Genomic DNA, 576716 nt, shown 5'->3' with positions numbered 1-576716 from the left:
AGGGCATGCCTGTGCGCCACATGGCACTTTGAATTTTTTTTTAAAATGCATTTTTGAAGGAATTCACAAAATACCATCTACTTGAAGTATGTGGTATTTTGCTATTCCTTATGCAAAATTGCAATTTTTAAAGCACCCCTACACAGCATTTAAGGAATCGCAAAATTGCGATTCCTTAAATGCTATAAGCAAAATAAGGAATCGCAATTTTTGCGATTCCTTATTTTTCTAAGTGGCACCTACATATCAAAACGCCGTTTGCGATTAGCAAACGCCGAAATTCGCTGAATTTCGGCGTCTGCGAATCGCAAGCGGCTACCTACATATGCCCCTATGACCAGTTCTTAGATGTATCTGAGGTTGCAAGCTAATTGAGTCCTATGTGGTCCAAAACAGTGTAAACTCAACATTTCCAAAACAGAACTATGTGTCCTAGGCCCGCCTACTCAAACACAGGAACTCAGTGTGTTCCTGACCACCTTCTTTGGAGACACCATCTCCAAAGAAGCCATGTATCAACCCAGGTGTAAAGCGGGGCGCGGACCTCAGGCTCAACTCCCAGACGGTCAGTCAACCAACCGAAGCCCTTCACAAGGATCCTGCCTTTCCTTCATCAAGTGTGCTGAGTGTAGCAGCGCTGTGATTTATCCCGACTGACCCGCGGACTTAAGCTGATTGATTGGGCAAACGCTGGGCCATAATTAAAATGCTCCCCATGGACTTCTTTTCATGCTGAATATACACTCGCATGCAAGCTCTCTTATCAGTCCTCTACTTGTGTTATGAGGTCTTGTGATTTGTTCAATACATTTTTAACGTACTGTACCTGCCGTTCAAAATTTGAATGGTCTGCTTTTAACACTGTTACTGAAAACGCTCAAACCACTGTCTGTCCTGATGATGACCGCATAGTCAACCAGCGGTCGAAACGCCGTCGACGCACTCTGTGGCCACAAATTGTGAAGGACACATTATATTTGTTTTTGTTGTTCTTTTTGTACATGTATTGTTTGTATGTTAGCCACGTGTTTGGTAATATGAATTGATTGTCCTAGTTTTGCCAACGCTTTTTTATGAGCGTTTATTTGACTTGTAATGTGTTTTATTTGAAATTATATGTTTAATAAATTATGAGTATTTTTTGTAATTGGTTTTGAAGTATAGGCTTCTTTCTTTCTTTCCTTCTTTACCTAAATGAATTTTCCAGTATGAATTTGTAGTTTCTATTGAATCTGTGTACCTGAACCTTTTGTTAGGTGTTACTTTTCCTTCATCCAGAGCATCACTCCGCTACACACCAAGGCCCAGATTGGCTAAACTTTCATGCAACGCAGCCAGGGAACTTGCTGAACTGTGTCGCGTGAAGGGGAGTGCCTCTCACTGAAGAGCTGAGGGGGCCCCCTTCATTTACTGAAGAGAGTGGGCCCCCCCCCGCACCGCAGGGGCTGCGGGGGTGTTTGTTACGCCCCTGGGGAGAGAGAGGAACTGCACCATATTGACTAAGATATGGAGCAATCCTGCCCTCTCCTTTCACTGGGTCACTTATGGCAGCCCAGAGCCAGTGCAGGTACACTTGTGTCATGCTGCAAAGGGGCCTGCATGGTGGTCCGAACAGCTGTGTGCAGAAAAGTATACCTTACTGCACAAAAACTATCCTTTGAGGCGTCTTCCTCTATGCAAGTGTGCTGCAGAATACACCACACGTGCAAAGAGGAAGCAAGGAGGGGAAATAAAGATATTTCTCCTTGTTACACCAAGCTTGGGTAGGCGCACTATTTTTGCACAAACCCAGGTATACTGACTCTAGTAAATCTGGATTTGAGGAAACATGCATTGGGGGATGCACAGGAACACTAATGCTCCACGCCTCTACGACACAGAGTAACGCAAGGCAGTGCAAGGCGCTGAATTGTGCTAGTTTGCGTGTGAAAAGGGACGCAAGCATGTGCAAGTATAGTCACGTGGTTCTGTAACTTGCGTTGACTCGGGATTATTCCAACTTGTTGTTCCCCGTTTCAGGCTGTCCAGATGGGGAGCTAGGGCCTTCTCTGTTGTTGCCCCTCAGCTCTGGAACGCTATTCCAATTGAGATCAAAACCTTACCCTCAATGGATTTGTTTAAAAAGGCTTTAAAAACGTGGTGCTTCGCCAGAGCTTATTAATGATGGACTGTTTCGCCAAGGATATATGCTGGTTTTTATGAAGTAGGCGCCTTGACGCCCATTGGGCTTAGTTCGCGCATGATAAGACCCCCTTTCATTCATTCATTCAACAACGCAAGTCCTTAGTAAAATTAGCCCTAAATGACTCAAAACAGGCAGAGCGGTGGGGTTACACTAAAGAAAGCACTAGGCAGTCATCCCCCAACAAAGACACTGTCCCTGGCCAAAGCCTGAACTCAGTTCAAGATTCAGTGCTACACTGACTAGTAGTGCCTGGAAGTCTCTGCACATCAGCCAGGACAAGATGGAGTGTCCCCAGGACTCACGCACATTCTATTCCAAACAAGCACTTATTCTGTCTACTGGTGCACGCGCAGAGCGGACAGGCCCTTCCCTGCCTCTGGCCACTCCTGAATTATGGAAAATGCCTTTGACCCTATGCATACATGCCAACATTTTAGGACAGGGACGTGGGAGATGTAAAATTAAAAATTGGGAGAATCAAAATTCCCCATTGACTTCTATTGTAGAAAATGCAATTTCAGGCGGGAGACAGCTAAAATAAAGCAATGTTTGACTTGAAAAATCGGTAGTCACCCGCCTGAATCGCCTCTATTGGCATGTCTGTGCCTTTTGCAACAAAGGTAAAGGAGCCCCGTGATTGGACTGGCTCCAAGCTTAGATCTTGGCATGCCCCCCTGCCAGAGACACGAGGCGCCGATTATAGCGCTACGAGTGGGGTGGCCGAATTTTACAGCCAAAAACCGGGACATTTCACAAAAATAGGACGATATTATTGCTTCAACCGAGGGCACAGAATGGCAGTGCTCCTTAGCAGAGAATTACAGAAGAGGAGGATGTAAGAACATAAATAAAATGCAAATTTAGCAGTTTTTAAAAGAGGAAGAGGGTTCCATGTTAGAGACTTTTGATGTTTTTAAGAATTCCAGTTCTGGATTGCTGTTTGCTTCGAAGATTCTTTAAGGGCTGCTGACAGGAGTGGCATAATGAAAGATTATGTATAATGTTAGCCTCCGGTCTTGTAATGAAATTACAGAAGAGGACGTGTTAAAGCCAGTAGCATGACTGTTAATTGCTTTCTTATAATAGCTGCTGACTACCCCTGCTTTGGAAAGCATAAAAAGGCATCTCCCGCCGTTTTCAGTCGCCGCTCTCTAAAAACCGGGACATTTCCCGAAATCTGCCGGGACAGCTGGTGAAAAATCGGGCCGCCTGGTCACCCTCGTTGGAAGGCCCCTCGCAGCACCTAGGCCGCCCACGTCATCCTTCTGGTCATCATGACGCGCGGATTGGCAGACACACACAGTGGGCATGAAACACTCAAAGCAGAGCTATGTGCTGACCTGAATGTAATGAGTCCTGGTGGGGCTGCGTCAAACTCTCATTCTGCAGAGGTCGCTAAACTGAGTACTATTACGTCGAGCAATAGTAAAGCCTGCTACTTCGAGTGCTTAGAAATGGCAGAAGCGTAGTATGCAGCACTATGTAAAGACAAGTTAATATACCCTCAGGGCTGTATGCGCCTAGAGGCTGTTGGTTTGAGAGGCGCGCTATAGAACAGTCCCACCGCTGGGGTCATAGAAGACATACGTTCGGAAGTGTGCCCTGGGCGGGGGTCGCTGGAGTCTGCTGTAGGAATGAGGGAGGGGGGTGTAACGGCGGGTGGGGGTCCCCGTGCACATTTACTACAGGAACAAGCACAGGTGCATGGGGTGTGGGGAGGGCACATTCTTGAAAGACCCCCTCCTCAGCCCCCACCTCAATCCCAGCTAATGAGCTGGTGTGCTGTACCTGGGGGGGCCCGGGTGTAGGATGCAGGGGGGCTGATGCAGCGGGGGCAGGGAGAGGTCAGAGGCATGCCCTCTCCATCCACCCCCTGAGGGGGGCATTCTTATGCTGAACACCCCGCGCCTGCATGACACAGAGCCTGCCATCAGAGAGCCTCGGCCTGACTAATGAGGGTGGGGGTCCCGCGGTGAGGGCCGCATATGCACATCTGGAAGAGCAGGACTGCCCGGCCCTGGGGGCTGGGAGGCAGAAATACCCTAATGTCCCAATGCAAATCTATGGCTCATGGTGCACCTTAGAAAACACGGGTAATTGTGCAGGGGGCTGACATATTACTAGCAACCAATCGTGCAACAAAGCGCACAGAAACCGACGGGCCTCTTGGCACTTTAATCATAAAACGTTGTTTTCTAATTCAAAAGCATCCAATCATACAATAAAGCGCACAGAAACAGACACGCCCTGGACGCTTTAATCATGATCTTTATTGCCTAATTCAACAGCAACCAATCATACAATAAAGCGCACATAAACAGGCCTCTGGGCGCTTTAATCATAAAACTATGCTTTCTAATTCAAAAGCATCCAATCATACAATAAATCGCACAGAAACAGGCCTCTGGGCGCTTTAATCATAAAACTATGCTTTCTAATTCAAAAGCATCCAATCATACAATAAAGCGCACATAAACAGGCCTCTGGGCGCTTTAATCATAAAACTATGCTTTCTAATTCAAAAGCATCCAATCATACAATAAAGCGCACAGAAACAGACGGGTCTCTGGGCGCTTCAATCATAAAACGTTGCTTTCTAATTCAAAAGCATCCAATCATACAATAAAGCGCACAGAAACAGACACGCCCTGGACGCTTTAATCATGATCTTTATTGCCTAATTCAACAGCAGCCAATCATACAATAAAGCGCACAGAAGCAGACAGGTCACCGAGTTCTTTAAAAGGGAGCTGTATTGCACAGTTCAACAGCACCCGTTTTATCGACCACTTAAGAATGAAAGGCAGATTGCGGTTTAAGCAGATTTCCGCAGCAGGTGCTCATACGGACTGACATGCCTTCTCGGATATAATCCCTCTCTTTCTTCAGTTTGCACTAAAGTGCTCCGATACTTACGGGCAGGCCCGGCGCCAGGAATTTTTATTTGGTTGGGCCAAGGGTGCATTTTGGTTGGGCCTCTGTGGGCCCAATTTGTGGCTTCTTGTGGTAGCTTTCAAGCACTAGATTATATCATACTTGTAAACAGTTCCCATGATACAGGCGATAGATTCTGTGTGTATACAGGGCACGTGGAGAGTTATATGAAAGTAAGAGCAAACCCTCAGATTCCAACAGGCCAGGCTTCAACACAAGTACTTCCAGGCCCGAGTATCCGCTTTTCTACCTCCCCTCTCCTGGGCACCTTATCTCACAGCTGGACTTGGGCCCCAGCCCCATATCAGCCGCCACCCAGCTCCACGTTCATTATTCCAGTAAAAAATATTAGTAATATCACCTTCAAACTTAAAACATTGAATATAGTAGTAAATATATTTAGCACGCACTTTTAAATATGTTCCACAATTGCCCTAATTACCTAACTGCTAACTAAATAAAAAACCGAAAAGCCATGACACGGCAGGATTTAGAGCTAGTGCGAAAGTCTTTTTTGGCTCCCCACCAATGACCTCTTTCTCCGCAGATACCATTACTATCACCCTCCACCAGTGCCCCATCTCTCCGTAGCCCCCCCCATGACCTCCTCCTTGGATTCCCTCACTGCCACCCTCCACCAGTGCCCCTCATCTCTCATTAGCCCCCCATGACCTCCTCCTTGGATTCCCTCACTGCCACCCTCCACCAGTGCCCCTCATCTCTCATTAGCCCCCCATGACCTCATCCTTGGATTCCCTCACTGCCACCCCTCAACAGTGCCCCTCATCTCTCCGTAGCCCCCCCATGACCTCATCCTTGGATTCCCTCACTGCCACCCTCCACCAGTGCCCCCCATGTCTGCATAGCCCCCCATGACCTCATCCGTGGATTCCCTCACTGCCACCCTCCACCAGTGCCCCTCATCTCTCATTAGCCCCCCATGACCTCCTCCTTGGATTCCCTAACTTCCACCCTCCACCAGTGCCCCTCATCGCTCCGTAGCCCCCCATGACCTCATCCTTGGATTCCCTCACTGCCACCCTCCACCAGTGCCCCCCATGTCTGCATAGCCCCCCATGACCTCATCCTTGGATTCCCTCACTGCCACCCCTCAACAGTGCCCCTCATCTCTCCGTAGCCCCCCCATGACCTCATCCTTGGATTCCCTCACTGCCACCCTCCACCAGTGCCCCCCATGTCTGCATAGCCCCCATGACCTCATCCGTGGATTCCCTCACTGCCACCCTCCACCAGTGCCCCCCATGTCTGCATAGCCCCCCATGACCTCATCCTTGGATTCCCTCACTGCCACCCCTCAACAGTGCCCCTCATCGCTCCGTAGCCCCCCATGACCTCATCCTTGGATTCCCTCACTGCCACCCTCCACCAGTGCCCCCCATGTCTGCATAGCTCCCCATGACCTCATCCTTGGATTCCCTCACTGCCACCCCTCAACAGTGCCCCTCATCTCTCCGTAGCCCCCCCATGACCTCATCCTTGGATTCCCTCACTGCCACCCTCCACCAGTGCCCCCCATGTCTGCATAGCCCCCCATGACCTCATCCGTGGATTCCCTCACTGCCACCCCTCAACAGTGCCCCTCATCGCTCCGTAGCCCCCCATGACCTCATCCTTGGATTCCCTCACTGCCACCACTCAACAGTGCCCCTCATCTCTCCGTAGCCCCCCCATGACCTCATCCTTGGATTCCCTCACTGCCACCCTCCACCAGTGCCCCCCATGTCTGCATAGCCCCCCATGACCTCATCCGTGGATTCCCTCACTGCCACCCCCCACCAGTGCCCCTCATCGCTCTGTAGCCCCCCATGACCTCATCCTTGGATTCCCTCACTGCCACCCTCCACCAGTGCGCCTCATATCTCATTAGCCCCCCCATGACCTCATCCTTGGATTCCCTCACTGCCACCCTCCACCAGTGCCCCCCATGTCTGCATAGCCCCCCATGACCTCATCCGTGGATTCCCTCACTGCCACCCCCCACCAGTGCCCCTCATCGCTCCGTAGCCCCCCATGACCTCATCCTTGGATTCCCTCACTGCCACCCTCCACCAGTGCCCCCCATGTCTGCATAGCCCCCCATGACCTCATCCGTGGATTCCCTCACTGCCACCCCCCACCAGTGCCCCTCATCGCTCCGTAGCCCCCCATGACCTCATCCTTGGATTCCCTCACTGCCACCCCTCAACAGTGCCCCTCATCTCTCCGTAGCCCCCCCATGACCTCATCCTTGGATTCCCTCACTGCCACCCCCCACCAGTGCCCCTCATCTCTCCGTAGCCCCTCTCTCATATACATTTCATTTGTTGTATAGCGCTACTCATATCAGTGTAGGGTGTCACAGTACATTACATCACGCATACATTATACAGAGACAATCCATCATGCAAGTACGTAAATCAGTCTACAGGGAATGTCACATAAGCCACTGAGGATTACAAGGTGTAGGAATCACACGTCATCCATACTGCTGGGCACTGCAGTATATTTTAAGGGTTTGGGCTGGGGAAGCACAAGCTCAGGATTTAAAGCATATCCCAGTGGTTAGGGGTTGGCTTTACTAATAAAACATACATCGGTTCAAACTCTTTTTTAGCAAAATTAAAATAATGAAAGATTGGGGAAGTTCTAACTATACCATTCATGTTTGTATGCAGCTCTTTGATGACAGTTCATAGGTCACTGTTCTATGTTAGGAGTATAACCTCTGAACTGCAACTGACACAAGAATCTCTGTGACAAAGGCAGTAACCCACTGAGCAATCCACATAAAATACAGTTATCTGCATTTCAAAACTACCAACAAAGGATTCCTATCCAGCAGGATCATTAATCACCAGTTATTTGGACATTTTTATTGTTGTCTTGCATCCCTGATACAAAAAAGATGTGAATGAAGCATACACAGGATGTGCCTTGCTGGGCCTGTGCAGATTTTAAAAATAAGACCAAATAGTAGCACATTCTCCTACCTAGTCAGATAGTCAAACCTTGTGTCACAGCCTGATCTGATGAGTAGCTGCGGGGTCAGGAAAGGTGCAACAAAATAAACAAACTTCTTTTCTCTAGTGTTGAAATAGAAAAGGAAATATTCAGGCAGCAGGATGGTAGGCAAAAGTTAATCTGTGCCAAATAAATAATTTTTCCCCTTGCCACGCCCCTATTGTGCCTGCAGGACACAGCCCACCTTTCTACAAGGGGTTGCATGATTTTGTCTGGGCTTTTTCTCACAGCCATCCCCAATCAAGCAACTCCCAGAACAGGGAGACAAACAATGTTTGGAGGAACGATTTAAATTATACTTCCCATTTTCTATTGTCCTTCATGTCCTCACCGTGAGGGCCAAGGCTCATGTTTGAGTGGGCCTGGCCCACCCGCTAGAACCGGGCCTGCTTGCGGGTCTTCTACGCGCTATATGAATACGCAAATAAAGAGAATGTTTGAATTCCTCAGCCTCTGGTATTGTATCAGAATTGCATATATCAGATTTACAGCGCCCGTCTCAAACCCTTCAGAAGATGGCCTCTGACTCTGGACACGTACAATACAATACATACATGGGATCTCCAGAACTGGACACAACATTCCGGAAGTGACCTCCAAGCCTGGACACAATACATACATGGGATCTCCAGAACTGGACACAACATTCCGGAAGTGACCTCCGAGACTGGACACAATACATACATGTGATCTCACGTACTGGACACCACATTCCGGAAGTGACCCCCAGGACTGGACACAATACACTACATGTGATCTCGGGAACAGGACACAACATTCCAGAAGTGACCTCCAGGACTGGACACAATACATACATGTGATCTCCGGAACTGGGCACAACATTCCGGAAGTGACCTCCAGGACTGGACTCAATACATACATGTGATCTCCGGAACTGGGCACAACATTCCAGAAGTGACCTGCAGGACTGGACACAATACATACATGTGATCTCTGGAACTGGACACAACATTCCAGAAGTGACCTCCAGGACTGGACTCAATACATACATGTGATCTCCGGAACTGGGCACAACATTCCAGAAGTGACCTGCAGGACTGGACACAATACATACATGTGATCTCACGTACTGGACACCACATTCCGGAAGTGACCCCCAGGACTGGACACAATACACTACCTGTGATCTCGGGAACAGGACACAACATTCCAGAAGTGACCTCCAGGACTGGACACAATACATACATGTGATCTCCGGAACTGGGCACAACATTCCGGAAGTGACCTCCAGGACTGGACTCAATACATACATGTGATCTCCGGAACTGGGCACAACATTCCAGAAGTGACCTGCAGGACTGGACACAATACATACATGTGATCTCTGGAACTGGACACAACATTCCAGAAGTGACCTCCAGGACTGGACTCAATACATACATGTGATCTCCGGAACTGGGCACAACATTCCAGAAGTGACCTCCAGGACTGGACTCAATACATACATGTGATCTCCGGAACTGGACACAACATTCCAGAAGTGACCTCCAGGACTGGACTCAATACATACATGTGATCTCCGGAACTGGGCACAACATTCCAGAAGTGACCTGCAGGACTGGACTCAATACATACATGTGATCTCCGGAACTGGACACAACATTCCGGAAGTGACCTCCAGGACTGGACTCAATACATACATGTGATCTCCGGAACTGGGCACAACATTCCAGAAGTGACCTCCAGGACTGGACTCAATACATACATGTGATCTCCGGAACTGGACACAACATTCCGGAAGTGACCTCCAGGACTGGACTCAATACATACATGTGATCTTGTAAAAAGGTTAGGCTACCAATCAGAATAAAAGATCCTTAAGTATTGCCCGGCGGTGTCGCCTCTTAAACCCACAAGATATTAACCAATGAAGAGGCAGGCGCTGGAGACTGGAAGGCAGGAAACAAGGGTTTATTCTCTCCGGAGGAGAACACATCAGTTCGGACAGCAAGTATCGTCACGAGGTGCTCTAACCGCATCTCTGAGGCCTGGCCTCTTATACACAGTTTTATGATCTTTATTGCAGGTAACACATTCTTGCAATGCTTTGAAGTATGAAAGGACATCCTCGGAATCTCCCCTTCAGGCCCGTTCCCACACACATTTACAGTTGAAGTCCCCACCCCGGTCACAATAGGTGATGATTATCGCGCAGCTGGACATTCCGCCGATTCACGGAATGTGTGGGGTTGATCGGATATCATAGGGTGGGGGCTTTGATCAATTCGAGGGTTCTTTAATGGGGGGAGCTTCCTACTGTACGGGGGGGCAATAAAAAGTATCCGCAGTGCCAGGTGGCGGCCTGGGAACGAGGAAGACAAACGGGCACACAGGAAAAGGGGGTTTGTATCAAAGGGTCTGGGACCATGAAAGGAACGAAGGGAGGTGTCGCGCTGGGAACAGGATGGGGTTCTGAGGCAGAGCTGCGCTGAAGAGGGGTTTATGACTCAAGGCATGTGAGAGCGGGGGGGGGGTTGTCAGCGCGCGGGGGGATGCCTGCGAGGTTGAGAGAGAGAGAGAGACGCGCTGGCTATCAGCGAGGGGCAGGGAGGCCATGGTGCTCAAAATGGCTGCCGCTTACGTGCACGAATGGGTTCAAGGAGAGCAAGATGGCGCCGATAATGTTGACGTTTGCAGCCTAACTTTTAACAGTCCTCCCTTTTCAACATATCTAGCCAACTTGCCTACTCAATGTCAATCTTCATCAAATTCCTAACCTCGGCATCATATAATGCTCCCATGCGTTCGTTTCCAAAGTCCACAGTCTTAGGGCAAATACAATTTGCACATAATGAACACAGAGGTGGCAGACATTGAATTCCTAAGCATAGACCGCATATTACAACTACAGGAATCAGGATAATGGTGAACAGTCTCCAGCCCCAGTTCTTAACGGTGTTCCAGAACCAACCACCAACCGACCATTCTTCCTGATCCTGGTGGACTTCTGAAGAGAGTCTGTGAAGATGTTCGATGGCTTTGTACACTGAGGGTGAGTTGTCCGGTATGTATGTACAGCAGCTGGACCCAATAATGCGGCATGCTCCACCACGGTCCGCAAGAACCACATCTAGGACAAGGCGGTTCTGGAGGGCCACCAAGCGGACCGCTTGAAGCTCGGCGGTGTTGTTAGCAAAGATACCAGCTGTGATGTTCATTGTTGTCTCAACTGCCTGAGTCAGATGTCGGATGGCACGGCTGTTTGCCATCGGGCCCCAGAGGGGAACAAGTCCCTTCATAGCATCGAGGAACTGCGCTCCTGTTGAGTCGGCTTGCTCAATGTCCTTGGCTTGTTTTTGTCTATGATGATTCGCTGGGGCCACATAAGTCGGAGGAAGGATGAAGGAGATGAAACAAGTGCCCCCCCAGCCTTTGGGGAGCCAGGTGTAGGCCTTTGTGCCGCAGACGAAATACATGTTTGGGGACGACACAAAGGAAGGTGGATCCGTGGAGTCCAAAGTTCTGGTAAAACGGCAAGCACTGCGGCCCACCAGCTGTGTCCCATGTCCTTCTATGCACATGTGGCCTGTGACGTTGATGACTGACAGGGCCACAGTCAGAGTGGCAGCCGTTCGTTTCCGCAGGTAGGAGAAGGTGGGTCTGGTTGGATTGTTGAACACCTGCATTTCAATTCGTTCTTTAGCAGGGATGTCCATGTGGATTGAGTCGTTGGAGGTCTGCGGGCAGAAGTGTGCCTTTGTTTTGTTTCGCCAGACCCCGTGGAAGAAATGCTCTATGGTTTTGCTGGAGGTGGCATTGTCCTTATAGCTTTCTTGCAGGAGGATCAGCCAAGCAAGGCAGGAGCCATGAACTGAGAAGGGTGAAGGGATGAATGGTATCGAGTGTCCAGTGGCGTGGGGTAGCAACCCACAGATCCAACAGTTGGTGGCATTGGTGGCGAGATTGTGCTGGTGAAGGAGCTGTACGAAAGAGTTATTCCAAAACTCCTTTCGCCTCTCTCTGAGTTGAGGAGAGAGCGAAATCAGATAATGTTCCTTCATGGTGGTAGGCTGAGTAGTGGTCAGGAATGTTTCGTGAGCAGGTGCATTTTCTTCCACAATCCAGAGTGTGGTCATGAGGAGAAAGCAGAAAAGGATTGTGATGAAGAGTGCAATTGTCTTTGAGCTGTGGAGTCTGTCTGTTCTTGGGTTTCTGTAGTGGGTATTTCCTGTTGCCTCCATCATCTTCTTATTTGGCGCTTCCATCATCTTCTTATCTGGCGCTTCCATCATCTTCATCTTCAAGGTGCTCGGTAGTGGGCAGAACCACAGACTTAGTTTAGCTTCTCTCCAGGTAACCCTTGGTTGCTTTGGGCCACCGTTCTGAGATTTAACTTAGTTCGTGGTCTACTTAGCCGAAGCTCCCTCCTTTCGACGCAGGAAATACCCTTCTCTGGATGGCACAGTGGGATCAGAGAATTTTGAAAGTTCAAGTGCTTCGGTATCAGGATAGCAGGTTAGCGACGGTCGGTCCTTGTTCAGGAGCTCTTCTTGGTTGTCGATGTTTTCTGTCGTGGCCAGGGTCGAGGAGACCTTCTTACAGTGGTGTGCGTGCAGCCAGTGCCGTTTCCCCTCCACACGAAGAGCCGTCCGGGTGGTGATTAACACTTGCCAGGGGCCCGTCCACCGGGGTTCCAAACTCTTCGACCGCTGAAAGTTTCGGATCAGCACGAAATCTCCAGGTTGGATGGCGTGACCCGGACCCCTGGAAGCATCGGGGATGGCCTGCTGCACCTGCTGATGAATGACAGACAGAGTTTCAGTCAATTTATACAGATAATCAGACATTAGGACGTCCGGGACGTCATGAATGGAAGTTGGTTTCGGTGCAGACCAGACACTCATGGGTCGACCGAAAACAACTTCATAAGGTGTTAAGTGATGTCTGGTGGGGGTGAAACGCATCAATAGCAATGCCAGTGGGAGGGCGTCTGGCCATTTCAGACCCGTGGTAGCCACTATCTTGGCCAGTTTAAGCTTTAGTGTGGCATTGTGTCGCTCAACAAGTCCAGCAGACTGGGGGTGGAAGACTGCGTGGAATTTCTGCTTGATGCCCAACCCCTTTAAGATGAACTGGATGACTTCGGCTATGAAGTGGGGGCCATTATCGCTCCATAAAATACGACAAAGGCCGTAACGGGGGAAAAACTCCTTTAACAGTACTTTTGCAGTGGCCATAGCAGTGTTGTCACGGGTTGGGTATGCTTCCACCCATTTGCTAAATGCGCACACCACGACAAGTACATATTTCAGGCCTTGGCACCTGTCTAGCTGGATGTAGTCCATCTGCAGGACTTCAAATGGGTGATTTGGGACCCCAAATCCTCCCCGGGGTACTACAGTCCCTTTCCCGGGGTTGTGTTGCAGGCATATCAAGCATTGTTGGACCAGACGTTTGGCGGAGTCTGTGATTTTATCATTGTGCCAAACTCTGGAGACAAGTTCAATCATGGGGGCTGATCCTATGTGGGCAGGGGAGTGTGCCATAGCCAGTATGGGAATCAGGTACGAGTCAGGTAGCAACCATTTGTTTGTGTCTCTTGTCCGCCAGCAGCCTTCGTCATCTTTTAATCCCACCCGTGTCCATTCAGTCAGCTCGTGTTGTGTGCTAGCCGTTTGAATGTCTCTAATAGTGTCCCTAGCGTCAGTCCATTTTTCTGCTTGTGACCTGGTCACGTACATATGTGTTGTCGTCCTATTTTCAGCTGTCGTTCGGGCCGTGATGTCGGCTAGCGCATTTCCCTGCCCAATGATGTCTGTCACCTTTTTGTGTGCTTGGCATTTGACGACTGCAAGCTTTTTGGGGAGAAGGACAGCTTCGATCAAGGCGGAGACTAGATCCCCGTGCAAAATGGGGGTGCCGTGTGAGGTCAAGAATCCCCTTTCCCTCCAAAGGAGCCCAAAATGGTGAACCACCCCGAAGGCATACTGGCTGTCTGTGAAAATGTTCGCTGTGGTTCCTGCTGCCAGAATGCAGGCTCGTGTCAGGGCAATCAGATCCGCTGCCTGGGCAGATCGTTGCGAGATGCGGGCTGTCTCGACTACAGTTCGAGCCGTGGTGACTGCATAGGCAGCGGAAGTGGTGCCATCGGGGAGTTTGATGCAAGAACCGTCTACCCACAGCTCCCCGTCAGGGTCAGGGAAAGCCGTGTCTCTGAGGTCAACCCTACTTCTAGTTTGTTCGTCCGTGAGAGTCACGCAATCATGTACAGGGTGCACATTGGAATCGTTCTCTGGTAAGGGTAACAGAGTTGCCGGGTTCAGTGTGGTGCATCTTTTCAGGGCGATATGGGGTGCAAGCAAAGTCAGTTCGTATCCAGTCAGTCGTGCACTCGTCAGGTGTTGTGTCTTGGTTTGGTTCAGGAGGGTGTCAACTGCATGGGGTACCAGTACCGTGAGGGAACTCGAGAGTACGATCCCCTCACTCTGTCGGATAGAGATTGCAGCAGCAGCTACAGCTCGAAGGCAGGCAGGCAAGGCTCTGGCTACAGGGTCAAGAGTGGCAGAGAAGTAAGCGCACGGTCGTTGCTTTGGGCCAATGGCCTGGGTCAGGACAGATAAAGCGCACCCCTCCCTTTCGTGAGTGTAAAGGGAGAAGGGCTTTTTGTAATCAGGGGTACCTAGGACAGGGGCCGAACAAAGGGCATCTCGTAGTTCCGTGAAGGAGGTTTGACACTCAGGGGTCCACAGGAGTGGGAAGGGGACGTCTTTACCTAGCAGAGAAAGCAGCGGTTTCACAATGAGGCTAAAGTTTGGTAACCACTGTCGGCAGAAGGAGGTGAGGCCTAGTAGGGAGCGAACCTGTTTCTGGGTCTTAGGGACAGGAGTTTCGAGAATGGTTTGGATCCGGTCAGGAGTGAGTTTCCTTCCTTCTTTGGACAAAAGGTGGCCTAGGTAAGTGACCTGGGGTTGGCAGAATTGCAACTTCTTCTTGGAGACCTTGTGGCCATTTTCCGCAAGGAAGTGCAGGAGTTGAATGGTGGCTGTAACTGCTAATGGAGTGGTGTCGGCTGCCAAAAGGATGTCATCGACATATTGCACTAACACCACTCCATCGGGTAACTGGACTTGATCCAGTTGTCTCTTGAGGGCCTGGCTGTAGATGCTAGGGCTTTCTGTGTAGCCCTGGGGTGCTCGGCAGAACCTATATGAGCGGGCTTTTAGGGTGAAGCCGAAGAGATATCGGCTGTCTGGGTGGATGGGGATGGAAAAGAATGCGTTTTTGAGGTCAATGACAGTGAAGGTGGTGGCAGTAGAAGGAATCAAAGTCAGGATGGTGGTGATGTCTGAGACCACAGGGTACTGGGGTACCACCACTTTGTTGATCTCTCGAAGGTCAATGATAAAACGGTATGCTTTCTCATCTCCCTCTCCCTGTTTCTTGATGATGGGCAAGATAGGGCTGTTGCAAACGTTGCTAACCACTTCCTCTACCACTCCTGCGTCTATCAATGACTGAATAATCTTTACCAATGCCTTCTCGCCCTCGGGCGATATCCGATATTGTGGAAGTTTTGGGAGTGTTGCGTCTGGTCGGACAGTAATGTGCACTGGGTCAATCAACAAGCGCCCTACGTCCGAATCCGCCTTGGCCCACAGATACGGAGGCAGAGTGTCAAGCAGGGATGTGTCAGCGTCGGTGATGGAAAACATGCGTCGGGGAGGGCAATGTCTAAGCAGAACGGGGTTGTCGTAAAGGAAAACTCGAACTCCGTCTTGAGAACATCTGATCGTCGCTCGGAAGTGTTTCAATAAGTCAAGTCCCATAATGGCGTCAGGGCTATTGGAGGAAAGCAAAAACGTGGTGTCAGTGGTGTTGTTTTCTACGTCAAAGAGGATTGGGGCGGACAAAGGGTTAGTGGAGGGCGTTCCATCGAAACCTGTCGATGTTATAAGTGAGCCAGACAAGGGTGCCCTTGGAATCAGTCGTTTAGATAACGCACTACGTGTTGCGCCAGTGTCTACCAGGAATGGAGACTTGGTACCCAGGACCTTAGCAGTGACGTAAGGGCCTTGCTGGTCAACATAGAGCTCGACTGGATCCCTCCCTTGCCCTTGGCAGTCCTATGCAAAGTTGTGGGCGTCATCGTAGTCAGATTGCTGGTATTGGTTCTGTCTGGGTCGATCAAATGTATTTGGTCTGCCTGATCTGTCGTTAGTCGTGTCATTTGGGGGCCCTCGCTGTTGTCCCTTATTTCTCGGTCCACTTGCTATGTCCTTGGGGTCTTTGTTTCTGATTATTTCCAGAAGAACTGGGCACTGGGATTTCCAGTGGCCAGTTCCTTTGCAGAAAGCGCACTGGTCCTCTCTAAGGTCTGTACGTCCACTGTGGGGAGTCAAAGTGCGGTCCTGGGGAAATGCAGCCTTAGGGACGTTCGTCTGATAGTTTCCCCGGTATCGGTCTCGTTCTATAGTCACCCCTTGCAGTTGGGCAATCATCACCCTCTCTTTCAAGTCCTTCTTCTTTTTCTCTGTTGCCCTATCGTTTTCATTTTTCTGATGTTCATATTATTGGGCCATCTGGAGGATAGCCGTAGGTTTGGAGGCTGCCCAACTACTCTCGCTAGCCTGCAGTTTCTGGGAGACCTCCGATGACAGACCCTTAACATAATTCTGGACAAACAGATGGTGTCCGGTTGCAGTGGTCATGTCCTGGCCGCTGTAATCGGAGAACACCGTTTCAAACCGGGAGAAGTATTCCGATACATCCTCCTGGGGTTTCTGGCGACAGGCCGTTACTATCGACCAGTCCACTTTCTTTTCTGGAATCAGGGTTTTTAATTTCTGTACGATTTTATCTGGAAGGTCTAGAATGGATTTCAAAGGCTTTTGTCCAGGTCCTCGTTGTTTATCAATGTTATCGAGTTGTGACCAGGTATGTCCAAACAGCTCAAGTTGGTCGACTTTCCGGATTTGCTTCCACACATCAGCTGGTAGACATAACCCGAAAAACAAGTCGATGTCAGCCAGGGTCATAATCGTTGAACCTAGGGCTGTACCCAATTCAGTATAGAAGGCAGTGGGGTTTTTACGTAGGTCAGGCAGAGATTTCCGGAATGTCAGAATCTCTTGCCGGTCCCATGGCTGGTAGACCCAGTTGTACACTACCCTTCCTTTTGCATCTTGGTGGTTTGCATCATCGTTAGTCCCTGCACCTCGTGGAGGAACCCAGTAAGGGGCAGCCTCTCGTATCGGCATCATGGTGTTAGATTGCTCAGTTTGTGGTTCGGTCGCTACGGATGTCGTGGGTTTAGTTCCCGATTCTCGTTCAGTGAGGTGGCGGAAAACCTCAAGCGTACGCGTAAGGAGGTCCGTCACATCACACTCGCCCTCATCCCCGATATCGACCTTCCGGTACAGAGTCGTTAGGCTCTCGGGACCTTTGTCTCGATATCGGTCCTCGTATGCGTTCAAGACATGGTAACACAGTCGTACGGTAAAATGTCGTCTGTGACTCCCTGTATACGAGTTAAACATATCCGTGATGTACTCTTCATCTTCCTTCCTTTCTACCAGTGTCCTTGCTATCTTGTCGATCCCTGTTCGCTCATCTTTGCTTAGTCTGTTTGTTCTTGCAGAACCAGCCCTTCGGGTCTCAGGGTCGCCTAACGTTGTTGTTTGCGTAGTATTTAATACAAGGGGTTCGGCCGGCACCGAGGCCATGGGGGCCGAAGCTGTGGCGCTACCTTCGTTTGTACCTGGGGGTGGTGGGTGCTGTGCTAAGGGTTGGGAAGGGGCATATGGAGGGGGCATGTAGATGATCGGAGGACCTAACAGCAGATCATCGTTGGCTCGTTGTTTCGAGGGTAAATCAGGGTAGAGCATGGAGGACGTTCTAACCGGACACTGGCTTGATGTTTCCATTTCTAGTTTCTGTTTGGCTTTCTCTCTTTCCTTTATCTCTCCTTCTAGTTTCTGAGCAGCTAGATGGGCTGCTTTTCGCAGCTCTTTTCCCAACCTACTCTCAGTTTTCTTTTTACGTTGTTCAGTTTCTTTGCGCCACATGCCGAAACTATCAAGCATAGTGGGCGTTGTCTTGTTTTTACCAAGGGCTGCTTCTAGCGCGTTTATTTTGTCATCATCAAAGGATCCTATCAGTGGCCACTGACTTTCTCGATCCTTTTTCGTATATTTATGCCACAGCTTGTTATAGGCTATAGCGATCAATCCATGCTTCATGAACATGTCCTTATTAGGGGTGCCTTCCAGTGGAGCCGGATGGTTCATCTCTAATAAGCGGTCTGGGCTAAACAGGCTACCAATCAGTGGGGAGAAGACAGACATGACGGATCACAACGGGGACAAAAGTCAGCACTGCCTATCTTATCACTGCGTGCAAAGACTAGACAGAATATTCCTATTCTACGTTGTTTGCAGGCAGTGAATACCTCATGAACCAATATCAAATAGTCAACGTTCGGTCAATCAAAACAATTCAGTGGGGAGAATAAGTAGGCCCGCAAAGGTCTGCGTTACCTACCCTTTCACTATCTGTAAAAAGGGGGGGGGGGCTCTTTCCTGTTTGCAGACAGAGAATCTCCAGAAAACAGTCTGTGAACAATAATTCAGGTTCAAATAATTAATCAGTGGGGGAGAAAGATAGGCACGACGGCTGCATTACCTATCCTCCACTGCTTGCAAAGAGAGAGCCTGTTGTTTCTCCGTTTGCAGACAGCGAATCTCCAAATAAATTAACAAAGAGTAATACTAGTATTTTCTAAACAATTAAACAATCATTTCGCAATTCGTCGTGTTTACACGACCTTACCCGGACCGCATGGACAGTTTCTTGTCTTCCGAATCCAGCGCCCGATCGTCCTCTTTTCTTCGTAATCCTCGCGGCACTCCTGATGGTTCCCAGTCAGGACCGTAGATCACTCGAGAGAGGTCTGTTCGGAACCAGTGAAGTTCGGATGATCGGCTGTCAGACGAGGGTCTATCGGACAGGTGCACTCCCGATCGTTGCAGTCATTCACTCTGTCGTCAGGACCTCTCCGACTGGATCCACAAGTCACTGATGGGCCCCACGTTTGGGACGCCAATTGTAAAAAGGTTAGGCTACCAATCAGAATAAAAGATCCTTAAGTATTGCCCGGCGGTGTCGCCTCTTAAACCCACAAGATATTAACCAATGAAGAGGCAGGCGCTGGAGACTGGAAGGCAGGAAACAAGGGTTTATTCTCTCCGGAGGAGAACACATCAGTTCGGACAGCAAGTATCGTCACGAGGTGCTCTAACCGCATCTCTGAGGCCTGGCCTCTTATACACAGTTTTATGATCTTTATTGCAGGTAACACATTCTTGCAATGCTTTGAAGTATGAAAGGACATCCTCGGAATCTCCCCTTCAAGCCCGTTCCCACACACATTTACAGTTGAAGTCCCCACCCCGGTCACAATAGGTGATGATTATCGCGCAGCTGGACATTCCGCCGATTCACGGAATGTGTGGGGTTGATCGGATATCATAGGGTGGGGGCTTTGATCAATTCGAGGGTTCTTTAATGGGGGGAGCTTCCTACTGTACGGGGGGGCAATAAACAGTATCCGCAGGGCCAGGTGGCGGCCTGGGAACGAGGAAGACAAACGGGCACACAGGAAAAGGGGGTTTGTATCAAAGGGTCTGGGACCATGAAAGGAACGAAGGGAGGTGTCGCGTTGGGAACAGGATGGGGTTCTGAGGCAGAGCTGCGCTGAAGAGGGGTTTATGACTCAAGGCATGTGAGAGCGGGGGGGGGTTGTCAGCGCGCGGGGGGATGCCTGCGAGGTTGAGAGAGAGAGAGAGACGCGCTGGCTATCAGCGAGGGGCAGGGAGGCCATGGTGCTCAAAATGGCTGCCGCTTACGTGCACGAATGGGTTCAAGGAGAGCAAGATGGCGCCGATAATGTTGACGTTTGCAGCCTAACTTTTAACAATCTCCGGAACTGGGCACAACATTCCAGAAGTGACCTGCAGGACTGGACACAATACATACATGTGATCACTGGAACTGGGCACAACATTCCAGAAGTGACCTCCAGGACTGGACTCAATACATACATGTGATCTCCGGAACTGGGCACAACATTCCAGAAGTGACCTCCAGGACTGGACTCAATACATACATGCGATCTCCGGAACTGGACACAACATTCCGGAAGTGACCTCCAGGACTGGACTCAATACATACATGTGATCTCCGGAACTGGGCACAACATTCCAGAAGTGACCTCCAGGACTGGACTCAATACATACACGTGATCTCCGGAACTGGGCACAACATTCCAGAAGTGACCTCCAGGACTGGACTCAATACATACATGTGATCTCCGGAACTGGGCACAACATTCCAGAAGTGACCTGCAGGACTGGACACAATACATACATGTGATCTCTGGAACTGGGCACAACATTCCAGAAGTGACCTGCAGGACTGGACACAATACATACATGTGATCTCCGGAACTGGGCACAACATTCCAGAAGTGACCTCCAGGACTGGACACAATACACCACATGTTGTATCCAGACCTGGACACAACATTCCAGAAGTGGCCTGCAGGACTGGACACAATACATATATGTGATCTCTGGAACTGGGCACAACATTCCAGAAGTGACCTCCAGGACTGGACACAATACACCACATGTTGTATCCAGACCTGGACACAACATTCCGGAAGTGACCTCCAGGACTGGACACAATACACCACAAGTTGTATCCAGACCTGGACACAACATTCCGGAAGTGACCCCCAGGACTGGACACAATAAACTACATGTTGTATCCAGACCTGGACACAACATTCCGAGAGTGACCCCCAGGACTGGACACAATAAACTACATGTTGTATCCAGAACTAGACACAACATTCTGGAAGTGACCTCCAGGACCGGACACAATCAATACATGTGATCTCTGGAACTGGGCACAACATTCCAGAAGTGACCTCCAGGACAGGACACAGAACATACATGTGATCTCATGAACTGGACACCGCGTTCTGGAAGTGACCTCCAGGACTGGACACAATACATACATGGGATCTCGTGAACTGGGCACTGCGTTCAGGAAGTGACCTTCAGGACTGGATACAATACATATATGTGATCTCTGGAACTGGGCACAACATTCCAGAAGTGACCAGAAAATACATGTTGTATCCAGAACTCAGCGCCAAGACGCCCGAGGGCATTTGTGCGCTCTATAAATTTATAAATCAGAACTGGACAGAATATCTCACATGCGGCCTCCAACCCTGGACTCATGACCCCATATGAAGCCACCGGAGGTGTACACAGCACTCTGGATGTGGTCTCTAGACCTGGACACAATACTGCACGCGTCTGCTTCAGGCGAAGGAATAGTCCGGACTCAGACTGAGAACTTGGCACAATCACAGGTTGGGCCTTCAGATGTACATATATAATCCATATGAGGCCTCAAGAACTGAACTGAGTGCTCCTGGTACAGGTGCGGCCTTCAGAGATTAAAACAATAATCCTGAAGGGACGTACAGCCAGGTCCACTGGAATTATGTGGCAGTGGAAAGCCAAAGTATGTGGCAGCGTTGACTAAATTACGTGGTAAGAAAAGGCAAATAATGCACGTAACGCGGCACATTTTGTGATAATATTGCCTCATTGTTTCGTAATTTTTTTCACATAGTAACACTAGGGTAAGATTTCACCTTATTAGTACCAGTTAAATAACCAAATACTGCAAAAAGCTATTGAAACACACCTAGTCCATCTTTGCAAAGGGTCTTCCACTGTGCGGGAACACTTGTTGCCTTTTTAAAAAATGCATTTTGATCTGTTGAGCTAGAAACATGTTTTTTAATCTGCAGATTATGCAGCAGGTGATGGGCCAAGTGGCTAATGCAACACAATAATAATTATATGGCAAACGCTGCAGGCGCAGAATCTCGTAGTCCCAGTGGCGCTGCCTATAGCACTGGACACAACTCTAGAAATGAGACCTCCAGAACTGGACACAATCCTCAGGATAGGACCTCTAGAACTGGACACAATACTCAGGATGGGGCCCAAGGACTAAACCCAATACCCAGGATGGGGGCCCAGAACTGCATTAAAGACTCAGGATAGGGTCTCCAGACGTGGACACGATCCTCAGGATGGGGACTCCAGAACTGGACACAGTAGCCAGGATGGGGACCCCAGAACTGGACTCGATCCTTACGATGAGGACTCCAGAACTGAACACGATCCTCGGGATGGGAACTCCAGAACTGGACCCGATCCTCAGGATGGGGACTCCAGAACTGGACACGATCCTCAGGATGGGGACTCCAGAACTGGACACGATACTCAGGATGGGACTCCAGAACTGGACACAATCCGGACACGATCCTCAGGATGGGGAATCCAGAACTGGAACAATCCGGACACGATCCTCAGGATGGGGAATCCAGAAATGGACACGATCCTTACGATGAGGACTCCAGAACTGGACACGATCCTCAGGATGGGGACTCCAGAACTGGACACGATCCTCAGGATGAGGACTCCAGAACTGGACACGATCCTCAGGATGGGGACTCCAGAACTGGACACGATCCTCAGGATGGGGACTCCAGAACTGGACACGATCCTCAGGATGGGAACCCAGAACTGGAACAATCCGGACACGATCCTCAGGATGGGGAATCCAGAACTGGAACAATCCGGGCACGATCCTCAGGATGGGGAATCCAGAACTGGAACAATCCGGACACGATCCTCAGGATGGGGAATCCAGAACTGGACACGATCCTCGGGAAGGGGACTCCAGAACTGGACACAATCCTCGGGAAGGGGACTCCAGAACTGAACACAATCCTCAGGATGAAGAGTCCAGAACTGGACACAGTAGCCAGGATGGGGACCCCAGAACTGGAACAATCCGGACACGATCCTCAGGATGGGGACCCCAGAACTGGACACGATCCCTATGATGAGGACTCCAGAATTGGACACAATCCTCAGGATGGGGACTCCAGTACTGGACACGATACTCAGGATGGGAACCCAGAACTGGAACAATCCGGACACGATCCTCAGGATGGGGACCCCAGAACTGGACACGATCCTCAGGATGGGGAATCCAGAACTGGACACGATCCTCAGGATGGGGAATCCAGAACTGGACACGATCCTCAGGATGGGACCTCCAGCACTAAACACAATACTCAAGATGGGGACTCCAGGACCGGACGCAACACTCCACATGAGATCTGACCCGTCATGTGATGGTTGGTAATTTGACAACCTTTCCCTGCAGTTTGCACCCTCTTGGTGCATCTCTGAAGGCCGCCCTGGGCCAGTTTGTCCACTGCTCACAGCCTTCCCCAACTCAAGCGTTCACACTTGTGTCTAGAGAGTGCACAACCTGGGGACTAGAGATGGTTAGTGGTGCGTCGTCCAGAGAGCGCAACAGCCTGGTGGACTAGTGAAAGTTAGTGGTGAGCAGTCTAGAGAGCACCAAAGCCTGGGGACTAGAGAAGGTTAGTGGTGATTGAGAGCTTCCACAGCCTGGTAACTAGCAAAGGTTAGTGGTGAGCTGTCTAGAGTGCGCCACATCCTGATGACTAGACAAGGTTAGTGGTGATAAAAAGCTCCGCAGCCTGGTGACTAGTGAAGGTTAGCGGTGAGCCGTCTAGAGAACACCACAGCCTGGGGGCTAGAGAAGGTTAGTGGTGATAAAAAGCTCCGCAGCCTGGTGACTAGTGAAGGTTAGCGGTGAGCCGTCTAGAGAACACCACAGCCTGGGGGCTAGAGAAGGTTAGTGGTGAGCCGTCTAGAGAGCGCTACAGCCTGGTGACTAGAGAAGGTTAGTGGTGAGCCTTCTAGAGAGTGCTACAGCCTGGTGACTAGAGAAGGTTAGTGGTGAGCCTTCTAGAGAGTGCTACAGCCAGGTGACTAGAGAAGGTTAGTGGTGAGCCATTTAGAGAGCGCCACAGTCTGGTGACTAGAGAGAGTTAGTGGTGAGCTGTCTAGAGAGCGCACAGCCCGGTGACTAGAAAAGGTTAGTGGTGAGCAGTCTAGAGAGCGCACAGCCTGGTGACTAGAGAAAGTTAGTGGTGAGCAGTCTAAAGAGCGCACAGCCTGGTGACTAGAAACGGTTAGTGGTGAGCTGTCTAGAGAGAGCACAGCCTGGTGACTAGAGTAGGTTAGTGGGGAGCTGTCTAGAGAGAGCACAGCCTGGTGACTAGAGAAGGTTAGTGGGGAGCTGTCTAGAGAGAGCACAGCCTGGTTACTAGAGTAGGTTAGTGGGGAGCTGTCTAGAGAGAGCACAGCCTGGTGACTAGAGAAGGTTAGTGGTGAGCAATCTAGGGAGAGCATAGCCTGGTGACTAGAGAAGGTTAGTGGTGATTGAGAGCTTCCACAGCCTGGTGACTAGAAAAGGTTAGTGGTGAGCTGTCTAGAGAGAGCACAGCCTGGTGACTAGAGAAGGTTAGTGGTGATAGAGATCTGCCACAGCCTGGTGACTAGAGAAGGTTAGTGGTGAGCAGTCTAGAGAGTGCCACAGCCTAATGACTAGAGAAGGTTAGTGGTGAGCAGTCTAGAGAGTGCAACAGCCTGGGGACTAGAAAATGTTATTGGTGGTAGAGTTGCCACAGCCTGGTGACTAGAGAAGGTAGGTGGTGATAGAGAGCTGCCACAGCCTGGTGAGTAGAGAAGGTTAGTGGTGAGCTGTCTAGAGAGAGCACAGCTGCCACAGCCTGGGGACTAGAGATGGTTAGTGGTGCATCGTCCAGAGAGCGCAACAGCCTGGTGGACTAGAGAAAGTTAGTGATGAGTAGTCTAGAGAGCGCCACAGCCTGGGGACTATGGAAGGTTAGTGGTGAGCTGTCTAGAGCATGCCACATCCTGATGACTAGACAAATTTAGTGGTGATAGAAAGCTCCACAGCCTGGTGACTAGTGAAGGTTAGCGGTGAGCCGTCTAGATAACACCACAGCCTGGGGGCTAGAGAAGGTTAGTGGTGAGCCTTCTAGAGAGTGCTACAGCTTAGTGACTAGAGAGGGTTAGTGGTGAGCCTTCTAGAGAGCGCCACAGCCTGGTGACTAGAGAGAGTTAGTGGTGAGCAGTCTAAAGAGAGAGCTCAGCCTGGTGACTAGAAAACATTAGTGGTGAGCTGTCTAGAGAACACCACAGTCTGGGGGCTAGAGAAGGTTAGTGGTGAGCCGTCTAGAGAACACCACAGCCTGGGGGCTAGAGAAGGTTAGTGGTGAGCCGTCTAGAGAGCGCTACAGCTTGCTGACTCAAGAAGGTTAGTGGTGAGCCTTCTAGAGAGCGCCACAGTCTGGTGACTAGAGAGAGTTAGTGGTGAGCTGTCTAGAGAGCGCACAGCCTGGTGACTAGAGAAGGTTAGTTGGGAGCCTCATAGAGATAACCACAGCCTGGTGACTAGAGAAGATTAGTGGTGAGCATTCTAGAGAGCGCACAGCCCGGTGACTAGAAAAGGTTAGTGGTGAGCAGTCTAAAGAGCGCACAGCCCGGTGACTAGAGAAAGTTAGTGGTGAGCTGTCTAGAGAGAGCTCAGCCTGGTGACTACAAAAGGTTAGTGGTGAGCTGTCTAGAGAGAGCACAGCCTGGTGACTAGAGTAGGTTAGTGGGGAGCTGTCTAGAGAGAGCACAGCCTGGTGACTAGGAAAGGTTAGTGGTGAGCTGTCTAGAGAGAGCACAGCCTGGTGACTAGAGAAGGTTAGTGGTGATTGAGAGCTGCCACAGCCTGGTGAGTAGAGAAGGTTAGTGGTGAGCTGTCTAGAGAGAGCACAGCCTGGTGACTAGAGAAGATTAGTGGTGATAGAGAGCTGCCACAGCCTGGTGACTAGAGAAGGTTAGTGGTGATAGAGAGCTGCCACAGCCTGGTGACTAGAGAAGGTTAGTGGTCAGCCGTCTAGAGAGCGCCACAGCCTAATGACTAGAGAAGGTTAGTGGTGAGCCATCAACAGAGCACCATAGCCTGGTGACTAGAGAAGGTTAGTGGTGAGCAGTCTAGAGAGCGCCACAGCCTAATGACTAGAGAAGGTTAGTGGTGAGCAGTCTAGAGAGCGCCACAGCCTAATGACTAGAGAAGGTTAGTGGTGATAGAGAGCTGCCACAGCCTGGTGACTAGAGAAGGTTAGTGGTGATAGAGAGCTGCCACAGCCTGGGGACTAGAGAAGGTTAGTGGTCAGCCGTCTAGAGAGCTCACAGCCTGGTGTCCCTGGCACCTCCTAAAGGTAGTACAGATGGTCTTCCCAGCTAATATTGTAGACAGCTATGCCATCCAGGCAGGCAGCACTGAAGGACTCTATCAATGCCAGGACCCTGTGTACTAACCTCTGGAAGATGGCATCATCCTGAATCAGAAGTATCCCTCTGTGGTAGAGAATGCTGACCCCTCTGTTGCCCCCTCTGTCAGCATACTCTGCCAGCACCCTGATGTAAGATCAAAAGTACTCAGGATCTCATCAGCTCCCAGCCTATCAATGACCTCATCGGTTCAGGGGATGAGGTGCGCATCAGTGTTGGTGGCGGAGTTGCGCCCCGTGTAATCCATGCAGAACCTGATTTCTGGGGTGGACCCGATGAGGCGGCTTTAGGTACCAGCACTTCTGAGCAGGACCAGTGAGTACTGGAGGGCTCAACCAACCCCGATGCAAACATTTTGGAGACTTCCTTCTGAATGCTGGCCCTCACCTTGTCTAACAACCTGAAAATATTATTTTTTCGTAGGCATACTGTCTCAAGTACCAATTTCTACTCCATGGGTACGTAAGTGTGTGAGCCCAAAGGTGAGAGAGACCTGAGAAGAAAACTGCTCCAACAGCTAGCAACTGTTCTTCTGTTGCTCTGGGGTTAGGGTAGAGGAGAGATTTGCACCCTCCACGGACCCATCTTGCTCCTTGGAGGATAGGAGGTCTGGAGAGGTTCACTTTCCTCTTCCACCCCATCATCTTTCACCAGGAGCATGGTTACATAAGATCTCTCAGTATGGTTTGAGCGATTTACATAGAGTACCCTTAAGGGGCTTGTGGGGATCTTGAGGTCCACCAGGTAGGTGACCTCCACTTCCTCACCTTCACTTCATAAGGCCCAAGCCAACAGTCTTGAATGACCCTGGGCTCCTGGGCTCCTCTTGCCCCATCAACCACACTTTCTGGCCCGGCTGAAACTCTACCAGAGTGGCCTTCTGGTTGTACCTGAGCTCCATTACTTCCTGTCTGGCTTCTACATTCTCAGAAGCCTTTTTCCAGAACCTTTGCACCTGGTTCCAGAGAGCCAGCATGTAGCTGACTACATAATGGGTGGGGCTTTCACCGACCCCTCCTTCACCAAACTGAGGCGCACAACGTAGTGTTTTTTCATAGGAGAAGGACTGTGAGTAGCAGGAAGGAGAGCAGCCAGGCACAGAAGGAGGCAGCCACGCAGGTAAGTGCCTTCTTTTAAAATTAATTTGGGAGGTTAGAGGGAGCGTAGCGTATTTCCACAGAGTTTTTCCAAACTCCGTGGAAATACGCATAGCAGCACTACGCCTGCTATGCCCAGGATTACTCCGCTGGCGCCCCATCAAACTGGACCACAGGAGTTTTAGGGGCTGTATTCCAATGCCCACCCTTCCTTTCTTGGCATCTGCTTGGGACATTTTCGATGCTTCTTTAACTCTCCTCCAGGACAGCCATGAGGTCATGTGGCCAGGCACACACTAACATCTCCAAACGAGATCTAGGGTCCACTTCTTTCCAGATACTGTGCTCCAGGTCATCGCAAACAGACACTCTACCAGCATGGCAGACCTCACAGCTACCTTTAGAGAACCTGAGACCCCCCTCACTTAAAGAGAACCAGAGCCATTGGGTAGTGACTCTCCCGATTGTTTGCCACTACAACATAGTGGAACGTATTGGGTATTACCTGCTCTGAGGATACCAGATGGTGCCTTACAGTAGTCATACTGGCTCCTGTAGCCCCCAAGGCCTCTACCCTATGACCATTGATGTCAGCCCACTGCCTGTACTTGGAAGTATTAGAAGGTATGCTCCCTTTGTCACCCAGGGAGACTAGGGTAATCCATGCGCTCTCCCCACACAAACTGGGGCAATCTCCTCCCCAAGCACTACACTGGCCAACCCTTGTGTCTGGCCGCCAATGGGGGGCTGTGCCCTCTTGGGACACTTGCCATCCCTGTTCACGTGCACATATTTGTAGCACTCCTGGGACCTGGGTACAAACTTGCCTGTCTTCTAATCAAAGAATCCATTGTTCTTTTGGTCAGAGCGTGGCTGGGTTCCCGTCCTCTGTCAACTATTTTGGGGGCCTTGAGGGAACTTCTTGTTTTTATTTTGCTGTCCCCCCTCTTCTGGTGGTAACTCTGACCCCCCTTTTGGGAATTCCCCAGGTGTCTTTTTGGACACACTGGACTGACCCAGAGGTCCGCCTCCCTGGCAAGCGCCTTGTGGTCTGTGAGCTTACTATCAATCAGGTGTTGGCACATCTCTGTAAAACAGATATTGAGCATGTGCTCTCCCAAAAATCAGACTGCACAGCCCCGTAAAATCTTCACCTTGCTGCCCCTCCCCCAAACACTCAGTACCTTGCTGTAGTAATCCAACAAATCTACCCAAGACTGGTTTGGCAGTTTCTGACTCTCCATAAAATGCATGCAGTACCTTTCTGGGGTGAGCCCAAATTAGCAGACAAAAATGGCCTTCCTAGGGAGCATACTTCATTTGATACTAGTGTAAGAAGGGTGTCCCTCTCCACTGTGGGCATGAGCTAGGCCCCAAATCCTCCTCTGGGACCCTGTGCATCCTCAGGGCTACCTCATAGACATAAACCACTCGTCTCTGTCATCCCTCACCACATAGCTAGGCACCAGGTATTGTGGTGTGCGGACTCTCACCTCTCGAGTGGACACTGAATGTACGCTGTCACCATCGCATCCAGAACGCCTCAGCACGACTGATCCTCACCATCCCTCGCCGCAGCCACATCACACCCCACCTGAAAGACCTGCACTGGCTCCCCGTCAACAAGAGGATCACCTTCAAGCTCCTCGCCCACGCACACAAGGCACTCCACAACACCGAACATACTCCAGAAACCCCGGTCGCGGTAACAACACATCAAATACAAGGCTCCAAGCACGTTTCCGAACAAACACCGGCATCTGCCAAAGTCCTTGGACTGCCGTTATTAATTTTGCAAATGTAACAAACAAGCAAATAGACAGAGGCTCGATGTACTGTTCCTCCCGTGCATCATAGACACGGAACACTACAGCAGATTAGATCCACACAGAAACCCTTTTCTGACAGACATAGACCCCTGACCATCTTTCCTCTCGATGGCTCCACGTACTTGAAAAACAAAGAGCACCAGTATTGTACCCTAAGCTAGCGATCCAGTAAAAGCTACAAACTCCGGCCATTTTAAATAAAATTACGCCCAGCCTGTCCACATTATAGAATATTGTTTCATGCCCTCAAAAATTTTTAATAGTATCCACCATATTGTTGTATATATATCTGTCCCTGGCCCTGAGGAAGGTGACACTCACCGAAACGTACGTTGGCCTAACATCCACAGTCTTGGATACGAACTGGTTATCTCCATCTTAACTAGCTGAATGTTACCATCCACATCACTACAAGTATCCCAATAAGTACACCTCTAAGTCGCCACTTGCACTAGATTGATGTTTTGTGTAAATTTTGTTGTTGTGTTTATATTGTCTAGCATGTTTTCCTCCCCTTTTTAAAAAAAATTAGTAAGATGAGTATGAAAGGTAGTATGAAAGGTTGTATGCTTGATTAGCAGGACTAACTGTTATTTACTGTCAATAGAAGGGCATTCCTTGAAACATGGACAATGCTATGTATAATTGTACAAATGTATCTTAAAAAACTCTTAGAAAAAACGATAAAAATATTTAAATAAACTTACATGTTTGAAAAATAATCTAAAAATTTGTTTCTTTCTGGCATCCTTTTCTTGAATAGTTTGGATTTACTCTATGTAAAAAGAAATATAGGTCCAAACTGAGGTTTACTTCTTATACTCCACAACACCGTACCAGCCAACCTCAACAGAAGACTCAGCTTCTACACCCCCGCCCACCAGCTCCACTCCGCCGACCTCGCACTCGCCACAGTCCCCCGCTTCCGAAGAGCGACCTCCAGCGGCAGATCGTTCTCCCACCTCGCCGCCAAGACCTGGAACACCCTCCCCCTCCCCCTAGGGCAAACCCAGGACCTGCTGACCTTCAGAAGACTCCTCAAGACCTGGCTATTCGAGCAGTAGCAGCATTCCCCCCTCCCATCGCCTTGAGACCCTCACGGGTAAGTAGTGCGCTCTACAAATGGGTTGATTGATTGCTGCTGGACTCTGCCTGCTTGCCTCTGAGGTCTAGCTCCTTAAGATGCATCTTATGAGCCATTCTCCTTTCTGCCGTGGGCAACTTCTTTACCTGAAGGACGCGAGCAGCGTCCTCTGCCACCCTCTTGGCAGCAGCCTCCTCCTTGCCTGTCTCCAACTTTAATTTAGCCAGCTGCAATCTGAACTCTCATCATATTGGTCTGACTGCAGAGGCCAAGTGTCAAAACCTCTTCCTTCAATCTCTCCAGCTGGTCGCAAATGGCAGAGGACTGTTGTTTCAGTTGCATGCCCAGTGTATTATAGCTGTCACTGGGGAATACCCAGCACATAAAAAGTTTAGTGCACAGGATGTCTACTTTCGAGTAGTAATAATAATCACACAAAAGGGGGTCGAGGGAATATTTAAAGACCAACAATGCTACAGCCCCAAACCATACAGAAAAACCGACTAAATGGTAGCACAGGGTCAAGACCTCACAAAAGGGAATGAATGGTGTGTGTGACCTAACAGCGAAATCCTCCACCGGGCACTCTCAGTGTAATTGAGGTATTCCCATCAGAATTCCAACCTGTACCGCCCTACATCATATGGGAGTCTGGCAGATAGTACACGGGGAGTGACCCAATGTACGATTTGGCACAATCATACCTTTCTGTCTTCTACATCCCAATGTGTCTAGGTGTATATTAGGTATCAGGTGGTATCTGATAAGCAGTGCTAAATAGTGAATAATACAGTGTATCTAAAGAAAGGAAAGTGTAGATTAAATTGGGTACAGGAAGGAAAAAAGAATTTAATTGAGACCTTCCATTCCCAATACTAAAACCAGTGCAAAAGGCAGTGTCAACAAATAACTACCTTGACAAGCGTAATGGTCATGGTCGACATGTTTCTGCAGTTTTACCTTGGGCCCATAGGTCACCTACTGCTTCATCAGGACCTTCTCTGCTACTGCTTAATTAAGTGAATAAACATAAATGGGAAGTGAAGTTATACTTATCACCTTTAATTCTCCTAGTGACGAGATCCCCGGATATCACAGTGTGACACACACCAATATATAAAGGAAAAGAAAAAGAACTAATTAGCTCATTTCTCACATGCAGCAAAAGGTAATAAATCGTATCATACTTTGGCTGCTCATTTATTCATGACAATCACAAGTTTGTGAGACAGTACATCATGTTCTCTAACTATGAGTAACATGAGAGCGAAGTTACCTTTTTGTAAGTTACACTCACCCAATGATCTGGAGAATGTTGCCCCACCTCACCCGGCTTCAGCGCAGGTATGACGGAGCCCCGCTCTAAGTGGGCAAAACATAAGCAAAAGGAGGTCAGGGGAAGCACTACTGGACTAAGTAGAGCCATTGTTTAATGATATTGCTTACATAAGCAAGAAAAAAGTTAATCGTAACCACCGCCTCGCAATGTTGTAATTTAATAATCACTCCTGCTCTAAAACTTAGGTGCTGAGATGATGTACGCTAAATCGTGCAGTTACCTTTATCAGATCGAATACATCTTGCACCTAATTGTTTGTTGATGCAGGCTATTATGAGCATGGGGCGTGTGCATCTAGCTCTTATAAGTTAGTAATCACTAGTGCTGAGATGTTATGCGCTAGAACGCGCTGTTTCCTCCATTCCGTTGAATGCATAAAGCACCCAAATGTTAATTAAAGCAAGCTATTACGAGCGCAGGGTGTGTAGAACTAGCTGCACTCGTCTCAGTTCTACATGCAAATGCACGCATTATTAACGGCGTCTTCCTGGAGGGCCGCGACTAAAATATATGGTCACCTCATGCCAAATGACTCACCTGTCCGTCGGTACTCCGGACGTCCCTCTGGGCTGTCTGTGGGAGGTACCGACGGCACAGGTAGGCATGCTTTTACTGTTTCCGGTTGCGCTCGAGTGCAATGGGCGCGGCACAATGACGTCATGGCGCCGTAACGTGCTTCTGGGTAATGTAGTTATCACGCTGTTTGGACTTCCCTGGTCAGCGACAAACATGTACTGTCTCATGTAAATTAAGAAATATCATTCACCATCCCCATCCATTGTCTCGATGGATGATAGAGACGTTCTACATAGCTTTTGGGATATTAACAGGTAAACAGGATATTATTTTCACCTCTCGATACTCGAGAAAAGTGGGCGTGGCGCAGTGACGTCATAGCGCCGCGCAGGAGCTTATGGGCAATGTAGTAGTTATCCTGCTCGGCCATACAGTACCGGAAAAGGTCCTGTTCTGTTTATTATTATGAATAGTGTTTTGCTGTTGTTCTCCATAGCCTTGGTCTCAGGCACAGGTAATTACGGTCTATTTTGTGTTGAATGTAAATGGATGTCATCTGGACCCCCAGGATGATACTGTAAAGTGCAAACGACATCATAAAGACATCCATGGAATGTCTTCATTCAGTCGTTGTTTGTCCGTCTGGAGTTTATACACCCATTTCTGTTCGCGCCTAAATAAAAAACTTTTTGTGTCTGCTATATGCGAAGGTATGAGTGGCTGCTCTAGTACAGTCCAGTGTAGATCAGTAGGAGTATGTTTGGCTTGCAAAAAATGATTTGTAAGTCTGGTGGACTGTCTAGAGCACCGGATGGAGCTCTTATGTTCAGTAATGCGTGTCTTAACCTTTCGGGTAGTCATTCCCACATACCTTTTATTACATGGGCACGTGATAAGATATATCAAATTGGAGCTGTTGCAATTAGTGAATCTGCGCTGCTCCCAAGGTCGACCCATGCCGATGTCTATCGTATGTAATCTGTCCGTGTTAGGACAAGCTGCACAATTGCCACAGGGATGGTGTCCGGTGGCTGCTGGCATGTCCCACAATGTCCCCAAAGCTCGGGGTATCTCACAATTTGTCCTTCAGGTTTTGTCCCCTTTTAAAAGCAAATAGCGGAGCCTGTATGGAGTCAGTTCCTGTGTTCAGAATGCTCCAGTGCTTTTTCACTATTTTCTGAATCTGGTTGGACTGCATAGTAAACGTGCTCACAAAAGTTATCCGATCCAGTTTAGGTTTGGGCGGCAACATTTCCAAAAGGCCCTCTCGGTTATTATTAGAGGCTCGTTTTTTAGATGTGCAAACTAGATGTTTTGGGTACTCCTTTTGTAGGAGGTCCTTTACCAGACCTCTCGCATGGTGTTCAAACTTATCTCTTGTAGAGCAATTCCTCTGAATGCGCAAAAATTGCCCATAGGGTAAGTTGTCTCGAAGAGACTTTGGGTGACAGCTGTGGTAGCTCAATAGAGAGTTTCGCGCCATCGGCTTGCGGAACAATTCAGAGGCAAGGCCCGTAGACGTAATTGTAATGAGAAGATCAAGGAAGGCTAACTGTGATCTACTATGTTCCATTGTGAACTTCAGAAAGCGATTCCTTTCATTCAGCCACTCATGAAACATCTTAAGATCAACCTCACTCCCCCTCCATATCACCAGGATATCATCAATATATCGCTTCCACAGACGTAAATTGTCTGTGAAAGGATTGGTGTCAGAGAAAATGTGATCTGCCTCGAATCTGTGTACATACAGATTCGCGAGGGACGGAGCAAAAATACTGCCCATACTTGTCCCACTCACTTGTAAGTAAAGGGAGTCCTCATACTGGAAAAAATTCTCAGTCATTGCTATATTTGCCAGAGTCATTATGAGTCTCACTGGAATGATCGAGTTTATGTCTCTCTCTGTTAAAAGCGCCTCCACTACTTCCAGTGTCTCTAGTTGTGGAATAGAGGTGTACAAACTCTCCACATCAAATGATACCAGTAAGTCTCTTTTCCTATCGTAATTGATATCAGGAAGAAGTCTCAGTACATCTTTGGTATCTTTGAGGTAGGTGGGCATTTCGCTCACCATAGGTTTCAAAAAAGCATCAACAAAGGTTGAAAGCGGCTCTAAAAGGGAGCCGATCCCTGAGATGATTGGGCGACCCGGGGGCGGGCGTTGGGGTTTGTGTATTTTCGGTAGTTGATAAAAATAAGGAATCCTGGGATTCAATGTGCACAAATATTGCCCTTCTTTCGCTGTTATCCAGCCTTTACTGAGGGCTTCCTCCACGATCTGGCTGATTTCTCTGGTCAGTCTGTCAGTGGGGTCTATGGTTAATTTTCGATATGCCCTGGTGTCATTTAGTTGGCGAAGACACTCTCGCCGGTAGGCATCTGAGTCAAGCAACACAATCGCCCCACCTTTATCCGCCGGTTTAATAACCACGGCTTGATTGTTCCCCAGAGTGGTGACTGCTTCTTGTTCTCTACGCGAGAGGTTGTTGAAAGGTCTATGATCTTGCCGGAACAATTCTTTTAAATCATGGTCCACAGCTTCTTCAAAAGTAAGTACTTTAGCCGGGAGTCCCACTGTAGTGGGATTAAACATGGAAGGTCTTTTAAGACCAGTGTTGTCATCTTTGGTTGCAATCTCACCAGGAGATTGTTGTTTGTGGGCAAATAAGTAATGAAGTCTTACTTTCCTGAAAAACTTTCCTACTTCTATCTGAGTGACAAAGGGGTCGCTTCTGTTAGTGGCGACAAACCCGTAGCCTTTATTGAGAACCTGTTCTTCTATCTCGGTGAGATGGTAGGCACTGAGATTGATCACGATATTGGTCCTGTCGATGTCTCTGCTTGATCCTGTCCGATCACTCTCCCGCTCCTCAGACCCATCGTCTGGGGGGGTAAGTTCCAGCGTACCTGGCCTTGTTGTGCCGTCCGTTGGCGGCCTCGTGCCCTAAAAAAGGCTGCTGATTGTAGGCTTGGAAAGATTGATGTGGGTCATATTGCCCCATCATAGGAGGGTATGTTGGAGGTCCCCATGGGGAGGGTTGCCACCAGGGGGGAGGAATGGGTGGTGGCCCAAACTGTTGGCCATAACCTCTCCAATTCCTCCAGTTGTTACCTCTACCTCTCTGTTTCATCGGAGTACTCCCTTGATTAGATGTTTCAGAGTCACTTGAGCCACCATCTGAGCTCGAGGTACCGTAGTTGGAGCCTCCTTTTTGACTATTTTTATTGTATACAGGTGGAGAATAATCATCACTTGTGTAAGGGTAGATCCTTGTTAGGCTAAAGTCCGCCAAGTCTTTTTTAAACTTCTCTAACTTTGTGAACAAGATGGAATCCCGGAATTCCTTGCTAGTCTTGTTCCCTTCATCTTGCTTTTTAGAGAATACTTTGCTAGAAGTAATCGTTGTCTTAATCTGACCTTCTAGGGTTTGGATCTCAACAAGAATCTTATCAGCTGTTCTCTTCGCTGTCTTTATGATCAACACCAACCAATCGCGTGTACACCTCCACCTACTTTCGAGTAGTAACATTTTTGTGCACCTTACAACAAAGCCACCTTTGTCACTGGCAAGGGGTTGTCACTGCAAATCCATTGATAGGAGCCATCATGAGGCTGCTCCGCTGCTATCCACTATTGCATTCTGAAGTGATTTCAACCATTTCCCCATGTTAGCCTATGGGGAGAGCAAACCACATAGGTAGTGAAAACACACATGGGTATTCCTCACTACCTGGGAAGGGAACACCCATGTGGGCCTGATTTGCCTTTCACCTTCCACTCCCTTCACCCCTTAAGACGTACCCGCAGGGTACGCGGGTGGAAATGAAAGGTCCTCAGGATGGTAGTGACTTTAACAGGCCAGTCAGAGTAAATACGCAATTGCGCGCATCAGCCTGCAAAGGCAGGCTGGACACTTTTTTAAGAGCACCATTGGTGCAAAGCACACACCAGCCTGCAATGGCAGGTCAGACGCGTACTAAGGAGCACCATTGGTGCAAAGCGTGTACCAGCTTGCAATAGCAGGCTAGAGATTTCTTTAAGAGCACCAGTGGTGCCAAGCACACAGAATTCTGCAAAGCCAGGCTGGACACGCACTTAGGAGCACCATCGGTACAAACCGCATACCAGATTACAATGGCAGGCCGGACACGTTTTTAAGAGCACCATTAGTGCGAGTGCGCACACAAGCCTGCACTGGCAGGCTGGACCCAAGTCTTAAACTATATGTGTGAGTTGGCAACCCCCCTCCACCCTCCCTCCCTCGGCTGGCCATGGCAGACCTGACCCACGTTTTGGAAACCTCAGGTGCCTGCCACTTCCTAACATGTGTTGGAAGGGCACGTGCACTTTCACACTGTACTTACAATGGGAATGTGATCCAGGCCCCAAGGCCTTAACCAGAGAAATGGCCACACCCAGGAAGTGTCCCATTAGGGGTGCCAACCCCCTAGATAGGGAAACCCCACATGGGGGCTCCTCCCTACCCCGGCAGTGGACATGCAGATGTAGCTATCCAACGACTCACCTACCCCAATTTGGTGGTAGAGAATGGCCCCATCAGGGCTGGCTATGGAGTGAGACCGGCCAACCTGAATATGAGGCATTTTTAGCAGGCTATTCATGTGGTTGACACAATCAGTGTGGCAACCCACTATTAGCCAGTGTAGCACCTGCCCTATGTGTTTTTTTTGTTTTTTACGGAGCACTCACAGATACAACACCTAACCCAATCTAGTAAGCACCCTATCTTGACATGGCATGAAAGGCTCGCTCACTTTCCCGCTGCAGTACAGTGGGAAAGTACCCAGAGTCCTAAGATCAGGAAAAGAGAGATGCCAAAAACTAAGAGGACAAAAAACAAAACGTTTTAGGGAAATTTCTCTAAGAAGGGCCATGTCCAACAAAGAGTATTTAGCAATTCAGCCTATTTAAAACTCAAACTTCCAAGCCATCCCTGCAGAGGTGACCTGCAGTAGCCAAAAATGTTACACTTCTTTAAGAGTGATGGTTAGCGGGTAACACTGGCACTGCCATTCAGCAGAGGTGACAGGAGCAGCGGGTGGTGTGGGCTGCAGTGGAATAGATGGAGACCTGACACTTTCATTTTTGCACATTAAACACTACAAATAACCTAAACATGCATTCATGAAACCTTGAACAGGACCCCTAGATAGTAGAACAAGATCTACAATACAATCTGAATCCAACAGAATCGTCATCCAAGTGGTGGACATCAGGGGGAAAGAGACCCCAGGAGACAAAGAGATGCCAAAGGACCAGGGGCAAGCACCATGGGGAAGAACCCCAAGAGACCAGCAAACACTGACTATTTACAAGGGAAAGTGAACACACTAGAGATAGAAACATTCTGCATAAAGTGAAGACTGGCCTAGGTGTGCAATGACATGAGAGCAAGAATAGATCGCTCTCACTTTTTGGGATCAGATGGCAATGACACACACGCCATTCATTTTTTTGGCTCAATTCAATTTCTTTATTATGTTATGGAACTCCGAGGAGATCCACATAAAAACCATACATGATACAAGACCCATTCAATGCAATAAAGACGTCTACAATGTTTACAAAAATATAGAATAAACAGATTCTCTATCTACAAAAGCCATCAATAAATAGCTAAAAAACATTTAAAAAAGTTAAAAATTTTAAAACAAAAAATGTCATTTGGGGGATTATACAATGCAAGTAAAAAAGAGTTAGCATTTAAAATACCTAATTGCAAACATACATATCTTAACCACTTACGCCGAAATGGGCGCAATACAGGGCATATGAAGAGAACGTGCAAGCAATCCTGGGTGGACAAGTTGCAAAAATTACAGATTGCAGGAGTACCATACCACTTTGCCAATAGATTGTTTAATGGCAACAAATCCTGTCTTAAAAGAAACCAAAATCGCCGAATGCCATGTGGTAGATTCCAGGCGACATAAGGTTGCATAGCTTTCCTAACATACGAGTTAGTAAGATGGTTAGCTCCTTTCTTAAGATAAATAGCCTCCTTGTCCATTTTAAAGCTAAGGTCCCAAGATGCCGCTTTCAAGAGTGACTTTAACTGTGCAGCGGAAACAGTAAATAGTGTGCTCTCTTCCAATTGGAGAAGGGCGGCCGCCTTTCTGAAATTTTTAACAATTTGCGAGTACTCTTTTAAGCTGCCCAACAGTTCAACCTTCATAAGATTTCTTAATGAACCCATTTCTCCTCTAGCCAAACTGGCAACCCACCGTACAACAGCTGCTAGGCCCTGCACCCACGTACTGCGAAGGCCATATTCAAGTCTGCAGGCAGCTGCTGAACAAGCGGTATTAAGCGAGGATATGGATCTTAACACTTTCCCTTCTACAGAATGTAAAAAATCCCATTGCCTTAAATCAACCAATTCCATTCCATACAAAAGGGAAGAGGGGATTTTTGCCCTAAAAACTTCCAGTAGGTAATTGAAGTGTCTTCTCCCCGTGGCTGAGTATAATGCACTCAAGCCTTTTCCCTGAGACAGAGCTTTGCGGGTGTTGTTATCGGTATGGGGCTTATCACTCAAATTATTGGAAATGATTTTTCCTAAAAAGACATAAGTCTTTACCACCTCCAATTTATGGCCACCAACTGTCCAAACAAAGTTCTTATACTTTAATTTCTTTCTCCCTGCAATACACATAATTTTACTTTTTGTTGCATTTATCCTCAAGTAGTGGGCTTCGGCAAAGAGATGTAATGCACAAAGACGATTGGCCAACCCTTTAGGTGTCAGATCCAGTAATATAATATCATCTGCGTATAACAAGCAGGAAATAGGGGTTCCCCCTACAACCGGGGCTATACCATCACTTGAGGAGATAAAAGCAGGAAGATCCGCAATATACAGTGAAAAAAGCAATGGGGCAAGAAGACAACCTTGTTTTAATCCATTAATTGATGGAATGACACGTGATAACCCCCTTTCTCCACCTTGCAGAACACGACATCATGTATCAGTATGTAACACCTGCACCAGATCTAGCAAGTGGGGGGGCATGCCCATGGCAGATAGCTTTCTCCACAGCAGGGGGCGATCCACTTTATCGAATGCTGTGGAGAAGTCTATAAATGCCATGTACACATATCCCCCACGAACCCTTACATATTTATCAGAGATGATCTGAAGTGCGGTAAGGTTGTCTAAGGTGCCGTGCCCTTTGCGGAAGCCAGTCTGTTCTAGGGGTAAAATATGGTTCGCATCAACCCAATCATTAATTAAGGATAACAAACATTTGGTGAAAACTTTTCCAATTGCGTCAAGGAGGGCTATTTGACGATAGTTCTTCGGTATATCCCTATCGCCCTTTTTAAACAGTGGCACCAGTATGCTCACTTTCCAAGAGGAGGGGAGAATTTTCTTAATGAAGCAAAATCTGAAAACAGGAAACAGTATTTTGCTCCATAACACTGGTTCCTGTTTCAAGACAGATATTGGGAGTTCATCGGGCCCCATGGCTCCTGAGGTACGCATATCCATAATCGCCTGTTCAATAATTCTTTCTGAAGGGGACTCTATTGAGGAATCAAGCTCAGTACTAAGGCCCCTAGGCTCCACCAACTGCCCATTCATAGCGTATAAAGTGGAGATATAATTGATCCATAACGATTCAGAAATAGGAATTGGGAGGGGACCCACTCTTGCACCACAACCCTCCCCTATAAGAGACCAAAACTGTCTAGCTTTGTCATGAACCACTGCCTCCCGTAGATTTATCCATAGGGAATCCTCTTTTTCTTTTTTTATCTTTTTCTTAATCCTACACCTCCTTCTTTTTAAACAATCAATTTTCTGGAGTCTTTCAGTAGATCTGCACAGGTATTGCTCCCGCACTAACTTATTTATTTCCTTATTGAGGAGAATAATCGATCTTGGGAGGGAGATCTTTTTTGGCGCCAAATTAGATTTTTTACCAACCAAGATGATCTTCTTCATGAAATCCTCAAAATAGATTAATTCAGACCCTTTCCAATTATTTAATTCCAATATAGTTTTATTAAGGATACATCCCAGACCCTTTTTGGCTTTAAAGTCCCAAAAACATCTTCCCGACTTCTTATAAAAATTGACCACATCACCGTTGAGTGACCAAGGGTCAGATTTAGGTGAGTGTATTGAAAGGGTTAAAGTTATCAACCTATGATCACTAAATATATTCTCTGAGACCGCCATATCCCTCAGTAAAGAGAAGGAGCGGTGGTCTGTGATTACATAGTCCAAAATGGACTCACTTGTGCTGGCTTTATGGGTATTTTTTGCTGGGACATCAGAAGGGAGCCTACCATTCACTATTAGCCCCTCCATAAGAAGCAATTCTTCCAGCAGTATTTTCCCTCTTTTATTAGTTTTGATTTTATCGGGAAAAAGGGCTTGAGGAATCAAAAAAGCATCCTCTTTAGATTTATTTCTAAAAAGCTCTAAGCTATAATTAGAGACTCTGCAATTGAAATCCCCCACTAACAACACCTGATGAGTAAGTATTGTCTCCTTTATCTTTTTAATAAAATTAAAAACCTTCTTTAATACACTATTGTAATGTTCCTCAGGGGGGATATAAGCATTTATTATAACCAGTGAGTTTTTATTTTCCCCGCTACCAAAACTACTAAGGGTGACCGCCTGAAAAAGATTACTCTGATCCACATAATGGGAGAATTTCCACTTTATTCTATTAGAGAGAAGGCACGCAATTCTTCCTTTTGCATGCCCTCTCTTCGAAGGGGAGGCTGCGACCTCAAGAACAAAGTAGTCCCTCCCCACGCCTATTCTGTCTATACACCAGGTCTCTTGAATACAGATCACGCCGGGGTTCAACGAGAGAAGATACTGTAATTTTTCAGGACTATTGTTGATCCCCGCAGCATTCCAAGAGAGAATTTTTAAGCTACTGCTAAAGATTGGGAAATAGCTTTGGGTTATCTTTTGATTTGCTTAGCAAAGCCCCAGGAAGCCAATTCCATTGTTGATTATCCTCTCTTGAGGTGCTGTAATTATTTTGCGGGCAGGAATTACATGGGACACTAGCAGTTTAGTTTTTAATACACATATTTTTAATTCCTCAAAGAAGGGAGGGTAACCTGCTTGACCCCTGTTCCGTTGAATAGGTCTATTTTCACAGAATCTATCTCCACAATTCGCCAAAACAGGTATCACATCGATTCCTCGACTTTGAAAAATGTCAGCTTGCTTCAAAATGAGGTTCACTATTAGCTTGGAATAGAACGTTACCCTAGTATGGGATGTATTGTCGGTTCTTGAAATAAAAACCAAATCAATATCATTTGATTGAATTAATTTTAGACTCTCTATATCTCTATGGTCAAACAACGGAAGAAAATCAAGAATCAATGTATCAACAGGATCTTCCATAATTTTTCTAGGTGGTTCTAGCGAACAGGCAGTACCTTCAACTAGGGGATGAAAAATAGGAGCAGCGGGATTAAGAACACCTGAGACAGAAGGTGCTAGCTTTGTCACTTCTATTTTTGGAAGGAGAGTCGTAGATCTCCCCCCCTCAGGGGGAGGTCCTCCTATAGATAAAATAGAGCCATTAGGGAAAGCTTTATTGCAATCAGCAAAGGGTACTTGGATATCGGGAATACAAGAATTTGAATCCTGCTTCAAGAGCCCCTTATATTGCTCTTCCGTACTAGGCAAGTCATTTGACTGATCTTGAGAATCCTCAAATATTATTTGTCTCACCCTTTTTTTCCTATGTCTACGAATTGGTTTTCTCTTTTTTCCTCTACACCTTTTGCACTTCCCTATTATTTCTTTTCCTTCTTTCTCAGTCCCCTTGGATTCTGGCATGAAGATTGGGAAGAGCGCTTTATCAAGTTTACAATCTGCGGAAATCCCATCTTCTTCTATAATTTCAAGATCAGAATCCCTTATACAATTATAAGCTGAAGATTTAGGGACTGGAAAAGGCTCATTTCTAGCTGGGACCCCTGAAGTAATTAAATCAGGATTATAAGGCATGCACATAGGATTATTTCCGGTAGGAGGAGCACCAGGGGACACCAGGTCTTGCAAACCCACTCTAGGATCTGGTTCCAATGTCTTCTCTGGGAGTCTAAGTAATAAAGCCTTTAATATCTGAGTGACAGATTCCAAAACACAGTCAGAGCTCCCCACGAATTTACTTAATAACCGTAATATCGAAGACAACAAATGTTCCAAAGCAATCAATGACTCCGAAATAGGCTTTTCATGACTATCCAAGCCTGGTGGTAAAGTAGGATCTGTACCTGAAATATTGAGCACAGGACTTTTTGAAAGGTTGAACTGCATAGATGAATATTGAGATTTAAGGGAGGGGGTGCTACTATAAAGCTGCAAGCCAGAAGGTGTGGTGCCAATCGGGGTTTTAGTGGCTTCATATAATTTCAGTGAACCATCTGCTAAGTAACGACCACACAACTCCAAGTCAATATCTAACCCTTGAGAGTCGCCATTACATATCTCCATTGGCTGGGTACTTCTTACTAAATCGTTAGTCAAACACATGTCAGGTTTTGAGAGGGCATTATTTTGATGCACGTTCTCTATTCTAGAAGCGAACAAATTAACACTGACGGAGCTTTCTACGGGGATTAAATTATGCCCCTCACAAGATTGTAAGTCAGGAATCGAATTTTCTACCACAACTGACCCCTTCTTTACTGACGCAGCATCTACACCAAGCGAAGGAGTTACCCTTATGTTCTTGTTTATAGTCATTTATTCTGGGACAGCCTCCTTCACCAAGTCCTTATCCATAGTCTTTTCCCATAAATGAAATAACTGGCATTGTCCTTTTAGTTGGAGATTTTTTGATTCCTTGTTACGTAGGGGGTTAGATCTTGTCTTAACACAAGACCTTCCCCCAAGAGTCTCCCAGAACGTAACTTTTTTGTGGTCATCTTTAGACTTGTATCCAAGACGAAGGTAAAACGCAATACCAATATGAGGAACAATAATTAACAGTTTAAAATAGATAAAATAGGGCGATTGGAGAATGCGAGTCTGAGTTCCAATACTAGTAAACAAGTCAAAGTCTTTGTAAGCATGAATGGATAATACAATCTATCAAACAAATCTAAAAAGAAACGAAAGAATCAAATATATAAAATAACAATAAGTGGGCCCAGCCTACTTAAGCCACTGAGGGCCACAGAGGGCCCGCCCTTTGTCCGGGCTTAGTCCGGCGCGTCCCGCGCACGTCCTCGCGGGACGAGGGAGCTGCCGGTGCTTTATGGGCCTCCTGGCGCGCTGGTTACTGGCGTCGTCGCTTCCCCCCAAGGGATGCTGGGGATTGGAGTCCGACCGGCGGAGCCAAGCCCGGCCGGTCGGTTTCTGCAACGAAGGGTGTGGCGGAGCCAAGCCTGGCCGCTTGAACTGTGAGGCGAGACAGCGAGTCTGGCAGCAGGGGTAAAAAGATGAGGAATAGGGAACTCGGCCCCTGCCGGTGCTTTATGCGCCTCCTGGCGCGCTGGTTACTGACGTCGTCGCTTCCCCCCAAGGGATGCTGGGGATTGGAGTCCGACCGGCGGAGCCAAGCCCGGCCGGTCGGTTTCTGCAATGAAGGGTGTGGCGGAGCCAAGCCCGGCCGTTTGAACTGTGAGGCGAGACAGCGAGTCTGGCAGTAGGGGTAAAAAGATGAGGAATAGGGAACTCGGCCCCTGCCGGTGCTTTATGCGCCTCCTGGCGCGCTGGTTACTGGCGTCGTCGCTTCCCCCCAAGGGATGCTGGGGATTGGAGTCCAACCGGCGGAGCCAAGCCCGGCCGGTCGGTTTCTGCAATGAAGGGTGTGGCGGAGCCAAGCCCGGCCGCTTGAACTGTGAGGCGAGACAGCGAGTCTGGCAGCAGGGGTAAAAAGATGAGGAATCACGCCATTAAACCCCTGATATAATGAAAGTTGCATACCCCGACTTAACGTATAGCAATACAACTCATCCACCAAACAGGTGGTCATTGGTAGGCCTGGGCCGAAATGGCCAAAAAACTTCGCCGCATGGCGTTACGCAAGCGGTGGAGTGCGGTATGTTGTGCCATTTACGCAGATTTTTAGCACCGAGTATTTATCCCGTGCTGTAAAATCATCACGAACTGCACCATGTGCAGTGCAAGAGGGCACTGCTTCTTTGTGCTGCTCGATAAGATGTTATCCTCGAGAGGCAGCTTCCTCAACGTGAACAGAAGGTTTATCAACGCGAGTGGTAGCGACCATCCGCGACTGCCCGTGTTCCGAAATTTCGCTGGGAAGTGGTCTGGAGTAAGATTTTCTTAGCTCCCCAACATACTGTTAGCAAGCACGAGCAAGGTAAAAACTCTGCTCAGCTGTGTTTTTCGGAACTCTGCACGTAGCGTAGCACAGAACGTGGAAAACTCTGCAAACTCTACGAGCGGAGCGGAATTTCAAACACAGGCCTAGTTATGAGCCAAGAGAGACACCTGCAGCTTCAACCTATGGACCCTTCCATAGTGATAACACTCAACCATCCCAGAGGAGGTCACGGGGATAGGCGGCACGTGGACACTGGGTGAAGAAAGACACCAACCCGTGACAGGTCACCAGCACTAATCAGCTCAGATTCTTAGCTTTAAAGAACAGGATCAGACAGCTGGGGTCTTTAAAACCAGAGCTCCAGTACCAACAACGAGCTGAGACACAGCAGCACATTTGGGGCAGCAGTAACTGTACCATGTGAATAGTAGGGGACATTTCATGTTGTGGGCACAGTCAATGACCACAAAGATATAGGGCCATATGTAGGTAGCTTAATATCGGTCGGTAACGGCTGAAAATCTTCAAATTTGCAGTTACCGACCGGTATTAAGCTTTTTCTAATGTAGGTGGCTTGATTTTAGGATTCTGTAATTTACCGAATCGGTAAAATTCGGTATTTAAAAATCGGTAAATAGTGATTACCTACATATGGCCCATAGTTCCATTCATAAATAATGCAAAAAAATGGGGAAGAAGAAGGGTGGGGGTGGTGTTGAGGACACTAAAAGGAAGCCTGATCTTACCGAGGAGGCTGGGGGAGAGAGGTGGGGGGGCTAAATAGTACAACTAGGATGGGTAAACTACACATGACTGTCCTTCCCTTCATGTCGGCTGTTTTCTCAGGAGCGGTGGACTAGACCAAGGACCGGTAGGTCAGGGAATCAAAGGTCATTGAAAGGTCAGACCCATAGGGCGAGGAAGAATCAGAAGTCCAATCAGTCCAGGATTTGGCATCAAGGACAGTGACGAAGCAATGGGACAATGGACAACCAGAATTTCCACTGTCCATAAAGGGGGGGGCTGTAGTTCTGATGGGAGTGGGGTCAGACCCAGGTGGATGTGGAGGTCGATGGAGGTGGGGAGACGCGGGACAATATGTAGTAATGTATATTGTAGTTAGTTTTGGGAGGTGATGGAGTCAGGTGGGCTAGTAATCTTCTGGAGTCTCTTGTCACAAGCGTTATTATCCTACTTGATTGATTGATTTATTGATTTATTGATTGATTGATTGAAGCCCCCTAAGATGTTGAAGACTTCTGAAGGCCTGCTGCTGGATCAGAGGAGAGGAGGCAACTTCCTGGCTGGGGTATAATGTGGAGCAGATTTCGGAGGAAGCGGGGACTTTGCCCTTGCAGGCTTGGTGCATAATGCAGACTTTTAAATGCAATCTTATGCTCTACTGGAAGTCAGTGGAGGCCCCCAGAGCCGGCCCCCCATGGACACATCATAACGCAATCCCACTCCAGCCTCTTGATTCCACCCTCTACACAACCAGTGGAAGGCATGCTTTTTAAGGTTGTCACGCATTGTGGTGCAACAGTCCAGACATGGCACCAACAGGTCTTGAGTCAGCTCCATTCAGTGCTTAGTTTGGGAAAGACCATGGATGATCCAAAGAAGGGAAGTTGTATGTTGACTTCCATGACTATGATGCTGATCTGCAGGATTGAGGTGAGGTTTGCTACAAAGACGACTTCCAGGGGTCTGACCTGATGTGTGGAGGTAGGAGGAGGAAACAGGCACACAGGAAACTTCAAAATGGGCGACCCGGCACTCCCCACTAGACAGTGTTAGACTTACCCAAATGGGCAGTGCCAGTGTGCAGGATGGGAATTCACAGGCACTTGCCGCCTCAGGCATGAAGTCTTTCACTCAATCAATCAGGGCATTGTAAGCAAGGTACTCACCCGAGAGGGTCTCAAGGCGCTCGGGGGGGGTGGGGGGGGGGGGGGGGGGGTCAGCAGTTCCGCTCATCCGAACAGCCAGGTCTTGAGGGCCTTCCTGAAGGTATTGAGGGGGGGCACGTCTGAGGTCGATCGGGAGCTCGTTCCAGGTCTTGGCCGAGATGTAGGAGAAGGCTCTTCCCCCTGCTTTGGGTCTATGGTTGCGTCTTTGACACAAGGGCCACAGCCTGGGGCTTTTTCCCAATTTCAGGAAAAGGAGGAGCAGGCAGGTAGAGTGCCCACATGCATTTAGAAAGAAATCCATTCCTCTGGGGGGGGGGGGTGCACTGCTCTGTTCAGAGATTAACACTCATCTTCCAACAACAATTGGGAGCTATTTGAAAATGAGTCGCTTATTGCTGAAATGTACTTATAGGGTAATTTAGACCCCGGTGGGCTATACCCTGTTCCGCCAGGGCAGTGGTGAGAGGTGCTCCCCTGCCCGGTGAACACACAGCACGTCATAGTTACTCTACCCCAGGCCAGATCTTTACTCCTTCAGAAAAGTACCCAGAACAGCGACACCTCTGTTGGCGTGATGAGTTTGCTGAGCAGCCTCTATGTTTAAACTTTCAAAGCTGGAGTTTGCTTTTGTAAAACAAAAAACGAAGGACCTAGAAACCATGGAAGCTTTCTCCGAGGATGTAGGAGTCATTTCTTTTACTGTTCTGGACCTCCAGGTAGTAAATAGAAAACAAAGCACATCAGAATGTCTGCACTAAATTCAACGGATAGTTGAGGTTCATACACTGACAGCCAAAGTCCATTGCACAGAACCACAGCGGGCACCACCCACAGAAACATGGATTCCACAACACTCTACGTTTGTGGCGAGGTTGAATGACAGAACCACGCATGCGATTAAATTGATGCCTTAACAACACGGTCTTTACTACAACAGCATCTTAAACCACGCATGCATTCACCATGCATGCCTTTACAATGAATTGCGTTGTAAAGACATGCATGGTTAAGCCATGTGTGGGGTAAAGATTACACCCCAGTCCACTACCCTGAGCCCTAAAACTGGGTCCCAGCCCCGCATATGACCCCTGCCCCAGCCCTAAAAGCGACCCCGACCACCCCCGTCCTGAGCCCTAAAACTCAGCCCTACTTACCAAGCCGCGTCCCAATCCTTTCTGTTCCTTCCATTCTCTCCGCCCATCCACTCTGACTCTAGAGCGCGGACTGTCTTTCCACACATATATGTGTAAAGGCACATGCGTGGTAAGGGCAAGCATGGTGATGCTTGCACGGTAACGGAACGAGTTTTGGATTGGAGTGGGGCAGATTGTTTTGGATTGGAGTGGGGCAGATTGTTTTGGATTGGAGTGGGGCAGATTGTTTTGGATTGGAGTGGGGCAGATTATTTTGGATTGGAGAGGGGCAGATTGTTTTGGATTGGACTGGGGCAGGTTGTTTTGGATTGGACTGGGGCAGATTATTTTGGATTGGAGTGTGGCAGGTTGTTTTGGATTGGAGTGGGGCAGATTGTTTTGGATTGGAGAGGGGCAGAATATTTTGGATTGGAGAGGGGCAGATTGTTTTGGATTGGAGTGGGGCAGATTATTTTGGATTGGAGAGGGGCAGATTGTTTTGGATTGGAGAGGGGCAGATTGTTTTGGATTGGACTGGGGCAGATTGTTTTGGATTGGAGTGGGGCAGAATATTTTGGATTGGAGAGGGGTAGATTGTTTTAGATTGGAGTGGGGCAGATTGTTTTGGATTGGACTGGGGCAGATTATTTTGGATTGGAGTGGGGCAGATTGTTTTGGATTTGAGAGGGGCAGATTGTTTTGGATTTGAGAGGGGCAGATTGTTTTCCCTTGTGACGGAATCCTCTGCCTCTGCAGGAGGCCCTACGTCTACTTGAAGATCAACAATGAAGCTTAAAAAAACATTTATTTACTATAGGAGACCAGTATATTTCCTTCCTAGTGTATGGAGAATCCTGCAAATGAAAGTTTACCATCTTCAGCCTGGTTCTGGAGACCCCATGCATTCACAATCGTTGAATATAAGTGTCCGTCTTGCAGGCTTGGCACCCATGCCTGCACGTCTACACGCTGCCAGTCTGCCCTTCTCGCGGGCGCTGCAGCAGCGCAAGCTCCCAGGTGGCACACCTGCACATTGTGGGACCAGGTGTACGTGGTGGAAATACCCTGTGCACGTTTACACAAGCACAGCTGCGCCCATCACACACAGTGCTCAGCCAAGTGACTAATGCGATAAAGCCGGCTTGTTTCCTTAAGGCCGTGGGGGTGTGCCGGGGGATGGGGAGGCTTCGAGAGCCGGTCCCCTCTAGTGTAAGCCAAGGCACGGGGAGTCACATTACAAGGTGCCTGGGTGCTAATCCCCATGATAAATTATATATAAGACTCCCGGTTTTATGGCATTTATTTTTTAGACATTTCTGTCTGCATTTATCCATATTTATTTTTTGGTCATTTTATCTGTATTAATCCATATTAATTTTGTGCTTTGTGTAAAAAAATGAAGCTGGAATGGGTATATTTCCACATTTATTTGACCGACAAATGTTTGCTCGTGTTGTGCAATGGGTTTTTAGCCATTTACAGTACAATACAGTAATTGGAAACATTTTCAGCTCAGAACAGCCTCAACAGCTGCACTGCTGCTGTTAATTCATACTCATAGGAAATATTTTTACTTTGTCTAACTCCCCTTAACATCAATCTGTACAGCTATTGCCTCTCACTCGCGACTGACAGTAGAGAATCATCCAGAAGAAAACCTATTTTCTGTATGTTTACATTAAAAAAAAGGGAAATAGTTGGTTTTCTGTCTGTATTTATCTGGAATATCAGTAAAAATGGAAAACTAGGAGCCTTAAATATATATAATGCACCCCCAAGGCTTGGGGGTCACCCACCAGCTGCATGGAGTAAAGGAGTGGAACAAGTGCCTCAGTCCTGCCCTGTTCCTAAAATAACACCCCTTCTTTTTCGCAGAGAGTCCCCACGTATAACTGGAGACATTAAGGCTCACTCATTCCGAGTGAGGCTCTGAGGTATCCGGGGCCTCATTTATGAGGCCTTGCGTGAATTTTTTGCATCCGATGCGTCACTTTTTGTGACGCATCGGCGGCGTAAAACATGCTTCCTGATGCGCACTATTTACAAAGTGACGCATCTAAGCAGATGCGTCACTTTGTAAACCCCTGCGCTACATTATACCTGCATCAGGTATAATGTATGCAGAGTGGGCGTTCACCCGCAAAAAGCCTCGTACAAGTGACGCAGTGAAATCTATGAGATTTCACTGCGTCACTTTTAGGACTCTGTTGCGTCGAAATCTTGCGCCTGCCTCACAGCAGGCGTAAGACTGACGCAAGCACTTTCACATGGGGCTTTCCCCATGTGAAAGGAAGCATTGCTGGAGTGGTGTCACTTTTGTGACACACTCCAGCAATGCGTCACTTTTGCGCCTACAGATACGTCAGAAATACTGACGTATCTGTAACTCCTTGCGACATGATGCGTCATATTATAAATATGACGCATCAATCATGTCGCAGGGAGAGCGCAGTGAAAAGTGATGCATCGCTGTTTTCACGCAGCGATGCGTCACTTTTCATAAATGAGGCCCTTGGAATTTGGTTGACCCTTCACTCACATCAGCCTGAATATCAGTCCTGCCAAGCAGGGCTTAGCCAGACCCAAACATGAGCTCTGTCAGAGATCTGCTTCCTACAAAAGTAGATGCCTGCAAGCTTGGCACCACTGACTGGAGATTATGTAATATTACTCATATTAAATCTGAACATCAGCATATATTATCCATTACTTGCACTATAGGGCAGGAGGAGCCAATCACAAAGGCGTTGGTGTTATTTTTAGGGCTTACCTACAATTTAAAAAGGTGGCTTGAGGGCCATGCCAACAACGACAGTGGTATTAGAGCCCGCCCATTGCTTACTATTGGCTGCATTTCTCGTAACTCTCATTTGCTTGCTTCTTATTGAATGGATTGCCTTCCTCCATTTAGGTTCGAGCCTACGAGACACTCTTGCATCTAAAAAGGGCTTGGAGACTGCCTGTTGCTCATTGGCTTGCATGGCATTCTTCTTTACGGCCTCATAACTGGTCACTGCAGGACTAACATCATTTCCGTTCCTCTCTGTGGAGCAGGGACCAAGTACCGATTGATTCAACTTAATCAGTGCCTGTACGCTGCTCCGACGTGATTGAGGTACTATTTTGTTTTTTTTAACTTCAAGTGCTATGCAAACAGAAGGTGTGTGACTGGCAAAAACGTGTCTAGAAGAACAAACACAATTGCAAAGTTTAATTTTCTATAGTTAACCTACTTTTTATTTTGCCAGCTTTTCTTTTCTCACTTTGCACACTGTTTTCTTTTGATTTAGCTGGTTGGCGCTGTTCGCAAAAGATGAGGATTATTTTATTGCAAAGTAAAATAGTTTCTTATGAGTAATTTCGGAAATGATACTTTGACACATAATCATGCAGTACACTCCAATCCTCCCCACTCTAATATGCCCCACTCAACCCAATCCACCCCAGACCAATACAATCCACCCCACTCCAATGCGAACCACTCACCCCAAGCCAATCCACCACACTGCAATCCTTCCAACCCATACCAATCCGCCCCACTCACTCCAATCCACCCCAGACCAATACAATCCACGCCACTCCAATGCAAACCACTCACCCCAAGCCAATCCAGCACACTGCAATCCTTCCAACCCATACCAATCCGCCCCACTCACTCCAATCCACCCCAGACCAATACAATCCACGCCACTCCAATGCAAACCACTCACCCCAAGCCAATCCAGCACACTGCAATCCTTCCAACCCATACCAATCCGCCCCACTCACTCCAATCCACCCCAGACCAATACAATCCACGCCACTCCAATGCAAACCACTCACCCCAAGCCAATCCAGCACACTGCAATCCTTCCAACCCATACCAATCCGCCCCACTCACTCCAATCCACCCCAGACCAATACAATCCACCCCACTCCAATGCAAACCACTCACCCCAAGCCAATCCAGCACACTGCAATCCTGTCAACCCATACCAATCCGCCCCACTCAATCCAACCAACCCCAGACCAATACAATCCACCCCACTCCAATGCAAACCACTCACCCCAAGCCAATCCACCACACTGCAATCCTTCCAACCCATACCAATCCGCCCCACTCAATCCAACCAACCCCAGACCAATACAATCCACGCCACTCCAATGCAAACCACTCACCCCAAGCCAATCCAGCACACTGCAATCCTTCCAACCCATACCAATCCGCCCCACTCAATCCAACCAACCCCAGACCAATACAATCCACGCCACTCCAATGCAAACCACTCACCCCAAGCCAATCCAGCACACTGCAATCCTTCCAACCCATACCAATCCGCCCCACTCAATCCAACCAACCCCAGACCAATACAATCCAAATCCCTGACCCCAATCCCATCCACCCCAGTTCACGAGTACGTGTTTACTTACCCTCCACCTGGCGTGCTTTTTCACCATTGAAACTCTCTCTCCAGCCAGTGATCGACCTGCTGCTTCTCCCTCCCACCCCCTCCTAGCTCCTCTGCTGCTTTTCCTGGAACTTTTTCAATCTTTTTCCAAGTCATTTATTGCTACCACATCACTGCTGCCTGCCTCTGTCACTCCACCAAGCCCTCTCTCCACCAACCTCCCTATCTCATGTTTTACCATTCAAAAATGGGTGTCAGCTATCTCTGAACACTGAATACATTTTTTTTTTTAATGGCCGGCGAATCGTGACACACTCGCCCCCCCCCCCCCCCACATACACACACACCCGCATGATGAAACGATGGCAGCTATGTATAATGACGTATGTATGAGTGCCATTTTTTTTCAATGCTGTACTCCATCAGCAATAACAATGTTTTTGCCAATGCTGAATGGCAACGGCAAAAAAGGCATTGGCAAAACCAATTGGTCTTCTAAGGTGCAACCTATTGGCACAGTCAGTAATTGTTTATCTTGATTCGAATATCATCACTTCCTGTGATGGCATCAAATATGCTAATTAGGACTCACTCCAAAGAATAATGGAAACTCGACTGCTCCAATAAGAATAACACTCACGCATTGGCACCCGCGTGCTGTTACATGACGTCGCTGCACTCCCACCAAGCATGGCAGAGGTAGGACTCCTATGCATGGGACACTCAAGGGGTCGCACTGCTTCGTACCTCGGACTGCGGGCCTGGCACGACCTCCCACTGCACATCAGAGCTGCCGCCTCAGACCTGGGATTCGGCAATAAACTGACGACATGGAGGTTTACCTAGGCCTCATCAGTGGTGTAACATTAGCCACTGCAGCCCCCTTGGTGCGGGGGAGGGGCTCCAGGGGGCCCCCTCTAGCACCGTGCATGGGCCCCTGGTCTGAGAGCTCCTGACTGGGTCCCGAGCAGGGGGGAGGGGGGCTCCATGTACTTTGCAAGGGGGCCCGCCATGTTTTGTTACGCCACTGGGTCTCAGACTTCGTCAGCTAAGTTCCCTAGACGCCAAGACGCCGCGGCATTCGAGCGCTTTATAAGTACTTCAGTCAGTCAGTCAGTCCTTCTTACCTGGCACTCGGATACCGCCCGGGTGGGATGTGCGCTCTACAAATAGTCATAACATAACATTTAGAGTTTCGCAGACACAATGGATATCCCCTCCCCCAGTAATGCACCAGTATTAAGGCGGATGGATATCGTCACTTTAGGGACAAAGCAGCCACCTGACAAATTCTAAATCAGGCTCTCTGTTCCCTATTTTCAAATCTTGATTACAAGCCAGAAGCGGGGCGTGACCTTAGACCAACCAGGGTCCGCTCTTTCACTGCTTCTCACAGAGCTCAAGCCTGGTTGGCTCTTTCAAACGAGTTTGGTTAGCTCCACCCGCCAATGAGTTCCTTCTTACCTATTGTGTAAAGAGAGCTATGCCTAGGCTGCTTCTGTGCAGTCCAAGTTTTGGCAAATATGGTGCCTGAGGCACAGCTGGAAGTAATATCTCAAAGATCACACAGCGTGATAAAGTGGAGCGCTGGGAGTGAAGTCAGATCTCGTAGCTACGCTGCCTGCTATGTTTGCCTTCCGTTGATAAGGTACTCTTGGCCACAAAGATGATCACGTGGCACGGCTGAAAGAGCGCCGCTTGCTAGGTGAGGGAAGACCAGCCTTTGGTGAGTCACATCTTGAGTAGATCAGTGCTTTAAATGGTCAGGTACTATCGGGTACTGAGTACCTGCACTTCTTTAATTTGAAAGGGAGTGTACCGGCACTTCTCAGTACTGTTGCAAATCATTTAATGGGAGAATACCAGCACTGCTCAGGAGCAAACAGATACTCTAAAGAGTGAGTACCTGCACTTCTCAGGAGCAAACAGATAATCTAAAGAGTGAGTACCTGCACTTATCAGGAGCAAACAGATACTCTAAAGAGTGAGTACCTGCACTTCTCAGGAGCAAACAGATACTCTAAAGAGTGAGTACCTGCACTTCTCAGGAGCAAACAGATACTCTAAAGAGTGAGTACCTGCACTTCTCAGGAGCAAACAGATGCTTTAAAGAGTGAGTACCTGCACTTCTCAGGAGCAAACAGATACTCTAAAGAGTGACTACCTGCACTTCTATTTTTCCATTTGAAGTACTGGCGTAGATGCTAGTCCAACACAGAGGAAACAATCTAGTTTTATGGAGGTTTCGAGGCCCCCAGAATGTAGTAGCTAAAACAACAATGGGATAAAGGAAACCAAAACACCACGAGATGGACAGAAAGCCATGCGGCCCTCACAGGGCGCTCTGGGGCAGAGACCGCTTCTGCCAGTGACATCGAAGGCTCATTGAGCCTGTTTTCTACAGCCATCCAGGGAGGGCATGTCCACATAAAAGCAGAGCATGTCACAGGCACCAGATAAGCTTATTACAGGTGAGGGCTCGCCTGAAGTATGAGCAGAGCCCACTTGCTCTGTCACTTCCAAAGACAAGCAATGCTCCACCGGGGAGAACATGCCCACCGTACAAGCAACGGGCAAGCCCCATGCACACACAATGTTTGCATGGCACTGTATGCCCAGGTAGAGGCAGCACAAACCGGGAGGGTGTGCCCAGTATACACAGTGGTCATGTCACAGAGTATGTCCAGGTGACTTTGCATTGCTTAGTAAATCCCACTTAAGGGCTTGCGTTTCCTTGTGTCGTCATGCGTGAAGCAAAAGCAACGCAAGCCCTTAGTTAACCTACCCCTTGTTATGTGGCTGCTGAGCCAACAGCTCTCTCCCAATCAGGAGTGATCCAGGGCTCAATGTCAGCACAGGCGGCATCAGCCACAAACTGACCTCCTCTTTGGCTGCTCTCTCCTGCTCTGGAAAAGAAGGGTTTGCACTCCAGAGTATCTACATGTGATCATACATGTCTCAGTCATACGAGGAGACATAGGTTGGAAAGGCCTAATTGTGGGAGTCCACTTGAGATTACATGTGCATGGGAGACAGTTCACATATGATTATATGTCACAGGTGTGTTGAACTGCAATCGATTGTATGTGCAGGCTTGAGAGTCCACACATGATTGCATGTCCTAGGTCCACGTGTGACTGTATGGCCAGCCGTGAAAGTCCACACGGAGTCCATTCTACAGCGTAAGAGTCCACGTGTGAATGTATGGCCAGTCATGTCAGTCCACATGGGTTGTATTCCCAGACATGTGAAACAAGAGCAGTTACTTCTCAGCTGTGATTTTCTTCAAATGGGAATAATTTACAAATGGAAAATGACCTAGCGCCACAATGGAGAAGCGTGGCTCAGTGGTTAGAGGCGGCAGACCCGGAAGCTGAGATCGACCGTGGACCAGGGTTTGATTCCCCGCCTCGGCGGGTCTCGGGCTCAAAATTCCACGGACTCGACCATTCTCGCTCCGGTGCCTACTCAACTCACGGGTTCACACTCTGCAACTCTGGGCAATAGCTTGCTTAATCTCCACTACGGCCCCTCGCGGCGGGATGCCTGGCTTTCACCTTGTGGACACCCTGCTGGGGTTTCTCACAGGGGAATACCAGGACGGGTTCCCTAAGCAAGCGCCGGGACGCTTACGGGCAGCTGTGCGCTTTACAAGTCCAGCACATTTCATTTATTTACATTTTATTTTACATTTTACAATGCCCCGACGTCCATGTGCGGACTTAACATGAACTTAAAATATAAATATATTTTAAGGCTTGTTAAGGGGGGGAGGTCCTGCAAATACAGGCAAAACCCCACCCCAAAATTCCAATCTAGTACAGGTTTGTACTACACCACCCTCGGTTACCATGTACAGTGACTCTTCACTGGCTCTGCCAAAGCTCCTCACCCCTAACCCGAGAGCAGCTCTTGCTACTTCAGCACCCAGGCCCCCCTCCAATGCACCTCAGACCTGCAAGTGTACACCACCTGTGGTCCAATTTTACAATCGCCATGGCCGTGTCTACTAACCCACTGCTGCTCCAGCTCACACAGACATGGCTCGGCTCCATCAGTGCCCCCTCGATTCTATCAGCCACGTGCTACCCCTACTTCCGGGGGCACAGAGCGCGCAGGTGCTGCCTCCAGCGCCAGGTGAGGATCTAGTGCGTCCGTGCAAATAAAGCAACAGCGCCATCTAGCGGTACTTCGGTCAACGTGCAGCCCACCTCTCGCTGTGATCATTCCATTATCTTTGTTTTGGACCTTCTAAGATGTGGAGGGGCGCTTTGCTGTATTCAAGCACTGATGACCCACACCTCTATTCTGAGCGTCTGAAAGCCATGACCTTCTGCGAGTTTTCAATGCAACACTATTGTGGCCTGGATAATGGCATCTTATTTTATTTATTTTTGCAGTTTTATATAGCCTCAAAAGTTGTATATAGACCTCAAACATCTTCTCTTCCAAAGACACTTTCAGAACTAATACCTTAATTCTCAGACCCCTCTAGGAAGTCCGTTCATCACTGTAAATTTGTAATATTTTCTTATACATTTCCCACCCTTGATTGCTGTTTTTGATATTGTTATTGCCTTCTATGGTTTTACCCTACCTCTCCCGTTTATTTTTGTAACGTTCTATTTTGTGACATTTCTCTCATGTAACGTAACTGGTTCTATTGTACTGCGCTCTAACACCTTTGGGTAAAGTCCGCGCTATATAAAAATGCATTAAATAAATAAATAGCGCTAACTCGACCCTCCCTCTCCACCTCCAACAGACACCAACACTCTCCAAGTTCATGGAGGACCTCAAAACCTGGCTCTTCGATGAATCACCGTGAACTACACGGAGCTGCGACCACCCCCTCTCTCCCCCCTCCCTCCGCACAGCGCCTTGAGACCCTTCGGGTGAGTAGTTGCGCTTCATCAACCCCCGATTGATTGATTGATTGATTGACCTGTGTACATTGGAGCGCTTTTCGTGAGCACCAGTTTACATTACACAAGGTCAGATCCATTTTTAGGCACGAGAAGATTAAGTGATTTGCCCAGAATCACAGGGCTTGAGCCGACGCCGAGACTCAAACCTGAATAACCAGCTCTGGTCGCACCCTCTCCTAATCCCTCTTCTCAGCCACTGCACGACAGTGAGTGGAAGAACCGAGTGTGACCCGGGACCAGGCCCGGCTCCAGGAATTTTTATTTGGGTGGGCCAAGGGCGCATTTGGGTGGGCCACTGCGGGCCCAATTTGTCGCTTCTGGAGGTAGCCTACAAGCCCTGATTACATCATATGTACTTGCAAACAGGCAGCATGATACAACGGATTGCTTTTGTGTGTACACAGAGCATGTTGAGAGTTATTTGAAAGTAAGACCAAGGTTTGGACCTAACTGCAAACCCTCGAATTCCAGCAGGCCAGGCTCAACATAAGTACTTGAATGCTAAGCATATTATAAAGTGTCCAAGATTAAGGAAGTCCCTATTACTAAACGAAAACCTTGACACCAGTGCCCCTCATTGCGCCAAAGCACCTCCCCCTCATGACCTCCTCCTCACATTCCCTCATTGCCTTCCTCCAACACCGCCCTTCCTCTCTCCATAGCCTCTTCCCCTCATGACCTCCTCAGACTCCCTCCCTACCACCCTCCATCAGTTCCCCTCATCGCTCCATAGCCCCTCCCCCCATGATGTCCCCCTCGGATTCCCTCTTTGCCACCCTTCAACAGTGGCCATCATCTCTCCGTAGTCCCTCTCCCGTATGCATTTTTTGTTGTATAGCGCTACTCGTAGTGAAGGGTGTCACAGTACTTTACATCACACACACATTATGCAGATACAATGAATCATACAAGTATGTAAATCAGCCTATAAGGAATCACATAAGCTAATGAGGATTACCTGGTGTAGGAATCACATGTCATCCCTGCTGCTGGGCAGTATGTTTTAAGAGGGTTAGGTCTGGAGAAGCACAAACACAGGATTTAAAGCATACCCCAGTGGTTGGGGGTTGGATTTACTGATTAGAATGCACAAGGCCCAAACAAACTCTTTATTGCAACATTAGAATTATGAAAGACTGGGAAAATGTGACCTAACTAGCAATACAAACAAAAATCTAATTATACCATTCTGGTTTGAATGCAGGCATTTGATGTCAGTCCATAGGTCACTGTCCTATGCTAGGATTGTAACTTCTGAACTGGAAGTAATCAAAGGATCTCTGTGACAAAGGCAGTAACCCACTGAGCTATCCACGTTAATTACAGTTTTTCTGCATTTAAAAACTACAAACAGACAAAAGATTGCGCTCCAGCAGGATCATTAATCTCCAGAGTTATATGGACATTTTAATAATTGTCGTGCCTCCTTGGCAGAACAAGTCATGATAATGATACTAAACAAATGATTTAAATAAAATATACACAGCACACAAAGTATGTCTTGCTCACAGTTGAAAAAACACAATAATAGCCACACATTCTCTTATCTGCTCCTTACAAACTCTGTCAGAGCCCGATCTGATAAGCAGCTCCAGGGTCAGGAAAATGAACCCACATAAACAAACTCCTCTTCACCAGCGCTGAAAATAATGAAATATCCACGCAGCAGGGCCGTACACAAATCAGTGCCAATTAAAGGAGTTGTCCCCTTCGCCGTGCCCCTATTGTACCTGCAAGAGTGGGCGGGGACACAGCCCACCTTTCTAAAAGGCAATGCAGATACGTGGAGAAGTGTGGCTCAGGGGTTAGAGGCAGCAGACCCGGAAGCTGAGATCGGTCCTGGACCATGGTTCAATTCCCCGCCTCGGCGGGTCTTGGGCTAAAAATTCCACGGACTCGATAATTCTCGCCCCGGTGCCTCCTCGACTCACAGGTTCACACTCTGCGACTCTGGGCAATAGCTTGCTTAATCTCCACAACGGCCCCTCGCGGCGGGATGCCTGACTTTCACCTTGTGGATACCCTGCTATCTCACAGGGGAATACCAGGACGGGTTCCCTAAGCAAGCGCCGGGAAACCCACTGCGGGTAGCTGTGCGCATATAAGCTCAACTACATTTACATTTACATTTACATTGGGGGAGCGAGCCCAGGCCCAATCACGCAACTCCGAAAGAAGGAAAACAACGTTCAGAGAACGTTTTAAATTACAGTTGTCATTTTCTGTTGGCCTTGCTAATGTCACTGCCAGTGCCAAGGTTCATGTTTGGGTGGGCCTGGCCCACCAGGCCCACCCTCTAGAACCGGGCCTGCCCGGGACCCTCCCTCCGACCTCCTTACTTGTCTCTAGTTACGTGTAAATTTGAAGGAACATATATTCTGGAATATTCTAGGTTAGATGGTTTATTTATGTGTAAAGGTATTTAAAACCACTGCCAAAAAGATCAATGCAAATAAAACCAAGAAATACAGCTGATATTCATTGAAACACACGTCGCAGTTTGCCAGTAATGTTCTCAATGTATAAACACTTCAGTTTACTATATGATCCATTTTCAAAGGAGCTGAGTGACGTCCTGCTCGGGTCGACCCACTGACAGCAAATCCCCTTCTGAGGAGAGTGAACCGCGGCCGTGGTTACACTCATGGACCGCGCGGGCCTCCGGGATGCAGCCTTTCCTGAGTTTTCCCAAATACCAACCTGAAATTTAAGAGCTGGGCAACAGTGACCTCTGGTGGCTCAAAAGGATATCGCCCTGAACCATAAAAATGTCGAAATGCTCTTAATACAAGTCTACCTAAGATACTTTACACAAGAATAGCCCTGAGTTTTCAAATGACCCACAGACCGGACTGCAGGCATCCAGATTCAGCCACTGGAGCCACAGAGAGGCAATAAGGGGTGGTGCCAAAACCCCCAGTTCATCAAAATGTCTAAATTAGGGCCCATGTACAGTAGGTGTATTTTAATCAATCGATCAAGTGACTTGTAAAGTGCGACTACTCACCAGCGAGGAACTCCAGGCGCTAAGGGGTTTTGAGGAGGTGGTAGACTGCTGATCTGTTGCAGGCGCTGTGGTTTGGTCGAAGAGCCAGGTCGTGAGGTCCTTCCTGAATTTGGGCAGTAACAGTGATTGCCTGAGGTGGAGAGGCATTCCAGGTCTTGGCTGTGAGGTAGAAGGATCTTTCCCAGGTCGTGGTCTTGGGATACGTGGGATGGCGGCCAGGGCCCGTTGGGCGGAGCAGAGGTCTCTGGTGGGTGCATGGAATGCGAGGCGGTAGTTGAGGTATGCAGGTCCAGTGTTGTGTAGTGCTTTGTAGACGTGTGTGAGGATGTTTTAGGTAAACATAGAGCCCACCTTTTGCCAATATAGGGCTGATGTTAACTCCATTGCGATGTACGGCCCACCTGGGGATCATGCAATGGACAGCCCACTTTGGGATGATATGCCAGGATCAAAAAACTTAGCCAAACTGCCCACCGAAGAGGAAAACAAACCAAAAGCACACACAAATGGTGGATGGAATACATAATAAATCAAATATTCACCCCTAGTCACATATGTGGGTTAAATCTATAATTTTTTAATCACCACACCACCCCAGGTTAGAACCAGCCATATGCAAATCAGTCTTGACCCTGCTCCCCACGGGAACAGTCCAGCCCGAACTGCCAGGCCAGGTCCTCCCTGGAATAGAAAACAAGCATTCTCGGACCGGAACAGTGCAGCCCAGACATGGATCACGTGAATATTGTGCCACTGGATTCAAGCTAGGCTGGCTGATTAGGGGTGTTACCCCAAAGCCGGTCCCAGGATGGTTGTTTCCGGTCAAAGGAGGACCTGGCTTGGCAGTTCGGTTTGGACTGTTCCCATGAGGCACAGGGTCAAAACTGATTTGCAGATGGCTGGTCCAAATTGGGTTGGCGTGGTGAACAAAAGAACAATGGATTAAACCCAGATCTGTGACTGGGGTAAATGTTTGATTCATTCAGCATTCCGTCCATCATTTGTTATTTTTGCACCAGAGAGGGTAGGCACTTAATAGAGCCCTCATGGGAAGGCAAGTCACAGGAACAAGCAGAACCCAAATGAGAGGTGGAGGAGGTGGCTTGCACTCCTTGGTGAACAGCTCCCATGTACAAGCAAAGCCCACTTGGGAAAGCATGTCCAAAGTACAGACAGGGCCTATTAGGAAGGTATGAACAAAGTACATGTAGAGTCTGCCTGTAAGGGCGTGTTCTAAGTCCAACAATGTCCACAAGGGAAGGCATACCACCGGGAATGTATGGTCTGTGTACAAGGACAGCTGCCCCGGCATGACATGTACCCATTATAAGCAAAGCCTCCCTGGGTAAGGGTAGGTTCGCCACAGCGGAATCCACCCTGAGGAGCATGTCTAAAGTACAAGCAAAGACTGCCCAAGGGTAGGTTCCAAGCAGAAGCATTTCAGGGAAGGCGTGTACCATGTAGAGTCCACTCTGGTCAGCATGTAGGAAGAACAAGCAGAACCCACCAGAGATGGCATGTGCCAAGGAGAAGGCGAGCCCCTAGGGGACGGACTGTACCAACCAACAGTAGAGTTTACAGGCCTCAGGCACACTTGTAACTTTAATGGCCTATTGAAGTTAATGTGCACTTCAGGTTAATATTAAAAAATATATTGCAATTCAGTCATGAAGCATCAGTGCACGTTAAGGTATACATGAGCAGTGGCATGTCCACAGTAAAGTACTGGCATTAAGGCATGGTAAGAAGTGATTCAGCTGTCTCAGATGAAATATACCAAGAACAAGCAGCTCACCCTTTCTGGGTCCGAAATGCATTGGAATAATAAACTGCTTAAATGGAATCTTGCATCAGTACGTGTTTGTGGTTGAGAGGTTCGGATGGCCCGCCATGACATGAGAACACTTGGAAATTGGCAATCACCTTGCATGATAAAGAGTTTAACAAAAAGGATAAATGATACAAACGATTGCGCAGTGAAACGAACAAGACATGATAAAAAGGATTATTTCAAAAATAATGGTAGCATTGGCATTATAAAAAAGAGGCTGTCGCCACTGTGGTGGGGTCAAAATGACACCCTGCCATCTTTTGTGTTTATGTAGTACACGTGCAGTGTGGGCTTGGCACGAATCAGTGAGCACGCCAAACACTTAAACAAAGGTGAAAAAAGTTTGTGATGAAAATGTTTTTTGAAAAAACGGAGTGCAACCTGTCTCCTTATGTGATTATGTACCAAGTACAAGCAGATCCCACCTGGGATGGCATGTACCAAGTACAAGCAGATCCCACCTGGGATGGCATCTACCAAGTACAAGCAGATCCCACCTGGGATGGCATGTACCAAGTACAAGCAGAGTCCAGCTTGCAGGGCATGTCCACATGCAATCAGATCCCTTCCGGCTTGGGATACCCTGCGCACAGCCCACCAGGCATTGCATGTTCCATGTAGAAGTGGAGCCCAGCTGTAGGACATGTCTCAAGAACAAATAGGTCCTACGTGAGAGTCCAATTCCCAAGCACAACACTTGACTATCTGAACCCTCAGAGAATCCAGCCATGAACGCATAAACCAAAGTGGAGGCGAAACGGATGGCATGTCTAAGCGTGCAGGAAGTGGCAGTCAGAATCCACATGCAGAATCCACAGAACCTCGCAGAGGTTGCGTGGATATAAGGCTACGTCCAGATTCCGAGGCCCATCACCATAATAAGAAATTAAGTCTCCAGCCTTATGAAATGTCAAAACATTCAAGTATCTAAATATTCCACATTTGGACATGGTGTGAAAGAGAGATGCCCCCTGGAACCACTCTAACAGAACCTACATGCTGCAAGTAGAGGCAGGAGAAAATTAGTAAGGGCGTAAGAAACCCAGCCACTGCTTCTCGTGTTCCAGTGCAGGGGTCTTGTGCACTGGAACACGAGAAGCACTGGTAAGCCACACTATATGCAAATATAGTGAAAGCGTTTCATCTTACTTTTTCTTATTGTGGTTAATGTACGGCAGATCTTAATTAAGGCTCCCTGTTTTCCGTTTTTACTGATTTTTACAGATAAATGCAGACAGAATACATTCATCTTCTTGTCTGTATTTATTTTTAAATGTGGCTAAAAACGGAAACTGGGTTGCTTTTTGGGTAATTCTAAATACTGTCTGCCATGACTGCCAGGCCAATAGATATCTGGATTGATAGATAAGGGGGTTAAAAAAAGAAAGGAATTTTAGTAAAGAGGTTTTAACAGCAGTAGATATGTACAAGGGTGATACAGAAATTTGCATATTTTTATATAGGTGCACTGATTTGTCTTATGCGGTTGTTCACAGCACTGAAACCAGGCAGACATTCAAGCATGAGCACATATGTATGGGTTAAAATAAATGTTGAAATATACTGTTTTCAGCTTAATTTTTCCATGAAACTCAAATAAATATGGATAAATAAGGATAAAATTAGTAAAAAATAAATATGGATAAATAAGGATAAAATTAGTAAAAAATAAATATGGATAAATACAGATTGAAAAGGCAAAAAAATAAATACCATAAGACCGGTAGCCCTAATCTTAATGCATAGGACGATCCATTTTTAACTCTGATATAGCCCAAGAAGAGTTAATCATCCACCCAGAACTCTTTTGCACAATCAAGGTAGAACAAAAACGCTCTTTCTGGGCAGAGACAGTGGAGTCGCTCCCCCACTTTGGAGGAATGAGGCGGAGCAAAGAAGGTAGGCAAGGTAACGCTCTGCCCTACATGGAAGGGAGTGAGAACCTTCGAAAAGAAGGAGGCATGTGTCTGGAGAATCAGCTAGCCCGGGAAGAAGATGGTATAAGGAGGGTGCACAGAGAGTACCTGTGATTCACAGACCCTCCTAGCCAATTTTATGGCCACAAAGGTGCACTGGGGTACTGCTCGAAAGTCTTCTGTATCCAGTCTGACGCCTGGAGATATTCAACGGTAAGTTTGTTATGATCTATCATTCGCATGTTAAGCGCTTTAATGCCTTGGGGCCATGTTCACACTATATAAAACTGCAAATAAAGTGCCTCATATACAAAGCCCTTTTAAGATCCCAAACCATGCGATTCACAAAATACAGGGCTTGCAACAGTAAAAGGATTACTTTATGTACAAAATTCCTTTTATGAGTCAGAAAATTCTTTCTGACTTATAAAGGTTTTTTGTGAGACCCTGTCTAAATTGCAAAAATGAGGAAACATGAAAGCAGCCTCCCCCTACCATTTATGAGTTGGAGAGGAATGTGCCAATGGTTTGTTACAACAATTGCAGTTGTAAACCATAGATCAGATACCAAATACCTCACCACATTTTAACCCCTTCCCCAAAAGTGACGCAAATCATCGCCAAATCTTTTTTTCCCTATTTACTTTCTAGTGCTAAACTTGTTTAGTGCTGGAAATAACGGAAAATTAATGTGAAGCAGCGCGTAGCTCTGCTATGCATTACTTTGCGCCAAGGGGGCGTACCAAAGCTGGTGCGTGGGCGTTCCCATGCAAAAACCAAAGGTTTCTCATGTTGAACCCAATTAATTAAATAAAGTAGATTGGGTTTAGCCAAAAAAACTGCAACCTTTTCAAGTAGGATCTTGGAAGGAGAAACGCTTTAATTTCTCCTTCCTTTTCCGACTTTCCATGAGTGCTGCACCGTACAGCACGTATGCAAAGTGGGAAAAACTTTGCATGTGTGTGGGCATCGTTTTTTGTACAGCAAGGGCAGTTCCCTCACGCTAAACCCAAAATACTTTATTTAATTAATTGGGTTCAGCGTGAGAAACCTTGGGGGGTTGCATGGGAACGCTAAGGTGTGTGCGTTGCGCATGGCAGCGCAGCTGCAATCAGCGTCGGCATATGGGAAACGGGAGGAGAGAACCTTAACTCTGAAGCCATGGCGCTCTCCTGCTCTCTCCCTGTCGAGCAACGCAGCGCAGCCTCACGGGGGGCTGCTCTGCGTGTTTTTTTGGTAAATCTCCACCCCCCCCTGAGTGTTCATCAACCATATGACTGTGGCCGTTTACTGGGGAAGGAGGGGGGTCACACATTCCAGCCTGTCTAATGAATAACGATTAGGCAGGTCATTCTGCAACACCCAAAGAGTTATTATTTTCTGACCTGTTAAAATCTAGATTGCGGCATCAACATTTTCGGCGCCACCTTGTTCCTTTTCCAAATTATGTGTGCGCGTAAGCAGCAGCCATTTTGTGTGCCATGGCCTCTCTGCCCACTGCCGATAGCCAGCGCTTCTCTCCCCCTCACTCCCCGGCCTCGCAAGCATCCCCCGCGCCCTGACAGCCCCCGGTCTCTCCTGCTTGGGCCATAAACGCACCTCCAGCGCAACCCTGCCTCCGAGCCACATCCCGTGCTGAACCCCCACACTCTTTCATCTCATTCATAAAACAGGCCCTTTGATAACCTCTTCCTCCTTGCCCGATTGTCCGGCCTGATCCCAGGCCATCACCTAGCCCAACAGATGCAGTTTATTGCCCCCTACAGTAGGACCTCGCCTCACATCAAAGGAGCGGGGATTAATCAATGTCTTCACACCCCTAGATCCGACCGATCGCCCGCATTTCTGTTCCCAGCGGAATGTCCAGCTGCACGATAGCCATCATGCTGAGGTTGGGGTGGGGACTCCTACTGTAGATATGTGTTGGAACGGGCCTGAACCGGGAATTCCAAAGATGCCTTTTCCGTACTTCAAAGCAATACCACGGATGTCACAAATGTAATAAAGCCATAAACCTGTGTATAAGAGGCCAGGCCTCAGAGATGCGGTTAGAGCACCTCGAGAAGATACCCTGTTGTCTGATTTGACGTGTTCTGCTCCGTCGGAATAAACTCCTGTTTCCTGCCTTCCAGTCTCCAGCGCCTGCCTCTTTATTTGGCAACCGTGAGTTGGGTGAGAGGCGGCTAACACCGGGCAAACCTTGAAAAGGGGTAATCGACCTGATCTGCCTGACCCTTTTTCTACAATTGGCATCCCAAGCGTGGGGCCCATCAGCGACACGTGGATCCAGTGGGAGAGGTCCAGACGACAGTGTGAACGACTGCAACGATTGGGAAGAGCTCCTGCCCGATAGACTCTCGTCTGGCAGCCGATCATCCGAACTTCACCGGTTCTGAGCAGACCTCTCTCGAGTGATCTACGGTCCTGACTGGGAACCATCAGGAGTGCCACAGCAATTACGGAGAACGGAGGACGATCAGGCGCTGGAAGCGGAAGACGAGAAACTGTCCATGCGGTCCGGGTAAGGTCGTGTAACACGACGAATTGCGAATTGATTGTTTGATTGTTTGAAAATACTAGTATTACTCATTTGATTGTTTCTGAGAGATTCTCTATCTGCAAACAAGCACAGAGTCGAAATACTCTGTTTAGTCTTTGCAGATAGTGAAGGGTAGGTAACGCAGGCCTTTGCCCCCGTTGTAACCCGTCGTGCCTATTTCCCTCTCCATTTGATTGATTGTTATCCAAGCATTTACTGTTTTGGAATTGGTTCTCTTTGGATCATTCTCTATTTACAAATAAGCCCAGAGTCGCAATACTCTGTTTAGTCCTTGTGAATAGTGAAGGATAGGTAACGCAGGCTTTTGCCCCCGTTGTAATCCGTCGTGCCTATTTTTATCCCTCATTTGATTGATTGTTTGACCGAACATTGATCGTTCGGAATTGGTTCTCTTTGGGTTATTCTCTATTCACAAATAAGCACAGAGTCGCAATACTCTGTTTAGTCTTTGCGGATAGTGAAGGATAGGTAGTGCAGACTTTTGTCCCCTTTGTAACCCGTCATGCCTATTTTTGCCCCGTTTGTTGGTAGTTGGTTCAGCCCGGACCGCTTATTAGAGGTGAACCATCCGGCTCCACTGGAAGGCACCCCTAATAAGGACATGTTTACTAAATATGGACTAGTCGCCGTGGCTTACAGTAAGCTGTGGCATAAATACACGAGAAAGGATCGGGAAAGTCAGTGGCCACTGATAGGATCCTTTGATAACGATAAAATAAACGCGCTGGAAACAGCCCTATATAGCAATAAGACAACACCCACTATGCTCAATAGCTTCGGCATGTGGCGCAAAGAAACAGAACAGCGGAAAAAGAGAAATGAGGTCAGGTTAGAAAAGGAATTACGCAAAGCAGCTCACCTGGCCACTAACAAATTGAAGGAAGAAATAAAAGAAAGAGAGGAAACCAAGCTAAAACAAGATTCCGAATCATCAGGCCAGTGTCCCGTCAGGACACCCTCTACACTTTACCCCGAGCTACCTTCGAAACAGCGAACGAACGATGATTTACTATTAGGTCCCCTGATCATCTACATGCCCCCTCCATACGCCCCTTCCCAACCCTTAGCGCAGCACCCGCAACCCCCAACGACAGGCGAGAGTAGAACCGGAGCCTCGGTCCTCATGGCCTCTGCGCCTACCGAACCCCTCGTACTCAGCGCAACACGAGCAGCGACTTCAGATGATCCCGAAGCTGGGAGGAAAGACCCTGCTAGATCGAATAGATTAAGTAAGGATGAACAAGCTGGGATCGATAAGATTGTAAAGACACTGGTGGTGCGAAAGGAAAGTGAAGATTATATAACGGATATGTACAATACATATGCCAATAGCCACAGACGACACTTTGTCGTACGCCTTTGTTACCATACCCTTAATGCCTATGAAGACCGATACCAAGGAAAAGGCCCTGAAAACCTAACGACTCTGTATAGGAAAGTTGATGTTGGAGATGGAGACGAGTGTGATGTGACGAACCTCTTCACGCGTACGCTTGAAGTTTTTTGCCACCTCACGGAACAGAAACCAGAGACTAACACCACGACTCCTGCAGCGACTGAAGCCAGAGTAGAAAAAATTGACACGATGATGCCCATAAAGGAGGCTGCTCCCTATTGGGTTCCCCCACGAGGGCAGGGAACACACGACGATATTAACCACCAAGATGCGAGAGGGAGGGTAGTTTACAACTGGGTTTACCAACCATGGGATCGGCAAGACATCCTGACTTTCCGAAAGTCCTTGCCTGATCTGCGAAAGAACCCCACAGCCTTCTATACAGAACTAGCCACCGCATTCGGTTCAACGATTATGACCCTAGCGGATATCGATTTGTTTTTCGGGCTATGTCTGCCAGCTGATGTGTGGAAGCAAATCCGGAAAGTCGACCACCTTGAGCTGTTCGGACATACCTGGATACAACTCGGTGATGTTGACAAACAGCGGGAACCGGGACAGAAACCTTTGAAAGCCATTCTAGACCTACCAGATAAGATCGTGCAGAAATTAAAAACCCTAGTCCCAGAAAGGAAGGTGGACTGGTCGATAGTAACGGCCTGCCGCCAGAAACCCCAGGAAGACGTATCAGAATACTTCTCCCGGTTTGAAACAGTGTTCTCCGATTACAGCGGCCAGGACATGACCACTGCAACCGGACATCACTTGTTTGTCCAAAACTATGTGAAAGGCCTGACACCAGAAGTCTCGCAGAAACTACAGACTAGCAAGAGTAGTTGGGCGGCCTCCAAGCCCGCAGCTATCCTTCAGATGGCTCAATACTATGAGCGCCAAAAGAACGAGAACGATCAAGCGACTGAGAAGAAGAAAAAGGACTTGAAAGAGAGGGTGATGATTGCTCAGTTGCAAGGGGTGACTATAGGAAGAGAACAGTATAGAGGAAACTACCAGTCGAATGCTCCTAGAAATCCACCCCCTAGAGACCGCACACCCGCACCCGGCGCTCCACGAACAGACCTCGATGAGGACCAGTGTGCGTTTTGCAAAGGATTTGGCCACTGGAAGTCTCAATGTCCAGTTCTGCAAGAAGCACTCAGAAATAAAGACACGAGAGACGTAGCGGACGGGCCGAGGAATAGAGGACAGGGACGAGGGCACCCAAACGACACCAACAATGACAGGCCTGGTAGACCGAACACATTTGACCGTCCCCGACAGAATCAGTGCCAACAGTCTGACTGCGACCATGCCCACGACTTTGCATAGGACTGCCAAGGGCAAGGAAGGGATCCAGTCGAGCTCTATGTTGACCAGCAAGGCCCTTATGTCACCGCTAAGGTCCTAGGTACGAAGTCTCCATTTCTGGTAGATACTGGTGCAACACGTAGTGTGTTGTCTAAACGATTGATTCCCAGGGCACCCTTGTCTGGCTCACATGTGACATCAATAGGTTTTGATGGAACGCCCTCCACTAACCCCTTGTCCACACCGATCTCTTTTAACTTGGACAATAACACCACCGACACGACGTTTTTGCTCTCCTCCAACACCCCCGACGCCATTATGGGACTTGACTTATTGAAACATTTTCGAGCTACTATTAGGTGTTCACAAGACGGAGTTCGAGTCATTCTGTACGACAACCCAACACTGCTCAGATCTTGTTGCACACAACGCATGTTTTCCATCACTGACGCTGACTTGTCCCTACTTGACACTCTACCTCTGTACCTATGGGCAAAGACTGACTCGGACGTAGGACGCATGATGATAGACCCTGTACACATAACTGTTCGACAGGACGCAGTACTCCCCAAACTCCCGCAGTATCGGATATCGCCCGAAGGCGAGAAGGCGTTGGTAAAAATCATCCAGTCCCTGGTAGATGCACGAGTGGTAGAAGAAGTAGTTAGCAATGTTTGTAACAGCCCTATCCTACCCATTGTGAAGAAGCAGGGTGAGGGAGATGAAAAAGCGTACCGCTTCATCATCGACCTACGAGAAGTCAACAAAGTGGTTGTACCCCAGTACCCTGTAGTCTCAGACATCACCACCATTCTGACCCTGATTCCTTCCACTGCCACCACCTTCACGGTAATCGATCTCAAGAACGCATTCTTCTCCATCCCCATTCACTCAGACAGCCGCTACCTTTTCGGCTTCACTTTACAATCCCGCTCATATAGATTTTGCAGAGCACCCCAGGGCTACACTGAAAGTCCGAGCATCTACAGCCAGGCCCTCAAGAGACAGCTGGATGCAGTCCAGTTGCCGAGTGGAGTGGTGTTGATACAGTACGTCGATGATATCCTTTTGGCGGCCGACACAACTCCACTTGCAGTCACAGCCACCATCCAACTCCTGCACTTCCTCGCGGAAAATGGCCACAAGGTCTCCAAGAAGAAGTTGCAATTCTGCCAACCTCAAGTCACTTACCTAGGCCACCTCTTGTCCAAAGACGGGAGAAAACTCACACCCGACCGAATTCAGGCTATTCTGGAGACCCCTATCCCTAAAACCCCGAAGCAAGTCCGCTCTTTGGTAGGCCTCACCTCCTTCGGTCGACAATGGTTGCCAAATTTCAGCCTCATTGTGAAACCACTACTTTCCCTACTGGCTAAAGATGTCCCCTTCCCGCTCCCTTGGACCCCTGAATGTCAATCCTCCTTCAAGGAACTACGAGACGCCCTTTGTTCAGCACCCGTCCTAGGAACCCCTGATTATACAAAGCCCTTCTCTCTCTACACTCACGAAAGGGAGGGATGCGCTTTGTCTGTCCTGACTCAGACCATTGGCCCCAAACAACGACCATGTGCCTATTTTTCTGCCACTCTTGATCCTGTAGCAAGAGCTTTGCCAGCCTGTCTTCGAGCAGTAGCCGCTGCTGCTGTCTCTATCCGACAAAGTGAGGGAATCGTACTCTCGAATTCCCTCACGGTACTAGTGCCTCATGCTGTTGACACCCTCCTAAACCAGACCAAGACACAACACCTGATCAGCGCACGACTGACTGGGTACAAAATGACACTGCTCGCACCTCACATCACGTTGAAACGATGCACCACGCTGAACCCAGCCACCTTGCTGCCTCTGCCTGAAAACGATCCCGATGTGCCCCCAATACATGACTGTGTGACCCTCACGGACGAACAGACTAGGAGTAGAGTTGACCTCCGAGACACTGCCTTCCCAAACCCTGACGGAGAGCTATGGGTAGACGGCTCTTGTATTAAACTCCCCGACGGCACCACCTCAGCTGCCTATGCAGTTACCACAGCCCGAACTGTAGTTGAAACCGCCCGCATCACGCAACGATCCGCCCAGGCGGCAGAACTGGTTGCCCTCACACGAGCATGTATCCTAGCAAAGGGGACGACAGCAAACATTTACACGGACAGCCAGTATGCCTTCGGGGTGGTTCATCATTTTGGGCTCTTATGGAAGGAGAGGGGATTTCTGACATCTCATGGCACACCCATCCTGCACGGAGATCTAGTCTCCGCTCTGACTGAAGCGGTTCTCCTCCCCAAACGACTTGCCGTAATCAAATGCCAAGCACACAAAAAGGTGACAGACATCATTGGACAGGGAAATGCACTGGCCGACATCACTGCCCGAACCACAGCTGAGAACAGGACGACGACTCGCATGTACGTGACTAGGTCACAAGCAGAAAAATGGACGGACGCTAGGGAAACTATTAGGGACATCCAAATGGCCAGCTCACCACAAGAATTGACTGAATGGGCACGGGTGGGATTAAAGGACGATGAAGGCTGCTGGCGGACAAAAGACACGAACAAATGGTTGCTACCCAACTCCTACCTGATCCCCATACTGACGATGGCCCATTCCCCTGCACACATAGGATCTGCCCCTATGGCCGAACTTGTCTCCCAAGTTTGGCATAACGATAGAATTGCAGACTCAGCCAAACGATTAGTCCAGCAATGTCTAGTCTGCCTGCAACACAACCCTGGGAAAGGAACTGTCGTACCCCGGGGAGGGTTTGGGTTCCCCAACCATCCATTTGAAGTCCTACAGATGGACTATATCCAGTTAGAAAGATGTCAAGGACTGAAGTATGTACTTGTTGTTGTGTGCGCTTTTAGCAAATGGGTGGAAGCCTACCCGACGCGTGACAACACTGCTATTGCCACTGCAAAAGTGCTACTGAAAGAGTTCTTCCCTCGCTACGGCCTTTGCCGTATTTTATGGAGTGACAATGGCCCCCATTTTGTAGCCGAGGTTATCCAGCTCATCCTGAAAGGACTGGGGGTACGACAGAAATTCCACGCAGTTTTCCACCCCCAATCTGCTGGACTGGTCGAGCGGCACAATGCCACATTGAAACTAAAGCTGGCGAAAATAGTGGCTACCACAGGACTAAAATGGCCAGACGCTCTTCCCCTAGCACTGCTATCAATGCGTTCCACCCCCACCAAACACCACTTGACCCCTTACGAGGTCGTTTTTGGCCGACCCATGAGCATCTGGTCTGCGCCCAAACCGACATCTATTCACGACGTCCCGGACGTCCTAATGTCCGACTATCTGTATAACTTGACTAAAACACTGTCTGTTATTCATCATCAGGTGCTGCAGGCCATCCCCGATGCTTCCAGGGGCCCCGGACACTCCATCCAGCCTGGCGACTTCATTCTAGTGAGGAATTTCCAGCGTGCGAAGAGTCTGGAACCCCGCTGGACAGGCCCCTGGCAAGTCTTGATCACCACCCGAACAGCTCTTCGAGTGGAGGGGAAGTGCAACTGGCTGCAGGCACACCATTGCAAGAAGATCTCGCCGAATCTGACAACGACCGAAAACGTGACCACGCAAGAAGAGCTCCTGAACCAAGATCGACCATCTCTGAACTGCTACCCGGAAACAGACACGCTTGAACTGACAACATTTCCCGATCCCACTGTGCCATCCAGAGAAGGGTACAACCTACGACGAAAGGAGGGAGCTTCGGCTAAGTAGACCACTGACTAAGTTTATATTCTCAGAGTGGTGACCTAACACTACTAAGGTTGCCAGGAGAGAAGCCAAACGAAGTCTGTGGTTCTGCCCGCTACCGAGCCCCTTGAAGATGATGAAAGCGCCCGATGCGAAGATGATGGAAGCACCTGACTTGAAGATGATGGAAGCAACCGGATACCCAAAGACCCACTACCGCAACCCAAAGACTGACAAAATGCACAGCTCACAGACTATTGCCTTCTTCATTACCCTTCTCTTCTGTTTCCTCCTCATGACCACCCTCTGGATCTTGGAAGAAGGTTCGCCAGCACATAAGACACTTCTAGCCACTGTACTACCTGTCACTGTGAAAGAACACCACTTGTTCTCTCTTTCACCTCAACTCCGAGAAAGACGTAAGGAGTTCTGGAACAACTCCTTCGTACAACTGTTACACCAACACAACCTTGCCGCCAATGCCACCAATTGCTGGATCTGTGGGTTTGTGGAAAAGTAAATTTTGCCATGTTCTGTGTCCCTACGTGTTCCCCATCTTATGTTATATGTGCATGATTAATATGCATATGCATTCCCCATGATCGATTAAAGACGCAATTATAGTTGTGTCCATCTTTAGTATGCCAGTTTCCAGTTCTCGTGAATACTACGAATGTTAGGCCTATGTAAAGTTACGTTGCCACGTTTCTCAGTGTGCACGTTATTTCATTGTAAAGTCCCCGTTTCTAGGCCTCAAAAGGGCCTGGACACCAGATTCAGCTCCTGTCTCCTGAGCCCTCGCTGAGGAGCGATACAGCCCCCACCTGTGTTCCTGACCCTTCACTTACTTCCTGCCTCACAGTGCCCGGTTCAGCCTGGCTCTGCCTACGAGTCTGCCAAGAGTATGTTATGATTCTAGTTATCAGTCCAGCCCTCCTTCTCTGCATTCCTAAGCTACTGAATCGCATCAATAGTTTCCGTCACAGTCTAGCTTTTACGTCTCCATGTAAGAGAAATACTGTATTAATGGTCATTTAATATTCTTCAACACGCACTACATGTAGAATAATGCATGCACCAGTCTTAGAGTCTGTTAGCCTTTACCCCGATAACTTTTGGATTCTATCAACATGTCCTCTAAACATCAGATACTAGATATTGTTTAGGCACATGTCGCCCTGACTCTCCAGACTTCAGTCTCTGCTCCTAGTGCAGAAGTCATAGCCCCCAGCTTCTCCTAGTAACACGTCATTGTCAGTTTGCGCGCACCATTAGGTTAGAGGTCCCGGCTCCTTAGGTAGCCCCCTCCATGTTTCCGCTCCATTTATGACATATTCTGTTACGTTTACATCACATGTCTATGTATACGCCTCCTGTTACACCTACTTTCACCCTTATCTTTCGCGACTGCTATTGACCACACCCACTGCTCCGCCTATCGTATGTATTGTAATGCAACTGTTTTAGTATATATGCTTGTGCACTATTATTAAATGTTACGCCGATCCTTTTTTCCCTTACGCCAGTCCAATCCTGTCCCAGGCAGCGCTGCCATCCTATTCCTGTGCAGGTTGTCCTGTTCCTGTCCTTATGCTGTATTAAACCTGCCAACTCCTACTACCTCGAATCTTGACTCTTATTTATTGAGCTATCTGTTATTACTATGTCCAGTCAAACCTAGATCCGGTATTATTTATTTATATACCACATAATGGCGCCCGAATAGGGACTTGCCCTTTCCCCACGCGCCGGTGAAGCCACGTATGCCCCCTGATCCTCTGCAGCCGTGACGGAACCATACCGTGCACGTGCAGATATTTCTGCTTCAAGTATCCCTCAGGCCCACGGAGGAGACGGAGGTTGCGGTCCAGCATCCAGACGAGGCGGTGGAGGAACGCGGCGAGTCCCGACCAGAGCCCAAGCCGAGAGTCCAAGGTCCGAGGTATCCGGAGGCCCACCCGTAACAGAAGTCCGAAGTTCGTCCGTCCGGCGTCGAAGCAGTCCAGTCCAGTCCGAGGCCTTCCGTTCTTGCTGCCCGGTGAGTACCGTTGCTGGGGAGTATCTAGACAGGGTCAATCTAATTGTCTCTGGTCCGTGGGGTTTGGTGGTACACAGATCCCAAAACGAAGTGTCCACTCCGGTGGATGCGGGTCCTGACGTGTCTCTTTATGAGACCGGTAAGTTTCGTACTGTTTCAGCAGTGCATCTAGTTTCTGTTCTAGTCAGTTCTGTTCTCGAGAAAATTCATGTATTCTGTTTTCCGTATTCCAGGTAGTATTCTGTCCGAACTGTTATTTTAAATGTTCTTCATGTATTTTAATGTCGTGGTATGAAAGTGGTGTAATTATCGTGTTCATTGTGTATTGTATTGTGTCCAGATTACAGTTCAGTCATGCCGTTATTTTCCAGACTACGTCAGTTAAGAACTAGAAAAGGTCTGTTAGAAGAAGCAGTTCCTGTCCCGCCTAGGGACAGTCCAGGTCATTTTATGTATCAGAAGCATGGCATAAGTGCCATATTATATCTAGATTTATGGGTGGAGTACACCAAACAGTTAGAAGACAAGTATAGATGGCCCGTATCGGGTACATGGGATGCCGAGTGCATCATGCGAGTAGAAGAAGCATTATGGAAAAAGAAAGCCAGACAGTCACAGAAAGATGCCATCGAGTTATGGCGCAAAGAATCTCATAAAAGAACCGAAAAAGAAATCAGAAAGTCAGAATTAAGTAGAGAATCCTTAGAACGAGCCCAAGAAAGGGAATTAATCGAGATAGGTGAACGAGTCAAAACCGAACAGTCAGATAGACAGAGGCATGCCCTTATTAAGGGTATGTATCCTCTTCTTGCCGAGGGCTTGCCAAAAGCGACCCCGGAGGCATCCAGTAATTTTCCGCCACCATTAGTTCCGACCAAGCTACGTCACAAACCGACCGCAGCTGATATTTTCATCTCGTCCTACTTGGACGACACAGTCCCAGAATATGCAAATCCTGTTCCGCCAGTCCCTGTAAATCATGCCATTCCTGCTCCTCCAGACACCGGAGTACCTGCTACGGTACCCCCGGTCCAGCCTACATTACAATTTCCCGCCGCGCCAGTACGAAGAGTATCAGTCGATGATACCAGTTTAGGGGCCGCAGGAGGAGGTCCTCCTGGTACCCCGCCACCACACCAACGTTTAACGTTAGTCGAGTTACATGAATGTGCGTTACAGCGTACGCCCAAATATAAGTCCGTTGCAGATATCCGACGAGCTCTTACTGAATGCCGCTATGATCCAGTCGCAGGTGATGATAGTACGGTTATATATTCCATACGTGTAAGACGGGTGACCGGGTATTTGGACACCCTACCAGATATGAAAGAAGATCTAGACAGAATATATCGTTTCATCCGTACAGGGGATGATCCAGAAAGTATTGGCGAAGCCATGTCTCAAAGGAAAGCTGAGATCCAGCTCATGATATTAAAGTTTCTGATTAATTGTTTAATAAGGGAACAAGATTATCCGTCCAAAGATTCGGCCGAAATGAGAACACTGACAAGGTGGAGTGATAATATAGCCGAGGGTAAGCACAGAACTATCAGTAGTATAGAGAGTATGTACAAGAAAATTCGTAAGGAAATAATAAGGTTACACGAACAACGTAAAGCAGCACAAGTAAGCGAGAAAGAGAATGACTCTCCTACAGAAGAGGTAGAGGACGAGAATCCCGCCAGAATAGCGTATGTAGGAAAATCTAGATTTCCAGACCGCCACTTACGCCTAGAACACAAGTCAGTTTTTCATCATCCAGCACCAGAACAAGGTTCTCTAGAACAAGTATTTCAAGCTACCGATCATATTCTGAAATCACGAATCGGTTATAGTGAGTTAAGTACTATGCATGAACAAGAACTAGTCCGATCAGCAGTCCGATGGATTACTGATTCTACCACTTTTCCAGACGAAATAGTGGCACACATGTTTCTGAAATTGCCCCCAGCCGAGCAACGACTGGTGGGTATGTATATGATCCAGCACCTCATTACATTGTATGAAGGTCAACATTCTGATCCAGGTCCGTTACATGATGTCCTGAACGAGTTACTCCAGTATCGATGGAAAGGTTTAGGTACCGATTTAATTAGTGTCATTCTAGAACAGCGCCATAAATATAGAACGTTCCTGAACCCGCATTTTGTTCATGTCTCACCTCCAGAAAGTAAACCGTTTTACATGGATAGACAGAACCCGCTACGAGAAGTACACCCAGTCAGGACAGCAGGTGGTGAAATGCAAAGAGTATTTGTTTACACCCCGATTACAAAGATGGAACTCTTAGAGATGAAGAAATTAATTCCTTGTCACGACAAAGATCCAGCAGGGTTCCACCGAGAATTAAAAGACATGCTCCGTATGGGAGAATACACTTATCCAGATATTATTAAAATGTTAAAGGTCCTGTTGCCCGCAGGGGTATACGAGAAACTCAAGGAAAAAGAATGGGAGGTGGGAGAGAAAAAGATCGATTGGGCAGTTCTAGAAGCCGAAGATAAGATACGAGTACCAGGTACCGGTCTTGGAGAGAAATGTAGAGAATTACCAGAACTATTAATACAAGTTTTGCCCAGATTATTAGCCACTAAAAAGGAAGACTGGGATGCAATCTCAGCCTGTAAACAGAAACAAGATGAAGACACTAGTGATTTTTATTCTAGGTTCGAGAAATGTTTTATTATAAACAGTGGCTTGAAGACGAGTAGCGAGTCGTACCCTCATCTTTTTGTTACTAAATTAGTCGAGAATTCAAGTCCACAAGTTAAGAATCGAGTTTTGAAAGTCGAAAGTACATGGCAAGCTAGTACCCCGTCCCAGATGTTACAGATGCTCCAGTACCACCAGAATAGAATCAGAGAAGAGCAAGAACACGAGAGAAAACGTATGAAAGACACGAAAATGAAAGTACTAGTTGCACAATCTGTTCCTCAAGACAGTCAGAAGAGGGGTCCGACTCAAGCCAGTCATCCTGCAGCTCCCGTTAAAGGGACATGCAATTATTGTAAACAGCCAGGTCATTTCATAAACGAGTGTGCAGTTCTGAAACACAATATAGCTACCGGTAAGACTAAAGAAAGACCACGTCCGCCTAGACAAGAACAAGTTTCACAGACTTCTCAGCCACAGAATGCACAACAGACAGTTACAGCACCGCAGCCTATTGCTGCAACACAGCATGTTACACAGCAGATGTACCAGTATGCTCAGACAGAGTATCCAGAGTATCAACAGTACTCATGAAACAGCCTAGAGAGGGAGGTAGGCTTGCCTCTCATCGAGATTCCTGTAGATCAAGAAGGTCCCTATGTTCATAGTCAGGTACTAGGGAAAGACAGAAAATTCCTAATTGATACAGGGGCAAGTAGGATGACCATCAGTCACGCCGAAGTTCCAGGGGCTCCACTCTCAGGCTCTAGAAATGTTTCCCTTGGATTTTCATGAAAGCCTATTGTAAATGAGATTTCAAAGCCAGTTACTCTAGAAGTAGGTCCATTGTCCCGCACTACTGATCTATTACTTACGAAGTCATGTCCAGAAAATCTGTTAGGTATTAAGACACTGAAAGAATTAGGTGCAGTTATTTGCTGTTCCCCAGAGGGAATACGATTGTTTTTACGTGACTTCAAGGGTCACTATGTATTACGAGATTTTGATCCGAGATTGTCTAATGTTCCGCAGCATCTATGGGCGCAAGGTCCAACTGATGTAGGTTTCATGCAAATCACACCCCATCGTGTGACTCTCAAACCAGGTGTAGTGTTACCACGAATCAGACAGTACAGATTACCACCTGAGGCTGTAGCAGCCTTATCCAAAATTATTGACGAGCTCATGGCTCAAGGAGTAGTTGTAGAAACTGACTCCAATGTATGTAATTCTCCGATCATTCCCGTCATGAAACGTACTGATCCAAATGCACCCCCAGTATATCGATTAGTGATTGACCTTCGAGAACTCAATAAATGTATTATTCCCCAGTATCCAGTTGTTCCAGATATTTCTTCCCTATTGACAGCCATTGATTCCGAAGCCTCATTTTTTACAGTCATAGACCTCAAGAACGCGTTTTTCAGTGTCCCCATTCATCCAGACAGCCAGTTTCTTTTCGGATTTTGTTTAAATGGAAGGAGCTATATGTTCACACAAGCTCCTCAAGGTTTCACAGAAAGTCCTAGCATTTACAGTCAAGCACTTAAGAGACAACTAGACAACATTCACATGCCAACTGACACTGCCCTGCTCCAGTATGTCGATGATCTACTGATCACAGCCCGTTCTGAACGTGCTTGCGAGCGAGCATCACTTACAGTCTTGTATTTTCTAGCCGAGATGGGGCACAAGGTGTCCCCTTCGAAGCTTCAATTCTGTGTCCAGCAAGTGATCTACTTAGGCCACTTACTGTCCAAGTGGGGTAGGCAGTTGACACCAGACCGTATCCAGTTAATAGCAAGTCTTCCTCAGCCCAAGACCCAGAAGGAGGTACGTGCTTTTATCGGCCTTACTTCTTATTGCAGACAATGGATTCCTCAGTATGCATTTCTAGCTAAACCACTGATACAGTTAACGACACAGGAGGCAGCCCTATCGACTGTCCTCCCTTGGACATCTGAACATACATTTAGTTTCAATGAGTTAAAGAAAGCTTTATGCCAAGCTCCAGTTCTAGCTACACCGAACTACAGTAAGCCTTTTACACTTTTCGTCACAGAACGTGATGGTACAGCCTTATCTGTTCTCACACAAGATCAAGCAGGACAATACAAGCCCTGTGCTTATTTTTCGAGCACATTAGATCCAGTAGCCCAGGCTCTGCCTGCGTGCCTCAAGTCAGTTGCAGCCACAGCACTAGCTATCAGACAAAGTGATTCCATAGTATTAGGACATTCCTTGACAGTACAAGTTCCACACTCCGTGGAAGTTCTTTTAAACCGAACACAGACTCAGCACTTGACAATTGCACGTTTAACAGGTTATGAATTGACACTGTTCCAGCCACACATAGAAATCAGACGCTGCAACGTTCTAAATCCTGCTACACTGTTACCGTCAGTTAATTCAAATCCTGCCACACACGACTGTGTGGAAGTAGTTAACACTATGACTAAGCCAAGACAAGATCTGACAGATATTCCATTACCAGATCCCGACCTGACACTTTATGTGGATGGTTCATGTATGAGAACAAGTACAGGAGAACTAGTAGCCGCGTATGCAGTGACTACTGACACTGAAGTTATAGAAACACACCGTATTGACACCCTGTCTGCTCAAGCAGCAGAGCTAGTTGCTCTGACACAAGCCTGCATACACGCTAAGAACCTGAAAGTTAATGTTTACACAGATTCACGCTACGCATTTGGAGTTGTACACGACTTCGGAGTGCTCTGGCAGGAGAGAGGTTTCATGACTTCTCATGGAACCAAGATTCAGCATGGTCTCCTTATTCAAGCTCTGTTAGATGCCATACATTTACCGACATCTATTGCTATCATGAAGTGCAAAGCACATACGAAAGTTACTGACATTATTTCTCAAGGTAATGATCTAGCAGATCGCACAGCCAAGCTTACAGCACAGACTCCAGACATTTCAGTTAATCCAACACAGACACATACTCCAGATCCGACTACATGCATGACAGTTAAGGACCCTACTCAAGATGTCATAGATATCCAGTTACATGCTACTCCCGATGAAATCAAGAAATGGTCCGAACAAGGAGGGGTCCAGACAGATCAGGGATGGGTAACGAAGGGTAGAGCCACATGGTTTCTCCCCGACTCTATGGTTCAAGTCATTATCAATACCGCACATAGTCCAGCACATTTAGGAGAAAAAGCTATGTTAGACAGTATCCAGAACATTTGGTTCAACAAGCATTTACGAGCTGCAGCTAAGCAGAAAGTCCGTACCTGTATGATATGTTGCCAGTTCAATCCAGGTAAAAGTGTCCCGGTGGAACAAGGTGGATTCCAGCCCCCTGACCACCCTTTTGAAGTCCTCCAGATGGATTATATTCAGATGGAGCGATGTCGAGGTTTCAAGTATGTCCTTGTAGTTGTATGCGCTTTGTCCAGCTGGACAGAGGCATACCCAGTCCCAGATTACACAGCCACGACCACTGCCAAGCAGTTGGTTCGTGAGTTCTTCCCCCGTTATGGACTCCCTAGAGTCGTATATTCTGATAACGGCCAGCCATTCTCATCTGAGCTTATGAAACATGTTTCCCTGTTGTTAGGGTACCAGTGGAAGTTCCATTGTGTACGCCATCCTGAAGCAGCCGGTCTCGTAGAGAGACATAATCAGACCCTGAAAATCCGCATTGCCAAAATATGTCAAGAGAAAGGTGTAGACTGGCTAGTAGCTCTGCCAGTCGCTCTGTTTTACATGCGCATGGTCGCACATTCCAGATCCGGTCTGTCCCCTTATGAGGTCGTTTTCGGCCGCCCCCCTAATATGTGGGGTACACCTAGACCCCGAAGTATTACCGATGTTTCAAGTAATATGCTGACAGATTACCTAGCTTCCTTGATGTCTGCCCTACACTCTTGTCGTTCACAGGTTGCCGCCGCATTTCCAGACAATACCGAGGTGGCACCGCATGAGATCGTTCCCGGAAATCTGGTTCTTGTGAGGAACTTTGATCGTTCAAGTCCGCTGGAGCCTCGCTGGAAGGAGCCAAAACAGGTCCTCCTGGCCACCCGTACTGCCGTCAAGCTGGAAGGCAGGAAGGGCTGGGTCCACCTGTCTCATGTGAAAAAGTTTTATGGATTAAAGACTGTTTCCAATAACATTTCCCAGGATTTGGAAGACTGCCAAAGTACTATTCTTAAGGACTGTCCCGCAAAAGACAATGATACAAATTCCTCCCTGTTAGAGAAAACTCCGCAACAGGAGTATAAGCTAAAATTAAGGTCTAGTAAAATAAGTCAGCCAGTTTGATTGTCTAAGTCCTCCCCTAGGTGAAACGGTTAGACCGGTTTCTGACATGTATAAAATAGACCCCCATAGTGAGAGAGTTAGTCAAAACTCAATCCGATGTATCGTTTTTCTAAGTTTCATATTGTTTTTCAGCCTTATGACTACTTGCACAAGTTATGCATTTTATTTGTGTTTTCCAGTTTCTCATAATAAGTCTTCTAATGTTGCAATAGAGCACACGTTTAGTGATCTGCCTCCTCATGAACTATCTTATCGTCTTGCTATGCGTAACAATTCCTTTATCCGCATGTTACATTATTCACACCAGACCAGCAATGCCACTAATTGTTGGGTGTGTGGTCGACTCCCCCCTTTCCAGACACCGAAGGGAGTTCTGCCACTCTTTCCTTATCCATTTTCACATAATGGTTCATGTGGAGCATGGTCCACGTTAACGTCATCATCAACAGATATGTCTTTTCTTAACAGTACATGTTTTCCAGACAAGCAAGGTCTTTCCCACAGAACAGGGTTAGATTTAGAAAATGAAGTTTATAATTTAGGTAATTATTCTTCGAATTTCATGGTCCTGAATGTTCAGTCTGATACTACTCCAGACTTACCTGCTATGTCAGTACTACCAGTTAAAGGCGAATTATGTATCAGAAAGAATGGTTCCATACATGTAGGACATAGTGATTGTACTACTATTGTCAAGTATGGTGACAGTGGGAAATCTATTTTCAAAGCTTCACGTCATTCTTATTTTGTTTGTGGTCAGACCGCATATGTTCGTCTGCCCCTCGATTGGGAGGGAACCTGTTACATTGCCTTCCTACTGCCACCAGTTTTTCTAGCACCACCTGACTATCATAGGAATTCCCACCTAGTACATACCAGACACAAGAGTGACCTCCCGATTGTCGATTATACTGAAACTGCTCTAGAACAATACATAGATATCAATAAAGGTGTCTTTCCCTACTTAGGTACTGTCGTGAATAGTAAACTGATACGTAGATTAACCAGAACCCTTGAAGCAGTAGTGATTGAGACTACTTCTGCTCTAGGTAACTTAACCGAAGAACAATCCTTTATGAGAATTGTCGTGCTCCAGAATCGTCTCGTCCTTGACGTCATACTGGCCGATAGGGGCGGGGCATGTAGAGTCATCGGATCTAGTTGCTGCATTTTCATTCCAAATAACGCGCCGTCTGTTTATTCAGCTATAACCAGACTCCATAAAATTGCCCATATGTTACACCAAGATCCAGGCACCTGGACATGGTCCGGTTGGTTCTGGAATATAATTTCCGCTTGGGGATGGAAAGTGTTGTCCTTTCTAGGTATTGCAGTAGCGATCATATTTAGTTGCTGCCTCTGTATACAATGTGGCCCTGCGATTTGTGGCATTTGTGCTACCTCTTGTATTCCTAGTCCCAAGTCCCGTTCTAAATCCCGTTCCAAGAAAATTCGAGACGAACAAATGATACTGTATGAAATGATAGATGGTATCATGAATATTGATGTTTCCTGATGGAAACGTAGTGACAAGGAGGGAATGTGGAAAAGTAAATTTTGCCATGTTCTGTGTCCCTACGTGTTCCCCATCTTATGTTATATGTGCATGATTAATATGCATATGCATTCCCCATGATCGATTAAAGACGCAATTATAGTTGTGTCCATCTTTAGTATGCCAGTTTCCAGTTCTCGTGAATACTACGAATGTTAGGCCTATGTAAAGTTACGTTGCCACGTTTCTCAGTGTGCACGTTATTTCATTGTAAAGTCCCCGTTTCTAGGCCTCAAAAGGGCCTGGACACCAGATTCAGCTCCTGTCTCCTGAGCCCTCGCTGAGGAGCGATACAGCCCCCACCTGTGTTCCTGACCCTTCACTTACTTCCTGCCTCACAGTGCCCGGTTCAGCCTGGCTCTGCCTACGAGTCTGCCAAGAGTATGTTATGATTCTAGTTATCAGTCCAGCCCTCCTTCTCTGCATTCCTAAGCTACTGAATCGCATCAATAGTTTCCGTCACAGTCTAGCTTTTACGTCTCCATGTAAGAGAAATACTGTATTAATGGTCATTTAATATTCTTCAACACGCACTACATGTAGAATAATGCATGCACCAGTCTTAGAGTCTGTTAGCCTTTACCCCGATAACTTTTGGATTCTATCAACATGTCCTCTAAACATCAGATACTAGATATTGTTTAGGCACATGTCGCCCTGACTCTCCAGACTTCAGTCTCTGCTCCTAGTGCAGAAGTCATAGCCCCCAGCTTCTCCTAGTAACACGTCATTGTCAGTTTGCGCGCACCATTAGGTTAGAGGTCCCGGCTCCTTAGGTAGCCCCCTCCATGTTTCCGCTCCATTTATGACATATTCTGTTACGTTTACATCACATGTCTATGTATACGCCTCCTGTTACACCTACTTTCACCCTTATCTTTCGCGACTGCTATTGACCACACCCACTGCTCCGCCTATCGTATGTATTGTAATGCAACTGTTTTAGTATATATGCTTGTGCACTATTATTAAATGTTACGCCGATCCTTTTTTCCCTTACGCCAGTCCAATCCTGTCCCAGGCAGCGCTGCCATCCTATTCCTGTGCAGGTTGTCCTGTTCCTGTCCTTATGCTGTATTAAACCTGCCAACTCCTACTACCTCGAATCTTGACTCTTATTTATTGAGCTATCTGTTATTACTATGTCCAGTCAAACCTAGATCCGGTATTATTTATTTATATACCACAGGTTGCTGCCACACGCCACCGGACACTCCATCCCATTCATTCCTTCGCCATTCTCTGTTCACGGCTCCTGTCTCGCCTGGCTGATTCTCCTGCAGGAGAGCTACCGAGATAGAGCAATCTCCAGCGAAACCATGTCTCACTTTTATCAAGGGGTCTGGCTGAACGAAACAAAAAGAGCGGCCGCACCCTTTTGCCCACCGACGTCCAACACCTCTGTTCACTTGGACATCCCAGCCAAAGAGCGTGTCGAAATGCAGGTGTTCAACAACCCGGCCAGACCTACCTTCTCCTACCTCCGGAAACGAACAGCAGCCACCCTGACTGTGGCCCTATCTGTTGTCAATGTCTCGGGCCTTATATGCATCGAAGGCCTTGGGACACAATTTGTAGGTCACAGTGCCTGCAACATCACCAGAACTTTGGACACAACTGACCCACCCTCTTTTGTCACCTCTCCAAACATGTACTTTGTCTGCGGTACGAAAGCCTACACCTGGCTCCCAAAAGGCTGGGAAGGTACCTGCTACATTGCCTTCATCCTTCCTCCGACCTATGTGGCATCTGCAAACCACCACCGACAAAAACGAGAGAGAGACATTGATCAAGCCGACTCTACCTGAGCAAGCATCCCCCGCGCCCTGACAGACCCCGGTCTCTCCTGCTTGGGCCATAAACGCACCTCCACAATAGACCAAAAAGATATGCCAAAACTGATATGAAAATTCAACAATAAATTTTACTCATAAGGTAAAAAACGTATTTAAACCCGAGATGTTTGCTAGTAAATAGCAGTTTATTTATTCAATTTGGAAGTAATTATTTCAACACAAATTATTACATTTTAAATACAATACTACACCATTATTTCATACAGCACTCATTCAATTGGTCATCCATATCACAATCATACAAAATCAGACATCCATATGTACACAAAATTAAAGGATTACCACAAGGGAAAAGAACGTGATAGTAAAGAGAAGAGGACAAAGGCTGCTCAAATAATAAACATCTGTCGTATACCATCTATCTATATACATATATACACTAAGAAATTAATCATAATCCGCTCAAATAATATAACACACTGTATATACACAGATTAGAGAATTCAAATTGACATTTGTTTAGATTATAAATTCAGTGAGAGCAGCACTTTGCGAAGAGGCCTCTTCGCAAAGTGCTGCTCTCACTGAATTTATAATCTAAACAAATGTCAATTTGAATTCTCTAATCTGTGTATATACAGTGTGTTATATTATTTGAGCGGATTATGATTAATTTCTTAGTGTATATATGTATATAGATAGATGGTATACGACAGATGTTTATTATTTGAGCAGCCTTTGTCCTCTTCTCTTTACTATCACGTTCTTTTCCCTTGTGGTAATCCTTTAATTTTGTGTACATATGGATGTCTGATTTTGTATGATTGTGATATGGATGACCAATTGAATGAGTGCTGTATGAAATAATGGTGTAGTATTGTATATAAAATGTAATAATTTGTGTTGAAATAATTACTTCCAAATTGAATAAATAAACTGCTATTTACTAGCAAACATCTCGGGTTTAAATACGTTTTTTACCTTATGAGTAAAATTTATTGTTGAATTTTCATATCAGTTTTGGCATATCTTTTTGGTCTATTGTGTACAAGTGCTCAGCCTAACTGATTAGGAGCCAACTCTTCATTGTTTATATAAACGCACCTCCAGCGCAACCCTGCCTCCGAGCCACATCCCATGCTGAACCCCCACACTCTTTCATCTCATTCATAAAACAGGCCCTTTGATAACCTCTTCCTCCTTGCCCGATTGTCCGGCCTGATCCCAGGCCATCACCTAGCCCAACAGATGCAGTTTATTGCCCCCTACAGTAGGACCTCGCCTCACATCAAAGGAGCGGGGATTAATCAATGCTTTCACACCCCTAGATCCGACCGATCGCCCGCATTTCTGTTCCCAGCGGAATGTCCAGCTGCGCGATAGTCATCATGCTGAGGTTGGGGTAGGGACTCCTACTGTAGATATGTGTGGGAACGGGCCTGAACCGGGGATTCCAAAGATGCCTTTTCCGTACTTGAAAGCAATACCACGGATGTCACAAATGTAATAAAGCCATAAACCTGTGTATAAGAGGCCAGGCCTCAGAGATGCGGTTAGAGCACCTCGAGAAGATACCCTGTTGTCTGATTTGACGTATTCTGCTCCGTCGGAATAAACTCCTGTTTCCTGCCTTCCAGTCCCCAGCGCCTGCCTCTTTATTTGGTAACCGTGAGTTGGGTGAGAGGCGGCTAACGCCGGGCAAACCTTGAAAAGGGGTAATCGACCTGATCTGCCTGACCCTTTTTCTACAGACCGACCTATTTGTACATAGGTCGGTCACAAGTTCAGATTGCATTCTCAAACATTTGGTGGGCAATTTGTAACAACATTTTGCTCACATATCAAATATGTTCAAACACCTCCATCTAGTGGTAGTAACTGGAACAGCACCTATTTTTCAATAAAGGATCAACTTTGAGAGCATCCGTCGTCATGTGTCGCCTTGGCGCCCCTCTACTGCCAACATCCAGAGCAAGCTATTGATAAACACCCATCAAGGGAAGCAAAATCAGACCTGGCAACCATGCTCCGACCAGCCTGATCCCCTGCCCTCCTTCTCTAACTCTTTCACTCCTGTCTATCGGTCCCTCTAGTGTCCTGTCTGTGCTTGCTGCATTAAAACCTTGGCAGCTGGGGAGAGAATGTCAGAGGTGCCAGCCTTGGGGCTAGGCCTTAAAAAAATAGCCTTCAATGGCTCCAGTCCAGCCCCCAATGAGATAGGTCTATGGATCTGCCCCGGCTCTCCTTAACCGACCTAAAATAAATCACCCCCACCCCACCAACCCCCGGCCGATGGGAATCGTAGGACCTCTTGGAGCTCAGGCGGGAGCAGGCAGGAGGGTGATGGGGAATGGTACCCAGGTGCTGGCCTGGTTCTCTCTCCACAGTGTCTCCTGGAGTTATCTTTGTTGAGAACAAGATAATGAATTCACTCTCCTCTTTAAATCCGTGTCCGAGGATAATTATAGCATTTAACCAGGTCTGGCCCCTCAGATTAACCTGCTTTGCAAGCTATGGCTGGTGGAGGACATGGGCCCTCTTTATTTCCTAACAAACACTGGCAAAGGCAATGGGTCTGGTCATAGAGAGCAAGTGCGATTTTGCGTTTAAATTTTAGATGTAATCATATGACACAATATTAATAAGAAAAACAACAAAGTGATGAATGGAATGCTGGAATCAATCGATGCCACTGGCACTCGCGCTGGGCCGCATCCCAGTCCATAATTTGGGACCTGGCCTGGCAGTTTGGGCTGAACTGTTCCTATTAGGAGCAGGGTCAAGACTGATTTGCATATGGCTGGGTCCAAACTAACGAGGCATGGTGGGTGAAAAACAATGGATTAGGATGCAGCCTTAGTGATTGCCAGTGGCTGAGATTAATTCAATCATTCCTTCCATTACCTTGTTGTTTTTGAATTTGACAATAAAAAAAATGCACAAATACAATGTTGCTGCAGCCTAAGCGTGGCAGTTCTGTGCTTGAAATGAAAATGTAAAATTACTAAAATAAATAAAAATTGGATATAATTTTAACAGAACGAGTGCTTCCTAGTAGTCATGTAGAACAACCCTTTTTAGTTTTAATGAACATCACAGGAAAATAGGTTTCTGATTTTCACACACAAAAGGTATCATAAGGACCAAGGAAGGATTAAAAGCAATTAGAAAAGGCTAAAGAGTGGAAAGGAAAAAGCCCATAGACTGGCTTGTCACCCACAGAATGTTAAGCCCCAGCAAACTTGGTTTTTGAAGGTGTCGGTCTGTGATCAGACAAAAAGTCATCCTTCACCGGGCCAGAGAGCCAGTGGTTGAAGTGGGCAGACACACTGCCTCTGCTGTATGTTGTAGTGGGTGAAAGCAAAATGTGGACAAACACAGATAACCCAATGTCTCTCTGTTTTATATACACATGTGTGTGTGTGTATTGTGTACGTACGTGTGTGTGTGTGTGTGTGTGTGTATGTATATATATATATATATATATATATATATATATATATATTTTAATGATTTATTTTTTATTTTTTGTATGAGCCTGGAGAAATAATTAAAATTGTCTCTAGGCCAGACATAAATAAACTAAGATATATCCTTCCCAAATGGCCAATTTGCAGCTGATATTGGTACTACTTTTTCACTTTTCAACAGCTAGATTATATTTTGAATGGTATCCACTTCATTTAAACAGGATCAACAATGTTCACTGATTGCCACATTATCAATTATTTTATATTCCTGAATAAAGAAATTAAAAAAGTCTGCATGTATTATGCTCAAATACCACACTTAATCTGATAAGGCACTGAGATGCTGGTGAGGGGACACAAGGTACATTGACTGCTATGGCTTCTAAAATGCTGAATATGACGAATGATTTGGAAACTTTGATAAAAGTGTGCAGGACTTGAGGTTACAAACCTATTTCAATCATTCAATCAAGGAATTTGTAGAGCGCGCTACTCACCCGTAAGGGTCTCAAGGCGCTGGGGGGGGGAGGTCGCTACTGCTCGAACAGCCAGGTCTTGAGTTGTTTCCTGAAGGCGAGATGGTCCTGGGTCAGCCGGAGGTGGGTGGGGAGGGAGCTCCATGTCTTGGCTGCCAGATAGGAGAAGGATCTTCCTCCGGCGGTGGCTTTGCGAATTCGTGGGATGGTGGCGAGGGCGAGGCTGGCGGAGCGGAGCTGGCGGGTTGGTGTGTAGAGTGCGAGGCGGTTGTTGAGGTAGCTGGGGCCCGCGTCGTGGAGAGCCTTGTGTGCGTGGGTGAGGAGTCGGAATGTAATTCTCTTGCTGACGGGGAGCCAGTGCAGATCTTTTAGATGGGCAGAGATGTGGCTGTGGCGGGGGATGTCCAGGATGAGTCGTGCAGAAGCGTTCTGTTTGCGCTGGAGTCTTTTCTGGAGTTTAGCTGTGGTTCCGGCGTAGAGGGTGTTTCCGTAGTCCAGTCGGCTGGTGACGAGGGCTTGGGTGACCGTCTTCCTGGTTGCGGTGGGGATCCATCTGAAGATTTTTCGGAGCATGCGCAGGGTGTTGCAGTAGGATGCTGACACGGCGTTGACTTGCTTGGTCATCGTGAGGGAGGAGTCCAGGATGAAGCCCAGGTTGCGTGCGTAGTCTGTGGGTTTGGGGGCAGTGCCCAGGGCGGGTGGCCACCAGGAGTCATCCCAGGCAGAGGGGATGGGGTCCCAGGATGAGGACTTTTGTCTTGTCTGAGTTAAGTTTCAGACGGCTGAGCTTCATCCATTCCGCGACGTCTCTCATCCCTTCCTGGAGGCTAGCTCTGGCGGTATTTAATGAAGACGAGAGACTTAAGGGGATGAAACAATACACTGTTAATACCTTTATTATTTTTATTACTCGTAGAAGGCATAGTTTTTGGCCTAGCTACATTTTGCATTGCTCCTTAAGGTTCATAAATCATATATGACAACTTCAGCAAACCCTGATCTTTTTAGAGAGCAGTCGATTAAATATGTAGTCGTTGCATCCTGCTTCCACAATCTGAAGATGCTAAGGAAGAACTTGAAAGGGCTCCTAAGCAACACTAGAAAAACTTTCCCTCACCTTAGTCACCAGCAAGTTGGACTATGTAATCATCAAGCTATGGACTAGAAGACTACAAACCATCCAGAACTCGGCAGCCAGACTCATCCTCAACCTCCCACACATAACTTACACCACATCTCAGAGAGTTCCACTGGCCCCCAATACACAAATAAACTCATTTCAAACTCCTCACATACACATTCAAGGCACTACATAACTTGGGCCCCACCTACCTGAACTGTCACAACTCCTTCCATCAACCACCCAGGCCCCTCTCCAGGACTCCTAGTCACACACATCCCATGTTTACACAGACCCAGATCAGGAGCACCGGCATTCTCTTACATCGCCCCTAAAATGTGGAACGGCCTCCCACGGCACATCACAACCTTCTCCTCCTCTCTTCTTGAAATCTGCAAGAAGCTGTAGACCTGTCTTTTTAGTTAACCAGCCTCCCATCGGCAGGGCCAGGCCAGGGCCAGGATACCCTCGCGGGTGATAGTGCACGCTATAAATACACATGAATGATGAATGAAGAATTTTTAGAGCACTGGAATCACCCACAGAGGGGTATCTCCATACATAATGTATGTTCAGGCTGTCTGTAAACAAAGGGTAATTCTCAATAGAACGGAGCTGGAAAATACTGATACTTTCAAAAAAAGAATTAGTAGGAGGTACAGATGAACAGTTTCAAGGTGGGCTTTAAGACCCTCTGACCCTGCCTCTAAAGTGCACACATCTAAGCAGCATGTTGGAGAAGCTGCTGAGAAGCACACTGATAAACATGTGCTGTTACCAGAGCATGAGGTGCCACTAAAGAAGCCAGCATCCCCTTCGGAACCCTCATAGCTAGTCAACGAGACCTATTCCGTTGGACAAAGGTGCAGGAAAGGCTTGAACTCCTTCGATGCTCATGACGGAACCGTTCCGTCCTGACCACACCCGCGAATGTAATATTCAGCACAGGGGGAGAATCGGCGCCGCAGGCAAGGTGTTAAAGAAGCAGTCAAACTACTCTTACTCAAACCCCTTCAAGACTACTGTCTCTGGCACCTAAAATTCTGTTCAAGGCTAGCCAGTCTTTAGACACAATCACACTGATAATGTGACCGCCATTACCAAGGGCATCTCTGGGTGCACCATTTCCTTTGTCAACGAGGAGTCCTTGGCAAAAAGGACCCTGTAGATGTTGATGAGCCACCAACCAATGACCACCCACCAACAACACCAAGCTGTGATTGTCCAAGCTTGACCATCCACACCCATGGTGTCTTTAGTGTCTTTAGTGTCACGTGCATCAGTAATTTAACCACTACCCTCAATGATGCCATTGCAGTCTCCGATGGTCTCACCAGCACCACTGAAACTGATGGAATTCACTTCATCACGACAAGATGGAGGACAAAGATAACAATCCAGCTTTGAATCAAATGGACGTCTTCTTTGTTTTTTTCTACTATCAAGAGGGAAACCAATAAAAACATATTTGAATGAAAAAAGGAAAACTGTATACATTGCCAAAATATAGACCCAGTTTTATGCACTTAGCATGTTTTCATTTCCTTTAACAAACACTTATTTCTGTACATATTAAAAAAAATATGTTTTTTTTTTTACTTTATGCGTATAGGGATACCCGGTTTAACATAGCTAAAAACGAAGTATATCAAAGTGCAGTCAGACACCAAAGATTTCATTCTATTTTCTGTAAATTATTTGTTTTAAGCATATACTTTAACATGGCTTTTTTTCGAATTAGTCCTCCCTTAGAAGTTGCCTGGTTGTTGAGGTTTTCTCTGCTTTGGGTCTTCATTTTTCCCACGGTTCTCTTCAAGTTTAGTGCTTCGATGCTCCATGGTTTAACAAGCTCCATAAATGAAAACACACTGATACACAGTGGAAGGGACTACAATGCCGCACCACTACCTGTGTTATACAGCATAAGTTGGAAACCTAGTCTCATACAATATGCCCACCTCTAAAGACCAGCCACCGTTGGTGGTCCTAAATACAACATATAAACCCAAAAAGAATGAGAGGCACATATACAAAGACTTATTAAACACAGTCCTTGGGTTAATCAATAGGTCAGAGAAAAATCACGATGTCAGAGGCAAATTATTCTTAGTGTTGTTGTGAATCCTTTTATTAATCATTTGGATAGTAAAAACGAATTGTGAAACACAGCCAACGCGTTTCGCCTATGCGGGCTTCTTCAGGGCAAAATGCAAACCAATAAAGTCGAGTGTATTGACCCGAATAAAAAGAAATTATGCTTAGTTGCAATTCGTGGTTCAAATCTCACAATATCAATGATGGCAACTAAAACGTAGAGTTGTAGGATCAAGAACCAGGGCGCATAACGTGTTGCGCTATACAGCAATAGGCTCATTGCAGCCGGCGAAGTTTCACTTCCGCGTCCCTTTCAAATCAAATGAAGACTGTGTTCAGGAAGTCTTTGTATATGTGCCTCTCTTATTCTTTTTGTGTTTATACGCTCCATAAATGCTACAATTACAGTTCTTCAGTGAGGAAGAGTATATGCCTCAAAGAGCCACCAATACAGTGGATCTGAATATCCTGTATGTGGATTACGGGGAAGAAGGTTGACATGCATCAGCCTCCTGTCCCACATACTCAGCAGCGACAGTGTTTCGTCCTCTACCTCCCCTATTACAACCTGAACCAATAATGCAACGAACAGGCAAACTACTCATTCACTTAAAAAAACACTTCACAAAAAACTTCCAACTGCATCGAAACAGGCCTCTCGTAAGACAGAGACACAGATGGAGATGTATCCAGTACAGAGGACAAAGAACATCACGAAGAAGTTAATTCCTTTCGGTAATGCTCTTTCTGGTAGAGACTCTAGCCAACCACGGTCGGCAGGTAGCACGGACGGCTCTAGGGCAATGTTATTCCGTGCCGGCCATGACGTGCCCGGGTCCATATACCTGCTAAAACAGGAATATAAAGATTTGGTTGAGGGAGGCCTGACCACCAAGATGACATCAGTTACTTGGGAAGGAAGGTCGAAAGCAAGCACTCAATTGTTGCCCCTCAATCTCCAAGCCTGGAGATGTTTAGTGTATAGTTTTGTGCAGAATCATGCCCTGCTGCTGTGAAAGACAATCTTCCCAAAAAGGCAGCCTGATTGAAGGACAGATGCTCATTCCCAGGAGTTTGGGCTACCATTCTCTCCGTGCCCAATTCAGAGCCACTAGGATGATATGTGCCTGGTCGGTCCTGATCTTTTTATGTTTTGAACACGTACAGGACAGGTAGGATGAGGCTGATAACAGCCCACGCATGCTTATACTTCCCTAGGGCTATTCATATCAGCCTGACGTGAAAGGAAGCGCAGCCACTTTTTAATAAATACATTTAAAAGCGTGTCGACTCGTGTGGGAGGTCCAAAGCTCACTAGCATTCAAAGAACTAAGGCAGTCATCAAGATACAGATGGTGGGGCTGTCTAGGACCACCAGATTGAATCTCATCCCACAACAGAGCCTCCAGGCATCCTCTCCTAGCAAGCCTAAGTTTGTGACAGAGGTTTAAGAAAGCTCCTGCTCTGACCACCTGCTGGCCGAGGAGACTAGTTCCAGCCGGATCTGAGTGGCTGAAGACCATCTCGGCTGGCGAAGAGCGAGCTTATATATCTTGGTGGCAAGTTTGTTTAGGAGTTTGCCATCCCTCCCCAATAGAGTTTTGCTGCCACAGGACAGAGATGGAGTAATGTTTGCACAGATTATGCTCAGGAGAGGGAGAAGGTCCCCCCCCCCCCCACAGCAGACTTGACACTTTGGGGTGAGATGGTTGGAGGGCCAGAGCTTTGAGTTCGACTCCCATCCTTTGCCGGACAAAGGTGCACTGTGCATCAGCAATGACCCCCAAGTATTTATATGGCTGCTCCTTCATGATCTTATTGCCATTGAGGTGACAGCAGCCCCCCCTTTTTGTATCCAGGTATATACTGCCACGTGTATAGGTTTTTCAAATTTTCTCAGTAAGAATTTCTAGACTGCATGTCAGGCAAAAGGGTTTTTTGCATGTATTGGTGGGCTTTAAGTTGAACTTTGCTAATTCATAAATGCATAGGTTAGATCCAGGTGAACCGTTGTGTTTTGTTAACGCAGTTCAATAGCCAAGCACGAATGGGGTCGGATGACCCTGACACAGGAAGCACAATGGGGAAAGCCTCCTCCAGCATCAGCATCACTAGTCGGTAAGGGCGCTGGTAGAGGCTTGGCGACATAGTACGAGCATCCAACTGGCATCAAGGGTGAACCCACTGGCAGTATCCTAGAATGGGGGGCTCTCACCTCCCTGGGGCCTGTTGGCACAACGGAAGGAGTCAGAAGGGATCCAAGTAGTCGCAACATGGCCTTGCAGAACTCCTGGATCTGTCTTGGTGTCGCAGAAATCCTTGGAAACTCGGGTTGTGGCGGGTCGAAGTTGCAGGATAGGCTCAGACTTCAGGCGTGAGATCAAGAGGCATGGAAACACACTTGCTTCTTCTCTGGTGTACGAGAGTGGCAGGAAAAAGCAGAGTCCCAGCTTTAATTTTTAAGGGTTTTACTTGGGCTACCAGAGGATTTGGAGTGCTGCGACATCGATCTCAAGACCAACTTCTTGGCTGGGATTAGGACCGAGACCAGTCTTTGGACATGGACTGGTCCTCGAGGTCTTCCAATGGATTGTGACATATAGTGTTGCCCGCGGTTTCGAATGGCCTTCGCATTTATCAATGCACAGTCCCTGCTGGCCTTAAGAGTCGTGTCCCCAACCTAGGTGCACTTGATTGGGATCTGTCACAGACATTTGCTTGCAACAGTCTTTACAAGTTTTAAATCATGTCTTCTTGGGATGCAACATTTCTCCTGCACGCTATCATTTTAGAAGTAAATGGGTCTCGGAGAAACAAAATATTGCTCTTTGGCACACAAAGACAGGAATGGACACCGGTCTGTGGGGGTGGTACTTATATTGGCCCTGCACATTGTTAACAGAACAGTGTCAGTACAGAGACACATGGCACAACCTGGTGCCACCCAGAGGTACTCCTGAAAAGTCTTTGGACCCAGCCTGTCACCTGGGAAACCATTAAAACTGTGAGGAATCTGCAGTTAGAGGTCTCTATCAGAAAACATGTTCTAAACAATTTCTAAAACAAAAGAAGTCAATCAGAGGGTGTGTATAAATAATTCAAGTAGAAAATACACTGATGTGAGAAAATGCATATGAAAATGGTTGCCATTAACCGTGGCATTATTTGGAGTCACCTAAGTTTTTTATGTTGGGGAACTGAAGGGACAGGTAAGTAACTAATTCTTTCTCCAACACTGGATCTTTCATATATTCACATGCTTGAATCAGAATAGTAAGCAGTATAAACCCATCATAACACAAAATAAAAAAGGAAAACAGACTTTATTGAAACAAGTTTCTGGGTACTGCCTATCCCACTGCTAAGTCAACTTCTGTGTCTATGAAATAGTGCTTCATGAACATATGCCTGCTCTTCCAGGAGGCTTCATGGCAGGTGTATCGCAAGGGCACATCAGCAGAGTGCTACTGTTGTGTTTATGATCCTGATTCCTAATGGAATGCACTTTCGCTCTTTCCTGGAATGGATGCTTGGCCTTGGTGTGACAGAAGGCAATGCAGGCTGACAGCCGACATACTACCTCATTTGGACAGGGGACAACCTCTCTCTGGTTGTCCAAAGGACATGAAAAGCAGGTCTTTTGCATGTATTCTCGTCTAATGAATGTAAAACGTGTTCCATATACTTAAATCCAGTGAGTGCATGATCTTTATGCTGACGTAGATGGGTTGGGAAAGAAAGACCATAGAATATCTGGTTCATTCAAGAGAAAGCCAGTCCTAACCCTGGGTATGAACTTGGGATATATTTTTTTTTTGCACATTTTATATAGCGCGAACTCGACCCGAAGGTATTGGAGCGCTTTACATGAGCACCGTATTTACATTGGACATTCAGGCACGGGGAGATTAAGTGATTTGCCCAGGATCACAGGATGTAGACGTCACCTTGAGGCTCGAACCCTGGTTTCCAGCACCAGTGTCGGGCGTTTATGGTGACGGAAGCTTTCATGAAGCAGAGAAAATGTTCCTTGATAGTGAATGTTTGAATTTACCACTCTCTTTGCGGATGTTAGTGCTAAGCGAAGCGCTGTATTATTCTATTCCAGGAGATTAATTTTAAGTGTGCTTTTTAGATTGGTTCTAAGCAGTGGTCTTCAAACAGTTTAATGCCGTGTCCCCATAGGGGTGGGGGACATCATCAGGCCTCCCCCTCAGAATTTAGCACAATGACTATATTAAAATTGGCAAAGTTTAAATATGTCTAGACTTATTTAAGCAAGCTAGTTAAGTTCTGTTACTATTTTAAAAATGCAATCAAATACCGGATTGCCAAACATACTAATTTGGTCCGTCAGGTCTTGCTAATGTGTAAAAGTATCCACAGTGTGATTATTAAAATTGGGGTGGGTGTTTTCAAGCATATTTGGTGTCCTTTCCTATTTGACACATTCTCCTGGCTAGGATATAAATGACATAGGATGGTATTTACTGCTGCTATTTTTTAACCGCTTAAAACAAAGCAGTGTTATCAACATAATGGTTCTTTTGGCAAAGAACCTGGTGCCCCCCTTTAGGATCCCCTGAGCCCCTCTATGGGGGCCCAACCCATAGTTTGAAATCCCTGGTTCAAAGGAAGGTTGCATTAACTGGCTGAGGATAGCGTGGTGCTCCCAAGTAACCGGAGGGCGTCATACACGTACAAAAAGCCCTGAAATGTCCTTTCATAAATTGCTTTATAATCTGTTGGGAGAACAAAGTAGATGACAGCAGTTGTTCCTCTGAATCTTGATACTAAAGCTAGATGGACTCCTACTGAAGGATAATAAAGCCCACTGTTAGACATACCCAACAAGCATAGGAGTATTAGAAGTCGATGAACGTTTTTGCTCTTGCACCAGACACACAAATGGTTTCACTTGACATTGTACGTTTTTTGCGATTGCCGGAGCACATGGCTGTGCTAGGATGTTTCTATAGTCTTGCAATAGATCCAAGTTTCTAAACTCCAAGTGGTCAGGTGCTAATGTGTCAGGTTCCGCGCCTTAGGGTCATAGTGTAGTATCTCTTCATGGTGTCTGGAGAAGAGCCTGAGGTAGAGTTCCAGAGGAATCGATGGACCTGCTGAAAGACGCAGGAGTTTGCGGCACCATTATTGCATTGGCACATCAAAGCAATGAGAATCAGAGTTAAATGCTCCAGCTTCACCTTCTTCAATACCACTAGTGATCTGGGGCCACTGAGGCAAGGCATAAGCAACTAGTTTGGATCAACTGATAGAATGGGCATTGCCTATGGTCCCTGGATGCAAAGATATACTTCCTAAGTCCTGGCATTTCTTTTTGTCCAGTGTGGCTAAGAGATTGAGAATGAGTGGATACCACTGTTGAAATAGATCATCAACTTGGTCCTGGTCCACTACCCACTCACGGTAGTCTGACCATCTGGCGACCTGGAAGGTCTTTCACGGCAATGCCTATCTCATGAGAAACGGCCAAGTCCCATAGTATTTGAGTCTCTTCCCCTTGCGCGGCTATGTAGAACATAAACATCATATTATCTGTCTGTTTGGAACTCCTTGACCTGCTAGTCTCAGGGTGGCCACATGTAGACCCAGAGCTCTACTGAACGGATGTGAAAAAAAATGTCTGAATCTGACCAGAGGCCTTTGGCTAAAGGCTCTTGCACGTGAGCTCACCAGCCACCCATTGACAAGTCTATTTTTCAGTATAACTCTTTGTTATAGGTTAGAAAGAGAGACCTGCGTTTAGATTTTTTGAGATCCTTCACCACAACAGTGCTGGATTTAGTCATCTCATAACTTGGACTAAATCATCCCAAGACCGTCTACTTGTTTCCATAGAGTGAGGTTCTTTTAATTTTGACTCCATCTTACATTTGTCATCAATTTGTGTTGCCTTTACACAGACTGCTCTATTCATGAAGTGTTTCTGCCCTTTGGACTGCAACGTGTAGAAAACCCCCCTCTGTCCTTGCTTTGAAAGCAATATCAGACACTAGCTGGCCTAACTGCATACAGACATGTTCTGCCATTACTGATCGACCTATAAGTGGTGTAATTGATTGACTTATGGGTTGGGCAGAAACACGACGTAAGGGGGACATTCTGGTTACATGATGTTTTTCTATTGGCTAATATTTTGCAGATCTTGTATGTCCACATTAGGAATTTTGTATGCTTGCAGAAGCTAAGACTGCCCCTTTATTTTATGCTGAGTTTGTAAATCCAAAGCATATAAAAGACCTCTGTGTTCTGTATTCTTTGGACTACCTCATTCAGTTGCTACGGCTTCTGTGTGATGTGGCCTCACTTATTAAGTTTAATAAAGATGTCTTTTCATATTTCAGCTTCTGTGCCAAGTTCTTTTGTATTAGTGAGACCCCTGAGAATGAAGATTTCAGTTCTTCAGATGGCGCGGCCAACGCGGGCTTCATCAGAGAAGTGACTTTCTGTGGGAGTGATCTTGTCAGGAGACAGAAAGCTACTGAGGAGGACAAGACAGGATTCTACTAAGAAGGTACTCTGTGCACAGGGATTCTGGGGATTCTTTGTCTCTGCAGCCCAGTGTATTTCTGATCTTCCTGATTTTGATCCTCCACATGATGTCACTCCTGACTGAGAACCTTTTTGGCGTGAGTATTCAAAAAAAGACCGTTAGTTCATGTAGAACTTGGCAGTTAGAATTTGGATAACCTTTTGATTAAGAAGTACAAGTGGGTCGCTCCCACGACTTTGTTTTGTTTCTTGGTTTTGATTTGGTTATTGCAATTACCAAAGCCGAGGGGTTTGGTTTCTTGGTTTTTGATTTGGTTATTACAAATTACCAAAGCCGAGGGGCTCGTATGTTTGCGAGTGTATTGGTAGAGATAACCCCTTGAAGTTTGAAGCAAGATTAGTGAGCTATAAGATGCCTAATCTTAGCAAATTTGGGACTGTCGCTTTGGAACTTTGGAATTTGTGTTGGCCAACTTTTGGATTTGTATAGGTTTGTATATGCAAATTGCAATTTGTGTAGACCGGTAATGAGGAGAATTTTCTCTATTTGGTTTAGTTGAACGGTGCACGTACGAAAAGTACATTAAGCACTAGTTTGATTATAATATTGTATATTTTGCAATATTTTGGGCATGCCTGTTTGAAAGCTCACATAAGAAGAATGTGTTGCTTTATTTGGAAGGTACCATGTTGTGATGTGAAGTAAATTAGCCGGCTTCCCTAGAGGGAATATCTAAATAGGTTTAGATTTACAAACCGATTTCTTCCTTGGTGATATTGTATCCCCAGGGAATTAAAATATGGACATAATACATACAAGGATCCTTTGTTCTGTGCAATTTTATGAATGAAGACATGCAGAGCGATTTTTGGTGTTCTGCTAGTCAAAGCTAGTGAATTGAGTGTATTTTCGCTTCTTGGACATACATCAGTCTGTTGGGCTGTTTTCGCAGTCTTTTGAAACACAATTGAGAAGCGTTTCTTGTAAATATGACTTACAACTAGTATTTACAAATGGTTTGGTTTAAGTACAGTCTGTGGGCGGTCCTTTATTTCTGTCCTGAGTATTGATATGTGTGTTTAAATGTGTGTTTAAATGTCCATGTGGTTTACCCATTAGTGCAATTTCTGTAAGTGAATAGCGATGGCGCTATTCACGAAACGCATGGCTAAAAGCGTGCCGTATTGTGTGTCCTGAGTGTTTGACCCCTTTCTGTTTATGTCTGAAATGAGCTCAAATGTGCGTTTGTGTTTTTTCTTGATGTTTTCAGTCTATTAAGCAAGATGTCTAAATGTTTAAAAACTAAAATGTAATTTCACATTCACTAGGAATAAAAAGCCCCCAAAAACGAAATTGGGTGTTTTGCAAAAAAAATAAATAAACTTACAGCATTTTCCTTAGATACATTGTGTTAGATATTAACAGGCAAACGGATCAGCTGAAGTAAATTCCTGCTGAACTCAAAATAATAGAGAACACGCATCGATATGTTTTAGTTTGAAAAAGACTGCCAGCTGCTCATGTTACAAACACTTAGAGACAAGCTAAATAAACAGGAATATTTATTCAGTCAGGATTTTCCCCTCAGTTGCACAGGTGAAACTTTGCATTTCAGAATGTTGTTTTAAAAAGGTTTCAAAACTAAGGTTCATTATTTTGTATTATAGGAAGACATTTTAATTAAGGGTTTTCCTCTCTTTAAGCATTTCTCTAAGCATATTCTTGGCTCAGTTCCTAAGTAATAATTAACCCATGTAGTGAAGAAACATTTAAAAAGAAAGAAACCGTAACAGATGCTGAAACAAGATAGGGCAAGTGCAAGGAAACTAAAAAGTTAACGATGTCTTGAACATTGATTGGCAATCTCAGATAAAGATCAATCAGGGAAATTGGTTTTGCAGGTCAGTTTCGGGTGAAGAAGTTAGTTTCTTACAGTTTAATCTGGTTAATGTGTACATGACCTGGGGAGGCCAGGCCACTTTGTCCGTCGGCGTACGTGGCACAGAGAAAAAAAAAAAAAAAAGAAAATGAAGTCAGATTCGCGGAATTAGAGCCTTAATATGTGGAATTATCAAAAATGATTGGGTTATAAAATTAAGTGCTACAAAATTCGTTTTTTACTATTCATGAAGCTTAATACTTATACTGTGACCTCCTAGCATTATAATTTAATTTAAGGTATGGTATACTGCATAATGAGGACATTAGCATATAGAATTTCACTTGACTCATTTTTCTCAGGATTTGCAGGAGATATGTCTAATGTCCAATCTCTGCAATTTGTAAAGAACATTCTGAGGATGATTAATGTGTAACATTATTATAGGATATTTATTTTTAAGTGCCCCAAATATCAAAGTCGAATTTGGGTAAAATTTGGGCATTTTTGCCATTTACAATAGCCTTAAAGTGCTTTAGGTTTCAGTAAATGCATACATTTAGGTACAATACAAATTTGCAGGTTGTTCCCATTTGGGTTTCCTTTTAAATAGGCCAGTGAGCCAATGTGCCTGGTGCAGAGGTTTGAGTTTAATATCAGGGTGGAAGGTTTTAACTTTTGCTGGACCTAACTGAGACCTTCATCCATTTAAGGTTGATGAAATGAGTACCATTGCAAACAAGCATTTGTTCTAAAAACTGGTATTAGAGGCTTATAATGTTAAAGGCAAATATAAATGTCCTGATGATGGTCCCATGACTAAGTAGTGGGACCGAAACGCAGTCGACTCATTGTACACCATATAAAAATGCTTGATTTATATGTTATATGTAATGGTGTTTAACTGATATTTCTGTACACCCAATACTTTACAGAAATCGCTGCTTTTGCCTTGAAAAGCCCTGCTCTTTTCCTCTGTTTACCTTTTGTACTGATCTGACTGTGTTTGGGTACAGGCTTGTGCCCCACACTGGTGATTTTTTGAAGGTATTCCTGTGTATGAAAAATTTCAATTGAGTAAAAAATTGAAGACCTCTGTCCGGCTCGACATGTCGCCCCAAATATAGAACGGATTCAGTCTATATTCATTGCTTTGCATATAATTCTTTTGCATGGACCATTGTTGTTTCACAAAACTTGATCAATGAAGAGCACACTATCTGCAGTGCCTGCAGCACAGGAAATATTGGTGCACTGCATTGAGACTTTCAAGTGAGCTGTGAGTGTTTGCCAGGAAGGCACTCCAACGGATACTGAGTAACATCATTTTCATGAAAGGCCTGAATGAAGAGGCCCATGCGGAAGAAAACAACAGAAACAGGATTTGATGGACAATAGAAGCCTGCCAGAAGAGGCTTCGACGGACTCTGAGTATTTCCCGTGCGATTGCATAGAATTGGTGTTTGGAGACTGATTCTTATTGGCATTGTCAATAGTCACTGAAATAAATAATGTTTGCAAAATAATTTTAGGATTTGCCTGTGTATTGGCAAAAGGGGGGTCTGAGGTTCTTTAATTTTGACTCCATCTTACATTTGTCATCAATTTGTGTTGCCTTTACTCAGACTGCTCTATTCATGAAGTGTTTCTGCCCTTTGGACTGCAACGTGTAGAAACCCCCCCTCTATCCTTGCTTTGAAAGCAATCTCAGACACTAACTGGCCTAACTGCATACAGACATGTTCTGCCATTACTGATTGACCTATAAGTGCTGTAATTGATTGACTTATGGGTTGGGCAGAAACACGACGTAAGGGGGACATTCTGGTTACATGATGTTTTATTATTGGCTAATATTTTTCAGATCTTGTATGTCCATTTAGGTATTTTGTATGCTTGCAGAAGCTAGGACTGCCCCTTTCTTTTATGCTGAGTTTGTAAATCCTAAGCATATAAAAGACCTCTTTGTTCTGTATTCTTTGGACTACCTCATTCAGTTGCTACGGCTTTAGTGTGACATGGCCTCACTTATTAAGTTTAATAAAGATGTCTTTTCATATTTCAGCTTCTGTGCAAAGTTCTTTTGTATTAGTGAGACCCCTGAGAATGAAGATTTCAGTTCAAGAGTTCCCAGTTCTTGTTGGACACGTCTCATCCGGAGCCTGCAAAAAAAAAAGGCTGATATCTATATGGAATGGATGACAATAGGCCCAGCAGGGACTTGTACTGTCTTACTGTGAGTGATTGCTTTGCAGACGCTCTTTGCTGTGGCTTTGAGTTTTGTTGCTCTTTCCACATATGGAAACGCCTTTCCCCAAATAGTGGCAAATATTACACTCAGGAACTGGGTTTTCATGTGGGGCTCTAATGATAACTTCTCCTTGTTCAGCGCAAGACCCAAGTTCTGAAAAAGACTGATGCAGGCTGTTGTAGGTTCCCTTGCCTCTTTCTTTGATGGAACTTTGACAGGCCAGTCGTACACTTGGTGACCCTGACACCTGAGAAGGCATCGAAGGTTGAACGGTTCATGGTAAAAATCCAAGCTGCTGATGTGAAGCCAAAAGGGAGCACCTTGAATTGGTAATGTTGCCCTGCCACTGAAAAACGGGTATTTCCTGTGCTTTTGGTAGGAGGGTATAAGGAAGTATTTGCCCTGACGATTCAAATATGCGAATGTCCTGAAGTGTAATCATCCGAAAGGTTTGTGGTTTCAGATACTTGTTAAGCTGCATCAGGTCTGGAATTGGTCTTCATTATCCTATCTTATTGCTTATAAAAAAGAATCTGGTGAAATATCCCTGGTTTCTTTGGGATTTGGGGATCTTTTCTATCGCTCCCTTGAAAAGAAGGATACTCTTGTTGTAGATCCTTCAAATGGAGAAGATGTTCCTTCTGGGTGGGCAGAGCAATGGTCTTCTAATGTATGATATGTGCAAAAAATTTGCCCCACCCATTTTTCCGATGTTATGGACTCCCAAAGTGGGGCAAAATGGGACATTCTTCTCCCATCATCCTTGACTGAGATGGAAGCAGGAGTAAACCTTCCTTATGGGCAAATTTCTCTGCTAAATATTGCCTCAACCACCACTATGGCCCGACCTAGGCCCGTCCACTCAATCAATCAGATCTGCTTCTGGCATTGGCCTTGGCACCAGGACTGATGCCAGGGGAACCCGTTCCAAAGGAGGGCAGGACGCTGAACACGTCAGTGGAGTCAGGTTGAGGAAGGGTACAACTTTGCATGGGGGTCAAGCGGCATAGTCGGCATCTGGGATGACTCCACCGACAGCAACTGGACTGTAGGTCACTTCTGATCTTTGGGGCCTGAATGTGCAAGGCACCATTTTGTATTCATTGGCCAACTTCAGTTAAGTCATCTGTTGCAATGTACATGTCTGTTGGGGAGGGGGGGGTCTGAATTAAGATCAGTGCCGGCACAGACTCCTAGATGGAAACCAGCTCTGTGGCCTAGTGGTGCCTGGTCAGTCACGTGGCAGTGGCGAGATAGGGAGCAGTATTTCATCTTGTCGATCTCTTGAACTTACCCGAGCTGCGTGACTTCGAAGAAGACTGTTTGTACGAGAGACCACAAGAGCGGGACTGAGACCAACTCTCCGCCGGGGACGTAAATCAGGACTGCTTCCTCAACTTCCTGAGTTTGGCTTTGTGTTCTTGGATGGTCTTTTCTTCTTGCAGCGCCTTGATGACCTTGGGCTAAGTTGCGCGGTATAAGACTCCCTTCATTCATTCATTCATTCAGCAGTCACAAGACTGAGTCTTGTTTGGTGCCAAGGCACCAGAGACAATCATTATGAGTGTCAGCTACTGACATATGTCGGTTATAGGACGTACATCATTTAAACCCCGGTGTTTTAGGAATAGACACACTGCACACATTTTCAAATAATTTTGAGGGAAATCTGTAAGAACAGAGCTCCAGATCTGTGTAGGTAGGAACGGAAAGAAAGAATGAAACTGATGTTAGCCTGTGCGGGTGGTGCTATTATAGTGGGGCCGCAGTGTGCAGATGCACGTCGCCACCTGATGAAGGCAAAGTGAATTACTTAGAAGTTTACGGATACAGTGTATCACCTGGGAGAAATTCATAGGTTGCGGAATCTGAAGTCGATCAAAAATTGCAGGTTGAGGAGGCTGATCTTCAGCATTCCGTGGAAGTAATCTTTGGAAAGTTTCCATAATTTGTTGCAAAGTAGACATAAAAACCACAGGTACTCTGACCACCTCTAGCTCTCTACTGCATTAAGGACAAATGTAGGAGTGTGAATTATGACAAAAAGAATTTTGCTAGTAGATAGTGAAGCTCATCCTCATCCATTTCATCCTGAAATTCCAGGACATAGCGTACATCCAATTGTGCTGGTCTGTATGCTGTGCCTGACGTGAGGTCGCTGGCATCCTCTTCCTGTTCTGATGCCAGAATTGGGGAAGGTAGAGATGTTCTCACTTTTAACAGTGAAAATACAGGTGCCATACCTGTTACCATCAACAGTATTGCTATTGATGGTGTTGTTAAAGTCATCGGCAGTGCTGTTGTCTGTGTCAACATCGTAGCAGTCAAAGTCTCCGCCAGCGTTGTAGACGACGTTAGGGGAGAAATACATGATGCTGCCATCAACAGTTTAATTGAGGACGATGCAGCTGCAGATGGTCTTTTTGAAGGTTGCAGTTGGAGGAATGCTTTCTGATAGTTTCTTTTTAGTAGCAGGTTGATCATCTTGTGAATTGCATTTCTGTGCAGTTTTCTACGCAGACTAGAGAATCTTCTTTTCTGAAGTGTTTTGCAGCTCCAGGTTTAACTTGTGAGGATGTGGCTGCAAACGTTGTCCCATATAAGCCCAATTAAGGAAACTGAATAAGTCTCCTTTTCTACACTGCCTTTGAGGAACTGCTTGTGGGGAATATTTCATGGAATTTTCGCCCAAGGAAGGGGCACCCCCTCTGCAGGAGGAAAATTCTCTTTATCCAGCCAATATAGTGCCAACCTCCTCTCTCTGTCCTTCAGTCTTTGAAGATAAGATTTTACATAGTCCATAGCGTAAACTCTTGGAAGTAGTATAAAGGTAATAAATATAATGGGAACGAGGATCATCAGTGTAAATCTTCTGCCCACAGGAGGAGCAGGATTTGAAGAGATTTTTAATTTTGTCCGCCATGTTAACAGTCGAAAGAGGGGTGAATGGTTTCCCTGGCACAGAAAATAGCATAGTTCCCTAAAAAAACACTCAGTATTGTGGTAGACAAAGATATGTCTGGTTTAATCCCAGGGTAGACCGTGAAAATAATTTCCGGTTCAGGGAGCAGGAGAGGAGATATTTCCACCTCATTAGCTGAACTTCAGATTGCTTCAAATGTGGTGGATGTGCTACTAAACACGCACAGTTGTTCATGCCTATGGCCATTTTAAAACGGTCTATTGCTTTTTAAATACACTGGGTATTCCCAGACTGATGATGGGGAATGATTCAAGCATGTGAATATTTGAAAGATCCAATGTTGGAGAAGTGACACTTGCGTACTTAAAGTTATGGGGCCCTACTTTTGGTGCTTGAAAATATTCTAAATAACAGAGTAAAAAGAACCCACACATAAATAAGGAAGTTACAAACCAGTATTTATAGTTCTCCAGTTGCTTGGTTACTGGATTACCAGGACTACTCTGTTCCCAGGACAATAACCGCTGGTGCCTTTTTGATGAGAAGTTATATTGATAAGGAATATCAAAGACCTTCGAACCCCCAGTCTGAAGACCACAGTCATTCAGCAGGGATGTGGAATTCCTATAGCCCGACGCCCAGGACAAATTGTTTGGGGTCAAGGGCAACAAGCTTTAATGTGCATTTTGTCCTTGGGACAAGCAGTCCAACCCCCTGCAACGCAAACCCGTTGGCTGCCAGTTTGCAGTACCACATTAAGGATCAGGAAAGGGCACTGCCTGCAGTTAAGTTAATATTTGTGTGCATATGTTAATGCTGTCCAAACTTGTATTCATGGTTCATTAATTGAGAGCCTTTATTATTAGACTGACCGCTCTCAGTAAATGTAAGTTCTGACTGCACTACTGACAGTGGTTCCAGTATAAAAATGTGGACACACGTTTTCAAAGTTTATGAATATGAGGCTATGCATAATGCTCCCAGAATGCTCTCTGATTAGATGCAAATATTTGCAGAAGCTTTAAAGCAAGAATAATGATTCTTTGCTTTCAATATAAAATGTTCCTAAAAAATGAAAGTAGGAAAACATTTTTTTTGCTAAACTACTGTAAAATTTCAGTTACCGTTTCTTTTCAGCATCATTTTGTAAAATGTGTTGATGTATGCTAGTATTTCCCCAAAATATTCTTATTAGGAATCAATGTAACCAGTTTAAATAAGATTTTGGGAAACAAAAATAAACAAGCATTGGCAAAGCCAGTAGGTCAGCTTTTTAGTTTTGGCAATGGGTGACTTGTTTTGGCATGGTTTTTGTAAAACCTTATTGATGTGAGAGCTGCCGGACCCTCACCAATATAAGAAACATTGGCAAAAGCAAAAATTGTTTTTGGTCTCAAAAAAGCACACACACCCACATTAGTAACTGGCACTGAACTAACTACTTTGTGTGCCGATATGCTCCTTGTGAAGGAGCAGAATGCTGTCACTCACCGTGAAGCGAGCCGATACAGAGAGAGAATTTTAATAAACACAAAAGGTCATGGTTAACGCCAGACCAAATTAGGGGCCCAATTATTAAAGAAAGTCTCAAAAGTGCACCCTTGGTCTATGTCCTTGCATAAGGGGAAGCTAAATGGCTTTCGTGAATTCAAAAGAATTTACAGCAGTAGGGCAAGAAATAGTACTCCTAGAAAATATTTGTGAACTGCATTTTAGCATGAGCAAATGTGCATGTGTAGATTTCCTCATGCGAACACCTGAGTGTTTTCAAGTTTATTTTCCCTCCAACCACTTTTTTCCCAACTCTGGAAGAAGGTTTACAACTGCCATTGTCGGGACTAAATTTCCAACATTTCTCAGTATTAGAAAAGATTAGAGAAGAGTTGTTGAAAACCCTTAAAACATGCAAGTTAGTAGGTTTGCACAGACTCAAAAGGACATTCCAACCCTGGAACTATTGTTTACCACTACCTTCAGTCCCAGTATGTAGATCTGCGGAAACATAGCAACATAAAGAGATTGCTAGTATTCAAACACTACTATGGTATGAGCCCTGGCATAATCACAGAGGCTATATAAGAGCTCTTATATAATGAGATTGCTGCTATAATTTGTCGCCGTACAACATGGCAACAAAGGGACAAGTGGATTTTGTTACAGGATCAGTAGATTTATGAAGCAACCTGCCCCATGGACAAGTAGATATTTTAATAAATTCCACACCCCTGATTCAGTTTCCAGATTCTAAGAGAAAGCAAGCAAATAAATGTTTTCTTAAATGGAAATTAGAAAACAACCTCACAGAAAAGCAGGACACGTCCTAAAAACTACCTCGTCAAAGAAATACAGTATCATGTTCTTCCACTGAAATGTCCTGAATCTCAAAAAGCCTTTTTGTTAAAGTTATTATTACTAGAGGAAAAAGTTACTTTCCATAGGTAATGCTCTTTCTGGAGACTCCATCTAGCCAAAGCATCATCTTTTGAATATTTACCAGGCGTCAGACTAGATCCAGAAACTTTTCCATAGTACTTCTGTGTGCCGGAAGTTGGCACCGTACAACTCCATACTGATGCGCATGCTCCAACAGTAGTGTGTGTGGCCAATGTAGGCACACCGCGTGCTGACAGTTGCTTTCAAAACTGTCTGTATCCTCAGGCAGGGAGCCCAAAAGGTAACTGATAAATTATAGTGCCGATTCCTTCATCTTGAGACCTTAATAATGGGTACAGTTCAATCACAGAATGGGGAGAATAGGAGGGTCAGTGATAAATCTCAGGATAGATGGAGTTCCTACCAGAAAAAACATTGCCATTTCTTCTACAGACTTCTAGCTACCGATTCCACACCTTTCGAATAGATGCCAAAGTAGTACATAATTGGAGGTGGTCTGTGATTGGAATCAAATTAGAAAGTTCTGCAGCACTGAGCAGGCAAAATGCCCATCTGCGAACAGGACAGTCCAGAAAATTGTGCTTTGTGAACATATGGAGGGATGCCCATCTAGCTGCCTAGCAGAGGTCTATGACAAGTACTCTGCGTACTACTGCAGTGGAAACAGCTTTTACAAGATAGAGAACCCATTGGACATCAAAAGGGGAAAGAGTAAACAATTGCTGCAGCCCTTTCAGAAAAATCACAACTAGTGATTTAAATAATGAAGGCTGATCAAGTAAACGCAAGAAGGCCCAAAGGGGTGAAAGATAACCTAACAGTGCCCAAAGCAAGGTCTCTATGGGTGAAAAAGAGACCTTACAATAGAACATCAAACAATTGGGTCTGGAGAGGGTCAATTTTCCATCTGACATACCACAAACGTGTTCTAGTGACATGCGTATACAGTAATTGTCAAGGGATGCCTACCTGGAAAATTACATCCACTACCACCGGAAATAGATCAAAGGCATTCACTCAATCTCCATATATGAAGGTGGAGATTGTGAAGACTAAGGTGGAGAACCAGACCTTTCTGCTGCGGCAGAAGATCCTCCAGGAGAGGTAGCCTGATCGGAGGACAGATGTTCAAGCCCAGGAGTTGTGGATTCTGGAGGAGCCTATTATAATCAACCATTTATCTTATAAAACCATAGTCAACACTCAAGCATAGTGAAGTGCACCAGAAACATTAACCAGAGCACCGCCTCGGACGCTTAATTCGTCAAGACCCCCCCCACACACACACACACACAAAATCCCAAATGGGATCAGTGCAAAGCACGCCTCTTACTTCATCAAGAAAACAAACCTGCGGTATCACATTTTCGGCTCCCTCCGTGGACCGAAATTGCTGTGTTCTGCCATTCTAGAAGCGAATATGAAATCTCCCTGGGTTCCTGTCGTCGTGGGACGTGATTGATCATCCGCATCAGTCATATAATGATGCGACCACAAGCTGTCAAGGGAGTTGTAGTTTATGTCAGCGCACAGGATTTGCACCTATATAGGCCCCACATGTCACTTCCGGAGTGGAATGGCATCAAAGCGGAGCAGCACGGTGCCACCTTCCGGCACACAGAGGTACTATGGAAAATTTTCTGGATGAGAGGTCTGGGGTATATTCAAAAGGTAAATAAACTGTGGCTATAAGTCTATCCAAAGGCCTCCTTGCAGTTCAAAAACTAGATCTTGCATTTAAGCATAGACTCAAAAAGTTAACTCATCAGCTTTTAGAGAGAACACGGAGCTCCATGACACGAGCTGGTTTACAAACTGGCCCTCTTTGATTCATTTCATGGAAGTGTTGAATAATTGGTACCTTAAAGACACCTATGTAAGTAATCTTCTACAGGAAGTGAGGGATAGGTGAATTCTAACAGAGCTACACTGTAAACGAAAATTGCAATATTAAGAACCTGCAGCCCTTTATTTTCGTTATTTATATGTTATCCGGTTTTAGGGCTGGTCACAGCACATAACCTACCTTGCTGGGAGTGACAGACCAGCTAAGACTCCATCTTGATAGAGATGGAACAGCAGCGCTGATTTTACTTGATCTTAGTGCAGCTTTCGACACTATCGCAACAGCTCCTGCTACAAAGACTGGAGGCTATAAGTGTTCAAGACTTGGCCTAGACCTGGCTAGACTCATTTTTACAGGATCAGACTTTTGAGGTATTCTCTACTAACCATAACTCAAGCTTCCATTCTCTTTCTTCAGGTGTACCCAGGGGTTGGCTCCTAGCCCTGTGGTATTCAACATTTATGTGCATCCCCTGGCAGATATTGTAGAAAGTTGTGGTCGCTCTCTTTTCTCTTATGCAGATGATACACGGATCTTTTCCCTTTTACCTACAGAAGATCGCAGTCTGGTCACCATGAACACTTGCCTTTTGAAGGTGGCTGCCTGGAAGAGCAACAGCTCTCTAAAATTGAATGAAGACAAGACAGAGTTTATGTTAGTGGGTAACAACTCTCAGCTTTGGGGACCTCATCACAGGCCAGACATCACTGGTACTCCTCCAGTCCCTGTCTCTGGTTAAGAAGGCAAATGCTACTTACCAGTATGCATCTGTTCTTGGCATGTAGGGCTGCTGACATTCACATCTTAGCATAGATCGCCGCCTAGTGTTGGGTCCGGATGTTTGCACCTTGTTGTATTGGAAGAGTCTTCGAAGTATCACAAGATAGGCGACTCCTCCCCTGGACTAGAGTGCGCTTGGCCATCTTCTCCATCTTCAGATTGTTTTTCGCCATTGTGGCAAAGATGGAGTACAGGAAAGTAAGAGATGACCATGTAAATGTATGTAAGGAAGATAACCATGCAGCTGTGACAGGCATCGGGGAGGAGGGTGGGTATATGAATGTCAGCAGCCCTACATGCCAAGAATAGATGCATACTGGTAAGTAGCATTTGCCGTTCGAGACATGTGGGCTGCTGAATTCATATCTTAGCATAGACTGTATAGCATTTTCTCCTCTAGCGGTGGTCGCCTGTATCAGCTGCAGTGGTTTGAAAAAGAGTTTTAAGGACAACCTGGCCCACCTTGTTGCTTAGCTTGTACGTCAACACAGTAGTGTTTCGTTAAAGTGTGTATGGTAGACCATGTAGCTGCCCTACATATGTCTTCCAAGGAAATATTTCCTAGGAAAGCCATGGATGCCCCCATTTTACGTGTTGAGTGTGCTTTTGGGGGAACTGTTAAAGTGCGCTTTGCCTTTTGATAGCATATTTGAATGCATTTAACTATCCATCTGGATAGTTGTGTGCAGAGATACTCCTTCGGGAGTCGATTCAAGCGCGATGTAAACCCGTAAATAAAAAAAATTAAAATCTGGCTATTCCTGATTTGGAAATGGGATTACCCTTATGTTGTGGTGAAAAAGCGACAAATAGTTGCTTTGTCTTTCTGAATGATTTTGTTCTGTCAACGGAATATAACAGAGCTCTTTTAACGTCTAGTGTGTGAAGAGCTCTTTCAGCCACGGATTGCGGGTTTTGAAAGAAAACTGGCAATTCTATGGACTGATTGATGTGGAAAGTGGATATAACTTTTGGCATACATTTAGGGTTTGTACGAAGCACTACTTTATTGTGGTGTATTTGCATGAAAGGTTCCTGAATGGTTAGTGCCTGTAGCTCACTCATTTGCCTGAGGGAGGTTATAGCAATTAAAAATGCCACCTTCCATGTTAAGAATTGTAGTTCACATGAATGAAGTGGTTCGAAGGGAGGTCCCATGAGTCTGGTAAGTACTATGTGTAAGTTCCAGACTGGAGAAGTGGATGCTTTGGAGAGTTAATTCTTTTAAGTCCCTCCATAAAAGCTTTGATAGGCGGGATTCTGAATAGGGACACATGTTGTCTGTTTTGAAGATATGCTGCTATAGCAGCAAGGTGTAGCCTTATGGATGAGTATGCTAGATTACATCTGTGAAGATGTAGCAGGTAACATTACATTTTGGATGGGGGCATCCAATGGATTGATTTGGTTATTGTTACAATAAATAACAAATCTTTTCCATTTAGCTGCGTAGCATGCTCTGGTAGTGGGACGCCTTGCTTCCTTGATAATGTTCATACAGTCTGGAGGCAAGTTAAGATATCCAAACTCTAAGACCTCAGGAGCCAGATCGCTAGGTTCATCGGATTGGGATCCGGGTGCCTGATTTCTCAATGGTTCTGTGTTAGCAGTTGTGGTGAGAGGCGCAGTCTTTGGTGAGGAACCACTGAGAGTTCTAAGAGCGTTGTGTACCATGGCTGTCTTGCTCATGTGGGAGCAACCAGGATCATTGTGAGTGACTGTTGCCTTAGTTTGTGTGCCACTAATGGAATCATTGGGGTTGGTGGAAAAGCGTACGCAAATCTGCCTGACCAGTTCATCCATATCGCATTGCCTTGTGACAACAGGTGTGGGAACCTGGCGGCGAAGGACAGGCATTTTGAGTTTTCGTTTGTGGCAAACTGATCTATGTCTGGATGTCCCCACTTTTGGAAGAATGGTTGGAGAACTTGAGGATGAATCTCCCATGCGTGTACTTGCTGACTGTGTCGGCTTAGTAGGTCTGCTATCTGGTTGTCTATCCCTGGGAGGTGTTCTGCCAGGAGATAAATGTTTTGTGGAATTGCCCACTTCCATATGCTCTGTGCTAGGTGAGACAGTTGCAGAGAGTGTATCCCCCCTGTTTTTGGATGTAGTACGTGGCTGTCATGTTGTCCATCCGGATTAATACAGCTTTGTTGTAAGTATTTCTGAAAGGCTCTCATTGCTAAGAATACTGCTAGTAACTATAAGTGGTTCATATGTTGTGTCTTTTGTTTGACTGTCCAGAGACCTTGGACTGTATATTGAAGGAGATGAGCTCCCCAACCTGTCAGTGATGCGTCCGCTGTTTGTACTACCTGTGGAACCGGCTCTTGGAACAGTCGCCCCTTGGAAAGGTTTTGTGGGTTCCACCACTGCAGGGAGCGGTAAGTGCGACTGTCTACCAACACTAGGTCTTTTAGTTGTCCTTGAGCTTGGTTCCACTGGCGTGCTAGGCATTCCTGTAAGGGGCGCATTTGAAGCAGAGTATGAGGGACGATGAATATGCAGGAGGCCATCATGCCTATAAGCTGCATGAACACTCGAGCTGGTAGGGAGTGTTGTGGCTGAAATTTTTGATTGAGAGATTGTATGTTGGCTATCCTGGTTGGATTTGGGTATGCCTTTGCTACGGAGGTGTCTATTGTCGCTCCCAGATATTGCTGTAGGTGGGAGGGTTGCAGATGTGATTTTGGGTAATTTATTGAAAATCCTAGACTGTGCAGTAGCTGGATTGTCTGTGAGGTATGGCTGGCACACTGTGCGTATGAGTTGGCTTTTATGAGCCAATCGTCGAGGTAGGGGAACACATGGATGTGTTGCCTTCTGAGGTTTGTTGCTACTACTGCAAGGCATTTTGTAAAAACCCTTGGTGCTGTAGTTACAGCGAAGGGGAGAACTTTGAATTGATAGTGCTGACCCTCTATTGTGAACCTGAGGTATCTCCTGTGAGCTGGATGTATGGGGATGTGAGAGTATGCACCTTGAGGTCTAATGTGGCAAGGAAGTCGCCTTGCTGGAGTAGTGGGAGTACCTGTTGTAGAGTGATCATATGGACATGATCTGAGAGTATGAATTGGTTCAAAGGTCTGAGGTCTAATATTGGTCTGAGTGAGCCGTCTTTTGGGAATGAGGAAGTATAGAGAGTATACCCCTGTCCCTTGATGTTGTAATGGGACTGGCTCTATGGCACCCTTTTCTAGCATGGATAGCACCTCCTGTTGTAACAGCGTGATGTGTTCTTTGGACATTGTACGGTGTTTGGGTGGTATGTTGGGTGGAATAGAAGTGAGTTCCAGGCAGTAACCATACTGGATAATTTGTCTCATCCACCTGTCTGTAGTGATAGTGTTCCAGACTGGTAGGAATTGTGTTATTCTGCCTCCGACTGGTGTTAAGTGGTCTGGAGGGAGTGTGAAAAAGTCACTGTTTAGTGGAGGTGGAGGCTCAGGTGTTATTACTACGTCCTCTGCTTTTGTTATTGTTCCCTCTATAACCTCCTCTATTGGAGCCTCTATTAAAGGTGCATTGTGTAGTGCTCTTGAATGATGAAGAAGTTTGGGATGTGTTGCCTCTGCCTGAGCCTCGAAAGGAGGAGCGACGAAAAGAGCTCTTAGATTGTTGAAATTGAAGTGCACCCATGGACTTAGCAGTGTCAGTATCTTTTTTCATATTTTCTAAGATGGTATCAACCGCAGGGCCAAATAAGAAATCCTGATTAATAGGTTGATTGAGTATGGTAGGTTGCACTTCATTTTTAAATCCTGAAATGCGGAGCCAGGTATGCCGGCGTAGCAATACACTAATGTTGACAGACCTAGCGGCTGCATCAGCTACATCAAGGGCGCATTTTATGGATGTGTTAGTGATGAATTTCCCTTCCTGTATTAGGTAGTTTGCTTTTGCTTTATAGGGTTCTGGTAGGTATTGTAATAATCCCTCCAGTTGGTCATAGTGTGCTCTGTCATAGCGTGCTAGGAGAGCTTGGGTATTGGCAATCCTCCAGGTGTTTGCTGCCTGAGAGGCCACTCTTTTCCCTGATGCTTCCAAAATTTTTGACTCTTTGTCAGGAGGGGGAGCATCACCTGTTTGTGAATTAGCTCTTTTCCTAGCGTTAGATACAACTAGGGAGTCTAATGGTAGCTGAGATCGGATACAAGAGGGGTCTGTAGGTGCCAGTTTTTATTTTTTCTCAATTCTTGGATTGAGGACACACGCTCTGGCTGGGTCTTTAAAGATGTCTGGTGCGTGCTTTAATACTCTTTTTAGCATAGGTAGTACACGTACACTCTTCTCTGATGTTGGCAAGGTGTTAAATAGAAAATCCTCCTCTATAGGGTCAGTGTGCATGTGTACGCCATGATACTGAGCTGCTCTGTCCACTAGATGGTTAAAAGCGACAGGGTCGTCAGTAGGAGATGGCTGTGTGGGGTATGGAGAGGGAACGGGTATGGGTTGTGCATAATCTGTGTCATCAGGATCATTATGGTCACTCCATGTGTCATCCGGGTTTCCTTGATCGTCAGGTTCTATAAAATCATCCTGAGGATCTTCACCCATATTTTCTTCCTCATCATAATCTATAGATGGAGGAGAATATGGAGCATAAGGCATGTTAGGAGTGAAAGGATGAGGTGTGAAACGTCTTGAAGGGGACTGTTATATGTCCTGTATCAGGGTCTATATACAGTCTTTGTTATTCTGGGTACACTGGATCTGGATGAAAAAGCTCTTCTACTGTCAGTGGCTTCGGCGCGGCGGATTTTGGATCCGTCACCTGCTTGTCTTTATTCTTTGTTTTGGGTGTGTTTCGGACTCGAGGACCCTTGGGTGTGGAGCTTTTTTCGGCTGGACGGATCTGTTTGGGTCGAGTGTCTCTTTAGGCTGGACGTCTTTTGTATGATGGGCAGCCTTCTTCGGCTCGGCGGCCTTCTTCGGATCGACGACCTTCTTTGGACGACACTCTTTTCCGGATCGACCACCTTCTTGGGATCAACGGTCTTCTTCGGATCTGCGACCTTCTTAGGATCGACCACCTTCAGATCGACGACCTTCTTGGTGTCGATGGGCGTTTTTGGGTAGACTGCCTTTTTATGGTCGACGACTTTTTGGGGTTGAGCGTCTTTGCTCGATGCGGAGGCCACTTTGGGAACTGTTTTGCTCGTTCCCAGGGTACCGGAAGGCTTGGATGTAGTCTTCGGAGCCGAGTCGGAAGGCGGGGCTTCTGAAGCGGTGTTTCGGTTGCGGCTAAGGCTTTTAGCCGATGCTTTGACCGGAGCCTTGTGTGGAGGTGGAGGCGGGGTAGGGGTTTTGGTACTCACGGTTTGCCCTGGTGTGATCTGGTCATCGGAGTCCGACTGGTCCTCTACAGTGACTAATTCGAGATCATCAGAGCCCTCCGCCTCTGGAGTTCATGTTCGTCGAAAATGTTTTCCGGTTCTGGTGCCTGCCGCTGCATCTCTTGTCAAGCAGCTCTTCAGTTCCGGATAGTTTTCTTTGACCGGAACAGAGCACAAGCTGGACAGTGTTCTTCGTTGTGCTCCGGAGATAGGCACCTGTTGCCTACTCTATGCTCGTCATTGTGTGGAAATTTGGATCCACGCTCTGGGCATTTTTTAACCGGGGTCCTTTCCATTAGCAGGAGGCCCACGTGGCGTCGAGAAGGCCCAACGTCCCGTGTCGACGACCGGATAGAAGTGGAAGTGTTGTCGAGTCGAGGGATACAGAGCGGAAACAATAACGTTGAATGTAGAAGGTTTTGGCCTTAGAAAGTTGGAACACTTCGGTCCCGAAGTTGGAGATGTCGAAGTACATCTGAACCCAATGGCGGAAAAAAAGAAGATGAAGATGCCCATGCGCACTGTAGTCCAGGGGAGGAGTCACCTATCTCGTGATACTTCGAAGACTCTTCCAAGACAACAAGGTGCAAACATCAGAACCCAACACTAGGCGGCGATCTATGCTAAGATATGAATTCAGCAGCCCACATGCCTCGAACCCTGGGTTTGTAGCTTGATGATGAGCTCTTTACGTTTCATCAAATTTCAAAGGTAGCATCCGCCCGTTTCTGTGTTTTTAAGGTGGCATAGAAAAATATTTTTGTTGCTGCCTGTCTCTGCACAACGAACAGTAATTCAGGGCCTGATTCTGTCTAGATTGGACTATGGCAACGCTCTTTACCTTTTTTTTATTACAGAGTTTTATATAGAGCAAACTTGACCCGAATCGGGTAACGGAGCGCTTTACATAGCATCAGTTGCATTACATCAGGAAACATTCATTTTTGTTAGGCGCGGGGAGATTAAGTGGTTTGCCCATGATCACTGGATGTTCAGGGTCATTGCAGAGACTCGAACCCAGCTCCCAATATTCGAGGTCGACCGCCCTAGCCATTAGGCCAACTCCTCTCCCCGCAAGTGGAAACATAATTGAAACAACTTGGGCAGATTGGGCACAGCAAAGAGGGTTTGGCACTTAAAGAAAAGAGGGGAAGATGGAAAAGAGAACATCAAAATATAGTGACGTCCAGTGATAGGAGATGCTGAAAACCCAGAGAGCAGCTTAGAAATAAGTGTAAAGGAGTTGGAAATGGTCACACTGGTCAGGATATAGCAACACTGACATTTTGTAATGGAGGAACACATGTAAGGAGGAAATACAGAGTAAGAGGGGGCAAGCAAAAGGATGGATGATCATGGGAGTGGAGTGAAATGTATGAAAGGAAAACAGAAATGCTAGGAAGATGTTAATAACGACCAGCTGCCCTTCCTTCCTTGGGGCCTCCAATGCCTCACTTAAACGTCTAAAGGTTGCCCAGAATGCTTCAGCTAGATTATACCATCTCCCCAAAAAAATCTTCCACAGGCACTCTTCTTCGATACCTCCACTGGCTTCCGGTGGAAAAGCAAATCAGTTTAAAGCACTGTGCTATATGCACAAAGCTATGTCCAACTAAGGTCCACGGTATCCAAGATGGTTGGTGGCACACTATCGTTCCATCTGTTCTCTCCGATCAAGCAACTTTAATTTCTATGTAGTGCCCAGAATCAGTCTCTTATCTCGGTCCTAAACAGTGGATCGCACTACCGGTTACTATGAGAACACGTCAATCCTTCAATGTTCAGAAAAGACCTGGCTCTTCTAAATCTAATTCTATTATACCGTTCTGGTGCCTTATTACACATGCCTAGTAAAGGAAAACACCTTTGGGCAGTTATGCGCTCTAGAAAACTATTCTAATAATAATTAATAATCATGCTTGTGTGAGATACCTACATACAAAACCTCCACTTCTCAGAGTGGCACAACCTGGGAGAAGGTAAACAAGCATTTTTTAAGACAGTTCCTGATCTAAATGTCTGTAATGATGATTGAATATACTCCAGCAACCCAATTGTTTATAAGCAATACAGCAAGTTCACAGTGAAGCAGAGCTTAACACCTGAAAAGATCCTCAAATTCCATTATGCAGACAAACACAAAAGCGGGTGTGAGACAGAAGGAGACACGACAAAAGGCTGTTTGTTTTGTAATTCAATAGTTTAATATCAGAGTGGCACCCATAGAACACCTTGCCAAGTCTCGGCCTGGAGGCGATGGACCAACTACCAGGAACTCATTAAATCATTGCCTTCCCTCTAGAGCTCCTGCCAGCTGGCATGTCATATCAATGACATTTTGAAATGAGCAAAAACCTGAACACACACCTGCATACACACATGCATTCATGGACACCAATCCGCTCGCTTTCATTGGGCTGACTCCCTACCACACAGGGAAGGAATAACAAAACAATTTCAGTTCGAATTAGCAGCAGCAAACATTTTATTTCTCTTTCTTGTGTTTGTATGTATTTTACTTCTTTGTTTCTTAATAAACGGTAATCCGCGGCAGCAGCAGTACAGTCAAGACTGTTCTGGCATGCTATGGAGGGGAATGTGGCGTCATTGCTCCCCCAACCTCCACGATACCCGAAGGAACAGCACAGTTCGACAATTACACAGCTATTTCTTGTGTTATCTGTGCAGTTCTGGGGAACAAAAACATTTGCATCCCTTTCTACCACTGACACCAACAGCAGCTTCTTCTGACCATTTGTTTTTTAATTTTCCCTTTTAGTTCTCTTAAATACTGTACAATGAAAAATAAATACGATTTTTTTAGTTAATGGTCTTGCTGCATAACCTGCAATCCACCGAAGGAGCCCTGGCTCATCCCATTCCCTTCTGGCCAGATGTCTTCCCTTTGCTCTCACTTCCCCCCTTTGTTTTTTGTAAACGCTGCTCTTCCACAGTGTTGCGTACTCGAAAGAAAACTAACTGTGCATACTGCCTCAACCTAAAATACAGTCTCTGCTCATTCCCAGTGCAAGGGACGGGGGACCCTCCGGGCCCGCCCAAGATATCTGGACCATTTCCACCTCCTAGTTAAGTGGGTTTTCATCCTCTTCTGATTAAGTGGCTCCTCGCCATTCTCAGCCTTTCCCTCTCCTCACTTTTACCAACAGCACCTCTAGTTTCCTGCCCTCTCCTGCCCGTTCCCTTGCTAATCAGTTTCCTTAAGTCGATGAACGTTCCAGCCGGTCGTCTTCTGCCCTTTTGAATACTACTCCAAAATGAAAAATAAAAAAAAATAAGTAACCCCAATGTCTGGGTATACCGTGTCAAGGCACAACAAATTTGTGTTTTTGTACTTTTTTTGTTTATAATCGGCTCTTACTCTTTTTCCCTTCCCTCCCCTTTTCAAACTTTTTTTTTTTTAACAGAGTCAAAAAAACAGATATAGTTAATGTTACTTGTCGAGGACACCTCAAGGTGATTCTCCTGCGACCGGTGCGCCGGGAACCTACTCAAGAGGGTCAGTGCATTGCCAGCTCCGGCTCTCACTATTAACCGCTCAGAGTACAGCATCGTCAATGTCGTCCGGTCATCTCCTATCTTTGGCAAGCTTTTAACAAGCACTAGGTTATTATTCATGGGTTATTTTTTCAGTGTTTCCTTTTTATTTATTTTTTGTTTTTTTCCGGTTTAAAGAGGACGCAAGCAGGGTTGAGATTTTTTCTGAAGGATGAAAATACGATTTTTTTTGCTTCCACGGAGAGAGGGTTCTCACTGGTCGTCTATTTGTTTACGACACTCCGTTGACCAAGGCAGTAGGCTCCTGCGTGCCCTTGGGGCTGACGTGCTTTCCATTCTCAGAAGGTCCATTGGGAACTTTGATGTCACTTTCCTCCTGAGGATGGGCAAAAAGAAAATGTCAATGGGAACACATCAAATTACACAATCTGAATGGTGATAATTATACCAAATCAAAAGATTAAACAAATGACAGTATTAGGAATAACATAACTGTATTTGATTGTTCAAAGGAAAAAAATACCATCACTTGGGCACCACTACAGATTTGGTCTTTGCACCGACAATCAGACAATCCTAAACATACAATTATTAGAGATTAGGGATTGACTCAGTTTGACAAAATATTTTCAAAGGATATTTAATCAAATTCAAAGAGATCTCTATTATGCATGCCTTTTACGTAAAAAAACAAAATTAAATAACTTACAATGTAGCAAACGGAACATAAAAAGTTAGAGTTAGTCTCCATCTAGCACTGTGCAAAACAGCATCACGGTTTTTCGTGACACAGCAGAATGCAATGGAAAATTGGACTAAACTAAAGCCAAAAAAGTACTAGGGTGTGTCTGCTCCGAAAAACAAACAGAAACAAATTCAGAAAATATTGACAGTGGTTATTTTGGAACAAAAAGCATAAATCTGTCAATGAAGACTACTGAACTCTAAATATGATGTTACACATCATGGTGGGTTGATCTTAACTGCGTCATATCCCCACTCTCCCCAAACTCACCATTAAGTCTCGATTTTAACAGAGTGCCTACCAATGATTGAACAGCCCATGGTACCTCCCTTCCTAGAAAATGTTATGTTAAAATATATATATATTTTTAATTTTAAAAATGTCCCTGGAAATAAGATAGGCTCTATTAATAGTTATGGTAAGGTTTAATATTCTCAACTGACATCTCCTTTTGAGACAATAGGCTACTTGCAATACTAGTTCTCAAACAAGGATAACTTCACAATAACCTGGCTTTTGTGAGGACTATAGAACATGCGTTCATAAATATAACTATAATTGAATATGATATCAAACACAACATGCCTAAAGGAGACTTTCTGTAACTGAATTTCCAGCACCATTACACATCTGGCTTAGGAGCCCACTTGAATTTCCCTTTTAAGGAAAAAAGAAGCAAGACACGATCCATACAGGTATTATCTTTTACAATTGAGAATTTGGACATTGTTGCTGAATAAATACCCATTTCAACAATACCCCTGGTTTATCAGAAGAGGGTTATTTATGTATTCAAAGAAAATGGCCATCATGAAGAACTACAATACCAAGCAAGTGTCTTTGCCTTCTCCTTCATGGTTTATTTTTTGGCATTAATAAACATGAGGAGTGAGTGGTTAAGTCATCCATCAACTTCACAGGCCTCACAACTGGGAGAAGAAAGGACAATGGCAAACATCCAGCTATGCAAGTAAGATGTGCAGAGAGGACTGACCCAACAAGATGCTTGCTTTGGAGTCCAAGTTATGTGCTTGTTGTTTATTAAATGTGTGGCCATCACTTGAGCTAGTCCTAATGATGGTTGCTTTCAGTCTTGTGCCATGGGCCCTGCGCTTCCCAGAAATTGGTCCATCAGCCATCCTACAAAATGTCCGATAGGACACTATGCATATGCATTTATATTGAACCTAAGATGACAAACCAGTCCAAGGAGACGTTTATCAGTATGATATATATATATATATATATATATATATATATATATATATATATATATATATATATATATATATATATATATATTTGTTTTTTTTTCACTGAAAAAAAACAAAGGTTACAAGGACACTATAGTTAGCAAATAGAATTTTTTTTTACAAACCTTCGAAATTCACTAAAAAACAAAATTTACATGGACATTCTAGTTAGGGTCAAATTTTACTCATACAAAACCAGAGAAATTCAGCCGTTCTGGTTACTCGAGTTAACTATAACTTGTGCCGCCGCAATGCACTGCTTATGACCTCACATATTACATCACTCATGACATGGCTAGTGACGTCACGGATGACATTATCTACAGCATCTCTGATGAACCAACTCACACTCCTATACAATCTACCCCTACTAGGTTGATATAGTAAGTTTTCTCTTTGACCATAAACCTTGGAACTGTAAATGGCCCATGTGCGCTCCCTATCCATGGCGAAATGCGTGACAAGCGCTTGTACTGGGAGAGCCTGATGCAATGAGGTCCCTTTCATTAGATTTTGTAGTTGGTCCACCATGGAACTGATTGAATCACCGACGAGAGATCCAATTTTTCTCAGCTGTCTGAGTACTGGTCAAAGACTCATATGAAGCCTGGCACGTGGAACCAGGAAAATGCAAGAGAACATCAGCCTCAATAGGGATGATATTTGTTGTGCCATTCGATGAGGAGCCTACAATAGATTGTGACACTTCAGACTGATTGATAGTCTCTCCTCTGAAGGATACACTTTTGTGGACTGGGTATCTGGTATCGCACCAAGGTAGCATATTTTCAGCATTGGATGAACTGTAGGTTTATTGAGGTTCACCTATTTGGTCAGAATGGTGAGGCATATTTGAAAACGTTTCAATCTCTCCTCTCCTTTTGTTAGCCAGTCGACTAGATAAGGGCACATAAGGTGACGACAGCCATACATTTCCAAAAGATTTAAGGAGCTGACTTTAGTCCAAAAGTCAGGTCTCTGTATAGAAATTGTCTGGAGCCTACTATGAACAGGAGACATTTTTGGAGCTTTCTTGCTGAAATACAGAAATAGCCATCTTGAAGGTTTATTGCACACATTCAATCTCCTTGATTTAGCCGAATATGGATTTGGTGTAGTGCAAGCATCCAGGATGCCTCTTATCTGGTGTACTTCTTCAGTACTCAGGTTGAAGATAGGTTTGAACTCCTCTTTTGGTTCTCTTTTCCGAACCAGAAAGTACCAGAAATAAGCTTCAGATGCTTCTTGAAGAAAAGGAACTTCCTATAATGTGCTTTTCTGAAATACGGTATGGACTTCTTTTTGCAACAGACCTTGTTGACATGCTGGTGTTTTTGGCTGGTGGAACAGATGGAGAAAGGAAATAGCCTTTTTGAACAATATTCAAGACCAATTTGTCTGTAGTTATAGAAAGCTACTTTTTAAAGTGTGACTCCCACCCCCCGCCCCCATCCCAACCCCCCTCCCCCTCCCTTCTCCCCAGGAGTTGTTTAATAGGATGCTTTCTTGAGTCCTCAAGCCTACTCTTCCACTACAGGACTTATGAGTGGTACAGCTGCCTCTGCTGTTGATGAGGTCAATAAGGGGCTTGAACCGCCTGAGGATAGTATTACCCGTGGCATGGCCTGGATGATCTTCTATAGTCTTTTTTACCTTTCTAATCCCAATTGCACAACACTTTGTCATCTGCATGAAGGCCAAAAAGTGTATTTCCTAAGAATGGCATGTCCAGGATTCACCGTTGTGCTTCTGGTTGAAGACTGGTTAGTGTAAGTCACAGGCTTCTTCTAAAAAATGTACCATGTCAGTAGCCATGAGCTGCCAGATCTGATGTGTCCACTGCTGCACCAATTATTTGGAGACCTGCATGCAGCCATCAAAGGTCACTTGAAAATCTTGTTTGTCCTCTTTAGGGAGGTTGTCAGTAAATCTTAAAAAAAATCTCAAAAGGATTGATCATATCACCTCAAAAGAGCAGTAGAGCGAACAACCCTCATAGTAGAAGCTGACATCCTTCAGATTTTCCTTCTAAGGGAGTCTATTCTTGAATTTCCTTACACAGTGGTACTGAAAGAGAAGCCACTATACAGGATTTGTTCCCTACAGCTACAATTGCCGAATCCAGTGGAGGATCGGTTCTAAGGTCCTCCATAAAAGGTGGTTTATATTTTGTTAAGACCACTTGGGGGTTTGTCTGCTCCTTTTTTCCACAAGAGGGGCTCTTCACAAAAAGTGAATGCAAGTTTTGACTGGAAAATAAAATACTTTCCTGTCAAGAAAGGAAAATGTTACTTACACTGCAAGCATCTGTTCCAAGCATGTAGTGCTGTACTCCCATGCTGTGCATACTCCTGACATCTAGTGTTGGACCTGGATGTGTGAAAGTTGTTTTTCTTAAAATCATTTTTCTTGAGTCACAAGGTAATGTGAATCCACCTCTTGTCTGTGATGCACATGGTCATCTGCTTCATTGTTAGACTGTATTCCGCACAGGGGTGAGGCTGGAGGTGAAGCAAAGCAATTCAAGATAGAGAAGGAAAGAACCAGGCAAGAGAAGAAAGAACAAATGATAACTGCAACAGCAGGAGGACTCCGGGGAGGAGGGAGGGTGCATGTGAATCTACGGTACTACATGCCACGAACAGATGCTTACATGGTAAGTTACATTTTCTGTTTGAGGGATATGTGGCTGTAGATACACATGCTGTGAATAATAATACTTGTAGATCGCGTAGCTACCTCAAATGAAGTGTCCCAGCGCTGAGGTCCAGACTCCCAAGAGAGAAAGTGAAAAATTACCATTAAGATCAGCCAGACCTGACGCACTACCACTGGAAGAGAGTTCCAAACTTAAGAGGTCGATGTGGTTTGAAAGGCAGTAACAGACAACATTTTTCCATTTGGCAGCATAATATGCACAAGTAGAGGCCTCCTTGCGTCTTTAAGGCTATTCATTCACTCAGGAGGTAGACTGCGGTAACCAAACCTTAATACTTCAGGAGCGGATCACAAAGTTGAGACTCCTGGGGTTGGCGTGCCTGATTTATCCATGGTCCTTTGTCTGGTCTGTTGGGGAGCTTCGCATGCGGAACCCTGAAAGTTGGAAGAGAGTGGTGAACTAAGGCTGTCTGGCCCATGTGGGTGAGGGAGGTTTGCCGAAACCTACAAACAGTAGGAAGGGGAAAGGCAGAAAAGCTTAGGAAAATATCCCTGACCAGTTCATCCAAAGAGCACTGTCCAAGAACTATGGGTGTGGAGATCTGGAGGCGAAGCTTGGGCATGATGTATTTTCTGCTGTGGTGAAGAGGTCCATGGCTGGAAACCCCCCATTGGCAGGAGTGCTATAGGTGGAATCTCGGTGGAGTTTAAACTCATGGACTTTTTTTCCTCCATGCTACTGAGGAGGTCTGCAAAGTTATTTTCCACCCCCGGAAGGTACTCCTCCAGCAGGTGGATCCTGTGGCGGAGAGCCAGGCACCATATGTTATGGGCAATCTGAGAGAGTGAGCGCCTCCCTGCTTCTGTAGGTAATACATGGCTGTCAGGTTATCTGTCCGAACGAAGATCAACTTGCCCACTATGCGGAGAAGAAAGGCCTTGAGTGCTAGATGGACAACTAACAGTTCCAGGTAGTTGATGTGAAGTCCCCTGTGACTGGGAGCCCACTGATCTTAGACAGTCAGGTCTTGTACATGCACCCCACACTGTGAGGGATGAGACCATTGGGATGGTAATCTGCAGAACTGGGGCAAGAAAAGGCCGCCCTTGCAAAAAAATATTGGTGCTCCGCCACTGCAGAGCGTGATGAATGCTGAGGCTGATCAACACTAGATCTTCCCAATGACCCTCCGCCTGAGACCATTGTTGTGTAAGCATACTTGCATCTGGCACACGTGTAACCTTGCATGGTGAAAAATGGTGATGCAGGAAGTCATCATACAGAGAAGTCGCCTGACCGGGCTGAAAAAAAGGAAGCAATGCCTGTATTCTAGCGAGACTGGGATAGACCCTGCCGACCTCTGCATTGAGGACGGCCCCTAAATAGGGTTTGATTTCAATGGGGTTGCAGATGGGACTTTGCAACATTGATGGTGAAGCAGAGTTTGTGAAGCAAGTTTATAGTGGCTTGGGTGTGCACTCGACATGTGTGGTGTTGCACTATCAGCCAATCGTCCTGGTACGGGAATACATGTATGCCTAGTCTTCGCAGGTGTGTGGCCACTACTGCAAGGCATTTTGTAAAAACTCTAGGTCAGTGATGACCTTGAAGGGCAGCACTTTATACTAGTAGTGTTTGCCACTTACCACAAACAGGAGAGAGGAACAATGCACTGGATGAATCGGAATGTGGAAGTAGGTGTTTCTGAGGTCTAGTGCAGCTAGGAAGTCGCTTTGTTGTTGCAGTGGAATGACATCTTGGAGAGTGACCATGTGGAAATGTTCTGACAGGATGCACTCGTTGAGGGCCCTAATGTCCAAATAGCCCTGAGGGACCCGACCTTCGGGGAATGAGGAAGTAAAAGGAAAATAACCTGGAGCTCTGTAGGTATGTTGGCATGGGTTCTATGGCACCTTTGAGCTGGAGCACTTCAAACTCTTCCTGAGGCAGGTGTTGGTGTGCTGGGGAGAGGGTGGGCTTGCAGGGTGGAATGTTGGGTGGTGTGAAAGTGACATCGAGACAGTAACCGTGTTGAATGATATCTATTACCCACTGGTCTGAGGTGACCAGGTGGTGACGAACATCTGAAGTCGTCCCCCGACAGGGGTTATGTGGTGGGGAAGAAGTGGCAAGTCATTGTTGGGCTGCGGCTGCTCCTTTGGGAAAGCCACCTTTGCCTCTACCCTTAGAGCTGTTACCACAATAGGCACCATAGAAGTAGCCTCTTGTGGAGGTCTGCTGAGCTGGCTGAAACTGAAAAGATGTGGAGGCTGTTTTGAAGCCTCCACTATAAGCTGAGCCGTTAAAGACCTGCGAGGGGTGGGTGTTTGTAAGGCACCAGTAGCTTTTGTTGTCAGGCTGTGAAAGAGGACTGGTGGTCGTCTTGCTTCTTCCGCTGCTTGGGTGGTGGTTGTAGCTCCAGGGATTCCTCAAAGATAAGCTGCCACTTTAAAAGTTGAGTGCCTGACGTCGGAGGTGGTGTTAGAATTCGGGCTGTCTGGGGTGGATGACAATATGCTCCTGGCGAGCGACAAATTCGTCCTGCAGTGTTCTGAGGACTGCTTCGAAAGGGCGGATGGGCAATTGATTTGTCGTTATAAAAAGCTTTGGTGTTGATTTGGGTTTTGACTCCAACGTTTTCAGATCCGAAGGTTGTTGCCAAGATGGAGCAGATGGCACCAAATAGCTTGGCTTCAGGATTTTATTTGCAGTTGAGCTGAAGCTGGTCATGGGATCTTAAGTGGATGGTCAGTGCCGACCATGACCCAGAGGCAGTGGTAGCCCAGAAGCCTATCTCTGTGGGTCCAGAGCAACTAAACAGCCTTTATGGGGTGAAAGCTCCGATGGCGAGCAGAGTTCAGGGAGAAGAGAAGCAAGAACTGTACTCGACCGGTTGAGTAGGTGGGAAATCTTTGATCAAGGCCTCTTGATAACCCTGAAACCATGTTTCTGAGACAATGGTTGGCATATTGTTAGGGAGTTACATCCTCTGAGGATCACGGTTGTTACATTAAAGGAGGGTAATCTTTGAAGATCGCTTAATCATTGCTTTGGAAGGTCATGTAGATGGTAGATACAACATTAAATATCATCCTGTATTTTATATTAGTTGGAATTTAAATCAGATCATGGTCTAAATATTATGGCGTCATAAGAGTCTAGCCATCTCAGTTTTCCAGTTGCTGCTGGTGAGCTTGCTTTTTTTCTGCGAATTTATCGCTCCACCAATCTCAAAGTTTTTTTTAGTTGATACAGGGAACAAGTTCGCCAGACAGAGCCTTATCTGTTGAGCTTTTCTGTGGTTTTGTAGATCACAATTGCCATTCTTCCCTGGATCACTACATTAGCTCCACCACCATCACGTTTCTAAGGCAGCTGCGGTCTGACTTCAGGGTGCAATGGGTAGATGTTCCTGGACTTTGCAACTCGTTTTCAGGATTCATCGGTTACTTCAGGCACCTCTTCAGCAGTGAAAAAAGCAGATTTTTTGCTGGGTAAAATTGCATTCAATGCTTCTGTGACTTACAAGGAGCTTTGCCAGGAGTCTCCTGATGTGCAGGACCCCCTTTTATTGACAGGCATAAAGATACACTGGTGCCAATATACCCAAGACCCTACCTGGAGAAGCCATCAATATGGCCATTCACAACTGACCAACTAATAGTTTTGTCAATGCACTCCGCTCTGAACTGCGGGGTGCTGTTCCAGCCATTGTGACATTTAAGGGACAGGCACTCACACATTCACCACTTGGGGTACCTTTGTGATGAATGGCAGATGTTTACTGTTAACCAACTCAGTTTATCAACCTCAGAAGTATGAAGGGCTGAGTGGACTCACCATGGATCCAGCAGAAATCCCTATACACACACACAAACAAGTGCACATGTACACACTTGTGTGTACACACATCCATACTCTCATACACACACCCATATGCACTTATATATCCAAATGCACCCATCCTTGAATGCACGCGCACTAATGTACATACACATGTGCACACATCTACACTGACACACAACATTGAACACGTTTTGCCTACTGTAGCAGGCTCACCTTTTCTGTGAGAGCAGAGCAGCAGCCTCCATCATTCTCCCTTAGTACCACAAGACAGGGATCACGCCCCAACTGCTTTAGAGCAGAGTACACTTGGGGATGCTGAGACCCAACTAAATGTTGAACCAAAGTGCTTAAGGAGGAGCTGAGCTGGAGGGCTGTCTCTGTGAAATATTTTTTTTATGCGATTCAGACAAGAGTAACTGCCTGACTTTAAACTGCTTTATCACGGACGTGACAGAGGACGCCTGACTATGCACATATATCTTGGATGCAACTCAGACCATTGCTCCCTCTAAGTAAAGATTGGGAGGCTGTTCCACCCCACACATCCTCCCTAAAGATAAGCCCCTGGGTGCAAGACACTCAGGACTGGAAAAAAACAAGTTGCTTGCCTGTACACTGTGGTTCTCCAGTATTGATATCTTTTAAAGATTCACATGCTTGAATCTTACCCAACGTCTAGGTGGGAGTCCCACAGTAACATACGAATTAGCAGCAATACAACACACCATAGACTTCCATAGAACAGAAAACTCACTTAAGTAACTTTTCAGCCCCATTTTGAAACATCCAAACTTCAGCCAATCACAGCGGAGAACTCCGAGTTCCCTTCCCCACAGAGCCACCATCCCTCAGATGTCGAGCACAAGTGTATAGGTATACAAAAACTCAGAGGTAATTTGTGAGCCTAATCAGGGAGGAGGTAAGGTCGCATGTGAATCTATAAAAGACATCCATATTGGAGAACCACAGTGTACAGGTACTTTGTTTTTTCTCTCGAGTATTGTAATCTTTTATAGATTTACTTGCTTGAATCGGAGTAGTAAGCAGTAAAAAACACAATAATAGAAAATGAAAGGTGGTGGGAAGGCGAACCATCCCACCATGACGTAAACTTGTAGCATCAGAAACCAAAAAGAGAATAATAAGCATACAAATTTACAAACAGCTTGTAAAGAATACAGAAGGCTAAAAGCAGCCTACCTTAGGCAAAGAGACAGAGTGTAGCTTGTCCAAAAGCGATATCTGCCTTTTTCCAACCATCAAGGCAGTAATGCTTCGTGAATGTGAGCGTTGGCCCACGTTGCCACCCTGCAAATGTCCGGGAGTGATGCTCCCGCAAACAGGGCCAGGGAAGGCGCCACTTTCCTAGTTGATTGAGCTTGTGCTTTAGCATGAAGAGAACAGCCAGCTATTTCATGACAGAAGGAAATCATGGAGGTGACCCAACATGCAATGCTGGCCCGTGTCAAGGTTTGTCCTTTCCTGGGTGCCAAGAAAGATCAGTTGCTTACAGGATTTACGGAAGGTCTCCGTTCTTTGCAGATCAAACCTCGTTTAATGTCCAGACAATGCAACGCCCTTTCCGCTGCGGAGGATGGATTAGGATAGAACATTGGTAAAACAATCGGTTCATTGAGGTGGTAAGTTGAAGGCACCTTCGGTATAAAAGGGTTAGTGCGTAGGATAACTGTCTGGCAAAAACTACAGATACGGTTCCTTTATAGTGAGAGCCTGGATTTCACTGATATGTTTGGCTGACGTAATGGCCAAGAAGAAAGCCACTTTCCAGGAAAGGAACTTTAATTCGCATTTGTGTATGGCTCAAAGAGAGGACGCATCAGTTGTGACAGAACTGTGTTTAATTGCCACAAGACTGTAGGGGCGTTAACAGGCAGAAAAGCTCTAAAAAGTCCCTTCATAAATTCTTTGACAAGTCAGTTAAACCACAGAGAAGATTAATTTGAGAGTCTTGTATACCGAGAAATTGAAGCAATGTGAACTCTTATGGAAGAATGAGAAAGTTCTGATTTTGCTGAGTGCAAGAGATTAGGCAGCACCTGTTCCAGAGATGAAAAGAATGGAAGAGATTCTGTGATTGGTGTAACATTTTAACGTAGACGGAGCTCAAGACTTTTGTAGTTGCTTAGTACACTCCTTGGAAAGCATCAAATACCCAAATTCAGTGTGGTGAGAAGCCAAGCCGACAAATGAAGAGAGGGAATTTGTGGATGAACCACTTGGCCCCGGTTCATCTAGAAAAGATCCTCCTTTGGCGGGAAGATAATCGGAGCACACTGATAGGTGATGCAGCTTGGTGCACCAGAACTATCTTGCCCAACCTGGAGCAATGAGAATGATCCAAAAAGGCTCTTGCTTCATTTTTTGAAGTACTTGAGGAAGGAGTGGAAACGGGGGGAAAAGCATAGGCGAACATCTCCGTTCAAGGAAACTGGAAGGCATCTCCCCATGAATTTTGATGAGAATGTCTGCTTGCAAAAAGAGGACACTTTGTTGATGAACGTAAAAAACAGATCTAATGTTGGGTAACCCCAGGATTGAAAAACCTCTCAAATGCTGGTTGTTGAGTTCCCATTTGTGGCAATGTTTGGAGGCCCTGGTGAGAGAGTCGCCCTTCACGTTGTGAATCCCTGGCAAGGGCTCCACTCGCAAGGAGATGTGGTTGGCAAGTAGCCATTCCCATATCTGCTGAGCAAGAAGGGAAATCGTTCGAGATCTCTTTCCGCCTTGCTTTCGGAGGTAAAAACATTGTCTTAGTGTTGTCCGTCCTGATGAGTGCTGACACACCTTTGATCTGAGGCAGGCAGGTCTTCAGACCTAAAAACACTGCTTTGAGGTCCAGAATGTTTATATGACACTCCGATTTCTGTTTGGACCACTTGCTGTGCACCTGTAATTCTTGAAGGTGAGCCCCCATCCGTCCATCGACGCATCTAAGGTCATCACCAGTTGCCATAGCCCTGCCCAGTGAGTCCGTGGTATCCAGCCCACACTGGATGGAATATCGTGCTGCATCTCGGCCCTCCACAAGGGCTTGGGCGAGTTTAGCCCGGACCACCTCCGGACATTGTGGCAGCACGTCCGCGACCGTGTCCCACAGGGGGTGGGTGTAGCGGCCCAAGAGGCAAGCGGTATTGACAGACTGCAGTCCCAAACTCAGGGACGAGAACACTTTCTTCCCGAATTGTTCATACCTCTTGGATTCCCGATCGGGCGGAGCCGTCGGGAATGCGATCTGGGAAGTGGAGGCCTGGATGACCAGGCTCTCGGGGGTGGGATGGGTGGACAAAAAGCAACGGTCGCCCGGGGCCGGGCCGTAGCGTCTGGCCACGTTCCTATCCACAGGCGGACCTGTGGCGGGCTTGCACCAAGTGCCCACAAGAACGTCACACAAGACCTCATTAAACGGCGGCAGAGGCTCAGTGGAGCTTGCCTGCTGTTTAAGGACCTCAGTGAGGAGGTTAGTCCTCACGGCCGCAACGGGGAGCTCAAGGTGCAAGGCCTTGGCCGCCCTCGTCAACACTACACTGTAAGTAGCCCCATCCTCCGTAGCCACGGTGGGAGGGGAGACAAATCCAGTGTATGGCGAAGTGTCAATTCCACTGTCCTCCCCAAGCTCATATGTCCAGTCCTGTTGAGACTGGCACTCTTGTGCCAGAGGGTCCACAGACCCAATCACCCTCGTCACCCATCTCCTGCAGAGCAGGGTCAACAGACGGGGAGACCCGAAGGTGTGGGGCAGGCGGCGACGCCTGCGACTCCGTCGTAGCCGCGTGGGTGGTGTCACCCGAAACCACGGCCGCATCATGCGAGCGTCGGGGTGGGTCGGAGGAACGATGACGTCTCTCCGACCTCTCATGCCTCTTACCTGAGGACTTGGATCCTGACGACCGATGACCACTCCCGGAGCTGCGAGGACTCTGACCCCGCGACCTGTCCCTCGGCCTCCTGTGGGACCGGGACCTGGAGCGGCGCGGGCTGACTGCCAGAGCTCGAGTCGCTTGCGGGACCGCTCCCGCCTAGCTTTAGACGTCAGGGCCCGGCAGTCGGAGCAGGTGCGGTCGTCGTGGTCGAGGCCTAAACACTTGAGGCACCGGCGATGCGTGTCGGTAACAGACATCAGTCCGTCGCACTTGGAGCAGGGCTTAAACCCGGGCATCCCTACCGGCACCGTCGGAGTCGAAGAGTAGAGAAAAGATCAAAAGATCAAAAGAAGTTTAGTAAAAAAATGACTAAGGGGTAGAGCTTCTCCGGATCTGTGCTAGCTGGCACGGAAAAAAGAAGAACTGACGTCAGCGCGCGTGGGCGCGTCTAAGTACTCCGACTACGTCATTCCGGCGCTAACGACGCAGACGACAGACGCAGAGCCGCGGACGACGCCTGCCGGCGCGCAGGGGTATTGCTACGCAAAATTTTCCGGATCCAGATTTAGATTTGTAGAGTTCCCATTGATTTTGCTACCTCATTGTCCTTTTTCATTTTCTCAAGGGCTGTGTCCACTTGAGGGCCGAAGAAATGTTCCTAATCAAATGGGAGATTTGTTTGTTGTACCTCAGGTTTGAAACCGGATACCGTTATTAGGGCACTGGTATTTATACTGGTATTTATACTTCTAGCAGCATTGACACTGCTGCTAGAAGACACTTAATGACACTTAATGGAATTGTTGGTGATAAGTTGGTCTTTGACAATCTCTTGACCTCTTTTTCTGTGCTCCTCTGGGAGGTGTTGGAGAAGCCCCTCCATTTAATCATAGTGGGCCCTGTCATATCTTGCTAGTAACGCTTGACTATTGGCTATACGCCAATGAATAGCCGCTTGTGCAAAAAGTCTTAACAGACGCAGCCATAAGTTTGGACTCCTTTTCTGGTGGTGGTGCTTCTCCAGTAGTTTGGGAGTTAGCTTTTTTCCTAGCATTGGATACCACTAAAGAGTCGGGGGTAAATTAACCTCTAATAAAAATGGGGTCTGATAGTAGTGGTTTGTATTTCTTATCAATATGAGCAGTACTTATTCTTGCCTTTACAGGTTGTTCAAACATTTCATCTGCATCCAAGTGTCATACCCTTTAGAAGTGGTACATATTGTGCCCCTCTTTGTGCAGTAGACAGCCTCAAAAAGGAAACCCTCATCTAATGAGTCCTCATATAAAGATCCCTGATGTAAGGCGGCTGCTCTAGCTATGAGATCCTGATAAGTTGATGCATTATCTGGTGGTGATGGACGGCTCAGGTATAAATGAGGATCAGTGTCAACATAAGGGTCCATATTATAATCCTCCCAAGGATCACCTGGTTGTGTGTCATCTAGGATGTCCTGATCATCTCTCTATTGCTGACTGAGGACACATGTTACCTGATAATTGTGGTGAGTGAGGTGGTCGAATGGGTGGTGGAGGCATTGATTGTGGTACAGGTGAAGTAGGAATTGGAATGTGCAATGGACTAGTTGCAGCAATCTTCCTCTTCTTTAGGGGTTGAAAAGGAATATTTAAAGCCTCCTCAAAAGTCATCTGCTTCTTAGGAATATGTTGTTTTGGTTGCTGTAACAGACTTTTCTTTGTTCAAAGCTGAATTTGAATTGTGTTCTGTTTCGGATCGAGCTTTTGATGGAATTGCTCGAGGATTGGCTCTGGAGGAGGCTTCGGACCGAAAACAAAGCATTTGGATGGTAGAAAATTTGTCTTTGATGGAGGAAGGTTTGATTCCAAAATAATACGGATTTGTTGGTGTCAAGTTTTCACAGTGAGGTGTTCTGGTCTCAGATGGCAGAGATATAGAGGCCCCTGCAGTAGGCCGAACGTTCACAGCCGAGCCGGAGGGCGAGGCTTGGGAGTCATGTTTTTGGTGTATGCCATGGCTTGCGTGCAGTGGCGGCAAGTGAACAGTTTTTTTGGAGGAAGCCGAAGATTTGTTTTTCAGAGCAGGGGTAGAAGTACTCACGATATGTTGTTTCTGTGCTGACAGAAGAGTGGCCAGGTTTTCTTCTGACTGACACTTAGAAGAGACGTGTATGGAAAGAGATTCCTACTGTGCCGCTGAAGCCTCTTCATCATTTTGTCGACTGAAGATGTCGGAGGCATCGTCCATTTGCCTGCGCTGCATTTCTTGTCTAGCTCTTCGATCTCGAAGAGTCTTTTTAAACAGGAAAGACTTACAGGCCTCGCAGGTGTCTTCTCGATGTTCGGGTACGAGACAAAAGTTGCAAACTTAATGTTGGTCTGTGTGAGGGTGTTTGGAGAGGCACTTCGGACAGACACAGAACAGAGCACGTTCCATTAGCAGGTCATTCTCGTTCTTTTTGGTAATGGAGAAGTGTTGCCTGACCGGGCGTGGCCCATAGGCCAAGAAATGAGTCGAAAACCTGCAACGAAAGTCTAAGTCTGAGGTATATGATACCGATCGAGACAATACTGTTGAGATATATAACGAACCGAAGGAGACTCATACCGGAGCACGAGATACTACATTCAAACCCGCCAACGGAAAAAAACAATCTGAAGATGGCATCGATGACCATGCACAGTATTCCCCAAAGGAGTAGTCACACAGCCTTGTGACTCGAAGGAAACTTCTTGGAACTAAAACAACTTGTAATCATCCACGCTGAACACTAGATGGCAGACTTATATAATTCATGTGTATCTACAGCACACAAGCCTCAAACACTTACTTTTTAGCACCAAAAATTCCCAAAGCAGCACATTAGAATGGGAAGCTGAACTAAACCACGCGAAAACTGAACAGATTTGATCAGTAGGCAAGATCCTCAACTCTCACAGAAAACAAATTATCAGAATAATACTGTTGAACAAACCTTGTGGCTGGTTGTGATTTCGGTGGATTTTTCACTGGGTTCTTTCTGTGCTGGTCGCTGACGGCTCTGTGACTCAGCGCGAGAAATATAATCTGCCACAGTTACTGAAAATAGATAACATTCTGGTCAGAAAGACTTCTTCCAAACCCTCACTTTGCATCACATAGAAGGACAACATACATCTAAATAAATGAAGTTTTCTAGGGGGCACTTAATATAAAGTTAAATCTGTTTCCAAAACACAGTTAATATAGGCAATCTGAAAACATTTTAATACCAATTCAGACAGTAAAAATTGTATTCTGTAAGCTTTTAAGAATTAAAATAATGAACATAATAAATTTGAGAACATTTGTTTCATATCTTACTGCCCTACATTACAATGTATGCAATCTCTAATGGGACGAAACCCAATAAAGTGAGTAGCTATGATAGGGAGGGAATTACTTATCTCGCAGGTGTAGGTCATCTATGCTCTGCTCAGAGGTGTCATACAGCGAAGAAAGGAAGGCCAATCTTTTGGAAGAGGAAGCCTCACCTTCAAATTGTGGCATGCTTCATCATAGGCTACCTCTCCCTACTCTGGTAGGATAGTACCACCAAGGCAGACTCGACCTCCAAAGAAGAAAAGTTAAGGGTAGAGAATGTAGCCTAACGGCTAAGGCGGTCGACCTCAAATCTGGGGAACCGGGTTAGAGTCTAGGCAACGGCGCTCAACATCCTGTGATTCTGGGCAAATCAAATCAAATGAATGTGTCCTCATGCAACACAAATGGTGCTCATGTAAAGAGCTCCGATACCCGATTTTGGGTTATGTTAGCGCTATATAAAAGTTTGGAAAAAAAAAAAAAAAAAGAGGGAGTTCTGAGAAACTATAACAACAAAAGAGGGATTCAGATAACTTAAAAGAACCTAGGGACACCCAGGTACGAGTGGACCAGAGTGTGGCGAGGTTAGTCTAGACTGCCACTGAGGGCACCTGAAGGCACAAGGCCTCAGCGCTCTACGCACCACCATAGCAAAAGAGGCCCCCCTTCTCTGTAGCCACAACAGAAGGGGAGACTAAGCCAGTGTCATGTGAAGTGTATAACCAACTAGTATCCCTCAGATCTTAATTGAATATGCTACTTACCAGTATGCATCTGTTCTTGGCATGTAGGGCTGCTAACATTCATATCTTAGCATTAGATCGCCGCCTAGTGTTGGGCTCGGATGATTGCACATTGTTGTCCTGGAAGAGTCTTCGAAGTATCCTGAGATAGGTGGCTCCTCCCCTGGACTACAGTGCGCATGGGCATCGGCTCCATCCCCAGATTGTTTTTCGCCATTGTGGCAGGAGATGGAGTGAAAGTGTAAAGGATGTCCATGCTAATGAATAAATACAATAGTATATCTGCAGCTGCGACAGGCACCGGGGAGGAGGGCGGGCGATATGAATGTTAGCAGCCCTACATGCCAAGAACAGATGCATACTGGTAAGTAGCATATTCAGTTCGAGGCATGTGGGCTGCTAAATTCATATCTTAGCATAGAATACATAGCAGTCCCTCCATCAGCGGCGGTTGCCCGTGCCAGCTGCAGAAACCTGAAAAAGTGTCTTTAGAACAGCCTGTCCTACAGCTGCTTGCTGCTTGGAATGCACATCAACACAGTAGTGTTTTGTGAAGGTATGTGGTGTGACCCACGTGGCTGCTCTGCAAATATCCTCTAAAGGAATGTTCCCTAGGAAAGCCATGGATGCCCCCAGTTTGCGTGTGGAGTGCGCTCTGGGGGGTATTGTTAAAGTGCGCTTGGCTTTTTGATAACATATCTGGATGCACTTAACAATCCACCTGGCTATTCCAGCTTTGGAAATTGGGTTGCCTTTGTGTTGTGGTGCGAAGGCAACAAAGAGTTGTTTCGTCTTTCTAAAGGGTTGTGTTCTGTCTATGTAGTACATCAACGCCCTCCGTACATCTAAGGTATGGAGCATTCTTTCCGCCACCGTTTGCGGGTTTTGAAAGAATGCTGGCAAGTCAATAGTTTGATTAAGATGAAACTGTGACACCACCTTAGGAAGGAATTTAGGGTTAGTGCGTAGCACCACCCTATTTGGGTGAATTTGAATGAACGGCTCTTGTATGGTGAGCGCTTGCAGCTCACTGACACGCCTCAGAGACGTAATAGCTATCAGAAAGGCCACTTTCCACGTAAGGAATTGGAGCTCACACGAGTGCAGTGGCTCAAATGGTGGCCCCATCAGTCTGGTGAGAACGACGTTGAGGTTCCACACCGGAGCTGGTGGAGTTCTTGGGGGAATGACTCTCTTCAGACCTTCAAGGAAGGCTTTAATGGCGGGCACCCTGAAGACAGAGAGGTGCTGCCTGTTCTGAAGATAAGCCGCTATGGCTGAGAGATGTATCCTAATGGAAGTGTACGCCAGATTGCACTTGTAGAGATGTAACAGATAACAGATGATGTTGGGAATAGATGCATCTAGCGGGTTGATGTCATTGGACGTACAGTAGATGACAAAACGCTTCCACCTAGCAGCATAGCATGCTCTAGTAGTAGGTTTCCTCGCCTCCTTGATGATACTCATGCATTCTGGAGGTAGGTTAAGGTATCCAAACTCTAGGACTTCAGGAGCCAGATCGCCAGGTTGAGCTGTCGTGGATCTGGATGCTGAATGTCTCCATGGTTCTGCGTCAAAAGACTGGGTGTGAGGCGCAGTCTTTGATGCGGCACCACCGAGAGTTCGAGGAACGTGGTGTACCAAGCCTGGCGCGCCCACGTTGGAGCAACCAGGACGAGTGTCATGGAGTGCTGCCTTAGCTTTCTTGCGACCAGCGGTATTAGAGGGGCTGGCGGAAAAGCGTATGCAAATTTGCCTGACCAGTTCATCCATATCGCATTCCCCTGCGACTGTGGGTGAGGGAACCTGGCGGCAAAGAGTCGGCATTTTGCGTTCTCCTTTGTTGCGAACAGGTCTATCTCCGGATGACCCCACTGTTGGAAGAACGGGTGGAGAACAGAAGGGTGTATCTCCCACTCGTGCATCTGATGGCTGTATCTGCTGAGCAGATCCGCCATCTGATTGTCCTTGCCCGGGAGGTGTTCTGCCATGAGGAAGATGTTCCTCTGAATGGCCCACTTCCACATGCTCTGAGCCAGATGAGACAGCTGTGGCGAGTGGGTGCCTCCCTGCTTTTGAATGTAGTACATCGCGGTCATGTTGTCCGTCCGGACTAGCACGACCTTGTTGCTCAGATGTACAATGAAGGACTTGAGCGCCATGAAGATTGCCATCAGTTCCAGATAGTTGATGTGCATCTTCTGTTGCTGCGTCGTCCATAGTCCCTGCACTGTGTAAGTGAGCACATGAGCTCCCCATCCCTGGAGAGACGCGTCCGTTGTCAGGATAATCTGCGGCACAGGCTCTTGGAACAGTCGGCCCTTGCAAAGGTTGTGTGGAGTCCACCAATGCAGAGAGTCGTATGCCCGACTGGTAACCAACACTAGGTCTGTCAATTGCCCACGAGCCTGTGTCCACTGATTCGCTAAGCACTCCTGGAGCGGGCGCATATGCAACCGTGCGTGAGGGACTATGAAGATGCAGGAGGCCATCATGCCTATCAACTGCATGAACACTCTCGCTGGCAGGGAGTGTCGTGGTCTGAATCGTTGGATCAGCGACTGAATGCTGTCGATTCTGACTTGGTTTGGCTGAGCCATGGCTGTCAGGGTGTTGATCGTAGCACCCAGGAACTGCCGGACATGTGCCGGCTGAAGATGCGATTTCGGGTAGTTCAGGGAGAAACCCAGATCGTGAAGCAGGCGAATTGTAGTCGACATGTCTGCGGCGCACTGTTGCTCCGACTTGGCTTGTACGAGCCAGTCGTCTAGGTAGGGGTAGACATGGATATTCTGCCTCCTGAGGTGCGCCGCCACTGTCGCTAGACACTTGGTGAACACCCTCGGGGCTGTTGTGACTCCGAAGGGTAGGACTTTGAACTGGTAGTGCCTGCCTTGAATAGTGAACCTGAGATATTTCCGGTGTGACGGGTGTAGTGGAATATGGAAATAAGCATCCTTGAGATCTAAGGTTGCTAAGAAGTCTCCCTGGTTTAGCAAGGGAAGAATCTGCTGCAGTGTAAGCATGTGGAAATGTTCCGATAGTATGTACAGGTTGAGGGGACGTAGATCGAGAATGGGCCTGAGAGAACCGTCCTTCTTTGGAATAAGGAAGTACAGGGAATATACCCCTGTGCCTTCCTCCCCCACCGGCACGAGCTCGATTGCGCCTTTTTGCAGCATCGCCACTACTTCCTGCTGCAATAAGTGCAAGTGCTCTGCGGACATAGGCCTTTGCCTTGGTGGGATGTTGGGTGGAGTGGATTTCAACTCTAGGCAATAACCATACTGAACTAATTGTCGCACCCACCTGTCTGTGGTGATGTTTCTCCAGACGGGCAGGAACTGCTGCAGTCTCCCCCCGACAGGTGTTAGGTGGTCGGGGGGCAGTGACAGAGAGTCACTGTTTGCTTGGAGTAGAGGTGCGGGAGCTGTTGTTTCCTCTGCCGCGACCTCTGTTGCTGTTGTTCCTATAACCTCCCTTGTTCTGCTTAGTGAACGAGGCTTGCGCCCCACCTTTGGAGAACTGGGATTGTTGACCCATCTGTCCTCTGGTGACTCCACGTGCACCTGAGCGACGAAAATTGCCGCCACGAAACTGTTGGGACTGCAGGGCCCCCATAGATTTAGCAGTTTCCGTGTCCTTCTTTATCTTCTCTAAGGTGGTGTCAACATCCGGACCAAACAGACTATCAGGATTGACTGGCTGATTCAGAATTGTCGTCTGAATATCCTGCTTGAACCCTGAGATGCGGAGCCAGGCTTGTCTTCTCAGCATAACGCTAGTGTTAATAGCCCTAGCAGCTGTGTCCGCAGCGTCAAGTGCACACTTGATGGCTGCGTTTGATATTAGCTTTCCTTCCTCAATAAGCATCTTGGTGCCTTCTTGGAACTGTGGGGGCAGGTGTTGTATAACCTGTTCTAGGGTGTCGTAGTGCGCCCTATCATAACGCGCCAGGAGCGCCTGTGTATTTGCGATGCGCCAAAAGTTTGCCGCCTGTGCAGCCACTCTTTTGCCTCCTGCCTCAAGCACTTTGGACTCCTTGTCCGGGGGAGGAGCTTCACCCGTTGTCTGGGAGTTGGCACGTTTCCTGGCATTGGCAACCACAAGAGAGTCCAGTGGCAACTGTCCCCGGATGTAGACGGGGTCCGCAGGAGCAGGCCTGTACTTCTTTTCAATGCGAGGGTTGACCACTCTAGCCCTCGTAGGCTCCTTAAAAATGTCTCCAGCATGTTTGAGAACACCTTTCAGCATAGGAAGTGTCTTTACTGTCCTCTCAGATATGGCAAAGGTGTCAAAAAGGAAGTCTTCCTCAACCGGGTCGGCATGCATGTCCACATCATGATTGGCCGCCGCCCGTTCAATTAGTGCATGAAATCCTGCTGAGTCCTCAGTCGGGGATGCACGTGCATTAAAGGTTTGCGGGTCTTGGCCCGCACCCTGGGTGTTTTGGTCACCAGAGTCGTCGTATGAATCTGGTTGTACATCAGGGTCATCGATGGGGAAATTGTACTGTTCATCCTCATCATCTTCTTCACCCACAGAGTGTTCTGGGGAGGGAGTAGGGCTCCGTCTAGGAGGAGGCTGAATCGGCTCCGTGAGGCCTAAGGCGTCAAGGGGCACCCTCTTCTTCTTCAACGGGATGACGTAGGGGTCCACCGGCTCCGAAGTGATCTTCCGTTTATAGAGGGTCAGCTTGCCGGTGGCAGCATCGATGAAATGCTCTGAATCGTCCACCGAGTCGAGTACACGACGTGGAAGAGGGTCTGGCAGTGAGGAAACCTGCTTCGGAGCCGATTTCGTCGAAAACGCTTTCGGCGCCTCCTTAGGTGGCAAGAGAAAAAGGAGTTTCCCCGAAGGCTTAGCCGGAGCGTCCTTTTGCGGCTGCGGTGATGGCATCGGAGCCGATGGAGCAAGGGCCTTCTCCCTGATTCTCTGCAGTGACTCCGCAATGGGGGACGGTACACTGCCAGCGGGTTTCGTCGCCGACAAGGATGCTTTGAGCGGTCCCTCGGATCCGACGTCCTCGCGGGCCTTGTGCGGTTTGGGCGCGGAAACCTTCTTCGGGTCCTCCGAATCTTGAGGCCGGGGCGCCGACTTCTTGGGCGTAGCCTCTTTGGAGCCGACCTTGGCGGGCTTGGACGGCGCCGGAGCCGTTGATCCGAGCCGACCATCTTTCTTGGGGGCCCTTTCCTCGGGCGTCGGCTTCGATTTCGGAGCATCGGAATCGACCGACTTCCTCGGCTTCTGCGGACCGGAGGTCGACGGAGCCGACGGGGTGACGGGCACCGACTTCTTCACAGGCACGGCAGCCATTTTAGGAACACTCGAGTCCTTTGGTTTCAGTTTCGATTTCGGGTCGGCCATGTTAGGTGTTGACGACCCCGACGGTTTCAGTTTCGGTTTCGAAACATCGTGCCCAGCAAGTGAGTCCGAAGCCGGGCCCGAAGGCGGGGCTGTGGCTTGCGGCAACGGGTCCAGGGTAAGGCCGACAGGCGATCCCGTGTCCCGGTCGTCCTCGAAACTTTCGGGGCAGAGCTCGTCCGCAGAGCTGTCCGCCGCGGCCCCATAAATTTCATCGTCGTCTCCTACCTCTTCGACGTATTCGAGGACCTGACCCGCGACTCCGTCGTCGTCTCCCGGATCCGCCTCGACCTCCGACCGTGAGGGGGAGATTTGTAGAAGGTGACCCTGGACCTCTTCTTCCGGGTCGCCGAAGATGTTCTCCGGATCCGGGGCCGCTTGCCTAGCTTCCAAGCGCACCGCGCGCCGAAGCTTGAGAGTTTTCTTGGAGCGGAACTGTGCACAGGCCTTGCACTTGCCGTCGTCGTGGTCCGGTGAAAGGCACTTGTTACACACAGGGTGTAGATCGATGTGTGGGTACTTAGACCCACAGAGCGGGCAGTACTTGAACGGGCTCCGCTCCATGTCCGTAAAGGCTTGCTGTCGTGTCGCGATGAGAAGGCCTCAAAGTTTAGAAAGCGAAGAAAACTCCGCTTATTCCGGCTTCAAGAGACGGAAGACTCGAGACCGAGCGCAGACAATACCGACGCAAGAAAATCGAGGCCTTTTGGCCGGTAAAAGATAGTTTTACTTGGTTCCGACAGTAAGACGTCGAAACCACATCCGAACCCAATGGCGGAAAAAAACAATCTGGGGATGGAGCCGATGCCCATGCGCACTGTAGTCCAGGGGAGGAGCCACCTATCTCAGGATACTTCGAAGACTCTTCCAGGACAACAATGTGCAATCATCCGAGCCCAACACTAGGCGGCGATCTAATGCTAAGATATGAATTTAGCAGCCCACATGCCTCGAACACCATGTTTCCTCAGTATCAACCATTCTGTGGGAATTTTCTCAGGGCTGCCATACCACTCCCCATTCGCCCCCTGTACCAGGCCTGTCAAAGACAAAATGCAGTGGCTCCAACCCAGAAGGCATCGTTTCAGAATCAGGATCATGACACCGGTCCTGCTGTGTCAAAGTTGAGGTCGATGTGGGTGGCATCATCGATGGCTGTCGACAGCATTAGTACAGGAGCGGACACCAGAGGAGGTCTCTGTCTCGCTGGCATTGCCGTTCCGTATCCAGCATCAGAACCAATGGGCCTGTCTGGCGCAGAGGGCAGACCTGCCTGCGGGAATCTAGTAGGGGTCCTTCCATCGGGCCATTAGGCACTCCAGAGGTGTCGGGCCACCCTATGAGGTGCATGACTCCTAGAATACTTAGTTGGGCGGTGGTGTCTCCAGGAAAATCAGGAAAGCGCGGAGACGAACCTGGTTATGGCTCTGCAAAGAATCGAGACCTGGAGTCCCAACGATCCCTCATCTTGCCCGAAGATTTGGACTGACACGGGGAAGCAAAAATTCTCTTCAACTTCTTAAGATTTTTTCTTGGGTGACTTACCCAACGACCATCTGGTGCGGCTCTGCTAGCATTTCCGGGACCGTCTATGCAACCGGGTCCTTGCTCATCGCAGGGTTGTCTGACCTCCAGCTGCAAAGAGCTTGAGGGGGGACAAGCTGGTTTCTTGGGGGATATCCTGTCACACCAGGAGAAAGATTCTCAACAAAGCCAAAAAAAACAGTCAAAAAGTGACTGAGTGGTAGCTAATAAGGATCTGCTTTTTCTGGCGTGGAAAAGAAAGAGTGGATGTCAGCGTGCCAAGGTGGTACCTATATACTCACTGCGTACGTCACTTCCAGTACGGGTAAAGCAGACCCGGTGCTGAACGACACCACCTACTGGCATGCAAGGGTGCTGGTCGAAAAACTGCAGATCTAGTCTAACAACTGGAGATAACTGTAAGGAATATGCGGCTAGATGTCTATCAGATACTGTGCTTGGTGAGGCTGCACACCATGGATCATATCTGTAGTATACAAATTCAATTCTTGGACAGATTAAGTCATATCTGTTGTGAGGGAGATACCACTTTCTCATTCCTTTTTATGGTATTAGCGTAAATACGCTGTTCAAAGTATGCAAATAACTGTGGTACCAGAATGATTAAGATTAAATCAGTATGTGACAAGCTAATGCATTTACTGCATCTGTGATGAATTGAAAATAAAATTAAAAAGAAAAAAAACAAATGGACCACCTCCAGTGGCCTTCTGTAGTTGAGTTAGCTGAAAAAAAGGCTTTTTGTTAATTTTTAAGGGCAGGACGGCAAAGCTTTACCAAGCCGTTCCTCCTCAAAGTACATATACCTTCTTCAGAAAAGAAGATGTACTCACAGGCACTAGACTTTCCAGGTGCTTCTAACACATCCTTTGTCCACCAACAGAGTAAGGCAAGGAAAAAAGGAAGAGCCAACATGTATTTCAATTCAGAACATCTCATCTTAAAGGCATAAGAGAACCTCACATCTCTACGTTTGGCCTCTTTCACATTCTCAAACAGTTAGAAGATTAAAATGTCAATACCGCAGGCAGCTAAGCGATAGAAGGCTCTTATAAGAAGATGATACACAGTGTTCTGAAATGAAGATTGTTTGCAAAGCAACATGCCAAGTACATTTTTAGAATAGATGAATGACTGGAAACCAGTGGAATGGCCACAAAGGAGTGAGGAGAATCACTGTAGTTACTCAGTATGTTCAAGGTTCAGAAGCACCTTTGGCAGAGCTAGCATGAAAGGCTTAAAGAAAAAGGTGCCTATCGACTATAAGAGACGCCTAGTTAGAGTTTGTAATTCCCATTTGAAAAGTATTTTGCGTTTGTCATGGTGAAGGGATTCACCTATGTGATACTCCACTGTTTGAAGACTTATGGCAAAACTCCATTATTTACACCACTAGAGATTTCACAAGAGCTTATTGGTTAAGCTGTATATTTTGTAACCTGAACAATGTTTTCTGGGAGTATAAATTTAAGTTCAAAATCAAAATTTAAATGAATACCTATGAAAACTGATTAATTTGGTGAGAAATGCTCCTGGAATCTGTAAAGGATGTTGAAGGGGGGTGGGGGCCAGGGGGACAGTCAAATCGAAAACTGTTCACGCGTTAGTGGTTTAAATTAATCTGCCATGATACGGACAGCTAATTGAAAAAAAAAAAACTAGGGTAAAGAGAGGGCAGGGATGCGGCCAGCCCACTTGAGCCACTGTCTTTGTTTTGACCTAAGCCGACCTGTTCTTGCACTCGTCGCTGCTCTACGATGGATTGAACGACCACTTGAAGTACAAGAAAAAGAGTGGGAGTGGTTGAATACCGAAGGGCAGCGGTGGAGAGAAGAACAGAAATGGCTCTTACCCCAGCACTCGGATGGCCTATGTGGCACAGCATACAAATCAGAAAGCAGCGGTGTTTGCAGTGGCAAACCAGCAACATGCCAAGTCTCGAGGTTAGAACTTGAGCTAGACCGGGGGCTCTGATGACTTTTTGGAGAGAAAATGCTGGAGATAACGTGGATTGTACTATGTGCACAGTGGCATGACCAGCGAGACTGCGTGATCAAGATGGCATTTAGAGAGCACTACTGGTGGGGAAACTTAGCCAAAGGAGTCAGCACATTGACTCCAGGAGGCTTTATAGCAGCATGCAATTGCCAACTGTGCATGGGGCAGCAAAAGTTGACTGGTACCTTCACCATTCGTGAGCAGATCCCAGGGCTCGCCTCTAAGAAAATGCAGCAGTGTGTTTCAAAACAAATCTGAAGGAATCCTGCTTCCCGCTCGGCTGTCTACCTGTGCCGCGGCCAAAAAGGCCTGGGATGTCTGCGGTGCACCTGTCTATAGGCCAGTCCTGTGGAATGACATCTACATTTCCTAAATTGATGGGGAAATTATTTCACTGTTGTTGGAAAACGAGGCAGCATCTGCGAGGCCTGCACAAATAACAGGACTACATGTGCCCTTCACTGGGAACCAAACACCCAATTGTAGTGCCTGACTCTGAGGGTAGCGTTGCAGAGCAGTCTGAGGCCTACTCAGGGGAGGTGGTGTGGGCTAGTAATCGCCATTTGCAGGTGCACAAAAATAACACTCAATAATTGATTGTCCAGTCTATACTTTGCTTTATAAAAGTGAGAGTACATTTATTAAACACCCACACTACTCAATACTATGCACCAATTTACAAATATACATAAGCTGTTGGAATTACTTTATGACATTGCGTAACATGTCCAACCCTCCCGCAGTGGGGGTTGGGTCTAGTACCATCACTCCCATGTATGCACATCATCTTGCCCCCAATGTAGTGAGTTGGCCATAACCCAGAGCGAGGGTCCTGTGCACTGACACCAGCCTAGCGGCGACATCACCCCCCCTCCCCCCCCCCCATTACGTCAACCAGCAATAAAAATGGGTACACTTCCCTTGGTGGCACATAACCCTGACTGAGCATCTCCTACTGACCATAAAGTATGCACCTGTACATCTTAAAGGCTAACAGTCTGGGTTGTTCCTCACCTAACAGCAGCAGCAAGAATACATGTTTAAGCACCTCTGCAACAGATTCCAGAGGTTCAGACAGCACTAACGGCAGATCTGCCATCAGTAACCCAACTGAGAGGACCCTGTGGACCCTTGGGGTTCAAAGTTGTACGAGACGGAGCAAGAGGTTTGGCAAAAATACTCAGCATGCCTGCTTTAAAGTCCTCTATCTGCTGAGGCGTCACCACAACCTGTAAAATTTGGGGCACAGAGTGACCATTTGTGTAATCAGCTCCTCGATCGGAGAGTGGAAGGGAAATCTAATGGTTCCTTGGACCCCTTCACACTACTCTTTGGGTAAAAGGTTGCAGGATATGGTGGAGTCCCGCTTCAAACTCTTATGCTTCTCCTTTGACTTGGAGTTAAAAGATGACCTCAACCGCGAAGGAAACCTGTTGTGAGAGCGTATCTGTGACCTTGACTTGCAGTGGGACTAAGGCGAGGTCTGTGACTTCTTTCAGTGTGCGTTGACACAGCTTCGCTTGACGGTCCTTGATCTCCTTCAAGCACAGGAGGGCATATTCTTCGCACAACTTGGAGTTGTGCCCCAAACACCAAAGACACCTTGTTGTTGTCACAGACATCGGTTTCTGACAGTCATGGCACAAAGAGAACCCTATAATCTTCAGTGGGGAAACTGTTCCCTTGCACACTGGAAAAACTATTTAGAAGAATTTGACAACTAATGAAAAAGGGGGACAGAGCTTCAAATCTGAGTTTGAAGGCATGGAAAGTAAGCAATGAAATCACAGAGCAGGGTTGACCATCATATAAGGCACCACCTAGTAGAGCAAGAAGCACTTCAATTAAAACGTATGGCTCCCGTCTGGCACCTAGGAGATATTCTAAAGGTGAATAATCTGTGGTTAGAAGTATCCATCACAATTATAATATTGAAAACGATACACAAGTAATGAAGTTAAAAATGATACACAAGAGGATTCCAGTCTAAACAAAGTAACCAGGTAGAATCAGATTTGTTAAATCCAAATAAGATTAAAATAGAAGAATAGAACTAAAACCAAAGAACACTCTAAAACACTGTTTTCTAAACTGTGGGTCATGATCCACAAGTGGGTTACAAGCCAGCTATTGGCGAGTCATGACATTTCTAGCAATAAACTCTTTAAAGTGAATTATGCAACAATCTTGCTAGGATAAAGAGATTGTGAATGAAACTGCTGTAGGTTGTCATTTTTCATAACACAACATGTACATACCTGTAAATGAACTGTCGACATTCAGCATGTAGGAAAGCAAAAATTAAGCACATTTCTTTTTTCATTTTGAAACGTGATGAAAGAAAATATTTTAATAGGATCAAAACATATCAAGGCACTTTCCTTTGTGATTCACTAATGATTAATATTCAAATGAATCCAAATTTCACATGTTATCTTTTTGTGAGTAATATAGTTTTATCAGTAAAATCCAAGGTCTGTGCAAATTTAGAGGCCATTTCAATAGATGTCTGTAAATGAAAGTGCGCTGCGACACTATGCTTTAGTTAAATTAAAAAGCAATGTTGCCCATCTCATGGCTATATAAGCTAGGTAGGTCACAAAAGTTTGTCGTTCTAAAAAGTGGGTCGTAGCTCGAAAATGTTTGGTAAGGACTGCTCTAAAAGAAAAAACAACGTTTAGTGGCCAGCCGTAGTCCAGACAAGATAAAACAAGTGACTGAACAGGAAATTTAGAGGCGGAGAAGGGTCTTGATGTTATATAGTTGAAAATTACAGTCGAGCCACGAGGCATTCTTGCTTCTGAGAGGACAATTTAGAGTGAAAGATAATACCCCCTATACAGGTACAAGGGGAAGATACCGAGGGAAAGGAAATAAATGAAGTTAAGAAATAAAAGAAAGGAGGAAAGGTAGAGAAGCTGAAAAGATGAGAATATCAATTAGATTGGCTTACACAAAGGAAATGGGAAGCTGTACAAGAGTTAATAACAGAGAAACCAGCACAGACAGACGAGAATAGAGACAGTAAACATTGAAAAAATAGATTGAAGTGCTATCTCCATAAATATGGACATGAATAACAAATGAAACACAGATGAAAAAGGGATGGCGTAAATGTATAAAGCACAGGACCAAGTACCAATCGCTGCAATACACCAAACTCTGAGTGGCAGTAAGATGCACCATTTCAAGACACTGACAAGACTACTCTCCCTGCGGCAACCCTGAAGTTTTGAAGCTGTGGTCTGTGCTTGCCTGCACAAAGTTACTGAACATACATACTGTTGGACTTGGCCTTTTCCCCCAAAATATTTCGCTTTTGACCCCCTTGTCTAGGATGTCTCCCCCATGGTAATAAACCTGTATAGGCCATGTGTGGTAGGAGTTGCCCTGTGTTAAAATGTAATGTCATGTAATGGTGTGAGCACTTGTAAATTTCCCCCATTTTAGAAATGCACCTGACTAAAATGTTCTGTGTTTAAAATGGATGCCAGGGCCATGGGTTTTGCCACTGGACAGCCATAGGTCAGCGGTCTAGATAATATTACCCAGCCACCCCTAGCTTTTGGAAGAAAGTCTGGCTCCCAGGGTGCTCAACCCCTCCCCTTGAGCCAATTTAGGCCAGCTTTGCCAACATTCTAGAAGGTTCTGGCACTGCCTGGGAGGAGGGTATAAGTAAGGGGGATGTGCCACCAGAGAGTCAGTCAGAGCTGGGACAAGAAAGAGAGGGGACCTGCTGCGAGGTGCTACCGCCACATGGGCCTGTGCGCTGGGCCCTGCACCCCTACAACCCCCCCCCGGGCCCCTGACAAAGGAGGGCCCCTAACCAGGTCACTGACGCTGTTTGGACCGGGTACCACGCCAGCGCTGCATGAAGAAGCACCCTGGAAGTAAGGAGTGTGTCCCTGAGGCTGGCTGTGGAACTGTTCGCCCCCTGTGAGGTGTGCTTGCCAGGTGCTGGGCTGCAATAGAGCTGTTTTGGGGAGGTGGATGCCCCCAAGGAAGCTCTGGCCCCCTGTGGAAGCTCTGACACTGTGAGGCACTGCCTGTGAAGCGCTAGACACTAGAATTTTGCCCTGCATAGCGCTGTGTGTGGGAAGCGCCAAAGTTGTGTGGCCCTAGGAGAGGAGCTAAGCGCCGTGAATAGCGCCACGTGGTTATGCCCTCTCTGGCGGAGGAGAAAGCGCCGCGCGTTGGCGCGCTGATTTGGTGTTCCAAATAATTAAATTAAAGGGAGCCTACCCCTTATTGCCGCCGATATCACCGCCGCAGCCCGAGGAGTGTTGACGCTGCCGTGTGCCGGTAGTAAATTGGCGAAAATCACCGCCGCGGCCCGGCGCTATCCTGCAGACCCCCCCGCTGTGGTGGGCACCGTTGCGGCGGCCCCCGGTGCCAGGAGAGGGCCGCCGAAGTGAAGAGAGGGCCACGCTAGGCCCTGAAGCCTTCCTCACCCCCGTCACGTGACGGGGGCCCGGCCGCGTCATCGTCCCGCCCCGTCAACGCCGCGCACGGATTGGCCTGCGCGGCCGTGCCCCTGGAAGGCCGCGCAGGGATTGGCTGCCGGCCGGCAGCCAGAGAAGAGGAGTCGACCCGAAGCCCTGGGTCCCCGTGAGGTAGAAGGGGGACCCAGGTGAAGTGCCGGAGCGGGGCCCCCGTGGTCGAGGGGGAGCCCCGATTGTGGCCGTGAACCGGAGCGGGTGCCCACCCCGCTGGTGAGTGCCCCCGCAGGAGGAGGCTGACGAAAGCCCCGGGTCCCCGTGTGAAAGGGGAGGGACCCGGGTGAAGCTGAGGAGGCACCGGTGCGGGGCCCCCTGTGCTCTGAAGAGAGCCCCGTTTGTGCCTGAAGACTCACGGAGGCTGCCTTAAAGTCCCGGGCCCCTGTGAGGAAGGAGGGGCCCGGCTGTTAGGGAGGGGGGGGGGCATCGAGGCATGTGGTCGGTGCCTGCCCCCCTCCTTGGAAAAGAGCCCTGCTTCCTATTGCGGAGAGCCCTGGGTCCCCGAGAGAGAGGAGGGACCCGGGGGAGGCCCAAAACCAGTCAGAGGTTTTTTGTGGGGCTCCCGTGGTGGAGAGGGAGCCCCGGTTGTGCAGCATAGGCCTGAGTGAGCCCTTGCGGGCCCCGAGTGACCGGGGCAGGATTAAGGAGAGCCCCGCGACGATAGTGCTGCGCGGCAGGGGCCTCGAGGCACATTGTCGGTGCCTGGCCCCTACTGTAAAGGAGACCTCCCCAGAACCCCGGTAAGTGGGGCCTACATTAGACTGTGTGGAGGGTAGAGTGGGCAACGGGGCACAGGGTCGGTGTCCGCGTCCCCCCCCCCTTATGACTTGCTTGGGATGGTAATCATACCCTGAACTGGGCAACCGCCTGAAGTGTGAACTGGGGTAGACTGGAGGTCAATGCTGTGCCACTGGGTCCCCCCCAAGGAATTATTAAAGCCCCAAGAGCTGGGGCCAGGAATTATGCTAATGCTGGGTTGAGGTTCAGGACGATGGTTTCGCGCCCAGTGTGCTTGTGGCCTAGTGTTAATGTCCCTGTTAGTGGTGGGCATCCCCATGCGTTATGCTGCTGAGGCAGACTGCCCCTCTAGGGAAGTGTTCGTCGCCTGAAGAGATATTTAGGGTTGCCCTAATGAAATGTTTATTCCTGCACAGTGACCAGGTGATAGGAAATGTTTGATGGGTTGTGACCAGTTACTACCGTTACTGATGCCAATGTATTTTGATGTTTCATGCCTGTTAGGTGATCCTACGCTGATTCCAGGCTGTCATACAAATAAGGGTGTGGGCCCCTGCGGATGGTATTTACCTGCCTAAGTGAGCCTAATGTACGCACTGGTGAGGTGCGCAATGTGTTATATGCCCATGGTATTGCTCAGGAATAATGCGCCAGTGTTGATATGCTTATGGTTAAATGCCTAATGTCACAGCGTAATGTGTATGCCTAAGGTTCTATTGCATACAAGGTGCCTACTACCCTGATGAGATGGTCATCTCCCTGGCCTAAGGTGATGAGACCGATATCTAATGTTGATGTGCCCTTTTCCTGCAGGTGTCCTGCCCCTGTGCTGGCCTGACGCGTCATTCCAGGCTCCGGTTTACATCCCATGTTTATGAGAAAACCTGCTGCGTTATTACAGGTGCTCCTGTCTGTTGGGATTTCCTGTGATGCCATGAAGTTTTCCTTTACAGGGGTCGGGTTGGAGTTATACTGCATAGGGTGTCCTGATGCTAAAGTTGTACTTTGTAGTCACAGTCTCCTGCTAAGGATGAGAGCCTGAGTTGGCCCCGCCATTGTGACCCCAGGTTTAATGACAATTTAAACATTCTTCTTTATTTCATCCATGGACTTACGGACTCAGCCCTTACTCCCCCTGTAAATAATCCCCCCCGGATACACTTGGCTCTGGTGCCAGTTGGCGCAGTGTTTATGCATTTTTGCCTTGCAGGTTGGAGGTATACTAAACTACTTACTAATTTTCCAACTCAAACTGGTGTCCTGCCTCTTTTGTGGTGTGCCTGGTGTGTCGTTTGAGGCTACTGCGTGAGTGCTTCACATGTCCTCCGAAGTTTGGCCTGCCCACTTGGTTCCGTGCTACCCCCCTGGAGATTTGGTAACCCCATTTCTTACACATACATACAGAGGTCTTCCAGCCTTTACGAAAACAAAAGCAACAAGTCTGTAAATGTGAAGTGTACTGTGCTCCTGGAATGAGACGGCACAACTGGTGGCACTTATAGATTATGCCCATAAAATTATATTAACTTTCAAGCATAAACTCGAGCTGAAGAGAACTTTATAACAATTAGTCAAATTTGCATCTTTCAGTGACTGATCCAATTTATGCTGCACTGGTCTGAATTCAATTAACTGGTTGGGGTACTTTACTGAGTGGTTTCTTGGTTCAAGTGTTATACTTTGATGCTGTTTGCGCTCCCGTTTGCTCTTGTGAAAGCTTACAGTCTTGTGTCAAATGATTACAAGAGGAAAGACATTGCCCTCTCAGGGTAGGGGCTAGTTTATCGCACTGCCTGGACTTTTCAAAGACAGGCAAGTCTCTGTATATTAGGAAAGGCTCTCTAAAGCAAAAAATAACACCTGATATCAAGTCCTAATGAAACATTAAAGGATCATTATGCCCACACGTGTGTCGTCAGCCTTCTGTGACCTATCACCCTTTCCCTCATCTGATCTCCAATGACTAGTTGCAATCAATCATGTCCTGCAGTGTATGTGCTTTTTAGCGACCCCATGCACCTAGAGATTGAGTTTTTGAGGGACTATTGTGAAGCTCCAGCTCAAGGGCTCACCCAACAAGTATGCAGAAGAACAGTACTGACTTAGGCCATATTCAGGAAGCTGTAGATTAAATGCAAACAACTCAATTATTATGCATCACTCAAAAAAAGACAGAGGTGGAGAAAGAAATGTGAGATTAGCGTGCTAGCCTAACTGGATGGAGAACAGCAGGAAACAGATATGCATAGAACAGGCCAGGGCTAGCTAGTTAAAGGGATGTAAATGCATGTTGGGCAAAGGAGCACAGTGGATTTATGAATGTTTGTTTATTGATTCAATTAAATAAAGTAGTTACAATAAATAAACCAAAGCTAATGGGTAAAAAATAAAATATAGAATTACGTTAGTTTAAAAAATTCAAGCACATGGAATCAATAATTCGAACTTTAGAAATAATCCTGAAATACAGTTTCACCTATTTCACAGAGTAGCACCAGTTAAACAGAATGCAGAACAAAAGTACTGGACAAAACCATTAATAGAAAAACATCTGAAAAACTGGGACTAAAGTTGCAAGAAAAAAATACAGAAAGAATCAGTACCTACCAAGAAAAACGCCAAGGGGCAGAAATAAAACTGAAGCCACTAGGTGGGTGGGTGATATGGGATAGCACAGAAGGCAGGTGACTGTACAAACACTGCTGCGATCACTCAGCTATGGCTCTATGTTGAGGACAGATGCCCGGACGATAAGCACATATGCAAGTATTCTCAGAGCTCTATACCCTCTGGTCTCGTCTCACCTGGCTGGCGATCCCGGCTAATGGAGCCATCTGTTCTGCTGCCGCGGTTACGGCGCCGGCGACTACGATTACGCCTCTGTGGCTTGGCATCACTCTCTTCTATTTGTATGAACAGAAAGTACGGTTTCAAAGGTATTGCAACTTGAATTTAAGCAGCCCGTAAACCCCAAGTATGATTTTACAACAAATACTCTTCCGCAACTCTCAACATACAACCTACCTATGCCGTTCTCATTCACAGAAGTGCTGTCGGACTCTGCAGCTCCGTCCATTATGGTGGCATCCTCATCCGTACGGCGGCGGCGAGACCTCCGCCGACGGTTGGTGGTGGGCTGCGATTCACTGGCATCTGTGTCCACAGCCTGGTCAGTCTCATTGCTATCCAGGAGACTATAAGGGTTGATGTCTGGATCCTTCAGTACTATTGAATGAGAAGAAAAAAATAACATAACCGGATTGCTAAACTTCAAGTGGAAAATCAATGTTCTTGCATCATTCTCAGCCAGAAAAGGTCAAATCTATTGCTACAGTGGCTCTGTAATGCAAATGGCAGATCTACATAAAAACCCTGGTCTCGTATACAAATTCCTATATGGTCACTGCGCACCAGACTTCAGAGTGAAACTCTGCACCACACCAACTGAGCAGACACCTATAGTTAGCCTTTCCAACATTTTACCTACATAAGGCGAGATACAAAAGTTCTTGGGAGAAGAGGTTCATTCATAACCTGGGGTCTTATTTATGGGACACTTTGCCCACGCTCTTCTGCCTTGAAATAGAATTTTCAATCCTACGGGAAATGCAATCAACAATCCATTGGGTTATTCTCTCTTCCAAATGCTTTCTTCTTGCTCCTACCTTGTGCTAAAGTCTACAATCAAGTGTTTACAGTTTTAAGTATTTGTATATCTGAAAAGCTTACCTTGTTTGTCAAGAAACATTGTAAATAGTTAACAAATGGCACATATGAAGACAGCAGCATGTGGTTACATTAACCAAGGTGTCTTCAAGGAAGGAGGCTGGGAGTGAGTTTGGAGCTTTAAAAGCCTTTTTGAAAGCTGGCAAGAGTGCTTTTAATTCCACAGGAGTGAACTCCTGTGCAGCGGTTCAAGAAGGAAGGAAATAAGGCACTCGATTGAGATACACTGCACTGTGGTTCAGGGTGACATTGTCTATCTCAGAGGCAGGAACATAAGCTGTTGGTGTAAATTAAATGCTGATGATGGAAGAGAGTGGGGGGGGGGGGGGGTCTCAGCTTGCACATTTCCTTACAAATTAAATTCACAAATCTGAACAAGTTGCTTGGTGTACATAACAAAATATATTTATGTGGTCACTGAACAGCGCTTGTTTGGCAAAGTTGTTGGTTAGAGCTAGGAGGATAGTAAAATAGTAGAAATCAACTCGCTTAAATGAAAATCAGAGACCATACACTACAACTAGAAAACACTGCACATTTTACCTGAGCTGATGGAAGAGTTGCCATACTTGCTGCCTCCTATACCGCCTCGGCCACGTCCAGGCGGTGGAGGGCCACGCCCTCGCCCAATGCCGCCGCCGCGCTTTCGACTCTCCTCAGCTCGTTGTCGGAGATCTCGCTCATTTGGATGTGGGTGCTCATACTCGTCCCTTTTTTCAGACTCAGTCTCCGATGTGTTGGACATCTCAGAGTTGGTACCTTGGTTTGGAGATGGAAAAGGATGACTTAACTATTCAATTCCCAGCCTAGTCAAATGCGAGAGCTTGCTACCCTATACGTTGCAAATTGTGAAACATGAGACTAAGGATATTCATTTGGTCCCTTGAACACATGGCAGATTGTAAAAGTGAGTCTCTATGTACTGGGTTGACAGTTGCCAAACAAGAATAAATCATTTAGAGAAGGCGTGAATAGCTTGGCTGCAATGGCAGTCATCTGACTAAGGACTGCTGAGCCTCGGACTGTTTAATCTGTATCCTTTAAGACCCAGGAGGGTACCCAGGGCTCGTCACCTCATACCTTGTGGGGCCTGCCTAAAGTACAAGTTTATTTTAGAAAGTGCATAGTTAGTTAAGACAATTACACACAAAAATAACACACTGAAACAAATAAGAAATTGAGCTAAAAGGAGTTTTTTTTATTTAAACTCACCAGGTCGTCAGAGTATTGTAGTATCCCGTTCCTGCATGCATTAAAATAAACACCAAGCTCAATAGTCAGACTAGTCCCTTTTAATGCATGAGTTTCTGAGTTGCTCTCACTACTATAGGCCTTTACTTCCGCCTCCAATAGCTGTACAAATTTGACAAACCGTGTGTTCAGGTGAGTGTTTACTGCATTGGATGAGTGCTGGTCTGCAGGTTCTTATTCTGGCTTGAATAATGGGGCCCCACAGTAATTTTCTCGTTTCGAGGATATGCAGAGCATATTTCAAATTCTGACTGTTTATTTCCTGCCAGATCAGAGCTGATACAAAGTTGTATTTGGTCGAATGAAAACCGTGGCACATCTTAAGAAAGAAATTTTTGGTACATCAGCTATGTTTCATAAGGCCAAACTCTAGTCGCGGCTGAGCCTGTGAGGTATAATTTGGAAGTTTGAATGTTAGCCGGTGGGTCTTAGATTTCAATAGATCTAAGAGTTTTACCATCTTGCCTGCTGTCATTTCAGAGCCATATGCTACTGTGCCCAAGAATTGTGCAGCCATAACTTTTCGTAAGATGCCCAGACTAGGTTTTTGCCAGTGCCAGTAGCCACTGGACTCCTGAGGTTAGGGAGGCAGCCTTCGACTTATTGGTTTCCATGTGCGAGATAAAGGATCCTCTGGAGTCAAACACCACTCCAAGATACTTTTACTGTGAAGAGCATGCACGCCGAAGACCACCAATTGTCCAAGCGCCAGGTGTTCCGATTCTCTTTGTAAATTTTACTACTTTGGTTTTCGTGATGGTTTAATTGTAATTTATTAAGCTGTGTGTATGTAAAGAGATAGTTTAAACCGTGTCAAGCTCAGTAGAATTAAATTGTTGGCATATAAAATGTGTCATTTGAAGACCACTGAGTTTCGCAGGGTGTGCATTTACGCAGTTTAAATCATGTGACATATCTGAAATATGATAATCAAACAGCAGCAGGGTGAGAACACACCCCTGCATCAGTCCTATTGTCATATACATCTTCCTCTAGAGTCTTGTACTGTCTCCAAACTTTACATGGAGCCATGTTTCAGTATACAGAAGTTGGATTGCTCTCATTATGGGTAGTTAGGATCCCAGCGTTTATTAGTTTCTGCCATAATTCACACGGGTCTGTCGACGAAACAGACATAAAACGTGATTTTAGAAGAGAAAAATGTTCTTATGGAGATGAGAAGGGCAACAAGATTTGATAATATGCTCTGCCCTGAGCGAAAGCCCGATTGATTACATGGGATAAGGTTCAAAGAGTTTACCCATGCTGCTACATCTTGAAGGACAAGGTTTGCAAAGTATTCGAAAACAAGGTTAATGGTGCTATCAGTCAATAGTTGCCCTGATGACTCCTATCTCCACCTTTATAAATTGGGTAAATTATGGATCAATGCCATGAGTCAGCGACAAACTGGTTCTCAAGCACTGAATTTCTATAAAATATTGACATTTCTTGCCCAATAGTCAGTGTTGGACCTAAACAGGGCAGCAGGCAGGCCATTAGGACCTGGGGCTCAGTTTTTTAATTATGGTCAGGAATCCCAGATGAGCAGCTGTTTAACACCGTCCCAACATTGGCATCACCTGAAAGCATGGCCTGTCTGCGTGTCAGGCTACGAACTTCCTGTATGAACTTTTCTACCAACAACACTGTTGGCTGTGATGGATTTCCTGGGCTGTTATATAGTTGATTGGCAGGTACTTTTTCGTTGTCCTGAGTGCCATGTGTGATCAAGCAGTGATTCTTCATAAATGTCTGAGTTATAAGTAAAAACTAGGTATTTATTGATTTAATTTAGGATTTTCCAAAAAGCTTTAGGATTCCTCGTTTTATGATTGGAGCACATTGGGCCACAACTTTCCAAAGTGTTCTATTTTGGCTGTCTACACTGCCCACTTGTAATTTTGATGCACTGCTCTTACTTTCTCCAGCTAGGTTATATCGGTAATGCCCTTTTTCAAATTACGGTATTCTCTGTTAATTATTGCTTTGCTCAAATAAGTGGTTTAGTTACCCAGTGTCAGTTTTTCAGTTTGATGATTACTGCATGTGCCGAGATCTTATTCTTACAGAACTGTCTATACAGCATTTCGCAGTATCATTATGTGCTGCGATCAGCTGCTCTTCTAATAGCTCTAAGCAGGCTTGCCCAAGTTCTTCCTGGAGCTACCCATGCCACCTTAGTCTCTTCAGATTGCTTGTGGTGTTATTCGCAATGAAGGTATTTGTGTATGGGTGTACACATGGGCCGAGATTTAGCATTATTATCTGGGTGTTATGGTCTCTATCCTCATGTTCCTCTATATGAAAGCCGCTAATATATTTGAAGAGAGGTAACGAGGCGTCTGACAAGTCTATTATGGCCGCTGGTTTTTGCAAAATGTGCGTCAAAGACAGAGGCCTTTCCTCTATCTACCTTGCGTTCAGGATGCGGAAGACAAGAGCTTGTGAATAAGGACGTGAACTGAGAGCCCAGGACATTCAGCATGATGCCAGTTTTGTCTGTTCTGGAATATTGCAGACTAGATTTTGAGCGGTTATGTTCTTGTCATGTGTCTCCAGTTGAAACACATTTGAGTTAAAGTCTCCTAAAATTATTATGTAAAATATGCTTCATTCTCTGCCACCCATTTGGTTACTGTTTTTTCCAGAAGCTTTTTTGCAATAAACCTTGCTCTGGAATCGGATTGATGTATCTGTTAAGTAGAAAGAAGTTGTTTTGCCCCCTGCACCCAGTTCTCTATTTTAATAGCCTGTAGCCAGTTCTGTGATAGGTGCATTTTCTGACCTTAATTTTGAAGAGAACGGAGATGTATATTGCAAGACCCTCTTAGTATGTGTGGGATACTTGTAAAGCGCACTGTTACTCTACCCGAGTGTCCTGGCGCTGTAGACCGCTGGGGAACCCGTCCTGGTTTTCCCTGTGAGATGGTCCATTTCTGGGTATCTCCAGGGTGAAACCAGGCATCCCCGGCGTCTGTGGGGGGCCGTTGTAGAGATGAGACAAGCTTAATGCCCAGAGTTACCGAGTGTGTTCCCTGGTTAGAGTAGGCACTGAGGCGAGAATTATCGAGTCCGTTGACCCTGGTCCAAGACCCTGCCGCGTCGGGAATTGAACCCTGGTCCCGGGCCGTTCTCTGCTTACAGGTCTGCCGCCTCTAACCAGTGAGCCACACCTCTCCACTATGACCTTTGAGACTTGTTTTCTGCACATATTTAATTCATTCCAAGTACCCTATCAACAGCACCGACTGCTCAGCCTATGTTTCCTGCAAGAGGATGATTTGAAATTTCCCCAAGGGCTGCACAAACTGGATCAGAGGGCTCTTTAGATGAACCGGATACATTCCAGTGCAGTTAGCCCAGCTGTTTCCTCAATGCACCTGTACGGTGCCGCTGGGGGGTGTTGATGAGAGGGGTCAGCAAAGCCAGAGAAGCGGAGGAGGACCTCCCCCCTACAAGTTGAGACTGCTGGGGATCAATGTGCGCCACGTAACACTCTGCCGGCTTTGGCCCCTTGCAACTCCGGACCACCAAGGGCACTGGAGACCGTGTCAGGACGATGGGTCCCCTGGACCTCTCAATAGGGTGCCAATTGTCTCTATGGCTTAAGTCTCCTATCTAGGGGAGTTTGTGGCCTACTCTCCTAGCTTGGGGGAGCCTGAAGGGACCTCTGCTGGGATCTTGTGAGACCCTTGGCCTTGGAATTAAGGGTGGGCAGACAGGTCCTTGAGGACCCGAGTAATTACACACCAGTGGCTTGCCGCCCTCTCAACTTCGGGCTGCTCATGCTGCACTACCTTCAAGAGCTACTCCCATGCAGAGGCGGCTGCAAGCGGGTCCACATAGTCCTCTACTCACTGGTTGGCGGGTCATGATGCAGCCGCCTACCATGGGGTGAACTAAACACACACCCATCCAGTTAAACCACTCCCTGCGCCTCCCCACCCCCTCGGATGGACCAACCTTCCCCCAGGTCCCCCGGTCATGTCTACTGCCTCTGGCAAAATAGATACCATCCTAAATGCGATCAATACTTCCCACATTTCCTTGGCATCCAAGATCGACAATCACAGTAGATATGACCCGATTATGTGATGACACGCAAGCTGTTGGAACCTGGCCTCTTAATGGGAGAAAAAGTGCTCCAGCTCAACACTCAAACTGCCAATCTGTAGGCCCAGATAGGAGATCTCATGAAGAGGGTTCGTTTCCCGGAGGGATGATCGGAGGATCGCTTTTGCGGCAGCAAAATACAGATCTGCCTCTCCCGGAGGGAGACTAGGGCGGGAACATGGGAGGAATTCGTGGAAGTTTGGCTGTGGGAGCTGGTCTCCTCTAAGGAATGTACCCTCTACTTCTCTGAGGAGAGCGCCCAACGAGTACCTTCATCCTGCACCTCGCCGAAGGAACTACTGCCACAGATTATGGCCAAGATTCTTCACTACAAACATCGCAACACCATCCTTAAACGGGCCCGACAACCTGATCCTATTCTTAGGAACAATCACCGCATCCTTTTAATCCCGGTTTACACTTTGACAGTTCAACTGTGAAGGGGCTCCTTTTTGGGAGTTGAATAGAAGCTCACTGACTTGAGAGTTAAATATGCCCTGCTCTTCCTGGTGAACTCCCCTGTAGGTATTGATGCACAAGGCCAAGACTGAACCTGAAGGCTGGTTTACAGTCCTCAAAGCCAGATTAGATGGCCAACACCTCGTATTGGGTTGCAAATACGCCAATACGCCTCCCCAACTCTGACCAAAAAGACATACATGTATGTGTGTGTGTGTATGTATATATATATATATATATATATATATATATATATATATATATATATATATATATATATATACACACATATACACTTGAAGATGAAGGATCACAAGAAAACAACAGCCAGCCAGGGCAAAAATCTGGATCCCAAAGGATACAATGAGTCACAAAGAAATAAAATATCCAAGAAAGAAGTGACTCAAACAGATATATTCACCAAAGAACAAAAATATATTTCCACTACAACGTTTCAGCTTCCGCCTTCCTCAGGTAGTTTCAAGATGGTAAGCTCAGTGGCTGCACAGATGACACAGCTGAATTTTCAAAAAGCATCATGAGTGAAGATTCCATTTGGAATGTGGAATCAATGCAGTCCTGAGAGTTCTTGAGATATGCAGTAATCAGGATGTGTTGTCAGTAATGTTCAGTCCATCTGGATGCAATGATTTTAAATGGTACATCCAGAAGTTTTCCTTGGAGTCCAGTAGTTCTTCCTTTGAGACATGTTCCACGGGGAAAATCTTCAAATCTGATAGTGAATGATCCACAAGGTTAAAATGATTGGCTACAGGCCGGTCAATTTCTTATTAATTATGGCTGATTTGTGGTTCCTGAATCGTGTGCGGAGGTCATTCATTGTTTGGCCTACATATTGTTTTTTACAGCTTTGTCGTTGGCACTGAATCACATAAATAATGCATGTTGAGCGACATGTAAGATGCTGTCTTATTGCATAGGTCCTTCTGGTAACATAACTAGTAACTGATGATGTTTGTAAAAGGTATTCACACGTGATGCACCTTTTAGAGTCACAGCAATGAACCCCTGCATTTGTTACAGCTTGCTTAAGTTCTGCTCTCACAATAAGAGATCGTAAATTTGGAGCTCTGCGGTAAGCAATGACTGGCGGTTTTGGAAAAACCTTTTGCAATTTTTCACAAGTGGACAGTAAGGGAAATGTTTTTGCATTATATTTCTGTAGTTGGGAGCTGATGGATGATAGTCAACTACAAATGGAGTTCTGTCGCTTTTGTTTCTGGCATTGGTATTCCAAATAAGTGCTTCTCTGGGTAACTGCAAAGACTTGGCAATTTGTTGCTGTATGATATGCAGAGGATAGCCTCGCCTTCTAAATAATGTAGCAAGCTCCTGTAGATGATCTTTACAGGTTTCCTCATTGCTGCAGATGCGTCTTATTCTCAGTGCTTGGATGTAGATGATGCTCAGTTTAGTGTGATGAGGGTGACATGAAGTCCAGTTTAGATACAAATGAGCATCTGTAGGCTTGTGGTACAGATCAGTTGTAATTTTGTGTTCATGAATGGTGACTAGCACATCCAGAAAAGGAAGATGATGCTTCTGTTTGGTATTTCTGCTGGTAAATTTGATGGTAGGATGGATATTGTTGATATTAGCTGTAAATTGTTCCAATGTTCTACTTCCTGCATTCCATATTATAGATATGTCATCAATGTATCGTAGCCATACCAGTGGTTTGATGCTAGAAGTAGCAAGTATACTGTTCTCTAGTTTGCCCATGAAGATATTTGCATAGGATGGAGCCATCCGAGTACCCATGGAAGTACCTTGTATCTGCAGATAGTGTTTACCATTGAATGTAAAATTGTTGGATTTAAGGATAACTCTAGCAAAGTTGGTAAGCACATTTGTTGATGGTTTTTTCACAGTTCTTTTACTAAGAGCTTCAGATAACGCTATAAGCCCATCCTCATGTGGTATATTGGTGTATAATGATGCAACATCAAATGTAGCTAGAAGAGTATCATCATCAAATGTGTAGGTTTGGTTTAATTTTTCAATAATTTGAAGGAAGTGACTGGTATCTTTAACAAATGATGGAAGTTCCTGTACAATGGGCTGGAGGTGCAGGTCAACAAATAAAGATAGTCTCTCAGTGGCGGTGTCATTGCCAGAGATGATTGGACGGCCAGGATTGTTCATTTTGTGAATTTTGGGAAGCATATAAAATCTCCCAGGTCTTAGTTGGGGATGAACAAGTATATCTGCTGTTGTTTCATCAATGAGGTTTAAGCACCTGTACCTTACAACCATGTTTTTAATTTCTTTGTTCAAATCTTCAGTGGGATCAGTTTCTAAAGGTTTGTAAGTGTTGGTATCCATCAGTGGTCTCATTCCTTCCTCAATATAATCACTTACTTTCATGGCAACCACTGCACCACCTTTGTCTGCCGGTTTTATAATGACATCCATTCTCTGTTGTAGGAGGTGGAGAGCTTTTCTTTCTTCTTTGCTGAGGTTATCAAAAATCCTTTTAGGTGTTGATTCCTTGATGTGTTTGTTGATGGATAAAATGTATGTATCGAGAACAGGATTTCTACCACATTGAGGAGTCCATGATTTGGGATGGCGGAACTTCTTAAATGGATCTGGAAGGTAGCTTGGCAGACCAACATTAGAATTATTGTAAAAATATTCTGCCAGCCTGCATCTTCTCTCGAAGGTTTTTAGGTCTCTCATCATGTTGGCCCTATTATGGTCCTTCGGTACAGGACAGAAATAGAGACCTTTGCTCAAGAGGTTCAATTCACCTGGTTATAGGAGCCCTCCAGTCAGGTCAATAACTGAGTCAGATGTCTGGAAGGGTTGAAGCTGGCTGATGCTATGCTGTCTTTTTTGTCTTATAAATCTTCTGTTCTTTTTATGCTGTTTATTCACAGGGCTTACACTGACAAGAAAATCTCCAAAAACAGAATGATTTACGAAGTGGTTAGTTGGAAGAGGAGGTATATGAAATCTTAACATATCCCTTTTTAGTTTTTCAGATTTAATTTTAATAGAATTCCTGGCAGTCATCTTTTTTACTACTGCAATCCTCTGTAGTATGTTTGCCACTTCAGAGTCACTTTTTGTGTTCTTTAAAAGTTCCAGTTCTTTTTGTAGCTTGGCTTTAAGCATCTGCATTTTTTGAATGGTTACTTTAATAGATACCAATAGTAGGGTCATTGAGGAGTTATGCAGTAAAATATTCCATGTAGCGGACCATTCACAACTAGTTAGTTTAAAAGGTGGCTTAGACTTAATCTCCAACCCCATAGGATAGATGTTAAGTTTTTTATAGATTTGTAAATGTGCTATTGTAAATTGGCACTTACTGATTTTCTCCTGGATGAACAGTGCATATCTAGGATGTAGATTTGTTCTTGACATGGTGGTTGCTTCTGGCTTGAGTGTCGGATCCAGGGAGGATCCAGGTTTGTAATCCCAAAAATAGTATACTTGAAGATGAAGGATCACAAGAAAACAACAGCCAGCCAGGGTTATATATATATATATATATATATATATATATATATATATATATATATATAAATATATATATATATATATATATATAAAATATATATATAAAATATATATATAAAATATATAATATATATAAATATATATATATATATATATATATATATATATATATATATATATATATATTACCTACTGGCGGTCGCCAGTAGGTATATATAGTTAGGATTTTTTCTCTATGGGTTTTTTGAAAATTCTATGTCTAATAACTTTGCCGTTTGTGGACGGAATTGGCTGAAATTGTCAGGAAAATGGCACATTTTGTTTCTGAGCAGCCTTTGAAAATTTGGGGGGGGTTCGTCAAGGGGGGGCCGAGAAAAAAGGGGGGTCCCAAAACGCGTTTTTCCCATGTTAATTTCCATAGGGCGGTTGGCCTCACTTTTAGCCCGAACGGCTGAATGGATTTGCACGAAACTTGGCAAAATTGTAGGGACTGGTAGCCCGATGTGCCTTTTGTAGGTCTCAATATATGTGCTCCAGTGGATTTGGAGAAATTAACGTTTAAAAAAAGATATATATCTGTAACAGCGGACCGGTTAGCGCTCTGGTTCGCGGACTTTTCGCGCAACGGAGCTTTGTGAAGCGAAGCTGATTGGTTCTCCGGCGTCTGTCAACATTCCAAACAGTCCGTAGCGGCCGCCATCTTGTCTCTCGGTAGGATCGAGAGACAAGAGGAGGTCAAAACAAAGGGGGAAATAACTATAAGGGGGCATAGTAGATCCTCGCTGACCCCCTAGGTTTGATGTGGAGGTTTTAAAAGGGCCCCGCGGGGCAAAAAAAAATAATAAAAATAATAATTGAACGGCTGAATGGATTTGCACGAAACTTGGCAAAATATTAGGGACTGGTAGCCCGATGTGCCTTTGCTAGGTCTCAATATATGTGCTCCAGTGGATTTTGAGAAATTAACGTTCAAAAAAAGATATATATCTGTAACAGCGCTCCGCTTCGCGTAACGGAGGTTTGCGAAGCTGATTGGTCATTCTGTCACTGGGCTATAGTTGGGCTACATCTGGCTGATATTTGGGCTACATTTGTTTTTTTGTGTGTCTGGCGGCCATCTTTGGGCTACATTGGGCTACATTGGGCTTCATTGGGCTACATTCGGCTAATTAGCAAATAGCTCATCGCAAACTAGGAATGGTAAAGAATCGCTATTTATTCCTTAAAGTTCGCTATTTAGGAAATGCAAATAACTTTGATGATACATATGGCGGTTCATCTCTAACAAGATAAGAAGCATAGGGATAGATTTATGATGACTGGCGCATCACCAGGGATGTGTTAGTCATTCTGTGCCGCTGTTCCGTCACCTATGGTGTGCTGCATTTACAATGCGGCGCATCACGGGGCAAAAACAGCACAGATGCGTGATGTATCTGTGCCGTAAAGGTGGCGCATTGCTGGAGTTGTATCGCAAGTGTGATGAAGGTCCAGCAAGGGTCGGGGGTGCCCCTGTCGCAGGGTTTCTGTTCTCACACAGAACTGTGGACAGAGGATTGGAACCTCGGCGAATTAGGGTGTCCCAAAACTCACGTTAGTAATCAAAAACTATTTAGCAAGCTAGGTACAGTGTCACATTGGATATAACAAACTCTCAATGTTTAGACAATCCAGAATATGAACTTATAGTACCTCAGGATACGTGGAACTCATGAACAGTCGGTCGTTATATATTTCTTAGAAACCAGAACATGGAGTTAAGAAGAACACATGTGTATTTGAAATGTTTATTTACTAATGCCGTCTTCTCAGGCGTAGTACCTTAGATAATAAAAGTACACATATTATCAGTAGCAAAATTACCAGCATAGTTACTAGTACATAAAAAGTGAATGGTGATAGTATGTTAACATGCTGTAAATGAATAAGAGTTAGCAACACTTATAAGCAGCCGCGGGCCGTGGAGGGAGTTACGGTGAGGCAGGGAGGCGGGGAGGGGGAGAAGCAGGGTGGAGAATACAAGTACACATATTATCAGTAGCAAAATTACCAGCATAGTTACTAGTACATAAAAAGCGAATGGTGACAGTATGTTAACATGCTGTAAATGAATAAGAGTTAGCAACACTTATAAGCAGCCGCGGGCCGTGGAGGGAGTTACGGTGGGGCAGGGAGGCGGGGAGGGGGAGGGGCAAGGTAGAGAGGGCTCCACCCTGCTTCTCCCCCTCCCCGCCTCCCTGCCTCACCGTAACTCCCTCCACGGCCCGCGGCTGCTTATATCTCACCCTCCCTAATACACATATTATATTATTTGCTAAGAAGGTCTCTTTGTGTTGGTTTAGGGCGTGCCCATACTTTAGTGTCTTAGATTTGAAGGAATCACATCAGCATACACCAGCTCTCTCTTCATGTGAACCGCATCAACTGTTGTGTATGTGTGTTCGGCAAAGCAATATAAAACCCGCCTCATGCCCAGAATTGGCAGAAGGTGCACTTATGTTATGAGTATGAAGTCGTGGAGATCAGACCTCATAACAATTCTGTATCGTGTTGTTCTTGAAACTTTAGCACTCGCTGTACAGATATAGTTTAACAAGTAAAGCAGATAGTAGACCAATAACATATTATTCTCATGTAAACCACGATGAACTACTAGGTGGAAAGCTAAAGCAACAACTAAATGTCGTGTGCAGAAGTTGCAAAAAAGGAAAAATGGCGTTTAAACCGGTAATGAGCCCATGCTAACTTAACACGGTGTAAAGATATCCAGGACCTAGATGACACCTCCTCATGATCCGGAAACGAACTGAATAAGATAATAGAAGTGCCATCTCATGAGAGCAGATTGCAAGTTTATATGTGGACGGTCCGCAAGGTAAAGCATTAAAAACTAGGAAAATTCAATGCTAAAGAAAAATAAAACAGCCAAGTACTTTATCGAGTCTTAAGCCAATAGGCAAGGTAAATAATAAAAACTTGACAATTAAGTCAATGAATTGTCAATGAAATGCTAGTACTCAGCATATGAAACATGAAAAAGGTCTATGACATAACTGTGTATGCAAAATAAGCTGCAACAGCCTCCAACAGGAAGTCACCGTCTTCATCCGAAAACAGTTCAGCCATCCAATTTAAAAGCGGAAAAGAACATACGTGCTCTCCCAGCACCGGATCCTCTATCACCATCAGAGGACAGCTCGGTGGGTTTTCAAGAAAGCTGTGTTCCAAGAAAGACTGTGCTGCCGCCAGTAAATTCCAGGGACCAAGTAGTCCATGCATCAATGCCACAGCCATAATCCTTTCGCCAGGACAAATCAACTCGTGAGTAATGATAGGAGTCATCAGCTGATTAAAGTCGACGTCAGGAGAAACCGGTCCGCAGAGACACAAATCAATGGCCCAATCGAAATCACAGGTCAGGCAGTGAAATACAGGCTGGACACAGGTGAAGTAGGAGAACCGAAAAGATAATCCATATGCCGTGCTTAATATCGCCAACGGCATTGTGCCATAATATTCTAGCATGCGATTGCGGAACAGTGTCAGCAGCTGCAGGGTCGGAGGTTGCATAGGAGGGACATCCATATTTAAAAATGTAAAAAAGCACAAGAGCGTCCGCTGGTAATGCAAGTAAAAATGCAATCCACGAACCAGAGTGGAGAAAATGGAATGAAAGGGAGCAGGGATGACTCCAAAGATTTTCTCAAATGAAGTCACGAGACCACTGGTAACAACTTTAAAAAAGTGTGCCAGGGATTTTGTGGAGGATGCGTTAAAGATAGTCGGAAACATGTTGCTGAAATTGAAAGGCAAACCTGTGTACGGGTGTTCGCTATGTGAAGTACGAAAGTTTCACGGGCCGAACTCAAGGCCACCTCTCTCTGAGACAAAAGAGCTCTTATTCTTGTCATGCCGTTGAAACGTGTCCCAAGGTTGGTATTTGTGGCCAGATTGAAAACTCCCTATGTTCATGTGTGGGAGGAAATAGAACATTTCTGCAGCAAATAACCCGTTCACTTACTGTTACGATAAAAGGAATACTTTTAATTAACTCAGAACAATCTTCATTATTGAGCATCAAATAACTACCATTTTCCAACAACTTGAACGTGGGGATGATAGCAGGAACTGGCGTGCCTTGCAACACGCAAGCCATATTTGGTCGGTGTTTGTTGCATGAATCGTGTAACTGTATGTGCCTACACATTAGTGAATGATCTGGCGTCTCAGTGCATTCCTCTCCATTCAGATAAACTTCTTGATCATCTTTGAAACATCTGTATGTGTATGGAAGCGACCAGACCTCATGAACAAAAGCACTACCTAAAGGTTCATAAAGACCTATTGGTATATATTTCATACAATTTGAAAACTTATATAAAGCAAAAGGCAGCGTTATTAAACCGTGGATAAGGCATGTTGCCAAAAAACCCGCAATCCTCTGCTGATGATGTCACTGAGCATGTCATGAATGATGTAATATGTGACATCATCAGTAGTGGATTATGGGTAATAGTATCTCTAGTTTACTCCCCTATAGCTGTCTTTCTTTTAACATAAGTGTGTGTTTCCTTCCCTTATACTTACTGTTTTTGGTTCGCTTCCAGTTCGCGTACCAGCGAGCGAACTAGGAAGCGAACTAAGAGAAATAGAGGTTGGCACAGTTCCAAATATTGTACCAATTTTTTAATAACGGGGAGGTAGTTCTGAAAAGAACTTTTTTTTTTATTTTTCTGAACATTTTTTTAATGTTTTTGAATTTTTCGGAACAGTTTTATATTTTTTTGGGTTTTTCTTGGAGGGGGCAATGAAAACGATTCATTGTAAAGGGCTCAACAGGAGCAACAAAACAAAAAAAAGAAGTATTTATTATTTTGGGCGTTTCGGACAAACTTGCATATGATAGTCAATAGCTCTGTTGATCAGAGTGATGCTTCTTTCTCCGTAGGAAATGAATCCATCGCAAAATACGCAGGTGTGTTTTACTTCACCAAATCTCATTTGTATATTTGGCACCATCTCCCTGCCCTCTGGTCCCGTTACTTCCGGTACAACAGATCTTCTGGCCATAATAGGGAGATTATCTAGGTCGTTCCGAAACTGTGCAGCACTGTAGTGGTTAGGATGCCACCTAGTCATATGGCGATGCATTGTGTAGTTTCCGAAACTGTATTTTTTGTCGGTCCCTCTGGACAGTCTATCTTGACATATAAGGCAAGTAACGTATCTTGCATTTACTTTTTTCTGACCTTTGGGAATTTTAAAAAATTGCCAAATGAAGTTTTCTTTCCGGTGAGACGTCTTGGGCTGCTCAGGCAAAAACTGCCTCTCTTCGTGCTCGTCCTCCTGTTCCTCTTCTTCTTCTTCTTGTTGAATTACAACTTGAGCAGGTGGTCCACTCTTCCTTGGATGTGGTGGAGGTGGTGGGGAAGCACCAGCTGAAGCTACTAAAGAAGCCATTGCTCAGTGATCACAAAGGGTCTTTCTCTCACAATGATGAAAGTCAGAGTGAGGAAAGAAGGAGGGATTTTCATCATTTGGGAAAAACAAGAGTTCTCAACCAATCAAAAGTGTTCATTTTAGATTATATGACCTAGTCTTACATCATTAGGAAACCAAAAGTGAAATGAACCAATGAAAAGTGTTATTACCAAGTCACATGACTTGCTGTGTTTACGTTAAGCGCTTTGCAGGGCCTCCCGGTTTGCTTCCAGAAACCTGCGCTTTGGCACTCGCTTCGCGTACCAGTTCGCTAACGTAGCACGTCATATGACGTATCACGCGACAACGTGGAACGTCATGCGGACGGGAGGCGTCACGATGTTGTTTTCTAACGCGGCACTTGCGGTAAAGAAACGTTTACCGGCTCGCGGTCTATTTCGCGGCATCAAGGTCAGCTAACGGGAAGCTTCCCGATTCGCGAAGCGGGAACGAAGAAAAAAAAATATTTTAAAAAAAAATTATTCATAAACATATAAAATATATTTTTGGATTTAAAGAAGAATACATTTTACAGCTACAGATATTAGCTGTTAAAAAAACAATGAAATTCACAGAAAAAACCATAGGTTATAGACCATATATAGTTAGGAATTAGCATTTACAAAACCTTGAAAATTCACTGAAAAAACCATAGGTTATAGACCATATATAGTTAGGAATTAGCATTTAGAAAACCTTATTTTACTCACACAAAACCATTGAAATTCCATATATAGTTAGTTGCACTAACTATATATCGCGCACCCGCAATCCACTGCTGATGATGTCACATATTACATCATTCATGACATGGTCAGTGACATCACTGATGACAACATCCAGTGATTATGTGTTTCTGTAAAGTTTAAATATGTTTTACATATTGAAGAATGAGTGGATGTATAAGTGTCTGAATGAAGGTTTTAGTAGGTGCGTGATTGACTGTATGAGTGAGTGATTAAATGCGTCTTACTGAATGCACGGGTTAGTGACTAAACTGTCTTAATTTGTGCATCATTATGTCTGTTGTGATGTAAACTGCTGCATGTGTTGATCATTAGCTATACGAGAGGCTATATGTGTTATTAATTGGTTGCCCAAGTATTTCTATGGGAGATTGAGTTTGTGTGGGGGTGGCTGGAAGGTGTGTGACTCTGTGCATAGATGTGTGAGCAGTTTATTCACTAGGTGTATGAGTTCAAGAGTGCATGTGGAAACAGCTACATGGGCAGTTGACTGTGTGCATGAGTGTATTGATGAGTGAATGGATATCTCAATGCTACATGTCATAGTAAGTACATATGTCAAACACAGTACATGTGAGAGTTGGCATATATAAATAACTGTGCATGAGAGCCACTGAGTGAGTGGTTGTATCGATCATTGTGAACTTGTATCAGGGATTGTATAAGAGAGTAAATATGTGTTAGTATATGTTTCAATAAGTAAGGTGTGTATAACTGTATAGTTGAAGAAATGGAGGTGAGATTGTTTCTTTGCATGACTGACTGGGTGTGTGAGTAACTCCATGGATGAGTGGCAGTGTGTGAGTGTCTGTATACACTGAGTGTATCTAAGGTTATATTAGAGTCTGAAGAAGTTTATCGTATTAGCACAAGAATGATGCCAAATGAGACGTCATCAGTGATGTCATCAGTGATGTCATTTGAGATGTCATCAGTGATGTCATCAGTGATGTCACTGACCATGTCATGAATGATGTAATATGTGACATCATCAGCAGTGGATTGCGGGTGCGCGATATATAGTTAGTGCAACTAACTATATATGGAATTTCAATGGTTTTGTGTGAGTAAAATAAGGTTTTCTAAATGCTAATTCCTAACTATATATGGTCTATAACCTATGGTTTTTTCAGTGAATATATATATATATAATGACATATGTGCATTGCATTTCTTTCAATAAACCATACATATATCCCAGACTATCATTTCTATTAGAAAAGTAGTGAATTTCAGGTTGAGATAAAAAAAAAAAAACCTTTAATGAAGTAAAAAAAACTGCAAGGGAAAAGGATAGGTATTGTTAGCCAATAGGCTGCATTGAAAGCATACAATAGAAAAAAAGAAACTGCCACGTGCCTTTACGGTAACCATGACCTTCTGTATCCCATCATGCCTCAAGGGTGACAGGTAGGTCAGTTACATTTTTAGAGTGATCTGAAGAGCAGCACATATAGGAACGAACTGCTGCATGAGGATTTGTCTGGAGAGGAGGGGGGTTGCTTTTGACTTTGATAAGGATACCCCAGGAACAGAACTAGGATTACAGGCAAGTAACTTATTCTTCTCTTCCAGGAGATCCTCATCAATAGCCATAAGCACTGAATCAAGTAGAAAGAAAATACCGTACCTCTGAGGACAAATGAAGAGGAAACCTAAGCAGGTGTTCTCAGCCTAGAAACAAATTCCTCAAAGTGGCGTGGCTTACTTGGGTGTCTGCACTAGTGGCTGAATCGAGACAGTAATGCATTGTAAATGTATGTACCGATCTCCAAGTGGATGACTTGCAGATCTCAGGGATGGGAACATTATAAAGAAGGGCCATAGTGGACGCTTTTCCCCTTGTGGAGTGGGCTTTGGCCAGGTACGAAGGTGTTTGTTGGCCAACTGGTAAGAAACCTTGATACAGAAAACAATCCCTCTCGAGATGGATTGCTTGTAGGAAGCAGAACCTCCTCTGAGACCATAATTAACAAATAAATGGTCGGATTACCTAACAGATTTAGTTTTGTCCAAGTAAAATCTTAAGATCCTTTTGAGATCTAGCGAGTGCAAATACCTCATCTGATATGGAAGGGTTAGGAAAGAACATGGGTAGAGAAATGGTCTGATTGATGTGAAAATCAGACACCACTTTTGGTTGAAAACTGGGATGAGTCCTCATCACTACTCTGGTGCTATGGAAAACTGTCTCCTTAACACAGAGGCACTGTATTTCACTCAACCTGAGAGCTGAAGTTATCGCTACTAAGAAAGCAGCTTTACATGTAAGATGTTGTAAGGTCGTCCTGTGTATAGGTTCAAATGGGGGACCCATGGGCTTAGAGAACAAGATTGAGTTTCCAAGGAGGGCCTGGAGAATGAACAGGTGGTAACATCTTTTTCAAACCCTGCTAGAAGTCCTCCACTACCGGAAGCTGAAAAAAATTGTTTGGGAAAGAGACTTTCTATAGGCCATAATGGCTGCAATGGGAACTGTAATAGAAGGACACAGTAAACCTCAATTGTCTAAGTGTTGAAGACACAGCATTATCACTTTTTACCCTTGAATAGGATGAAAAGTATTCTGAATACACCATATGTAGAGTATTTTCCTCTGAAAGGCGGAGCGTAGGTGGCTGGTCTCTCTGATTCTATTAGTATGTCCATGTACTACTGTGAGAGTCCTAAACGCCCATATTGGAGGAATTCAGGAGCTATGCTGTCAAGCTCAGCGAGCGAAGATTGGGGTGGAAGATCTTCCTGTCTCGTTTGGAGAGGAGATCCGGCCTGCATGGAAGCCTCCTTTGTGGTTGTTTGGACAGGTGAAGTAGATCTGGATCCCACCAGTGGTGTGGCCAGTCTCGAGCAATCAGGATCATACTGGTCCTGGAACGGTATAGCTTGGTGATGACCTTCAGGATGAGTGGAATGGGTAGGAAAGCATACAGAAATGTGCCGGACCAATCTATCAAAAGGGCATCCCCCTTTGTCACTGGCCTGTACTACCTTGATGCAAAGTCTTGGCATTTTCTGTTGCTTTCATACGCAAAGAGGTCTATTTGCAGATAATCCATTCCCGGAAAGGACTCTTACATCGTCATTGTGAGGAACCCAGCCTTGTTGCTCTGTGAATTGATGGCTTAGGGAGTCTGTTTGCATGTTCTGGACTCCTGCTAGGTAAATCACTGAAATTGTGAGGTCCCTGGCTAGGAGCCAATGACACATTGCTTCAGCTTTCAGGGATAGAGGACGTGAGCACATTCCTTCCTGTTTTTTCAAATAGTACTTTGTGGTTGGGATGTCTGTTTGGACCAGGAGAGAGCTGCACTGAATAGATGGGTAAAATGCCTTGAAGGCCAGATGTACTGCCCGTACCTCCAACATGTTGATGTGATACGCCTGTTCCTTGGTCGATCACAGTACCTGTGTTTGATGGGTATCCAGGTGTGTGCCCCATCCCTGGAGAGACGCGTCCGCTATCAGCATCTGTGTTGGAAGATTCTGATCAAATGGGAGGCCCATCAACAGATTTTTCAGATGAGACCACCACACTCTTGATACCTAAGAGCGTAATCCTATCTTTCCGGCTAGCTGTGATTTGATATATTGGTCTTCGAGATTCTGCTGTGAAGGTCTAATCTGCAAACTGGTGTTGGGAACCAGAAAAATACAAGATGCCATCGACCCTAGGAGAGAAGCAACTTGCCTGGCTGAAGGTTGTAAGGTGAGAAGAGGACTGTTGCACTTCAGAACTATTGATCACAGTCTCTCCTGCGAAGGATAAACGTTTTCAACTTTGGTGTCCAGTGTCACCCCAAGGTAGTGTATTCTTTGGGTCGGAATGTGCACAGACTTAGCGATGTTGATGTGAAGACCTAGCAAATGAAGAGTTTTAACGCATGTCTGGTAATGGACTCACCTGTTGAGGAAGCATCGCCATCGTCCACCAGAACACCATCCGCATCACGAGCGCAGCCGCCGACACCTTCACCGCCGCCGAACACCTCCACTTCCAGATTCACACCGACCCAAAGACGACCCTCAGAGGCACCCTCATCTACAGACCCCCGGGACCACGCACACAATTCAGCGAAGACATCACGGACTTCATCAGCCCTCACGCCCTCCCCTCCGCCGACTACATCCTCCTAGGGGACCTCAACTTCCACCTGGAGAACATCAAGGACCGCAACACCGCCGACCTGCTGGACAACCTCGCCAACCTCGGACTCAAGCAACTGGTCAACACCCCCACCCACTACGCCGGCCACACGCTTGACCCCATCTTCTCAGCCAGCAAGCACATCGCCTTCAGCCACTCCACCGGACTTCACTGGACCGACCACAGCTGCGTCCACTTCAGCTTCAGAAAAACCACTACCCACCACCACCCGCAACAGGTTCCTCACAGAAGTTGGAGCAAGATCACCGCCGACCAGCTCACCACCTCCCTCAGCCGGAACCCACCTGCCAGCACACCGGACCCCAACGAAGCAGCCCGCAACTTCACACAGTGGCTGACCGCCTGCGCCGACGACCTCGCACCACTGAAGAACCCTCCCAGCAGACCCAGAAGCAAGAAGGCCCCCTGGTTCACCGACGAACTCAAGGACTCCAAGAACACCTGCCGCACCCTCGAGAAAGCCTGGCTCCTCGACCGGACCACTGACAACATGACCGCCCTCAAACACGCAACCCGCAAGCACCACCAGCTCATCCGCACCACCAAGAAGAAATCACTGAAGGATCGACTGGACAACAACGCCCACGACAGCAAGGAACTCTTCAGCATCGTCAACGAGTTCTCCAACCCCAGCACCGGCAACAACAACATCACTCCGTCACAAGATCTCTGCGACTCCCTCGCCTCTTTTTTCCACCGCAAGATTGCCGACATCCACAACAGCTTCGGCGCACCTCCCTCGCACCCAACCGCTGAACCAACGCACCCCACCGCCAACCTCTGCAACTGGACCACAGTGACCACCAAAGACACAGCCCGCACGATGAACACCATCCACTCCGGATCTCCGACTGACCCCTGCCCCCACCACATCTTCAACAAGGCCGACTCCACCATCGCACCCCAACTCCGAGACGTCATCAACACCTCCTTTGACACCGCCACCTTCCCGGAGAACTGGAAGCATGCCGAACTCCGCGCCCTGCTGAAGAAACCCACAGCAGACCCCACCGACCTCAAAAACTTCCGCCCCATCTCGCTCCTCCCTTTTCCTGCCAAAGTCATTGAGAAGATCGCCAACAGACAGCTTGCCGCCTTCCTCGAGACGAATGGATCCCTCGACCCCTCGCAGTCTGGCTTCAGAGCCAACCACAGCACCGAGACCGCCCTCATCGCAGCCACCGACGACATCCGAGCCCTTCTCGACAACGGGGAAACAGCGGCACTCATCCTCCTGGACCTCTCCGCCGCGTTTGACACGGTCTGCCACCGCACCCTAGTCCAACACCTCAGCAACACCGGCATCCAAGAGAAAGCATTGAAGTGGATCATCTCGTTCCTCGCTGGAAGAACACAAAGAGTCCGCCTCCCCCCGTTTCGTTCCGAGGCCACCGAAGTCATCTGCGGCGTCCCGCAAGGATCATCACTCAGCCCCACCCTCTTCAATGTCTACATGAGACCTCTCGCAGCCATCGCACGCTAACACAACCTCAACATCATCTCCTACGCCGACGACACCCAGCTGATCCTCTCCCTCACCAGAGACCCCGACACCGCCAGGGCCAGCCTCCACGAAGGGATGAAAAACGTCGCCGAGTGGATGAAGAACAGCCGCTTGAAACTGAACTCAGACAAGACGGAAGTCCTTAGCCTTGGACCATCACCCTCTGCCTGGGACGACTCCTGGTGGCCCCCAGCCCTGGGCACCACCCCCAAACTGACAGACCACGCACGCAACCTGGGCTTCATCCTGGACTCCTCCCTCTCAATGACCAGACAAGTCAACGCCGTCTCCTCCTCATGCTTTCACACCCTCCGCATGCTCCGCAAGATCTTCCGATGGATCCCGATCGAAACCAGGAAGACGGTCACCCAAGCCCTCGTCACCAGCCGGATGGACTACGGAAACACCCTCTACGCCGGAACCACAGCCAAGCTACAGAAAAGACTACAACGCATCCAGAACGCCTCCGCCCGACTCATCCTGAACATCCCTCGACGCAGCCACATCTCCGGCCACCTGAGGAACTTGCACTGGCTCCCCGTCAACAAGAGGATCACGTTCAGGCTCCTCACCCACGCACACAAGTCTCTCCACGACCTGGGCCCCAAGTACCTCAACGACCGCCTGACCTTCCACACGCCCACCCGCCCAGCTACGGTCCGCCAGCCTCGCCCTCGCCGCCGTACCACACATCCGAAGAGCCACCGCCGGAGGCAGATCCTTCTCCTACCTGGCAGCCAAGACATGGAACTCCCTCCCCATCCACCTTCGGATGACCCAGGACCACCTCGCCTTCAGGAGACAACTCAAGACCTGGCTGTTCGAGCAGTAGCGGCCCCCTTCCCCCAAGCGCCTTGAGACCCTTCCGGGTGAGTAGCGCGCTATACAAGTGTTATGATTGATTGAGGCAAGAAGCTCTTTAGTAGCCAATGCTCTAAGTATGGATAGACGAAAATCCGTTTGTTTCGTAAGCCTTCCGCTACCCTGGCCATGCACTTGATAAATTCTCCAGGAGCAGACGGGTAAAATCTTATACTAATAATGCTTGGTCCCCTCCATGAAGCGCAGCACATTTAGATGTTTTGTGTTTATTGGCACATGAAAGTATGCATCCTGCAGTTCGATGGAACACATCCAATCCCCTTGAAGGAGGTGGGTATATATCGGATAGAGCGCCAACATCCACAATTTTTCCTTTTTCCTTGCGAATGGAGTTGTTGAGTAGAAGTAGGTCCAAGCTCTTAATTCTGCTGTTGGACTTTCTTCTTCATAAGGAAATATCGGGAGTACACCTCTTTTCCATGTTGTGAGAGAGGTACTTCTTCTATAGCAGCCTTTTGAAGGAGATTGGACACCTCTTGCTGCAGTAGATGTAACTGGTGACAAATGACTTTCACCAGTGGAGCAGTTGGGGGAGGGTAATGAAAACGTTGAGAATACCTATTTTGCAGTGTATCTAAGACCTACTGATCTCTTATAATGTTGCGCCACTCTTGAAGATGACTGGAAATACTTCCCTCCACTGGAGTGGTGATTGGCAACAGAGGAAGCGGCTTCTCATTGTTTCGCTTGGGTTTTAGAAGAGGCCGGAATTTGGCATGCTGCCCCTTGGCCACATGTTCAATGACAATGCCGATAGTGCACTCTGGATTGATGCAGTTGCTGAGACTATTGAGGAGTTTAAAACCTCTGTAGTGACGACAAAATTCTGTCTTCCTTTCCAGACCTACTGCTTTGTGTGTAGGGATTCGGATTTAATGTTTGCCATTTCATCACCTGTATGGGTACCAAACAAGAAGTTACATGTAAAAGGCCGGTCCATGATCCGCTATTGTGCCTCTGGTTTAAGCGATGTGAGGCATAGCCAAGATGAGCATCTAGTGCATACTCCATGAGCTTACACATGCACTGCTAGGTCCGCACCACCCACAGCAGCACTAATCAATTGATTCAACACCAGACACCCTTTCTGCAGAACCTCCTCAAAATCCTGACGATCTTCATTTGGAAGCTTGTCCTTGAATCTGGATAATGAATCCCATAATGACCTATCATAATGCCCCAGCAAAGCTGCTGCACTGGACACTTAAGAAGGAAGCCGATGTGCCACGTACCATCTTTCCCCAGGAGTCTACAAATTTACTTTCCTTGCCCGATGGGAAGGAGGGTGGGGGAGGTCTGCCCTCAAAAACAACAGATCTTGATCAGGAGATTTGTATTTTTTGAGGATCCTCGCTGGAGCTGAAAGAAGAAAGGCGGGAGTAAGGAAGATGTCCATCACTGGTTGAAGGAGCCCAGGCTCTAAAGGCAGTAAGGGCCTCAAAGCACACCTATGGTGTAAAGTCTCAAAAATAAGAGTTGACTTTATGGGAGTTGCAGGCATGTCCATGGTTAGCTTATTAGACCCTCTTGTCAATACCTCATGAAAGGTATTAAGGTCATCCACTGGGGATAACCGCAAAAGTGGGGTATCGGTGAGTGATGGAGAGTAGTTCCTTTTGGAGGAGTGCGTGTAGGTGGATCACACAGGAGATCAATGCGGTCTGCGCAATTGTGAGAAGTTGGCCTGATGTGCAGTGCTCACTATTCTAGTGATCACTATATATCAGTCCAAACAACCCTTATTGATGATTGGTTGTAAGTCAACCTTATAGACCAGCTATCCTAGTAGCATGGATACGAGCAGTCTAAGGCTAAGACTCTAGAGGGCGTGTTAAGCCAGCTGTTTTACCATCACATTACCCCTTGAACACCCAGTGAAAGGACACCACACAAGTTGTTATGAAAATAAACAGTGTATTTATTTATAACAAGACTACCCTGGCTCTTTATGAGACAGGGAGCTAAGCACACAACAAAACTCTTACGAAAATACTTTTAAGTTAGCACGTTACACAAATGCCCGAGGGGCACGAAAAACCATATACGCTAAAAGTGGAATGCGAATTACTAGCAGGTAAGTAACAGTTCTAATAGGCTTTGGAATCGCTAGGACTGGACTAGGGAATCGTTAGATTACTACTAGGAGGCCCAGGGGACTCGGGTGCAGAGTGTGCACTCTCACGCGGGATGCGGGACAAAGTCTATGGAAGCTAGAATTCACAAAGTTAGTGTTCACGGGCGAACCCGACCTGGTAGGGAGAAAACGACAGTGGATCCTGACCCTTGGATAGTGAGGCTATGCTGGGGCACCGGAGTGCCGAAGTTACCTAGCCCAGGGGCTGCAGCTGCATAGGTCTGAAAAGACGTCGGGGATCTCGTTGCCGGACCAGGAGCCTGGAAGGAAGAAGTTGCTGGCAGGCGACCAGTGAAGAAAAGTTCGATGGATCCAAGCCTGGATCAAGGAAGAAGGAACCTGAAAGCAGAGGGGACCAAGTTCTTGAATCACTAGCCAGTGATTAAGTGGGCACCAGGATGGCACCGGGCGAAGTCACCGCAGTCAGGTGAGTGGGCGCTGCTGGGCTCTGCAGTCTCTCGGACCAGGAGGCGTTGTCGGCGACCAGGATGGAGGTGCGAGCTGTCCCACGATGGATGAAGTCGTTGGCGTCGAAGTTACCCAGGATTGGGCAACAAGCCTTGGCTAATTCAAGCCCACGCGGTGGACTCAAAATGGCGTCTTGAGTGGACCAGGAGGGTCCGGGGTGCTCCTCTTCTGGAAGGGAGCAAGGGCCAGTCTGGAGCAACCAGACCAGCAGCAGAAATGTCGTCGGGCGTCGTCAGGAAGGCCACAAGCCAACGGGCTAGTAGCCAAACAACGCGGTGAGCAGCGGAAAGCAGAAGGGCCCCACGCAGATCGTGGAGATGCTGGGGGGCTGCACTTCGGTGCTGGAGCTGCTCAGGGTGGGGGCTTCTCGGACCCCAAAGCACTCACCAGGAATTCACTCGGCGGGCTTGCTGGAAAGAAGTCGTGCAGTCTTGCAGATGGCCGGTCCCTTGAGGTCTCGTCGCACCCACGGTTCTCAGCTGGGCTGTAGAGGTGGGTAGAGGTCAGAGGCGCCAGGGAAGCCGGTTCTCGTCGAGCTGGGCAGTCGGATTCCGGAGGAAGGACTTGCAGCAGACCGCAGTGTTCTTAGATGGTGCCTGCGGATGCAGGGTGACTACTCCTTAGTCACAAGGGAGAAATCTTAGGAAGAAGTCTTGAGTTCCTTTCGCAGAAAGTAGTTTCAGGATTCAAAGATGATCTGATTTGGAAGGGGGCCAGTCTCTACCTTTATCCTGTAAAAGGGGGCTGGCACGCGACTAGGTCCTGCCCTAGGGGTGGGACCAGGAGGGGGGTGGTTACACCCACTTCCTTGGCGGGCTTTTCCCCAGCACAGGGTCTGGAGTGACCCTGGAACTGGTTCCAGCCAGCCTATGCACAGTGAGCACCGGGGTGCCACGTGCAGTCACCTTCCTCTAAAGCCCTGCCTACCTACAATACACAAAACCCTGTCTGGGACGGTGCTGGCACCGCCCCTGGCAGGAAACCCTTTGTCCTTATCTCCTGCTCTGGGAGGACTCCCAGCAGCAGGAGGGCAGACTTGTGTCTCGGTGGCAGCATCCATTTTGTGGATGCTAAGGCTCTGTCTGACTTTTAACCGGGTTATAGGTTACAGGCATGTCGTGTCCCTCTAGAAGGGTGGAATGCTAACCCCGTCGCCAGAATTGGCGAGGGGTTAGTATTCCAATTCGTATGACACCTTACTCGACATGTTTTGATAAAGCGATACCAGAGTTGGCACATAACCGCGAGGATTATAATGCACTTAAGAGTATATGGTATGCGATATCATGGAAACGGCTAAGGGATGGATCCCGAAAGCCGCAGACAGGCTCAGCTCATGCTAGAGCACCATCTCACACGATTCCAAGCACTCTGCCTTCAGGATTGTTAAGGCCTGCTATAGGAGTGACTGATAGGAGATCTGTGTGTCCATTTTTAGGGTTAGATATAGGTATACTATATCTAAAGCAAAGGGTGAGTACACCACCTTGCCCCAGCTGTCGTGCAGCCAGTTGTGTCAGTTTTAGTTAGTCAATCCAGAGGTGGCATAATACATGCTTCAGCCCCTGGGAGACTTCTGGGTGCACCTCAGCCCTGGGTACAGGGACTTGGAGAGGGCCCAGTGCCAATTCAGTACCTGAGTACAATTTGGATAGAGAGAACAGCTAGGCTGTGGGTCTGATTAGCAGGCCCACAGCCAGGGAAAGTCGTAAACCAGTGCAGCAAAAAGCAAAAATCTGGGTGATCATAGGATTGCAGACCCTACTCTCCTACAGCAATGGAGATGAATGATGCCTGCTTGAAGAAGTGGCAGATCTTGGCCTGATAGTAAGACGACTACTACTCGAGATGTGTCTTGTGTCGAGGAGGAGAGTCCGTAGGCTATCTATGAAAAGGAGATAAGGAAGCAGCCTAGCCAATCGAGCTAGCAGTAAACGATGGTCTGGACTTGAAGAGGTGTGAGGTGACAGCAATACCCGCCAGACACTTTAGCTCCTCCTAACTGGCCCTGGCCACCGTCCCAGTTCCACAAGACCAGAGTCAGAGGAAGATCATTCTCTTGACTCACCGCCAAGACCTGGAATACCCTGCCTCTCCACCTTATTCAATCCCTGTCGCCAACCCAATTAAGGAAGGTTTCAAGATCTGGCTCTTTGACTGAACTCAAGCGCCAAAATGGATCAGCAGCCCCCTCCCCCCTCAGCGCTTTGAGACCCTCATGGGTGGGTAGCAGCGCTCTATAACCCCCAGATTGATTGATGGAGAACACACAGGTATTTTCTTACTTCTTGAAATAGACCTGGTTCTCCTTTTCTCACACCTGGTAAGTGATCTTCCTCTGGATTCAGTGGAAGTCTTACCACAAGACTTTACAGATGGAGTCTCTCTCTGTGTTTCAGAGTTCACCTGGATAGATTGTTACAATGGTGGCCAGACTCTGACAAATGTGTCTCGGGGAGACAGAGTATGCTGACAAAATGAGGGTCTGTTATGGCCTTATTTTTGCCACAGGCAGGGCATCTAGCAAAAAAAGGAAGGCATTTTATGACAAGAAAAAAAGAAAAGTCCTGTCGGGAAGCAATTGTTCTTCACTACAGGAGGTAAAAGACAGAGTGAAGTAGAAAGAAAAATAATTCAGAAGGAAATTGACATTTTTTTAACAAAAAAAAAAAAAAAACTAGGAGCCCTATACTCCAAGATCCTTACTGAAGGAGCAGGAAAAAAACTGAACTGTCACCCTGGAGGTATGATGGGATACAGAGGGTCATGATTGCCTTAAAGGCACAGTGCCAGTTTTCTTTTATTGTATGCTTTCAATGCACATACAATATCCACAAATGGACTTAGATAGTGTACCCTGCTATAAGGCCTGCTAGAGGGGTGACAAATATACCTTCGGCAGCGTTAGTTGGCAAGGCAGACAGGCGGTGCGCCATGTCAACTTTGTTTTGTCTGCACCAGGCCAGGCATGCTGCAGTGGCAGCCTGCTTGTCCTAGGCAAGGGGACACCAGGGCACCCAACCAGATATATAGATGCCCTATATTCAAAACCACATCAATTTCCAGGCAAAAAGTGAGGGTTAACCATGTCAAAAGAGGCACTTTGTCACATAAGTTTTTAGGGTTGACGTTCGCAAGGAAGGGCAGTTTTATAGTAGAATACAACATTGTTTGCCAAAAGCTAGCCTTGGCTGCTGTAGCAATCAGATTACAATAAAACACTTTAATCCAGTATATATCAATAGCAAAGTAAAAAACACAGGTGAGCCTCATGTTGTGCAAGGTGCTTCCGAATTGAAGTAGCTCATACACACTGCCTCACCCTCCCCACTTTGTGTATGCTACTACTTAGGAACAACAAAGATGTTGAGAACATAGTAACTCTGGAGCTATACTCTACCACTCCTACTGTCTGACCCTCTCCACCCCAGGTTTACTGGTGCAGATTGCAAATAGCTATTTTACCATATCCAGAGTTGGGGACCTTGCGACCACGGCCCCGCCCTCCGTAGGTGCGGGTGGTGTGCAGTGAAGACGTACTGTCATCAGTCATGTAGCCACGCTCTTTGTCTGTGCGGCTGGAGAGCGGTCGGAAGCCAACACCAATCTGTCGCAGCTGCTCGTCAATCTGTAAGCGCTCTAAACGTAACTGCTCCACTTCCTGTCAGTTAAAGAAAAAAAATCAATATAAAGGGCGTGGGGTCCAAAATGACATGTAAACTCAAAGATAAATCAAGTGCAAAAGGACCTAAACATGACACTTTGATCAGACAAAGGAAGAGAAACAGCAGGAAGGGAATATAAGAACCTGAAATTTTCAGATTGACTAGCACCTGCTCATGAACTAAAAATGTAATACCTACAATATGTCCTGAAGGAAGGGAATGGACAAAAACAAATTTTCAACCATGAATACTGAATTCAGGGATCAAGAGAGTGGAAGACGTTCTGCATGGGGTGACTGTTAACGAAGAGTTGTAGGAAGCTGGCTCTGTATATACTATACCAAACTGAGTTCAGTGGAATCTCAAAGGTAGGCAGAGGTAAAAGTAGATAGCACCTTCCTCTCTATTTGTGGTAGTGTGGTCGAGCAGTAAGACTATCAGAGGGTAGTGTTAAGAATTTGTTGTACACAATCAGAAAAAGATATCACACACTCAAAGACTGAACTTCACACCAATTAGTTTTGTATAAAAATATTATTTTAGTTATTTTATTTCCTAGAACCAAGCAAGCCTGGCACAGGTAGGTGATAAGTACGTTGCAGTAATAGCACAGTTTGGAATTGTAGTTGTAATACACTTTGAATTGCAATTGTATACATACTTTGGATTTGATTACAGTAGAGCTACTGGTAATGCAATGCTTTAAAATACTGTACATATACTTTGTATTGGCTTTTTAGTAGAATGTCAAGTAGATTACTTCACAGATTACTTTTCTTACACAGTGCAGTATACCTGGATACATTTACTGTAAACAGGTAAGTAAAAGCTTTTTTGTTATTTATTTACAGTTTTAAAGGGTTTCATAGATTTTCCAACTCCACACTTCGAAACTTTTCACAGAAAATCAGTCAATGTTATCCTATGGAGGAAAGGAAAATGCTACTTACCCAGTATGCATCTGTTCTTGGCATGTAGAGCTGTAGATTCACATGCTTTGCATAAGTCTGCCATCTAGTGCTGGGTATGGATGTCTGCACTTTGTTTTTGTTCGAAGAAGTATTTTTTAAGTCATGAGATAGGTTACTCCTCCTTTCGGTGATAGTGCGCATGGGCGTCGACTCCACTGTTAGATTGTTTTCCCGCAGAGGGTGAGAATGGAGTTAGTAAGACTAGAATAGAGATGTCCATGTGTATATATCTAAGATAGTACTGGAACAGGTACAGGTACCTGGGGAGGTGGGAGGGCGCATGTGAATCTACAGCTCTACATGCCGGGAACAGATGCATACTGGGTAAGTAGCATATTCCGTTGGAGGCATGTGAGCTGTAGTTCACATGCTTTGCATAGACTATACAGCAGTAATCTCCCAAAGCAGTAGCTAACCTGAGGCCGTTGCAGTTGTTTGAAAAAGTGTACGTAGAACTGCCTGGCCTACATCAGCTTGTTGTCTAGCTAACACATCTACACAATAGTGTTTTGTAAATGTGTGTGATGTAGACCATGTTGCAGCTTTACATATGTCAGCTATGGGTATGTTTCCTAAGAAAGCCATAGAAGCTCCTCGTTTGCAGGTGGAATGTACCCTAAGGGGAATTGGCAAAATTCTCTTTGCCTTTGCATAGCAAGTTTGAATGCATTTAACTATCCATCGTGCAATACCGGATTTAGAAATGGGATTGCCTTTGTGTGGTGGACCAAAAGCGTCAACGAGTGGTTTAGTTTTACAAAAAAGTTTTGTCCTTTCTATGTAATAGAGTAATGCTCTTAACATCCAAGGTGTGTAGAGCAAGTTCTGCCACAGAATCTGGTTGAGGAAAGAACACAGGCAACTCAACAGATTGGTTGATGTAGAAGGCAGAAACAACATTAGGTAGAAATTTAGGGTTAGTGCAAAGAACCACTTTGTTTTGGTTCACTCGTAAAAATTGTTCTTCTATGGTTAATGCCTGAACCTCACCCACTCTACTCAGTGATGTAATAGCAATGAGGAAAGCAACTTTCCAAGGGAGAAATTGCAGTTCACATTTATGCAACGGCTCGAAGGGTGGACCCATTAGTCTGGTAAGGACAATATTAAGATTCCACACTGGGGCAGGTGGAAGTGTGGGAGGAATAACTCTTAAGTCCTTCCATGAAAGCTTTAATAACATGCACTCTGAAAATGGACAGATGTCTATTTTGAAGATAAGCGGCAATTATAGCGATGTAAGTGTATAGATGTGAACGCTAATTGTGAGTGTTGAAAATGTAGTCAATAGCAAAAGATATTTTGAACAGAAGCATCAAGCGGGTAGATACGTTTATTACAATAAATAACAAACCGCTTCCATTTTGCTGCATAGCAAGCTCTTGTAGGAGGTCTTATGGCCTCCTTATTGATATTATTTCAGTCTGTTGGAAGATTCAGTAACCATACTCTCTGACCTCAGGTGCCAGATCACAAGGTTGAGAGGTTTGGGATATGGATGTCTTATCTCTTCATGGTTCTGCATGAGCAGACTGGATGTGAGATGTAGTTTTTGATGAGGAACTACTGAGAGTTCCAAAAGAGTAGTGAACCAGGGCGGACGGGCCCAAGTAGGAGCTACCAGGATTAGTGTGAGGGATGTTTGCCTGAGCTTACAAACCACTAGTGGAATGCGTGAGAGAGGCAGAAAAGTGTAGGCAAATATCCCTGACCAGTTCATCCATAGAGCACTGCCTTAGGAAAGTGAGTATGGATACCTGGAGGCGAAGTTTGGGCATTTTGCGTTTTGGTGTGTGGCGAACAGATCTATGTCTGGGAAGCCCCACATCTGAAAGAACGGGAGGAGAACTTGAGGGTTAAGTTCCCACTCATGGATCTGTTGCCTCGGTCTGCTGAGCAGATCTGCAATCTGATTGTTTACTCCTGGGAGATGTTCCACTAGGAGATACATTTTTTGATGAATGGCTCACATTCAAATGGCTTGTGCAAGGTGTGACAGTTGGAGAGTGTCCCCCTACCTGTTTCTGTATGTAATAAATGGCTGTCATGTTGTCTGTGCGTATTAGAACAGCTTTGCCTACAAGGTGAGTTTGAAAGGCTTTGAGCGCTAGAAAAACTGCTAGCAGCTCTAAATGATTTATGTGGAGTTGCTTTTCCTTTTGACTCCACAATCCCTGAATTGTGAGAGTTTGGGGATGGGCTCCCCATCCATTGAGTGATGAGTCTGTTAGCACAGTCTGTGGAACTGGGTCGATGAAAGGCCGCCCTTTGGAAAGGTTCTGTGGATTCCACCACTGTAGAGAGCGAGGAGTGAGGCCGTTCACCAACCCCGTTAGGGGTGAACGAGCACTTTACAAATACATACAGAACTATCATGATGCCATCATACCTAGTAGCTGCATGAATACCAGAGCTGGTAAAGAATGGCTGGGTTGAAATTTGGAAAGGAGAACCTGAATATTGTGGATTCTGGCTGGATTGGGACAACCTAGGGCTTTTTGTGTATCTAGACTGGCCCCCAAGTACATTTGCGTCTTGGATGGTTGAAGATGGGACTTCAACAGATTTACTGTGAAACTGAGGTCGCGCAGTAAGTGTAGTGTTCTGTGAGTGTGCTGGCTTTGATGAGCCAGTCGTCTAGATACGGGAAGACGTGAACATGTCGTCTTCGCAGATATGAAGCGACTACTGCCAGGCAATTGGTGAATACTCTGGGAGCAGGGGTGACTCCGAATGGGAGCACTTTGAATTGGTAATGTTGTCCCGCTACCACAAAACTGAGGTATTTGCGACTAGAGGGATGTATTGGAATATGAAAGCACACATCTTTTTAAGTCCATAGTGGACATAGAGTTGTCTTGTTGTAACAGAGGAAGTACCTGTTGGAGAGTGACCAAATGGAAGTGATGGATTAGTTACTTACCTGTAATCCTAGTTCTCTTCCAGGGGTATCCTCATCAAAGTCATAAGCATTAGAATATTCCCGCCCATGCGCGGGACCCCGGAAACAATATATTATATGTGCCCCACATATACATATATATATATATATATATATATATATATATATATATATATAAAAATAAGCAATTGCAGCCAAATAAAACAATAGAGCTGGAATATGCCGTGAAGAATTTCCACCATACAGTGTATTTTGCATTAGAAACATGAGAAACAACACCAATGCTTGTTTAGAAACTGTTTTAATGCTTAGAAAACAGTAAAAAATCTCTACACACTGTAAGCATATACAGCTCCCAGGCTGCATTGCAAATCCCCAGTCTAAAAAGACTGAAAAGCTAACCTGTAGCTGAATGTACTAAAACTGACGCTGTGCCTTTAAGGCACCTCAGCCCCTAGCTTCCCATCATGCCTCAGGGGTTACAGTTAGGTCAGTTGTTCTTTTCGGAGACTGAAAACCAAACCATGGTAATAACAGGTTAAAAAACATCTCCTATGTAATAAACAAAGTCCTTTGCCCGGGGAGGCGGGAGGGTTGCTTATGACTTTGATGAGGATACCCCTGGAAGAGAACTAGGATTACAGGTAAGTAACTAATCCTTCTCTTCCAGGGGATCCTCATCAATAGTCATAAGCATTAGAATAGAGTAGCGAGCCTCACCTCACCCCTGCGGGCAAAGGAATCAACAGATAACATTCATATCCGTAGGCCCAAGAATAGGCCTTATTCTACCCAAATAGGTTTCTCAAGGAGGCTTGCCCTACTTGAGAATCCGCTCTGGAATCAGACTCTAGGCAATAATGCCTTGTAAAGGTATGGACTGATTTCCATGTCGCAGCCTTGCATATTTCTGACATAGGAATGTCATGCAAAAAAGCTATTGTGGCTGCTTTCCCTCTAGTGGAATGAGCTTTGGGTGATTGCAACAAAGGTTTGCCAGCCAGCTGGTATGCTAGTTTGATACAAGAGACAATCCATCTGGAGATGGATCTTTTGGCTGCTGCAAACCCGGTCCTCATTGCAACATAATTGACAAAGAGTTGGTCTGTCTTTCTGGTGTCCTTCGTTCTTTCTAGGTAAAACTTTAGCACCCGTTTAAGATCTAACGAGTGCAACGACCTCTCAGCTGGGGTCGATGGGTTAGGAAAGAACGAAGGAAGGGTAATCGTTTGATTTATATGAAAAACCGATACCACCTTTGGAAGAAAAGATGGGTGAGCCCTCATTACCACTCTGTTGTGGTGAAACACAGTGTAAGGTTCCTTGGTGTAGAGTGCTTGTATCTCGCTAACCCTGCGCGCAGAGGTTATTGCCACCAAGAAGGCCGCCTTCCAAGTGAGATGCTGCAAGGAGGCCTTGTGTATAGGCTCAAACGGTGTAGACATCAGTCTGGAGAGAACCAGGTTCAACTCCCAGGGAGGAGAAGGATTTCTCACAGGGGGATAGACCTTCTTTAATCCCTGAAGGAAATCCTTCACCACTGGGACCTGAAAAAACGATGTTTGTGTAGGTGATTTTCTGTACGCTACTATGGCGGATAGATGAACCCTAATAGAAGCGTATTTCAACCCTGATGTCGCTAAGTATAGGAGGTATGGCAGGACTACCTCTTCTTGTCCTTTGATGGGATCAAAGCCATGGTCCTTACACCAAATGAAAAATCTTTTCCACTTGAACGCATAAGACGCCCTTGTGGAAGGTCTCTTTGCCTCTCTTAAAATATTCATACATTCCGGAGGCAGATTTAAGTGTCCATATTGCAAGACCTCAGGAGCCATGCAGTCAGGTTCAGCGACAGGAGGTTGGGATGCAGGATCCTCCCGTCCATTTTGCTCAGCAGGTCTGGCCTGCACGGCAGACGTCTGTGTGGACACAGCGACAGATGTAACAGGTCTGGATACCACCATTGTCGCGGCCAATCCGGAGCAATTAGGATCATGTCCATGCTCGATCTGATGAGCTTGGCCACCACCTTCGGAATCAGTGCCAGAGGGGGCAAAGCATAAGCGAACATTCCTGTCCACTCCAGCAGGAGAGCGTTCCCTTGCGTCCCTGGCCGGTGGAACCTGGACACGAAGGCGTGGCATTTGGCGTTTTCGTCGTCCGCAAATAATTCTATGTCTGGACGACCCCAGCATCCGAAGAGTTCTTCGACTACTTCGTCGTTTAGCACCCAGTCTGGCTGATCTTCGAAGTGCCTGCTGAGTGCGTCCGCTTTTGTGTTTAGCTCGCCTGGAAGGTGTACTGCCACCACCGACAGTCCCCGAGCCAGAAGCCAGTGCCAGATTGTCTGGGCCTCCAGAGACAGAGGGCGAGATCGAGTTCCTCCCTGCTTGTTCAGATAGAACATAGTTGTAGTGTTGTCCGTCTGAACCAGGATTTTGTCCGTTGTTATTGCTGGAAAGAACGCTTTGAGCGCCAGATGAACTGCTCGAAGCTCCAGCATGTTGACGTGGTATGTCTGAAGGTTGGTCGACCAGCGACCCTGAATCTGAAGATGACCCATGTGAGCACCCCAGCCTTCTAGAGATGCGTCCGTTACCACAGACAGCGAAGGAAGAGGTTGCTGAAAAGGGACTCCCTGCAGGACATTCCGAGGGCGAGTCCACCACTGTATTGAGGTCAGTGCTGCTTGAGACAGGATGATTCGATCCTCCCAATCTCCAGTCGCTTGGTCCCACTGATCCTCCACAGACTCTTGTAGAGGCCGCATCCTCAACCTGGCGTTCGGTATTAGGAAGATGCAGGACGCCATGGAGCCCAATAGAGACGCTACTTCTCGCACCTTTGGACGAGGAACCTGAAGTAACTTTTTGCATTTTTGCCCCATGGAAGATAGTCTCTCCTGCGAAGGAAACGCTCTTCCTAACTTTGTGTCTAGAACTGCTCCCAGATAGTGGATAGTTTGAGTGGGCTGCAGGATCGATTTTTCTGAGTTCACGTGGAGGCCGAGCCTGTGTAGTTGTTGGAGACACAGGTGACAGTCTTTGGTGGCTTGACGAGGTGACAGACTCTTCAGGAGCCAGTCGTCTAGATATGGGTACACAAAGAGACCTTTTTTGTGTAGACACGCCGCTACCACTGCCATACACTTGGTGAAGACCCTTGGTGCGGATTTGAGTCCGAAAGGAAGCACTTTGTACTGGTAATGCTTGGTCCCTACCAGGAACCTCAAGTACTTTCGATGACCTGGTGTAATAGGAATGTGGAAGTACGCGTCTTGTAAATCCACCGAACACATCCAATCTCCGATTTGTAGATGAGGACATATTTGGTGGAGTGCCAACATGCGAAACTTCTCTTTGACCACCACTTTGTTGAGGAGTCGAAGATCCAAAATCGGTCTGAATTTGCCTTTTTGATCTTTTTTGGGGACAAGGAAATATCTTGAGTACACTCCTTTCCCCCTTTGGGATAGGGGTACCTCTTCGATTGCGTTTTTCTTTAAGAGGACGCTCACTTCCCTTTTGAGGAGCTCTAGTTGGTACGAGCGAGACTTTTTTGGAGGAATCGGTTGTGGTTTCTTCCGGAAACGTAGCGCATATCCATTGCGCAGTATATTCAGCACCCACCGATCTTTTGTGATGCTGACCCACTCTGCCAGGTGATGTGCAGCACTTCCTCCCACTGGAGTGGGTAACGGCGCCAGAGGAAGCCACTGCTCAGGCCTTGCCTCCTCTAGGCGTGGTAGAGGACTGATGATGTCCGCCTCTGCCTCTGCCCGACCTTCCTCCTTTGTATTGCGGCTTTCCTTGTGGCTTGTATTGAGACCATTGAGGGGTTTGAACCCTCTGTTGGCCTCCCCGGTTCTTGTTGGTCTTGAAGCGTCGTTTGAACGGCCCTTTCTGTTTTTCCAGACCAACTGCCTTCACTGTGTCTAACTCAGTCTTCATACGGGTCATTTCCTGATCGGCATGTTCCCCGAAGAGTGAAGATCCGGAAAAAGGTAGATTGAGGATGCGCTGTTGGGCATCTGGTTTGAGTCCAGTTAAACGTAGCCAAGAGGATCTCCTCGCACATATCCCATGTGAGTAGGCATGTCCTGCTAGAAGGGCGTTATCTGCTGATGAACTAATCATTTGGTTTGCCACCAAACAGCCCTCCGTCACTGTCTCCTCAAAGTCCTTCTGGTCCTCCTTGGGCAATTTCCCTTTGAATCGTTCCATGGAGTCCCATAGGGCTCTATCGTACCTTCCCAGAAGGGCTGATGCACTAGAGACTTTCAGGGATGAAGCTGCTGTGCTGCATACCCTGCGTCCCCAAGAATCTTGCGTCTTGCTGTCTTTGTCAGGAGGAACTGACGAAGAAGGAGCGACTGTGTGAATTCTTCTTAGCTGAGGCTACTATAACTGAGTCCGCCGCAGGCTCTCCTTTAACAAAGATAGGATCTGAGTCGGCCGGCCTATATTTCTTCTGGATACGTGCCGGTACTGCCCTGATCGTTGCTGGCGTGAGGAAAACCTCTTTGATTGGGTCCATTATCCCTGGAACCAATGAGAGCAAAGGTCGTGTATATGATTTGTGATGAAGGGTCTCAAAAATCACAGTAGTGGACACCTCTGGAATAGCCATCTCTATATTAAGTTTGTGAGCACCCCTTTGCAAGACGTCCAGATACGTGTTGACGTCGTCAAGCGGGGAAGCTCTTGAGCGAGGGCTGTCTGCCAGCGTTGGAGAGTAATCCCCTTTAGAAGATCTAGATGAAGATTAAGAGGAGGATGATGGAGTTCTTCTTCTCCTGTGGTGAGAATTCTCCTTCCTCACTGGTGATCTCCTAGGTCGATCCTCCCTTCGAGGAGAACGTGATTCCCTCTGATGCACTGGAGATCTCGATCTCTCAGTCCGTACCTCCTTTCTCGGTGTTCGAGATCTGGGTTGTTCCCTCCTTGGTGATCGGGAGACCCTGGGGGTATGCGACCTGTCCGCTCTTCTCTCTCGTGAGCGTGATCGGTGAATGGTAGGACTCTGTCCATCTGCCTCTTCTGCCAGCTGCTGAAGAGGGGACCTGTGTACTGGACTCAAGTACCTTCGTAGTCTCTCCGTTGCTCCAGAATCCTTCCAGTTACTCAACGGAGCATACCATCTTGGCGAGAGTCTTGTGATGTACCACCGCTGGGGACTCTTTTGCACAGGACTCCTACTCCTAGAAGAGGACCATGAACCAGAGGCACTTAAGGAGGAATGGTGCGAAGCAGATTGTGTCACTAGGACTGTCGAAGGCACTGAAGGAGATCTCCGTCTCACCGGTGTTGGAGGACGTCTCAAAAGCCTTTCCCTCGACGTCGAACGCCTCTGCGGCGTCGACGGAGTGATAACCTTCGACGTTGAATGCTTCGACGTTGACCAGTGGTCCCTCGACGTCGATCGGCGATGATGAGCCGACGACGGAGTCTTCTCCCTTGACGTCGAACGGCGTCGTTCTGCCTTCGACGGAGGTCTCGACGTCGAACGGCGTTGCCCTGCCGTCGACGGAGGTCTCGACGTCGACCGACCTTGGTCTGTCGGCGACGGAGATGTCAATCGACGTTGTCCTGTCGTCGACGATGCCCTCGACGTTGACCTGACATGTGGCGACGGCGGAGGATCGGACATCCTCGACGTCGAGCGCCGACGTGCCGTCGATGACGATCCCTTCCTCGACGGCGAGCGTCCGCGGGGGCTCTTACTCCTCAACGCCGAGCGCCTCCGTGGAGACGTCGGCGGAGGTGTCACACTCTTAGAAGCCTGTCGACGTTGAGACGACGGCGGGTGTGATCTGTGCCTCGACGCCGATCGTCGCCTGGTTGACGACGGCGGAGGTGATTCAAATCTTGACGTCGATCTTCTCGTCGACGGCGATCTCGTGGCTTCTCTCGACGCCTAGTTGACGACGGCGGAGCTTTCTTCGTCGTCGGTAAACTTTTCGACGACGACTTCCTCATCGACGCCGGTCCCGACGTCGACGGAGCTTTTTCTCTCGAACTGTCCATCAGATGCCGTTTTTTCAGCGCCGAGCCCGGTGCTGAGGTTGATGGACGCTCTGACTTGCCTTTGGAGGGAGTTCTGGGTCTCTTTGAACTCTTCCTCTCTGTAGATCTTCCTCTCATGGATCTCTGGGCCAGACCACAGAGCCTGTTCCTCTCTCGGTCTTTAAGAGTCCTGTCAGACAGATTTTTACAATGTGAACAGTCTTTAGGATCATGATCCTCTGGCAAACATAAAATGCAGACCTCATGAGAGTCTGTTTTTGCCTTCTTGTGGCCACAAGCAGGGCAATCATCAAATAATGAGGGCATCCTGACAGGAAAACCTCACAAAAAATCAACTGCTAAGCAGCTATTTACTTGACCCTGATGTTAAAAGTCAAAGTAAATCAAAAAATTGTTCTATAGAAGATTTTCTGACTGAAAAAGGCAGAAAAGTGTGGAGCTGTGTATCCAGGGTCCTTCCTGAAGGAGCCGGAAAGAACAACTGACCTAACTGTAACCCCTGAGGCATGATGGGAAGCTAGGGGCAGAGGTGCCTTAAAGGCACAGCGTCAGTTTTAGTACATTCAGCTACAGGTTAGCGTTTCAGTCTTTTTAGACTGGGGATTTGCAATGCAGCCTGGGAGCTGTATATGCTTAGTGTGTTATGAGAATTTCTACTGTTTTCTAAGCATTAAAACAGTTTCTAAACAAGCATTGGTGTTGTTTCTCATGTTTCTAATGCAAAATACACTGTATGGTGGAAATTCTTCACGGCATATTCCAGCTCTATTGTTTTATTTGGCTGCAATTGCTTATTTATATATATATATATATATATATATATATATATATTTATATATATATGTCTATATATATGTGTGGCACATATAATATATTGTTTCCGGGGTCCCACGCATGGGCGGGAATATTCTAATGCTTATGACTATTGATGAGGATCCCCTGGAAGAGAACTGAATGAATGTATAGGTTTAATTCTCAGAGGTCTAATATAGGTCTGGGAGAACCATCCTTTTTGGGAATTATTAAGTAAAGAGTATACACCTGTCCATTGATATTGTAATTGGATGGGCTCTATAGCTCCCTTTTCCAGAAGAGATTGGACCTCTTGTTTGAGTAGGTGTATATGTTGTGGGGATAGTTTGTGTTTTTGTGGTGGAATGTTTGGAGGATTGTTGCTAAGCTCCAGGCAATAACCATATCAGATAATTTGTAAAACCCATTTTTCTGATGTGATGGTATTCCAGACTGGGAGAAATGGAGTGAGACGTCCCCTGACAGGTGTTGAATGATCGGGGGTGAAGGGGAGACAAGTCAGTGTTTAGTTGTGGCTGGGGAAGTATGGGTTGTATTACCTTACCCTCTTCCTTTGCCATTATTTCCCTGTGGAGTGAATGCAGCTGGAGTAGGTGCGGGCGCCCGTGCATGCACATTTGTGGGGAAGAAGTAGGCAATAAAGCAGGAAGAGGGAGCCCCGGGACGCCGCAGCTCATGTACGTCATTTTAATTACTTTTAAAACGATTTTAAAGATTGTAAGGGAATTTAAAAGAGGGCGGGAGGGTGGCGGGCAACTCCGCTCTGCCGTGGGTTGTGCGTAGCCTGCCTACTACGCCTACTTCGCAGACCTTGAAGTAGGCAACACTCCGCGGGAGGCGCAGAGCACTACGCCCACGGTTAGTACAGGGCCTCTAAGGGTGGCACAATAAGTGCTGCAGCCCTTAGAGGTCTTCCCTAGTCACAGTGCCCTGGGTACCTGTGGTACTATTTACAAGGGACTGACATGTGGCCAGAGCGGAGTCTATTGTGTGCACAAGGTACATTTTTGGGAAAGAACACATGCCATGGGAACCTGATTGGCAGGGACCCAGGGCACATCAATTCAAAGTGCTATGAGACCTATCGGTGATATACACGCTATACAAATTCAAAATACATACATACATCAGTAGTCTGGCAAAAGGTGTGTGGGGGAGTAACTGCAAAATAAACCCAGCTTTGCTACACTTACTAGCAAATCAAAAATGCCAATCATGGACAACCAATCATAATTACAATTCACACAGAGAGCACTTGCACTTTAGCACTGATCAGCAGTGATAAAGTGGCCAAAGTTCTAAAACCAACAAAAACTTAATGCAGCACAGTCAAAAACTGGCGGTCAGAAGCAACCCACCCCCCCCCCCCCCCCCAAAAAGGGAAGCACACCAAAGATGGCGTGTCTAAAACACACAAACCTCCTACTTCCATCTGACTAAAAAGTGGTATTTCACAAATCCAGTGAAATTATTCACAAAGCAGGCCTAGAATATTGTGAGAAGAATTGGATATTGAAAACATAGGGGGGGAATGATGAGCTATCTTTTTTAATGTGGAAAGTAAATGGTCTCAGGTCTAATTGAAGGCAGGGATCGGCTAGGAGGTACCTAGAAGGGAGTCAGGCTCACATTTTCTTTTTGGAAGAAACCCACCTAATAGCCTTTGAGAGTAGAGCCCTTCTTTCTAATGCAGATGGGTGGGAAGCTATGTAGTTTCATAACAAGTAGAGCATTGAAATGGAGTGGCTATCCTGAGGGGACCTGGGGTTGAGGTAAAAACTTAAAAAGCTGACAGCTCAGAAAGATTGGTTATGGCAACCTTGAGGTATGAAGAATTTGAGTTTGTTTGTGCTGGATTCTATGGTCCGAATGTAGATGATACCCGGCATCTATTCACTCTGGAGCAGAATTTAGTGGAGGTTACATCTCCGATGATTATCAGAGGGGAGTTCAATACCCTCCTCAATCCTATTTTGGATAGATCCCACGTGACACAAGCCCTTAAAAACATGCTTCATGACATAGGGCTGGTAGATGCATGGAGACAAATGGTTCCAGGAGGGGCTACACGTTCAACAGCAAAAAACATGGTAATTTCTCTAGATTGGACTATATTTTTGTGGACAGAACTTTGGTGGAAAATATAAAGGCAGTCCATATTCTACGAGGTCATGTTTTGGATAATGCTGCACTTAATATGTCCTTAAAGTGCTGCGTCGGCCGACCAAATGTAAGGTGGACATTAAAAAAGGCCTTCCTTCTAGACCCCAAGCTAACTGGTACCCTGAAACAAGCAAGTGAGGGCTTCTTTCTCGATAACGCAGGCTCAGCCTTCCTTGATGTTATCTGGGATGCTTTTAAAGCGTACATTAGATGGGTGTTGTATAGTCAGGTTCATTTTATAAACAAAGCTCAGAGAATTGACCTCAAAAGATTAGAAGATAGAGTGGAGACACTAGAGGGCGAGCTCCAGCAGCAAGGTATCGGGTCGAATGAAGATAGGAAGGGACCACTAAGGCAACTGGAAGAGGTGAGGCTAAATTATAGGATTAAACTGGACATGAAGTGTAGAGAGCAATGGCAAACGGTGTATGATAAATTTTGAGTATAGAGAGAGCTGGGGCTCTACTAGCATGGATCAAGAAACAGAATTGGTAATTAACCCACCGGTCGATGTTTCGCATAAGGTAGAGGAAATGCAGACCTGTCATAAATATCCCTACTTGCTGAGTTATGCACAGAGGAGGTTCAACCTGATCAAGAGGCTTAGAGCTTGGCTGGAAAGTGCGCAACTGCCAGGACCTACAACAGTGGGCAGAGAATGCTTGGTATGTATGTTCCACAATTGTAAATGGTATTACAATTGTGGTACTTTTCTTTAATTCTCTTCAATTTTTTTTAATCTTTTTTCTTTGTATGACATGAAGGAATGATGTACGGATTATGCTTTATTAAATGTGCCATTTGTCTTTGAAATTAAGTAACTAAAAAGTTATAAAAACAATACATGTGCACAACATTGCCTTAATAGCACAGATATAGTAAGGCCTTCAGAATGTTATATTTCCAGAAGACGAGAAAATGTGCTTACCCGTCAAAATACGAAACATTAAATTATGATCTTCAGTGTCAGAAAGTTATACGCTTCCATACAGATGAAATAACAGTTCAAACGACAGATATAATTAATAAATTCAAGCACCTTTGATATCATGTTGTATGGAGTTCTTGTTGAAGTCTGGGCAAGGTTTTGGAAGTCTATTTATGATTCCACTTGGTAAATCATTTGAGGGAAAAGTTGTGCTAATGATGCCATTTGGATATGAGAACGACAGGAAGGTGGGGTGGGTCAGCTGCTCCGACACAGTTGACTACAACTGAAGACCAACTCTGGAAGAGAGCATCAGAACAAAGGATCCCCTCTCTCCGATCCACCTGGAACCTTACTGTGTGCTATCCAGAGAGGAACAGAAGTTACTTTCCTGTAAAATGTGGTTCTCCAGTATTGGTATCTTTCATAGATTCACTTGCTTGAATATTCCCCGTTGTCAAAGTGGGAGTCCCACGGTAAATAACATAGCAATGTAGCCATAGCACAAGCAAATATACATAGAGAAAGCAAAAACCATAGAGTTTTCCTAGATAGACAACAAATCACTTCTATGATATGTCTTAGTCATTATGTTTTGGTCCAAATTCCAGCCAATCAGGCGTCAGCAACCTCTTAGAATGTTCTCCTCAGAGGCTCAGGCCCTAAGATTTTGTAGCACAGAGTAATATAGAGTCAGGAGACAAAGAGAGCGAGAGCCTCGGAGGGGAGGGTGGGTCGCATGTGAATCTATGAAAGACACCAATACTGGAGAACCACAGTTTACAGGTAAGTAACTTCTGTTCTTCTCCAGTATTGGGGTGTCTTTCATAGATTCAAATGCTTGAATAAGAGTAGTGAGCAGTAAAATTAGAATAATACAAGGTACTGATCAATCATCTTAATAATGATGCTGTAATGATAATCAATCATGCACAGTACAAAAAATGTAAGTATATAACAGAAGAAGAAGAAAGTACCTTGTATATAGGAGGAGGGAAGCAGCAGAGGTCACCTTATTTAAAAAGATTTCGAAGTACTGCTTGTCCCACAGCTGAATCAGCGTTGTCCGCAGCATCTAGACAGTAGTGCTTCGTAAAAGTGTGCCTGCTGGACCTGTGATGTAGAGGTACACCAGCAAAAAGCGCCGTAGACGTGGAAACTTTTCTAGTAGAATGCGCTCTGACAGATGCAGAAAGTGGCTTTCCTGCTTGTTGATGGCAAAAGGCAATAGCAGAAGAAATCCAGCGTGCAATTGTCTGTTTGGTGACTGGATGTCCTTTCCGCATCATCCCATAGGCCACAAAAAGCTGGTCCGATTTACGTATGGTCGCGGTCTTTTGATGATAGAATTTTAGACACCTTTTAATGTCCAAGGAGTGGAGTGCTCTTTCTGCTGATGTCTGAGGATTAGGAAAAAATGACTTTAAAACAACTGGTTCGTTGAGGTGGAAGTCTGACGGCACCTTAGGGATGAAAACTGGATTGGTGCGTAATAAGACTGAGTCCTTAGTAAACTGCAGAAAAGGTGGTTTAGTAGTAAACGCCTGAATGTCACTGATTCGACGTGAAGAAGTGAGAGCCAGCAGTAGAGAAGTTTTCCAGGTAATGTATTGAAGATCAGCTTTATGAATTGGCTCAAAAGGGTGTCTCAGTTGTGCCAAGACAATGTTTAGATGCCAAGGAGGAGATGGTCTACGAATTGGTGAGAACATCCGAAAAAGACCTTTAAAAAGTTGCTGAATGACTCTGGAAGAGTAAAGAGAGTTAGAGCCATCCTGACGGAATTGTGAGATTGCTGCTAGAAAAACCTTTAAGGTGGCGAACGAGAGGCCTGACTTTGCCAATTGCAAAAATAAAGGCAAAAGTTGCTCTGGAGTGGAATGTATAGGGTGTACCTGGGCCCCACTGCACCATAGACAGAATATTTTCCATTTGAGTTTGTATGTCTTCACAGTTGAAGGTGCTCTTGCTTTTGCTAGGACCTCTCTACAATCCTGAGGAATGTCCAAATTCAGAAATTCATAGTGCTCAGGTTCCAGAAGCTGGGTCGGGATGGCAAACTTGGCCCTGCTCCATGGTTAGGAGATTCGGAAGAGGGCGAAGGATGATCGGATCGCACTGGGACAGAAGCAGGAGTTCCGTGAACCATACTTGTATCGGCCATCTGGGAGCAATTAGAATAATGTGATAGGGTTCTTTCCTCATTTTGCGAAGAACTATGGGAACCAGAGGTATTGGTGGAAAAGCGTAGGCATATATTGTCGACCAATTCATCAAAAAGGCATTTCCGAATGACTCTGGTTGGGGAAGCCAACTTGCGTAGGACAGGCATTGGGGTTCAGATGTGTTGCAATAGATCTAGATTCGGGTGACCCCATACCCGAAAAATTTGATCTAGTGTGGGATGATGCAACTCCCATTCGTGGTCGGTCGTAGAAGACCTGCGCAGAGTATCCGCAAGATCGTTTGATGTTCCCGGAACATGCACTGCTGAAAGGACGACCTGATGCTGAATAGCCCACTCCCACATCTGTTGAGCTTGACGGGATAGTAGGATGGATCTTGTGCCTCCCTGCTTGTTTATGTAGTGCATGCACGTTGTGTTGTCCGTTCGAAGCAACACCGATGCTCCCTGTATGATGGGACAGAACGCCTTTCTTGCCAAGAAAATGGCCAGTAACTCCAATAGATTGATGTGCCAGGACTTTTGCTGAAAGTTCCACTTTCCTTTTACTCTTAATCCTTGAAGATGAGAAACCCAGCCCTCTAGAGAGGTATCTGTTGTGAGAGTGTACCTTGGGGTGTCCACTAGGAATGGACAGCCTGACGAGATGTTCCTTTCAAGAGTCCACCACTTGAGACTTTTTTCATTCAAGGCGTGATGCTGACTAGATCGTTGAAGGTTCCCGAAACTTGAGCCCATTGTTTGTCCAACTCCTTCTGAATAGGTCTAATTTTTAGCCGGCAGTGAGGGACAAGAGGGATGCAAGAGGATAACATCCCTAAGAAAGATTTCAACTGTCGGACAGAAGCTGACTTTTTTTTAACAGGAGGGAGGATTCTAGTTTTTGGAGACGCAGACGTCTTTCTTGCGACACAAAGGCTTTGGCTAGCTTGGTGTTCAGAATGGCTCCCAATAATATTCTGTTATGAGCAGGGAGAAATTGAGATTTTTCCATGTTGAATGTGAGGCCCAGTGACTGAAAGAGGAACTTGCAGATTTGAGTGTGTTTGGAAGCCTGCTCGAATGATCGTGCCTTTAGCAGACAGTCGTCTAGGTACGGAAAAATGTGTACTCCTTGCAGGCGAAGGTAAGCTGCCACCGGTGCAAGAACCTTGGTGAACACACGGGGAGCAGAACGAAGCCCAAACGGGAGAACTTTGAATTGAAAGTCTTTCCCGGGCTACCCTGAATCTGAGAAATTTTCTGTGCCTTTGAAGAATTGGAAGATGAAAGTAAGCATCTTGGAGATCCAATGTTGTCATATATTCTTCTTGAGAGAGTAACGGGAGTACCTCCTGCAGGGACAACATGCGAAACGTTTGCTTTTTGATGTATTTGTTTAAGGCACGTAGATCCAGAATAGGACGCCATTCTCCCGATTTTTTCTGAATGAGGAAAAACCTCGAATAAAAACCTCTGCCTCTCTGGAGTTTTGGTACCATTTCGATTGCACCTTTTCTTAGTAGAACTGAGAGTTGGTTTAAAAGTTCTTTGAGATGAGCAGGAGGAGGACATCTTGGTGGAGAATTGGGAGGAATCTTTAGGAATTCTAATGCATGTCCCCTGCGTACAATATCCAAGACCCACTGGTCTGTTATAATTTGTGACCATGTTGAGTAACAGTGAGAGATTCGACCTCCAACCCGTGGACACTTGGGTGGGGCTAGAAAAGGTTGAAGATGGAAGTCATGGTTTCTTGGAAGAATCCTACCCTCTGTAAGAGGATTTTCCTCTGTACTGCCTGTAGGATGAAGAGTGTTGTTACCTGTACGATTGTTGAGTCTGGGAGGAGTATCGCTGTTGACCTTGTTTGTATTGATTGGAAGAGCCTCGAAAAGAGGACGAGGAACCACGACCCTTTACGCCTCGAAATGTTTGCCTTTTAAATTGGAGAGTTCCAAGAGCACGGGCCGTGTCGGTGTCCTTTATTGTTTAGAGGGCATCATCTATATGTTGGCCAAACAAAGATTCCCCGTCATAAGGCATATCTAATATTTGTTTGAACCTCCTGACGGAAAGATGTTGCTTTGAGCCAGCCATGCCTTCCGAGAACCGCAGCACCAGCCAAAAGGCATAAGCCAGTGGAAGAGATATTGATGCAACAGTCAATCATCTCAGAATAAATCTTTTCTCCTTCATGCAGAATCTTTCATGCCTCTGCTTTAGAAGACTCCGATATTAATTGCACTAAAGCAGAAATGTCCGACCACATTTGTCGGTCGTACCTGGCAAGTATGGCCATTGAGTTGGCTGCACGAACTGTTGTTGCTACCATCGTTGAGAATTTCTTGCCTATGGCATTGAGGCGCCTACCTTCACGGTCAGGTGGTGAGGATATTGGAGACAAAGGGTTTCTTGATCGTCATTGTGCCGCCTGTGTAATTATGGAATCAGGTTTAGTCTGAGAAATCAGACATGCAGTGGTATTCTCAGGTGCCTTATACTTCTTATCCAGTCTCGGTAGGACGGCTGGAATAGAATTAGGATTTTGCATAATTTGTAATCCTTCTTGCCAAATAAAATCAATAATTGGAATGGAGCGGACTTGTTTTTGGGGCTGCTCTTTAAAGTCATATAAGAAGCACTCTTCTTTGCTTACTGTCATGGGAAGTTGAAATCTTTTAGCTGCTCTGCCAATGTGAACTGGCGGGAATCTATAGAAGTTGGAGTAGGGGATGGCGTTTGAATTTGATAGTTGTCCCATTCTGAAAGTATGGATCTATCATCCAGCTCACCCTCCTCTCTCTCGCCATCATCATCATTGTCATTATCGGTCTTCAATTAACCCCTTCCATGCTCATGACGGAACGGTTCCGTCATCAGCGTCGGTGCTCCGGTGCTGATGACGGAACATTTCCGTCATGAGCCAATACGCTTTTAAACCCTTCAGGACTGCAGCGAAATTCGCGCAGCACTGAAGAGGTTAAAGCTTGAGGGGTCTGTTGTTGAGACATCGTTGCCGAATCAGAAGGTGCCACCAATGGTTCCTTGGCAGCTTGACTAGGAGGTTGAGGTGCTGGAGAGGCCTCTACCGATCTCGGAAAACGGCGATTATAATCATCCAGCATATACTGTAGATTAGAGATAAGAGTCAGGGGAATCTGTGTCATGGGAGGTTCATGCTCAGGGTGTTTCCCACAAGTATAGTGATCTGCAGCCTCTTCCTCTTGGTATTCTTCATCTGAGTCCTGACATTTTATCAGTAATTCCGAAGGACTTCGAGCCGCCCTGAATCGACCATCAATCAGAAGCTTCATCATCTGAAGAAAATAATACTGCTGGAGGCTGAGAAGGTGTTTGAATCGGCACTAAATCTTCTAAAGATGAATGGCGCTGTTGAAGAAAACTTGATGACTTCAGAGGAACTAAAGCCACCGCCGACCAAGCCACCGCCGACGGCGAAGCCGACGACAAAGTAAGCGTCGAAGGAGCCTTTGTGGTCTTCTGCTTGGATGGTATCGTCAACTATGTTAAATGTATAGTCGACGAGATAGGCCTCACCTTTACTGATACCACCGTCGACGGCGAAGATGCCGACGACAGGATCAAGGCCGTCCTCATAGATGATAATGATGTCGTCGACGTAGACTCGACGACGGCAGCGCTCGTCAACGGGGGAAGAGATGATGTAGTCGTCGACGAGGAGAGCAGCTTCTGAGGTAAAAACTGCGTAGATGGAGTCTTAGACGCCTGAGAGTCAGATCTCGAGGGCATAACAGGAGTAGGAAGACTATGAGGGGGAGAACTCACCCCTTTAGAAGTGGAAGGCTGGTCCTTATGATGTTTCTTCACCATTTTAGGTTTAGGAGAGGTCTTCTGAAGTTCACTGGCTCTCTTCAAAGATGAATAAGTTTTGATGGAAGACACACTCTCCACATCAGAGACAGGATTCTCTGAAGTCTTCAACTTCTGGAGCCACAGAAGGAGACAGCCTTCTCTATCCTTCAAGGTCTTCTGTGAGAAGGTTCTACATATTTTGCAATCCTTAACTTGGTGTTCAGGATACAGACAATAAATACATTTTTTATGAGGGTCTTCAGAATGCAGTCTCTGCTTTCCACAGGTACCACAAGGCCTGAAGAGGGACTTCTTGGTGGTAGAAACTCCAAAAAGTAAGTTCCTGAGAGATTTGAGAAGAAAAACTGAGCAGAGCTCAGTGAGACTCCCTTCACACGACGTGCAGTGGAAAATCTGAGGGCCTGAGCCTCTGAGGAGAACATTCTAAGAGGGTGCTGATGCCGGATTGGCTGGAATTTGGACCAAAACATAATGACTAAGACATATCATAGAAGTGATATGTTGTCTATCTAGGAAAACTATGGTTTTTGCTTTCTCTGTGTATATATGCTTGTGCTATGGCTACATTGCTATGTTATTTACCGTGGGACTCCCACTTAGACGACAGGGAATATTCAAGCATGTGAATCTATAAAAGACACCCCAATACTGGAGCATTGGTGATTACCCATTCAACTATAATTGCTCAAAAGATATCAGATTTATTGTAAAACTCAGTCCAGAACGGATTTTCTAACTCTGGTACAAAGTGCATGAAAGGAATAAAGGTGGAAACGTATATGGTCTGAAACAATTATCACATCAACCTTCCACTAGAAATTATGTGGTAGAAGATTTGTTTTATTGTTCTATCCGCAGATGCACTCACAATGGAAATTATGAACATACATTTTTCATACAAAAAAGTTACAAATTTGCTTTACAAGTAAATTTAATATAGAAAAAGGCTTTGATATAGATAATAGATCTCGCACCCATTGGACCAATTGTTTTTTTTACAGCTATTTGCAAATTCTGCTCAGAACCTTTATAGAGTGGTATGAAACTGCTTAGAAAGGTAATTAATGCACAAGTTACTTACCTTCGGTAACCATATATCTGTAAGAAACAGTAGTTAGTGTTAGATTCCTTACCTTAGAATATCCCCAGATGTCAAACTGGATCCAGAAAGTTTTGCTTAGTAGTACCCATGCGCGTCGGTAGGCATCGTCTGCGGCTCTGCGTCCATCGTCGTGGTCGCCGGGATGACGTCGGAGTACTTAGACGCCGCCCTCGCGCGCTGTCAGTTCTTGTACATAGCTTTCCACGCCAGGAACACAGAGCAATGCCAGAGACCGACACTGGTGCCATGAAACTAGGGCCCTGAAAGGGATGTCCTTAACCCTAGATATCGGTTCGCAGAACGGGGAGGATGGGTGGGGCGATAAGGAATCTAATACTAACTAATACTAACTACTGTTTCTTACAGATATATCGTTACCGAAGGCAAGTAACTTGTGCATCTGAAAGAAACAGGTTAGATTCCTTACCTTAGAATAGATACCCCAGCAATACCAACCCCGGAGTGGATCACACCAGAAAGTCCTGGAGAACGGAACGGCCAAACAAACCAGCCCTCCGGACTTGGCTGTCCAGGCAGTAGTGTCTTGCAAACGTGTGCAGCGAGGCCCACGTAGCTGCCTGACCGATATCCTGCAAGGGGACTCCCCGAACCAGGGCAGTAGTAGCCGCCATGGCCTGAGTGGAATGGGCCCTTGGCCCAACATGGGGCTCCTTTTTAGCCAAGGAGTAACACTACCTTGATGCACAACACGACCCACTGAGAGATGGTCCGTTTGTGCACCGACCGTCCCTTCTTCACGCCCACGTAAGCAACAAAGAGCTGGTCGTCCACCCGAAACTGGCGTGTGCAATCAAGGTAGAAGGAGAGTGCACGTTTTGGGTCCAGACGGTGGAGCGCCTCTTCCTCTTTCGAGGGATGCGGAGGCGGAAAGAAGGTGGGCAAGGTGATGGACTGCCCGATGTGAAAGGCAGTAACCACCTTGGGCAGGAAAAAAGGACGTATTCTTAAAACAACTTTGTCCGGATGGACAGAAAGGAAAGGAGGCTTAGAAGATAGAGCCTGGAGCTCACTCACCCTCCTGGCAGAGGTGATGGCAACCAGGAATGCAGTCTTTAGAGTTAGAAGACGAAGTGGGCAATTGTGAAGTGGCTCGAAAGGAGCGCACATCAGATAGGTTAGAACAAGGTTGAAGTCCCACTGAGGCATCACGAATGGAACAGGAGAAAACATGTGCGTGATGCCCTTCAAGAATATATTTACAACAGGGGACTTGAAAAGAGAAGGCTGATCAGGAAGCCTCAAGAAGGCAGAAATGGCAGAGAGGTAGCCCTTGAGAGTGCCCAGAGCAGAGCCCTGCTGGGCAAGAGAAAGGAGAAAGAGGAGAACCTCTGAAAGGGGGGCAGAGAGAGGATCCACAGCCTTTGCTGTGCACCATGCCACAAATTTGTTCCACCTGCAGGCGTATACCTACTTTGTGGAGGGACGCCTGGCTGCCAGAACCACATCACAGACTTCAGGAGGCAAGTCAAATGGCCTCAACTGCCGCCGCTCAATCTCCACGCATGGAGATGGAGGCTGGACAGGTTTGGGTGGAGGACCGTCCCCTGCTGCTGCGACAGAAGGTCCTCCTGAAGAGGCAGACGGATTGGGGGATCGAATGACATGCTGAGTAGCTCGGGATACCAAAACCTTCGTGCCCAGTCCAAAGCCACAAGGATGACTTGGGACTGGTCGCGCCTGATCTTCTTCAGCACTCTGGGCAGAAGTGGTATAGGCGGAAAGGCGTACAACAGACCACAGCTCCCCTCGCGACGAAAAGGGTCTCCGAGCTGGTGCCGCCTTGGAAATTCCAACGCGCAGAACTGATGACATTGTGCATTCTCTTCGGTGGCGAATAGATCTAACCAACGCTCTCCCCACTGCTGAAAGAGGCCTTGCCCCACGTCAGAGTTCAGACGCCATTTGTGATCCATCAAGCACCGGCGGCTGAGTTTGTCCGCCCTGGCGTTCATGGAACCTGTCAGGTGTTGAACCACCAGGGTGATGCCCTGGCGCTCCAGCCATGTCCAGAGGCACAGAGCCTCCTGACGAAGGGTCCACGACCCCACCTCGACTTGCTTGTTGCAGTACCACATGGCGGTGGTGTTGTCCGTGAACACCTGCACTACACTTTCCCGGACAAAGGGAAGGAATGCCTTCAGTGCAAGTCGGATCGCCCGCAGCTCCAGAAGGTTGATGTGGAGCCGGGACTCCGCCGGAGACCAGAGGCCTCTGATCTCCCTCTCCCCCATTTGGCCCCCCCATTCCAGGAGGGACGCATCCGTCACCACTACATGCTCCGGTTGGGGTAGGGAGAGAGATCGGACATGGTCGGACGGATTGCCCTGATGCTGTGCCTACTGAAACTTCAGGTCCCCCTGCAGAGCCCGCATTCGCCACCTGGCGTGATGCACCAGCAGGATGCAGGAGGCCATCTGCCCCAGGAGCCGCAGCGTCAATCTGACCGAGACTCGGGACAAAGGCTGAAAGATCGGAATCAGAGCCTGAATATCCCGAACCCGCTGTTCGGGGGATAAACCGCTCCGATGAAAAGGAGCTTTTGAGAGGGGCACAGGTGTGACTTCGGCACGTTGATGGAGAACCCCAGCGAGTGCAGGAGGTCCGCCGTAGACTGGAGGTGTGAGACAACTGTCTGGGGCGAGCCAGTCTTCAACAACCAGTCGTCGAGTTAGGGAAAGACTGAAACCCCTAATCTGCGCAGATGAGCTGCGACCACCGCCATCACTTTCGTGAACACCCGTTGGGCGCTGGTAAGGCCGAAGGGGAGCACGGTAAACTGAAAGTGCTCATTGCCTACCGTAAACCGCAGGTAACGCCGGTGGGCCGGCAGGACGGGGCTGTGGAAATATGCGTCCTGCAAGTCCAACGCTACCATCCAGTCTTCTGGGTCCAGGGCAGGTAGCACCTGAGCCAAAGTCAGCATCTTGAACCTCTCCTTCCAGAGGAAGCCGTTGACGCTCCGGAGGTCCAAGATAGGGCGTAGGCCTCCCTTGCCCTTCTTGGGTACCAGAAAGTAGTGGGAATAGCAACCACGTCCTACTTCTGGCCCAGGAACGCGCTCTATGGCCTCCTTGGCCAAGACGGCCGTAACTTCCTCCTGGAGAAGTCGCAAGTGATCTCCCGACATGTGGTGGTACTGCGGTGGCAAGGCTGGAGGGGTCGCCTTGAAGGGGAGGGAGTAGCCCCTTCGGACGATTTGCAGCACCCAGCTGTCTGATGTGATGGAAAGCCAGTGAAGGAGGTGATGACCCAGCTCTCCACTGGCATCGAATGGGTCTGAAAATTCGGACCAGAAGGATTTTGAGGCAGATGCTGCGGGGGCGTGTGTGGCCTGACCTTGCCGGTGTCCCCCGGAACCGCCACGGCAGTTACCACGTCCATGACCGCGTTGAGGTTGGTTCTGCGGCCTGTGGCTAGCTGGACGTGAGAGGGCGCCCCTTCCTTGGCCACGAAAGGCGGAAGTTTGCTGGCGTTGGCCGAGGTCCAAGGACTTGGCCGTAGCCCTGGAGTCCTTGAAACGCTCCAGCGCACTGTCCGCCAAAGAGGCAACGACCATCAAAGGGTATGTCCATAAGGGAGGCTTGGACATCACCCGAAAAGTTGGCGGACCTCAGCCAGGCGTGGCGGCGAACCGCCACTGTCGTTGCAATCGCCCTGCCTAGCTAACCCGTGGTATCCAGTCCACTCCGAATGGAATAGCGTGCTGCATCCCTTCCCGCTGGAAGGGCTTGGGTAAGCTTTGCCTGGACCTCAGACGGGTACTGCGCCAGCACTTCCGCAACCGTATAACGGCCCAAAAGGCAGGCGGTGTTGACAGACAGCAACCCCAAACTCAGTGAAGAACAGTTTCTTGCCGAACTGATCGTACCTTGATCACCAGGCTCTCAGGGGTGGGGTGAACGGGCAGGAAACTGGGGTAGCCCGGAGCTGGGCGGTGGCGTCATGCCACATTCCGATCCACAGGGAGGCCTGCAGAGGGCTTGGACCAGGTGCCCAACAGAACGTCAGAGGGCCTCGTTGAACGGCAGGAGAGGCTGCGAGGAGCTTGCCTGCAGTTTGAGCACCTCAGTGAGGAGGTTGGTCCTCACGGCCACGACCAGGAGCTCAAGAGCCAAGGCCTTGCCTGCCCTAGTCAACACCACACTGTAAGCAGCCCCCTCCTCTGAAGTCACGGTAGGAGGGGAGACAAATCCAGTGTCTGGCGAAGTGTCCAGTGTCTGGCAAAGTGTCCAGACCACTGGCCTCCCCCAGTTAGTCTGCCCAGTCCTGGCTCAACAGGCACTGCAGTGCCAGAGGGCCCTTAGACACTCCCAATCCTCCTCGTCATCCATCTCCTGAAAGTCAGGAATAAAGGATGGAGCCGGGTTATCGGTGAAGGGCTCACCAATCGGCGAAGACGGCGCTGGTCCGACTCCGGATCCGGACCGGGGTGGGGACGCCGCCGTCTGGGGACGGCGTCGGGGGTGCCACCCTTGGTGACGGCGCCGGTGGAAGGGTCGTGAGGTCGACCGGCGTCGTCACGGATCCAGGCCTGGATCCTGAGGAACCCTGCGGCGTCGGGACCAGAGTCGTCGATGGCGCCAAAGCACCCGACGGGGGCAGAGCCGCTGGCCCGCTTGGGCTCCCGGACGGACCAGCGGGGCCCGATGGCGCCTCAGCGGGACCCGACGGAGGGAAGCGCGACCTCATGGCTGTGAGGAAGGCACTGATCTCCTCCGGCGGCGCGTGCAGCCGAGGGACCGGCAGGTGTGGAGCTGGACGCGGCTCTGGCAGAGCAGCGTGGGCGGTGTCGCCCGAACCCCCCACAGCCACGTCGCGTGAGCGTCGGGGGAGACAGAAGAGCAATATCGCTTCTTCGACTTCTTGTGCCTCGACTTACCTGAGGAGTTTGAGCCCGACGAGTGGTGTCCACTCGCCAAGCTGCGAGGACTGCGGCCCCGCGACCGGTCCCTCGACCTCCTCCTGGACCGGGACATCGAGCGGCGCGTGGCCGACTGCCGGATCTCGAGGCGCTTACGGGACCGCTCCTGCCTAGCCTTCGACGTCAAGGCCCGGCAGTCGGGGCATGACTTGTCATCGTGGTCAGCCCCAAGGCAGTAAAGGCACCGACGGTGGGTGTCGGTAAACGACATCATGCGGTTACAGTCATCGCAGGGTTTGAACCCGGGCATCCCTATCGGCACCGGAGTCGAGAATCGACTCGAGATGATCCAAAAGAGATCAAAAAAGTTGGTAAAAAATTGACTAGGAGTACTGCCCTTCCCGGATCTGCGCTTGCAGGCCCTGATAAAAGAACTGACGTCAGCGCGCGAGGGCGGCGACAATGTACTCCGACGACGTCATCCCGGCGACTACGACGCTGATGACAGACGCGGAGCCGTAGACGACGCCTCCCGACGCGCAGGGGTACTGCTACGGAAAACTTTCCGGATCCAGTCTGACGCTTGGGGATATTCTCAGGTAAGGAATCTAATACTAACCTGTTTCTTTCAGATCCACACCCCACTGACAAGTCCCAAAGAGGTCTGGGGTTGCTGGTTTTTCCAGTTCAGAGTTGACCCGGTCTACTGGAGCAGGGCAAAGGCTGATTTTCACCCACTCATCTAAAAAACTCAAGACTAAACGCACACCTGCCAGCCTTCTGTAGGTACTTGACTTAAGCTAACTTTTCACAACGCACATGCACGTTTCTTCTCCATAACAGGAGCCATTATACTATGTATTGTTTCATCAGGTTACTGTTGGAGCAACCGCTGCCCATGTGGCCTGGTCCACGCTATATAAATGTCATTAATAACGTTGAAGAACAGATGTTTGCTTAATGAATGTCCAAGATAAAAAAAAACACTTGTATGTACTCCAATCATTCCGAGAGGCACTAGTCCTACCTGTAAGTATGCTAGGTGATATTCCAACAGAGCCTGGGCATTGCTGATGTTCTCTCTGGTGCCAACAAAGATAAAAGGAACCATTCCCTGAAAGGGAGGAAGAAAAAGAAAAATAACTTGCGTATGTTTAAAAGGAGAACACAGATTAAGCTAGAGAACACATAAGGAAAGAAAAAATGCAAGGCAGTCAGAGGAGCACTTTGGGCACAATTAAGGCATGAGGACTAGGCTACAATCAGAGTGTGGGCGCGCAGGAAAGGGCAAACAAAGCAACAAATTTGATAACAGAGCAATAAGTGACCTCAGGAACATAGCATAGGGCTCCAGGATCATGCGCTGCTGAGGAAAAAAGGAGTACATACGACGTAGGCCAGTTTGGGGTACCCCACAAGCCCAAAGCTGGTACAAATGCTACTGCAGCCATTTAACTTCAATGGGGTGGTCAGGCAAATTTTCTGATCCAACGTGCAAGGCCGATTTCAGCACTTCCTACCTCCTCCTTGGTGTGGTTCTTTGTTGTTGTAGAAGGAGTATAGGAGATTTCTTCACTTCCTACCTCCTCCTGGCTGTGGCTCTTTGCAGGTGTGGAAGGAGAATACGAGATTTCACCAGTTCCTACCTCCTCCCGCGGGTGGTTCTTTTCGCTGTCACCTTCTACACGGACCCGCACTACTCCAGATTTATCCACTATCTCTTGGATCACCTTTCCATTCTTCCCAATCACTTTCCCTGTAAGCAAAACGGGAAACAGATGGTATCAATTTTATGTAATAATATGCAGCTTAAAGGGTTTTGCCCTGTGCTAAATACCAATCACAGGGACCTTTGACAGGTTATCTTTCCATGCTCTCTTGGAGACTAGGATAATTTGTTTTCGGTTGTCAGAGCTAGGGGAGACTAACAATTTATGGATAAGCATTGATTTTGATATTTCCTGGTACATGAGAAATGAAAGGACCATCTTTTATGTCCTTCGTGCCATGATTCTAATGACAAAATGTACCCATCCCATCGCCACCATGATTGAATAGGAAAAGACAGTGTACCATTCACGTTCCTCAATAATGACACAGAAAATTCTTCTCCTACCAGGACAATATGGACACTGATATGACATGCTCACGTTCACTTTAAGACAAACAATCCGCATTTACCCATATCAATTCTGCCTTGAAGGAAAAACTTCACCTGCAAGAGTTGACACTGATCTCCAAGAAAAGATGTGGAATTCACAGACAATTGTTAACTCCACTGAGAACCCCAAGGTGAAAGAGTGTAGAGTGAAGGTTCCAGAGTAATGTATACAAACAGTAATGCAACAGTTGTAAAACAGAAGTGTAAAAACTAAAGTATAAAGATTAAAACTGGCACCAATGTGCCGTCATCCAAAAGGCAAACTACTCATTTGGATAGGTAGACTAACTACATTATAAATGTTGGCTATTACTAGTCAGTGAAAGAAAGAACTAAGCACTCTGCAAGCAAGATTGCATTGCACAACCACTTTTAAGAGTACAACAGTTCTTTCATTTAATGTGAACAGGTGCTACTGAGCAACAGAGGTTAGTAAAAAAAACAATATTTATGCTTACAGCCAGAAGGTGCTTTCAAAATCCCTATGCCAAGTCAAGGCCATGTAGCCAAGATCCCTCTTAGACTTTCAGGTTAACCACCAACTAGGTAGAGTTCACTTTTCAGTCCAATTTGTGTCAATTTCGCTCAGAGGATAATTCCTACATGCTTTAGCCACCATGTATTTATATAGGAATTTTGTAAAGTGGTGTGTGTCCTTTCAGTTACTCCAGAGGTTTAATTCTGGTTAATGACAGAAAGGGTAAAGTTAGAGTTCAATTTGGTGCACTGTGTAACTTTGCCAGATAGTCTTCAGTAGCAGCCCCTTTTATGACCCGAGTTCTGTTGAAAGCAGGACCAGTATTCTTCCATTGAGGCCATAATCCATGCAGAGTTTACTCAACAACATGGTTTTTATTCCATTCTTATTTTCTCAAACTTTCCAACATTTACCACATCTTCAGAAAAACAAAATATTCCAAGGAAGAACTGTAATTTAATTTAATTTCATACATCTTTATTCTAATTCCGAGAATTCATAAAAGCACATCCGCAAATTTACAATGGTGTTATAAAAGTCCCTATTAAAACTTGATAAATCATAATAGGCACCAGACACATTTTACAATTTACTAAACAAAAGGAAAGTCGAGGATTGTCCATCATTTTGCGAGCTCTGGTGGCAATTCTCAAGAAGATGCTGGTGCGGAAAACTATTTCTTCATTGTCCAAAGGAAGCAACCTCTGATAAGATTCCCCCAGGGAAAGCGGTCTGTGTTTTTAAAAAAAGGGAGTTAAAAAACATTTTACATATTTTAAATAATATTTACAAAAGAAGAAAAAGTGCAAATCAGTTTGTACGCTCACTCCGTCGCAGGGGCATCATATGTTTTCTTTCTTCTTTTTTAAATGTTTTTATTGGTACTTACAGATTACACGGTACAAATACTGACATACATATATATTGAACTGCTTGTATACTTTCGTGTCAATGTTCAAAACAAAAGGTACATGTAACATATAACACGACATATAACATAGGTCCCAAGGCGTCTTGTTCGAGGTAGGTGTGGACAGAAACTGCGGCTCTGTTCTGTGGTTAGGCTGCTTTTGAACTTCTTATGATCTAGTATTGGTGTGCAGACCTATGAGCTCATGGTGGTTTGAAGGTGTGCATGTGATTGTCTAGTTTGACCCACATCTCTCTGTTTCGGTGTCTGCCATGCGTGTTTCGGAGGGGGGTCGTGTCGGCTCCTCTAAGGAAGATCACCCAATTGAGCCAGCTCTTGTATGTGGCCTTGGAGATGTCCTTCCAGTTTGACAGAATTGTTTTTGTAGCCGACGGGAGGAGAAAGTCTAGTAGGTTTTTATCTTCTTGGGTCTTCATTTCCTGGGATATCTGTGCTGTGACTATTGTGGTAAATGAGTCCTTGAGGGTGCAGCTGAGCGTTTTGTTGGTGAATTCTAGTACTTGTTTCCAGAACTTTTTGACCTTGGGGCAGCTGAAGATGAGGTGTTCTAGGTCTCCTTTATCTGATCTGCAGTTCCAGCAGGTGTCATTGTCCGTTATTCCCACTGAAGCCAGGCGTGCTGGCGTCCAGTAGGCTCTGTGGAGTATCCAGAATTTTGTTTGTGCGAGCACTGGAGAGATCATGTTCTTGGATGGGGACTCCCAGAGTTTGTTTTTCTTGTTCAGTTAGTTTGGTCTCAATTAAGCTTTCCCAGTGGGCCATCTTCTTGTCATTGAGCTTAGACGTGATCGGTCGGAGTATTTGTGGTGTCTGCTATGTGTTTACCTTCCAGTATTTTTATGTCCTTTTCCAGTTTGTTCAACTGTGAGTTTGCTTCTCGGTCTCTCCTGGCCTTGATTTTGATCAGGTTCCCTCTTATGGTCGCTTTCAGGGCCTCCCAGAGGATTTTCGGGTTTGTTTCAATCGTGTCGTTTTCTGCTATGTAGTTTTTGATTGCGTTTTCTATTGTTTCTCGGTCTTCTTTCTTCGCTAGCGTTATGTTGTTTAAACGCCATTTGCGGGTAGTTTGGTCATTGTGTCTACCCGACATGTGGAGGCTGATGCATGAGTGGTCTGAAATCGTTCTTGCTGCTATGTCTGTGTGTTCTGACAGGTGTGTGTGTGTGTGTCTTAGAGATGAGGATGTAGTCTATTCTGCTGTAGGTGTTGTGCGGGGTGGAGTAGAAGGTATAGTCTCTGGTGTCTGGGTGTTGTAGTCTCCATGGGTCTTGTAGCTGGAGTCTGTTGCATAGGTTTTTTAGGATATTGTGGGTGGTGTGTGATCTTGTCTTAGATTGTGTCTGCCTGTCTAATGTATGATCTAGGACTAGGTTGAAGTCGCCTGCGACTATGTTTAGGCTGTTTGTGTGGTACTTTTCTAGTTTCCTTGTTGCCCCCTTCCAGAACTCTGTGTCATCTGTGTTCGGCGCATAGATGTTGGTTACCGATATTATTTCTTGCCCTCTTTTCAGTCTTGTATGTAGGAGTCTGCCATCATCGTCGTGTTCTATTTCCTCGATTGTTATTTTTGACTTGGCGCTTATTAGGGTGAATACTCCCCTTTTTTCCCTATTGCTGGTGAGTTGGCTGTCTGGCCTATCCATCGCGCTTTTATTTTGTTCGCCTCTTCCCCTGATACTTTGGTTTCCTGTAGGAGGATGATGTCACCTCTCATTTTTGCTAAGTAGTCTAGGATCTTCTTTCTTTTCACTGGGTGGTTCAGACCTTTAACGTTTAGTGATATGACCCTGAGGTCGGAGTGCAGTGTCGCTTTATTGTCCATTGCTTTGATGTGAGAATCGCCACATTGATTGGACTGTGATGTTTGGAGAGAGTATGCTGTGTGCGCCCTTGTTGGAAGGTGTTAGGTCAATAACTGTTAAGGGTGGTCTTGGTTTCTGTCTTCGGTAGTGCTTAGGATGTAAGAAAGACTCACATGACTTACAGGTCGATACTGACTGACAAAACATAACACAGACATAACATGACTGACAGTTTCCCCTTTCCACCCCTATCTTTCCCTCCCCTCCCTCCCTCCTCCCCTGTTCTTCTTCGTTTTGGAAGCGTGCGACAGCAATGTCCTTGCTCCCGCCTTCCCGGGACTACGGTTGTTGTCTTACTTGATAGGGAAGAAAAAGAGACTATATATGTATATTTGTATATTTCAAAGGATATGTTGTTTTATGTCTGCATTCATTTCCGCTTTGTGTCTTGTTCGGGGTTCTGTTCTACTGTCGGCTGTTTTTCGTCTGGTATAGTTCTCTTTTTCTTCCGTTGAGGTAGATTCGAGACATGGTCTTCTTCGTGCTTAGTAGTCTAGCTAAGTCTCTTTTTATGAGGTAGAAATGTTTGCTGGTTCGTGATTGTTAGGGCTCGTCTTTCTTTGCTTGGGCTAGTAACACCCGTTGCATTGTTGTCTGCTCGTTTTGTACTTTAGTGCCTTCTTGTGAGCCTTTGGTAGAGTTTTGTATGAGGTAGGATTGTTGGTTTTTGGTTGCAAATCTGAGTTTTCCTGTTATTCGGCTTCGTTGTCTTGCGACGCTCTTCTTTTTGACGATGTTGTTGCCAGTTCCATTACCTGTGGTATGGGCCCTCATGTATCTTGATAGCTCTGTCGGGTCTTCAAAGACTAGATTTTTGCCATTGATTGATATTCTGAACCTTGCGGGTCCTATGAAGGAGTAGGTGATGTTCTTCCTTCTTAGTTCTTCTCTTTGTGCCAGGAAGCCTTTTCTTATGTCTACTGTGTTTTTGGAGTAGTCTTGCGATAGGATGATTTTATTGCCTCGCCGGGTTAGGTTTGCAGTCTCTCGCTACTCCAAATATTGCTTCTGTGTGGTGCGATCGCAACGGCTTACATATTATCGGTCTCGGTGTTTGTCTGTTGCTCTGTTTTTGCGCTGGGATTCTGTATGCCTTGTCTAGCTCGAAGGGGTTGTCGAACTTTAGATTCGTTAGCTTCGGGATGAGATCTTGCAGCATGGCCACACAGCTGCCCGCTTTATCCTCTTCTCCTTCAGGCATACCAAGGATCCTTATGTTCCCTTTCCTTTGTCGGTCTTCGAAGTCTGCCACTTGTTTCTGTAGATCTGTTGTTGCTTTGGAAATATGCCCCATTGTCCTGCTGGCCAATTGTGATTTTTCCTCGATGTCGCTCACTCTGTTCGACTGTAGATAGTCTGTTATTGGCCGTGTGGATGTCTGCTCTGCATGCCGCGAGTTCCAGTTGAATGGCGTCGGTGGTCTCCTTTGTTGATTTAGCCAGATCGAGGACCTCGGCTAGTTTTTTAAGGATACTCTCTAGTGTGGCATTGATGTCCCCCTTTAGCTTGAAGAGTGAATCTGGGGTGGTGTCAGCCTTTGGTTTCTTCTGTTGTTGGGGTCCTCTCCCGTCGCTTCCTGCCATATTGCGCAGTCCTCTTTTGGTCTGCACGGGCACAAACCTTTTTTTGTTGCTACTATTGGTCTTAAGTGCTGGGCTTTTGGTTGAGTCGCCTTCACTAGTTGTTTTTATTGTCTTTTTGTACGCTGTGGTTACTGGCGCTTTGTTTGTTCTTAGGACACTCGTTTTGACGGCTGCTTCCTGAGGCTGTACCCTGCGCCCTCTTTCTTGTTCCGCAAGTTCGGTCGTGTGCTTGGGTTACTTGATGTTGGGCCTGTTTATTGGGGTGGCCTGTTCTTTAGATCTCTTTTTTCCCTTGCTGGCACGGGTTGTGTACCTCCGACATAATCATCCGCTCGAGAGTTCTGATTAGGGCTATTGCAGTTTTGCTTGTGGTGCAGGTTGCGATTGATCTCCTGTGTGAGCCTCGGACTATCTAATGTCCGCTGTCACATTGGTTGCTGTCGTTCTGCACAAGGCTGTTGGTCCCTTGAAATTAGTACGATGTTTGGCATTTGTGCTGTTTGTTCGTTGTTTCCTTGATGTTGCTATTCTGCCACCCCTAAGATGGCCGCCATCTGAATATTTTGTTTCCGTTGTCTTATTGTTCTGCCCAACTTAAGATGGCTGACTGTTTTCTCTGTGGCTGGCTCGTTGTCTATCTCTTTGTGGTGTCGATCGGTCTGCCTCCGTCTGTTGTACTCCTGACTGACTTTGGCGTGGTATCTGTCTGAGAGACTGAGGGGATTCGCTTTGTGTGGGCTCGTTCTTGTGCGTGTTGTTGTTTCTCTGTGGCTGCCTCGCTGTTGATGTTTTGCCCAACTTAAGATGGCCGCCGCGTGGGTTGTCTCTGTGTTGCTGCTTTTCCCTGCTTAGGGTGGGCGCCGTTTGCAGATATTGTGCACGCTATCTTTGTTTTTAACGAGCGGTCTTGTGCCTGCGGGGACTTCCTTTGTGGACTTTTCCCTGTATAGCTCTTATTGCCGCCTTGCTGACTGCACTCTGCTTTTTTAAGATGGCCGCCCCCTGTGTCACACGCTTTCACTTTCGTTGCTGTTAGGAGTTGTTGTGCGAGTGACCTTTTGTTACGGGCCGGTGGGGGGCCAGCGGGGGTTGCGTCTGCTGGCCGGATTATGCGCTGCACTGACCTTGTGGTTCGTACGATGTCTGCCCTCTCGGCTGGTCTTTGGCGTCCCCCGGCAGCTCTCGTTAGTTTCTCGTGTACGCCATCTTCCTGGAATAGGTGTCCTTCGTTTCGTTGTCTTCTTTCGGATTTTGCTTCCTTTAGGGTGGTCCGTTCGGAGCGGACTCCTAACCGTTCTGTGCCTGGCGGTTTCTCGCAGCGTTGTCTATGTATTAGCAACTTAAGCATTTCGGTCTAAGCACTTGTTTTCTTGGCTATGTCCCGGGTTACTGAGGAGCTTCGGACTTACTCGCCTCCTCTCATTGCTGTCCAAGCCACGCCCCTTTCTTCGCCTCCTCTCATTGCTGTCCAAGCCACGCCCCCTGGGCATCATATGTTTTCTATGTTTGGCCGATAGCCTAGAGGAAACGTAACAGAAATCTCACAGTTCCCGTCCTTAATCGAAATAAAAGGCCTCTTTCCCAGTTTACCATTGGCAGGGTAAGATCTATTAATAAAGGGTACCTATACAATTCCCAGCCCATGTAACTAGAAACTGTGGGCTTCTTAGATTCTTCCCTGACCCTTTCTGAGTTATAAAGTGCATAAAGTGCTTTTTTCAAGTCATTCTTATGGAATGAATCGGCTCTGATTGGGTCTAGGAAGAGGCTACCTTTATCAATAATACATAGACTCTGGTAGACCCCCGAGAGCCAGGGAATATCCATTTCTCTCTCGCACTTGAGGCAGTCAGTTATAATTTCTTGCGTTAAAGTAGCAGATTTGTTCTTCCAAACTGAATGCCAAAATAACGCAGGTCGGGCGTTAATAAAATCGCAGATAAAATACAAGTTAAGTTCCTTATGGCAGATATACTGAGAAGTAGAAATCGGTGCACCGATTCTTCGCCAAACTCCATATCTCTGCCCCATATGTGGCTACTGGGACACATTGCAATTTAAAAATCCTTAAAATTGCTTCAATAGCACCTGTTTTCTTCGGGCGGGGGAGGCTTAAAATTGAGTTGATGGCCTTTGAGAACTTGCTCGCGGAGTGGGCCAAATGCCCAATCCACGAGCTGTTCGCAGCAAAGACCATCCCCAAATATGGAAAAGTACGGGTGGAAATTAATCTGTCATTCCCTACCATTATAGAGTTGAGCTGGCGTTTACCTGGTCCGCATGACATGATAAACGATTTTTTTAAATTCACACGTAAGTCGAGTCCGTCCATGTACTCTACAAATCTTTTAACCAAAATAAGCAGAGAATTTGGAGTGCGGCCCATAAGGACTGCATCATCTGCGTAGAGAAGTACAGGTAACAGGTTGCCGTTAATTATGGGGACGTCTGGAGTTGACTGTTTCAGGGAATTGCTCAGCCCATTAATATAAATAATAAAAAGCAGGGGTGCTAAAACGCACCCCTGTTTGACTCCCTTTCCTACACTAATTGCACCCAACACCTCCCCACCCATGCCAATCCTGACTTGTGCCTTGAGATCAGAATGTAAAAATGCCAAGAAATGTACCAGGGATTCATTCAATCCATAACCCAGCAAAATAGACCAGAGTTTAGACCTATTAACTAAATCAAAAGCGGATGATAAATCCATAAACCCTAAATAAACAGGGGAAGATCGGGCAGTGTTATATTTACTAATTACCAAATTAAGGTTCAAACACGGTTCTATTGTGCCGACCCTACTAAAACCCAGTGGACATGGGTCTAATATACCGCTTTCCTCCTACCAATCTAAAATCCTATTGTATATAACTCGACCCAAGATCTTTAATGTATTGCCAAGCAAGGGAATTGGCCTGTCGTTAATTGGTTCTGATCTATCCCCCTTTTTATAAATTGGAACAATAATGCTTGTAGCCCAGGTAACCGGCATGGGGGCTTGAGGTATACTATTAAAAACATTCAAAAGAACTGGGGCCCAAAAATCTGGTTTCCACTTTATTATATCTATGGGCAGCCCATCTGGGCCTGGAGCCTTATTACCTAGGCTCTGTGCGATCGCCTCTTCTACATCCGACAACGTTATCTGTAGGCAGCATAGGTGACCCTGCACATAGTGATCTAAGCCATGTAGCGGAGTAGCATACATTTTAGTGAAGTGATTCTCCCATGAATTACTGGAAATGGTGCAGCTGACTGGTGTTAATTGTTGGCCCATATTGCGCAAGTCCCTGACTGCAGACCAGAATAAGTTGCCATTCTTTCCCCCAGCTGACTCCGATAGTACTTCCCAGCGTTCACCCAGGAGAATGCACTTCCGCTCGCTTATTGCAATTTTGTACATCTTCCAGGCTGCCCTTACGTCTGCCCTACACCTAGGTTTAGAGGTTAAAGCCTTGCGTAGGTTCCTATTGGCCTCCAAACAATTGTGATCGAACCATCTTGGTTCTTTATCGTCCTGACAAAGAGGCACCGACAGAAGTGATCTAATCACAGAACAGAGTTTAGTGAAATCTTCAATTACCCTTGAGGGAGGGTCTCTGGTTGATGGACATGAGGAAATGAAGTTTGAGTGCCCTAACAGAGTCAACTATTTTACCGCTATCAACCCCCCCCCACTTCAATCTTAATTTGTCTGTTGAAGGGGTTACACCCCTAGCCCCTTGAAGGATTGCATACACAGGGCAGGATGCTAGTCTTAGTACCACTGTCAGGGGATTATGATCCCCAAAATCTGTTATATAAACCTCGGCGGCCAGTAGGCGATCTGCGAGGCAGGGAGAAACAAAAATAAAATTAATAATTGAGAAACTATCCCTCCCTCTAAACGTCGGTGCCTGCTGATTTGTGGATGATAAACCCAAATCCATTACATTAATAAGGATATGTTCACCAAGAAAGGTGTCTAGTTCCAAGCCCCTATGCACAGCTGGGTCTGCATATAATGTATCCATACCCTGGGAGTCAATTGGGACTTTAGCATTAAAGCCCCCCCCCCCCCACCCCCCCTCCCCACGCACTCATCTGAGCCTCGGTATTTATCTAATTTTGAAATAGTTTTAAAAAGCTCAATAAAGTTTCTATTTGAGATAGAATAGAAATCATTATTGTAAAAATGTATTAAATAAAAAGGGACCCTTCGTTTATACTCCTGTATTTGTATATTGGGACTATTGGTGTGTATCACCTTAATACTTCCTCCCGATGCTACACTAATCCCAATAAATAAACCCCCAGATGCACGGCCAAAGTCGGGCTTAGGTGCTGTTAAACTAAAGCAATGGAACCCTTCTATATACAAATCATGTGTGGCCCTTGTTTCCTGAAATATGATTATATCTTGACCAGATATTGTACGCAGCCAATCTATGTCAGCTAACCTTGACTCAAGGCCTGCAACATTCCAGCTCAGGATTTTAAGATCAAAATCACTTTTACTTCTCATGGGGTGATAGGGGGTCTCAGGTATTCCACCACTAACAGTTAGCACGTATCCTGCATCGCCCACTACCTGTAGGTGATGGTCGGCTAGAACTGCTGGCTGGGTATTTCTTAATTCCGGGACTTCTTGTTCCTTTGTCATGATAATTGGTCATGGAACTGACGTGTCCCTTGACAGATTTCTCTCGCTTTCATTGGCATTGGGCGACCTATCTGATTGTCAGTCCTATGTGTCCAGGTCTGAAAAAGCCTTATCAAATCGATTATAGGTCGCACGTTATACTCATACACCCCCTGGGTATGAGCATTAGCCGGGAGATCGCATCTATATACCGGTAAAGGGGAAAGATTGCGGTAAAAGAAGCCCAGTGGTAGGATGTGAATCCCTGCCCTGCCCGTTTGCCTTGTGCCTGCTCTTTCTAGAATTGTTTTTACTAGATCAGGGGACCTAAAATTCAAAACTATGCAATCACCCCTGCTGGTTTTATTCGATTTCCCTATCCAGGGAACCTTGCGAATCATTTTAAAATCCTGGAACAATTGGCTGCCCAGCCCAGTTTTGTTGTCCAACAAGTGAAGTGCCCTATTTCTTAATGTAGACCAGTGCTACTCAAAATTAGATACTATTGGTGGAACATTTGAGAGCACACCAGTGTAGGGCGTAGATTCAGGGGGTAAATTGAGGTGTCCCTTACCATAGACAGTAGCTGGACCACTCCTATTCAGACCCTTAGGATTTTCCCCAGTTATTACTCCTCCACGGCCGGGATTGGGTTGTATTAAGTGCGCGTTAGCAGTGTTTGGTACAAGGGCCTGTGTTCCTATTTTAGCAGTCATATCACTGGCTATTAAGGGCTGGTTTAAATCAGAAGCCAAACATGTACCTTGTCTCCCCTGAACTATTATGCTTCCATTTGATTGCTGACTAGTTGGAGGAAGGAGTTTTTGCTCAATATTGCTCAGTCGAGTGTCAATGTCTGCAAGTTTGCGTAGCAGAGATTTTAGCATTGCCGTTAGCTTTCCCTCTAATTTGGCCAATACACCATCTTCCAAAACAGTTTGTGGGTGCTTACAAAGGCATTGACTTCTAAGAACACTTGGGCTAGTGGGGCTAATAACAGCTACCTCTACAGGGGGGCCTTTCTTACCTCGAGCGGAACCTTTTGTTTTAGGCACTTTACTAGTTTGTTGAGTGGTAAGAGGTAAACCCCCCGCCTTTCTTTTCCTTGCAATAACTGGAGCCGTGCCCCCCCCTGGCCTTTGACTGAGATTGTCGTGTCAATCAAGTCACGATCGGAGGTGGAGATAATGATATAACAGTTGGTTCAATATCTACGGTTGGCGAATCTTTAAGGATTGCTATCAAAGGTTCAGGAACCGATTGGGGTATGCTATCAGAGTTGCACTCAACCGGGCTGACTGGGTTAGGGAGGGGCCCACATGTGGGAGCTTCTAATGAAGCTCAGCGTGTATCCAAGGAGAGTCGTCTTTGCGTAAGTTCAATTTCATGAATTAAAACTGACTCCGCCCTAATAAGGAAGGCGTCAAGAGTGCCCACAACCCTTGGCCCCCTATCCCTTTGCGGGTACCCTTGCTCATACTCATGCTTAGAATAACCACTGCAATCAAAGGCTAAAGCAAAATATCATACAGTCAGCAATATTTAAAAGGTTCAAAGTCACTGACCAAGTTCGCAAAATGCAGAGAGCGAGTGTTCAAATGAAAAGGGAATGGCCCTGCCCTGGCTTCTCCTGGCTTAGACTGGCCCGCGCATGCCCGTGCGCGTCCCGCGCTGCGTGATGGCCGGGCCGACGTTGAATGCCTCCGGCGCCCTCTGATGGCAAGATCCACAAGCGCCTGCAGTTAATACTAGTTAGTACTTGCTACTCTCCCCTGAGGCGGAAAGCCGGGGGCTCTATTCTCTTTTCTGGAAGGTGACAAAGCGATCTTTTAAACATTGTTATATATTTTAATAGGTTGCATTTTTAAATCGCTCTGCGTGTAGTAGCGATATTTCTTAAAAACTTGTATATATTTTAGCGGAAGCGTTCTTATCCGCTTTGCATTAGCGTGCTCTCGTGTGCAAGATTTTCGTTGCACCGAGACCCATTCCCTCACCTTTCTCCTCCCAGCGTGGCCGATCAAGGGCTCACAACGCGGGGGAAGGCGCCATCTTGGAGGGAGGAAGGGTTGGCGGTCTAGTGGCAGGACGCCTCCCGCCCTCCAGGTTATTTAAGTCAGGATAATTATTTCCCCTGTGTACTTGCTACTCTCCCCTGAGGCGGAAAGCCGGGGGCTCTATTCTCTTTTCTGGAAGGTGACAAAGCGATCTTTTAAACATTGTTATATATTTTAATAGGTTGCATTTTTAAATCGCTCTGCGTGTAGTAGCGATATTTCTTAAAAACTTGTATATATTTTAGCGGAAGCGTTCTTATCCGCTTTGCATTAGCGTGCTCTCGTGTGCAAGATTTTCGTTGCACCGAGACCCATTCCCTCACCTTTCTCCTCCCAGCGTGGCCGATCAAGGGCTCACAACGCGGGGGAAGGCGCCATCTTGGAGGGAGGAAGGGTTGGCGGTCTAGTGGCAGGACGCCTCCCGCCCTCCAGGTTATTTAAGTCAGGATAATTATTTCCCCTGTGTACTTGCTACTCTCCCCTGAGGCGGAAAGCCGGGGGCTCTATTCTCTTTTCTGGAAGGTGACAAAGCGATCTTTTAAACATTGTTATATATTTTAATAGGTTGCATTTTTAAATCGCTCTGCGTGTAGTAGCGATATTTCTTAAAAACTTGTATATATTTTAGCGGAAGCGTTCTTATCCGCTTTGCATTAGCGTGCTCTCGTGTGCAAGATTTTCGTTGCACCGAGACCCATTCCCTCACCTTTCTCCTCCCAGCGTGGCCGATCAAGGGCTCACAACGCGGGGGAAGGCGCCATCTTGGAGGGAGGAAGGGTTGGCGGTCTAGTGGCAGGACGCCTCCCACCCTCCTCTACACAGTATAAAATGATGAGGCCATTTCGTCCGCGCAGCGGGCGGGCGCAGCGGGCGCGCCGGCGGCGCGCCGAAGGCGCGCCAAAGGCGGGCCCGTCTGCGCCCGTCCGCGCCAGACACGGGCCTAGGGCCACCCCCCCTGGCCAGAATCTCCGCGCAAGCTACACATCTTATTCACGCTCTGCGCTGACAGATCTCCGCCCTCAAGCTAAAGAAAAATGCATAAGGTATGGCCCCGACTCTATATCATCAATAACTGCGCTGGATTGTAAACACTGTCAAGTGTCCATTCCCCTATTAAATAAAAGAGCAAGTAGTGAAAACCTCAACCAAGCAAATCAAGTGTTTACAATTGCCCTCATTAATGTGCGGTCATTAGCCAAACACAGACAAGAGGTAGCCGATGTAATCATCGACAGGAACATAGATATAATGTTCCTGACGGAAACTTGGCTGGATAAAGCATCCGACCCTGACCTAGTAATAGCTGTTCCACAAGGTTTTAAGTCATACAGACTAGACAGAATTGGTAAAAGAGGCGGGGGGATTGCTATAATCGCCCGCGACTCTTTTAAAATTCGAACCACTGCCATTCCTTCAACAGCATATGAAGCGCTCCAATTTGATATCCACCTCTCCCCGTCACATAATTTTAAAGGTGTATTACTATACAGAAGACCAGAGTCGCGGTCGGAATTTCTTACAGAAATACTCACTATCCTAGAAACCACAGCCATTGATAAATCTGTGACTCTGTTAGGTGATTTTAACTTTCACTTGGAATGTAACGAAGACAAGGATACTACTTCTTTGCTATCCGAAATGGAGGTTTTTGGACTATCCCAGCTGGTGAAAGGACCTACTCATAATGCAGGCCATACCTTAGATGGTATTTTCACCAACCTTGAAAATATCTCAGTGACTGAAGTCTTACCAATGACTTGGTCCGACCACTATATGGTACTGGCCACAATACAAACTGATAAAACATCTGTCGCCACTTTACTTCCCCCCAAACCAGAAGCGTTCAAGGTCTGGAAAGACGTTAATATTCCCAATTTCAGGGAGGCGTTACAGAATTCCATACCGAAATGGGCTACAGATCCAGACACCGCTACTGAACAATATCACACGTGGGTAGGCCAGACAGCTAATAAACTGGTACCTGAAAAAAGAATGTCAAGGAACAGAAGCTCCCCCTCAGCACCATGGTACACCGAGGAGCTTAAAAAATTAAAACAGCAATGTAGAAATAAAGAGAGAATCTGGAGGAAAAAGTATGAAAGTGAAGATAGAACAGTATACAAGGAATTGTTAACCCAATATAAACACCTAATCACAGAGACAAAAAAGAAGTTTTATACTGAACAAATTGAAAGCGCCAAAAACTCAACTAAAACGCTCTTTGAAATAACTAAACATCTTGCTGGATGCGCCCCAGACCTTAGCCCTCCCTGCTCCCAAGATTTCTGTGACTCTTTGGCATCCTTCTTCTTCACCAAAGTGAATGACATATTTTCAGCTTTTAATCTAGATGACACCCAACTCCATGGAAAGATAGATACTTCTTCTTCAGGTAATAACTTATCCGGTTTTAAAGAGGTTACGGAAGTTCAAGTTCGGGACATTATAAAAACAATTAAATCTGGATCAGCTCTGGATCCCTGTCCTCTGAAAACCCTTCGTGTAATAATGGATACTCTTATCCCTGTTATCACCCAAATAATCAACCTCATGTTCCGTACAGGCAGCTTCCCAAACCAATTAAAAAAAACCCTAATTAAACCCCTCCTGAAAAAACCCGGCTTGGACAAAGCAGAACTTAAAAACTACAGGCCCATAGCAAATCTACCCTTCCTGGCTAAAATAGCTGAAAAAGCCATGAATAATCAACTCACGGAATTCATCGAGCAACACCATCTGCTCGACGAAACACAATTCGGATTCCGCAAATTTCATGGCACGGAAACAGCGCTCATTAAAGCAGCGGATGACATCCGACTAATCAGAGACCAAGGTGGCACAGCACTACTGGTGCTCTTAGATTTATCGGCCGCTTTTGACACGGTTGACCATAAGATCCTGGTCAACCGTGTCGAAAAGATGGGCGTGCAAGGTCTGGCAAAAGATCTGCTGGCATCTTTTTTAGCAGAGAGAACCCAGGCAGTCATACTGGGCCAGTTTGAATCCGCTGAGCTATCACTGCCATGTGGGGTACCTCAAGGTTCATCCCTGAGTCCGACACTATTTAATATATACGTGTCGGACCTTGCCAACACCATCAAAGCGCACGGGATGAACCTTACCTCATATGCGGATGATACACAGCTGATACTGGCTGTCAGAAATGATGGGGAAACAGTGGCAGAAAATTTCAAGACAGGAATGCTGGCCATTGGAAAATGGATGTCAGCAAACTGTCTGAAATTAAATTCCGACAAAACCGAGGTGGTCACTTTTGGCCACCTCAGCCCTAGCTGGTCCCCAACCTGGTGGCCATCATCTTTTGGAGTAGCGCCCAAACCAGTCACGAAAGTGAGAAATTTAGGAGTCATATTTGATGACAACCTTAATTTCATGGCCCACGCCAATCAGACAGCCTCCACGGCTTTTTACAAGCTACGCCTGGTGAGGAAGATTCTCCCTTTTCTTCCAACAAATGTGGGAAAGACACTGATTAGCGCTTTGGTCCTATCAGCACTGGACTACTGCAATGGACTGTTTGCAAACGCCCAAGTTAGGATAATTAAGAAAATGCAAACAGTCCAAAATGCAGCAGCCAGACTTCTCCTTAACATTCCTAAATTCAAACCTATAGCAGAGTCATTGAGGAGTCTTCACTGGCTTCCGGTCAGGAACCGAATTAAATTCAAGACTTTATGTCTCGTCTATAAGGCACTTCACCGTCAAGCGCCGCAATTTCTGTGTGATCACCTGGTTCCATATACCCCCTCTCGAACGCTACGATCTGCAGGACAGAATGACCTAGTAGTGCCCCGGACTAGGCTGGTCAACTGGGGAGACAGACGTTTCCTAGTTGCCGCCCCAAGATTGTGGAATACTCTTCCACAACCGATAAGATCAAGTCCAAACCTAATGTGTTTTAGGAAGAAATTGAAAACCTGGCTTTTCAACCTCTGAAAACTTTTCCAAGCTCCTATAGGAGGGTAACACAGTATAGCGCCGAGACGCCTGCGGGTAATTGTTGCGCTCAATAAATGCTAAAAAATAAAATAAATAAATTAATAAGTGTAACCCTGAGTGAGACAACCAAATCTGATGTAGATATAACCCAATGTAATGTGTTCCCAAGCCTTGCCGTACACCCTGCGGTCGACCCCACTCCAACCCAAGGCCTAGTAAATGGTTCCCAAATGTTTCCCTGAATGTGTACCTGAGCATTCATTTTATAGATGATATGCTCACATTCCACCATTCCTGCCCGTTGGAACCACTGTAGTCCTCCAATGCCACAGGATGTACAATTTTGCTGTCACAAGGGTATTAGTTACCCATCTTTTAATGAGATTAGAGCGGACTTTACAACCCACCATATCGTGAAGTAGAGCCAATCAAATAGAAGGAATTAAGACTATCTCATCATGTGATCCCAGTGTCTCCCATACTTCTGACCAAAAAGAAAGTATCTTGGGTCAGCTCCACAATATATGCAGTATCACATCCATCCATATTACATCACTAACAGTTTGAGTTTGGTAAGAGCTAGACCGTAACAAGTTTTAATGGTGACAAGAACATTACCAATTGTGCAGGAGCAAGAGGTAGAAAAATGTAGGTGTGCTTCTCTAATAGGTGGGTCAGGTGTACTTAAGTGTTTCACCCATCCCTTGGGCATGGTTGCGTGGCCCAGGATAATTTCCCCAAAAATGTTAGTTGACTCTAAGGGGGCATTTGAGAACGTCTTCTTAATGGGGATAGTATATAAATCCGTTAAGAAGCCCCTAGCCACAGTTCTATCCTTTAGATAATCAATGACTGGTGATTTGGTAAGTGTGCCTGGCTGTGTGCCCAAACTATCTTTAAGGAAGTTATGGAGTTCTTTATGCTGCCATCTATACCCCATACGCAGACACAATTCTAGATGTAACACAGTAAACAAATTAAGGCCATTATCTTCTGAAAAGAACTGGCCTATCTTCAAGATACCGTCTCTGGTGATAAAGAGTCAACATCACAATTATCGATATCCAGGTAGCCTGGAAAGATTGAGAACTCCTCAGTACAAAGATGCTTGGTCCTCTTTCTAGGGATGAGTTGAGGGGATTGGGCGAGTTGGGCAGGGTGTACACTGGTAGGGCGATGGATTGCCCAACATGGAAATTACTTACAGTTTTAGGCAAGAAAGCTACCCAAGTCCACAGTACCAGTTTATCCTAGAAAAGGTGGTATAGGGCAGCTGCACAGAGTGCAACGACCAGCTATACACAAGCTCAAAGTGAGCACACATGAGAAATTCAAAGACCATATTAAGGTCTCACTGTATCATCACAAAAGTCTGGAAGGATATGTGCGTCAAATCCTTCATAAACCTCATAACATCACAACAGGTGATTTAAACATTGACGGGTAATCTGGCAAAAGTAGAAAGGCTGGACAAATAACCTATCAAGGCACTTCCAACTGTTAACACAAAATTAACAATACAAAATCCAACAGCTTGGCTTGACAAGAGTCTAATTTGTCAAGCCAGGCTGTTGGATTTGTTACCACAGCGGAAACAAATTTGTCCTAGCATAAAGTGATTTTGTGGAAGGGTACCAGGGGAAGAAATAAATAATAAGGCATTTTGTAAAGCACTTCGTTACGTCCCAAGACATGTCCCAGCGTTGTCGTTCCCTTCCTCTGTGTTCATCTACCAAATCTAGAGGGCCCGGCTAAATGGATTTAAAATGCCCGGTAGTGAGTTCCACATTTTTGCTGCTAGGAAACTAAACGAACATCCGCCTATGCAAGTTTTTTTTTTATTCTAGTGAGGATTTCTAGCAAGCTGTTCACCAATCTCAGATCTTTTAGGGAAGAACGATGAGATCATAGGGTGGAGGTACATGGGACCATTGCCTTAAGAATTCCTTGGCAGAAGGGTCTTGAAGGCGATTAATTCTTTCGGAGGGGAGCCAGTGCAGTTTGGCTAAGGCTGGTGCTGAGGGGATTGCCTGGACAGGTTCAAAAGTAAGTGCTGCCATGTTCTGTACTCGGAGTATTATAACACGTGCCTGCGAGTCTCTCATATATAGCACATTGCAGCAGTCCAGGTTAGGTGCAATAAGAGACTGGATGACTGTTTTTCTGGCTTCCACTGGCAGAAATGCTAAAAAAAAAAAGGGATTTCAAAATCCCAAAACACTGCCCTGCTAGTCTGATTTGGCTTTTGAATGACATTTTAGAATCGAAGCATACGCCTATATTTTTTTACTTTGGATGTAGGAAGAGGTCCCAACGTGTCAGGCCACCATCCCTTGTACCAAATGGATGGTTGTTTCCCGAGAATAAGGATCTTAGTTTTATCCAGAATCAAATAAAGACAGCTGAAGCTCATCCAACCAGCTACCTCTGTCCGGCATGCATGCAGACATGCTGCAGATTCTGCAGAGTTTTGGGACAAAGTCACGATTAGCTGTCTCTCAGTGTACAACACAATAGTGCATTCATATCACTCTAGATGAGCATATTGGGGGAAGGGCAAGTACAAGTTAAACAGTGTCAGACCCCGGGAAGAGCCCTGTGGCATTCCCTGCTACAATGGGAAGGTCTTTGAGATGAAAGGTCTGCGTACCACCCAGAAGGTTCGGTGTTGCAAAAATGGCAATCGTGAATGGAGGAGTAGATTGCACAGATTTGGTTGAGGGACTGTGCCCTGCTGCTGAAACAGAAGACCCCCCCCCCCATGAAGTAGTAGCCTGAACGGAGAACAGATGCTTATGCCCAGACTGGAAAATTATGTGGTTTTGATTGCAGTGCATGTAGTGCAGAGGGTCCTTGCCAACCAGGTTGACTGTGTCAGTGCTTCTTACCTAAAACTGTACCACTGTTGGTAACTTCAGCCCCCTTGTAAATCCCTACTGCAATGTTCCTAAATTTAGTATTTAGATGGCTCACCTAGACCCTGAGATCAGATTTCGATGACCTATGAGGAAGAGCTGTGCAGCAGCGAAGACTGAAGACACAAACTGAATTGGCCACAGCCCTACCGGCCTGTCTACAGCCCTCAAAGACCCTGCTGAAGAGCGACTCACCCCACAGATCAGCGACTTCCAGAACCCTGGGAGGGCTGCATGTCTTCCAAAAAGACTCCTAATCTCTCGTGGATAGCAGCCTAAAACACTGCCCTGAGGAACCGGGAGATTGCCTCCGGACCCACCTCTGCACCCGCGCCAACGATCCGCGTCCAAGTGGCCCACCAGTCCTGCAAAGGTTCCACAGCACTTCTGAGCCAGAGTCCACTGTGGGCTCACCCTGCCGGACGACTCCTTGATGCATGCAGCAGCAACTTAAAGACTCTCCTCTGACCGCAACCTGCCAGGTAAGCCTTTTTCACAATGCCAAAGGACATCCCTGCACCCAAAGCAAATGTGCCTTGGGGAGCTTGACCAACAGTGTCCCTACGTCCCCCTAGCATCTCTACTTAGCTGGGCAGCTGTAGGTTTTTTTGTACTTGACTCCTGGCCTGAGCTTGCAGCCTTTGATCAAAACCGTTCTCCTCCATTAAATAGCATAGGGCATCCGATGCTATGTTGGCACTCTGCACCTGGCCACCCCTATGCTGTTGTAGATGTAGGTTTGGTGCTGCCTTATGGCCCCCCCCATACTTACCTTGAGTCCAGGAGATCGACCCCTGACACCGCTTTACTCACCTGTCAGCAATGCATCTTCAATCACCCCCGGTCTCCATTGGTTAACATTGGCCGTTGAAACTAGACTGTGACCTCTGCACCCGGCCGCCCCTGTGCAGCTGTTGGTGCACCTTTGGTCCCAACTTGAACCTTGCCCGGTGCGGACCTTATACCCCGAAGACTGGATTTGCAAGTCATGTACTTGCCTGTGAAATTGCATTCTTGTTTTCCTCCCATAGGTTAACATTGCAATGCCTGAAAATTGCACTGTGTCCACTTTTTGAAATCTAGAAGTATTTATCCTGAAAAATGTACTTACCTTTTTGCGAACATCTTGGTGTTAAAATAAATCTTGAAAGAAGCTGTTTTTTCTAAAATTGGATTGGATCTCCTTTTTGCGTTTTCATTTATTAATCAATGTGCGCATAACAAATGTCATGCACTCCTCTGTTAGGCTCCTCGCCCACGCTACCAAAAACAAGAGCACTTTTGGGTTTACCGGAGCCCTGTACACTCATGGGGGAATCTCTGGAAACTGTGCACGGTATAACCACCTGGTGGTATACCATAAACAGCCAGCTTCCTACAAAGACATAAAAGAATCTGGAACAGAAGCTAAGATTAATAAGATTTCAGTGCCTTCTCTGTTGCTCTTTTCAGTAGTAGAATGTCATGTTGCAGTTACCACTGGTGCAGATGGTGCGCTTTCCTGGGTGGATGATTGGGAGGTCATTCATGGAATCTGTTCTGTATTGTGTGTTAGATGGTTTGTGTATTGTGTAATAGGAACAGATCATGCAGGACAGCTAAGGTTGTCTGTACCACCACATCCATACTTCAGGTGGCAAATCGCCTGCACACAGACTGCAAACATTTTGACATCAGCATTATAATTTGAAAAATAAAGAGTATTCACGGCTGCAGCACCCTCCAGTGTGACCTTTAATCTTTGCAGGGGCACTTACCAACAAGACTGCGTGGCACTGAAGTGGAATCTTCTGAAAACTCCAGGTAGCCGCGGGCTTGCTTCACAGCTTCTGGACTCTGATAGGAAGGCAAATTAGAAAATCACTCAGCATCTTCTCACTTGACAGAGAGTGTTACGTTGCTTACCAACTATACAGCAATAAAGAGCATTGCTTTCCCTGTGTGTAGTCCCCTGTGGCATTTATAATAAAATTTAGGACAAACCTCTGATCATACGTGGCTATGAATAAGTGGGGAGGCGAAGCCAATAACTATTCAAAAATGTCCATCTTTTTCTCTCTTCCAATAACTGAGAGGATAACAGGAGAGAAGAGAATCTATGACTAGGAATAATAGAATAATTATTAAGATAACGTTACTCTATTCCTAGGTACTGGTGCTCTTCAATGAGTAGTTTCATAACATACAGATAATAAAAGAACAAGAGGCATTGGGCAGTTTAGGACAAACATACTGGATCAAAATTACTCTCTAGTCAATTGCTTTGGTAGAAAGCCTCAAAAGCAAACCACCTGCAGAATATGTCTGGCCACGGTCACCATACATACATCTCGATCAGGTAAATGTCTGGGAAATATCACTGAAGGTCTAACTCTAATGAAGCATTGTCTCTGCAGGGTGGAGGGTCTACGCCATGCAGGAAATAGTGTTAGATGAAGGATGTAAACCAAGTGGCAAATGTGATTTTAAACACCATATGGCCAGGATAACTATCGCCAAAGTCTTAAAGTATTAATCTGTCGAATGCCGAACCCCGGTTCTACCCACATACACTTCAGCCGTGCACAATGTCAGACTAGAGCAGCATTTCCTCAGTAAAGGCGGCATGTGGTGAAAGAAAAGGTAAAGCTAGGAAAACTTTCACCAACTTGAAGACAAAAGAAAAAGGGTGGGTGGTTATTTACTTAACCACATTGGTGCTAAGGCAATTACCGCTGGGTGCTGAAATTCAAATTTTCCATTGTTCATGACAAGGTCAGCTCATCATTAGCACAGCTCCAGTGTGCCTCATGACGAGCTGACCTTGTCATGAGCATGGAAGGGGTTAATCATTCATACCATGCCACACACATACACGGTACACACCCGTAATAACCTCTCTTAAATCCAGGCGAATGGAAATGAATAGGTCTAGGGTCAAGTGGGGACCCATGATGACTGAGTGATTAATGGGGTACCAGACGTCCACTAAATAAGTGAACCCTCTTCTAAGAAAGGTTATTGTGAAATACTTCACTGTTCAAATTCATTATATTCAGGATACAGGCGGCTAACCAGAGAGATTCGAGGTAAGGATGAGTCACTTGTCCGCACTTTTTGTGGAGTAATCCTGGGACTGGTTTGCGTTGCATGTATCACTTTTCTGACATCAGGGGAAGCTATGTGCACCAGAATTGTCTCAGCCACAGAGAATTTATCAGAATAATCTTGAACGGCTCTGGTTTCATCTTGTTTGGTGTTCATGGGATTAAAGGTACTGGTGGAAAGGCGTACGCTAATATGCTGCCCAAGACATCTGAAGAGCTTTTCCCCATAATCCCTTGTGAGGGAGCATGTGCGCGCAGTGTAGACACTTTCTGTTCGCCAGAGTAGCAAACAGATCCAGAGAAGGTGTTACCCATTTGCTGAAGATATTTCTGAGTTGAGTGTCTGACAATTCCCACTCGCGGCAGTTCTTTCATGGACCAGCTTAACTCATCCACCCACTGGTGTTCCTTGTGCCCTGAACATGTTCTGCTGTCATGTAAATTGTGTTTTGGAGACACCAGCTCCATATGTCCTGCAGTAATCTGGCTAGAGGGCGTGATCTAGTTCCACCTTGCTTGTTTAAATAAAACATTCTGGTAGTGCTTGTATCAAGGCTTGCAAACTCTGTACTTTCTGTAGGTAAGCTCTGAGCCCCAAGGCTGCTGCCTTCAGTACTAGGAGACTAAGTTTCTTCTTTTCTTCGTTTGACTATTTCAGTTTACTTCCAGATCTTGGAGGTGTGCTCCCCATCCTTCCATCAAGGCATCCGTTGTCATGATGTAACCTGAAGTCTTGACTAGGAATGCTGACCCTACTGCAATGTTTTCTTCCTTCATCCACCAGTGCATCGCGCTCTCTATTTCTGCTGTTATAAGGACAACATCGCGGAATGACCTGGTGATCTGCGTCCTTGCCAGTCGAGTTGTTCCTGTAGTGGTCTCATGCACAAACTGCAGTTCAGGATGAGAGGAATGCATGATATTTCCAGAAACAATTTGAATTGCCTTACTGAAGTGTTCTTTTTTTCTTGACAGGATAGACCCCCAATGTCATTATTTTTGCCACCCTCTCGCTTGTTGGGTATACTTTGCAGATCGTTGTGTTCATTAGTGCCCCCAGAAAAGTGATAGTTGTGTCTGGAGTTATACTAGATTTATCTTTGTTTATGTGGAGGCCCAGGTTGTCGAAGAGTAGAAGGCATGTCAATGTAGCACCCATTGCAGCTTTGTGAGAATTTGCTTTTATCATCAAAACGTCCAGGTAAGAAAATGGTTGTTTCTTCTCAGGTAGGCGGCTCTCTGGGACATGCATTTGGTAAAAATTCGAGCTGACTTTAGGTCAAATGGTAGAACCCTGAATCAGTAGTGACTTCTGACCACCTCGAATCGGAGATATCTCCTGTGCTTTACATGTATGGGGATATAGAACCGGGCATCTAGATGTCATGTGGGCTTTTTTATTCAGCAACTGAGTGATGTGCAGGTAATCATTCTGAATGATTCTTTTTTGAGGTACTTGTTGAGCTGCGTCAAGACCAAAACCTGTTTTCTATTCTTTTTTTTTTTTTTTTGCAGAAAGATGTTGGAGTAAAAACCTCAATGTCTGCAGTTTTGTGGGACTTCTACTGATCTCTTCAAAATCAGAGAGCTAATTTCCGCTCTTAACAGTTGAAGATGCTGGTGTGTCCTTACAGGTGGATGGTATGGAGGTTTCTGCATACATTTTAGGGTGTCCATACTTTATGATGTCCAAGACCCACCTGTTGGAAGAGCTGGATTTTCAATTGTCAACTGTCGAGAGCATCTCTGAAATCCATGGGAGGTGGAGGTACTGAGGTGTCACGGTCTTCTGGAAGACTCCTGACCTTTTCCTGCTGCTGCAACTCTTTTACCTGGCTGTCTGGAGAAAGTTGTGGTATGTGAATGTCTATACTCTTGCAGACGATATTCCTGTGGCTGCTGATACGGCTGGTATCTATTTGGTTAGTATCCTCCACAAAATAAATATTGTCCTATGCCTCTATCATCTATAAAGGATACAAACCTCTGTGTAAGCCTAAATGGATGGATTGTAAGGCATCGTCTTTGTAGGACATGTCCAGAATTTTTTACACTTTCAGCCTGAAAGATCTTGCCTGAAGCCATCTTTCCCGTCTCAAAGGCTGCAGCTCCAGCCATCTGTCTGAAGACGGTAAGGGCTACATCAATCGCTGTGTCTATCATCTCAGAGGATGTCCGTTCCTAGTCTGGAAGGATAGCTCTAGCTTCCGGTCTTACCATCTGGTAAGGGGTCTCAAACTTGAGCAAGGTTTGACCACATCTGGCAGTCATATCTGCACAATATGGCTAGGGCAGTGGATGCTCTTATAGTGATCGCCACCATGGCAGATAAACACTTCCCTATATTGTCAAATCTCCTACCCTCCTTATACAGAGGAGCTGAACTGGATTATTGGATCTTTTTTGAGCTGCCTGCACCACAAGTCAGGTTTTGGATGACCGATCAAGCAGGCTGGCGAGATCTCAAGAGCCTTGTATTGTTTATGTTTTTTAACCAAGCCTCTGCGGTATTACAGTGACCACGGTAGCTGGGATTTCCGGGACTTTCAGTCCTTCGGTCTAAATGTGTTCAACAACTGGCACAGATCTTATTTTTTTTCTTTTTACTCTTTAAAATATTTCAAGAAGCACTCAGCATGTTGGACAGAGATCGGGAGATAAAATTGCTTGGCCGCTGTATCCAGAAGCATATGGAATCCTCCAAAATCGTCATGAGGAGAGCGGGCACCTGGGTGTGTTGGAGGTGCAGAAATAGGGATTACATAATCATCACATACACTACCAGTGGCAGTTGCCTGATCCTGCTGTACTTCGCCCTCTTCGGGCTGGTCATCTTCATTCTCTTAACCAACGCAGTCATCGTGTATGGCGATACTGTAAATTGTCTTGGCTGGGGAAGGTCCATGCTGAAACAGCAAGGTTGTCTGATGTAGTAACGGTTCAGTTTGTGGCACACCAGCTTTCACCTGTTTTGAGGGTATTGCTTCCTTACTGGGAAGCCTAACAGCTGTGCAACATTAAGATTAGATCTGTCACTAAAGTTATAGGGACATGCATCATAGGTTATGTGATGATTGTACATCTATGGTGTCATCATAGGGATAAAATGTGAGAGATTCCTTGTACATTCTCCCTCCGCCTTGCAGTCTTTCCTTAAACGAAAAGTCACCTTGCAGATATTTAGACTGTTGTTCACCCTCATCATCCGATTCTTGGCATTTGACATGCAGTTGCGATGGACGTGTGGAGTCTCCAAAAAGTCCTTCATCTTCTCCTATGTCCCCCATTTTCCAGAAGGCGGCCTGGTGGCAATGGTGAAACCTTGCTAGGCGAGTTTAGCTCTGGCCTTAGAACAGAATCGGCAATGCCCGACGATGGGGACACAGATGAGGAAAACAGGTTTTGGCAGTGTCACCTTTCGTGGGAGTGGTGTAAACGCTAACAAGGGGGCCAACGTCGAGAACCTAGCCATCGACTAAGACCTCATTGATACTACTACTACCACTGACATAGCCGTAGGCACCGTAAGTGTAGCTGTCGTCAGCACAACCATCTTTGCCATCAATGGGGCTTTCATCAGTCTCGCTGACTGTTTAGTTAGCGACTTGCTTGATTTTTCTGAGGCAGATTTCCTGTTGTCAGCGTACGCCAAAGCCCTCTCAAAAGGTGTTGAAGGCTTGGATTCTTATATCTTTTGACTTGTTATTTCCCGAGGAACTGGGGAAGTGACCTTTACCAATGCTGGCTTCTGTTTATTCCCTGTTTTCTATGTCTTTTTAGGCCGGTCAGGTAAGTCCTTACCAGATCGCTCTTTTTAATTACTTCTTCATCTTAGGGCGGGACCCTTTATCGCCAGAGTCCAGAGTTTCAGATACATTTCGCTTTTGAATCCTTAACAGTCTTGCCTCTCGATCTTTGAGAATTTTCACTGAAATTGTTTTGCAATATTTACAGTCCTTGGGTTTGCGGTGCAGATAGTACAGGCACTCCATATGAGGTCTTCAGAGAAGAGCCTCATCTTCCCACAATTCTTACATGGGAGAACAAACCCTTTTTTTAACTCTGACATGCTGGCCATATTTTTCAGAGCAATTACGACAGTTCTGAATAAAATAAAGTTCACCTGGAGGTCTCAAGTTGATTAAGACAAGCTCTGAAAGGAAGAAACTGGGCATAGGTCAGGGAGACTACCTACTCACAACATGCTGAGAGAAATCTAATCTACGAGGCCACTCAGCAGAAGGAATGGGGTGCAAGCTCCCCTCTGATTGACTGAACTTTGGTTGTGCTCAAAACGATGTGGCTTGCTACATAACCTTTTGGGAAATGTAATTACAGTCCACGTCTATGTAATTTCTTACTATTAGTTTAATTCCCATGGGACTCCCACCTCAACAATGGGGAAGAATCAAGCTTGTGAATCTATGAAAGACTCAATACTGGAGAACATTTCTTTCTTCTGCCAACATCGTCAAAACAGATGTGATAAGCAAGCAATAAATGCCGGGTCTGGTGGCTCAGTGGACTAATGCGTCCAGTACAGGGGCATGTGCTCGACATCATGGTCACAGGTTCAAATCCCGATAGGTCCACTCAGTACCATTGAGTTGGGTAACAATAAACATCTGTTATTCAGCGCCAAGACACCTCTGGGTGAACGTGTGCTTTACAAATACACAGTATGTTAAATGACCTACTTAGTAATTAAATTAATACAAACATCTTTGGATCCCTTCAACAGACTGAATGTTGCAGTGGCCTTATGCATTCTATGTACGGTATTTTTTACATTTTTTATAATAACAGACCCACATTAAATTGGTATGATGACAGGGGTGGGGAGTAGATGAAGCAATGCGCCAGATTCCTTTGGAATAGCCAATGGGGCGTAGCAATGAGGATCAGACACAATTTATAGACAGCAACTTTACATGTACAGGACTCCATGTAAGGTGCAGACAGACACCCAAAACCAATTTTTCCTCTCTGAATGGAGCACCATTGTGGGGTGATGTTAAGGTTAACATCTAATCACAATAAGTGCTTGTGCTTGGCCCTTAACCCCTTCGATGCTCATGACGGAACGGTTCCGTCATGAGCTACGGTTGAGCTGTGCTCATGACGGAACCGTTCCGTCATGACAACGCCCGTTTTTATTAGGGCCCAGCACCGGAGGGGGAATCGCGGTCGCGCTGAAAAGGTTAAGAATAGTTGGTCAACCTAATGAGTGAAAAGTGGGTCCTGGAGAAATGCAGTCTCAATCATAGTCTTTAATTTTTCTTCATCTTGTGAGGAGAATGTAAACACATTCATCCAGAGTCTATCTTGAGGATCACAATTTGATGGAGGCACCTAGATACCTATGCATAACTAACTAGACCAGAGCTTCTTAACTTGTGGCCCGCAGACCCTTGGGGGTCTGCAGCACTTGCTCTGCGTGTCTGTGAACAATCTCAACTCCTTCACGTTTTTATCGTCCCCCCCTAAGCTCAGGCACTATGCTATGAAAGAAGCATGCTTAAGAATAGAGGGTTTGGTTCTCTTTTTTCAAGGCACGATATTCTGTGTGACCCAGCCCGACACACCTGCACAGACTCGTAGAACAAGGGAAACAGACAGTTCCCAGTCCTAAATAGAGGCCCTGGTTGATGTGCTCAGATATTCGAGGTACTATGTTATGTTATTTTGTGGCTTTTATAGCGCACGGCTACTCAAAAGAGTGTCCCGGCGCTTTATTAACATCCTGGAGAACAAACACAACACAATAAAGAAAGAAGGGATCGAAGAAAATAAAATCTAAGCGGCAAAAAGCCAGGTTTTCAAGCCCTTCCTAAAAGATAGCAGGTTTGAATTGCTACGTAACGAGAAGGGGAGAGAGTTCCAAAGCTGAGGGGCCCGGAGCATAAAAGAGCGGCCTCCCAAGCGGGCCCTCCTCACACGAGGAACAATGGCGAGAAACTTCGACTCTGATCTCAGAGATCGAGAAGGACGGTATGGCATAAGCCTCCTCTGCAGGTATTTGGCCCCAGTGGAATAGAAGGCCTTATGCGCAAGGGTCAAAGTTTTAAAAGCTATCCGCTGTCGAATAGGCAGCCAGTGAAGCGACTGCAGCAGGCCGGAAACATGAACTCGCCTGTGGGGACCAAAGATGGCGCGCGCCGCCGCATTCTGGACCACCTGCATCCGTTGCAGGAGGTATTCGGGCAGGCCAAGATATAAGATGTTAGCATAGTCCAATCTTGAACCGATCAGGGCCTGCACCGTAATCCTCCTGCGATCCTCAGAAAGAAACGGAAAAAACTTCCGAAGCATACGGAGAAGTCCAAAGCAGGTGCCCGTAAGGGCAAGGATCTGAGATCTTACGGTCAGACCGTTGTCAATTTTAACCCCCAAATTCTTCGCTAGCTGAGATGACTGCCTTGGAGGAGACATATCCGCAGGCCACCACACCTGCCAGTCCGGGTCGGATTGACAGCCGAAGAAGAGTACCTCCGATTTATCTGAGTTGCACTTGAGGCTGTTCAGTTGGAGCCATTTGAAAACAGCCCCAAGGCACTCACGGATACTCTCTCCATCAAAATCCTCCCCTTTCCGGCAGGTGAAGAGCAGCTGGGTGTCATCCGCGTAGGATACGATCTGGGCTCCGAAAGACTCAGCCAGAGCCGCCAGAGGGGTCATAAAGATGTTAAAAAGAGTCGGGCTCAATACAGAGCCCTGCGGGACTCCGACTCCCAGTGGCGGCATCTCAGCGGAAGCTAAGGAGGCCCAGACCGTCTGTCGGCGACCAGCTAAAAAAGATGTAAACCAGCTGAACACCGTCCCCCTCAGACCGATCTCATGAAGTCTGATGAGCAAGCCCTCATGGGGAACGGTGTCAAAGGCCGCCGGCAGATCGAGCATGATCAACATAGCTCTCCCACCCAAGTCTAGCGTTTCCTTGATGGCCTAAGACACCTCCAGCAGCGCCGTCTCCGTGCTCAGATTAGGGCGGAAGCCCGACTGAGTGGAATGGAGCAGATCGTTAGCTTCAAAAAAATTGGAGAGCACGCTGTGCACGTGCTTCTCCAGGGTCTTGGCCAAAGCAGGAAGAAGAGATATGGGCCTGTAATTGGCCAAGACCTCAGGAGCCAGACCGGGCTTCTTAATAAGGGGAATGACCATGGCTTGCTTCCACGCCAGAGGGACCTCGCCTTGGCTCAAAGAGAGATTCAGGAGAGGGTTGACCAGCGGGTTAACTACCTCCGCCATCTTCGCCAAAAATTTGGCCGGGCATGGATCTAGCGGCGATCCAGATTTGAGATTGGCCAAAAGTGTCAAAGACAAGGCAGTTGAGATAGGCGGAAAGTCTGACAGGACAGGCCCCGAGGGGACCGATGGAACAAGACCAACATCAGAGCCGGACAAGGCAGCCGCCGGCCGCGGTGGAAAAGACTCCTGTATCAACTTGATTTTAGCCGTAAAGAAGCATGCCAGATCCGATACCAACTTCTGGGCGGGAACAGACTGGGCCGCATTCGACCACAGGGCGATATATTCCCTGACGATCGTAAAGATCTCTTTACAGGAGTTCGAGGCATCCTCGATCCTCCTGGCAAAATAGCTTTTCTTCTCAAGAAGAATAGCTCGGTGATAGGCTTTGACCCTAGTTCTATATTCGAGTCTGGCCTCTGGGTTGTACTCGGCTCGCCAATTCCTCTCCGCCACCTTACACTGCCTGCGAGAAGCAAGCAGCGCACCAGTAAACCACGGGGCAGAAACCCGTTTAGGTAATGATCGAGGAGGCCGCATATTATTGCAATAAAGCTCATATGAGCAACATTAGGACTGAATTAGATCTGGGTTCATTAAAGAGAGGCATTTTCTGTCGCCATACTTAAAATAGGTGACACATAGTGCTGAGGCAGAAGAATTAAAACATTCCAATCGCTCTTTGGCTGTATTTTGGAATTTCAGTTTGGTTGTGCGCATGCCCCTTTCAACCTTCCCCGGCTCGCAGCATTGCTACCAACTGTACTGTGCAGAGGAGCTGTCCTGTGTTGACACTCGTCCCCTAATGAGCACATGTGCTGGCCTACCAAAGGTTCGCCTTTGAAGGCTGCACTGAAGTTTCTTGAAGTAAGCAGCAGCCTCATTTGAACTAACATTACATTTCCTTCAAATTAGCTTTTTTCCTCCAAACGCTACTTAGCTGCATAAACGAGAGGTGATTATTCTGTTTGTCAAGCTTAGTTATTATTAATTACCCTTTCTCATTTATTCAGTGATGCAGTTTGTCCAAAAATATTCGATTCTGTGTGTAGCAGAGTAATCAGTCTACATGCTGATGCTAATGTTGCATGTTAATGGTGCTGCCAAACAGACATAGCTATGGGCTTAAATCCGAAAACATCTCTCCATGCTCATTATAGGCCCAGTGACTAGGTGCTCTTCTAGACGGGCAGAGTTAAAGTCTACGAGCTCACCTCCATTCTCCCAAGTCCGTTCATGGACAGTAAGGCCCTCACCAATGCAGTATCAATTTTCCAAGTCACCTACTTTAAATCAAACATTTGTTTAACTAAATAGATTGCTTTATGTGCCCTGCTTTATTATGGGCCCAGGTGGAACTCACGGTCGCCTGCAGGCTATATACAGACTGTATAGAAGGTTTCAACCCACTGAGGCATTTCGACAAGGTGACTATTTCATTGTACAAATTTATATCAATAAATTAAAGTATTGAGGGTTAAAAAAAGGCATGTCATGAACATATCTTACAAAACATAATTGGGGGAAAATCACTGGCACAGCACCCTAGATAGCTCAGTTGCTTTAACCATCACTGCCTTTTGTGGCAACCAGGCCATGGCCTGGAGCCCCCACAAGACTCTTCTATGCTTCCAAATTGGCTTAGTGGACTACCATAAATTTGGAGAATGTAAGGCCTGTCAGGAACAGAACAAAAAACTGCTAAAGCATGGTATGAGGTACTAGGATATTATTCATCAAAAAGTTGATACTGATTTTTGGTATTTAATTTTTCAATGTTTTAAACGTCCATGAGCATGTGACCTGTGCTTTGCTGCAGACCCTGTTCAGCTTGTTGGTGCTTCCACTGATATAGTTCAAGTTGAATAAAAGGCTTAGGGGGTCCCCGGCTTCCAATACTGATTCAGTGGGAGTCCTCAGAAGTAAAAAGATTAGGAACCGCAGATCTAGTCTTACATGAACCTCTTCACAAAATGCCCCTAAACCTTCAACATATGAGGATTCAACTCTTTCTTATAATACTCAGGTAATTAACTCATGTTCTACTGTTCTGCTCAACCATTGAGATGAAACACCAATGCAATAACATCCAGTCACCACTTTTCTGTTATTTTTTAGACCATTTCCACCCCCTCCACACACACACACACACACAGCCACCTCTCCATAGATCCTGAACGTGCAGGTCTCTTCATCCAGCTCAATGGCCGTCACTCCGGGCACCTTCCGTGCCTGTTGGATGTTCACACCATGTGTTCCGATGGCAAGCCCCATTAGGTCCTCTCGTACCGTGAACTCTTCTTGGAACGCTGCAGCAAGCTGTTTACTGGTCTGGAGGAAAAAAGAAAAATCAAGCAATGTGACAAAACCAGGCAACCAAGCAGTAATTCACAAAAGACCAAACTATTTTAGTGCATGATTAGGAAAATGTCCAGATGTGCTACAGTTACCAGAAGAGTTGGAGATTAACACTAAATTCTGGATTGAATATGCTACTTACCAGTATGCATCTGTTCTTGGCATGTAGGGCTGCTAACATTCATATCTGATGCATAGATCGCCGCCTAGTGTTGGGTCCGGATGATTGCACATTGTTGTCCTGGAAGAGTCTTCGAAGTATCACGAGATAGGTGGCTCCTCCCCTGGACTACAGTGCGCATGGGCATCGACTCCATCCCCAGATTGTTTTTAGCCATTGTGGCAGAGATGGAGTGAAACAGTGTAAAGGATGTCCATGCTAATGATGAATATAGAGAGAGTATCTGCAGCCGCTACGGGCACCGGGGAGGAGGGCGGGCGATATGAATGTTAGCAGCCCTACATGCCAAGAACAGATGCATACTGGTAAGTAGCATATTCAGTTCGAGGCATGTGGGCTGCTAAATTCATATCTGATGCATAGAATACATAGCAGTCCCTCCATTAACGGCGGTTGCCCGTGCCAGCTGCATAAGCTTGAAAAAGTGTCTTGAGAACAGCCTGTCCTACAGCTGCTTGCTGTTTTGAATGCACATCCACACAGTAGACCATGTGGCTGCTCTACAAATGTCTTCTAAGGGAATGTTCCCCAGGAAAGCCATGGAGGCCCCCAATTTGCGTGTGGAGTGTGCCCTGGGGGGTATTGTTAAAGTGCGTTTAGCCCTTTGATAACAGATTTGAATGCACTTAACAATCCATCTGGCTATTCCTGCTTTGGAAATGGGGTTGCCTTTGTGCTGTGCTGAGAAGGCAACAAAAAGTTGTTGTGTTTTTCTAAAGTGTTGTGTTCTGTCAATGTAGTACATTAGCGCCCTCCTAACGTCTAATGTATGAAGCATTCTTTCTGCTACTGTTTGTGGGTTTTGGAAGAATGCAGGCAGGTCAATAGTTTGGTTGAGATGAAACTGTGACACCACTTTAGGAAGGAATTTGGGGTTAGTGCGGAGCACTACCCTGTTGGAATGTATTTGTATGAAGGGCTCTTGGATTGTGAGCGCTTGCAGTTCACTAACACGTCTGAGCGAAGTAATAGCAATGAGAAAAGCCACTTTTCATGTGAGAAACTGAATCTCGCAGGAATGCAGCGGCTCAAAAGGTGGGCCCATCAGCCTAGTGAGGACCACATTGAGGTTCCACACTGGAGCTGGTGGTGTTCTTGGAGGAATGACTCGCTTCAGTCCTTCTAGGAAGGCTTTAATGGCAGGCACCCTGAAAACAGAGAGGTGTTGCCTATTCTGGAGATAAGCCGCTATGGCGGATAAATGTATCCGAATGGAAGCGTACGCTAGATTGCATTTGTAAAGATGTAACAAATAGCAGATGATGTTAGGAATGGATGCATCCAGCAGGTTGATCTTGTTGTCTGCACAGTACATGACAAACCGCTTCCATTTAGCTGCATAGCAAGCTCGGGTAGTGGGCTTACGTGCCTCCCGGATGATGCCCATGCATTCCGGAGGCAGGTTGAGGTAGCCAAATTCTAAGACTTCAGGAGCCAGATCGCCAGATTGAGCTGTCGCGGATCTGGGTGCTGAATGTCGCCATGGTTCTACGTCAAGAGCCGGGATGTGAGATGCAGCCTTTGATGCGGTACCACGGAAAGTTCTAGAAACGTGGTGTACCATGGTTGGCGTGCCCATGTCCCATGTTGGAGCAACCAGGATGAGAGTCATCGAGTGTTGCTTTAGCTTTCTTGCCACCAGCGGAATGAGAGGCGCTGGGGGAAAAGTGTACGCAAATTTGCCTGACCAGTTCATCCATATCGCATTCCCTTGCGATTCTGGGTGAGGGAACCTGGCGGCAAAGCTTTGGCATTTTGCGTTTTCCCTTGTGGCAAACAGGTCTATCTGTGGATGACCCCACTGCTGGAAGTACGGGTGGAGTACTGATGGATGTATCTCCCACTCGTGCATTTGATGGCTGTATCTGCTCAGCAGATCCACCATCTGATTGTCCTTGCCCGGGAGGTGTTCCGCCATGAGGAAGATGTTCCTCTGAATGGCCCACTTCCACATGCTCTGAGCCAGACGAGACAGCTGTGGAGAGTGCGTACCTCCCTGCTTTTGGATGTAGTACATGGCTGTCATGTTGTCCGTCCGGATCAACACGACTTTGTTGCACAGATGTACTTTGAAGGACTTCAGCGCCATGAAGATTGCCATCAATTCCAGGTAGTTGATGTGCAACGTCTGCTGCTGGGTGGACCACAGTCCCTGCACAGTGTAGTGGAGCACATGGGCTCCCCACCCTTGGAGAGATGCGTCCGTTGTTAGGATTATCTGTGGCACTGGCTCTTGGAACGGTCGGCCCTTGCAAAGGTTGTGTGGATTCCACCAATGCAGAGAGTTGTATGCCCGACCGGTCACCAACACCAGGTCTGTTAGCTGTCCCTGAGCCTGTGTCCACTGATTTGCCAAGCATTCTTGGAGCGGGCGCATGTGCAACCTCGCGTGCGGGACTATGAAGATGCAGGAGGCCATCATGCCTATCAACTGCATGAACACTCTCGCTGGGAGGGAGTGTTGTGGTCTGAATTTTCGACACAGCGACTGAATGCTGTCGATTCTGACTGGGTTTGGCTGAGCCATAGCAGTCAGGGCGTTTATTGTCACGCCCAGATACTGCCGCACATGGGCTGGTTGAAGGTGCGACTTCGGGTAGTTTAGCGAGAACCCCAGGCTGTGAAGGAGTTGAATAGTGTGGGACATGTCCGCGGCGCACTGTTGTTCCGACTTTGCTCGAACAAGCCAGTCGTCTAGGTACGGGTAGACATGTATGTTCTGTCTCCTGAGGTGCGCCGCCACTGTCGCCAGACACTTTGTAAACACTCTGGGGGCAGTAGTTACCCCGAAGGGTAGGACTTTGAACTGATAGTGCCTGTTTAGAATGGTAAACCTGAGGTATTTTCAGTGGGATGGGTGGAGTGGTATGTGGAAATAAGCATCCTTGAGGTCCAAGGTTGCCAGGAAGTCCCCTTGATCGAGCAGGGGAAGGATTTGTTGCAGTGTCAGCATGTGAAAGTGTTCTGACAGTATGTACATGTTGAGGGGGCGTAGATCCAGAATAGGTCTGAGGGATCCGTCCTTCTTTGGGATGAGGAAGTACAGGGAATAGACCCCCGTGCCTTCCTCTTCCACTGGCACGAGCTCTATTGCGCCTTTTTGCAGCATCACTAGTACTTCCTGCTGCAATAAGTGCAAGTGCTCTGCTGAAATAGGACGGTGTCTTGGGGGAATGTTGGGAGGAGTGGATGTCAACTCCAAACAGTAACCGTACTGGATAAGTTTTCTCACCCACCTGTCCGTGGTGATGGACGTCCAGACTGGCAGGAACTGCTGGAGTCTCCCCCCGACCGGTGTTGTATGGTCGGGGGGCAGTGACAGAGAGTCACTGTTTGTTGGCGGCAGAGGAGCGGGAGTTGTTGTTTCCTCTGCCTCTGCCCTCGGCACTGTTACCTCTGTAACCCCCCTCTACCCTGCTTGGGGTACGAGGATTGTGCACCGCCCCTCGCGTATTGTGTTTGTTGACCCAATTGTCCTCTGGTAACACCACGTGCTCCTGAGCGACGAAAAGTGTTTCCCCTGAATTGTTGAGACTGAAGCGCCCCCATGGACTTAGCAGTCTCATTGTCCTTTTTAATTTTTTCAAGGGTGGTGTCTACATCTGGACCAAACAGGGTGTCAGGATTGACGGGCTGGTTGAGGATTGTAGTTTGGATGTCAGGCTTAAATCCAGATATGCGAAGCCAAGCTTGTCGCCTCAACATGACGCTAGTGTTAATCCCCCTAGCCGCTGTATCTGCCACATCAAGTGCACACTTTATTGCAGCGTTGGAGATAAGCTTTCCCTCTGGTATGAGTGTTTCGGCTGCTTCTTTAAACTCATCAGGTAGGTGTTGAAGGAGCTGTTCTAGGGTGTCGTAATGCGCCCTATCGTATCGTGCCAACAGTGCCTGCGTGTTTGCGATACGCCATACATTGGCAGCCTGCGCTGCCACCCTCTTGCCCGATGCCTCAAGCACTTTCGACTCCTTGTCTGGGGGAGGAGCTTCACCCGTTGTTTGGGAGTTTGCCCTTTTGCGGGCATTTGCGACCACCAACGAGTCTAGGGGCAACTGTCCTCGAATATATGCAGGATCTCCAGGTGCCGGCCTGTATTTTTTCTCGATACGTGGGTTCACCACCCTCGCCCTGGTAGGTTCCTTAAAGATCTCAGGGGCATGTTTAAGGACACCTTTACGCATAGGAAGTATTTTAACCGTTCTCTCTGAGACGGAGAAAGTGTCAAATAAAAAGTCTTCCTCTACCGGGTCAGCATGCATGTCCACATTATGATTTGCTGCTGCCGTTCGAGTAAAGCATTAAATGCAGCAGAATCCCCTGTTGGAGATGTACGTGCCCCAAAGCCTTGTGGATCTTGTACCACCTGATGTCCACTTTGGTCCCCAGTGTCGCTATGAGTCCTGCTGAACATTAGGGTCATTGTTAACTGGGAAATTGTATTGGTCCTGTTGGTCATCATCATCCCCTCCTGATTGGTTGGGGGAAGGCGATGGACTCCTCCTCGGTGGTGGCAGAATAGGCTCAACAAGTAAAGGAATGTCTTGTGCCGGCCTCTTCTTCTTCAGTGGAATAACATACGATTCCATTGGTGGGGAAGTGATTTTCCTTTTATAAAGGGTCAATTTCCCTGTGTGGGCATCGATGCAATGCTCAGATTGCTCCTCAGAGGCAAGATATGGTTCCGAGAGGCCTTTTGGTGTGGACGGATCCGACGGTTTTGGCACCGACGTGGTTGCGAAGGCCTTTGGGGCCACCTTCGGTGGCAGAGTGTAAAGAAGCGTGCTTGAGGACTTATGAGGTGTGTCCACCGATTTCGGAGCCGATGGCGCGGAAGCCGTGGACGACAAAGTCTTTTCCTTTATACGTTTAAGGGAGTCAGTAACCTGCTTTGTAAAGGCGTTAGAGGGTTTCGGAACCGACTGCCGATCTTCGGTGGCGTCGGGGTTGCGTGGTGTCGACGGTATTGGCGTCGACGAATCTTCGGCCGCAATGCTTCGGGGCTCCGTTGAAGGCTTTGGCGCCGATGCTGCAGATCCCGCATCCTTGTGCCGATGCGTTGAGCCAGCGGCCTTTGGGTCGTGGCCTTTAGTCGACTTCGGGTCTGTCGTGCGTTTACCGGACGGCGCCGTAGCAGCGCCCGAAGGCGTCTCAAGAGGTTTAGGTGTCCGCGCCGGAGCAACCGTGGTCGACGGCTGATGGACGGCCTTCTTGGAGGTGGGTTCTTTGTGCACCTTCTGCGGCGCTGTCGACTCAACAGCCTTCTTCGACTTTTGTGGGCCGGAGGGCAACGGAGTCGATGAAGGAGCAGGCTTCGTTATTTTTTGTAGGACGTCGGCCATCTTATGTTCTGTCGAGTCTGTAGGTTTCGGGTTCGTTTTCGACTGAACGTCGGCCATCTTGTGTCCCGTAGGAGCCGAAGGTTTCGGTTTCGATACGGGCAATGGCGGCTCCGCTTGAGTGTCCGCGGCCGGGCCAGAAGGCGGGGCCGGGGATAGCGGTGCATGGTCGTGGGTAAGGCCGCGTGGCGATCCCGTGACCTGAGCCTCAATAACGTAGACTACGGGGCACAGCTCCTCCTCTGAGCTATCTTCCACGGCCCCATAAACTTCTTCGTCGTCCCCTACCTCCTCGACGTATTCAAGGTCTGGGGCCTGTCCTCCGATGTATTCCTCCGGATCGGCCAGGACCTCCGTCGACGGTGGCGAAATCTGGAGATGATGGCTATCGCCTTCCTCCTCGGGGTCGTCTAATATGTTGTCGGGTGCCGGGGTCGCTCGCTGGGCCTCAAGGCGCACCGCGCGCCGAAGCTTGAGCGTCTTCTTGGACCTGAACTTGGAGCAGGCCATGCAGTTTTCTTCGTTGTGGTCCGGCGAAAGGCATTTATTACAGACCGGATGCACATCGATGTGTGGATATTTGGATCCGCAGACGGGGCAGAACTTGAACGGGCTCCGCTCCATGTTAAGTCCGTCGGGTCTTGCTGTGACGAGAAGGCCTCGATGTCCGAGGAATTACTCGACTCCGGAGATATCCGGCTTAGAGAGTCGGACGACGCTCTAGACCGTACGCAAACAATACCGACGCAGGTAACGAAGGCCTTTTGGCCTTAAGATGAAAGTTTATCGGTTCCGACACGGAGACGTCGAAACCACATCCGAACTCAATGGCGGAAAAAAAACAATCTGGGGATGGAGTCGATGCCCATGCGCAGTGTAGTCCAGGGGAGGAGCCACCTATCTCGTGATACTTCGAAGACTCTTCCAGGACAACAATGTGCAATCATCCGGACCCAACACTAGGCGGCGATCTATGCATCAGATATGAATTTAGCAGCCCACATGCCTCGAACACTATGTCTCAGTTCAGACCGTAGGACCGAAGTGATTACGTTACGCTAGGCAAAGTGAATAGTTCTGGCAACAGTGCCCACATTTACAGACACCACAGTCAAGGCGCTATGCTAGCTGGATTGTGTGCCCCACACCTTATACGATCCCCAGGTAAGTAAATTAACTGCAAGGGATTTCAAGTTACAAATGCTTAGCATGATTTCCCACACACAGTGCAAGAACAATGAACAAACAAGCCACAGCTAGCACTGATGCATGACATTTCGTAGCCTCAAAAGACTGGGACAAAATAGAAAAGCAAGTCAAAGTGGAGGTTAAGTAAGGAAAATCTGTAGAACCACCCATATTCAAAAGAAATAATTTAGATTTTATTTTCACTAAAACTAAAACTGGTAGGTTTACCAAGTAATGCAAGCCCAGTCTTAGCTGCCTTTTGTGCCTGCTTCAAAAGAGCAAAACAATTAAAAGGTCAGCACTTTGTTCAACCTTTGAAAAAGTTGCAGGGATTACATTTTGTTACTCGAGGTGGCAGAAATCACCAACTGCCAAAGGTTCCCCGAACAAGTACAGAGACCTGCTAAATATCATCTCAGCTGTAAAGGCATATTGAAAGCCAGAGTGTGTCACTCCCATTCTTCTTCTTCCTGCCATCTTACTCACCTCTAAGTGCTTTGTTGCCTCCTCATTCCGCGACATAAGCATGAGTTTCGTTCGAATACTCCTGAAGTGCATGTCACCAAGCAGCGATGCTCTTTTTATGATGGATTCATTCGTTGACTGTGGCATGAAAAAGCAGAAAAGCATTAGAGGATGCACTTTTTCAAAAACTTTAGATATGAAAAACAAGTTACCTTCAGAAAAGCTTTTTCTGGTGGATACTTTACCAAACTGTTGATTCCTCACGTTGTGAATATCCTTAGGTGCCAAACTGGATCCAGATATTTTCCTAAGCAATTCCCATGAGCAATGGCAGGTGACGTCGTGCAGCTATGCACCGACTCCATCCTGGAAATGACTCCAGACCCACACAACTGTAACCAGTACACTGATTTCAGTTTGTTTCGACTGTCCATGCAAACACAAATCAAAATGAACAGTCAGCAGATCTCCAAGTTGGGATCATGGATAGGTGAGTGAGGAATCTGCATTTAGAGTATCCACGAGAAAGAATTATTGAAGGTAAGTAACTTCTGATGGATATTTCTACCTGCAGATTCTCCACTTTAACAGGTACCAATGCAATACATTCCCAAAAGGTAGGTCTCTGGAATGGCTCAGACTAGAAGTACTACCGTACGTAACAGGCAAAGTATCCCTCCCACTGGATGTGGCTATCAATGCAGTCTTGCTTTGTAAATGTGTGCACTGATGACTATGTAGCAGCCCGTCAGACGTTCAAGTCAGGCATTTCTCGCGCCAATGCTGTGATGGCAGAGTTGTTCCCACTGGAATTAGCCCACTGAAAGCTGTTTCTTAGCCAGTGCACAGTAGATCTTTATGCAGAGGACATCCCATCTAGAGATCATTCTTTTCATCACTACTTTAGCAGTCTGTGCTCCTTCAAACCTCCCAAGGAGCTGATCATACCAAAGAACACCTCACGGATGATCAACATAGACGCTTAAGGGTCTTTTGGGATCCACGCGATGTGGCCACTCTCTCTTTGGATGCATGAGGTCGAGCAAAGAACGCCGGAAGTATGATAGTTTGTCCGATGAGAAACTGCGTCATGACTTTTGGTAAGAACGTCACCCTGGTCCTAAGCACTAGTTTGTCTAGGAAGAAGGTGATATATGGTTGCTGGACAGACAGTTGCACTTCACTCATGCGACAAGCTGATTTTACAGCTATGAGGGAAACTCTTTGGTTTAAAAGGTACATAGAGCAGGTAGGCATCAGCTCAATAGGGGGCTAGGACAAAATTAAGGCCCCACTGTGATTTCACTAAGGTCTTGGGTGGAAACATGTAGGTTAGTCCGTCAAAAAACAGGACCACAACAGGTGATCTGAATAACTATGGTTGATCAGCTAACTCCAGAAAGAGCAAAAGGGGGGGAAATAACCTTTAATAGTAGTCAATTCCTTGCTGTGGCAAGAGAGAACTCATCCACATCACTTAACTGGGCCTGCAAAGGTTGGAGACACTGAGAAGTACACCAAGGGACAAACTTTGAGGCTTTTGTGGATGGATGCCTTGTTGTCAAAATGACCTCTACGACTTTGGGAGGGAGATCTAACACAGTCAAATGCTGTTGCTTGATCTCCACCCATGGAGGTGAAGGTTGTTCAGGCCTGGATGCAGTACCCTGCCCTTTTGTGATAAAACAGAAGATCCTCCCAAAGTGGCAACAAGATCTGAGAATATATTCTCATGGGCAGATGTTCTAGGAACCACACTCTCCCAGCACAGTCTAGGGCTGCTAATCTAACTTGGGCCTGGTCCTTCCTAATCTTCTTCAGAACTATCTGCAGTAGAGGTAGAGGCAGGAAGGTGTACAGGAGTGTCAAGCTTCAGGACAGTTAAGAAGGTATATCTGATGGTGAACAACCTTGGGAACTACAATGAACAAGATTTTGGACACTGCACATTCTTGCAAGTGGTGAATAGATTGCGGCAGGGATATAGCCACTGCTAGGAGACAATCCGGTAACCTTTACCAGTTAGGATCAGCCGACTACCTTCATCAGCCCTGGTGTTCAAATATCCTGCCAGGTAGTGTATGACAAGTTAAATGCGCTGACAACTCAGTCAGTTCCAGAGAATATAAAGCCTCTTGTAATCGGGACCACAATCCCAAACTATCCTGCTTCTTGCTGTACCACATGCGGGCGTGTTGTTCGTGGAGTCTGCATCCACACCACCATGGATGGGAGGAAGGCTTTTAGTACAAAATGGATCACCGATAACTCCAGCAGATTGATGTGGAGCTGGATCTTCACCACAGACAGGAGTCTTCCAAACAGCACCTCTCCGAAGTCACCTCCCCCGCCCAGTAACAATGCGTCAATCTCAACCGTCCACTCAGAGGCAGGTAGAGAAGACGGTCACTGGTCCAGTTGCGGTATAGCATACGCCAATGCAGATATTTTGCAGTCCCCCCCTGACAAGTGGATGGAATCCAACTGGTTCCCTAGGTGCTGAGCACACAGACTTCTGATGCCACTGCAGAGCTCGCACGTGCCATCTGGAGTCATCCACTAGCAAGATGCAGGAGGCCAAAAATTCACCAAGTCATTCTCATGGAGGCCCAGGCCGAACGTTGAAACATCTGGATCATAGCCTCGTGCGTTATTCCAGAGGAACTGGATGTAGTTGGCTGGATCCCTGACCTTTACCTCAAAAGGATTAAGGGGCCTTTATTGCCTAGGTGGGCTTGGTGTTGCCTCAGCTGGATGTTCCTTCCGAAGTCTCGAAAAGTGTGGTACTGTTGGGGATACTGCCTCATGAGCGTTAAAAAGCCAAGATAGCACACTGTGGCTCTGCTATCTTTGAAGGACTCCAGGCCAAATCAGTTTTGTCCCCCGAAGAGACAGTTGCCATCAATTGGACTGTCATCAGTGACCTTGGAGATCACCGGAGAAGCACTACGCTGGTACAGATTGCCATACCCAAGCAATCGGTTGTGTGCAACCCAGCTGCACCTTGCCCATCTTGCATGATCTGAGCCAAATTGGTGCAAAATTCACTGGGGAACAGGTAAGATTTCGTTCACCATGTACTATAATGACTGAGTAACATCCTAAGAGGAAACTGGAGTTGACTAATCTGAGGGGTAGGCTGGCAGATGAGAACCTTCTCTTGCCAAATGCCTCCATATATTTTGACTCCCTTTCTGGGAACGTAATAGGGAAAGAGTTAAGGTTCAACCTACTTGTGGAAGTTTGTACCACAAACTCTCGGGGGTAGGGTGCTGGAGGAGGAAAGGTGGATCTACCAGAGCACGTCTGTGCCATCTGGCAATTTGCCTATCCACAGGAGGGCAAGATTCAGGTTTGGGTTAGCTGCCATAAGGTATCTGTAAGGAGCTCATTGAACGGGAGGAGCAGTTCTAAAGAAGTCTACAGAGGTGGCAGAACTTCGGTGAAAACAGTTTTTCCTCTGCTGATGTCAGGAGGGGAGGGGGGTTCGGGTGGATGTCAAGGACTTCTGCAGCACTCCTGATGACCATGCCTTCAAGCCCATCCTGTTGCAATCATCACAAGGGAAAGTCATGTGAGGAACCAAGACAACAGAGACATTCCTGGAGGGAGCCCGTCACCAACCTCTGCATATGCCAGTCCTTCCAGGGTTTGAAGCCAGTAGTTTTGGGAGGAGACAGGTCTCTTGCACGGTAAATATTGACAATAATAACTTTTGTTAAAAGACCAAAAACGAGTGAGCTTCGTATCAATATTGGAAGGTGCTGAAAGAATCTACATGGAGCCGAGCGACGTTGCCTATCTGTGCACATGGGAATTGCCAAGAAAAAATTCCAGATCCAGTCTAGCGACTAGGGATATTCTGCTGTTCGAAGTATCCATCAGAATGAACAGATATTTACCTGTAATCCTAGTACTCCTCCTTTACAGAAATCTTCATTATAACCTTAAGCACTGAACCATCCTGCTCAGAGAAAGGATCTAGGAGCACTTAAAAAAATTGTGTATGTGTTACCTACCTGTTCAGCATTACTTCGTAGCATACAGTGCTATGGATTCACTTCTGCATATGTAGGAAGCTGGCTCTGTATATACACTATACAAAAGTGAGGTATAGCGTGCACAGAGTCCAGTGGAACGCCAAAGGTTAGCAGAGGTAAAGTTAGCAAGCACCTCACTATCTTTTTGTGGTAATGTGGTCGAGCAGCAAGGCAGTATCAGAGGACAGTGTTAAGCATTTGTTGTACACACTCAGTCAGCAAATTAATTCACACACTCAAAGACTGCACTTCAGACCAGGACCCAACCACTAGATGGCGGAATAATGCACAGCATAGTGAATCCAGAATGATTCACGCTGCAAAAATTCTTTAACTTATTTTATTTTCCAGAACTAAGCAAGCCTGGCACAGGTAAGTGATAAGTACCTTGCAGTAAATATACTATTGTAATACAGTTTGGTTTGTAATTGTATATGCACTTTGTTTTGACTTACAGTATGGTTTCAGAGAAATGCAATACTTTGTAAATACAGTACATAGACTTGAATGGGTTTTTTAGTAAAATTAGAAGATTACGGAGATTACTTTTCTTACTCAGAGTATTAAACCTGGATGCTACTCTGGTACATTTCCTGTAAACAGATAAGTAAAATCGTTTTTGTTAGTTAGTGCAATTTTAAAGAATTTCCTTAGGTTTTAAAACTCCAGACTCAGGTGTCCCCCAGGGTCAAGGATGCACTCATTACACCCTCAGCGGCGCTAGGCCGGCCGGGTGCAGAGTGCTAAGGCCCAATATTATCCAATGGCGGATAGGGGGCATCTGGTTGGTGGCTGCTGAGGAGCAGGTGTGAGAAAGTGCCCTCTTCTTGCATGGTTGCCCCCACGTTTTCGCTGAATTGCTAATATACTATGACTGAGTGTGCCCTGGTACACAGGTACCACTTTGACCAGAGAAGGCCTCTAAGAGCAGCAGCCCTTATTGTGCCCTTAGAGGTCACGTACCACTACACACACACTGCCTTTGCAGGCTGCGTGTTTTGGTGCAGAATAAACTGAAGAGTCGACATGGCACACATCGCTGCCATGCCTACAACCCGGAGGGAGGGGGGGGAGGCGGAGGGGCCTCAACCAACCAGGGACAGGCTTGAGGGCCTCAACCAACCAGGGACAGGCTCAGGCCCCTCTCCCATTGGAGGGTGGCATAGTAGGGGGTGTACCCGCCCCAGGGTAAGAACACATTGGTCCCTGCCTTTTACCTACCTGTAACACCTAAATACTAGATTTAGGGGCACTCCTGAATCTTGCTTCCTCAGACAAGAAGAAACTACAAGAAGAATCGAACCTGCTCCTGCGAAATCCCGGTTTCCTGCAGCCAGCAAACTCAAACATTTAGCTCAATGTTAGATTTTGTTTAGAACTGTGTTGCCTACTGCAACTACTGTACCTATTGTGTCTACAAAGTTCATTGCATCTCTGCAAAGTAATTACCTGCAAGTACTCATCTTGAGAAAAGTACATTGTTATACTTGTTGGTTCTAAAAATAAAACAACTATATCTTTTGATATAAAAACAATTAGCCTAGAGTTCAGTTCTTGAGTGTGTGAAAGCTTTGCTGAGTGTGTACAACAAATGCTTTACACTGCCCTCTGATACTGCCTTACTGCTCGACCAAGCTACCACTTTTGAGAGTAAGGTCAGACCTGACTTTAACCTCTGTTATACCTCTGGGGTTTGTGGACTCTATACACACTGTACCTTACTTTGGTCCAGTATATATAGAGCCACTTTCTCCCACAGGCTTGCTAGGTTCTAGAAAATAAATTCACTAAAAGAATATTTTTATACAAAAACAATTGGTGTGAAGTTCAGTCCGAGTGTGTGAATTCATCTGCTGACAGTGTGTACAACAAATGCTTAACACTGTCCTCCGATACTGCCTTACTGCTCGTTCACACTACCACAAATAGAGTAAGATTCTAGCTAACTTTTACCTCTGCCTACCTTTGGGGTTCCACTGGACTGTGCACACTATACCTCAGCCAGCTTCTTACATCGTAACAAACCTCTGCTTCTAAATTCTCAAGTAAAATATATAGAAAAATCACTGCTGCAGTCTCCACCCCCCAAATTCTGCAGCATCAACCAAAGCTTGGTTCTGTTGACACAATCAAAGGCGGTTGACAGATCCATAAAGGCAGGTTTGCCAATAATCAAGCTTAAGCACAATTCCATTTTAACCAGAACCTAGCGAAATCCAAATTGATAAGGACACAAAATATTATTGCTACTAGCCCACAATTTTAAATGAATAAGTATCACCTATCCAAAGACCTTAACCATACTGTGTATGAGAAAAATGGGGCAACAACATTTAGGTGACTTACGGTCCCATTTTTTAGAAATAGGGACTATTGCAGAAAGTGCCCAAGATATTGTGATCTTGTTGCAGAATGAGTTATTGAAGACATTCATTATCAGGGGCCTCCATAAACTGATGTTACACTTAACTAAGTCCATAAGGACCCCATCCGGTCCCTGAGCTTTGCCTTTCGGGCTTTGCAGAATGGCAAGAGTGACGTTCTGTAGGGTAAATTACATGACTGGAGAGTCAGACAATTTTACTACAAAAATGTGTAACCCATTAGAGGCCTGGGACATTGCAGCTTAAAAGGGAGTTAATTGGCATTGCCCTTTGTTTACCATTTTCCAAAATCGTACTGTTCTTGGGGAGCAACACACTTTCCAAGAGTACCCAATCCCCGTTATTCATAGCCTTCGTCCTTAACCACAGGGTATGTTTATAGACTTTGAGGGCTTCTCTCACCACAAATAGGGTCTTTGTGGGTTGCAGAGAGGGATGTAGCGAGGGCCTTCCTTAGCCTAAGGTTGAATATGGAGCAGTGACAATCAAACCAATAAAGAGTGGCCTGTCCACACCTAATCAGCTGCAGCAGTAACTGTCTGATGCTCAGGTTTAAAAAGTGTAAAAATGGGCAATTATTCCACCCCCCTGCACATCGGACAGACATGACAAAATGTCCTAAGATGAGACTTGCAGCGTTGTAAGAAGTCTTGTGGGCGCCCCGACCAGTGTTCTGTAGCAGGTGTGAGGGCAGGTGTGTGATGGATGAGGGGGGGGGGGGCTCTGGAGAAGAGGCAAGTTAAGTTTTGGTGGTGGCTGCAGCTCCTTTTTGGAACCACCTTTACCTCTGCCTTTAAAGATGCTGCCCACTAGCATCCTCTAAAATCACCCCTGGGAGAGTACCTGGGTGCTCTGTTAGGACCTGAAAGCTTTAGATAAGATGTGAATTCATCCAAAGGGGAGGGATGGGCAGGGTACAGGACAGGGGCTGTGTTCCCTGTTAAGTCTGCATCATAGGAGTCCCATGGGTCATCCTTAGGAGGGGTGCCAAATGCGGCGTCACCTCCCCAATGACCACCTGTGTCAGTGCGAGGAGATCCTCTGAGGAGTGATGTTAAAGAGGTCTCCCTGGAGAAGCAGGCAAGGAGGTTGAAGACTGAGAAGCAGGGTGAAGTGATGGTTGTGCATGTGTAAGGAGCCGATAGCATTATCTGCTTCCTTGCACTGCCTTGGAATCAGAATGTCAAAGGCTTCCTCGAAGGGCTAAAAAAAAGGTGGAGTTTCAATCGGTGAAACAGCAGGAGATCCTGTAGGGCAGGCACGGATCCGGCCTGTATGGGGGTGAATGACCACGTGTGTCTGCATTGAGTCAAACTCCTCCTTCAGTCTGTGGAGAATCTGTTAGACTGCGTTGGTCTTGCTGGTTGACACCAAAGTCAACATTTTAGAGGGTGGCTTTGGTTTTGGCACCGAGGTCTTGGTAGGTGCTGAGGGTCGGCTTGCTACGGACGTCGGAGTAGCCGGTGCCGAAGAAGCTGGTCTCAAAGGCTTCTTCGGTGCAGAGCTTGAGCTGGCCCAAAGTGGTTTGTTGGTGCCGACCATGGCCGGAAGGCAGTGGTGATCTGAAAGCGTGTCTCTGGTGGTAAAGAGTGGCTGTGTGGCCTTTGACAGAAGGTTGCTCGCATTGGGAGCGTTATCGAGGGACAGAAGGTGCCGTACTCATGGACTGCTGAGCTGGCAAAAGCTCCTCGATATCCAGATCAGAGCACTTTCCAGGGAAAAAAGCCTCTATCTGCAGCCGACAGTTGTAGATTATTTTCCCCCTTGATGTCCTTTGGACCAAAGAGTTCTGGGGTGTCCTTGCTGCTTCTACACCACATCTCAAGTTGACTTGCCAGATGGTTGCTGGGAACCAGTGCGGTTTAGTAAGAGCAAATTTTATTGAATCGTATTTCCTTAAATTCAATAACATTCTGGCAGCAGCATTTGTACCAGTGGACGTTTGTGACTTCAGTACTCTTAGTTTAAAAAAGCAAGACTTTACTTTTGCATTTACAAGGTGTTCCACTGTCAGATGTTGACCAAATTTAATGCCTAGATTTTTAACAGTATGCGCATGTCACAGGAGGTCAAAAAGGAAAATTCCTTACTGTAGATTGATGAAAGGAGGAAACGATATTGGTTTTCACTCTAAGTTATTAACCCATGAGGATTCATTACAGGAGACTTGCACAGCCCTGTAAATGACCTGCAGCACACCTTTTGCTACTCTTGCAGTAGAAGCCACCTCCCTGCTCTGCCCCTGCATCTCAAACGAAATATGCACACCCCTAGTAACTCTAGTACTGGAGCACAAACAATCAGACACACCAACCTCAGCCAACATACCACAATAAAGAGTATGCTAGTGACCCACCACCCCCCCCCTCACCCAGACTGGAAATATATTGTCCAGCAACACTCCATACACTACTCTAGCAGAAGAAAATACACAGTTCAGGAAATGCACCAGCATTCTGACCTGTCACAGCACCTTCTATCATGGGATCCATACACGGCTCACAAAAATGAAAATCCTCACCAACAGCATCCTTGCAAGTCCACTTTATGCACCACCAACTCCTGCCAACCTCACTCGTAGCCAGATTAAGTCCCCCTGGTATGTACACAAAGACCTCTATTAAAGTAATTCAACCGGTTAAGGCTGGCAGCGTTGCTTACCAGGATGACAAGTTCATTACTTGTGCTACTGAGGAAAATGCACTTTGCACCAACAGCCTTCTTGAATTCTTTATGTACTTCTTCATTTGAGCAGCTGGTCAAGAGAAAAAGGAGGAATGAAGAGAGAAAAAGAGATGAAGGGCAGTCCAAGAGCAAAACAAACAACAAATATATCACTGTTCCCCTACCTAATTTTTGTGTTCCACTTAGGTTGGGGTGGTGCTTAGAGGAGGGCAAATGTCTCACCTTTACTCAATGAAACATACTTCTTTTGAATGTGGATTCTATTACATCTCATGCTTTCATAAATGCTACAAATGAAATGATGCATTACAGTGTAGACATATACATGTTCTCTGAAATAAATGACAAAAAACTTCACTCCACCTTTCAGACCTCTGTTGCTAGAAATCAGCATGAATATACCCACCGAGGTACAGTAAAAATCCCCTCTCCTAAAACCATCTCAAATATTAAGTGATATGTAACAACCACACCCCATCCAAAACCCACCATCCTATGCCTGGATGCCCTTTGTCTTGTCTTTTCAGCTGCTTTCAAGTGGTAAAACTGAAACAGTATAAACTGGCCAATGCCAATGACCTTGAAAGTCCCATGTGAAGCTAAAAGTTTCCAAAATACTTGACTTTAACATGCTACTTTGACTGTTTACTTATTCGAACAGAATGTAGCTTGATTACCAAAATCCCCGAATACTTATACTATGTTTCTGGGTTAATCACATTTCACAACCCTCTAGTCTGGGCCCCACCTCTTGGATTATTTAGGTCCGCCCTCGAGGAAAGCAACTCTATCTTGTCGTCTGTAACGAGGCATGGCGCAGCATGGTATTAGTAGACTTTGCCCCATCTCAAATGTAACCCCACTAAACCCTTGGACAGTACTTACGCTTCCTTGAGATCGTCCGGCACAGGGATTGTGTATTTGTAGAAGGAGGTCTTTGTAGCTACTTTGTTAGGGTTGACGGGCCGCAGCCGCTCAAGAGTTACAATTTCATTGTAAGTGGCGTCACAGGCTGCATATTCTATCACGTAAAACTGCAATAAGAAAATGGTAAAGTTACCTCAAGAATGACACTGTTTAAGCGCTCTTAATTCCAGATGGTACGCACTTCTAAATGCATACTGTTGCGGGTGGCCTAGTGGTCTGTCCAGAAACTGTCTTTTAAAGCAATGGACGACTATAGGATGAGTGAAAATGTTTCTGGCAATAAATGCCTTTGAGGAAGCCTTTGAATTCAAAAGAGCCATACTTGATTTGTTCATAGAATTCTTTTTAAGTGGTATTGTTACGATAAACAACAAAGAGGACATGGTAAAAAGATAGTGAGAAAACTCACCTTGCTCAAATGGAATTCGAACATTAAGTTGCAAACAAGATACCTGAGCTTCTGTGACATAGTTCAGATATGCATAGGGCTTACGGTTCACTAACATATCTCACACAAATACCGCTAAAAAGGAATGCAGTTTTTCAAGAAAAATACTTCAGGTCATGAGGCCATTAATTTGAATGGCTTATGACTGAGAAACAAAAGCCCAAGGATTAGAACTTATCTTGATTTAGGATTTATTACCGGAAGGAACAAGTGCAACAGGCTAATCAGATGACCTATGTTAGCCATGTCTTGCTCCAGTAGATATCAATGCCCGCCTGTCAGGTTGTGCTAATTTCTCCTCCTGATTTAACTGGGTACCTAGAGAATGACACTTCATTGTTCACAAAGCAGTAACAGAGCAGATAGCTAATCGGAAATCTTTAGCACCTGTTCTTCCATTGAAAGCTTGTGGTGATTCAAGGCTGCCGCCAGACGATCCAGAACATTGAAAGAAATACCTACATGAGCTAGGGCTAGTTCTTCTGGAATCAGGCTCTCAAACTGAGATCGGAGAAACAGGGAATACTACTTTTGTCCATCTCTGGGTGGCCTTGCCATTAGGTTTAAGAGCCAATGCAAAATCTCCTTATGATGTGCAGGACATTTGAAAACAAGATATGGAAGGGCCAAGCTGGACCCGATGATAATAGAGCACCAAAGGCTAACCGTGATCTTTTGCAAGACTGCCAGAACAAGCAGGGTCTAAACCCAAGGGTGGAAGGTATGGGAGAGCAGATGATAAGTGGCCCTACAGCTTGTCTTGCCACAAAACAGGGGCAAAAGGTACTACTCCCATTGCTTCCTGGTGAAGGAGGGGGGCCGGTTCCACTATCATATCATATTTGTACAAGCATAATGGTTATTTGTTCTCGAAGTTCAAAATGCTGACTTTGAGGTTTTGGCAGCAGTACTTCTGCTCTTTCGGTTGTCAGATTTCAGGGCCTTCTCGAAGTACATGGCCATGGCTGCAGCTTTACTTCACAACAAAGATTGGGTTGTCTTTCTTTAAACAACTGGCTCCTCAAAGCTGGCTATCTCTGCAACGTTCTTTGGCGCTTAAACATGCCTTTTTGTAGGGCTTTAGCATTGATGCCTACTCAGGCAAACCAACTGCCTACTGCTTTAATACCTAGAGTTGGTGATAGATGCAAAGAATACAACAGTGTCTCCTTCACAGATCAGGTTGCTTGCATTTGGCACAAGTGTCACCTACACACTGTTAGACTTGGCATCATTGGCGTGGTTCCCGCCTTTTGCTTTCAACTCTCCTGTTATACGGACTTCGTTTTTCCTTGCTTTACAACTCTGCACACTTTACCAATGCTAATCAGTGTTAACCCCTTCCATGCGGTGTGAATTTCACCGCGGTGCAGCGATTTGATTAGGGGCGTAACCCCTTGCATGCTAAAGACAGCCCCCAGCCATCCTGCGTCACTCTGGGCATGTGCGCAGTACAGCCGGGGGGGCGCCCGAACTCCGCCCACTAATTAATTCTCCAGCTCAGGTGCGGAATTCGCACCGCGCTGGGGAATCTGCGGCGTTTGGATGGCCCCCAGCCGTCCTGAGCACACGCCCAGCGTGACGGAGGACGGCCGGGTGCCGTCCTGAGCACGCAAGTGGTTAAAGTGCTTGTGCTCACTCGTTAAATCATGGTAAAATTGGTTTACATCCAATTGGCCGATTTCATTTACTTATAAGTCTCTAAAAACGTGGTAATACATGTGCCCAGGGCCTGTAAATGAAATGCTACTAGCTAGCATGCAACACTGATTGTGCTATCCCCCTTAAGTAACCCTTTAAACATGTCTCAGGCATGCCATTACAGCTGGCATGTGATGTTTTAACCTGCCATTTTGACCTTGCAAAAAAAAAAAAAAACTTTCCCAGGTTTAAACCTTCCCTTTTAGGTCTCTCCTAGGCAGCGTGAATGCGCTTCTCTAGGAGATAACCTTTTGGAATCGGTCGGCTCTTTTGAGCAGCTCCTGGATGGCAGGCATCCACCTTGCGGTAGCGAGCAGCGGCGCACAGAGTGCCATCTGTTGCACTTTCACTTTCGCGGACGCGCTTGTTGGTTTTAGGCAGTGCACCAACGAAGAGTTTCTGCCCATTGTTTTAAAATCTTGTCACTATGTGTTACCTCAAATCGGAACTACCTTTAATGTGAAAAATACATGCAACTTTATAATTGGTAAACAACATTTTCACATGACTATTTATGATAAAGTCAAACGTAATTGTTTTTGTATACCACACAATAAAAAGGCATCTTCGGAGCTCTAATAAAAATAGAACATTGGTCACAAAGTTCAGAGTTCCCGGGTGGAAGCTGTACTAATGCCCTGCGGTGCGCACACATGACTGCACCACTGATGCTTGCATTTGACTTGATGATTCGTGAATGCTATTCATTTGGATAGATCGATCTGTAAATAACGATAGCATCAGAGAGCAGACGTTGGTTAAAACAATCTTTGCATTTCTCATTCTCTGTTATTTTGCATGGCAGGTATAAACCGGCTGAATTTTTATACATACACACATAAGCTCATACCACACCTTTAACGTCCGTGCTGGTTTGCAGAGGCAGACAAGAAAACTGACTGCCATGAATATGTACTTGATATATGAACACGTGCATTACTACTACACATGCCTGAATAATACATATTTATTGACATTTGTACCTCCGCTGTGAGGGGAATATAAGAGGTGTGAGTAAACACTCTCCCTGTGATCAGTGCTCGTTTCCTACTGTGTCAGTTCAAGGTAAAGTTGGTTTTGATGCAATGAAAAATGAATACATTTGTGGTTTACGGGTCTTGTTCTGGTGAAGCGTAGTCGTTGTTGGGTCTTTTGAATTGAAAATAGTGTCCATGGGTCAGGGCAACCTGCGTTCCATCGAGACATCTGGCCTCAATGTACCACATTTCACCTGGCATGTCCCTCGCCGATAACTTTGTAAACTTCGCTCCCATGTATGTAATGTGCTCTTTGAGCAAGTGACTACCACACTGAACGTTGGAAAACTTAATGATTTGAGCAAATGCTATTAAGTAGGAACATATGCAAGCATAATTTTCTCTTTTTATGAGATGAGACATGCAGGTCTACAAGCATTGCCTCTCAAAAGAAGCTTATACAAAAATATTGTACTTTGAAATATAAAAGTATTAAAACAAACACATAAGCATTGTCTATTCTGTAGAAAAAACTCAAAAAGTGGAAACCTAAAATAAATGGTTAATTATTAAAAAGAAAACAGAATGTGCCATCACAAACACTCTCCCCCAACTCAACATATGTTCTAAAAACAAATCTGCTGATTTGCGCTCTGACTTCTACAGAAAGATACAACCGAAAATCCTGCCAAAAATGTTCAGGTTTATTTTTTAGTGTTTAGTTGAAAGCAACGTAGTTTGTATATCATTTTAGAACTGATTGAATATTTTTTGCAATTTTAATTTTTATGTTAATTTAGTGAGTTGGGCTATGGCATTCTTCTCCCCAAGTTCCTAGTATCCTATCAAATTCAATGTTTTTGGGCTGTTTTAATAATACTGATGTGTTTTTGACTTGTTTAAGATATATTTTTACTCAAGCATCCGCCGGAAAGCATTACTGTCAGACTCTGTGCATGCATGCGCTGTATGTCATGTACTAGTCGTGCCTGTAAGTCCACAGTGTTCTAGAACTTCCGATGAGTGAGCATCACTTGTGGCAGAACAAGCATTGGCATAGCCAATAGGTCTCACCTTTGAGGCCTTATAAGTATTTAGTTATGCAGCACAATATCCTTGGTGCAACAACAACAAGTGTTGCATGGATAAACACTTATAAGGTCCCAAAAGCGAGACCTATTGGCTATGCCAATGCTTGTGAATACGTTCATCACCCCTAGGGTAGGCCCTGAACAGCCCAGTGGGCGTAGTGCAGTGTATTTAAAACACAGGACGTGTACTTTTCAGTGTTATATGTACTGGTTTCACTACTGCACGGCCTACCACTCCCATAAGATAACATTGGGTTAGCTTATTACATTTAATCAGTGATAACTTCAAATTGGGATCAGGTTGACAGATAGTCTGGTGTCTAAAGAATTGCAATCAATAGCCCTCTTTAATAGTAAAGTCCGATCTTTAGTCACATTTCTAAATATTTCACTTTTAGAAATGTGCCATTTTATTGTACTAACCATTTGGTGCCTACAGCTTGTTCCTCTGTATCATGTCTGGGTAGGTGTAGCTGTCTTTGTGTCTTGCTCCCACACAGTAAGACAAAGGGAAGCTAGGTATTGGCAGGATGGTCCACTTGGAGTTGATGAGGGGCAGGTGTTGTCATCTACCACACTTGTACATCACAAAGGCTCTGAGAACCTATTGGTCTTTTGTGACTCCAGACAAGCTGGGGCCAGAATAGGGAGGAAGGGTATGCTTGACACTTCAGGAGGGTGAAATCATTCAGAAGCTTCCTCTACTTCAAAGTGGGCACCAAGTGTAAATATGGGACCATCAGAACCAACTGTTCAGTACACTTTTGGACCTGTGGAAGATTCGGCCAGGAAGAAGTAATACTGTGCCGCTGAAAGGACCCCACTTGCCTGGGTTAAAAGCACTGGACCTACAACTCTAAACCCAAGACCCTCAGAGTAACTCCAAGGGCTAGTTGGCTGGCCTCCTGATCAGAAGCATCGGGAACAGAACAGGCTTCCAACAAGCATGAACGCCCAAGCACCTGGACTCTGTCATCTGCGAGTCTTGCCCTCCCAAGTGATGCCACCCCAGTCAGACTTTGCAAGCACGCCATCGAACTCTGGGGCACCATCACCACCGCCAGCTAGAGGCTTGGCTCAAAGACTACTCAGCTCCCGGCCTAGCCACCGCCACTCCAACTGGTTACAAAACGACCCACAGAGACCAACCAGGCAGACACAGAGGAGGAATTGCCATCATCCAAAAGGACACCATCAAGCTCACTACGTCCAACAACCCGCATCTCACCAGACATGGAACACCTCAACTTCCAACTCCAGTCAACAGTCAGAGGTACCCTCACCTGCAGACCACCAGGACCCGGTCCCCTTTTTGAAACACCCTTTCTGAGATAATCGGACCTCGCCTTGGAATCCAAACAGTACTGCTTCCTCAGCGACCTCAATTTCCACATCGAAGACCCCTCAGACACCAACTCAGCCTCCCTGCTCGACTCCATAGACAACCTGTGCCTCAAACAGATACCCACGCCCATTGACGAACACACCCTCGACCCTATCTTTAAGTCCAGCTAAAAGGTCGGATTCAGCCACACAATGAGCTCACCAGGACGGAGGACCACAGCATCGTCCATTTCACCATCGCTGTCACCCGACAGGCCAACTTTACCCCACCGCCGGCCGCAGCTGGAACACAAGCACTGAATCCCAATGGAAGACCACCCTCAACACAACCACCCTCCACACACCCAACGTCAATCAAGCAGCTGCACCCCTAGCCGAATGGATAACCACTAGTGCAGACTCATTGTACCAGTCTAAATTGTCAAAAACAATAGAACCAACAAGCACACCATCTTGGTGCACCATCGAACTCAAAGCAGAAACACACAAATGCAAACCTCTGGAGAGATGCTGGTGCACCAGCTGAGAACCAGCCGACCACATAACCTTCAAAAGGGCCCTCAAATCCTACCACCACACCATCAGAGAAGCTAAGAAAACAGCACTCGCCACCCGCATTCAATCCACCAACGGCACCAAGGAACTATTTTACTTTGTCAGAGATTTCTCCTCCCCAGACACCATCTTACACACCAACCAGCCCTCCCAGTCCCTCTGCAACTTCTTCCACACCAAGATCACCAACATCTACAAAAGTGTTAAACCCCAACCCCCAGAGTCCTCCCACCAACCTCCGCCCCATTTCCTTACCGATTGGACACCTCTGTGCACCGAAACTACAACATGCATCATGTCATCCCATCCACTCGGGAGCTCCCACCGACACTTGCACCCAGCACGCCTTCAACCTCAGACACAAAGAAATCAGACCCCCGCTCACCAGCATCATCAACGCAGCATTCAGCTCCACTATCTTCTCGGAAATCCTGGAAGCAAGCCGAAGTAATACCACTTCAGAAGAAGCCCACAGCTGACCCTCTGGACCACAAGAACAACTGCCCCATTTTGCTCCTCTCTTTCCCTACCAAGGTACCGGAGAAAGCAGTCAACCACAACACACAGACCAACTGGAATCCAACCATCTGCTCGACCTCTCCCAATCAGTTTTCCGCTCAAACCATAGCAGAGAAACCACCCTTATTTCAGCTGCCCGGAGACGTAAGAGCCATCCTTGACAGCGGAGAGTCAGCATCCCTGATCATCCTCGACCTGTCAGTGGCCTTCGACACAGTCTCCCACCACCTCCTCATCCAGAGATCTCCACCACATTGGCATCTACAACACCTTCAAGCTACTATCTTTTCTAACCAGATGCACACAGAACCTGCCTCCCGCCGTACACCTCCGACTCCATAAGCATCATCTGCGCCCTACCCCAAGGCTCCTCACTCAGCCCCACACTGTTCACCAGCTTCGTGACTTCGCTGGCACCAATCACTAGAAGCCACGGTCTCAACAGCATCTCCTATGCCAACAGCCTGCTGATACTCCCAGAAGACACGGACACCACCAGAGCGAACTTCCAGAACACAATGACAGACGCCGCCGACTGGATGAGAGCCAACTTCCTCGAACTCAACACCCAAAAAAAAAAAAATTCTCCTCTCAGGAAGAGCCCTCACTGTGGGATAACAACTGGTAGCACTTCGCCCTTCGGACCAGCTCCCAGCCCCACTGCAACCTCTGAGTCATCCTCAACAATAAGCTATAAGACTCCAGATCATCTCAGTTGCCTTCACTTGTTTAAACTCCCCAAGAATTCTCCAGAATGTCTTCAGATGGATCTTAACCGACACCAGAAAAACATCAATCATGCCCTCATCACCCGTCGACTTAACAGAACCACCACCCTCCTCCTCAAGCACATCCAAACAATCCAGAACGCAGCAGCAAGGATCATCCTTGAATTGCCCAGACAAGTCCCCCCCCCACTTTTGTAGCCTGCACTGACTCCCTGTCAAGAAGAGATGCCACTTCAAGCTGCTTATGCACACCTACAAAGCCCTCCACAACTCAGGACCAAAATACCTGAACAACCGCCTGGCCTTCCACCAGACACCTGTGGTCGGCCGCCCTGGCCCTTACCACCGTCCCCCAAATCCTTTGTACCCGTAGCGGAGGACGTTCCTTCTCACAGCCAAAGTATGGAACGACCGCCCTAACCACCTCCGAACATTTACCCCCCACACTGATTTCAGGAGCAGACTCAAAACCTGGCTGTTCAAGTAGCTCAACATCACGCTAGCACCTGTATACCCCTTGGGTGGTTAGTGTGCTCTACAAATTTTGATTGATTGGAAGCAGGCTTGAGGGAGCAGAACCAACGCATTGCTTCTACAGTGCATTTCCCACAGAACGAGCGCATTGCCTTCGTTTCTCAAAGCATCGCCTCTACCGCATTGACTTTCCTGACACAAGGATTCTGTAGCGCCTACAAACGGCAGGTCACTGGAACCGCCGCTCCGTGTTGCATTTACACGCAAGGACATTGCCATGTCCAACACAGCCCCCCAGAACTGCCGCTGTGCAAAGCATCTCTTCAACCAGATCTCACATTACCTCTGCTGCGCGACACATCCTCAACACGGGATGGTGCATCTCTTCACAACCAGGATTACGGTACTGCTTTCAGCGGACTTAAGCGAGTTCCTGTAGTTGGCCGGCGCTCGTTGCAGTCAACCCGAACGTGTGGCTTTGTCCCGGTGCAATATGACCAAATAGCCACAGTTGGCGCTTTGTGTTTTTTGCCACTGTTTTCACTGAAATCTGTAAACTTGCATATCTCCGGCACTAATGACTGGATTTGTAATTCTGGTCTTCATTAATTTATTAAAGCTTTATTTTTTTCTAAATTGGTGCGGATTTTTCATGTTTTTTGTTTTCACTGTTACGGTTTGAATTGCTGCATAAATACTTTACACACTGCCTCTAGGTTAAGCCTAACTGCTTTGTGCCAAACTACCAGAGGGTTGAGCACAGGTTAATTTGGGGTTTGCTTGTGACCTCACCCTTACAAGGATTGTAGATGCTGTATGAGTAGGGTTTAACCCCCCTCATACAGTAACCCGATTTCTCCCACAGACAATATAACATTCAATAGACATGATGCATTTGCACTCCTTGCAGTAGAAGAGAAGATTTGATCAACCAAACCACCAGCATACTATACTTCTCCCTTTCAGTTCATTCTTGAGATCTAAACATAGGTGAATTTGCAACTTCAGATCTTTTGATTAGGGAGGAAGTTATGGTTGTAGATGTTCTTGATATTTTGCAAACATTTTTAGGCTTTTTTGTTGCAGGATGTTCCCTTAGGTAAAATTTCTATAATGAAAATGGTTATACTCCCTAGGTTTCTGTTCCTTTTTACAAGTATCCCAATTGTACTTCCTGGTGTGTTTTTCAAGCGGCTCATCACTATTTTGGTAAAACTAACATGGGCGGTCAAACAACCGAGGGTTAAATGGTAAATTCTCACATTACCATACCACATGGGGGGTCTAGGGGTGCTCAATTTTGATCTTTATTATAGAGCGGTGCAGTGCACACATGCTTCCTTATGAATGCACGGCTCGCCAGACATCCCTCATTTTCGCATAGAAAGGGAGGTTGCTTCCCCGGCCCCTTGCCTACGCTGTTTTTCACCCGCTGACCTTAGGACTGGAATTCTAGATTCGATCAATGCGACCACCCATGCCTGGCATCACCTCAAAGATGCAGGCTGGGGCCAAACTGCATTCACCTCTCGCTTCGTTGGAGTGGTGTCATTGGTTGCTGCAGTGCAGGGACGGGGTGTTGTGTGTGTGCACTCGCTTCCATTAAGATCAATACAGCGAGGGATTTATTTTAGGGAGGCACAGCAAAAACTTGGGACACCGTAACAGTTCGCGTGGAAACACCCACTCTTCTAACCAAGTTTCAATTTCATAGGACCAGATATACATTACTTAAGCTTTTGTGGACTGACTTAACGGAACCGCCAGAACAGACTGCCCTTTCATTAGTTATAAAAACTGATTTACTGACGAGACTAGTTTCTAAAATGTATAAACACACTGTCCTATAAGGAGAATTATTTTACAAAGGCTCGCTGGGCATGGCAAAGGGACCTTAATACGGAGATTGATGACACAATGTGGTCATACTGTTGCACTAACACGAAAAGAGTATCCCTCAACGATAGACACCGACTAATACACTTCAAATACCTCAACAGAGTTTACTACATCCCGGAGAGACTTAGCAGGTATGGTCTGAGGGAAGACTCGAGGTGTGAGCGTTGCAATGAGCAGGTGGCTGACTTCATGCATTTGACATGGTTCAGTCCGGGTGTTGCGAAATTTTGGGATAGTGTATTCTCAAAATGGCTGCGATTACAGGGCGGGCGCTTGAGCCAGAGACAGCCCTGGTGCTGCTGGGCTATTCCAAACCTTTGCCTCCAGGGATGCGTAGGTTAGTGGACATGGGGCTACTGATAGCCAAGCGCAGAGTGGCAATCTGTTGGTCAAAAGGGCCGCTGCCTACGAAGACCCAATGGGCATCTGATATGCTGTATTGTTGTACTCAAACAAAGTACTTTAGCGAACTCCTCCCTCCAATAGGCCCAAGAACTTCTGGGCGCTGAATAGTGCATATAGAGCTGCTAAGGAAGGCGACAAGGAGGCTGCTGAGGGTGAGTGATATTCTTTGAGTGTATACTATCATGTAGTATAGTCACCCTGTAGTGCACCTTGACATGCAAGATCGCCCCATGGGGTTCCCGTTCGAAGTGTGGTGATGTGCGAAAGACGGTTATTTATGGTGATAATTTGTGGTTGGGGTACAATATTGGTTAAACATTATGATGGGGAGAGAACACGATATGATATAATAGACATGATGCATTGTACTATTTGACTTCTGTAAAGTACTACCTTGGAAGGTAAGACCGTCAGTAATTTCTGCAAATGTAATGCCATGAAAATATGAAAGTGTCCTTTGTTTACAGTGTTGTTAAGACACGTTGGTTTGAAATTAAGAAAATAAATAAAAAAATGTAAATATGGTTTGGAGACAAGATGGCGATCTGACTCAGATCGCAGTGCTCGTGCATCAGCGTTCCTGACCAGTCATGCGGGGGAGAGCTCTGGTCACGCTTTCATGATCGGATGAAACAAATGTAAAAGTAATGAAGAATCCGTGACCAAGCCAGTCACTACCTGGAATACCCTATCCATGGGGGCGATCGACGACTGGACGATGTAGCCCTGAGTAATACACAAGAAATAGCGCAGGTTGGTGATCGCAACTGAGCACAGCTGAATGGATCTGAATTCACCCAAGCGCTGCGCTATCTGGGCTTGCTATTCGTATATTGGCTGGGCAGTCACAAATTACATTGCTCAAGGCTCACTGTCATCTATATCTACACCTAAAACTGACTGTTGCTTCTGCCAGACTTACCGCACAGCGACCGCAGAGATCCACAAGGTCGGAATGCAGACTTCAGCTGCGATGGCTCCAAAAGTTGCTGCTCAACCTCCCCTTTCGGCAGCCGCTCGTGCGAGGGCGGCGAGGCAGGCTGAGCGTGAGGCCGCAGAGCGCCGTGGTACAGAGAGACTGCCCGAGGCACAGGATAAAGCTGAGAAGGCAGACGCATCTGTGCAGCACCGGAGGAATGAAGCAGCTCCCACAGCACCCGATACTCCAAAGCCGGCCGGAGCAGCCTGGAGGAAAGACATGAGGAAGGACGCCACGGGACCGACTGTAGTGGAGCTCATGCGGAGAGGCTCCAATACGCTTCCGGGTCAGGAGAGGCAGCGTCAGGCATCACACGCCTGCAGTCCAAACAACCCTAATAATCCCACACCCACCCTCTCAACTACCCCAATCTCACCGACGACGATAACGGGTAACAAAACTGCTGAAGGAGATGGCTCTGAAGACACCACTATGGCAGTAGGCTCCTCAATCTCATCATCAGCAGCCCCCGAGGTGAGCGCAACCACAAATCTAAGCATGAATAGTAACATTGTGACAATTTTTGACTATGAGATGCCCCATACAATAGAAGGAGACCTTGGTCTGAGTGAGAGCAGTCATTTGGGGGCAGGCAAGAGGATAGGTCCAGCCAAGGATCAAACACTGCAGCAGACTGGCACTGGCGGGCATGACATTTTCAAACAATCAATTTCAATAACCACAAACCCTAGCCAGGACTCCAACAATGACCAGGGTTTGATTAATGCTGAGGGATGTGCATCAGCTAACGCCAGGAGTAATCATGAAAAAATCAGCACTATACATAATGATCCAGAAAAGGAAGCCAGCGATTTCTTTTCCTTTTCAGATGAAGTTGAAGCTGAGTGGGGCGACTCGTCAGCTTCCAACTTAACAGATGAATCTGATAGTATGTCCGATGGTGGAATGGAACCCTTGACTGTCAAGGCAAAACAAAAATCGGCTAACAAGCGGGGCAAGAAGTCTCATGGGGCAGGTTTAGACTGGGACCATACTCACACCGAACAATTGACCCCAGTGATTCCAGCAGCTCCTGTAATTCCAGCACCTGCATCTATCGACGCAGTCCTACAGGCGATAGCTCCGCATCGCGAAGAGACCTCACAGGATGGGCGCAGGGCCCAAGCAGCACTCCGCAAGGTACAAGGTGTAGTGCGAAAGCTGGTCAAACGTGCAGTTCTTTCGGGGACCGTCTGACGGAGGTTGAGGCCAGAACCCTCGCTAACGAGACAGAAGTGGTTGCCATGCAAGAGCGGGTTGAGGCAAATAAAGCACAGATAGGGGACATCAGATCGAAACTGGAGGATTTTGAAAACCGCCAGCGCAGAAACAACTTGCGCATTTTGGGGGTTCCTGAAAAAAGCGAGGGAGAAGACACTCGTACCTTTATGGTAAACCTCTTTCGGGACTCCCTCCCAGAACTTTCCGACTGGAACTGGGACGCCGAAGTCCAGCGGGCCCATCGTATGCCTCTACACCTAAAAACTCCTGCCAAATCCGGAGCATACCCGAGGACTATCCTAGTATACTTTGGCAATTTTTTGCTCAGACAGGCAGTGTTCGAGAAGGCCAGACCCGAAGCAAAGCGTACCTCCAAAGGCATCACATACTTTTCACGTCCCGATTTCTGTCACACCACCGTCGAGCGAAGGTGGAGGCTGCGCCAACTTATAAAACCTTTCCAGGACAAAAAAGCAACCGTGTATGTCAACAATCCTGCACGCCTCAAAGTTATTTACGAGGGCCAGACAGAGTTTTTTGTCTGAGATTGTGGCACAAGAATATCTTGACAGCCTGAAATAATCCTATTAACGATTGCAGAGGAATAATATTCTTTTTCTAAATTTATGATCAGTGGAAAGGGTTTAACTTCAGCCTGACGACTAGTTGATACCAAATGCTCTGAAAGCTGTCCGCCAGTATTAATGTTGGCATTTTGTGGGGGGGGGGCGGGTCACTAATTGTATAGTATCACACGAGGTGTTGGTCACATATATAGTATTAGCCAGGATAAGCACTCTGAATGATAGCGCGTATATTATTTATCATAGTCTACGATATTAACTCAACGCCCTGGCACTCACTATTAATATAACCTGTACTACCAGAAAACCATTTATCTGGACGTTTGATAGAAAATTATTGGTCAATAGTGACTATATTAATTTTATCAGAAATTGGGCTCAGGGCTACTTCGATATAAATCGGTATAGCGATCCCAGAAATATCGTATGGGATTGTTTTAAAGCAGCTCTTAGGGGGAGACTCTAAGCTATGTAGCAAGAATTAAGAAGCAACAGACCTCTGAATATACCAAGAAAATAGGGGAACTAGCCAGATTAGAAGCTGCTCACACAACTCTAATTGCACAAAGAATAGATGGGTCAAGCCTACTTCGCCAGATATTAATTCTTAAAACCGATTTAAACAAGGGATTAACTCAGAAGTCCGCCAAAACTTTTAGAACACATCAAAAAAATCTCTACGAAAATGGTGAAAAAGTTGGTAAACAACTAGCTTTACGAACAAGACAAAGGGCCTCCTATAATGCAATCTCATCTATAAAAGAGAATTATCAAGAATATATTCAAACAGAAGATATAGTAGAGGTGTTTCAACGCTATTATCAACATTTATATCAAAATGATATTGCTCTCACTAGTGAAGATACAAAGAAATATCTGAATGATTTTTTAACCTGTACAGATAATAGTCTAGATAATACTACTAAGCAAGATCTTGAAAAGGAGATCACACTAGCAGAGATTGAACTTGCATTGGGAGAATTGGCCCCGGGGAAAGCAGCAGGCCCAGACAAAATACCGCTGGAGCTATACAAGATTTTAGGCAAATTTATACTACCTCTGCGACTTGATTTATTTCTAGGGATACAATGGAGCGGAAGTACTCCCGTATCTTGGAAAGATACCAATATTATTATTTTTGCCAAAAAGGGAAAACCCACAGATTCCCCTTCATCCTACCGCCCAATCTCACTGATTAACTCTGATTCGAAATTATATGCAAAAATTTTGGCCAACCGGCTAAGGGGGGTCATTGCGCATCTGGTCAGCCCGTGGCAACATGGCTTTATCCCAGGGAAGGGTACCACTGATCATATCCGCAGAACAATCTCATTATTTGATATTATGTCGGCAACGGGCGGCCAGATGTCAATGATTCTCCTCGACGCCGAGAAGGCATTTGACAGAGTTTCGTGGGATTTCATGTGGGCTATTTTAGAACACTATAACTTTGGGTATCGCTTTATTAAATCACTTAAAGCTATGTATGCCGACCCGAAGGCTAAACTTCAAATCATGGGGTACGAATCGGGCACCATTAACATATCAAGAGGAACTAGGCAGGGCTGCCCGTGTTCACCGATATTGTTTGCCCTCTACATCAACCCCCTGATACTAAAACTACTATATAATACCAGAATTAAACCAGTGGTGACTGGATTATATGAAACTAAAGTTCTAGCCTACGCCGACGACGTCGCAGTTCTAACACCTAACCCCGGGGTGGCCATTGCTGAGATTGAGGCGATTACGCATTTGTTTGGATCCTTCTCAGGATATTCCCTCAACAAAAGCAAAACGGTCATATTATGTACAGGAAATATACAATGTATGGACATCAGAAGAACTGAAACAGCTACTTATTTAGTGGTTTGCCTAACCACTGAGGTTAAAAATATTACGAAACTCAATTATGAACCTCTAATTAACTCAATCAGACAGGACTTAACAAGAGTAAATAGTCTTCATCTATCTATTATAGGGAGGGGGAACTATATTAAAATGACAGTTTTTCCTAAGATATTGTATCTATTTCGTGCGATCCCTCTATTAGTTGAAGACAATTTTATTTAAGTCCTGGACTCCCAGATTTCTAAATTTGTCTGGCAATATGGTAAGATTAGGAGGTCGCTAAAATTTGTATCCTTACCATATGACAGAGGGGGACTTGCAATTCCGCAATTACTCTTATACTTTTGGGCAGCCTTTCTTCAAAAACTCGCTCCAATGATTAATCCAGCATCCAATTTGGACGAGTTAGACATACCCTCAGTATATGAACTAGCCCTTGGTCACAGAGCCAGAGGATTACTCTTAAGACAACTCGAGCCCAGCTATTTTAAAAAAGTTAAATTTAAAATTATCACTGGTGCATGGAAAGTCTGGTCAAAAATTGTAAAGCATACGCAAATCCCTAAATTAAACCGCTATACCCCACTCTGGCGCTCATCTCTGCTTCCACACAATGTGAACAATATGAAATCTATTAGCTGGGAAAGCAAGGGATTAATCTCCCTTCTAGATTTTTTAGGCACAGATATGAAGTCTAGCTTTTATACCCTTCAGAATCAGTTTAATATACCTGTGACGGACTATCTAAAATTCTACCAAGTAAGAGCTGCCGTAAATTCTAAAATGTCTACTATAAGCTGGGGCAGAGTACCTCTTATTGAGAACATCCTCAGGCCTTCCACCAGAATTGGCACAATATACTCCTTCCTTCATGAAAAAATGCCTGACGATTTAGACCACACTGAAACTCTATGGACAAGTAAACTTGATAATCCAGACGTTGACATCGATAAGGTCTTAGCATTGACATCCCAATTGCTACTCCCCACGAGTCTAAAAGCACAACTTTATAAAACAATATACAATCTTTACTATACCCCAGAGAAATTGTACTTGTGGGGTAAAAGATCTAATGACCACTGCCCAAGCTGTAATTATGGACCGGCCACGCATCTGCATATGTTTTATGATTGTAATAAGCTTACACGATTTAAGAAAATGATATGGGAATTTTGGGGGGAGGTTTTCGGACGAGAACTTCCTGAATCACCCACTATTTGCATGCTTGGGTATGATAGCACGTTAAAGTTAAATCCGAATGAGGAGGCTATTCTTTTTATTGGAACTGTGGTATACAGAATTATACTTGCTGCACGATGGAAAGATAGTGATTCTCCGAGTTTCCAAATGTGGCTAACTCGTTTCCTATGTGTACATAATCAGGAGACAGCAATATATGCCACCAGGGGCTTGAAATCCAAAAGACGAGGCGAAAAAATCTGGTCCCCAATCACCGCTTGGAGCGATGCAGTAATCTCAATTTGAATGTCCTAAAATCTTATGTCTGACATTATTTGATGCCCGCATTATTTTTAATTTTTTCTCTTTGTTTTTTTCATTTTTTTTCTTTCTTGCTTGTTACCTAGGCTTAAGACATTATTTTATTACAAATGTTTTTTGCATTTATTTTTATGCTCTCTCTTTTACTTTCTGTTATTCCGGTGCGTAACGTATATCTTTTGCTGTATTGGAGTTGTTTTCAATTAAAAAATAAAATAAAAAAACAATTAAAAAAAATGTAAATATGGTTGTCGATCATAAACCAACCTTTTCATTTGTTAATTAGGGAGCATACAGTATTTGCTGAAGAGTGGAGGCAGAATGATCAAGTGACTGGGGTTTTTCCAGTGGCACCTGAAGGCTACTTACTGTCTGATGCTTCATTTGATGATTTTTTGCCGCCTGAGTTATTGTTGGGGCTGTACATGCACCTCTATTGGGAAGGATAACACGCTGGAATCCCATAGCACATCCCTTGTATTGGAACTCCTGAAATCCCTTCTCTGTAATCAAAGATGTGAGAGTTTCCACTTCACGTTTAATCTTTCAAATCCCTCCATTTCTGTGAAAGCCAAAAAGATGAAGCTCAGAGATGTTGGACCTGGCAGGTTCATGATGCATAAAGTATCTTGGTAGTGTGAATGACTGACATGCCGTCGCCGAATTTCATCAAAGATGGCTTCAGCTGTGTCTTTCTCTGCCAATGATTGCTGACCTTTTGTACTGGAAGACATTACAAGAACGAAACCTTTGGAGTATCTGAACATGCCGTAACATCTCATGAGAACAATTTGCTGGAGTTGACTTGCTGCTTCATTTTAAAAGTAAAGTCCACCAGGTCAGCTTCTGTGCAACCTCTGGTTTAATCAGATGCATTTCGTGTAGAGTTGGACAGCGCACAGCAGCAAGATGAATTGTCATCTACATCTTCTCGGGGATGTAGGTGCAGGCATATGTTAAAGGAATTTTCACAATGATATCCGCCTAACAGACTCTCACAAGAACAATTCTTTCTGTAGAGATGCTCTTTTCTGTATGGTCTGAATTTGCTCTCCTGTGGAGCGGTTCAGGGAAAAAGGTACTGGCACAGTTTGAGATGTTGGATGTCTAAAGAAGAGGAGCCTTTTAACCCCTTCGACGCTCATGACGAGCTGGGCTCGTCATGGCGTAGCCTCCTCGCACGCTCATGACGAGCCCAGCTCGTCACGTAAAGTGCGATTTTAAAAAACCCAGCGTACGGGCGGAATTCCGCCCGCACGCATGCGGTTAAGTACAGCTGTTTATTATTGGTGTATTGATGAATCTTGATGTTGTTAGTAGTTGTGAGTAGACCACTAAACATGTACCTGAAAAAGGTTAAGATGACCAATATGGAATCCTGGGAGACTCCATAGGTAACAGGGATTTTTTCGGACTTGGAGGTGCTCATGTGAACAAACTTATGCTGGTTGGAAAGTGAGCGGGAAACCAATGAAGGACATTTGAGACTCCAGGTGCGCAGTGGGGTGGTGTTGAAGGCAGCTGACAGGTTGAGCAGTATTAGGAGGTAAAAGTAATCTTCATATGCTGTAAGGCTCTTCTGTTTCCATTAGTAAAGAAACCAAATGCTAATCCAAATATCTTAAGCAATTGCAAACCAATCTCACTTTTCCCAGCCATGGCAAAAATGTTGGAGAAATTAGTTAATAAACAACTAGCCTAGTTCTTAGAATATAATCATCTCTTGCATGAATCTCAATCTGGGTTTCGTTCAGGTTTTAGTACCATATTCATTTTTTTAGAAGTCACACAGTGTATTAAAGATAATCTTGACCAGAATTCCTCAGCGATGGTGATCCTACTCGACCCATCATCAGCATTTAGACAGGGTCGCTTATTCCATTCTATTAAATAGGCTTAGGAATATTAGACTCCAAAGTTGCGCCTTCACTTGGCTGAAATAATTTCTTGAAGACAGAACGCAGGCTGTTTATCTCCCGCCTCATATATCTACTTTAAAATCTCTTGGATAAGGGATCCCACAGGGATCCACACGGAGTCCCCCTCTTTTTAATATACATATGTAGCCGATTCGCTAAACTATTTGAATCTTGGGACTGGAGTGATTCCATACGCGGATGACACTCACCTTCTGTCTTTTCGTGACAATAATGCAGAGGCGCTGATTTAGTTTAAACAGAACCCTTCAGATGCTATTTTCAAAAAGAAACTTAAGATTTTTCTATTTATTTAACTCTCCTCGCTTTGGTTTATTCATTTTGTTTTACTGGACATTTTAATTTCCGCTAGCGACGGTGTTTTTTCAGAAGCAGCTGTGTGCTTTACAAACTGTATCGTATTGTAAAGAAGGAGTCATCTATGATGTTTAAGTTAGTGGTCTCCATGCTGCAAGGTAATCTGAAGCCAAGTTAGTAATCATGGAGGAGATGGTTGACACTGGTGTGATCTTGGGAGCTGATCGTAGACTGCTTTTTCATTGATTTTGCTGTTGAAGTTTAGGCGAGTGAAGGGCCTGGACATCGAGGCACAGGAAGTTCAACAGCTTACCCTACTGCACAGCAGCGTTAGAGTACCTTAGGTACTGCTCTTTCCAGTAGAGACTATATAGCTGCAGATTCTTTGCCATTTGAATACACCCCACACATCAGGCTCAATCTCTAAAAGCTTCTGCAGTGCCTCTGCGTGTCGGAACGTACTGCTGTGCGGCTCCGCACTTATGTCATTCCGTTTCAGAAAGGACAAGTGGGGCCTATATTGGTGCCACTCCCGGGTGCTGAAGTGAGATGTTTTCAAGACTGTTCACATCTCCAGATGCAGAGTCCCTAAGCAAATTGCTAGACAGTGCAAATTCCTAGACTTGAGATCTTATTAATGGGTAGAGTCCAATCACAGAAAGAGGAGGGAGGAGTCAAGTTAAGAATCTGCTACTAGTTAGAAATTCTACCAGAAAGAGCGCTACCAATCGTAAGTAACTTGCTCTTCTGACAGACTTCTAGCTGCAGATTACTCACCTTTTTAATAGATACCAAAGTATTCGGAGGTTGACCTGGACTCAAACCAGAAAGTCTTGGCCAAGCAGGCAAAATGCCCCTTTCAGCTAACTTGACTGTCCAGTCAATAGTGCTCTGTGACTGTATGGAGGGATGCCTACATATCCACCAGGCAAATGTCTAGCACAGTGCCTCAGAGTGCCAATGCAGTGTTCGCAGCTTTGGCCCTGGCGGAATGAGCACGCATTTCTACCGGAGGTTGCTTTTTCGCCAGCACGTACCAGATCTTAATGCTGAGCATGATCCAGCAGGAGATGGTTCTCTTCTACACTCCTTTGCCTTCTTTTGCTCCATAGAACCCCACAAAGAGTTGATTGCCCACCAGGTGGTCTTTGGTATGTTCTATGTAGAAGCCCAGCACTGTTTTGGGGTCCAAGCGATGGATTCCCTCCTCAGATGGGAGAGGTGGAGTATAGAACGCTGGCAGGATGTTTTGACAGACGTCGAAAGGAGTCATAACTTTTGCAGGTAGGAGGCTAGAGTCCGCATAACCAATTTGTCTGGGAGGAAGGGAGTGTACGGCTGATTGAGACAGTGTGAAGCGTACTCAAACACTGTACTGAGATGATGGCAATGAGGAATACAGTCTTGATTATAAGGAGCCGTAAATGACAGCTATGTAGATGCTCGAACGGAGTGCACATTAGATAACTTAGGCCTAGATTAAGGTCCCACTGAGGCATGACGAAGGGAAAAGGGGGAAATGTGTTGCAGCCCTTTCAAAAACGGCATCATAACCAGTAACTTAAAACACCAAAGGCTGAACTGGCGGCACCCGTAAGACTGCAAAAAGGTTGAAAAAGAACCTTTAACTCTGCCCAAAGGGAAGCCTTGCTGGGCAAGTGACAGAAAAATAACAGAACGTCAGATAACTTGTGTGTGTGTGTGGGGGGAGGGGGGGGGGGGTGGCCTGTGCTGCACAAAGCTACAACAGTGTCTCAACAACAGGTGCATACAGTTTTTGTTGAGGGACTTCTGGCTGCTATGAGGATATCACTCACCTCCTAAGGAAGGTCGAAGGTGTTCAGCTGTCGCAGTGCGACCTTCAAGCCTGAAGGTGTAGAGTGCAAAGCCCTGGGTGTAGAACCCTGCCCTTTTGTTGTGACAGCACGTTCTTTCAGAGAGACAGCCTGATTGGAGGACATATGCTCAAGCCGAGGAGTTCGGGATACCATACTATCTGTGCCTATGCATGAGATACTCAGATGGCTTGGGTCCAGTAGTCCTGATCTTGAGAACTCAGGGAAGGGGTGTGATTAGTGGAAAGGCATACAGGAGTCCTGAGTTCCACTCGAGGCGGAACACGTCTGAGTGGGAGATGACTTGGAAGCTTCCATGCGCAGAAAATATGACTTGCGCACTTTCGTGGTGGCGAAAAGATCTCACCACGGTTCTGCCCATTCACAGAAGAGACCTTGCACCACCGCCGGGTGTAACTACCAATTGTGATCCGCTAACCCTCGACTGCTGAGCTTGTTCACCGTGACATTCAATGACACTGCCATGTGGTTCAACACCAGGACATTTCCTTGGCTGTGCAGCCACTTCCAGAGGTGTATGGCCTTCTGGAACAGGGTCTGAGACCCCACACCACCCAGGTTGATGCAGTAGTACATGGCAATAGTGGTGTCCAGGAGCACCTGTACCAGCCTCACTTTGGTGGATGGAAGGAAGGCTTTCAAAGCCAAGTTGATGAACGTCAGCTTCAGGAGATTTATGTGCAGCCAGGACGCCACCGGAGACCAGAGTCCCCTGAACTCCACCTCTCGCAGATGACCACCCCAACTCAGAAGCGACACCGGTCACCACTGTCAGTTCTTGGTGGGTAAGGGCGAGGGTCTACCAGTGACCCAATCGCAGTCCAGCAAGTACCACTGCAGGTATTTTGCAGTCTCCTTCAAAATTAGAAAATTGTCGAAGAGAACATCTTGCTGCAGGGCCTACTGGGGTATCAGATCCCACTGCAGAGCCCACAAATGCCACCTGGCATGTTCGACCAGCAGGATGGAGGAGGCCATCAGTCCCAGCAGTCGGGACTGAGGTTGAAAGATAGGTTTCATAGGCTGAATGTCCTGGACTCTCTTTCAAGGAGGGGGTCACAAAAAGCAAACTTGTATCTAGAATGGCTCTGACAAAGGGGGGCATCTGAGAAGGAGCCAGATGTGACTGGCATGTTGACAGTGGACCTCAAAGACGACAGGAGGTTCATCATAGTCTGGAGGTGTTTGAGGACTATAATCAACAAACAATTATTCTAGGGTTCAAGGGAATGTTTAAAGACCTGGGCACAGTTATACCCCCCACACAAGTATTTAAGAACGACAAATAACTGTGGGTCTAATAGTGAACTCAAAACATGCTATGTGTTGCTGGCTATGTGTCTGCTACTACTATAGAGATAGAAGACAGACTGGACAGTTAACCACTGTGAAAAATGTCCATCAGTTACGCGTTTTTGGGCACCCAGTACATCATTTGGTCTACTCCACAGTAGTTTGGCCACCACTCTATCCCCATAGATATATATTGGAGATACGTAGTGATGGATGGATGTCTGGTAGATTTAGTTTGTTTGTAACTGAGAGCAGTGCATAAAAAGTGAGTGTAAGAAAAAATTATAAGTGTAAGATTGGATGGTGCATACAATTATTACTTTATTCTGGGGTCATGCACCTCCAATATTAAAAACAATAGTGCAAAAAAGTCAGGTGGTTCAAACAAATACCTTCTGACTGGGCTATCTGGTCGACATGTTTCTGCGGGTGCTGGTCAATTACTATACCATCCGCTTCCTCAGGACCCATAAACTTAATTGCTACTGCTTGCGTAGTGATATGTGAAAAAACAGGACATTTGTGAACGGAAAAAAGTGTCACCTGTACACTTCCATTTTTCTCCTGTGAGAGTCCGTGTATGATACAGCCAGCAAATCCACATGTAATGAAACATAAACAATAATAACACTTTCGTTAGTTCAGGCTATACAAACGACATTGCTAAAATTATTCCAATACTGCAACTGGGTCAGATGACCCTAGTGTGTATAACATTGTCAGCGTAATCAATGTCTCACCTTAATTTGTAAGGGAAATCGCCTCACCTCACCTGGCAAACAGCTCAGGAAAATGAAGCACCGCTCTAGAGTGCAGAGAAATATATACTAAAGTCAGTATTAAAAACCAGTGTCTGGTCGGTACAGAGTCACCACCTATGGGATGCCTAACAGCAAACCAATAGGGGTCAATTGTCTCATCATTCTTCATGATTTTGGCACATTTAATTCATCAGGCATGCAATGTAAAGATGGTCTATTCAATCGCCATTAGGTGTCTATTACTATCATAACCTGGTGCTTCTGCTCCAGAACCAACAGCTTGGCAGTTAGCACTAAGCGCATTCAAGCACTAATTGTTTAAAGCTACAATCGATAATACTCAGCCACAGACAAATACTATCTGTCTACCACAGTGCAATCGCGCTGAATCTTAAAGCGCCTTCCATATATTTACACATGCAGCGTCTATCATGCACTGCATATCATGTAAGGAGTTAATGAGTTAAACATACCCCCTCCCGCACCCTTACCTCTCCGTCGGTACTTCAGACAGCCAGCCGGGCTGTTTGGGGAGGTGCCGCGGGGGGAGACGTGCACTTCCTTATTGTTTCTGAGCCAGCGCGATAGGTCGCACGCGCGGCTCCTGGAACTACCAGTGCTTCTGGGAAATGTGGTCCCGCACGCGCTGGACAGGCGTCCTCTGGCGCGTGTCAGATGAAAACTACACCTGCCTCTGGGAAATGTAGTTTAAGACGCGTCCCACGGTCGCGCTGCGTTTAGACTGCCTCTGTTCATGGAGGTATCGATTTACAGCACAATAGCTACATAAATCGATGTGTCAATGCTGTAATAACAGTCCTGCAACCATAGAACTCATTATAGAGAGTACTGGGAATAGGTGTGGACGCTATCACTGGGTGGCTTATGAGTGTGTTGATTAAACAGATGTCGCCAAATTCTGGGCATGGTTACAAGGCAGACATCTTCGTGGCTATTTGGCCTAAATATAAGTGGTGGAAATATACTCAGTAAAGGTGATCATATGTTCCTTAACTCATTAGATAGGACAGCCCTCCTGTAGTGCCTCAGGATAATAGCAGGTGGCCAGTCAGACAAGCCTCTCGATGTACATGCAATCATCTGATGATGCTCCTACAGTGTCATCCATGGGATGTCTTCGTTGAGCCCGCCTTTATCACAGTTGAGCTTGTACACCCATTTTTGCTCGATTTTAAACAGATGTCTAGATATATCCGTGATGTGAGTTGGAATGTTGGGTTGCTCTAACACAGTCCACTCGAACTCCGTTGGTCTGTGCCCCACTTGGATATAGTGATTCGTCAATCTTGTTGCTTGCTTTCTGCACCTTATTGTGCTCTTGTGTTCTGAGATTCTCGTTCTGATCTTGCGAGTAGTCATACCGACATACCTCAGTGCGCACGGGCAGGTGATAAGATAGATCAGGTTGCTGCTGTTGCAATTTGTGAACCTCTTTTGTTCCCACGGACGATTCGTTCCTATATCGATAGAGGTGGTGTTTCTGGTCTGTGGACACGCAGCGCAATTACCACACGGATGGTGCCCTGTCACAGGTGGCATGTTCCATATAGTCCTAACTTGATGAATTTCCTTAGGCGGAGGTCTGGTGTGTACCAGCTTGTCTCTCAGACTAGTTGCTCTTTTGAAAGCAAATAGTGGTTGTGGCAAGGAGTCTTCACCGGTGTTCAATATCCTCCAATGCTTTCGGACTATCCGCTGAATAGCGTTGGATCTGGTGCTGAACGTATTCACGAATGTAAGCCTATCATTCTTAGTCTTCGGAACGGGTGGTTCCAGTAAGGCTTCCCTGTTGTTGTTCGCTGCTCTCTTCATTGAGCGCCTAATCAGTTTCTTCGGGTAGCTCCGTTCAGCAAGTTTTAATGCCAAGTCATCAGAGTGCTTGATAGAATCTTCTTTGATGGTACAATTCCGCTGCACACGCAAAAACTGTCCATACGGTAGATTATCGCGTAACGATTTAGGATGACAGCTGGTGTATTGCAGCAAGGAATTGCGAGCCATAGGCTTTCTGTATAGCTCAGACTTCAGACCCTGTGGTGTTACAGTAATCAGCAGGTCTAAGAATGCCAAGGAATGTCGGCTATTCTCCAATGTGAAGCGTAGGTATCTATTCTGGTCATTGAGCCAACTGTGGAACGCGCGGAGAGCGGGTTCATCTCCACGCCAAATCACCAGGATATCATCGATATACCTCTTCCATGAGCATATCGATCTTAGAAACGGATTCTCATTGTTTAGAACACAATCTTGTTCGAACTTGTGCATGTACAGGTTCGCCAGGGACGGAGCAAAAAACGCTGCCCATGCTTGTCCCAGACGTCTGCAGGTAGAACTGGCCCTCAAATTCAAAAAAGTTCTCCTTCATAGCTATCGTAGCCAGATTCATGATCAGTGGAATAGGTGTTATTGACTCCCAAGTTTGTTCGCCCAGCAGAGATTCAATTGCCTCTAATGTTTCGTTCTGGGGGATGGAGGTATAAAGTGACTCCACGTCAAAGGATACCAGGTGATCTGTCAGGATATTGAAATCCAGATCTGGTAGCAATCTGAGTAGGTCCTTTGTGTCCTGAAGGTAGGTGGGCATCAATTTCACCATTGGTCTCAGGAAGACGTCAACAAATGTAGACAGGGGTTCTAGTATTGACCCAATCCCTGAGATAATAGGTCTTCCTGGTGGTGGTCTCCTTGCCTTGTGGATCTTTGGCAGGACATAGAAGTATGGTGTGACCGGATGTTGAGTAGTCAGGTAGGCTGCTTCTTTGGTCGTTATCCAGCCTTCTGCCAGTGCCTCTTCCACAATGTGCCCAATAGTTATTTTCAATCTTGGCGTAGGGTCGGCTGTTAGTAGCTGGTAAGAGCGTGTGTCTCCCAATTGGCGTAGACACTCCTCTCTGTAGGTGGATGTATCCAGTAGGACTGTTGCACCCCCCTTGTCGGCTGATTTGATAGTGATGGAACGATCATTAGCCAGATCTTTAAGGGCTTCCTGTTCAAGTTTTGAGATATTCACAAAAGGATTGTGCGATTGTCTGAAGAGTTCTTGTACATCATGCTGTACGGCTTCTTCAAAAGTAACTACCTTCGCAGGAACCATAGCAGTTGGGGGACTGAAAGTAGATGGTTTTTTGAGTCCTGTATTCTCAGGGTAAGTATCAGTTGGTTCTGCCTTCGAGAAATAGAAGTGTAGTCTCACTTTACGGAAGAATTTCGACATCTCAATCTGTGTCAAAAAGGGGTCGCCTGCATTGGTGCTCACAAAACCTAGGCCTCGGTTCAGTACCTTCTCTTCCAGTGGTGTAAGATTGCGCGAACTGAGATTCACTACGAGGCTGGTCCCGTGCTCTGGCCCGCTTGATCCTGAGGGATCTGCTTGCCGCTCCGGAGTCCCATTGCCTGTTGGGGGACACTCCATTGTACTTGCCCTTGTCCTTGTGCGGTCCGGCGTCGTCCGCGCGACCTCCCTCGGCCATACCCTAAAAAAGGCATGTTTGGACCTGGATAGTACGGTCCGGGTCCGAAGGGTCCCATCTGTTGCGGGACCTGGGGTGGCCCTTGCATCCATGGATTGGGTGGCCACCAAGGATTAAATTGGCCCCGATTGTAATTCTGTCCTCCTCTTTGTTTCCACTGACCTCTTCCTCTAGGTTTCGTTGTTTGATTACTTTGATTTGAGGAGTCAGAGTCAGTCGAATTGTCAGATGAGGATGTCCCATACGTAGAGCCTCCTGTTCTCCCATTGCGATTGAATGGCGTCGGAACATAGTTGGCGCTGGTGTAAGGATAAATTTTCTCCTTAGAGAACTTTTCTAAGTTCTTTTTGCATTTTTCTAGTTTGGAGAATAAAATGTTATCTTTGAAATCCTTGTTAGACTTGTTGTTTTCATCCTGTTGTTTAGTGAATAGTTTGCCAGTTATATGGCATCCCATAGGTGGTGACTCTGTACCGACCAGACACTGGTTTTTAATACTGACTTTAGTATATATTTCTCTGCACTCTAGAGCGGTGCTTCATTTTCCTGAGCTGTTTGCCAGGTGAGGTGAGGCGATTTCCCTTACAAATTAAGGTGAGACATTGATTACGCTGACAATGTTATACACACTAGGGTCATCTGACCCAGTTGCAGTATTGGAATAATTTTAGCAATGTCGTTTGTATAGCCTGAACTAACGAAAGTGTTATTATTGTTTATGTTTCATTACATGTGGATTTGCTGGCTGTATCATACACGGACTCTCACAGGAGAAAAATGGAAGTGTACAGGTGACACTTTTTTCCGTTCACAAATGTCCTGTTTTTTCACATATCACTACGCAAGCAGTAGCAATTAAGTTTATGGGTCCTGAGGAAGCGGATGGTATAGTAATTGACCAGCACCCGCAGAAACATGTCGACCAGATAGCCCAGTCAGAAGGTATTTGTTTGAACCACCTGACTTTTTTGCACTATTGTTTTTAATATTGGAGGTGCATGACCCCAGAATAAAGTAATAATTGTATGCACCATCCAATCTTACACTTATAATTTTTTCTTACACTCACTTTTTATGCACTGCTCTCAGTTACAAACAAACTAAATCTACCAGACATCCATCCATCACTACGTATCTCCAATATATATCTATGGGGATAGAGTGGTGGCCAAACTACTGTGGAGTAGACCAAATGATGTACGGTGTTTGAGGACTGCCTGGGGTGAGCCTGCCTTCAATAACCAATCATTGGCGTAGAGGAAGACTGGAACCCTGAACCTCAAAAGGTGTGCTGCCATGAAGCCATCACTTTTGCCAATACCTGAGGGGCACCAGTGAGACCAAAGGGGAGCTGAGACCAAAGGGGAGCACAGCCAACTGAAAATGGTCTTGTCCCACCACAGACCGCATATAGCACTAATGAGTCAACAGAACTGTTATATGGAAATGGGCGTACTGCAGGTCCAACCTAAACATCCAGCCATCCACTCTCCTTGGTCAAAGGCATACAAGACCTGGGCCAGGGTGACCATTTTGAATTTCTCCTTCCAGAGGAATGTGTTGAGAGGGTGCATGTCTAGAATAGGTCAAAGACCTCCATCCTTCCTGGGTAACAGAAAGCAGCAAGTATTACAACTACGTCCTACTTCTGGCACCTTCCAGACAGCCCATTTGGCCAAAAGGACTTGCACTTCCTGCCACAAATGGAGTGATGGTCTTCCGTTGAGTGGAGTGGAAGGTGGAAAGGAGAGATGGTCCTCTCACAGACGCTGGGAGGGGGTGTAAGGTGTGGCATGGAAAAAAGAGGGGGGTAAGGTGTTTCCCCTGTGAACAATTTACAGGACCCACCTGCCCAACATGATCACTTGTGGAGTGGTGTGGCTCACTGGTTAGAGGCGGCAGACCTGGAAGCAGAGGACAGCCCGGGACCAGAGTTCAATTCCCGACGCGGCAGGGTCGTGGACCAGGGTCAGCGGACTCGATAATTCTCGCTTCGTGGCTACTCTAACCAGGGATCACACTCGGCAACTCTGGGCATTAGCTTGCCTCATCTCCGGTACACTGGGGATGCCTGGTTTCACCTTGGAGATACCCAGCAGGGATCATCTCACAGGGAAAGCCAGGATGGGTTCCCCAGTGGTCTACAGCGCTGGGACGCCCCATTGCTGGGGTAGCCATGCGCTTTACAAGACAACCTAACATAACTTGCCACCAGACCATCAGTGGCTACTACCTGCCACTAGGTGGCTATGTTTCTGAAAGAGGTTTTGCAGGTGGGGTTGCAGGGGCGTAAAGCTAGGTGGCAAAATAACCTTGGCAGTGGGCACCACAGCCTCTACAGCAATATTCTGCCAAAGCCACAAAAGGAACAATGGAACCACTGTGATTGGCGAGGTGGGGCAGAAAAGGCACAGATAGCGATGGGTGGCTCTGTTCCACTTAAAAAGCTCAAAAGCAGAAACAGCTTTTTTCCTTGAAAAGGTGAGTCCCATCAATGGGCATGTCCATTAGGGAAGGCAAGGTATCACCAGGGAACCCAGTCAATCACAGCCACACATGGCTGCGAAATGCAACGCTGGTGCCTATGGCCCGCCCAATGGAATTAGTGCTGTCTAAGCCACAACGCATTATGAACTTGGCAGCATCACAACCATCCTGAACTGCCCGAGAGGGCACAGGGCGGAGGGCATCCAGCAAGCCAGGGAGAACTTGTGCCAACTAATCCCAAAGGGCCTGTGAGTAGTGTCTCAACAAACAGCTGGTGTTAACAGCGTGGAGGTCCAAGTTGGTAGAAAAATAAGACACTTACCAAATGTTTTCCCTCGCTTAGATTTGCTATCAAAGAGACCGGTGAGAAATCTGTTGGGATTACAGCGGCTAGTGGAAGTGTAGGCTTTCTGGTGAGGGGTGCTGCAAAAAAAAAAAAAAAAGACAGGCTGTCTGAAGCAAGGCAATGGTGCCTAGCAATTTGTCGACAGACTGGTAGGCCAGAGCTCGGTATGGCCTAATCCCTCAATAGGGTATCCATCAACGCTTCATTGAAAGGAATAAGGGGCTCCAAAGATGCAGATGATTGACAGGCACCAACTGAGTCTGGGAGAGGAGAATCTGGGCTGACTCCTCAGGTGGCAATGTTAGCATTCACGTTGATGTGCTTGGGCAGGTATAGGTCGTAGCATCAGAGGTGGGTTCGGAACAAGTTAGGCTCGGAGGGCCTTGCTAGTGCTGAGGGCGAATCCGCCGGCAGTATTCCAGGTAGAAGGCTTCTTGGAGCCAAAGGTGTACCAGAGGGAGTCTGTAGTGATCCAAAGAGCTGGAGCATTGCTGTAGTGGCGTGGCTGAAGCCCAGGAAACTCTGTTACACCAGAACCTGCAGAGTGATTGAGTCTGAAGTCTGTGCTTGCTCAGGCGAGGAGCGCGAGTAAGAAGAATCCTGCTTCGATTTTTTGTGTTTCCTATGCTTACCTGAGGATTCCGAGCATGATGACGGCCAACCTCTGGAGCGGTTCAGTAGACTCCTGGAACTGGACCGAGATCAAGCCTAGGACGCAGAACGTGACTTGGAACGGTCCTAGTGAGGAGTCTTCTTACGCTTGGCAATGTAAAGTTTTGCCTCGTGTTCACAAATGGCTTGTGGTTTGTGCTCGACCCCAAGCACACCTGGTGAGGATTCGTCATAGACACTTGTTTGCGACAGTCCCTACAGGACTTAGAACCTGTTGTTTTAGGCAGTGACATACCTTGCACACACAAGAAAATTTGTGGAAAATATTGATTTAAGTGTCTCTGAGAGACGAGAAGGGAGCTCCGGATATGCATAGGATTGTGTAGTGGAAAGAAAGGTACTGACATCAGCACGCTGGAGTGGTGCGTATACAGAGCCCCCAAACACTGAAAGACCTGTCGAAATAAGCAGCCATGGTCACAGAAAAAATATAGAAGTACAACAAACTACTTACAGATATAAAATCTACCCTACATACAGCAAAAAGGTTTAAATAACCAACACAAGTCCTTAGACATTGAATAAATGCAAAACTCCAGAGAAAGAAATAACAGATCTGGATTCTTGCCCAGTGAGTGGAAAAATAAACCTTGATGGGCTTGATCAGTGTGGGCAGCTTCCAGAGCTTGCTTGGTGTCGATTGGCCAATATTTTTAAGTTCTAGTGTGAGAGCAGATTCCACATTTTTCTTTCTCTTAAAATGTACTGTTACAAATGTGCTTTTAGTTAACTAGATATAATATAACTAATTGAGAAGACTGCCTGTATTTAAAAAATAGAAAAAAACAATGTTGCCTCTTAGGGACTGGTTTTCATGTTCCATTTCAAAATATTTTGTAAAAGAAAATACATGGTTACGCACATGTGGAAACATTCTACCTTTAGTGTAAGATAACATGACGAAGAACTGTGTTTTTTTATATAATGCAGGTGTCTGCCCTAGACTCACTATGCAGTGAAGACTTGGTGTGTTAACAGAGGCTGCCAAGGGGGCATAGGTGCCCTTTTCACTCTACAAGAGCTGTACAATTTACTATACAAGGTCAAAACGAGAGAAGAAACCATAAACAAGGCTAGGGAAAGGGTGCCGATCAAATGACAAAGATAAGCAGGATACAAACTCAATTTAAAATAATGGAAAATGTGTTAGGAGTCATTATGCGTACCAGGCAAGGAAAAGGCACAGTGGCATTCTGAATGTGTATTCATGCAGGATACCTGCAGCAAATTATATTATTATTTACAACACTGAGTAACAGTTTTTGGTACCGCCGCCAAGTCGTAGTCTACCCAAAGTCTGGGATTAGGATATAGCTTGGCTGTATTAGTATGATTTGTAGCAGAGAAACAGGACAGGGTCAAGTCACACTAGTCTACTAGTGAGAAACTAAATGCCCCTACCTTGGCCCACAAGCTCTTTCCATGGTACAAGAAGGTAATTTATTTCCAGTAACCCAAACTGAAAGAGCTCCACAAAATAAAGAGAAAGCTGAGACATCTATCAGCAAAGTCTCCCAACCTCACATTACTTTCCCTCGTACTGCACTAGTACATACATCGCCTTTCATCATCCGGACCCTCGCCAGCCACCAGCCGCATGGTTCGTGCTCGTTGGCTCTGGAGTAAACCTGCAAAGAAATACAAACAAGATCAAGAAGGCGTGAAATGGAACATACACTTTGTAACAGTAGATCAACACTTTTTGCCAACTGACAGCTCCAAGCATCAGAATGTTGTATGTCAAAAAAGAGATTGTGTGTAATCTTCATTTATAAATACTTTCTTAATGTTTGCAAACCAAGATTTTCTGTTTACTGCTAACGACCCTTCTAAACTAACCTGCAAAGGTCAATTGACACTGGCGCACTGGCACTGCTGATGAAGAGCTGGTATAAGAAATGCGTTACTTACCTGTAACAGCAGTTATCCAGTATTGGTGTCTTTCAGAGATTCACATGCCTGAATCATTCCCCGTCGTCGAGACGGGAGCCTCCGGTACATAGAAAAGTAATGTCCTATAGACATACATAGAGAAAAATAGGCCTAAGGGCCTCACCTTAGTAGCCTATCCTTGTCCTTATGTAAAAAGGACCAAACTCTTAGAGCCAGCCAATCAGCTATCACCTCCCTCTAGAACCTTCCTGACAGGAGCCTCAGTCTCTCAGATTTTCGTACGCACCAAGCTAGGTAGGCGTAATATGGTTCGAGAGAACGTGACTCCTTCCAGGGGAAGCGGGAGGGTTGCATGTGAATCTAGGAAAGACACCAATACTGGATAACTGCTGTTACAGGTAAGTAACGCATTTCTTATCCAGTATTAGGGGTGTCTTTCATAGATTCACATGCCTGAATCAGAGTAGTCAGCAATATATTATGCACATTTCCGATGTAATCATGCTATACAGTCATTTTAGATAATACACCTATTATCCTGCGACTTTGAAACATTAGCATACATCAATATATCATAACAGCAAGAGATGTGCATACCAGGATGGTGGGATGTTGGAAGGCTCACCTCACTGGAATAGATGGCGAAGCACCACCTGGCCCACTGCTGCATCCTGCATAAGTTCAGCATCCAGGCAGTAGTGTCTGGAGAAGGTGTGCGGTGACTTCCACGTCGCCGCTCTACATATGTCCAAAATCGGCACTCCAGCGAACAGCGCTGCTGATGTGGACATTGCTCTGGTGGAATGCGCTTGAACATTAGCACTCAAAGGCCGTCCGGCCCTGTCATGGCAGAATGCTATCGCTGAGGAGATCCACCTGGAGATGCTCTGTTTCGTTAGAGGCATACCCATCCTTGGCCTACTGTAGGCCACAAATAGCTGTGATGACTTCCTGAAGCTCTTTGTCTTGTCTATGTAAAACTTTCTACACCTTTTGAGGTCCAAGGAGTGCAGCGTTCTTTCAGCTGCGCTGGTAGGGTTTGCAAAGAAGGAACGTAGAACCACCGGTTCATTAAGGTGAAAGTCTGAAGGCACTTTCGGTATGAACTTGGGGTTTGTCCTCAGTACCACCCTGTCCTGTTTGAACTGCATGAAGGGTTCCTGAATGGATAGAGCCTGTAGCTCGCTGACTCTCCTGGCAGATGTTAGAGCGAGCAGCAGAGCCGTCTTCCATGAGATGTACTTGATGGGTGCTCAATGAATGGGCTCAAAGGGGTGCTTCATGAGTTGGGTGAGGACTAAATTGAGGTGCCATGTCGGTGGGACCCTTCTAGGTCTTGGGAAGGATCTATATAGTCCCTTTAGGAACTGCTTGATAAGTCTACTGGACCAAAGAGACGGTCCCTTGTAAGTTCTGGTGAATCGTGAAATGGCTGCCAAATGCACTTTTATAGATGCGTGCGCCAATCCTGACTGTGCCAAGTGCAGTAGATATGGCAATATCTGTTCGGGTGTGATATGTAGTGGTCTCAGGCCTTTCTCTAAACACCATATGCAGAATCGCTTCCATTTGAGAGAGTACGTCTTGTTGGTACTGTCCGCTCTTGCTTTTGCCAGCACGTCCCTGCATTCCTGCGGGATGTTTAGATGACAGAACTCTCTGTGCTCAGGAGCCAGGCCGATAACCTGAGCGATTGCAGGTTCGGGTGTTGCATCTGCCCGTTGGACATTGTTAGCAGGTTCGGGTGCTGCTTTAGACGAATCGGTGTCCTGATGGAGAGGCGATGAAGATCCGAGAACCAGTGCTGCCTCGGCCAGAACGGGGCAATTAGGATCAGGGTACAAGGCTCCGCCTTCATCTTCCTGAGAACCCTGGGAATCATCGGAAATGGTGGAAAAGCGTACGCAAATACGCTGAACCAACCGATGGAAAGAGCATTTCCGAGTGACCTTGGTTGGGGACGCCAGCTTGCATAGTTTGGGCATTTGGCGTTCTCCTTGGTGGCAAACAGGTCTATTCCTGGGACTCCCCATTCTGAGAATATGTGATCCAGCGTATTCTCGTCGAGCTCCCATTCGTGGGAGAGGGATTTCTGTCTGCTTAGGGCGTCCGCAATGGTGTTGTCCTTGCCCGGGACATAGTCCGCTTTGAGCGTGATCCCATGGAGTACAAGCCAGTTCCAGATCTTTTGCGACTCGCGTGATAAAGTGAGCGAACGCGTTCCTCCCTGTTTGTTGAGATAGTGCATCGTCGTGGTGTTGTCCGTTCTGACGAGCACCTGGGAGTTCTGGATGCGTGGTAAAAAGGCTTGCAGTGCCAGATACACAGCCCTCAGTTCTAGAAGATTTATATGGAGTTGCTTCTCCTGATTTGTCCATTTGCCGCTTATTTGGAGGTCCTGGAGAACGGCTCCCCAGCCTTCCAAGGATGCATCCGTGGTGATCACCAGAGGTGCTGCTGGAAGTAGGAATGGCAGTCCTATGGACAGATTCTTGTGATTTTTCCACCATCCCAGGCTCTTGGACATTTGTGGTGTTATCTTCACTATGTCTTCGAAAGAACCTGTACTCTGTGTCCATTGGTTTGTGAGGGCTTCTTGCAATGGGCGCATCCTGAGTCTGCAGTGCGGGATGAGGAGTATACAAGAAGACCTCATTCCTAGGAGTGATTTGTAAGTTCGAACTCTTAGGGACTTCCTTGATGCCACAGCCGTGGCCAGAGATATCTTGTTTTTCCTTTCCCTTGAAGGAAATGCTCTTGCGCATTCTGTATTCAAGGTCGCCCCAAGGAAGGTGATGTTCCTTGTTGGGATCCTGCAGGATTTCTCGTGATTGAGAGTCAATCCTAGGTGCTGAAAAAGATTGGTGCAGGCGTTGGAGGATTCGGTCGCGCCTGCAGTTGAAGGTGCTTTTACCAGCCAGTCGTCGAGGTAGGGGAAGACCTGGTGACCCATTTGACGCAGAAAAGCTGCCACCGGTGAAAGGCACTTGGTGAAAATCCGCGGTGCGGATTAGAGGCCAAATGGTAGGACTTTGAATTGGTAGTGCTGTCCTGCTACTTCGAACCTCAGGAATTTTCTGTGCCCCTTGAGTATCGGGATGTGGTAGTAGGCATCCTGGAGATCCAAAGAGGTCATAAAATCTCCTTTTTCTAGTATGCCTAGTATTTCCTGGATCGTCACCATCCTGAACGACTGACTCTTCAGGAAAGAGTTGAGTGCTCTGAGGTCTAATATGGGCCTCCACTTTCTCTCCTTCTTGCTTATAAGAAAGAAGCGGGAATAGAATCCCCTTCCTCTTTGAGACGAGGGAACTCTCTCGATCGCTCCTTTCTTCAACATCGCAGATATTTCCTGGAGTAGCAGTCGTAGATGTTTGTGCGGAAGTCTGCGGGGAGGTGTTGCAGGTGGGATGGTGGTGAATTCCAGGGAATGGCCGAATCTTATTAACTGGAGTACCCACCGATCTGTGGTGATGAGATGCCAATTGTTTAGGAAATGGGTCAATTTTCCTCCAATATTTAATGAGGGATATAGTTGCTGGAGTAATTGGTCACTGGCGTCCGCCAGTGCCCCTCCTCTGGTTTTTGCCTTTAAAGTTTGATCTCCCGTAAGAAGTCTGACGACCTTGTTGCTGCTTCTGTTGGTCCTGGGATTTATTCTGATAGGAATACGAGGACCTATTTTGATAGGATCCCCTGTAGGAGGACTGGCCCCTGTATTTGTAACCTCGAAAGGACTGGTTCCTTGCCTGCAAAGTACCAAGTGCTCTAGCAGTATCAGTGTCTTTTTTGATTGTTTGGAGTGCTTCGTCAATTTTGTCTCCGAAAAGGTGTTTGCCGTCGAAGGGCATGTCCAGCACCTTCGTCTGCACCTCTTGTCTGAACGATGTTGCCTTAAGCCATCCCTGACGGCGCAGGACTGCTGCCCCAGCTAGTTGTCGAAAGCCCGTCATGGCTGCATCTATGGCACAATCAATGATCTCAGCTGCCGAGGTTTGACCCTCCGTAAGCAGTGCCTTGACCTCCTCCTGAACTGAATCTGGTAGTTCCGCTATATATGGAACTATATCTTCCCAAAGCTGGCGGTTATAACGCCCCAACAGGGCTATGGAGTTGGCCACCTTGATGGTCATTGCCGATGTCGTAGTAAACCTCTTACCGATTGTGTCCAACTTCCTGCCTTCCTTGTCCGGTGGGGCTGACAGAGGAGAGGAAGTGTTGCGAGAATTCTTTTGGGCCGCCTGGGTTACAACCGAATCCGGTTTCGGGTGCCCATTAAGGCAAGCTGCCGCTGTGGTTGGAGCCTTGTATTTTTTATCCAGGCGTGGATCCACCGCCGGTACAGAGGCCGGCGTCATCATCAGTTTCTTTCCCTGGTCCCAGACAAAGTCTATTATTGGGATAGACTTCGTTATCTTCTTTGTTTGCTCCTTAAAGTCATATAAGAAGCACGCGGTCTCAGTTGATTCCATCTCCATATGAAATCGCTTCGCTGCTCTTTCCACTATTCTATGGAAACCGCCAATGTCCACTGGCGGTGAATCTGCCTGGCGCGGTTGGGGTGAAGCTGGGGAAGATGCCACATACTCTTCGTCCTCTTCGTGATCCGTCTGATCCTCTTGGACTTCCCCCTCTTCCATTTCCTCAACCTCCTCATCTGATGATACTATCGCCTGAGGTGGCACTTTCTCATGAGTAGTTGGCCGTGTCTGTCTTGGGGCCGCCGCTGGTGTATTTGTAGCAGGCGTCGGGCCCCCTGTCTCAGTTGCCGGAGTTTCCGGGAAACGCTGTTTGTAGTCCTGGATAAGGTATTTAAGGTCATTCACAATTGCAGCGGGAAGGTATACCATCGGGGTGACCTCTGTACGAACATGAGCTTGGAAAGAGTGTTCCTGATAGCTCATCTCATCCTGTTCTTCGTCCGTGCTCAGACATTTCACGTGAAGGTCTGAAATGGAAGTAGCCTGATCCAGGATTTCTTCTTCAGATTCTTCACTCTGGAGAATCTCCGTGGGCAAATGACTTTGTACCTTACTTGGTGACGTTGTTTCTGGTGTAATCTGCTTCTTGGTCAGTTTGCCAGACATAGGACCTTTTGCAGGAGCCCCTGCCGTCGGCCCTGGTGTGGTCGACGGTGGTAGGGTCAAAGACGACGTTTCTAGCAGCTTGGATTTCTTCCACGGCTCAGTAATGACTAATTCCGACGACGATTCCCCCGTCGGCATGACCTTCGACGACGGTAACTCCGTAGACGATACTTTCTTCGTCGACGATGCCTTCGTCGACGATGAGCTCGTAGACGGTGCCTTCGTAGACGATACCTTCCTCGTCGACGATGCCTTCGTCGACGATGCGCTCATCGACGATTCATTCCTCGTCGACGATTCATTCCTCGTCGACGACGTCTTCGTCGTCAACAATCCCGTCGACAGTGGACTCTTCATCGACGACGACGTCGTCGACGGGTCAGTCTTCGTCGTCGAGGTCTTGGACGTCGACGACGGCTTCAGCAGTATAATAGAGGGAATAGGTTTACCAGCTGACGACGATGAAGTGGTGGTCGTCGTCGATGAGAAAACCGACGACGCTGTCGTCGTCGACACAGTCGTCGTCGCTGTGGAGACGGAAACTGGCGCCACAACTCTTTTTTGCGTCGAGGAGGATGTCGCAAGCTTGCTGGACAACTGCGTAGGCTTCTTAAAAGCCTGAGAGCCGTTTTCAGACACTGAAGATTTTGTCGATCGTGCCTCTGAAGACTTCTTTTGTACCTTCATAGGAGGAGTGTCTGAGGGGCCAGGGGACTCCACCCTTGGCCTCTTCAGGGAGACTTCTGAGGTCATTGAAAAGCTTCCCTCTGAGGAAATCACATTTTCCCTCTGTTTAAGCCTGTCCAGCCAGATGAGTAGGCGACCTTCTCTGTCCCTCAAGGTTTTGTTAGGGAAAGACCTACATATCTTACAGTCCTTAGGTATGTGGTCAGGATAAAGGCAATATAAGCATAGGTCATGCTTGTCTTCCACATGTAGCCTTTTCTTCCCACATGAAGAGCAGGCCCTGAAAAGGGCTTTCTTCTGGGATTCAGACATGCCAGAATTTTGAAGAAATAAATCACTTACTTCAATGATAAGTGGTTTGAAGTAATCCTGTACGAGATTTTTGAAGAAAGAACTCACTTTTAAAAGTGAACAAGTTGGTTTTGAAGAGATCCTGAGGAGAACTCAGGTTGGAGACTCCCTAGCACAACGTGCGGTAGAAAATCTGAGAGACTGAGGCTCCTATCAGGAAGGTTCTAGAGGGAGGTGATAGCTGATTGGCTGGCTCTAAGAGTTTGGTCCTTTTTACATAAGGACAAGGATAGGCTACTAAGGTGAGGCCCTTAGGCCTATTTTTCTCTATGTATGTCTATAGGACATTACTTTTCTATGTACCGGAGGCTCCCGTCTCGACGACGGGGAATGATTCAGGCATGTGAATCTATGACAGACACCCCTAATACTGGATAAGAACAATTGTTACTTACCTGTAAACAGGTGGTTCTCCAGTAATGGTGTCTTTCATAGATTCACATGCTTGAATATTCCCCGTCGTCGAAGTGGGAGTCCCACGGTATATAAAAAATAGCAATAATGCTAATATAACATAAATGATAACATCATCATAATAAAATTAGAGATAATACAACTGTAAAACCTCTACAATGGTAACTTCCATAGGAAGACATTATAAGAGAAAAACTCATTTGTAACATATCAGAGTCATTATGTTGGTCCAAACTGCAGCCAATCAGGCTCAAGCACCCTCTAGAACCTTCTCCTCAGAAGCTCCAGTCCTCAGATTTTCGTAGCACTAGTAATAATAGCGCATGAGGAGAAGAGAGACTCTGAGGGGAGGAAGGGTGGGTCGCATGTGAATCTATGAAAGACACCAATACTGGAGAACCACCTGTTTACAGGTAAGTAACAATTGTTCTTCTCCAGTATTAGGGGTGTCTTTCATAGATTCACATGCTTGAATAGAATAGATAGCAGTAACTCCTTAGAACTGGGATTGCTAATAGAATCTTAAAATGAAGCAAACATATAGCTTAAAAGCATATAGCAATCACATAAGAAAAAGGAGGAGGGAACAGAGGCTCACCTTATTTAAATAGATGGCGAAGCACTGCTTGCCCCACTGCGGTATCCGCTTCGTTGATGGAATCCAAACAGTAATGTCTGGTGAAGGTGTGCCTACTTGACCATGTTGCCGCCCGGCAAATCTGGTGTAGGGGCACTCCGGCAAACAAGGCGGTGGAGGACGCCATCGCTCTCGTCGAATGCGCCTTCACTGGACACTGTAAAGGCTTGCCAGCTTGTTGGTGACAGTAGGATATGGCTGCTGAGAGCCATCTTGCAAGTGTTTGTTTTGTCACTGAATGTCCCCTCCGCAGTCTTCCATATGCTACAAAAAGTTGATCGGATTTGCGGAAAGGGGTAGTCCTTGAAATGTAAAACTTTAGACAACGGCTGATGTCTAAAGAATGAAGTCGTTGTTCTGCCGGTGACTTTGGATTCGGGAAAAAGGTCTTTAAGAAGACAGGTTCGTTCAGATGGAAATCAGTAGGCACTTTAGGCAGAAATGAGGGATTGGTACGAAGAGACACTCCATCGGCCTTAAATTGCAAATATGGAGGCTTGATTGTGAAAGCGTGAAGATCGCTGACACGGCGAGAAGATGTTAGGGCTAAAAGTAACACGACCTTCCAGGTAAGAAATTTGGTGTCTGCCTTGTGAATTGGCTCAAAAGGAGGCTTCATGAGCTGCGACAATACCACGTTGAGCTGCCATGCCGGAGGCGGGCGCCTGACAGGAGGAAACTTTCTGAAGAGACCTTTAAAGAATTGTCTGATTATTCTGGATGAGCAGAGAGACGTCGAGCCATCGTGTCTGAAACGTGAAATAGCTGCCAGAAAAACCCTCAAGGTGGCGTGAGAGAGTCCAGCCTGAGCAAGGCTCAGAAAGAAAGGCAACAGTTGCTCCGGGGCAGAAGTGAGCGGATGGACATTAGCTTCAGCGCACCAATGACAAAAACGTTTCCACTTTAGCTTGTACGTTTTGACGGTTGATGAAGCTCTAGCAGAAGCCAGAATGTCTCTGCAGTCTTGGGGCATGTTTAAGTTCGCGAATTCGAGGTATTCAGGTTCCATGCCCATAACTGAAGCGTGGTCGGGTCTGGATGGCATATTTGACCCTCGTCCATTGACAGGAGATCTGGACGTGGATGCAGATGAATGGGAGGGCATTGGGATAACAGAAGAAGTTCTGAGAACCAAGCCTGTCTGGGCCAACGAGGGGCGATCAGGATCAAGTGGCAGGGTTGCCTGCGCATCTTCCACAACGTCCTCGGCACCAACGGTATTGGAGGAAATGCATATGCAAATAGGCCGCTCCAGTCCATCAGAAGGGCATTTCCGCTGGACTCCGGATGAGGGTGCCAGCTCGCAAAGGCGGGGCACTTCCGATTCAGCGGAGTGGCAAAAAGGTCCATCATTGGATGACCCCAACGGTGGAACACCATGTCCAGAGTAGGCTGATGAAGCTCCCACTCGTGGGTCGATGACGTGGATCTGCTCAACGAATCCGCTAGGATGTTTGAAACCCCCGGCAGATGGACCGCCGTCAAGGAAATTTGATGACGAAGAGCCCAATTCCAGATCCGCTGAGCTAGTCGAGACAATGGCTGAGATCTTGTGCCGCCCTGTTTGTTCATGTAGTGCATGCTGGTCGTGTTGTCTGTTTGAACCAGCACAGACTCCCCTTGCACCACGGGCAAGATGGATCTGAGAGCAAGGAAGATCGCCATCAACTCCAATCTGTTGATGTGCCAGTTTCGTTGTGACGGCGTCCACTTGCCTTTGATTGAAAGGTCCAGGAGATGAGCACCCCAACCCTCCATGGACGCATCTGTGGTCAGTGTTAGATCCGGAGAATGTGCCAGAAACGAAACTCCTTCGTCCAGGTTGGATGGTTCTTTCCACCAAAGCAGACTGTCCTTCATGCGAGACGAGACTCGGACTAGATTGTTGAAGGATCCTGACACTTGGCGCCATTGCAGGTCTAGTTCTTCCTGAATAGGACGAGTGCGTAGCCTGCAGTTCGGGAGCAGAGCGATGCAGGACGACGCCATCCCCAGAAATGACTTCAACGTCCGCACAGAAACTGACTGCTTTGAACGGATGATGGTGACTAGACGTTCTATCTTCCTCCGTCGTTCTTGGGAGATGAAGGCTTTTGATAAGCTCGTGTCTAGAATCGCTCCCAGAAAGTTTCTCCTTTGCAATGGTGTTAAATGTGACTTCTCCATGTTGATGGTCAACCCCAGTGACTCGAATGTCTGCAGGCAGAGACTTGTGTCGTGAGCGAGCTGCAGAGGAGAAGGAGACTTCAGAAGGCAATCGTCTAGATAAGGAAAAATCTGCACTCCTTGAAGACGTAGATAAGCCATGACTGGGGCCAGGACCTTCGTGAAAACACGAGGTGCCGATCGCAGGCCAAAAGGCAGCACCTTGAACTGGTAATGCACATTGCCCACCTTGAACCTCAGAAACTGGCGATGGTGCTGGAGAATCGGCACATGAAAATAGGCGTCTTGCAGATCTATTGTTGATAGGAAATCTCCGCTGCAGAGAAGCCGCAAGACTTCCGACAACGTTAGCATGCGGAAAGATTGCTGTTTCAGAAAGAAATTGAGCGCCCTCAAATCCAGTATAGGCCGCCACTCTCCCGTCTTCTTGGCAATGAGTAAAAAACGTGAGTAGAAACCTGTCCCTTGTTGAGATATAGGAACCACTTCGACTGCACCTTTTAGTATCAGAAGACGAACTTGATGTTGCAATTCCTTGAAATGGGGAGGTGGCGGGCCTGAGGGTGGAGAATGTGGAGGAAACTCTGTGAACTCCAAGGCATGACCCTTGCGAACAATGTCTAATACCCATTGGTCCGAAGTTATCAGAGACCATTGGAAATAAAACTGCGAGATTCTCCCTCCAACTCCTTGCGCAACTTGAGAGTCATTGACGTTTGTTGGTGGTACCCCTATAACTTGATTTTCCTTTATAGGGTCTTGACTGAGTTTGGCGATTAGACTGTTGGTTGGAGTAACGCTGATTCCCTTGATTGTATTGGCGGTACTGAGTGTGTCCTCCTCGAAAAGTGGTGGAAGATGAACCTCTTCCACGCGCGCCACGAAAGGGCTGCTTCTTAAATTGCAAGGAACCTAGCGATTTTGCTGTATCGGTGTCTTTCTTGATTGACTCAAGCGCTTCGTCAATGTGAGCGCCAAAGAGATTCACCGTCATAGGGCATGTCGAGTATCTTCGACTGGACCTCCTGCCGGAATGAAGTGGATTTAAGCCAACCTTGGCGGCGGAGAGCCGCAGCACTGGCGAGGATACGAAACCCCGTACTTGCCACGTCAATCGCACAGTCGATCATTTCTTCTGATGCCCTCATGCCATCCTGAAGAATCTGTTGCGCTTCCGCCCTGGACGCTTCCGGTATCAGCGAAACCAATGCAGAAATATCTGACCACATTTGCCGATCGAAACGACCTAAGATGGCCAATGCATTTGCAGCACGAACGGACGTAGACGACATGGTTGAGAATTTTTTCCCAATAGCGTCCAAACGTCGACCCTCTCTATCAGGTGGAGCAGTGACAGGAGTCGCTGGGTTACGGGATTGTCGCTGTGCTGCCTGTGTGACCACCGAATCTGGCTTAGGATGCGAGCGCAAACAAGCGGGGGAACCAGCCGGAGCCTTATACTTCTTTTCTAGGCGAGGGACTTGTGCAGGCAAGGAGTTAGGAGCATGCATGATCTTTATACCCTCTTTCCATACAAATTCTATAATAGGTATGGTGTGAATCTGTTTGTACGGTTGGTTTTTGAAATCATAGAGAAAACAGTCTTCCTGTCGCTGTGCTCTCTGTAATTTAAAGCGGTCCGCCGCTTTATTCATCAGCACATGGAAGCTTGCGATATCAACCGGAGGTGAATCACCAGCCTCAGTTTGCTGCGGAGAAGGTGTCTGTATTCGATAGTCATCGAAGTCCGCCATATTTGGATCCTGTTCATCATCAGTATCCTGGGGTACTTCCCCCTCTTCTCTGTCCGAGTCCTCCACCTCTTGCGCAACAGGTTGCGGAGTAAGAGGGATAGTAGAGCGGGGACGCTCTGGCTGAACAGGCTGCTCCGAAGAATGCTGATGGCTGGCAGGGCCTGCTGCCTCCGATGGAGCGGGGCTCGGTGTACCCTGAGGGGTTGGTGGAAATCTCCGATTGTAGTCATCCAGCATATGCTGGAGGTTGGAAAACAAAGAAACTGGAAAAGAGGCCATAGGAAACTGTACATATTGTTCGTCCTGGTGGTCAACTTCCTCCATCTCCTCGTTCTCTGAACTCGTGTCCTGACATTTAATTATCAATTCTGAAGGACTATGTGCTTCATCAAGGTCATCGTCGTCCCCAATAGATTGCGTTTCGTGATCAGTAGCCATCAATGGTGATGGTAGCTGGAGACCAGGAGGTGGTAAGTGGAGAGTAGAATCCTTGCTAGAGGCCATGGAAGGCAGAGGCACTAGAGGCATAGTGGCAAAAGAATCCACTCCTGACGAGGATCCTGCATGATCTGGCTGTGATCCCTGTGAAACTGCCGCAGCGGTCGTTGTCGCCGTTGACGCGGTTGTTTCCACGGCGGGCGTCGACGCTGTAGCAGTAGACGTCGACGAGCGTTTATGCACCACAGTCGACGGAACCTTCGTCGACGGAATCTTCGTCGACGGAATCTGCGTCGATGGAATCTTAGTCGACGGTACCTTCGTCGACGGTACCTTCGTCGACGGAACCGTCGTTGCCTTCATCGTCGACGAAGCCGTCGCCGACGAGCTGGTCGACGGAGCGGACGACGTCGACGGGAACTTCGTCGACGGAACCATCGTTGCCTTTTTCGTCGACGAGCTGGTCGACGGAGCGGTCGACGGGACCTTAGTCGACGATGAACTTTTCGACGTCGACGAGGATTTCTTCGCCGACGAGACAATCGGGATCGTCGACGAGATTGCAGAAGCTCTCGTCGACGTAGAAGAAGTCGACATAACCATCGTCGACGATGAGGAAGCAGACGTCGTCGTCACTGAAGCCGTCGACGAAGACACCGCAGCCAATCTCGTCGATGGAACGGCCGTCGACGAGCCCGTCGACGACCGGGGTGTCAGAACTGTCAGAACACTTATAGAGGCTGGAAATGACGCCTGAGAGCCAGGTCTCGTGGGCGTAGAAACAGAAACCATAGGAGATGGTGGTTGAACCTGTGCCACAGGTAAAGCCAACTTTTACTTCTTCAAAAATGGAGAAGGTAACTCCTGAACACTCCCACGCTTGGAAGCGACAGTGGAACAGCCTGACTGAAGACTTTCTGCGTCTGACAAAACATCCTCTTTATCCTGGAGGCGCTTCAACCATAGAAGAAGACTACCTTCCCTGTCTCTGAGAGTCTTAGCTGGAAAAGCTCTACTGAATTTACAGTCATCCACCTTGTGTTCAGGATACAAACAGTAAATACACTTTTGGTGGGGGTCCTTTTCAAACAAACGTAGCTTCCCACAGGAAGAGCAAGGTCTAAACAAAGACTTCTTACTTGACATTCTTGTAGAAAACAACAGAAGAGAAATACTTGAAGAAAACTGAGCAGAGCTCAGGGAGACTCCCTTCACACGACGTGCGGTAGAAAATCTGAAGACTGGAGCTTCTGAGGAGAAGGTTCTAGAGGGTGCTTGAGCCTGATTGGCTGCAGTTTGGACCAACATAATGACTCTGATATGTTACAAATGAGTTTTTCTCTCATAATGTCTTCCTATGGAAGTTACCATTGTAGAGGTTTTACAGTTGTATTATCTCTAATTTTATTATGATGATGTTATCATTTATGTTATATTAGCATTATTGCTATTTTTTATATACCGTGGGACTCCCACTTCGACGACGGGGAATATTCAAGCATGTGAATCTATGAAAGACACCCCTAATACTGGAGAACAAGGTATTATCACAGGACAACACAACCACAGCAAAAAACGGTGAAGGTATTGGATGTCACTGAGAGTGGGTGTCAAGAAGCATGTGTGAACAGACAGACTGGCAGTTAAAGGAGGAAAAGAACAGAAGCAGAATGGTGAATGAGTTTCCCACTCGTATGCCATATTGATAAGGAAAAGGCTGCAGTCACTACAAATAGTACATTTACCTCAAGACCTCCATTGGTTGGATATGCATGTGTCAATCAAGAAGGATAAATTACTTACCTGTAATCCTAGTTCTCTTCCATGGGTATCCTCTTCAAAGTCATAAGCACTGAATATTCCCGCCAATGTGCGGGGACCCCGGAAATATAAAAAAAAAATATGGAAAACAGATATATCATTTTTTTCTCATACCAATGCAGCCCCCATATTGGAGGCTAAACAATGCAATAATAAATAACTGCTTTTGTAAACACAATGAATATATAGACCACGTGAGGGCAAGTATCACTTGAACTCTTTTTAATGAGTAAAACTCATGAAAACTGCAAAAGAGCAGGCATTGTTAGCCTACAGGCTGCCCTGTAAACCAATAGCATAGAAAATGAAAGCAATTGTACAAAAAACTGGCACCATGCCTTTAAGGCAGCTATGACCTCTAGCTTCCCATTATGCCTCAGGGGTGACAGTTAGGTCAGTTGTTCTTTGCAGAGACCCAAAGATCAAGACACAAAGATAAAGCTCAACAATAAAGAACAGTCTCATTTGCCTGGTGAGGCGGGTGGGTTGCTTATGACTGATGAGGATACCCCTGGAAGAGAACTAGAAATACAGGCAAGTAACGCATCCTTCTCTTCCAGGGGATCCTCATCAATAGTGATAAGCACTGAATAGAATAGCAAGCCCATTCCCTGCCTGCGGGCAAATGAGAAGGAATGACCTAAGAAACAACCATAATTTATCAGTGTTGGAACAGAATCCTCAAGGAGGCCTGGCCTACTTGGGTGTCGGCTCGGTATCTGAATCAAGACAATAGGGTCTTGTAAATGTATGTATAGTTCTCCAAGTAGCTGCTTTACAGATCTCAGAAATCTGTACATTATTAACGAAAGCAGCTGTAGCCTTTTCCTCTAGTGGAATGAGCCTTGGGTGTAGACCAAATTGGCTTTTGTGCTGATAAGCCAATTTGATACATGAGACTATCTACCTTGAGATGAAGTGCTTGGAGGCTGAAAACCCTGTTCTGATCGAGCCATAATTAATGAATAGTTGATCAGATTTTCTAATTGATTTGGACCTGTCCAAGTAGAACTTTAAACCCCTTTTCAGGTTTAATGAGTGAAAGGACCTCCTAGCTGAATTAGAGGGATTAGGAAAAAAGGTCGGTAGTGAAATGGTTTGGTTGACATGGAAATCTGACGCCACCTTCGGAAGGAAGGAGAGATGGGTTCTCACTTTCAAATAAATAAATAAATAAACACAACTCTATTGAGATGGAACACTGTGTATGGTTCTTTTGAGCAGAGGGCTTGAATTTCGCTCACCCTGCGAGCGGAGGTAAAAGCCACTAAGAAGGCTACCTTCTACGTAAGGTGTTGTAGGGTTGCTTTGTGGATAGGCTCAAATTGGGGACCCATCAATTTAGCAAGAACCAAGTTCAGCTCCCATGGAGGTGAAGGATGCCGAACAGGAGGGTAAGACTTTCTTTAGCCCTTATAAAAAGTCCTTTACTACCGGAAGTTGAAAAAAGGACGACTGAGAAGGAGAACGCCTACAGCCCTTAATGGAAGAGAATTTTAGGCCTGCCGTAGCGAAGTGAAGCAGGTATGGTAAAATCACTTTCTCCTGTCCCTTGGTAGGATTACAATTATTCTGCACACACCATAAATTAAAACATTTCCATTTACAAGCATAGGAGTGTCTTGTGGAGTGTCTTCGAGCTTCTTTCAAGATGGTCATGCAGTCTTGAGGAAGTACTAAATTACCATACTGGGGGACTTCAGGAGCCATGCTGCCAAGCTCAGTGAGGGAAGGTTGGGATGATGAATGCTCCCGTTCATCTTGGACATCAGGTCCGGTCTGCACTGCAGTCTCCTGTGTGGTCATTCTGACAGGTGCAGAAGGTCCGGGTACCACCACTGTCTTGGCCAGTCCGGAGAAATCAGAATTATCCTCATGTCTGAGTGAGAGAGTTTGGTCACCACCAACTACAGTATACATGGGAGAGGTGGAAAGGCGTACACAAATGCCCCATACCAGCTGATCAAAAGGGCATTCCCTTTTGACCTTGGCCGGTAGTACCTTGAGGCGAAATCTCTGCATTTTTTGTTTGTGTCGTCCGCGAACAGATCGATGCTTGGACGACCCCATTCTTGAAAAATGTCTTAGACGACTTAATTGTTTAGAACCCAGTTATGCTGGTCCTCAAAGTGCCGACAGAGCATCTGCCTGTGAATTCTGCTCTCCCAGAAGGTGTATTGCTGTTATCGATAGATTTCTCGCTAAGAGCCAATGCCAGAGAGCCTGAGCCTCCAGCGATAGGGTCCTCGATTGAGTTCCTCCCAGCTTGTTCAGGTAGTATATGTTGGTCGCATTGTCAGTCTGTGCTAGAATGGAATCGGTCTGAATCAAAGGGAGGAAAGAGTTGAGAGGCAGATGCACAGACCTCAGCTGCAGCATGTTGATGTGGTACAACTGCTCTTTTGTTGACCATCAACCTTGAGTCTGGAGGGGCCCCATGTGAGCGCCCCAACCCTGAAGGGAGGCATCCGTGATCAATGATTGGGAGGGAGGTGCCTGATGGAATGGAATCCCTACCAGTAGATTCTCCTGCTGCATCCACCATGGGATTGATGCTCTGGCTGCTACTGACCGTTGTATCCTGTCGTCCCACTGAGCCGTTCTTTGATCCCATGTGTCCTCCAGATCCTGTTGTAAAGGACGCATTCTCAGCCTGGCATTGGGGACAAGAAAAATGCAGGATGCCATCGACCCTAGGAGAGATGCAATCTGACGGACCGACGGAAAGTTGGTGCTTAAAGTTGGCTTGATTTTCAGTACTATAGAGAACAGTCTCTCCTCCGAAGGAAACACTTTTCCTATTGCGGAGTCTACTGTCTCACCCAGCTAATGAATTCTTTGTGTGGGTTGCAGAGTCGATTTTTCAAAGTTGACATGGAGACTGTTGGAAATGATTCCTCACGCTCTGGGGGGAGGGACCTTTCAGAAGCCAGTCGTCCAGATAGGGGTACACAAAGATGCCTCTGCTTCGTAGAGCGGCTGTCACTACTGCCATGCACTTTGTGAACGATCGGGGAGCTGATTTCAACCCGAAGGGCAGCACTTTGAACTGATAATGGGACAATCCCACCAGAAACCATAGGAACTTCCTGTAATGAGGACTGACCGGGACATGAAAGTATGCATCTTACAGATCCAGCGAACCCATCCAATCTCCCTGTTTGCCAGAAGGCATGATGTAGGGGAAGTTATCTGTGGCTGGGAAGTAAAATGGGTAGGAAGTACTGTGAAGAGAAGCCCAATTTTGATGGAGTGTTGCCCATTCAGCTGCTCTATAGCTTGAAGTTATTTGCCTTTCAGTGTATGCATGACCGCAAGGAGAACAGAATAAGTACACAAAAACAGGACGACTAGCTAGACGGTGTGAAATGTGGAACGTAGCAGTGAAGCAATAAAGGAAAAGAGCCAACGTCTGGGACATAAGTAGCTGCTTGAACACTGCTGATGGATTCCTCTTGTGGGATGAGGTACAGCACAAGGCAGAAAACCAGAAATCAGTAAGATTCCCCTAAAGCAAGTTCTTCTGCGGCAAGGAGTGAAGAATAAGTCTCTTAACTGATTTACCGACTAAGTGGTCACAAAAAAGACTTCAAGTAGGACCGCACAGGGGTTTGGATACTGCCACTTTATGGCTTCTAGACCAGTATCACACACAATGCCCGCACCAGCCAGTCCCTCAGATGTAGCTGAAGCTCTGGAGAAGACCATGAACTAGGATAGGTGGCCCAACAAGACAATTCTGTGGCATTCCTGAAAGATGTTTTCCAAACTAAATTAACACTTGCAAAGGAAAGAACATTTCCAGAGATATGGTCCGTCAGAATCATAAGGATTCTGCCTGCGAGTACACTGCCACCCCCTTTTTGGCCTTCCTTTAGCCCATGGGCCTGCTTTTATCGATTGCTTTGCCGCTGCCACACTACTCGGAAGCCTCTGAACTTTCTGGTTAGGCCCTGTGCCTCGAGGTCTCCACTGGCAATTACCTCTCTGCTGTGAGATCCCTTTCCTTCCTGTCAAGTAATCTACTGCGCCCCGAAGACATGCTTCCTTTCCTTCTCCCCTAATGCCCCCGGCACGCAATTTCAACGATGTGTGAGGGGCTGGGTCGTGTTTGGGTCATGTTTGATCTATTCAACGCCGGTCCCAGCAACTACCAGTGTTCTCTGCATGTAGTCCCTACCTGCATCCCCCCTCGCTGACATCTGCGGAATAAAGCGCAGTCTGACCCTTGCTTCGGCCATCAGGACATGAGGTACCCCTTCTGCCACAAATACTCTATTTACACTAATTAGGACCTCATCCGCGAATTACTGTCATGGTATACACATCTCTACACCCAATGGGTGGTGTGGCCAAGACGTTAAGAGATGGAGGCGTCAGCCGATATCACTCTGCTCCGGCGACTATCTTGACAAATCAGCCTGATATAGGGGCTGCAACAATATTCAGGGAAGAGCGGACTGTACCCTGGTGCCCTCAGACAGCTGTTGCAATCGGAACATGGCCGGGGAAGGCGGATTTTTTTTGCATGGTGCACAGCGGATTGCTGGCAAGAGCGGTCAATCGCCCCCTACAATTGGAAACGGGAATGCAAGATTGCACTCAAAATACTGGAAACAGAGTTTTGGGGGGCTCTTAAGATTGTTTCGTAGCCTTTCACTGGTAGCTGGGATTTAACAGATTGACCTGTACCCCTTGAGTAAAGTCAACGGAGAACATGGGGAAATTGAGGATTAAAGAGAAGGGGGAGGCCTCCTTACCCCTATCTGGGTCTTAAGAGAAGGAACCAGTCAGTGAGGAAGACTCAATACACTCGCACTTGGGCAAAGTGTTGGCGGCTATTGCAGACACGAAGGCCACATTGCAACAAGATATAGAAGCTGTGGCCTACTGCAGGCAGAACATCGCAAGCTTGTAGAAAAAGTGAAACGGGCAGTAGGCAAATCTTTAACAGCAACAGGAAGCAACCTCCAACAGAGTCAGTGATTTCATAAATAGAGCAACCATCTTTGAAAGGCAGGCTGAAGATGCGGAGGGTTTTAACTGCCGAAATACTATCAGAGTGGTTGGGATACCGGAAGGAGAAGAGGATACACACATGGTGGCATTTCAAGACGACTGGCTCCGCAGCACAGTGGCAGTGAGGCAACTTACACAATTTTTCACATTGGAAAGAGAACAGAGGGTGCAGCGGGCAACTGGCACTGGGACAACCCTGTGCCGAGTTGTGGCGTGTCTGCTACACTATAGAGACCGGGACATAATTTTGCAGAGGGCCCATGCTTATGACCCATACATGATGGAGAACAGTAAAACGTCAGTCTTCCAATACTTTACTGCAAAAGCACAGGCCCAAAGGGCATCCTTCCTGGAGGCGAAAAAGGCTTTGCGTAAAGAGGGTTCAAAATGCATTTATGTTCCTGACTTGGCTCCGGCTTATCCTAAATGATACCACCCACTTCTGTTACACAGTGTGGACCTGGCTAGAGACATACAAAGGTGCACACAGTTTCAGAGGCCACACAACCGGCCTGGGAAGACAAACAGAGCTGCGAAGAGGAGGAGATCAAGTAGGAAAGTGGAGGTGGGGTGTGAAGTGTAACAATGCCTACCATGAGCTGTAGATATGAGGAAGTTAAGTTCTTGTCCTGGAATGTGAGAGGGTTGGGTGCTGCAGTGAAACACCACAAGATACATTGATACATTTGCAATAGAGGGGCACACAGTGATGCTGCAGGAGACTCACCTAGTGGCGGCCGAAGGTGTCAGGTTGCGACGTAGATGGTGTGGCCAGTTGTATGCCACCTCATATTTGGCCTTCTCTAGGGGAATGCTAATTTGGATTAAAGCGGGTACCCCATTCAAAGCTGTACACAGTTATTGACCTAGAAGGTTGTTATGTCTTAGTGGAAGGTAGGCTGATGGGCAGGGAGACGACACTAGGCAGCATATATGCCCCAAATCATGGACAGTTCTTGTTCATCCGGTCACTGTCCACGCCTCTCTCCACTGTGGTGCAAGGCGACCTTCAGGTGGGAGGACATTGTAATTTTGCAGCAGATGTGGACTTGGACAGGTCCATGCCCTTACTGGGGAACGGGGAGGTGGGGGGTGCTGGCATCTAAGATATTGCAGCAGTTTTGGGACTGGATGACACCGTAGGAACGGATTGATATTTGGAGAGTACACCATGGCCACACAAGGGACTACTCTTATTATTATCCCCGCTATACTGCCTACATATGCATTTAGATATGTTTATGAGTTCGACACATCTGGGCCCATCATTGATCCAGTCCAAGTACTTAGGTACTTAGGGCGCACATTATCGGCCCATAGACCTCTCCTTTTGTCATGTAGGCTGGAGGCAGTCCCCATGGTGACCCCCACGTGGCGCTAAATGCTGTCTCCCTTGAGGACCCAGTAGGGTGATGTTCTTTCCTCATTCCACATTCCAGGTTCTGTAACCTTGGAATGTGTGGGGAAGGTTGAGTTGTATGTTCCAGAGGTGTCAGTTGCCGGCTGACTCTGGAGAAGATTGTGGTTAATAAAGATGACTCTGAAACCCAACAAGATGTGATATTGAAGAGAGTTCCTTCACTACACCCAGGCTTCAGGGAAACTTTGAAATTGGCTAACCCTGAGTACTTCACTCTTAATCACGGTTACCAAGGCAGTTGCCAACAGACTGTCCTTATTGTTGGACCTGATAACCTCACCCATCTAACCCAGATTTGTCCCACATAGGTCCACCTCCCTCAATTTGAGCACAGTGCTCTCAGTCCTAAACAGGGTTTCGCCAGATGTACCTTTCGCCATCTGCCTTCTAGATGCAGAGAAGGCCGTTGATTCTTTGGAGTGTCCTTTTCTCCATCCAACATTACAGAGATTGGGGGGTCCCTGGGGGAAATTCCCTGACCACGCTTAACACAGTAGCTCGCATACAGGTGAATGGCTCTTTATCCGAGCCTTTCGTCATCTTCATCTCCAGAGGCAATAGGTAGGGATGATCCGTCAACCCTTTTATTCATTATAGCCATGGACCCTTCAAGAAAATCACATACACCGCGGTCTCCATTTTAAACCTAACCTGTTGCTTCTTTCTATGTAGGTGGATGACCAGTGCCTTGAGACTCTCACAGGTGGTGGTCACGCTCAACAAGTACATGATTGATTGACATTCTGCTATTTATTCTGCACCCCTCAGACAACCTGGCTCCCTTAGTGTGAGAAATTATTAGATTCTGTGGCCACTATACGTATTAACTGGGTGAAATCAGAACTATTCCCCCTCACAGAAGCCACAAAACCCTCACCCTTTGAATACCCTCTTACATGGTGCGAAGCCAAGTATTCAGGTATAATTCTACATCGGAACAAAGAACAAGAGGTCCAGCTCAACTACGGTCGGATTTCCATTATTAAAATGGTTGAATTCCGTCGCTTCTTGTATTTGTAAATATTCCCATACGATTGACTAACTCTTTATTTCCCTCACATTGCATAGTCTACATTTGAAAGTGATTAGGCTGGTCGCTGGCCCTGGATCAACTGGGACACTTATCTTGCTCTACGATCGAGAGGGTTTGCAGTCCCTGATTTCCAGACATTTCCTGGTGGCTCAGGCCCAGTTTGCATACTATTAGTACCACCCAGATGCTTGCTTGCCTTACGCTAAACCAGAGCGTGATTTGATGGGTGCGACTGCCATGGCAGCTCTATTACTGCAGGGCCTCAAGTTAGACCTGCTTTGATATTCAGATATTGTCTACCACATGTTTGGTCTGGAGGAAACTCAGTAGGATTCTGGGCAACAACTTTTTGTTGTCCCCTGGGCTTACTCTCACAAAATCTGTGGCTACCTTTGATACTCAAAAGAAATTGTCCAACATATATTGACATGAGATGAACTTCACACGATGGGCAACTTGTTTCCAGATGGGCATGGGCTTTCCCATGAAGATGATACTAGGTTCACGAACGCCACCTATATAGACAAATGTATACTTTGTCGACTGCAGGGGACACTGTACTCCTGTTTCCCTTCTTATCCCCTGGCTCCCCGCTATTTCACCCCTGTGACAATGTTAATAACAGACACGGAGGGGAGTCACATTGTTGCTAAACTTTATTGTGCCTGCATGGCCCTCAAATGTACAGGTGACAGCAAGGTTAGGATGAGATGGGATCTAGATCTAGGCAATCCTATCTTCGACAATACTGGTCCTACTGCTGTGCACAGACTAAACTGGTATCACCCAATCATGTCTCCACTTTCAGTTTCTGCACAGATCCTACACCACCCCTGCTGGCCTGGCCAAGCTCGACCCTTCTAGGTCCGCTTTAGGCCCTAAATGTAGATTTCCAGAGGCAAACTTTCCCCCCTAATGTAGACCAGTCCTCATATCACCACAATTTGGACTGATGGGTTTAGCACCCTTTCCCACATTATCTCGATTGACTCTCGAGCCGTACCCTTTGTGGCTGACGTCCCAAAGAGTGCCTGCATATCCACCACTATAGCTTTACTATTGGCGAAGAGAGAGAGACAGCACTGCACTGGGGCAGGAGTATCCGCCCCACTGTTAAGGCCTGGCTAGACAGCATGACATACTGCCATATGACGATTGAGGTATACAGCACTTTACAACCCTCCCCACCCAGATAGACTAAAAGATATTTGGTAGCCTCTTCGTGTTGATCTACTCTCTCTGGAACCGAACGCCCAGAGCCAGGACCGCCACTCACCCCACACTGTCCCTATTCTTATCCCACTAGTTATGACCAGGCTCAATGATTATATCTTTTACAATGTTGCAATCACCTCTGTATCGAACTGATGTAACACCACTTGCAATCTGATGTATAGTTTTGCAGTTCTCGCTGTCAATGCTCTCCTTCTTGTGGAAAATGATAATGTTTTTAAAAAAAACTTTTCCCTGCATACTACGTTGTGCATTACTTAATTATCTTCAATGTGTGCCGAATTACTGCTGTGAGTAGCTAAATAAATCCTGAAAGTGTCCAGTGAATTCCTCAAACCAATGCCACATAAGATTTAATGTTCACCATGTGTTTATCCCAGCCCAGCATGCACCATTGCCTTGCCTGCCAGGTGTCTATCATCCCTCATTCACTTCCAGAGCCCTTTACACCCATTGCTGCTGTTGAGTGGACTTTGGCATGCTCTTAGAGCAGCGCTAATTTCAAAGACAATAATATAACCATTTCATTTATGTAAGTAAGGGAGTAAAAAGATCACCAGCATCAACTTATTAGAAGACTAGAACAGGCTAGTCCCTCTAGACAACAAAGCAGCAATGCTTCAAACAGGCGCATTTCTTTTTTATGAAAATCTCACAGGTCCTCAGTAACTTGAGGGAAGAGTTCAACTGAAGGCGCAAGCAGAATATTCTTGGTATCTTAGGCTGGCTAGAAGTCTGATGTGATCCTAAGGGGGTTTACCCAGAGAATTAAAAGGCCTTAATTTTAGTACATTTGAGCGGTTTTAAGGATGACCTAGCATTCTCAGCAGTTAACATGTTCAAGTTGGATTTGTCCCTTACCTCAACCTCATCGCCCTCTGTGACATCTTTATTGTAATCTGCTGGAGGAGGCAACCGCACATCACTGAATGGGATCTGTCTCTCGGGCTGCCAGCTGCAATGAAAAGGGCATTTACAATAAATCAATCAAGAGCAAAGCATGCCTACATGCAGAGCAAAGAAAACATCAGTATATACAGTGTGTGGTAACCCACACAAGAGAATTCCTCCATGCCTTTCCAATTGATGTAAACAGACACTAGGGAGGAATACAGAACTGGTGTATGCCCAGCTAGAACACAAAGCACTTAGAAATCAGACAAAAGAACCTAGTCAATATATAGTTGTTGCTGGTCTTCAACTATAGGACCCTCCTTTTAACATACAAATTCAATGTGGTCACATATCCATGTAGCAAAGCAGTGGTACTCCACCAAGAGCTATAGTCTGTGCCTCTTAATCCAGAGGAATCATTGTGTCAGTATTTACCAGTGTGCACATACTCATTAGGAATCTGGTCTGTACAAATGATTTAGTGATGAAGCATGCCTGTTTAGAAGGAAATAAGGACATCTCATAAGTGATTACCTCACTATAATGGTCCACCCGCCATGACAGTGATATCTCTGCATTGCTTCGATGCTTTAATTCCACTGAACTCAATCTCCAAGTCCATGGGAGATGCTTCACATTATAACACTGTGGCTGTGTGTTATGAGATGATTTGCTAAGGTGGTGGCACTATCACAGTTCAGGTGCTCAGGCCTATTTAATTGCACCCCTAGAGAGGAAACTCCCAGCAGGTGAAAGTCAATCGCATCGTTCTTATCTAGGAGCCAAAGCAAAGCATTGAGTGTGGAATATTGATTTATTATGTGATGTTTGTTGTGTGTGTTTTAATTTCGATTGGTGCCCATTTGGAGAGCAAAAGTATAAAGCCACACAAAATTATTGTTCCTCTACAGGCTGTGTTTCAACCAGAGAGGACAAGACAGCTAGAGGTTTTCTGCACTCGTGATTTGCTCCAAAAACACGATTTACCCGATGGGTGCTTCTTCCATCATTTAGAGTAGGCTTCCTCTGCGTCAGTGGTGATGCTGTCATTATTCTGATTGGCTCAATTTGAAGTCATAATATAGACAAACCACCCGCCTGGCCTTAGACTACCGGGACCAGGAGGGCATGAAAACAGGGGACAATGAGGTAAGACTCCCTTCTCTCAGGAGTGGGAGAATTCTTTCAAATTTAAACAAGGTAGAATGATGGGTTTGGCTTCCACCTGTGCCTAAAATGTTGGCTGTATAGTTGCCCCCCCCCCCCATCATCTGGACTTTGAAGAGACCCTTCACATCACTGCTAATTCAGGACACTGGCAGAAGTAGAACCACTGCTGATGGTTGTACCCTCTCAAGACTGGGACCAGGCCTTTATTCATGAAAACCCTGCTGCAGGAAGTTTAGATTGAGAGATTGTGCTGGGCGCCATGACAAGAAGATGATCTAACTTTTGACTACTGTGTTGTAGAGCTGGAGAGACTTTCTTGCTTCATAACTGGTGAGCCTGCACTGTTACAGACAGGACCTGTACTCTTAGGATAGGTGTATCGACCACTTCACTGTAGGACCCAGCATGGGGCCAGGTTCCATTTGTCCCAATTCTCAAACAGTTTGCATACAAAAGATGCACCATGCCAACTAGGATAGTGCTCCCTAGGGCCCAACCTAGTGACTCCTAGAGGGACAGGGATGGGCAAAATGAAAAATGGGGAACCAGACTATACCAAACTAGATTTTTCAATGCAATTTAGTTGACATAGTAGGTTATAAAACAATCACAATTACACAAGTAATGAAACATTGATTTGCAAGCAATGACATTTCTGGGGGTTGTTTTGCTGGAGAACACAGCTTAATTTTTAGGTCGAGGGACTGTCGCTTCTCACTGCGAAGCAGTGAGGGGCGGAGTCCCGAAGAATTAATGTCTTTGAGTTAGGGGCTTTGAACCCGCCTCTCTCCTCCATTCTCCTCCACCATTGGCTGGCTTCCTAAACGGAGGCCAGCCATTGGAGGAGAATGGAGTCACTCCAATAAAGCCCCATCTCTTTCGTATTCGGGGGCGTGTTTTTTTCGTTCTTTAGCCCTGTGACGTCACCCGTCACTCAGAACCCAAAAAAACACGCCCCCGAATCCGAAATTTGCGGAGCTTTGAGGCAGCCATTTCTGCCCGACCACCGCCGCCGCAAGAAGTCCCGGCGTGGGGATCCCCCCATCGGGTGCTCACCCCGCTGTATATTTAAATTAAAGAGGGAGCCTACCCCTCATCAGCCCCGCATTACCGCCGCAGCCCAGGACACCAAAAAATCGCCGCTGCCGGCCCGGGGATCCTCTGAGAGGCGCTGTGCCAGCCTCCAAACTCCAGGGACGTGCTGCAATTGGTTACCGCAGCCGCGACCCGGAAGTACAGTGGGTGAGGCAGGAAGCGGACGGGAGGTCTCCCCGTGCTCCTGCTCGGCAAGGAGAAGAAGCCCGTCCCCAGCCGCCGCCGACCGGAGAAGCCCAGCAGCCCTGCCCGCGGCAGAGAGGAGCCGCCGCCTCCCCAAACAGCCGGTGAGTTGTAGTTTGCCAGAGGGTGGTTGAAGGCCGGGGTCCGGTCTGAGATGCTGCCCGACGGTTCCGGTGTGTGAAGCCTTTCTGAAGCGTGTTCCCGCGCCTCGCCACACCAGCCCGAAGCATCCCGGCCACGGCGCCTCTCGCCGCCAGTGACGGTGCGGATGAACCGAAAGGCGGCGACAGCTGCAGCGCTATTGTCTACGGGATTACGTTAATAGTTTATACACCATCAAGCTATTCAAAGACTTTGGGCGGCCGTTCTAAGTGGAACTCAGGAGACGCGAGAGTGACGGTACTACAGACCGGGTTGTTCTCGAGGGCGGATGGTGAATCAGAAGCTGCTGCGAAGCGGAGTTAGAGTCCAGTCAACCCAGGCCGCCTTGGATAAAAATCTTTACACCAACACCAGTCCGGTTTACGCAGGCGGTCGGTGTTTAAGGTGACTCACCAGATCAGATAGAAACTGTCTTTTAAACTTCACTGCCCATCTGTTAGGTTGTAAATCTGACATGCTAACATCGCATTCGTCAACGCTCTTGGCAGCTGGAGGGATGGTTGGTAATGAGGGCACACCTGCCAGAGGGGTAGCATCGATGCCACTGCGGCGAAGGTCACTCGCCGCGGCCTCTCCTTCTGTGCCCTCGCCGATCTCGCAAGCCACATCTGCCCTTCCTGTCGGCTTCTCGCTCTCTCTGCTGTGGTTTCCCCCGCCTCTCGCTTCCCTTCTGAGCCCCCTGTATGTGTAGCGCTCTCCCCTCCGCCCTTGCTTCCTTCACCCCTCTGTCTGGTTCCACTACTGATCCCGTTTGCACATCTCCCTCCTGCTGCCCTGTTTTCCATCAGACCCTCTATTCTGCTCCACTTCTGACCCTGTGTGTGTGTACATCTCCCTCCCCTAGGTTATGTCTCCCCCTCGCTATCTTGCTCCACGCCTGGCCCCCATGCATGTCACTTTATGCTCGTTTCCGTCTCCTCCCTCGCTTTCTTCTCCCACTTCTGAACACCTGTGTATCTCTCTCTGCCCTGTCTCTCTCTCTCCCCTGTCGCTCTCTCCCCTTATGACCTCCATGTGTGTCTCCCCCTCTGGCCTTGTTACCCTCCCACTCCCTATCTCGCTCCACTTCCCTGTGTGTCTCTCTCTGCCCTTGTTTTAAATACATTCTCACAACGGGTTTACTAAATGGAAAGGGATACAATCTTTATAGCTCATCACACACGCCTCAATGAGGCATGGCACCACTATCCAGAGCTGCAAGACCAGGTCTAGATTCCCCACGGAAAATGCGGTTTCTTCAGATCCATTGCATTCTGCTCATAATGAGTGTGAACCTGAAAGCCTGTCTCCCTCCCAGGGCTAGCCTGTCTTAAAGGAACCCCGAATTACTTCATGTCTGTAACACGCTGCATCCTTGCAGGGGTCTCACGTCACTGTTAGACCATTATGGATGGGGCAAACACGAAGCCAGTGACGATGGGCCCAACCATCAAAAGAGTTCCCGCCTCCCTGCAGGCCAGTGTGCCTCTGCTCATTAACACGCACTAGAATGTGCCACTCCGACACGGCGTAGAGCAGGTTTCCAGCTCTCGTGCATGCAGCCCAGCACCATACACAGTAAACAGAAGCCAGTCACATCAATGGCACGGTGGTTGAATGAAGTGCCAGGCCTGCTGAGGAGATCCGAGTGCAACCAGCAAATCTCAGGATGAAGCCAGAGAGGCAGATTCGATCTTTCATCCTTTCGAGATCGTAAAATGAGGCGCTGCCCAGGTACTCCGACCCAATGAAGGTGAGGGGAGTGTGTTATTACGGCATTTATAAAGCTTTTTGTACAAATGCTGTGAACTGTACGGCTGACCTTTAAAGTGTTGTGGCATTATAGAATGAATGCAGCGATGTGCAGAGCTTCAGAAAGGCGTGGAGGTTGTGCGAGCGAGGAGTTTGCATCGCTTGTATGATGTGAAAGGCACTCACTTTAAAGTACATTTGTGTAAGGCAAAGGCCGGTTGTGTTGAAATTGTATACCAGAACTATTAAAATGCTGCGGCGGCGCGTTTGTTTGATGTAAAGCCCCCCTCCCAAGACTACCAAAGCGGTTTTCAGGCCCTGACGAATGAGACGAGTAAGAGCCGTATTATTGGATAATTGTTGCTCACTGCCAAATGCCATCACATTGTTGTAGATTCCTAATTATACGTTTGTATCTCACCTCCAGACATCCTAGCGCCACCATTTCCTTCTACATTAACGTTTTTCAGTTCAGCTGTGCAAATCCAGCATAGAGTTAAATAATTTCAAGCAAGTGTTATAAACCCCATCCTTTCATTCACAACCGGGTTGTGTCTGTTGTTATCGTGCTGTACCTGTGCTCGATGGTGAAGCTCATGCAACCTGCTTACAGGCTCACTTTCACTGCTCACAGTTTTATGTGCTCCTCGGAGTCTCATGGTGATCACAAATTGTGACAATAGAGACCGTGTTTGCCATAATAAGACAACCCTTTGGACCCACAACAATGTTATTAACGAGTCTCACGAGCCCTGTAAATAAATGTTGAAACAACACAGGTTGAAAATGCAAGAGGGGGAAGGTGGCGGCTCCGGTGCTGGGTGGGCTTGTTGGTACCCTCCTGTTCTGTCTGTTTCCTTCCTTCTTTCCTCATTCCTCATCCTATCCCCCCTGCCCTATTTTGCCCCCGACACCCCCATCAACTCCCCCAAGGAAGAGTTGCTGATAGGGCCTTCTGTCCTTGCATCTAAAGGTTCCTCTGATGTGCCCCCGCACATAAGGGGTTAGGTCAGCTGGTAGAAATTCATAACTTTGCTTGAGGGGGAATGTGGAGGAATTATCATTCTGTTGAATCTTTCATCGGATTTGTTAGGAGAACAGGCTGCTGCCTGTCCCGGAGGCTGGAAGGGGGGTGGGGGCTTTTGGAGCCGGTGATCGTAATTAGTGTGCGGAGTGCATTAATGAGGCTTGTAAATGCATTGTGTAATTTATACAATCTCTATACCCTACAGCGCAACATCACCTCCAGAATCAAGCAAGCATCTCCTCAAAACACCAGTTAAACAGAACTCAGCGCCAACCACAACACCACCACCTCACCATGCCTAAATACCACCACAGCCTCACTATGGACTACAATAGCATCACTCAACACCACCTCAACATCAAAGCACCACCTCAACTTTAGTGTGTGTGCGTGGCTCTGTCTGTGCGTGTGTGTGTGTGTGTGTGTATATACATAGCTCTGTCGGTGTGTGTGTGTGTGTGTACGTGTATCTGTGTGTGTGTGTGTGTGTGTACGTGTATCGGTCTGTGTGTGTGTGTACGTGTACCGGTCTGTGTGTGTGTGTGTGTGTACGTGTATCGGTCTGTGTGTGTGTGTGTACGTGTATCTGTGTGTGTGTGTGTGTGTGTACGTGTATCTGTCTGTGTGTGTGTGTGTGTACGTGTATCTGTGTGTGTGTGTGTGTGTGTACGTGTATCTGTCTGTGTGTGTGTGTGTGTACGTGTATCTGTCTGTGTGTGTGTGTGTGTACGTGTATCTGTCTGTGTGTGTGTACGTGTATCTGTCTGTGTGTGTGTACGTGTATCTGTCTGTGTGTGTGTACGTGTATCTGTCTGTGTGTGTGTGTGTGTGTGTGTACGTGTATCTGTCTGTGTGCGTGGCTGTCTGTGTGCGTGGCTGTCTGTGTGCGTGGCTGTCTGTGTGCGTGGCTGTCTGTGTGCGTGGCTGTCTGTGTGCGTGGCTGTCTGTGTGCGTGGCTGTCTGTGTGCGTGGCTGTCTGTGTGCGTGGCTGTCTGTGTGCGTGGCTGTCTGTGTGCGTGGCTGTCTGTGTGCGTGGCTGTCTGTGTGCGTGGCTGTCTGTGTGCGTGGCTGTCTGTGTGCGTGGCTGTCTGTGTGCGTGGCTGTCTGTGTGCGTGGCTGTCTGTGTGCGTGGCTGTCTGTGTGCGTGGCTGTCTGTGTGCGTGGCTGTCTGTGTGCGTGGCTGTCTGTGTGCGTGGCTGTCTGTGTGCGTGGCTGTCTGTGTGCGTGGCTGTCTGTGTGCGTGGCTGTCTGTGTGCGTGGCTGTCTGTGTGCGTGGCTGTCTGTGTGCGTGGCTGTCTGTGTGCGTGGCTGTCTGTGTGCGTGGCTGTCTGTGTGCGTGGCTGTCTGTGTGCGTGGCTGTCTGTGTGCGTGGCTGTCTGTGTGCGTGGCTGTCTGTGTGCGTGGCTGTCTGTGTGCGTGGCTGTCTGTGTGCGTGGCTGTCTGTGTGCGTGGCTGTCTGTGTGCGTGGCTGTCTGTGTGCGTGGCTGTCTGTGTGCGTGGCTGTCTGTGTGCGTGGCTGTCTGTGTGCGTGGCTGTCTGTGTGCGTGGCTGTCTGTGTGCGTGGCTGTCTGTGTGCGTGGCTGTCTGTGTGCGTGGCTGTCTGTGTGCGTGGCTGTCTGTGTGCGTGGCTGTCTGTGTGCGTGGCTGTCTGTGTGCGTGGCTGTCTGTGTGCGTGGCTGTCTGTGTGCGTGGCTGTCTGTGTGCGTGGCTGTCTGTGTGCGTGGCTGTCTGTGTGCGTGGCTGTCTGTGTGCGTGGCTGTCTGTGTGCGTGGCTGTCTGTGTGCGTGGCTGTCTGTGTGCGTGGCTGTCTGTGTGCGTGGCTGTCTGTGTGCGTGGCTGTCTGTGTGCGTGGCTGTCTGTGTGCGTGGCTGTCTGTGTGCGTGGCTGTCTGTGTGCGTGGCTGTCTGTGTGCGTGGCTGTCTGTGTGCGTGGCTGTCTGTGTGCGTGGCTGTCTGTGTGCGTGGCTGTCTGTGTGCGTGGCTGTCTGTGTGCGTGGCTGTCTGTGTGCGTGGCTGTCTGTGTGCGTGGCTGTCTGTGTGCGTGGCTGTCTGTGTGCGTGGCTGTCTGTGTGCGTGGCTGTCTGTGTGCGTGGCTGTCTGTGTGCGTGGCTGTCTGTGTGCGTGGCTGTCTGTGTGCGTGGCTGTCTGTGTGCGTGGCTGTCTGTGTGCGTGGCTGTCTGTGTGCGTGGCTGTCTGTGTGCGTGGCTGTCTGTGTGCGTGGCTGTCTGTGTGCGTGGCTGTCTGTGTGCGTGGCTGTCTGTGTGCGTGGCTGTCTGTGTGCGTGGCTGTCTGTGTGCGTGGCTGTCTGTGTGCGTGGCTGTCTGTGTGCGTGGCTGTCTGTGTGCGTGGCTGTCTGTGTGCGTGGCTGTCTGTGTGCGTGGCTGTCTGTGTGCGTGGCTGTCTGTGTGCGTGGCTGTCTGTGTGCGTGGCTGTCTGTGTGCGTGGCTGTCTGTGTGCGTGGCTGTCTGTGTGTGTGGCTGTCTGTGTGTGTGGCTGTCTGTGTGTGTGGCTGTCTGTGTGTGTGGCTGTCTGTGTGTGTGGCTGTCTGTGTGTGTGGCTGTCTGTGTGTGTGGCTGTCTGTGTGTGTGGCTGTCTGTGTGTGTGGCTGTCTGTGTGTGTGGCTGTCTGTGTGTGTGGCTGTCTGTGTGTGTGGCTGTCTGTGTGTGTGGCTGTCTGTGTGTGTGGCTGTCTGTGTGTGTGGCTCTTTGTCCGCGAATACTCTCTACTACTCTCTAATGCTCACCTATTGCCATTGTAAATGACAATACCATTTATTTATGTTTTTTTTTTTTTAAATGAATACAAATTTCATGAGCAATGCCAATAGCTCTACCTTTAATAATGCCGAAACCATTGCATTGTAAATGCTTGTTTATATACGACATACAAAGTGTCTGACCTACTGGTTAGTAGGTTGTGTACTGGAGGGCACCATCCAATCAGGCATCGCTCTGCTACTGAAAATGTTCATGAGGACCGTGACTAGCCGCACTATACATACCAAATGGAATATTAGGAGTGCTATTTAACAGACACCACTATAGCCCTTTAAGCTCTACATATAATGAAAGCTTTGAGTTGTGGTTGGTGGACCCCCAAGGTCCGGTTTAAAGTAGGATACAACGAAGAATCTGCATTGATTGCGTTTCCCCTGCACTAGGCATACCCTTACCACAAGAAAATCTTGACCAAGATTGACAGTTAAAGATTCGGGCCCCTAATGTTTCACATACAGAGAAACGTCAGAGAATGGTGTCTCCTGTTCACAACTCTTGAGTCCCAATAGGTCCTTAACTGGACTCAAACTGGGTCTGACTAAAGAAATATTACCAAGATCCCGGGAAGTCATCTGGCCTGGACACCGACGTTGGGCCCACTAGCCCATTTACTTTATTTATTTATTTTATTTAAAGAGTTTTGTATAGTGCGAACGTGACCCTTGGGTATCAGAGTGCTTCACATTTACATGAGGTAGTATAGAGTTACATCTTGTATAGCATACCGATTCATAGTGATATGAAGTAGGTACATTATATAGCAGAATAGTATTAACATAAGAATATACATTGACCTGAGGTAACATTTAGGATGCATTTGATATCAAGGCGTGCTGGCGACCAGTATCAAATGGAAACTCAGACATTTGAGAGTCAGCCCACTGAACTGTCAGTTGCATTCAATGCTACATTTCCCTTCGAGTAAGCCTCAGTTTCTCATCTTCACAATCTGTGTAGGGTCAAGTGCCTAAAGGAAGTAACATAAGGCGTGGCCAAGATAGCGATCGGGTAAGACCAATCAATCAATCATGCCATTTGTATAGCGCACTACTCACCCGGGAGGGTCTCAAGGCGCTTGGGGGGAGGGGTATGCTACTGCTCGAACAGCCAGGTCTTGAGTTGTTTCCTGAAGGCGAGATGGTCCTGGGTCAGCCGAAGGTGGATGGGGAGGTAGTTCCAAGTCTTGGCAGCCAGATAAGAGAAGGATCTTCCTCCGGCGGTGGCTCTTCGGATGCGTGGTACGGCTGCGAGGGCGAGGCTGGTGGACCGTAGCTGGCGGGTGGGCGTGTAGAAGGTCAGGCGGTCATTGAGGTACTTGGGGCCCAGGTCGTGGAGAGACTTGTGTGCGTGGGTGAGGAGCCGGAACGTGATCCTCTTGTCGACGGGGAGCCAGTGCAGGTTCCTCAGGTGGCTGGTGATGTGGCTGCGTCGGGGGACATCCAGGATGAGTCGGGCGGAGGCGTTCTGGATGCGCTGGAGTCTTTTCTGTAGCTTGGCTGTGGTTCCGGCGTAGAGGGCGTTTCCGTAGTCCAGTCGGCTGGTGACGAGTGCCTGGGTGACAGTCTTCCTGGTCTCGGTCGGGATCCAGCGGAAGATCTTGCGAAGCATACGCAGGGTGCTGAAGCACGATGAGGAGACGGCGTTGACTTGTCTGGTCATCGAGAGGGAGGGGTCCAGGATGAAGCCCAGGTTGCGTGCGTGGTCGGTTGGCTTGGGTGCGGTGCCCAGGGCTGGGGGCCACCAGGAGTCATCCCAGGCGGAGGGCGAAGATCCCAGGATGAGGACTTCCGTCTTGTCCAAGTTCAGTTTCAGGCGGCTGTCCTTCATCCACTCGGCGATGTCTTTCATCCCTTCGTGTAGGCAGGTTCTGGCGGTGTCGGGGTCTCTGGTGAGGGAGAGGATCAGCTGGGTGTCGTCGGCGTAAGAGATGATGTTGAGGTTGTGCTGGCGTGCGATGGCTGCGAGAGGTTTCATGTAGATGTTGAAGAGGGTGGGGCTGAGTGAAGATCCTTGCGGGACGCCGCAGATGACTTCGGTGGCCTCGGAGCGAAACGGGGGGAGGCGGACTCTGTGTTCTTCCGGCGAGGAACGAGATGATCCACTCCAGTGCCTTCTCTTGGATACCGATGTTGCTGAGGCGCTGGACTAGGGTGCGGTGGCAGACCGTGTCGAACGCAGCGGAGAGGTCCAGGAGGATGAGGGCCACTGTTTCCCCCTTGTCGAGCAGGGTCCGGATGTCGTCGGTGGCTGCGATGAGGGCGGTCTCGGTGCTGTGGTTGGCTCTGAAGCCGGACTGCGAGGGGTCGAGGGATCCGTTCGTCTCGAGGAAGGCGGTCAGCTGTCTGTTGACGATCTTCTCGATGACTTTAGCAGGAAAAGGGAGGAGCGAGATGGGGCGGAAGTTTTTGAGATCGGTGACATGTGTAATTCAGCTCCCAACCGCCCGCCGAGCCACTAATCGCTGCTTAAAACTGCTGACGGTCCCCACAAAGAACATGGACAGTAGCTGGAGTGCAGTATGCTGCTTTCTGGAGCGAAGAGGGCACGGAGAAGGCACACCAACAGCCTTTACATTTTCCGCAAGCGGCAGATCAAGATGGTGGCCTGGCTCCTACATTGAAGTCGGAAGACGGAGTCTGGGAGGAAAAGCAACGAGAGGCGGACCACACAGGCATTGCAAAGCAGCCCCAGGGCTGTGCAGACAGCAGAAATTGAATCTTACCGGCAGGGAGCCCCAAGTGCCACCGTCGAGATCTAGAGAGAAGGCACGGGCGGGGCGGAGCCCGACACATGGGAGCCGAAGGAATGGAGGACTCCAGCCCACGCCACATTAAATAGTAAGCAAGGGGTCTAATGTAGCCCTACAAACAAGCGGCCGGCGCAAGGTAGCAGCGTCGGAAGGACCCGGGGTAGAAAAAGGATGCAGGCATGTACAGAGCAATTGCCCCAATTAAGAGGAGGTCCAAGACCCGAGGGACTGTGAAGCACGAGGAGTAAACTGCAGAGGTGCAACGCAAGGTGTATCCTGGGCCTGAAAAGGAAAGGGTGACCTCCCACAGCTAAGCCTGCGATGTAAGGGGACCCTGAGAGTACCAAAAGTGCAAAAGGGAGGCAGGCCTGCGTGGAGAAAATCCGCAAGAAGGGCCCAGCAAAGATTTGTGAAGGGGCAAACAAAGAGGGCTGGAGAGCAGTTACGGACAGTGCAGCGCCCAGGAATCGGAGAACGTGGGCTGGCCCAGGGGAGTGGAGGCCAAAGAGTTTGAAAGACCCGGCGGCCAGAAGGTGGTGAATAAGGCCACATTTAAAAGCACAAGAACAAAGGTTGGCGTGGGAGATTGGTAGCCTCCAGCGAGATCCAACAGAAGGGTCGATCCCACACCTCATCTGCGTCTGGGAAGCTCCAAAGAGAACCGGAAGACTGGTGAAAGAGGCAGTGAGCTACAGATTGAACAGATCCAAGGAGAACCCGGGCCTCAGATCGTTCGAGAGCTGTGAGCGCATAAAGGGTGACCGGGACTCTAGCCCCACGGTGGGGTTCTTCTAAGAGGGACAAGGCAGCCTGAAGAAAAGAGGGGCAGAGAGGTGAGACGTTGAGGCGGAACAGCCAACATGTCTGCGGTCAGAGACAAAAAGGACCAAAACCTCAAAGACATGCTGACCAAGCTCCCCCCAGCAAGTGGCGGAGAAGAGTGCACATCCCCCACCACACAAGCGGGACAAGATTCAGAGTCTGCTGAGGCGCCAGTTACTCGTGCTTTCTTGGAGAAGATATTTAATACACTGCGGGAGGACGTGCAGACTCTGAAAGGCGAAATAGCATTAGAGCTGAAATAGTTTGGAGGGATGTAGATGCCGTGGGTGAGAGAGTGGCCAGCATTGAGGAACATAACCAAGCCCGGGAGGAGGAGGTGGAACAGCAGAAGGTGATTCGGCTTAAGGCAGAAAACCGGTCATGCCAGAATATTATCCGAATGAAGGGAGTTCCACCCAAGGAAGAAGGCTCGGACATCACCCAATATCTACAGGGACTATTTCGAAACATCCTGAAGGTTCCTCAGAACTTTTGAAACTAAGATCGACCGAGCGCACAGGGTGGGGCGCAAAGAAAAGCACCAGCACCTCTACCGGATACCTTAGCCTATCTGCCAGACTTTCCAGCTGAAAGAACTGCTACTGCGTAAAGCCAGAGGAAAGCAACTACTTAAATATCAAGACCATCCCATTGCCCTATACCAAGATTCTGCCATGATAACTTTACAAAAACTAAAGGAATTTCGACCGGCAACACCACATCTACGGAATCAAGGGGTGGCGTATTCATGGAGACACTCCTTCAGGTTGATCTTCAAACAGTAGCAACAATTCGTTAGCAATGAGCTCCGAATTTTGCAATAATCTGGGCTAATTCTTCGTCCATAAAGTAACCTCAGTCTCTGAGTTTTTTTAAAGTACTGACAAGGACCTACCCGCACAGCCAAACTCTGAATCTAACAAGGGACCTCCTCTGATACAACAGGGTGCCTGGTTTCAATTCTTGCAACCCTCAGCGGAACAGATTATGCAGTTGGTTAAGACAACCAGATCAGGCGGTCCGATGGACCCTTGCCCACCAAAGGTGATGCAGCTATTCCCCTAATTGCTAAGCGAACAACTGGAAAAGCTGTTCATACAAATATTAAAGTCAGGCATCTTCCCTGATGCATGGAAAACCACCTTGGTGATGACACTACTAAAAAAAATCTAATCTAGACTCCAAAGAATCTGGTAACTATAAACCTATTGCAAGGATACCCTTCACTGCAAAAGTGTTGGAGAAACTATTGAATAAACAGCTAGCCCAATTCCTCTCGGATGGAAACGCATTAGACCACTCACAGTTTGGTTTCCGAGAGGGACATGGAACAGAAACAGCGCTGCTTATGGCAGTGGAGGAACTCAGGAGTGTTCTTGATGCCGGGGGAAAGGCCGCATTGGTTCTTTTGGACCTCTCGGTGGCCTTCGATACGGTCAACCATGAGACACTCCTGACTTGTCTGGCTGAAGCCAGAATTCACACTTCAGCACGTACGCTACTGGCATCTTATCTGTCTAACAGAACTTTTACAGTGGAGCTGGGGAAGGCAAAATCGAAACCATTCAGCTCACCGTGTGGTGTTCCTCAGGGGTCATCCTTAAGCCCTACCCTTTTCAACCTGTATGTAGCACCTTTAGCGGCAATTATAAGGAACTGTGGTTTCCTTCCGGTTTCATATGCCGATGACACCCAAATAGTGGTGTCCATTGCCAAGGATGCTAAAGAGACGGCTGATAAATTCAGGTTCTGCATGACACAAGTCAAGCATTGGATGCAGAGCAACTGCTTGAAATTGAATGGAGACACAAGTGAAGTAATGTTATTAGGGTCAGATCAGAACATATGGTCTCCGGAGTGGTGGCCAGACAGTCTGGGCAACTGCCCATCTCCAGTAAGGAGTAGTTTCTGTCCTGTAACTCCAGTTCTGTAGTAGGGGTATCTCTGTCATAGTCATAATCTAGTGAATAGTCCCGCTCATGAGCGTGGACCCCGGAGCAATCAAAAATAATCTCTTAAGCGGTCTAAAAATACAGTCACTGCAAGACACTTAAGAGAGAATTTAAAGACATATAATGCAGCCTATATCCACAGGCTACACTGTCCAGTACTTCAACTAGACATTCCACCAAAACCACAAACAGCACAGCCTGTCAAGTTTTCTACATAGAGAAAAACGTTCCCTTTTACCAACAAAGCCTCTGGAATGATAGAGAGGAAGGGGAGGACAGACAAGCCCCATAGGCTGCCATTATGTGGCTCAAAAAGGGATACCGTGCCTTTAAGAAAACTTTCCAGAACTTTCCTGGTATCTCAGAATGCTCAGCAGGTCCCATTTACTTTCCGTTCTTTTTGAAGGCGTATAACACTAGACCTGTAGCATTCCGAACATGAACATCTTTCTCCACCGGGGAGGAGGGCGGGCGCTTATGACTATAACAGAGATACCCCTACTACAGAACTGGAGTTACAGGACAGAAACTACTACTTCTGTAGTAGGGGATCTCTGTGTAGAGTCATAATCTAGTGAATAGAATGGCAAGCCCATCCCCACACCAAAGCGGCGGTGGAAAAAAGAAGTACAACACCACTACTGTGCGAAAAGATTCCGCAGCGAAGCCTGCCCAACCTCAGCGTCTGCCCTGGCATCAGTGTCCAGACAGTAATGCTTAGCAAAGGTATGGACCGACTTCCAAGTGGCCGCCCAGCTGATTTCTGCAATGGGAACATTACTTAAAGCAGTCGTGGCAGCTTTGCCCCTGGTGGAATGAGCCTTAGGTTTACCCCCTAAGATTTTATTAGCTTTTTGATAACACAATTGTATGCAGGACACAATCCACCTCGAAATGGACTGTTTTGAAGTAGCAAGACCTGTCCTGACTGACCCATAGGTGATAAACAACTGGTCTGACCTATGAATATCCTTGGTTTTATCCAGATAAAATTTCAACACCCTCCTGACATCCAGGGAATCTAGAGACCTTTCCGCTGGAGAGGAAGGATTCTGAAAAACATAGGTAAAGTTATGGTCTGGTTAACATGGAAATCAGAAATAACCTTAGGAAGAAATTTAGGGTGAGTACGCATAACAACCTTAGCAGCATGAAATACCATATAAGGTTCTTGGCAACACAGCGCCTGAATTTCACCCACCCTGCGGGCCGATGTAATGGCCAGGAGGAAAGCCGCCTTCCAGGACAGGTGCTGCAACGAAGCCTTATGAATAGGTTCAAAAGGTTCCTTCATCAATCTGGACAGCACCACATTCAATTCCTGTGAAGGCGAAGGAAGCCGTACAGGAGGAAACACTTTCTTCAAGCCTCCCAAAAAATCTTTGATCACAGGTGTAGGAGAGTGGGGTCTGCAATCCTATGGTCACCCCAGATTTTTGCTTTTTGCTTCACTGGTTTACGACTTTCCCTGGCTGTGGGCCTGCTAATCAGACCCACAGCCTAGCTGTTCTCTCTCTAAATTGACATCCATGTACTTTAGGTGCATTTACCAATTGGTACTGGGCCACCTTATCAGTCCCTGTACAGTGTACCTTAGGTACCCAGGGCATAGGTGTACCCAGGGCCTACCAGGGGCCGAAGCATGTATTATGCCACCCCTGGCTGGTCATCTAAACAGACACAACTGGCTGGTAAGACAGCTGGGGCAAGGTGGTGTAATCACCCTTTGCTGTAGATATAGTTACCTATATCTAACCCTAAAATGGACACATATATCCCTATCAGTCACTCCTATGGCAGGCCTTATCAATCCTGAAGGCAGAGTGCTTGGAATTATGCGAGATGGTGCTCTGGCATGAGCTGAGCCTGTCTGCAGCTTGCGGAACCAAGTCCTTATAGCTGTTCCATGATAACGCTATACCATATACTCTTAAGTGCATTATAATCCTCGCGGTTAAATGCTAACTTTGGTATAGCATTATCAAAACATGTCGAGTAAGGTGTCATACGAATTGGAATACTACCCCCTCGCCAATTCTGGCGACGGGGGTAGCATTCCACCCTTCTAGAGGGACACGACATGTATGTAACTGTGAACCCCGGTTAAAGTTAACTCGAGCCTTGGCATCACAAAATGGATGCTGCCACCACAGACACAAGTCTGACCTACTGCTGTAGGAGAGTAGGGTCTGCAATCCTATGATCACCCAGATTTTTGCTTTTTGCTTCACTGGTTTACGACTTTCCCTGGCTGTGGGCCTGCTAATCAGACCCACAGATTAGCTGTTCTCTCTACTCCAAATTGTACCCAGGTACTGAATTGGCACTGGGCCCTCTCCAAGTCCCTGTACCCAGGGCTGAGGTGCACCCAGAGGTCTCCCAGGGGCTGCAGCATGTATTATGCCACCCCTGGGATGACTAACCAAACAGACACAACTGGCTGCTTGACAGCTGGGGCAGAGTGGTGTACTCACCCTCTGCTGTAGATATAGTATTCCTATATCTAAACCTAAATGGGCACACAGATCTCCTATCAGTCACTCCTATGGCAGGCCTTGACAATCCTGAAGGCAGAGTGCTTGGAATCGTGTGAGATAGTGCTCTGGCATGAGCTGAGCCTGTCTGCGGCTTTCGGGATCCATCCCTTAGCCGTTTCCATGATATCGCATACCATATACTCTTAAGTGCATTATAATCCTCGCGGTTATATGCCAACTCTGGTATCGCTTTATCAAAACATGTCGAGTAAGGTGTCCTACGAATTGGAATACTAACCCCTCGTCAATTCTGGGGACGGGGTTAGCATTCCACCCTTCTAGAGGGACACGACATGTTGGTAACCTGTAACCCCGGTTAAAGTCAGACATAGCCTCAGCTCCACAAGATGGATGCTGCCACCGAGACACAAGTCTGCCCTCCTGATGCTGGGAGTCCTCCCAGAGCAGGAGGCAAGGACAAAGGGTTTCCTGTCAGGGGCGGTGCCAGCACCGTCCCAGACAGGATTTTGTGTATCCTAGGTAGGCAGGGCTTTAGAGGAAGGTGACTGCAAGTGGCACCCCGGTGCTCACTATGCATAGGCCGGCTTGTACCAGTTCCAGGGGCACTCCAGACCCTGAGCTGGGGAAAAGCCCGCCAAGGAGAGGGGTGTAACCACCCCCCTCCTAGTCCCACCCATAGGGCAGGACTTAGTCGCGTGCCAGCCCCCTTTTTCAGGATAAAGGTAGGAACTGGCCCCCTTCCAAATTAGATCAATCTTTGAATCCTGAACCGACCTTCTACACGACGAACTCAAGACTCTTCTCAAGATTTTCTCCCTTGTGACTAAGGAGTAGTCACCCTGCAGCAGCAGGCACCAACCAAGCATCGTGGTTTGTTGCCAGTCTCTCCTTCGGATCAAGACTGCTCCAGCACGACGAGAACCGGCTTCCCTGGCACCTCTGACCTCAACCCACATCATCAGCCCAGCTGTGATCCGTGGGTGCGACGAGACCTCGAGGGACCGGCCATCTTCAGAACTGCACGACGCTTGTCCAGCACGACCACCGAGTGACCCTCGACCGAGTGCTTTGGGGTAAGAGAAGCCCCGACCCTGAGCAGCTCCAGCACCGAGTTCAGCCCCCCTGCATCCACGAGATCTGCGTGGGGCCCTTCTGCTTTTTGCTGCTAACCGCGTTGTCCAGGTCGCTTGCCCGTTGGCTAGTGGCCCTCTCACGACGCTCCACAACGACAAACACTGCTGGTCTGGTTGCTCCAGATTAGCCCTTGCTCCCCTCCAAAAGAGGAGCACCCTGGACCCTCCTGGTCCACTCAAGACGCCATTTTAGGTCCACCGCGTGGGCCTTGCATTTGCCAAGACTTGTTGCCCAATCCTGGGTCCAGCGACGTCGACAGCAAGTACCTTCGTGGGACAGCTCGCACCTCCATCCTGGTCGCCGACAACGCCTCATGGTCCGAGAGACTGCAGAGTCCAGCAGCGCCCACTCACCTGGCTGAGGTGACTTCGTCCGGTGCCATCCTGGTGCCCACTCAAATCACTGGCTAGTGATTCAGAACTTGGTCCCCTCTGCTTACAGGTTTCTTCTTCCCTGATCCAGGCTTGGATCACCACGAACTTTTCACTGGCCGCCTGCCAGCAACTCCTTTCTTCAGGCTCCTGGTTCGTCAACGAGGGTTTCCGACGCAACTTCAACCCTAGGCAGCCGCAGCCCCTGGGCTAGGTAAACTGAGTACCCCGGTGCTCCAGCATAGTCCAACACCCTAAGTGTTCGGATCCACTCCCGTTTTCGACCCACCTAGTCGAGTTCGCCCGAGAACAGTAACTTTGTCTTTACTAGCCTCCATAGACTTTTTCCCGCCTTACGCGTGAGAGTTCCCACTCTGCACACGACGTCCCTAGGTCTCCTGCTTGCAATCTAAAGGTTCAGTAGTCCAGTCCTAGCGATTCTAAAGTCTATGGGAATAGTTACTTACCTGCTAGTAATTCGCATTCCACTTCTTGTGTATATGGTTTTTCGTGCCCCTCGGGCATTTGTGTAAATTGTGCGACTTTCAGTAATTCTTTAAGAGTTTTGTTGTGTGCTTAGCTCCCTGTCTCATAAAGAGACAGGGTAGTCTTGTTATAAATAAATACACTTTATTTTTGATAACAACTTGTGTGGTGTCCTTTCACTTGGTGTTCAAGGGGTAATGTGATGGTAAAACAGCTGGCTTAACACGCCCTCTAGAGTCTTAGCCTTAGACTGCTCGTAGCCATGCTACTAGGATAGCTGGTCTATAAGGTTGACTTACAACCAATCATCAATAAGGGTTGTCTGGACTGATACATAGTGATCACTAGAATAGTGAGCACTGCATATCAGGCCAACTTCTCACACCCCGGTTAAAGTTAACTCGAGCCTTGGCATCACAAAATGGATGCTGCCACCACAGACACAAGTCTGACCTACTGCTGCTGGGAGTCCTTCCAGCGAGGGAGGCTTGGACAAAGGGTTTCCTGCCTTGGGAGGTTCTAGCACCACCCCAGACAGGATTTTGTGTATTGGGTAGGATAGGCCTGAAAGGAATGAGACATGCCTGGGGCACACAAGGTGTCCTGTGCATACACCAGTTCAAACCAGTTGGCGGGGCATCCCTGCCCCAGCTCTGGCGCGAAACCGGACAAAGGATAGGGGGTGTAACCACCCTCCTTCCTAATCCCACCCAGGGGAGGGACCTAGTCACCAGTACAGCCCCCTTTAGCAGGATAAAGGTAAGAGCTGGTCCCATTCCAAATTAGATTAATCCTGAACTACTCTACAAGAAGAAACTCTGGACTTTGACGTTCTGCTCCACAGAAGACTGAAGAAATCTCCCTTGTGGGCAAGGAGTGTCCACCCTGCAACTGCAGGCACCATCAAGCGTCCAGCGGCTTCACTTTGTCGTCTTCCCTCGAGGATCCAGACTTCAGAGCCAGACGAGACCCGGATTCCCATACCTCTCCGACCTCAACTCACATCTGCAGCAAAGCGGAGACCCGTGGGTGCGACGAGACATGTGGGACCGGCCATCTTGAAAGAAACTGCACTTCGCTTCCAGCACGACTCCCGAGGTAAACTCGACCAAGTGCTTTGGGGATTGAGAAGCCCCAGCCCAGAGCAGCCCCTACACCGAAGATCAGCCCTCCAGCATCCACGAGATCTGCGTGGGCCCCTTCTGCCTGTTTGCTGCTCGACGTGTTGTCTGGTCATTTGCCGGCTGGCTAGTGCCCTCCTAGACGAACCTTGAAATCTTCACTGCTGGTCTGGTTGCTCCAGACTGGCCCTTGCTCCCTTCCAAAAGAGGAGCACCCCGGACCCTCCTGGTCCACTCCAGACGCCGTTTCCACTCACCGCGTGGGTTGCCTTTGCCAAGGCCTGTTGACTCCAAATCCGGATCCGACACCGCCGACAGCGAGAGCCTGCGTGGGACAGCTCGTGCCTCCATCCTGGTCGTCGAAGACACCACCTGGTACACGTGGCTGCATAGACAAGCGTCCACTCTTCACCTGATCGCGACGACGACATCTGGTTCCTTCCTGGTTCCACTCCAGTCACTGGCTAGTGACTTTGAACATTGTCCCCTCTGCTTTCAGGTCTTCAGCATCACCGATTCACCCTTGGATCACACCGGACATCTTCCTCCTGGTCGCCTGCAGCATCTTTTCTTACAGGCTCCATAGACTTCAACGCAGAAACCCGACACGACTTCGCACCTATGCACCCGCAGCCCGTGGGTGAGGTAACAAGAGCATTTCGGTGCTCAAGGGTAGCTTGACTCTCCTAGTGTCCAGATTCACAGTCGTTTTAGTCCTAACTAGTCAGGATTGTCCGTACTCACCTTTTTCTTGAACTGTACTGTCCATAGACGTTACGCATCTCGCGTGTGAGTTCACACTCTGCACACGCGTCCCGTGGGCCTATTACTTACCTAAAGTTAGGATAGCGTAGTCCCAGCGATCCTACAGCCTCTGGACAGCTCCATTCCTTCTATCGATTTCCTTATACCATTTACTTAGTATATGGTTTGCCGTGCCCCTCGGGCACCATTGTAATTTTGTGCAACTTATCGTATTTTTCCTAAGAGATTGTCATGTGCTTAGCCCTCTGACCTCAGAGTTCAGAGGTGTTTGTTATTAATAAATATATTGTTTATTTTCATAACAACCTGTGTGGTGTCCTTTCATCTGGTAGTCATGGGGTTATATTGTGGTAAAACAGCTGGCTTCACATGCCAAAAGAGTTTAGCCTAAGACTGCTTTGTCCATGCTACCATTAGGATAGCTGGTCTATAAGGTTGACTTACAACCAATCACCATAAGGGTTGTTTGGACTGATACAAGGTGATCACTAGAACTAGTGAGCATCATATATCAGGCCAACTTCTCACAACAGAGATCTGAAAGAAGGAGGTCTGTGAAGGGCATTTCCTGTAGGCAGTCAGCGCAGCGAGATGAACCTTAATGGAATGAAAATTAAGGCCAGACTGCGCCAAATGTAAAAGGTACAGAAGGATGACATCTTCCTTACATGTCGTTGGATCATAGTTCTTGAACTTGCACCAGATGCAAAATCTCTTCCACTTGTACGCATAAGAAGTCCTAGTGGAAGGTCTCTTGGATTCCTTCAGTATATCCATACAATCTGCAGGGAGATTCAAATGGCCATATTGCACTATCTCAGGAGCCATGCGGCCAAACTCAAAGACGAGAGATTGGGGTGCACCATCTGTCCCCCGAACTTTGTGAGAAGGTCCTGCCGGCACAGCAGCCGAATGTGAGGAAGGAGAGACCGGTGAAGCAGGTCCGTGAATCACCACTGCCTGGGCCATTCTGGGGCAATCAGGATCATCCGCGCCCTGGACTGGGCCAGCTTGATGAGCACCGCCGGAATCAGGGGAATGGGCGGAAAAGCGTATAGAAAGCTGTTCGACCAGTTGATCCATAACGCATTCCCCAGCGTTCCCTGCTGGTAGTACCTGGATGCGAAGTCTCGACATTTGCTGTTTTTGGCGGTGGCAAACAGATCCACTTCTGGAGTGCCCCACCTGGCGAAGACGTCTCCGAGCACTTCGTCGTTTATGACCCATTCGTGGTTTTCCTGAATCAGTCTGCTCAGTGAGTCCGCCTGAAAATTCTGCACACCTGGTAAATGAGTAGCCGTTATCTTCAGTCCTCTGGCAAGAAGCCAATGCCAGATCGCCTGTGCCTCCTGCGACAGGGTGCGCGATCTCGAGCCCCCCTGCTTGTTGAGGTACTACATCATGGTCGTATTGTCCGTCTGTACAAGCAGAGAGAGTTGGTCTGGAAGGACGGATGAAAGGCCTTCAGTGCCAAGTAAACAGCTCAGAGTTCCAGAAAATTGATGCGATACGTGGACTCCGTCTGGGACCACGTTCCCTGGATCTGTAACTCCCCGGAATGCGCTCCCCAGCCGTGGAGAGAAGCATCCGTCACGATAGTCTGAGTGGGAATGTCCTTGTGGAAGGGAACCCCCTTGAGGAGATTCTCCGCTGGACACCACCATTTCAGAGACTGTAGAGCATGCAGAGACAGTCATATCTTGTCGTCCCAGTTTCCTCTCCTCTGGTTCCACTGATCCTCCAGACACTCCTGCAGCGGTCTCATGTGTAGCCGTGCGTGTGCCGTGAGGAAGATACAGGAGGCCATCGACCCCAGTAGAGACGACACCGTCCTCACTGTTGTAGATGGAGCGGTCATAAGAGCCTGAGCCTTCCGAAGGAGTGATAAACGTCTTTCCTCCGAAGGAGACACGCTTGCAGACATCGTATTGATGGAGGCTCCCAAGTACTGTAGGCATTGGACCGGAGTCGGGACAGACTTGGACATGTTGATGTGCAACCCCAGCTTGTTCAAAAGAACGGACGTCTTCTCGAAGTGCGCTTGAGCTTCCGAGAAGGAGGATGCCTTGATCAACCAATCGTCCAGGTACGGGTAGACAAACACCTTGTTCTCTCTCAGGTGTGCCGCTACCACGCATTTGGAAAAGGTCCTGGGCGCAGACTTCAGCCCGAACAGCAACACTGTGTATTGATAGTGATTGGCGCCGACTTGGAATCGCAGGAACTTCCGGTGTTTCTGTGCGATGGGCACATGGAAGTATGCATCCTGCAGGTCTATCGCGCACAGCCAGTCTCCCGTCTGCAGTTGAGGGTAAATCTGGTGCAAAGACAGCATGCAAAAAAATTTCTCTGCGAATTCACTTGTTTGCTTGTCGCAAATCCAGAATAGGCCTGAACTTGTTCTTGTCCTTTTTGTGGACCAGAAAGAACCGTGAGTACAGACCTCTTCCCCTTTGAGACAGAGGGACGTCTTCTATCGCCCTTTTTCTTAACAGGGTATCGGCCTCCGCCTGGAGCTCGCACAGCTGAAACCGCGAGCAAACCGGTGGAATTGCTGGAGGCGGGCTGGTGAACCGAAGACTATCCATTGCAAACAATATTCAGCACCCACTTGTTCGGAGTAATTTTTCTCCACTCTGCCAGGAAATATTGAACGCTTCCCCCCACCGGAGTGGGTAACGGATGACAAGGAAGTAATCGCTCAGGGCCTCAACCTGGCCGGGCCTTTGGTCACAGTGGCAGACTACTGACCACCCCTGCCCCTCTGACGTTTCTGGAAGTGCTTTCTCTGGAACTGCTGCTGCTGTTGTTGTCCAGACTGTTGACCTCGCCCTCTGCCCTGTGCCCCGTATCGTTTCTGGAACGGGCGGTAGCTCTTCTTCTGGTCCTTGGGCTTCTCCAAGCCCACCGCCGTCAGAGTCTCAGCCTCCGCCTTCATGCGGGCCATCTCATCGTCGGTGTGTTTGCCGAATAGGGTCTCGCCCAAGAAGGGCAGGTTGGCCACCCTCTGCTGGGCTTCAGGTTTCAGTGACGTCAGTCTGAGCCAAGCGTGGCGCCTCTGATTAACTCCATGGCAGTATCCGTGGGCCGACAGGAGCGACGAGTCTGCAGCTGCGCTGATCAGCTGGTTCGACACCAGCAATCCCTCATTCAGGATCTCCATAAAATCATCCTTTTCCCGAGGGAGGAGGTCGGCGAACTGTTGGAGGGACTCCCAAAGCGCCCGATCATAGCGCCCCAACAGCGCAGATGCACTGGCAGCCTTCATAGAGGTAGCAGGTGTCCCGCACACCTTCCTGCCTGCCGAGTCCAACCAGCGACTCTCCTTGTCCGGAGGCACATTTGAGGACTGAGTGGTGGCGTTTTGCTTCCTGGCCGCCGTCACAATTACGGAATCCGGAGTTGGATCCAATCAGAGGAAAGCCGGGTCCGCATCAGGAGCCTTGTATTTCTTTTGCAGCCTAGAGGGGGCTGCTTTCGCCACCGCCGGAGTGAGGAAGAGCTCCATGGCGGGCTCCACTAATCCAGGCACTAAAGGTAACAGAGGGCTAGATAGGTGCTTCTTGTGGAGAGTCTCAAATATTACGGAGGTCGTAGGCGTGGGCACAGTCAGTTGGATGCCCAGCTTGCTCGCACCCCTCAACAAGACTTCCTGAAAGGAGACCACGTCGTCCACAGGGGATACCCTCGTCCGAGGGGATTCTGATAGAGTTGGCGAATAATCCCTTGCGCTGGACGAACCCGTGCTGTATCTAGACCGACCCTTCCTATGGCGTCGTCTAGATCTCGTCGATGAGCGACGGCGACTCCTTGATCTCCCTCTCCGTCCGGAGCGAGATCTAGGTCTTCTAGGCCTTGGGCGTTCCGCGGGTGCTTGCGGAGGAACCTGCGGTGGCGGCCTGACCGGGGACCTCGGCCGAGGTGCCCCCTTAGGCGGCGTAGGGAGGTGCGTCAATGAGACCTACCTCGGAGGCCGTGGTGGTGCATGTGGAGGAACAGGAGGAGGCGGTGGTGAAGGAGTGCGCAGCGGCGGCTCCTTAGGCAGTGGAGTAGGAGACTTCGGCTTGGGGGTCGAGTACACCACAGAGTACACCGTTCCCGATGACTCCCTCATCTTCTTCCTTGGTGTAGGCGATCGAGAGGCAGCGCCCCCTGTCGGTGACCGACGTCGCCGTCGTGCCCCGGAGGATCCAGAAGGACTCCTGACTCCAGAACGCCTCCTGGAGGATGATCTCTTCCTCTTAGGCGCCGAACGCCTCTTTGGCGTCGAAGAACGCCTCCTCGACGCCGACGAACGTCGTCTCAGCTTCGACGACCTAAGCCTCGACGACTGGCTTCGCCGCCTCGATGCTGAAGCTCGGCGCCTCGACGCTGAAGATCTGCGCCTCGACGTCGAACGTGTCCCTCGACGCCGACCGCCGAGTCGACTCAGCGTTCGCCGTCGAGGCGACACCGCCGTTCGCCCTCGACGGCGAGCGCCGATGCCGTCTGGAATCCTTACGACGTCGAAGTGTCGACGACGATGATGATGACGTCGAAGAAGATGGCGTCTTCGGCGGCGACCTCAACGGCCGTCTCATCAGTCCCCTCGACGCCAAACGTAGACGTCGCTTTGACCCAGAGCCCTGGGGAGACGGGGAGCAGATAGTCGTCATGCCTCTCGACACAGTCGTCGATGGTATCGACGTAGACGGAGAACGGCGACGCTTTCTGGCTTTCTTGACGCTGGGGAGCCCCCCAGAGGCCTCAGCATGGGCAGAGGAAGTAGATCCAGCCTGCCCAGACCCACCTTGACTCTGCAGCCTTCTTTCTTCCATTCCTTGGAGCTTGATCTTTCTGTCTCTCAGGGTCCTGGTGGTGAAGGTCTGGCAGATCTCACACTTCTCAGGGAGATGAGTAGAAGGGAGGCACAGGATACACACAGGGTGTGGGTCTGACTTGGCCTTCTTCCTGGAGCACTCCGGGCATTTATCAAACAATGCTGGCATTTTTGACAAACAAAAAGGAGTGCTCAGAATACTAGAAGAGGAAGAGGGCACCAAAACACGTTGAGTGTAAACACTCACACACTTTAAAAGTGCAAAAATTCTGTAACTAATCCAAAAAAGGGAGAGCTCAATGCTCCGGGGTCCTGCTAGCAGTAGGCGGAAAAAAGAACGGAAAGTAAATGGGACCTGCTGAGCATTCTGGGATAACAGGAAAGTTCTGGAAAGTTTTCTTAAAGGCACGGTATCCCTTTTTGAGACACATAATGGCAGCCTATGGGGCTTGTCTGTCCTCCCCTTCCTCTATATCATTCCAGAGGCTTTGTTGGTAAAAGGGAAAGTTTTTCTCTATGAAGAAAACTTGACAGGCTGTGCTGTTGGTGGTTTTGGTGGAATGTCTAGTTGAAGTACTGGACAGTGTAGCCTGTGGATATAGGCTGCATTATATGTCTTTAAATTCTCTCTTAAGTGTCTTGCAGGACTGCATTTTTAGACAGTTTAAGAGATTATTTTTGATTGCTCCGGGGTCCACGCTTATGAGCGGGACTATTCACTAGATTATGACTATACACAGAGATCCCCTACTACAGATACAAAGTGAAAGACTTGGGTATGACTCTGGACAACAAGCTTTCATTTGATGCCCAGTCTAGCAAACCGGCATCATCATCAGTTTGGTACATACTGAAAATGATAAGAAAGCTCCTGCCATATATCCCGTTTGATGCCCGGAAAACTGTGGTAACAGCCCTGGCCTTGTCAAGGCTAGATTATGGTAACGCCTTGTATGCCGGAGCTCAGGTCCAAATCCTTGCAAAACTTCAACGCTTGCAAAATGCAGCAGCGAGGCTGGTGCTGGACGTCCCCAAGTATGAGCCAATTGCCCACAGACTAAAGTCCCTCCACTGGCTTCCTATTGCCAAAAGAGTGAGGTTCAAATCTGTCTGCCTGGCCTATAAGACGCTTCACGGATCTGGCCCATCTCAAACTGTATGAGCCTTCCAGGACTCTTAGATCAAGCCAAACTGCTTCAGGTCCCTAAACACAGATTGGCCAGGTGGGGAGGGAGAAGCTTCCTGTTGCATACAGCTAAGGCCTGGAACCTTCTCCCAATTTCCATCAAAAATAGTCCATCATTGCTCTCCTTTGGAAAAGAAGTGAAAACATGGCTTTTCACTGCCAGTTAGATTTGGATCCAGAGTCTCTTTGAATCTACCCAGCGCCAAGACGCCCATGGGCAATCGCGCGCTCTACAAATTATCAAATCAATCATTCATTCAAATGGCAGGGCAAGCTGCACCAACTCATATCTTTACAGGAACAATTGGTGGGTTCTAGGTATTGAACATCCAGACCATGAAGAGGCCGAAAGACAGGGAGACTCAGTATCTCAGGGTCGATAGCAGCAGGTCAGAGGAGGTCCCACCAAGGACTATGCAACGAAGCTGGACCCCACCACAATAGCGCAGGAGCAGTTTTAGAATCGCTGTCCAAGGAGAAGATGGCCCAGGAGGGCACTTGAAGGGCCAAGGGACAGATTAATGACTCAAGAATATCTGGGCGAGTGGTGGAGGGTTCCACCGGGAGCGGGGGGCCTTTTGGGATAGAGCACATTATGCACCCAACTCTTTGGTATACCAAGGACACGCAAACTTGACCTCCGGATCCTGGACAATATGGGGAATTGTTGGGGTTTCAGTTGGGGTTAGGGAATGGTTCAGGTACTTATGGCAAAAAGGCTACAGATACAACAGGCAATGCTTGGGAGATGGGCTACAACAGGGGTGGGGGGTGGAGAGGAGACACAGGAACTTAAAGGTATTTCCAAGTAGCATTATTCTTATCCACAAGACATGTCGTATTACACTTTGAAGGTTATCACAAGCAATGTGAAGGGTCTCAATAACCCCACAAAGAGAAAAGCTATCCTCTCATATTTGGAGAATTCCAATGCAGATGTGTGCCTCCTTCAAGAGACCCATCTAGTATCAAAGGACTGGCACCGACTACGGTCGCAAGTCTTCCCCGAATAATTTTTTTCTTCCTCGTCAGACAAGAAGGTGGAAGTGGTAATCTTGATTGCTAAATGCTTTTGAGGGTAAGTGAAACATAAAATAGCAGAAATTAAAGGGAGGCTCTTAGCTTATACACTGTAGGTGGGGGGACATACACTGGTGACAGGATTGGAATATGCCCCCAATTCGGGACAAGAATTTTTTTTTAAGTAAGCTTTCTCCGAGAATATGAATAGACAAGAACGCGTAACATTAATAGGGGGAGACAAACAGTCATTGAGGCAGCCAAGGAAAGATCAGGGAGCCGTTATACACAGGTTGGCGAGCTCTCACGAGAAGGGGTCAGATGGTTTTAGACCATAGGACTGGTAGATTTACAGCGGGGAAAAACACCACCAAACGTTTCAAAACTAGTTTTACTCTCACACCCACTGTACATATGCCTGCCTTGACTACCTAATGGACACGGCTGAAATGAAAAAGTTGGTTGAGGAAGCGGACATAATACCGGTGGCGCTCTCGGATCACGATGCAGTGACTGTATCCATGCGGCTGCCTACACAGCGGAAACACACATGAGGGTGGAGACAGAGAAAGCATGCTACATAAAGACACAGTAATAAAATAACTCACTAAAAGCATCAGGGAATACCTAGACATGGATGACTTCCCAGACATTTCTATAGTCACGCTGTGGGAAGCCTTGAAAGCGGCAGGACAAGGAGAGATAATTGCCATTAAAGCAGCAGAGAATAAGGAACGTAGAGAAAAAAAGAGATGAAACTATCAGCACAAGTTTTAGAATTGGAATGGGTTCATAGACTGACAGGAGCGCCTAGGGTATGGAGACAGCTGAAAGCGGCAAGGGTGCAGCTGGCGGACTTAGATCTCAATAGACCTGAAAATGTGTCACTAAGGTTAACATACTCCTATTATGTAGGGGGAGCTAGAACAGGGCGAATGCTGGCAAGTAAACTCAGGGTACAGAGTCAACAGACAAAGATCAAGGCTATTAACAACAACAAGGGGTAGGAGCTCATGGAAGACGAGGACGTAGCTCACAAATTCAGGGACTTCTATGCAGAATTATACATGGGGGAGGCCTGGTCAGAACAGCTCATGACATCATATTTAGAAGGGACCCACACGTCCAGGATAGCCAGAGACCAGGAGGAGATGCTAGATGTTCCTATCAGGTTTGAGGAAGTGATTGGAGCGATATCACGACTTAAACTTCTTAAATCCACAGAGCTGGATGGATTCTCGGCTGGGTTTTATAAATCATTTTGACAAATCCTAGCGCCAGTCTTGACGCAGCTATTTAATTCATTTGGGGGCAGGGATCGATACCGTCTGGAATGTTGTCGGCAGCTATTGTGGTCCTGCCCGAGCCGGGGAAGGACAAAAAAATGTGGCTCATACCGCTCAGTGTCCCTTCTCAATGTGGACTTAAATTTGTTCACAAGCATACTGGCCTCGCGATTAGGCCCACTGATGCCCGGGATAATAGAGCCAGATCAAGCGGGATTTGTCCAAAACCGGCAAAGGGAAGAAAACACCAAAAGGATCCTTCATTTAATAGACAAAGAGCACCATGCAAGCATGGACGCTCTACTACTAACGGTCGACGCCGAAAAGGCATTCAATCGGGTAGATTGGGGATGCCTCGAATGAACCTTGATTAGCTTTGGCATAGGGGACCGCTTCAGATCTTGGGTGACAGGCTGTTATAGCTCTTCCTCAGCCACAATCATGGGTCAACAGCATCTCTTCTCGCTCCTGCTCTATCCGACGGGGCACCAGGCAAGGGTGCCCGCTATCGCCCCTCCTATTTGCCCTATTTATTGAACTGCTGGCTCAAAAGGTTAGAGACAACCCCGAAATTAAGCTCATTTCATTTTGCGGGGGGGAGGCAACAAGCAATAAGCCGATACGCTGAAGACATACTTGCTTCACTTGAAATCACCTGGGAGATCGCTCCCGGCTTTTTTAGAAGAACTGGAATCGTTTGGACGGGTCTCCGGATTCCTGCTAAATGTAGGAAAGTCACAGATTCTCCACCTAGCAGGGTCAATGATGGGCTCAGGGACAACGGGGCATAACCTCTCAGGAAACCAGACAGCGGACTATCCCATATCTAGGGATCGAAATCGCCTCGACGGTGGCACAAACGGACATGCTTTATTATGATAAACTATCCCGACAGATCGCGAGGTAACTAAATAGCTGGAAGCATCACCCTTTAGCACTTTTGAGCCATGTGGCTGTTGTTAAGATGTCAATCCTACCCAAGGCCTTATATTTATTTCAGACTCTACCAGCCTCTCCACCTAAGGGAACACTCACTACATTACAAAAGGACATACTCTAATCTATCTGGGCCAGTGGGCGACCACGCATGCAAAGGGAACTGGGATATATGAAACCAGAAGAGGGGGGTTTATTCCAGGATGAGCATTAGCTGGCCTCCCTTTGTGGAAAGTTCCCTTTTTAAAGAAAGAGGATTGGCTGCAGAGCCTCTTCAGGTCACCTATTACAAAGTCGCTGAAGGAGGTGTGGGAAGGGATAGCTATCAAGAAGGAACTTGCGTCGTTCCCCTGCCCGTGTCACCATTACTGGATAACAGGGAGTTCACGCCAGGGTTAGATAGAAAGGCATTCACAACTTGGCAAATGACACCGTTCAAAGTGGCAGGGAATCTGTTTGACACTGAAGGGATTATACAATTCACACAATTGCAACAAGATTATACACTACCTGAGATGGAGCGATTCCATTATATGCAGATAAGACATTGGCTACTCCATCCTGACACGCACCCAAGGGTCAGTGGAAAACTGACAAGATACGAGAAGTGGTTGGTTACTAAAAATAATGACAAAACATTGGTCTCCAAGCTATACGATATGTTGCGTCATACAGTCCCAATACAGTCTATTGCCAGCCAGAAAAGGTGGGAAAAGGAATTAGAGAGGGATTTATAAAGAAATTAATGGAGAGAGATTTATTATAGGGCCAAACATACAGCACAGAATATGGCCAGTAAAGAAACGGCTACCAAAATAGCTACATATTGGTACCTGACCCCCGTGCGCCTCAATAAAGGGAATCCGGACGGCAGCCCCACATGCTGGCAAGGGTGCAGGGAGGAGGGTACCTTGTTGAACTTGCTGTGGCACTGCCCAAATTTGTCAGCGTATTGGCCCAATATATTAGATGATATTGATCAACGGTTTGAGAGACAGATCCCACGATTTCCAACAAATTGTGCTTGCGTTGCCCAACCCCTAAACGTTTCCTGTGAAATCTCGTAAAGAGAAACAGATGGGTCTGGCCCTTGGGGCAGCACTTCAAAATATTCTAGCATATTGGGGAACGCAGGTAACACCCACGTACCTAGGTTGGCTCCACAGAATGTGGTATACTTTGGGGATGGAGCACATACACGCCTCCCTCACAAACTCTGAATCAACATTTAAAGAAATATGTAAACCACTCCTTACTCTGCTGTCAGCGGAATTTCATGAAATTACGTGCCCTAAATACCTCCAGCTTGTACGGATAACAAGCACAGGAGAATCCCAAGATACACAATGAATCCTGAGCTAGAACGATGCTCTGTACACCAGATACATAATAGAATTAGGCAATAAGATTACCAGAAAGGGGGTGAGTGCAAGGAGGGGTTGGGAATTGTTTGAATATTGATTATGTTGCTATCCATTTTTTTTATTTTCTCTTAAGTAGGTCTTAAAAATAATAAGCAATTTACAGATACCATGTGAATCAGAACAGAAGACACTTGTAATAAGCAGAAATAGATTGTAATAATAAATGTATTAGGAAAAGGGTGGGTATAATGCGTTGTGATGCGTTTTTAAGCTGGGTGTGTTGATGACATTAATACAAAAATTGAGTTAAACCTAAAGAAAGTAACATGATTATGAAGTAGCAGCACAGTGTTTTTGTGGACACAGAACTTGAGCAGGAAGCTGCAATATTCAGCCTGGATGCTCCCTGGTCTGGTAATACCAGACTTTGCAACAAGACCTCCTCCCAAAAAAATTCTCACACTGGTGACCATGAAAGATCCAGCGCTCACACCTGAATCACCCAGTTTATTAGCTCTCACTCTTGTGAAGTGCTCCGCTGCTCTTTATTCAGGTGTGAGCTTTGTAAGCATACATAACATGTCAAGGACTCAGCAGCTACTACATCAATCTGTAGGCCCATTTGGACTGGCAGAAGAGACTACATTGACTAGGGCAACTGATTAGGAAATGTGTTCTAGACAATGGATAAAAGGTATGATATTGATAACTAGAGTCTGGGCTGTACATCCCGTTAGGCGTTGCCAACGGTAAGGAGCAATTTTGGCAATGTTAACAGGGTTTCTTGAAGAATACAAGAATGGGTGTAGGTTCCATCATATGGGTACAAGGAGGGGTTTTTGTCCTATTGGTATGAGTGCTTCATGGATACCAAAAGGTATGTGGGGCCTACTGACATGGGTACAAGGAGAAATGTGGGGCCTTCTGTAAGAATGGTAGATGGGTAAACTGAAGTGTGATTCTCAGTCACAAGGTAGACTGTGCATTCCATTGTTTAAGTAGTTTTGTACACCTCAGAGTCATTACAAAGCAGAGAGAGGTGGTTATGAATGAGCCTCTACACAGCGAGATAAAGACCAATCAGTTTACAAAGTCTACTTCATAGCGAATGACGGCTAAAGGAAGGTCCTCTGCACCCTTGTTGGGCCTCAACTTCTTATGCAACAGGACAGTGAAGGTGGTGAGGTCTTCAGCACATATCTAGGGTAGGGCACAGTACTGAATCCGCCCTCCTATGAGTCAATGATCGTCTCAGACCACTCTTGGGTTGGAACAACAGCGCTTATTCCATTAGATCTTAGCGCAGCCTTTGATACTGTGTCCCAATCGATCCTGATCGAAAGATTGGAAACACTGGGTCCTGTTGGAACAGCACTGGCCTGGTTAACGTCATTCCTAAAGTCTTCTTGGCAAATGCTAGGTTAGAGACGCAGGCTTTAACTTCTGGAGTCCCTCAGGTCTCAATGCTAATCCCATTCTTGTTCAATATTTACGTCGCTCACTGGTGGATTTAGTAGAGTTGTAGCTTGGCCTTATTTTCCTATGCAGGTGACACACAAATGGTCTTCTGTCCGTCATCTTCACAGGGTCATGGACCATCCGATCTCAAACTTGGCTTCAGACGTATCGCCTCTTGGATGAATAATTATTCCCTCAAGCTAAATGGTGAGAAGACGGAGGTCATGATCCTGGGCAACCATCTTCAACTCTGGGGCCCACAACACTGGCCGGAATACCTAGCTGCTCTTCCAGCCCTTCCCCTAAAGTTAAGAATCTGTGTTTTGTATTGGATGAGAACTTATCTATCAAGCCTCAGGTGATCAAGTTTACCGCCAACTGTTTTGCTGTGCTCAAGCGGCTAAACAAGATCACCTGGATATTTTCCCAATCAACCCAAAGGACGATCAGGCATCCATCCGACGCTTACAGATAGTTCAGAACTCAGCAGCTAGACTTCTGTATCAGCTCTCGAAGCACGTTTCAGTCTCATTGTTTTCACAGTTTCAAAACGTATTCAATTCAAAGCTCTGTGTTACATCTTTAAAGCCAGAGCTGGAGTAGGCCCATGCTACATACAGGTTATGGTGGTGCCTAAACCCACACGTATGCTGAGATCTCAGAACCTGGCCTTGTGCACCGTACCAAGGTTTCGCCTGGCTTCTATGTGAGGGCGCTCCTTCTTGGTTTTGGGTCTGAAACTGTGGAACTCCCTCTCAGAGCCTCTGAGAAATTACACCTCTTTACCTGCATTCCATAAAAACTTAAAGACCTGGCTCTTTTGAGCTGTTAATCGGTCTTCCCTGTGGTCAGCTCAGGGAAATCCTTTTTGGATAGCTATCTGCTTTAAAAGACACTAAAGAACAAGTTACTTACCTTTGGTAACGATATATCTGTACGAGACATAGATTAGTTATAGATTCTTTACCTGTAGAATTACCCCCAGGCGTCAGACTGGAGCTGGAGAATTTTTTTGTCAGCAGTACCCCTGAGTGTCGAAAGGTGGCGTCGGTCTACTCCGCGTTAGTCGTTGGCGTTGTGGTCGCCTGAATGACGTTCCGGTATCTACTTAGACGCCGCCCTAACACGGTGACGTCGGTTCTTTTACACGACATTACCCGCCAGAAGTGCAGAGCCATGCAGGACACTGACCACTATTGCACAAAACTAGGGCCCTGAAAGGAAATCCTTAACCCTAGAAGTAAGGAATCTATAACTAATCTATGTCTCTTACAGATATATCATCACCTAAGGTAAGTAACTTGTTCATCTGCATCTGAAAGAGACAATTAGTTATAGATTCCTTACCTGTAGAATAGATACCCCGGGGGTGGGTCATAGCAGAAAAGTCCTGGAGAACAGAACAGCCACAGAAGCGGTCTCTCTGGACTTGGCTGTTCAGGCAGTAATGTTCTGTGAACGTGTGCAGAGATGCCCATGAAGCTGCCTGACAGATGTCAATGAGGGGGATTCCTTGTCCCAAAGCAGTGGTAGCTGCTGTCGCCTTGGTGGAGTGGGTGCGCAGACCCACCGGAGTTTCCTTCTTTGCCGAATAGCAAGCTTTTATGCACAAAACGACCCACCTAGAGATAGTCAGTTTGTGCACAGTCCGACCTTTTTTGGCGCCCACGTAGCCAACAAAGAGCTGGTCATCCAACTGGAATTGCTTTGTGCGATCTAAATAAAATGAAAGCGTAAGTTTTGGATCCAGACGGTATAGCCTCTCTTCCTCCTTAGAAGAATGCAGAGGTGGAAAAAAGGTGGGGAAAGTGATGGCCTGATCAATCTTGAAAGTAGTAACCACTTTGGGAAGAAAAGAAGGTTGAGTTCTAAGGACAACCTTGTCCAGATGAACAGCCAGAAAAGGAGGTTTTGAAGAAAGAGCTTGGAGCTCATTCACCCTGCGAGCAGAGGTGATGGCAACCAAAAAGGCAATCTTTAAAGTTAAAAGTCTGAGAGGGAAGTATGTAGTGGCTCAAAGGGAGTGAACATAAGATAAGTTAGAACTAAGTTCAAGTCCCACTGGGGCATTACGAAGGGAACAGGAGGAAAAAGAAGAGTAATGCTCTTAAGGAAGCGATTTACAACCGGGGACTTGAAAAGAGAAGGCTGACCAGAAAGCCTAAGAAAGGCTGAAATGGCTGAGAGGCAGCCCTTTAGAGTGCCAGAGCAGAGCCCTGCTGGGCCAAAGAAAGGAGGAACAAGAGAACCTCAGAAGCAGGGGTGGAAAGGGGATCCACAGTCTTTGCTGTGCACCATGCCTCAAATTTGTTCCATCTGCAGGCTTCTACCATCTTAGTGGAGGGACACCTGGCTGCCAAGATGACAACACAGACTTCGGGAGGAAGGTCGAAAGCTGTCAACTGTCGCCGCTCAATCTCCATTTAAGGAGGTGGAGGCTGGACCGTCTCCTGCTTCTGCAACAGAAGTTCCTTCCGAAGAAGCAGTCTGATCGGAGGATCGATGGCCATGTGTAACAGCTTGCGATACTGGACTCTTCGTGCCCAATCTGGAGCCACAAGAATGATTTGAGGCCCAGTTGCGCTTGATGTTCTTCAGCACTCTGGACAGAAGTGGTATAAGCAGAAAGGTGTCTAGAAGACCGCAATTTCACTTGCGACAAAAAGCGTTGCTGAGCGAGTGCCGCCTTGGAAATCCCAACGCGCAGAATTGCTGACAATGCATGTTCTCTTCGGCGGCGAATGGATCTAATCAAGGCTCTCCCTACTGCTGAAAGATACTTTGCACCACCTCCGAGTGAAGATGTCATTCATGATCCATCATGCACCTACGGCTGAGTTTGTTACCCTGGCATTCAGAGAACCTGCCAGATGGTAAACCACCAGGGATATGCCCTGATGTTCCAGCCATGTCCAGAGACGGAGAGTCTCTTGACATAGGGTCCACAACCCAACCGCCCCCTGTTTGTTGCAGTACCACATGGCGGTGGTGTTGTCCATGAACACCTGCACTACTCTTCCCCGGACAAAGGGAAGGAATGCTTTTAGTGCAAGACGGATCGCCCGAAGTTCCAGAACGTTGATGTGGAGCCCGGACTCCGCCGGAGACCAGTCTTCTGATCTCCACCTCTCTCATGTGGCCGCCCCACTCCAGAAGTGATGCATCCGTCACCACTGTGAACTCTGGTTGGGGAGGGGAGAGGGATCTGCTGTTGACCCAATCCTGGTTAGTTGGCCACCACTGCAATTGTCGTACGGTGCCCTCAGAGATCTGAACCCAATTGGACAGATTCCCCGGATGCTGTGTCCACAGGAACTTCAGGTCCCACTGCAGAGCCCGCATATGCCACCTAGCATGATCTACTAGCAGGATGCACGCGGCCATGAGGCCCAGCAGCCTCAGGGTCATTATGACCGAAACTCGGGATAGAGGCTAAAAGACCGGAATCATAGCCTGAATATCCCGGACTCGCTGCTCAGGAGGATAAGCCCAAAACGGTGTTATGTCCAGAACCGCTGCGATGAAAAATGGCCTCCGAGAGAGAATCAGGTGTGACTTCTGCATGTTTATAGTGAACCCCAGCGAGTGCAGGAGGTCCGCCATAGTCTGGAGGTGGGAGAAGACTGCCTGGGACAAGCCTGCCTTCAACAGCCAGTTGTTGAGATTGGGGAAGACCAGAACCCCTGATCTGCGCAGATGAGCTGCGACCACCGCCATCACTTTCGTGAACACCCGAGGGGCGCCGGTAAGGCCAAAGGGGAGCACGGTAAACTGAAAGTGCTTGTTACCTGCACTTCACAGTAGGCTACACCAGTGGGCCGGCAGGACGGGGATGTGAAAGTAAGCATCCTGCAAGTCCAACGCTACCATCCAGTCTCCAGGGTCAAGGACAGACAGGACCTGAGTTAGTGTCCACATTTTGAACTTCTCCTTCCGGAGGCAGAGGTTGACGTTCCTGAGATCCAAGATAGGATGCAAGCCTTTGTCCTTCTTGGGCACCAGAAAGTAGTGGGAATAGCAACCATGACCTCCTTCTGGGGCAGGAACTCGCTTGATGGCTCCCTTGGCCAAGAGAACCATAACTTCCTGCTGGAGAAGGGCCAGAAGATCCGCAGACATGCTATTGTGCTGAGGTGGCATGGATAGGGGGCACTCTCGAAGGGGAGGGAGTAGCCCCTTCGGACTATCTGCAAATCCCACCTATTCGACATGATGGTGCGCCAGTGGGGGAGGTGATAGCGAATCCTGCCGCCCACTGGCGATTGGTGGCCCTGAATGGTCTGACTAGGAGGGTTTAGAGGCTGCTGCAGAGGGGGCGCTGGTGGACTGGCCTGCTCGCTGGCCCCCAGACCCACGAAGGTGTGCCCCACGTCCCCGGCCGCGCAGGAGCTGGAAAGCTTGCACCGGTCTGTAGCTCTGGGTGGAACGTGGCAGGGCACTCCTTCCATAGCCACGAAAGGGGCGAAAAGCAGACTGCGCAGAGCGGGCTGGTAGAGATGCCCAAGCACTTGGCCGTAGCCCGGGAGTCCTTGAAGCGCTCCAGCGCGTTGTCTGCTTTGACGACTAACAGGCGACAGCCATAAAAGGCATGTCCAGCAAGGTAACCTGGACATCCCGGAAAAAACAGTCAACCTCAGCCAGGCGTAGCGTCGAAGGTCTACCGACGCTGAAATCGTCCTGCGTAGTGAGTCGGCAGTGTCCAGTCCACATCGGATGGTAAACATGGGTGCGTCTCTCCCCTCGGCGACTGCACAGGAGAGCACAGCACGGGCCTCCTCCGGATACTGTGGCAGCACCAGCACTACCGTATCCCACACAGAGTGGGTGTAACAGACCAACAGACATGTGGTGTTTACCGACCTCAGTCCCACGCTGGGGGAAGAAAACTTCTTCCCAAGATGGTCCAGCTTTTTGGATTCCCTATCAGGTGGTGCGTTAGGGATGCGCCTTTGGACGTAGAGGCTTGGACCACCAAGGTCTCAGAGGTGGGTTATTGGGAGAGGAAAGAGGGGTCGCCCAGAGACAGGCGGTGGAGTCGGGCAATCATCTTATCCACAGGAGCCCCTGTGTTGGGCTTGGACCAGGTGCCCAAAAGGATGTCCGTAAGAGCTTTGTTGGAAGGAAGAAGGGGGTCCGAAGAAGCTGCTGCAGGATGAAGCACCTTTGTCAGGAAGTTCGTCCTGACCGTCACCGTAGGCAGCTCGAGGTTGAGGGCCTCGGCCACCCTACGCAACACCACTGCGTATGAAGCACCCTCAGCATGCCAAGGTCTGAGGAGGTATCCAGACCGCTGGCTTCCCCCAACTCCTCTCTCCAGTCCGGTTCATCCAACTGATCATCTAAAGGGTCTACAGACCCCTCCCAGTCCTCCCCGCCCTCCTCTGGTTGCCAATCTGGCCTGTAGGAAACACCATGGTAGAACAGAGGTACAAAAGTATGGCTTGGCGCCGGATCCGGAGTCGGTCCGGCTCCAAGTCAGGGTGGAGGCCAGGGTCGACGTCGGCTGGGGACATAACCAGTGTCGGGTGCGGATGTGTCGACGGTGGGATCGGTGCGGGGGGATGTGTTATAAGGTGGACCGATACGGATTCAGGGCTGGATCCATGGGGACTCTGCGGTGCCGGGGCTGGAGCCACCAGCATTGAAGGCCCAGGGACCCCAGCCAAGTCCGAGGGGCCCAAAGGCGCGCCGGCGGAGTCTAGCTGCCCTAAGATGGCATGCATCGCTTCATAGAAACTCTGGGCAGGGGTCGCTGTGGGTCCCAAAAAGGGAAGGAAACTGAGTCGACCGTTCAGGCCCTGCACGCGCAGCAGCAGGTGGGGCATCACCCGCATCCCTCGTCTCATCGGCCGGGGAGAAGTCGAATAGCGATGATGCTTCTTCAACTTCTTCATCCTGTTTCCACACGTTACGCTTGCTCCAAAATATCTTCAAGTGGATCCCCACCGAGTCCAGAAAGATGGTCACTCACACACTCAGCAGCGGAATAGACTACAGCAACGCACTCTAGGCCGGCATCACCCAGAAACTCCTCAAGAATCTTCAGAACATTCAGAACGCCTCCGATAGACTTATCCTCAACATCTCCCACCGCAGCAACATCACTGGCCACCCGAGAGACCTCCACTGGCTCCCAGTCAACAAAAGAATCACCTTCAAGCTCCTCATACACGGCTACAAAGCCCTACATAACACGGGGTCTGCGTACCTCAACCACCGCTTCGCATTCCACGCACCCACCAGAGACCTCTGCTCTGCCCAACTGGCCCAGGCTACCGTCCCACGTATCCACAAGACACCCTACCTCTACACCTCAGGCAATAACCGTCACAGCCTCAATTCAGGAAGGACCTCAAGACCTGGCTCGTTGTCTGAACGGCAGCGCCTTCGATGGACTAGCAGTTTCCCTTCCCCAGAACCTTGAGATCCTTACGGGTGAGTAGTCTCGCTTTACAAGCCACCTGATTGACTCATTCCCACCCACTAACTTGTGTCAGGTATAAATGTGTCATCTCCAGGCACCCACTTCAGAACACTTCAGGACCCGAGGAGGATCAGAAGAGGACAAACTGCTGTCCGAGTACTGAAAAGAGACATAAATGAATGGACCTGCTCTCTCTGGTCTCCAGGACAAAGAAGTGGACTCCAAAGGTCATAAATCTGACCTCTGTTCAAATTCATTGGAAACAAGCTACAAGAGGCCTTTCCTGCAACTGCCCAGCTGACCATAGGCACTGAGCCTGGACTGGACCCTACTGTTGGCCAGTCTAACTGACACGCTGAGGCTTTAAGTGCCTCCACTGAGGTCCTGGGGAACTTTAGAAGTGTTCTCCGGTGGGGAATTGGGATCTAAATGGCTAAATTCAGAAGGTAAAATCTTTGACCAGGACCAACCTGGCTGGTGTATCCGATACGTGCTCCATCGAGGTCAGCGTCAAATTGCACCGGTCTACAGCAACCATAGATTATCATTCCCACTTTATGCTTCTTGGTGCTATTCCTACATAAAACTGAAAAAAATTCATAGCGCCAGTTACCCTTATTAGATTTTTGTTATTTTTTTAGTCATTTTGTTGATTACACTGCACTCTACTTTTTTCATTTGGGTTGAGATTTTTATTGTTTTGCATTTTGACTTTATTACTGTTTTTTGGTACTGCATAAATATTTCACTTCTTAAACAAAGTTACACCTGTCTGCTCTGTGCCGTAGCTACCAAGGGGTTGAGGTCAGGTTAATTTAGCGACAGATGGTTCACTCCAACAATGGGATTATTAGTAGAGGTGGGTAGTCACCGAGCTCAAATAATATTTTTTTCTTAGACTAAGGCACAAAAATCATGGAGTCCTGAGATTGAATACAGTGCCTGCATTAAGTATCACTTTTTCATTTTATTAGTAAGAGGTGTGCTTAAAACGTTATTCTCAATATGTGAGAAACTACTGGATTAACTATGCACAGCTTAAATAGTGATAAAACCTCCGCCCTTTCCTCATATGCAAGTTATGGAGGGCCCATCCATCCTCGGGAGAGATATATTAAAACATGAACATTTAATCAATATCCTCCTGTGAACAGAGTCTGACAAAGACAAAAAAGAATGGTCAAGGAGCACTTGTATTTGAGAATTAAACATATGATTTGTACCAGTCTGTCACTTGTCGACCCCTGGCTGCAGCCAAAGAGGAGGTAGCCTTGAACTTCACTGGATGGCACCGACCCAAGGGTCTCAGAAGGCTTGGGTGTTAAGGCATTACACATTCGAGTCTTGAGGGAGACGTTTTGGAGACTTGTGGACAAATAAAAAAAATCTAGGAAACTGTCTCCACTTTAAGAGCAGTACTACAGATCTCAATGGCCAAAACATAAGAGGGTATGTGAAAATGGACCAAAGAACGTACTATTTAAGGCGCAATTTAGATGGATGGCTTTCCTTTGCCCCTCTGATAAAAGCAGTCATTTGCTTCAACTGACTACGTAAATGTCTTGCCCACTGGAATGGTTTTTATATTTTCCTCAAAAAGTGTCAAGCACTTGTCAGTCAATAGTTTGAATTAAAGATAATCGTTTTGGGGCCGGGGGAGTGGAGGGTCGACAGCCCGGCTGGGAGAGCATCCTCCCAGAATGTTTGTAGGCCAGATGCTTCCGTTGCCAAGAGTCGTGTCCCGTCTGACCACAATGATATTACAACCCTAATGAACAAGGAGAGCATCTTTCAAACATCTGCATCAGCTTGGAGAGCAGAGGGGCGTGTGGAATGCAGAGAAGTCCAGGGCCTCGAAAGAATGTCTGGGAGATGTTGGGGATATAATGGGAGGAACCAAGCACAAATGTATGAGACCTCAGGAAGGACCTATATTTCTTTTTAACATTGAGTCAATCTTATCATTTTTTTGAGAGATGCCAAAGAGAGAACATGTAGGTGATTATTTAAACAAGTTTATTAATATTTTTACATTTTTTTATATAAAAGAAGGATCCTGGTCAGTCTTTAGTCAAACGTTAGAACTGAAAAGGTAAGAGAACTTTCATGATTATATGTTGGCGTGAGGTGATGGTAAAAAAATATATTTGCCATTAGGCTCGTGCTTTTTTTACCTCTAACGATGATCAATTGTCTTGGATACAAACTAGTTTATTCCATCATAACTAGATGACCCATACCATCTTGGATCTCTTGTGTATTCAACTTAGTACACCTTAGAATTGCCAAATGTATTAGTCCTTGTGTCTAGTATAAATTTGTTTTTTGTGTATGTGATGAAAGATATGTTATTTTAGTATAGATTACAGTATGATTGCCATGTTAGTATGTATGTATGAAAAATTAGATTAGTTGTTACTAGAGGGCACTCTTAATGTTTTTCAAGAAAGCTTATATGTAAATTGAGTAATTCTAATTCTTGTTTCTACAATGAACAATTCAGTTGCAAAAATGTGTCAAAATAATTATTTTATATAAAAAAATGTAAAAATATTAATAAACTTGTTTAAATAATCACCTACATGTTCTCTCTTTGCCATCTCTCAAAAAAATGATAAGATTGACTCAATGTTAAAAAGAAATATAGGTCCTTCCTGAGGTCTCATACATTTGTGCTTGGTTTATCTCTCCCCCCTCTGGACCTTCAAGTATTTGGGAGAACTCTTTCTTTCTTTATTTCTTTATTTATAATGGGAGGAACAACAGACACTTCACAATAATCTGAAAATATTTTGAAGATCAATATCCAAAATGTTAAACATTTCATTTGAATAATAAGTAAGGTTGCTGTGTCAATTTCTTCAATGATATGTCCCCTCCCCAATCACCTGTGCCCCTCCCCAAAAGGCCTCCCTGGCCTGCACGGCTTGTGTGCAGTTCTGCTCCAGTGTCCACCGCATACATTCAATGTGAAAGGAAAAAAGCCCTGAAGCCCAACTCCAGCCTTTGCTTCCTCGCAGTGCTCGTCACTCAATGGTTAGAAGCTGTGGTTTCGGGGTGCCTGCTCCCACTGTGTACGCTGTGTGATGGTTAGGCACACGGTGAGCGCACCGGTAGCCAGCAAGCCGAGATCCCTGTCACTGCAAGACGCCCCGGCGGGGACAAGCAGCCTCTAGGGCGGAGCAGACGCTGCTGCAGCAGTGCCCCCTGCTGGCCAGAGCAGGTATGGAGTGAAGAGAAGTTAAGGGGCAGTTCTCTGCTCTTCGGACGGCTCATTCACAGGAAGGTAAAGTATTTTACACTAAAGCTTAACACTTTTAAATCTCCTTCCAGAGATGCTCGGGTGGAATGTCCCTGCGGCCAGAGTGAAGCCTCTAAGCCGGTCTGGAGGGGACTTCACAGGGGCCTCTTGTTATCGCAGCTGCTCATTAGGAGAACGGCAAGGCGGGCCCCCAAAATAGCCCAGCGCCTGCGCACACCACCTGCTCGCTCCGACCGAGGGGCTGCTGGGCACGGGTGTGCAGGCATCGTGCGACGGCACACAGCCCTGCCCGTGCTCTCCAGGCGAGGGCGCTGTGCACCAGCAAATCATTCCATTCCACCGCAAACACGGGCAAAAGAGAGACACACATGTGACTCTCCCAGCCATGAACTCCTGAAAGAGCCCCCGAAAAAGAAACCAGAGAAGGGGAACGACTGCCCCCAGTAGCACCCCCATCAATGGAGTCTGGCTCCACCGTGAGGCAAGAAAGGAAGACTAGAGAAGCATCTGAACCGAGAGAAGTCACTGCCTGCTAAATATTTTTGCTCTTGAACCTTAAAAATGGTTCGCATTCCAATACTGACACATTTACCATACTGCATTATGTGTAGACTTGGGTGAAATTCTAAATTACACTAGTATGATGCACAATTTGGGGAATTTTGATTTACGCTTAACGCCAAGAGAAATTACGCCATTACACCAATGCTCATAATTACAGACCAACGCACGCAAACAACCCAACGCTAAATATAGAGCAAAGTAACGGATTTGATTTCTCACTATTGCTCGTAAATTTGCTGAAATTTCATGTAATGCCGCAGAAAATCAATTACGCAAGTTTCGCAACGCCCTAATCATGTCGTCGTTTATCTTTCTCGGTCCCTGATGTGAGAATCATTTATTTTCTATTATATCCCATTTTAAAGCAGCTTTCTACAACAACTGTAGTTAAAAAATCATAAAATGTATTTGTAAGTGGGCTTTGGTATTATTAATCTCTCACCTACTGCTGCTGGCTTATCATTCGCTCTAAGCAAACGCAAGGAGATGATGGACGGAGCGCTGAAACTTTTCAGACACTCACCCCAGTCACAGATCTGTGTTGAATCCATCATCATTCTTTAGTTCACTTCGCCACCTCAGACCCAGCTATATGCAAATCAGTCTTGACCCTGCTCCTCATGGGTACAGTCCAGCCCAAACTGCCAAGCCAGGTCTTCCCTGGACCAGAAAAAAGCATCCTGGGACCGGATTTCGGGGTACCACCCCTCATCAGCAGGCTAGCTTGAATCCGGTGGCAAAGTGAGCAAGGGACCCACGTCTGGGCATACCCTGCCAACTTAGGGCAAACAAAGCAAACACAAGGAGATGATGAACGGAGTGGATTCAACCCAGATCTGTGACTGGGGGTGAGTATCTGAAAAGTGGCAAATCACATGCTAGGATAGCACACGCAAAATGACTGGCTGATTGGGCGGCCACTTTGGGCCTATGCGACATATGGAGAACCTGGAACCCTCGAACTCCCCACTATTCTCGCACCTCGGCGGCACACCTCACTCAGGCACGAATCACCATGATCTTCGTGCCCGCCCAGAGTGCCACAGAGTAGCCGACATTGTCATCCTTCTCAGAGTAATCTATGACAACTCGCCCCTACTCTTACAACTAGGCAAAACCCCTGGCATGCTTCGCCAGTGTGGCGGTTAAAAGCTGGATTCTTGCAAAGCAAAGAGTTAAAAAAAAGGTATTGGGAAGGAACTACGCCAATACTTCCTCACCAACCTTGGTTCTGTTCCCTTCCCAGGCACCCTCTCGGAGGCAAGTAAAGCCACTATCAGAGGAGTGGCCAAAAGCTTGTTCCGGACAAGACTATCTCAAACTAGAGGAACAAGCAACCCTTCTGGAGACTGACCTACCCAGGACTCCAGACGACACACAAGAAAGGCAACTCACAATAGTGCGCAAAGAGATTAAACAAATTTCGCTGGACTCAATCAATCAATCATAGCATTTATATAGCGCACTACTCACCCGGAGGGTCTCAAGGCGCTGGGGGGGGGGGGGGGGGGGGGTCCGCTACTGCTCGAACAGCCAGGTCTTGAGCTGCTTCCTGAAGGCGAGGTGTTCCTGGGTCAGGCGGAGGTGGGTCGGAAGGGAGTTCCAAGTCTTGGCAGCCAGGTAGGAGAAGGACCTCCCTCCTGTGGTGGCTCTTCGGATGCGGGGGACGGTGGCGAGGGCGTGGCTGGTCGATCGAAGCTGGCGTTTGGGAGCGTAGAAGTTGAGGCGGCTGTTGAGGTATCCTGATCCTTGGTTGTGTAGGGCTTTGTGTGCGTGGGTGAGGAGCCGGAAGGTGATCCTCTTGTTGACCGGGAGCCAGTGCAGGTCTCTCCGGTGTCCGGAGATGTGGCTGCGGCGGGGGATGTCCAGGATGAGTCGTGCTGAGGTGTTCTGGATCCGCTGGAGTCTTTTCTGGAGTTTGGCGGTGGTTCCAGCGTAGAGGGAGTTGCCGTAGTCCAGACGGCTGGTGACGAGGGCCTGGGTGACCGTCTTCCTGGTCTCGGTGGGGATCCATCGGAAGATCTTTCGTAGCATGCGCAGGATGTTGAAGCATGACGAGGAGACGGCGTTGACTTGTCTGGTCATGGAGAGGGAGGAGTCCAGGATGAAGCCCAGGTTGCGTGCGTGGTCTGTTGGTTTGGGTGCGCTGCCCAGGGCGGGGGGCCACCAGGAGTCGTCCGAGGCGTAGGGTGAGGATCCCAGGATGAGGACTTCCGTCTTGTCCGTGTTCAGTTTCAGGTGGCTTTCCGACATCCATTTGGCTACGTCTGTCATCCCTTCGTGCAGGTTGGCTCTGGCGGTGGCGGGGTCGTTAGTGAGGGAGAGGATCAGCTGGGTGTCGTCGGCGTAGGAGATGATGTTCAGGTTGTGTTGGCGTGCGATGGCTGCGAGGGGGCTCATGTAGACGTTGAAGAGTGTTGGGCTGAGCGAGGAGCCTTGAGGGACGCCGCAGATGACTTTGGTGGCTTCCGATCTGAACGGGGGGAGGCGGACTCTCTGTGTCCTTCCGGCGAGGAAGGAGGTGATCCACTCCAGTGCCTTCTCCTGGATTCCGACGTTACTGAGGCGCTGTACTAGGGTACGGTGGCAGACAGTGTCGAAGGCCGCGGAGAGGTCCAGGAGGATGAGGGCCGCTGTTTCTCCGTAGTCGAGCAGGGCTCGGATGTCATCGGTGGCTGCGATCAGGGCGGTCTCGGTGCTGTGGTTGGACCGGAAGCCAGACTGCGAGAGGTCGAGGGATCCGTTCGTCTCGAGGAAGGCGGCCAGTTGCTTGTTGACGGTCTTCTCGATGACTTTGGCTGGAAACGGGAGCAGCGAGATGGGGCGGTAGTTCTTGAGGTCGGTTGGGTCTGCTGATGGTTTCTTGAGTAGAGCGCTGAGTTCGGCGTGCTTCCAGCTCTCCGGGAAGGTGGCAGTGTCGAAGGAGGTGTTGATGATGTCCCGCAGGTGGGGTGCGATGACAGCGTCGGCCTTGTTGAAGACGTGGTGAGGGCAGGGGTCTGTCGGAGATCCGGAGTGGATGGAGTTCATCGTGCGGATGGTGTCTTCGGTGCTGATCGGGGTCCAGGCGCGGAGGGTGGTGGTGGGGGACGGTGGTTCGGTCGTGGCGTGCGTCGGTTGAGTGCTGAAGCGGTTGTGTATATCTGCGATCTTGTTGTGGAAGTAGGAGGCGAGGGAGTTGCAGAGGTCTTGCGAAGGGGTGATGTCGTTGTTTCCTGCGTTGGGGTTGGAGAGCTCTTTCACGATGTTGAAGAGTTCCTTGCTGTTGTGTGCGTTGTTGTCCAGTCGTTCCTTAAAAGCGGTTTTCTTGGTGGCGTGGATCAGCTGGTGGTGTTTTCGGGTGGCGAGCTTGAGGGCAGTCATGTTGTCCGGTGTTGGGTCTCTGCGCCAGGTTTTCTCGAGTGCTCTGCAGTTCTTCTTGGAGCTCTTGAGGTCGTCGTTAAACCATGGGGCTTTCTTGCTGCCGGGTCTGCTTGGCGGGGTCTTCAGCGGGGCGAGGTCGTCTGCGCAGTCGCTGATCCATTTCGTGAGGTTGGTGGCTGCTTGGCTGGGGTTCGTTGTGCTGGTGGGAGGGTTCTTGTTCAGGGAAGTAGCGAGCTGGTCTGCAGTGATCTTGTTCCAGCTTCTGCGGGGAGCCTGTTGCTGGTGATGGTGGAGCGTGGTCCTTCTGAAGCTGAAGTGGACGCAGCTGTGGTCCGTCCAGTGGAGCCCCGTGGCGTGGCTGAAGGCGATGTCCTTGCTGGAGGAGAAAATCGGGTCGAGAGTGTGTCCGGCGTAGTGGGTGGGGGTGGCCACCAGTTGCTTGAGTCCGGCCAAGTTGCTATGGCGTTCTGTTGCCAGAGTGCATGGTTGGCATGACAAGAATGGGAAGTTGTTGTACAGATTGGCTTCATACCCCCTGGCAACCCGAATAGTTCCCCAAGTCCGTGACCCCTCCAGGGCCACCCAACGCATGTCGCCTGTGATCGCACAGATGTTCGCCGACTACTATGCCTGCTTATACTCAACTCGCAGACCTGAAACCTTTCTTTCAGACTTACTCGTCCATTGTCCTTCATCTCTCTGCACTATTCTAGCACGTGACAGACATCGGGGCATTGTCCTCGTGAAACGGACATAGCGACCATTGTAGTTATCCCCAAGACTCAACCACCCTCGACAGTCTGTGCAGACTACCACCCGATTTCCTTAATCAATGCCGAGGTCAAGATTTACGTCACGATCTTGGCCCAACGCCTGCATCCATTCCTAAGTAAACTGATCCACCCGGATCAGTGCGACTTCATACCGGCACACAGCACCAGACACTGTTTGCGACGCCTCCACCTGGCTCTTGCAAATAGCCAACTGCTTACCCCCCTATCTGGGGCTCCTCGTTGTCTACTTCGAAAACGCCTTTGATACACTCAATTGGCTCTACCTTGAAGATATGGTAACAACGATGGGCCTGGGCCAACACTTCTGAAGCTTTGTTCCGGTTCAGTACTTCCACCCTAGAGCTAGAGCACTCATCAATGGGGCTCTCAGAGGCATTCCCGATTCAAAGAGGTACACAACAGGGATGCCCCTTTTCACCACACCTATTCACTCTTGCGATGGAGCTCCTGGCGAGTCTTATTCAGGCAGATTACCTAGTCCAGGGCTGGACCTGGGGAGCCACCATACCGCCAAAATTGCCTTATATGCGGATGACCTCCTGCTCTTCCGGGCGGACCTGGCCCGCTCTGGTCCTAGATGTCTTCAGACTCTTCGGGCCTTTGAGAACGTCTCAGGCCTTCGGCTTATCACGGCAAAATCGACTCTGGTAGCCCTTCAGCTCTCCAGGGAATGCTTTGATTGGCAATCAAGATTCCCATTAGACAACAGTCCTTTAAATATCCGAGCATATGGGTGGCGTTGCTCCCCGAACTAGAATGGGCATTAAATATCAACCCACTTGTCAAAAAAGCCATCGCGGATATACCGCACCCTTACTAATAATGGCCCTGTAACACTTGTCCGACACAGATGGAAGGGATGGCTAGGTCCCTTGGAGGAAGAAGATTGGCGGAACGCCCTTATGGCCCCCAAGACCATTACCACTTCAGCTAGACTCCAACTAGATTATCTTCACACTGCCTATCTCACCCTGGAACGCCTCTATAGGGCAGGCATGGGCATCTCACCAGAGTATACACGGTGCTGACAACAGCCGGCAGATTTCTTCCACATGGTCTGGTCCTGTCCCCGACTCACAGCGTACTGAGATGGAATAGAATCTGAACTCGCATGTCCGGGGTTGGCAGGTACCCCATAACCTCATCATGGGAGTTATGGACGGCCTGGATGGGTCCAGAGTAGATAAATTATTCCTAGGGACAGCACTATGGTGGTCAAACGCGACATCGCTACGACATGATCACAACCTGATCCCCCGAGAGTAACTACATGGCGCCGAGGGGTGGATTGGTGTGCCGCCTAGGAGAAACCCCTGTTTGAAGCCAGGGGATGCCTAAAGAAACAAGATGATATGGGGCAAATGGTTGCACCAACTGGGTTTACAGGGTCTTTAAGTATGTATGCTCTCCTTGAAAACACTGTTTATGTAATGTGATTCGCGATCACTACGCGTGTATACACACTGCCCATGCAGCATATATATCAACTGTGCTGCACGGTTACTTTCTTTTTCTCTTAAGTTCTCTCAAAAATCAATAAACAAAAAAAAAGAAATACTAAATGCATTCACATCTTTGTTTCATGAGCTACAATTCGTACTTACAAAACACTCCATGCTTTTCGTGGGATATATATAAAATATATATATATATTTTTTTTAATGGGTAGCAAACGGTCACATTTGGTGCCTTAGTACTCATGTTATAAGTAACGGAATTAGCTTTTTAGGTCAGGGACGTTCAAGCGGGGGTCTTAGATAGCGAGCCAAAAAGGTGTTTGATAGGGGCATGCAAACCTGTGTGGAGGCGGGTCTCAGAAGTTTCTCAAATGGTTTAGAGGCAGCATCGTCAATGCAAGTATGTTTTTTTTGGTCAAAAATAGCATTGTTGGACTTACATGGATTGTAGGTAAGCTGTATTAGTCTGAAAGATTTAACATTTTAAGAAAAGGTTTATGAGCAAGCACAGGTTATTTATGTGCTTCAAGAGTTAACCTGAATTTATTGGGGCTTTTTAAGTGATAAGCACTTGCCGCCAGTCTTTGAGGTCCTAATCGTATCTTCAAGTAGTAGATATTTATGCTTGTTTAATAGCGAAGTGACCTTCGTAATACTTTAGTAAGAGTGGTCAATATCTATCAAGAGGAAGAAAGTGGGGGGGAGCAGGGTTAAATAGAGTGAGGAAAATAAAGGCAAGAGACCGGATTGAAAATGAATCACTAGTTTCTCATCGTGGTATAGCCCATTTCTTAAAGCAATTACATAATCAGTATTAGGAATTGGGCAGACACACCTACCTTTCATTAGTAGCGGTCGGTTCAATCCCTGCTGTCCAGTCAAAAGTGTATGAAAGTGATTTCAGATGAACTCTCTTAAATGGAAGAGGAAGTGAATTAGCAAATAACCTTGAATACGCCTTCCCCTCTTTCACTAATCAACCTTTTTACTGTTCTTATTTCTTGCTTTATCAAAAGTGATAAAGTACACGAAGCCAGCTGAGACCAATTCAACGTGGAATCTAAACTACTAGCAGTAAGTTTTTACTACTGAAGCTCCATTACCACATGGATGCCATTTTAGCACATACACTTTTGACCTTTGACCTGCTAAATTCCCCTCTTCCCTTTAGAAGAGACCCTTCATCTGAATTCACTGTGATTGACTTGTGACTGGATCACAGGGGCCATACGGACCACTACTAATGAAATGTAGGAGTAATCTGCTCAAATCCTAGTACAGATGGTGTACTGACTTTAAGAAGTGGGCTATACCACACTGAGATACTAGCGATTAGTTTTCATTTGTTTCTAACTGCATTAGAATAAATGAATGTGATGATTAGTACGTAATCTCTTACCACTATTTTACTCAAGGACTATCAAGCCACATGTTTATTATTGAGAATTGCTTACTACACCTTACTTAAATATATTTCACAGTTGTGGGATAGGGATATTGCCCTCATAGGGTAAGCAATCAATATTACCAACAAGTCAATACTAGTAGGTGTAACTCCAGAAACTATTACTCCCTTTTCTTGATAACCGGGGCTATCAATCTGGAACTGCCAATTCCCCAAAAAACGAAATCCAATAAATCACATAATTACCCTGGTGAGGTTTCCGTGTAAATAAATAGTTTCCTCACTTGCTCTTGCAGTGGAATTGTGTTCTGTCTCTCACTCAGTCTTGTTACAATTTTTATCATGCTTTGCATTCTCTTGATGAATATAAAACAAAAACAAGTCCTGCCAATGTACCAAATAAACTTAGATGATGGTAAGTGTGTATAAGTATGCGAATTAAAAAGTAACCACCATCAAGTACTCTCCCATTTGCATGTTTCCTCTCCCTTCCCATCATTCTTCGGTTTATGTCTTTCGGATTCAACAAGTCCCCGAAAGCACATTAGTTATTCATGTACTGCAACCTCATATTTGAGGCGCTACAGTTGCAATAAAAATGTTCTGTAGAAGGATGGGCTGCACCTTGCAACTATGTTCGGGGTAGGTCAAATACCGAAGATAAAACACATCTGAGTATCATCAGATAAGAGGGATTGAGAAGCATTCTATATAGCAGTTTAGAGTTCAGGCTCCCCTGTACATTTGCCTAAAACTTTCTTATAACTGCTGAAGCTTTAAAGCACAGCTGACAAAACGTCCTTAGTGCCAAATCGTAGCAGCGAGGAAGCGACAGCTGCTGCAAACCTGCAGCTGTCTCAGGCAGGACGGGAGCTCAGGGCAGGGCTTCTCATCTGACAGCAGCCTGAAAGATTCTGGCAGAAGTGCATTTAAAGACACGGTTTAAAAAAAAAACACCCTGCCGGCCATCTAAATAACTCAAAAAGCCAATGGTATAAAAAGGGACTCTGGCAGGTGTCTTCAATCCGAGGAAAGTGAGGAGGGTGGGAGTTGGGGGAACATATGGCATGTCACTAAAGTGTCAAAATGGTAGAGGCAGCAACGGCAAGAGACTGTTGCAAGGAGGACTGGAGCTTACTCCACTTCAAATGTGTCTCTGAAATACAACACTTGCCCTTAAAAGGGAATATGAACATCATTCCAGTGTTTAAAATTTGAGTAAGTAAAATGTAACTATGGACACGAATGTGTCAAAATCTCTTGAGTGGTCAATAGCGCAAATCCCTCAAAGTCTTTTAGATGCATTGGTTCCTCCACATACAATTGTTTAAATGATTAGGTTTTTAGAAAAAAGTAATAACAGATTTTTCTTTCAAAATGCCTCCTGTCCTCGTTTGAATAGTTGGGACTGGCAGCAATATAAATCATATGAAGTATTGTTTGTATAACATTGACAAGCAGCACTCTACTCCAGTCTTTGCCAATATTTCTTGGAGGAAAGATCGATAAGCTCCTCTACAATGTTTTAGTTTTATTATACTATTTTAAATACTAATTGTAAGAAGTTAAATAACTTTGAGGGTACGCTATTACAAGTTTTACGCCAGTGCATGATGGGTTTCTGACATCAAAATGTTGCCTTTGGTTCTACATCATTATTTAACCCAAATCTGTGGCCTGAGTGAAGGATTTTGGAAACTGGACTGAATGTGGGATGAAAGGGAAAAGAAGTGGAAAGGAACCGCTCTTGGTTAAGAAACAAGTCGTGCGTCCTGCGCGTTTAAACACCAGTTGAATAGTTAGAACGTCTGAGAGGCAGGCAAGTGATGACCGATCAAGCAAAAGAAGTACTCATCTCCACTATATATCTGCTCCAAGTGTGGAATGACAGGTTACCGTCCATGGTCTACCACATGCCACATGCAGACAAAGCGTCTTCCACCCAGTTTCACACAGAAATGAATCTGTACAGGGCATGAACTGTCAGGAGGAGGACGCAATTAAGGAAAACCCTATGAACTAAGATTACAGGGGCAGACACAGTGTCCTGTAAGACAACAACTAATGTGTGTTTTGTCAGCAGGCTCACATTAAGCTATTTTAAGAACATTTGGCTCTGGGCCATTAGACAATCACCAAACTTGAACAAGTCCAGGAAACAGTTATCTGCCTGAAAACGACATTGCATATGTGACTTCGAAGAGGGAATGTATGAACAAGAGGGCCTGTGCTCACACTGCACCAGTGGGAAAGCAGCATGAGGATCTTGGGACATATCCAATTGCACGCTATCTGCAAGGCGAGTGACTCTCCCGTGTGGAATGTGTGCATCAGCACTGCCCAGGTCGGGGTCTATATATACATAACCAGGCAGTTAACTTATGAGAGCACCCCAGGCCAATGTAGAAATGCCTGTCACCAGCTCCGCGACATTCAGCTATACGACGGACCAGGAAACTTAATTTCTTACGTTTCTTGATGCCAGAGAAATCAAAATCACCTCTTCCACCTTAAGAAAACACTGTACAAAACTTAAAATCAGCCGAAATGCTCCCCTGCCACACACAACACATCATCCCTAATCTGCATCTTCTGCACTGGCTCCCCGTATTCCTGAGGCTATTTTTAGATGTTGCGAAAGACCTTGCGTAGGCTTACCAAACAAATCTTGCCCATGCCTTACCATTGGTTGACTTTATCAATGTGCTTCCTTTTTATTCGATGGTCTGCCTTCCTCTTCTTGTTGTGTACCCCTCTTTAGTCATTTTGATTGTCTGACTTGTATACTTTGATTGCTTAATTTTAAGGAACTACTTTCTCTTTTTGGTTAAGCATTCCACGAGTGTGCATGAGTTTTACAGCTCTCTCCTTCATGTGTTTCTTGTCCCTGCCAAATACATGCCGCAGCCAGAGTTGCACTCTTCTCTTGCTTCCATGTTGCTGTCTACCTCTTCTGCCGCCTTCCCTCCTCTCCCACCTGGTTTTAATTTTGGTTTATCTTCCAGCCACTCCCTGTTGCTTCCCACTTGATCCTACCCCACAAAACATCAGCAGGCCTTTTTTTATGTCATTTTTTTTGCCGGGCCAGGCAGCAAATTGCTTCCATGCCTTAGGACTTTATAAAAAAAAAAAATTTTTTAAAAGCATGCTAGTGACATTTTATTTTACATAATTTGCTGGTTACATAAATTAAAAAAGAGAAAGCACCTGTACCGTTTCACTGGCATATGCATGCGTGATTCTATGAAATAATGCCGCAATAGGCCTCCCCCTCACAATGCTGCAGGGCAATGGGTAAAAACATTAAAAACAACAACAACAAAACTGGCTTTGCCAATGCTTGTTTAGGTTGGCAACCTTCACCAGATAAATAAGTTGTTAAGTCCAAAGTTCTGTGATGTATCTGCTCATAGGTTCATCAGAAACCCTTGGTATCATAAGTACCTTAGAAACCCCAGAACATCCCATGTTTTTCAAAACTTACAAACAATGCAATGACAACCACAGAAGCTCAGTCAATCATGTATACACTCCGTATCCTTTTTAGATTGAAGCCTATCGGACAGCACAACTGTCTAGTTTGCTAAAGACACCTTGGGGACATTTGGAAAGCTGAGCTTGGAATACATTCTGCCAATTCCTTACGATTTACTTAGTGGTTTGTAACTCACATTTGCTTGCTTTCTGTTTACTGGCTTATTTGTTTAAGGCTGACCAACACAAGTTCGTCCCTCCCATGGAGGATAGCCTGCTTACTGTAGGCTTCCGCGAGTGCTCGTTTTCTGTAAAGAGGCCCTTGCATTTCGTCCACATCACATTTGCTATGCATTCAAAGACAGTGGTTAAATACCAGGTTCTGTCCCCTGAGGGAGCTTGGGGTTTACTTTTCTTTCTCTGACTTTAAAGTGAGAGGATTTATCTGCAATTCTGGGGTGTGTGAAAGGGGGAAGCTTTTTTCCCTTTCGGCTCCATGCCTCTGTCGCAGCTTCTTGGCTTTGCTAGCATCCTAACACCTTTGGGCAGTGTGCGCTCTACAAATTAATTTTACTTGCTTGCTTACGCCTTTTTCTAAAACACAACAACATTTAAATGGGTGTAAATTAACTGTACAAATATTTCTGAATACATCAGAATGAGGAAAGAACAAATTAAGCACTTTTTTGTAATTCTTAAGTGCGCAAGAAACATATTTGAATGTAATCAAAACAAATCAATATACTAGGTGATACCATTTCCACACATTCATTGTCTGCTGCATAGTTTAACAGCAAAACTGTATGCGCAAATGTAATGGTAATTTCAAATGAAGATGTGTTGTTTGTAATGGCAGTGCACTACCACACAATGCATGCTCCACTCTACCCCACTCCACTTCACTCCCTCCTAGGACTCACCACTCTACGTCCAGTCATGCCGCTCTAAGACATGGTGCTTTCCTCTATGCCGCTAACTTTTAGCCATGTTGAATAGCAGCCACACTTGTGTACAACATGGCTAAAACACATTGGCAAAGCCAATAGCTCTTGCATAGGTGAGACTTAGTTGGCTCTGTTAATGTATGTTGAAGTATGGGAGAGGATGTGGCCCAACAGCTAGAACAGTCGCCTTCGAAGCTGGGGAACCAGGTTCAGGTTTCCGCAGGAACGCGCAACATCCTGTGATCCTGGGCAAATCATTTAATGTCCCCCTGCTTAACAAAATGAATGTGTCAGTCCGTAATGCAACTGGTGCTCATGTAAAGCGAACTGATACCTTCGGGTCGAGTTCGTGCTACATAAAACAAACAAAAAATAAAAGTATGTCATGCATTTGGCTGCACAGTGAAGCGGCATGGAGAATATTTTTGCATGACACTTTGCTTTGCCAAAGAAGCATTTGATATTCAACCGCTGTATAAGCAACACAACAACCCAGATGTATGGACTAAGTATTGCTTCTCTCGAACACAAAAGAAGAAACACTGCTCTGGTGAGGATTTCAAACCCATCAAGTGACGCCCTGCTACAGAAAAAAAACTGATGGACACAACTTACATATTCAAGTTACAGCACTGGATCTGTAGTGGGACTTACTTGTTCTCAAACGCAATGGTGACTGAATCTTCATGAACATCTTTCACAAAGCCCTGCACATGGGGGAAACAAAGGATGTTAAATTTTAAAAAAGTTGGCCAACCCAAGTAAATAAACACACCCTATAAATTGTTTTTATTATTTAAATTATGGATAGCTTGTCTTCCTATCTTTCAGTATATTTACAAAGGATTATCAAAAAAAGTATGCGATTGCTAACCCGTTATACACAGATTCATATTTTTTTTTAATTCAGTTTCAAACATAAAATCACAAGAAAGACCTTGAATTCCATTTCAATATTCCAAAAGTCAATTAAAAAAGTTAGACAACTGCACGTCTTCTGGTCATTGTAATTACATTTTACACAAAGTTTAATTTTACATTTAGTAAACTGAAACAAAAGGATTGTGAGAATTCATTTAATAAAAGCAGAGTGGATTTATAAACTTTCTAAATAAAAAAGTGACTTTCATTCACAGGTAATTCGCTAGACAAAACAAGTTTGATTGGAAAATTATTTTTACTAAAGATTACTAAAACCATCGGTTGCTAGGTACATGCCACTTTTGGAGGTACCGGGCACCCAACCTCATACGCCACAAATACCTCTTGAAGAATATTGGGCGATGGGACAGGAGTCTACTCTTCCGCCTTAGGGATGGCAGCATAAAATATCTACTCTGTTTCCCCTTGGGATTCAGTAATAATTTTGAGCAGACGTATTGCCCTTGTGGCATTGGTAGCAAACAAACGGAGATACACTTCTAATTCTTTTGCAAATTTTATGTAAAATACACTAAACATTATTTGATTCCGTATTTTAAAGCATTGTCAATTCTTGATTTTAAATCCGCACACTTTGAAATTTTAATGCTTGAAAGTGATGATTTGATTTGCCGGGCGAGCGGGTTTTTACAAGCAGCGGTACGCTCACGTGCTTCCATGCAAGAATTCTAATGTGATAAGTGTACATAACATTGCCCAGCGGAATATAGCTATCATCGCCCCTTTTTTCCACATATAAACCCATCCTATGCCGATGTTGTTAATACTGCTCATAAACAAAGTACTTTGTATGTTGTTCCTACTATTGGCATAACCAAGATGGGTGGTTACAATTAATCATATCTGTACCATCCTGCTAAACACTATTGCACTTTATTGATAATATGCTGCTGATTTTGTATTCTTGCCTAATTTCATATTTGCATTATGCTGTTAATACTGCTAGATCTTGTATGCCCGTCCAACCCTTTTTTAATGTCATGTAATTTTTATCATTTTTACTTGGAAATGTATTGTTGTAATATTGTATTTGTTTGGATTTTAATGTGAATCTATGCGCTTTTAAACCTGTATTGTATTTTTCCTGCTGGTGGTGATGAACTGTGCTTTTATGGATACTCGTATACGAATAAAGATTATTTGAATTGAATTGAACAAATGGAAGTCTTCACAATAAGTGAAAAAGAAGAACAAGGTGGATATGTTTAGACACTGACAGTGCAAGGAAATGGTCTTTTGAAGAGGGGGTGGCCTTAAGTACGGAATTCAAATAGAAGGAATAACTACCGTTTTGGCAATAACAGCTGCTTATGCAGAACCTTAAAATCGGCATAGCCTGCAGTTTTTGGGTCTGGGCTACCGGCAAGCTTAAAACTGTTAGCAAGACCTACTATTTTCACTATACATCAAGTGGGCACTGGATCAGCAAAAAAGGGCCACCTCACATTGGGTGGATGTGTATCCAGATGTCATTGGAATACACCATCTTTGTTAAAATACCCCTCACACACCAAAAGGGCCCTTGGTGTCATGCTTCATCATCGGGGTCTTCCCGTCCCGCTGCGGGGCGGGGCAGTGCTGCGACAAGCGGATACGCCAGAGCACCTTTAGATGGAGGTGCTATGTGTTGGGAGTGAGTGTCAGTGGGGTCAGGAGTGATATAAGTGTGAGTTAAAAAATACCTGGCCTAGTGGAAAAAAGAATTTTATTAAACACTGGCTGGTATTATTAAAAGAAAAGTGAAGCGGAGAGATGGAGCAGGTTAATGGGCTCTCTCTCCTAAGTGGGTCAACATGTTTCGAGGCGCGGGACCTCTTCGTCAGGACCTAGGGGAGATCCCCCTGTCACTCACTAATGTTTCTCCACATAGGTAGAAAAGTGTATGTACAAAAAGTGAACAAAAAAGGACTATGTGAGTAACTACAATTAATAATTACAACACATATGCTACCACACTAATAATGTAGTTTGCCTGCAAGGTAAGAACAGTAGATTAAAAATGCGCCGATCCCAAGGTGCGCTTAACTCTAATTCACCTGTAATGGAAAATGAGAAACACACAAAAATATACACGATAGGGGTATGGGATCAAGCGTAAACAGTGAAGATTGTTGAAGCATTTCATCAGAAAACACAAGGTCAGTCACACACAGAATAAGTAACACAAGGAGGTTGAGAATAGCCAGGGGTGAAGGTATTCAAATGCATACTTATCAGTGGGGGGGTCAATGCCTCATGAGCCAGCTTAAGACAGAAGGGTATGGTTGCCTTGTGTTTATATTTATATTTTTTTTCACGCACATCACAGCTAAACACCTACACATAGTCACCACACACTCATTCTAAGTAGCCATCCATCATGGAGGATGCAGGAGGCCTCACATTTGACGATGAGGAAGTCGATAGAATTCTAGCCACGCTCCGCCCTTTTGAAGGGCTAAGTAACACCGAACCATGCATGAACGATAGTGATTGGGACGAATTGGCTGTGCTAAGAAGAACACAGATCAAGACGGCCCTCCACGGTCTATTCATGTCGGAATATCTGAAGTCCAAGACAGCCCCATCTGGGCTAATAGTTAAGAATGAACCTTTCATCTTTACCCACGACCTCGAATTTAAACGAGATTGGTCCTTGATTAGCTGGAGATGCACCAGAGATTGGTTGGTTCTCATCGTGAAGACAGCGACAAAGCTGACCCAAGAACTTAAAATTGAAATTTCGAAACTGGAAGTTAAAATCAAGAGTTACCTATCCCCTACTGCCCTGAAAAAACGACTCGAGGAACTAAACCAAGAAATGACCGAGTTCGAACTCACTCTGAAAAAAAGCAAAAGTAAAAAACATAAAAAAGACACAGAGGAGTTCACACATGAGCGGATTTACCCGTACATTAAGAAAGATTATGTGTCAAGAAGTCAAAACAGTGATCAAGACACCAACCTTTCTGATACTAGCTCGAATAGCTCTAACTCGAGTAGGAATAGCAATCAGGGTGCAAACAAAGGGAAACCCTCTTTCAGAGGGCAATTCCCAAGGGGTGGAAGAGGGTGGATACCATACCAGGCACCCCCAGGATACATGCAATACCCACCGGCTCCACCCTTCATGGGTCATCCCTTCCAACCTTGGGACCCACAGGCTCCCCAGTTTAACTACTATGGGCAGCAGCCTTTTTTAGGCCAGCGCCGAGGCCCCAGAAGGGGAAGAAATCGAAAAGGAAATCAGTTTCATTGGAACCAACCACCAGAGACCGCACCAGGTGTATCAACCCGGAGCCAAACAGCCTCCACCAGCCGGGGAACCTAGTAGTGAACTTGTCGGACCAAGAGCTAACAGAAGACCAAGAGAAGGTTCTGTCAAAAGGTCTAGGCTATGTTCCCACGAACAAAATGGACAAGTTTAAAATCTGCCAAGAGATGAAAGAGTTCATGAGGAAACTCAAACTTCTGGCTTTTTTTCAGGACTCTACCAACGAAGGTACCGAACAGTCTGATACAGGGTTAAAGAAAAAGTCGACTTTTACCCCGCTAGACTCCACCATGCCTGTAGAACTCCTTACTTTCGAAAAAGCAGTAATGGAAGATCTTGAGAAATTACCCAACGGTGACAAGATCTCCTTTCGGAACACTTCTAGACAAGAACAGGCTGCATTGCAGGAACTTGCAAATAACCAAACTATTGTGATCAAACCAGCCGATAAGGGTGGGGCTACAGTTGTACAGACCTATAGTAACTACGACAGGGAATGCAGGAAACTGTTGAACGATGAGCGTAACTACCAGGTGCTAAGAGAAGATCCAACTGAGGAAGTGAGGATATCGATCCTGATAATGATTGAGGAAGCCAGAGCTCACGATTGGCTGACTAGAAAAGAGAGTGATTTTCTAATCCAAGACAAACCAAAAGTACCGTACTTTTACACTATACCCAAGATTCACAAGGACGCCCCTTATCCACCTGGGCGTCCGATAGTGTCTGGCATAAACTCGATCTTGGAACCATTATCTAAGTTTGCAGACGCATTCCTCCGGCCAATTGTGCAGACCACCGACACCTATCTAAGGGATACCAAGGCAGTCCTCCAAGTGATCAAGGATGTTCCCTTTGACCCGGAACATGATCTTCTTGTGGGACTTGACGTGGAGAGCCTCTATACAAGTCTTCCACATAGAGAAACCTTGGAGATAATAGAGGAAGTACTATTTTCCACACCTTGGGATTACCACACCCCCAGACAAGTGGTCCTCGAATGCATCTCTTTGTCCCTCACAAAGAACTTTTTTCAATATGAGGACACCTACTACCTCCAAAGACACGGAACCAGTATGGGGAGCACTTGTGCCCCCAGTCTGTCAGGTCTTTACGTACACCACCTGGAATCCACCAAAATTCTGGATCAGAGCAATCCCCATAGGCATCATGTACTTACATGGAAGAGGTACATAGATGACATATTTGTCATCTGGAGGGGCGATCTAGACTCCGTTACCTGCTTCATGAACTGGCTGAACCAACAAGATCGGTTCCTAAAATTTACTCACACTGCTTCTAACGAAAATCTGGTGTTTCTAGATCTAAACATCTTCCCCAAAGGAGGTAAACTTGCAACTAGCACTCACTTCAAACCCACAGCCAAGAACAGTCTGCTTTTGTACAGTAGTTTCCATCCGCGCCACTTACGTGAGAACCTTCCGTACGGACAATTTCTCCGCCTACGGCGCAATTGTAGCAACATAGAGGATTTTAAGACACAAGCAGCAGACCTGGAGTGCAAACTCCTGAACAGACAGTAACTGGCGAACATTGTTCGTAAAGGCCTTAAACGTGCACGCAATAACAACAGGGAAGCCCTCTTGGATGACACGGAAGCGAAAGAACCAGACCTACGCCCAATCTGCGTAACCACCTACAACACCAACTCCAACCAGATCACGAAGATCGTGAACAAACATTGGAGGGTGTTATCATGTGGACAACTGGACTTTCCCAAACCCATGTTTGCACATAGGAGAGGAATGAACCTCAAGGATCTCCTGGTCCACACCAGACCAAAAGCAACGGGTGCAATTGAACCCTCTAGAGTCGTAGGGGTCAGTGGACACCACCCTTGTGGGACCTGTGTATCTTGCCAATACACAAGGAAGAGCAGGAGCATCACTTTTTCTAACCAGACTACATGGGAGCAGCGAGCCTTCACTAATTGCAATAGTCGCAATGTGGTGTACCTAATCACCTGTCCCTGCAACAAGGAGTATGTAGGTATGACCAGCAGACCCGTGAAAATTCGAATGGGTGAACACCGCAGCAATGTACGCTGCAACAGGTCTACTACGAAAATGTCTGCACATTTTGCCACTGTAGGACACAGTGTCCATGACCTGAAGTGGACTGTCATTGAGGCTTTTCCCAACGATAGAGACCTTCTATCGAAAGAACAACGTTGGGTGTTCCGCTTAGGGACACATCGCACTGGCTTGAACGATGACATCCCGTGGGCTCAATTGAACACTTAGAGCTCGCTATGTGTTATTACTGCAGACACCTCTATATCCAAGAAAAAATAGCCACTGTAGCACAAAGGTACTACAGTAAAAGTTCCCCTTAGGTTCCACCCCTTCCAGCCCCCCCCCCCCGAACTTAATTGTGTTTATATATATGAACATATCATAACAATTGGCACACTCCTGCTTAAACATCTGAGCACCTTAAAATTCTAACCCCACTGGTCCTCTTATATCGGACATTGCAGTTTTAGTGACTCATTGATGTAATAGAGTAATATTAATATGGACAAGATTTATTTCTATCTGTATCAGCGTTTCTACAGCCATAATATGTCTAACCTAATAGTATTGTCAATCCTTCCCGAGTCGCGCGTGTCAGCTAGAGACACCGGACTAGGGTAACTGTGTGCATGCGCGCCGGCCTCAGTGACTGTCCGACGCGCATGCGCACTGTGCAAATGCTACGGCGCATGCGCGGGGACATAGCGGACTGCACTGTGCGCTGTTAGCGGCTGATCTTCTGAGCCCGTTAAACCAGTAACCTAAGATTTGCCGTAGACATAAGAATAGTGTCATCACCCGGTATTAACCGGGTACCCGATCTGAGAACCGAAGATCCTGACTACATCCATAGGCACTACCTAACACTTTAACATGGCCGCCCGCTTTATTTCTTTTTCTGGCCCTTATATATTCGGCGGGCTTTCGCAGTACTTAATTGAGCAATTAACCAATTACTATCCAGTATATAAACACGCCGCCCTCTCCCTCCCTCATATCCACGGAAGCCGCGGACGAAGGAGGAAGCACAAGCGTGCTAGGGGCACAGTAAGTACGGCATAGCCGTCTCCACTGGGATGAAGCCTGTATCCCAACCTTACCGGGTTGAGCTGAACTATATAACTTTTTGGGACAGAATTACATTATACTCCCTCTTCTCCCTCTTTGCAGTTGGGACCCCACCATACCCTTCTGTCTTAAGCTGGCTCATGAGGCATTGACCCCCCCACTGATAAGTATGCATTTGAATACCTTCACCCCTGGCTATTCTCAACCTCCTTGTGTTACTTATTCTGTGTGTGACTGACCTTGTGTTTTCTGATGAAATGCTTCAACAATCTTCACTGTTTACGCTTGATCCCATACCCCTATCGTGTATATTTTTGTGTGTTTCTCATTTTCCATTACAGGTGAATTAGAGTTAAGCGCACCTTGGGATCGGCGCATTTTTAATCTACTGTTCTTACCTTGCAGGCAAACTACATTATTAGTGTGGTAGCATATGTGTTGTAATTATTAATTGTAGTTACTCACATAGTCCTTTTTTGTTCACTTTTTGTACATACACTTTTCTACCTATGTGGAGAAACATTAGTGAGTGACAGGGGGATCTCCCCTAGGTCCTGACGAAGAGGCCCTGCGCCTCGAAACATGTTGACCCACTTAGGAGAGAGAGCCCATTAACCTGCTCCATCTCTCCGCTTCACTTTTCTTTTAATAATACCAGCCAGTGTTTAATAAAATTCTTTTTTCCACTAGGCCAGGTATTTTTTAACTCACACTTATATCACTCCTGACCCCACTGACACTCACTCCCAACACATAGCACCTCCATCTAAAGGTGCTCCGGCGTATCCGCTTGTCGCAGCACTGCCCCGCCCCGCAGCGGGACGGGAAGACCCCGATGATGAAGCATGACACCAAGGGCCCTTTTGGTGTGTGAGGGGTATTTTAACAAAGATGGTGTATTCCAATGACATCTGGATACACATCCACCCAATGTGAGGTGGCCCTTTTTTTATTAACCTACAACCCTGATAAGAGGAGGACGTGCCCACCTCGGTGCCCACCGGCACCACCTCTTCACTCCCCCTTTTGATTTCCTTAGGCACTGGATCAGCGCCTTTGCTCACGAGTGGATGGCTGTGTCCATCTCAGGTGTCTCGGTCTTTTTAAAATTATGTTTACATCTTGCACCTGCTGGCACAGAAGTAATATACGGATATAACAGGACTTTCGCTGTGCATGCCTACTTTAATGTTACGAACATGCCTTTGTTTCAAATAAGTAAAATACGGAGATCCAGAAAAAATTCACAGGAAGTAGGAGAGAGTGATGGAGGAATAAAGCATACTTTACAATCCACCCACGTGGCCCATCACAAAGTACTACTCTAGTCTTGTCTGTGTACATATGGGGAGAGATGCATGCGTTGCGCCATCTTAGTCACTGATGGCCAAGGCATGTGCTCAGACCAGAATCATTGAAAACGAAGAAGGATCCCTTTTGTGTTTCACATTCTTACTGTCGCAACTGTATATTCTTCAGCCTCATAGGGAAAGGCCACATCCAATTGCCATACACTCAGCTATCTTAACACTGATTAATGTAAAAATGTCTAATTTATTCCATGTAATCAATCCTCAAATTATAAAAAATACACGGTATTCAGTATCACCTTTATATATTACAATATTGTAACAATACTAAAAGTTGTGTAAAAATATTTTTCATAGTTTATGCAACATTACATCAATATAAAATCTCCCCAAAACTATAATCTAATTTTATAAAAACAATTGTTTCTGGTCTGCACAATCACACAGCCAAAAGATACCATAATATGCAAAGACAAATAAATATCATCACAAGCTGTCACCAAAACATGCAAAGAAAAAAACAAATATAACAAGGTGTTGGTGCGTTCTTACGGTGGTACAAAGTATTAGAAGGTATAAATTTATCATAAAACAAAATTTGTTTTTAATTCACCATCACGTGTAGTTGAAATCTCACCAGTTTTATCTCTTGGGTGTATGGAACTGATTTTTCAAATAATATATATATGCTTGAGCAATACCCTTGATAGATATATATCTATATCTATCATATATCTATATATCTATATCTATCATATATCTATATATCTATCATATATCTATATATATATCTATATATCTATCATATATCTATATATCTATATATCTATCATATATCTATATCTATCATATATCTATATATCTATATCTATATCTATATCTATATATCTATCATATATCTATATATATATATCTATATATCTATATATCTATCATATATCTATATATCTATATCTATATCTATCATATATCTATCTATCTATCATATATCTCTCTATATATCTATATATCTATATATCTATCATATATCTATATATCTATATATATATCTATCATATATCTATCTATATCTCTATATATACACATATATATACAGCGCTCAACTCCAGAATTTTTATTTTCCAAAGAACCGCACTCGAGTGCGGTTCTTTGGAAAATAAAAATTCTGGAGTTGAGCGCTGTGTTATTGCGGTGGCCCATTACCGCATGCCGCACCCACCCGCGAGTGCCCCGATTTCTAAGTGGGACAGAGAGCGAGAAAATATATATATATATATATATATATATATATATATATATATATATATATATATATATATATATATATATATATATATATATATATATATATATATATATATATATATAGTTAGTCCAAATGGTCTAGGCAGAGAATCCCTATGTTCCTTGCCTGCCCGCTTATTTCTCATCAGGACAAAGTACTCAATAGGTCACTGATTAAATTCATTAGGGACATTTGGGGCATATCCCACCTGTACTGCCCTCATTGCTCCCATTGATAGGCAGCATCACTCCAATTTTCAATGTATCCTCTTCGCAGTAATCTACTCGACTCTTATTTTGCTTCCACCCTCGTGTTCTTTTGTATATAATACCCCGTCTCTTAAAATGACCCAATCAAAGGGACGGGGCTATTATGTACAAAAGAACACAAGGGCATTAAACAGAGTTCAGTGTTAAGATGGCGGAGTGGATGGGAACTGGTTGTGGGGTTTCCCTAGGATGAGGATGATGAATATCTAGTTGTGACACACTTAAGGGTTCCATCTTCGTTTTCATTGGTATTTGACCCGGTCCCTTTTGCTACAAGGGTATCTCTCCCACACTGTGGAGTGTTAGACAGAATCATGTCACTTGGAGAGAACATGAGCAGAGGTTCTTAACCTGGGGTCGATGGGCTCCAGGAGGCCGCAACATCTATGCAGGGGTCCAATACCCACTGGAAAATGACTATAAATAAAGGATACGTAAAAAAGCTACATTCAAAATGTGTACTTTCATAACGCTACATAAATGTGAAGGAATCTGAAATTGAACGATAAAAGTTACGTTTGCTTCATCAGCTTCAGCCCGCAGGTCAAGCAGGTCAAAAGTAATAAGGGCCATTTGAGGCCTCCGTTGAAGCAGGGTGAGGGCATGCATTAAAAGCAAAAATAAAGTGGTTTGCTAGGGGGTAGCGCATTGCTCTGTCTTTTAGAAACAAAATTATAGATTTTGAAAAGCTCCAAACCTCCCATTACAATAAAAAAGTCGATGTTTGCATGTTTATCATTTGTTTGATGTATACTTGGTTTCTGCAGCTTTGGGTATTTCTTTGAGGTTCAAATTGGTATACGTTGCTTGGGCAGGGGTTCTACGCTTTCCAGCGAGGAGTAAGTGGTGGTACATAGAGGTCAAACGGCTGAGCACTGCTTTACTAGAAAATCAATCTGCAATCAGCCAATACTTTAAGAGGAGTACAGGCTCCATGTCAGTACTTCCACTTTTGTGAATGAATATCTTTTTGAAAGGGGGGGCATTAAACCAGAATCATCCCAACCCGTCAAAAGGTCAATAGTGCCTTACTGACCACAGGACAGGGTCAGTGCTTAATTTGCGAAAAAATAGGTGCCGGGCCTGTCAGGAGGCGACTGCCGCTTGCACCACCCATTGCCTCTGCCTGCACTGCCAATGGCACTACCAAAACAACTACTAAGCATCACAGTCCTCAAAGTGTGACTATCCCACACTCCCAAAGTTATAAGAATTGCTTGGGAGACCGGTATTAGTCTTTTTAAGGCATATTCAATTAAACAACTGTTGGTGTGCTCGACAAACAGCGCCACCACGTGGCAGACTTTCATAAGTACCGGTGTTGATAATTAAGTGCTGGTGCCCAGCACCAGAAACCATTGGCTCAAATCAAGCACTGGACAGGGTACAAACCCTCTGAGAGGACAGGGGTGGGGAGAGACCCTGCAGAGTGACAGTGGTTTCCTAAATTGCGTGTTCAGCGCACGGCGTCCCTCGCCCCCTCCTTCCAGGATCAGCCCCACCAGTTGAAGGGTCGATAGTGCCATCCTGACCCGTCACAGGACAGGGTGAAAAAGCCTCTGAGGGGACAGGGGGGAGGGGGCAGAGACCCTGCAGTGTGACAGTGGTTTCCTAAAGTGCGTGTTCAGCGCACAGCATCCCTCGCCCCCTCCCTCCCTGATCAGCTCCACCCGTTGAAGGGTCGAGAGTGCCTTTCTGACCCGTCACAGGGCACCGTAGAAACCCTCTCTGTGTACCGGGGGTGGGCAGAGACCCTGCAGTGTGACAGTGGTTTCCTAAAGTGCGTGTTCAGCGCACAGCATCCCTCGCCCCCTCCCTCCCTGATCAGCTCCACCCGTTGAAGGGTCGAGAGTGCCTTTCTGACCCGTCACAGGGCACCGTAGAAACCCTCTCTGTGTACCGGGGGTGGGCAGAGACCCTGCAGTGTGACAGTGGTTTCCTAAAGTGCGTGTTCAGCGCACAGCATCCCTCACTCCCTCCCTCCCTCCAGGATCAGCCCCACCTGTTGAAGGGTCGAGAGTGCCTTCCTGACCCGTCACAGGACAGGGTACAAACCCTCCCTGTGTACCGGGACAGGGGTGGGCAGAGACCCTGCAGTGTGACAGTGGTTTCCTAAAGTGCGTGTTCAGCGCACGGCTTCCCTCGCCCCCTCCCTCCAGGCTGGCAGCACCTGTTGAATTCCAGGGCACGGGACGCTCTAATCTGAGGAGGTTTATAAAAAGAAGTCGGTGTGTGATCAGCAAGCACGGCCCCCACCCCTCTGCCGCCTGTCGCTGACATCCGAGCACGGGCCGGCCAAAATTAGTGTCCTGTGTAACTCGTCAGGCACCGTCCTGTGGGCCCACGCCGGATTTCCCACCGCGTGTCCCGTTTGATAACTTTAATAAAATGTGCAGAAAACAAACAAATGGCCAAGGTATGTCAAAGCGGAATCCTTTTCCTGGGCGCGAAGCATTGCGTATTTGGCACGGCCGAGTGAGCGTCCATAAATGGGGGACATGCTGCTAGGTGTGCAGAGGGCTGCCTCGGCCCACAGGTCAAACCCCACGACAGATGGCTTCAGCCGCTGCCCCTGGGTGCTGGCCACATGCCCCGACACTCGTCCTGCCAGAGTTAGACGCTGCTTTCCAAACCGAAAATAGCCAGCTTAACCGCAAGAGCCAAACCTGCGGTTTTGCGAGAATAAATCATTTCTACCTTCAATACACAAGCCCGAAATGCTGGAACTGGTGCCCCTCGGATGCACCGCCTCTGCCTGCTGGCCGTGGCACACCCCACGTGGGAACCGAGAGAAACCCCGAGGGAGCACCTTCAGTGGGATATGATCCCTTCAGCACGGGCACTAGACAATGATTCCAAATTCAATCCAAGCTCACCCTCATTTACACAAAGCACGTCCTCCTCCTACATGGGGTCATGGATGGTCACAAAGGGCAGCTTCTGCTCTGCACAGGCCACAGGTGCACCAGTCACCTGCTCTAAGCTGGGTAGTCCAGGGAGCCTAGGAAAGCTGAGCACTGAATGCATGCCTGGGAGGGAGGCCTTGTGTCAAGCATGGCTTAGAGCCGATCCTACAATGCATGCCTGGGAGGGAGGCCTTGTGTCAGCATGGCTTAGAGCCGATCCTACAATGCATGCCTGGGAGGGAGGCCTTGTGTCAGCATGGCTTAGAGCCGACCCTACAATGCATGCCTGGGAGGGAGGCCTTGTGTCAGCATGGCTTAGAGCCGACCCTACAATGCATGCCTGGGAGGGAGGCCTTGTGTCAGCATGGCTTAGAGCCGACCCTACAATGCATGCCTGGGAGGGAGGCCTTGTGTCAGCATGGCTTAGAACCGACCCTACTATGCATGCCTGGGAGGGAGGCCTTGTGTCAGCATGGCTTAGAGCCGACCCTACAATGCATGCCTGGGAGGGAGGCCTTGTGTCAGCATGGCTTAGAACCGACCCTACTATGCATGCCTGGGAGGGAGGCCTTGTGTCAGCATGGCTTAGAGCCGACCCTACAAGGCATGCCTGGGAGGGAGGCCTTGTGTCAGCATGGCTTAGAACCGACCCTACAATGCATGCCTGGGAGGGAGGCCTTGTGTCAGCATGGCTTAGAGCCGACCCTACAAGGCATGCCTGGGAGGGAGGCCTTGTGTCAGCATGGCTTAGAACCGACCCTACAATGCATGCCTGGGAGGGAGGCCTTGTGTCAGCATGGCTTAGAACCGACCCTACAATGCATGCCTGGGAGGGAGGCCTTGTGTCAGCATGGCTTAGAACCGACCCTACTATGCATGCCTGGGAGGGAGGCCTTGTGTCAGCATGGCTTAGAGCCGACCCTACAAGGCATGCCTGCAGCTGGGCAGCAGATCTCCCGCCCGCTGCTGGACATGCTGGAGAACCACAACCAGTACCGCCTCACACTCAGCCGTTACACCAGGGACTTCCATCACTCCAAAGAGCACGGAGCCTCCTAGTCCTCAACCAGCCCTGTGTAGCGCTCCCAACGCTCCTCGGCCAGAAGGAGGCACACCCGCTTGCAGCCTGAAGCAGAGTAAAGCATGAGAACGTACTGAACTTTGATACGCCGATGAGGTGTCCCCCAGTCTTACTGCTCGACTCACAAGCACATCTTATGGAGCCATCTCCGTGGAGCGCAGAGGATCCCATTCATGAATCATTGCTCTTAAAACAGCACCACCAACCAATCTATCAAATCCTAGCCAGGACACGTCATGGGAGCGCCTGACCTTCCACCGACTGACCAGTTCCCCTGATCCGCCTCCCTCTCCCTCACATACACCCCACGGATTCACCGAACCAACAACGGAGAAGATTCCCTTTCGGACCTGGCAGCCAAGGCTTGGAAGAACCTGCCCTGCACCCCAGGACCGCACTGTCACTCCAGCAATCCAGGAAAGAACAAAAGACCTAGATGTTTGAATGATCATACCGCCAAGCAGCAGCCTAGATCTCCAGCGCCTCGAGACCCTCAAGGGTAATGTGCCTACTCTATAAATGATTGATCAATAGGGTGTTCAAAAAACAAATCTAACTATGCAGAGGCAGGCCATGCGCATTACACACAACTGTAAATGAAAGTCCTAGACTGATTGGTTGCTCTCCAAGAGCTTCACATCTCCAAAGAACAGTACATTTTCCCTCTCAATACCCTATGAAAGAGTGGAGTGCCCTCAAAACACCTTCAGATACAAACAAGCCTAGGATGAGAAACATAACAGATGACCCTTTTGCTGTAGAACACATTGCGTGTCCGCAGTACGAGTAACGCGTTACCACCTCTCCTTCCCATCCATCTGCCGCAGAAACCATTTCCCAGGATCACGTAGAGCCTTTGACATCAACAATGGGTTCAGGAGAGCACTGTGGTATCCTTCAGAGGTCCCCGAAGGGGCTGGCTTGGTGGCACTGGACCATGCTGCGGATCCCACTGTCCACTCGTGACTTTCATTTCTTTGTTTACTCCCACTGTACACTTGGGAACCCACAGAGAACCCGATCTTAGGGGGAGGGGGTCAGTACAAAATATCTGTTGGGGGAACGCAAATTTGCACCCCAATAGCAAATATTAGACACTAAGAAAAAAGGAAGTCATCTAAAAAGTACAAAACAGGGGGCCAAAGTTTACTCTACGAGAAGGGCCCTTGTGCACAAAAGAGCTAAGACTGAAGGGTGTGGTGACATAGTGGGAAGGAGGGTTTAAAATCGTTTTTCTTTAAAATAAAAATGTGTACACATCATTCTATTTGGGCTCGTAAAAGACATTCTATGCTTTATACTGAGCCCAAAAGACCCGAAGGGACATTATGTGCTAATTACTGCTGCTGAGAACAAGCCAGTCATCCTCAACATGACAGTCGCCCGAGACTTCCAGAAGAGCGTGACTGTTCTTTTAACGGTTTAAAGTAGTGGGGAGTTAGTGCCCCAGGTAAAGTGTGTGGCACTGATGTAAGAGGGCTCTATGGCATCCAGGTAAAGCACCCCTTGTCTGCCTTTTCCAAAGTGTGTGCCGTGTGGTGAATCATGATGCAGTGCACACAAGTGCAAGTGTGAAGCAGATATCACCCCTCAGGGAGATCCATGCAGCCTTCGAGGGATTGGTAATCAGAGGGCTGCGAATTAAGCAGCCATCTTGAAATGGTGACTTACCTCACAGTGGAAGATCAGCCAAGCTCATACACTGGAATCCATCAAATCAATCCTGCAAAGTCTGATCAAATCTAATTGGCCCAAAGTATGTGTATGAATAGTAGCAACTGGATTACATGTATTATATGACCGAAGGGATATTATTATCATTTTTACAGAACTCTTACTTTATATTAACTTATGAAACGGATTGAAGAGATCATAGATGTTATTTATTTGCCAAGTTTTCCTTGCAATTAGAAGGAAGTTAGTTCTTCCCAATCATTGCTCACAATGAACGAAGTTGGGTTTATTCAGCATGCTAAAAGAAAGACCATGCATCAACGTGAACCAGACAAAAAAAAGATTCCAATCCTGGAACATAATCTGGGGGAGGTTTTCTTTACTTCTTTGAATTTGTTGTAGTGATTTTAACCAACACATGGTTCAGAGCCAAAGGTAGGGAAAAACAGAGTCACATCAGTAACCATTAGAGTGCACATGTTATAGCCACAATTCACTCAGAGTAGAGAAGAACAGACTCCACCCCCCCCCCAACCTCTTGCAGTCTGTTGCGGCCCTGTGAAGGTACGAGTCTCCCATCATGGACCATGGTCTTGGTGGGCAGGGTTCCATAAGTATCCCTCTATGTCCAGTCCACTTCTTCCAAACCTTATGGTGTTTCTGTGGGCACCTCCTTGCCAAGTAAACTGGACGTTCCAGACTCATGCAATGATCCTTACTGGTGGCCCATTTGTGGACAGAAGGGGCCATAGTGTCTTTTCATGCCAGTGCTATGTCTCGCTTAGTGACCAGTAAACTCAACCAAAGCAGCGCTTCTGGTATCTGTCACACCCTATATCTGCTGTGATGGGTAAGAGGGTTAATTTTGAATCTCTAGGTATCCTCCAGCCCAGTATTAATCCAAAGGTTCCCAGCCCATCAACCGCACCCCCAAAAGGGCAATATGACAGTACATTGCCAGACTGTACGTATCAAATCCCTGATGGGATCTTTCCAGCATAGGCAACATCCTGTGTCAATCGATCCCATTTTAAGCAGTCGTGTTCTTGTAAGGTATGAGCGGTGTAACCGCTTGAGCTGCATAAGTCAGAATTGAGAGGCTATCGCTGGCGCCCCCAGGGGCGGCAATTGCCTCAATCAAGTCTTCGTCTTCAAGCCGGCCCAGGTCACACACCCACGCCTCCCTCTCCCCGACCAACAGCTCCGGTAGACTGAGAAGCAACGTCTGATATAGAACAGACAGTTTGGGTCCAGGTTGGTATTCTTTTAAACTCCCATCTGTATGTGGGGGTTACTTCAAATCCTCCAAGTACCCAGCATGAAGCTTCTGCACTGCCATATAGCTCTGTATAGCCACGAGTCTACTCAGAAGAGAGTCCTTGTTAGACTAATATGAAGGATTTTTAAGTGTATGTTCATTCTCAGCCACCCCACCAAAAAGAGGGAGTCTTTCACTGATTGAGTAATAACCATCTTAAAATCCAGCTGCAAAGGTCATGGAGATGGCAGTCTCCACGCTTGCTCATCGTGTCTATTCTCGAGCTTCAGTATGTGCATCGTATTGCTTTTCTGCTTTTGTTTGCAGTGAAGACAGATGTAAACGAGATGCCATTGGTATGGCAACTAAGCTGCCAAAAAAAGCTCCAACCACCCTTGCAGGTGATACCGGAGAAGAAAAACAGGTCGGCTTCAGAATAGGAAACTTTAAGAGACAAGAACGTGAATTTTGATTTTCTTTTTTACCAATGTGCAATGAGAACTTAATTTAACTTATCAAACTCAGGTGTTAAAAAAAGTCACTGATGCCAGCTGGTGTTTTCAGCGCCCATCAACACATGTATCATAAGAGCATGGAATAAAAGATAAGCCATCACTGGATGTGTGGTGGCGGTCAAACTGCCCACTGTGGGCTGTTATATAGGCCCAGACTCGCCTTCCTTTTTATGAAACTTTCTTAAAAATTACAAAAACAGAGCAAGCTAATTTCAGCTGCTTTGCAGGACAGAGGTTTCCAAGCCGGCTGTCCTAGATGAGGTCTCCTTCCCAGAAAAGTGCGAAACCAAGCACAATCACAGACGCAAGTACCTCCACCATATGAGGCAGCCACCTCTGAAGAAATTATAAAGCAGGAAGAAAACATTTTTAGGTAGTAGGAAGTATAGTAGGTATGGTCCTAGGTCAGATGAAGTAGCTGCATATAGATCACTTTGCTAGTCAGATGGAATCATATTTGTTTAATTAAAATGAAGTGACCGAAGAACCAAAAAATCTGTCCACTAATTGTGGGAGGAACTAGTTTTTCGAGGCTCCATCCCTCATCAGCAGAGGCAGAGCGCACTTAACACGCCTGATGGCTCCTGAATCCACTGTCTTGAAGGAGGGTGAAAACGTCGGGCTGACCTCCCCACCCCCTAGGATGCATGTGTTTGCTGAGACGGGACACAGGATTGCTCAGAAGGTGAGCGCCGCTAGGGTGACCAGGCGTCCAGGTTTTTTCAGCAGCTGTCTCAGCAGATTTCAGCAAATTTGGCTCATGTCCTGGATTTGAGAAAGGGTCAACTAAAAACCGAGGGAGCCATGGTTTTGTGTTCCAAAGCAAGACTTGTTAGCAGCTGTTCGCAGAAAGTAATTTAATTAACAGGTGTGATAGTGGGTTTCACATTTTTACTTTATTTCCTAAGTGCCTTGTCTGTTTTTCAAGGTTGATGCTTGCTGTCATTCTGTGCCCCTTAGCTGATGAAAAATGGTAGTCCTATTTTAGTGACATGTCTTTTTTTTTTAAATATCTGGTCACCCTAGCCCTGCTACTTGCTACCTTTGCTGTGGTTCCTGTATTTCTGAGAAGATACAGGGATGTGGAACTCCTATAGCCCAACGCCAGGACATATTGTTTGGGGTCAAGGGCAACAAGTTTTCATGTGTATTTTGTCCTTGGGACAAGTAGGCCCAACCCCCTGCAGCACAAACCCTTTGGCTGCCAGTTTGCAGTACCACATTATGGATCAGGGAAGGGTACTGTCTGCAGTTAAGGTAATATTTTTGCCCATATGTTAATGCTTTTCAAACTTGTATTTATGGTTCATTAATGGAAAGCCTTTACTATTAGAGTGCATGCACTAAATAAATGTTGTAAGCTCCGACTGCACTACTGACAGTGGTTCCAGTATAAAAATGTGTACACACATTTTCAAAGTTTAGCAATATGAGGGTATTTATAATGCAGACTGCTCTCCGAATTGACGCAAATATTTGCAGAAGATTGAAAGCAAGATTGATGATTATTTGCTTTCAAAATAAAAAGTTCTTTAACCCCTTTAGAGCTTGTAAATAAACCTCCCCAGTGCTGCGCTGTCCATTGGAACTAGTGCTGAATGGACGTCCAACGGTCGTGCGCAGCACTGGGGAGGTAGTGGCCGTGACGACCGTTGGCCGACGGCAGCAATTAAGGGGTTAAAAAAATGAAAGCAAGAAAAAAAACATTTTTCTAAACTACTGTAAAATTTCAGCTTCCATTTCTTTGCAGCATTATTTGGGAACATGTGTTGATGCATGCTAGTATTTCCTAAAAAATATTCATAATGGAAAATCATTGAAACCAGTTTCAGTGAGATTTCGGGAAACAAAAATAAAGCATTGGCAAAGCCAGTAGGTCTGAAATTGGTGGTCAGTTTGTTAGTTTTTTCAATGTGTGACTTGTTTTGGCATGGTTTTTGTAATCCTTATTTGTAGGGGAGCTGCCGGGCCCTCGCCATTATAACAAACATTGGCAAAAGCAAAATAAAAATTGGTCGCAAAACGCACACACTACCACAGTGGTTACTGGCACTGAACAAAGCTACTCTGTATGCCGATATACTTCTTGTGAAAGAGCAGAATGCTGTCACTCACAATGAAGCCAGTCAGAGATAGCATTTTAATAAACACAAAAGGTCACAGTCAACATCAGACCAAATTAGGGGCCCAAGTATTTAAGAAAGTCTCAAAAGTGCACCCATGGTATATGCCCTTCCATTAAGTGCAGCTATACAGCTTTCATGAATTCCCAAGAATTTGCAGAAGTAGGACAAGAAAGTAGGACAAGAAATAGTACTCCTAGAAAATATCTGTGAACTACATTTTAGCATGAGCAAATATGCATGTGTAGATTTGCTAATGCCAAAATCTGAGTGTTTGCAGGATTGCTTTCCCTCCAACCACTTTTTTCCCCAACTCTGGAAGGTTTAGGTCTGCCATTGTCAGGAGTAAATTTCCAACATTTCTCAATATGGGAAAAGATTAGAGAAGAGTTGTTGAAAACCCTTAAAACATGTAAGTTAGTAGGTTTGCAAAGACTCTAAAGGGCATTCTAACCCTGGAACTATTCCTTACCACTCCCCTCAGCCCCCCAGTATGTAGATCTGCGGAAATGTGGCAACATAAGGGAATTGCAAGTATTCAAACACTACTATGGTATGAGCCCTGGTAAAACTTTATAAAATAAAATAATCAGAGAGACTATATAAGAGCTAGTATATAATGAGATTGCTGCCATAATTTGTCGCTGCACTACATGGCACCAAAGGGGCAAGTGGATTTTGTTATAGGACAAGTATATTTATGAAGCAACCGGCACAATGGACAAGAAGATATTTTAGTAAATTTCACACCCCTGAGATAAAACTATTTTGCTTGTGTTGTATCTGAAAAGGCAAGGAATAAATATAGCCATCCTTCAAGAGACCCACCTCATAGCAGTGGAGGGATAAAAACTCTAAAAGAAGAGGCAAGGCCAGCTCTATGTAGCCACATACTCGACATATGATAAAGGAGTGACATTTGGATAAGGCAGAGGATTACATATACTTGTTGCAACCACAAGGTCGATCCAGAAGGCAGGTATCTCATGAAACCAGACAACTTATATGGGAATCCTTTAAGCCTAAGGGCCTGTACGCTACAAACAGCCGCAATGCAATTAGTGACAAAAATTGGCTGATATTGTCACCAGCCACATACATACTGTTACTGAGGTATTAAGTGTTACAGACTCACACCAATCTTGTACTGGAACAGATCGTGCCCCCCCACTCAACTAACATCAAAATAAACAGATGTCGGGGTGTTTCGCCGGCAGCAAGATGGCCGCTCTTCCGGGTGAGCGCCTAATCCAACACCATCCGGGGTCTGAGTGACTCCAGATCAGCCTTGGGATAGTGACACTGCCTCTGCTCTCCTGGGGAACTTGAAGAGGCTGGCCGGTGGCAGCCAACTGTAAGTTGATAGTGCGAGCCAGCTAGCGGCCCTGGTCTGCATGCTCTGTGTGCATGACGATGAGGAGGCCGAAGCCAGAGACTACATACACCCAAGAAAGGCCTCCGAACTGTGGGCCTTACACCAACAGCGCAGCCGTGAAGTCTTGCGGACCCAGGAGAAGTAGAGCTGGGTGCCACAAATCAGAGAAAGAACGACCACAGAAGGAGAGGGCTTGCCGCGGTCTGAGGGATAGGACCACGCAGAACATGCGACAGAAACTTTGCACAGATCCGCAGGGTGGGTGCCTGTCCTACACTGATGCGGCAGATGAGGCAGACATGATCCCGCGACCGACTACAAGAAGGTGGCGCTGGGTAGCCGCACAGCGGACTGCATCATTGAGGAGTAGCTGGGGGGTCCGCAAACTTTAAGTGCGGAGGCTGCCGTGTGACGGGGGTCCGTTGATGCAGAGCTGGAGCTGCACTGGAGGGTGAGTGTTTAACCAGGGGGGCACCGGTGTGCTGAGGGCAATCCCTGTGTGAGGATCCAGGAGTGGGGTGAGACAGGAGCAAACACTAACACTGTGAACAGTTGATATATACGTGCCAGCCTGGCAGTAGTGACAGTGACGAGCTGGTGCTCCCTGCTGTTCATCACAGCAACTGCCTTAGAATAATCAGCCACCTCAAGGGATCCATAGCCTGCTAAGGGAGTTAGGAGAGCCCCCCCCCCCCCATACCCACCTGTGCGTGAGCTGCTGGGGCCTCAGCGGATCTGCCTAGACCCCTCCTCAGCCTTGGTGGAGTGAGAGAGGCGAAGAGACCCACGCAGTGCCTCCTGTAGGCCCAAAATGGAGACACAACACACAGACGCCAGAAGCACACTAACGGCTGCCATTGCGCTTACTCCGCGTGGCGGGTAGGGCAGTGAGGGTCACGGAGACTCACCCAAGCAACTGGAAATACATGCCAGGCGGGTGCAGGGCCTCTACCTCCTTGTTGGTGATGTCTGGGGCCCTTCCGAGTCATAACAAATGAATCATTGTCTGTTAAAATCGGCAAATCAGGTGCCAAGCAATCCAAGCTCTCATTCGAGGGCAGACACAGTGCCCGTCAAGGTGAGATGACCCAAGGGGCTGAGGAACAAGCCACAGAGACAGAGGACAAAGGAACACACAGCAATAATGATCGCCGTTCGCTCCTCCTGGAGGTCAAAACCAGTCTGAGACCATTGATACCAAGATGGACCACCTTGCGACTCGCCTGGATCAAGTGAAACAGTGGGTTGACACACACGAAGCCTGAATAAACCATCTGGAGTCCAGGGTGTCCGATGTAGACGACATGCAGACTGAGGATGGACAGCGATTGCTGAAAAAGGATAAGGTGCTGGAGCTTATCAAAGCCAAAAACGTAGACCTGAAATTCCACTGCAGAAGGAACAACTTGCGCATCAAAGGGGTCCCAGAGTCCACGGCGATATTAAGGATGGAAGACATCATGGAGACTCTGCTGCGCAAGCTCTTTGAAACTGACCTGTCCGCAGTCTTTATAGTAGAGTGGGGGTATCGCTCACTGGTCCGAAACTGCTACAGAGGCCCCCATCCCGTCCCATAATAGCTCGCTTGTTGAATTACTGAGACCGTGTTGTGAGTTTGAGGAAAGGAAGAGAGCTGGACGAAATCAGACATCAGGGAAACCTCATCTCCTTCTAACCGGACTTCACACTCCCGGTGCAGGCCACAAAATGGGAATTCCTGCCGGCGAACCAACTCCTTCGACAACTTTAAATACCATACGTGCTCCTTTACCCCAGCTAAGTTGCAAGTCCAGCGGGATGGCAATATGAACTTCTTTACTGACCCCCAAAGCTGCGTTGTACTTGGCTAAGCACCTTGGCAAAACCAAATGATCTCCGTCAAAATTCTATTGGCAGTCGGAGAAGGGCTGCACTAGTGACAATGACTAACACCACCCACAAGCTTGCCGCCCGGAATAGAACCTCTTTGTTGGGACCAGAGTTTGTCCGGCTGCTGGCTCATATGGCTGCTTGATGACAGAATGAGTCCCAGTTTGGCCAAATTCCTGTTGAAATGGGATTATACATTCCTTCTGTCCCTTCCAGCAAAATTGCTCGGCCACCCTGGTCCAAGTGACTGGGTTGTCCGCCTGGTGAGACCACGTCCCATGAGAGAATTCCCAAAAGTACTGTATACAATTATGGACAGGATAATTTGGGGTGGGAAGTTAGGTTGTCTCAACCTGTTTGGGGGTTGGAGTGGGTGGGAACATAGTGGGGGGGGGGGGGATTTCTGATAGTTTTTTGGGGATGTGCTGGAGTCTCTGTGAGGAGGGGGATCCTGCCATTTTTGCTGGAATTTCTTGTTCTACATGTCAGGCTACTGGAACCATGCAGCACTGTTTCTACTGGGGGCTTACACCACCGACAATCTCCAGGCTCGATGGTGCAGAAAATCCTACTCTATTCAAACTACTGCAGAGGCGTCTATCTTATTCAAGAGGGGACTGCCATGGCACACCACCCATTTCCTTATTGATAAGGACGGACAATATGTTATTCTGGTGGGCACGCTGTACAAAGAACCCATACCCATGGTGGCTATATATGGTCCAAACTCTAATGACCCAGACTTTTTTCGTGGATCTGGAGACAAGTGGTGGACTATGGTCCTAGGACGGTGATATGGGGTGGAGACTTTACTGTGACATTGGAGGAAGCCCTGTGCCGTTCTGGCGCTGGACGGCACCATCCGCAGGCTGCAGATGCCCTAAACACACTAATCGCAGATTAATCGCTCCTTGATGTCCGATGACACATCCATCAAACCACAAGCGAAGGCAAATGCTTTTCTAGTTATCACAGCTATGGTCCTGCATAGACTACTAGCTTGTGTCCAGAGAAGATGTCACTTAAACTAAGTCTGTTACACACCTCCTGTGAACTCTTTCGGCCCACGCGCTGGTGCGATTGTCCAGATCCCAGAGACCCTCCCCTGCACATTTACTTGGTTGCAGCCCCCGCACTCATTACAGGACGCGGCATTCACGGAAGAGATCGGACTGGCGATTAAAGATTATTTTGCTCTAAATACAGGTTTAGTCCTATTGCTCTCCACTTTGTGGGAGGCATTCAAGGTGGTAATCCAAAGGGCATGCATTGCAAAACAGGCCGGAGTGCTTGGGGCAATTAGAGGGTCACTGGGAAGGCTGGAATCGGATATCCAGACCCTGGAACAGACATATACTTGTGACCCCAGTACTGCTGTACTGGCTGATAGAGAAGTTATCCGAATACCACACAGAGGCAGAAAGGGAGGTACACTACCTGGGAAACGAGGCGATAGCACGACGATACGGCAAAGGAGATCGCCCCGGAAGATCACTGGCGGGACTGCTGCGCAGACCCCATACTTCAGCATACGTGACCGAACTGATAGACCGGAGCTCTCGGCGAGTCACCTTGAAGGAGTTACCTGCAGTCATGTCATGTTTCCACACCTAGCTCTATTCCGCTGTGGAGGTGTGCGAACCGGAAGTGCTGCAAAAATATTTTGACTCCAATCAGCTACTCTGGTTGGACTCTGGACATAGGTAATGTCTCAATCACGCCACCCACTGCTCAGAAGTCCCAATTTCATTCAAAAGATACAACTCCTATACACACTTCGCACAGCTTGCATCAGACTAAACGGGCATGTCTCAGACGCTATAGAAATCTGCGGTGCACGAGGCAGGGTGTCCACTGTCTCCACTCCTGTTTGCGGTGGAAATGGAGCCACTGGCAGCAAGACAGCGACAACATCATGCAGACTGCAGTGTCGGGTTCACCACCCGGGACCTGGTCAAGTCAATGTACGCCGACATCACCCTCTACATATTCAAGCCGTAGAATAATCTAGAGCCAATGGCACCAGAGGAGGTCCACTTTGAATATATTCAGGAATTCAGATCAATTGGGGAAAATCGTTACTCTTTCTGCTCATGGAGGCCATGACGCAGCACCAGACAGAGTACCCACCGAAGTGGGCTGCAGAACCAACTAGATGCCTGGCCATATAGTTAAGTTGAGACCCGAAGGATCTCTGGAGAGTAAATTACTGGCTAGAGTTGCATATACCAATTTGGACAAAATTACCATTATCCCTCGCTGGGCGCAAAGCAATTGCAAACATGGCTGTCCTCCCAAAGTTTCAATATTTATTCGTCAACGTCCCACTCACTGTGCAGTTCTTTAAACGGCTTCACTCCAATGCAATCGCACTCGTGTGGGCAGGTCGACAGCCCAGGGTATCATACGAGCTCATCACGCGGCCACTAGCATGTGTGGGATTGAAGGCACAGGATATGCAGCTATATGCCCTCAGGCTAGCTTCTTGCATTTCTGGCTTCACCCCAGCCCGTTCCAACAGCACACAGCGGGGGAACAAGACCAGGTGTCCCATGGCCGCTTACAACAGCACTGTTTCAGCAGTACAAGGCACCCAAGGCCTAAATGAGCACTGTGGAATGTGTCCGGTGGGCATGGGACAGCATCTGCCGGTGAACTGGGCTTAAAACGTTATATACGCCAACTGCTGCACTGGAAGACAACCCCATATTCTCCCTGTTGCAGGGCAGGGGCGCTGCTGTCCGTGTTGGCGCGCTCGGCGCCAAAACATTTGCAGACCTATACCCAGAGGGTCAGTTTCTCTCCCCATTCACCGACACCAACAAGCGCGGACTCTCGCCAATAGATACACTACTGTACTACCAAATTAGAACGACATGCCGCTCGCTGCATGCCACATTCTCCTCCCCCCCCCAGTCTCTACAACACTAGAGTGCATTCATACTACTGCTTTGCCGTATAAACTTATTACCCGACTCTACTCACCCACATTAAATGCTTCCCTGGGAGACACCTTGAATGCCTGGGCAGCTTGGATGAGGGTTTTAAGCCTAGAGATACCTGAAGCAAAATGGAAAAACTGCGGTGGTCAAACTGAATGCCTATCCCCCAACTACAGAATGAGACCAATACACTTCAACTACTTGCAGACAACATACCGTACACCCTCGCAAATGCACAGAATGGGACTGTCCGGAGACCGGAGCTGCTTACGCTGCTCGGTACCGGATGCTACATTCTCCCATCTGGCCTGGACCTGCCCATGGGTAAACAGACTACGGGATGACTGTTTATGATATTGTAGGCGCCATTATAGAGGCCCCCTTCCCACCCGACCCTGTGGTGTGTCTCCTTGGCTAAGTCAAGAAGGTCCCGGACACGTACCGCTGCCTAATCGCGAAGCTACTTCTGCTAGCCAAATGCAAAGTGGCGATGCATTTGGGACGGAAGCAAACGCCCAATGGGTAAAGCATGGCTTTCCAACCGCTCATACTGACCGGAACTTTTAACTACATTCTGGGACCACATACCTTCGACAAAGTCACAGATGAGACCGACACACCTGATCCCGTAGATCCTAGAGCACCTCTCTTAGATGACCCCTACTGGGCTAGGATATCTAGCTGCTACACTAGGTATGTGCTGCAGGGTTTGTACACGCTTGCTTAGTTGTGCTATTGGTTCAAGGTGTATAGCCCACTTTGGTGTTTCGAATCAGCAGAACCTAGCTGAATGCTTTCTACCTGATTTGTATGTTTTTTCAAAGCATAAAGTAAAAAAATAATAATACTAATAACCAGAGATCTTAATGGTTGAGGAGTCCCTGCGGGGTAACTGACACACAGAGACGACCACCCGACGATCAGGGGGTTAGTGAGCCAGACCTTAAACTAAGACCCCTTAGCTAAGACACCACCTGCACATGCCTCTCTATTCTATAAACTTTCTTGGGGTACTAATACAACCATATCCACATGATGGTCACAGCTGCTTCAGCACCCAGTTTATAGGGCTACTACACAAAGAAACAGACAGCTGGGGACATTAGAGACCACACAGCATGACATACAGAACATGAAATATTGTGCATCTTTGATTACCGCAAACATACCCGCAAAATACATTCATAGAGCAACAGAACTGGCACCAACAGTAGAATGCCATATGGACGTACCGTCATTAACAACCATATGAAACACGGTAGGGGAGCCTAAATAAAAATGCTACTTAACCCTGGTAACTGCATTTCTTGGAAACTGACTTTCTATCTACCTGTAGCTCCCTCAACACATGAATATCCTTGCAGGCACGCCACAGGTCTGAAAAAACTTGTTCCGTACCTTTCTGCAAAAAATGGCTTGTTTTATTTAATAGATTTAACGTTTGCTCCATATATAGTAAAAATCTAGCTTACCTATAGGGTACACATGGCCGCTAACTTGCCTCTTAGTTTACTATTAGCATGGCCATTAGGGGTGGTAAGTGAAAATATGCAAGCCAACATCATCCATTCTTGCGCTTCCACACCAAAAGTATCTAAGCCAGGACAGCATCTTGAACTACTCCTTGAGAAGGTAATAGTTCAAGACAATCATGTACCAGGAGAAGATTGCCAGTATTGAGAATAGCACCCTTATCCAATTTCCAGCCCTGGAACCACCTCCATGCCTCCATTCTCCAACAGGGACACTACCTCCGTTGCAGGAACTGAAAGTGATCCTCCAACTAAAGAGACTACGGGGAGGTGCCTTTTGGAAGGGAATGGCAACATAATTTCTGTGATCTGCTTAAACCAACTGTATAGAATTAGCGTCCTGATGAGGATGGTAAGACAACGACAACTGGAGAGCAATACAAATGTGACTGGAGACTAGCTGTGGAGCAAAATCTGAATACAAACAAACTGGAAGAGGGGAGAAGGAAGGAAGGGTGGGCAAGGACTGAGGTTTGTTATGGTCTGATTTGTGTCCTTTACTTCACATCTTTGAGTTACTTACATTTCTCAAGACATATGGGGATAGAGGAAAAGTAGGAGGAAACGTGGCTATATGTAACATTGTAAATTGTCTATGTGGGTAGGAGTACAAAGATGGCTGTAACAGCACTATTAGTGGAATATAAAATCGATAAAAACGTAAAAAAACAAAATTGTAATTCTGATACTAGAGATCCAAGCACAAATCAAAAGACCATCTTTGCCCTGCACTAGTACTCCTTATAATCAGTAGAGGTATCAACTTGTTGCAAAATATCAACCATTACCTGAAGTTTCAGAGAACACGGTTCCTACGAATCCACCACTAAGTGCTTGATCTTTCTAATTTACATCCCAGTTTCACTAAACCCTAAAGAAGCGCCCTACATTTAGTTACAAACCTCTATGGTCATGCGGCCATGTTGGATCCAGCTGGAAACGAATAGAAAGAAGTTTTATGGAAGGGGCAGTGCTTACATAGAAGAGAAAAACTACTACAAACATATATGGAAGGAGTTGCACGTTATTCATCCCTGCCACAGAAACACTGTAATCACTAGACTACATGAAGTTGTAGTGGCTTAGGGTCTGACCGCAGCTGGGTGTTTTGCTCAAACAATAAACTGAGCATACACTTTTACTAGGAAAAAAAGTTGAGCCTACAGAAACGATCTGGTTGATAGTGAATGAAGGAAGTGTAAACGGGAAGTTAAAAAGCACTACCACATTTTAAATCGAAGTTCATAACCTTGTTCCACCCCATACCCCTCTTCTGACCAGGACCTCTCTTGCAGGCATCGAAATGAAAAATTCTCTCCTGCTTCCAAACACTGCCACTTTGAGAAATTCATCATAATAACCATGAAAACCCTAAACGCAAAATATAAATTCCAGTGCAATTCCTGAAACATTTATGCTTATATGGACTGGAATAAAGCACACAGGCGCAGTGCAAATGGGGTAACTTGTAAACCATGTATATTATACTTAAAACGTCTGCATGTGTGCAATACTACAAGCAGAAACTAAATGTTAAATTACTCTAATAACGTTTTAGAAATAGTTGTAATTTGCCAGCAAGATTTTGCTCCCGAAGAATGGCATTTGTGCCAAGTCATTTCAATAGTTTTTTTGTTTTTATACTAGCTGTTTATTTACTGAACTCTTTCAGCCACCTATAAATGTGGATCAATGAAAAAGTGTAAAGGAGAAGCACGCGGTGATGTCTGAATCATTCAGAGATGAGATTTCGTCAGAACGAGTGGACGCGGCCTCGTCTTCCTACCATGCTGCTGAACATCGATATTACGCAGCTTCATGACCCATTAATGCACCTGGCAGGTGTGCAATTCCACACCCAGGCGGAGGCTACTCAGCTCATCTTTAAATCAGCAGGCGCACCTCAGGCAGGCACAAAACCCTCCAATGCAGCCTGAAAAACGTACAAGGAGACAGAGGCGAGCCCCAAACAGGCAGGATGAACACATCTGCCCCACTCAAGAATCGGAGACTATGAAAGCCAGGCGAGACACAGAAAACAATGCTAGGTCAAATCTGGGGACAGGGGCGCATAAGCACCATCCAAAGGGTAATGATAGCTCAATATAGCCATCGAGGGGTTCTGGTGACAAAGCATGGGGCCAAATGGTTTGCAATGGTCACCAAAACCCATCCTAGCCTACCGGAGAAAGGCAGGCTCTGCACAATGGATTGCTCATACAAATGATGGAACCAGTATTTCACAGATAACTGTAAAATGTGGATTTTTATAGGACTGCCTTTTGAGTACTGAAAGCACCCAAAGATGCAATACAATACTTCCCATGTATAAAGTGAGACCGAGGTTCAGATCCAACTCCAGTGGATGGGGACTCGAAGATACAGCACAGGTTTGTAACATGTCATTTAATTTGGCTTCCGCTCATTCCACACTGCCGTATGAGGCAAGTGGGGAAGCCCAATTCAACCTTCGGGTTCTCTTCGCTCTGAGTGACTGGATTTCGCCAGTGCAAAAATGCACATTGGCATAGAAAGTAGTCTACTTCATATTTATTTTTTAACGTCACATTTCTATATCCCAAAACGTCTCAAAGTCGCGATTTGGGATATAGAAATGTGACGTTAGTTCCCATGCTTCTAAAACTTACTATGGTTATCTTTTGACTGTGTGGACCACTTTATCGAGTGACCGTATTTGGAACTCGTTTGTAGCCATTACCCTTTCATAGTTGAACTACATATTTTGAAACTAGCGTATTATTCTGAGACGTCCTTTCACCGCTGGGAAGGGTGCGACATACTGGGAGTACCCCCCTCTTGCTTTCTACGCGCTGCATTACTCACCGCGCCATACTTATTTCTATTCTAGATACTAAGCTTCATTAACATACGATGACTGGTTCTGCGACACTCTGATGCCACTTATTCATCTCAGGTTATCCTACTAATGCCTTGAAAAAGTCCTTGTGTAGGACGAAACACGTGTTGGTGATCTTTACTTATTGCTGGGAATACCTGTTTTATGAAAAATGAAAGAATAAAGATTGAAGAAAGAGAAAGAAGTGGATTATATATATTTTTTTGAAACCCCTTGTGTTGACTAAAATTTATGTTGATATTATTGTGTCATTAATCTAAATAACTTTTGTATAACTCTATAACTAATAGAGTTTGAAACATTGGAATTCAGGGCCTATTATTTATGCCCTAACGGTTATGAGTACTTGTTTATAGGAGTGCTGTCAATAGTTTCTCAAAACTTTGTTTGACTGTATGTGTATCACATTTGTGTTCACTAACGGCACCTCGAGGTGGTAGGTGCCTTGAGATTCTTTAGCACCCTTTTGTGGTTACTGTTTCCATATAACATACATTGTTAGATTTGTACTGAATTTGGAGATATTATTTTTGCTGTATAGAGTGTTGTGCGGACGTTTCCCTTTTGGGAACACTACCACCTGTATCTCTTTGTTCATATTTATTTTTTAATGAATTTCTGTTCTGAACTTTTTTTCTTATTATACTTTTTTGTACACAGATGCTCTAGATATTTTTACCTTTTATTACTTTTACAGTTTTGACTGTTGCACATTTGCAGAAAAAGATCAAAAAGCCGTAGGCTTCCAAAGGCCTGACATATTGGCTTTGTAAACTGTTTCTCTACCACCCACCAACACTGGCTAGTTAGCTGGTTCACAGGTCCCCACGGGAAGGGGGATCTGCATCAACTGCGACAACCTAACGATTCTTCAGGGGAGAGAAGCAGCTGGTTTGAGCTGGGCTCAAGGGTTGCTTTAGGGATATGGATCATAAGGCAGAAAATGAACGTTTGTAACCACCAATGAGTTTTCAGTAACAAAGTTTTGTATCAAATTTAATACGCAACGCTTTCCACCAATTGATCTCCAGAAACTTGCTGTACAAATCTTTGCACTATAACATGTCGCGAGACACCTCTTTTCTAGCCACATTGCAGCAAATAGTCAAACAATGAGAATGTAAACTGCCCTTATTGTTCTCTGGGCTCGGACTCCGAAAAACAACGCTAGCTCGTCTAATCCTGCTTGAATCCCTGGACACTGTATAAGAGCAGCGCCACAACTAGGCAGACTAGAAAAAATCCTGCCCCCTCTTGACATTCTAGCGACTGTCATGTCTTTTGCTACTTGCCAATCAATGTCCGCAATGATCAGCTAAAGGCTTCATGGGGTCACAGAAGTGCACGCCTCATGGAGAGGTTATGTGGCGCTGTCTGCAACTAGAGTCCCCAGTGAGCCAAAGAGCACAGTGACTGTTCAATGAGAGACTGTTACAACCTTCACATCAATAACATTACTTTCCCAATGAGCACATTGGAACATGGCAAACCAGACCTTGAGAGCCCCTTAAATAGTTGTATATAGTGTCTGTGCACCAAAATGTTCTTTATCGGGAGAAGGACAGCAGGACGCACAGCAGAAGAAATGCGGCACTTCTTAAGAACATGGGATACAATACAATTGTGGTAAACCTGTAGTAAATCATTTAGTGGGGAGGTGTACTGGCTTAAGAGGCAGGGAAGGACTTCTGTTATGTGCCTTCTGAAAGTAAGAAGAGCAAGTTTTCCTCTAAGAGGCAAAGTTCCAGGAGGTAGCAGAAATGAACCAGCTGTTTCTGGGCAGATGTGAATCGTGTTACTGCCAGTTCAAAGGAATTTTAACTTTGGACACATCATGTCCGAGAGATGAATGGACTGGAAAACCAAATATTTTTAAAAGTTTGCTGACTAGCGATAGTATGCATTTCTCAGAACTGTCAAATCTGTTCAGTGTGCATCACCAAGGAGTGCAAGAAAAAATTAAATGCCAAAATAACACCAGTTTAGTGTATTTTGAAATATTTGAAGGAAGGAATAGGCTTTTTTTTTTAAATACATTTTTAAATTTATTTAATCGTAGGTGGCACAATCATCACTTCTTTGTACATCTCAAACAGGATATATACGGTCTATACAGTATACATTACTTGTTATTCCTATTTACAATACATTGTTGTTCGTATCTTGCCGCATCCGTGTATATCGTTACAAACATTAGTATAAATTGCATTACTTTATTCAATTTCTTGGGTCACTATTGGTAATTCACTTATACCCAGTCTATAGGTATTCCAGCCTCCCCATGTTCTTATCCTTTTTATTTAGGACAGGCTCTGAGCACATATATGGTCTTTTCCGCCACCATGGCTGTGTCCATATCTTTGCACCACTCTGTGTGTTTGGGGGCAGTGACTACACCCCAGTGTTTAGCAATTTATCTTTTAGCCATCATCATACCCAGTGTCGCCCAGGTCTGCAACGTCAAGTTAAGGTCCGTCGCTTCCCAGATATTAAGCAGGCAGCATTTGGGTTCTAGAGGGACTGTATTCCCACTCACCCTCGTGATGATGGTCATAACTGATTTCCAATAGGACATTATTACAGGGCAGGCCCACAGAGTATGAAAGAATGTACCGACCACCCCACAGTGCCGCAGGCAGAGCTGAGTGTCAGTTTTTCCTATCTTATAAAGAGTAGTTCTGGTGTAGTAGATTCTATGGAAGATCTTGAGCTGATTGAGGCGTAATTTGGATGCAATCGCTACTTCCCTGGGTGATGCTAGTGCCTCATCCCAGTCAGTGTCATCTAACTCTCCCAGGTGCGCCCGTCATTTGTCTCGGAGCTTCTGCGCGGGGGCTGGCATGTTATTAATAATCTTCCAATAGGTCATAGAGATTGCTCTCGTGTCCATATGGTCCGTCAATAATCTGTCCTTGAACGGTGAGGCCACGGGTGGGGTGGTGTCAGGGGGAATTGCTGCCTCAGGGGCATGCTTGATCTGGCAGTAGCGGAATTGCTCCGTCGGTGCCATCTCATACTGGTCGAGGAGCTGTGTAAATGGGATCACCCTTCCCAGCACCCAGAGATCCCCAACCCTGGATATTCCGATATTGTCCCACTGATTAAAGCCTTTACTCTAACCCAACCTTCCCACCCTGTCCATGAAGGGTGTTGCTTGTGTGATCTTGTTGTGCCACTCTAGCTTTTTGTGCACACTGTTCCATACCTGGAGTGGGTGGTTCGTGGGGCCCAGGTCTTGTTATAGAGTGCTCGATATAGTTCCTCCTCTCCCAACTCTAATCGGTCTAGGCTGTAAGCTGGGTCCGTGTGTGGGACATGCTTCCAGTGGTGAATAACTATCAATTGGGACGCCCAATAGTATGTTTGTATGTTCGGGAGTCCGATGCCCCCATCATACCAGGTTCGATACAGTTTTGTCATAGCTATGCGAGCTGGTTTACTATCCCAAAGGAGTTTAGTGACTTCTGCCTCTATGGCTCGGAAATAAGAGGGGGGGGGGGGGATTTGGGGGGACCAAGAAGGGAGTATTTTGAAGGGCATAGAGGTACCTTGGGAGCGCCATAATTTTGAAAAGTGGTACAAAAGGGGGTGGTGGTGGACGGAGTATCTGAACCAATCAAACACTCACACCCAGTCAACAGATCTGGGTTTAATCCATTACCGTTATTTAGCCCACTCTGCCACCCCAGTTCAGACATGGCCATATGCAAATCAGTCTGACCCTGTGCCTCATGGGAATGCCTTCCGTGGACCGGAAACAAGCTTCCGAGGAGCGGTTTCTGGCATTTCAGCCGTCTTCAGCCCGGCTTGCTTGAATCCAGTGGCAAAGTGAGCAAGGGACTCACATCTGAGCATACCCTGCCAACTTATGGCGAACAAAGTGGTACAAAAGGGGGTGGTGATGGACAGAGTATCTGAACCAATCAAACACTCACACCCAGTCAACAGATCTGGGTTTAATCCATCCCCGTTCTTTAGCCCACTCTGCCACCCCAGTTCAGACATGGCCATATGCAAATCAGTCTGACCCTGTGCCTCATGGGAACAGTCCAGCCCGAACTGCAAGCAAGCCGGGCTGAAGACGGCTGAAAAGCCATGTCTCGGGCGATATCCAAAAACCCGGGACATGTATCGGGTCTAGAGATCATCAGTTCAACAAGTACCTACTTGCACCCACATGGGTGAACCACTCAAGAACTCCATGTACCAGATTCCCAAGGGGCGATCCGGAGTAGGGGCTAGCGGTGTGCGGTCCATTGCGATTGCTTCTACAAATATGCTCCCTTGAGCTTTGAGCCGACGGGCTCCTGGACGACGCACCTGCGTGCCGGTTCTGGCATTGAGGCCTTTGACGGTTGTTTGGCGGCCTTCTCTTCCACCCCTAACTATTTTCTCTACTGATGAGGGAAGTTATCCCGAAACCCGAGCCATGTCTCGGGCGATATCCAAAAACCTGAGACATGTATCGGGTCTAGAGAACATCAGTTCAACAAGTACCTACTTACACCCACATGGGTGAACCACTCAAGAACTCCATGTACCAGATTCCCAAGGGGCGATCCGGAGGAGAGGCTAGCGGTGTGTGGTCCATTTCGATTGCTTCTACTACAGTAGAAGTAGCTTGTCAAACGCACACATGCACAACAGCATGGGTTCAACAGGTATGGAAAGGCTAATCACTTTGTAAAAAGCCTGGTGCAAACATACCAAGAAAAGCAGAAGGTTATTTAAAAAAATATAAAGAATAACTCATTCTCTTCCCAGAAAGAGGCTAGCACCATCAACTGTGCCAAAGCTGCCCTTGTGGTTTGTTATTTGTGATTTCCAGTGCTCCATCTGGTAAATGTCTCCAACCCACCATCTACTTATTACCCCCATTTAATTTTCCTAGTGCTCTCCCTCATGTGCCACAGCCACACATACATGTCAATAAATTACTGTTCACCCGTGCTGGATCTGAAATTGGATCTGTATGAGTGTTTAATGGACACAAAATAAGAAGCTAGATCCACCTGATCAATGACAATAGCGGGTTAGCGGAAAACACCAGCTCAAAAATACACCCTCTTCCTCTAGTTTCCAACACAGCACCTGCCTGTTTTTCTTCGCTATCCAGATATCTGTGATAGGTGACTGAAGGAACTGGTCACACAAACATAGAAGAGGGCTAGGAGGGTTTGTAGTAAGTCAGACGTTTGCTTAAGTCTTGACATGTTTGGCAGGGACAGGATATCCCTCGGTCTGAAAGAAGACTGACCAACAACCATAGTACAATGGAGATGCCGAGGCACAGCCGGTTGTTTGACTACAGCATGTTTGCGTCCAGCAAAAAACAACCAACAGAATGCAACACTTTAACACATGTATTCATGCGCATAATACTCATTCATAACAGGATCGGACCAGCCACTAGCCGATAATATCCACCACAAATAAGTACATCTGTACCCTCCAAAGCGGGTTATCTTCTTTCCGAATGACTCCGCTTGAAAATATGAACACACAACTAGAGTATCAACGAGAGAACCCTGACTCTAGCCAAACAAGAATATCTCGCCATAAAGGGTGCCCAGATTCTGAAAGCCCTTCAGATTATACAAACGGTGACAATGTGCTACACAAATACATTTAACATAAAGTAAGGGTGAGTTACTTTGAACCCGCATCTTTGACAGTGACTACCTGTGCCTACGACTAGAATCTTCTCCCCTCTAAGGAGCTCCTCTGTTTATTTCCTCAGTCTTTCTCCATTCTTACCACACACAGACAGCAGGGTGTGGGCAGATACACAGAATAACTGGGGGTAAATAACTACAGACGTATAGATAATGTGTCTTACGGCTATATCCAGTCTACTTCCAACCCTTTATAATAGTGCCACATGTGATCAAGGAGGAGGGGGCTGAAAATAAAAGGCACCATGTCTTAAAGCCAGATTTACTTAGCAAGCCTTGACCAATATGGAACGGACATTTAACCAATATCAAGGGATTACGGTTTACAAAAGGCATGCAGAATATTCCAAATTACTTATTTAGGAACAATTTAAAGATGTATGTGCAATATAGGACCACTGTAGCGACTTTGGTCTCTACTGCATAAGTATGTATTAGCTGTGGTGAAGGAAAATGTCATGCCACGTAGTTTGAGATGTTTTAGTAACATTTAATTGTTAAGTTTTTAACATAACGTGATTTAGGAAACAGAATAATTTTCTTTTTAGCTGTGTGTTTATATGTATATTAGGTTCTCTGTATGAATATTATTCTTTTTAGTACTGTGTATAAATTGTGTTCTAGTTAATTGTCCTTGTGTACAGGTTATGATTTTAAATGGTTGTAATTTTTAATTAATAAATGTTGAATTGTTGACAAAAACAGAAAATTTCTTTAAAAATTCCTTTTTAAATAATGTCTATCTTGAAAATTATTAATTGCTGTGTATGAATTTCCTCTGTAGCCATCATATATTTACCTAAGAATTACAATATATGAAAATAAAAGGCACCATGTCTTAAAGCCAGATTTACTTAGCAAGCCTTGACCAATATGGAACGGACATTTAACCAATATCAAGGGATTACGGTTTACAAAAGGCATGCAGAATATTCCAAATTACTTATTTAGGAACAATTTAAAGATGTATGTGCAATATAGGACCACTGTAGCGACTTTGGTCTCTACTGCATAAGTATGTATTAGCTGTGGTGAAGGAAAATGTTTAAAGAAGTGAAGAATGGACGACTACTCCACAAGCAAGGTAGGTTTTAGAGGCATTTTTGCCTGGAAACGAAAAGCCGGTCTAATTGTATTTATTGTATCCAGAAACAGGAGCAAGCCAACAATCACACTATTAAGAATTGTGTGAACATCCAATGAATGATTTGGGCACAACCCGAAAACTTATTTCCTGATCCATGCCCATCCATTAGCCCTCAAAAAGACATTTTCAGTAGTGTAAATGAATATCAGGCAGCAGAAAGAATCCAGATAGTAGTAGGAGTAACCTTCTTCCAAGCCTGGCTATGAAGGGACAGAATAATCCACTAGAGGAGGCAGATACTGGATAGGGGAAACCGTGTGGCAGCTTTCATTTGGAAAAACAGCAAGCAACGCAGGCATGCAGCAATGTCACTGTAGCCACAGAAACTACATGGTTCTGGCATGTGGTAAGGACTTTCCTGATACTTGCATATTACATGGAAACCAGGCCAAACAGTGGCCCCTACGAGAGACACTAACTCAGAGTGTGTATGCGCAAGTCTTAGGGGGTAGAACAAATATTTTGAATGGTGATGCTAACTAAGTGCAAGATCGACACATTTTAGCAGTGCGTTGACATTAGTGGTGCTAACAAAAATCTGAAACAGAGCATACTCTTCCTATTTTGTTGACCACAATACTACATGTATTGACTAACACTACAAGGTCAACCAGCCTTAGACGGAACATGTCTGAAGGGAAGAAGTAAGCATAATTGGTTACAGATATTTGCTTTTCAAACCAGTCTCAAACATTGTTCATGCTCTACACTTTAGATAAGAAAGTTGCACAGTTGCTCCCCCTCCCTTCATAGAGAATCATTTGGGAGAAAGGTATCAAGAGACCCGGGTATTTGGGAAAAGTGGACGCGAAGACTGGCTGTTCCAGCTGACATACCAGAGTACCATTAGCCAACTGCAGGCTTGGCAACTTTGAGGTATCCCTCATTTATACACACACACACCTACATACACACACACATCCATACATACATACATACATACACACTCAAGCATAGATACACACATACATATAATTTACATTTATATGCACATTTAGATATAGAATGTTATGAATCAAAATCCTCATTAGAGTGAAAGTAAATTCTGGAGGCCAAGATGATTTAAAGGGGTGTGCTCCATCCAACCCATAATTGGGAAGTTCACGATGTGGCACCCTATCCAAGAAACTGATCTATAGCAGCATACATTTTTGTACACAAGCCTGATGATTGGAACAGTTTGAAATTTTTTCCTACAAGATGTATATACATGATTTTTTAATGTATATATTTATATGTTTCTATAGAGTAGTATATATTTTTATATTTATATGTTTTCTGTAGATTAATATATATATTTTTGATATTCATATTTATGTGTAAATAACTATGTATATATAATGATGATGGATTTAATTCTACGTGGTAATCTATGTGGGGATTGAGTAATTGGGCACCGAGCCCTCAATCATGTTTCAAACTTAGGACATTGTGTACCAATTTTATCATACACTGTTCACTTTAAATGGAGCATTACTTACAACGCCCCCATCTTAACTATTTAAACCCTTGTTTGTTTCACTGTCACGTCATGTGATCAAGCCTCGACTTGGAGGCGAAAAGCGTCATGGCGGATGGCTGGCAAATGATTTGCACAACAAAGCACTGAAGATCTTCACTAAATTTGGGCTTACTCAACGTTGTTTCTTTTCTAGTGAGGAAAGACTTTGGAAATAACGGTTTCGTTATCTAATGTACCAAGGAGCGTTCGTGGTACGAGTAAGAAGCCCCTCTCCGAATTTTGGGCGTGGAGCAGCAGGAAGCTGGGATTTCGTGAACCGGAATCGGAAACTGTACTCCGGTAGGAGGAAGCTGCCTGAGCCCCTGTGAGGAGAACACACGTATCTACCGGGACGAAAGGAGTCCGAGCTGACCTGATTTTCACGGGGAAGCTGCCGACAGCAGAGTCCAGGTAGAACAGTGAATGAAATTCACAGAGGAGAGAGTGCTTAGCAATCAGCGCCGTACACTTTAAAGAAGCGCAGGCTGCTTTGTTTCTTCAGTGAGTGCTTTACAACGCTGCCATTGAAAGCCAATATGTCCGCTGACGTGCTGAAACGCAGAGAGGAAGTTGCGGGCCACATGTTTGTGGAGAACCCGGAGGGGGCAAGCTCCGCGCCTGTTTCGGAACATGATCCCGGCAGCGGCAGTGGCCCCAACATGAGAGAGACATTTCGAAAGTTAGAGAAGCTCATGAAACGCGAGCAATCAAAGTGGTGGGAACATAAATCTTTGACTCGCTATTTATCAGTGAAACGTGTCCCACGGGGTCTCAGAAGTACATTGGCTCCGAGCTATGAGAACCCGGACCCAGCTATGCTGGCTGAATGGGCTGAGACCAATTTGGAGTACTCTGCGCATTTGATGGGCATTCTGGCTAAATATGCTGACAGTGACAGGGTGAAGTTACAAGTTGAAATAGAGGCTGTGGAAGCAGAACTGGCGACTATTGAGATTACAGATCAAATTACTAAAATGAGGGATGATATGATGGCAAGACTTGCAAAAGAGGAAGATGTGATAAAGAAAAGGAAGACTTTTAAATTTGAGCGGGACAGACTAGATTACCTCCATGGACACATTTTTACCTTTGCGCGCCGTTACGATAACATCAAGGCACAAGTCAGCAAAGGCGGTCAAAAAGTAAGGCAAGGCGCAACTGCATCGGCCTCCGACAGATCTCAGCTCAGCCGCCGAAAGCTAATCAGATAATGACCCAAGAAAAAACGTGCAGGCGGGGTTTACAAAATTGTCCCTGGCGCAAGAGGTAAACTGCCTCTGCAAAAGTCGCCGGGACACGTTGAGATCAAAATCGAAAGTAGAACCCAAACAAAACGGCAAAGGGCCAATAGCAAGCGGCTCCAACGACGCAAGTGCCATCAGAGGAAATATAAATGGAGGGAAGAGGAGCAATCAGGGAAACAGAGGAAAATGGAACAGATTCCAGAATCAAACTCAGGCCCCAGCCCAACAGCAATTATAAATCTGACCAACATCGTTCTAACTCCCAAGGAAAAACAGATCTTGGGACTTGGTCTATCGTACTGTCCCCCGAGCAATATGAATTATGCTAACCTGAGGATGGATACTTTCAGGTTTATCAGAATATTAAAGCGAAGCAAGTACCATCGTTTGCAACCATACAGGAAACAAAGAAATCTGGCGGCACAAAGTCCCACGCTGCTTACGATGGGATGTGACACAACCCTGAATGAAATATGTGATTTACAACAAGAGGGTCAAAATGTGGCACTGCCCTCGACAGCTAGCACGTTTTCTGATAATGCTTCAGGTTATACTTCCTTTAAAAATAAATCTACTTTTTTGCCAATCATGACACATGACAGTCTGGATCTATATCAGGACTTTGTTATAAAAGATTTAAAGAGACTATATGCCAATACCAACAAGAAACATACCATCATAAGTCGACAGAACCAATGTTATAACAACTTGATTGGGAAACTCAAATCCGACAGATATAATTGTGAAACAAGCGGACAAAGGAGGAAATATTGTTCTTTGGCATCGCGAGGACTATGTAAAAGAAGCCGAATTACAATTAGGAGATCCTAATTGCTACAGAAAGAGCAACATTACAGCAATAAAAACGGCTTGGTCGGAACAGAACTCGAAATTGATGGCATGGAGGAGTGGAGGTATAATCTCAAATGATGAATTCAGGTATCTAAAGAAAGACTGTCCGGTGATACCGACCTTATATCTATTGCCAAAAGTCCATAAAGACATATCATCGCCACCTGGAAGACCCAATTCTTTCAGCAATAAATAGCTCCACAGAAAATATTTCAAAATACATTGACTTTTTCCTACAAGAATGTGTAAACATGTTGCCTTCTTATGTGAGAGAGACAACAGATTTTATCTGTAAACTGAGTGAACTAGAATGGAATGCTGACTATATGTTAATGACTTTATACGTTACCTCTTTATATACGTCAATAAGGCATTGTGATGGCATAAAAGCCGTTGAGCACTATTTATCTAAACGTCCTGAGAACTGTTCTAATCACAGTCGGATGATTGTGGGTATGTTGAAACTCTGTTTGGAACAGAACTATTTTATTTTCAATGGACAGATATATCAACAGTTAAGGGGTGTGGCCATGGGGGCCTGCTTTTCCCCCAGCTTCGTGTGCTTGCACATGGGGCTGTGGGAGGAGCAGGTCCTCATGGGGTCACGGGGTGAGATTATGAGAACACATGTTATGATGTACTTGAGATATAGCGATGATCTCTTCTTAGTTTGGAAGGGATCTAGATCTAGTGCTGAAGAGTTTGTAAAACTGTTAAACATCAACTCTTTAAATTTGCAATTTACTTCGCAAATAGACAATGTCTTGGTAAACTTCTTGGATTTTTTTTTTTGCAAAATAATTTTTATTGCAGAGGTAATTCGGGTCATATCACACATATACCAGTTTGGTCTCAGGGTTGTAATCCACATCCGTATCTCCACCCACTATTTACACTGCCTTACAACCCACATCCCGGAGGCTGGGCGGCGTATAGTCACGTATCATGGTGTTCAACCTTTAGTCACAGATGTCACAGTGATTCAACCCCCTCCGCTTTTGGGTGTTCTGCTCCCACTGCAACCCCTCATTCTGTAGTGGTGTATTAGTTCCCTTCGTAGTAATGATTAATTGAACTGTTTTCTCCCGCCTCCCTCCCCGTGTCCCTGGTGTCTGAGCCAACGTGTCACGTTCGTGAACGCAGTCGAGTTGGAGTAAGTAGGATCATGGAAACAATGCTTAGGTGTGTGTGTCCGGTGTTTGTGCGATGTCCAACCCTGTCTCTCCTGGGGCCTCCCCGTGTAGCATTTCTTCTTCATCGTCTCTCGTGCCTGCACTGTCCCTCAGCTCTTGGACTAGGGTCTCCCACGCTAGCGCCGCTTCCTGAGCCTTCTCATCTGCCGTGCGCCGGGCTAGTTGGTACCTAAGTGTGCTCTCCGCTGCTGCCCATTTCAGAAATTCGTGTAGCCATTTTTGATGTGTTGGTGCTGCCTTAGATTTCCAACCCCTGGTGAGCTCCCTCTTTGCAATCAGTAGGCCCATGTCTATAAATTTGCTCGATATTTTCGTTTTGCGTGTGTGTGGAAACCAGTGTAGGAGGGTGACCGCGCTATCGTAATGCAGGGCTCTTTCTGTGACCTCATTCAGGGTGTCCCCAACTCCCATCCAATACTCCTGTAACCGCGGACAGTCCCTGAGCATATGTAGCAAGTCAGCACCTACTAGCGCGCATCTGGGGCATGCTGCGTCCGTCGCACCAAAGTATTGTATTATTTTACTTGGAGTGAGGTAGGCCCTATGCAGGATGTAAAGATGTATTAGTTGGAAACGGGCATTTCTAGTGCTTTTCCTGGCTCGCTGAATTAGTCGGGACCACGTCGCGTCCGGGATCTCTTTTTGCAGGTCAGTCTCCCAGTGTGTTTTGAGGCGCGTTAACGGTGGAATGTTTTCCGTGCTCATTCGGGAGTAAAGACAGGTAACCGCCTTGAACGTGCCTGCCGTCATCATCGTGTATTGACACGCCAATGACAATTTAGGTTCAGTCAGTCCTTCCCCCCAATGTTTCTGAATTGCCCTCACCACAGCTGCATGCAATAAATAGTCTCCCCGTGGGAGGTCATATCGGTCTTGCAGAGTCTGGAAGTCCATCAACACCCCGTCGGTGTATAAGTCTCCGATCATTTGAAGACCCGCTTCCTCCCACAATTGGAGGTTCGACCAATCCCCTCCGTGCGGAAGCGCCATCATCCCTAAAGGAATCTCAGGTGCGTATGGATGGCCTGGACCCGCACGCCGTTGCATGCGGTTCCAGCATAGCCGCAGTGTCCTTTCCTCTTGGGTCAACCCTCTCAGGAACAATTTCTGTTGTAGGGCTACGTATGCCAGCACGTGGCGGGGGGTGCCCGCGTCCCTCTCGTGGTCAGGTCCCCGATATACCCTTGCCACCTCCTGTGTGAAGAATTGAAGTTGCGCCGCCAGATAATAGAGCTCGAAGTCTGGGACTGCAAGCCCCCCCTGGTCTTTAGGGCGCATGAGAGTCGCCAATGCTATTCGCCGCCTGCCTTCCCCCCCATAGGAATGACACCACGTTAGATTTTAAGCGCCTGAAGACTTCTCCCGGTATCCATATCGGAAGGGTCCTAAAAAGGTACAACAAACGTGGAAGTGCGATCATTTTGAGGAGGGACACTCGCCCCGCCATGGATAGGGGAAGGGTAGCCCAGAAGGACATGTTGCCCTTCAACGCTCGAATACAGCGACCAACGTTCCCATCCAACAAGTTGGTGGGGTCGTGATAGATGTAAACCCCAAGATAGTGCAGGCAATTTGGTTCCCAGCGCATGGTAACGTTTGCCGTCGGCCGCTTCTCCTCCTTTCGGAGTGGGAAAAGGCAAGTCTTCGCCCAATTCACTTTCAAGCCCGATAGTGCCCCGAATCTCATTAGCAGACCCTCCGCGCCCCTAACCGCTTCTTCGGTGTTATCCAAGAATAGCAAGAGATCGTCCGCATATAACGATATATGATGGTGTACCCCTCTTGTTTCGAGGCCACGGTATGCATCCCCTCTCCTAGCCATCATTGCAAACGGCTCCATGGCCAGAGCGAATAGCAGAGGCGATAGTGCACAGCCCTGTCTCGTTCCCCTGTTCACCTCGTAGCGGTCCGATATTAATGCTCCCACTCTCACCCTCGCTCCTGCCCGCGCATACAGCACTTTGGTCCATTTTATATAGTCATCCCCGAGGCCAAAACCCCGCATCACCGCGTACAGGTAGTCCCATCCCAGACTATCGAACGCTTTTTCAATGTCAACTGACAACACTACTGGGCCTCTCGCTGCCTGTGGCGGGTCTGCTAGCAGCCTTAGCAGCCGTCGAATATTGTGGGACGTGTTCCTGGTGGGAATGAAGCCCGATTGGTCCTCGTGGATTAAAACCTTCATATGTGCTATCAGTCTCCCTGCTAGAATCGTACTCAGGATTTTGTAATCCGTCGTCAACATCGATAACGGTGGGTATGATGCTGGATCTGTGCCATCCCTACGCGGTTTTAGCAACCGAATCATGATCGCCTCGCGCATCGATTGGGGCAACTCTTCCTTCTCTTTGGCTTCGTTATACACCGTTCTAAGTTTTGGGGCTAGTATCTCCATATACTTCATAAGGAACTCAATCGGTAGCCCATCCATCCCCGGTGTTTTGTTTCGCGGCATTTTCTTAATGGCTCCTCTAATTTCCGCAAGGTCGATCGGGCCTCCGATTGCTTTGGCGTGTTCCGGGTCAAGTCGGGGTAGTCGTGTCTCTACCAATAGGGCTTCCGTCGCCTCGGGTTGGGCCTCCATTCCCCTACTATATAAAGTGCCATAGTAGTTTGTGAAGCATTGCACTATACCTGGTTGGGTGTTGTACACTTCCCCGCTCATATCTGTTAGGGACAGTATCGGGGAGGAACCTTTATGGGGGTTGGCCAGCCAGGCCAGGAGTGTCCCCGTCTTGTCCCCCTCAGCGAGAGTCTTAGTTAAATAAGATTTATAATCGAAGCTGCGTAGGCTTTCCATTGCGACCGCAACTGCCTCTCGCGCTGCACCAACCCTGCCCTGCAACTCGGGATGGCCAGGCCGGGATTTCTCTGCTTCCCGCAACGTCCGTTCCGCCTTGTCTAAGTCCTCCACCAGTGTTCGACGTGCACCTGCAAACTTCCCAATACAGTGTCCCCTCACCACCACCTTAAATGCGTCCCATTCGGCGGCTCTGGAGGAGGCGGTCTCCTCGTTTTCTACAAAGTATTGGGTGATCCTAAGTTCTAGGTCCGCCCTGAATGGCGGGTCATCCAGCGTGTCCGGTCGGAGCCGCCACGTCGGAATTGGTGTATTGCCGTTCATCCAGGCTAGGGTGAGTAGCAGGGGATTATGGTCTGATATCGTGCGTGTTAGATACTCCGTACGGGTTACCAAGGGTAATACTTGTTGGGAGCATAGGAACGCATCTATACGGACATGGAGGTCATGCATGCAGGAATAAAAGGAATAGTCCCGTTCACTAGGGTGTTGTGCGCGCCATACATCAGTGAGGTCCCACTGCCCCTGCCATTGCAGTCTGTGTTTCGCCAGTCTGTGCACTGGGGAAGCGTGCAGCGGTGGGTGCGATCTATCCAATGTGGTGTCCTCAATAGAGTTGAAGTCTCCCCCCATCAACACCGGGCCCGCAAAGTATGTTGCTAAGTGCTTGGATAGTTTAGTGAAGTAGGGTGCCTGCTCAGTGTTCGGTGCATAAACGCTGCAGAGCGCTATATGACGACCCCTCAGTAATCCCTCGACAGCTACAAATCGGCCCTCCAGATCCACTGTATGCCTAGTGACCTTAAAGGGGACCCCTGCCCGAATCCAAAGTAGCACCCCCCTAGCAAATGCAGAATATGTGGTGTAGAACAGGTGACCCCTCCACCTCCTTTGTAATGCGGCCCCTTCTTTTTTGGTCAGATGGGTTTCCTGCAGGAAGGCAATGTGGACCCCCCTGCGGACCAGGTAAGAATGAACCTTGTGCCTTTTAGTCATTGAGTTCAAACCCCGCACGTTCCAGGACACACATTTTAACAAGCCCACACTATCCATCATCTCGACTTTGTTTGCTTAGGACTTTGTCCCATAGTTGCCAGACACCAGTAACGCCCTCCCCGTCCCCCATCCCCAACTGCTCTGTATCATTTCCCCTACGCCCTCCAACCCCACTCCGCCCCGTCCCTCTCCCCTTACCCCCCACCCTGTCCTGAGTTACCCCAACATCTCTAGACATCCACCCCCCCCTAGAACAGGACCCAACTACAAAGAGTCGCCCCCGTCCAAACAATAGAGCAAAGTGCTCTCAAAACTGTCTACACCGCAGTCTGTACTGTGGTGGCCTTAGGGGCCTCTGGGCACGTGAACTAGCTACTTCAGCAAGATCCGCCTCCCTTGTCCCACAATAGTCATCCAAACTCACGATTGACCAGTCTCACGTCTGCCTGCTCCAGTGTTCGGGCTCGCCAGTCCTTCCAGGCTGTCGCCGCCAGCCCCCCCCCAGGCATGAGCTTTAGCTGCCAAATACTTCCTCCGCCGTTTGAGGCGTCACCGTCGGGCCCATCGTGCTGTCCACCTCCGATAATTCAGTTTCCGACCCTGTTTGTTTGTCCTCTGAGAGCGATTCCCCTCTCCGCTGCGGGGTCACCACACCAGAGACTTCTTTCACCGCTTGCAATGCTGCCTTCCGTTCCACTGCCGTCTGTGATTCCGTCGGCCGTTTCTTGTGCTGGCCACGTTTCCGAAGCCGCTTGGATCGTCGTACTGATCTCTGTTGGAAATCCTCCGCAGTTCTGTGGTGGGCCCCATCCGTTCCAGCCTTATAAGAATCCCACCAAGCCCAGGCATCAGCCGACGATGTGAAGAACAGTGCTTTCCCATCCAACGAAATTCGAAGCCTCGCCGGGAACAACAGCGAGTACTGCAGGCCCTCTGTTCGCAGTTCTTTTTTAATGGAGAGGAAAGAGGCTCGTTGCTTTTGAGTTTCGAAGGTATAGTCCGGGAACAGCGTCACCTTGCTATTTTCAACCTGGAAGGGTCCCGCCTCCCTCGCTCGTTGTAGGAGCCAGTCTCTGTCCCTGTAGTGGAGTACTTTAATCACCACCGGTCGCGGGGGGAGTCCCGGCTTCGGGGGTCGAGCAGGCACACGATGAGCTCGCTCCAACGTGAAGAACGGGGATAGACCCTATGGTGCCACGACTGTCCGCAGCCAGTTGTCTACATAGCCCAGTATGTCCGTCCCTTCACTTTTCTCCGGAAGGCCCACCAGACGTATGTTGTTTCGCCGGCTCCGGTTCTCCGCATCCTCCGCCCTCCTCTCTAGCGTCTGGATGCGCTCCAGGGCGTCCGTCAGTTTACTTTCTAAAGCTTTTTGTCCCGGCACAACATCTTTCAGAGTTACTTCTGTTTCTGTGACCCTGTCGGCAAGCTTTCCATGATCTGCCCGCAAGAGCCCCAGGCCCGTCGACACTTGAGCAATGTCGTCTTGCAGAGTGGTCCTCGTGGCCGCTATGGCTTCCAGGATTTTGTCTTGCATCGTCAGCAAGTCCGACTGGGGTTGTTGCAAGGTGTCCGGGGCCTCCGCAGCCGTTCCTGCCTCTCCTTTCCGTCCTTTCGGTTTCCCCATGCCTCCTCCCGGCAACCGCTGGGCCAGTCAGGGTCGGTCGTGGTCGATAGGAGTTTCAGAAGGATGTTCGGTCGCTGCTCCCAGGCCGAGCCGGTACTCGCAAGGCGGTGGTAGTCCGCGGGCCGAGCGGACAGGAGCCGCCCGTCTGCAGCAGCAGCTGTGTTCCAGGGGTTTCGTCGCCGCACTCAAGCGCCCCCCCTCCACTACCTCGGGGGTGGGGTGGGAGCCCCTGGCCGGCCTCCACTGCAGTGTGGCCCCACAGCGGTCCGCTTATTTCCGTCGGTCAGGACAGGTTCCCGCTCTGCACCCCGGCGCTGACCCTCCACGTTCCTCCTCTCACCATGGGTCGCCGAGAGACCGGTCTGTGTGTCGGGCGTCCGTGCTCAAGTTTCCGCTCTCCTACCGATGCTGGTCCACTAGTGGAGGGCTGGGTCGTCGACTCGATGGTGGGGCAGCCAGTCTCAGCCGCTAGTCACTAACTAGGCCGCACATCCGCCCAGCCAAAGATCGCCGGCCTGTCGTTGCCTTCCTCCGCTCGGGTGGACTCTGAGCCTTCTGCCTGGGCCTGAGCTGCTCACAGCGTTAAGGCTCGTATGCACTGTCTCATCTCGCCGATGGCGCACCCCCACGCCGGTCAGCGCTGCGCCGCGTGCGTCTCTGGGTGTTCGCAGGGTGCTGATCACTCCCGCAGAGGCCCCCAGGAGCTGGACAATGGGGTGAGGCTGTAGCACTGGCAGGCCGAGTTGTCGGATCAGGGGCGCACCCCTCAGTTCTGCTGCGCCGTATGAGAGGGAGTCGGGCCCCCCCCCAGGTCTCATGGGGAGAGGCGGGCTGGTCTCCCGGCTGGACTCGCGCTCAGCTCTCCTCTGCCGAGCTCACTCTCTCAGGGCCCCCCACCTTCCACCGCCGTTATGCTCACCGTACCTCTGGCGGTCCGCGGCAGTGCTCCGCCTGTGTCTTGGGCTCGGCCACACTCCTGGAAACCCCCTGGGGGTCCGCCCGTCTGCCTCCTGCGCGCGCCGTAGGATGCTTCGACGTCTGAGGGGAGCAGGCCCAGAAGCCGGGATGTCGATTTTCAGGCTCCCCTGGGTCCTGGTACGCACCCCGCTTCACAGCGCCGCTGTCGCCTTACCGCAGACCGCAGTCACCAGGTCGCCTCATGAGGTCAGCCCTCTCCTTCCGATGGTGTCGGAGTCCGATCGCCGAGCTCTGGGCCCCTTCGCCGACGGGTTTAAGGCTCGCCGCGTCCTCACTCCGCCATGTTGTTTTCGGCCGTCTCCGGGTTCGGCGGTTCCCCAGCGCCGAATGCGGGCGGTCTACAGGCCCGTCACAAACCCTGAGCAGGCACCGATGAGTAGCGCAGAATCAACCCAACTTCCACGGGGATTCCGCGCCGAATTACGGATATTTGGCGGATTCATGGGGCAAAGGACGGGAGCCTCGCTAGGCTGCGTCCGCTTGCATCGGCTGCTAGCCACGCCCCCCTTGGTAAACTTCTTGGATGTAGAGGTTTTTGTCAATGACCATAAAATAGGGACTAGATTACATAGGAAAAAGACAGCGGGGAATACAGTACTTCACGCTACAAGTCAACATCCGCGTCACCTCATCAATAGCATTCCCTATGGGGAAATGCTTAGACTGAGGAGAATTTGTAGCTCGGACAGCGATTGTGAGATTGCCCAACAAGCTAGCAAGTACCGCTTCTTAGAAAGGGGTTATAAAGAAAACATTCTGGATAAAGCCATCAGACGCACCAGGGCTATAACAAGAGAAGAGGCTCTAATCCCTAAAACCAAAGAATTAGAAATAAACCCCGATGACACTCACATCAATTCCAGAATCATAGTCCCATATAGTCAGCAGCAGTCGGAAATCAAAAAGATCTTCCTCAAAAATTGGAACCTAGTAAGGGGGGATCCAATAATTGGAGGGGATGTCTCTATCAGACCGGAAATTACTTTTAGTAGGTCTCAAACTATGGCGGACGCCCTAGTTAGCAATAACTTGGAGACAGTTTTATCCGGCACATGCGAGGCTCTGAACAAGGGTTTTAAAAAATGTTCATATTGTAAAACCTGTCGTTTTGGAGTGAACAAGACTCATTATACGAGCCCATTCAGTAAAAAACCTGTACCCATCACTAAACATTTGACCTGTAAGACGGAGTTTGTTGTTTATGTTTTGCAGTGCCCCTGCGGTTTAAGTTACGTAGGTAGCACACGACCTTCTGCACATAAGCGCATACTCCAACATATTAGAGCAATAACCGGCAAGGATCAATCTTACCCGGTAGCACGTCACTTTGAATTATTACATAACAGTGACCCTAGTAGTCTCCAATACTATTTGATCGACACCATGTTACCCTTAAAACGGGGAGGAGACAGAGAGGGCAAATTATGCCTCTTAGAGACTCGATATATTCTAGAACTCAACAGCAAGAGCCCAGCAGGACTCAATGACCGGGAGGATTTACACACTTGCTTAAAAGAATTATGATAACTGCTCTGCAATAATATACTTATCCTTGACATAATTGATAACAGGTTCAAAAGCTGCTTTCGTGTGTTTCTCTCAGTTGGGAGTACCCAGTCGCATCTGGATCTGTTCTGATTTAGTGAGGTGGACATACCCCTGCTGATGTTTGAGATAAATCTAGCTCAGCTAAAACAGTAAATTATGAACTTTTAAATTTCGGGTATCCAAAACTTCCACTATATCTGTGAAATGGTTTTATCAACTATGATGTTATAATTTTATTTTGTATTGTTTGCACTAGCACTTTAATGTCAATCACTTTATAAATATTTCACAGTTTTTATCAAGGGTTGATCATGAAACGAATATGGGAGGATTAGGTGAAGGCTTACCTTTTGTGTTTTGGATTAATTGCTCACTTGAGCATTTCCAAGAAACTGATCAATAGCAGCATACATTTTTGTACCCAAGTCTGATGATTGGAACAGTTTGAAATTTTTCCCTACAAGATGTATATAAATGATGTTTTAATGTATATATTTATATGTTTTCTATAGAGTAGTATATATATTTTTCATATTTATATTTATATGTTTTCTATAGATTAATATATATATTTTTCATATTCATATTTATGTGTAAATAACTATGTATATATAATGATGATGGATTTAATTCTATGTGGTAATCTATGTGGGGATTGAGTAATTGGGCACTGAGCCCTCAATCATGTTTCAAACTTAGGACATTGTGTACCAATTTTATCATGCACTGTTCACTTTAAATGGAGCCTTACTTACAACGCCCCCATCTTAACTATTTAAACCCTTGTTTGTTTCACTGTCACGTCATGTGATCAAGCCTCGACTTGAAACGCGTCACGGCGGATGGCTGGCAAATGATTTGCACAATAAAGCACTGAAGATCTTCACTAAATTTGGGCTTACTCAGCGTTGTTTCTTTTCTAGTGAGGAAAGACTTTGGAATAACGGTTTCGTTATATATATATATATATATATATATATATATATATATATACACATACATACATACACACACACACACAAGCATAGATACACACATACATATAATTGACATTTATATGCACATTTAGATATAGAATTTTATGAATCAAAATCCTCAGAAGAGTGAAAGTAAATTCTGGAGGCCAAGATGATTTAAAGGGGTGTGCTCCATCCAACCCATAATTGGGAAGTTCACGATGTGACACCCTATGTGGGACCTGAACATTAAGGTCTGGGACTCTTCAATAAATTCCACAGACAAAATGTAACAGATGATGTATGAAACTATTCTACAATCCTCAAAGATCAGCGAGGTGTCCCTTACTCATGGTGGGGTTTGTTAACATCTTAACAGATACAAAGGTTTCGCCCTTCCCATGAACACCGTGATCGAGTCTTTGTAGTCTTTGTAAGCAATGGCCGTAGAATCACAGGAGGCTGAGCCGGCAAATGGAGAGAGATCTTGGAGAATGTTTACCAAGCTTTTACAGTCCATTTGACTGCACAGTGATCAACCTTAAGTGGGAGTGCAGTGCTAGGGATAAGATCAGACCCAGTATATACTAAAAAGAGGTATTTTACTTGTAACCCGAACCAGAGGCTGCTGATGCAGCAGGACTATTCAAAAGTATGTCAACACAGACCCTCCGCTCCAATAGGATTGAAACTCAACGCCAGGGCAGACTTGGCTTGTACTTGCTACATACACATTGCATCCAGAATAAGACCACCTGCCTGTAGCAGGAACTAAAGAAATGGTCATTGAAATTATACGCACCTACAGACAGTTAAGACAGCATATACTCCAACATCGAGGTGCTGAGATAGCAGTGAATGCACAAGCACTTACACTAGGTACAATTATTAATCCAGACAATAAGTCACAAAGGGGTGCTGCCCAACTAAATGTAATGAAATACCGTTTTGGTTAGTGAATATCAATCAATTAGAATCAGTGCTTCCTCATTATTCTTCACGAGATAAACATTGAATTTTAAGTATGTGTTACAGAGGGATATGGTACAGGACGTGCAAAACTGTATTTCATGGAGTGTTTAATCACCCTACACCAGACTACACGTCATGCCTTGATCTGCGTTAAGTCCAAAGGTGTAGTGAAACAAATACAGTAAGAACATGGAGAGGCGCCTGCAGTATATTTAGGGAAGAAGCTTACGGGTAGCAAGCATACAGTATCTGGAATAGTTCTTGATAATATTAAAAGGAATGCAGAACTATAGTCTATTTACCAAAGAGATGCTGCTTCTCCACAGAGTCAGAAAGAGGTAGGGTTACCAAAAACAAAAAATACTTTTCATATGGTTACACAGGGAGGGATACCTTCGAGGAGATATCCCAATTGAAAAGTAGGACGGAGCATACACATCTTCCTACAAAAAGGAAGCCAGAATCACAGCATCCAGAGAAGAGAATGTGAAGTTCCTGGGTAGAATTAAAAAAGAAGCATCATCATAAAGCGGAATATGGAGGCTATAACCTAAGAGACAGGAGAGGAAAAGAAGCTCCAGAGAGATGTCAACCATGTGAGGAGCACTATTCTTATTCTTCACAGGATCGTGAAGTTAAGAAGGTAGAATCAATCAAAGCTGCCCGTTCTTTCCGAGGACCTGTTAAGGGACAAGTAGATTAGCAGGGAAGATGAGCCAATCTAAGGTAACATTGTTTATGTGTACTGTACCTTACTATGGTCTTGTATCTGATGTAACTTTTTAACACAACAATTCTAAATGTAAAGCGCTCTGATACCCTCTTGGGTCAAGTTTGTGCTATGTAAAACTTTATAAATAAATAAGGTAAGAGCCACTGAAGAAACCTTTTGTGAAAAAAAGGAAAGCTGCGACAAGGAAAGAAGATGCCTTACAGAAAGGAAATGATATCAAGAACATAACATGAACAGTGGTCTTAGTAGGCAGTGTGGTGGAAATAACTATAGCCCACTGGAAGCTCAAACTCAACCTAATCGTGAAGGGTACTAGTGTCTATGTACAAAGTGAAATGCCCGATTGGCATCTAACAGATCAGCTTTCATTTATAAAGTTCAAATACAGACTGAAAAAGATATTGTAGAAATAAACTCAGAAATTTCTGGACTTGCGCGACTGATTACTCTGACATAATACTAGCAAAAGACTGGTCCTTAAAGGTTATAATTGAGGTTCCATTAGAGAAGTAAGTTAAATGGGAACATTTTCCTTGCCAGTGGCCCAGCCACTTATGGACAGGTATACATCAACGTGGACATTACAACTTGCTCCTCCATTATCTAAAACCAAAACAAGTTGGGATATATGAACACCACAACTGAGTCTCTTGAGAGAAGAACCACAAGAATATCCAGTAGAGCCGAAAGCACACAAAGATCTTGCATACATTCGGGGTGAATAATATCAGGGAATTCTAGTTAGGTGCCCATCAACAATGAACACCCCCGTTTACTAGATTTTAAACCTGGTAAGTCTTGACAACTCGTACCAAACGAAAGCAGTGTATAACATTGCAAATCATTTACACTACAGAACGCGCATAGTACTGGAATTAATAAAGCAGCTAACAAGCAAAAAAGACGAAACTGCTTTAGAAACAGCAACTCTGTTTTTTGTTTTTCTTTTCACCAAGTTTAGCAAGAGTCGTTTGACTTCCTTTATATAGTAGAAATCAAATTCGGTTATACACAATTCACACTTGGGCATGAAAATAAATAGCCCAGGAGTATGCTCTGTAAGAACTGAATTACTTATGTGTGACCCTGAATGCAATTTCTGATGTCAATTACATAAACATATAGAAGATGCCTTGGAAGAATACACACAATAGTTGCAGTGTTGGCTTAAGTAGGCTATAAGTTGAATTTCAGGAATTCCAAATATGCTGGAAATGTAATATTCCTAGGATACGAACTATCCAGTGAAGGAAAACAACTCAACTGAAATATGAAAAATGTGGGATGCTGGAGCCCCCCCACTTCCCTAGGGGAATTACAAGCATTAACTATATTCCTAAATGTTCACAGAACATATTTGAGAACATTATGCTGAGTGATACTTAATCACATTTACGTTTTCTAGAAAAGTTTGGAAACAAAAACATATGCAAATACTCCGAGACCTACAAAAAGACATGTTTATAAAATCATTTTTGCAATCACGAGAAAACAACTTAATTTGGGGGTTAGAATAGTGCCCTGTCAATTTGTAAACAGATTTATATATTTTCTTGAAGGCCAAACTGTACCGACTGCATACAAATTGTACCTATATACCTCAGTGAAGGAGTGATTTGCTCTGATCGAGAAAAGAAGAATCACTGCTGTACAAACTGCAATTATCAAGGAGAACCGCCAACCCAAGGAAAGAATTTAACTGTAGTAGCACTGGATGATCCTTGGAAGCTGCAACTAAAGCAAGCATCCCAAATTCATCTGAGTTGCACGCCTATTGGGTGGAATGTGCCTCGAGGCAGCCAATCCTGGGGAACAATCTGAACAGGATCCTACATCAATAGCAGAAATCCTACAATAGCGACAGACAACCAACGCCCAGCCCCACCTGCAAGACAAATGTTTGAATATTTAACACACAAATATATATATTTTTCCTTTTTTTTTCCTGATGGACCAGTGCAGTCGGAATCAGGCACATAACAGTGGTATTTAGCAGCTCGTGCAGCAGTGAAAAGAAATGAAGGTTTAACATTTACAATCAAAAACATAAATGTGAAGTCCTTTGGTGACTCAACCACACTAATTGAACGCTTTGCTCTTAGCCTTTCAGAATATTTCTAAATCAATTCCTACCTTCATCTTTCCTGAATAATCAGTTTACATACAGGGTTGCAGTGATGACTTCAAGCATTGGGAGAACAAGTATTACAAAGGAAAAATATGATAAAAGGTATGCAGCTCTGGGTTGGGATAGCTGTCCTCTGACGACAGCTTCCAATGGTGGAAGTCCAGCACACGATGCTACTCCAGAGTGAGGGAGTTTGCTATAAAGGTATTCTGCCACTGATTAGACTGCGGGTTTGCAAAGTAGCAGTGATAACGAGCGCGTCGAAAACAAAGATCAATCCAGATATACACTTAGCAAGCCAATCACTATACAGTTAAAAAAAGCTGTGCCTCCTATCTTTCCAAACAGAGCAATACAATTGCCTCCTGAGCACAAGATTCACTCCCTCCAGTGAACATACATAAAATATGGGAAAACTACACCCCAAGTTAGTCTAGATGTGCATCTAATAAAAGCTAACCATGAAGGAATAGGCTCTACGCATTCTTGGATATCTGCAACGAATAATCCAGGAGAGTTAATAACACCATTCATTGCCAAACCAATTAAAGAGTATACACTAGAACGTAAAATGTGTCAAAAAAAGAAAAACACTAACACAGTAAAACACACACATGCTCCACTGGAGAAAGCAGCAAATACCTCCGCAATAGGGGCTGTTTCAGCCAGGAGATAGATATGCATACAAACTAATAGCGGTACACTTGTGCATAACATTTATGTGGATGTGGCTGCAACATCAGGGTACGGCTTGCACAGTCAGAAAAGAATTGTTAAGCTTAGTAATCATAGGTAGAGTTCATTCTGATAAAGAACCAGATTTTGCCTCCAAGGCATTAGCAGATGCACTTGGAGCAGAGAGTAAGCCTCAAATGTTTACACCCCTTTAGGCCCAGTCCAAACAGAGTCAGCAAGAGTGCTAATGCTACGTTAAAACAAGCCTTAACTGTGAATGTCTTCGACCATGGTATGGCTTGGGTTCAGAAACTGCTTAGTTCACAAAGAGCTTTGCAGAACAGTAATAGTACTAGCCCACTACTTATTTATTTGCGGTTTTTATAGAGCGCAACACTCATCCCGAGGGATATCACGGCGCTTATACCAAATAGTAACTACTGATGGCGGATGCTAAAGTTTGGGAAAGAGGTGAGTTTTCTGGTTTTTTCGAAACTGGAGATAGTTTGTGGTATGTCTCAGGTCGGTGGGGAGCTCATTCCACCTTTTTGCTGCCAAGTAGGAAAAGGAGCGACCACCTGTTCTAACTTTGTAGATGCGTTTGGTCTTGGCCAAAGCAGATTGACATGAGCGTAGGTTCCTAGTGGGGACATAAAATTCGATCTTCCCTTGAAGAATTGTGCGGCCAGTCTTATGTAGAGCCCTGTGGGCATGGCTAAGCAATTTAAAGGCGGCCCTCTGACGCATCGGTAGCCAATGGAGTCTCTTTAAGCATTCCGATGCTGAGTCTAGTTTGCCCTTGTTGCAGATAAGTTTAACCGCTAGATTTTGCAAAACCTGTAAGTGGGAGAACAGATGTTCGTTCATCCCTACAAACAGCGCATTGCCATAATCCAGGCGACTGACCAATAGGGCCTGTGTGACTGAGCGTCTGCAATCCAGGGGTATCCATGGGAATATCCTGGCAAGGAGTTTTAGAATGGCAAAGCCCTTGCCACAAAGGGATCGAACGTGATCCTTCATGGACAAGGCATCGTCCATGATAATTCCTAGGTTCCTGGCATGTTGTTTTGGAGTGGGGCCAAGCCCAGTGAAGGTGGCCACCATGTGGCATCCCACACACGCTTGGCACCACCAAACAGCAGAATCTCTGACTTACCTGCATTCAACTTTAGACAGTGGGCATGCATCCACTGGGCCATTTCGGAAAGGCAGTCATGTAACTTGGGTTTAGTTATATCAGGCCCTTCGTCCATGGTCACCATCAGATGCGTATCATCCGCATAAGAGCAGATGCCAATGCCCCACTTCCTTCCAATGTCGGCAAGAGATGACATATAGACATTGAAAAGAGTGGGGCTCAATGAGGCGCCTTGGGGGACCCCGCAGCTGATGGAGTTGGGCCTGGAGTGGAACTGACCCATATGTACTGCCTGAGTGCGGTTGCACAGGAAAGACTGTAGCCAGTTCAATGGCGTGGATTGAACTCCTTTGCTTCGAAGTATGTTCAACAGGCAGTTGTGTGATACCGTGTCGAATAACTACTCTCAGTAAGAGCTGCTACTCTTTGTCAACATGCATCTATTGGACCTTCCAGCATTGGGGTATATGCAGGATTAATCAAATCTTACTCTGGTGCAGGATTCACAGCATGCCTGGTATGGCCTAAGCCAAATTAAAACTTCATCACCATGGCTGCTTCCAAAGGTTGGTAAGCACATGTTCGAGCGACCAGCATTGAAGTCAGTTCAGCCCAACTTACTGAGATCCTGTGTTGGGGACGAAAGGAAGGCAGCAGATACTTCCACTGTTACCCGTGGAAACAGGACGAGGCTGATATCAGTGTACTCAGTGAAACCATATCAGGTATGTATACCATCCTATACAGCAGAATGGAGTCATTTCCAAAGATACTACTGACTGTGCAACGGACAACTCAGTTGAAGAATGTGTACCAGTCCAATTACCCTCCTAAAACTAAAGTACAGTTCATCCAAAGCACAGGAGAACAAGGGGTAAGTCGTGGAAAACGTGTTGCTAATGTGACTGCATCACATTTACAGTCTGAAAAAGAGTCTTGATGAAATTATGGAGTTTTCCATATAAGTATTTCCTGAGATTCATTTGCAAAGTTATCGGAATGTGAAACAATTCTATTTCAATACTTGATACCTAATCAGAGAAAACAAGCTATTGAAGAGCCTTCTTTGTAAAATAAACAGAGGCTTAAAGACAATAGGAAATAATACATGAAACTATCTTGGACCTCTGTCTGGCTGACATGAACCTCTTTCACTATTGATCTGGCTCATGATGGTATTGCTTGTGACGATGGTGCATGCAGGTTATGTTCCAGATGTAGAGAACTCAGCTGCAACACTTAAAGTGCTAAACAATTAAATTCCGATAAAGAGTTACCAGGACAGTGTCTCAAGGTAGAATAATCAGCACCATGCTGCATGCAGGTGCTTACTAGGAGGAATTAGAGCATCAAATTATAGGGCCAGCAGAGACTGTCCAACTCCAATACACTTTTATTCTCTACTTTGATGTCTTGAGTCAAAGCCCTTTTGTCAGTCAATGGCATACAAACACTGAATACACACTTGAATGTACAATGCAGATCCTCTTCTCACCATAGAAAATAACAAGCAGGTGTCCTGCTACAAACGGTATGCTGACTTATATCTACATATATCTATCTATCTAACAACATTACATCCACAATTGGAATAGAGCCCAGTTCTGGCAAAAAGCAGTAAGGCAGAGTTTGAAGCAACATTTCCTTAAGTACCCATTGCGATCCAAAAATGATGCTGAAACATGTTCATAATCAAAATGCAACAAACCTCTCTAGTGTTTATTTCTAGGAGCAAAGTGATCTATTTGTTGGATTTTTTTAAACGAGTAGGGTAAGAAAGGTTACTTTGCCTGTAATGCAATCATACTAGCATAATAGGAATGAGATACAGAAAAGTAGCAAATTCAAGGGCCAGATACTTTGCTTCAAACATGTTCCTTCCAGAATATTTGTATTTCGAAATGATACTATAATACAGGTAGCCTGTACAAGTTTGCTAAGGTTGATGAATTGCTAATACTTTTGGTGCCCCAAAAAATTATTCTCGCTTTAAAGTTGGAAACGTGAAAAAGAACTGAGCAATGATGAAATGCAAGGATTAATTGCTAATATTACTTTCACAAAGTTTTATGTTTGGAGTTTGCAAACTAAACAAATGAATGTTATAAAAGATTTCATAAAGAAGCAGCAGGCCCACTGGCGAACAAAGCAGAACCTATGGATAACAAATATCAGAAAGTCTTGAAGGATAGGCACCTTCTGCCAATGTTGTGTTAATGTATTTCATTAGAAGTTGTGGACCATCACAGATAAACTGCATGAAAACTTGACGGTTTATGCTTTTGTTTACAGTCCAAAACAGAATTAAATGAAACATGACTTGGGTGCATTAAAGTAATGCAGAAGCTCTTTAACAATTTTAAACTATATTCACATTCCAGGCATCTTTACATGAATTGAAAACGCAGAGTTCAAAGAAAACCAGATAATGATGAAATATTTTATTAATATAATATAAGCAATCATTAGAAAATTCTAAGTAAGCAAAATTCTATAGATAATTTGGTCTCAGTACTGGAGTTTGAATTATTACCCAATACTCCATATAAAATAGGGTATTACATTGATTTATTACAATACGTAATAACGCTTTACATTTTGAAGGGTATCTTATCAAGAAAGACACAGTGGTGCACATGACAAGGAATTTCATTCTTTAAATATATTTAGGAAATTCTCTGCTCACACAATTGTTTATTTACAATGAATTGTTATGTTAAAGAACAAGCTATTTTTAAATGCGAAAGACTATTTGAGCCTCTTGAAAACTTCTTGTGTGTAAAAAAACAATTTTCTATGATTAGTGTAATGCAGCAAGTGCTGCTATTTGCAAGCTAAAACCAAAAACTGAGTTATATCAGATGATAAAAACAAAATGTATTCTTCTATTGCGAGATTAAGGAAAAATTATAGTTCTATTAACAAAGGGTTCTCATTGTAACTGAGTGGACGGAATGTTATTGTTATACTCTTCAACCGTCAACTGGAGATGTGATAAACATTGTTGACCAGATAGAAACAAGAACAAATATGCAAATCTTAATAAATTGACAAGCATATTTTCATTATGAACACAAAAATAAATATTCTAATTAGTGAGTGATTATTACAAAGCTCAAGTTGCACACAGTGCAAGTAGATAAGAGAAATTGTTACAAGCAACATATTCGTCTTCATTCTTTGAAGGGTTAAAACTATGCTCTATATTGCTAAGACAACAGGCAAAATAATGCAGTAAATGCTAAGTTAAGACCATTTAAAGAAACATTAAAGTCAGCTTTGTATACATTAGGGCAGAGGTTAGAAAGCTGGTGCCTGGAGACTCCTGGGGGTCTCAGAGGCCACTTCAGGGGGTCTGCGACTTTTACAAAATTAAATATTAATAAAGTATATAAAATTAAAGAAGTTACATTGAACATTTTTAAAACTTTTCCACAACTGATTGTGATTAAACTAAACATTCCAACATTTGTTTGGTCTGTACAAGTTCTTGCATTTTGTGGATTGTTTTTGGCTGTTCAAATCATAGAAATTGCTTATGCTGGGGGTCTCCCGCTTCCAATAATGACTCGGGGAGGGAGGGGTGCTGGATTCCTTTAATGATTCAGTGGGGGTCCACAGCAGTCAAAAGAAAACCACTGAATTAGGGCATTTATACTTGTACACTTTTCACTGGATTGGGTGTGGATTGCATTGTCTGAAGAATTGAAGAAATGAACAGTAGTCCAAATAAGGTGTTCCGAGTGTGGGTATGTTGAAGATGGAGTAATAGGTTGGACTACAATCCACCGCAAGAACTGAACAAAATGTATGGAAAATGTTAGTGTTTCTGACACAAGAGTTCTACTGAACTCTCTTACTGAGGACACATGGAGAATGAAAACTGTGCTCGCCTTCCCCACTCAAGAATAATACTATAAAAAAAGATGGTCTGAAGCACTAATAATGTAAAACCCACTAAGCTTTCTTTTTGATAACAGTCTTTCCATTGCATTACCATTACACTACATACACAGTTATTACGACACATTAATATTTACAAGAGTATCTTATTAAATGAAAATAAAAAATACTTGCAATTATTAAGGGAGAATAATGCAAACAGTCTGTGTCAGTTGTCTGCTGATCATCTCACTACACAGAGGTGCCATATGAGACATGGCTTTCCTGGTAATACATACAAGCAAATCAGGCCTCACTGTATGTCACATTCGAGGCACTTACTTCATACTGAGCGTGTGTAACACTTCAGGCCTAGAAAACTGAGGTTCTAAAGGATAATCCTGACAAGCTGCAGCTTGACAAGAGTCACACTACCAAAATGACACACACAGGTGTAGTGATAGCACTGCAAGGCCATCGGCGTCGCACAGAACAAGCTTGGAAGGAAACAAAACTGTTTTAGATCCTGCCTTTCAAGCATGTCAGTAACAGAGACATTGCTTATGCGGATATGCGAGGCTGCAAAGAAACATACCCCTCCCCTCGCAACAGAGACATATTGGGAAGGAAGATATAGACACATGGAAATTTGAGAGGGACAGACAACCATGATTGCTAGAGGGCACAAGCATGAGTACCATTATCAGACTTCAGCCCCATCAACAGGACGGACGTATGTATATACGTATACACACATACATATATATATATATACGTATATATGGAAAATGCTACTTACCAGTATGCATCTGTTCTTGGCATGTAGAGCTGCAGATTGCTACACTTAGCATTAGATCACTACATGGTGTTCGGCTCGGATGATTGCATGCTGTTGCCGTCTTGGAAGAAGTCTTTGTAGTCACGAGATAGGTGACTCCTCCCTTGGACGATAGTGCACATGGGCATCGGCTCCTTCCTTAGATTGTTTTTCGCCATGATGGGAAATGATGGAGTTAGTAGAAGTAAAGAAAAAGGATATCCATGAGTGTGCATCTAAGTAAGATAAAACTGGAACAGATACAGGAGGCGGGAGGGCGTGTAGCAATCTGCAGCTCTACATGCCAAGAACAGATGCATACTGGTAAGTAGCATTTTCCGTTCGAGGCATATGAGCTGCAGATACTACACTTAGCATCTATTGTGCAGCAGTGTCTCCCCTTGCGGTGGTCACCTGTATCAGTCGAGTAGTTTGAAAGAGTTTTAAGTACAGCTTGGCCTACTGCAGCTTGCTGCTTGGCTTGCACATCAACACAATAGTGTTTAGTGAAGGTGTGCGTTGTAGACCATGTTGCTGCTTTGCAGATGTCTTCTAGGGGGATGTTCCCTAAGAAAGCCATAGAGTCTCCTAGTTTGCGTGTGGAGTGCGCTCTAGGAGGAACTGTTAATGTACGTTTTGCTTTTTGATAACATATTTGTATACATTTTACAATCCACCTTGCAATCCCAGCTTTAGAGATGGAGTTGCCTTGATGTGGCGGAGAGAAAGATACAAACAATTGCTTTGTTTTACGAAAAGATTTGGTCCTATCAATATAATAGAGAAGAGCTCTTTTAACGTCTAGTGTGTGTAGAGCTCTCTCTGCTACAGAGTCAGGGTTTTGGAAAAACACTGGTAACTCTACCGATTGGTTTAAATGAAAAGGAGTAATGAATTTTGGATTAGTTCTTAAAACAACTTTGTTACGATGTAGTTGTAAAAATGGTTCTTGTATTGTAAAAGCTTGTATCTCACTTACTCTTCTGAGAGAGGTAATAGCAATAAGGAAAGCTGTTTCCACGTGAGGAATTGCAGTTCACATTTATGAGTCTTGTAAGAACAACGTTGAGGTTCCACACTGGAGAAGGTGGCAACCTGGGAGGGATGATTCTTTTCAATCCTTCCATAAATGCTTTAATTGCAGGTACTCGAAAAAGAGACAGATGTTGTCTATTTTGTAAATATGCTGCAACTGCTGCAAGGTGCAGGCGTATGGATGAATATGCCAAGTTACATCTTTGTAAATGTAAGAGGTAGCAAATGATATTCTGGATGGAAGCATCATGGGATCAATTTGGTTATTGTTGCAATAAATGGCAAATCTCTTCCATTTAGCAGCATAACAAGCTCTGGTAGTAGGTCTCCTGGCATGTTTAATGATGTTCATACAGTCTGGTGGTAGGTTAAGATAACCAAACTAAGACTTCAGGAGCCAGATCGCCAAAATTAGTTGATTTGGGACTGGATGTCTGATGTCTCCATGGTTCTGCGTTAGCAGGAATTGGAGTAAGTCGTAACTTTTGGTGTGGAACTAGAGAGAGTTCTAGCAGAGTGGTGAACCACGGTTGGCATGCCCATGTGGGAGCTACCAGGATTAATTTGAGAGACTGTTGTCTGAGCTTGCGTACTACTAATGGTATTAGTGGTATTGGCGGAAAAGCGTACGCAAATCTGCCGGACCAGTTCATCCCTATCGCATTGCCCGTGGAGAGCGGGTGTGAAAACCTGGCGGCGAAGGTTGGGCATTTTGCGTTTTTGTCTGTGGCAAACAGATCTAGGTCTGGAAGACCTCACTTGTGGAAGAATGGTTGAAGAACTTGTGGAGGTAGTTCCCATTCGTGAATTTGTTGTGTCTGCCGACTCAACAGATCTGCTATCTGATTGTGAACTCCTGGAAGGTGCTCTGCCAACAGATATATGTTTTGTGGATGGCCCATCTACAAATGTTCTGTGCGAGCTGGGACAGTTGTAGAGTGTGTCCCCCCCCCTGTTTTTGTATATAATACATGGCTGTCATGTTGTCCGTGCGGATTAAGACAGCTTTGTTCTGTACTTGTACTTGGAATGTTTTAAGTGCTAAGAATATTGCTAGCAGCTCTAGATGGTTGATGTGCAACAATTTTTGTTGACTGTTCCAATTTTCCTTGAGTTGTATGATGTAGTAGATGGGCTCCCCATCCTGTGAGAGATGCGTCTGCTGTGAGCACTAGTTGTGGGACAGGTTCGAGGAACGGCCGCCCTTTTGTCAAGTTTTTGGTGTTCCACCACTGCAGAGAGCGATGTGTGCGGCTGTCTACCAACACCAGGTCTGTTAGTTGAACTTGAGCCTGGTTCCACTGTTGTGCTAGACATTCTTGTAACGGACGCATTTGCAGTCTTGAATATGGCACTATGAAAATGCAAAATGCAAAATGCAATCATGCCTATTAGTCTCATGAACACTCTGGCTTGCAGAGATTGTTGGTGGTGAAACCCTGTGACTAAGGCTTGAATGCTCTGTATCCCTGCTGGACTGGGATACGCTAGAGCTGTAGATGTGTTTATTGTAGCCCCCAGATACTGATGTATATGAGAGGGTTGCAGGTGCGACTTGGTGTAGTTGATTGTGAACCCCAAGTCGTGCAATGTTTGAATTGTCTGATGTGTGTGTTGGACACACTGATTGAATGACTTGGCCTTTATGAGCCAATCTTCTAGATAAGTGAAGACATGTATTTGTTGTCTCCTGAGATGTGCTGCTACTAATGCTAGGCACTTTGTGAATACCCGTGGTGCCGTTGTCACTCCAAATGGAAGGACTTTGAACTGGTAATGTTGTCCTTCCCTTCCAGTACAAACCTTAAATACTTTCTGTGAGCAGGATGTATAGGAATGTGGAAGTAGGCGTCCTTTAGATCTAGTGTTGTAAGGAAATCGCCTTGTTGCAGCAGTGGGAGCACTTGTTGTAAAGTGATCATATGAAAATTATCTGACTGTATGTAACGATTGAGGGGCCTGAGGTCGAGAATTGATCTTAGTGTCGCGTCCTTTTTGGGAATTAGAAAATACAGCGAGTAAACCCCGGTTCCTTGTTCTTGTAAAGGAACTATTTGTATTGCGTCCTTCTGTAGAAGTGACAGAACTTCTTGTTTGAGCAGAGTGAGGTGTTCTGTAGACATTGGTCGCTGCCTGGGTGGTATGTGTGGAAGGGTTGCTGTAAGTTGTAGGCAGTAGCCATACTGGATAATCTGTTTTACCCACTTGTCTGTTGTGATGGAGTTCCAGAAATGCAGGAATTGCGTTAGTCTGACCCCACAGGAGTGAAATGTCGTTGGGGGAGCAGAGGGAAGTCACAGTTTTATGGTGGAAGAGGTTTGATTATTGTTGTTACCCCAACCTCTTCCTTTGTTATTCCCTCTATATCCTCCTCTAAAATATCCCTGGTTAGAGGATGCTTGTGTGTTAGATCTGAAGGATGTTGTATTTTCTGCTCCAGTCTGTTTGGAGCCTCCTCTGTAGAAGGAGCGACGAAAATAACTTTTAGCTTGTGTGGACTGTAAAGCCCCCATGGATTTGGCAGTGTCTGTATCCTTCTTCATCTTTTCAAGTGCTGTGTATACTTCTGGTCCAAACAAATGGTTTTGATTAAATGGTAGTTTGCACTTCCGGTTTAAATCCTGAAATGCGTAGCCACGCATGTCTCCTAAGTACGACACTAGTATTTACAGCTCTAGATGCAGTGTCTGCTACATCTAGTGCGCACTTGATTGAGGCATTAGAAATTAGCTTGCCTTCTTGTATAAGGTTGCGTGCCTGTGTTTTATATTGGTCAGGTAGATGTTCTAGTAGTTTCTCTAACTGATCATAATGAGCCCTATCACATCGTGAAAGGAGGGCTTGTGTGTTAGCTATGCGCCATATATTGGTAGCTTGCGCAGCTATTCTTTTGCCTGAAGCATCTATTACCTTGGATTCTTTGTCGGGGGGGTGCCTCACCTGACGTTTGTGAATTTGCCCTTTTCCTAGCATTTGACACAACTAGTGAATCTAATGGTAGCGGACCTTTAATGTAGGCTGGATCTGCAGGTGGAGGCCTATATTTTTTCACAATTCTAGGGTTTAGGATCCTAGTACGCTCAGGGTCTTTAAATATCTCTGGAGCATGTTTGATGACCCCTTTAATCATGGGAAGAATTTGAACAGATCTTTAAGACTGTTCGAATGTGTCTAACAGAAAATCTTCTTCTGCCTCATCAGAATGCATAGTGACCCCATGGTAAATGGCAGCTCTGTTCAACAGGTGACAAAAAACAATGTTATCTTCTGGGGGAGAAGGTTTTGATGGGTATGACTGTGGGTCAGGAATATCTGGCACATCCTGTGGGTTTGGGTACTCCCAGTCTGCATCATCCATAGGGTATGGGAAAGGCTCATCTGTGTCTATCCCTCTTAAACTATACTCATCATTTTGAGGTGAGTGTGGAGATAAAAGAGGAGATTGTGGAGGATATCTGTGGTAAATTGTTAAGAGGGACAGGGGATGAAGGAGAAGGAAGTATAGGAGGAGAAGGAAGTATAGGAGAAGAAGGGTGCATAGGAGTTGTGGCAGAGTCCTTCTTCTTGGCAGGAACTACAAGTGTGGGTGTTACATCTGCTTTCCTCTTCTTGTGTGGTGTAGTGGATACCTTACCTGTCTTTGGGTCAATGTAGATCTTCTTTTGCAGAGGATCTGGTTGAAAAAGGTCTTCTCCTTGTGGAACCTTTGTCGGCACCGATTTCTTCGGTTCCAGATGAGGTTGCGGTCTGTCTTTAGCCTTAGGAGGTGTTACAATGTCCTTTGGCGTAGTTTTCGGCACCGAAGGTGTTGTTTTCGGCTCGGAATCAGGCCTTCTTAATTTTGGTACCCAAGACGATGGTTTCGGAGTGGAAGCTGGTCTCGTAGGCTCCGAGGCGTCGGACGCTGGCGTCATACCTTTGTCTATAGAAGTCGACGGTTCAGAGCCGAGACTTGTTTCGGTTTCGGTGCCGAGGGAATTTGTGGGATCGGCACGTGCGGTTTGCTCGGTACCGAGCTACCGGAAGGCTTAATGACTTTCTTCGGAGCCAGGCTCGATGGCGGGGCTGTCGAAGTGGTTTTTGGGTCGCGACTGGGCCCCGGAAGCGGAGTGTTGACCTTTGCCTTTGATCTGGGTGCTGTGTGTGGTGCAGGGGCAGTAGTACTCCCGCGCTGACCCGATGGTATGGAGTCATTCGAGTCGTCTGCCTCAGATACAATTTGAAGATCATCAGAATCTTCTTCGGGAACGAGCGGAACCTCCTCGAAGATATCCACCGGTTCAGGAGCTGATCTCTGCATGTCGTGTTGAAGGGCCCTCCGATCTTGGATGGTTTTCTTGGATCGAAAGGATGCGCAGGCTGTACAGCTGGATTTGTCGTGTTCTGGCGACAAGCACAGGTTGCAGACCTCGTGGTGGTCACGGTGTGGAAACTTTGCTCCACACCCGGGGCAAATCTTGAACGGCGTCCTTTCCATGAGGTGTAGGCCTCACGGCGTGGATAGGCCCAACGGCCCGCGTCGACAACCAGAATCGAGCGGATGGAGTCGAAACTATGTTAGTCGATATCGAAAGTAGTTTGATACGTTGTTAGTAAGTTTTTTGCGCTTCGAAGTGCTGGAAAAGTCTATTTCTAGCCTAGCGGAAAACTTTCATCCGAACCCAGTGGTGGAAAAAAACAATCTAAGGATGGAGCCGATGCCCATGCGCACTATCGTCCAAGGGAGGAGTCACCTATCTCGTGACTACAAAGACTTCTTCCAAGACGACAACAACATGCAATCATTCAAGCCCAACACCAGGTAGCGATCTAATGCTAAGTGTAGTATCTGCAGTTCATATGCCTCGAATATATATATATATACATACATACATACATACATACATACATACATACATACATATATATATATATATATATATATATATATATATATATGCACCCACATACATACATATATATGCACCCACATACATACACACATACATATATATATATATATACACACACACACACACACACACGTTATATAGGGATAAAAATAATCTATTATAGGTAGTAGGAATGAGTGATATGCAATGCTTTGGATTTTAGGAATATATATTTGACCCAAGGACAGCTAATATTAACACAATAATTGACAATGTTCATGTGTTGAAAGTACATAATTATTATTGTAAGATACCAACAGCGGTGTCTGTTTCATGTATGTATGTACATAAATCCCTGAAAATAGAATCTTTTCTGGCAGGGTTGTCCGGCATAACACTGAATCTGGAGAAGAAAGATACTTATTTGTTGTTCTTTTCAATGAAAGTGGTGCGATACGCATTAGGACACTGGGGTTAAGGGAATCTAACTGGATGCCCCCTTCCCTTTCCCAACTGGGGAGACTAATGCAGACTCTGTGGGAAAAGATCGTAAGGAACAGTCATTACTGATCATGTCTCATGGTCAGCACCACTAAGGAAATTATCTGCTTGTCTAAGTGTGGGAAGGATGCCTTATACTTGCCTCCAAAGCTAACCAAATACAATGAACTGTGCCAGACAGCCATGCAAATGGGTTCATCTTGAGGAGTTGTCTATGTTGCAACAAGCTTCTTTCTGACTTCTACTGCCATGTAAAAGCTTTGGCAAAGCTTTGTGGCCTTCATCTGGGCATCTTTCTGCTGAGGAACACCCAATCTGCTACTGCCTCATGAACCAGAAGCAGCGTCATGATTTGTGTTTCTTACAAGGGAGAGGAGTCCTAAAACTTATTAGCATACACACTATGATTCGCCCATCAACGATTAATCATCAAGTGATGTTCTAGTTCCTATAATATTAGCCCAATAGTGTGGTCTTCCACTTGAAGGGTGTAACAAGCCACATGAGAGTGGAGGCCTAGCGGACAACTGGTCCTACAGCAGGTAACAGGACTGGAACAGTCCCTTCAGGTATCTGTTTCCAAAGCAATGCATTTTTATAATGCCTGGAGCTGGGAGAAAGGCTGTACAAGATAACTAAAATGCAGAAAGCTCAAAAAGAAACTTCATTACTGAGCTATGCACTCTAAAAAGTGAGGGGGTTGCCTAGGTGGCACAAAAGAAACCCTGAAACTATCACTGATAGTGAAACAAACTAGGCAACAAGCTTTTTATAAAGAGCAGTATGCTACCCAAATCCTCTCGAAATAAATGAAGATGCTAATTTAGGTGGTACCAAGTAGTCTAGAACACCTCCATCAGGTAAGCCAGAAAGTGGCCATTAAAGTTGCAAAGACCAACTAATCTCACAAATAGATTTAATATATTTTGGCAGCATGGACTGTTAGGAGACATCCGTAGTACAGTAAAGGGAACAGAGAAATCTTGTTGCTACATTAACAGTTAACAGTCAAGATAACGGAAATGGAAACCTTAGTATGAGCACAAAAAAGCTGACAGCAAGAAACACACTATTTCCATCAGAAATTTAGCAGATATGGTTTAGGGTCTCCTTGCAAAAACTATTTCCCAGAACTTTGGAACACTGTGTGTAGACAAAGCCAAGGACTTTGAAAATAGGTTTGAGGGTGAGGAAGACACTCTGGGGCACATCCACAAAACTTGTGTTTCAGCTAGCTGTGTTACAGTCAGATTTGTTGCCTGCAAACAATTGGGCCAAAGTTCTACATACTGATGGAAGGCTCGCCTAATATCAGGAAAATGTGTTATCAGAAAACATAGAAAATTCAACATAAATGAGTGGATGATCCCTGCTCAAGGGACATATAGAATTTGTGGAGAAGGGTCATGGAAAGAACCACCTCAGATCATCCCCGTAGACCATAGAGTGGCAAGCTTGGTCTCATGGTAGAGTAGACACAGAAGGCAATCAACCATAGAAAGGGACAACAGGAGAGAATGGGCAGAGAATTTGAAGCAGGGCTAGATGGTCTCAACTGCAGCTAAACGATTTAATTTAACTACACATGCAAACAGAAACAAGAAAAATTAGCAGCTTTTAGTTATCACCCAAATTCTATTTTGCACAAAATGCTTTGATAAAAGGAAAGAAAATAATGTATGACTGGGACAGATGTGAAGGCAGCTCACAGGCCTGGACCTCTGTAGGAAAGAAATCAGCAGCTAGCAGACCAAGTACTAACCGCATACTTACAACATTTATCTGTACTGAGTTGACAACGCTAAGCAGTACAAGCTTCACATTACACGCCTCCTCTTCAACAGGACAGGTGCAATTCAGAATTAGTTCTTCCGTAATGGCCAAACAATATCCACAAACTCCACTCAGGCAGATTGAGTTACAGAGGATCTCCATTCACGACAAATGCCCTTTTCAAGCACATGGGTCTGGAAACGACACAGCATATATGGGCAATGTGATCCGAAGCACAACAGGTCCACATAGTCCGATAGGGCACAGGTGAAGATTACAATTTTAAAGTTGTTCACCGTACCCGTTTTAAGAGCACTCGGAAAGCATTTAAATATATTGGTTTTCTCATACACCAATTCACATCTAAAACCCATGATCAGACTGAAGAGCATTTTGGTTAAACTCTGCGCGCCAACACACTCTCACAACTGGAATTACTCATGTCAAACAAATTTCAGCTTCTATGGAAAATACTTTAAGTCTTGGAAATGCTGCAGAGGTTCAGAAGTTGAAATCTTAACATGAGGGTTTCGATCCAGAAAGAAGCATCAGCCTTCAAGGTATGCTCTTATCAAATCCTTGCAGATAAAAGTGCACCCGAGACCAACCTTTCTTCCTAGTCACTTGCTGGCCTGTGGGAATGGGCCTAATGATCTTAATTAAACCTCTTCCACCTTATTTAACCTTTCTTGCCAGAACATCCAGCTTAGGCATTCATGGCTTCTTATGGCGTTTTCCCGGCTCTGGAATCCTGCGCCAAGCATCAGGAGATCCAGCAGAGGGCAACCACTGCATGCGCCTGCCAGGCGTAGTTTCTCCCAATTATCCTAGTTGTCTAACCAATGGATTGCATGCTGTATTTGGGCAGGCATATAGTTGACTTCCAGGCAAGGAACCTCGAGTCCCCCGCAACTCCATGTCCTTTGTAGTGTTTCGAGTCCCATCCCTCTGCACATGGGACCCCACAGGAGGTCCACTAGCAGGCCATCCAACGTCCAAAAATGATGTATGGGAACAACAAAAGGAATGCTATAGGGCATAGAGACAGCATGACAAAATTATCATTCTCACAATCACTATCTTGCCTATAAAGGACAGGGCTAATTTCTTCAAGATCCTTATATAGCCACGCACTCCGCCACTACCCTCCCAATATTTGATCCAAGTATGTTGGGCCCGTCTTGGCTGACTGGACCCCTAATTATTGAACACCTGTGGTCATCCAAGGAAACACCACTTCTGGTGGCTTATTTTCAGGTATTCCAATTAGTCTTCCAATGGGGATCAGTTTAGATTTTCCTGGGTTAATACAGACACCAGGGATATCCCCAAACCTCTGCATAACCTTGAGGATAGGCACTGATTATGCTGGCTATAAGAGATACACTAATGAATCATCAGCATAAAGCGAGACCTCGTGGTTGGGCTCTCCAATAGATATCCCCCATAAAGCCACCATAAAGCCACCATATCACGCAGGACAGCCGCCAAACGATCCCTGGCTACTGTGAATAAAAGTGGTGATAGAGGGCATCCTTGACTGGTGCCCCGACACAGCCCAAAGAGTGGAAATCAGTCCTCGCGGTGCCTTATCCTAGCCGAAGGTGCAGTATAAAACAACTTGACACATGATGAAACCTGGTCCCAATCCAAACCTCTGGAACAACTGCCAGATATAAAACCAATCTACTGAATCAAATGCTTGTTCTATATCTAAGAGCGCAAGGGCATAGTCCTCCTCCATGAGGCACAGAGCATGCAAAACGTGTGCTAGGCGTCGCAAGTTAGGAGTGGCACTACGCTTCGGGATAAACCACGCTTGATGTGGATGTGTAAGAGGGGTCATGTGTTGGAGGAGGCAGGCCGCCAGAATTTCACTAAGAATTATCACGTCTAGTTTCAGGAGCGAAATTGGCCTGTGCGATACATCGCGCAAACTATCTTTTTTAGGTTTCGGGTCACCAAGGCCTCACACAGGGAGGGCGGCAAAGAGTTAACCTCGGGTGCCTCGTTGTAGACCTTCAGGAGGTTATCAACCAGTAGAGGAGCTAACATATGATAAACCTCAGCAGGCAGCCCATCACTTCCAGGGCTTTTGGCAGGTTTGAAATGTCCGACTGCCATGAGGATTTCCTCCTTAGTTATCGGAGCATTCACCGTCTGGCCACCTCCAGGTCTAGTCCTGAGAGTTTAGCAGAAACAAGAAAGTCCTAGATATCTTCCTGCGGGGTTGTGTGGTAGAAGGGGTTGGGGGAGAGACACTTGTTCCGCATATACTTCACTGAGATGCGCAGCGAAGACTTAATTGATCGCGAGCAGTGTATATACTAGCTTTCGTTCTGACTGCGGAGCTATAGTACCTGTGCAACAGATGGCTCACGTCGGGCCAGCAGAGCTCTCATTCCTTTCTCCCTCCGTGAGTAGCTGTTGCCGCTGTGCTGTGTGCATTTCTCCAACCTGCGCTAATCCTCCAGCAGGAATCACGGGCATCCCACCACTCTGACATGGTATGAGTGGCCGAGGGAAATGCAGCCTCCAATCTGCCCAGTTTTGATTCCTGGGTTTTAATATCTTGTTCTAATGGACACCAAACCCCTAAGACATCTTGAGACACACTCCACTAACTACGACATTCATGGCCTCCCGATCGAGCACTCTGCAAGATCCAGACCTAGAGTTTTCTTCTAAGTAATGCGCGAGCGACCATCGCCATTAAGGAGAGATACATCAATGCTTCCGCCAGAAGGCGCCACCAAGGTATTGCCGGGAGGCCGAGGATTTCCCCAAAGCCTCAACAGGATAGGCAAATGAACAGGGAGGTATCTGGGCAAATACGTGATATCCCCAGCCACAGGTGTCAGTTCCACTGAGGTGAAGCAGAGATGTCGGAGAGTGGCAAGAGAACAATCTCTTCACCGGGTGGCGCTCTCTCCAGATGTCACATAGCTGCCTGTCTGCTAAGATATCCCTAAGTGCCCCTGTCATACCGGGGTTAGTATGGGTACGAGGAGGTTCGCAATCCAGTGTCCCATCAAGGACAAAGTTAATGTCCTCTGCTAATATTATTGCTTCACCCAAGTAGGGAGTCGCAGCAGTCATCGCGGCAGGGAGGAATCAGGGCAAACAAAATTAGGGGTATAAACATTAATAATACATCTCTCTAACACTTTTAAATGTATTTGTCAACAAATCTGCAAACTTCTAAAACAAAATGCAAAAGACAAAAAAAAAATTGCTACATGTGGAAAACAGATGACACCCCAACAATAGAAGTACAGAGGAAATTTAGAGCTAAATGGAACTGATGTGAATCTCACGCAAATGCACAGGAAAAAATCTTCGTCCATTATATCACAATAGAGACTTGAACCCCACTACCTTAACCAACACCATAGCAAGTCACATCTACAGCACAAGGAGAAAAGCATAAACTAGTCTCTTGATGAGGGAACAGTGACAGACTGCCTAAAAACAAAAAAATGCCAAGTCAAACCCCAGTGAAAACAGTCCTCTCAGACAGAAAAGGCACAACAATTTCAGATACGAACAAGTCTTTATTCCCTGAGCAGGATCACAGATAGCACAGGCAACTTACCCTTGAAATAACTAAAAACAAATTAATGTAATCCGATTCCAGAGACAGCTGAACTGAAACAGCACCCACATCAGGAATTCACCACAACCCTTCTAACCAACAAAGTGCCAATCAGCTCCATTAGGCTCCATTCTGGTTTAATGCTTCAACTTATACGTAGAATCACAAAAAAAGTATGCCGCAATTACCTGATGAAATTCCACTCTACTTAAAAACTAACTCTAAATAAAATCCAATAAATGCTTAAGAAGGCCTAGGCCGATAAGTAACTCATTCACAGCAACCACAACAAAAACAAAGTCCTTACCACCCCAGCAGTATCATAAATGGATAGCCGAAATGTACCAAATAGGAAATAAAGCCACTAATTGTGAGCAAAGCAAAGTCTCTTGGCTGCATATGGGTCAATAAGCCATCTTTAAATGAACACATTAACAAAATCATAACAATTCTCATTGGCAACTGCCACTCACTATCTCAAATACCAGGCCATAACAAGCCATAAAAGGCAAGTCCACCCAATTTCCAATCTTGAAAGCTGGTGTCCTGATGATGGCAACCTCCAAGCAACTTGGGTTCAGAATGAGCCCTAAAAAGTGCTGATCAAAGGCAACCCTAAAGTTATCCTGGTTAACTATAAGCAGGAAGAAACCCAAATTTCCTAACTTTCCATGGGCAGTAGGGGGTCAAAAACTGGAAACCGTGAAATCTTATACCTTCCTTGGTAAAATTGTGATGAGTAATTTAAGTGAGAAAGCTCACATGGCCAATAATTCACGGAAAGCTGTTTCGCAGGGAAAGAGTTTGGTATCCTTGTATAAAGCCACAGGTAGAAGGCATTTCTCTATACTATTAGATGTATTTAGAGCAAAAGTTCCTGCCTCCCTTCTTTACGGAATAGAGTTAATTGACCAAAAAAATTGGAGCTTCTTAAATTCCTCGGAAGGAAAAATTTTACGCAGTTTATTATCTGTTAGCACAGCGAACTCAACTCCGGCCTTAAGACAGGAACTCGGCTTACGAAGCAGCTGGGTACAAGGGCTAGCTGGTATCGTACGCTGGGTTACAAGTCTTGCAAGAAGTGAGCCTAACACCCTAAGACATCTTTTAACAAGCATTGGAAATGCAATAGGTCTCGCACCATTAGAGTTAGTGCTTTTAGAATTGTTTATGGGGTTTTTTTGTAAATGTTTAGCATTTTTGTTTCCTGTAGCCAATGCTAAAGAATTACAAATAAAAAAAGCCATAAACATTTCTTAAAGCTCTAACTGAAATGGTCTGAGACCTATTGCACTGTGTGAGGGTGAGGGGTTGAGGATGAGTGAGGGTGAGAGTGGGTGAGGGTGAGTGAGGGTGAGGGGTTGAGGGTGAGTGAGGGTGAGGGGTTGAGGGTGAGTGAGAGTGAGGGTGAGTGAGGGTGAGTGAGGGTGAGTGAGGGTGAGGGGTTGAGGGTGAGTGAGGGTGAGTGAGGGTGAGTGAGGGTGAGGGGTTGAGGTTGAGGGTGAGGTGTTGAGGGTGAGTGAGGGTGAGGGTGAGTGAGGGTGAGGGTGAGTGAGGGTGAGGGTGAGTGAGGTGTTGAGGGTGAGTGAGGGTGAGGGTGAGTTAGGGTGAGGGGTTGAGGGTGAGTGAGAGTAGTTGAGGCTGAGTGAGGGTGAGTGAGAGTGAGGGTGAGTGAGGGGTTGAGGGTGAAGGTTTGAGGGTGAGGGTGAGCACACAAGCTTAGGAGTATGTCTTAGCACAACTTGCCCTCACCAATCACCTTTCACTTCTCAGGGCCTATGGACTTTCAAGGCTACAGATAGCATCTGCCATGTGCCTTAGAGGAACATTTATGTTTTAAAAATGTATTTGACAAATAATTATCGATCCATAGTTCAGCGCCGGCGAGATTATGCATTTTTGATATTTTTTGTTGCTGCACAGGCACTCGTGAGCATCATCTTTACCAGACTATACTATGGGTGGGCCGAGAGTTAGGCAGTCCAGGATCTGGGTGTTGCCATTTTAGAATGGCCCCTTACTTGCCAACTGATGGAGAATTGTTGGGTGGTCTCACTACTACTCGCTGATCTTGTAATTCATGCTCTAATACAAATGAACACTAAATAGCTTTTTATTCACCATCTCAGCAAGAGGCCAACAATTGAATAAGCAGAGTGTGAACCCTTCAGTGAACAGCACCAGTGTAAGTTGTGGATGACTTGAGGATTGTCGCTCATATTTTAACAGATTCGTAACTATTTCACATACATCTTTTTAGTACGAAAGATTCGCTGTTTTTTATTTTCTCATCTCTGATGCATTTTACTTGTTTCTTTTCATTCCTGCATAAACCATAGAGCCAACTCGGCACAAACGTGTTATAATGTGGTCAGAGGGAGGGGCACTAGATGACGAGATGTGGACTACCGCCACATTATGCAAGCTTGCCAGAGCCTCTGTGCCTTGTGGTAAACTACAGCTGTTCTTGAAGTGCTCAGAGCTGCTTCTTCATTCAACGTAAGCCATCGCTTCACTCCAATGAGAGCATCTGAGCATCCTGAAATTGACGTCCTTTGCATAATAAAAGTGTTTACATACCTCAAGCTTCTTTCTCTAGGATTCTTTCTGTAGGATTTCCTTCTGTTTCCTGCTCAATGGTTTCTTCAATGAAATGTTCTTAATTGCTTGTTTCTTTGCTGATTTTTTGGAGAGCAGAACTAGAGCACAGCTTGTAGCTACTCCTTTCAGTCTTTCGTCATATTTCAGTTACTGGTGCGTGTACTGCATCATTGAGGCACACGGCCCTGGTGCTGGGTGTGCAGGGTCGATTTTTACATTGACACAAACATGGGAAATAAGTGGTGCAAATTGAAATTATACTGTTTTCGTGCATGCTATTTAAAAAACAAAAATACGCTATTCCCTCAAAGTTATTACCAGCAAAATAACGAGAGTGTAGTTTGCACAAAGCTCTAAAATAGCACTGGAAACAAAGACAACAAGTGAAAGCAAGTTGCGGTAAAGCGGGTTTGGGCTTTCATTTAATGTTATTCCCGAAATGTGCTCCAGGCAACACGTTAATCTCTTTGTACGTCGTGTTTGTGCTGCATATTTGGAGGCTTGACAATAACATGCTAGTTGGGGCTGAGCAACACCAAAATGGTTAAAGGGACTGTAAGAAGGGACGGTGCAAGGAAAACAAACTGCGAGGGGCGGAAGGAAGGAGACAATGTAAAAAAAATTCAAATGAAAAGAAGCGAGACGGGTCAATTACATGTTCCCTCCAAGCGCAATGCCGCTGCCAGCAGCGGCAGAGCAAGAAAGTCAGCACAAACAAACGGTGCGAAGAGGTGGCTCAACATATAACGATGCCGACTTTGGAGAAGGAGAACAGGGTTCGAGCCTCAGCGTGGGCGGCATCATTAATTATAAATTAAATAAACTGAGATCTCCTGCATATTAAATATAAATAAATAAACAGCGTGCGTGGGGTGAGGGCAGGAAGCTGCCAGCTATTTAAAAAACAAAAATACGCTATTCCCTCAAAGTTATTACCAGCAAAATAACGAGAGTGTAGTTTGCACAAAGCTCTAAAATAGCACTGGAAACAAAGACAACAAGTGAAAGCAAGTTGCGGTAAAGCGGGTTTGGGCTTTCATTTAATGTTATTCCCGAAATGTGCTCCAGGCAACACGTTAATCTCTTTGTACGTCGTGTTTGTGCTGCATATTTGGAGGCTTGACAATAACATGCTAGTTGGGGCTGAGCAACACCAAAATGGTTAAAGGGACTGTAAGAAGGGACGGTGCAAGGAAAACAAACTGCGAGGGGCGGAAGGAAGGAGACAATGTAAAAAAAATTCAAATGAAAAGAAGCGAGACGGGTCAATTACATGTTCCCTCCAAGCGCAATGCCGCTGCCAGCAGCGGCAGAGCAAGAAAGTCAGCACAAACAAACGGTGCGAAGAGGTGGCTCAACATATAACGATGCCGACTTTGGAGAAGGAGAACAGGGTTCGAGCCTCAGCGTGGGCGGCATCATTAATTATAAATTAAATAAACTGAGATCTCCTGCATATTAAATATAAATAAATAAACAGCGTGCGTGGGGTGAGGGCAGGAAGCTGCCAGATATGGAAATACCAGCATCAAAGAAAACAAGACGGAGGGAAGAGAGGGGAGAGGGGAGGGGGGAGGAGAAATGCGACACGGCGGGAAGGGGCAGGCAGGATGACTCGGGGGAGGGGGCGGAGCGGGGCAGAGCGGCATGTGGGTGTGAAGAAGCCGGGCCTTTGAAGTGAAGCTAAGCTTCACTTCAAAGGTGTCGGAGGAATGCGGGCGGCTGTGCACGCGCTTTTAAGCTCAATGCACATGCGCATTGAGCTTAAAAGTCACGGGCACTGCAAGGAATCGCCACGATTCCTTGCAAGTTAGATAAAGAGTAGATGAGCCCCTATAGTCTCGCTTGCTCGATGCGCATGCGCATCGACAGGCGAGACCTAAAAAGGGAGTTGTTGGGAAACTTCAATAATTACTCATCGATTGTAAAAAAATTTAGATTCGCTGTGGGTCAATTGCAATTGGATAAAGATGTTTTATTTTCTCTATCTCCTTATCAGTTAAAATCTCTTCTGAAATCCTCTACGTGGGAACTAGGGTTCAGACTAGATAGAGATTTTCGGATGGCGAAAAAAGGCTGTACGCCTGTTATTGAGTCCTGTCTTTTGAGGAAAACACAACCGTATATTCAATGGAATATTCCTCACGGCGTTAGACGCCTAATGTTCTTAGTAAGACAGGATTTGCTCCCGTTGAAATCTCTTTATTCCAAATGGTATGGCCATTCACCGATCTGTGATTTCTGTCAGATGTATGATCAAGATTTGTCCCATGTCATCTTCGTTTGTCCAGCTTTGATGCCTTTTAGGCGAAGATGGTTAAGGCCAATTTGCCTTCAACTTAATATTTTGTCAGCTACTGCTTTTTGGGCGGCTATGATCTCCCCGCCAAATGAAATGTTTTGTTTTAAACTGTATAAGTTCTTTAAGTGTTTTTTGGATCTGTATTAATGTTGGTATATTTTGTTGTGTATCTGATGATATAACCATATTTGAAATTTTTTTGCTCTTTCTGTATGTATATTTTATGTCTTTTATGTGGACCTCGTAGAGTTCCGTTATCATAATAAACTTAAACTTGAACTATAAGCAGGCTTAAATTCATCGGCAATACTAATTACACACATTAAAGAAGACAAGTCACATTTCATCAATGAATTAATATTGCATTTCTAAAGTGTACTGTCACTTGCAATTGAGCATCCTGGCACTGAGCCTCAACGTAAAACCAGATGGATCGATGTACCAGCAGTAAGAGCTCTAAACTGATTGCCAATGGCAAGCCATTGCACTCTTATGACAGCTTCATCATTTAAAGAGACTAACATAATGACACTGATTTAATTAGCCAAATTTCCAAAAATAGCCTAATATAAAAAAAAAATTAAATCCTTCTCTGGGGCAGTACACAGAGTTTGGATCATCATCATTTAAGAAATTAGGTCTGTCCCATTATTTCCCTCATTTAAGAGGGTCGTCAGAGAACCACTAATGAAGCAAAAAGACACCGTCCTACATCCCAACACAGTATAACAACTTTGGACATCTTTAGAACTACATTTCGATAGGATTAAAAAACGTTTTTGAGAATACATATCTCTAGCTACATCGTTTAAGGGGAATTTAGTACCCAAGGCTAGCCATAATCGAGAGCAGAATTCCTAACACAAAGGATATCTATGTAATTATAAAATTACATTATCCTAGTAATATAAATCCATTAACCAGATCTGCTACCCAAGGACGATATTTCCGAAAACGAATAATTTTCATTTCATTTTGAATATGCACCATCGGTACCATCAATCCTTATGTAAATAATGTTTCATTACAAAGAAAATTAACACTGGCGTGACTTAGTACATGCTATATATAATCTCAAAAATAAATTAAAGGTAAATAAATGAGTGGTGGAAATCCCTGCAAGTACACACGGCACTAGTGTAAACTGCCTCACGCCCACACCAACTCAAGAGATAAACCATGGAGGTGTGCTAGTATGGGTGGCATTAAAACATATTACTGACAATTTATCTTGAACGTAGCAGGAATCAAAACTAAATATAAATGCCTAAACTATGGGATAAACATAGTTGCAGTCCCAGTTTCAAATAGTGTAAAGGAAGAAGCCTTCATATTCGGATAGCAGAGGTTAATATTGGAATAGCAGCGCTTAATATAGGCAGATATCACATTGACACACCCTAAATTACAAACAAGCTGTAGGAAGCTCGTTTTGTATATACTATACCAAAGTGTGTTGTGTGCACAGAGTCCAGTGGATCCCCAAAGGTAGGGAGAGGCTAAAGTATATAATAGCTTACTCTCTATTTGTGGTAGTGTGGGCGATCAGTAAGGCTTTATCAGAGGGTAGTGTTAAGCATTAATTGTACATACTCAGGCAAAAAATGATGTCACACACTCAAAGACTGAACAATTGTTTTGTATAAATATATTACTTTGTTGTATTTTATTGCTAGAACCAAGCCAGGCCTGGTGCAGATAAGTGAAATAATACTTTGCAGGTATATTGCAGGTGAATTACAATTGAAATGCAGTTGGATGTAATTGGTTTGTTTACAGGTAAGTCAACAGTCAAAATTACATTACAGAATGTAAGTTACTTTTGCTAATCAGTGTGATGTGCCTAGATATCACACTGGGACATTTCATAGACAAAAGGTAAGTAATTCAGTTTTTACACATATGCAATTTCTTAAGGTTCTCATACAAACCAACTCCACAATTAGAAGATTTTTCACAGAAAAGCAGTCAATGCAGTCCTATGGGAAAAAAACAGTGTTATCCATTTATCGGCAAGTACTTAGGTTTTGGAGTTGGTATTCTGGGGTTAGAACCAGAGTTCCACCAGGATCGAGGCTGCACTCTCAAAGCACCCTCGGCGGCGTTTGAAGGGTGGTGGCAGCACTCGTTAGGGCCTGCTTGCGCATTTTGGGGACAGACTGCGAGCTTGTGTGAGGCACGGAGCTCTTCTGTCACCCGTTCTACCACAGGATCCTCTGCTGCCCTTTTTAATCGAATTCATTACAGTTTTGTAATTTTTAAAAACTTTTACACCCCTTGCACTTTACTTGCCTGACTTTGTCCGGGATTACATCGCGGGTGATTTAATACCCGCTACCGCCCCAGGGTGTGCCTCCCTGCCCCGGTTCACCGCGGCTGGCGTGCCGATTGTAGTGGAGGGCAGGCGCCATCTTGGGTGAGGTACCCGGATCCCGGTGGGGCCCCTCGCGGAGGTCTAGCTGGGGGTGGGGCTAGGACACAAATTGCAATGGCCAATCGGAGGCGCAGCGGACGCGCCGAAGGTACGCCTAAGGTAAGCCCGTCTGCACCCGTCCGGGGCGGGGGGCAGGAAACCCTGCCAAATTTATCTCTTACCCTGCCTCAGTGTTGATACGTCTGCATGATCATTGGCCTCTTTGTCCCATCATATCTTCCAAATTGGACTCATTGGGACTTTTATGCCCCCGGAAAGCTTTTCTGGAATTTGACTCCCCCCTCACTATGACACCGCCTCCCTCCTTACTAGCTCCTCGGCCCGCGTCGCTTTCTCCTGCTGTAAGAACTACTAACGCGGGGCGCGGGGATACGCCGTTGTGCGTCACCATGCGCTTTACAAGACCCCCTATTATTATTATTATTATTAACTCCAACTTCACGGTGAGCTATTTGAATACTTGCTCGCTGGTGAAACACCAGCTGGAGATTTTTCAGCTCCTAGATGCGGAGAAACCAGACATATTGCTGGTTACCGAAACTTGGCTTAACGAGGAGTCATCTCCTGACATTCTCGCGGCAGTCCCACCGGGCTACTACATTCTTCAAGCCAATAGACCCCTAGGCAAGTCGGGTGGCGGGGTTGCAGCTATTATCAAATATTCCATCAGATTCTCTTCGATAGATGTGGCCCCCATCCCCTTGGTTGATTGCCTTATTTTAAGACTTGATTCCCCGGTGGCCCCCTTTATCTGCGTCCTTATGTATCGACCTCCTCAGCCTATGCCCAGTTTCCCCTCTCTGTTCGGTGACATGCTTTCCCAGCTGGTAATAAATAATTAGAAAAAACTGATTATAGGGGATTTTAATTACTGGCCCTCTGACGTACGAGAGAGCCCTTGTTCATCTACTTTTACCGACTTGTTAGTCGGTATGAACTGCTCTCAACACATTCGCTCAGCTACCCACATCAAGGGCCATATTTTAGACCAGATATGGACCTCTAACCTGGATATTTCCACACCCCTTATTCTTCCTGGCCCCTGGTATGACCATTTTATAATTTCATTTTCCTTTGCTATTACCTCTCGTTCCAGTCGAACCCTCGAGGGAAACCTCTTAGCCAGGAACTGGAATAGGGCCGATCTCGGTGAATTTGTCACCCTTCTCAGGGCGTCCCCCCCCTACTGAGTGCGACTCTCTAGATGTCCAGGCATCGAGCTTAAGGCATTGGCTCGAATCAGCTAGTGACGCTGTAGCCCCTCTTAAACACGTCAAATTAAAGCGCCCCCATGACGCGCAAAGATGGTTCTCCGAGGAACTTAAAATTATGAAACTCAAGCTTAGACAGGCCGAGCGTTGCTGGCGTCGAGGTTATGCCCCAGATAAGAAGCTGATATTTGCGGCTCGGCTTAAAGAGTATAAGCTTGTTATTCTACAGGCAAAAACCTCATATTTCTCCACAAAAATCGTAGACTCGGCCTCCAAAGCTAAAGACATCTTCTCCATCGTGGAAGAATTGTCGCATCCTGATAGGGTAACTATAAAACCCCTCCCTTCTCAGGCCCTTTGTGATTCTCTTACTTTCTTCTTCGTGGACAAAATAGCAAAAATTAAAAATAGTATTGCCAGCCGAACTCCCTCAACCTCATCCATCTACTTCACTACCCCTATAACCTCTAACCCTCACTTAGTTAATCAAGTACCTCCGATCTCTGAGGAGGAATTCTCGGCCCTGCTAAAAAAGGTGGCCTCTGGCTCTCCCACTGACTGTTGCCCCCTTATGTCTTGCAAGAGGCCTTCACTGCTTGTCCTATGCCCCCTCTGACACTTCTCAATGACTCACTTGGAATGGGCTCGGTTCCCAGCTCCTTTAAGATCGCGGAAGTTGTGCCCATTTAAAAAAAAAACAACGCTGATCCGTCTATTATGAGCAATTTTTGTCCCATTTCCTTGCTCCCCTACCTCAGCAAAGTATTGGAAGCCCATGTCACCAACTTTTTGAGCTCCTTCATTGAACGTACTCAGTTTCTCGACCCCCAGCAGGCGGGTTTTAGACCCGCCTATTCCACTGAATCGGTCATACTTTCAGTGATGGAGGAGCTGCGAAGGGGGGCGGACCTTAAGACCAACCAGATCCTGGTGCTCCTGGACTTATCGGCCGCATTTGACACGGTCGACCATGACATCTTGGTCGGCCGTGTCAGTGAGGCCAGCGTCCAGGGGCTGGCCCTCGAGTGGGTTCGCTCTTTTTTTTTTTAAAGCGATGTTACCAGGCTGTCCGTCTCTCCCACTTTTCTGCCGATAAAGTCAGGCTGACATGTGGTGTCCCTCAGGGCTCTTCTCTTTCCCCTCTCCTTTTTAATTTGTACCTACCCCTCTTATTCGCTCTTTACGAGGCTGTAATGTCACTGCATTTAATTATGCAGACGATATCCAGCTGGTCTTTGATATTGACTCCTCGGCCCAATCCATCCACAATTTTCAATCTATCCTGTGCTTTCTTAGCGACTGGATGGGGGGAACCATTTGAAGCTCAACCCTGACAAGACCGAGCTGGTCCTAATCGGGGGTGCTTCCAATCCTTGGAATTCTAATTTTTGGCCCCCATGTCTGGGCCTCCCCCCCTTTCCTGTTGATTCTGCAAAAAGGCTTGGAGTCATTATCTGTAAAGATCTCTCGATGAAGCCCCAGATTAACGCTGTGGTCTCGTCCAGCTTCTTTTATCTACGTAAGGTCCGGAAGATATCTCGCTTCCTGACGACGGAGGCCCTCACCTTGGCATTACTGGCTCTTGTAATCTCCAGGTTAGATTATGCCAATTCCCTTTATGTTGGCATCCCTGCCTACCAGTTGAACCGCTTGCAGCTGGTACAGAACCAGGCTGCAAGACTGATCTTCCATCAGCTCAGGCACCACCATGTCCGTCCCTTGCTTAAAACTCTTCACTGGCTCCCAGTAGCCAAGCGCTGTGAGTTCAAACTAGGCTGTACCATCTTTAAAGCCCTGGCAGGCCTTGGTCCTGCCTTCATTTCCTCTCTTCTTCATCATTTCTCCCCATTGCGTAACCGTCGGTCCTCCCATCTTGCTCTGCTTACAATTCCCACCTTTAAGTGTAAGAAGTATGGAGGCCTTAGATTTTCGTTCCTGGTTCCTTCTTTTTGGAACGGGCTTCCCCTAGAGTTTAGACTCACTACTTCTTACGCCCATTTCAGATCTCTTCTGAAAACCTACCTGTTCCGTAAGGCTTACGACTAGGTATTCTTTCCTTTTCTCTCGTTCTTCTGTTCTTTCTCCTGTTGCCAGCACTCTTTTCTGTTCGTCTCCATGCAAGTGCGCTCTATAAGAGTTTTTAACATAACAGAACATTAGGGCGGCCGGGTGCAGAGTGCGGAGGTCCAATGTTATCTAATAGGGTATGGGGGCTCCGATTGGTGGCTACTCATGAGCAGGGCACAAGGTTACAGGAGCAAAACTCCTGGACTTCAGCTCAGGGAAAAGGGAGATCAGAGTTAGCACACAAGGTGCACCCACAACGACACAGGGGAAGACGGGTGCAGGGTGCTGTTTTGGCATCGGGTGCCCTGTTTTCAATCGAGATTGCCGGTTTTGGATTTTGGCTGCAGGCTTCGTCCAGGAGGAACCAACAGCAGGGCAGGTAAGCTGGAGGGCTCGGGGACGTAGGTACACCTTGGGCTCTCTTCTCCGGGGCGAAGGGCGGCTGGATGCAAGGGTGTCTTTTGAGGTCACATTTCACCTGAGGAGGGGGGGGGGGGGTGGGGGGGGAAGCTCCATGCAGTGGCTGCAGGCGACGTCGTGGAGTCCTGAAGGTTTCAACCCAAGGTGGACTCGGCGACGGACTGAAGGACCTTGCTGGGACCGGTGAGTCACTCTGACTCTGGCGTAGGGTTCAGTGGTATTTTCAGGCGCCTGGTTTCTTAGTCCTCAGCAGGCTAGAGTCATTCTTGGTTGTTTCTTTTGAACAGAGCAACTGTTCACAGGAGATCCTGTCTTTGTGGTAGGCAGTCAGTCCTGCCAGGGGTTCTGGAGGTCGCTGGCTGCAGGACAAGGTGACTTTTGGAGCAGGATCCCTGGAAGCTGCAGACAGGCGGGCCGGTAGGGCTGGGGTCAAGTCAGTTGTTCTATGCAATCTCCTCTGCTGGGCATCTTCTTTCATCCTTCTTCGTAGGTTGCGGGAATCTGCTTTCTTGGTTTAGGGTTGCCCCCTTAATACTGAGTGTTTTAGGGGTCTCAAGGTCAGTAGCCAATGGGCTATTGACCTTAGGCTGACTACATCCTTGGTGTGCTCACCCCACGTGGGGGGTGGGCACAGTCCCTAATCCTGATTGAAGAGTGCCTGAATTTCTGCAAAAAGGCAGGCACTGAAGTGTGGGCTTCACCTTGCCTGCCCTACCTGAAGGGAGGAGTAGACAGAGGTGGGTACACCTTCTGGTCTGTTCTAATGTTTCCCACCGGTCTTCCGGACTTAAAGGAGGGGAGACAGGAAGGGGGCCTGCTCCCGATAGCAGGAGAGGCTGGGGTCACGTTACAAAGGCGGCAAGGACTTTGAAGCTCCCCTGCTGAAGATGGCTCTTTGTGACCTGGAGGAGGTGTGAACACCTCCACACAGGAAAGGCTGTGTTTCTGGGCTCTGGGAGCTTAGACTTCCACCCCAGGGGTCCAGAACCATGTCTTATGGTGGCAGGCTCGGGTTTACCTGTCAGAGAACCCTCCAGAAGCTGGTTGTTTTTCAGGGGGCATCGCCCTCTGAGTGCATTGTATAATACATCCCACACTGGCATCAGTGTGGGTTTATTATGCTGAGAAGTTTGCTAACAAACTTCTCAGAATTCAGTAAAGCCATTATGGTGCTGTGGAGTTCACACCCATATACTCTTTATGGCTTTACTGCACTTACAATGTCTAAGAATGGACTGAGACACTGTAGGGGTACAGTGCTCAAGCAACTGTACCCTCACCAGTGGTATAGTGCACCCAGCTAGAGGGGTATCTTACCTATACCATAGGCAGTGGGTTGTAGGCATAGCACACAGGGATGTGAGCCAAGTTGACTCTTCACTTTTCTCTGCACCAAAACACGCAGTCTGCAATAACAGTGTGTGTGTGTGTGTTAAGGTACAGGACCTCTAAGGGTGGCACAATATGTGCTGCAGCCCTTAGAGGCCTTCCCTGATCACAGTGCCCTTAGTACCCCATGGTACCTTTTACAAGGGACTTACATGTGGCCAGATAGGGGCCAATTGGGGGGACAGAGGTAGAATTTTGGGAAAGAACACATGTCCTGGGAACCTGACTGGAAGGGACCCAGGACACATCAAGTCAAAGAGCATCAGAAATCTGGCAAAAAGTTGGGGGGGGGGGGGGATTACTGCAATAGAAGCCCAGCTTTCTACACAAGCCAACGACCAAGATTTCAGTACAGTGTTTTTGTCAAGAGAATTGGGTACAAACAATGTTTCGTCACCAAACACAGGAGGATAACTATTAAAATCTGCTCTAGAAGTAGCTTTGAAAAGCAGAACAAAAGCTTGCAAAATTACAAATCTAATTTTAATGGAAAGAGGGCATTATAATAGTGTGTCACTCTTACGGCTTGTATGTTCATTTGTTGCATTTCCTCAGAGGGTGAGATTTGGGAATGTTCAAAGGTTATCCTAGAATGACTGCTTTTTGGCCTGCAAACTATGCATTTGGCTGGTGCAAATGACATCTGCTGCTGTGACTGAAGTGTGTGGGGGCGGCATAAGGGCATTGACTTAGTTGACCTGGTCCCCAAATGACTGGAGGGAGAGACAATTCTGTGGGAATTAGATGTGTGAATAATTAGAGCTCCGATCAGCCCTATGTGCCTACCCTATATACCTGGAAGACAAAACGTGTTAGCATGTGGACCGTAGGCAGTCGATATTGTACATTGAAAATGCATGATCTTAAGAACAAGTAGCGCAGTAGGAAGTAGACAGTGAGCCAAAATATCCCTTGTTACCTATGAAGTCTTGCCGAAGGGTGGCGGGAGATGTCCTAGATAATGCTAAAACTAGCGGACTTCAAAAATTCACATGCTGGACCAGAATTGTTCAGAAAACTGGGTCTCCTACACCACAGATTGTTTATTTCTAAAATAAAAATAACTAAAGGGGAAGAGTGGATATTAAATTGTACCTAGAAGATCCCGGGCGGCTCACAATATTTAGGTTAGCATAGAAGAAAACAAAAAGTACAATAACTACATGCAAGGAAACCAAAGCCTATTAAAAATATATGCCAACTGAGGAGAAAACCATACAGAATAAATTGGGTTCAGAGGAGGTATGACAGAACTACACATGCCTTTATCACACGTTCATTACAATGTATATGCCTTTACCACAAAAATGTAAGTATTTCGCAGTTAAGTATGAAATATATAAATATCTCCTTATCGAGCCCAACACCTTAACCCTACCCACCCTAATACATTATTGCCTTCCCACCTAAATACCCTCACCCCAAACCCCTAAAAATACCCTGGCCACCCAAAGACCATTACCCACCCTAAACATATCCATTCCATGACACCATTACCCACCCTAAAAATACTGTTACCATCCGAATACCCATACCCTTCTGAATTCTAAAAACACCCTTGCCACCTAAATAACATCATCCACCCTAAACCCTTAAAATACCCTTGCCACCCAAATACCCTTACCCACACCAAAACGACCCATGCCATTATAACCCCATTACCGACCCTAAAATTATCCGTGCCACCCCAATACCCTTACCCTTCTAAACACTGAAAATACCCTTGCCACCCAATTAACCTCACCCACCCAAACCCAAAAAATACCCTTTACACCCAAACACCCTAAAAATACCCATACCACCCAAGTACCATTACCACCAAAATACTCTTAACCCCTAAACATTAAAAATATCCTTGCCACCCAAATACCCTCAACCACCGTAAAAATACTCTTGCAACCCAAAATCGTGGTAAAACTTAAGCTACCTGTGTGTCCATGGATTCTATACTTACAAATCAATTTTTATCCACAGCATTTTTACAAATGCCAGGAGGGAACGGTTTCCAACGACTCCCAGAGCATGCTGAATTTATTTGTGTCATGCTCAAGTTTGCCATCGTTCAATTACTCATTTCTCCGGGCAACAAAGTAAGAGAAGGAACTGTCTGCGGCAATGGGACAGACACAGAAAGTGTGTAGCTCTACCCCTTATGATTCATTTGTTTTGCTCTCAACACTGAAGGAATATGGAAAGTTAAGTATTCCACACAGGAGTGTAATAATATTTTAAAAATCGACTTTCCCCGACAGACTACATGATTCGGAAATCTGCTTATGCTGCAAAAAAATACTGGTCCCATTTGATTTAATGTAACTGGGGGACAGATTTTGGCAGCATTGTCATTACATCAGAGCTATGATAATAGCGTCTCTGATGATGCAGGTTCATATAATTTCAGGGTTTGGATTCTATCAATACTTTGTTCATACATCTTTCGGATTATGCAGTGCTCTCAACATATCAAGACTACTTAGCTCACAACTTCAAATACTCATAGGCACTGCTTATGCAGAGGTTGGATTTATTAACGGTCCCTGTTTAGGCCAACTTTCTATCAAAGTAGGGCTCCAAACATGCTATCGCTTTAATTAAGCAACAGATCAGAATATAGGAAAATTCGATCATCACGGTTTCTTATTTTCAGTTTCTGCGGAAGTCTCTCGTGACTTGCTTTGGAAAGTGTATTTTTAAGTATTCGCTCACTTACACAACATTTTGCTGTAAATAAATTCAGATTCTACTGGCAATCCAGTGCATAGGTTGCCAACACAGAATCATGGAGATTGCCCCCGTCTGATGTGCTCCACTTGATGATACTGCATAAATCTTGAGAAGACTCCATCTCACTATGCTATAGTTCCCTTTTTTGTCACGAATGAGAACCTGGACTAAGTGGAATCAATGACTGGAAATTAACATTTTTCAACTAGGTAAACTCGCAAGTCCTGTCAGAATCAAAATGTTATGGTCAGGGCCAGTGGAATTATCTTATCTTATCATGTACTTATAAAGCGCACGGTCACCCCAGGGTTTCATGGCGCTGCTCCTGCTTAAATTATTGCATCAGACGCTACTAGTAGGCTCGTCCAAACAGCCACGTATTGAGTGCCTTACGAAAGCCCAAAAGGTTGTTGCAGCTTCTGATTGTAACCGGGAGAGAGTTCCAAAAGATGGGTGCCAAGTAGGAAAATCGGCAACCTCCGGCCCGTTTGAGCTTTATTGTCGGGACAGAAAGAAGATGTAGATAGGATGAGAGCAGATTTCGACGAGAAACATGTTTATTTATCATGGCCGTAAAAAATTTTGGACTGTTGCCTTGCAGTGTCTTAAAAGCAAGGCACCCGATCTAGAATGCCGTCCGTTGCTCCACGGGAAGCCAGTGGAGTTTGAGCAACAGTGGTCTAGCAGAGTGCCATTTTGGTTGTTTATATATTAATCTGGCTGCCTGATTCTGCATCATTTGCCACCGTTTCATTAAATACTGGGGCACGCCAATATAGAGGGAATTTGCAAAGTCAAGGCGAGAAAGAACCAGTGCAATCGTCACCTGGATCAACCCAGAGTGAGTCAACAGATGAGCAATCTTCCTGATTTTGCTAAACTGATAAAAGCTAGAGGAGATCACTGCACCCATCTGTCCTTTTAGCGAGAGGTCTGCATTGATTATTACCCCAAGGCTTTTTACCGACAAAGATGGAACGGGCGGAAGACCCAGTTCGCTGGGCCAAAAGTGAGGGCCCCAACAATCCTCACTCCTCCCAGGCAACACCAATTCCGTCTTACCCGGATTAAGCTTCAATTGGTTGCTATCCATCCAATGTTGGATATGTAGCATGGTGGTTTGAAATTCCACAGCAGCATTTGGCCCGTCTAGGGCGAAGATCAGCTGCAGATCGTCAGCATAGTTAAAGATGGTAACCTTTTGGTTCTTCAAAGAGTGGAGCAGAGGCCTCAGATAAAGATTGAACAGTAACGGCGACAGGGATGAACCCTGTGGTACTCCACAAGCGATGGTCACGGCTGAGGCAGTAAGGGTGCCCAGTCGTACAGCTTGCGTTCTGCCAGTTAAAAAGGATTTGAGCCAGTTGTAGGCAGACCCTTGGATGCCTGCTTGTTCCACACGGTTCAACAAGATGTTATGATCGACCGTGTCAAACGCTGCCGACAAATCCAAAAGCACTAAGGTCTGAGGAGTTCCCCTGTCCGCGTTAGCTCGTAAGGTATCCAGGACGGCCAGAACTACCGCCTCTGTTGAGTGGGCTGGTAAAAAGCCCGCCTGGTTAGGCTCCAAATATTCCGTTAGTTGCACAAAGCTATATAGACATCTGGCCACATTTGCCTCCAGAATTTTGGACAGCCAGGGGAGGAGCGATATAGGGCGGTAGTTGGCAGGGATAAGAGGGTCTAACCTGGGTTTTTTCAAAAGGGACGATGGTGGCGGCCTTAAAAGCAGGCGGTATTATCCCCTGATTCAAAGATGCATTCAAGAAAGGAAGGATGATATGTGGCAGTGCTGTAAATATATCTTTCATGATGGCTGGGGGGCAACAGTCCTGCGGAGAGCCGGACTTTACCCGGACAAGTAAGTCGGGGAGGTTTTTGGGGCATAAAGCAGCGAGAGAGGTTATAGTAGCAGAGTGTCTGGAGACATCATTCTGACATGCTATGTTAGTCGACGAAGAGATGCTTGATCTGATGGTTGCAATTTTGTCCACAAAATTTTTTTTAATACATCACACATCTCTTGCGTAGGGGCAGTGTTTGGGAGTGTTCTCTCATCACTGCTGATCTCACCAACAATTTTGAATATCTCCTTAGTTTTGTTATCCGCATTAAGTATTCTACTTGAAAAGTATGTTGCTTTGGCCGTCAATATAGCTTTTTTATATGCTGTGCGAGCCGCCAGATACTTAAGTCTCTCTGGAGTGAGATATCAATACCTCCATTTCCTTTCTAGTTGTCTAAGAGACAATTTTTGTAGTTTTAGTTCAGCAGTGAACCATTTATGAGCCTCTTGTTGTCTAGAGCGAGAAAATGGAATCAGAGGGGCGTGCTCATCACTTTCCGTTTCCAGCCATTTCGCGATGGCAGGTTCCATAATGGCAACATTAGGGTTGAAAGTAGGAAGGGAATCGGTAAGGGTGTGGATGAACTCTTGAGTTTCAAGAGTTCTCCATTTTCTCTTCAATCCTCCCTCAACCTTTGGTTGTTTCTGCCTGTTACTAGGCCTGAGCGTACAATCAATCAGGTAATGGTCTGACCATATACAAGGAGCGATCAGGGGTTCCGATATTAGCAAGTTATGGGACCTATGGTCCAGTATATGTCCTTTGATATGAGTAGGGGAGGACACAATCTGGGTTAAGTTCAAGTTAGATAGTAATTCATGCAGTTCTACTGCTTGTGGGCCGCCAAGTACGTCGTTAGCCCAATAATTCAGATCCCCAACAAGCAAGACCCTGGAGTGATTTGTCAAAAGGTTAGCCATTTGTTTGCCGAGTAAGAGCGGGAATGATGGCATGGACTGGGGGGGGGGGTAAATCAACACTAATACAATAGTTCCAGCATTAGAGTCTAGGGAGATTAACATGTTCTCCACATCGGGCAATTCCAAGGAGGGCCTTAAAGTGCTCTTAAGTTTCTTATGTAGGATAGCGCCCGCCCCCACCTAAATTGCTTGGATGCCGGTTAACATTCAGAATATAATAATCGGAGGGGAGGGCTGCTAATATGTCTGGTGTAGACTCCGGAGTCAACCACGTTTCTGTACGCAGCAACACGTCCGGCTTATCCGTAGAGAGCAACAGAAAGCTGTCCAGCTGGTGTTTGACTAATGACCTAGTGTTAAGATAGAGAAGGCGAATGTTCAATGACTTAAGAGTCGTAGGTCCGCTAGTAGAAGGGGCATGAGGGGGTGTTATCGAATCCGCTATTATGTTTCCTATTTGGTGCAACCGAATACGGTTAACCACGTCATAAGGCAGCTGGGTACAATGTTTCGCCAGTGCTCTTAATTCATGAGATGTGTAAGATAGGTTTTGGCCAGGGGTTGTGGGCCCTGGGCCCGGTTGGGCGCTGACTGGCGCAAACGGGCTTGCCTTCGGCGCGCCATCGACGCGCCCGCTGCGCGTTCTGTCCAAACACATTTAAATAGTTAAACAGGGTGTGGCCAGTGTTGAGGAGATACGTCCAACGACTGGACCGCTGACCGCGCGAAGCGCGTGTCACGTCCAAAATGGCGCTACCCGACTGTGGTTAAGGTCGGGAATGCTGCATAGCCGTGACAGGGTAGGACAAAGCCCCGAGGTATGCCGGCAACAACACGCTGAATTTATTTTATTATTAGTCTTTTAAAAAGTTACAAGAGCACGAAAATGCAACGCAAAATGTCAGACACTCCCCCCCCAATTCCCTTCAGGCACACAGAATCAAATGATAAGAAATGCGAGTGAATTAAAAACGAACCGGACTAGCGGGCAAGAGCTAACAGGAGCAGCGCCCGGCAGTAATGGGCCCAGTTAAATAGCTTTGCCCGTTGTTGGACTTGGCCCGTCTGGCAGGTCCATCCCTGAAGTTTGTGCTTAGTATATGTGACCGGGGGATGGTGAGTCCCCTCCTGAGTGTGTGCGTGGTGAGAGAGACCTGCCGCCCATAGGAATGCATGGGGGATGTATGTGGCTCTGGTAGTTCCTGATGCGTGGGGCGTGCCGGGCCGTGTTTGGTATGTGTGCGCTCGTGAGGTTGAATGCTACAAGATGATGTCTGCGGCATGCGTGTGGCTAGAAGGGAAGGGCCCCTTCTAGACCTTGGTGTGTGTGTGCAGTAGATGTGCTGGCGCCTGATTGGCCGAAGCCGGCTGGGCCTTCCCCCACCAGGCTGGCCCCCCCCCCCCCGGGGGTGCGTCCAGTGCCCCTGGCCTGGCCAGCACCAAGAAATTCCTTGTAACCAGTTCCAGCTGGTTCTCTCCCTGCCTGCCCCTTTTTGGAGACAAAGGGCGCTCCTGTATAAAAGGGGGGTGGGCCCTTTTCTCTCTCTCTTCTGCTTCCTGCTGGTCCTGACTGGAAGCCTGCCAGGGGCGTGCTGCTGGTTGGGCTCAGGGTTGGCTGGCCTCCCTGGGCCCTGCCCAGCCCCTGGACTCTTTGCTGGACCTTGCTGCTTCCCTGCACCCTCTCCCGCTCTGGGAGCGCTCTACTTCCCCCTATAGCGCTGGGAGCGCTGTATCTAACCCCTAGCGCTTGGGGCACGCTGAATTGATCGAGCCGGTGCCACCCGGCATCTGCCCTGCTCCACGGAGGTGCCAGACGCCCAGCGAGTGCCTACCTCGCCTACCCCCTTCGCGTGGCCTATTTACGAGGGAGCCTACTCCTCGCTGCCTCCCCGAGTTCACCGCTGCAGCCCGGAGTCGGCTGTGGAGGCGCTGCACCCGCCTCCCCTTCCAGGGCCGCGCTGCCATTGGCGGCCCCGGAGAAGGCATTGCTGCCCACTGATTGGTCCTGGCCGCCGGGACTCCCAGGACGTCATCACGGGGCCGCGCAGGGATTGGCCCGGCTCTAGGGCGTCCCCGCCTGCCCTGCAGCGAGGCTTCCCCCGAGGAGAGAGGGAGAGCTCCGCCACCGCCCCGCCGTGGGGAAGCCGAGGGAAGCTGACGCCCCGAGGAGCCGCCGCACGTGGAGATCGGTGAGTGCGGGCGGGCTCCGTGGCGCTCCTCTGCCCCAAGGGGTGCCGTGTGCCCACGAGGCCACCGAGGGCCCCGCCCTTCGTCCACGAGTCCGGGAACGACTCCAACGATGCCCGCCCACAACTAGACTGAGCCCTGAGAGGCTCCCCCGTGGGCCCCTGCATTTCTCGAGCCTGGCGGGGCTCGGTTGGCCCTCACCCCCATGAGCCCTGAAAGGCTCCGCCTGTCACCCCCCTCCTCGGGCCCGAGGGGCTCCTTCATGGCCCGTGGGGTCCCAGTGATGCCGGGCCCCCTGAGGGGGGTCCCCACCTGCCCACAGTTCTCGTCCTGAGCCCCGAGAGGCTCCACAACGTACCCCCGACCCTGCCTGGGCCCCGAGAGGCCCCACCACGTGTCACTGGCCCTGCCTGGGCCCTGAGAGGCCCCACCATGTTCCCCTGAGCCCCGAGAGGCTCCACAACGTACCCCCGACCCTGCCTGGGCCCCGAGAGGCCCCACCACGTGTCCCTGGCCCTGCCTGGGCCCTGAGAGGCCCCACCATGTTTCCCTGAGCCCCGAGAGGCTCCACAATGTACCCCCGACCCTGCCTGGGCCCCGAGAGGCCCCACCACGTGTCCCTGGCCCTGCCTGGGCCCTGAGAGGCCCCACCATGTTTCCCTGAGCCCGAGGAGGCTCCAACGTGCCCCGGCCCTGCCTGGGCCCCGAGAGGCCCCACCACGTGTCCCTGGCCCTGCCTGGGCCCTGAGAGGCCCCACCATGTTTCCCTGAGCCCCGAGGAGGCTCCAACGTGCCCCGGCCCTGCCTGGGCCCCGAGAGGCCCCACCATGTTTCCCTGAGCCCCGAGAGGCTCCACCATCGCCCTCCTGTCCCCCTGAGCCTGCAAGGCTCCACCCAAGTCCCTCAGCGGCCCAGCACTTCGTGGGCCGCTGCCACGTTTAGGTTTGCCCGAGCCCTTTCAGGCCACTTTGGACACCGAGACTCTAAGGCGCCCCTGCCCCAGGACGGTCATCTGGCCTAGGGGGTGCTACTGACTAATATCAATGTGATGCTGAGGATTACTATGTGTTGCCCTGCTGATTTACTATGTGTTGCCCTGCTGATGGGGGCCTCTGCTGTGTTATGTACCTTGTCCCTTCCCGCCTGAGTACCCGATGTCTCATGTATGTGATCCCTGGTCAGAGTGAGTTCTACTGCCAGTTCTAGGAAGCTCCCAGGAGATATGTGTTCTAATGCCAGTTCCATCAGATGCGTACCACTGGCAGTGGTCCCTTGGCCCTGCCCTGTACCTTTTCCCTGGTAACCCCTGCCGTGCCTTGAACCCCTTGTAAAGTGTATATCCCTATGTGTCCTGTCTAATACAAAGACTATTTTCATATATACTTCGTGTGGAGTTCCTTTTGTGGGAGGCCGGGGATGTTGCTGTTGGTGGGTGCGTGCGCAAATGCTTCACACATGTCCTCCGAGATAGGCCTGACTGCCCGCGCCGCGTTACCTAGAGGGCGAGCAGGGGTCGACTTTATATAGGAGTGGCGGTCTCTGACTGGCTGGGGCGCAAGCCCTGGCTGGCCGGGGGTCCCATTTCCTACACCCGTGCTTAGGAGATACGTCCAACGACTGGACCGCTGACCGCGCGAAGCGCGTGTCACGTCCAAAATGGCGCTACCCGGCTGTGGTTAAGGTCGAGAATGCTGCATAGCCGTGACAGAGTAGGACAAACCCCGAGGTATGCCGGCAACAACACGCTGAATTTATTTTATTATTAGTCTTTTAAAGAGTTACAAGGGCACGAAAATGCAACGCAAAATGTCAGACACTCCCCTCCCCCCCCCCCAACCCCCCAAATTCCCTTCAGGCACACAGAATCAAATGCGAGTGAATTAAAATCGAACCGGACTAGCGGGCAAGAGCTAACAGGAGCCTAATTATGCAGGACCAAGTTATCTAGCACATTTTGTTAAAGTTTACTTTTCTTTTTTACAGCTGATAACAGTGTCCGGAAAAAGATATCACATTATTAGTACCAGTTTAACACTGAAATACAGCAATAGGCTTCTGAAAGATGACCAATCAACCTTTGTGCAAAGCCTTTGGGTGCGCAGGAACCCAAGTTGCCATATATTTTATAACTTTTGATCTAGAAATTTTTTTTGTTAAATTCTGCAGATTATGCAGCAGATGAAGGATTATGTAGCATATGGGTCAATTGCAAAATTATGCGATGCGCACTGTGGCCGCTGAATCATAATTCCAGTAGCCCTGCTTATGGGCTATCTACCCATGGAAATTTGGATCACACACAAAAAGGTTTTTTGTCCACTTATAAGTATTTACTGGTACTTCATGTAAGCAAATTGCTCACAAGGGCTTGAAGTAGACATGAAGTGGATTCAAGCTAGCCTGGTTGATATGGGGTATCACCCCGAAATCGGTCCCACAATGCTTGCTTCTGGTTCAGAAAAGACCTGGCTTGGCAGTTCCGGCTAGACTGTTTCCATGGAGAACAGAGTCAAGACAGATTTGTATATGGCTGGGTCTGAACTGGGGTAGAGAAGTGAGCTAAAGAACGATGACAGATTCAACCCAGATATGTGACTGGGGGTGAGTGTCTGAAAAGTTTCAACGCTCCATTCATCATCTCCTTATGTTTGTTCTATAGTTTAGTAAGGCTGTCTGTTGCCTTCATTTTTGTTTTTTCGTTTACATGGTTACAAATATTTTTGGGGGGGTACATTTACTTTGAAACCAAACAAACAGTATGGTAAGTTTGGTAAAAGTGCCTGCAACCTTTCTCCGTTTTTCCCCCTCAAGTTGCAAATACTTTTAGAGTACATTGATGGCTCTCAAAATAAATACAAATCCTATCAAACAAATACACTCAGTGGAGTGTAAGCAAGAATCGTTGCTTACACTCCTCTACATGTATTTGCATATAATAAAGATAAAGGATAATTATAAACATTAAATTGTGCAAGAGTATGTGTTTTATATAGTAACCACTGACATTAATGCAGGCTGATCTTTCAGCTCACTCCATTTTCTTGACCTATCCATTCTAACAGAAATGTATTTGCATTAAAGAACCATATACACCAATTTGAACATGTGTATTCTCATTTCAATATCTTATAAATATGGGTGCATATCCTGTCTCAGTGGTAGACAACCCTCTTTCCCACAACCATACTGTATTACAGAACACTGGCAAAGAGTTTGTGCTTCAGAGGGTTGGTCCAGTGGGCTCTGTGAAACAAGCTGCCCCGACTGACGGTGAAACCATTCTTGAGTTGCTTGTATTCTGATTCGGGAGTAAATTTGCCCAGCAGTTTCGGGTGGACCATTCCTATTGGAGCAAGGGTCAAGACTAATTTGCATATGGTTGGGGCTATGGCCAAATAGTTCATCTGGTGGCCAATATTCTAGCATTTGTTACTCTGCTCTTTGTCTATTCAGTTCCTTTCTCCATTTGGGTATGAGTGTGGTATGATTGTTAGCACGTGAGTATGTTGAGTGATATGCTTGTCACCAAGGGGTAATTAATTTTATATATTATCTGTGTTGTATTTATTTATAATCAAACTGTTTTTTCTTAGATTTTGTGATATGAATTGAAATTATTTCTTCTGTGATTTCTTTGAATGAAAAACAGTATTTATATGAACTGAAAAAAATGAAAAAATAAACTTTGTAATGTTTTGAATTAAATCAGTATGTTGTTTGTATCCACCACCCCATTAGAAGATTTATAGACGGAATTGCATAACTAAGGTATAAGGCCAGTGCAGGAACGTTCTTACATTGCATTGGGGCTAAAGAGGTGGCATGGTGTTGAACACGGTGGACTAGGCTGCAGCCTGAGTAATTACCAGTGGCCGACATTAATTCAAGCATCCCACCCATCACTTTTTGTACACTTCAGTGCACAGCCCTCCTAAGTGCAACAGGTATGCCCAAAAGTGTGTCCTGTGCTCACCGTGCCACTGTAGCAAAGCTGCACTCAAATGAAGGGCAAAACTAGTCCTGGGTTGCTTGTGTTCCGGTTTAGAGAGGACCTGACAGTTTGGGCTGGACTGTTTCTAATGGAGCAGGGTCAAGACTAATTTGCATGCGGCTGGATCCACACTGAGGTGTCAAGGTGTGCAAAAGAACAGTGAGCTAGGAATTCAAGCATTCGGTCCATCACTTTTTGTATACGTAAGTATACTGTATTCAAAATTAACATACATGCTTATTGTCCTTCACCCCAAAAAAAGATGTTCTTGGTGTCAGGTAATAGATACTCATTCCCCCGATTCCCCCACCCAATCAGAGGGCAGGGATGTTGACCGCTGTTTACCCCACGTTTAATTTTATTTTGTCAGTAGAAAGGCAAAATATTATGTATGTGAAGGCTGCATGCACCTTTAGGTCAATCTGTCCTGTCACCATGGTCATCTATGCACGCCATAATAAGAAGACTCCTCCCACCTAGGGAAAGATGGTGCATTGAAGTGTGTGGGGGGAGGGTGTATGGAAGCTGAAAAGATCTATAAGAGCAGGGGATTCCGTCAACAAATAATGCAAATATGATGGTCTTCGCAAATTACTATGAAATGAGTAATGAGGAAGAAGAGCCAGCTACTGAATAACTCAGTGTGTGAACTGACAATTGATCCAGTCAAGAAGAGACACCCAAGACCCAAATGCCACATTGACAATTAACATGAAACTTAGTGCCATGAGAATTCATGAACTGAATGTACAAGAAACCGCTTTGAGCTAGATGAATTTCAATGTGGTGAATCTGCTGCTTTAAGCAAAAACAAACAAAAATAAATAAAACAAATGAAGTTTGTTACTGTGCTGTTTGACTGCACGTTTTATGTGAGACTGTGGGGGGTCTCTGTCCTAAATGCTCAAAGTCATCGTGGCCCAACGATGGCATGAGTGTCGTACAATGTGTTCTGGACACTACGTACTCTATTTTTTACTTGACCACAGAGTTCTAGGTTACAAATTGTGTGAAAAGACCAATTGTTGGACCATGAATGCATTTATTTATTTAGAAGGACCGAGAAACAAATAAGTTGGTACCAGTAAGATGTCATGCAGGTGCTTCAGCTTTAGGGCACGTGCCAGGCGATGTGCAGTAAACAAAGGCCCGAGTGACTGATAAGGAACTCTTACCTAGACGACAGTTGAAATTTGTATTAGCCTTCACAAACACCCCCAATTAGGACATTACTCAGAAGAGGTAAAGTGCTATTCAAACTGTATAAGCTTCCACAGCTCAGTACCTAAATAAAGAAAAGGAATCCGAAAAGTCTTTCACCGAACTCCCCAGAACAGTGCTTCAGAGCGACTGGCATACAAGAATGTGCCGCAATCCATGCACGTGGGGCACACAACACTGGCCTGCCAAAAGATACATCTTCCCCTGCTAAGATTGAGCTCAATCACTGTATCGACTAAAAACTTGGGGAGTGTCCAATCGGAGTCTAGGTGCCTTAACTGGCAACCTATGATTCAGGGAATAGGATCATGACATGCTCTCCCATTTCCCAGGCACGGCCCTCGAGGGTGATGGAGTGCCTTGGAAGCCCACCTTACCTGCCCCCACCCGCCACTCTCCCAATCACAGCGCTATCACTTTCAGCATGCTCCACAGCTGAGTCAGGGCTATTTTAGGCCTTGTTCAAAGCCCAGCCCACAAGATGCAGCTGGCTTAGACAAACTGCAGCTCCACTGATGGACAGGGGCACCTGCTGCTCACGCCGGGAGAGCTGGGGTGTCACTTGCCCCACTCTGAAATAGTTTGCCCAATTAACAGGGAATGCGCATCTATTTTTTCTAGCTATAACTTTTGCGTTCATTTAGCTGCTCATTACAAACATTCGTTCCACTTCACAAATAAAATGCACAGCAATATATTATAAAACGAAGCTAAGTCCTCCATGGCAGCCAAACGCTTGGCTACTCTGCCCTTCTCAAACCCTGGTTTCTAGGCTACAGGCAAGTCATAGTCGGGATAGCTTGGCGGGGCACTCAAACCCTATGCCATTCCCTCTCTGCAAGGTTTCAGTGCCTTGTGCCCCCCACATTAAGCAGCTGCTGGGGGCGGGTCAGCATAGTCTTTAGGAATCTGAGCAGGCTGCAGGGCTCCCTCTCCACACCTACCAGGGTTTGCAGTCTTGACACCTGGCCTCAGGGCTCAATTCCAGGGCGACTTTCAGGAGCTGTTCACACAGGCGCCAACAACAGCACTGAACTGTTCTGCTGCAGTAGCAGACACTATGCCAAAGCGTTCAGGTGGCATCTGAATAGGGCTGGACCTGCGGCTGAATTCTTGCACGCGGGCCCTTCTACCAAGGCCTTTAAATCAGAGGAAGCTGGACACTGTCAACATTTACCATTTTGAAAGGGAGAGGAAGCTTCGCCCAACCTCTCCTTAAGGGGCTGAACCAGACTACTGGGGAAAATGTTCCAGGCATGATGAGGCAACTGGACATTACTAACTCAGACTGTCCAGTGGGTGCAAAGACATAACCACCAAACCCATGTACGCAGACACTCAACACAGCAACTACCTATACGGCACTTGGATGAAATATATACTATAGACTCTCGAATCTAACAAGAGAAGTCCGGCTGCTTCCCAAGCGATTTCAAACCTCAAAACTAGAGCATCATTATGAATTAGGACCGGGAAAAATGTATTAGTCCTTCACCCCATTCAAGTCAACACTGAATGCCTAATACAAATTTGTATTTAGATTTTACTAGTCAAGACGTGCAACTCAAGAGCCAAATTGTAAGAAATGTCCTCGGCAGAGAAGAAAACCCTCTGCAGTATCACAGGACAAATCGGTTTTATTTTGGCTAAAACTAAAGCATTAATGCTTGGAAAGCGATCTCCAAGGACTACGGACCTGTATGTACACAATCCCATCATTGTCTCAAAGGAGAAGGATCCAAGGATTCCAGTTAATCACGAAACTTAACCTGATACTGAAAATCAATTTGGTTGTACCTTCTGGTTATCCTACCTTTCATTCCCAAACACTTCAGAGCCTGTGAGATCAGGCTTTGATTAGGTCAAAACCTTTATTGCTCTCACAGATGTTATTTGGGGCTCCCAGTCTCTTCTGTCAATCGACTGCAAAGTGTCCAGAATACAGCGATCTGGCTGGTCTTCAGCTTAAGGGCATTTGACTGGGCTTCATATGCCTGTTGTAGCCTCGACTGGCTAGTAATCTGCTGGCAGAATACATTTAAGTTTCGGTTTGATGCAAAGAGCTTCCTGAGGAGGAGGGTCCTTCCTCCGAGCTTCCAACAATTCACTGAGCTCAAATCTCTATTGACAGTTCCATGCTTAAAACCAAATCTAGTTAGAGATTCTCTGACTAGATTCTTCTCTGTGATCACACCCTTCTATGGAATGCCTTAATACCGTGCCTCTGCCAAATCGAATGGTACCTTGTATTTCATAAAGCATTAAAGACCCAACTTTTCCACTGAGCCCTGGACTGACAGTTCAGTGCCATCAAGCCTTTGAGAGCAAGTTTGCGCTTTACAAGCACACACTTAAGTCTCAAAGTTGTGCTGGAACTCTCCAAGTGATGCACATCATCTCTAGGCCATCTGTAGAGATCAACCCTTGTTTCCAAAAGCTGACAGAGGAGCAGCAACAGCTTTCATCACTAAAGCGTGCAGGACGCAGCAACACACACTGAAAATAGTTCAACAAGAAATCCCACTGGTACAGAGCCTCATGTTCTGGAGAAATAGCTTTAACTAGGTCGGCATTTGGTGTATGTCGGCCTACTCGTACCTACGCGAGGTAGTATTAGGCTAACAGCTTATAAGAAGGGCCTACGCATCCTTCATTTCACTCAACTCCACGGACTGGCATACCAGAAATATTATGGTGCCAAAAACAGAGCACACGCCAAAAAAAGAAAAGTACAACAACGTTTCCCAACATCTTGTCCACAGGTTGTCTGGCTGACTAGAATCCACTTTGAATTGGTGCCTCCTGAAAAAGCCACTTTAAAGATGTGTGATGTTGCAATGTCAATGTCCAAGAAAGACAGAGAAGGGGCTTGCCATAACTAAACTAAAATCTAGCCGCCTCTCGCCCCACAAATCCAATTTTGGGTCTTAATCTCCAGGGCACTGGAAGAATTCACCACTCAAAGCAGGGTACACACACAGCAAACGAATGCATGCGCATAACATGGATCCAAAGCAGCACAGAATGGCTGATGATGAACAGTGTAGTAACCATCTACCCTACTCGCCTGTACCTTCCTTCCACTACACTCCCAGCATTTAATTTTTTACACCAACCTCAAGACTGATTAAAGATGTACCTTCGGAACTGCAGACCAAATGGGCTAGGGGGGTGGAAGATTCACCTGAGCAGAGCAAACAGCCTTCTCGGTACACGTTTCACAAGATTTTAACATCTTGCAATCCGTTTTCTCTACATCTTAAAAGGTGACTGCATCTCTGTATCCAAAAAGTTGTATGTCTTTCTCATACATCCCTCACCAAAAACCACAGGATTGCATGCCGCCGTTGCTATCCCCTTACAGCCCCCCTCCCCTTCAAGTCTGATAACTATTTTGTAAACCAATAAATGCGAGTCAAATCACTTAAGTAAGACTAAGAACCGATAAGAAGGCCAAATTTTACTCTGTTTTTACATTTCCTTTTTTCTTAATTTCTTTTAATCTATAAAATTGTGTTAATGTGCTGGAAGAATCTTTTAAAGATATGTTTTATATATCTAAATAAAGTATTTATTACAAGACTAAGAACTGCCTTCGTAAAACCAAGAAAACTCCACACCCCTCGCTTTTCAGGGGGTGTACATCTGGGACCTTCTTGGCAGAAAGGTTAACAGTGCCAAGAGACTACACCCACTGGTGAACCGGTACGTATCCTGACTTGAGCTCGTAGGCGCACTTTATGGAAAGAGGAAGCCCGTGCAACATCACACATGAACACTGTTAAAAAACAGTTGTAATGTAAGAGCTGATTTGTAGATGAGAGCATAGAAACTGGAAGAGTTGCCATAGCGTGGCCAATACACAAACTTTTCTCAAGCACTCAAGTGATCCTTGCATCGTGAAATCAAGTATACTACAACTTCTCAAAGTAATGGCCCTCATATAATACATCAACTATATTAAACCAATGGATCCTTATGCACTTCGGGCTGTGCCCTTCAATATAACAGATCCTTTGAAGAATGCCTTCACTAAAGCGTGAGCTAAATCTAACTCATCAACTGCCCCTTAAATCTTCCTGCCCAGTTTACTTGTCCCATATATTTGTCACCTCATACATCCGATCGATGTTCACTACGCTCCCTCATATGGCACACCCCACATTACAAGTGCACTTCCCAATGCTCCTACAAGTCCAATTGTCGCAGGCCAAGATATTTCATAAGTACTGTTCCCCAACCCTATGCCCAGTTCACCCTAACGTGACCTTCGCTTCCACATGCCACCCTCATTAACCGCAGCCTTTAAAAATCCTTGCACTCGTCAGAGATTGACTCATATATTCCTCAAAGGCCCCCTTCTATTAACAGCAGATAATATTCCACGCAGCCCAGATCAGCCTGCCTCCCCCAAATTGCTCCTCTGCAAAACACCTGCTTCTCTATCACATTCCCCTAGGCTTCAAACTTCAGCGCATCACCTTACATTCGCCAATAGGTCACCCTGCACCACTCCCCTACATCCACTATCTGCTCAAGCCTCGCCTAGAGCCATCATTAGCTCAACCCTCACATTCCCCAATGCCTCAGCCCTCACATTCCCCAATGGCTCAACCATCACATTCCCCAATGGCTCAACCATCACACATTCCCCAATGGCTCAACCATCACACATTCCCCAATGGCTCAACCATCACACATTCCCCAATGGCTCAACCATCACACATTCCCCAATGGCTCAACCATCACACATTCCCCAATGGCTCAACCCTCACATTCCCCAATGGCTCAACCCTCACATTCCCCAATGGCTCAACCCTCACATTCCCCAATGGCTCAACCCTCACATTCCCCAATGGCTCAACCCTCACATTCCCCAATGGCTCAACCATCACATTCCCCCAATGGCTCAGCCATCACATTCCCCCAATGGCTCAGCCATCACATTCCCCCAATGGCTCAGCCATCACATTCCCCAATGGCTCAGCCATCACATTCCCCAATGGCTCAGCCATCACATTCCCCAATGGCTCAGCCATCACATTCCCCAATGGCTCAGCCATCACATTCCCCAATGGCTCAGCCATCACATTCCCCAATGGCTCAACCCTCACATTCCCCAATGGCTCAACCCTCACATTCACCAATGGCTCAACCATCACATTCACCAATGGCTCAGCCCTCACACAGCCCTCACATTCCCCAATGGCTCAACCATCACATTCCCCAATGGCTCAACCATCACATTCCCCAATGGCTCAACCATCACATTCCCCAATGGCTCAACCCTCACATTCCCCAATGGCTCAACCCTCACATTCCCCAATGGCTCAACCATCACATTCCCCAATGGCTCAACCATCACATTCCCCAATGGCCTCAACCCTCACATTCATTCACTAATGCCTCAACCCTCACCACCTCCCATGTAATCCATCTGCTCATCCTTCACTTACAGGCACCATTGGCTCAACCCCTGACACTCCTCCCTGCACCATCCTCACCCTCAGGCCCTTACAAGCCCACAGCTTACCCTGAAATACAAACCAGCCCCCCCTACCCTGGTCACATTAACCCACCCCCTCACATGCCCCCACTCATCTCATCCCCTCACAAACCAACAACACTTCATGTTCCTCACATCCCCTCAGCCTCCCCTCCTCATACCAAGCCTCCTGTCGCCACCCCCGCAGACCCCCCTCCAGCCTGTCACCCCCCGGGCCCCTGCCTGGGCCCCTCATCCCTCTCACGGACCCGCCCCCCGCCCTCGGGGCCCCTTTCCCAGCCCAGTCCGCCACTCTAGGCCCCGCAGGCACCCAGGCCCCGCCGCCGCCCCGGCCGGGCGCTCACCTTGTAGAAGGCCCCGTTGGAGCCCCGCACCTCCACCGCCAGGGAGTCCATGTCCCGCCTCCTCCTCCTGGGCCCCGCGCTGAGGGATCCGCCCGCCGCCGCCGCCGCTGACTGATCGCGCGCCCGGCTCGCGCTGCCCCGACTGCCTGACTGACTGCTGACGCGGGCCGCACGGCGCACGCGCGCCCCCAGCCGCTCCCCCCCCCGCCCGCACGCGCAGGCTCGCCGACGCGCCGGCGCAAACCGCTCCGCGCTCCTCCGGCACAGCGCACGCGCAATCCTCTCCCTCACCCCCACCCTCACGCGGGCGCGCGAGGGTCCCGAGACCTCAGCCAATCGAGGAGCATAACTGCGGCTCGCGGACCCGCCTTCGGTGTTTCTGCTCGGCCAACCAACAGCCTAGGTCGGGTCTTCAGTCTCCAGGGACCCTACAGGCGCACTTTGCTGCCATTCATAAAGTATCAACCACTAGAGAACCCAGCTGGTCCTCTGTCCTGCCTACCCATATTAAAGCTACATACATTCCGTTTCATCTTGCCCGGCCACTTTCGTCTCTTATTAATGGGAAGTAAAATTCGTGTTATGATTGGATGACGAATGGGCAATGCATGTTTTGATTGGTTGAAAGTGTATATAGCCCGCCTATTCCTTTTGTTATGAAGTAAGGCCTGTGCCGTTTTTGATTGGGGATAGCTGCTGTCAATCACGGTCATCTTTATTTAGTTATGCGTTAGCTGCCGCCGCGTTTAATTATGAACCTTTTCATTGAGAATAACCAGTGCTTTTAATAGGAAAAAATAAGTACAGGTAGGTACTCATTAAAATGAGCTAGAGGTGTAGTGAGGGGGCGGGCTAAAGGCATTACATGATGATATAACTTACCAACTTCTATATTAGTTGCAGCACATACAAAACACATGAGAAATGTGTTTATATAAACAAAGCAGGTTAATGCATTACACAAAATGAAAGAGAAATTCAATAATATGTTAACATTTTCTTTTTTTGCAATAGTTGCACCTTCTTAATGCCATACTGTTAATTGCTGGTTGGCACAAGACTATATATTTTTGAGCACGCAAATAGGAAGAAACTGAAAATACCCCCACGTTGCACCAAAGCTCCTATGACACCAAGCAAATTAAGCAACTCATCATGACCCTCCCAAGAAGATATCTCTTGTCTCTTCCATCACTCTAGCCATTCATCCTTCCATCCTACCATTTACCTGCTGATGTCCACCATTTAACCTTTACATTCTATCGTCTCTTCAGTTTTTCATCAATCATTCAGTTTTTCACCTTTCCGTCGATCCACCCTTCATATCTAAACCTATCCATCTATCAATTCATCTCCAAACCTATCCATTCATCCTTTCACTCATCCATCTTTTTATCCACCCTTTCCCTCATCCATCAACCCTTTCACTCCTTTATTCCATCCACCCTTTCACTCAATCCCTCCTTTCACTCATCCATCATCCATCCTCCCTACCTTTCATTCATCCATCCAATCTTTCACTTATCCACCCATCATCCACCTTTTAATCCAATCATCCACCCTCTTTCACCCATGCATGCTTTCGCTCATCCATTTATTCATCCATCCATCCATCTATACATCCACCCTTTCTCACTCATCCATCCACTCACTCACCCACCCACCAACCCTCCCTGTTACGTTATTTATGAATCTTTGTCGCAGAGCACACATGTACAAACAAAGTGCCACACATTTTCTTTTAAAATACCTCCTGAGAGTGTCTTGATTCTCTCTATCTATTCTTTCACTTTTTTCTTACAAAAACAGGCATACACAAACATAGCAGACACACAAAAGACTCAGGTATGATAAAAGCCATCTTTTCTCTTCACCTACCATGGCTTTTTTAATTGCCATCAGGGCCGGACTGGCTGTAGCCTTATTGCCACTGACATGATTCCTGTGTTTGCTCGAACGCACAGGATAGTGTGAATGTGATTGACAGCACAGGGCCTGAATGGACACTGTTCTGTCAAGCACAGCGTGATGGTGACCCCCCGGACATTATTCAAATGAGCCCTGCTGAATAGCTCAGCTGGCGCTCAAATCGAGGCTAAAGAAGTGAGGCCTTGGCTGCCAGAGACACGTTCCACTCCTGTTCACCAGCACAGCTAATGAGCCTACCTTTTCATGAGTACCAGTACTCTCCAGGGCAGTAGAGAAGGGCCGGTACTCAGAGTGATAAATCAAATAAGTGCCGGTACTCAGTACCGGTGATTACAGGCCCATTTAAAACATTGAGAATAACGAAACCTAAACTACTCATACCACCTTTATTAACGAACGAAGACACTGTAAATGATCCTTTGCTTTACTTCTGACTGTAAAATGTCCTAAGTTTACATCTCTGAATCTCAAACATGTTATCGTTCATATTAGTCCATTAATACATTGGTTTTACTGTGCCCCTTTACCATACATGCAACGTTTCAGAAGACAAAAGTGGGAGATTTCTATTTAAAAAAATTGGGAGAAAGCATTTTCCCCATTGACTTATTGGGGCTTGAATCGGACTACTGTCATGTATGGGATTTGCAAGTCTGCCGCTGCAGGATATCGTATATTAGAAACGCAAATGTAAGTTTTTTTCCCCTTACCTGTCAGGAGCACGGAGAAAGTGCTATTGCAGGCAGAGAGCTCTTGATGCAGGGGTTGAGCATTGGCCTGCAGGAGCAAATTACGGGTAGTGCATAATCCGAGTTACCCAAAACCAGGGCCTTTCAACTAAAGCTCACAGAGAAATCAGGTTTTTGCATGCAGGATTCAGGAGGTGGGAGACTGGCCTTAAAATCGAGTGTCTCCCTGCCTGGTTCGCACTGCTTGGCTATTATATACGAAAGTGAGTGGCTATAACAGTTTTTATATCTATCGCATCAAGAATTGTCAATTCTATTAAGGACACTGAGGCAAGAATAATGCTTCTCTTTCTTTACAGTAGCAAAACAGCAGCCAATCAACAGCCCTGCTCAGCCATGTCCATGTAGGATGTGTTGATCCAGTCTAGGTTTTTTCTTTGAATTCTGGGACTTCTAGTCTTGTTTATTCCATTATACAACAGGATTACAAGTCCCAGAATTCAAAGATAAAAACATATCTGGAGCAGCACATGCCAATAGACCCGATTCAGGTGGGAGAAATGGCTTTAAACTGTTTCCCGTCGAAATTGCCTCCCCTTCAATTGAAGCCAATGGATGAAATACATTCTCACTATTATTTTTTTAGAATCTCTCACTTTCCTCTTCTAAAATGTTGGCATATGTCGTGTTGTCAGCCATAGTAAGATACAACACGCGGAGGGCAATCAGAAGTATCTTATTTGCTGTTCTTCTTTCTTACTTAGTAGCCACACACTACACCTCGTCAGGTCTGCCTCTAAACTCCTCTTCCGTTTCCTGTCCCCTTTATCAACACGCAACTTCTGCCTCCAGCTCAGGCTGTGATGACACAGTCGGCTGGTGGTAGAGTCAGGGTCTTAGCGAGCCCGACTCTACACCTCCCCTGTTTAAACATGTTCCAACATTCTTACAAATTCAGATGTCTAAAATGAGTCTGCGAGGTCTAGACACCTCTCGGCCAGACCGGGTGACCAGCGTTGGAGTCATGAGCTCAGTGTACTCAGGGCCGGTTCTAGGATTTGCGAGGCCCTGGGCTAAAAGGGAATGTGCGAGGCCCCTCTAATGTAGTTAAGTGGCCCCTTGCAAGGAGACCATTCACAGACACTGTGGGAGGCCTATTGTCCAGCATTTTGTCGCCCCCCGCAGTTTTAAATTTGAGCCCACAAGCATTTCTCACACCTTTAGTCCGATAGGTGTGAGAATTGCTTGTGGGCTAAAAGTTAAAACTATGGGGGCGCCCACAGTGTCTCTGAATGGGTCTCCTTTCAATTGAAGGGAGAATCTCCCTCCCTTATGTATCCAGAAACCATCCCTGAGAGGCCGGGGAGGGGGGCCCCTCCATTTCAAAGAAAGGTGACACCTTTCTTTGAAATGGATCGCCAGGGAACCGACAGGACACATCACCAGTGTGTGGCCCCATGCTGGTGGGCTGAGTGCGAGGCCCTGGGCAGCTGCCCACGCTGCCCATGCCTAGCACCGGCCCTGAGTGTACCTCTGGTCACTCAGGATAGGAGCTGGCACATCCGGTGTTACTGCTGTGGTTGAGAAGTCAATAGGGATTTGGCTGTTTTCAGTGGACCGTAAATGTGATGCATTTTGAATTACGGACTCTCCAAGGCGAGCCGCTGTGACCATGCTCCCTTTAACCTCTTTGACTTGCAATGGTTGGGTGCGGAAAGGGGTGTCTGCTTTTTTCTGTTGTTTTTGTTTGGCTACCACCCAGTCACCTGGTTCAAAAAGTGTCTCCTGCACCTGACATCAGCACGATCCTTCATTATGTTTTTCTTTCCTCGGACCATGGTCCTGACTCCATCAGAGCTTATGTGTCGCTCTGACGTCCACTGCGGTAACTTGGTGTACATGGATCGTCCAAACATGAGTGTGGCTGGACTTCCTCCTGTCGTTGAGTTTGGGGTGGTCCTAGAACCTAACAGAGCGCATCTTCCAGCACAAGTCCGTCTTCGGTGGCTCTTTGCACAATTCGTTTGAGAGTTCCCATAAATCGTTCCATGATTCCATTGGCTTGAGGCCATGGTAGGTTTATGCATTGGTATTTAATATCCAGGCACATCAGGACATTTTTGAAATCTCCACTGGTGAATGGTGATCCGTCGCCTGATTTCAAAACTGGGGGGGATCCCGATGTTGCAAAAACATCATTGAGGACTTTGAGGACCTTCACTACGCTGGTGGAAGAGACCATCTTGACCAGTGGGAACCAGGAGTATTTGTCGATTATTACTAACATGTACTTGCCAAATTCTAGTGGGCAAAAAAATCAACCGCAGCCCTCTCCCACACACCTTCTGGTTTCTTTGACATTTCTAGTGGCAAAGGACGTGTGACTGGAGCTAGGCCGCTGAATGGCTGGCATTTCCGTAGGTCCATTTCCACCATGAAGTCTAAGCCCAGGAACTACAGTCTATCTTGGAGTGCCCGCTTGGTGGCAACTGTCCCTTTGATGTCCTTCATGGGCTAGGTCGACGGCATGTTTGCCAAGTGTCTTAGGGTTCACTATCCGTGACTCTCTCAGGATCAGTCCTTCACAAGTGACTGACAGTTCATCCCTGATCAGGTAGAACTCCCTGATCTCCTCCTAGTCATCACTCCACTCCTTGCTTTGCTTCCACTTGTTTTGTTCGATGAGATGCCTTACAAAGGTCAGGGTGTTGTCATTTCTCATGGCTTCTGCTATTTGAGGAATTCAGGGGGCGTCAGGAATACATTTACTGACTATGAATTGGAAGTATTCCTGTGCCATCAATGAGTGTCTTTTATGCGAATCTTGAGGTTTTCCAAGAGAAGTAGTAGGGTGAATTGTGCTTCTTGCAAGACTTGTAAGCAACGGTGTAGTCGTATTCTTGGAGGCATATTCCCCATCGTTCAATCCTGAGAGGCATCTTGGCTTTGGGATTCTCAAAGATGGGCGGAAGGGTCTGGTGATCCATGATGATGGTGAATTTCTTATCGTATAAAAAGACGTGGAAGTGTTCACAGGCCCATACTACCTCAAGACTTTCCTTCTCAGGTTGGGAATAGGCCTTGTGATGTTGAGCCTCCCGGGTTCCGGCGTGTTATTCTAGAATAGTGCCAAGTCCTACTGAGATCGCATCTGCTGTCACTTCAGTATGCAGTTTGGGGTTGAAATAGGCCATGACAGGGGCCTTGGCCAGAGCATTCTTAATTTGATGGAAGCTCTGCTCGCAGTCCGTAGACCACTGATAGGTCACTCCTTGTCTCGTGAGGTGTTGAAGGGGGGTACTGATGGTGGCATACTGTCTGATGTAATTGGTACATTACCTGGTCATGCCCAGGAAGGAGCGGAGTATGAGGACGGGTTTCATGCCCTTTTCTGAGAAGAGAGGTCCAAAGAACTTCAGCTTGGTCTTTTGAAATTCACACTTGCCGGAGTTGATGGTGCGATCAGCATCACAGAGGAGATGGCATACTTTGTCTAGTGCACCATCATGTGCTTCACGGGTGGCTTAAAAGACAAGAATGTCATTGCTGTAGTTGAGTGCATAGCAAATGGGCTGAATGATTTTGCGGAAGACTTCTTTAAAAAGTGCAGCTGTGGTAGAGATGCCAAATTTCAGTCTCTTGTAGCGGAACAAACGCAAGTGAGTGGTAAACATTGTGATATACCGGCACTGTTCCTCTAACACAATCTGATGGTGGTCTTTGTTGGAGCCTAGTTTGGAGAAGAGTTCAGACTCATTTAGTTGGATGATCATATCAGCAATGCGTGGACCTGTATGGCGTTCTCGTTGTATTGCTTTATTCGGCTGGTGCATCTCTACGCAAATGCAGACAGCCCTTGGATTGTCCTTCTTCAGAACTGCCACAATGGGAGACATCAATGGTGTGGGCCCCACAGATGGTTCAATGATGTCGTGGCTGAGGAGATTGCCAATTTCTCATTCCACTGCTTCCTGGAGATGGAATGCGACTCTCCTGTGTCGGCTTGCCGTTGGGTGAATGCTCTGGTTTATGTGAATATGTGAACCAGCAACCAAAGACAATGCCAATACTGCTGACTATTTAAATCATTTAAGTTCAAAAGATGCGCAGACCAACCATCAGATCATCCTTAAGCTCATTAGTAGCTTTTATTTGAATATCTCAAATTTTAAAGATTTATCTTCAAACAAAACAATTTTTCAATGTAAACAATACACAGACATTACACAGAAAATATATAATGAACAAAAAAATATATCAAAGTGAATTATACTTTTATTCAACAGTTCTCACCACTCTCACCACACCACTTACTCTGCATCCACACCATTCACACTCTATATTACACAAGCATACTTCCGTTTCCTGTCCCCTTTATCAACACGCAACTCCTGCCTCCAGCTCAGGCTGTGATGACACAGTCGGCTGGTGGTAGAGTCAGGGTCTTAGCGAGCCCGACTCTACACCTCCCCTGTTTAAACATGTTCCAACATTCTTACAAATTCAGATGTCTAAAATGAGTCTGCGAGGTCTAGACACCTCTCGGCCAGACCGGGTGACCAGCGTTGGAGTCGTGAGCTCAGTGTACTCAGGGCCGGTTCTAGGATTTGCGAGGCCCTGGGCTAAAAGGGAATGTGCGAGGCCCCTCTAATGTAGTTAAGTGGCCCCTTGCAAGGAGACCATTCACAGACACTGTGGGAGGCCTATTGTCCAGCATTTTGTCGCCCCCCGCAGTTTTAAATTTGAGCCCACAAGCATTTCTCACACCTTTAGTCCGATAGGTGTGAGAATTGCTTGTGGGCTAAAAGTTAAAACTATGGGGGCGCCAAAATGATGGACAATGGGCCTCCAGCAGTGTCTCTGAATGGGTCTCCTTTCAATTGAAGGGAGAATCTCCCTCCCTTATGTATCCAGAAACCATCCCTGAGAGGCCGGGGAGGGTGGCCCCTCCATTTCAAAGAAAGGTGACACCTTTCTTTGAAATGGATCGCCAGGGAACTGACAGAACACATTACCAGTGCGTGGCCCCATGCTGGTGGGCAGAGTGCGAGGCCCTGGGCAGCTGCCCACGCTGCCCATGCCTAGCACCGGCCCTGAGTGTACCTCTGGTCACTCAGGATAGGAGCTGGCACATCCGGTGTTACTGCTGTGGTTGAGAAGTCAATAGGGATTTGGCTGTGTTCAGTGGACCGTAAATGTGATGCATTTTGAATTACGGACTCTCCAAGGCGAGCCGCTGTGACCATGCTCCCTTTAACCTCTTTGACTTGCAATGGTTGGGTGCGGAAAGGGGTGTCTGCTTTTGTCTGTTGTTTTTGTTTGGCTACCACCCAGTCACCTGGTTCAAAAAGTGTCTCCTGCACCTGACATCAGCACGATCCTTCATTATCTTTTTCTTGCCTCGGGTAAGAAAAGGGGTGTCTGCTTTATTCTGTTGTTTTTGTTTGGCTACCACCCAGTCACCTGGTTCAAAAACATACTTGTAAAACTAATACCAAACAATATTGCTAATAATCACAAGTATTTTTTGAAAAAGTATCCTATACAATTTTTACAAATTTCTACATTTGATGTACCAATCTCATTAGATGGATACAACACATGTCTAATTTACATACAATTTACAAAAAGCAAATGTTTAGCAATTCCACGGTCTACTCGTTTCAAACCGCCTTTGTTCTTGGGGTTCTCATCAGGACCAACCTCACTTAAGTTATATGCGCCCAAACATCTAGTACCTTCACTAGTTCATTGGGCAGTGGTGAGTTTGAAGGTTATTTAGAAACATCTGCTCCGTGATAGTTGTAATCCACCGACGATAGTATAGATCCCACAGTGTCCTTTCCTTTAGCGTCAAAGTTTTTAGCCGGACAGTTTGTCAAAGCGTGATTAATCGCGTGTGACCTTCGCAGTTTGCTTGCTTTCTCTCGAGTCACCGCACTTCTGGGTAACCGTCCATGGACGATTACCCGGAAGAAGGACGATTACCCGGAAGTGCGGTGACTTGAGAGAAAGCAAGCAAACTGCGGAGGTCACACGCGATTAATCACGCTTTGACAAACTTTCCGGCTAAAAACTTCAACGCTAAAGGAAAGGACACTGTGGGATCTATACTACCGTCGGTGGATTACCACTACCACGGAGCAGATTTTTCTAAATAACCTTCAAACTCACCACTCCCCAATGAACTAGTGAAGGTGCTAGATTGTAGACCTGGCACCTTGGCGTGAGTCTCCCTTCCACTTTTTTCTGATGTGCCTCATGTGTTTTGCTGGTGTTAGCTGCTCAGGGCACTGTGCCACTGCCAATCAGTGCCACACTGCCACAGTGCAAGTGCTCCCTATGAAAAATGTATACATTGATTGGTTTCCATGATTGGCTTATTTGGTTTACTGTCAGTCCCCAGTAAAGTGCAAAAGGAGTGCCAGGGCTTGTAAATACAAATGCTGCTGGTGGGCCTGCAGCACTGGTTGTGCCTCCCACAGAAGCGGCCTAGTAAAATGTGTCTAAGGTCTGCCATTGCAGCACCTGCATGCAGTCTGGTACTGTCATGCTGGCTGGGCAAGTGCACCCACTTACCAGCCCCTAAACCTTCCCTTTACTTCACGTGAGTCACCCCTAAGGTAGGCCCAAGGGCAGGGCGCATTGTAAGCATAAGGTAGGACAAGCCCTGATGTGTGTGGCATGTCCTAATAGTGAATTACAGCCATTTTCGTTTTTCACTATTGTAAAAGCTGCCTGTTCTCATAGGCCAGAATGGGCTGCTGGAATTATTACACTCTATAATCCCAGCAGGCTCAGGGAACATGGTAGAAAGTCAAGTTTAGTATGCCTGAACTCAGAATAATAAAATACTACTTTTAATAACGTTTATTTGAATATCCCGTGTTTGCAAATGCCACTTTTAGAAAGTTAGCATTTGCTTGCCTGACCATTTCAGCCCGCCTCTGCTAGGATGTGTATCTGCTGTCTGGTTTCTGTGAGTGACAGGGCTGGGGGATTCCAGGGGACAGTCTGGGCTGGCAGGTGGTGAATAGAGGGATTACCCCCAGGATAGGTGGGAGGAGTGCCCCTTGACTCTGAACAGGGCTGTGCTCTGCCACCACAATGCTGGCTCCACCTCCTGCGGAGCGTCTGATGTTCCTGCCCTGCACCCTGAAAGAAACAGCAAGCGTCTCAACAACAAAGTGCTCCAAAGCTGGGTTGAACCAGGCTCAGGCCCCCTGGCCTGCAAAGACAAAAGAAACTGTGTATAAAAGTAGTAGCCCTGCTCCTAAACATTAGATCCTGTTTTGACCATGATGAACCTCTGCTCGACTAGAAGGACCAGGAGAAGCTGAAGGAGGAAGACTGTCCCTGACCTGGGGGACTGGCCTGCAGTTGGTGCCTTGCTGAAGGAAGCAGAGGAAAAGACCAGAAAGGACTTTGAAGACTTTCGCCTGAAACAATCTCCAAGGGCTTGATATCGAGCTAGCCCCCTGAACTGAGCCCCAGGACCATTGGGCTCATGCTATTTTCGCTCCTCGACTGCTGACTTGCTGGGAATTCCCCCTCTGCCGGAGCTGTGCCCTGTAACTGTGCCTCGCCCCCTCCTTGGGCCGCAAACGACTCGTGCCTGGCCGCCCCTGCCTCCCGAGAGCCCCGCTCTGCTCGAGCCGCTCTCCTCACGCTTTCCAGGGCCGCCCGCATCTCATCTGCCTCACTCGCTCGGAGCGCGCTGGGCGCATCGCACCCCTCCCGCAGGAATTTCCTGCGAGTGCTACCTCGAGCTGGACGGCGCGTACTTTGAAGACCTACACCGCTGCCCCGCTCCGTAGCCTTGACCTTCGCCGGGCCGCGCCGCACGCTCAAGAACTCTTGTTACACTGAGTACTAAACCCTGTGCCACGCCAGCCCTGCCTTTCCCAAGTGAGCCCCGTCAACCCGAAGGTACGCCAGCCTCCACCAGTGTACAGAAGAAGTACGCCTCGTTGGCCTGACGGACGCCTCGCCCCGTGAGCCGCACACCGCCCGCATCTCTCCTCACCGTCCCGCTCGTTCACTTCGCTCCTCGAGGCAACACCGCACCGGACGCCTACGCGGAGAACCGCCGGCCTCGTCTCGGGCCCGCCCTCACCTGGCCGCACCTGAACGCCGCGAACAAGCTCGACAACAAGGTACTGTGACACGCGAACTCGAGTGCGAGTTCGCATCGGATCCAGGGTCCGCAGCATTTGTTTTCCCTGCCGTCCTACAAGTATAAACGGGTCGCCTCACCAGCGCGAAGCGCGCAAAGACCCACAGTTCACCTTTTTGCCAAACACTGAAGAACTTTTGCATTATTAAATATCATGGCCTCATTTAACAACCTTATAATGGTCTTATAAGTAAGCCTGCATATGAAGTATATTTTTACATAAAGCCTACCTATTTTTCTACATAAATGACGCCTGGTGTCCATTTGTGGTGGGTCATTCATATTACTGTATATGGTCATAAATGCTTAACTGACTTAACGCCCTGAGGATTAGCCTTGTCTGCTCGTGCCACACAACCTAAAGGGTGAGCAGGGGTTATTCTTAAGGAGTAGTTCCCTTGCCCTGACTGGAGGAGAGGATCCCTGTTTGTCACAAGTGCATACCTGTGCCAACCAGAGACCCCCAATTCTAACATTGGAGGCAGCGGAAAGGATTTCGGATTTGCATTTATGATTTATGTACAGTAAATTATTGATCACCACATAGTGAGAGCAGACCTGTAACTCAGCCACAGATATATTGATTTTTTTTAGTTTTGCTGAGCGATCTCCTATTTTTGAAATCATGCCTGTTTCACTCCCTGCGGAAAGGGCAGCTTCTATAATCTCTGGAATGGATGACGTAGATTGGGGAGAGGAAGGACTTCAGAGCTACAAAGTGGAGCAGTTGAAAGGTTTCTGCTAAAAGTTCAGAATCTCCCAATCAGGATGCAAAAATAAGACCCAGCTCATAACGGCGCTGAGGGCCTGGAAAGAGTCAAGGGCACCAGAGAATGCGGTGGAAGTGGAACCACCGGAGAGCGTTGTTGATTTTGGCAGGGTCTTGTCACCAGAGGAGCTGGCAGACAGGAAAGAAGCCAGGGCACGCGAAATGGAGTTGGCAAGAATAAAAATCAATGGGCAATTGGAGCTAGAGAGTAAAAAGATGGCTCTGGAAGAAAGAAGGATTCAGATGGAGCATGACATGAAAATGAGGGAGATGGATCAGAGAGTACCTAATCCCTCTGGTGGCAGCACAACGCCAGTGCAGGTAGAGTCAAGGGTATACATGCCAAAAGATGTGGTGTAGGAGTATTTTAAAAATGATGACATAGGGCAGTGGTTCAAGGCCTATGAGGTAGCCATGTCCTCCCACCGAGTCCCTGAGAGAGATTGGGGAGCGAGGTTGTGAGGGCGGTTCCTTAGTGAGGGGCGGGACACACTGCTAGATTTGTCCTCTGAAGTTTATAACTCCTATCCCCACATGAAGGAAGCTTTGATGACCAGGTATGGGTTATCTCCTGAATTATATAGACAGAGGTTTAGGGGGTGTACAAAGATTCCTGGGAGCACCTATGTTGAATATGTGACCTTTTTTTGCAGAGCACTGGATGGTTGGGTGAAGGGTAGCAAAGTGAATGATTTTCAAGGGCTTCTTGATTTAATGGCGTGGGAACACTTGTCTAGTAATTGTTTTCCTGAGCTACGCCAGCACCTGATTGATAGCAAGCTGACTAACCCTAGGAAGCTTGCTGAGCAGGCAGACCGCTGGCTCAGCACCAGGGTCCACAAGGGTCCAGTGGGAAACTCAGCCAAGGGTGGGCCGGGTCCCCAGCAGAGGAGTGGGGGGGCCAAGGGTACACAGAGGGAGTTTCAGAAGAGGCCCCAAAGTAGTCCCCAGGGGAACCAAGGGAAAGGTTCTCAGCCTCCCCCACCCCCAAAGCAGACCAGGGCCCCAACAGGTAACCCTGTTCAAAGAGGGCCCCTAAAGTGTTATAGATGTGATGAGGTGGGTCATTTTGCCAATGATCCTAAGTGTCGCCTGTTTGGCAAACCAGCACCCACTGGTGCTCCATCCTGGCAGCTGGCTAGTGTAGCCTTTGGGGAAGAGGTAGAAGTCCAAGGTGGGTGGGACCCTGTTCAGATGACCCTAGTCTCTTTAGGAGGCAGTGAGATGGTCCCTGAAAACTACCTGCCCTCCAACACTAAGAAATATGGGCAGGTGGTGACCATCAATGGAAAGAAGGCGGAGGCTCTTAGAGACACAGGAGCCAGTGTGACTGCCGTCCGGCAGCACCTGGTGTCTCAAGAGCAGGTTGTACCCCATGCATACTGCCGGGTTGTTAACGCTGACAACTCTGAGAGCCAGTGTTCAATGGCTCAGGTTCCCTTTGAGTGGGGGGGGTCTCTGGTACTCTTCAGGTTGCTGTGAGAACTTCCATGCCTGTAGACTGTTTGCTAGGGAATGACTTGGAGAGCTCCCCTTGGGAAAAGGTGGAGAAGACAACTCACCTGAGGATGGTGGGTGTACCTGACTGGGCGTGCGTGACCACCCGGTCAATGGCAGCCAGTAGGGGTGCTCAAGAGATCCTGGAGCCTGAGGGAGAGGGCCAGGAATTGGCCTTAGAGAGAAGAGGCAGGGGGCGCAGGAAACCGGCCCCTGAAATTCCCACGGCCCAGAAGGAAGCAGAACTTGAGGGGGATGCCCTGGAGCCTATCGGGGAACAGATAGATGAACTGGGGGACCTGCCTGAGCTGACCCATTGGCAGCAGGAAGGGGGCCCCTCCAGGGAAGAATTCTGCAGGGAGCAGAAAGAATGCCCTTCTCTCGTGGGTGTGCGGCAGCAGGCTGCAGACCAGGCCAATGGTGATCAGTCCGGTACTCATTTAATTTACTGGGAGAATGGCCTCCTGTATTCAGAGCCTAAGGTTGCTGAACCTGGGTCAGCCCGTGCGCTGGTGGTACCCCAGAAGTTCAGAGCCTTCCTACTGGGGCTGGCTCACGATGTGCCATTGGCAGGACATTTGGGACAGGACAAGACCTTTGAAAGGCTTGCCACCCACTTTTATTGGCCCCAAATGCGTAGGAGCTCAGATGCTCATTGTAGGAAATGCCAGACTTGCCAGGCAAGTGGGAAGAGTGGGAGGAAGCAGAAGGCTCCTCTCCAGCCCTTCCCTGTAGTCAGTACCCCATTCCAGCGAGTGGGAATTGACATTGTGGGGCCACTGGACCCCAGGACAGCCATGGGCAACAGGTTCATCCTGGTCCTGGTGGTTCATGCCACCCGGTACCCTGAAGCCATCCCTCTGAGAACAGTGATGGCCCCCGTGGTGGGACGGGCACTGATGGGAATTTATTCCAGAATGGGATTCCCTCTAGAGGTGGTGTCTGACACGGGCACCAATTTCATATCCAAGTATATGAAATCCCTTTGGCAAGAGTGTGGTGTAACCTATAAGTTCACCACGCCTTACCACCCCCAAGGAAATGGGTTGGTTGAGATATTCAACCGAACCTTAAAAGACATGATTATGGGTCTTGAGGAACCCATGAGGCGTAAGTGGGACGTCCTCGTACCATACCTTCTCTTTGCATACCGTGAGGTGCCACCGAAGTCTCTAGGGTTCAGTCCCTTTGAGCTCCTGTATGGCCACCCAGTGAGAGGACCTCTAAGTCTGGTCAAAGAAGGCTGGGAGCAATCTCCCAAGAAACCTCCCCAGAATGTATACAGTTACATGCTGGCCTTTAGGAACCAGACTAGGCGTTTCAGAGCACTTGCTGAGGCAAATCTGGAAGCCAGCCAGGAAGAGATGAAGTGGTGGTACGACCAGAATGCCACTCTGGTTGAGCTTCAGCCTGGTCAAAAGGTGTGGGTCTTGGCCCCAGTGGAGCCTTGGGCACTTCAGGATAAGTGGACAGGCCCCTTTGAGGTTGTGGAGTGCAAGAGTCCTGTCACCTACTTGGTGGACTTGCAGTCTCCCAGGAACCCCTTGAGGATCCTACATGTCAACCGCCTTAAGCCCCACTTGGAGAGGTACGAAGTGGGCATGCTCTTGGCAACAGATGATGGGATGGAGGAGGAGACAGAGCCTCTTCCTGACCTCCTGGTAGCCTCAGAGCGATATGGGTCAGTGGATGGAGTAAACCTCTCACCCACCCTGACCCCTGAGCAACAGGATGACTGCCACCAACTGCTGGGACAGTTTTTTTATCTGTTCTCCCTGGTTCCTGGTGTCACAGATTGGTGCGTCCATGAACTGGACACAGGAGACAGCTTGCCTGTAAAGCACAAGGCTTACAGAGTGACTGACAGGGTCAGAGCCTGCATCAAGGAGGAGGTCTCAAAGATGCCTGCTCTTGGGGCGGTTGAGTCCTCCAGCAGTCCTTGGGCCAGCCCAGTGGTCTTGGTCCCAAAGGCTGCAACGCCGGGAGCCACACCTGAACTCCATTTCTGTGTGGACTACAGAGGACTCAATTCGGTCACCAAGACCGACGCGCACCCCATCCCCAGAGCTGATGAGCTCATAGATCGGTTAGGGGCTGCCCGGTACCTCAGCACGTTTGATTTGACGTCTGGGTACTGGTAGATCGCCTTGACCGATGGGGCCAAAGAGAGGTCAGCATTCTCCACACCAGATGGGCATTTCCAGTTCCGGGTTATGCCCTTTGGGATGAAGAATGCCCCTGCCACCTTCCAGAGGTTGGTGAGCCAGGTGTTGGCTGGGCTAGCTGAGTTCAGCGCCGCCTACCTGGATGACATCGCAGTGTTCAGTGGTACCTGGAAAGAACACCTGCGCCACCTCTGGGAAGTGTTGATGGCACTGCGCAAGGCAGGCCTCACGATCAAGGCAAGCAAGTGTCAGATCGGGCAGGGTTTAGTGGTGTACTTGGGACACCAAGTTGGGAGCAGCCAGGTGGCGCCCCTGCAACCCAAGATTGAGACCATCCTGGCTTGGGAACCCCCAAAACCCAAACTGAGGTGAGGGCCTTTTTAGGACTCACAGGGTACTACAGGAGGTTTGTCAAGGGATATGGCAGCATTGTTGCGCCCTTGACAGACCTGACTTCCAAGAAGCAGCCCAGGAAAGTGATCTGGACTGACGCCTGTCAGAAAGCTTTTGACACTCTGAAGACTGCCATGTGCACGGCGCCTGTGCTCCTGGCTCCTGACTTCTCCAAAGAATTCCTAGTGTAAACAGACACTTCAGAGCATGGTGTAGGGGCTGTTCTCTCACAGATGACTGAGGAGGGCTGGGACCAACCTGTAGCCTTCATCAGTCGGAGGTTACTTCCACGGGAACAGAGGTGGAGTGCAATTGAGCGAGAAGCCTTTGCTGTGGTCTGGGAAAAAGAAGAATTTACCGACTACAAATTGTTTTAAACCCACTATTAAAGGGAAAACATACCAAGTGATACTCCTGGGTAATTAGGGTATATATCATTCGTACCCTTTAAGTTTATTTTTTATTTTTTAAAGTGTGAACGTCTCGTATGAAAAGGACACTTTACGTTCTCTCACAATTTAGCAATTTTTCATCATATATACCAATATACAATACATTTAGACAATACAACACTTACATATACAAACTTTTGTTGCAATATATACAGACTATTATTTCTCAAAAAGGACAAGAGTCAAGCTTTCGACTCACAAAATGATTCAGCTACAAACAAATGCAGTTTTTTCAAGCAATTCATACACCATAAATTAATTCTGTGGTCTATTAAGCAACTAATAGCTAATCTTTTTCTATGTGCCGACGCGTTTCAAACTCGATGTATTCAATTGTCGAGTTCTCCTCAGGGCTCGGTCTCTTGAATTTTTCTAGAAATGTATAAAACAAAGTGTTTTTACATTTTAATCCATAATCCGTCTGCTTTTCAGCTAAATACTCTATTGTCACCATTTTTTACCTTTGTCCCAGCAGCCGCCGGTCCGCAGGTACTTTGATTACTTTCAACTGGAATGGCTTGGACCTGTGGGTGAGTGAGGAAAATATGTAACTTCCTCCTCAGTTTGCATACACACGGAAATGCACGTACTTTAACTCGGCATACCTCAAGGTGTGGGCAGAGATCTTGTGAGGACCCTCAGAGTTGTTTTTCTCTGTTCTTCACGATATTTTAGCTTTGCTGTGGTCTGGGCATTGAAGAAGCTAAGACCCTACTTGTTTGGGTCCCACTTCCAGGTTCAGACAGATCACAGGCCCCTCAGATGGTTGATGCAAATGAGGGGTGAAAACCCCAAACTGTTGAGGTGGTCCATTTCCCTACAGGGTATGGACTTCCCGGTGGAACATCGCCCTGGCACAGATCACGCCAATGCTGACGGTCTGTCCAGATTTTTCCACCTTAGTGATGAGGAACTCCCTGGGGTAGGGTAGTTCTCCCCACATTTCAGCTGGAGGGGACATGTGTTAGACCTGGCACCTTGGCGTGAGTCTCCCTTCCACTTTTTTCTGATGTGCCTCATGTGTTTTGCTGGTGTTAGCTGCTCAGGGCACTGTGCCACTGCCAATCAGTGCCACAGTGCAAGTGCTCCCTATGAAAAATGTATACATTGATTGTTTTCCATGATTGGCTTATTTGGTTTACTGTCAGTCCCCAGTAAATTTCACCAGGAGTGCCAGGGCTTGTAAATACAAATGCTGCTGGTGGGCCTGCAGCACTGGTTGTGCCTCCCACAGAAGCGGCCTAGTAAAATGTGTCTAAGGTCTGCCATTGCAGCACCTGCGTGCAGTCTGGTACTGTCATGCTGGCTGGGCAAGTGCACCCACTTGCTAGCCCCTAAACCTTCCATTTACTTTATGTGAGTCACCCCTAAGGTAGGCCCAAGGGCAGGGTGCATTGTAAGCATAAGGTAGGACAAGCCCTGATGTGTGTGGCATGTCCTAATAGTGAATTACAGCCATTTTTGTTTTTCACTATTGTAAGGCTACCTGTTCTCATAGGCCAGAATGGGCTGCTGGAATTATTACACTCTATAATCCCAGCAGGCTCAGGGAACATGGTAGAAAGTCAAGCTTAGTATGCCTGAACTCAGAATAATAAAATACTTCTTTTAATAAAGTTTATTTGAATATCCTGTGTTTGCAAATGCCACTTTTAGAAAGTTAGCATTTGCTTGCCTGACCATTTCAGCCCGCCTCTGCTAGGATGTGTATCTGCTGTCTGGTTTCTGTGAGTGACAGGGCTGGGGGATTCCAGGGGACAGTCTGGGCTGCCAGGTGGAGAATAGAGGGATTACCCCCAGGATAGGTGGGAGGAGTGCCCCTTGACTATGAATAGGGCTGTGCTCTGCCACCACAATGCTGGCTCTACCTCCTGCGGAGCGTCTGATGTCCCTGCCCTGCATCCTGAAAGAAATAGCAAGAGTCTCAACAACAAAGTGCTCCAAAACTGGGTTGAACCAGGCTCAGGCCCCCTGGCCTGCAAAGACAAAAGAAACTGTGTATAAAAGTAGGAGCCCTGCTCCTAAACATTAGATCCTGTTTTGACCACGAAGAACCTCTGCCCGATAGAAGGAACAGGAGAAGCTGAAGGAGGAAGACTGTCCCTGACCTGGGGGACTGGCCTGCAGTTGGTGCCATGCTGAAGGAAGTAGAGGAAAAGACCAGAAAGGACTTTGAAGACTTGTGCCTGAAACAATCTCCAAGGGCTTGATATCGAGCTAGCCCCCTGAACTGAGCCCCAGGACCATTGGGCTCATGCTACTTTCTCTCCTCGACTGCTGACTTGCTGAGACTTCCCCCTCTGCCGGAGCTGTGCCCTGTAATTGTGCCTCGCCCCCTCCTTGGGCCCCAAACGACTCGTGCCTGGCCGCCCCTGCCTGCCGAGAGCCCTGCTCTGCTCGAGCCGCTCTCCTCACGCTTTCCAGGGCCACCCGCATCTCGTCTGCCTCGCTCGCTCGGAGCGCGCTGGGCGCATCGCACGCTTCCCGCAGGAATTTCCTGCGAGTGCTACCTCGAGCCGGACGGAGCGTACTTTGAAGATGTATGCCGCTGCCCCGCTCCCTAGCCTTGCCCTGTGCCTCGCCAGCCCCGCCTTTCCCAAGTCAGCCCCGTCGACACAAAGGTACGCTAGCCTCCACCAGTCTACAGAAGAAGAACGCCTCGTTGGCCTGACGGACGCCTTGCCCTGTGAGCCGCACACCGCCCCGGACCGCCCGTAACTCTCCTCACCGTCCCGCTCGTTCACTTCGCTCCTCGAGGCAACAACGCACCGGACACCTACACGGAGAACCGCCGGCCTCGTCTCGGGCCCGCCCTCACCTGGCCGCACGTGAACGCCGCGAACAAGCTCGACAACAAGGTACTGTGACTCGCGAACTCGAGTGCGAGTTCGCATCGGATCCAGGGTCCGCAACGTTTGTTTTCCCTGCCGTCCTACTCGTATAAACGGGTCGCTACACCAGCGTAAAGCGCACAAAGACCCACAGTTCACCTTGTTGCCAAACACTGAAGAACTTTTGCATTATTAAATATCGTGACCTCATTTAACAACGTTATAATGGTCTTGTAAGTAAGCCTGCATATGAAGTATATTTTTACATAAAGCCTACGTATTTTTCTACATAAATTACGCCTGGTGTCCTTTTGTGGTGGGTCATTCATGTTACTGTATATGGTCATAAATGCTTAACTGACTTAACGCCCTGAGGATTAGCCATGTCTGCTCGCGCCACGCTACCTAAAGGGTGAGCAGGGTTTATTCTTAAGGAGTAGTTCCCTTGCCCTGACTGGAGGAGAGGGTCCCTGTTTGTCACAAGTGCATACTTGTGCCAACCAGAGCCCCTCAATTCTAACATAGATGTTTGGGCGCATATAACTTAAGTGAGGTTGGTCCTAATGAGAACCCCAAGAACAAAGGTGGTTTGAAACGCGTAGACCGTAGATTTACCAAACATTTGCTTTTTGTAAATTGCATGTAAATTAGACATGTGTTGTATCCATCTAATGAGATTGGTACATCAAATGTAAACATTGTATGGGATACTTTTTCAAAAAATATTTGTGATTATTAGCAATATTGTTTGGTATTAGATTTACAAGTATGCTTGTGTAATATATTCTTCTTTTTGAGAGTGTGAATGGCGTGGATGCAGAGTAAGTGGTGTGGTGAGAGTGGTGAGAACTGTTGAATAAAAGTATAATTCACTTTGATATTTTTTTTGTTCATTATATATTTTTCTGTGTAATGTCTGTGTATTGCTTACATTGAAAAATTGTTTTGTTTGAAGATGAATTTTTAAAATTTGGGATATTCAAATAAAAGCTACTAATGAGCTTAAGGATGATCTGATGGTTGGTCTGCGCATCTTTTGAACCTAAATGATTTAAATAATCAGCAGTATTGGCATTGTCTTTGGTTGCTGGTTAAAGAGTGCTCAGCCTTACTGCTTATGAGCCATACCCATTGTTGTTATATTCTGGTTTATGTGAAGGCAGACACGGGCAACTTTCAGCTTGCCAAGACCAGTGAAGAGGGCTAGGAAGCAGCTGGTGACGTCAGGGACTGTCTCAATGTGGAAATTGATGAAAATGAGTCCCATTGCTGCCGCCATGGCAAAGCTGATAAGGCAAGCACCAGACTTCTTTCCTTGTAACACAAGAATTGGAGCTGTGATTGATTACTCACCATGGGACAAGGTTGCAGTGACAGAACCAGGGCTGTATAATGGTTTGGAAGAGGCCCAGGTGTAGACTTTCACAGGTGAGTGTTTGCGTTGAGGTACTGGGTTAAGCTCAGTGAATTGATCATAGGATAGGACATTGATCAATGCTCCACTATCAATAATGAAGGGTATGGATTGCTCATTCAGCAGTAGGTGGACGATCGGGCAGGTGCTTGAGGTGTTTTGAAGGTAAACCTGGTGAGTGATTTCAGAGCCTGTGTGTACTTGGACGAGTCCTAGCCTGGTGGCAGTATCTAGAGAGAGGACCCTGGGGACCCGTACTCCACAGTCTGGAATGTAGGAAGTGGCGTTTCTACTATGATCTCAGTATATGAGGGTGACTGTGTACTTCCGCAAGCAGCGTATGGGGTATCTTCTCCCCAGACGTGTATTCTCCTTTGGATATCAACCAACTGTACACAACCTTGGAGAGTGGAAAGGTCTTTTCTACTGATGATATTGATGGAGGTGCCATTGTCGACAATGAAATTCAGGAGATGCTCATTCAGGGAGAGTGCGAAGGTAGGCTGCAGGATTGCAGGTCTGCGCATTTGACATCATCAAGTGGTATCCATCCTCCTCACTATCACTGGTCAGTGATGTGGTGGAGTGAGAGGACGGTGAAGTGGGTACCTGGGCTCTGGGCATGGTAAGAACAGTTCGCAAATGATGGCATGGTTTGTCACCTAATTTGGGATGACAGCGATGCTCGCAGCTCAGTTTATCACAGCATCTGCTGTCATTCGAGGAGCAGTGTTGTTTCTGTGCGCAGCAGACAGATTTGAAGTGATTCTCTTTGCTACACCCTCTGCACACTTGTACGATAGCTGGGCAATTTCCATCATGTGAAAAAAACAGCCCACACCTGTAGCAGAATTTCTGGACGTCTGACTGTTGTGTCTTGGGTTTGTCTCAGTGCACACATTGGCTGCTGCTTATAGCCATACAGACTTCACAGTGCTCATACCAGCTTCCATGTCTGCTGCTTGCTTCCCGGCACATTCTTCTGTGTGGGTTGTAGTGAGCAACCTGGTCAGAGAGTAGGTTTTCAGAATCATTCTCCTCCAGAAGACTTCAGATTGACAGCTGTCAATGATCCTGAGGGGCATGGCTTCTTATTTGGAGAATTTGGAGAAGTGAAAGTGTTTGATGAGGGTTTCCAGGCGCTCAACAAAGTCACCCATGGACTCCCATAGCTGTTGTTGAGCTTTGCCAAAGATCCATCATTCATTCTCTACAATGGTGGTAGGATCAAACTTCTTTGTGAATTTGCCTTTGAGTTGACAGTAGGTTTTGGACCCTCTCACCCCACTCGCAACCACCACACCCAACAACACCAAATCCTAATCAGTTGGATTCCCCTCACCACTGACGACACCGCCAAGGTCATGAAGAGCATCCACTCAGGATCCCCCTCGGACACCTGCCCACAGCACATCTTCCACAGAGCCGATACCTCCATCCTCCAAACTCTGCCGCATCATCAACTGCTCCATTAACTCCGCAACATTCTCGAAAATCTGGAAACATGTAGGGACCAACCCCTTGCTGAATAAACCCTCTGGCGACCGAAAGGACCTCAAGAACTTCAGACCCATCTCTCTGCTACCCTTTCCATCCAAGGTCATTGAGAAGGCAATCAACGCCCAACTTTCAGAGTTCATCGAGGCAAACCACATCCTGGACTGCTCTCAATCCAGCTTCCGAAGCAATCACAGTATGGAGACCACCCTCCTTGCCACCACAGACAACGTCCGCACCCTCCTCGACCGAGGCGAAACTGCGGCCCTCAGCCTCCTGGACCTCTCGGCTGCCTTCAACACTGTCTCCGTCCGCACCCTATGCACAAGACTCCATGACACCGGCAACTACGAAAATATCCTGGAATGGATCCGATCCTTCCTTACCGGCTGAACACAGAGAGTCAGGCTACCACAGTTCTAATCGGAACCCAAAGAAATCAGCTGCTGAATGCCTCAGGGCTCCTCCCTGAGCCCCACTCTCTTCAACATTTACTTGGCCATGCTCACAGCCATCGTTAGGGAAAAACGGGCTCAATATCTTCCTCTACGCCGACGACACCCAGCTGATCCTCTCCATCACCAATGAACCCACAGTCGCCAAGAGGAAATTCCATGATGGAATGAAGGCTCTCGCCACCTGGATGAAGGACAGCTGCCTCATGCTAAACTCAGAGAAGTCCTCATCTTTGGGCTCCACCCCCTCCGCTTGGTATGACTCCTGGTGGCCTGCAGATCTTGGACCTCTGCCCACACCCACAGACCATGCAAGAAAACTCTGCTTAATCTTGAACTCCTCACTCACCATGATTCTCCAGATCAACGCTGCCTCATCATCCTGCTACCACATGCTACGCCTGCTCCAAAAGATCTTCAAGTGGATCCCCACTGAGTCCAGAAAGGTGGGCACCCACGCACTCATCAGCAGCAGACTCGGCTATGGCAATGTACTCTACACAGGCATCACCCAGAAACTCCTCCAGAAACTGCAAAGCATCCAGAACGCCTCTGCCAAACTCATCCTGAACATCCCCCACTGCAGCCACACCATCAGCCACCTGAGAGACCTCCACTGACTCCCAGTCAACAAAAAGATCACATTCAAGCTCCTTACATACTCCTACAAAGCCCTACATGACACAGAACCTGCATACCTCAACCACTACCTCTCGTGCCACGCACCTACCAGAGACCTCCGTTCCACTCTACTGGCTGCCATCCCACATATCCTCAATGACACGGCCGGGAGAAGATCCTTCACCTACCTCACACCAAAGACCTGGAACACCCGGCCTCTCCCCCTAAGGCAAGCACCGTCCCTGCTGCAATTCAAGAAGGACTTCAAGACCCGTCTCTTTGACCGAACCACAGTGCTTCGCGACAGCTCTGCAGGTGTCGCCCCCCCCTCCCAGCGCGTGCGACCCTTACGGGTGATTAGTCGCACTTTACAAGCCATTTGATTGATTGATTGATTGATGGCAGGACCGGAGTCACAGATTATGCTTGTTTAAAGCTTTTTCACCACCGCAGTTGCAAAATCAACAATTGGTTTGAAGAAAAGGTTCCTGAAGTTGATTCTGAAGGCCAATCAGCAGCTTTTATGACATACCCTAACCTTGATCTCAACACATAAGTCTTGGAAGAAATAGCTCCCCTAGCTGAATGCGGACCAAACATACACACATCAGTTTCTGCTTCAGACATAACTCATCTTACACACCTGAAAAGTGTAGCTAAAGGCAATGGCTGATAAGAGGTTTTTGAATAACAATATGCAATTTACCATTATTATCAGATTTAAATTCTCTGGTGCAGCTGCCATGCATTTTTGACACTGAACAACACACAAACAGAACTACTAACTGGTTGATTCTTTTTACCAGCATTACCTTCATTTTAATGTCCGGGCCAGTACAAAAGGTAGGAAAATCACGAAAGCCAGTATTTTTCTTCTTATCAGTACATATTTACATAGCAAATCTAAGCTGAAAATACTTTAAAATTTGTTCTATAGCTGCAGTAATGATCCATAACTCATAGTTCAAGTAAACAAAAGAAGCAAAACCATGTTAAAAAAGAATACAGACACATTTATATAACATCCTATTTAAGTTTAATGTCTGGCCCATTGCAAAATCTTAAAACATGCACAAATGGCCGATATTTGTCTCTGGGAAAGGTGGCAGCCCTGCACACCCCTTCAGATTGTCAGGAAAGCTGGCATACAAAATGCATTTTGAATGTGTCTTAGGGCCAGATGTAGGCAGGCAAATACCGGTCGGTAACGGCCGAAATTCGGTAATTTCGTCCGTTACCGACCGGTATTTGGAAAATGAGATGTAGGTGGGCATTTTACTGATTCAGTAATTTACGGAATCGGTATTTTAGGGAATCAGTAAATTACTGATTCCTTAAAATACCGAATCGGTAAATTACCGATTTTGCTATGTAGGGAGCACCAAATGAGTGCTTTTCCCCGTTTAGGATTCGTTATTTACCACCAACTTGGTGGTAAATAATGAAAACCTTGGAAAAAGCATTTTTTTTGCTTTTCCAACAGTGCCATGTTGCAGACATACATGCCCTTAGGGCATGTATGTCTGTAACATGTGCACCCATACACAATTGAGGGGTGCAACAGGGAAGTGACACCCTGCCACCGAATCGGTAAATACAGATTCGGTAATTGGCATTCATTCCTATGGGCCTCCAGGCCCATAGGAATGAATGGCAATTTCCGAATCGGTATTTACCGATTCTGTAATTACCGAAACATACCGATTCGGTAATTTTTTCGGTAAAATTACCTACATCCCATTTGCCTGTTCTTAAATACCGAATCGGTATGATTCGGTATTTAAGAATTGGTAATCTGGGACTACCTACATCGGGCCCTAAGTACCTAGAAATGTGAAAAGAACCTCCTTCAGGCACAAACCCTCCACCAGTTTAGAGCCTTTAAGGCAGGAGTCTTCAATAACCTGATTCCCTTCAATAACTTACATACCAAAGGATGCACCCCAACTAGTTTCCCATCCACCTGAGATTGGCCCGCAGAAATAGCAGACTGAAAATTATTTACTGACCTGTAAGCAAGTTCTCTGAAGTCAAGTGTATCTGAAATTAATCACAACATTTATATCTGCCCCCAAGAAATGGAAACTTCGTTCATTATACCAATGTACCCATCTCTTCCTCGAAGAAGAAACTCGATGATGAGTACTGCTGGAGCACACTTGCTTGATGTAGAAAGCAGCTTATTACAAACTTCCAAGCACTGGCAACAGTCCCTGAAATCTTCCATGCCATCAATGTAGATGTGCTTGCATGTCTGTCAGAATTTGCGGATATTTAAGTGGTGGCACAAGAAGATCCCACAACATCTCCAGAAGAAGCGGCAACCATGGATGAGCCTTCAAAATTGGAGGCTCTAGAATCAGATCTGCACGCTGACTTTTCACCTGAGCAGCTACTTGAAGAATCATCATGCACGAGGAGGAAAGGTATACTGAGGACTCCAGCTGAAAAATTCCATCAACTCTCTGTTTAAATGTATTTATTTATTTATAGTTTTGTATAGCGCAAACATGACCCAAGTGGGTATCAGAGCGCTTTACACATGGTTGAGGAAGACATAGGAAGACAGCTGAGGGAGAAAAGTAAAAGTAAGGAGAAAAGAAAAAGGAGGGCAATATACATCAAGACAATGGGTCGCAACAAATGACATATGATAGGTAAAACAGCTAAACAAGAGGAGAAAAACTTCTAGTTCAGTGCATTGTTCATTAGTAGAGCTTTAACCTCCCTTTTGAAGACAAATGTTGAGGGAATCAGTCTTGTTTCCACTGGTTGGGAATTCGAGATTCCTTGGGCAATGTCAGAGAATGTACGATTGTAGGTTTTAAGCTTTTTTAATTTTGGGGCTTAAGCAGCAGTGTGCCGTGCTCCTTGAAGGTCTGGAGCCACCAGAGAGTTCCAGCTTATTTGTCTGGTAGGGTGGGATATTGAAGTGTAGTGCTCTATGGGTCATACAAGCAATCTTTATCTGGATCCTTGCCTCAAATGGAAGCCAGTTGAGCGATTTCAGGTCTGGCGAGATGTGGTTGGTCTTCTTGGAACCCGTGATAAGTCTAGTAGCAGCATTTAGAGATGCTCTGATGGGGGCTAAACTGAGTTTCGGCAGTCCGCATAGAGTTACACTGCCGTATTCTAGTCTAGAGTTGACTACGGCTTGTACCGCCAATTTGAAGTCTTCTTGGGGAAGGTAGGGTTTGAGTTTTCTTAGGATGCTCAGGTGGAAGTTCGCTCCTTTGGTAGATGCTCTGATGTGATCTTGCATGTTATGGTTCTTATCTAGCACAACTCCCAGTGATTTCGTGGAGTCAATGATGTGTGGTGTGCAGTTGAGAGCGATGAGGTTACATAGATAATTCACAACAGTGGGGGTTTGCCTAGTGGGTGAAATGGGGAAGAATACCATTTTGAGGGTGTTTAGTTTGAGATGGTTGGAGGTTAGCCAGTTTAGGGTTTTGATCAGGGTTCCGTTGAGTGACTTGATGTCTTCGGGGGAGAATATTTTCATGTAAAGTTGGGTGTCATCCACATACATGTGATATTGGATGTTAGAGGCTTTGAGGATTACAGTCAGTGGTTCCATGAAAAGGTTAAAGAGCGTGGGGGAGAGTGAGGATCCTTGGGGGACACCCAGCTTGCAGGAACTGGGGTTGGATAGAGTCTGATTGGATTTGACTCTTTGTGTTCTGTTGTTGAGGAAAGAGGTACACCATTTAAGGACCGTGCCAGAGAGCCCCATACTGCATTCCAAGAGGTTGAGTATATTGTCATGTTTGACAGTGTCGAATGCAGATGAGAGATCGAGTAGAATTAATAGGCAAGCTTCATTCTGGTTAAGTAAAGTGAGAGCGTCGTTCAGTATATGAGTGATGGCCGTTTCGGTGCTGTGGCCAGTGCGGAAGCCCGATTGGAATTGGTCGATAAACTGGAATTTCTCAATGTGTTTGTGCAGTTGTTCATGTACACATTTATCCAGAAGTTTTGCAAGGATAGGGATGTTTATGATTTGTCTGTAGTTATTCAAGTCTTCAGGGTCAGCCGAGGGATTTTTGAGATTAGGGAGGACAAGGCCAGCCTTCAGGCAGTCCAGGATCTCACCTTGAAAAACAGAGGCATTGATGATCTTGAAGAAGAAGTTTGGGGCAAAGGGGTCATTGAAGTGATTTGAGGGTTTTCAGAGTCGAGAGTATGTTGAGGATGGCAATGTCATTGAGGAGTGTGTATTGACTCTAAGAGGCATTGTTTTTAGGGGAGAGACCCTGAGGCGTGGGAAGGGGCTTTGTAAAGTTCGGCTTTGAAGAAGGTAACTTTTGCAGTTCTAATGAGTTTGTTGTATCTACTTCTTTTTAGTCTTAGTGTTTTTAGAAGATCAGTGGATGGAGTGGACCTCCGTGTGCCTTCAGCTAGTCTTAGGCTGTGTCTGCCAGCATTAAGGCTGTCATTGAACCTTGGTTTGGTGTCTTTGATGTGAATTATTTTTAGTTGAAGGGGGGGCGTTGCATTCAGGGCAGACATAATGGCGTTGTTATAGTTCTCAGTGAGGTCGTGAACGTCGTTCATGTTTGCAGGCGGCAGTTGGGAGACATTTCAGCGAGATATGAGCTCATTTACACTTGCATTATGGAGCGATCTTTTCAACTGTTTTAGTTTTAGTGGTTGTGCACTTTTGAAGTTCCACCTTTCAAGGATAAAGAAGTTGATATAGTGATGGTCCGACCAGTCACAGGGGAGAATAGATTCGACATGGATGGAGTTGGGGTTGGAGATGATTAAATCTAGGGTCGAGCCTAAGTTGTGTGTGGGACTGTCACAGAATTGAGTCAAGGAGAGGTCAGTTAGGAAGTTTTTGTGAGTGTTAACCGCCTGATCATGGGGGTCATTCCAATGAAGATTGAAGTCCCCAAGGAAGATCTGGGGGCAGTGTCGGCCCAGGTTGGAGGAGATAGCTTCCATAGTTTGTTTAATTAGAGGGAGGTTATCTCCTGGGGGATGGTAGAAGAAGTACAGGCTGCATAAGGGTCTGTGTGTGCTAGCGATGTCTATGCATAAGTATTCCCAGGATGAGAGATTAGCTGAAGGGGACTGTTTTGCTGAGAGAGATGGGAGGCAAAGAGGCCCCACTTGTTCAGAAGAAACTGGCACTCTTGGTGGGGCAATGTCCAATCACTGGTATCCTTCAGGTAATGTGAATTCTAATCCATTGCCCCATTTTTTGACCCAGCAGATATTACTGGATGGAGAAGTGTGGTTAGAGGCGGCAGACCCTGGAGCAGAGGTCAGACCCGGGACCAGGGTTCAATTCCCGACGCGGCAGGTTCTTGAGCCCAAATATCCATGGACTCGATAATTCTCGTTTCGGTGCCTACTCGAGTCACAGGTTCACACTCTGCAGCTCTGGGCATTAGCTTGCTTAATCTCCACTACGGCCCCCCCGCGGCGGGATGCCTGGCTTTCACCTTGGGGATGCCCAGAACGGGTTTCTCACAGGGAAAAACCAGGACGGGTTCCCAAGGCAAGCGCCGAGATGCCTACGGGTAATCGAGCGCTATATAAGAACGCTTAAGAATAATAATAATACTCCATCAAAGAAATTTGGCGTAGAAGGAAAAATTGCCAAAAATCTTTGGCTATCTCCACTAACATCTTTCATTTCATTCCTCCCAACTTGCTGATGTTGCAAACTATTGATAAGTTGTCCATCTGAAGAATGATGCAACAGTTCACTTTCTAAGGCAATAATGACCTGATGGCATAGAAGCCTGTCACAAGCTACTGATGATTAATATGCAGAGCTAACTCTGCATTTTAACCACCAACCCCCTGTGGAGAGTGAAATATACTTGGCTTCCCAGCCCCGTTTGCTGGCATCCAATTCAATGACAACTGCTGAATGGGATCCAAAAATGTCTTTGCAGTTCCAGGTGTCTATATGTTCTAGCCACCAATGTAGCTCTGCTCTGCCATCTTTCAATAGAATAATGTTTTCTGTCTATGACAAACCTTTGTGAAGATGTCGGATCGTAAGTCTCTTCAGCAGAAATATCTCTTGGATCAAAGAGGTTAGGAGACCAACAACCAGTGCCACCAACTTCAATAGTAAAACATTCTTGAGCAGAGTTGATCTCAGTTGTTTCTCGATAACCTTTATCTTCTTCACTAGTAACTGTAATTGTGGCTTCATAGAATATTCATGACATCCCTGAAATGCTATGCATTGGGTCAGAGTCAGATTCAATTTCTTCTTGTTGATGACAAAACCCAGTTCTTGCAGTAGATGGACCGTCCAGTTTAAATGAATAATTATGTCTGCCTGCTCCTGAACCAATATGATCATGTTGTCTAAATAAACAATCAGTCCTACTCCTTTGGCTCTCAGAGCCTAGGCCACAAGTCTCATTATCTTGGTAAAATACCAAGAGGCTAATGACGGGCTGAATGGAAGGGCACAGAATTCAACCACTGCCCCTTCCATTGAAATTGTTGGAATCTCCTGTGTCACAAACTCCTTGCCCTAAGTATTAAAGCAAGTATTTAAAAGTCCATCTCATCAGCATGTTTGTACCAATAATGTTCCAATGCTTAAACAACAAGATATGTTGTGTTATTGTAATGTCTTTATTGTTATTGTTTGATGTGCTTTAACACTCGTGCCAGTAAAGGGCTTCATTATGTGACTCATCTGTTTGTGCTGACTCTGAAGACTCAGGCTGAATGGAAGGGCACACAATTCACACCATTGCCCCTTCCATTGAAATTGTAGGAATCTCCTGTGTCACAAACTCCTTGCCCTAAGTATTAAAAAGTGGCTTCATGCTGTCTACCAAGCCAGTTCCGTGCATTGCTATACGGTTGCAGGGCACGGTCCCTTGGTGTCCCTTTCGATGCGAGACCTTTGCCCCCCTTTCCCACCCTCCATACTTCCCAAACAAACGCTAACTTATTTTTCTCCCCCGTCTTTTCTCCTCTCTCCCCCCATCACTCCAGTTTTGCCGTACGCGGCACTTGGGATAAGATTGTTCTCCCCACCCTCCAATCAGCCACCCATTTCCACACGGTGAGATTCTTCTAGGAGGGCCGGCTACCATTACCACATATTTCCTGTCACGCATTTTTTTCCTTATTTCCTTGCCCCCATTCACCAGCTTTTCTTATCCATACTTACTACTCCAGGCCTTTTTCACCACGTTACCAGTGAGCTGAGCACCTGGCCTGCACAGGCCACGAAGGAGTGTTCCATACGGGAAACTTTTTCCCTAGCCTCTCGGGCCATTTACAACTGTATCACACCGGACAGGCTGCTAGTTTAAATAGTCAGTCTTGTGGAAAACTTGTGGGGCGAATATGCTGCTGCAGATAGACAAAAGGCCTGTTGGACACAGTCCCTGCAATACACTCAATCGCTTTCAAATTTGCAGTATCACAAGGTCTGCATCCAGTGGCGACTAACTGGGCACGGAGGGCTTGCGGGTATACGGAAACTGTGCATACCCTCTCCTTGAAGGTGCCGCATGCCTATGCTGATAACGATTTTATACTTTCGGCATCTAGGCCCATATTATCAAGAAAGGGCGCTACATTATCGCCGCTGTTATCGGCAGGAAACTGCCGATAAAGTGGCGATAATGGGCTTGATAATATGCCCTTGTGAATTCCCATAGAAGCCCAGGTTAACACCAGAACCTGGACTTCTATGGAAATTCACAAGGGCATATTATCAAGCCCATTATCGCCACTTTATCGGCAGTTTCCTGCCTATAAAAGCGGCGATAATGTATTGCCCTTTCTTGATAATATGGGCCAAAGTGAGAGAAAAAGATTCGGACGCATCTCAGTTTATGGATATCACACAAATAGAACCTGTTGCATGGGCACTTCAGCTCACTGAGCTGACTCGCTCTCAGCCACTGAGTGGACACGTTTAGACATCGGCTGTTCACTCATTTACGGCTTAGAAAGGATGGCCTTGGTTCATTAAACACATGCCAGCACTATGCCAATAAGCCTGGTGTGGTATTCAGTGCTTCAAGCTTGTAACACAAGTGCATCAATCTAAAGTATGCCAGGTTTGATCTTTAGTTTATCTTGATGGCATTTACAACCCCCCCCTTTCCTCTATCCACATGCCCAGATCATTGTACAATGTGGCTCATTTAAGCGCCAGGCTCTCCATGCCCCCTTCCATTGGCATTTCTTTGTTTTCTTTTGTCCAGACACCTCCAGGATTCTATATTTGACCGAACTGGCCACTTATTTATTGAGAGATATCTGATTGTATATTGTAGACAAAAGGTTGTATAACCCAAATGGGTTGACATCTAATAACAATGTGTTTTTGAGACAAAGGAAACTGAAGTAAGCACCTCGTCGCCAATTTGAAGTAAGCATTCTTCACAACATGGTACGGGAACATGTACTTTATTGGCCGTATGTCTCCACAGCTTCCAGGAACTGACAACCAGGTCCCAGAGATTCAAACACAGAGGTTCTATCACTATGACAATGACATCACAGGTAGCCCATGCAGAGAACATGTTCTTAGAGTTACAAAGGAAACTACTACAGAAACCCAAGGAATATTAAGGGACCAAGGGTGTGGGAATTTTAGAGGAACAAGGGCCCCTTACTGTGAAGTGCCATAAAACGTATTGCACAGAAGTATAAAGAAGCAGCCCAATTCAATCTGAATAAAACGGAGCGACAATCATAAGTAATGTCGGGAGCCTGTAATAAGGGCCCCGGAGCCGCAGGGCAATGCACAGGAAGAGACTCAAATCCGATGATCGTGGTGTGCGTGAACCGCAGACACAGGAATCATCTCCCAGCATTACTTGTGATTGTCGCTCTGCTCTATTCAGATTGCATTGTGCCGCTTCGGATTAGCTTGGGCCTCTGCCCTAATTTGGAAATATGCCTCCCTTTTTTACTTTTTTATTTTTAACGTATTATGTTTGTAAAGTTTAACAAATTGAAGGAACAATAACGCGGAGGCAGGGAAACTGTGCACAGTATGCATTTGTCCAATACGCCACAGCACAATAAATGAGTATACAGAACGACTACCTGGAGGATATAGCAATTCTCAACAGCTCAGACATAATAAGTTTTTAAGACAGTGTGTGAAGCAAGGCACTATATGAGCGACCTGTGTTCGAGGTTTATATTTGCTACAACAGTTAGGACAAGATCATGTGGTGACCATGGTAGGCCCCCGTTAGGAGTAAGCTTCATATTCCTCAGTGAGAATAGCCTCTCAATGCAGTCCAGCCTTCTGCTGCGCAGCGAGATAGGTGACCAGGGGAGCCCAAATTTCCTTGGTTAACTCCTTCGAGTCTCATGACGAGCTCAGCTTGTCATGAGCCGCGGTGCTCGTGTGCTCCCGTTAGAACGCTCACATGCTGGGCAAATTCCCCTGCTGTGCGAGCGTTCTAAAGGAACGGGTGTGGTCATGACGAGCGAAGGAACGGGTGTGGTCATGACGGGCTCAGCTCGTCATGAGCACACGACCACCGTGGCTCATGACGAGCTGAGCTCGTCATGAGCACGGGGGTGCTGTGCGTCAACCCCCCAGCACAGCAGGGGAATTTGCCCAGCTGCGAAGGGGTTATGGATCACTCAGACATCAGCTCCTAAACGTTGCTCCTGGCAGAATGCTTCATCTCTCAGTCAGTGTTTACGTAGTGGGGCAGGGCTCTTGCCCTAGTGAATGGCGACCCTGCACTTGGCAAATAAGAGCAAGATGGTGGTCAGCCTTCAGGCTCTTGAGGATGCGTCCTTCACATACCTCAGCCATCAAACCTGGTCTTTGACCGGGAAACATCCTTTACAACGCAACTTTTACCACGCAGTGCCTTCACGACGCAACTTTTACAACGCAAACCATTACAACGCATTGCGCTGGGGGGCGCTCTAGGATAGGGAATAGGTTTAATTTACTATCCAACACCTTCCCTACTATCCACGGGGACTGGAGTTGGAATAGTAAATTAAACTATTCACTATCCAGCGCCCCAAAGCACTATGCGTTGTAAAGGCATACATTGTAAAAACAGCGTTGTAAAGGCATGCGATGTAAAAGCATGCGTTGTAATGTCACACATCCCTTTGACCACATGTGTAATGCATTATCCTGCCATCTCTATGATTCCCAATGTGTGGGAACCTGGACTATACGTGCGCACCTTCCTTCCAATTTTCTACCTCTTTCTCCTTCGAACGGTTACACTTGTGTTTGATCATGTGCCACACTTTTGTTCTACTTTACATTGACGTATAACATTTACTAGGTCTTTGCACGCTTACTCTACCTGGCTATACTTTTTTATGACTATATGACGCGCTTTGATTGAACCGACGTATACCATATATTATGTCTTCACACGCTCAATCTACCTGGCTTGTGACCATTTCTGATATACATTATGTTGCCACCTATTACGTCACCTACAACTTTTAACTTGTTCCTTATTATGTGAGCTCTCTCCTTTTTCTCTCTACTCATGCCATTTCCCTACCGGCTGTGTTTGACTTCATTCTGTCTGCCGCCGTCTGTGATGATATCATGTCGACGCATACATTTTGTACTGAATATTTTTCTACTTTTCTTCATATATTATGTCTTCGCATATTCATTCAACCTGGTTGTGACCATCTTTGATATGCATTATGTTGACATTTGTCACGTCCTGTACATCTTGTTAACGTGTTCCTTAATGTGTGCTCTCTTTTTTCTTTTTCTTTTCCTTTTCTTGCCTATTTCTTCCTTTCTCTCTACCTATTCCATTTCACTACCGGCTGTTTCTGACTTTGTTCTGTTTGCCAATATCTGTGATGTAATCATGTTGACGTACACAGTATGTACTGTATTCTTTTACTTGTGTTTTCTCTTTTTTTTCTCCCCTGGTATTTCCACTGCAGTATTTTGTTACATGCTTTTCTCTCTTACTGGGACTCACTTTTTCCTTCCCACTCCGCCCTCCCCACATGGCCTAAATCCCATTCTTTGTGCACCTCCTATCTCTCCCTTTTCTCTCGATAACCATCCCACACGGATGTATGACATTTCAACGCATGCTTTTACAACGCATACCATTACGACGCAGGTTTTACAACGCAAGTCATTACAACGACTTGCGTTGGGGGGCGCTGGATATTGAATAGTTTAATTTACTATTCCAACTCCAGTCCCCGTGGATAGTAGGGAAGGTGTTGGATAGTAATTAAACTATTCCCTATCCTAGAGCGCCCCCCAGTGCAATGTGTTGTAATAACTTGTGTTGTAAAAGTTGCGTCGTAATGGTAGTGCGTTGTAAAAGTTGCGTTGTAAAGGATGTTCCCCATCCCACACACACTACCCTAACTGGACGTTGACCCACACCCTCCCTTCTTCTGTGTGTTTTTTCTCTCTGCTCCTATCGCTATGTTTGCACTTTCTCTCTGCACATGCAAGACGAGCACCAACATAAGTACCCCCCCGCCCACCCCTTTAGCAAATCAGATCGGAAATCAGATCAGTTTTGAACTCGTATAGATGCACTGCAAGGCATAGGAGACTGCATGGAATTGGGCGTGCTGCAGGCCGTGCTTGTGTTAATATTGGGGAAATAAACATGAACAAAACAGGCACACAAACTGCTAAAAACCGAATCGCACACTGATCTTTCTGATTTATCAGACCACCCATCAGTGTTTATTTCACCTCATACTTAGCGGCTGAAGACTCTTGGCTCACTGAGTTGGCGCTACCTAAATGCACACTGCATGCTAATGCCGAGTGTACAGAGCTACATAGCGTGCTATGCTCCTCGTTCACTCCTTTTATTTGTGGCTCATTCTCAGTCACAGATGCTAGGATAGCAGTAGAATAAATAAAGTTATAAACACATTTGTGTAAAGAGCCTGGTTTGGTGATGGCAGGCAAACTTTCTCTATTGTGTGTTAATGACCGCTCATGGGAGAGGTTTAACCTCTTCCATGCTCATGACGGCTCCCGGCCGTCATCAGCACACGCCCACCGTGACTCATGACGGCTCCCTCATCACTGCGGTGCGAATTCTGCCGCAGAGCTGAACATTTCGATCGGCTCCCGGCCGTCATGAGTCACGGTGGGCATGTGCTGATGACGGCCGGGAGCCGATCGAAATGTTCAGCACTGCGGCAGAATTCGCACCGCAGTGATGAGGTTAATAAGTAAACCTCCCAGGTTCATTCATCCATTGAGTATGTTGATTTCTCTGATTAAATTATATTGTGAATTAGGCTCTAAAATGCCTTTGAGCATTTGGCTTTATAGGTTCTTGTTCAATGTTGATTATGTATTTTAGTATCGGCGCTTGGCCGGCCTTTTAGGGATTTCTTGTTTAGCTGTTGATTGCTATGCACACATCTCTTAGCTCTGACAAATAACAGGCATGAGATGTTTGATTTTTGTGATTCTCCCTCAGGTTCCATAGAGTTGTGCTGCTTTGATGAATTGGACTGTGCTGGTAGTCTACCATGGCTATTAAAATTGCGGGTCACCCTAAGCAGATTTGGGACCAGATTGCGAGTCACAATTTGCAAGTCGCTAAATGCCATGTACAACAGTGTCTGAGACACTGTTAGCGATTCCTAATGGGGTTGCAAATTGCATGTCTCATGCATATTAATGAGGCACTCTCAATATGCGAACCCATTAGGAATGGCTGACCCTCCCAGGCATGGTGGCCTGCTGGGCTCAGCAGACCTCCATGTCTGGGACTGCTTTTAACTAGAGCAGTTTGTTTTTAAAAGGCAGCATGTTTTCCTTAAAGGAAGTCTACCGTGGCTATTAAAATTGCGGGTCACCCTAAGCAGATTTGGGACCAGATGTACGACAATGGCATTTAGCGACTCGCAAATTGCGCTCAATTGCGAGTCACAATTTGCAAGTCGCTAAATGCCATGTACAACAGTGTCTGAGACACTGTTAGCGATTCCTAATGGGGTTGCAAATTGCATGTCTCATGCATATTAATCAGGTACTCGCAAATTGCGACCCCATTAAGAATGGCTGACCCTCCCAGGCATGGTGGCCTGCTGGGCTCAGCAGACCTCCATGTCTGGGACTGCTTTTAACTAAAGTTTGTTTTTAAAATGCAGCATGTTTTCCTTAAAGGAAAACTGGATGCATTTATAAAAAGAAAAACAAATTTGTTTCATTTTTTAAGGGCAGGTAGTGTCCCTGGGATAACATCCTTTGATTCTGGGCAAATCCCCTGATTTCCCTGTGCGTAACAAAATGAATGTACTGTAATGCAACTGGTGCTCTTGCCATGTGTTCCGCATTGAAAGCCTAGACGTAAGAAACTCCACATAGGGAATGTTGAAGACGTGTGCATATGCACATAGTTAAATGTATATAATTTGGATTCTGCTTGATGGAGAACATAACAATTATGTTTTGTTCTCATAAGAACTGTACGGGCCCACAGGTGTGGATTTGGTTGTATATATGTTTGTTGAATTTAGCTGGTCTTTCAGAAAGACCCAATATATGTATGTGCTTGTGTTGCTAAAGGTCCTGAAGCAGGTATTTGCATTTCTTTTTTGGATGTTTAATTAATCTTTGAATATAGTTTTGTGCACTAGTTTGCCAACTTACTCAAAATGGCGTTGTGTGTCTCTTTGGTAATGCTTGAAAAGCTTGCAGGGGTTTTTCATGCACCTCTCCAGGCTACACTATTTAATGACACCTCAAGATTGGGTTTTTTATTTGGTCTAGGTTTACCTATTGTGCTTTATTTCTGGTACAGTTCCAAGGGTTACTCTCATGTCCTCAAATAGTTGCTTGCCTCTGCGTTCGCGGACTTAAAGAGGTGGGGATGTTTCAGAACTGTACCCAAAACTTAGGCATTGATAACCTGCAGAATGTAGATGCATATAGTGCATCTTTGAATGCAAGTATCAAGGACCCCCTGTAGAAAGATTTAGGGCTAGATGTAGGTAAATGGTATTTACCGATTAGTAAATACCGAATTTTACCGATTTGGTATTTACAAATCGGTAAATGCTATGTAGGTAAATATTCAGAAAAAATTACCGAATCGTTAAGATTCGGTAATTACCGAATCGGTATTTACCGATTCGGTAAAATTACCGAATAGTCAAGGGTGGCAGGGTGTCACTTTGACACCCTGTTGCACCCCTGATTAGTGCTTGTGTGCCATGTGACACACATACATGCCCTTAGGGCATGTATGTGTGCCACATGGCACAGATGTACATGCACAGATTTGCATATACACAGGTATTAGTTATTTACCACCAACTAATCGTTGGTGGTAAATAACTAATCATTAAGGCCCTGTGGCACTGTTTACAGTGCCACCTACATCTCAAATTACAGATTCGGTAAATTTACCGATTCAGTAAGTTACCGAATCGATAAATTTACCGAATCGGTAAATTTACCAAATCGGTAATTATAAAGGCCCCGACATCTCAAACTCCAAATACCAGTCGGTGACGGCCGAAATCGGCCGTTACCGACCGGTATTTACCTACCTACATCTGGCCCTAAATTCCTAGTACAGGGCAAATATAGAATCGAGAATAAAATTCCTAGGCAATGTATAGTCTATCGCGATGAAACAGATGCAATACAAGAAAAGAGTTCAATATGACTATCATATATAATGTGATTGATTATTTTTAAATATAAAAACAAACTTTGACAATCAAATACAATGACTATTTGTTTAAAAAGACATCAAATTGATGACATTACATAACGATTATTACAATGCAATTTGACATAAAAAATAGAATACAATATAAAAAACAAAGGTGGCAGAAAATTAATCTTCGACGGCCGTTTCGGCGCAGAAAGCGCCTTCGTCAGGAATTGCCACAGGTAGACCTAAAAATAATTAAAAATACACTTAGAACTAATTTTCTTGATTTTAACATTTATTTTTCTTGTTTAACAGCTTAGTTACATCCTGCCTGTGATATCTTTGCATTTATAAGGGCACCCATAGGTGATATGTGACAACACAAATTACACCAATTTATTAGTTGAAAAGAAAGACATATAGGAAAGCATAGATAAAGTAGAGATACATAGAATAGAATAGATCATTTCCCCAATATCTATCTAAAGGGTAGTTTTTAATATGTGATAAAAAGAGCATGTGTATCTTCATACATCTGTGGCTTACTTGTCACTATTTTATGCAATGTTAAATTCTTTTATGCGAAGGTGACACCAGGACCTAGGAGAAATTTCCCTCTGTAATAGTCCAAGTGTATAATTAGGACATAATTTATATCCATTTTTCCTAGCCGTCATTGATATAACATTGATAAATTGTTGAACTACTTTTTATTAAAGAAAGTTGTCGACGATTATCTGTGAGCTGGAAGGATGTACTTCTTTTTAAAAATGTCTTTGTTTGAGTAAGGCCTAAAACACAAATTCGGTAAACATATGCAGATTAGATGCATTATCTATAGTATAGTGCATCTTTGACCTCTACCTTCCTTCTGCATCTGACTGGATGCAGGTGAGGAAGGATGTTTGATAACGTCAAGTAACTGTGAGTAAGAGTGATGCCAGGGGTGAAGCATGCATAAGGTAATGGCAATATTGATGTGACATATCTATAGTTCTAGATCCAGTACAAAACTCACATTGTTCACTGCATAGAGAAAATTACATATATGGGGCTTCATTGGGGTTGAACATTTGTAATCTGACATGTGACTGAGGCTCGTGCAGTACGTTGGCTTTCTGCCACAACAAAAGTGTGTTTGTGAAGTTATGAATCAATTTGTATTGGAAACATTTTCCACATGGGTATGGCTGTGGAGTTATATTACTGAGAAACCTACACACCGCAGTTCCTTCTGGCTTTACTGTGGGCATATGGTTTTGCTGCAAATGTGGAATTAACAGCTGCTTTAAAATTGTTCAAGCTATCCAATGGACACAAGTCTCAAAGCTTATGTCCTATTTAAATTTTTCACAGGCACAAGGGAGGAAATCAGCAGATAGTTTAACGACAGGCAGCAGAGAGGAAATCAGCAGAAAGGTTTTCTAAAGGCACCAGAGGAAATCAACAGATAGTTTGACAAGCACCAGGGTGGAAATCAACCATTAGTTTATCAAGAGGAACGACACGCAGCAGATAGGAAACCAGCAGAAAGGTTTTCTACAGGCCCCAGAGGAATTCAACAGATAGTTTGACAAGTACCATGGAGGAAATCAACCAATAGTTTATCAATAGGAGCGGCAGTCAGCAGAGAGGAAACCAACAGAAAGGACAGGTACCAGAGGAAATCAACAGATAGTTTGACAAACACCAGGGAGGAAATTAGCAGATAGCTTATCAACAAGAGCTAGAGACAAACTCAGCAGGAAGGTTGTCTCCAGGTTACAGATCACTCAGCAGACAGTTAACAGAAGAGACCAGTTACTAAATCAGCGGAAAGTTCATCACCCATCGCTAAAAAGGAAAAAGGAACTTGAAGTATAGTTGCAAATTCGTATCCAAAGTGATAGACAGATAACAACTAACTACTGCTACTTGTGTACTTATTGACATTTCTTGTTAGTACATCTATGGTATTTTACATAATTATGTGGGTGGTCTCTGTTAGGTGATACTATAATATAGTTTAGGCTTTCTTTGCACTGTTCATTTTATTATTTGTAAAAATGAATACAGTTGACAGTTTACTCACAAAACCATTTTTGGGAATGACACACGAAGATAAACTACAGGCGAAAGGAGTAGGACCTGATAAACCTCAAATAAACATTGAACAGTCTACAAAAGACCGGGGGAAGGGTTACACACGTAGGTTTACACGAACCTGGTTTGATAAAATGGAGTGATTAACTGTCAGCTCTATAAAGAATGCCTTATTCTGTTTCCCCTGCTTGCTCTTTGGGGTTGAAGTTAGCTGGACTAAAACAGGAGTTATGACCTTAAACATCTGACAGAAAAAATAAAGAAAGCGATACAAAAAATAAAGAGGCATACAGACCCCCCAGGATATAGCGGCATGGATTAGCAATTTTAGCGGCACAAAAATGGAAATTTAGCGGCACAAATATGGAAATTTAGCGGCAATTTTGGGGCATTTTATTTGGCCATTTTTCCTACAACAAACACAGATATCTTAGTTTTTTTAGTTATTTAACAACATGAAGCTATGTATATTTGGTTTATTTACAATGTAGACACTTTGTTTCCCTTGAAAAGCAAAAGACTGCCCGCAAGATCGCAGACATCCACAACAGCTTCAACGCCACGACCGCCCCAACAAACACTGAGACCTCTGCCCCCACGACCACCACCAGCACCAACCGCATACTCTCCTGGACCAACATCAACAACGATGACACCATCACGATCATGAACACCATCCACTCCGGATCTCCGTCAGACCCATGCCCACACCACATCTTCAAGAAAGCCAGCATACACCCCATTGCCGGAAAGTCATCAACATCTCCTTCAAGACAGCAACCTTCCTGGAGAGCTGGAAGCACGCCGAGATCAACGCCTAACTCAAGAAACCCAAGGCGGACCCCAACAACTTCCGGCCCATCTCCCTGCTCCCGTTCCCGGTGAAGGTCATCGAGATGATCGTCAACAAACAACTGACCTGCTACCTCGAGGAGAACAGCATCCTGGACCCTTCCCAGTCTGGGTTCCGCAGCAACCACAGCACTGAAACTGCCCTCATCGCCGCCACCGATGACATCAGGACCCTACTAGACAACGGAGAAACAGCTTCGTATCCAGCTCCTGGAATTACTAAAAATGTTTGGTTTCATAAATCAGCTATGCAAAGTTACCATATGAGTACCTTTTACCTTTCAAAGGGGTGTTTAATGCAGAAATTGGTGTTTCTTCTTCAACTGTTGGCAGTTTTTCCCACATTTTATGTGATCACATTTTGCAAGCTTTTACTTGTAAAGTGTGCTCAAGGAACTCCAGCTTCCAGCACCACTGTAACAAGACAGAGATCATAACACTGGATCCAGTACATGGGTGTGCTGATTAGAGCGTTTCATCATTGCATCTTCAGGATGCAAGTCTGCCCTGCTTAGAGAGGTGGTGATACCTACACTCACAGAGGTAGCTTTGGGTGCGTAAGGTAACTTTGTGGATGTCAATGAGGGTGGTTGAGGGTAGCACGCCTTTAGCACCCGTGCAGCATCTGCTATCACTGGACTCTACTTCCCAACTCATATATGCAAATGTGTTATTTATTGCAGTAATAGATATTGCAGACAAGTGTGCAGGTTGATGTACAGGCTTGCATCGTATTTACTGTAGGTTGACATACGGCCTCACCTTCTATAACACAGAACGATGATAAACCCCTTCACTCGTCACATAACAGATGCATAATGCCTGAGTAGGACAAATATCATTAATTTCACCAAAACATTACCGAGGCTTTAAACTCTGAAAGTGAAAGACAGTTTTATGAAGTAACACAGCCACTGTGAATGTTTGGTAAAAAAGCATCCTCGTATAAAACAAGACTTAGCTTACAAGAATACTATCGCCCTTATGTGATGCAATTGCTTCAAATATATGTGCATTTTCTGTTCTACCGTCTTTTCTCAAGATGTTCTTCTTTATATTTACTGGTGGCTCTTGTAAGTCATCTGAAGATGGAATCATCAAGTTAAAAAATAAATCTGAGACAACGTTGATTAGGAACCAAAGGCAGAAGGGAAAAACAGTTTCATACTAGCTCCCGTATTTTTCCAAGCAAGCACAGGAAACAGGTTTAAGTGCCATTCTAGCGTTTCTCAGGATTTGTGGTGAAGACACTGCGTCGTGTCAACACAGTTTTAGCATATTTACGTTGCCAGATTGCTTATACCGTAAAAATCCAAAATCAATGTGTTTTTTTCAGTGACTAGGAATGCTATTTTTTCATATGATACACCCTTTCCCCTCTGATCACAGAAATAAATGCCCATATCCTTTGTTTCAATCGCAGCCGACTCTGATTATAGGTTGTGCCCTGGAGCTAAGGGTGCAAGCAGAAAGGAGGTTTATGGCAGTAATGTGAATAGAACACCTCTAGAGTGCCAAAGAGAAGACACAGAGGCACAGAGGGTGTCGCTATAGCAAAGAGGGGCTTGTTATCAAAGACAGGGCTCGCATTTTGCTGCATGTTTGCAGCTTCGTGGGCCGACGTAAGAGTTGTTCTCCAGTCACTATTTTTGAAACCGGTTGGCGTTTTGCGTTTCAGCTCCATGCAAGGCGCAGAGTAAGGCAGCTAGACTGTCCAGAAATGCAGCGAGACTGCAGCTCCCCCTAGTAGAACCTCGGAGTTATTCCCATGAACAGGATTACATCCATTAGACCCCCAGGATATAGCGGCTTTTGTAAAAATGCCGCAATTTCTACAAAAGTGCCGAAATCGCGATATCCTGGAGGGTCTGTCCAGTGAATCCCACTTGACCAATGTATTAAAGTTATCTTTGTTTGGAAAATCAAATATTGCACTGCAGTTAAATGAAGCCTACCACAAGGGGTTAATCAAACACAATGAAGAGGTTGATAAGAACCGTTATATTTTATACAAATTGATTGGCTGTGTAAAGTTTTGTGGAGCTTTTGAATTGGCATTGCGCGGCCTTGATAAAACTGAAGATTCCTAAAATCCCAGAGTCTTCAGAGGGCTGGTTGATTTTGTGTCCAGTATAGACAGCGCAATGGAAGCACACTTGAAAAGTGCAACTGTAGTTAAAGGGACTTTTAAGACAATCCAGAATGAGTTGCTTGATTGTATGCTGGAGGTAACAAAAGAAACTATTGTACAGCAAATAAGAAGCACTGATTATGTAGCTATCCAGGCTGATGATACAACTTATGTCTCTACCAAGACGCAATCAGTACTTGTTTTCTGCTACATTGATGGCAATTTCAAGGTAGTGGAAAGATTTTATTGAGTTTCGAATATTAAAGATTCAAATGCAGATACAATTTCAGCATCTATTCTTAATGAACTTGACCTTATTTTCCCAGCGCACAGTGGTAAGAGAAGTTAATTGCTGAGAACTATAAAGGTGCCAGTGTCATGCGTGGTGCCTCCAGTGGGGCTAAAAAAAAATGGAAACATCTATCCAAATACAAACTATGTCCATTGCTATGCCCACAAACTAAATCTAATCATGGAACAGGCTGCTTCAAAAATATCCAGAGTCAGAATTTTCTTCAAATAGTTGGGAGGTATTGCTGCTTTTTTTCCCTGTTCGCCAAAACGGACTGAAGTGCTTGAACAGATAGTGGCAAAAAGAATACCTAGAACTTCAACATCCGAGCTATCAATATAATTCACTAAAACAGGGATGACCTTGTAGAATGAATGTAATCTATTACAGAAGGCAGTACATTTGATTCCACTTGTGTGTGTGAAGCAAAGGGTTTCACCGGAACTCTGGAAGATAGGGAGTTTCTTTTTTTTCCAGTTTTTTGTTCCACGGCATAATGCCACACGTCAATATTTTGTACAATCAATTGCAAAAATGAGACAGTGATACTGTATCTATACAAAAGGACACTTCAGCCTTTATGATCAGCATCAACAAGGTGCGAGAATCCAATGATAATTTGGACTCTGAATTGCCACATGATTTTCGATTTACAAACCACAAACTGCAGCTAAATACCTTGATTTAGGAAGGAAAAAAAGTATGTGATATTATTGTGGTGCATACCAAGGAGCGCTTCACACTTACAAGGCATCTAGTCAGTGCAACACTACTGCATAGTGACCTGTTTCAAGAACATAGCAAAAGTGTTCCTACTGCAGCTCTCAGTGTGTCAAGGCTGATAACAAAGAATTCTTAATGGGTGCTTTCACAGGAACAGAAGAAGCTAGTTCCCTACTCCCTCTCAGGGATTTCCCAGAGGCCGATATTAATCTTGTCTAATAAAGACCCCAAAGGGGGAAGGGGGAGTGGACAAAATAATAAACAACAGAAGAGACTGGTTCTGGACCTCTGATTTCCCGACTAGTCCCTTCGTGCCTGTCCGTTCAGCAGACTGCGGTACTGAGGAGACCTGAGGAAACTAAACGGTGTACAGTCATAATATCGAGTCTTTTATTTCGACTGGACAGAATATCGAGTAAAAAATATAGAATGGACATAATATCGACTTGACATAATATAGACAACAAAAATATCGACTAGAGAAAATTAATATCGAATAGAATGGACATAATATCGAATCAAAAATATAGAATGGACATAATATCGACTAGACATAATATAGACAACAAAAATATCGAATTTAAGGTAAGTTAATTTTTGTGTAATATAAGTCTGTAGCGGGTTGTGGGTTTATAGGGGAATAGGGTGGGAAGTAATTTAATTCTAATTAATTAAATATGTTAATTTATTTATTGATATATATTTAGAATTAATTGTTAATTAATTATTAATTGGTAATTAATTAAAATATAATTGGTAATTAATTATAATTGATTAATTGATAAATATTTTAATTTTAGTAATTTATTTTCTGTAGCGGGTTGTGGGTTTATAGGGGAATAGGGTGGGAAGTAATTTAATTATAATTAATTAAATATGTTAATTTATTTATTGATATTTATTTAGAATTAATTGTTAATTAATTATTATTTGGTAATTAATTAAAATAGAATTGGTAATTAATTATAATTGATTAATTGATAAATATTTTAATTTTAGTAATTTATTTTCTGTAGCGGGTTGTGGGTTTATAGGGGAATAGGGTGGGAAGTAATTTAATTATAATTAATTAAATATGTTAATTTATTTATTGATATTTATTTAGAATTAATTGTTAATTAATTATTAATTGGTAATTAATTAAAATATAATTGGTAATTAATTATAATTGATTAATTGATAAATATTTTAATTTTAGGGTTCAGGGTCAGTTTTCAGTTTTTGGGTAAAGGGGTATTTTTAGGGTTCAGGGTCAGTTTTCAGTTTTTGGGGTAAAGGGGTATTTTTAGGGTTCAGGGTCAGTTTTCAGTTTTTGGGGTAAAGGAGTATTTTAGGGATCAGGGTCAGTTTTCAGTTTTTAGGTAAAGGGGTATTTTTAGGGTTCAGGGTCAGTTTTCAGTTTTTGGGTAAAGGGGTATTTTTAGGGTTCAGGGTCAGTTTTCAGTTTTTGGGTAAAGGGGTATTTTTAGGGTTCAGGGTCAGTTTTCAGTTTTTGGGGTAAAGGGGTATTTTTATGGTTCAGGGTCAGTTTTCAGTTTTTGGGTAAAGGGGTATTTTTAGGGTTCAGGGTCAGTTTTCAGTTTTTGGGGTAAAGGGGTATTTTTAGGGTTCAGGGTCAGTTATCAGTTTTTAGGGTAAAGGAGTATTTTTAGGGTTCAGGGTCAGTTTTCAGTTTTTGGGGTAAAGGGGTATTTTTAGGGTTCAGGGTCAGTTTTCAGTTTTTGGGTAAAGGGGTATTTTTAGGGTTCAGGGTCAGTTTTCAGTTTTTGGGGTAAAGGGGTATTTTTAGGGTTCAGGGTCAGTTTTCGGGTAAAGGGGTATTTTTAGGGTTCAGGGTCAGTTTTCAGTTTATGGGTAAAGGGGTATTTTTAGGGTTCAGGGTCAGTTTTGGGTTTTTGGGGTACAGGGGTACTTTGTACAAATAAAGTAAAATTACATTTAAATTAAATTTATTTAATAAAATTAAATTATATTAAATTATATTATAATATTTTTTATTAATTTATATTCAAAAAATTATTATATACTTACCAATACTTACGTTGTAATGGTATGCATTGTAAAGGTATATGCGTTGTAAAATCTTGCGTTGTAAATGTATGTGTTGTAAAAGTTTTTGCGTTCTAAAAGTTTTGTTGTAATGGTAGGCGTTGTAAAAGTATGCGTTGTAACGTCATACATCCCTGGAGTGGGAATAGTAATTTTAACCTCTACGCTATCCAGCGCTTTCCCTACTGTTGCACCCACTGGAGTGGGAGTAGTAAATTTTACCTCTACGCTATCCAACACTTTTGCTAATGTTGAAGTCACTATAGTTGTAACAATAAATTTTAAACATTTTCTAAAATGTTATATATGTTTATTTAATAATATGTTTATATATATATATATATATAGATATATATATATATGTGTGTGTAATTTTTGGTGATATAATTTTTTTAATTATATAAATTATTTATTAAAATTACATTTTTTTATTAATTATTTCTAAGTTTATATTAAATATATTTATTACTATATTAGTTTTAACTTAATTTTAAGACATTTAAAAAAATCGATATTTTGACAGTCTATATTTTTGTAAGTCGATATTTTGGAGTCGATATTTTGGTACTTACCTGTTTGAAGATAGGGAGTCGATATTTTGTCAATCGATATTTTTGACTCGATATTTGTGTATCTCGATATTTGTGTCGTCGATATTATGTCAGTGATCCAACTAAACATTACACAATTACTGTATAACCCTATTCTACTCTATTCTTTCTGTATACTTTCTCCTATGCATTACTACATACCCCAACGTCCTACGAACTGAGCCTCTCTTCTTTGTGATTTACTTTTAATGATTTCTATCTCACTCTTTTTTACTGGTGCTGCATTCAGTAATGTCAACCTCTACTAAATGTGTTCTACCTATCACTATTCTAAAACTATGTGATGAATTTACTATTACACCTAAGTATTTCCTGTAACTATATCATTCTTCTTTATTTTATATTTCTTTTATTAATTCTTATAACTTCTCAGTGTTGTAATGTCTATTGCTGATTTTTTCATTGTTCCTGCTTTCTTTTTTTATTTACAGTAATTGGAAAAAATACAATCCAGAGGTAAGGGCCAGATGTAGGAAGCCAAATTGCGATCACAAACACTGAAATTCGGCAAATTTTGGCGTTTAGGATCGCAATTCAGCTTTGTCCAATGTAGAAAGACAAATACCTACTCGCAAAATAAGGAATCGCTAAAATTGCGATTCCTTATTTTGCATAAGCATTTAGAGAATCGAAATTTGCGATTCCCTAAATGCTATGCTAGTAGGCATTGCAAATTGTGATATTGCCTTAAGGAATCGCAAATTACCACCAAGTTCAAGTTGGTGGTAATTTGCTATTTTCTTAAAAAATACAAAACACTTTTTCCCTTTTTTAAAGTGCCATGTGGCACACATTCATGACCTTATGTGCGCCACATGTGCACACATGCACATTTCAGGGGTGCAACAGGGTGTCCCTCTGGAACCCTTGCACCCTTGAAATTGTGCACGCAATTTGCGAGTACCTATTGGGTACTCACAAATTACGTGCGCAATTCCCATTCATTCACATATGCCTCTTGGCCCATAGGAATGAATGGGAAGGGATTCCTTGATTGCGAATCACAATTTGGAATTCGCAATTAAGGAATAATAAGGAATCGCAAAAAATATTGTGATTCCTACCTACATGGCATTTTGAGAGTCCTTAATAGCGATTCCCCAAAAATCGCTATTAAGGACTCGCAAAACTGCTTTTACCTACATCTAGCCCTTTCAGGACTATGTTGTCATCTTCGTGAAACTCCTCTCTTTCAATAATGACCCGGAAACTCTGAGGAGGAAGGAGGAGCAACGCTGCATAGGAACGCCCAGACGAGCTCCGTTACTCTTAGAAACCGAAACTCAACTTGCAAACGAGAGCGGAGGGAAGCCTACTCACGGCGGAGTCTGGAAGGAGAGATGCCGAGAGAAATGAACCAATAAAAACTAAGGGGTAACTGTCAAATCCACTGAGCTATTCTCACATGATGCGAACACAAGAATTTCTTCAGTGAAGTGCTCACTCGTTAGGGAAAGCGCGTTTCACCTAAGATTCCACACAGGTGAGGGAAAAACATCTAGACCACCACAGTGGTTTGAAACTCGGCGGCCATCTTGGAATTTCTTTTATTCCACACTGTTCTCCAAGCAGCCACGGCCGGTAGTGGGAGTACCGGCCGGGCGGTGACGTGGGGAGGGGGATGGGCAGGGTGGGGGGTAGTAATGTATGGATTACGGAGTTTAACAGGTAAGTAAACATATTAATAAATAAAACTCATTTTGTTGCGTGCACCGCATCACCAAATACGATGCAGTGCGCGCAATGAAATTTGTTTTATTTATTTAAATGTTTACGTCTCCGGTCAGGGACGGTGTCTTGATACCACGATGGAAGGCGTCAGAATGCCCAGGTCATCATGATAGAGCGCGCGAGGCCACCCGACCAATAATTTCGCCGTTTCCGGCTTCGGGCCCATATACTTTCAAATCACCATATACATTGACCAGGTGACTTCACGAGCTCTACCAATTTGTGTGTGTTCTCTACTATTGTTTCTCAGTGTACCCGACTTACCATCCACCAACACGGATACCTAATGACCACAATGAATCAGGGAGCTAGCTGTAAAGGAAAGGCAACAAAATACAAACCCAACCAATAACATTCAAATACTGTGTAAAATGACCACGGACAACTGGAAGTTTTAAAATGTTTATCTAAAGTTCGTTATTTTCATTCATGAGATATACAAGAATAAGGCATTCAATAACCAGGATAATGTAAATGATATAACTATAGAGAAATAGGGACAGGGTAATCATCGAAATACTGCTATGAAATGCAAATGAGAAAAATACTATACAATCTCAGAAATGTTTAAGCATGGACAGACTATGCATGGGTAACTATAGGAGGGCCTATAAAGAGTAACACGCTAAGCTTAAAGTGAAGGGACCTTTAAACAGTCTAGGTAAGGAGGTTCTAGACCATATCAGAAAATGACAAACTGCAATGCAAAATATAATTTCTAACAGGTGAGATGACATGGGAACACGTTTACGAGAAAATTGCAAATGACTTTCAATGGTTTGCGGAAAGCATGGAAAAATAACATATGCAAAGGGTAACTTTATTAAAGCAAAAGTCAGAAATTCAGAAGGTGCCAGGTTTAAGAAGTTCAGAGCAAATATTTACCTAGAGTGGTGTGGAAACCAAACCCTGGCCACGGGTCAGTTAAGGACAGGAAACCCTCAAGGAAGGATACCCTTCAAAGGACAGCAGGTGCAGAATGGATACCCAGGACAGGACAGGAACCCCTCGGATTAGGAATCAGGACAGGACAGCAAACCCTCAGGACAGGACCGCTCAGGACAGGACCGGAACCCACAGTTCGGAAGCAACGCCTGCGCTCCACCCTCTCTGCAGCTATCGATCAAGGCCCCGATTGGGTCAGCGAACTCCCAGCAAAGTGCTTTGCCAGCACTTTAAGGTTCAGTAAAACCTTAGTCTATGGTCAAATTCGGACAGAGTGCTCCGCAGCTCTCTGTATCTTCAGTCACCTATTGAGTGCGTTGGGTCAGTGACGGGTCAGCTAAACCAGACAAGTCGGACGACTTCCCTAGGTGAACCCAGGGTAGATATACTGTTTGGGGCAGTGTACCACCCCCCAAATGTTGCAAAGTGTCAGAATCCCTCAATTTGGATTGGTCCTAAGGTAGGATTTGGGTAACACACCAATCATAATACTCCATTTGTATGCCACATTAACATATTTTGGTACCGCCTAGCGAGATAGGGGTTCCCATGAGAGACTACACGGCAAACAGTAGCGCAACATTACAATGTAACATATAAGGAGCCACATTCGCTGTTCTCGCGGGGCAGAGGTGACTTTCTCAGGAACATCTTGCCCATCACTGCCAACTGGCTGTGTTCCATCAGTCAAGGTCCACTGTGCCGCAGAAAGTTGCGCAGGCGCAGAAGGGACCTCCAATATGGCTCTCCTCTCTCTCAGACCCCCATTCCCCGCGGTACATGAAAAATAAGCGAAAACAAATTAATACATAATAATGTCATCATGAAAACACATCACAGGGTTTGTACTTCTAACTTATCATCAAGAAATATACTTATGCAATCTACATGTTAGCTACATAGAAACGATGACAAGAGCAAACTGCACGAGCAGTGTAAGCTATGTATTACGCATGCGCATGAATTTCCCTCCAATTCTGCAGACACGTCAGGACACGTGAGTGTGACTGACGCATGCGCAGTAACTAAATACAAGCGACGGCCATTTTACAGACTCCGTTTAGTATTGTTAAAATACACATGTGCAAGCTTCATTGACTTTGTTTTTGAACTTAAAAATATCGTTAGTAAAACGTACATTTATTACCTTGTTACACATAAATGAGGTTCATGATTTCAGCAAGTCGCAAAATATGCGAAGCTTTGCTTCATCAATCCCCTCTTTGATGATATTTACTATCATCACAAAATAAATGGAACCAGATGCCAACTTTCTTTCACACGTTATATAATTCTATTTCTTCCAGCAAGCGTTCCAACTTTTCTCTTTCAGTTTTGGTAGGGTGAGAAGTCTTCACCTTTTTGTATATCTGATCATTCACTTCCTCCAATTCGATCTCATCCACACTTCGTTTCACTCCTCTAGCATTCACTTGATGTTTTCTGGTGTGCTTGCGACATTTGCAACAGATAAAAATGAAGAATATGATAAGACCTATAATTCCAATTGGCATCAGTATCTTGAACAATAAGCTTTTACCTAAGCTAGCAAGCCAATGACCTACATTTGAGAGACCATCTACCAGTCTCTTCCAGGCACTATCAACCTCGAGTGGTTTGAGTTCCTTTTCCAAATTAGTAATGTTTTTCACATATCTTTTAAGCTGTACACTTTTATCCGGAATATAAGTGCAACAATGTTGCGACTTCAACATCCGGCAGACTCCGCCCTCTTTCGCTAGTAAGGTGTCAAGAGCAAGTCTGTTCTGCAAAACCATAGATCTAATCGCAACCATTTCGGTATTGACCAGCAGAAATCCATGAGCTGTGTCAGTAGACAACACATCCACTATAGTAGACAATTTGCAAATTCTGTGAGTGTTCAGAACCACTCCCACTCCAGGTATCAGTGCACTGAAAATACTACCCATTATTTCACCTATACTTTCTCTTTTACTACGCATTAAGCCATTAGTATTTTCATTGCTTCCAGCAACTCCATTCACATGGTATATTTTCGGGAAGACAATGCCAAAATAGCAACTTCCATACCAGTGATCCGGCAATTTGAAATAAGCCTTGTCCCCACAAATATAATAAATTCCAGGAAACACAGGCTCTGACCCATTTTTGAAACCCCAACCTCCAATTACCTTGTAATTATGTTCGCATTCACTGGAACCAATGAAAATGTTATTATAATAGCTAGTCTTCTCGCGGTGAAGACATAGCTTGCCTTTCTTCTCAAAATCCAGCAACAGAGCAGGTCCCGCCCCACCATTTGAGGTGCCTTCCATGTTCTCAGCCCACTTTGGCCTTTTCTGACTTTCGTCATTTGCCTTTCTTTGTATCTTAATTCTCCGTTTCTCTGCCATGTTCAGGAACATCTTTTCCTGCTCACGCAAAGAACAAGTCAAGTTATCTCTGTGTGCGTCACCTATGTCAATATTACCTATAGTCAGAAAGTATTCACCCATATAGCGAGTAACGTCACTTTTGGTATGTACAGGATTCAAATTCCCACGTATAGGAAGTTCAGAAAAGATCACGTCATCATTAGAGTAATAATACTGTAACAGTCCTCTTTTGTAAAATAAACTTGCTAAAATGTTACAAGAAATTCCATAAGTCAGAGGTAAGTGATGGTATGTCACGCCTTCAGCCACAGAGGTAGGTAGCTTCATGCAGACATAGCAATCTTCAATTTCCATAGTCTCTACATAATGTATTAATAAGTTTGCGAAAACATTTAAGTGTGTCCTGTTCTTAATTCCATGATAATGTAGTCCTCCCTCATCTGATGCTTCTAAGTCTTGTTTTGTTTGTCTCAGTGCTCTCTCATGTCTTGCTACACTCTGTGTTGTCAGTTCCTCACTGTCAGTATTTACAATTTCAGTAGGGACAATATTAGTATCTTTACTCACTGTAAAAGGGATTAAAACTGTTAGTCCTATCCAGATTACTATCAGTACTACTATACTACATATACACACTTTGCAGCACGTCTTGCAACGACTGCAACTAGGTCTACCATTCACAGTTGAATCAGACATTTCGGCTCAGAAGAAGCTTCTCGACCCCTCTTTGTGTCTTTACACAACTAGCTTACTTTGTGCAAATTCACGGTGGTTCGTCTTCTTCTTCAGCAGAGTACTCAGGGACGGGCTCTCCGTCGCTTACGTCAGTTATATCAAGATCTTCAAGTTCTTCCAACACAAGTGTCCATTCAGGTGACTTGTACTTCTTGTTTTGTTTCTTTATTCGATCACTTCTTCTTTTGGAAGTGTTTTCCTCTTGTTCTGCTATTCGCACACTTCTCCTTGCTTCTGCACGCTTTTCTTCCACCGTCTTTATCCTTAGCCTCAATTTCTTTACGAACCTAGGCTCAAGGTGCTTTCTTTTCTTAAGTCTTTTAGTTGGCACTTGGACTTCGCTTTCTTCCCTTATCCTCTTTTTCTCTTTAACATGTGGCAATTCCGCTTCACTTTCTTCTTCTTCCCCTATCTGGCTAGTTCCAGGGCTAGCATCTAGTTCTTCTGCCTGGTTACTAATCTGGCCTTGTTCAGGAATATTTTGTTTTTGGCTTTCGATTGTCTCTGTTTCTGTTTCTGTTTCTGTTTCCTGAACCCGTTCTTCTAACCCTATCTGATCCTGTTCAAGCACTTCGATCTCTTGATTTTCTTCTGCTCGAACTATTACTCTATGTCTAGTCTGTCCCTTATCCACATCAGGAGTTAGTGGAGGCGTATCGAACACCTGTTCTGTCCCTGTCTGACCTTCTCCTTCCTCAGTTTTGATGTGAATCTCAAGAGGCTGAGGTTCTTCGCCTGTGCCTTGCTTTTCCTGACTAGTCCACTCTCTACCTTCACAAAGTCGCTCTCTTGTTCGGATGGGATCTTCGGTGAGATCAATCAATGGTATCCACTCTTCTGGCCATATGCTTGGCAGCTCGTCATCAGCTACTCCTGGCTCAGTTTCTTGGACCCCTTCAGCAGGCTGGATTCTTGGCAGTTCATAGTCAACTACTCCTGAGCCAACGTCTGCTGTTCCTGCAGCTTGACTGGTGCTGGGCTGTACGTTGTCAGCTACTTCTGGTCTGGCTCCTGCAGAGTCCTCTGCTGGACGCCCTTCTTCTTCAGGTTCCTCGTCTGGTAATACCTTCTGGGTGTGGCCGGCGTGGATCCACTGGGGAACACCTGCACACTTCACTGCAGTGGTTGTTACCAGGATTACTTGGCGTTTCTTTCCCCACCTTGGTGCCAGACAGCTTGACCGAGTGTGCTTCTTTATTTTGACCCAGTCTCCTGGAACCAAGTTGTGGAGAGGAGTCGTTGGATTGAGGATGCCGTCGTCTCCGATCTGGCGAGAGATAGAACGCACTTGGTCACCCAATCTTCTGCAGTACTCAAGCACCAAATCATCAGTAATACTCAACAGTTTGCTTCCTGGCACCCATGCTTGTCTCATCACTCTTCCCATAATGATTTCATGGGGACTTAGGCCTGTCTTGCGGTCAGGAACACTTCTCAGTCCCATCAGGACCAGGGGCAGGGCCTTCACCCAGTTCATGCCAGATGCATCGCACAGCTTTGCTAGTCTGTTTTTGATAGTTCCATTTATTTGTTCCACTACTCCAGAAGCCTCTGGATGATATGCACAGTGAAGTTTCTGCCTTATTCCAAAGGCCTTACAGAGTTCGGCCATTACTTCATTCTGAAAATGCCCGCCCTTATCTGATTCAATAATGAATGGAACCCCGAATCTAGGTATCAGTTCTTTTAGTAAACACTTGGCTACTGTCAGTGCGTCACTTTGGGAAGTAGGGTAAGCTTCTACCCATTTTGAGAATACGCAAACAATGACAAGGACATATCGCTTCCCCTCACAACGTGGCATGGTGATGAAATCAACTTGTATCCTTATAAAGGGACCCCCTGATCTCCCAATTTTGCTCAGTTCTACCATTGTCCTCTTGCCTGGGTTCATCTGTTGACATGACAGGCACCTCTGGCAGAGGGACTCTGCTACTTTCCTGAACTTTTTACTGTACCAAGTCTGTTGAAATACCAGAATCATGGCATCCCTACCAATGTGTGATCCCTCGTGTATTAATCTTGCCATTGTGCCAAGCAAGTGTCTGGGTAATACAGGCATACCAGTTGGGCCCAAGATGACACCATCCACACGTCTCGGTCTATACCCATCCTCCTTCCATTTCTCTCTTTCTTGCCATGGGGCCGACTCCTGCCACTCTCTCACTTCATCCCATGTAGGCACTTCTTCAAACACTTGAAGTTGGCAGCTGGCTCCGATCCCCCCTCGTTTAGGATTAATGATATAGTGATCTCTGGCGCACCATTGGGCCACTTGATCAGCAAAATCATTTCCCAGTGATACTTTGTCCATGCTCTTCTTATGAGCAACGCACTTTACCACTGCCAGTTCCTTTGGTAACTGGATGGCCTCTAAAAGGTCATGAACAACTTTTCCATTTCGAATGGGGGTACCTGAGGAAGTCAGGAATTCCCTCTTTAGCCACAATTGGCCAAAGTCATGCACAACACCATAACAGTACTGACTGTCAGTGTACACTGTTATGCGTATGTTTTTCCCAATTTGGCAAGCTTTTATCATAGCGATCAATTCGGCTACTTGTGCAGACTTTATGTTATATAGATAACCTGCTTCTTCAATTTTTGTTAAGGAGACTACTGCATAGGCAGCACTCAGGCCTCCTAGTTCATGTCTTAGACAGGAACCATCCACAAATAACTCCATGTCATGCACGGGCAATGGAGTTTCTTTAATGTCTGGGCGTGGCTTGGTGCTGAACTCTGTCAGATCAATGCAGTCATGTTCATCATCATCCCCACCTTCCATATCCATGGGGTCGGGGAGTAAAGTGGCAGGGTTCAGAATACCGCACCTAACAATGCTTACATTTGCTGCACCCACAAGAATCCTCTCGTATTTAGTCAGCCGACTAGGGGTGAGATACTGCGTTTTGGTTCTGGTCAATAAAATTACCACTCCATGTGAAACATACACAGTCACAGGATGTCCCATTACAATGGACTCACTTTGTTCCAAACTTGCGCAGGTAGCAGCTACTGCTTTCAGACAGCCTGGTAACCCAGCACCTACTGGGTACAAGGTGGCAGAGAAATAGGCCACAGGCCTTCTGGTCGTGCCATGTTCTTGAGTCAAGACTGACAATGCGCAATTATCGCGAGTGTCACAGAATAGGGCAAACTCTTTGGAATAATCTGGCATTCCCAACGCAGGGGCTGTACACAGACAATTTTTCAGTTTTGTGAAGGCCATTAGGCTTTCATCGTCCCATTCTACAATATCTGGCATTCCTCTCTTGGTCATTTTTATCAAAGGCCTGGCTAAGACTGCAAATCCCAGAATCCACTGCCTGCAGTATCCTAGTACGCCCAGGAACATTCTGACCTCTTTTTGAGTACGGGGCAACTGCATCTTTTGAATTATTCTCACTCTTTCTGATGTTACTTTTCTGACGCCCTTTTCTATCTGGTGTCCTAGATATTTTACTGATTTTGCACAAAACTGTAGTCTGTCAGGGGCCACTTTATGTCCTTTCTCACACAGGTGATTTAGTAGGGCAATGGTGTCAACTACACAGTCCCTATGACTTTTAGACGCCAGTAGAAGGTCGTCTATGTACTGCACTAGGACAGAGTTCCCAGGTAAGATCAAAGTTTCTAGACATTTTTTCAAGATCTGATTAAAGATAGAGGGACTTTCTGTATACCCTTGAGGGACCCGGTTCCAGCAATACACGTGACCGTCGAAGGCAAATGAGAAGAGAAATTTGCTGTCGGGGTGCAAGGGTATCGAAAAGAATGCATGACACAAATCAATCACAGTGAACCACTCAGCATCCCAGGGAATCTGGTACAGTATCACTGCTGGGTTCGGGACAATAGGGCAGCAGGGAACTACAATTTTGTTTACCTTTCTTAGGTCTTGCACTACCCTGTACTTGCCACTAGGCTTCTTGATGCCCATAATCGGTGAGTTGCATGGGCTACTCATTATTTCCTGTATGATGTTTCCTTCTAGTAATTTTTGTATTTCCAGTGTAACACCGGCTCTCACTTCAGCATTCATTCGGTAGGGCTTGGTGTTAGGGTATACTGCATTGTCCTTGATGGCTATCTGTATGGGGTCTACATCCTTCATTAATCCTACATCTTTTCCAGTGAAGTCCCACACATCTGGCTTTACTGCTTCTTGTAGTTCTTTGGGCAAGTCCTGCAGGGTCAATCGTTTAATTTCTGAGTCAGGTCTGAGCAACAATAATTTATAAATGCCATCTTCATCCGGGGTCTGAATTTCAACACCCTTTGGTGTGCAAAAGATAGTACAGTTCATTTTGCACAGCAAATCACGACCCAGTAGATTCACTGGACTGGTGTCACAGACGACAAATCTATGCATTTGTTTAAAATTTCCAATTGAAATCTCCATTGGCTCGGTAACAGGAGTACTAATCAATTGATTAGATACACCCACTACTTGGATATTTTCTCCCGAGAGGGGTAGGTTTGGAACGTCCACTGTTCTTACAGTAGAACGGGTAGCGCCAGTGTCCAACAGAAAGGTGACATCATTTCCGTCAACCTTTCCTTCAATGTATGGTCCGGACTGGTCTACCGGCAAGGAAGCGCCAAGTACGCACTCCTCGTCCTCCCCTCTCAGGCCCCGTCAGTACTGGTCATCACAAAGGAAGGTATCATTCAGCAGATACTGCGAAGTTGCTGCATTTCTGTTCTCACCGCTTTCCCAAACTTCTATCTCATCACCCTCTGCCTGTTTTCCCCTGTATACTTGCTTTGGTGCTCGGGGCACCTGAACTGTTTTTACCTGTGGTTGAGTCTTTCTTGGTCTTTCTTTCTGCGTCTGTGGAGTTAAATCAGGTGTTTTGGCGTTTTCATCTATCAAATAGGGACACTCGTTACGCCAGTGTCCAATTTCGCCGCACTGATGGCAGGGAAATTTCTTCATAGCCTCTTCCCTGCTAAATTTGGGCCGTGGTTTTCCTCCACCCCCACCCCCAGGACCTTTGTTCTCAGCATTTTTAACCAGGTTACTCAACTGCTTTTCTTGCTGTTCTGCGAGCTTCACCTGAGCCCACATCACCTTTTCCTTGAGAGCCTTTTTCTTTTCTGCCATCTCGTCCTCGCAGTACTTTGCGTACCGCAGGACCTCATCTACCTTTTTGGAGTGCCAACAGATTTTGTTATCCTTTATCCACTGACAAATTTCAGGTCTTAAACCATTTACAAACCTGTAAATGAAATGCGTCATATCCTTCATCTCGATGTTGTCTATACCACTGTATGTTTTAAACACCTGCAACAGCCTTTCATAATAGGAGTGCACTGTCTCATCTCTTTCCTGCGTTGTTCTATCTATTTTGGTCCAATCTGTTTCCTTTGCTGGCACCTTTTCTTTCAAGTACTGAATTACCTGCTCATATTTTCCCATGACTTCCTTCGATGGCTCCCCTGTTTCTTTATTTCTTGGGTACTCTTCACTAGGCCAGGCTATGGCTATTTTACACTGGGTCCATAGATCTACCGGCACCACAATGTCGAAAAACCCATCCAGGTCCTTCCACAGGCATTTTTGTACCTTGACGAACCTTTCCACTTGCCTGTACCATTCAACTGGCTTCTCGCGCAATTTTGGAAAATCGTTCGTAAAGGACACAATATCCTGTCTGGACCAGGGGACATGCACATATTTCCCTCCTGGTACTTCGCGCATGGGGCATAACTGCTCAGGTCTTTCTACCTCCCTTAAAGCAAACTCAGGAGTCGCTTGTCGGGAGCGAGCCTCTTCTTTCTTTCTCGCCCACCTGCTTCTCCATCTTTCCACATCTCCCCATTTTTGCAGTACCCCCAATAATTCTTTAATCTGCAACTTTTTCCCTGCCACATTCAGGTGCTCTATATCTTTGTCTGAGAAGTCTGCTCTGTACGGTTTCTGCAAGGGCTTGGATTTTGAAATATCTACCCCCATACTGGCTGCGGTGTCTGTCAGTTTTTCGTGGAGCACTCTGGTGTTTCTTGTAAGGCTTTTACACATAAACGACAATTCTTCCTCAGAGTAGGTATTCAATCGATCCAATCCCACATTTCCTGCCATTAATTCTTCTATTTCTACCCTCAGCTTGTAGAGGTCTAAAGGTTTCGTTTGCGGAGTCTGTTTCTCTAATTCGCGACTCCAATTTTCAATTTCATCCGGAGTTACCAGAGAGACACTCCTAGTACCTGTCGCTGATTCCATTTTAATTTCTTTCGCATTAAAAGGGTTATGCCTCTGCTGCATTCCCTTTCCGGTCTGTTTGTTTGGCAGGTCCAAGAACGCAACTTCAGACTCGCACTCACTGGACTGATCATCTATGATTATCGGTTCCTGTCTCGGGGGTGCCATGACTGGGGTAATAACTGGAGTAATCGGATTTCCCTGACCATTTCCGTATAACGGAACCACTGGTCCAATAGTTACTGGAATAGTCAACGCCTCAGGACTGGCGTTTAACTGGGAGATTTTCTGAATTATTTCTGTCCTTTGTCTAGCTAGAGCCTCTTGCTCCTTTTCCACTAGTATCCTTCTTAAAGTCGTGTCATGCAATATCTGTGGGATCAATGGAGGAGTAAAACTCGGGGCAGTAGGATGCGTTTCACTTGGTCCCCCACCATAATTTGGTTTTGGGAACAATGTTCCGGTGTTAAAGGACCTGCGCTCTTCCTCATATGGAGGTTGAACAAAAGGCAGTCCTGAACTCGATGGTTTCTCTTCGTTTTCATACAGGGGTCTGGGAAAGAAAACTTTCGTACGTGAATATTTTTCTTCTTGGTTTGCGGGCACTCTGGGATATATATCCCTTGCTTCCGCCGGTTCGGGTTTCTCAAAATAGGGCAATACCTGACCACCCCCTCCCAGTCCTAGGGATCTGTCCTCTTCCTTAAGGAAGTGGCGTCGGGGAGCATCTCCTACACTGGAAGGTCGGGCCCCCTCATTATAAGGTGGCGGACTTCTGGTACAGATGTCATCTATCAATTCATCATCTGACTCCCCAGGGGCCCCCCAATGCTTACACTTTTCGGTACTTTTCTCACCCGCTGCAGGGTTATGACATGCCGGCATCATGGGAAACAGACCCTCAACAATCATGCTCTGCCTCCACTGCTTCATCCTTTTATCCCTGGACTCCTGTTTCAGCCTGGGGTACCACTTGGTCAATCCCTTGTCCATTCGGGGTCTTTCTCTTTCAAAAGCCTCAATTTCCCATTCCTCTAATGCTTCATACTGCGTTAGTCTCGGTCTGGGATGCAGTTCATTCATTCGGGTTCTTAAATTAAATAAGATCCTACCATTGAAAGTGCCTTCTAACGGAAAAGCCAATACTCCGTCATCTTTTGTGTACTTCACCCAATTCTCCAACCACACACAGGTATTGTACCCTCGGTCAAACATCATGAATGAGGCGGGAGTATTGGGTGGTGGGACAAGAACACCTTCTCTAGATTTAATCGGTTTGTCCGTTTTGAAATAATTTTTCACCTTACTTACAAGGGACATTTTTCTCTTTGTTCCGTACATAATATTGTATCTATTTGTCTTCCACTGATCCCTTTCAAACCCTAGGTGCCTTGGATCAGGTCTAGTTCCTGTAGTCTGCGAGTGCCACATACGACTTCTACGCTTAACTTTGTTTACAAACTACCTCCAATCAGAACGCGCTTCAGAAATCCGTGCGACCAATGGGTGCGCGGCTTCAAATAATTTCGGCCAATGGGTGCGCGGCCCCTTCGTGAGACAGTTCTCGCTCCGGCGCTCACCCCTCCTTTACAATTCCAGCTCCGCTACCCGCCCGCTGCTTCTACCAATCCCAGCGCGGCACAGAGTGACGTCAGAGACGCTTCGCGACTGACTCCCTCCCTTCACAAGGTAACGGAAACTTTCTTTCTTTTAAAGTGCTCAGTGCTTGGTTATTTAACAACAAATACACATTCGCCACAGTGCTCAAGTGTCTAGACAGGAACGCTTTGTTTTACTGCAAGTAAACTACTTCCATTTACTTTTCACACGCTGCGAGTAGATCTCTTCCGCCTACCCTTCACTTTAGCATCAGTGAACCTGTTATTCCCCTAAACTCATCCACTTCTTTCCGGGATATGTTCCGAGTCTAAGGTTTCCCAGCGGACCCCTTTGCTGTCACCCAAGCTCCGAGGAACCTGCTATTCTTCCGATGTGACCCTTACTAGGTTACGCCACTATGGGAATTTTGCCAATGAACCTCGTTACTAACATTTATTCACACATGTATTCAGAAAAACCCTAGTTAGTGCTTCCCGGTTATCCTAACCTGCACCTAACTTTCCTCAAGCCTGTGACCTCAGGACAATGGATTCTATTCACCACTTGCCCTTTCAATTCCCCGGGGAGTTCGGACAACACAAAACTAAACGGTTGACAAACGCATGGATTAATACATATAACAATATAAGAACAAGAATAATAATGAAAAAACAGTTCATGAATTCAAAGGCAACACACTTCAAGAGACTGATCAGATCCCCTGGAATGGCCGCTCTTATAGCAGTATCAATGTACTAGCAGCTACCGACTTGACTAGACTAACTAGTCCCTGCCTTACCTTTCACCTAGTCCCTAATCATCCTCTGCTTACCAGAAAAACTGATAGAGCGCGCAAGGCCACCCGACCAATAATTTCGCCGTTTCCGGCTTCGGGCCCATATACTTTCAAATCACCATATACATTGACCAGGTGACTTCACGAGCTCTACCAATTTGTGTGTGTTCTCTACTATTGTTTCTCAGTGTACCCGACTTACCATCCACCAACACGGATACCTAATGACCACAATGAATCAGGGAGCTAGCTGTAAAGGAAAGGCAACAAAATACAAACCCAACCAATAACATTCAAATACTGTGTAAAATGACCACGGACAACTGGAAGTTTTAAAATGTTTATCTAAAGTTCGTTATTTTCATTCATGAGATATACAAGAATAAGGCATTCAATAACCAGGATAATGTAAATGATATAACTATAGAGAAATAAGGACAGGGTAATCATCGAAATACTGCTATGAAATGCAAATGTGAAAAATACTATACAATCTCAGAAATGTTTAAGCATGGACAGACTATGCATGGGTAACTATAGGAGGGCCTATAAAGAGTAACACACTAAGCTTAAAGTGAAGGGACCTTTAAACAGTCTAGGTAAGGAGGTTCTAGACCATATCAGAAAATGACAAACTGCAATGCAAAATATAATTTCTAACAGGTGAGATGACATGGGAACACGTTTACGAGAAAATTGCAAATGACTTTCAATGGTTTGCGGAAAGCATGGAAAAATAACATATGCAAAGGGTAACTTTATTAAAGCAAAAGTCAGAAATTCAGAAGGTGCCAGGTTTAAGAAGTTCAGAGCAAATATTTACCTAGAGTGGTGTGGAAACCAAACCCTGGCCACGGATCAGTTAAGGACAGGAAACCCTCAAGGAAGGATACCCTTCAAAGGACAGCAGGTGCAGAATGGATACCCAGGACAGGACAGGAACCCCTCGGATTAGGAATCAGGACAGGACAGCAAACCCTCAGGACAGGACCGCTCAGGACAGGACCGGAACCCACAGTTCGGAAGCAACGCCTGCGCTCCACCCTCTCTGCAGCTATCGATCAAGACCCCGATTGGGTCAGCGAACTCCCAGCAAAGTGCTTTGCCAGCACTTTAAGGTTCAGTAAAACCTTAGTCTATGGTCAAATTCGGACAGAGTGCTCCGCAGCTCTCTGTATCTTCAGTCACCTATTGAGTGCGTTGGGTCAGTGACGGGTCAGCTAAACCAGACAAGTCGGACGACTTCCCTAGGTGAACCCAGGGTAGATATACTGTTTGGGGCAGTGTACCACCCCCCAAATGTTGCAAAGTGTCAGAATCCCTCAATTTGGATTGGTCCTAAGGTAGGATTTGGGTAACACACCAATCATAATACTCCATTTGTATGCCACATTAACATATTTTGGTACCGCCTAGCGAGATAGGGGTTCCCATGAGAGACTACACGGCAAACAGTAGCGCAACATTACAATGTAACATATAAGGAGCCACATTCGCTGTTCTCGCGGGGCAGAGGTAACTTTCTCAGGAACATCTTGCCCATCACTGCCAACTGGCTGTGTTCCATCAGTCAAGGTCCACTGTGCCGCAGAAAGTTGCGCAGGCGCAGAAGGGACCTCCAATATGGCTCTCCTCTCTCTCAGACCCCCATTCCCCGCGGTACATGAAAAGTAAGCGAAAACAAATTAATACATAATAATGTCATCATGAAAACACATCACAGGGTTTGTACTTCTAACTTATCATCAAGAAATATACTTATGCAATCTACATGTTAGCTACATAGAAACGATGACAAGAGCAAACTGCACGAGCAGTGTAAGCTATGTATTACGCATGCGCATGAATTTCCCTCCAATTCTGCAGACACGTCAGGACACGTGAGTGTGACTGACGCATGCGCAGTAACTAAATACAAGCGACGGCCATTTTACAGACTCCATTTAGTATTGTTAAAATACACATGTGCAAGCTTCATTGACTTTGTTTTTGAACTTAAAAATATCGTTAGTAAAACGTACATTTATTACCTTGTTACACATAAATGAGGTTCATGATTTCAGCAAGTCGCAAAATATGCGAAGCTTTGCTTCATCAATCATTGCGGGGAGAGCTCCCACTCAGCCCATCTTGAGCAAATCAATTCAGTGTCAGAAAAGGGAGAAATAATTTGATGGTGGAAACGTCTGGAGGTAAATGAAGGTTTATTTCAAGTTTGATAGAAAACAGGAGTTGAGTGCATATTTCATTTTTGAAGTACGATCTACCAACTGTTAGTGGTAATCGTGGTTCAAAGAGGAGTTGGAGTACTTGAGAATTCACATGGTTAAATAATAATACGTTATACGAAGGTTCATATCGAAAGAAACAGAGTGCATGGTAGAAGCAAATGTGCGCGCGTAGTGCAGTGGTGGAAGGCTATGTGCATGTACACTTAGTAATGAGCTCACTACAGTGCCCTAAAATCCAACGCCATGTATCTGTAGGGTGGTGCTCCCCGGTGGCTCAGGCCTACAGTATGGGCCAGCAGGTCTTTAAAATGAGACAGATGTGACTGAATGAGGTCAGAGATCACATTATTATGCATGGCAACATCGCTTATTCACAAGTGCGCACTCAGGCTGATGTACCCCACCCCTCCCGCAGCACCGCACTCAACAGGTGTCTGTAGGGCAGCGCTGCCCACTGGTTCAGGCCTACAGTACGGTCCAGCGAGTCCTTAAAATGAGACAGACATGTGACTGAATGAGATCAAAGATCACATCATAACGCATGGCAACATCTCTTATTCGTACATGCGCACTCAGGGTGATGCACCCCACCCCTCCCGCCGCACCGTGCTCAATTGGAGGCCATGTGCACCCAGGCCGCTCTGCTTACCTGCTGTCATTGTTGTGTGAGAAAACATTACAGGCAGCAATGCTCACAATTCAGGTGGAGTGAAGATTTCAGGATGGTGTACACTTCATGGCCATATCACCTGAGGCAGTATGGAAGAAGAGGGACGTGTGGCGTCGTGGTTATCCCATTTATTCGTGTGCAATGTGGGCTGGGCTTGCGTATGCCAGGCCAGTGTAGGGGTGTGAATAATTATTCCGGGGACCTTGGCGTTGTTCAGTTCCTGCCTGGCCAGGAAGTGTACTTATGTGTGTTTCTTATGTAGTTTTGATGTCGCAGAATTAGCAATTTACATTAGTGTAGTATGTGTCGGGAGGGTGGCAACTATCGCTGATGAGATGGTGTTTGAAAAGATTGAATGGTGAACATCACATGTCATTGTCAAGGTTGTGGATATGCACAGACACGCATGTCAATGGTGTGAGGTATTATTGAAAGTGTTGCTCTCGCGAAGCATACACATGTGAATGTGGTCGGATGGAGGGAGGATCAGCAGTGAGGCTACGTCATACACAGTTATAACACTCATTACAGTCAAGGAATGCATGACAAATGTGAATCTGAAAGTCTCACAAATAACACACTACTATATTGGTAAAGCCTGTCAACAGAGCATACAGCAAAATAAATCTACACATTGCTGTTTTCTGTTTGTCACATGTGATCTAGCATGTGCACTCTGCCTGTGGCTTCTGATTTGTTGTTTGAATATCTTTTATTGCATTTTATTTTATGAGAGTACATGAAAAAATAGGTTACACAGCGGTATTGAAGGAAATACATAGCATGTCATATCAGTTTTCCATGCGTGATAGTGAAAAAAAGGAAAAACAAAGTAGTAAGAACAGCATGACCAGATCGTTGGACATAGCTGTATGAGAATACATATCAACAACAACAGTTTGCTAATCTATCCTTCCATCCATGTCCTGCAAAGTAAATGGTTAAGATGGGGCACCTATAGCAAAAAACTGATAAATCAAGAGGAATCGGGCGTGCTGGAAGATTGATGAGAGGACTCCGAGCGGGCCAGGTCTGGTGCATTGCAGTCAGCAAGTGACGTCCCCATTGAGAGTAACGGCGTGAAAGGGGAGGACAGGACAGTCAGTATGTGTCAGCGTGTGAGGTCATATGTTTCGCTCGACAATGCCTCCCAATTCCAGGGTGTGTCTCCTGCTCCGTTCCCAAACGAAAAGCGCTCGTCCCTGAGGATAACTATAACTACTCATTCATGGGTACCTCTGCGATTACCGAGCAGAGTTCAAAGCGAACTGAGATTCAAACAATATTCAATACCGTTTGTTCATAACAATAAACTTTGAGTAAGAACCTAAGAATGTAGGGATTAAAAACTGAGTAATGTCAAAACAAATGGGATGGGGTACGGGCAAGGGCGGGCATATGTGTCGCTGTGTCAGCAGTGGGAGTCATCCGGCGCAGCGCGCAACGGCCGTAGTGAGGGGGGGTGGAGAGGGGAAAATCCGGCATAAGATCCCGACCCAGAGCCGGGAGGGGAGAAAGGTGTGGAGGCAGAGGAGGGAGGGGGGGAGTCGGACTACTTTCCAAAGGGGAAGAGTGTCTAAGGGATACCTCCCTGTAGGCACGCTTGGTGAAAAGCAACCAAGGTGTTGTCCCAGTCCTGGGCTATGGGATACATGCGGAGCCCTGCTGTTTCTTCCCTTTGCAAGGCCACACTCTCCTCCTGTGCCCAATTGTCAAAAGAATTACGCCAGTGTATTGCCTGGGGAGGTTCGCTGTTCTTCCAGCGCTTGGTAATAAGTCGTTTCGCCGTTATCAGACCAAGATCCCAAAATCTAGCCGGGACCTTTGTCTGTTTCGTCCGCCTAAATAAGCCTAATAGACAAGCTTCCCAAGTGTGCAGTAAACTGCTCCCTGTTCCCGTCGCTAGAGAGGTCGATACTGCCTTCCAGTAATCGTGTAGGAGAGGGCACGACCAGAGCATATGTAGGAATTGCGCATCGACTAGTCCTCACCTGCGGCATGCAGTCTTGTCAAGGCCAAAATATCTGTTTATTTTATCCGGAGATAAATACGCGCGATGCACAATATAGTATTGGATGATTTTAAAGCGTGAATTGTGTGGAACATTTAGCGCACCAGCCAGCACCATTGCCCATTCTTTATCGGTCCAGTCTCAACCCCTGTCTCTAGTCCATTTGTCTCGCAAGCGCTGTGAGGAAAATTGAGTATGTGTGTGCAGGGCCTGCGCGAGCCAGTGTACTATGTGGGAGCCATTCCCCATCACATGTAAATACTGTAACAGCAGGTGGGTTGATAGTTCTTCCGTAAGGTCACCCCAGGCTTGCGTTAACAAGTGTATGATCGCTGCGTGCGTTAGGAATTGACCGACAGGTAGTTCCATGTTGGCCGCTAGGGTCTCGAATGGAAGTAAGGCGCCCTCTGCGAACAGGTCTCCCAGACCCTCCAGCTCAGCTCGTGTCCAGCTGCCTAATGCCGTCTCCGAGAGTGCGCCGCCTTCCCAGGGTGTCCCCAATAATGGTAGGTTAGGAGCATACGGTTTGGTGGAGTTCGTGAGTTTCAGACTCCTCACGTAGCACTTCCGCTTCACCGCAAGGTGTAGCTGTTCAGGGCAGCGGACCTTAGCTAAGGGATGAAATAGTGCGTGGACCTGTGCAACCATCATGATAGTGTCGTCCGTGGCAGTATCACCTAGATTCTTCCCGCTCAGCCAGTAGGTCACCCACTGCAGCTGCGCCACCAAATAATAGAGCTCCTGATTAGGAACAGCCAACCCTCCATTTTCCGCCGAAGCATATAATGTCTTCAGCGTGACCCTGGGCCGCCCCGTATTCCATATCAATCGCCTGGACAAAGTTTCCAGCTCTCGGAAAGTTCGGACCGGGACATAAACCGGAAGGTTGGCATAAAAATACAGCAATTTCGGCAACGCTATCATTTTCGTCAGCGTGATTCGACTTGGGACATGAGTGGGAGGGAGTTCCAAAAAGTTACCTGAACCGTGAGTGTTGAGATTGCCCTTGTTAGGTTGCCTTCTAACAAGTCAGTGGGGTCTCGATATATATAAATTCCTAGATAGCGGAAAGTGGTTGGATACCAAAGAAGTTGTTTGCCCAGGACCACAATATCACATTCCGGTGTGTCAGCATCAAAAGAATATACCCCTGATTTCGCCCAGTTAACTTGGAGTCCCGACACTTCACCGAATACACGGAATATGTCAGTAATCGCCCGCGGGAAACAAGTCAGGTCTCTGACGTAAAGTAGTAGGTCATCCGCGTACAGTGACACTGTGTGTATCCCGTCAGCCAGAGGGATGCCCCAGTCTGCGCCAGAGGCACAGAGCTCTGCTGCCAGGGGCTCCATCATGAGAGCAAAGATTAAGGGGGAGAGGGGACACCCTTGTCTAGTGCCTCCGCGTACCCGAAGCCTACCTGTGCAAACGCGCACCACAGGCTCCTGGTACAGAAGTTCGACCATCTGAAGAAAGGCATCCCCTAAGTCAAATTTCTCCAGCACCAGCACCAGATAGGGCCACTCCACGGAGTCAAACGCCTTCTCAAGATCGAGCCCAAGGCACCCTGAACAAGGCCATTGGGGTGTAGCTAGACTCTGCACTTTAAACAGGCGTCTGATGTTATAAGACGTACTATGGGTCGGCACAAAACCGTTCTGGTCGGCGTGTACCAGAGCAGGTACCAAGGGTGCCAGTCGCTGGGCTAGCGTGGATGCCAGGATCTTATAGTCTGTATTGAGGAGGGCAAGCGGTATGTATGATCCCATATTGAGTTCGCCTCTGCCCGGTTTCAGGAGGGATATTAGACTTGCCTCATTCAGCGTAGGTGGGAGAGTGGAATCTGTTATTGCTGCCTTATACACTCGCAACAGCTCGGGAATGAGGATAATAGAATAGGCTTTGTAGAACTCAGCGGGTAGTCCGTCAGGCCCCGGGGTTTTACCATTGGAGAGGGAAAAGATGACTGTTCGGAGCTCCTCCGACTTGAGCGGCGCTCCTAATTCTCCATGTTGCGCATTGGTAATCACTGGCAGGGGCAAGGTCGATAAATACTAATGTCAGCTGTGGTGACCCACAAATGAGAGCGATAAAGGCCCTCATAATGTTTCGTGAAGGCCTCGTGAATAGCCCTCTGCGTGTAGACAGTGGTGTCCTGAGTGGTGCGGATGGACAAGACCGGCGTAGTTTGGGTGTCACGCCGTATCAGCCATGATAGTAGCTTACCCGGCTTGTCCCCAAGGTGGTGCGTGCGCGCCGAATGGGCAGCATAATTTAGATTCTTCAGCCTGTCTAAAAGTTGTGTGTGCTGCTCTCGGGCTGCCATCAGTGCCCCATCGTCTCCCTCAGCCACCTCCTTCTCCCCCGCCAGTAAGTTAGCTTCAACTCACGTCAGTTCTCCCTCTATCTGTTTCCGCATTCCTGCCTGCATGCCCAGACAGTGGCCCCTTGTGACAACCTTAAGCGCATCCCATTCCAATTGTGGGGCGGACGCAGTATCGTTATTTTCGTCAAAATACTGCAAGAGGCGGATTGAAAGCGCTTCCCTATATGGGGTGTCTAATAAGACATCTGGTTGGAGTCGCCATGTGGGCACCGATGGGCGGGGGTGTTCCCAAGTAAAGTCTAGGGTGTGAGGGTTGTGGTCAGAGTGAGTGCGGCCTAGGTAACAGGTGTCTGTGACATGGGAAAGTAGATCGCTCAATAGCATGTACCTGTCTAACCAAACGTATAGCGTGTGGGCACCTGAATAGTACGAATAGACCTCCGCGTGAGGGTTGCGACTGCGCCAGGCATCATGTAGGTCCCACTGGGTCGGCCAGTCTGTGAACGCTTTCATTGCCCCATTTGCCGGTGCATTAGCCAAGGGGGGGAATGACCGGTCCAAGGCAATATCTAAAACACAATTATAGTCGCCCCCAAGCAAAAGTGGAACGCCAGGCCGTTGAGCTATCACCGTTGACAACTGTGAGAGGAATCGGCCTTGTTCAGTGTTAGGGGCATAGATAGAGGCGAGAACAATGTGCTGTCCGTCCAATCTTCCATGAAGTACCACATATCTGCCCTCCGTGTCTACCGTACTATGAATGAGTGCAAAGGGGACCCCAGGGTGTATCCAGATCAAAGTCCCTCGCGCATATGTCGAGAAGCCGGTAGCGTGCAATTGTCCCCTCCATCTGCGGCGTAGTGTGAGCACCTCTGGGCCAGTCAAATGGGTCTCTTGCAGTAATGCTATGTGCACTTGGGGCCTCATTTATGAGGCCTTGCGTCAGTTTTGCGCTTCCGATGCGTCACTTTTTGTGATGCATCGGCGGCGTAAAACATGCCTCCTGTTGCGCACTATTTACAAAGTGACGCATCTAAGCAGATGCGTCACTTTGTAAACCCCTGCGCTACATTATACCTGCGTCAGGTATAATGTATGCAGAGGGGGCGTTCCCCCGCAAAAAGCCTCGTAATAGTGACGCAGTGAAATCTATGAGATTTCACTGCGTCTCTTTTAGGACGCTGTTACATCAAAATCTTGCGCCTGCCTCACAGCAGGTGTAAGACTGACGCAAGCCCTTTCACATGGGGCTTTCCCCATGTGAAAGGACGCATTGCTGGAGTTGCGTCACTTTTGTGACACACCCCAGCAATGCGTGACTTTTGCGACATGATGCGTCATACTGTAAATATTACGCATCATTGGTGTCGCAAGGAGGTCGCAGTGAAAAGTGACGCATCGCTGTTTTCACGCAGCGATGCGTCACTTTTCATAAATGAGGCCCTTGGTGTCGTTTGAGATATGAATAAATCTGGTAACGGCGTGAAGGTGTATGCATACCACGCACGTTCCAGGTGCAAAATGTAATCGTAGCCATTACACATCTGGTCTCTCGTGTCACCCCCCAGCCATCCACCACCAGCAATCAGCACGGTCTCACAGCGGGGCAGACACCCTCTTACATCATTGAAAGTCTCTAGCACACACCCGTGGTCCCACAAAAAAATATGAGAGGAGAAAAAAGAGTCAACTAAACCTGTAAACAAGGAAAAAAACACAATACCAAAAGGTCGACAGCAGAACATGTTGTCGTCCAAACGCTCTAACGAGCTCAAGAAACCGTGAGTTCAAGGGGGGATCGCTGAGCACTTGGCTCTGTCCTTACGGGGTAACATGCGATCAGGGTGAGGGTGCTTCCCCCCCCACAGGCAGACAGTGTCATTCGGCCCTGTTCCAGTAGGAGTTCCTGTTACGTAGGGCTCTGGGCCCTACGGCTCCGGAGCTCAGCCATCCGGCAGCGCCTCGGGTTAGGCCACAACGTGTCACTCACCTCCGGGGGTCCGTCCACCCCTACAATGTTGCCGTAAGACTCACCAGCAATGGTTATATTCATGCCACACCAGGGTCAGTGGGGCCCGCTTCACAATGGCATATTAACCGGAAGTGGGCGCCTCCCCGGAGTCAGGGGACCTCGCCAAGGTCACAGCAATGTCTCTTTGACACAAAATTCCGTCGGTTGCAAAAGTTCTTTGAGTCAGACGAGAGGGCCAAGTGTCCTAGGACGCGTTCACTGGACAAAGTCAGCAGTCTGTGGAGTAACATCCGCCGCTAGGTCCGCCGATATTTGGAAATCTGGCAATCCATAAATATGTTCGTCGTCGCTTGTGATGGCACGGGGGCTGGCTTCCAAGTCAAGGTCTGCTTCCAGTGAGCCGCTGATCACCGCCACCATCCGAAGGGCTTCTTGTTGCTCGCTATGTATGAGCTTGGGCGTGGGACCCACCTCTGTCTCCGTTCGTGTCGATTTCGTTGGCGAGGGTCTCCCTCGACGGCGTCGCCGGGTCCCTCGGTAACGTCGCATCGTCGATGGCAACTTACTGGGTTCCTTATCAATGCCCGAGTCAAACCAGGCCTCAACTGCCTCAGGAGTGTCGAAAAAGTGCGTCTTATCCAGGGCCACCACATGCAGGCGGGCCGGGAAAAGAAGGGAATATTTCAGAGCTAGGCGGCGGAGTCGCTGTTTCACCGCTAGGAAAGAGTGACGCTGGCGTTGTACTTGCACAGTGTAATCAGGGAATAACATGATCTTAGTGTTCTCAACTCTGATGTCCGACAATTTCCTAGTCTCTCACAGCATTGAGTCGCGGTCCCGGTAGTTCAAGACGCGAATTAGCATGGGTCTTGGATTGGAGCCCGCAGGAGGAGGTCGCGCCGGTACTCGGTTTGCCCGTTCCACTACAAAGTGTTGCGAGAGGGTGCCGTCTGGTAGTAGATCCGTGAGCCAACGTTCCATGTATACCGTTGGTTCTCTACCCTCCCAGCGTTCCGGCAGACCTACGATGCGGACGTTGTTTCTCCTCGCCCTTCCTACCGCATCCTCCGTGCGGTCCTCCAAGAATTCAACTCTGTTAAGGAGATCTTGGACATGTCTATCCATCTGTGCGATCTTGGGCGTGACATCAGTCATGGTGGCTTCCAGGGCAGTCGTTCGTTCCGACAATTTTTTATGATCAGCTCGGAGGTGTGTTATGTCTATGGCCACACCGTCAATTTTCGTTTCTAAAGAGGTGCGGGTCAATTGCATCGACTCCTCCAATCGCTCCATCGCCGCCAGCATCGTATCCAATTTGGAGGCAGTCTGGTCTAGCTCAGCCGATTTCGCCATCTTCCCCTTCACCTGTGCGCCACCAGCACCAGCTCTCGTCTTGGGTCCCCCAGACATGGGCGGCGTAGTATAGTCGAAGTGTCAGCGCGTCCGGGAAGTTCCCCCAGGGCTCCAAGTAGGGTACAGTGTTTTGTGAGGTCAAAAGAAGTCCAACTGTAGGGGGACGTAGGATGACTGCCCCACCAATTCACGCGGAAGTCTCCACCATGCACCAGAGCGGCCGGTCACATCTGGGAGGGCGCCCAAGAGGAATGAAATGTACTCTACCCACCTGCGGTCAACGTCTGTCCGTGTGTCCAGGTGGCGGGCAGTTTTCCATTATGGTGATCCAAGGCAGGAAGCGCAATCCGACAACAGCAGCCTCCCCATGTCAGCTGCCCCCGTGGATGATGCAGATCGCCTCAGTGTGTGAACCAAGGCAGGTGGTGGCTGCTATATTTCTCCTCCTCGCCTCACATCAGTTCCACCGGTGCCTCCAAGGAGGGTGTGGCTCTCTCATTAGTGGGGCAGCGAGGTCTAGAGCCCCAGTAGGGCAAGCGGTATTGTTTACTCTCTTACCCCAAGCGCCGCACCCCGGGGACGACCAGCGGATGCAGGGGAACCCGTGTCCACTCGAATAAGGGGTAGTTCCCGTCCGTGGATAAGGTTGTAGTCTCTTCGGGTTAGGGGGGGCAGCCACTGCGTGAGCGCCCCGCAGGCCCCCGCTCCAGCGCTCAAGTCAAGGGACCACTAGTGAGAATGTCGGCGGCAGGACCCCCCGCGAGTCACACGACCCCACACGCCTACGTCCTCGTGTTAGGTGTCCTGCCAGCTAGAGGAGGCAATCTGAAGTGCAGTCCACTCTGCCCTGGTCCAGGTGGTCAGCCAGCGTCTCCATTCCTGCCATGGGGTGCCTGATCGTGAAAGGCCACCCCCAGGAGTGCCAGCGCCTGAAGGGGCCAAAGTTTATGACAATGTAGCAAGGCCACCGGGCCTTGCGCTGCGGGTGACTCACTGTTGGGCTACTCGATCGTGTCTCAATCCCGGTCGCGCACCAACTCCCGCGTCGGTCGGGAGGGACCGACAGCAAGTGTGCACAGAGCCGCCTCCTCCGGAACAGTCAGCAATCCCCGTCGTGTCTCAGCAGTGGTGGAGGCTCAACAGCTGTTCCGTTGTGGCCATGGCGATAATCGGGGCAAATTCGCCGTGTTCTAGGCTCGGAGGCTTCCCGCAGCAGCTCACGTCGGCTGGGCCTTGTGGACGAGGCTCAACCCCGGTCTCGCGTGAACACGCACGCCGGCCGGGGGAGCCTGCCGGAGGGGCACCTATTCTTCGCCTCGGTCTGAGCAAACAGAAGTGTCCGATTGGCCCCAGATTTAACAGGGAGGCCGGGGATCGCCTCAGGCAGCTTCGCTGACGTTTTGGGCCAAAAGCGGGCAATTGTCGCGGAGAAACGGCCTGTGGTAGGGGAGCTTTGCACGGAGCTCTACCCGGGAACATCCGCCGCCATTGCGTGCTCAGCCACGCCCCCCTGCCCATGGCTCCTGATACTTCTTCGAGCCACGAATACTCAGGCCAAAGGGAGCACAATAATGTGCACACATACACACCAGGGGCATTGTGTAACACATATTTGTTTTTTGATGGAACGTTTAAGAGGCATGGCAATCACACGTGGAAGGCTAATGTGCGGATCATGAATATTGATCAAGATGTTCGTTGCAAGTTGTGTGTAGTATAAGATATGTGTACACAGCAAAAAACTTTTCGAAAAAGCTTTCTCATGAAACGCTGTAGAAAGAATGAGTAAAATGGGTGGGGTCATCCAACTGTTACAATGGAAAATGTTATGAAGCAATCAAATGCTTTTTTTTAAGGTCATATGGCAATCGCGTACCGAGCGCGCAACTGACGCGATTTTGACCAAATATATTTATCATAATATAAGTTTATTACAGTTCAAAATATATAAATGTTTAAAATATTTTAGATTATCGCTTGCTCTCATATATTGTTGAAAGTTATTTAGATATACTTTTTTTTTTTTCAGAACAAATTTTTATTGGAGTTCAGCAGTTGAAAGAATATAAACAAGACACCGCTTCCGTAGTATCAGGAAGGTAGTGAAAATAAAAGAGCAAAGAAGTCAAAATATTCAATCAACGTTCACCCAGGCCCCCCTCCCCGTATCCCAACCCAACGCCCCCCCCCCCCCCACCCTGCACGGTGTTTACATTGTCCAGAACATAACCTGAGGGATCACATCAGCAACCTGTGGCGCAGTTCACACAGGGGCAGAGCCAACAAGGTCTAGACCCACGTCTCTCGTCGCTGGGGGGTCCAGCAGTAGGCCCCGGTAATCTGCCCATTTCTTCCAGATTCGGTAATGTTTTCGAGGGCAGCCCCTAGCCTCAAAGATAGGACGTTCCAGGCCCATGTTGAAGTCCATGCCTCGCTTCCACACTCCCACCAGCGGAGCTCTGGGTGCCTTCCAAGCCTGAGCTATGTCCCTCTTGGCCACCGTGAGACCCAACAGGAGCAGATGCCGTTTATACCTATTGCCCCCTACTTGCTCCATAACATGGAGGAGGCCCAGCTTCGGCGTGCGAGGGAGGTCCCATGCCAAGACTTCCTCCAGACAGTCCCATACACTCGTCCAAAACCTCTGCAGCCGCACACACTCCCATACCGTATGTAAGAAGGAGCCTATCTCAGTCCCACACCTCAGGCACTCCGGGGAGGCTATCAGCCCAGCCCTCCACAGCCGTTCCCTTGTATAGTATGCTCTGTGTAGGTACTTAAATTGGATGAATCGCAGGCGCACTGCTATTGCTGCTCCTCTAGGGGCCTCCAGAGCCTCCCTCCAGTCCTCCTCCTCTAACTCCCCCAGCTCACCCTCCCAAACCGCCCGCAGTTTATCAAGGGAGGGGGAACAATGGGTAACCAGCGTCTGGTATATAGTCGAAATTTTCTTCGTCTCCAATTCCCCCATAAATACTTTAGCTTCCAAGGGGCTGAATTCCGGCAAGGACGTTAAAGTCGCAATTGCGGGGGTCAGCGCGTGCCTGAGCTGTAGGTATCGGAAGAATTGAGACTGGGGCATGTCATATTCTACTCGCAATGCCTGGAACGACTTGAGGACTGTGCCTTTCAGTACGTGGCCCAGTGTCGAGATGCCAATAGCGTCCCAACCGTCAAAGCCCCGCAGGGAAGCCAAGCCGGGCAGTCTCCCATTGTGCCACAGGGGGGTCTCACCTGTTAGCCTATTCCACCATCCCATGCGGCGGAGAGCGTCGCGCCACACCTTAAAGACCACCTGGGTGACCATCGGGAGTCGTTTCCGAGTGGCAGCCGAGTAGAGGATAATATGGAGTGTGTCCGGATCCATCAGATACCTTTCCAGGGCATAGGCCGGGTCTCCCCGTTCCCCATACCACCATTCATTGAGGACAAGCAGGTGCGACGCCTGGTAGTAGGACTGGACGTCCGATGTGGCCAGCCCTCCACAGTAGGTCGACAGGAAGCAGGTACGGAGCGCCACTCTTACCGCTCCCCCAGTCCACAGGAATCGACCCAAGGCAGAGTTCACCTGCCGAAACCAATGCGGCGGAACTGGGTACGGGTGGTTCTGCAACTGGTACAACAAGCGGGGTAGTGCCACCATCTTGAAGATGGCCGAGCGGCCATAAACATTGAGGGGCATCCTGGACCACGTCTGCATATCTGAACGGACCCTGTCCCAGACCGGCACTATGTTTCGGGACCATGACACACCCGGTATATCCGTCAAGAAGACTCCTAAATATCTAAGGCCTCCCACTGCTTCTTGTAAGGCCGAGGCCCAAGGACCCAAGGTCCCCCGGTCACCCAGGACCCACAATTTCGACTTCCGTACATTGATCCTGAGACCGGACACCTCGCCAAAAATGCGCATTACATCCAGGACCCTCGGTCCCGATTTATTGAGGTCTGTGAGGAAAAGGAGCACATCGTCCGCATAAAGTGCAATCCTATCAGATGGACCTCCCACCCATTCCACTCCGTGCAGCTGAGCGTCCATCCGGACCCAAGCCGCAAGCGGCTCCATAGCCAAGGCGAACAGGTAGGGTGAGAGGGGGCATCCCTGTCGGGTGCCCCGACCAATGGGGAATGAACCGGAGACCGCCCCGGTGACCCTGACCGCCGCCGTCAGGTCCGTATACAGCAAGTGGATATACGACAAAAAGCGCGGGCCCAGATTAAGCCGGAGGAGGAGCGCTCGAAGATACGGCCAGCTCAGGGAGTCAAAGGCGCGGTCGATGTCCGCCAGCAGGAGGGCCGCAGGAATGCCCGCCGCCCGCACCGCCTCTATCACTACATGCGCGCGGCGTATATTATGTCGTGTCGCTCTGTGGGGCATGAAGCCCGCCTGGTCCGCGTGGACTAAGTCCGCAATATGCGGGAGAAGGCGATTCACCAAAGCCTTTGCCAGTATTTTCGCCTCGAAGTTCAACAGCGATATCGGACGATAAGATTCGGGACTATCCTGGGGCCTCCCCGGCTTGCAGAAAACCACAATCTCGGCGTGTCGCCAGTCCGCCGGCATCCTGCCGCGGTCCCTAGCCACTTCCAGGGCCTTTTTATAGCGCATCCCCAACTGAAGATGGAACTGCTTCATGAACTCACAGGGGAATCCATTGGGCCCCGGGGCCTTGCCCGTATTTAGTCCGCCTAGAGCAGTTCCCAGCTCCTCAGCAGACAGCGGAAGGTCCAGCTGCTCTCTAGCTTCATCTGAGAGCGTCCGGGGCGGGAGGTCAGCAAGGAATCTATCGATCTCCTCTGCTGGGAGGGAGTCCTGGGGGGCATATTGCGCCTCGTAGTATTGGGCAAACGTTTGGGCCAAGACCTCGGGAGCTGATATAGGAGTTCCGGCAGCATCACAGAGTCCCGGCAAGGGCTGGGCCTGGTAGGTGTCTCGACATAACCTATAAAGCATCGTACTAGATTTGTCCCCCCATTGATAGATTCGACTCTGTGTAGCTAGCCAGTTCTGTCTGGCTTCATCAAGCAATAGGGAGGTATAAGAGCGCTGGAGGTGCAGCAACACAGTTACCGCGTCGTCGCTCTCCCCTGTCAGGCAGGTCGCCTCCTGGGCACGCACCTGGTCCGCCGCGTCCGCCAGGGCCAAAGTACGGGCCCTGCGATTCGCGGCGCACCACGCAATGTCCACACCCCGGAGCACAGGTTTCAGGGCCTCCCACAAGGTCACGGCATCAATGCTCGGGTCCTCATTCTCTATCCAGTAATGTGCTATCGCCTCCCTCATGTGTGATCGGTAGTCGTCGCGCTGCAGGTGCCACGTGGAGAGTCGCCAACGAAACGGCTGCCGCCGCGCACCCAGACTCAACGTCAGCGCGGTCGGGGAGTGGTCCGACAGACCCCTAGGAAGTATGGAGGTAGAAACAACCCTCCCTATCCAGGGCTGTGGGATAAACAGGTAGTCCAGACGGGAGAAGGATTTGTGGACTGCAGATACAAAGGTATATTCGCGGATACGCGCATGGTAGTGTCGCCAGGTGTCAATCCACCCCATCCCCTGCACCATCCTACTCAGGCGTGTAGTGGCATCTGTCAACTGGCCTCCCCCGGGTCTACAGCGGTCCAGCCTCCCGTCCATCACGTCGTTCCAGTCTCCACCCACAATCGTCAACACAAGCGGGATGCCAGTCCAGATATCAAACAGTCGTTCAATCAGAGCGTCTTGTAGTGGGGGTGGAGCATACACACTGCCAAAGACCACAGGCTCACCGCCCAGCTTCCCCTTAACAAACACGTACCGTCCATGCACATCCAGCCACTGTGTATCATGTGTGTAAGGGACCCTGCGGTGTATCAGGATCGCAACTCCCCTGGACCCTCTCGTGAACCCAGCATGAAACACTTGGTCATAGCCATACCTCCGCAGACTAAGAACTTTTGTACCCATGAGGTGCGTCTCTTGAAGTAACAATACATCCGCTTTTTCAGTCTTCCCCAATCGCAGAACCGCACTACGTTTGATTTTGTCAAGCATACCTCTCACGTTCCAACTTAGGACGCGTATCGTAGCATGCGGGGGGCTCGCACCCTGTACATCAGCCGCCATCAATCACCCAAATCTCGAGAGTATCGGGCCACCAAGACCACACGCACCTATGCAATCGCCCCCAGGTTCCCGCAAACACCGTGCTAGAGCTAGATCCAACTTCCCCCCCCCATGTTTCCCGAACTCCCAAAACCCCGGTTCCCCCCCCTGCACCCCTTCCCCTGCCCCAAACTGTACCAACGACCCCCTCTCCAACCCCCCACCCCATACCTCAGAAACATTGAAGTACCTGTCGCGGTGCAGGCAATCACAGACCTCCAACGGGAGATCCAAGACCCACTACACCAATGGATCCCACCCAACTACCCACAAGGTATCTAACAACCTCCCACTTAACACGTGGGAACGAACTCCGGGAGTAGGCCCGCCCTTGGAGAGGCGTCACCCGACCCACTGTCCACCCATGAGTATGAAATTGTGTAGTCCATCAATGAGTGGCATGTCCGAGAGCAGCGCCTGGCCTATACTATACAGCCAAGCACCTCAATAGTCCTGTAGATCCATCGCCGGAGTCAGTGTGAAGAGAAGGACGTCAGGATTTCGATGGGGAAGAGTCTGTCTCCTCCGGAGCCTCGGCCGACTCGTCGCGGGGAGGAGGGCGTTTCTGGGAGCGCGCCCTCCAGTTGCTTCTGCTGCGTGACCTTCTGGGTGGTTTCGGAGGTCTCCCGGTGGTCGACGAGTACGAGTTCCGCCTGGGGGGGGGGTGTTCACCCTGACACGCACAGTCTCGTCCGTCCATTCAAATACTTCCTCCGGAGAGTTGAAGAACTGGGTGCGGGACTGGAAGACCACGCGGAGGCGGGCCGGGAAGAGTAGAGCATAGGGAATTTTGAGCTCACGTAAACGTGCTTTTGCCGCGGTGAACGACTGCCTCTGCTGTTGGACCAGCTTTGTGTAGTCCGGGAACACAAGGATTTTGTGGTTCTCAAACATGAGAGGGTCCTGGGCGCGGGCCTGTCGCAGGATAACGTCCCTGTCGTGGTAGTTGAGCAATTTGGCAATCACCGAGCGGGGGCGAGCTCCAAGAGGTGGTTTTGGAAGGAGTGCTCGGTGCGCCCGCTCTACCACAAAGCAGCGCGACAGGGTGTCTGGGGGGAGCCATCCCTCAAGCCATTGGGTCAGGAAGGCCTCCATATTTCCTTTCTCACAGTCCTCCGGGAAGCCAACGAAGCGCAGGTTGTTCCTTCTGGCCCTCCCTTCCGCATCTTCCACCCGCAGCGCAAGTCCCTTCTGAATCCCCTCCATGGCGGCAACTTTCTTCTTGAGGACGGCCACATCATCCTCGACCTCCGTGATCCTGGATTCCGTTTCGGTGATGCGGGCCACCGCATTGCGTAGGTCCTGCCGGAGCAAGGTCACGTCGGCTCCGACCGCCCCGATCTTCGCATCCAACATGTCCCTCGACTGCGTGATCGCCGCCATCAGCGCCGCGTTGTCGGGTCCCGCGCTTTGGGGACCCCCAGATGCTCCGGCATTCCCACTGGGTCCTGCAAACTTGTCCATTGGGCCCTGCTTTGAAGCATTGCCGCTGTTGCCCCCTCTCGTCATGGCTCGGATAGAGTGATGGTTTCGACCACGAGGGACCAGCAGTCCAATGTGCTCCTCACTTCGTGCACGGCCTCTGATAATGAACGTCTCCCTGACCGCCGTGAACCTTTGGAGATGGAGCGCACCCCCGTGGAGCTCCCGCAAGGCGCTATACGTGCAGTGGCAGGGGATGGTGCCACGCGGTATCGGGACCGTTCACTCCGCTGCGGGCCCGCAGCAATCAGCCCAACACCCGTGCCCCACCTCTCGGTTGTAGTATCAAAGCAATTTGGGGGGCCGCTTGTATGCCCAGGATCGTGCCAGTAGACTGCGGGGGTCTGTCCAGGTCACTTCCCCCCCACCGCGGCCCGAGGCGGCCACCGAGCAGGGGTGTAGCAGTAATCCAGCCCCCAGGAAGAGTCCAGCAGGGTCGCAGTCCGAATATGGAGGGGGGAGGGGGGGGGACGAGTAGGGGGTCGGCAGGGCCGCCACCCCCCTAGCGTTCCAGTGTCTCAGAGCCCCGCGGCCCGATCCCGCCGCCGAATGGGGCCAGGCACAGTCCCAGGGCGTCCCCTCCCCCACTAGGCCTTACACCCAGTCTCCTCTCCTTACCCCACCTCCGCTGGAGAACGGGCACCGACTTCGTCCTCCCCAGCCGGTGTTGCCGCCACCGCAGCAAGTGTCCAGGCGGCAGCGGGGCTCGATCAGTCCCGGCCGCCTCTCCCCCACTGTACTTTCACTGGAGCGGCACCTTCCGGCCGGCGCGCCCCGGCTGCCACACACTTCCGGGCGGATCAGCCCAAAATCGAGGTCCCGGCCGTGCTGTGGAGGCAGGCTCCTTCGCCATCAGGACTCCCGGCGGCTGTATCTCCCCAGCCGCAGACCGCCGGGACACCGGAGTCACTGCCGAGGCGTCGCCGTCGGATCCGCCGTCTGCCACCAGGTTTTTGGGCGCAGTGCAGTCGGGGCGACGTAGGATGCAGGCAGGATATGCGGCTGGCGGGACGGAGCTCGGTTAGGCTACGTCCGCCATGTTCGCCGTCTTGGCCACGCCCCATTTAGATATACTTTTTTTTAAAAACGAGGGAATGGCGTACCCGGGGCGACACTATACGTCTGTGACCCAACACAGGGTTTGGCAGCGTGTACTTGTTGCATACGCAACACACAAGGGGGCGCGACCCCATACGTACATGATGTAATGCGCTGCTTGGTACTGCATACCTGTCAGATACCAACTTAGCAGCTGGGGTGACCTCATGCGTGTATGATGTTACGCTGGATGCAGTGCCACAAAGTCGTCGGATACGAAACGTGCATCATTTACGAGTTTAGCAATATGGCGGATAGGATTCGTGTGGTGATGGAGCTTGGAACGCTACCGGTATGAGAGTGCATTTAAAAAAAAAATATATATATATATATATATCCAACCACAAAAACGCCCTGAAGCATTCGGAGGAGCATCCAAGATGTTTTGCCATCCGGCGTAAGAATGCAGCTTGCTTTAATAGTGCGTGTTGTTTTTCTTCTGCCTACGCGTTTCGGGGCCCCCAAGCCCCTGCTTCAGGGCAATTTGCGGATGATATATATATGTATTCTCGTTTGTGCAGTGAAGCTGCTCAAACGAGAATACAGCCAGGCACTACGAAGACCATCAGGCAGCGCTGCTGCCAAGCCCACTAGGGCGAGAGTCACGAACTACATAAGTGCAGGCAATTGCTTGGTGCTCGTCTGGAAAGCCCTTGACAAAGTGCGAGAGCAGCACGAAACGCGTCGGGCACATCTGTTATGCTGCTGAAATGTTCTTACCTGTTAAGCTGTTTCTGCTGCCGCTTAAACGCTAATTATTTATCTTCCTGAGTGAGGCTATTGTTGATGGGGACAACCTGTTTGTTGGATATATATAGATATATACATACTTTTGGGGGAAGATATAAAACATTACATCATTTTTAAAGTTTAAAAAAAAGAAGTATAATAGAGTTCCAAAATATTTAAAAAAAAATAGAAAAAATATAGGTTTTATAAACATTAAAATATGAAATTAACATTTAAAAAACCTTTGAAATTCACTGAAAAAACCATAGGTTTTACAGACGTTATAGTTAGGAATTAGCATTTAAAAAACCTTAGAAATTCACTGAAAAAAAACATTGGTTTCAGGCACGTTATAGTTAGGAATTAGCATTTAAAAAACCTTAGAAATCCACAAAAAAAAAACATAGGTTTCAGGGACTTTATAGTTAGTTGAACATTTGACTCATATAAAACCAGAGAAATTCGCCTGTTATAGTTAGTTGAGGTAACTATAACCCGCGCGCCCGCAATGCACTGCTGATGACGTCACATATTACATCACTCTTGACATGGTCAGTGACATCACTGATGACATCACTGATGATATCTCAAATGACATCACTCATTACATCATATACGTGATAATCTGATGCATATACTGATGCTCTAATATAAACTTTGATACACCCATTCTAAAATGTAGACTACTATTTTTGAAACCGTACACACAAGAATGCCATATACTACATACCACTCACTATTTCTTAGGTCTACACACACATGCAGTCATTTATACTTGTAGTTACTCATCAATACAGGACTATAATATGCACTCATACATCTATACATGCAGTCACACTCCGCCACTCATCCATAGAGTTACTCACACACCTAGTCAGTAAAGCAAAGAATCAATCACATACCCATTTACTCATGTATACAGTTATACACACCAACTTCGTTATTTTTAGACATACCACATCACTTATTTATACAGATACTGACACTTATTTACTGTCTTATACAATCACAGATAGAAGCAGACACGTATTTATCCACGCACTCTTCAAGTAACTTATTCTCACGTATACTCATTTATATACTCCAACACTCACATATAGTACTTTAAAACATATGTAGTTAGTCACAGATATACCACTGAGACATTAATTCACTCACCAACACACCTATACACACACTAACTCACCCATACAGTCCTTCCCAAATGCACTTTTTAATCCATACAACCACTGAATCACCCACTCAGACATCTATGCACAGATGCATACACCCCCCCCATGATTTTATGCTGCAGGAGGCATAAAATCATTTCAAAAGCAGCCGGACGCATTTTGGGCTTCACAACCTTGTTCACAGGCAGGGTTGGAGTTCAACAGCAATTAGCAGTCACCTGGTGTGCATTTAAATACCAGTTCGACTCCCAGTGGGCATTCTGAAAGTGCTAAGCATTATGGCATAGGTGGTACTGCATGTTAGACCCAAGTGGGTATGCAGGACTACATATACCATAGGGGGTGGAACTTCAACCTTGCCTGTGAACAAGGGTGTGAAGCCCGAAACACGCCAGGCTTCTTTTGAAATGATTTCATGCCTCCGGCTGGTTTTGCTTCAGTCTCCATTAAAAAAATTCAAAACCTACCTGGGTGTTCACGGACTCAAGGTGGATCAGGATTCAGCATCACTTTATTTGTTCAGGTTGCCCTCAATCCCGAGCACAAGGAGAGACGCGTTACAGCCTTCAAGAGGCCTTTGTCAATCTAGTTTGGCACTGTTTTGCCTTTGCATTATATAGCCCTTCCCACCGGACTAATGAATAAACACAGAAAACACACTATGGCGTATGTAATCAAACTAATTTATTCTCCGCGCAGCAGAGCGCGGGGAGAATAAATTACCTTCTTGCCTGGTTTCTCGTGGTCCGCCTCCTTAATTTTCCTGCAAGGATTTGCTTTGAAGGATTGTTTGATATATATATATATATATATATATATATGTGAACAAGCTCCCCAGTGGAGCGAAACGCGTCATTTTTCTAATAAACGTTTATTCCTGCTACTCACTCGAGTTGGATCCTTTGTGAGCTTTGCTTTGACTGTTTGCTGAGGCGTAATGAGGTCTGCACCCTGATGTTGCCTGTCATCCACTGACGGGTTGGGATTGCTTTTTCATATATATATATACATATATAAGTATATATATATATATATATATATATATATATATATATATATATATATATATATATATATGTATATATATAAATCATAGTGGAATAATTGCTACTATAAGCCCTTATAGGGTAATTAGATATTTAATATTTGTCTCTACATACATTGCCTTTGGACCCTTGTAACAAACTAAATATCATGCAGAATAATCAATATATTTCCGCAAAATTACTGTGCCATCCTTACACCAATAAGCAATCTTTGCATTCTTATTTCAATAAGGGTTTCCCATATTCTTGATTGTCCATGAGACATCCAAACAAGTATTTCACAGTCCATTTTTAGACCTTTATATTTTTTGGAGTATCTACTTTACTCTGTTTGATTCTTAGCTGCTTGTAACCTCTTTTCCAGAATTGTGTTGACACGTTTCAGCCTATCAGTCAGGAACTTATGGTTTGAATCACCTAAAAAGTGAATAGGGTATTCTTAATCCTATCAGCCTAATTTTGAATGTTAAAAACAAATATTCTCATTATAGCATGCATAAAAAACTAGTGCAACCCGTTATGGCTGCACGGACAATGGGAGTTTGTTTAAGAACATGAAAGCCATGTATTACATTCAGAATCAACATGCCCCAATCACCCCACTTGTCCTTACTGACACAAACAATGAGGCATTGGTTACTAACCACCAAGTAGATTTGTTGGTGGCACACCTTTTATGGGTGGACAACAACTTTGCACATCAGCAAAACCACAAGAGGAAAATAGACACTCTTGTGTTCAAACGTTACTTACAAAGTTTGGGCACACCAACACCTGATTTCTCCACCTCATACAATAATGAAAAATGACAAACTTTTTCATCCAGGTACTCTCACCGGAAATCCCAGGGCAATGCCCTATGGATCAGCTAGTCAGGGATTTTTGTATAAGCTTTTCCCCGCTACCATTGATTTCTTATATCATCCGGAAAATGTAACTGATCCTCTTAGCTCCAACCTGTCTTGACAGTCATGATTCTCAGTGTTTCTAGACATATCAGTCCACCCTCGTGAGAAGCTTCTACTGCGCTCAGATCTGCTCCCACAGCCTCAGGGTCAGTTACTACACTGCAAATCCCAGGCAGCATCTAAGGTCCTGGAGTTGTGATCCACACAACTATGAGAACAATGCAGGAAAATACTAAAAGAAGCTAGAAAACCGAATACGATAGCGTGTTATGAAGGACAGTGGACATTTTTTGTTCACTGCTCTTCTAATTTAAATTTACAGCCCTTAACTGTCATTACACAAAGTATTGTTTGCTCCTTGTTGCATCTGCAAATGTCGGGCCTTGCATATTCATCAATTTGTGTATACACTTAGCAACTATAGCCGCTTTCTTACAAAACCGACTTCAGTCCATTTTTTAAAATCTCAGTGGTCAAAAACTTAATAGAGGCTATAAAATAAGTAGAATCCCCATATACTACTGCCCGTCCCTTTAAAGAATCTTAACATTGGCCACAGTCGACTTTTGAACCTGTTCATTCGTGCCAACAGCAGTTCATTTCTGTGAAAGTGATTTTCCTTATAGCAGTCACTTCCCTATGTAGAGTATGTGAGCTGCAGGCTTTTTCAGTTGAAAACCATTTTAAACAAATCAACAAAGACAGAATTATGCTTAAATCACTTCCTCATTTCCTGACAAAATTACTGTCAGCTTTTCATGTTAGTCAGTCTGTTGAATTAACTTCATTCTTCCGGCAGCCACAGTCGCTTGCGGAAATGACCCTGCATACTCTAAATGTTGAAAGAGCCATTCTGTATTATATAGGCTTAATTTCATCTGGAAAACAAAGCAGATGTTTGTTGCATCTGCCCAACCACACACTGGCAGCAGTTTTTTAAGAGGGCCTCACAGGGTGGATTTTACAATACATTTAGATTTAGTAAGCTAAAAATAAACAAACACTAATCACCACCCCTAGAGCGCATTCTACTCCTAAAAAGAGTACCACATTGGCCATTTTCGGTAATATTAAACTAGCAAACTTAGGTAAAGCTGCTACTTGGTCATCTGTCAACACATTCACTATACTCCACTCTGTGCACATTCATGCCCGACAAGAAGCACAAGTCAAACAAACAGCACTTTAAATATTATTTCAAACGTCTCCTGCAGCCCTGCCAAGTACCACGCATCAGGCGTTAGACTAACGCATTTTAGTGTGGTAGTCCGCATCACTGCACTGAAATGCAGTCACGCATTCATAGCGCCCTCTGAAACCATTGGTGGTGCATGGCACGAGAGCGACTGATGTAGGAGCCGTGCTCCATTAGGTAAAGCAGCGCAAGCTTGGTGCATGCAGTGTACATACTGTGCTGCCTAACCACAACCTGCTGCTGGGAAGCATTGCAATCATCATCAGTTTGAATTAGCATTGTGCTGTCACGTGGCCTGGGGTCAGGCTGCCTCCAATAGCCACTCACTTCAGCCCGAGCTGCGGTGCAGCCATATGTGACGTTACATGGCTGTCACAAAAGGACAACACAGCTTCTGTATCTGCGGCGCTGCAGTGATCAAATCGCGGCAGTGCGCCTGCACTGAATGACCCGGTACAGCGCCTTGCCTTGCTAGGTTTCAGGCAACTGGAGCTACCCTTGTACTGTGTTTGGATTATGGCCAAGCAATGAGTGGCAGAGGCGGGCAAATTAAACTTTTGTTTTCTTGTATGGCCCGGTGCCTGCCGGAAGCAGAGAGAGTATGAGGCTGGCGTCCTCTGGTTCAAAGGACGGTGCACTCTGTGCTAACCTCAGACATTGAGAGGGTCGTCAGCGCTCATGGCTGGCAGGATGTTTTTAATTATACTATTCTGCCAGCCCCCAGGAAGGCATCACTGGTTCTCAGGTGTGCCCGCCCAAAAATAACATGCTGGGGGTCCTGTATTAAAAACTCCATTCCGACTAAGTTTTAAACTGCAGCTGAATCACCGAGACAGGTATCACCTCAACACTGTGAAAAAAAAGTTCACTGGTTCAGACCCACTTTCAGGCAATGGTGGAATGGCAGCAGTCATGTGAGTCAAGCACTCTGTCTAGGGTTGTAACATTCCCAAGAGACGTTTAATTGTTTTATCAAGTCTGCTAGTGCCTGGACATAAAACTAGATAGAACTGGAAACAAAATCAGATCAATTCATTTGTAACATGCCATTTCTGTGTTTGGTTACTCTAACTAATAGTCATGGATAAGATAACATAACACACCATAAAATAACATAACATGTGTATTTGTAAAGCGCATGTTCACCCAGGGGCCTCTTGGCGCTGAATAAAGGATGTTCATTGTTACCCAACTCAATGGTACTCACCAGCACTGAAACATGTTTAAAGTGCTTTCTATTTGCATTTGTTATTTGTAGTATGCTCAGTTAAAGGTTGCAAATATTTACCAGCTTGAGGTGATTTGACTTATTTTTCTAAAAGCCGGAATAACAACATATCTGCCCTGTGCTCATTTGATCTCTGCAGCATGTGCTTACCTGTATTGGGGCGCAATAAAGTGCAATGGCATAGGGAAAAGTTTTATGATAATTTCTTTACTTTCATATCTTCTATGCACACAAATCATTTTGTATCAGTATCTTAGTCTTCTATTTCAGGGTTTTTAAAGCAGTTTCAAAGTATTTTACGGTTTCTCGTTGATCAAAAGGGTCTAATTTCTGCTATTTATCTCTTTCCATGCACTTCATTGCTTCGTTTTGCTCGGGAGAAAATTTCACCTACCCCAAATGTCACACATTTGGCAGTTCACTGGCAACACTAAGTGCCCTTCCATTTCTGGTGTTTTCATCACTGATAAGATCTTTAGAGGTTTTTTTTTTGGACAATTGGGTGTAATTTCTGATATTTATATGTTTCACTGGTCATGATTGCTTGAATTTGCTTGTGAGAAAGTGTCACTAATAGTTGTTGAATGCCACTCATAATTGCATTGAAATTATTAAACTGACACATAAGCAATCTGAAATATTGGCAGCTAGGCTCCTGCTACTGCTTGTAAGCCGTAGCATTAAGGGTATGGGTACTGCTCTTTAGTCTCTGCACAGCATGTGATCTACAGCTGCACATGGAATGTATTAACCTACCTCTAACAAGTTAAAGCTGAAGTTTGTGGTGCTGTAGATTCACATGCACCCTGCCCACCATGTGCAAGCATCATCTTATTGAAGAAAAGTGAAAACGAGGAAATTAGCAGTTCTGTAATGTAAACTTATCTCTGTAGTGGGGTCCATGTGCCGCTGCTGTCTTTCGACAACACTTAATCAATGGATGGAGGCTTGTTACCTTGCCTTAGTGCTCTGTGTCGATATGTATATATTGCTGCTCTTACGCAGTTTAGGACTAGAACACTCCTTTGTCTCGTTTGGCGCATCCTTCTAAAAGCTTATACGTGTGTTTTTTTTCTACATTAAGTCAATGTGCCGCCGTTATTCAGTCTGAAAAGAAATGGAATATTCCATATCTGGCATTGCGCATGCGTCTAGTGTAGACTCTAGAGTCTAGACGGAAAATCAATCAGGAAAGATGGCCGCCAACGTCGAAAAGAAGTTTTAATTCAGCATGTTTTCCCGCACTCAACCAGTAGATGGCAGAAGAACATAAAATCGGAATTTACTATAGTCTCAATCTGAAATTCTATCGAAGCTAAGTAATTTATTCCTTATTTAGTTGTTGTACATTGTGGTTAGGTGGTGCTGCCTTTTGTCTCTGAAGAGCCTTTTGAAACAATATACGCCGAGACAAATACAAAACAAAGAAAATAGAACCGATCTTTAAATATAAGCAAATAGGAAAGAGTAAAGCAGCAGATGCGGTAAAAGTGGAGGTAATATCTACATCATTCTGTGCTTACATACACTGCCTACTAATGTGGATTTGTAGAAGGTGAGGAAAAAGGAACAAACACACAAAAGGTGATGGCTGGCTGCTTAAAATAAATCTAACCACTGGCAATCGTTCGTCGTACCATTCCAACTCATGGTTCTTTTACTCATCGTGCCACCTCAGTTTGGACCCAGCCTTTACCAGTCTTGACCCTGCACCAAAATGGGAATATTCCAGCCCGAACTCCAGGGCAGGTCATCCCTGAACCAGAACGCAAGCAACCCAGGACTGATTTTGTCCTGATATTTTGCCCTGAAAAGGACACCCAAGCCATATCATTTATTTTCTCCACGTTCGCCACAGTTAGACTCTCCCACTCCTTAGCTCTAGCTTCACCTTCACAGCTGTTACTGCCTCTTTTGAGTCTTAGAATCTGTTGTTTTATAGCACATAATGTTAATCTATTATTTCTTTGACATGGTCCCCATGTTGTAGAGTCTTTTTTGCCACACCCAATTGCTTTTAATTGTGAAAAAACAGATCACGCCCCCTAAATCCTGTTGCACTAGTGCCATATTGGCCTTAGATTGTGTAAGGTTTGAAGTCTATAAGAGCTAACTAACTCTCTGTATCGACGTCTTTACTGTTGGAGGTCTCCCCACAGGAAAAGGGCTGGGAGGTCCCACCCAAGGTGTCCAATGTTGACTTATATGCATAAGTGGTTACAGCCCTCATATAGGCCATTCGACTCGCATCATGACTTGGCCATCATGGTGCATTCTGGTCTTTGTAGTCTCATATCTACCTCTACTGTCCAGCAGCCTACACAAGTGCAAAGCTGCCATCTCTCAGTCCTAGCATTAACACTTTGCTTTAATACCACTATCACTGAACTCCACTCTCTTTCTTTCGCAGGCCATGGGATTGGCAAGAAGTTTATGAAAATAGTTTCCCAGGTAAGTTTTATGAGCTTTTTTGTAAACCTTAGTGAACTTTATGAACAGCACTGCACAGCATAAATGAAACAAGTAAACAATAAGTCTAGACTAAAACAAGAAAAGTGTGATTTCTGTAGAGAATTGGCAACGTGCTCAGTCCTCACAACTTTTTCAGCAGGATTTGTCTGCATTGGGCAAGAGCACCACCTTTGCCTGGCATAGCTTTCCTCCCTGCAATAAAACCGACTCCACCGGTGACAGGCAAAGCCAAGGCAGCCAACGACGCAAAATAGCAGCCACCTAGCCTGACCCTGATGCGAGACAATGTGTATATGTTTATCCCACCTCTCTTACATTTTTTCTTTCAAGTTTATGTTCCACATTAAAAGAAAGGCTCAAGCGTGCTATTGAGAAGAGCAGTAGCAGGCTATATTTTTCATTTCCTATAAAAAGACATGTTTGTGTCAACAGCTTCTATGGCATGGGCATTTGCAAACATGTTCCCAGGGTGCAAAAAGTTTGGTCTGTGATGTGACCGAGGGCCGCATTGATTCCAGTAGGGTGGCAGTTGGTGAGTGTTGGAGGTAAGGTGGGTGTAGGGGAAGGAAATCATACAATTCTAGAGCAGTGATACTCAAAGTGCGGCCCGAGGGCAGCATGCGCATGCCCTCCTGGACATTACATGCGGCCCCCTGAGGAGCAGCAGCACTGGGCTGCAGGCATGGTGCGTCCATTGGGGCGTTGGGGCGTAGCCCTACTAAGCCACATGGACCCATTCACTAGACGACCGTCAGGCAGCACGCTAAATAAATTTAAGTGCCAATGCCTTGCCTTGCAAACGTCTTACTGAATATATACTCGGCCGCTACCTGGACACGCCCGACTCAATCAGGCTGCGCTGAAGCCAGGGGGTGGGGCTCTGCTGCGGTAGCTTGAGTGACAGACTCAGCTGCAGCAGTAGTGCTGATGTGCATTTTTGGGCCGGTAATTTTTATGACCAGTCCGAACATGCGTGCACACGTCCTTTATTTATTTATTTATTTATTTATTTATTTATTTATTTAAAGAGTTTTATATAGTGCTGGCTAGACCCGGAGGTATCAGAGCACTTTACATGAGAATCAACAATGTAACAGAAAAAGTTCAACAATTACACAATACATCAAAAAATAGGCAATACAATTAGGAGAGGAGAGAAAGCGACTGGCGGTGGAGAGGGACCCAAGGAAGGGTGCTGCTTCGTACAGCAGCCAGGCAGCAGTCCCCGGGTCTCATAATGGGCAGAGAGTAACTGTGAGACACCGCGCAGAAGGGCAGGCAATCCATTATTGGGTGCCGCGTGTGGGTGGTGGCACTGCCGCAGCTGCGCTTCGTATGGCCAATCACTGTGGCTTCACGTGAAGCCAAGCAGTAGTGATTGGCCATTTCGGGACGCTGTTGTGGTGACGTCGTAGGCTTGCAGTTGCAGCGCAGCAGTCCATCTCCCTCCCATCACAGCATTGCACACACCAGACCTCGTGCCATTCTGCTAACTTTACTGGACTGCTGGAGGCTCGCCTGCTCGTGTCGTCGTGTGGCGTACACTGGTACTAAGTACTGTCCGACGGGAAACATCCTTTACAACGCAACTAAAACGACGCACTACCATTACAACAAAACTTTTACAATGCAGGATCCATTACAACGCATGCCATTACAACGCACGCCATTACAACGCAGCTGCTATTACAACGCATGCCATTACAACGTACGTATTTAATTACATTTTAACCCCTACACCATCCAACATTTACCCTACAATTACGTCCCCCTGGAGTTAGAATAGTAATTTTAACCCCTACACTATCCAACACTTACCCTACTATTACGCCCCCCTGGAGTTAGAATGGTAATTTTAACCCCTACACTATCCAACACTTACCCTACTATTACGCCCCCCTGGAGTTAGAATAGTAATTGTTACCCCTATACTATCCAATGCTTACCATACATGCAATGTAATGGTATGCGTTGTAATGGTATGCGTTGCAAAGGTAGTATGCGTTATAATGGAATGCGTTGTAATGGTAGTTTTTAGAAAATTCGTTGTAATGGTATGTATTGTAATGGAATGCGTTGTAAAGAATTTTGCGTTGTAATGGTATGCGTTGTAAAAGTATGCGTTGTAATGTCATACATCCCTCCTGGCCTCATGGTGGTCATCCTTTGAGCACACAAATGCAACCCCAGACTGGTACAATTTCTTCTTGTTGCCCAGCCTGCATGCTGAAAGAGCACGGGCCACTGGCACATGACAGCATCATATCCTGTGGCCCTTCCACTCTGTAAATGGCCCGGGAGGCCATCCTCCGACAGAGGGTCTCTGAGCAGCAAGGCAGGGGCGACTCTAGGGAGAGACACGGGTCACACGGCCTAGTGGGGCCGAGAAGAGAGGGGCTGTGTAGGTAGTGTCCTAGGGGGCGTGAAAACCGAGGAGTGGCTGTAGGCCCGTGAGCTCTGATGTGTCCTGGAGACTGAGGCGTGGCACATGCCTGCCAACACTCTGAACGCGGTGAGAGGGAGCTTTTGACTTACATTAACCCCTTCGGCGCTCATGACGAGCTCAGCTCGTCATGAGCGTAACGTGCCCTACGCTGATGACGAGCTGAGCTCGTCATGTAACGCGGGATTTTTAAAATCGCAGCGTGCAGCGGGAAAACCGCTCGCGCGCATGCGGAGGACATTTTAGGTATTTTAGGCTGGAGACACCTAAAATAAAGCCATTTTGGGCTGTTTCCCGCCTGAATCGTGTTTGTTGGCTTATCCGAAAAGCTCTAAAATTCTGACTATTTCACTGTTCAAAACCCATCTGTTCACCACATAGTCAGGTCTCGGCAATAATTAAGCAGCGCCAAGACAACTAAGGTCATTCGCGTGCTATAATAATAACATAACATAAACTGAAACAATCAAAAATACTCTCTTTTAAATTTGTAAACGTATATCTCAGGAACATAGAGTCAGTCAAGTCAGCTACACTTGCCGAGAGCGTAGGGTTCAGGCTGAGCTAAAAGCTGCTCACCTCAGCCTCTGAGGCACGGCTCTTGTAGACAGGCCCGATGCAACACAGATGAGACCGCGGCACAAAGAATGATGAGACCTGGCATCACCAGCACACTACCCCTGTCCTACTGGTGCTGGTAGCACTTTTTCTCAAAGCGCTTTAGCAAGCGGCCTCCTGACGAGAGACAATAAAAATGTTATAATAACGCTGATGGTTAATGTTCTTTCTAGAGAGAGATCAGAGTTTTGTCTAGTGGAAGTTTTGACTCATGGAAAGTTAGCGCAGAAGGTTAATGTGCCTGCTGCAAAGAACATGTACCTGATGGGGATCACAAAATGCACATGATGTAAATAGGTCAGTGAGTCACAGCTTTCGTCAGAGAGATCCTTTTGTTACTTGCAGTTTGTAAGTTAAAATCCTAACATACAACAGTGAGCTATTAACTGTCATCTAAGAGCTGCATGCAAACTGCAAGGCACAAATTGGAGCATTATGTTTTCCTCCCCCAGTCTTTGTTTGATTACCCTAGTGTTTCAAAAATAAATTGTTATCTTTTTATTTTCAGCACCTGGTAAACCCTGACAACCTGAGACATTACCTAATTCTGGGACAATTTTTCGGCGAAGAACAAGAGGCCCCAACCTCCTTTCACCCCGGCTACGACCCAGCAAACACCAGAGTTAAAGGTAAGGAAACTGATGCTATACTTTTTTACATACGAGTTAGGGCTATGTATGTGGTTACTCTACATGGTGGTTGGGGTGGGTGCATATTCTGAAAACTGGATGGAATTTACTAATAGCCTTAGTCCTGTGCTTTGGGCAATAACAGTTGTTAAAGGCACTATCTATCCCTTGTTCAAGGCCCTCAAGCAGTGTCTGTTTCAGTGCCTCCAGCAACCACTATGGCACAGAAAGGCAGCGGGCAGTAAGGCTGTATTTTTAGCAGTCAGGTTGTGCAAATGGGAGTTGTTGGAGATTTATTGCGATACTGCACAAAATATATGTATTTATACTGAAATTTGATATTATTGCACCGCACCTTATAGGTTGTACTTTGATTATTGACAGGTTTCTTTAATATATATTGGTAAGGCCAGCATCGGCATCATGAATACAGTACAAGAGCTGATTACAAGGTCATTCCAGGCACGGCCACTTGAAGAGAAACTACATTTAAAGCAATTAGGACCTCATCAGCCTGACATAAACCTAAAGAAAACTTCCCAGGACAGAGGAAAAATGTCCAAACGTACATTCTCAAAGGCCTGGTACAGAAACGCTGATTGGCTTACAGGGTACCCTTTAAGAAATTCTCTGTTCTGCTTCCCCTGCTTGCTGTTTGGTGGTGAGTTTTCTTGGACAAATCAAGGAGTAAGAGACTTGAAACATTTGTCTGAAAAAATAAAGAAGCATGCACACACAAGAAAGCATATGGAAAACCTGACGAGACTGGGAATGTTGGGGGACGACGCACCGATTGAGCAGCAGATAAACGATGCATACCGCAAAACAATACAGAAACACAATGAAGCCGTTGAAAACAACAGACAGATTCTATCCAAAATAATTGATTGCATTCGTTTCTGTGGTGCTTTCGAACTGGCATTGCGAGGCCATGATGAATCAGAAAGTTCCTCAAAACCTTGGATATTCAGAGGCCTTGTGGATCTAATAGCAAGCATAGACAAGGAGATGGAAGCACATGTAGCAAGTGCTACATTCTTTAAGAACACCTCTAAATTGATACAAAATGAACTCATTGGGTATATGCTCGAAATTATGAAAAGCCATATTGTGTAAGAGTTGCAAAACACGGACTTTGCGGCTATTCAAGCTGATGACGCCACTGATGTGGCCACTAAAACACAGTCCGTATTAGTGTTTCGGTACCTTGACAGTGACAGAGAAGTTGTGGAGAGGTTCTATGATTTCACACATTTAAGAGACTCTAGTGCAGAAACCATTACTGCAGCTATACTGTGCCAACTGAGCTTAATTTATCCAGAGCTGCCTAAAAAAAAAAATGCATCGCACAAAGCTATGAAGGTGTGTCCGTAATGAGTAGAAGCCCTAGTGGAGTACAGAAAAGAATTTGAGATGTGTACCCTAATGCTCATTATGTGCACTGTTACGCCCACCAACGTAATCTTATTATGCAACAGGCAGTATCAAAGATCAGAGAGACACGAGTTTTCTTTCAGGATGTAGGAGGCATAGCAGCATTCTTTTCAAGTTCCCCGAAAAGAACGGAAGCACTTCATGAGATTGTGGACAAAAGCGTTCCAAGGGGATCCTCAACTCGTTGGAACTTTAACATCCGTACAGTCAACCTAATCTATGAACATAGGGAGGACCCCGAGAAATGTTTTTCCGCCATAGAAGCCAATGATGAGTTTGATTACACAAGTCAGACTGAAGCCCGTGGCTTTGCTAGAACACTACAAAACAAAGATTTTCAGTTGTTACTGTTTTATTTCATAATATAATGTTTTCTGTCGACCTGTTATACAATCAGGTAGTCCTGCCAAGTATCACGCATCACATGGGACACTAACGCATTTCAGTGTGGTGATCCGCATCACCGCACTGAAATGCATTGTCACGCATTTGCATAATACCTCTGCCTCCCTAGCCCTGCCTAAACTATATCATGGAGTGAAAGTGTGGCAGCTGGCAGCGCGCCCGCCCCTACCTGGGGTGCGCGCGCTGTTCCTGCTGCAGGCTTGGGTCTTGTAGCAGTGTTGATGCTGCGCAACAATGTTACATTTTGATTTTCACGTCGCGGCTCTCACACAGCCTAACGTCGCGGTAGTGCCCAGGCCAGTCTGATACATCCATCAGTCTGGCGCTGAGGGGAGGGGTAAGGTCGTCCTGCTTGAGAAGGCGGGGAGTTTGATTTGTAAGGAAGCGGCTTGGACTGGCTACTGATATGCTAGCGCACCAATTTTAGCTCCTGCAGCACTGCCCGGGCCGCTATTGCATGCTGTCCCACGGTGAATCCAATTATTCATCACCAGGTTCAGCTTCACGCAATGGAGTCAGTGATCGGCAGTTGCAGTGGCCGCCGAGGACATCCTAGGCTGTCACTAATTGCGGATAACACTTGAGGACAGCCGGCCCCTGGACTAAGGAGGCAGGCGGTAAACCAGAACTGCCACGGTGAATTGCAGTTCGTTTGCTTAGGAGAGTCCCTGACTACAAAAGAGTCAAAGTAAGTAGCAGGCAACAGAGAGTGTGTGTGCTTATTTGAATATTTTACTAAAATCATTTATTCATAAGCAAGCCAAAATACGTGACAATCGTGATAGGCTAGTGCACAGAGAGGGAGAGCTTGGAAGAATTACACAAATCAACGAAAAGTGACTCCTGGCATGAGTGACATGATGATTGACATAGGGCTTCCACCACAAAGTCAGAATCAACATCTATCAGCTGTGCCTCTGCTACTCAATTACGCCACCCTCTGAAGTGACGACGACGGTGGTGGGCCCACCGTCAGTCTTTCGAATTGCGCACTGAACATTCAGTCAGGAATTGCCGGGACCAGATTACCTGATTTTCTCTACATAAGTGAGTGAGGCAGCTTTACTCTGTTTTATCATGTATGTGTGCTCCTGTTGATTTAAAATTAATAGGGAAGTTGCAAATCAAGTCAATTGTTTTTATTTATGAAGTGCACATATGCAAGAAAGTTTCTTGGCACTAAACAAAGTAAAATAAAATGGGTAAAACTGTGGATCGCTATAGATTAAACAAATGAGATTTAAAAAGGTTTCGAAAGCTCATTAGGTTAGGAATGGCAATGAGGTGGACAGGTAATTTATTTATGGTTCCGGTACATAGAGAAGATTAGAGACCCGTAACCTTAAAAGCCTTTAAGGCTTACATGGTGGTAGTTTGTTTTTCAGGAACAGCGGAGCAGTACAGTGCAGTGCATTCGGATGTATGATGTTACCATGCGATCAAAATGATCGCGGTACATCACAACGCAGCTTTTACAACGCAAGTGGTTACCACGACTTGCGCTGTAGGGTGCTGGACTTAGGAATAGTATGATTTACTATTCCAACTCCAGCCTACGTACAGTAGGGAAGGTGTTGGAATAGTAAATCTGCTATTCCTTAGTCTAGAGCGCCCTCCAGTGCAAGTCGTGGTAACGACTTGCGTTTTAAAGTCTGCGTTGTGATGGCACTGCGGTGTTTTGACCGTGTTGTAAAGGTTGTTTACCGCGCATTCCCATAGTCCGTCCAGCCTGAGAGAATGAAAGCGTTTACCACTGGTATGTTAGTAACTGACTTACATACAAAATGACAAGAACATTGATGCAAACATTAACGAATGCCATAAGTCTGCCTTCGTATGTGGATGTGTTTTTTCAGGATGTACGTTATTACAACGCATGCTTTTACCACGCATGCTGTTACAATGCAAGTTTTACCACGCAAACCTTTACAACGCATTGCTTTGGGGGGTGCTGGATAGTGAATAGTTTAATTTACTATTCCAACTCCAGTCCCCGTGGATAGTAGGGAAGGTGTTGGATAGTAAATTAAACTATTACTTATCCTAGAGCGCCCCACAGTGCAATGCGTTGTAATGGTTTTCGTTGTAAAGCCTGCGTTGTAAAAGCACTGCGTGGTAAAAGTTGCGTTGAAAAGGATGTTCCCCGTTTTTTCAACGATTGGCGGGCTTTGTGCTTGTGAATGTCTTGACGCGTGAAAGGTTGCAAGGATGTTCTTCTGTACATTCGTCATGGAACGTCCGCTTCACGCCCCCTCGCTGTGTTTCTATCACTCCTGTGGTGCACGGATCCTTTCTTGGACGCTTTTCTCGCTGCACACCCTGCTGAGATTGTGGCGAGTGTGTTATTCAAGGCTCAAACGGATATCAAGTACACCCATACATAACAAACAGTAGTTTATGTACCGAGATAGTTTTGAGCCAGTCATTGTTGCAGTGTTACAAGTGAAACTTCTGGCACCGAAATGTTACATGCACTGGTGTAACGAAAATTGAGGGGGCCTCCCTGCACAATACGTAGGGGTGCCCCCTCCGGGCTCAATCAGGAGCTCTCCCGGCCAGAGTTCAGTGCCGAGGGGGCCCCTTGGAGCTAGGGCCCCCCCGCACCGCGTGGGCTGCGAGGGCCTGTGTTACGCCCCAGGTTACATGCTTTTGTTTTGGGGCTAAAGCGCCATTCTGGCTGGAAAGTCAACTTGGTAAATGTGGTCAAACTGCAGAGACAGGTAATAGTAAAGGCCTGTGCCAGTAACTCTTTTTGTAATAATAAATGAGTTAATCGGTATACAACATTTACAACGCAACTTTTACAACGCACTACCATTACAACAAAACTTTTACAACGCAACATCCATTACAACGCATACATTTACAACGCAGTCATTAAAACGCATGACACTACAAGGCACACCACTACAACGCATACCATTACAACGCCATCATTACAACACATACCATTACAACGCAAAACTTACCATCCAACACTTACCCTACTGTTGCACCCCCTGGAGTTAGAATAGTAATTTTAACCCCTACACTATCCAAAACTTTCCCTACTGATGCACCCCTTGGAGTTAGAATAGTAATTTTAACCCCTACACTATCCAACACTTACCTTATATGCAATGTAATGTAATGTGTTGTAATGGTATGCGTTGTAAATGTAGTATGCGTTGTAGTGGAATGCGTTGTAAAGGTCTTTTTTAAGAATTCGTTGTAATGGTATGCGTTGTAAAGGTGTGCGTTGTAATGGATGTTGCGGTGAAAAAAATGCGTTGTAAAGGTGTGCGTTGTAAAAGTGTGCGTTGTAACGTCATACATCCGAGTTAATCCTAATCCAAAAATGAATCACTGCGTGTACCATCAGGACTGAGCATAATGTTTACCATAGAGCTGGCTCGTCACCTTCCTCAAGAGAAAGTGTTCTAAAAGTCAGGTTAGTGAGACTATACTATCAGCCTAGCTGTGGCCTAAAAGCGTTCCTCCACGCGCCCCTTATGCAGCCTGCTTACAGCTCATGGTCGGCGTCAATGGAGTGACTCTGCAGCTGATTCTCATAAATTATGGGCGCCTTCTGACTGCTTTATCTATTTTTTGCAATTTTGGCTGCAGTCTGAAAAATGAGTTGTTTAACAATTATTTCATATGCTTTGAAGCAGTGACTTAAACATTTCCGTTGCTCAAATAGGTGTCATTTCGGATACTTATATGTTTCCCTCCTCTTCATTCCTTTATTTTGCTCGTGAGCAAGTGTGTCACTCATAGTCGCTGAAATGTCAGTTATAATTTCACTGAAATTATGAAAATGTCACACATAGCAATCTGAAACCATGGCAGCTATGGTGTTGGTGTTGTCCGGAGGGAGCTCTGTGCTGGTGTGTGCTTGGAGAGGGTCCTTCATGTGAATGGGAGCCCCCGCAGGCATGGAGTATGAAATCCGCCAGCGGGTCCAGACGACTGCGTGGACATCATGCGTATGTTCCAGGTGAGCTCAGTGGGTTAAGTCCCTGCTGCGGGTGTTTGGGTGAAGCCGGGAGGTCGTAACTTCCAACCCCAGTGTGGTTAATGCACTTGTCACATCAGTCACGGTGTGAAGATCCTAGGGTTACAGGCTGCAGTCCCAGTAAGAGAGCACGCTTGGTTTATGCACCGGCGGCATTGTGTTTATTTATTTTTAAGATGTATTGACTTTTGTTGTTTTATAAAGTGCAACATGACACCTTTCGTATACGTCAGAGAGCTGCTGTCTGTGTGTGAAGCATGTATATCGCAAGTTTTGCCACTAAGTGTTTGTGAAGGCCGAAGGTCGCAGGTTTTAGACCCAGCAACATACCTCAGGGGGTTAAAGCCCATGATGCAAGCATCTAGGTGAAGCCTGCAGGCAGGGCTTTAAGTGGGCCGGGTCTCACCGGTGCTGAGCACCAGCATTTTTTAAAAAGATGCCTCGAAACGGATCTTGATCGGGCTCTGTTTTGTGCCCTGGCACAAGCGGTCTTTTTTTTATGGACTGCAGTGACAGCAGGCGCATGGATGTGCGCTGCTCACACCGCTCACTAGTGGAGAAGTTACGCCATGCCATCATGCCAGGTGAGCGTTGTAGGGGAAGGGAAATCCTTTAAGGAAAGTCATTTTCTCTCTGGATTTCCCTTCTCTTTTTGAAACTCAGGAGAAGCAACATTGTCGTGGTGTCACCAGGGCTTTAAGTGGAAGCTTTTTCAATATTATATACAAGCCATAGTTGCTGCTTATTTATCTTATGCAACTAACAACCATTGACAAAGCCAATAGTCCTGACTTGTTGTAGGTATGATGTTCATTGTTGTATCATATATCTGGATGCTATGACAGAAACAGCAAATTACAAGACGGGTAACACACTATGCTAAGCACAGCTTACGTGTTTTTAAGCCACTCCCCTAATTACATTGGCCACGCCCTATTGAGAGACCCCCCCCCCCCCAGTTTTTTCATCCCACTTAAAGCCCTGCCTACAGGTCATGTTTCACCCCAGGTAAGAGCTAAAGTGGTAATGCGCTTGCCGTAGATTTCTGGGTGTTAATTCCGCAGGTTTCACAAACGCTTAGGGGGATCTCTGTGTCACCGGGAGCTCACCGGTCTCAATATTAATAAGGGATGCTTAGAGGGTTAGTGCACGTGTGCCTGCAACACACTTTTGTGTGTGGAACCTGCAGGCCGCATGTTCTAATCCCAGGGATACCTCAATGGGTTGGGGTGCATGTAACAAAGGTCTGTTTGCAGTCTATTTACCAAGCGACTTGTGCGTTGCTCAGCGGTCTGCTGCACCGTTGTTAGCCTGGCGTGTTCTTTGCTGGGGTTGAAACCTGTGCCCTGCTGTCGTCACACAAATAAATCTGCGTTGGGCGGGATGTTTGGCCTTGTGGCTTGGTTACTTCCCTTCTCCCCCAAAGTTCGAGTTCTCTAGTCAGCATTGTGCTGCCTCGTCCCTTCTCAGACCCTCGAGCAGTGCCCTGTGGAGAACTCTCTCTGAGTTTAAAGTAACATGTAAGTTGTTACTTTGTTTCTCTTCAGTCCTGGGTGAGCGCGAGGAGCTGAGAGCAGGCTGCAGACTGTAGCTGTTTTAGAGAGAGAGAGACACACACACAGCTCTCTGCTGAAGAGCTGAGGGGGTCCCCTTCATCTACTGAAGACTGGGGCCCCCCCCGCACCGCAGGGTCTGCGGGGGTGTTTGTACGCCCCTGGGAAAGAGGTACATTATAGTGTTGATGGATTATGCTTCAAAATGGCCTGAGATTAAATTGGTCAGAGAAGCCAGCTCCACTAGTGTCGTCAAGTTTTTGAAGGCGGTCTGTCTGAGTGAAGGGTTTCCCCAGTTCCTTATTTCAGACAATGGAACTCAATTTGTGAGTGAAGAATTTGAATTCTTCGTGACCTCAAGTAGTGTAAAACATCTGAAGAGCTCTCTTTATTACCCACAGACAAATGGACTTGTGGAAAGAATTAATCAGGTTGTGGGTGAGTGTGTTAGGTGGGCTGCGAGTGCTCACCATGATGTTGAAAAATCGTTAGAGAGTATGCTTTGGTTTTACAAAGAGCTTGTCATCCACCCGGAATGCTTGTGTGCGATTCAGGTAAAAGGAGAGTGCACGTTTTGGGTCTAGACGATGGAGCCTCTCTTCCTCTCTGGAAGAATGCAGAGGCGGAAAGAAAGAGGGCAAGGCGATAGTCTACCCGATGTGGAAGGCAGTGACAACCTTTGGTAAGAAGGAAGGACGAGTGCGAAGTACAACCTTGTCTGGATGAACCGACAGAAAAGGAGGCTTACAAGAAAGAGCCTGAAGCTCACTCACTCTCCTGGCAGAGGTGATAACCACCAGGAAGGCAGTTTTCAAAGTCAGAAGACGTAAAGGACAATTGTGAAGCGGCTCAAAAGGAGCGCACACGAGATAAGTCAAAACAAGATTCAAGTCCCACTGAGGCATTATGAAAGGAACAGGAGGAAACATATGCGTAATGCCTTTTAAGAATCTCTGCACAACAAGGGACTTGAAAAGAGAAGGCTGATCTGGTAGCCTCAGAAAGGCTGACATGGCCGAAAGGTAGCCCTTGATAGTGCCCAGTGCAGTGCCCTGCCAGGCCAGAGAAAGAAAGAACAAAAGGACCTCAGAAAGAGGGACAGAAAGGGGATCCACAGTCTTGGCTGTGCACCATGCCACAAATTTGTTCCACCTGTAGGCATGTACCGATTTTGTGAAGAGATGCCTGGCTGCCAGAATGATGTCACAGACTTCGGGAATCAACTGTCACCGCTCAATCTCCATGCATGTAGGTAGAGGCTGGACAGGTTCGGGTGGAGAACTGTCCCCTGCTGCTGCCACAGAAGATCCTCCCGCAGAGGCAGTCAGATCGGGGGATCCAGGCTCATACTGAGTAGCTCGGAGTGCCAAACTCTTCGAGCCCAGTCCAGAGCCACAAGGATGACTGGGGCCAGGTCGCACCTGATCTTCTTCAGCACACTGGGCAGAAGTAGTATAAGCGGAAAGACGTACAACAGATCGCACCTCCACTCGCGATGAAAAGCGTCGCCGAGCAAGTTCTGCCTTTGAAACTCCAACGTGCAGAACTGATGACATTGCACGTTCTCTTCGGTGGCGAATAGATCTAACCAAGGCTCTCCCCACTGTTGAAAGAGACCTTGCGCCACCTCTGAGTGGAGACGCCATTCGTGATCCATCAGCCACCGGTGGCTGAGTTTGTCTGCCCTGGTGTTCAAAGAACCCGCCTGGTGTTGAACCGTCAAGGAAATGCCATGACGTTCCAGCCATGTCCAGAGGCGGAGAGCCTCCTGACATAGGGTCCACAGCCCCACTCCGCCCTGTTTGTTGCAATACCACATGGCGGTGGTATTTTCCGTGAACACTGCACTACCTTCCTCCTGACAGAGTGAAGGAATGCCTTCAGTGCAATAAGAATCGCCCGAAGCTCCAAAAGGTTGATATGGAGCCGGGACTCCACCGGAGACCAGAGGCCTCTGATCTCTGCCTCTCCCATGTGGCCGCCCCACCCCAGGAGGGACGCATCCGTCACCACTGTGTGCTCCAGTTGGGGAAGGGAGAGGGACCTGCCACTGACCCAATCCTGATTCGTGAGCCACCACTGCAATTGTAGTGCAGTGCCCTCTGAGATCTGCACGCAGTCGGACAGGTTCCCCTGATCCTGCGCCCACTGGAACTTTAGGTCCCACTGCAGAGCCCGCATGTGCCACCTGGCATGGTTGGTCAGCAGGATGCAGAAGGCCATGAGTACCAGCAGCCTCAAGGTCTTCTTGACCGAAACCCAGGACAAGGGCTGAAAGATCAGAATCATAGCCCAAATGTCCTGGACTCGCTGTTCTGGAAGATAAACCCGAAACTGCGCCGTGTCCAGAACCACTCCGATGAAGAGGAGCTTCTGGGAGGGAATCAGGTGCGACTTCGGCACGTTGATGGAAAACCCCAGCAAATGCAGGTGGTCAGCCGTGGTCTGGAGGTGGAAGACGACTGTGTGAGGCGAGCCCGCCTTGAACAACCAGTTGTTGAGATAAGGGAAGACTGAAACCCCTGATCTGCGCAGATGAGCTGCAACCACCGCCATCACTTTCGTGAATACCCAAAGGGTGCTGGTAAGGCCAAAGGGGAGCACGGTGAACTGAAAATGTTCCTGGCCCACCGTGAATCGCAGGTAACGTCGATGGGCCGGCAGGACGGGAATATGAAAATAAGCGTCCTGCAGGTCCAGTGCCACCATCCAGTCTTGTGGGTCGAAAGCAGACAAGACTTGAGTCAGAGTGAGCATTTTGAACTTCTCATTCCGGTGGGAAACGATTGACGTTCCGAAGGTCTAAGATGGGACGTAGACCCTTGTCCTTCTTTGGAACCAAGAAGTAACGGGAGTAACAACCACGACCTACTTCTGGCGTCGGAACGCGCTCAATGGCCCCCTTGGCCAAGAGGGCCGCAACTTCCTGCTTGAGAAGTGCCAAATGATCCCCGACATGCGGTGGAACTGTGGTGGTGGGACTTGGGGGGTAGACTCGAAGGGGACAGGGTAGCCCCTTCGAAACATCTCCAGAACCCACCTGTCTAATGTAATGGTGCGCCAGTGTGGGAGGTGATGATGAATCCTGCCCCCCACAGGCGTCTGGTGGGCCTGAAACACCGGACTAGGAAGGTGTGGAGGCACTGGCAGCGGGGGTGTTGATGGACTGACCCGCAAGCTGGCCCCGTGACCCGCCTTTGCGAGCCCCATCTCCACGGCTGCGCTGGGACTGTTGCTGCACACGCTTGTTCTGAAATTAACGTGTTTGCATACCTCTTCCCGAGCTTCAAAAGGAATGAAAGTTAGAAGCAGAAGGAGTACGTGCGGCCGAAAGGCCTAAGGACTTGGCCGTGGCCTGAGAGTCCTTGAAACGCTCCAATGTGGAATCTGCCTTATCACCAAAGAGGCGGGTGCCATTGAAGGGCATTTCCATCAAAGTATTCTGGACATCTGCAGAAAAGCCAGTCATCCCCAACCAGGCATGATGATGTAGCGCCACCGTTGTGGATATAGCCCTACCCAGCGAATCAGAGTTATCAAGACCACAATGTATAGTGAACTTGGCCGCATCTCTCTCTTCTTCATAGGAGCTCGGGAGAGAACTCTCCGGGCCGCCTCCGGACACTGAGGTAGCACCTGCTCAACCACATCCCATACGGAATGGGAATAGCGGCCCAAAAGACAGGCAGTGTTCACAGATCGCAGTCCAGAACTTGTGGAAGAATAAATCTTCTTGCCAAACTTCTCCAATTTCTTGGATTCCTTGTCTGGTGGAGCAGAAGGAAAAGCCCTGGGGAACATCGAGGCCTCAACCACCAAACTCTCAGGTGTAGGGTGCTGGGTGAGGAAGGCAGGGTCCCCCGGACCGGGCGATGGTGTCGGCCCACACCCTTGTCCACCCCTGTGTTGGGCCGGGACCAAGTGCCCAGAAGCACATCAGTAAGTGCATCATTAAACTGCAACATCGGTTCTGTAGAAGAAGAATTTGGCCGAAGCACTTCAGTCAGTAGGATGGTTCTGACAGCCACTGTAGGGACCTCGAGGCCAAGAGCCTCAACTGCCCTACGTAGCACCGCGGAAAAGGAACCACTCTCCTCCATAGTAGCTGAAGAGGATGGTGAACCAGGCACCAGAGTGTAATCCGGGCCACCGGCCTCTGCCTCCTCATTCCAGTCGGGGACAGAATCACACATTGTTGCGAGAGGGTCTTCAAACCCTTCCCAGTCCTCTCCTTCCTCAACATGTGGACGAGGATGTGGGTGAAGAAAAGGGTAAAAGTCCCCCAAAGGCGTCGGAATCAGTGTCGGGACACATCCCTCCGGCACCGTGTCGGCATCAGAAAAGAAGACGATGCTGGCGTCGGCACCGCCGGCATTGGCGACGTCGGTTTTCGGCGACGTCGATGTCGGTGGGGTCATACGGGATCCACCGGCAAGAAAGGGGAGCCCTGGCCGGAGCCATTGAGGCCTTTGGGCTTCGACGACATCAGGGCTGGAGACGGCGACATCAAGGAATGCGGAACAGTGGGGTCCTCAGGGCCCGATGGCAATTCGACGGGGCCGCACGGGCTGACGATACATGCCATTGCAGACACAAACTTTTGCAATTCGTCCGGAGTCACCGATGGACCCAGGAAAGGTGGGTAAGCCAACGGTAACTGCTCAGGCTCCGTTGGAGCCGCAGGGGCGGTGCCTACTGCCCCCTCAGCCGTGTCCGGCGACCAGCGAGGGGATGATGAAGAGCGGTGACGCTTCTTCGATTTTTTAAACTTCGCCTTACCTTACTCCGAGTGTGAAGACTTCGAATGACGGTGCTGTCTCTGTGACCGGGCCTTCGACCTCCCACGGGACCGGGGCCTGGAATGACGTGGGGCTGACTCCCGAGCCTCCAGCCACTTTTGGGACCGCTCCCGCAAAGTTTTCGAGGCCATGGCCCGGCAGTGGGAACACGACTCGGTGTTGTGGTCACGCCCCAGGCAGAAGAGACACTCACAGTGCGGGTCTGTCAGCGACATTGTCCGCGGACAGGCCCCGCAAAGCTTGAAACCGGGCATCCCTATGCACCAGGCGTAAGTTTACTTGAAAATTATAGCAAACAAGTGACGGGGTAACGCTCTCTCCGGATCTGCACTTGCTGGCGCGGAAAAAGAAAGAACTGACATCAGCGCACGTGGGCGCGTCTAAGTAGCTCCAGTGACGTCATCTCGGTGAATACGACGCCAACGACGCACGCGGATCCGTATGACAACGCCTATCGATGCGCAGGGGTACTGCTGACTAAAGATTTCCAGATCCAATCTGCAGCCTGGGAATATTCTATGGTATGGAATCTATCACTAACGTGCCTCTTTCAGACCTTATTGCTCATAGATGACGCAGTCCTACCCTCGTGACTCTCAGGAGGGCCACACATCTTGGTGTATTTCGCAATTATTGTAGCCGGAAATCCTTGGTAGGTAGTCTTGCCAAAAATATGACAATGTTCTTGAATGCTACAAAGGTAGTAGTGCGTCAGTATGAAGCGTTGACTCCAGTAGAGTGCGTCCAAGAATTGGTTGATTACGTTGGCATTAGATTGAGTAGAGGCGGCAGGTGGGCTCACTAGCACAATAAAGAGGAATTAACGTATGGCCAGAAAGAAGAGATGGTGCAACATGTTGCTACAATATGGGGCGGGAGAGCCATCGGTCCAACCTTATAGGGCTCACGTTCTTACATCAACCTTCTAAGGAACAGAAATGTGGTTGGTATTATATTTGAATAATTTGTTTCAAGAGAGATTTGCTTTTTAAAAACTACCATCATTACTAAATTATATACCACAGTTGCTGAAATTAGTCCTAAGGGTCATCAATTGTGAGTTGGCACTAGCGCCCATGATATTTTGGGCTCAAGTATTTTACAAAGGAATGACTTACCCCCTATAGGGAAACTCAAGGATAGTATGGGGTTACCAGATGCATACAGCCTTGCTCGGCTTAAAAAGATGAAAAAAATCCTTGTATAAGGTAGGATTGGAAAATACTGGGAGAATGCCAGAGAAAGTGCAATATAAGGTAACACTGGCCATTAAAGGGAAATGCTGGGTTAAGTTTGAAACTAATTGTCCAAGAAATGTTTGTGATAAAATATTATCTTTCCAGTATTTTGAGGACAAACTGTAGGGAGGAAAGGAACTGTATTTTGATGT

At 46.7% G+C, this 576716-nt stretch overlaps 1 protein-coding gene across 2 annotated transcripts; it reads right to left on the bottom strand.

Annotated features, from left to right (window-relative positions):
- Positions 1-118588: 118588 nt before the first annotated feature.
- On the bottom strand, positions 118589-471075 carry FXR2 (FMR1 autosomal homolog 2). 2 transcript variants are annotated; one of them, XM_078670012.1, is made up of 17 exons: positions 470788-471075; positions 367319-367371; positions 312834-312927; positions 289576-289647; positions 258562-258710; positions 257653-257746; positions 248589-248705; positions 241199-241369; positions 230462-230540; positions 209654-209889; positions 209161-209247; positions 182122-182317; positions 154505-154720; positions 153260-153460; positions 153040-153138; positions 134981-135084; positions 118589-120019 (listed from the first exon to the last, which is right to left on the bottom strand). In XM_078670012.1, exons 1-17 carry the CDS (start codon positions 470836-470838, stop codon positions 119915-119917), a joined length of 2124 nt encoding a protein of 707 aa, XP_078526138.1. In that variant the 5' UTR covers positions 470839-471075; the 3' UTR covers positions 118589-119914. The 2 variants fall into 2 exon arrangements, with proteins under 2 accessions (XP_078526138.1, XP_078526139.1); XM_078670013.1 differs by having other exon boundaries at positions 209780-209889; positions 470788-471044.
- Positions 471076-576716: the final 105641 nt, after the last annotated feature.

This window comes from Lissotriton helveticus, chromosome 12 (assembly GCF_964261635.1).
Source record: "Lissotriton helveticus chromosome 12, aLisHel1.1, whole genome shotgun sequence".
Lineage (NCBI taxonomy): Eukaryota > Metazoa > Chordata > Amphibia > Caudata > Salamandridae > Lissotriton > Lissotriton helveticus.
This window is presented reverse-complemented; position numbering and strand designations above follow the sequence as displayed.

Bases quoted from the DNA above. Each gene is read 5' to 3' on its own strand.
- FXR2 (XM_078670012.1), bottom strand. From the start codon at position 470,838: ATGGACTCCCTGGCGGTGGAGGTGCGGGGCTCCAACGGGGCCTTCTAC. The intron at 258,711-289,575 runs GTATGTACTAGT...TTCTTATTGCAG, and splicing joins TCCGGATGATGAAAGGCGAT to TTTTACGTGATAGAATATGC. The intron at 135,085-153,039 runs GTGAGACGAGAC...ATCTATTTTCAG, and splicing joins TAGCCGGGATCGCCAGCCAG to TAACTGTGGCAGATTATATT.